The sequence below is a fragment of the Bufo bufo genome, chromosome 3, assembly GCF_905171765.1.
Source record: "Bufo bufo chromosome 3, aBufBuf1.1, whole genome shotgun sequence".
Taxonomy (NCBI): domain Eukaryota; kingdom Metazoa; phylum Chordata; class Amphibia; order Anura; family Bufonidae; genus Bufo; species Bufo bufo.
In genome coordinates, this window is record NC_053391.1 from 590,608,503 (window position 1) to 591,130,927 (window position 522,425).

A 522,425-nucleotide genomic window follows, 5' to 3' on the forward strand; every position below is an offset into this window, starting at 1 on the left:
AGCCTAATATGGAATATAGCAGTGCTAAGTTAAAATCGAAATTCGATTATTATAACTTGAATTAATCGAATTGCGATTTTAACTTGGACCTGGTTTACTATGGTTGGCTTGGTAAAATTAGCGAATATGACGAATGTATTCGTCATATTCCACAAAACGAAGATAACAAAGTATTCTGCATCTTCGTTTTAGCTACCTATTCATCAACTTCGCTAATTCTAGCAATCAAATAGGAAAGTTTACTATAGAGACAGCTAAGTTTAATTTGCTATGAGATTATATTACTTTGCTTTTTTTTTATAAATAGAATAATTATAATAATTATCAGGTATTATAATTATTCTATTTTTTTTTATTTTAAAAACAGTCATATAATCGCATAGCGAATTAAACTTAGCTGTCTCTATAGTAAACTTTCCTATATGATTGCTAGAATTAGCGAAGTTGACAAATAGGTAGCTAAAACGAAGATGCAGAATACTTTGTTATCTTCGTTTTGTGGAATATAACGAATATATTCGTCATATTCGCTAATTCTACCAAGCCAACCATAGTAAACCAGGTCTAAGTTGAAATCGCAATGCGATTAATATAACTCGAAGTAATCGCATGGCGATTTCAACATCCGTCTCCCATTGACTTTCAGTCCCCTATTAATATACCATCAGATCGGAGTTTTCTCCAATCCGATGGTATATTTTAACTTGAAGCGTCCCCATCACCATGGGAACGCCTCTATGTTAGAATGATTCTCGCCCCTGACGAAGCTTTATGTGAAACCCGGGTCGGGCTGTGCGGAATGAATACTATCATATTGATATGCTGAATAACCTTTTTACTTCTGTGAGTATAACAAAACAGAAAGTTTTAACTGTGCCGGAGGTACTCTCACTATTGTGTGATTTATGACATCTTGCAGAAAAGCCTTTACCCTAAGTTCACGCCTGAGCGTTTTACAGCGCGTTCCTACGCGCTGTAAAACGCACAACAAGGAGAAACCAATGCTTCCCTATGGGAATGGTTCTCACCTGGGCGTTTTACAGCGCGTACGATCGCGCTGTAAAACGCCCGACGCTCAAACAAGTACTTGAGCTTCTTTGGGGCGCTTTGTCGCGCGTTCCCGTACATAGACTTTCGGGAACGCGCGACAATGGGCGTTCACTTGTCTCTGTATGCACGCTTGTAAACGCCCGTACAATCGCGCATACAGAGCGCTCCTTTCAGAACGCTCAGGTGTGAACCCAGGGTTAACGATCCAGCATAGATTTGCTGAGCTTCAATCTGGGTTGAAGCACACCACTATCCAACTGAAGGGTGTCTGTCTTGAGCCAGAGAAAGTGATCACCTGCATTCCTGGAAAAACGCCTTGTGTGAACAAGGAGCAGAGCGGTCCCACTATATTAACACTCAGTATGTTCTGCAGCTGTGCACAGAGTTTGCCATTTCTCAACAGTCCTTGTATCCATCTGGGCTCACAATCCCTTATCTAAAAGTACAATAAAAAAAGGAACGGGACTCTAAGTATAAAGGAGAAAAATGCTTGGTGTATGCCTTTGGCCTCATGCACACGACAGTATTTTTTCACGGTCCGCAAAAACGGGTTCCGTAGTTCCGTGATCCGTGTCCGTTTTTTCTTCCGTGGGTCTTCCTTGATTTTTGGAGGATCCACGGACATGAAGGAAAAAGTCGTTTTGGTGTCCGCCTGGCCGTGCGGACCCAAACGGATCTGTCCTGACTTACAATGCAAGTCAATGGGGATGGATCCGTTTGACGTTGACACAATATGGTGCAATTGCAAACGGATCCTCCCCCCATTGACTTTCAATGTAAAGTCAGGAGTCCCTATTATACCATCGGATCAGAGTTTTCTCCAATCCGATGGTATATTTTAACTTGAAGCGTCCCCATCACCATGGGAACGCCTCTATGTTAGAATATACCATCGGATTTGAGTTAGATCGTGAAACTCAGATCCGACAGTATATTCTAACACAGAGGCGTTCCCATAGTGATGGGGACACTTCAAGTTAGAATATACTGAGAACTGTGTAATAACTGCCCCCTGCTGCCTGGCAGCACCCGATCTCTTACAGGGGGCTGTGATCCGCACAATTAACCCCTCTCCCTCCCCTCGCATTGCTTATAGCACAGACCTGTTACTTACCAGTAGGAGGAGCGCCCGGCCGGTCACAGACATCGCAGGTAAGTATAATGCTTCTAAAGTTGCTAAGTAACCATGGCAGCCAGGACTGCAGTAGCGTCTTGGCTGCCATGGTTACCAATCGGAGCCCCAGCGATTAAACTGGGACTCCGATCGGAACTCTCCGCTGCCACCAATGATGGGGGAAGGTGATTTTAATTAGGGGGGGGGAGAGGGGAGGCCGCACTGGCCACCAGTGATGGGGGGGTGATTTTAATTAAGGGGGGGCGAGGGGAGGCCGCACTGACCACCAATTAATGTAATACAGGGGAGGGAGGGGGGTCTGCCCCCTTCTGCCTGGCAGCACATGATCTCTTACAGGCGGCACCTGAGGGGTTAATTGTGCGGATCACAGCCCCCTGTAAGAGATGGGGTGCTGCCAGGCAGCAGGGGGCAGTCATGTACACAGTTCGTAGTATATTCTAACTTGAAGCATCCCCATCACTATGGGAACGCCTCTGTGTTAGAATATACTGTCGGATCTGAGTTTTCACGAAGTGAAAACTCAGCTCTGAAAAAGCTTTTATGCAGACGGATCTGCGGATCCGTCTGTGTGAAAGTAGCCTACGGCCACGGATCACGGACGCGGATGTCAATCTTGTGTGCATCCGTGTTTTTCCACGGACCCATTGACTTGAATGGGTCCGTGAACCGTTGTCCGTGAAAAAAATAGGACAGGTCGCTGAAGAACAACGGTGCATTTTCCGAGTTTTCAACGGACCCATTGAAAGTCAATGGGTTCGCAGAAAATCACGGAAAACGGAACAACGGACACGGATGCACACAACTGTCGTGTGCATGAGGCCTAATAGTGGGTTAAATCCATATGATGTGTACATACAATCCAAAGCAAGAAAAGGGCATGCTTACCCAGAAAAATCAAGTCATGTGTTTTTAAATCAGTTTATGCAACATTTCAGGATGACCATGCAGGAACACAGCCATGTCAATCAAGAAGGAGAGGGAGCGGCTGGCAGAGGAAGCAGGACGAGCAAAGGTGAACTAAGTGGCTTGGTCCACAGTGTCCATCAAAAAATCGTAATTGCGCAAAAAAAGCGTAACTTTATATTACAATTTAAGCAGTTCTCCTATATATCCAGTGAAATATGATAAAGAATGTGACCATGACATTGTCGTGTAGAGATACCAGTCGAGATCACAAATTCTAGAATTCGCGAGTTTATTCCGAATATTATGCGAAAAATTTGCGAAATATCACGAAATCTAATATTGCCTATGCCGCTCATCACTACTGAAGAGCACATAGAATATCAAGAACAGTTCCCTGGATTCTAACCCTGTTTTGAGCATGTAATTATGTTATTTTGTACTTTTAGTAAAATACATTCATTTATGAACAGGAACATGCCAGATGATGATATGATTGCTAGTGAGGCTGTCAATGAGCTGCTAGCTGGCCCCCTGCCCAAGAGCACATGCCATGAATTTCTCTGCAGGAACTGGTCCAGCACGGCGGTGAATGTTAATGAGGGACCTTGTGGGTCAGAGGATTAGTGTTGCCTCACACTGTATTTTCACATCTCTTCCTAGCTCAGACCTAACACAGATGGATACTGGAAGTGATTATCATCTATGGCCCAATTCACAACATTTACAGATAGCCCACAGGCAGAGAGTGCAGCTTTTCTTAGCAGCAACATGAAGTCAGGTAGGGAGTATTAAATAGAGCAAATGATATCAGAAAAACATATAATTAGTGTTACAAGTGTAGGACAGGTAAGGATGACACAATGCCATTAACCACAGGACGCTAAATAACAGTAGACAAGCGTAAGTTCAAGACAGGCAGCAGACGTGTAAATGAAATCAGAACACATACCTGTTTACTATACACGCCTGTACCCAGGCCCGGCTCTATAATAAGGCAGACCAAGCGGCTGCTTGAGGGCGCAGAGAAGGGGGGGGGGGGCAGCGCCAGGGGGGAATTTATATATATATTTTTTTTATTTATTGATTTTTTTTTTAAATACATAACTTGCAGACTTGCCCCGCCAGGCCCGGCTGCCTGCCCCAGCCTGCAGGTGTGCCGTGCGGCGCCTGCCCTCACCTCCTCACAGAGCGGCACGCAGGCTCAGCAGCAGCACGGCATCGGCAACACAGACAGTCAGGGGGGTGTGACTGCCGAGTGGCGCTGCGGCGGCGGGCGGCAGGTAGCAGCAACTGGTGTAGACTGGGGAGCGGAGGTCTGGAGACTGGAGGCGGAGCTGTTGGTGGTGAGTAACTGTGTGTGAGTGAGTCTGTGAGACATCAGACTGTGACAGACTCACACAGCCAGGCCCAGACCAGACCGTCTGGACTGCCGTAGGTGGCACAGACAGGTAGGTAGGTCAAGGTGATCTCATTGAGTGCAGGCTGCGCAGAAACAGAAGAACATTAATGGGGGTGGAGTCAGGGTGAGGCAGGTGACATTACAATGTGACATGAATGGAGGGGGGACAACAAGACATTTGGACAAATGTCTCTGAGTAGTCTGTGCAGCCCGCAGGGAGAAATGTATGTGGCATGGGGGGGGGGGGTGAAATGGACATGATGGAGGGGGGAGAAATGTGACAACATGGATAGAGAGGGAGAAATGTGACAACATGGATGGAGGAGGAGAAATGTGACAATATGGATGGAGGGGGGAGAGAAATGTGACAACATGGATGGAGGGGGAGTAATGTGCAACATGGATGGAGGGGGGAGAGAAATGTGAGGGCTGATGTGACATAGGTGATTTGACATGGAGGGGGTGAAATGTGACATGGGGGGCTGATGGCTGACATGGGGGCATGATGGCTGACATGGGGGCATAATGGCTGACATGGGGGCATAATGGCTGACATGGGGGCATAATGGCTGGCATGGGGGGCTGATGGTTGACCTGGGGGGCTGATGGCTGACATGGGGGTCTGATCTGAGGTCTGATAAACATTGGGGGTCTGATTGCTGGTCTGACCTGAGGTGTAATGGAAAATATTTTTTTCTTATTATCCTCCTCTACAACCTAGGTGCGTCTTATGGGCCGGTGCGTCTTATAGGGCGACAAATATGGTCCTCAAACCAGCGATTGTCTGAAGCAGAGCGAAGATACCAGGACCACACAGAGGAGAAGCCAGCTGATGCAGACGGGACCAGGGCCAGGTGAGCTGCGGGGGTGGGCGTGGGGGGTGCCAAAATGTAGCTTCGCTTGTGTTGGCAAAAATTCTTGCACCAGCCCTGCCTGTATCACACATGGAAAATGATTCTGACCTAATTTACTTTCCTATTCCATAAAATGTTTATGGTTTATTAAATAGGATAATAAAAAAAAATGGGAAGAGAATGTGGCAAAATAACACAAAATCCTTTAGACACCGGTTCAGTCCTCCTCCGTTCCAGTACTCCCCACGAGCTTTCTTTACATGGCAACAGCAGTGAGGTGCCCATATATCCACTGCAGCCAATCACTGGCCTCACTGGTATACAGCACAAGATCACTAGCCATTTAAAAAAAAGCCTGGCAGGGAGGACCGGAGCGGCGGTGCTAGAGAGAAGAGGGATTTTTAAAAAAAATAGACAGTCGGAAAAAAGGTAACTCTTCCCCAGTCTCCGTCTGATGCCTCTGTGATTTTGAAGTTTCAAAGCAAATGTTTCTAATTTGCTAATATTCATATTCTGAACTGCAGTGATTGATTTCTGGAAAAGTAAAAAAAAAAAGGAGGTAGCAACCCTAGGTGATGTTGGTCCAAAGGGCCAAGGGTACCACCTGTCTAGCCATATGGGGGATACAACTGTCCACTGAATTTTGTAGACATTATAATATCTAGGTATTGCCCTGCCAGGACTCTTCACCTCAATGACAGCAGCATAAAAGTACAGCTCCTTGCATTCTTTGGTGTGGGCATATGGTAATTCCTACACAGCATGACACTGTTTGCCGATCTTTCTGTATGTATACAAGTTGTATATATCTAACTGCATCCAGTAGCGAGCAGGATAGCTGTGCCATTGATAAAACACTGACACATGACATGATGGGTGATGAGGGGAGAAGAACCCATGAAACATACTGATGTACCGTAATCAAGCAGACTTATAATTTGAGAAAAGAGACTAGTTCCCCTGGTCAGGGCACAATAGGGACAGATCACAATAAGGACTGTCTGATGGAACCCTGACCTACATGATTATCCAGAATTTGCTGCACTGGGCGTCTACCAGACTCTGAATATGGTGTGGCACCACCCAATGATGACATTTGCTGGTAAGACCACTCCAATTTATATCAGATAGGGCAGTGTTCATGACACAGTAGCAGTTTTGGTATCCTGGTGACTTTTCATATGTTTGTATCATTTAATATATGTCACTGATCAGTGCTGCCTCATTTTTAGTGTGTTCAATTTTTTTGACACTTGGTGTAAGTTTTACCTGCATTACCGTTAAAGCTAAATTTTCATTTTATTATTTTAGCCCCTATATTTTTACTTTTCTGGTAGAGTTCAGGCAGTACAGTAGACAAGCAGAAGTTCAAGACAGGCAGCAGACGTGTAAATGAAGTCAGAAAACTAACCTGCTCAATATGAGGGAATACAGATCAGGGAATATCTTATAGCTAACGTGGCCTTATTGATTAAGTGCAGGAAGGTGGGGGAAGGGCCGTTCGAAGGCATGTGATGAACAGATATTGGCAGGAGAGCAATTACATTGGTGTGCATTAGCAGTTTATAAACTAAAAGGTTAGCACAGGAAAACCATGGCAGTGAACAATCTGGGGAAGGTTTATAAAACTGTGTAAAAGAAAGAGTGTCTATTTTGCCCATAGCAACGAATCACAGCAAAGCTTTAATTTTTCAAGAGTAGAATACAAAATAAAAGTTTTGCCATGATTGGTTCCTTTTTTTTTTTTACCGGAAATCCATCTATGAGCCAGAAGTAACCCAGAATGTTTGTGTATCAGATGGACAGTCTATTAATTTTAATAGAAGCTGTGCAATGTTTAATTTGCCCTGAGGTGGCGTTGCAGGGAAATTGAGCATTTGCTTCCAGATTTCCTTCCAGATTACAGCTGATCATTAGGAGTCCTGGAACTAGGATACTTTGTAACAAAAAAGGAATTGTCAACATTTTTATCTAGGTGATATGTTCGATATGTTTTTATTTGACCCTAATATAGTTTACATTTTTCCTGCAGCAAAGGACTTATTCCATGCAACATTTGTAATATTGAATTGAAAGAAATAAGATTACAGATGCTCCAATATTGCTTAATCCCTTGCTGAGATATACTCTTATCACTCACATTCGGCCAAACAGTTCTGACCTGTGGTTGCATGAATGCCACAAGAGCACTGAAAGTGAGCTGTGGTATCTGCCACCAGCCAATAGCAGCAGATCCTTTAAGTTCTGTAAGTTGTGAGGTGGGACCTCCACGAATCCGACTTCATTTTTCAGCACATCCCACAGACATTTGATTGATCAGTGGTCTGGGGAATTTGGAGGACAGTTAACACCTTGAACTCTTTGTCATGTTCCAGAAATGATTCTTGAGGGCACATCAACCTGCTGAAAAAAGTCACTGTAATTTGGAAGTACCATTGCCATGAAGTGGCGTATACTTGGTCTGTAAAATGTTTAGGTAGGTGGTAAGTGTCAAAGAAACATCCACTTGAATGCTAGGATCAAATGTCTCTCAGCAGAACATTGCACAGACTATCACACTGCCTCTTCCAGCTTGCCTTCTTCCAATAGTGCATCATAGTATCATCTCTTCCACAGGTTAATGACACATATGAACAGGTTGTCCAGATGATGTGAAACAAAATGTGAATCATCAGACCAGGGAACATTCTTCTATTTCTCCATCATGCAGTTCTGATGTTCAATTGCCCATTGCAGGCCCTTCTGGCAGTGGACAGGGGGAAGCATGGGTACCCTGACCAGTCTGTGGCTATGCAACTAAAAGTGGCATTGAAGAAAACAAAAAGTGACCCCATTTTGTAGGCCGGGTCAACAGTGCCATTGTGCAGCACAAAATTCTAGCAGAACCACATACCATACCTCCCAAGTGTCCCTCTTTTGGAGGGACAGTCTCTCTTTTTGACCCAAGTCCCGCTGTCCCTCTTTGCACCATAAATGTCCCTCTTTGTGATCTGAGGTATAGTTTTGCATTATTACATTTACAATATTGATCCAAAATGTGTTTCCCTGGTTCCTTTTTATATATTTAAGCCCACCTTGCATATTATTTTCTTATTTGAGGTAATTTTAATTTTACAAATTTTTATATTCAGATAATTTTAGCACTATTGTGTAAAAAAAATAAAGCTATCGAAGTATATAAATATGCAGGAAAAGTGAGTCTTTGACATATCAAACCATAAGGCTGCGTTCACACGGGCGAGATTTCCGCGTGGGTTCAATGCGGTAGGTGAACGCATTGCACCCGCACTGAATCCGGACCAATTCATTTCAATGGGGCTGTTCAGATGAGCGATGATTTTCACGCATCACTTATGCGTTGCGTGAAAATCGCAGCATGCTCTATATTCTGCGTTTTTCATGCAACGCAGGCCCCATAGAAGTGAATGGGGTTGCGTGAAAATCGCAAGCATCCGCAAGCAAGTGCGGATGCGGTGCGATTTTAACGCATGGTTGCTAGGTGACAGTCTATTCACTGTATTATTTTCCCTTATAACATGGTTATAGTTCCCAGTCTCTTCTGATGAGCTGTCGGCTAAAGGACCTTTGGTGACGTCAGATCACAAGCTCCAATCACATGGTCCATCACCGTGGTGATGTACAATGTGATTGGAGCATGTGATCTGACGTCACCAAAGGTCCTTTAGCCGACAGCTCATCATTAAAGAAGTAAAGAAGAGACCGGGAACTACGCGGAGGAGGTGAGTTAATTTAAAAAAAAATTTTTAACCCTCAATTGATCACCTACTATGCATTCTGTATTCAGAATGCTATTATTTTCCCTTATAACCATGTTATAAGGGAAAATACAATCTACAGAACACCGATCCCAAAGCCCGAACTTCTGTAAAGAAGTTCGGGTCTGGGTACCACAGTCGGTTTTTTATCACGCGCGTGCAAAAAACATTGCACCCGCGCGATAAAAACTGAACATCGGAACTCAATCGCAGTCAAAACTGACTGCAATTGCATTCCTACTCACGCGGGTTTGCCGCAACACACCGGGACGCATCCGGACCTAATCCGGACACACTCGTGTGAACCCAGCCTAAGTGTCCCTCCCTTTGACCATCCAAAAAGTTGGGAGGTATAACATACCACAATGCTGCACCAAATTCTGTCTCAACAGAACCAAATATCATAGAGCAACATAAAATACTGCTCCAGCAGAACTCAATCCCACAATGCAGCACAAAACACACTCCCAGCAGATTGTCCCTCTATGGTGGGCAGAGCCAGATACCAAGTTCTGCTCTCTTCATCCTCCTTCAGTAGTTTCTAATTAATATTTTGGAGGCGGTGAAAGTAGTTTACAGAACTAAGGCTGGTTTCACATGGGCGTTGCGGGAAAAGATGCGGGTGCATTGCTGGAACATGCGCGATTTTTCCGCGTGAGTGCAAAACATTGTAATGTGTTTTGCACGCGCGCGAGAAAAATCTGCATGTTTGGTACCCAAACCCGAACTTCTTCACAGAAGTACAGGTTTGGGTTAGGTGTTGTATAGATTGTATTATTTTCCCTTATAACATGGTTATAAGGGAAAATAGTAGCATTCTTAATACAGAATGCATAGAACAATAGGGCTGGAGGGGTTAAAAAAAATAAAATAATTTAACTCACCTTAATCCACTTGTTCGCGTAGCCGGCATCTCTTCTGCCTTCATCTGTGAGGAAAAGGACCTGTGGTGATGTCACTGCGCTCATCACATGATCCACCACCATGGTAATGGATCATGTGATGGACCATGTGATGAGCGCAGTGACGTCACCACAGGTCCTTTTCCTCACAGATGAAGGCAGAAGAGAAGCCGGGCTGAGCGAACAAGTGGATTTAGGTGAGTTAAATTTTTTTGTATTTTTTTTTAACCCCTCCAGCCCTACTTTATTAAGCATTCTATATTAAGAATGCTATTATTTTCCCTTATAACCATGTAACCAAATATCATCTTCTAGCAACCATGCGTGAAAATCGCACCGCATCCGCACTTGCTTGCAGATGCTTGCGATTTTCACGTAGCCCCATTCACTTCTATAGGGCCTGCGTTGTGTGAAAAACGCACAATATAGAGCACGCTGCGATTTTCACGCAACGCACAAGTGATGCATAAAAATCACTGCTCATGTGCACAGCCCCATAGAAATGAATGGGTCCGGATTCAGTGAGGGTGCTATGCGTTTACCTCACGCATTGCATCCGCGTGGAAATCTCACCCGTGTGAAAGGGGCCTAAGTCATCCCTACCTTTAGTATGCTGTCTGGTCTTTCAAAGCTACCAAAATACAGGAGAATGCAGCACTACATACCTATTACATCCAGTGACGTCTCCTCTTATGTAGACGTTCTTTTCCCTCATCTTTTCCATTAGGCCCAGACCGCCAGGATAACTTCTTTCAGCTACTTCTTTCAGCTATAGGGGAGCATATAGGTGACATCAATAATTGTAGAGACACCTCTGTCTCGCGCCATGTACAGACTGAACATGGTGGGGACTTGAGGTGCCTCAATTTTATGGGCATCGAAAAAGTGAAACCACCACTAAGATGTGGTGACTGGGATAAGAGAATCCTCCAGTTCGAGGCAAGATGGATTTTTTATTTGAAGACTGTATACCCCAATGGCCTCAATGAGCAACAGAGTTTTACTTGCTTTAGGGTACTTGCGGCAGGACGGATCCGACATGCTGTTCACCATGTCGGATCCGTCCTTCCGCCATTTCGCCGTGCCGCCTGACCGCCGCTCCGTCCCCATTGACTATAATGGGGACGGAGCTCCAGCGCAGCATGGCGGTGCACGGCGAAAGCCGCCGGACTAAAAAGTCGGACATGCAGGACTTTTTAGTCCGGCGTCTTTCGCCGTGCTGCGCCGGAGCTCCGCCCCTGTCCCCATTATAGTCAATAGGGACGGAGCGGCGGTCCGGCGGCACGGCGAAAATAGCGGAAGGACGGATCTGACATGGTGAACAGCATGTCGGATCCGTCCTGCCGCAAGTGTGAAAGTACCCTTATTTGAGTAGCCACTGATGATGACGTAATTCTGAACGACTTATTTGATGTAAGACCATAACCATCTGTTTTTCATATTCCTCCCATCTGCATCCCACAATTAACCTTGTATTTAAGAGAAACCTGCCAAACAAAATTCATATTAAATGATCGTACTGAATAAATCTGCCGTCCGGCATTTGAGACGGTACACGAGCGTTCAGTGCCTGGGCGTCATCTGGTTGCTTAGCAACGTGGGACGCACAGACGCACGGAGCTTCCGTTAGCCCCAATGATCACGTGACGCCAGCTTCCGGTGGAAATGGAGCGCACAGTAACAGTGTGCGTTCCATATGCGTTCCACCGTGCGAGCAGGCGGAATAAGGGGGTGGTAACTGCCCGAGGCACCGGATTTAAAAGGCGATATGGCGCAGTATGCTGTATCTCCGCACTCCTGGCATCTTGCGGTGAGGCGAGGGTATTTTTGGGGGACACTTTCACATACCCTGTAGGGACGAGTACCACTGACCGTCCGTACACCCTCCAATCTACAAGGAAAGAAAACTTATCCTGAAGTAGTAAGTAGAGGATACATACTCAATAACTTCTTTCGAATGTCTATATGACTAAGCATATTTAGTGACCGCGGTCTTTTTGCTTGTCTTTTTCTGTTTTTTGTAGAAACCCTTTGACTTCAATAAGCTCCTGATGAGTTGCAATTCTATGGAATGAAACATGGCATGTAGGGCTATACAGTAAGGGCTTTACATGGACTAGGCCCCATTACAGGGACAGGTTCCGTATGGGGTCGCCCCTGTCGGGGCAGGTGCTCTGTGTGGTTGAGGCAGGTCTATGAGGATAGCCCCTAACCATCCATATAGGGAGGGCTCTAGACCAGTGCATTATAGGAGTGTCTAGACTGCCATACCCACAGAAGCATTGGTTACCAGTGTCCAATTATCATACCAGGGCACTGACGCCATCCACTGTCTACTGGTCGTGTGTCTACAGGACGGGGTAAGATCTACCAATAACTATCTTACCGCGGCCCTTAATGGTGGCAATATATGTGTATATACAGTACAGACCAAAAGTTTGGACACACCTTCTCATTCAAAGAGTTTTCTTTATTTTCATGACTATGAAGGCATCAAAACTATGAATTAACACATGTGGAATTATATACATAACAAACAAGTGTGAAACAACTGAAAATATGTCATGTTCTAGGTTCTTCAAAGTAGCCACCTTTTGCTTTGATTACTGCTTTGCACACTCTTGGCATTCTCTTGATGAGCTTCAAGAGGTAGTCCCCTGAAATGGTCTTCCAACAGTCTTGAAGGAGTTCCCAGAGATGCTTAGCACTTGTTGGCCCTTTTGCCTTCACTCTGCGGTCCAGCTCACCCTAAACCATCTCGATTGGGTTCAGGTCCGGTGACTGTGGAGGCCAGGTCATCTGGCGCAGCACCACATCACTCTCCTTCATAGTCAAATAGTCCTTACTTTCAAAGTTTTCCCAATTTTTCGGCTGACTGACTGACCTTCATTTCTTAAAGTAATGATGTCCACTCGTTTTTCTTTACTTAGCTGCTTTTTTCTTGCCATAATACAAATTCTAACAGTCTATTCGGTAGGACTATCAGCTGTGTATACACCTGACTTCTCCTCAACGCAACTGATGGTCCCAACCCCATTTATAAGGCAAGACATCTCACTTATTAAACCTGACAGGGCACACCTGTGAAGTGAAAACCATTTCAGGGGACTACCTCTTGAAGCTCATCAAGAGAATGCCAAGAGTGTGCAAAGCAGTAATCAAAGCAAAAGGTGGCTACTTTGAAGAACCTAGAATATGACATATTTTCAGTTGTTTCACACTTGTTTGTTATGTATATAATTCCACATGTGTTAATTCATAGTTTTGATGCCTTCAGTGTGAATCTTTAATAGTCATGAAAATAAAGAAAACTCTTTGAATGAGAAGGTGTGTCCAAACTTTTGGTCTGTGCTGTATGTATGTATGTTTTTGTTTCGTTCCACTGCAACCACCTATGCTTTTAGCGATTTAATAGTAAAAGTTATTTTTTATATACTCAGTCCACAAGTGGAAATAAGTTAAAATGGCTCGTTTCTGCAGAGCATATCCATTATTCTCCCTACATTCCCAACACAAACTTCCCTGGTGCTCCAACTGTATCATACTGTGCCTGCTGTGTTCCCCAATGCCCCCAAATACTATACTCCCGAAAAGCGTCCCCAGTAATAATAATTCCCCTATAGTGCCTACAATATTAATAATGCCCCTATTAGGCCTCCAGCAAAAATAATAATACTTGTAGTAATAACAATGCCACCTAAAATCCCCCCACTAATAATAATGCCCCTCTATTCTCCCCAGTAATAGTAATGTTCACTATATTTCCGCAAGCAATAAAGCCCTCTATTGTGCAATATTAAAAATTTCCCTCAAAAATGCTGCATGTTGTGCCCCAGTATTAAAAATGCCCTCAGTAATGCCCCTAATGTGCACCAAGTAATAAAATTGTCCCTATTATGCTCCCAGTATTAAAAATGGCCCCAGTTCCATTATTAATAGATCCTGTAGTGCCCACCTGGCAAAATCACCTGATCACCCCAATGGCCACATTTTGAAAGGGATTGTCTCTGATGAGAACTTTATGTGCTAATAACACTCTTTAAGGCCCCATTCACACAACTGTGCGGTTGCCATGTCTGTGTTGCGGACCGCAAACAGCGGGTCCACAAAACACGGGCACCGGCTGTGTGCACTCTACATCACGGTGCAGACCCACTGACTTTAATGGGTCTGCGATTTGCAAGATGCAGTGAAAGATAGGACATGTTCTATCTTTTGCTTCGAATGCATGGGCCCGGAAGCCCTTGGAAGGGCTTTCATGTGTTTATGTAGGCTTTCAGGTCAATGCCTCTTCAATGCAAAATATAGAACATGTCCTATCATTGAAGTCCCATGTTTTGCAGACCCACAGTTTACAGTCTGCAACACATGAACGGCGGCTCCATGGTTTTGTGAATGTGGTCTTAAGTGCACTAAGCAGCACACTGAACCTGCAATCCCATTATATTACTTATAGATTATATTATTAAGAGCAATATCGTAGTATACATGGATTAGCACAGGAGCAGACAAAATGTCGGATTGGGGTTCCTAGGGCCCACCAGTAAAATTTATTTTGGGGGCCCACTGTACGGATACATTCAAATATTACCTGCTCACACAGCAGCAAGATGCTACCAGATGATTGAATATGGGGGTCCCTGCAGCAACTTTGAGGAGGTAGGTCCTGAAGAGAATAGGACACTGGTGGCTTTCCTCTGATTGTGTCTATAATAATAAACTGGGGAGTTTCTTCAATAATCTACCATTTTTTATATGAACATTTGCTGGTTGAGGTGCTGTACGATGCATATATGTATGTAGTGCAGTAAGTCTACTGTGTTATGTGACACTTGTCAGTCCTAACCTCAGTATCTGAGGAAAGGGATTTAGGGGTCATTATTTCAGAAGACTTAAAGGTAGGCAGACAGTGTCATAGAGCAGCAGGAAATGCTAGCAGAATGCTTGGGTGTATAGGGAGAGGCATTACCATTAGAAAGAGGGAGGTGCTCATGCCGCTCTACAGAGCACTTGTGAGACCTCATTTGGAGTATTGTGCGCAGTACTGGAGACCATATCTCCAGAAGGATATTGATACTTTGGAGAGAGTTCAGAGAAGAGCTACTAAACTGGTACATGGATTGCAGGATAAAACTTACCAGGAAAGAATAAAGGACATTAACATGTATAGCTTGGAAGAAAGACGAGACAGAGGGGATATGATAGAAACTTTTAAATACATAAAGGGAATCAACAAGGTAAAAGAGGAGAGAATATTTAAAAGAAGAAAAACTGCTACAAGAGGACATCGTTTTAAATTAGAGGGGCAAAGGTTTAAAAGTAATATCAAGAAGTATTACTTTATTGAGAGAGTAGTGGATGCATGGAATAGCCTTCCTGCAGAAGTGGTAGCTGCAAATACAGTGAAGGAGTTTAAAGGATAACTGTCACACTTAGACCCTAATTGAAATTTTCATATATGTAGTTACTAATACCATGATATTCCAGAATCAGTTACTATTAGACTGATTTACCCCATATTTAATAAGATTCAGCCCTTAGCAACCAGTCTGCATAAAACTGCAATTTCACTATTCAGTTAAGATGGCCGCCACTGCCCTCACCCTGAGGCTAATCCCGCCTGCCCTCACTAGCCAGTAACAATAGCCCCCCAAAAGTGTCAGTAACCAGAGCCCTCCCCGCTAAAGGGTTAATCTCCTGCAGCACAAAGGGGTCCTCTTACCACATGTTGCTTTCATTTATACACTGAGCAGATGGCAGATCTCCCTTCCCTGTTGTGCGCTGCTTCAACTCTGCATTCTCCAGCTCTGCCGAGTGAGGGAGCGTCTGCCAAGCGCAGGGACAGGGAGAAGTGCACACAGCCCAGGCACTGTTATCAGCTGCTGGGGAGGACCTGGCTTTAATCATTTACTTACAGTCCCTGGCTGTCAGTAATGTGACCTTGCACGGTCTGCGTGCTCAGTCCTTCAACAGACGGAACATGCCTAGCAACCCTATTTTAAGCACAGGTAAAAATAGGCAGTACAGGGAACAAAAATGTGGAATTAAGGGGTAATTGAATACACAGTGAAAAGTTGAAATAAGGCCACCAAGGTGATATTAATCACCACAATCAGATACTCAAAAAAAATATATATATACGACAGTTATCCTTTAAGCATGCATGGGATAGGCATAAGGCCATCCTTCATATAAGATAGGGCCAGGGGCTATTCATAGTATTCAGTATATTGGGCAGACTAGATGGGCCAAATGGTTCTTATCTGCCGACACATTCTATGTTTCTATGTTGTGCAGGAGGCGGCAGACTAGGGGCCCAATTTGCTCAGGGGCCCACCGGGGGATTCACCTGTACCCCTGTTCGCCAGTCCTAGCCTGAGCATACGTATTACACTTATTTTGGCTGACTATGCAAAGCCTGTGTTTTTTGAGCTTAAAGACACAGGGGGAATTTATCACGCCCTGCACTACACAATTCTGGCTTCAAAAAGTCACTCACTCTAGTTTTCAAAAATGGGTGGGAACGTGGTCGTGGTTAGCTATGATAATGAGTTTCTCTCCAGATTTTTCCCAGCACCTTTTTAGAAAAAAAGTCAAAAGAAAATCTGTAAACTCACTCCATTAGGGTAGGGGGGTGTAAAAAAAAGTAACTGAAGTAGCATTTCTAGACAAAATGTTAGGTTTTAAGATCAACAAAATTGAATACATTTTGGTGCAAGGTATACCAACATAGACTCCACCAAACAAACTTCTAATTTTACCCCATGATAAACTCTCCCCATAAATTACAGATCAGAACTGATGGCATCACAAGAAACCAGTGTACGATTATCACTGGCCTTAGCTACAGGTTAAAAGAGTGCTTTTCAATTCAGGTTTCCATTTTCAGTGCTGAATCTCTGATCAACAATGGAACCTCCATCAAAGACTTCTTTATAATTACAGAAAGGTAATCCTCCTTTTAAGGTGATCTATACCGTAGCCCTTATTCTTTTACACTGTGTGTGACCTTTAAATAAATGATTTGTAGATTCTCAGACATTTCCTGTTTCAGGGACTAAAGGCTAAGCACACTTTTATAATCATGTTTTTATTCCCCAGTACATCTAAAACAAAGAAAAAACTATGAAATGATTCAAAACACTCTTTTTTGTCCTCAGCTGTTGTGTAGAACTATGTGTCGACATGGTTATGAGCTACAAATAAACCCTTTCTAGCCTCATTCTGAAGCCATTTGTTACTCAACTCCCTCTATCAGTTTTTTTTATACCATACAGACAACAGAAGCAGGGTCAAATAATTCCCCCAGAGTATCAGAGTCGGTAAACTGGCAGAAACTGGGTACATGGCAGACAGACAGGAAAGCACACCTTCACTGAACTAGGAACCTAAGCTCTGGTAAGGAGTGAGAGGACAGAGCACCATTTATAGCAGAAGCTGATAACAATTAGAAGAACTACACACAGCAAAGAGAGGAGGGAAGTGGTGTTAAAAGAAATGGGAGTAGTAACATTTATCTTAGGATATACATGTGTTTATCCTATACATGTTTAAATTCACTTACTATAGATTTCTGCTCCACAAATCATCATTGGTGCCAGACAAGTTAGAGTCTCTCAGTATCTCTGAACTGACCGCACATCAGTCTTGAATTGGATGGGCTACAGGAAAGCATTGAACTGATGCTATGGTAGGTAAGTTCATCAAAACATGACCAGATGAGGGGTAGAAAAACACAACTATAATCTAACGAATCTCTGCTTCACCATAGATATTCTTTTATGTCAGCAGTCTATCTATTTTCTAATGACTACTCCCTGCAGCAAGCATATAATATTTCATGCTGGTTCTACGTAGCTCAGTGGCCTGCAGATATTAGACCTGAACAGAACACCTTTAGGATGTGGTAAAACTCAATGTTTGCATGTATTGCTAACAAACTGTGCCATCACCAGAATCTGTAAGGCTATATTCACAGTAGTGCATATTCTTATAGCAGACCATGATCTTACTGTCCAGGGCTTAACTGTCTATCTAGCAATTCTGGCAAATTCCAGATGGACTGGTGCCAGAGTGGGCTGCCTGCTGGGGCATTGCTAGGCCATTACATCCCAGCCCCAGATGTTTTGTACAGGTTCCCGAATGTAGTACTGTAGCTGCCACACAATTGTATTACCCTTCTCAGAACGGTGATAAAGTTGAATAGTGCCGAGGGGCATGGGAAGCGATGTCTGAGGTGTAGATGTTGAACAGAAACAGTGCCAACACAGTCCCCCGAAGAGCCCCTGCACTGCGCTTGGCACAAACCGGGATGGACCAACCACGTAGACCATTTTCCATGAGATGGTGGTTTCATCTACCCGAAACTTACACAGTTTCTTCCCCAGTAACATAGACTGTAAGGTAATAAATGCACTGGAGAAATCGAAGAACATGCTCCTCACCGTGCTGCCTGTAGTATCCAAGTGGGAGTACACTTTGTCCAATCAATGGATCTTATTACTATTAGGGTCATCTTGGGAAGCTTTATCGCTACTGAGGACACTATGGGGCAGGTTTACTACTGGTGGTACTGTGGGGGCTATCAATATTATTGGGCAAAATATGGAGGCCATTACCACTAAGGGGCGCACTCTAGGGTAGCATTATCACTGATGGAGGCCTGTTAGCAATGAGGACACCCTGGGAAAGAATTTTTATTGGTGGGACTTGTAAGAGCACTATTAGTATGTGAGGGACGGTATTCTTCTGTTATTTCTTCAGCATAGTATTTGGGCACATTGGGGAGCACAGCGGGCACAGTATTTGGGGTTGCAGCACAATATCATTATTGGGGCACCAGGAGAGAGGATGATGGAAAGAAGAGGAATCCAAGATGTCTGTGTGGCAAGCTCTGCAGAGACAAGACGTGCTGAAAGTTGTCATCATGGTGGTCTGCTCCCAATGGAGAAGATGAGGAAAGAGAACTTCTACATTATAGGAGACGTCACTGGATGCAATATGTATTTAGTACTTTATAATCCTGTATATTTGGAAGTACTGAATGTAATCCCTATCCAAATATGGATATGTGGGGAGGGGGGGCACACAGACATATTTCACATTCACCACACAGTAATTAGGCATGTCTGTTTTAAAATACAGGGCTGAATTTCATTCCCAGTCTGGCCCTGTTGCTGTCAGACATAAATATCACCACAAATTCAAGGAGTCTGGTAACATCCATCTCAGACATGATACTATCAAACATCTGGTTCCACTGCCAATATTAATTCACTTTTTTCTATCCTTGTAGTTGAACTACTGCCCCGTACACTGGTCTTACAGAAATTTAATGGAAAGGAATTAAATGGCAGATGGTAGAAAATAAGAGTTTGGCAATCACCTGTCCTTATACTTGTTCAACATTTTCAGCCCCAAGCTCCTGGAAATTAAAGGATTGCTTTTGAAGCTGTCGTGGGGCCCCAGCTACATGAGAGAGAAGGTGGATCACGTTATCATCCCTGCATTCATTTTCTAAATGACACAGCTACTCTATCAACACATTTATTCATTTAGGCATCTCATGGATATTAATGGCATTTCATAATGACTATGGATTAAATGTCCACAAACAGGTGCACAGCAAAATGCAGGATCCTTCATATTGCTTCCTACTGGATACAGACTCATAAATGTGACCAGGGATCATAAATCCATATCATTATCTTTCATGTACACAATATAGGCAACATTACTAATATCACTTCCATCATTGCTATAGAGCTCTGTATTACAGAGAACACATTCAGAAATGCCTATTGATTCAAAATGTTAGGTCTGTAAAATAAAAAAAATCATCATTGAGCACCATGTTACAGTTTATGTATAGATGCAATCTATATAAAAAAAATATAAAAGTCCAACAGATTTGTACCTATGAAATATATAGGCTGGCACTCTCTGTCCGGCTCTGTATGTATTTATTTATATTACGATCACACATGTAAAAGAATTTAGAAAAAAAAATATATAGACACAATACTAATTAAAATGAAAATAAAAATTATATAATCATTAAAATCCCATATAGTTCTACTTATAAATATACTAGCAGAAGGATCCGGCTTTGCACGGGTATATTTAATCTATTTCATTTCATGTTTCCGTGTGTCGTAAAAAGATATCAACAGTATCCCCCATAACAGTGACCTCTACAGTACCCGCCCCTTTAACATTGACCTCCACAGTGCCCGCCCCTTTAACATTGACCTCCACAGTGCCCGCTCCTTTAACAATGATCTTCACAGTGCCCACCCCTTTAACAGTGACCGCATCTTTACCAGTGACCTGCACAATGCCCGCCCATTTAACAGTGACTTCCACAGTGCCGGCCTCTTTAACAGTGACCGCCTCTTTAATAGTGACCTCCACAGTGTCCGCCCTTTCAATAGTGACCTCCACAGTGCCCGTCCTTTTAACAGTGCCCGCCCCTTTAACAGTGACCCCTCACACTACCCGCCCCTGTAACATTGACCACCCCTTTAACCCCTTAAGGACACAGCCCTATTTCACCATAAGGACCAGGCCATTTTTTGGAAATCTGACCAGTGTCACTTTAAGTGCTGATAACTTTTAAAACGCTTTGACTTACCCAGGCCGTTCTGAGATTATTTTTTCATCACATATTGTACTTCATGACACTGCTAAAATTGGGTCAAAAAAGTTAATTTTTTTGCATAAAAAAATACCATATTTACCAAGAATTTGGAAAATTAGCAAATTTCAAAGTTTCAGTTTCTCTACTTCTGTAATACATAGTAATAACCCCAAAAGTTGTGATGACTTTACATTCCCTATATGTCTACTTCATGTTTGTAGAATTTTGGGAATGATATTTTATTTTTTGGGGATGTTACAAGGCTTAGAAGTTTATAAGCAAATTTTGAAATTTTTCAGAAATCTTCAAAATCCCACTTTTTATGGACCAGTTCAGGTTTGAAGTCACTTTGTGAGGCTTACATAATAGAAACCACCCAAAAAACTTTGTTAACCCTTTAGGTCTTCCACAAGACTTCATGGCAAATGGACATAAATTTTAAGAATTTAAATTTTTTGGAAAATTTTCCAATATAATCAATTTTTTCCAGGAAAAAAACAAGTGTTAACTGCCAAACAAAACTCAAAATGGGTTGCCCTGATTCTGTAGTTTGCAGAAACACCCCATATGTGGTCGTAAACTACTGTTTGGCCAAACGGGAGGACATATAAGGAGGGGAACACCATATGGGTTTTGCAAGGCAGATTTTGCAGGTCTGGTTTTGTTTATACCATGTCCCATTTCAAGCCCCCCCTTGCATCCCTAGAATAGAAATTCCAAAAAAGTGACTCCATCTAAGAAAGTACACCCCTCAAGGTATTCAAAACTGGGTTTACAAACTTTGTTAACCCTTTAGGTGTTCCACAAGAGTTAATGGCAGATGGAGAAACAATTTAGAAATTTCTATTTTTTGGAAAATTTTCCATTTTAACCCATTTTTTACAGCAATAAAGTAAGGGTTAACAGCCAAACAAAACTCAATATGGGTTGCCCTGATTCTGTAGTTTTCAAAAACACCCCATATGTGGTCATAAACTACTGTTTGGCCAAACGGGAGGACATAGAAAGAGGGGAACGCCATATGGGTTTTGGAAGGCAGATTTTGCAGGACTGATTTTTTTTATACCATGTCCCATTTGAAGCCCCCTGTTGCACCCCTAGAATAGAAATTTCAAAAAAGTGACTCCATCTAAGAAAGTACACCCCCTAAGGTATTCAAAACTGGGTTTACAAACTTTGTTAACCCTTTAGGTGTTCCACAAGAGTTAATGGCAGATGGAGAAACAATTTAGAAATTTCTATTTTTTGGAAAATTTACAATTTTGACCCATTTTTTCCAGCAATAAAGTAAGGGTTAACAGCCAAACAAAACTCAATATGGGTTGCCCTGATTCTGTAGTTTGCAAAAACACCCCATATGTGGTCGTAAACTACTGTTTGGCCAAACAGGAGCACGTAGAAAGAGGGGAATGCCATATGGGTTTTGGAAGGCAGATTTTGCAGGACTGGTTTTGTTTATACCATGTCCCATTTGAAGCCCCCTGTTGCACCCCTAGAATAGAAATTTAAAAAAAGTGACTCCATCTAAGAAAGTACACCCCTCAAGGTATTCAAAACTGGGTTTACAAACTTTGTTAACCCTTTAGGTGTTCCACAAGAGTTAATGGCAGATGGAGAAACAATTTAGAAATTTCTATTTTTTGGAAAATTTTCCATTTTAACCCTTACTTTATAACAGCCAAACAAAACTCAAAATGGGTTGCCCTGATTCTGTAGTTTGCAGAAACACCCCAAATGTGGTTGTAAACTACTATTTGGCTAAACGGCAGGACATAGAAGAAGGGGAACGCCATATGGTTTTTGCAAGGCAGATTTTGCTGGACTGGTTTATTTCACCATGTACCCTTTCAAGCCACCTGATGCACCCCTAGAGTAGAAACTCCATAAAAGTGACCCCATCTAGGAAACTACGGGATAAGGTGGTTGTTGTTTTGGGACTATTTTAGGGGTAAATATGATTTTTGGTTGCTCTATATTACACTTTTTTGAGGCAAGGTAACAAAAAAATAAAATTCTAAAATTTTTCTACAATCGCTATTTAGTTTTGTGGAACACCTAAAGGGTTAACAAAGTTTGTAAAGTATGTATGATATATCGGAATGGCTCACCCTCCAAGTTGCAATGAAAAAGGGTGCTCCTCCTAAAAAGGTTACCCCAAACCTTGAGAGAGGATAAAATGTGTAATAGAATAAGAGAGGCACACCTACATCTAATTCACATCGACCACTACACAGTAATATGTTAATAAAAGAATTTATTAAATATACATACGGTACCTGATAAATTTATAATACATCTAAAATACATAAAATACATAAATCTATACTGTAAATAAATGAATATATATATTAATGCAGATAAAATGTAATCGTACTAAGGGTTAATGACGTCATGCATTAGATTTTTGGTAGTGAATGTCTCTAGTGGGATTGCTGAAATAATGGATAAGAAAGCAGTCACTATATTGGTCCGCGGTATGCGATTCTTCCAGGAGGGAAAAAGGTATATGGATGCGTTAATCTTTCAATATAGGGAAATGTATTGTCCTTTACGTATGAGTACATACATTCCTTTTTATAATGAAAACTTCGTTTCACAGTTGTAGCTCCGCTAGTGCACTGTGATACAATATAGCAAGTACTCACTGTTTGTAGAAGCGGTAAAGTGTTCGGGTCGTTGCGCTTAACGTGGCATCCCACGTGTTGTCAGCGCAGATGATTATACCTCCAATCTACTTTATCGTGAGTTGTAAACTTGCATTGAATGAACTTGCACAAAAAATAGGAAGAGAAACAGTCCGTTTGGTGAGCTAGGGTCAGTATGAATTCGGCCCTACTTGAAATTCACCATTGCCTTGTATCTTTTTTGCACGGCTGGACTTTTCGTTTCTTTACAGATTGGTTGCAAATTCAATTAAGATGCGCAAATGATGTTGCGGTTTCTTTCCTTCTGTTGAGACTTGTCTACACCATACGCGTTTCGGAGTTAGCACGACTCCTTCCTCAGTGGTCAAGTCTCATCTAATATTTGCCTCTTTATATAGGGCTACATCCATTACCCATTTAGAGCTATTACGTCATTTAGTGCAGCACCTGAAGATTGACGCCCAGCTTGGTTGATCATTTAACCTCTTAGTCACAGTGTTGCAGAAATATATGTATATAGTATAAAACTGGACAATAGTAGTAGTAGTTCCCAAATATACCGTTTTTTCAGAATCTTTGTGAACATAAGATGGAAATAGCCCAATAAAACAACTATAATTTTAAAACATGATATTTTAAACTACTTTAATCATACATTTATATTATAAAATCTTCAATATATATATAGGAATATATCTAAAAACAAAAAGCATATATCTAAATATTCAACTACTGTTTGTTCATTCAATGTGCTTTTCCAATGCGGTTCTTACTGTGATTTTCAAAATGCCATAATTGTTACCAATTATACATTCTTTCAATGCAATAAAATATGCTCCTAAAATATTTATAGATCTTTATCATAGCGTTTTATATATACATGGCAGGGTAATATCGTACATTGTAGACATGTGTATGTATGTGGAAGCTTATAGTTAAAAAGCTAAACTTGTCTAGTTGGAACGTGGGGTTAATAGTATTTCGTTCTCCATAGATGGGTTGTGTGTTGGCTGGTTAATAACGAGTTGTTTCCACAGAATGTGGACTCATGGATCTCTATAATTATGTGTGTGTCTACATCCAGACCATGCGTTTTTAAGACGATCTTGAAGTATATATACCAACCAATCAAACCTGTTTATTTAAATCATGCCTTACTATATACGTTGATGTTTTTAAATTCTAATATCAACAGATATATATATTCTCCTTCAGTTTTTATTTGGTTTTGGTTGGAGGAAATCTTAGTCTATATTATATAAGAAGCTTTTAGATAATACCGGTGTGTAAGTGCATAGTTAGTATATAATCAACAGATGTTTTTTTATAGGTGGTTCTTTATACTTCCATAAATAGTCATTCATAAAAAATATTTGTTTAAAAGTTATTTTAAGTTTTATTAAAAACATATAAATACATAAAAATATACGTGCATGAGTAGTGATAAAAAATGTAATAATAAAAAATAAAAAATAAAAAGTTTATTTCTTTTCTTTCTTTTAGGAGATATTTAGTCTACAACCATTAAAGGTATATTTTTGGTAAGTATTATATGGAGTCCATTTAATCTTTTAAATTATAGCGATGAGGGACACAAGTGGTTTTCAATTGTCCTCTTTTTACAAAAAACCAAATACCTCCATCTCTGCATTTAATCCTTGTGGGAGAAGGGAATTAAACTCAAAAATCTTTCTAGACTCCATCCTAGACATTTTTCCTATATGGTCCCCTCCTCTCCACTGTATGTTTACTTTTTCTAGGGCCACAAAGTTTATGCCTCTTGGGTCCTGATTATGTACTGTTTTAAAGTGGAGTGACAGGGCATGCTTGTCGTATCTTTTTTTAATATTTGTGATATGCTCAGCTATACGTTTTTTTAAAGTTCTTTTGGTTCTGCCCACGTACTGTTTTCTGCATGGGCACTGTATAATATATATTACACTTTCTGTGTTGCATGTCAAGAATTCCCTAATTTTATGTATATAATTAATGCTAGTTGATTTCACTTCACTTGTTTTTTTGGGGAATGTAGTAAATTTGCATCCCATACAGGACCCACATCTATAAAAGCCTGACATACCTATCCATTTTTGGATGGTTGGTGTTTTTAAGGTTTTGTTGTTGATTGTAGGGGCAACTAATAGGCCCAAATTTGGTGCCTTAGTGAAAATAATATGAGGTTTATTAGGCAATACGTGTCCTATTGTTCTATCTTTGATAATGTGGTGCCAATGTTTATTGATTATATATTTAATCTTTTTATATTGTGAGTTGAATGGCAATATTATTCTAACGGTTTCTTGAGTTGTGGACTTTGGAATTTCTGTTTTTTCTGAGAAAAAAGTATTTCGATCCAATTTGCGTATTGTATCTAGCGAGGATTCTAATAGGTCTAAGGGATACTTTTTCTCTAAAAATTGATCCTTTAAGATGGCTGCTTCTTCTTCAAATGTGTCTTGTTTTGAACAATTTCTTTTAATGCGTCTGAATTGTCCTGACGGTATATTTAAGAGCCATTGCGGCAAATGGCAACTATTATATAGTATGTGACTATTCTTTGATGTCGGTTTATGATAAGTGCTGCATACTAATTTTTGATCTTCTATATTGATTTGTAGATCTAGGAATTCGATAGAGGACATGCTTGTGGTCGCTGAGAACCGTAAGTTCAATAAATTATCATTAATATTTTCCAAAAAGGAGTCCAATGATTTTTGGTCTTTATTCCATATAAACAGCACGTCATCTATGTAACGGTCCCAGAGCACCAGGTCCGTCCCCAGCTTTGGGGTGATGACGTCTTGCTCCCACTGGGCCATAAACAAGTTGGCATAGCTGGGGGCAAACCTGGTGCCCATGGCCGTGCCCTGTGTTTGCACATAGAAATCTGTGTCAAACAAAAATGCAAGTTTACAACTCACGATAAAGTAGATTGGAGGTATAATCATCTGCGCTGACAACACGTGGGATGCCACGTTAAGCGCAACGACCCGAACACTTTACCGCTTCTACAAACAGTGAGTACTTGCTATATTGTATCACAGTGCACTAGCGGAGCTACAACTGTGAAACAAAGTTTTCATTATAAAAAGGAATGTATGTACTCATACGTAAAGGACAATACATTTCCCTATATTGAAAGATTAACGCATCCATATGCCTTTTTCCCTCCTGGAAGAATCGCATACCGCGGACCAATATAGTGACTGCTTTCTTATCCATTATTTCGGCAATCCCACTAGAGACATTCACTACCAAAAAACGAATGCATGACGTCATTAACCCTTAGTATGATTACATTTTATCTGCATTAATATATATATTCATTTATTTACAGTATAGATTTATGTATTTTATGTATTTTAGATGTATTATAAATTTATCAGGTACCGTATGTATATTTAATAAATTCTTTTATTAACATATTACTGTGTAGTGGTCGATGTGAATTAGATGTAGGTGTGCCCCTCTTATTCTATTACAAAGTTTGTAAAGTAACTTTTGAATACCTTGAGGGGTGTAGTTTCTTAGATGGGGTCACTTTTTTGGAGTTTCTAGTCTAGGCTACATCGGGGGGGGGGCTTCTAATGGGACATGGCGTCAAAAAAAACTGTCCATCAAAATCTGCCTTCCAGAAACCATATGGAGTTCCCTTTGTTCTACGCCCTGCCGTGTGGCTATATAGCCATTTACGACCACATATGGGGTGTTTCTGCAAACTACAGAATTAGGGCCATAAATATTGAGTTTTGTTTGGCTGTTAACCCTTGCATTATTACCGGAAAAAAAGGATTCAAATGGAAATTTTGCCCAAAAATTGGTGTTTTGGCACCGTTTTTATTTTATATTTTTAACGCTGTTCATCCAAGGGGTTTGGTCAAATGTTATTTTCATAGGGCAGATTCTTACGAACGCGGCGATACCTAATATGTCTACATTTTAGAAGTTATTTAGATTTTACACTATATTATCATTTTAGGAACCCAAAAAAAATTTTTTTTTTTAGTTGGGCGACTATCTAATGTAGGGGCTCATTTTTTGCGGGATGAGATGGCGGTTTTATTGGCACTAATTGGGGGTGCATATGACATTTTGTTCGCTCGCTATTACACTTTTTCTGATGTTAGGTGACAAAAAAATAGATTTTTTTACACGTTTTTTTTTTTTTTTAACGCTCTTCATCTGGGGGGGTTGGGTTAAATGTTTTTTTTATAGAGACGATTTTTACGGACGCGACGATGCCCAATATGTATGGCTCTCAGACTTTGGAGACACTAAGCAGGCATCCTAAAACTGCGGCCCTCCAGATGTTGTAAAACTACAATTCCCACCATGCCCTGCTGATGGCTGTAGGTTGTCTGGGCATGCTGGGAGTTAGTTATAGTTTTACAACATCTGGAGGGCCGCAGTTTGAGGATGCCTAGACTAAAACTAATACTTCTATCCCTGCCTAAAGGTGCCTCTCCCTCACTGACCCTAACCTACCTGGGTGGCGATGGGTGCAGGAGGGTGATGGATGGCGATTAGGGGGGACTCAGGAGCTGGTGCTGGACGATGCTGCCGGGTGCTCGTGCAGAACAGGAAGAGGAGGGGAGAGAGGAGCGCAGGAAGTTTGAATCTCGCGCCTCTCCCCCCTGCACCAATCAGCACCCTGGACAGCAGCGTTCAGCACCAGGGTCAGCACCGCCTCTTCAAATCTTCGGACTGTGATTGGTGGTGTATAATCACCCCACTGATCGCAGTCTTTTTCCGGTTCATCGGGTCAACGGAGACCCGAATGGACCGGAAACGCAGCAAACCGCAGGTCTGAATTGACCTGCGGTTTTCTGCGATCGCCGATACGGGGGGGTCAAATGACCCCCCCTGGCATTGTTACAGGATGCCGGCTGAATGATTTCAGCCGGCATCCCGTTCCGATTAACCCCCGCGGCGCCGGCATCGCGATTTAAAGCCATGACGTACCGGTACGTCATGTGTCCTTAAGGACTCGGGAAACATGCCGTACCGGTACGTCATGTGTCCTTAAGGGGTTAACAGTGACCTTCATAGTGGACGCCCCTTTAACAGTGACCTTCACAGTGCCCATTCCTTTAACAGTGACCTCCACAGTGCCTGCCCCTTTAACAGTGACCTCCACTGTGCCCACCCCTTTAAAATTGACCTCCACAGTACCCACCCCTTTAACAGTGACTTCCACAGTTTTCCCCCCTTTTAACAGTGACCTCCACTGTGCCCACCCCTTTAACATTGAACACCCCTTTAACAGTGACCTTCATAGTGGCTGGCCCTTTAACAGTGACCTCCACCATACTCACCCCTTTAACAGTGACTTCCACAGTGCCTGCCCCTTTAACAGAGACCTCCACAGTGCCCGCCCTTTTAACAGTGACCTCCACAGTGCCATCCCCTTTAACAGTGACCTCCACAGTGCCCGCCCCTTTACCAGTGACCTCCATAGTGTCAGCCCCTTTCACAGCACCCACCCCTTTAATAGTGACCCTCACAGTGCCTGCCCCTCTAACATTGACCACCCCTTTAACAGTGACCTTCATAGTGGCCACACCTTTAACAGTGACCTCCACAGTACCCGCCCATTTAACAGTGACTTCTACAGTACCCGCCCCTTTAACAGTGACTTCCACAGTGCCCGCCCCTTTAACAGAGACCTCCACAGTGCCCACCCCTTTAACAGTGACCTCCACAGTGCCATCCCGTTTAACAGTGACCTCCACAGTGCCCGCCCCTTTAATAGTGACCTCCACAGTGTCCGCCCCTTTAACTGTGACCTCCACAGTGACCTTCACAATGCCCGCCCCTTTAACAGTGACCACCCCTTTAACAGTGACCTTCACAGTGCCTGCCCCTTTAACAGTGACCTCCACATTGCCCATCCCTTTACCAGTGAACTCCAAAGCGGCCGTCCGTTTAATAGTGGCCCCTTCCCCCCATGCATGTAGCAGTGTAGTTGTGCCGTCACTGAATATTTCAGGACCTGCGAACTGCTAAAACCTGTGATCAGTTGTTATGGCAACCTGGAGTAGGACCTGTAAGCTTCTATTGGCTAATAAGGGACATGTGACTGTGTAAATGGCAGTTTGGATTTAAGTGAAAGGCTTGCTGGCTTCTATTGGCTAATGCAATAATGCCAAAACCTTCTCGGACACCTGATGTACCTGTGTGCCAAATTTGGTGAAGATCGGTCCAGTCGTTTGGTCGCGCATAAAGAACAGACAGACAGAAAATAATTTTTATATATATAAGAGATATATCCAAATCTCCACACTTATTATTGTAGGTAAAGAAATAGATACATTAATTGTTTGGTTATTATATCGTGGATGATTTCTCGCTTGGTTATTATACCAGTATAGTTCTCCTACTTTCAATATCAGGAGTCATAATATGGTTGATACTATCCGCTTCAGAAATATACAGTCAAAGCCCTCGTGCACAAGACCGTTTCGTTTTTTGCGGTTCAAAAACCGCGGATCCGCAAAAAAACGGAAGCTGCCCGTGTGCCCTCCGCAATTTGCAGAACGGAACGGACGGCCCATTGTAGAAATGCCTATTCTTTGCGCCGCTACGGAACGGAGCAAAGGATGCGGACAGCACACGGAGTGAATGGGTCCGCATCCGAGCCACAAAAACTGCGGCTCAGATGCGGACCAAAACAACGGTCGTATTTATGAGGCCAAAGGGTTATATGTCCTTTTAATGGCAATGTAGTGTGGATGGTTTACCACCTTACAAATATACATTACATCATTTTCCAAAGGAGCTGTAAGAAATGAAAGGTAGAATCTGATTGGTTGCTAAGGGCAACTAAGCCAGTTCTACTTTACACCAGTTTGCGGAAGTGATGTAGTGCGTTTCACTGTGGAACGCACATTGCGAACATCACATATGTTTGTATGTTTAGGAGAGGTTTATGATTTTTTTTAATCTTTATTTCATTTGTCCTCCTATTGTACAGGGTGGGCCATTTATATGGATACACCTTAATAAAATGGGAATGGTTGGTGATATTAACTTCCTGTTTGTGGCACATTAGTATATGTGAGGGGGGAAACTTTTCAAGATGGGTGGTGACCATGGCGGCCATTTTGAAGTCGGCCATTTTGAATCCAACTTTTGTTTTTTCAATAGGAAGAGGGTCATGTGACACATCAAACTTATTGGGAATTTCACACGGAAAACAATGGTTTTAACGTAACTTTATTCTTTCATGAGTCATTTACAAGTTTCTCTTTGTTTACAGCCATTGACATGTCGCCGAGGTTAACACGTGAGGAGCGGATAGAAATTGTGTTGATGTCTGGTGAACGCAGTAACCGGGTCATTGCAGCAGATTTCAATGCAAGACACCCTACGAGACCACCCATCTCCCATGCTACAGTTAGCAAACTGCTTGCTAAGTTTCGTGAAACTGGTTCAGTGTTGGATTTGCCAAAATGTGGACGCATGAAATCTGTCTCTAATGAAGAAACATCAGTGGCTGTCATAGCTTCATTCAGCAAGAGCCCATAGCGTAGCACTCGCCGCATGTTACTGGAGAGTGGCATTAGTCGAACATCCCTTCGGCGTATATTAGCTACTCACAAATGGCACCCTTACAAACTCCAGCTACTGCATCTCAACGAGGATGACCCAGATCGGCGCACTGAATTTGCAGAATGGGCAAAACAAAAATTGGAACAGGACCCTCAGTTTACGCAGAAGATTTTGTTCAGTAATGAGGCAAACTTTTATGTGAATGGTGAAGTTAACAAACAAAACCACCGCTATTGGTCTGACACTAACCCACATTGGATAGATCCCTCCAAGACTGTTGGAACAAAAAAATTTATGGTATGGTATGGTATATGGGGTACAAAGATAGTGGGGCCATTCTTCATCAATGGAAACCTCAAGGCCACTGGATATGCAAAATTGCTACATGATGATGTGTTTCCCTCTTTATGCACTGAAGCTGGCACGTTCCCTGAGTTTTTCCAGCAAGATGGTGCACCACCACATTATGGGTGTCAGGTCCGAGCATTCCTAGATGAACAGTTTCCTGGAAAGTGGATTGGTCATCGTGGGCCAGTTGAATGGCCCCCAAGGTCTCCCGATCTGACCCCCTTAGACTTTTATCTTTGGGGTCATCTGAAGGCAATTGTCTATGCTGTGAAGATACGAGATGTGCAGCACCTGAAACTATGGATACTGGAAGCCTATGCTAGCATTTCTCCTGTGGTGTTGTTGCTATCAGTGTGTAAAGAGTGGGAGAAGAGGGTTGCATTGACAATCCAACACAATGGGCAGCACATTGAACACATTTTATAAGTGGTCAGAAACTTGTAAATAACTCATGAAAGAATAGTTACGTTAAAACCAAGCACACCATTGTTTTCCGTGTGAAATTCCCAATAAGTTTGATGTGTCACATGACCCTCTTCCTATTGAAAAAACAAAAGTTGGATTCAAAATGTCCGACTTCAAAATGGCCACCATGGTCACCACCCATCTTGAAAAGTTTCCCCCCTCACATATACTAATGTGCCACAAACAGGAAGTTAATATCACCAACCATTCCCATTTTATTAAGGTGTATCCATATAAATGGCTCACCCTGTACTATAATGAATATACAATTTATGAAAGATAAGGAATAAGGATGGAAATTGTGGTAATGAAGGGGATGTGATGTCATGTGTATCAGCGTGGAACGCACGTCGTTGATACACTATGGAGCACATGAGTTTCAGCTGAGTAAGTTTATTCTCTCAAGTGTTTCTATTTTAATGATATTCAGTAGGGTATATAAAGGCAGGGAGCACATTGTCAGCTATCCCCTGAGGAAGCTACACTGGTCGGTATTAGTGTTGGGCGCGAATATTCGAATCGCAAATTTTAATCGAGAATATCGGCACTTCGAGAATTTGCGAATATTTTGAATATACTGCTATATATTCGTATTCACGAATATTCTAGATTTTTTTTCATCTGAACACATGATCCCTCCCTGCTTCTTGTTTGTGGGCCAATGAGAAGGCTGCAATGTATTTGTCTGAGCCAGTGGCATAGCTAGAAATGACTGGGCCCCATAACAAATTTTTGAATGGGGCTCCATCCCACAGTAATTTTTTAGTGACCCCTTCATTCATGCCACCACCATTCCTATGGCTAGTAAAGATCGCTCTCTCAGCTTTTCCATCCGTTTTATACACTTTTTATACTGTCACCATATATAATTTCATTGTGTAATACTGTTGTGGGGGGCCCTGACCAAATCCTTTAGTCCTCCTCGTCCATGATGGGCCCCTTCTGGGTCAGGGCTCCAAAGCTGCAGCTTCCCCTGCTTCCCCTATAGCTACACCCCTGGTCTGAGCTTAGCAACATCCCTAGCAACCAATAGGACAGTTGCCTACCCCTTACTATATAAGAACCTCCCCAGCAGCCATTTTCTGTAGTTTTATGGAGTTCTGAGAGAGAAAGCAGTGTCATTGCTGTGCTCTGTGCTTTGCTGTTTTATTACATTAGATAGTTAGTTAGTTAGTTAGTTAGATAGCTTATATATATAAAATACAGATAGTTAGTGGGAGATGTCAGTGTATGTTATATCCTGATATAGTGTAGCTGATAGGTTCTGCTGTCCATACATACATGCTACAGACATAGTGCTGTCATGTCACAAGTTCACAACAATACTTAGTGCACCAATCAGTAATATGTAGTCAGACCTGCTAAAATGTGAAGTTGCCCGTATTCCGAAAAAAAAATATTCTCATCATTACTTGCTGATTTGCGCAATCGCAAATATATTGGAGCACTCTATCTGCATATAAAGCTATTGTAAAGTTCTGCCGTGCCAACCATTTTCTCCAGTCTCAGGAAACTTCTAGCAGCTTGAAAAATGTAGCAAAAGTGACCCAAGCCTGTATTCCATGCGCGTTACGCAAATATTACATTGCCGATTTTCGCAATCAAGAAAATAATCGCAAATTCTCAAATTCGTGAATATATAACAAATGTTCTCCAAATTATTCGCGAAATATTGCAAATTAAAATATTGCCCCTGCCGCTCATCACTAGTCGGTATTATGTTATTATGTATTCCCTAATGAATTGTGTGTAATATGTTTTGCACTAGGCACTTTCATTAATTATTTATTTAATCTGTTGAGTTCTATCGTATTGGTGGCTCCATTTTTACATTGAAGGGATTTTTCATATTATTACACGCCCTTTGTAGTTCTATTCTTTTGAATATGAATGCCGCTGCTACTGACTTTTTTAATGTTATTTGTGATGATTTAATAAAATTAAATATAATTTTATACTAACTGTGTGCTGTGTATATGAAAGTTTCTATTGTGGTGGGTTTACACCAGCTTGATAAATCTCCCCCATTTACCCTAAGCTAGCAAAGAACGCTGTGAGATTTCAGCTCTGAAGAGATCAGAATGTGAATAATTTCTCTTGCTACTAGCAGAGGGTGAAAAGTTTGGGACCTTCTTCTGTGACCAGGGCTATATTTACCATAATAGATGTCAGGGCAAAAAAGAGCGGATGGTACTTTAGCCAAATAAGTTATTTTCTTCTTATGATCCTGCTGCTGCCCCTGCAGTATGCCTTACACACCGTTAGCGGATGACATATGCTGCGCCTTGCAGCCATCCATCCCACTGTGGGCACCCTTGGGTTTGTAATAAGGAACAAAGTGCAAGAAGAGGGACACTTTGTTCCAAAGCCATGGCTGTATGAAAGACAGGGCACAGTGTGAGGCACATACCGCTAGTTTATTTAGGAGCAGAGTGCGTGACTAGCATTACTTTGAACCATTATTTTCAGGGAACACCGCGTGTGGTACTATGTGCCCCCTGATCTGCTTGTCACCTGCATTGCAGTGCTCCCAGACCTCTACTGTTCAGGGAAATGCGACAGAGCTCCATTCAAGTAATGTACAGCAGGTAGCCAAGAGAAGTGTTGTGTAGCAATGTAAAGACGTACTGTAAGCAATGCTGCTTCTTCATTCTAAAGATCTTGTGGGTTCCAGCAGTCGAACCTCAATCATAGAATATGGTAGTAATTTGTACCAAATACATAAGTGGGAATTTATTAACCAATTAATGACCAGCCTTTTTTAGGCTTTAATGAACAATTGATTTTTTTCATTGTCGCTTTCCAAGAGCTATAACTTTTTTATTTTTCCATCGATGCAGCCATATAAAGGGATTGCTTTTTTCTGGGAGAGCTTGTAGCTTTTAATCGTGTCATTTAGAGGTACACATAACTTACTTATTAAGGCTTATTAACTCTTTTTGGGAGATTAAGGGAAAAAACAGTAATGCTGCCACTGAGTTTTTACATTCATTTTTCAGCATCAATAACACTGTGCGAGGAATGCATTGGAGTACTTTACGCACCATTTATCAAATGTCTCATCTTACTTGATAAATTTGTCTTAGGGCTTGTTCACACGACCGTTGCCCCTCCGTGCCCGTGCTGTGGACCGCAAATTGCAGTCTGCAATGCAGGGGCACTGGACGTGGGGCTGCCGCATGCGGATCACGACCCTATTCACTTAAATGGGGTCCGCGATCCGTCCGTTCCGCAAAAAGATAGAGCAAGTTCTATCTTTTTGCGGTGCGGAGGTACGGAACGGAACCCACGGAAGCACTCTGTAGTGCTTCCGTAGGGTTCCGTTCCGTGCTTCCGTTCCGCACCGCATCTCCGGATTTGTGGACCCATTCAAGTGAATGGGTCCGCATCCGTGATGCGGAAAGCACACAGCCAGTGCCCCGTGTATTGTGGACCCGCCGTATGCGTGCCACAATACAGCAATGGAGGTCCAACGGCCGTGTGAACAAGCCCTTATCCTCAGACCTAACACTATTGTTTAGAGAAGCTCCTCCAGTTTTCCAATTCCAGCCTCCTCCTGGAGTGAGATTGTGACTTTTTTGCAACATTTTTAAAAAAAAGTCTCATTGATAAATATGGAGTGAAACACATTAACATAGTTAACCACCCCCACTTGTCCAGCCACATTACAAAACTGGAGTGAGTGGTGTAAAAATGCAAAAAGTCACAATATTTTGCGCAATTGCTTAAAGAGGACCTTTCACTAGAATAAAACATCTAAACTAACTATACAGACATGGAGAGCGGCGCCCAGGGATCCCCCTGCACTTACTGTTATACCTGGGCGCCGCTCCGTTCTCCCGGTATAGCCTCCGGTAACTTCATAGTTAGGCTACACCCAGGGGAACCTGCCGGCGTCTTATTCTCCCATGCTGTAGCGCTGGCCAATCGCATCGCTCAGCTCATAGCCTGAGAGAAAAAAAAGCATCTCAGGCTATGAGCTGAGCGCTGCGATTGGCCAGCGCTACAGCATGGGAGAATGAGACGCCTGGAGGTTCCCCTGGGTGGAGCCTAACATATGAAGATACCGGAGGCTATACCGGGAGAACGGAGCGGCGCCCAGGGATAATAGTAAGTGCAGGGAGATCCCTGGGCGCCGCTCTCCATGTCTGTATAGTTAGTTTAGATGTTTTATTCTAGTGAAAGGTCCTCTTTAAATTTAGTGCAAGGGAGCAATAGGGCTTTTGCGACTTTTTGCCACCAGAATTCTGGAGTGAAAGTATAATAAATCTGGGCCATAATTTTTTTTTTATGTTTTACTACTTTTGCGGAATAAAAACTCTCTTATTAAAAATAAGAAAATGTTTTTGCATTGCCGTATCCCAAGACCCATACCTTTTTTCTTTTTCTTTCTACAGAGCTGTGTGAGGGCTTGACTTTTGCAGGACGACTTGTAGTTTTCATAGGTATTAGTTTGGGATACATTACACTTTTTGATCGCTTTTTATTCAATTTTTTTTATTGGTAGTGAATAAGCAAAAAGCAGCAATTTTGGATTTTTTTTTTTACAGAATTCAATGTACAGGATAAATTACATGATAATTGTGTAGTGCGGATCATTACGTTTGCTGTGATACCAATCGCAGTGACGTGAATAGTATTTTGAAAACCCCATCCACTTGTATCATATTGTAAACTGCTGTGGATTTGTAGAGCAAAATCTGCATGGCAATTCTGCCAGATCTGAACATAATCATATTGTACGCTTGTCTCAGAATGACAAATAGACATTCAGTCTAGCCCACACTTTTCCACAATGGTTGGACTTTTGGTGGATCCCTCAACTTGAGAGTTGTAGTTATGTATTATGTAAATGTTTACCTATCGGGTTGTACAGGATTTGTGACCAGGGACTCATTAGTCAGTGGACTATAACCCTTACTTATCTATCGGATCAGGAGTGTGGCCATCATACAAATGATTACACATGGACATAAGTCCATGAACTTTAGTGTCAGTGGCCAGTCTAAAATTCCTCTGCACAAGTGTTCAATATAGGGCACAACCAACCAACATTAGGCCTGTACCTGTCTGTGATCCCGGGGACACCTAAGTACCGGCCAGCACTAGCCATGCACCGGTCCATGATTCCAAGGACACCTGAGCTCTTGCCAGCTTTAGCCCTACACTCCTCAGTGATCCTGGGGATACTTCAGGACTAGCTCTGCACCCGAATGGGATCCAAGGGACACCTGAGGACCAGCCACCACTAGCCCTGCACATGTCCATGATCCTGGGGACACCTGAGTGCCAGCCAGCTCTAACCCGGCACCTGCTCTTGATCACAGGGCTGTCACCACTTCATTATGTTCTTTTTGTACAAAGCTGAAGATGGTTTCCTTTTTAACCAGTTTCTTATTCGTGGTTTCTTATTCATCGGTTTCTTCTTCACATAATTAGAAGTTTTGTTAATGAATTATGAAGATAACTTTTTGCCAGTAACAAAAAAAGTGGCACTGAGTTGTCCTGAGGTAAAATCAGTTCAAATCTACACGAAAACAGAAATGACTGGCACAAAGATGGACATCAAAATGGACAGAAAAGAGTTTCATTTAAACAGTTTAAATACATGCCATTAATCTCACACTGCCATCATACAGAGGGTGATAACCTGTATCATATTCAGCTGAGCTCAGCCTGGCCCGAACAGATTGTTGACATAAGAACTAGCATCAAAGTGGGCAGATGGACGCTTTTCACTAATCTGAAAAAGTAACTTGGATTTTTAGAGGGTTAATTGAATTCAGACCGCTAATTTTCCCATTGTCATCATACAAAGGGTGATACCCCACATCACATTCAGTTGAGTTCTCCCTGGCCCGAACATGTGCTTAGCATAAGACCTGGTATCAAAGTGGGCAGATGGACACTTTTCACTAATTTGAATACGTAATAAGACAGGGAGAGGACGGAGTAACCACACGGGGAGAGAGGTCAGAGCTGAGAAGACCTCAGCAGCAGGTGGGACAATCAACTGAACGACAAGACCTGAAACATGATGAGGCACTGGACATCCCTTGGTGCTGGATGGGATCAGTGAAGGCTGTTAGACATGTCTTACTTTTGTTCCTGTGGAACCTCAGGTGATCATTGGGAATGAGAAATCATTCACAAACGATTTGTATTCTATTTATTTATTTTATGCACTTATATAGCTCTACTATATTCTGCAGCACTTTACAGACATTGGCATCGAACTGTCCCCAATGGAGCTCACAATCTAAGTTCCCTATCAGTCTTTGGAGTGTGGGAGGAAACCGGAGTACCCGGAGGAAACCCACACAAACACTGGGAGAACATACAAACTCCATGTAGATGTATTTGATCCATCAGCTGAGCAGGAGGTACTGTATATAACAATGCTGTATCATCTCTTATTCAAGGCCTTCTCAATGGAAGGAGCTTACCTCCATGACCAAGGGAAGGAACCAACTGTGGGGTCATCCCAAGGGTTGTAAAGGCATTGTTTCAGGAAATTGAACAGAGAGCAGACAGGGAATTTATTTTTAAAATTTCTTACTTGGAGATTTATAAAAAAGAGATTTTTGATCTGTTATATTTCCATTGAGAAAAAGCTATTCCAATTAGCATAAATGAAGATACTAAGGAGGGCATTAAGATGTGTGGCTTGACTGAGCGTGAGTTAAGGACTGTGTGGATACCATGACTTGCTTGGAGCAGAACAATACCTCTCGCACTATGGCTTCTTCCGATATGAATTTCCAGTCTTCTGGATCACATGCCATATTCATAATATTAATAGAGCATAAAAAAAAGAGGATAAAAACAGCAGTTTTTTTTTCCAAACTGCACCTTGTCAATCTTGCTAGGTCAGAAAAACAGAAGACCAAAGCTGAACGTGATCTATTGAAGGAAGGTATTAGCATTAACCGTGGTTTATTGTCTCTGGTCAATGTTATCAGTGCTTTGGGAGATGAATAAAAAAAGGTGGTTTTGTGCCATACAGAGATTCCAAGTTAATACGTCTTTTGCAAGATTCGCTCTGTAGTATCAGTCATACTCTCATGGTTGTCAACACTGCTGACTCTAACATGTGGGGACCTTAAAGACTCTTAGATATGAAGACAGAGTCAGGAAAATCTAGAATAAACCAGTATTCATCACGGACTGTAAAGCTTCAAAAACATAAACAGCAGGTGTAATATCTGCAGGCTTTACTGCTACAGACCCATGGAGGTGTAAGCTGTGTACCAGGGTGGGCTCCCCAGGATACAGCGAAGTCACAAACGAGGAAAGCAACTCTGACACCAGCTTTTGCAAAAACTGAATTTTACTAACACGTGATAATAAACACAACCACAAATTCTGAGAACATAAAATAAGTTTACATACACCCAGCCCAAAGGCTGAGACCCCTGTGTTGCACAGCATGGCGGCCACTGATGGATGCCAGCGGAAATTTTGTGGTAATTTACCTACTGGCGGGCAAAACTAAAACTGCCTCGCCGTACCTATTATTACCCTGAAACAAACACGAACAATTGGTTGGGTGCTTAGTACGGGCTGACCTGCAGTACAACACAACAGTGCACAATCTTATCATGCTGTATATTATTCCCCCTCCCATAACTAGTCCGGTAGTGCGTGCCTGATTATTTCTCCTGAGCAAAACGCTGAACTGGATAGAGTTCGTGGGGGTATTTATCAGCTTTCAAATGTGCAATGTCCCTTTTAGTAATGGAGTACTTGTAATAGCAGTAGCAACACTTTAGACCTGACACAAAGCAGAGACCCTAACTAACTAACTACAGGCCTGGTCTAAGTCTCTAGGCGCCAAACTGAAGTGAGATGTGTGCACGATCTTACCGACCTGGGTCTGCTCTTTATCCACTGATGTCTTTGAACCAAACAACCAGTCTCTCCAGCAAACATGAGGTCCCACAGGATAAGCAGCTTGTTCCTTAGCTCTTGTCAGCCTTCCTGGAAACAATTCTCCTTTCCCTAGACAGGATCTGGGTCTTGTACCACAATCAGCTTCACTCAGCTGCAGCTGTGGTCACTGAGGGGGTCCTCTTTCTCCTGGATCCATCAGTTTGTCTGCTCACACGCAGTTCCTCAGCTCTCAGCTCGATTCTAAGATAGCTGCAGATCCTTCTTCAAGCACTCTAGAACCACACCTCTCATGAATATGGAAATATATATGCAGTCAGTCAGCTGTGCCTAAAAAACAGCAGCATCTTGTGGCCAAACAGCAAAACATCAGTCCCGATCATTTAACTTTATTTAAACAAACACAATGTTCAGACAATGAGAGCTGTTTCCCCATCTCACAGAGGGACTATACTTGTCTTGACCAACATGGAAACATCTGAAAACCATATTTGCAAGATAGCGGCCAGATGTCCGCCGGATCCCATTATAGTCAATAGGGTCAGCAGACATTGCGATAACATCCGGCTATGCCAGACTCAAAGAGCTCCTGCAGGGTGTTCTCTGCTGGAGATCTTAACACATACGTGAGAGAGGCCTTATAGTCTCTTATGGTGAAGACTAATACTTTGAAAGATCTCAAGCTGAGTCTTCTTGAATAAAAAGTTAAATGTGTAATCCAAGCTTGTGAAGTTAAGAGAGTCTACTGAAAAAAACTGTCACTAACATTAGTCAAGAGATTCAAGCAATGAAAATGCAGAGAATACAGCTCACAAGGCAGATGAAGGAAGATGATGAAAAGCCCCATTCTTGTAAACAACAGAAAACTAAGGAAGTGATTCAGCTTAAGAAGAAAGACTGTAAGAAACAATATGAAATGCTGAAACTGGAAAGAGATTTCCAAAAGCAGGCCAAAGTACTATGCAAGAAAACAGATGAGGCAGCAACTGCAAACAAGAGACTGAAAGAAGTTGTACAGTGATGGAAGAAAACTATGGATAGGCATAAAGATGCTTAAAGCAAAGGCAAAGGCAAGGAGAGAGTTGGGTGGCTAATGAGGTGGAAGTCCTTGTGAGTATGTCGGAAGTTCAGAGACATCTTAATCTCCTTGAGGATAGAAAAATTCTAGCCCACACGATAGCACAGCTGAAGCAGAAAAGGAAAGCTGCGGCATGTATAACTGCTAAAATCCACAGGCGTACATACACAGTAGCCAAACTTGAGAACATGGAAGAAGACTCAGTCACAAAGCAGATTTAGGCATGAAAATGGAGCTCAGGAATGCACAGAATAGCCAATCTCAAGCACCAAAGCCAGTTAGTTGAACTTGAACAGTAAAACCAGAAGATGCTTCACCTCCTAAGCCAGTTACAGCAGAGGCAGCCAATAGTCCCTGAAGTGGAAGAACCTTCTTAGGACAAAATGACAGACAGGAATAAATAGTTATTGCAGAGGCTGAAGTTCCGAGATGAAGAAATTGAAAATATTATGGAGCTGTGTAAAAAAAACAACTCATTCATAAGAATGATTTGTACAAACAAAAATTGGCTCTATTTGAAGCTGCAATTAGAAAGAAAATGTATAATACATCTGAGATACTTCTCATTGACTCTCCAGATTCTCCTTTTGATTTTGTTCCCCCCAAGCCTAAAAATCTATGTCGAACTGCAGCAAAGTCTGCTACAGTTTTTTTGGAAGACTTAACTCAATCTAAGGAGCCTGGAAATGACTTAAGTGACAAAAAGTGGATTCCTAGCAAAAATTATAAACCATCCAAGAAATGAAGAAAAATAAGCAGAACTACTCATAAAATTGTTACTGTTACCCGACTAAATGCCGTAACAAGGATAACTTCTCTGTTGATACCAAAAGCAAAGATCAATCACAGGAGTCCAAAAACTCAATGAAGACGGACTACCCTGGAGATGTAACAGTTGGAAACTAATTTTTCACACCACCTTGTATTACTCCCACCAAAAAGGTTCTACAGAAAATAGGTGACATAGGCCAGGTGCTTTCCATAAAGCTGCAGCGCAAACCAAACTTTGACCCTGGGGGACTGACTACAGAAGCACAAGAGAATCAAATATCCGTACTGAAGAGAAATAAGAAAGTGCTTTGCAACAGTAATAACTAGTGTTGATCGAGCATGTTCGGCCGAACACCAGTTTGGCTCGAGTACAATGCACGAGTCTCCTCCCTGCACCTTTGTTGGCTGCTACGCAGCCAATAAACTTGCAGGTAAGTACTGCCCTTCACTGTAATGCCGTAGCCATGTTGGTTACTGGCATTACAGTGATTGGCTGGCCGCAACGCGTCATCGGGTGCTATATAGCACCTGATGACACGTGTTCGGCTCAGTGTTAGTCAGGGAGAGCTGTGCTGAAGAAGGGAAAGATAGTGTACGGAGTGAATTAATATTTTTTTAAGTTGAAAAACTTGTCAGAGACCCAAAAGTCCTTTTACGGACTATTGTTGTGTGTGACAGCCACAATATATATTTTTAGCGCAACGTGCGCTAAATTGCTAAAACTTTAAAGACCCAAAAGTGCTTTTAAAGACTCTAGTGTGTGGCAGCAATATATATTTTTAGCGCATCCTGCACTAAATAGCGTGCAATAGTTAGTAACGTGCGCGCATCTCAAAAACATCTGTGACATCCAGTATACTTTTTCTGTAGACGGTGTCCACTGTGGACAGTGACATTACCTGGGGTACATCTCCTGTGTAACGTTTCCACATCCCAAATACCTGTGACATTCCCTGTAGTTTTATATTAGCCGCTGCTGACATCAGCGACATTATCTGCTGTATTTCTCCTGTGTAACGTTTCCACATCCAAAATACCTGTGACATTCCCTGTAATTTTATATTAGCCGCTGCTGACATCAGCGACATTATCTGTTGTATTTCTCCTGTGTAACATTTCCACATCCCAAATACCTGTGACATTCCCTGTAATTTTATGTTAGCCGATGCTGACATCAGCGACATTATCTGTGGTATTTCTCTTGTGTAACGTTTCAACTTCCCAAATACCTGTGACAATCCCTGTAATTTTATAATAGCCGCTGCAGACATCATCGACATTATCTGCAGTATTTCTCCTGTGTAACGTTTCCACATCCAAAATACCTGTGACATTCCCTGTAATTTTATATTAGCTGCTGCTGACATCAGCGACATTATCTGCGGTATTTCTCCTATGTAACGTTTCCACATCCCAAATACCTGTGACATTCCCTGTAATTTTTTATTAGCCGCTGGTGACAGCATTGACATTATCTGCGGTATATCTCCTGTGTGACGTTTCCACATCCCAAATACCTGTGACATTCCCTGTAATTTTTTATTAGTCGCTGGTGACATCAGCGACATTATCTGCAGTATTTCTCCTATCTAACGTTTCCACATCTCAAATACCTGTGACATTCCCTGTAATTTTATATTAGCTGCTGCTGACATCAGCGACATTATCTCCGGTATTTCTCCTGTGTAACATTTCCACGTCCTAAAAACCTGTGACATTCCCTGTAATTTTATATTAATCGCTGCTGACATCAGCAACATTATCTGCAGTATTTCTCCTGTGTAACGTTTCCACATCCAAAATACCTATGACATTCCCTGTAATTTTTTATTAGCCGCTGCTGAAATCAGCGACATTATCTGCAGTATTTCTCCTGTCTAACGTTTCCACATCTCAAATACCTGTGACATTCCCTGTAATTTTATATTAGCTGCTGCTGACATCAGCGACATTATCTCCGGTATTTCTCCTGTGTAACATTTCCACGTCCTAAAAACCTGTGACATTCCCTGTAATTTTATATTAATCGCTGCTGACATCAGCAACATTATCTGCAGTATTTCTCCTGTGTAACGTTTCCACATCCAAAATACCTATGACATTCCCTGTAATTTTTTATTAGCCGCTGCTGAAATCAGCGACATTATCTGCAGTATTTCTCCTGTGTAACGTTTCCACATCCAAAATACCTGTGACATTCCCTGTAATTTTAGATTAGCCGCTGCTGACATCAGAGACATTATCTGCGGTATTTCTCCTGAGTAACATTTCAACATCCCAAATACCTGTGACATTCCCTGTAATTTTATATTAGCCGCTGCTGACATCAGCGACATTATCTGCTGTTTTTCTCCTGTGTAACGTTTCCACATCCAAAATACCTGTGACATTCCCTGTAATTTTATATTAGCCGCTGCTGACATCAGCGACATTATCTGCGGTATTTCTCCTGTGTAACATTTCCACATCCCAAATACCTGTGACATTCCCTGTAATTTTATGTTAGCCGATGCTGACATCAGCGACATTATCTGCGGTATTTCTCTTGTGTAACGTTTCAACTTCCCAAATACCTGTGACAATCAATGTAATTTTATATTAGCCGCTGCTGACATCATCGACATTATCTGCAGTGTTTCTCCTGTGTAACGTTTCCACATCCAAAATACCTGTGACATTCCCTGTAATTTTATATTAGCTGCTGCTGACATCAGCGACATTATCTGCGGTATTTCTCCTATGTAACATTTCCACATCCCAAATACCTGCGACATTCCCTGTAATTTTTTATTAGCCGCTGGTGACAGCATTGACATTATCTGCAGTATATCTCCTGTGTGACGTTTCCACATCCCAAATACCTGTGACATTCCCTGTAATTTTTTATTAGCCGCTGGTGACAGCATTGACATTATCTGCAGTATATCTCCTGTGTGACGTTTCCACATCCCAAATACCTGTGACATTCCCTGTAATTTTTTATTAGTCGCTGGTGACATCAGCGACATTATCTGCGGTATTTCTCCTGTGTAACATTTCCACGTCCTAAAAACCTGTGACATTCCCTGTAATTTTATATTAATCGCTGCTGACATCAGCAACATTATCTGCAGTATTTCTCCTGTGTAACATTTCAACATCCCAAATACATGTGACATTCCCTGTAATTTTATATTAGCCGCTGCTGACATCAGCGACATTATCTGCTGTTTTTCTCCTGTGTAACGTTTCCACATCCAAAATACCTGTGACATTCCCTGTAATTTTATATTAGCCGCTGCTGACATCAGCGACATTATCTGCGGTATTTCTCCTGTGTAACATTTCCACATCCCAAATACCTGTGACATTCCCTGTAATTTTATGTTAGCCGATGCTGACATCAGCGACATTATCTGCGGTATTTCTCTTGTGTAACGTTTCAACTTCCCAAATACCTGTGACAATCAATGTAATTTTATATTAGCCGCTGCTGACATCATCGACATTATCTGCAGTGTTTCTCCTGTGTAACGTTTCCACATCCAAAATACCTGTGACATTCCCTGTAATTTTATATTAGCTGCTGCTGACATCAGCGACATTATCTGCGGTATTTCTCCTATGTAACATTTCCACATCCCAAATACCTGCGACATTCCCTGTAATTTTTTATTAGCCGCTGGTGACAGCATTGACATTATCTGCAGTATATCTCCTGTGTGACGTTTCCACATCCCAAATACCTGTGACATTCCCTGTAATTTTTTATTAGTCGCTGGTGACATCAGCGACATTATCTGCGGTATTTCTCCTGTGTAACATTTCCACGTCCTAAAAACCTGTGACATTCCCTGTAATTTTATATTAATCGCTGCTGACATCAGCAACATTATCTGCAGTATTTCTCCTGTGTAACGTTTCCACATCCAAAATACCCGTGACATTCCCTGTAATTTTTTATTAGCCGCTGCTGAAATCAGCGACATTATCTGCAGTATTTCTCCTGTGTAACGTTTCCACATCCCAAATACCTGCGACATTCCCTGTAATTTTTTATTAGCCGCTGGTGACAGCATTGACATTATCTGCAGTATATCTCCTGTGTGACGTTTCCACATCCCAAATACCTGTGACATTCCCTGTAATTTTTTATTAGCTGCTGGTGACAGCATTGACATTATCTGCGGTATATCTCCTATGTGACGTTTCCACATCCCAAATACCTGTGACATTCCCTGCAATTTTATATTAGCTGCTAGTGATATCAGCGACATTATCTGCGGTATTTCTCCTGTGTAACATTTCAACATCCCAAATACCTGTGACATTATTATTATTATCATTATTATTTATTATTAAAGCGCCATTCATTCCATAGCGCTGTACATATGAGAAGAGGTATACATAATACAGACAATTGCACTAATCATAAACAAGACGAGTTACAAACTGGTACAGAAGGAGAGAGGGCCCTGCCCGTGAGGGCTTACAATCTACATGGTATGGGAGGAGGACACAGTAGGTGCGGGTGAAGTTGGTCATGGCGGTATAGAGGCAGCAGGGTCACTGGTTGTAGGCTTGTCTGAAGAGGTGGGTTTTTAGGTTTCTTTTGAAGGATTCCACTGTAGGTGAGAGTCTGATATGCTGGGGTAGCAAGTTCCAGAGTATGGGGGATGCACGGGAGAAATCTTGGAGTCGATTGTGGGAAGAGGCGATAAGAGGAGAGGATAGAAGGAGGTCTTGTGAGGATCGGAGAGTGCGCGTGGGGATGTATCGGGAAAGTAGCTCAGAGATGTAGGGAGGGGACAGGTTATGGATGGCCCTGTATGTATTTGTTAGTACTTTGAAGTGAATTCACTGGGCAATGGGGAGCCAGTGAAGGGATTGGCAGAGGGGACAGGCAGAGGAGTAATAGGGTGAGAGGTGGATTAGTCGGGCAGCAGAGTTGAGGATAGATTGGAGGAGTGTGAGAGTGCTAGATGGAAGGCCACAGAGGAGAGTGTTGCAGTAGTCTAGGTGGGAGATGATGAGGGCATGTACAAGCATTTTCGCAGATTCAAAGTTAAGGAAAGCACGGATGCGGGAGATGTTTTTGAGTTGGAGGCGGCAGGTGGTGGAAAGGGCTTGGATGTGTGGTCGGAAGGAAAGGGCAAAATCCAAGGTCACTCCAAGGCAGCGGACTTGGTTGACCAGGGAGAGTGTGCCGCCATTGATCGTGATAGATAGGTCTTTTGGGGAGGGTTGAGCAAGATGGGGGAAAGATTATGAATTCTGTTTTATCCATGTTAAGTTTTAGAAAGTGAAAGGCGAAGAAGGATGATATAGAAGATAGACATTGTGTGATTTTTTTTTTTTTTTTTTTTTTTTATAGAATATTTTTATTTTTCCCTTTCATCATATAAAAAATTCAGAAACAAGACATAACAATAAACAATACTACAACAGGACATGCACGAAGATATTTCCTGTATATACACATACAATTGTTACTCGCTTATCCCTGTCCTGTTTCTTTTCTCATGTCATACATATGCAAAAAAGCCAATATAACCCCCCCCCCCTTGGTTGTCTTGATGGTTACCGCAAATAGAAAAAACAAAACCAAAAAAGAAGAGGTTGATTTCATGATCTCATATCAGGGTTTTTTTCCTTTTTCCTCTATTTATTTATGGGTACCGGCATATTCGTATCTACGTACCCTCCCACATAGGCTCTTCCATTCTTCGATATTTGGTGGTGTGTCCGCCCCCCACTCTGTAGCCACTACGACCCGCGCCAGCATTAATCTTTTGGCCCATTTCATTTCTATTTCTCTATCGAGGCCTATTTTCCTGATATATCCAAGCACCGCTATAGAGATCTCCAGTGGAGCGGAACACCCAGTCGATCTGGTCAGCTCCCGAAAAACCTGACTCCAATAATCCTGCATTAGGGGGCAGTACCAGATCAAGTGGGTGAAATCCGCGTTATCCATCCTGCACTTCCAGCATCTAGCGTCCCTTGTTTTATACATCCTACTCAGCACCCGTGGGGTGATGTAGGTACGATGGACAATAAAGAACTGTATCAATCGAAAATTACTCGATACTGTACTTCTTTTTATACTTTTATAGATACATCTCCAATCTAGAGAGTTAGGTTCCACTTCTAGTGCCCATTTTTGTTCACTGTTAAACTTTATCACTCCCCCTAAACCCCTTTTAATTTTTTTATATATCTGTGATATTGATATTTTGGTCCCCTTATTGAGACAACAAAATTCTACAAATTCTGATTGTTTAGTGATTAAATACTCTTTATTCTCAGTGGTGTCGAATGCGTGTTTTAACCGAAAATATCTAAAACGTGTGAGGGTGTCTAGTTTTATGCTAAGCCCTAGTTCTTCTAGTGTCCTGAGCTTCCCTTTTATCTCAATCTGTGAAATAAACTTAATACCATTTTTTTCCCAAAATACATAATCATCTAACTTCTGAAACTCGCCTAAGTTTATATTCCCCCATAGAGGGGTAATCTTTAATGAATAATTTATCCTCAATAATTTTTTGACATTCACCCATATCAAGTGCATCATATTGCTAATAGGGCACTTCTTACCCTTTAATTTCAATATCCCGGCTTCCAAGACACTAAAAATATTGCATTGGAGACCTACAAACTCACCCACTAGATACTGACGTAATCTGTCATCCTCTGTCATTAACCATTGTAGCTGGGATGCGTTATAGTAGCCTCTGAAGCAGGGCACAGACAAACCACCGTCTTCTTCATCGAGCCATAAGTATTTTTGTTTGAGCCTGACCCTTTTTTTCCCCCATATAAGATCATTTATCAATCCTTCCAGTACGTTAAAAAGGTGGTCACCTATCCAGACAGGACATGAGGATATAACATAAAGGATCTGCGGCAGCAAAATCATCTTAATAATAGCGATGCGATCTGCCTGTCTTATCAGTATTTTTTGCCAGATACTTATTTTATTTTTGACCCTTTTAAGCAGAGGGGCAAAATTAAATTCTATATATTCCTGAATCCTCGCACTAATTTTTATTCCAAGATATTCCAGTGCATCTGTGGGTTTCAATATTTTAACATTAATATCCGTTCTCCTGGTTTCATAGCCAATTGGGAGTAGCACTGATTTCATCCAATTCACCCTAAAGCCAGAAATTTGGCCAAATTGGTTTACAGTTCGCATCAAGTATGGAACCGTCGTCGCCCCCCCTTTCAAGAAGAACAAGACATCATCCGCGTATAAACACATTTTATCTGAAGCGCCCCTACTCCCAAACCCCCTGATATTATCATCTGATCGCACCTTACATGCTAACGGTTCGACGAATATGGCAAACAATAATGGGGAAAGGGGGCACCCCTGCCTAGTTCCCCTTTGCAATGTTATCGATTCAGATGTCTCTCCATTGATTTTGATCCTTACTTTCGGATGTTGGTAAAGTAGTTGCACCCAGCTAAAAAAAATTTCCCCCAGGTTTAGCTCACGCATTATATTCCAGAGATATGCCCACTCCACCCTGTCAAACGCTTTTTCTGCGTCCAGTGACAGGATGGAGTGGGCGCCCTCTCCACTCATCTGTATATTAAGAAGGGCCCGGCGGATATTCATTTGAGCCTGACGTTTCGGTATAAACCCCGATTGATCTGGGTGTACTATTCCACCTATCACTTTTTTTAGGCGATTTGCCAACAATTTGGCACATATTTTAAAGTCCGTGTTGAGAAGAGAGATGGGGCGATACGAGTCCACCTTACTCTCGTCCTTCCCCTTTTTCCCTATCAGGGTTATTACAGCCTCTGAGAGGGAGGCCGGGAGTTCACCCCTGTCCATAGATTCATTAAGGACCCGCAGGAACACTGGAAGGATAGCCTCCCCATATCTTTTATATATCTCGAAGGGGAGACCATCCAGCCCGGGGCTAGAGTTACCCTTTATCGATTTCAGAGTGTCACATAATTCCTCCAATTCTATTGGTCCATTCAAGTACTCCCTGTCCTCCTCGGAGAGAGTAGGGAGCGAGACCCCCTCTAAAAAGAGTTTTATGTCTCCACCGTCCCCCACTCCCTCCGAGGAGTAGAGGTCCCTGTAATATTTAACAAATTCCTGCTCAATTTCTCCCGGGCTGGATGTTATCACCCCATCTCTCCTCTCAACACGCTTAATTCTGCCGTCTCCCCTTTGATTCTGTACAATGGTGGAAAGCAGTCTACCTGGTTTCCCAGATTCCCCGAAATATCGGGCCCCCTCGAAAAACACTCTTTGTTGTGCCTTATTCTCCAGATAGTTATTTAAAGAGATTTTAGACTCTTCTAACTGAGCCGTCGTTTCAGGGGAATTGTTAACCAGGAGATCCTCCTCTAGTTTCTTTATTTTATCGCATAGCTCCCTCTCCTTTTTGGCGAATTCAGTTTTTAAGCCCTGAATTCTACCAACGAGGATGCCCCGTAAATATGCTTTAAATGCATCCCATACATACCCTATTTGTGCAGATCCAAGATTAATTTTCCAGTACTCCGCTATATCAGCGCTAATACTTTCATCTTTATTTATCAGATTTAGCCAGTGTGGATTTAGCCGGAACACTCTACATTTTGGTTTAACCGTTGTTTTAAATGTCAGGCAGATTGGGGAGTGGTCTGAGATACTATTGACCTCATACCTCATTTTTGATATCTGCTCTACCAGTTCTGGGCTAGCTAATGCCATATCTATTCTTGACATGATTGTGGGATTCTTGATAGTAAGGTGGTGATGTCTGGACCAGAGAGGTAGATTTGTGTGTCGTCAGCGTAGGAGTGATACTGAAAGCCATGGGACTCTATGAGCTGTCCCAGGCCAAAAGTGTAGATAGAGAAGAGCAGGGGTCCTAGGACAGAGCCTTGTGGGACACCAACAGAGAGGGAATGAGACGAGGAGGTGGTACGGAGTGGGAATTGCTAAACGTCCGATCTGTGAGGTATGATGTGATCCAGGAGAGGGCCAGGTCAGTGATTCCAAGAGATGAAAAAGTTTGCAACAGAAGGGAGTGGTCAACAGTGTCGAAGGCCGAGGACAGGTCAAGGAGAAGGAGGACACAGTATTGTTTCTTGGTTTTGGCTGTTAGTAGGTCATTGGTGACTTTGGTAAGGGCAGTCTCAGTCTAGTGGTGGGGTCGGAAGCCAGATTGTAGGCGGTCAAAGAGGGAGCAGGAGGAGAGGTGAGAGGACAGTTCAGAATGGACATGTTGTTCAAGTAGCTTTGAGGCATACGGAAGAAGTGATATGGGGCGATAACTGGACAAAGAAGATGGGTCAAGTGAAGGCTTTTTGAGGATGGGTGTAATGGTATCATGTTTAAAAGCAGAGGGGAAGACACCAGAGGTTAGTGATAGGTTGAATAGATGAGTTGGGATAAACACTGTGGTGAGGTTAGGGATGAGGTGGGATGGGATTGGGTCAAGTGCACAGGTGGTCAGATGATATTTGGAGAGTAGAGTGGAAAGTTTTTCTTCTGTAATGGTGGAGAAGCGGGTTTTGGGAGAATAGGACCGAGCAGTTGTGTAGAGGGTCTGAGCGGACTGTGTAGTGAAGCTTTCTCTGATGTTGACTATCTTTTGTTTGAAATATTTGGCAAAGTCCTCAGCTGAGAAGAGAGGAGAGGGTGTGGGCGCTGGGGGACGGAGAAGGGAGTTAAAAGTGTTAAAAAGTTGTTTAGTGCTGTGGGACAGGGAAGATATGAGAGATGAGAAGTAGGCCTGTTTTGCATCAGCGAATGAGGATTTGAATATGAGGAGGGATTGCTTGTATGCGGTGAAATGATCTTTAGAATGGGATTTCTTCCATCGCCGCTCAGCAGCCCTGGAAGCTTGTCTGAGTTTTTTGTTCAGGTTGGTGTGCCAGGGTTGTCTGTTAATTTTTCGGGTTTTTTTGTGTGTGAGGGGGGCAACAGTGTCCAGAGCTGTACTTATTGTGGTGTTATATATGGTGGTAGCAGCATCTGGGTCTTGGAGGGAACAGATAGTAGAGAGTGGGAGAAGAGTGTCAGAAAGCAAGCGAAAGTCGAGATGTTTAAGGTTCCTGAGGGGGTGTGCTAGTGTGTGGACCGGGGGAGCAGCAGAAGAGACCAATGAAGAGAAGGTGAGTAGGTTGTGGTTGGATAGGGGGAGAGGTGAATTAGAAAGGTTAGATAGGGAGCAGAGGCGGGTAAAGATAAGATCCAGAGTGTGACCATCTCTGTGGGTGGGAGCTGAAGACCACTGTGATAGGCCGAAGGAGGAAAAGAGTGAAAGGAGTTTAGAAGCGGCCGAGTGGCAGGTGTCAATAGGGATGTTGAAGTCACCCATGATGATAGTGGGGATGTCGACAGAAAAAAAGTGTAGTAGCCAGGTGTTAAAGTTGTCAAGAAAGATGGTGGCTGGGCCTGGGGGGCAGTAAATGACGGCTACTTGAAGGTTGGAGGGAGAGTAGATGCGAACAGAGTGTACTTTAAATGAGGTGAGCGTACATTCCCTGTAATTTTTTATTAGCCGCTGCTGACATCTGTGGTATATCTCCTGTGTGACGTTTCCACATCCCAAATACCTTTTTAATTTTTTTTTGCGTATACAATCCTGCGCTACTGTACGTGTGACATACTTTCAAGCATATACGTCTATAACATTTAATATGAAGAAAGCGAGCAGTAAGGGACAGGGAAGTGTCCGTGATGCTGATGGTGCACGCAGAGGTCGTGGCCCTGGGCACGTTGAAACTGTGCCTGCTGCCAGAGCACAAGAAAAACTATTATCCACGATACCTAGCTTCATGTCCCAGTTTGCAGGGTGGTGAAGGGTGGCGCAGGGCAACACTCTCAAAGTCAGACCAGTGCGACCAGGTGGTCGGTTAGATTGCAGCAGATAATGCTTCCAGTCGGTTAAGCACCACCCTGTCATCCACCATGTCCAGTCTCAGTAGCCAAGAGTCTGGTCAACACAATCCTCACCCTGATCTTCCTTCCTCCCACCATGGAGAGTCTTTCCAAACAAGTGATCCCACACTCAGATATTCCAAGGAGCTCTTTTCAGCGCCATTCCTTCATTTGGGCCTCTCGAAAAGCCTGCTTGAAGAGGGACATGAGATCTTGTGCCCTGATTCCCAAACTCTTGAGCATCCACAGTCACAAGAAGATGACGGTGTGGAACGGCAATTAGTGCTTCACAAGGTGGATGATGATCATGAGACACAGTTGCCAATAAGTCGACGGCAATTAGTGTCTCAAGAGGTTTATGATGAGGGTGAGACACAGTTGTCAATAACTGAGATTGTTGTTAGGTCAACAAGTCAGGAGGATGAACAGAGTTAGGAAGTGGAAGAGGAGTTGGTGGACGATGAAGTCACTGACCCAACCTGGCGAGGACAGCAGTACAGAGGGGGAGGGATCTGCAGCACCGCAACAGGCTGGAAGAGGCAGTGGGGTGGCAAAAGAGAGAAGGCAGGCCACACCAAACAGGCTCACAACTGTTCCCCGGAGCACACCCTTGAGGAAATCTCCCTTGGCAAGGGGTAGGTGTTCCGCAGTCTGGCGGTTTTTTGAGGAAAGTGCGGACGACAAAAGAATTGTAATTTGCAACCTGTGCCATACAAAAATGAGCACGGGCTTGAACACTAGCAACCTCACCACCACCAGCATGATTCGCCACATGGCATCAAAGCACCGTAATAGGTGGCCTGAACGCCTGTGTCCACAATCTGTGTCTGCGGATCACACCACTGCCTCCTCTTCCCCTGGGTTACGTGCTGGCCAATCCTCCCGCCCCGCAACTGGACCTTTGCAAGCACCATCAGCGACCACATCCACTTCCGTGTCCCAGCACAAATGTCCTTACCCCAGGTATTTGAATGCAAGCGCAAATACCAAGCCACCCACCCACAGGCCATAGCACTAAATGCGCACCTTTAAAAATTACTGGCCCTGGAAATGTTGCCATTTAGGCTTGTGGACACTGAGGCCTTCTGCAGCCTGATTTCAGCGGCCGTCCCTCGTTACGCAGTCCCCAGCCGCACCCGAGCATCCCAAGATGTTCGACCCGAACACCCGAGCACTTCGGTGCTCGATCAACACTAGTAATAACATCTTCTTTGGATGTTCACTAAACACAGAGGATGAATGAAGAAAGCAGTCCTCAACCAAATTCATAGCAATTGGGGAAATGGAGGACTGTATTTTAATGTAAGATTCTTTCATGGATTGCAGTTAGTGATTGAACTCGTGAGGAATAAACTTTGTAAAGATCTATCTATCTATCTATCTATCTATCTATCTATCTATATGTAGTATCTCACAAAAGTGAGTACACTGCTCACATTTTTGTAAATATTTTATTATACCTTTTCATGGGACAACACTGAAGATAAGACATTTTGATACAATGTACAATAGTCAGAGTACAGCAAGTATAAAAGGTTAAGTTTAGTGTGCCTTCAAAATAACACACAGCCATTAATATCTAAACCACTGGCAACAAAAGTAAGTACACCCCTAAGTGAAAAGAGCCAAATTGTGCCTAATTAGCCATTTTTCCTCTCCGTAGACATGTGACTCGTTAATGTTACAAGGTCTCAGGTGTGAATGGGGAGCAGGTGTGTTAAATTTGGTGTTATCGCTCTCACACTCTCTCATACTGGTTACTGGAAGTTCAACATGGCAAAGAACTATCTATATATAACTATCATGCCATGACCATATAGCGGTTTAACAAGACAAGTTCCACTCACAACAGGCCTCACCTTGGCAGACCAAAGAAGTTGAGTGCACGTGCTCAGCATCATATCCAAAGGTTGTCTTTTCAAAATAGATGTATGAGTGCTGCCAGCATTTCTGCAGAGGTTAAAGGGGTGGGGGGGGGTCAGCCTGTCAGAGGTCAGACCATATGCCGCACACTACATCAAATTGGTTTGCATGGCTGTCGTCCCAGAAAGAAGCCTCCTCTAAAGATGATTTACAAGAAAGTCGGCAAAGTTTGCAGAAGACAAGCAGATTAAGGACATGGAATACTGGAAACATATCCTGTGGTCTGATGAGACCAAGATAAACTTATTTAGTTCGGATGGTGTCAAGAGTGTATGGTGGCAACCAGGTGAGGAGTACAAATGCAATGACCGGACACCCTAGGGGTGATGTGTGTGAGCATACTAGTGATAAGGTACCGAGGATAGTAGTACTCTTGGTTAAGTTGTCCCTTGGGGCCGGCATGCAGTGGATGGGAAGACAGCACGAATTCCTCTGGGGCACTCTCTGTTGCAGGGAACACCAGTCAGATGTTAGTTGAGGTGCCCTTGATGGTAATTGGTGTTTAAAGGGGTTCTGCACTTTGTTTAAACTGATTATCTATCCTCTGGATAGATCATCAGTATCTGATCGGCGAAGGTCCGACACCTGTTTGAGAAGGCAGCGGCACTCTAGCAGCGCCGCGGCCTTCTCACTGTTTACCGCAGGCCCAGTGACGTCACGACTTGTATCAACTGGCGGGACTAAGCTCCATTCAAGGGAACGGCTGCTGGAGTGCCGCTGCCTTCTCAAACAGCTGATCGGCTGGGGTCCCGGTTGTCGGACCCCCGCCGATCAGAAGCTGATGATCTATCCAGAGGATAGATCATCAGTTTAAACAAAGTGCAGAACCCCTTTAAGGTGCTTTGGTGGCTGGGCCCCTGGTTCGTGATGCCAGCACTGCTAGGCGAAAATGTTGAGAGTAGTAGTAATGATGATATAGAATAAGGAGACTTTTAACGAACTCCCAATACTTTACTGAAGCATATCCACAGGTCATCAATGTATGCAAAAGTCATTGACATCAAGGCAGCTTTTACACATTAGTTCCCAGAAGTTGCATAAGGCATAGTCCTCTATGACAATCAGTCATTCTCTCTCTTATTTCTCCAGGTTGTAGGGATGAACTATCTCTGCTATACTGTATAATCCTATACTTCTGTATCCTCTTCTAGGAATACTATATTCTGACAAATGGCCTTTTGTCCTTAATTATGGTGGGTAGCTTGTAGCTAGGAATCTCTCCACCTGATGCAAAGAAAGCTGGATGCTGATAAACGACAGTTACCTTCCTTTGTCAATATTCTCATTCCCTCTCTGAGTTGCCTGGTTCTTCTGTAATCTTTTCCCTTCTATAGGCTGGTACATGGAACTAAGTCTACTTTCACGCTCGCGTTTTGGCTTTCCGTTTGTGAGATCCGTCTTGGGCTCTCACAAGCGATCCAAAACAGATCAGTTTGCATTCTAATTCATTCTGAATGGAAAAGGATCCGCTCAGAATGCATCAGTTTGCATCAGTTCAGTCTCTGTTCCGCTTTGGAAGCGGACACCAAAAGGCTGCTTGCAGGGTTTTGGTGTCCGTCTGATGAAACTGAGCCAAACGGATCCGTTTTGGCACACAATGTAAGTCAATGGGGACGGATCCGTTTTCACTGACACAATCTGGCACAATAGAAAACGGATCCGTCCTCCATTGACTTTCAATGGTGTTCAAGACGGATCCGTCTTGGCTTTGTTACAGATAATACAAACGGATCCGTTCTGAACGGATGCAGACGGCTGTATTATCTGAACGGATCTGTCCATGACGGATCCGCACCAAACGCGAGTGTGAAAGTAGCCTAAGTATGGAGTTTGGATAACTCTCCAAAATGGCTGCGGAGGTCAGACATTGCACACACTGACCTTCTTGCTCCTTCTGCTCTGTGCTGTGTGTTGGGGAGGCTTGTTAGAACCTCCCCCTCCCTATGCAACTTTATGAGAACACATTTACAAGCAGTTTGCATGAAACACAATCACAACATTAAGCAGTGTGTTTCAGGACACTGCACAAAGACAAATGTGTCTTGCCTACAATTAAGAGTGGTGGTGCCGTCGGCTGTCGGGAGTTACAGTTAATTGAGGAAACCATGAATGCCAACATGTACTGTGTCATAGTGAAGCAAACCATGATCCCCTACCTTCGGAAACTGGGCTGCAGGGCAGTATTGAAACAAGACCACTGCCTTGCTAAAGAAACTGAGGATGAAGGTGCTGGACTGGTCAAGCATGTCTCCAGACCTAATCCCTATTGAGCATTTTTGGGACATCCTCAATCTGGAGAAGTGCAAGGTCTCTAACATCCACCAACTCCATGATGTCGTCATGAGTAGAAGAGGATTCCAGTGGCAACCTATGAAGCTCTAGTGAACTCCATGCCCAAGAGAGTTAAGGCAGTGCTGGAAAATAATGGTGGCCACACAGAATAGTGATACTTTGGGCACAATTTGGCCATTTTCATTTAGGGGTGTACTCACTTTTGTTGCCAGTGGTTTAGACATTAACGGCTGTGTGTTGACTTATTTTGAGGGCACACCAAATGTACACAAAAAAACGTCCACCAAACAAAGCTTTTCAGTTTTGCTTAGAAGGAATCCAGTAAAATGCCATGCAGCACCATTTTAATGCAGGTGCTATTGAGCAAAACAACAAAGGATTTAAAAGAAGGATGCTCACATGACTCTGGGAGAAAGCGAGGAGTGGGGCTTGCCCTGATTGTCTCACAGGCTGACAGACAATCAGTGGTCAGCAAGCAGGGAGATGCCTGTGCAGAACGAGCAGAACGTCATTCTGTGTTGAGATGTTAATGAGGGTGGACGGGTGTATACAGTGTTTGACAGAAAACAGCAGTATGCAGAGTCACAAGCAAACATATATTCTAGTGTAACAGGGACAGTGTAGGGAAAGAATAGAAAGAAATAATTGATGGTCTTTAAACAGAGAAAGCAGTTTGAGGGAGTAAGGGGCTGAGGCACAGTGCTTAATAATACTGCTGCTTCAAGACCTCATTCTTGCTATTCTGCATTACAAGCCACCTACAAGAATAAAATATGAGCAGAAAGTAGTGGCGTGCCTAGGGTGTTTGGCACCTGGGGCAGGTCCTTTGGCAACCACCCACCATCACCACCACCACCAATACTTAAAAAAAAATTGTACCCCATCACAGTAGTATTGCCCTCATTGTACAACCTTCACAGTAGTTTTGTACAGATGCGTGCCCTCTCACAGTAGTTATGCCCACATTGTGGCCTCTCACAGTAGTAATGCCCTATCTGTGCCCCTTTCACAGTTGTAATGCCCTCTTCACAGTAATAATCCCCATTGTGCCCCCTTCACAGTAATTATCCCCATTGTGTCCCCTTCATAGTAATAATCCCCATTGTGCCCACTTTATAGTAATAATGCCCACTGTGCCCCCTTCACAGTAATAATGCTCACTGTGCCCCCTTCACAGTAAATGCCCATTGTACCCCCTTCACAGTAATAATGCCCATTGTGCCCCCTTCACAGTAATAATCCCTATTGTGCCCCTTCACAGTAATTATGCCCACTGTGCTAGTAATGCCCTCTGTGCCCCCTCCATAGTAGAAATCCCCATTGTGCCCCCTTCACAGTAATAATGCTCATTGTGCCCCCTTCCCAGTAATAATGCCCACTGTGCCCCCTTCACAGTAATAATGCCCATTGTGCCCCCTTCACAGTTATAATGCCCATTGTGCCCCTTTACAGTAATTATGCCCACTGTGCTAGTAATACCCTCTATGCCCCCTCCATAGTAGAAATCCCCATTGTGCACCCTTCACAGTAATAATGCCCATTGTGCCCCCTTCACAGTAATAATGCCCATTGTGCCCCCTTCACAGTAATAATCCCTATTGTGCCCCTTCACAGTAATTATGCCCACTGTGCTAGTAATACCCTCTATGCCCCCTCCATAGTAGAAATCCCCATTGTGCACCCTTCACAGTAATAATGCTCATTGTGCCCCCTTCCCAGTAATAATGCCCACTGTGCCCCCTTCACAGTAATAATGCCCATTGTGCCCCCTTCACAGTTATAATGCCCATTGTGCCCCTTTACAGTAATTATGCCCACTGTGCTAGTAATACCCTCTATGCCCCCTCCATAGTAGAAATCCCCATTGTGCACCCTTCACAGTAATAATGCCCATTGTGCCCCCTTCACAGTAATAATGCCCATTGTGCCCCCTTCACAGTAATAATCCCTATTGTGCCCCTTCACAGTAATTATGCCCACTGTGCTAGTAATACCCTCTATGCCCCCTCCATAGTAGAAATCCCCATTGTGCACCCTTCACAGTAATAATGCCCATTGTGCCCCCTTCACAGTAATAATGCCCACTGTGCCCCCTTCATAGTAATAATGCCCACTGTGCCCCCTTAATTGTAGTAATGCCCTCGGGCTCTGTGCCCCCTCCATAGTAGAAATGCCCATTATGCCCCCTTCACATTAGTAATGCCCTCTGTTCCCCCTCCATAGTAGTAATGCCCCCAGCCCCCAGCTGTTTAAAGAGAGGGCAGCACTCATATGAGAGCTTCTTTCTCTGTTCTGTTAACCTGCTCGCTGTAGCATTTGCAGTGATGAGCAGGTAAACAGAGCAGAGAAGACAGCGCTCATACAAAAAAGAAAACAAAAGGATAAACCCTATAAAGACATACCTGGAAAACATTACATACAGCGCTACAGAACATACAGGGTCATACAGAACCACATACCTCTGACATCCAGTGACCTCTTCTCTGATGTAGATATTCTCTTTCCTCTTCTTCTCCTGTTAGACCAGACCGCCATGGTGACTTCTTTCAGCCGCGCCTCGTCTCTGCAGAGTTTGACAAACAGACATCTTACTTTCCTACTTTTCCATCATCCTCCCACCTTCTCAACACCCCATCCTGCCACCCCCAATACTGTGTCCACTGTGCTCCCCAATACTTTCCTAAAGAAGCAGTCCCCCTGAAAATAGTGCGTCAGTATAAAAGCACCCCTTTATATTGTGCGCTAGTAATAAAAAAAAACACCTTCCTTTCAGATCAGACCCCCATATAAAACCCTAAGTGAGATCCCCCAATCTCAGACCAAACTCCCTTTAGACCTCTATGTCAGACCCCATATAAGACCCCTATATAAGACCCCCCATTAGACCTCTAGACCCGCATATCAGACCTCAGATAAGACCCCATATAAGACCCCCCATTAGACTTCCAGACCCACATATCAGACCTCAGACCAGACCCCCATATCAGACCTCCAGACCCCCATTAGACCTCCAGACTCCCACTAGACCTCCAGACTCCCATTAGACCTCCAGACCCCCATATCTGACCCCCATTAGATATCCAGACCACCAGTCAGACCTCTAGACCCTCATTAGACCTCTAGACCCCCAGTCAGACCTCCAGACCCCCAGTAGACCTCCAGCCGCCCATTAGACCTCCAGACCCCCAATCCCACCCCCATTAGACCTCCAGACCCCCACTAAACCTCCAGACCCCCAATCACACCCAGACCCTCATTAGACCTCCAGACCCCCATTAGACCTCCAGACCCCCATCAGATCCCCCAGTCAGACCTCCAGACCCCCCAGTCAGACCTCCAGACCCCTAATCAGACCCCCAGTAGACCTCTAAACCCTCCAGTCAGACCTCCAGCCCCCATTAGACCTATAGACCCCAAAGTCAGATCTCCAGACCCCCAATCAGACCCCCATTAGACCTCCAGACCCCCAATCAGACCCCCATTAGACCTCCAGACCCCCAATCAGACCCTCCAGTCAGACCTCCAGACCCCCAATGAGACCCCCATTAGACCTGCAGACCCCCATTAGACATTCAGACCCCCAATCACACCCCTATTAGATCTCCAGACCCTAATCAGACCCCCATTAGACCTCTAGACCCCCCCATTCAGACCTCCAGACCCCCAATCTGACCCCCATTAGACCTCCAGACCCCCAATCAGATCCCCCAGTCAGACCTCCAGACCCCCAATCAGACCCCTATTAGACCTCCAGATCCCATTAGACCTCCAGACCCCCAATCACAACCCCATTAGACCTCCAGACCCCCATTAGACCTCCAGACCCCTAATCAGACCCCCATTAGACCTCCAGACCCCCAATCAGACCCCCAGTCAGATCTCCAGACCCCAATCAGACCCCCATTTGACCTCTAGACCCCCCAGTCAGATCCCCATTAGACCTCCAGACCCCCCAGTCAGACCTCCAGACCTCCAATCAGACCCCCATTAGACCTCCAGACCCCCAATCAGTTCCCCATTAGACCTCCAGACCCCCAATCAGACCCACATTAGACCTCCAGACCCCCAATCAGACCCCCATTAGACATCCAGACCCCCAATCAGACTCCATTAGACCTCCAGACCCCCAAACCTCCAATCAGGCCCTCGAGTCAGACTTTCAGTCCCCCCAGTCAGACCTCCAGACCCTCAATCAGACCCCTATTAAACCTTCAGACCCCCAAGTCAGACCACCAGACTCCCAATCAGACCTCCAGACCCCCCATTATACCACTCCAGACCCCCAGTCAGACCTCCATACTCCCCCAGACAGACCTCCAGACCCCCCAGTCTGACCTCCTGACCCCCCCAGTCAGACCTCCAGATCCCCCAAGTCAGACCTCCAGACCCCCTGTCAGACCTCCAGACCCCCCATAGACCACTCCAGACCCCCCATTGTATTCCATCTGTATTGATAGAAGCGTTCATTGCTTCTGTTCTGGCACCCCCCTGAGAGTGCTTAGAGCCGACACCCGGGGTGGACTGCCCCCCCCATGGGCACGCCACTGGCAGAGAGACCGTTTTTATTTCCCCAAAACCTCAAGTTTCTACATATTATTGCCAGATAAATCTCAGACTCGATGTTATATTTTTTTTTATGAAAAAACGAATATAGCACTATATTAGCTATATTGCTCTATATATTCATTTTTTAGAATATTCGTCATTTTTTTCCATCTGAAGTAATGATTCCTCCCTGCTTAAGATGGAAAAAAAATGACGAATATTCTAAAAAACAAATATATAGCACTAAATTCCATAGTATTGATCGCTTAATATTCACATATTACGCGATCGTTAGCTTGCCGATTTCATTAGTTAGAAAACTGTAGAATATAACGAATATTCTAATTCGCGAATATTCTATGAATATTCAACAAAATATTTGCGACATATCGCGAATTCGAATATGACCCCTGCCGCTCATCACTATTTATTACCAGGAAACACTGTGTACCCAGCTTGCCACAGCTTTCGGAAAGAAGACACCTGATGCCTGCATGTCTGAAAGGGAGACCCCCCTCCGCTCCCTGGAGAGTCAGCCATCTCCTGCCATCTCTGCTACCACAAGCAGCAACAGCTGAAGCTAGTGATGGAACATTCTTTGAAGTGCGATGCGAGAATGAGGCAATTCGGCAACCAGCTACCAACCTCCTCAATGCCCTCAATGCCCTCAATTTCTTTCCTATAACATCTTATGTGTTTAAATATCATCTGCCCTGATAAGGGACAATTTTTGAAGCTTTGGAATATGAAAAAGCAGAACACATGTGTCGGTGCAGTGTTTTTAAATACGCTGTTGGCTAACGCTGTCAACCAAGCTTTTACCCATAGCTATGTCAGTGTCACTCTGACATTATTTGCTATTGCTCTCATTGTGTTCGAGAGCCTAGGGAGGGGGGACAGAAAAAACAAAAATTCATAAAAAATTAACAAAATTAATAAGAGATTACATCTTTTCCTAAATTCTCAGTCCCCGGAGACTAGGGTGTGTTATTTACCAATTTTAGGGAAATTGGAGCAACTTTGTCCAGGTAGAAAAAATTTGAGTCCAAACCAAACTTTTTAAAAAAATTCTACAAACCTAAAACAAACTGAATCTGAAAAGGTTCGCTCATCCCTGATACATAGGTAATCATATCAGGGCAGACTAGACGGACCATCTGGTCTCTTTCTGCTGTCAATCTTCTATGTTTCTTTTATGTAACTGGGGTTTTTAAACGATTATATGAATTCAGGCCACTGATCTCACATGGCCATCTTGCCTCGTATCATATTCAGTTGAGTTCAGTCTGGCACAAACAGCTTCTGGGCCCAAGAACTGGGATCAAAGTGGGCTAATGTTTGTAAAGGTTTAAATGAATTTGGGCCACTGGGCCACACTGCCCTCATACAGAGGGTGAAGCCTGGCATCCAATTAATTTGAGTTTATCCTGGCCTGAACAGGTTCTGGGAACTGTACTGCAGAAATCACAGGTTAAATAACTTTGGTCCATTGATCTCACAGTGCCATCATACAGAGCGTGGTACCTCATATTCAGTTGGCATCAAAATGGGCAGAAGGACATTTTGCACAGATTTAAATAAGCAATTGGTGATATGAAAGGGTTAAATGTTGTTGGGCCACTGATCTCACATTGCTAACATACAGAGGATGATGCCCCGCACTCACCCTGACTCTCAGCTTTCCACAAGACAGTTTGGAGCCCTCGCCTCCTGACCCTCCATCCTCAGTCACAAGTCTAAAGAAGGGGAGTGGTTGAGGAGCGGAGGCGTGCGGTGTAAGCGAGCAGGGCGGAAGGCGCTCTGTAGAATCACGTTCCTGGCTGGATCAATCCCACCTCCCCACCGCTTTTGTGCTCTGGTGCCTCCCTTCTCCTCAGAGGGTGCGCAACTTGGTTCCCCTAGAATTAGTCACGATTTTAAAGTTTTGGACTGTCCATAAATTTCTAGAGGGCTGGCAACGGTGGACGCGGGGTATCACCTTGTATGATGGCAGTGTTAGATCAGGGGCCGGAATTCATTTGAAGGAAATGTGTCACTAAAAATGTTATCTGCCAGTTAAAAGCAGATAGTAGGACATATCCATATATCTAATTTATTTTTATTTTCTGATTGCAGATTTTTTAAATTCTATTTCCTGAGCATGATTATGGGGGCGGACATCTTTCCTGAGCTGTTCTTAACATAATTTACAAAGCATTAAGAACATTGCTTTACGGCAGCCACATGGGCCATAGACGCAGTGGTCAGGAGAGGACCTCACTGGGAGAGTTTTCTAGGCATGCTCTGTGACCTGTGCAGAGGACATTGTACAAGGAAGGAATAGATAAGCTCTGACTGAATGGTGGATCCTGTCTTATCTATACACAGAGGTGACATCTCCTTATTACAAGCAGGTATAACCAGAGGAGCACCGGCAATGAGGCAAGGTGAGGCGATTGCCTCAGGCAGCGCCAGATTGGGACAAGTGGGGGCAGCGGAAGTGCCATGGGCATTGAATGCTTCATGGTGGAAGCGCTCATCTCTGCATATTCAACTGTATCGCCGTCCTCTGCTTGTAGCCCACCAGAAGCCGGTGTCATCATCACGCTGCCTGAGTCGGGCTGCATACAGCTCAGGACACAGACCGGATGAGGTGTCTCCTGCACTGCATCGCTGACAGTAGAATGGAGGTATGGGTACTTTCACACTAGCGTTATTCTTTTCCGGCATTGAGTTCCGTCCTAGGGACACAATACCGTAAAAAAAACTGATCAGTTTTATCCCCATGCATTCTGAATGGAGAGCAATCCGTTCAGGATGCATCAGGATGTCTTCAGTTCAGTCTTTTTGCCTTTTCAGGACGGAGATAATACCGCAACATGCTGCGGTTTTATCTCTGTCCAGAATTCCGGTACACTTGCCGGAATACCGAATGCGGCATTTTTTCCCATTGAAATGCATTAATGCCGGATCCGGCCACGAGTGTTCCGGCAAAACGGATCCAACATTGCGATCTGCGCATGCTCAGACTGAAAAAAAAAATAAAAAAAATAAATGCCAGATCTGTTTTTTCCGGATGACACCGGAGAGACGGATCCGGCATTACAATGCATTTGTCTGACAAACGCCATCAGTTGGCATACGTCTTGACGGATCCGGCAGGCAGTTCCGGCGACGAACTGCCTGCCGGAATCCTCTGTCGCAAGTGTGAAAGTACCCTTAGCATTTGAGTTTATTATTTTTATTTGGCATCATGATGTTGGCCCCCAATTGGGGGGAAGGTCTTCATTTTATAACTGGGGAAGCCGTATGGAGACATTGAGAGCTGTAAAAGGGAGCATTTTTGTACTAGCACACATTGTAAGGGTCCATTCACACGTCCGCAAAATGGGTCCGCATCCGTTCCGCAATTTTGCGGAACAGGTGTGGACCCATTCATTTTCAATGGGGCACGAATGTGCTGTCCGCATCCGTATTTGCGGATCCGCACTTCCGCATCCGCACTTCCGTTCCGCAAAAAAATAGAACATGTCCTATTCTTGTCTGCAATTGCGTTCAAGAAAAGGCATTTTCTATGAGAGTGCCGGCGATGTGCGGTCCACAAAATGCAGAACGCACATTGCCGGTGTCCGCAAAACACTTACGGACGTGTGAATGGACCCTAATGGGGATTATTTTACTGGCAAACATAAGGGACCATTTGTATGCTCTGGCACACATTATATGGGGTATTTTTTTGTATAGGCACACATTATAGTGGGCTTTATAACTACTGGGGAACTACGTGGAACATGATTACTAGTATGGGCACTAGAGGGTATTATTACTTCTGGGGCAAAATGAGGAACATTGTCACTATTGGGGGCACTGTTACCACATAGTGCACACTGGCAAAGAATTATTTGTGGGATTTTGGGAGGACTGCTACATCGGGAGGCACCCTGGCACAGTATCAGCTTAGCACAATTATTTTTGGAGGACACTATGTTTACAGCACTATTAGTGTCAGGGGCGGTATTTGCTGGGCAAAGTTATTTTGTAGGGTGTCTGTTTCTGCAGTATAGTATTGGGGAGCACTGCGGGCACAGTATTAGGGGTGGCAGGATGGGTGTTCAGATGGTGGGGAGGAGGATGGAAAAGTAGGAAACTAAGGCTACTTTCACACTAGCGTTCGGGGCTCCGCTTGTGAGCTCCGTTTGAAGGCTCTCACAAGCGGCCCCGAACGCATCCGTCCAGCCCTAATGCATTCTGAGTGGATGCGGATCCGCTCAGAATGCATCAGTCTGGCGGCGTTCAGCCTCCGCTCCGCTCAGCAGGCGGACACCTGAACGCTGCTTGCAGCGTTCGGGTGTCCGCCTGGCCGTGCGGAGGCAAACGGATCCGTCCAGACTTACAATGTAAGTCAATGGGGACAGATCCGTTTGAAGATGACACAATATGGCTAAATTTTCGGACGGATCCGTCCCCATTGACTTTCAATGTAAAGTCTGGACGGATCCGCTCAGGCTACTTTCACACTTAGAAATTTTTCTAAGTTATAATGCAGACGGATCCGTTCTGAACGGATGCGAACGTCTGCATTATAGGAGCGGATCTGTCTGTGCAGACACCAGACAGACCCGCTCTGAACGCTAGTGTGAAAGTAGCCTAAGATGTCTGGGAACCAAACTCTGCAGAGACAAGAAACGGCTGAAAGAAATCATCATGGCGGTCTGGTAACATAGTAACATAGTACATAAGGCCGAAAAAAGACATCTATCTATCCAGTTCGGCCTGTTATCCTGCAAGTTGATCCAGAGGAAGGCAAAAAACCCTGTGAGGTAGAAGCCAATTTTCTCCACTTTAGGGGAATAAAAAATTCCTTCCCGACTCCAATCAGGCAATCAGAATAACTCCCTGGATCAACGACCCCTTTCTAGTAGCTATAGCCTGTAATATTATTACACTCCAGAAATACATCCAGGCCCCTCTTGAACTCTTTTAGTGAACTCACCATCACCACCCCCTCAGGCAGAGAGTTCCATAGTCTCACTGCTCTTACCGTAAAGAATCCTTTTCTATGTTTGTGTACAAACCTTCTTTCCTCCAGACGCAGAGGATGTCCCCTCGTCACAGTCACAGTCCTGGGGATAAATAGATGATGGGATAGATCTCTGTACTGACCCCTGATATATTTATACATAGTAATTTGATCTCCCCTCAGTCGTCTTTTTTTCTAAAGTGAATAACCCTAATTTTGATAATCTTTCAGGGTACTGTAGTTGCCCCATTCCAGTTATTCCTTTAGTTGCCCTCCTCTGGACCCACTCCAGCTCTGCTATGTCTGCCTTGTTCACAGGAGCCCAGAACTGTACACAGTACTCCATGTGTGGTCTGACTAATGATTTGTAAAGTGGTAGGACTATGTTCTCATCACGGGCATCTATGCCCCTTCTGATGCAACCCATTATCTTATTGGCCTTGGCAGCAGCTGCCTGACATTGGTTTCTACAGCTTAGTTTGCTGTTTATTAAAATTCCTAGATCCTTTTCCATGGTCTCAATGGAGAAGATAAGGAAAGAAAACATCTACCTTAGAGGTGACCTCACTGGATGTAAGAGGCATGTGGCGGGATTGGAATTCATGGGTTTTGTTTAAATATAGACATGGAAAATTAAAAACATCAATAATTCTTTAAAAATATGTTACACATAAAAATGTGATTCTGAGGACACTTTCCCTTACACATAACCTTTTATTTCTACCCACTCTGATGCCCATCTGTGTGCCAGTCATTAGTTTTCATAATGATTTGAGTTGATTTTACCTCAGGACAGACCACTGCCACTTTTTATTATTATTATTATTCTCCTAAAGTTCTCCTCATAATTCATTTAAAAAACTCCCAAAAAATACAAATGATGTGAACAAGAAACTGATGAGAAGCCAGCGCCAGCTCCTGCTCTCTGCGGTGTCTATCAGCCGCGCTCTTCTCCGCCGCGCCCTCCCCCCGCCGCTCAGTGTCAGCTCTTCCCTCCGCCCCCCTCCGCTCCGCATCTCCAGAGATGTGAATGGTCGCCGCTCTCCTCCTCAGGCACATACACACACTGCGGTCCGGAGGAGCAGCAGCAGCAGCGGGCGCAGGGGGTGACACCGGGCAGCAAGCCGACACCGGGCACTGTGCTGGACTTCGGGGACCAACTGGGACTCCGGGAGCTTCCCCCGGGACTTGCAACAAGTGAGAGCGGAGGCGGAACCCTTGGAGACATGTCCCAATCAGCGACACGGCGGCTACAGCGCGGAGCTGCCCTCCAGCTCCATCCAGGTACCGGACCCCGCACACCGTGTGTACAGCGGCATACCCGATTACCTGCTGCAGGCATGCCACACAGACATGACATACTATATACATACATGCCACATAGACATGACATACTATATACATACATGCCACACAGACATGACATACTATATACATACATGCCACAGACATGACATACTATATACATACATGCCACATACACATAGACATGACATACTATATACATACATGCCACATACACATAGACATGACATACTATATACATACATGCCACACACACACACACATAGACGTGACATACTATATACATACATGCTGCATACAGACACATAGACCTGATATCCTATAGAAGAAGTTCAGTGTACAAACATGCTACATACAGATACATAGACTTAACATACTATAGACGTGCAATGCACATACATGCTGCATACAGACACTAGTTGTAGACATACCTTTACATGCTCTATATTGGTAAGGAACGCACTATGGACCCAATGTACACATTGCGGCAGGCATACTGTACATACTACATACCTGCAGGCTCACCTACCTGCCCCATCCAAATACAGCACATACAAGTGTATCTCTATATACCTACGTTAATACTATACCTACCTGCATATTACATGTATACATGCCCTGCCTGTACTTACCTACCGTGTCCAGGTCCCTATACGTCTACATTTCAGGAATATCTAATATATAGATTTCCTCTACACGCAGCACATAATTACTGTATATATATATATACCGTTACCTTTCCCATCCATATGGATCACCGTAGTCATACATCTGTACGGTTTCTATCACTTGCTGCACAGCTTCCATGCCCACCTATATACGGTACATTGTCCTCCTGCTGCACACAGTCACTTGCTGCTTCCAGGCTTTACGTGGTTTCTCCATGCGTCGTCATGTGGCCGACTCTGTCCCATGTCCTAATCTGGACAATCTAACAATGATGGGGACGGTGACAAAAGCATAGAAATCTGTGTGGGACGTATATCAGACCTGCTTCCAAATCATTCTCATCCCCCGGTCACTGTCATCAGAGTGAGAGCCTCGTCCTGTGGACAATGCAGATGTTGTGTGGTGCAGGTTATTTTATTATAGGTTTCCCAACGGAGGGTCCTGTTCCTGCCAGTACGGATTTGTGGGTATCTGACTTGTCCAGTCTGTGTGTCCGTGGCCACCTTCACCTTTCGGAGGGTCATCTCCTGAGAATATCATACTTACAATTAGCGTCAGCGCCATACATTGAGATGATTGATAAATGTATGGTCCTATACCACTGTCACCTATAGCGTTAGAAACCAGCGCCTTGTTTCCCCGTACATCATTTTGTGCCCATATCTTAGTCTAAAGCAAGAGCCGACAGTGTGGCGTAATGTTAGGCATAATGCAGGCGCCAGCGCGTTTCAGTATAAGATTCCTGGAATCAGGGTCTTGTGTGTGTCTGGTATCAGTAGGAAAGGCTTCTGCCGTCACAATGTATACACAGTCTGATGTAGGGGAGTTGCGTTTTCATTCCTTATTTTACATAGGACTGCAGGTAAACCTACTGCAATCACAGTTCTTAGCAGTTACGGTTTTACCTCTGCTACATGTGTTTGTACAGTGAAGGCGAGCAACATGCCCCTGTGAACGTCCAGGGCAAACTTTAAAATGCCAAGCAATGACAGCGTCGCCGTTTATTAGATGTAGAAGGACAGACTTGGCATCTTTCTAATATTAGAGAAGGGATGGCACTGCGCTCATTAGTAGATGTCCCCAGGTTGGCAGATGCCCATTCCTTTTCTGCATCAGGATTGTTTTCATCTAAAACCCGGTCAAAGAAATTCGCTGATGAGTTTATTTTAATGAAATTGGGCAGCTGAAATCAATGTGAGGGACACACGGTGACAGATTGGACTTGGCACAGAGCTGGCGGTTTGTGTGTTGGTTAGGACCTCTGGCAGTATCTGAGCCCAGTGTGTACAGGCACCAGCAGACTCCTCCGTCCGGGGAGCAGCGTTCATGTCGTGTTGCTTTGGCTGACCCATTGGCATGAGTGACAGAGATGCCTGGCAGCTGCTTAACCCTTTATGGGATATAACAGTCTAGCAACTTTTCAGCATCACTTACGTCAGTGGCTCAGAAATTGTCCTGTATTTACTGGCATCCATATTTTCCTTAGGCTCCTTTCACACTGGCGTTTCTGGGTCCGCCTGTGAGATCCGTTTCAGGGCTCTCACAAGCGGCCCAAGACGGATCAGTTCAGCCCCAATGCATTCTGAATGGATAAGGATCCGTTCCAGAATGCATCAGTTTGGCTGCGTTTGGTCTCCGTTCCGCAGCTTGCAGCGTTTTGGTGTCCGCCTGACGATACGGAGCCAAACGGATCCGTCATGACTTACAATGTAAGTCAATGGGGACGAATCCATTTTCACTGACACAATATGGTGCAATTGAAAACGGATCCGTCCCCCATTGACTTTCAATGTAAGCCAGGACGGATCCGTTTTGAAAGAATAATGCAAACGGATCCGTTCTGAACGGATACAAGCGTTTGCATTATCGGTGTGGATCTGTCTGTGCAGATACAAGACGGATCCGCACCGAACGCAGGTGTGAAAGTAGCCTTATCTGAGCAGAGGACCTTCTTCGATATGTTTGGGGAGTTTGTCACATGATGTTTGGTGAACTGTTTAAGCAAAGTTTTTTCTGGCCACTCTTCCGTACTCTGTGGAGTGTACGTCTTAGGCCGCATGCACACGACCGTATGTATTTTGCGTTCCACAACAAATAGATCCGCAAAAAATATGGATGACGTCCGTGTGCATTCCCTATTTTGCAGAACGGAACAGCTGTTCTGCTGGACCCTAATAGAACAGTCCTATCCTTGTCCGTAATACGGAAACGGAACGCACACGGAGTAACTTCCATTTTTTTTTTGCGGACCCATTGAAATGAATGCTTCCACAAAAACTGAACGGACACTGAAATAAAATACGTTCGTGTGCATGAGCCCTTATAATGATCCTATGGATAGATACTTTCATCTCTGCTCTGGATTTTTGGAGCTCCTTCAGTGTTATCGTTGGTGACTCTCTGATGAATGCCCTCCTTGTCCGATCTGTGAGGTTTGTTGGGTGGCTTTTTCTAGTCAGATTTGCAGTTGTGCCATATTTTTAATTTAATGGTTCTTTGTGGGATAAAACTACAAACGTTCGCCCCAGACGAAGCGTCAAGCGAAACCCGAGTTGGGTATGAACACCAGGCTATGCAGCGTTGTTTAAAGGCATTTTAAGCAACTTGGCTTGTGAGTATAATAAATTGTCCATTTTACCTTTTGTGGCGGTACTTCACTATTGCGTAAGTCCCTTTTGAAGGTATATACAATCTACCAGGAGGGTAAAAGCGAATGTGAAGATCCATATGTCACTGCATTCGGAAAGTGCACTAGAATCCTACTGGGAGAGGCTGTCCCGTGATGAAAAGTTAAGCAGCGCGGTCCTCCATATAAAACGTAAAACTACAAACACATATAATAACTACCATACGATACGTATAAATAAAATATAAATCTTTATTAATACATCAATAATAATAAAATAGTGTCAGAATGGATACATAGAGAATGATAAAAACGTACAAAACCACCTCACTGGTGATGCTAGTAACAAAAGGATATACAAAAGGATTTCAGTAACACAACTGGGGTACAAAAACCTGGTGGACGACCACAGGAAGGTACTGTACCTTAAAGCGGTTCTGCAGTTTGTATAAACTGATGATCTATCCTCTGGATAGATCATCAGCATCTGATCGGCGGGGGTCCGACACCTGGGACCCCCGGCGATCAGCTGTTTGAGAAGGCAGCGGCGCTCCGTGTGAATGAGGCATTAGTAGCATCAACAGGGAGGTGGTTTTGTATGTTTTTATCATACGAAAATTAGCAAAATTTGTCTCATGTTAAAGTTTCACAAAACTTGCAACTTTCCCCCTTTTATACTGTGCTGTCCTTTTTTTTTTAAAAAACCCCAAAAAACTGAACAGGCTGTGAGAGGATGGTCGTGGGGCCTGCTATACAACCAAGCAAGTTTAGCTATGCTTGTGCCAGAAAACCGCCATAAATTACACCAGAACTCTATGCCTGCTTCTCTCTGTTGTAGATTTAATTTCTGGTGCATGGACTTACTTAAAATGAGACAGCATTATTAAAGGAATTTTTGGGGAAGTATGGATGACCTATCCGTATTTGTTATTTTTAGGATAGGTCATCAATATCAGGTCGGCAGTTGTCTGACTCCAGCACTTTGCTGATCAGCATTTTTCAGGGACTCCGATGCCAGAAACAGGTCCCCAAGCTACACAGCTCCGTTCACTATGTAGAGACCAGGCTGGTTACTGCAGTGCTGCTCACTTTAATCTTGGTGCATCTTACGCCCACTTATTTTTGTATTAAGAATGGCATAAGAATTGGCTGTCCTAATAAATTTCCCATAGTGCCCGCGGAACCCAGAACAACCCCAGTAACACCACAACGGTGCCGCTGGAAATGCTGTATTGCCTTATGCCTACAGCCATAGTGTAGATCCATGTTGCATGGATCTGTGTTACGGTCACATAACCTTTCCATAACTTTCCACCATATATCTTACGGTGAGTTTTATTTTTGGACAAAATAATATTTTTTCTCAAGCCCCTTTATCTTGGTATACTTCCACAGAAGCATTGCTTTTTTAAGGAATTACATTTTCTCAAGTAGGCACAATGCACCACCACATGTTGTGCGTAGAGGTAGATACGCTAGACTTGTAAACCCTACATTTATTAGCGTAGCATTTGCACCAGAATACTTTCTATTATTTTGGCAGTATTGTATTTTATTTGGTTTGCAGAGTGCTGTTGCATTGTATATTTTTTTGCCTTTGTGCTTTCAGCCATGGCAACGCGCACCTGTGCACTGGATGTGCTGACTGACCCCCAATTTTCCTTGCAGTTTGTATTGGAGTTGTGGCTGACTCTGTTGGTCGTGCACTCCTGATTAACCTGTCTGCCCTATAGGCTGATTTTAATTAGTATAGCTATAAAGCTGTAGCCCACTCTCCCTGTATGTATTGGAGGCCATTTGGCACCAGGTAAGGTGGAATACAGAGTGGGCTCAGCATGCTAGTGGAACCTGCATTCCTTGAACAAAATGGAGGCCGGCACCAAAGAGGTATTATATAGTGTGGGTTCGGGATGCATGAGGAGCCTGCATCCCCTGAATATAACGGAGGCCATTATGGCACCATAAGAGGCATATTATAACGTGGGCTCGGCATTCATGTGGAACCTGCATTCCCTGAATGTAATGGAGGCCAGTATGGCACCAGTTAATGTGATATTTAGTGTTAGGTTCCCGTCTTACTGAGATCGCCTTGACGTTTGGCAGACGGGCCCAAATAATTTTGTACAAAATGATTTGCCAAGCATCTCAAATTTATTAGCGTAGCATTTGCACCAGAATACTCTGTATTATTTTGGCATTATTGTACTTTATTTGGTTTGCAGAGTGCTGTTGCATTCTACATTTTATTATGCACCTGAAGAGAAATGTGATAAAGAGTTAGAACTTATAGCTTTTCTACCCAAATTCTGGCTTCTAAATTTTCTAAGGAGCGTTTTGCCAGTGATTAAAGAGGTTGTCTAGGCTACAGATTTTGATGACCTATTCTCAGGACGAGTCATCTATATGAGATCGGTAGGGGTCCAACACCTGTTTTGGGCAACCCCTGTGCCGGAAAGTATATACTGCATTGAAAAGTAGAAAAAAGTTTCATACACTGTAGTTTCTGGCACTGGCATACTGCAGCACCTCAACATGGCCATGACCCTGTGTATGGAGCTGTCTGTTTCCAGCTAATTGGACCCCCACTGATCTAATAATGATGACCTATCCTGAGGATAGGTCGTCAATATCTGTAGCCTGGACAACCCTTTTAATGACTTGATGTATTGGTGATCTCATTGACACAGTGGACATATTTACTGTTGGCTTTGTAGGACAAAGTTCTGGTGCTTCTAGGTGGTATAGACTTAGACTTGACAGCCTTGAAGCCATTTATCATTCAGCACTCTTATCAATCTGGCACATCTTTAGACTGGATTGACAAGAGGGAAGGGTTCCTCTCCTGGAGGAGACCACTGCTATTACATGTCATGATCTCCTCCTCAGTATGAGGATGAGCGATCGTTATGTCATCTCTCGTCCCCATACTGAATCATTGTTTGCCGGCAGCAGGTCGTGATTCCACAGCAAGATGAATGAGCGTTTGCTTGTTCATCGGGTAATCGTCGGCAGTATTACACTGGGAGATCATTGCTAACAAGCGCTCGTATGAACGCTTGTTAGAGATGATGTCCCAGTGTAATACTGCCGCCTATTACCCGATGAACAAGCAAACGCTCATTCATCTTGCCGTGCAAGATTATCTGCCCGTGTAAGATAAGCTTAAGTTTACACTGTCTTAAATGTTAGATAGACTTCATTTGCCTTACTTTGACATGGAGGAAGACTGTGGTCACTGGTGATATTCTGCTCTTGACTAATAAGTTCTGTACAGCAAAAAATTATATCTTGCATTATTGACACTTAGGGAACAAACAACACTTGTCACTCCATGTCACAGAGAAGAACCAAAGGCAACGTGTGGACTCCACCAGGCAACTCATATCTCAGCTTCCAGGACTCTTCTGAGTGTGACTATTGGGAGGGGTAATATTAAGGGTAACTACAGTTAACTGAATGACTAGGTCTTCAGTAGTGTTAGATTTAAAAAATAATGGAGCATTGCTCATCTCGTATTCGGAGGCTGAAGGGTGGGAATGAGGAGCAGACGTGCTTCTGTGGGGGAGAAGCGTCATTAGAAAACACCTCAGGCTGCGAGTATGGGATAAGGAAACTCCTTTCTGAAGCACAGGGACACAGCGGAGCAGTTATCTCAGCTGTCATCTGCACATAATATACAGCTTCACAGTGCTGAGACCGGCAGACTTTACATAGGGCTCTGGGCTCTGCTTTCTCACACCGGCCGTCCTGCAGTGTCACGTCCAGAACGGATTTTATGATCATAAGTCTAAGAGCCTAGCTCCTTCACTGATTGTCCCCTAGACTAAACGAGCCATTCTAAATAATTAAAGGCATTTAAGAGTTTTTTTGTAATAACATGTTTTTTCAGTATTTTCATTCTTATCTTTTCCGGAGAACCCCTTTAAGATGGTGTAACTTGTGGAAGCCTGCAACATACGGGGCAAACCTAGAAACCCTATGCTAAATTTTCTTTGGAGTGAATCTTAGCACCCGAGTACAGTGCTAACTACTCAACCACTCTTTCCCCTTAGGGAACAACCTCATGGTCAGCTTTCTGCATGCAGATTTGGAAGCCAAAACCAGGAACGAATTAAAAAAGAGGAGAATTCCTATCTGTCCTGTATATTTTTGTCACGCTTCGGTGTGGGAGGGAAACACCACACCGAGCATAGAAGGGAAGGGGAAAACAGGGAATCAGGCCTGAAAACTAGGGAAGGAATATGGGCACCTCCATAGGTGAGTTCATACGCAGGAATACCTAGAGTCCTATCTAGCCCTATGGGACCCTGGAACTAATGTCAGGGACGAGACTACCTGTTTCTCTAAAAGGAAGGACGAACAGGAGTCTACTACAGGCCTAATACAAACAATAGGGAAATGCAACACACAGAACCCAAACAAAATACAAAAGGGAAAGGAAAGACTTAACTTCAAAGAGGCTATGGAACCACAAACAATCCACAGGCACAAAAGCTATAAACCGCACAGCATAGTGGGAGAAGCAACTATAAATAAGGAAGGTTAAATGACCACATAAGCAACACCTGGAGACAAGGGGTGTGTGCCATTACCAGAAACAACACAGACACCTATTGATCCACAAGGAAAACCTGTGAGATCAAACCACGTGTTGCCAGTCTCACAGATTTACTGCCACTCACTGTCGCCGGGACGTCCATATGTCTTGGTACGTCCGTGACAGTACCCCGCCTTCTACGGGTGACATTCGTGTGAGACCTGTGAAAAGCTTTCACCAAACGACTGGCATTCACGTCAGGTGCCGGTACCCACATCCTCTCCTCTGGTCCATAACCCTTCCAGTGAACAAGATACTGAAGAGATCTACGGAGAACTCGAGAGTCAATTATCTTGGAGATCTGAAATTCCAAACTACCGTCCACCATGACAGGAGCGGGTGTTAAGGAAGACAGCTCCAAAGGTTCAACATATTTCTTCAACAAAGATTTTTGAAACACATTATGAATTTTCAGGGCCTGAGGAAGTTCAAGACGAAAAGCTACAGGATTAATAATGGCAGTGATCTTATATGGACCAATAAACCTTGGACGCAACTTCCAAGATTGTACCTTTAACTTAATGTTTCTTGTGGACAGCCACACAGAATCACCCTTTCTTAGATCTGGACCATTAATACGTGTCCTGTCAGCCACATATTTATACTTGTTGCCCATATTCATCAAGTTATCTTTTATTTTCCGCCATATAGATGACAATGATGATGAAAAACGTTCTTCCTCAGGGATACCAGAAGTATCTGAACCAGAAATTGTATCAAACTGCGGGTGAAACCCATATGCCCCAAAAAACGGCGACCTACCAGTGGACTCCTGTCTACGATTATTTATGGCAAACTCTGCCAAAGACAAAAACAAAGACCACTCCTCCTGGTTCTCAGAGACAAAACATTTCAAGTAAGTCTCCGGACTCTGATTAGTGTGCTCCGTCTGTCCGTTCGACTGAGGATGAAAAGCTGAAGAAAAGGACAGTTGTACCCCCAGTCGAGTACAGAATGCCTTCCAGAATCTGGAAACAAACTGAGTCCCACGATCCGAGACCACGTCAGAAGTAATTCCATGGAGTTTCACAATGTTGTGAACAAACACTTGTGCAAGTGTTTTAGCATTAGGTAGGCAACGCTATAAAGTGCACCATTTTACTAAAGCGATCAACTACCACCAGAATAACAGTCTTTCCTGAAGAATTAGGTAGATCAGTGATAAAATCCATGGATAAGTGAGTCCATGGTCTGGATGGGATGGACAATGGAAGTAGAGATCCGGAAGGCCGAATATGTGTCACCTTAGCACGTGCACAGGTACTACAGGCTGACACATAGTCCTCAACACACTTACGCAAGCCTGGCCACCAGAATCTACGATAGAGGTTGGCAGTGGATCTGCTCCCAGGGTGTCCCGTAAGAACCGTACAGTGATGTTCCTCAAACACCTTGTTACGCAATTCCGGTGGCACAAATAGTTTCCCAGAGGGACAAGAATCCGGTGCGTCTCCCTGGGCCTCTAACACCTTCACCTTTAGGTCAGGGTAAAGAGCGGATATCACCACCCCTTCTGACAGTATAGTACTCGGATTTTCAAAATCACCACCTCAGGGAGAACTACGTGACAAGGCATCTGCCTTGACGTTCTTAACCCCAGGACGATAGGTGACAGTGGAATTGAATCTGGTGAAAAACAAAGATCATCTGGCCTGCCTCGGGTTTAGTCGACTCCAGGTAAGCCAGGTTTTTGTGATCAGTGAACATCGCGATCGGATGAATCACCCCTTCCAACCAATGACGGCATTCCTCAAAAGCCAACTTAATGGCCAGTAACGCTCTGTTACCCACATCATAATTTCTCTCTGCGGAGGAGAGTTTTTTTTAGAGAAAAAGGCACATGGACGCCATTTACCAGGTGACAGGCCCTGCAATAAAACTGCTCCTACCCCCACCTCGGACGTGTCTACTTCCACAATGAAAGGCTCTGATACTTCCAGCTGCACCAATATAGGGGCAGAAGAGAAGCATTCCTTAAATGCAGAAAAGGCTTGCAACGCCGAATCAGACCTGAAACATCTGTCCCTTTCTTAGTCATGTCAGTTAAGGGTTTTACTATTATCGAATAGTTCTGAATAAATTTTCGATAATAGTTGGTGAACCCCAAAAACCGCGTAAGAGCCTTCAGATTTTTGGGTCAATCCCAGTCCAATACAGCATGGACTTTCTCTGGATCCATTCGAAAACCCGAAGATGACAGCAGGTAACCCAAAAACTGCACCTCGTGTACAGCAAAAACACAATTCTCTAATTTTGCGTATAATTTATTATCTCTTAGGATCTGTAACACCTGTCTAACATGATCCTGATGTATCTCCGCGTCTGGATAATAAATTAGAATGTCATCCAAATACACGACTACAAACCTCCCCACAAGGTGATGAAAAATGTCATTCACAAAATGCTGGAAAACCGCAGGAGCATTGGTCAACCCAAAAGGCATGACCAGGTTCTCAAAGTGCCCCTCAGAAGTATTAAAAGCCATCTCCCATTCACCCCCTTCCTTGATCCTAACCAGATTATATGCCCCCCTTCAGTCCAACTTGGGGAACACCTTGGCACCAACTGTGGAATGCACAGCACTATGAAGTGCCTTTTGCGCTGTGGCATTAAAATAATTTTGGTATCTCTGACTTTTAGTCTAACCAGACTGTCTATTACTCTGTAATTCCTCTAGCGCGTTCTATGGAAAAAGTAGGTTTAAAGAGCACACCAAATGCTTGAAAAAACTTCTTTATTAACTTCAACTTTTCTTCATATATAACGCTTCCACCTCCGCAGCAGATAGTCCATGTACATAACACATATTGAAAAGATATCACAAAATGGCAGTATGCATAAGATAGTGGTTCAGCTGTTCAAAATTCAACATAAATTGTGGATATATTTCTCTCTTGAGTATCTGTACTCTCACTTTAAGTTATTTAAGCACTTTATGATCTCTCTGAGAGGTATATCTGAGGTCTAACTAATAGTTCACTTGCTGAATTTGGTCGCAACTTGCAATATGCAGTTAACAGTAACTATTTGCAGATTGGTTGAGTATGATCTGGTATGGTTGTATGCAATTTGGATTCCCATATGGAATTTGACTTTGGATTGTGAACTTTGTAGTTTGCAATTGAATTTGATTGAACTGTAAGTAAACGCACATATAACTGGTTCAGTATACATTTCTAATCACTATATTAACAGTAGGAACATTATATAACTGTTTTAAATACTTATTTTGGCCTCTCTGCTTCCATAAAACACAGCTCTTAGTGGAGTGAATGTCTGTTCAGCTTCTCTCTCTGGTGAATAATAATTTCTAGCAGCTCCTGCTAGGGAATTTCCCACACAGGCTTTCTAACAAATACTCAGTTACTTTTTCTTTATCGATCTCTTTTTGAGCTTTCTTCAATTCATTCTTTGGTCCGACAAAATTAGATCCTTGGTCAGATCTAAGCTCTCTGACAGTGCCTCTAAAGGCTAACAAACATCTCAAGACATTGATGAATACATCAGTTGACATTTCCAGGTGAATTGCTCTGGAGCTCAGACATGTAAATATTAGTCCATATCTCTTGTACTCCTTGCTGTTCTGTTTGGTGATGAATGGGCCAAAACAATCTATTCCGCTATAAAGAAATGGTGGTGATGGGTTTACACGACCTACCGGTAAATCTGCCATTCTTTGTTCTTCGGTAGGTCTACAAGCCTTTCTGCAGACTACACATTTACTTATATACTTTGCTATAACTTTGCTTCCTTTCACTATCTAGTAACCACTTTCTATCAAACAGCTTTGTGTAAAGCTTGTTCCCTGTTGCAAGGTTTTGTTGTGCTAGTGTCACGGATGTTGTAGGGGAGAACACCAAAGGGCAACAAGAAGGAAGGGAAAAGACACTAGGCCTCACCACTAGGGCACCACCACCTATAAAACCCTGCTCCTGGCCCTAACTCCTATCCGTATGGGCACCTCTCGATGGTAGAAATGCCCATACACAGGAACCTAGAAAACCCTGGTGGCCCTCAGTTGCCCTAATAGTAATGACCGGGCAGAGACAACCCGCTCCTTCCCTGGTGAAGGAACCAGCGTCTCGCTGAGGCCTAGTAAAAAACAAAGGTGGGGGGGAATACAAAACACAACAAGCGGAACACTTAAAGGGTTTCTACCACTTTGTTTTCACATAATTAGCTTTCAGACACTAGCGATCCGCTAGTGTTTGCTCTACCAAACAATCCTAATATAATAGCTTATTGTGCAGCCGTTTCGCTAAAAAACGAACTTATATTGATATGCTAATGAGCCTCTAGGTGCTATGGGGGCGTCATTAGCACCTAGAGGCTCGGTCTACCTTCACAAAATGCCGACGCCCAGCGCGTCCCTCCAGCCCGCCCATCTCCTCCGGAATGCGATCCTCCCTGTGAACCAGCGGACAAATTCTCGCGCATGCGCCGTGCGCGTCTGTATTCGGCGCATGCGCAGTGAATGTCTGACCGCTTTCTGCACAGACATCTCCACTGCGCCTGTTCCTCGGAGCACTATGACGTCATCGGCGCAGGCGCAGTGGAGATGTCTGAGCAGGGAGCGGTCAGACATTCACTGCGCATGCGCCGAATACAGACACGCACGGCGCATGCGCGAGAATTCATCCGCTGGCTCACAGGGAGGATCGCATTCCGGAGGAGATGGACGGGCTGGAGGGACTCGCTGGGCGGCGGCATTTTGTGAAGGTAGACCGAGCCTCTAGGTGCTAATGACGCCCCCATAGCACCTAGAGGCTCATTAGCATATCAATATAAGTTCGTTTTTTAGCGAAACGGCTGCACAATAAGCTATTATATTAGGATTGTTTGGTAGAGCAGACACTAGCGGATCGCTAGTGTCTGAAAGCTAATTATGTGAAAACGAAGTGGTAGAAACCCTTTAACTTCTGAGGCTGATGGATGATGGACGAACAGGACTTTACCACGAACCACACTCCAGCTCTTCCAAAAACTAAATGAAGCTATCCAGAGCAAGGAGTGATGGGTAAAGTCAGACTAAATAGGGGGAGGTGAAGGTCACATGATCCACACCTGAACAGGGGGTGTGGACATACCAGCAACACACAGACAAAGTGAAACCAAAAGAGGCTGTCAGATAACTAATGTGCAGATATTCTTTCAGACCTTCTCAAACCTGTCACCGGCGTGACAGTACCCCCCCTTCTACGGGTGACCTCCGGGCACCCAGGACCAACCTTATCAGGATGAGCTCTGTGGAATGCTCTCACCAGACGGCTAGCATTAACATCAGTCGCTGGAACCCACATCCTCTCCTCTGGTCCGCACCCTCTCCAATGAACGAGATACTGGAGGGATCTCCGGAGAACTCGGGAGTCCACAATCCTGCTTATCTGAAATTCTAAATTGCCGTCCACCATGACAGGAGCGGGAGGCAAGGAGGACGGTTCAACAGGTTCAACACATTTCTTTAACAACGATTTATGAAATACGTTATGGATTTTCAATGCCTGAGGAAGTTCAAGACGGAAGGCTACAGGGTTAACAATGGCAGTGATTTTATATGGACCAATAAATCTTGTTCCCAACTTCCAAGAAGGTACCTTAAGTTTAATGTTTCTTGTAGACAGCCACACAGAATCACCCACTCTCAGGTCCGGACCACTCACACGTCTCCTGTCAGCCGCACGCTTATACCTGTTGCCCATCTTTTCCAGGTTATTTTGGATTTTCCGCCAAATAGAAGACAAAGAAGAGGAAAAGCATTCCTCCTCAGGAATGCCGGAATTATGAGCACTAGAAAATGTACCAAACTGTGGATGGAACCCATATGCCCCAAAAAACTGTGACTTATCAGTGGATTCCTGTCTACGGTTGTTTATAGCAAACTCAGCTAACGACAAAAATGAAGACCACTGTTCCTGATTTTTTGAAACAAAACATCTGAAGTAAGTCTCCAGATTCTGATTAGTGCGCTCTGTCTGTCCATTCGACTGAAGATGAAAAGCCGAAGAGAAGGACAATTGTACACCCCAGACGAGTACAGAATGCTCTCCAGAATCTGGAAACAAACTGAGTCCCTCTATCGGACACCACATCAGAGGGAATGCCATGTAGTTTCACAATGTTGTCGACAAACACCTGCGCAAGAGTTTTAGCATTGGGTAGACTAGGTAATGCAATAAAGTGTGCCATTTTACTAAAACGATCGACAACCACAGAATTCGGTAAATCCGTGATAAAATCCATGGACAAATCGGTCCACAGTCTGGACGGGATGGGCAATGGAAGCAGAGATCCGGAAGGCCGAGTGTGTGTCACCTTAGCACGTGCACAGGTACCATAGGCTGACACATAGTCCTCAATACACTTACGCAACCCCGGCCACCAGAATTTGCGAGAGATGAAATCGACAGTCGATCTGCTCCCAGGGTGCCCAGCAAGCACCGTACAGTGATGTTCCTCGAACACCTTGTGACGTAATTCAGGGGGAACAAACAATTTCCCCTGAGGCCTCCAGCACCCTGGCCTCGAGATCAGGATAAATAGCGGATATAACCACCCCTTCAGATAAAATGGGTCTAGGGTCATTAGACTCACCCCCTCCAGGAAAGCTACGTGACAAAGCATCCGCCTTGACGTTCTTAACCCCAGGGCGATAAGTGACGATGAAGTTAAATCTGGTGAAAAACAATGACCATCTGGCCTGCCTTGGGTTCAGTCGCTTAGCCGACTCCAAGTAGGCCAGATTCTTGTGATCCATAATTACTGTAATAGGATGAATTGCTCCTTCCAACCAATGCCGCCACTCCTCGAACGGCAACTTAATGGCCAGCAATTCCCTATTCCCCATATCATAATTCCTTTCAGCAGTCGAGAGTTTTTTTAGAAAAAAATGCACATGGGCGCCATTTACTGGGTGAAGGACCCTGCAACAATATTGCTCCTACCCCAACCTCAGACGCGTCAACCTCAACGTCCGGTTGCACCAGAATAGGGGCCGAAGCAAAACATTCTTTCACAGCAGAAAAGGCCTGTAATGCCGCATCAGACCAGATAGAAATATCAGCACCCTTCCTAGTCATGTCTGTTAAAGGTTTAACCACCGATGAATAGTTCAAGATAAATTTACGGTAGTAGTTGGTAAACTCCAAAAACCGTATAAGCACTTTCAGATTTTCGGGTCGATCCCAGTCCAACACGGCACGGACCTTCTCGGGATCCATACGAAAAACCTGAGGATGAGAGCAGGTAACCCAGAAATTGCACTTCCTGTACAGCAAATACACACTTTTCCATCTTAGCATACAACGTATTCTCTCTTAGGATCTGTAACACCTGTCTCACATGATCCTGATGAGTCTCCATATTAGGTGAATAAATTAGTATGTCATCAAGGTATACAACGACAAACCTCCCCACCAGATGATGAAAGATGTCATTGACGAAGTGTTGAAAAACCGCAGGAGCATTGGTTAACCCAAAGGGCATGACCAGGTTTTCAAAATGACCCTCAGGGGTATTAAATGCGGTCTTCCACTCATCCCCCTCCTTGATCCTTACCAGATTATATGCCCCCCTCAGATCCAATTTAGAGAACACCTTGGCACCGACAATCTGACCAAACAAATCCGGAATCAAAGGAAGGGGGTAAGGATCACGTACGGTAATACGATTGAGCTCACAGAAGTCCAGACATGGTCTCAGGGTACCATCCTTTTTCTTTACAAAGAAAAATCCAGCAGCCACTGGGGACTCGGATGGTCTAATATGTCCCTTTGCCAAACTCTTGGTGATATATTCTCGCATAGCCTTTCTTTCGGGTTCCGAAAGATTATACAACCGAGATTTGGGCAATTTAGGTCCGGGAAAAAGATTGATGGGACAGTCATACTCCCGGTGTGGAGGCAACTCGTGATTACCACTCTCAGAAAAAACATCTGAAAATTCTGAAATGAACGAGGGTACAGTTTTAGTGGTAACCATAGAGAACGATGCATTAAGACAGTTCTCCATGCAAAAATCACTCCAATCGAGAATCTGTCTCGCTTGCCAATCGATGTTAGGGTTATGTTTGTTAAACCATGGTAAGCCCAACACCAACGGAGCAGGCAGACCCTCCAACACATAACAGGAGATAGATTCCTGATGCAAATCACCCACTCTTAAATTAATGTCATTCACTACCTGCTACAGGCATTTTTGTTCGAGAGGTGCTGAGTCAATTGCAAAGACAGAAATACTATTCTCTAATGCATTAGTAGTCAACCCGTGAATGCGTACAAACTGTCCATCAATCAAGTTAACTCCTGCCCCACTGTCGATAAATGCTTCGATTTTCACAGTTTTGGACTCTAGCGCCATCTCGGCAGACAGGAGAAAACAGGTACTACCAGTAAAAGACAAAAGTAGGTTTTCTTGCTCCCCATGAACGTTTAAAAAAAAACAAAAAAAAAAAAAAACCTTTATTTAAATTCTGTTTAAAAATAGGGTAGGAAAAGACCCATATGTCACAGTCTGTGACCATCAGGCAACTAGTCTTCAATTAACATACAGAGGGGGAGACTAAATAACACCTCTCGGCAGACAGGAGAAAACAGGTACTACCAGTAAAAGACAAAAGTAGGTTTTCTTGCTCCCCATGAACGTTTAAAACAAAACAAAAAAAAAAAAAAACCTTTATTTAAATTCTGTTTAAAAATAGGGTAGGAAAAGACCCATATGTCACAGTCTGTGACCATCAGGCAACTAGTCTTCAATTAACATACAGAGGGGGAGACTAAATAACACCTCTGTATATTAAAAAGACCAGGCTAAGACCTGACTTGCTAGCTAGGATTGCTGGAGTATGCAAGTCAGGAAAACGGACACAAATAACAGTGTGAATGGATGCAGAGTGTGTGTATACCAATGAACCTGTGGACTGTATATGAGGACAATTACGGGTGAATACCCACTGGTAAACAAATCTCAGCACACTAAGTCTCACTACCTCTATTAAGTAGAAGTGTCAAAGGATTTGAGACCACTAGATATAACGTTTGGATGTGTATATGGCCTATGGTCAGGACCTAAAGTCGCAACTCTATGCCCGCAGCCAATATTGGCTAGATACAGTCACTCAGAGCTAGTATATTTTAGCTCCAAACACACCAAAAGCCAGTATATTTTGGCTCATCCATTCATCACATGCATACTCTGAGGCTGACTAAAAAGTAATTTGCATCTTGTGCAGTCCTGCCTAGAGAGCTGTGTCCTAGTACATTTACAGCAGCTCTACGCGTTTCCACGTGATCTATACATTATCACGCTTCTTCAGGAGCTTGTTTTCAGTACATATGTCAAAGACAGTTGGAGCCGCACTGTAGTGTGCTATGGCTCATGGCGCTGTAATGGCCGCATGCGGCCGATAGAACGCCAAGTTCATATGGCCGAGGCCCCGCCCATCAAGAGAGGTGTGCAGGTAGCACCTCCAATCAGAAGTATGGGCGGGCTCAATGGCTCCGCCCTCCGACCGGCCGATGCCAAAAATGATACTGACACCTTCTGGCGCATGTAGCGCTTTTACAGTAACAGGGGGAATGAAAATCGCGGCCCGCGCAATGCCATTAGATCCAGAGCAGATTTACTGGACGGGGTACCATAAGGATTCATAAACCGAACCAGCAGGTACCGCTCACCATCCATGTCATGTGACATCCACAGGGAGGAGTTCTATCAATCAATACATTGCCAGACTCCACGGATTGACACATCACAGCACAAATGCAATATGCAGAGTATATCCTCAGCATGCATAGATCTAGATCAACATATATGCTGGATGCAGTAGATAGAGAAATGGAAAAAGAATCAAACCAATTGCATTTACATGTTTGTAATATAAGGCAGCATTAGGAACATAGATATGTGCACCAATATAACACCAGACATACAGTTCTGATATAGGAAAACACATACCATTCCATATGTATAAGAGGCTGTGTTTAGATGAAGCTGGCAAAAGATATGGACTCATTAAGCCCAAATGGTTGAACTGTCTGCAGCTTATATGTCCACATCGCTTCTTTTCGTAGTAGGGGTATATCAATATCCCCTCCACGGATTGACATTTTCACTTGGTCAATCCCCTGCACTTTTAACACATCAGGGTTACCGTCATGCATGTCGCATACATGACGTGCCACTGATGTGTCACGCTTATTGCGGATGTCAGACAAATGTTCCCCAAATCTGCGTCTCAGTTCACGTCTTGTTTTACCGACGTATTGTGACCCACATCGGCAGCTGATTAGATATACAATACCCACAGAGGTGCATCTGATGAATGACCGTATCATATACCTCTTACCTGTTGTTTGGCTAGTAAAACATTCACCTCTCAAGATGTTTCTGCAGATGATGCATGAGCAACAGGGAAAGGTACCTTTAAGGGTATTTCTCAACCAGGTCTCAGATTTAGGTTGTGTATATAAACTATGCACCAGGTGGTCACGCAGGTTCAGGCTGCGACGGTACGTGATTGGGGGGATATCCGGAATAAGCTCCCCAATATCTGGGTTAGATTGCAAGATGGACCAGTGATTTAGTAAAATGTCGCGAACATTTTTATGAGCCTTATCAAAGGTTGCGACAAATCTGGGCGTGGAGTCCGCAGTGCTTCTGGGTTTCGGAATCAAGAGCTGCGTGCGATCTGTACTCATAGAGTGATGGAACGCTTGTTTCAAAGTATATTCTGGGTATCCCCGATTAAGGAATCGGTCTCTAAGGTCAGATGCTGCAGCTCTGAAATCACCTAGGCCTGAGCAATTCCTCCTGGCCCTGAGGTATTGTCCCTTCGGGATACCTCTTTTCAGGGCCAGGGGATGACCACTTTGCCAGTGCAGCAAATTGTTGGTCGAGGTCTTTTTCTTAAACAGGTTAGTGGTGATTTTTCTGTCAGTACCTATGGTGATCATCAGATCCAGGAACGCTATCTGTTGCTCTTGTATTTCAGAAGTAAAAAATAGCCCCATCTGATTTACATTCAATGCCGCCACAAATGACGCAAATTGTTCTTTCGTCCCCTTCCACAATATCAGCACATCGTCGATGTTCCTCATCCATAATTGTACATTCGACGTGTGCTGCTCCATCTCATCACTAAACACAACCTCCTTCTCCCACCAGCCCAGGTACAAGTTGGCAAACGTCGGGGCACAGGGACTGCCCATCGCGACGCCCCTGAGCTGGTGGTAGAAGTGTTGGTCAAAAAGGAAGACGTTGTGGGTGAGGACAAAATCCAGTAACTGTAACAGGAAGATGTTATGCCGGCGACATTGTTCACCTCTCTGTTGGATGAAGGCCTCGACAGCCCTACACCCAGATTGATGGGGTATAGAGCTGTACAAGGCCTCAACATCCAAGCTAGTGAGGAGGACGCCTTCCTCGCATTGGATCCCATCCAGACGTTGTAGCACATCCATCGTGTCTCGGGCATAGGATGGCAAAGATGCCACGAATGGACGTAAAATTATGTCCAAATACGTACTTACATTGGCAGTAAGGCCACCTATGCCCGAGACAATGGGCCTGCCTTTCAGTACTGGTCCTGCTTTGTGCAGTTTGGGCAGACTGTAAAATGTTGCTACAACCGGGGATTTGGGAAGCAGAAAATCCAGTTCATTTTTGCTGAGTGCAAAAAGTTGCAAGTCTTTAACCCAATTAAATAGGTTAAACTTCTGTAGGCGAGCGCTCTACAGAGTTTCTCAAGAGGTGGGAGCAGGAGTCTATTGCGGGCTCCCTTCGCTTGATGAAGCTGTTGGCTGAGGAAGAGCGTAAGCAGTTATCCAATAGTGAGGTTGAATTGAAGGAGGCTGTTGTGCAGGCTCAGAAATTCAAGGATCACACTGACTTCATTAAGAAGGAGTCTCTATTACAACAGAATATTGAATGATTTTCCTGTCAAGTAAAAGAGAAGAAACATAATCTGTTTAATAGAGACATTAGTGACTTTAGGGAGGGCCGTATTTTTGACTTTGGACCTAGACGCCCGGTTGCGGCTGAGGTGGACACAGAAGTGTCGTCCTCGGAATGTGACACGGACGCCGAACAGGGTAGTGGATCTACAAGAGGACGAGGTGGCTACAGACGAGGAAATCGTAGAGCGCGTGGCTCCCAACAGGGAGGTAGATCTGGGAGAGGGTCTCGGGGGGGTTTTTTAGATTTTCCTCCGGTATCCGACTACCTACTGCGCCAAAAGAAGGCACCCTAGGTCCCCAAGTAGATGAACTACAAGTTGTCAACCTGTCTAAACGTGTACTTTCCACAACAGAGATGAGTCTGTTGAAGAAAGGACTCTCTTTTGTACCCCTACAGAAGTTTAACCTATTTAATTGGGTTAAAGACTTGCAACTTTTTGCACGCAGACTCAAATGGAAAAAGTTTTTTAAAATCCACGACAGGAGAAGATGTCAGGAACTTGGTATAGAGGTGGAGGAGCTGCAGGATGTTCTGCTATTAGCAGGCCTATCGGAAGAGGGTGACAGAATGATAGGGGATGGTCCATTTACGGAGTTGAGGAATCCGTCAAAAATATTTCCCCCGGTTAGTGATACCACTCCGATTGATACTTTCCTGTATGTTGTTACACAGGACCTCCAAAAATTAGAGGGCATACCTCTGGGAAGGGACAACCTTACATCGGCCGAAAGACGGTCTCTGGAAGCACTAGAGAAGGATACATCTATTGTTATTAAGCCCTCCGACAAAGGAGGCAACATTGTCGTGATGGAGCAGGAGGATTATCGCTCAATGTGTCTCCGGTTGCTGGAGGATCCTAAAACATACAGACGTCTTTCAACCAATCCCACCTCTGTATTTAGGCAAGAACTCGCGAATTTGCTGAATAATGCTTTTGAAAATAAGCTTATCAGCAAAAATGAACTGGATTTTCTGCTTCCCAAATCCCCGGTTGTAGCAACATTTTACAGTCTGCCCAAACTGCATAAAGCAGGACCAGTACTGAAAGGCAGGCCCATTGTCTCGGGCATAGGTGGCCTTATTACCAATGTAAGTACGTATTTGGACATAATTTTACGTCCATTCGTGGCATCTTTGCCATCCTATGCCCGAGACACGATGGATGTGCTACAACGTCTGGATGGGATCCAATGCGAGGAAGGCGTCCTCCTCACTAGCTTGGATGTTGAGGCCTTGTACAGCTCTATGCCCCATCAATCTGGGTGTAGGGCTGTCGAGGCCTTCATCCAACAGAGAGGTGAACAATGTCGCCGGCATAACATCTTCCTGTTACAGTTACTGGATTTTGTCCTCACCCACAACGTCTTCCTTTTTGACCAAAACTTCTACCACCAGCTCAGGGGCGTCGCGATGGGCAGTCCCTGTGCCCCGACGTTTGCCAACTTGTACCTGGGCTGGTGGGAGAAGGAGGTTGTGTTTAGTGATGAGATGGAGCAGCACACGTCGAATGTACAATTATGGATGAGGAACATCGACGATGTGCTGATATTGTGGAAGGGGACGAAAGAACAATTTGCGTCATTTGTGGCGGCATTGAATGTAAATCAGATGGGGCTATTTTTTACTTCTGAAATACAAGAGCAACAGATAGCGTTCCTGGATCTGATGATCACCATAGGTACTGACAGAAAAATCACCACTAACCTGTTTAGGAAAAAGACCTCGACCAACAATTTGCTGCACTGGCAAAGTGGTCATCCCCTGGCCCTGAAAAGAGGTATCCCGAAGGGACAATACCTCAGGGCCAGGAGGAATTGCTCAGGCCTAGGTGATTTCAGAGCTGCAGCATCTGACCTTAGAGACAGATTCCTTAATCGGGGATACCCAGAATATACTTTGAAACAAGCGTTCCATCACTCTATGAGTACAGATCGCATGCAGCTCTTGATTCCGAAACCCAGAAGCACTGCGGACTCCACGCCCAGAATTGTCGCAACCTTTGATAAGGCTCATAAAAATGTTCGCGACATTTTACTAAATCACTGGTCCATCTTGCAATCTGACCCAGATATTGGGGAGCTTATTCCGGATATCCCCCCAATCACGTACCGTCGCAGCCTGAACCTGCGTGACCACCTGGTGCATAGTTTATATACACAACCTAAATCTGAGACCTGGTTGAGAAATACCCTTAAAGGTACCTTTCCCTGTTGCTCATGCATCATCTGCAGAAACATCTTGAGAGGTGAATGTTTTACTAGCCATACAACAGGTAAGAGGTATATGATACGGTCATTCATCAGATGCACCTCTGTGGGTATTGTATATCTAATCAGCTGCCGATGTGGGTCACAATACGTCGGTAAAACAAGACGTGAACTGAGACGCAGATTTGGGGAACATTTGTCTGACATCCGCAATAAGCGTGACACATCAGTGGCACGTCATGTATGCGACATGCATGACGGTAACCCTGATGTGTTAAAAGTGCAGGGGATTGACCAAGTGAAAATGTCAATCCGTGGAGGGGATATTGATATACCCCTACTACGAAAAGAAGCGATGTAGACATATAAGCTGCAGACAGTTCAACCATTTGGGCTTAATGAGTCCATATCTTTTGCCAGCTTCATCTAAACACAGCCTCTTATACATATGAAATGGTATGTGTTTTCCTATATCAGAACTGTATGTCTGGTGTTATATTGGTGCACATATCTATGTTCCTAATGCTGCCTTATATTACAAACATGTAAATGCAATTGGTTTGATTCTTTTTCCATTTCTCTATCTACTGCATCCAGCATATATGTTGATCTAGATCTATGCATGCTGAGGATATACTCTGCATATTGCATTTGTGCTGTGATGTGTCAATCCGTGGAGTCTGGCAATGTATTGATTGATAGAACTCCTCCCTGTGGATGTCACATGACATGGATGGTGAGCGGTACCTGCTGGTTCGGTTTATGAATCCTTATGGTACCCCGTCCAGTAAATCTGCTCTGGATCTAATGGCATTGCGCGGGCCGCGATTTTCATTCCCCCTGTTACTGTAAAAGCGCTACATGCGCCAGAAGGTGTCAGTATCATTTTTGGCATCGGCCGGTCGGAGGGCGGAGCCATTGAGCCCGCCCATACTTCTGATTGGAGGTGCTACCTGCACACCTCTCTTGATGGGCGGGGCCTCGGCCATATGAACTCGGCGTTCTATCGGCCGCATGCGGCCATTACAGCGCCATGAGCCATAGCACACTACAGTGCGGCTCCAACTGTCTTTGACATATGTACTGAAAACAAGCTCCTGAAGAAGCGTGATAATTTATAGATCACGTGGAAACGCGTAGAGCTGCTGTAAATGTACTAGGACACAGCTCTCTAGGCAGGACTGCACAAGATGCAAATTACTTTTTAGTCAGCCTCAGAGTATGCATGTGATGAATGGATGAGCCAAAATATACTGGCTTTTGCTGTGTGTATGGAGCTAAAATATACTAGCTCTGAGTGACTGTATCTAGCCAATATTGGCTGCGGGCATAGAGTTGCGACTTTAGGTCCTGACCATAGGCCATATACACATCCAAAAGTTATATCTAGTGGTCTCAAATCCTTTGACACTTCTACTTAATAGAGGTAGTGAGACTTGGTGTGCTGAGATTTGCATACCAGTGGGTATTCACCCGTAATTGTCCTCATATACAGTCCACAGGTTCATTGGTATACACACACTCTGCATCCGTTATTTGTGTCCGTTTTCCTGACTTGCATACTCCAGCAATCCTAGCTAGCAAGTCAGGTCTTAGCCTGGTCTTTTTAATATACAGAGGTGTTATTTAGTCTCCCCCTCTGTATGTTAATTGAAGACTAGTTGCCTGATGGTCACAGACTGTGACATATGGGTCTTTTCCTACCCTATTTTTAAACAGAATTTAAATAAAGGTTTTTTTGTTTTTTTTTAAACGTTCATCAGGCTGTTATCTTTCAAATACTATAGGAACGTCTACCGATTTAATTCTCTTAAGTGTGTTTTTCTTGCTCCCCACCCATACTACCAATAGTAATTTGGGGATTAAACGTTTTTTTTCTTTTTGTTTACACCTTGATGCTGCAAGTACGGACAAATATTCACCAAATGTCCCTTCTTGCCACAACAAAAGCAGACCCCTTTCACATGACCCAAGCTTTTGCCAATAGTTCCAGGAGTAGCTCCTCCTAACTGCATAGGCTCATCACAAGGCACAACCACCCGTGTCTCTCCACCATAAGTGTCAAAGGAAGCAGTACCCTTATTGGACAGTACGTCCTAAAGGTGAGGACCCCTAGATCTCTCCCTCAGGCGTCTATCAAGACGTACAGCAAGAGACATAGCTGCTTCCAATGACTCAGGATTTTCATGAAAAGCCAATGCGTCCTGCAGTCTCTCAGAGAGACCCTGGCAGAATTGGCTACGGAGAGCAGAATCGTTCCACTCTGTATCTGTAGCCCATCTCCTAAATTCTGAGCAATAGGTCTCTGCAGAACGTTCTCCCTGCCGCAAACCCCGTAACTTGGTCTCGGCCTGAGAGATCCAATCCGGGTCATCATAGATAAGACCCAAGGCTCTAAAGAATTCATCAACCGACCGGAGGGACGGTGATCCGGTTGGCAGAGAAAAAGTCCAAGATTGGGCGTCCTCTTTTAGCAATGAAATAATCATACCCACCCGTTGACACTCATCCCCAGAAGAGTATAGACGCAGCCTAAAGTATAATTTACATGACTCCCTGAACCGGATGAAATTGTCACTACCCCCGGAAAACCTGTCCGGGAGAGCTACCTTTGGTTCAGGGCAGGCCTGGAACCCAACTGAATTAGGGTCAGACAGGGAATGCAGTGAAGCCCCCCTGAATACTGCTTGAAATTGAAACAAGGAAAACTTAAAGGGGCAGTATACTGAAATAAAACTTTACTTTTAATAATGTATAGGAGATAAAAAGGCCCCTACAGACAAACAAACAAGTAAGACGTGCGTGTCCTCAGCCTAGTGTAGGGAGAGAACACAGACGGCTACAATACCAACAAAGACGTTAGTGGTGGGCTGGACAAATGTAACGTAGAGGGTCAGGGGAGGGTGTATTGGTGTAAAATACCCACTAGCCCTAGTGCCTCCCTACTTGTCCTAGTCCGCCCTAATGAGTGTGTCCAAAGGACGGGGTCCAAAAAGCCCCGCAAGGGGTGGCCCAGACTGGAACTCTGGTCCTGTATTAGAAGCCCTATTGTGGCCCTAACAGGTAGCAAAAAAGGACCTCCCGTATATTGGAACAACACCTAAATGCAAATTATTGGAGATATACCCCACCCAAAAACCAAAAGGATTAGATGAGGAATACTCAAGTGTCCCGACGCGTTTCCTCAGTAAAGGCCCGAAGATTCTTCAGGGGACACGGGGCCTAGATGATGGTTACCTCCGCCGGCCTATAGCCCGATAGCTGGGGAATAACCTGTACCGTCGCTGCAGTCAGTATGTGGCTGAGCCTAAAGGTAACAACAAAAAGCGCAAAGCATAAATATAGTAACCAAATAGATCTCCACCAATCGTCCAAGGGGATAATGGAAGAGAGTAACTCACTTTTTGGTGGCTGCGGTCAGCGTATGGCTGTGGACCCACACACAGGCAAGACCCAGGATGGTGGTGTCTGCAGGAGTAGATTGACCGGCAGCAATTGGGGCAACACTGCCCCATTATGAAGGCTGAGGGGCCAGGTGAGACGCATCATCAATAATCGTCTCCAGCCGACAAAGCGACCGCTAATGACATCATGTGAAGCGCCTCAACATTGCAGTCACGTGATCGGAGAAACCGAAACCACGTGACCGCGCATGCGCTATAGATCCCTGCCCCATGCGTTTCATGAGGCCAAGGGTGGAATGCACGGCTGGGACTGAACTTCCGCATCACGTGAACCCTGGGACGCGTCGACATCAAGCGCGGCCGCGTCATACCAGCAGTCACAGGATCGGAGCCAGAGAACAGCCGCACTTGCGCAAAAGTGCCCTGGAAGGCAGATGGAAAATGACGGTCCAGTCTGGATACTGTCGATTTAACAAACCGTCTGGCTGTGGCACAATCAGTGTCATGCAAAGACCACTCCTCCGGTCTGCATGACATCATACCTGGAGCGCCCCTAAGTGATTAGTCTAATGAAGAAATAGCCACAGGGAGAACTCAGCTCCAGTATGAATTACAATAAATATAGAGAGGGGAGAAACATAAAGGGGGAGCATACTACTCATTGGACCAGCAGGGCCATAACCCCAATTATCCCTCCCACATATCTTAAGCAGGGACATGGCAGTGTGTGCCCACTGTCCCACATGAAGGACCAAATAGAAGGGGTTTATATGTCAGAGAACCAGGCCACGGGGCTGACCGGGAACAGTAATGATAGAGAAAACAGCTGAAATTCAATTGTTCATTGAGACCGTGAGGGGCAACCGTATTCAGGGTGAACGTCCACCAACATTCTCTTTGGAGAATGTGCCTGTCCCAGTCACCACCCCGCACGGGTTTATCCACACGCTCAATGGCCATGAAGCTAATAGACGCAGGGCATCCATTGTGGGATAACTGCACATGGCGCGCTATGGGGGTATCCCTGTTGTTTCGGATATCACTAAAGTGTTCTCCCATACGTTTGCGCAGTTCCCTAAAGGTCTTGCCAATGTAGCGTAACCCACACACACAGGTTTATGAAACCCCGCACATGGTGGACAGTGTTATTGGGTTCTCCAATGAACGTCTTGCCCTGTGACAGGCAGCCACAGAAGCTGCAATGGCCGCACCTATGGCATCCCGTCACGGGCACATCCAGCCATGTCCATGGTCTCGCTGGAGGTGTAAAATGGCTGTGTACCAGCCTGTCCCTTAAATTATTACCTCTCCTAAAGGTAAGGGAAACGGAGGGATTAAGAACCTCCGCCAGGTCTGGGTCCATCAGTATGGTGTCCCAATGGCGTGCCAGGACCCTCCTCACTTGCGAAGCAGCAGCGTCAAAAGTGCCTATTACCCGGAAAATGCCTTGCGATTCACGTGCCCCACTGGTCGTGGGGTGAAGTAATTCTGTTCGTATACGTGTCTTAGTTTTCTCATAAGCCAATCTGAGGGTCCTGTCCTGATACCCTCTCTCCTGAAACCTAGACCTCAGGTCTCTGGCCTGGCGCTTAAAGTCACTTGATTCTGAGCAATTGAGTTTTAGTCTCAGGTACTGTCCGGTGGGGATCCCTCTCTTAAGAGGGACAGGATGGCAGCTGTCCCACCTAAGGAGGGAATTAATGGACGTGGGTTTACGGTAGATGGACGTGCTCAGAACACCTTTATTATCCCTGAAGATAACCACATCCAAGAAGGGGAGGCGATCTTTGACAATAACAGAGGTAAATCTCAGGTTGAAGTTGTTGACATTCAATTCAGAGATAAGTCTATCAAAGTCGCTCTCTGGCCCGCTCCATAACAGAAAGATATCGTCAATGTAGCGTGACCAGAGAGCAATATGATCAACAAACCACATTGATGGTTCCCCAAATACTACAGACTCCTCCCACCAGCCCAGGAGCAAGTTGGCATATGATGGGGCACATGAGCTGCCCATAGCAGTGCCCCTGAGCTGGCTAGTTCTCAGGAAGTGGTTGGTGGCCTCCAGGCCTCAGTCATGTGGGATAGAGGAGTATAAGGCCTCCACGTCAATAGAGGCCAAGAACCAATGTGGCTCGATACAGATATCTTCCAACTTCCCTAACAGGTCACCCGTATCCCTCACATAAGATGGCAATGCCGCTACAAAGGGGCGCAACACCTTATCCACATAAATCCCACAGTTTTGGGACAGGCTACCAACTCCCGAGACGATTGGTCGTCCCTTGGTGGGAGTGGTCCCCTTGTGGAATTTTGGTAGACAGTAAAAGGTGGCTGTTATCGGATGGATTGGGTACAGAAAATCAAATTCCTCACTGCTGATTAGATTGGCACTTTTGGCCCGCTCTAAAATGTGTCTTAATGTCCTTTGTAACCCACTAGTGGGATTAGTGGGAAGTATCTCGTAGCCGGTTTCATCCGTCAGGACAGAAAGACACATTCCTTTGTATGCAGACATATCCATCACGACAACATTACCACCCTTATCCGACTGGTTTTATTATAATGCTTTTATCACTTTCAAGAATCTTAATGGCTAACCTTTCCTCTTTACTGCAGTTGAATCTAGGTGGGGTCGAGTGTAGAGTAGCCAAATCAGCGGTAGTGTGCTGTAAAAACACATCCACACAGGAAACATCGCCCATTGGGGGCATTCTAACACTCTTATTCTTCAGGGACGTAAAGGGACCTAACCCTTCAGCAATGGGTGGTGAGTGGTCAAGGTTAAAAAGTAAGTGGGCGTCCTTCAGAATTTCCACAGGAACGCCCAGTTCACGGCTTTCCCTTTTGTCTCTAAGTTTGTGAAACTTGTGCCACTTAAGTTTGCGAGCAAAGAGATGAAGATCTCTTGTCCACCGGAAAACGTCAAATTTATTTGTTGGAACAAAGGAAAGTCCACGTCCAAGCAACCTAAGTTCAATTGGTGACAGGATGCGGGAGGATAGATTTATAACCCGTTTATCCAAGGAACTGGAACCCACCACCGGAACCAGCAGCCTGTGGACTCTGAATCTGCAAAACCATCGCACGGAGGTCTGCTACCTCCAAAGTCAAATTTTGCAGCTGTTTGACCAGTGCAGTCATATCATCCATAGCTGCACAGATAAGAACAAAAAATGGCGATATTGGCTCTGGATAATGTCACGGATGTTGTAGGGGAGAACACTAAAGGGCAACAAGAAGGAAGGGAAAAGACACTAGGCCTCACCGCTAGGGAAGGAAAAGGGTCACCACCTATAAAACCCTGCTCCTGGCCCTAACTCCTATCCATATGGGCAACTCTCAATGGTAGAAATGCCCATACACAGGAACCTAGAAAACCCTGGTGGCCCTCAGTTGCCCTAATAGTAATGACCGGGCAGAGACAACCCGCTCCTTCCCTGGTGAAGGAACCAGCGTCTCGCTGAGGTCTAGTAAACAACAAAGGTGGGGGGGAATACAAAACACAACAAGCGGAACACTTAATTTCTGAGGCTGATGGATGATGAACGAACAGGACTTCACCACGAATTACACTCCAGCTCTTCCAAAAACCAAATGAAGCTATCTAGAGCAAGGAGTGATGGGTAAAGTCAGACTAAATAGGGGGAGGTGAAGGTCACATGATCCACACCTGAACAGGGGGTGTGGACATACCAGCAACACACAGACAAAGTGAAACCAAAAGAGGCTGTCAGATAACTAATGTGCAGATATTCTTTCAGACCTTCTCAAACCTGTCACCGGCGTGACAGGTAGTGATCAATAATCAATCTTGTGAAGGTAGAATTTTTGGGTAGAATTGCTACCACTCTGCTAGGTAACGATGCATTTTCCAGTCTCCCTCCCACCTTCAGTATACCATCCTGCAGAACAAGATTAAGCTTGTACAATTAGTGGTTGTTTGGAAGCCTTTTAGGTTCTTGACTAAGTCTCTTCAACTCTTCACTGTAGAATATCTGTTAACTGAGTCTTATGACTGTTTCTTCAGATTTCATTCTTTCCTCTACATTCAACAATTTCTTCTTTCTGATTTCCTTTGCCAAACTTTGAATTCGAACTACTACATTTATGACCGTTTTCCATTTTGAACATCTGGCTAGTCTTTCAAGTATGTCATCTTGACACTTGGCAGCAGTGCTCAATGTTTGTACAACTTTTACTTCTGGATCACCCATAGAAAATTCTGTGTAACCTATACTGGGCGTGATTTCCTTTTTCCAAAGTAACTCTTGGCCTGTGAACCAATTTTAATTTTTCAATTCTGTTACATTTAGGCCTCTTGAAGCATGATATGCTGGGTTATGCTTTGTGTCAATGTGATGCCAATGTTCTGGATTTGTTATTTCCCAAATTTTCTCAACTCTGTTGGCGACAAAGATATGGAATCTTCGAGCTTCGTTGTTTATGTATCCTAGGACAACTTGTGAGTCTGTGCAAAAATATTCTTCATCTATTTTCAACTCCAATTCTTCTACGAGAAACTTGCTTACTGGTGCTGAAACAACTGCTGCTGTCAGTTCAAGCCTCTGGTATTGTCTGAATACTGGAAGGTGCAACTCTGGCTTTCCCCATAACCAGGGCACAGTGTATCTTTTCTTCTCCTATCACTCTGATGTAGGAGCACTGACCATAACTACTATAACTACTGGCATCTGAAAAGTGATGAAGTACTATTTTCTTCACTACATGCTGGAGATTCCCGTCCATCCTCCTGGGCGTATGAAGGAAAGTAGGAGTCTGTTTCTTCACTTCGTACAGATTTGAACCTATGACTACTCTGATTCATATCCTCTTTGTATGCTCTGAGTCTGGCTTCTATGATCTTAACTTCTTTCTGCCTTTTCGAGACTTTTCATCTGTTGGTGCTGTGCTTCATTTCAGCTTCTATTTGATAGCGCTGTGCCTCGATGGCAGCTTCCATCTCAATTTCTGCTCTCTTGACAGCAAGTTGTTCAGCTAATTCCTTTCTTTTGGCTGAAGTACTTGAAGACTCTGATATGTGGGTGGCACTTCTGCTAGCGAAGGAAGTCACACTTGAGATTGTGGTTCCCCCTAAGGACCTAGCATAGTTTCTCATAAAAAGCTCATTCATTTTCTTTCTTGCTTTAACTTCATCATAGTTTGCTGCAGATGAAAGTTCTCTCATGAGCTATACTAAATCTTTAGTGACCGCAGTACATGTGTCCATGTTCCTTACAATATCGTGGGAAGGTTTCGTAGACGACCGCAGATTGACATATGCTGCCATAAGCTCTGATTCAGATTCTTCTACCATCTCTACCATGTCACTTAAGTTCCTTTTTATACTTTCTTGCTTTAGCTTTCTACGAATGTCTTTAATGTATGATTTCCACCTGTCATAAATCCGGGCGAACCTTCCAGCATTTTTGGGGTCGGTTTTCTGGCACATGATGAACATCTTTGTTCATTTGTTTGGGCTAGATTTGTTTGAGGAAAGACTAGTGCTGCATTAGATTCTCCTAACTCAGACAGGTTATTTTGCTGTTAACCTTCTACCCTATCTATCTTTGTATCAGCTAACAGTGGCATGGTAATACTAGACTCGGACATTTTACTTTAAATGCTATAACAATCAATACAAATAATAAGATGCCTTTCACTTTAAATGCAATACTGACAAATGCAGAAATAAATGACTTTCACTTTAAATGCAATACTGACAAAATGCAGAAATAAATGACTTTCAATTTAAATGTAACAGAGTCCGTGTATTACAAACTGTCCTTTGTCTTTTATTCCTGAACATGAAAATGTCACTTTATATTAAAACCTATGTGCAATGATAAGTAATAAGGAAAGCTCTGACCTTATTTTGAAGAGCAGGAACAAATGTAGACTTGCGATGCTCTGCGCTGACTTGCGATGCTCTGTGCAGACTTGCTTTGTGCTGATTTGCGATGCGCTGGCTTGGATACGCTGCTGCAGGCTTTGGGCCTAGTGGCGGGAAACTAGCTGGCTGCAGTACATGGCTTCTTTGTGGATAGCTGTGCGGGCACTCTAGCTTTGGGCTTTGGCCTCCCACCATGCGCCTCTTTCTCTCTCTAGGGATCGCAGGAGGGTTGGCACTCTTTCTGTGACTATTTTGCCTTTGCCATTCTGCCACTTCAAGAGTCGGCTGCAGTTTGACTAATGCACACATTCTATGGCCTCTATGGTAGTTCCGCTGAAATGTCTTTGCTTGCTCACTCAGGGAACAGTTGCTGTGCAGCGGTATATGCTAGCGCTCTGCTGCTCTAATGCGCTCTTTACTGTGCAAGTTGAAGAGCACTATCGCTTCGCCCTCTGAGGGCAATAGTTCCACTGTGGCAGGCGCAGCACTATGAAGTGCCTTTTGCGTTGTCGCATTAGAAGAATTTTGGTATTTCAGACTTTTAGTCTAAGCAGACTGTCTATTACTCTGTAATTCCTCTAGCGCCGTTCTATGGAAACAGTAGGTTTAAAGAGCACACCAAATGCTTGAAATAACTTCTTTATTAACTTCAACTTTTCTTCATATACAGTATAACACTGCCGCCTCCACAACAGATTGTCCATGTACATAACATGTGTTGAAAAGACATCACAAAATGACAGTATGCATAAGATGGTGGTTCAACTGTTCAATCTTGTCATTCAACATAAAATGGTGGATATATTTCTCTCGTGAGTATCTGTACTCTCACTTTAAGTTATTTAAGCACTTTATGATCTCTTTGAGAGGTATATCTGAGGTCTAACTAATAGTTCACTTGCTGAATTTGGTCGCAATTTGCAATATGCAGTTAGCAGTAACTATTTGCAGATTGGTTGAGTATAATCTAGTAGGATTGTATGCAATTTGGATTCCCATATGGAATTTGACTTTGGATTGTGAACTTTGTAGTTTGCAATCGAATTTGGTCGAACTGCAAGTAAAACACACATATAACTGATTCAGTATACAGTTCTAAACACTATATTAACAGTAAGAACATTTTATAACTGTTTTAAAGGGTTTCTGTCACCGGAATTTTCACTATTAAACAGGCTGACATTATGCATGTGAAAATGTCACCTAAATATAACTCAGCATTTCTTTTATTTAAGTATGCCCCCGTTTTTGTGTAATTTTAACTATATGCAAATTAGCCTCTAGGAGCAGGGGGGGTGTTGCACCTGCTCCTAGAGGCTCCGTTTGTCCACCTCATTTCCACGCCCTTTTGTCTTGATTGACAGGGCCAGGCCAGCCTTGGTTCTCCTGTTGGCCCTGTCTGCCATGTAAATCTCGTGCCTGCGCCGTCCCGCCGGCAGCCGACAAGCTTACATGCATAATGTCAGCCTGTTTAATAGCGAAAATTGGGGTGACATAAACCCTTTAAATACCTATTTTGGCCTCTGCTTGACTGCTTCCATAAAACACAGCTCTTAGTGGAGTGAATGTCTGTTCAGCTTCTCTCTCTGGTGAATAATAATTTCTAGCAGCTCCTGCTAGGGAATTTCCCACACAGGGTGTGTGTGAGGCTAGCTGTGATTGCTCTAGACTCCTACCCAGCAACAACAGTTTAACTCTATGCTTTCTGTTGTTTCTGCTGTGTCATTGAGCTAACCTCACATCCATATAATGAATCTTCAAGGCATATTATCTTTTCTGCTTCTGTGAACACAATATATATAACAGTTATATGACATCCAAACATGAAGTCATTGTAAATAACTCTGCTTTTGTCTTTAACACACAAACATGGGAACTGTATTAATGTTATTGGCAGGTCTAGCTGTATAAAGATATAAGCTATGTTAGCAACCTAGGACAGGTCTTAGCTGGACAGCTACACCAACAAGCTGGTTAAACAAATCGAGAATCAAAAGAAGAGGGTAAGGATCACAGACAGTAATCCGATTGAGTTCACGGAAATCCAGACATGGCCGAAGACCTCCGTCCTTTTTTTTAACAAAAAAGAACCTTGCTGCCACTGGAGACTTGGAAGGTCTAATGTGTCCATTAGCCAAACTCTCAGCAATATGCTCTCTCATGGTCAGTCTTTCAGGTTCAGAAAGGTTATACAATCTAGATTTTGGCAATTTAGCTCTGGGAATAAGTTTGATAATCATATTCCCGATGCGGAGGTAAATCCTGGCATCCACTCTCAGAAAATACATCAGCAAAATCAGATATAAAAGAGCGTACTGTCTTTGTAGTTAAAACAGAAAAGGATGTATTCAGACAATTGTCAATGTAATAATCTCCCTAATCCAGAATCTGTCTAGCTTGCCAATCGATGGTTGGATTGTGCTTGCTAAACCACTGTAAACCCAGAACCACCGGAGCAGGGAGACCCTCCAACACAAAACACGAGATAAATTCTTGATGAAAGTCACCCACTCTTAATCTGATATCATGCACCACTTGAGATAAACACTTCTGAGTTAGAGGTCCAGAATCAATAGCAAAAATATATATATATTTTTTTCGAATGCATTTGGTGATAACCCGTGCATACAGACGAACTGAGCATCAATCAAGTTCACCCCGGCTCCACTGTCGATAAACACCTTAATCCCCACAGTTTTTGACTCTAACGCCACCTCAGCAGTCAGGAGAAATCGGGTACTACCAGTCAAAGACAAATGCACATTTTCTGACTCTTCCTCTTTTTGCCATTGAATGTATGGACATACTCTGATAAAATGTCCCTTCTGTCCGCAGAAAAAACTCACTCCCTTCCTATTTCCAGTATATTTAAAAGCGGATCCAGGAGTAGCTTCCCCTAATTGCATGGGTTCGTCCCCAGACATAAACCCAGGAGTAACTTGACCCAAAGTGTCAGAGGAGGACGATACATCATGTGATAGTACGTCCTGAGAGTGGGGGCCTCTAGATCTCTCTCTCAGGTGTCTATCAATGCGTATTGCAAGAGACATAGCAGCCTCCAGAGACACCGGGGTTTCATGAAAGGTCAAAGCGTCCTTCAGCCTCTCTGATAACCCTTCACTAAACTGACTATGGAGGGCAGGATCGTTCCACTCCGTATCTGTAGCCCACCTCCTAAACTCAGAACAATAAATCTCAGTGGAACGATCATCCTGACGAAGGCCACGCAGCTTAGTTTTGGCTAGAGAGGTCCGATCCGGATCGTCATAGATAAGACCCAAAGCTTCGAAAAATTAATCTACCGACCGGAGAGACTGCGATCCAGTCGGCAGAGAAAAAGCCCATGACTGCGCATCCCCCTTAAAGGGAACCTGTCATCAACTTTATGCAGCCCATACTAACATAAAGTAGAGACAGGTGAGTCTTTTTCAGCGGCCTGTCGATTAAACGTTAAAAGTAAGTGGTTGCTGAGAACCAACATCACAATCATTGCAGACTGGGCCTGGAAAAGAGTCACGGCAACCTGAGAAGAGTCATGATTATTCATGAATTCCTGCTCTCCCCGCCCACCTGCTGATGACTGACAGTCTTCTACCTAGTTTTCTCCCTTTTTCTCTAGGAGAGAACTGCCAATCATCAGAGATTATGAATAACCATGACTCTTCTCAAGTAGATTTGACTCTTTTCAAGGCCTGTGCTGCAATGATTATGATGCTGGTTCTCAGCAACCACTTACTTTTAGCTCATGAGTGACATACTTCTGAAATCAGCATTTCTGTCACTAATTTATGCTGCCCTCAGTGAGGTCAGCATAAGGGTCCATTCATATGTCCGTAAGTGTTTTGCGGCAATGTGCATTCCGCAATTTGCGGATCGCACATCGCCGGCACTATAATAGAAAATGCCTAATCTTGTCCGCAATTGCGGACAAGAATAGGACATGTTCTATTTTTTGGCGGAAACGGAAGCATGGATGCGGAAGTGCGGATCCTCAAATGCGGATGCGGACAGCACATTCCGGCCCCATTGAAAATTGCGGAACGGATGTGGACCCATTTTGCGGACGTGTGAATGGGGCCTAAAGTGGATGACAGGTTCCCTTTAAGCAAGGAAATATCCACACCGACTCACTGTTTCTCACCCCCAGATGAGTTTGCTTTAGCCTAAAATACAGTTTGCACTCCTTCCTAAACAAAATAAATTATCACGTCCCCCAGAGAATCTGTCTGGGAGGGCAACTTTAGGCTCCAGATAGGCCTGGTCTCCACCACTACAACCATGACCAACAGCCTGTGATCTCTGCATCTGCAGGACGGTCGTGCGGAGGTCAGCTACCTCCAAAGACAGCCCTTGCAGCTGATCTGCCAGTGCAGCAATAGGATCCATGGCTGCATACAAACAAACAAAAAAAAAATGCCGGTTTTGCCGGTTTATAATGTCACACTTCGGGGTGGGAGGGAAACACCACACCGAGCATAGGAGGGAAGGGGGAAACAGGGAATCAGGCCTGAGAACTAGGGAAGGAAGATGGACACCTCCTAGTGAAAACCCTAACCAAAATCCTGACTGACTACCAGTATTAACAGACCCCAAAGGTAGGTGAGTTCATACGCAGGAATACCTAGAGTCCTATTTAGCCCTATGGGACCCTGGAACTAATGTCAGGGACGAGACTACCTGTTCCTCCAAAAGGAAGAACGAACAGGAGTCTACTTCAGGCCTAATACAAACAATAGGGAAATGCAACACACAGAACCCAAACAAAATACAAAAGGGAAAGGAAAGACCTAACTTCAAAGAGGCTATGGAAGCACCAGAAACTCAGCCGAGATCCAACCACAAATAATCCACAGGCACAGAAGCTCTAAACTGCACAGCATAGTGGAAGAAGCAACTATAAATAAGGAAGGTTAAATGACCACATAAGCAACACCTGGAGGCAAGGGGTGTGTGCCATTACCAGAAACAACAGAGACACCTATTGATCCACAAGGAAAATCTGGCAGATCAAACCACGTGTTGCCAGTCTCACAGATCTCCTGCCATTCACTGTCGCCGGGACGTCCGTATGTCTCGGTACGTCCGTGACAACTTTCTTTCCTTTTACAATCCAGTTCTGATTTTGGTCTGATGCTGTCAGGTGCACTTGGTCCTTGTGCGTGCACATATATAGAGACTCATCAGGCTTCACAAAACTGCTGCTGTGCAGGAGGCAAATGTGGTGGCCAAGAGAGGAAGCTGGACACATAGGTTAGTGTACTGACAATCAGTATTAAACTTCACTCCTCCGTTTGCGGCGATTATCAATTTTGGCCTGGCAGAATTTTCAGACCCAGGTCATATAATCACAATGCTGTGCCATACCACAGGTGCTGACTAAGCAGTTTTGGGATGGTTTGGTATGATGGTATGAACCAATACTGGTAAGGGGTTTTGTGGTGCACAGTATAAGATCAATATGAAATTCTGGTGCTTGTTTCCTTGTATAAGGAGCTCTCTGTACACTCTTGTTGTGTGACCCCATTAACTCCTGATATACTTTGTAGGTCACTTTAAAAAGTAACAAAATATATAACAATATATTCCAAATTCATATACTAATCAGCATGATCTTTGAAGGGCTTATTCAGCTTGGAATATCTGTGGTGAAATCAAAACTCACCTGCTTTTCAGCGTTCTGTTCTGACTCCCTAGGTTCCTCCCACTTCCATTATTGTCTATCAGCTTCTGCACAGACAGGGTCACTTGCGCTGCTGCAGCCATTGACTGGCTTCAGCAGTGATGAATCCCCAAGCAGTGACCCTGTCCATGCAAAAGTTGACAGAAGGGGACCATAAGACCAGAGAAAGGAGGCAGCAGCCAGAATGAAGTGGTGGGGAGCAGGTGAGTATGGTTCTCTCCACGAATATTGAATCTGGAAACCCCTTTTAAGAAATTTAGAGGAGGTACTAGAATTATTCTTTGAGAGCATAATGTTTTATGTTGGCTCAGCCAGAGTGGTGCACTTCAGAAAGCCGAAATTATATGCTCGAATTTCCTAGTAACAAATTGATTGGCTAAGAGACAACCGTGACCAAATTCATGAGGTGTCATTGACATAATTCTATTTCTTACAAAGAAATGTCACGTCATGTCATTTGAGGACATTTATGCATTCGCAACACTGTAAGCCAAGCTAATATAATAAAGGTATAAAGGTACAATTTTACCTGTACTGTTTTACATCAATTAGCAATCATTCTTTTCATTACTGTTTTCTGGATAATATCATGTCAAAAGTTGAAGGAAGAATTTGTGACATCATTGAATTTGTGACATCAGCAAAAACACCTAACATTGATGAAGTTGTGGTTTTATTAACAGCTGTGCAAATTATGTTACATTTCCACCTTTTTTAAAACAGTAGTGTGGTAGACCATGCTCTTCTGTCCAGCAAAAAAGTTGGAAACAAACAGCAAGCAGGTGAAAAAGTCTGAAGATTAATCCTTTGGACTCTGTTTTACTAAAGTGAACGTATTCATCGTGGTTTACATTTGAATTACATTTTTGTGTACAGTATTTAAACATATACAGGTACCCACCACAGAAAGACGAGAAGAAGGCTAAAAAACACTAAACCCAGCCTAAAATATCAGGCTATGCTGCTGGTGTTAGATTTCTTTTTTTAAACTGATTGATGCCGTTTAGAAACATTCTGAAATAAAAACATGATAAATTAGCCTTATAGATTCTGGTTTTGCAATTTTCATCATCAATTGACAGGAAATAACAGACTATCACTTACTAATAGCGATTGTTATGTGGAATGCCCCATTTTCCTGCACTCCATTGCCGTCACACGATTTTTATACTGTGTTGGTTCTCTATCCTGATGACATCACTTCTGCATCTAATGCGTGGCAAGGCCTGTAGGGCTCTGCCCTGTGGACACAATGTCATGAATGGTCTTGCCTCTGAGGGCAGTGTTCCTGCTCATTCACCTGAACGCTGCCGTGTAGATGTGGTATCAGCACTGATGCTATGTCTTAGGCCTCATACACACGGCCGTTGTTTTGGTCCGTATCCGAGCTGCAGTTTTTGCAGCTCGGATGTGGACCCATTCACTTCAGTGGGGCCGCAAAAGATGCGGACAGCACTCCGTGTGCTGTCCGCATCCATTGCTCTGTTCCGTGGCCCTGCAAAAAAAAAAATAACCTGTCCTATTCTTGTTCTTTTTGCGGACAAGAATAGGCAGTTATATCAATGGCTGTCCGTGCCGTTCCGCAAATTGCAGAACGCACATGGGCGCCGCAAAACGCACAACGGTTGTGTGCATGTAGCCTTAAGGTAGGTTTTTCAGCAGGACTTCAAGCAGGCCTGGATCTTGGATGTTCGAGCTGGGAGGGGAAGGAGAGGCAGAGACCTGATGCCACTGAAGTCTTTGAGGGTAGTGGTAGTACTCACAGTTGGTGGCAATCTCTATTCTGGTATGCCCTAGGGCTTTGCAGTGACTAGAGTGAACATCCTTTTTTTTCCATCAGGGCACACTCTGGTATTGGGGCTGCTCCTCTCTGGTGGTAATTGGGGGTGCCCTTGATGATGAACAGCTTGGCAGGGGACTGGTAGATGTTTGGTGTAGTCATTGGCCAGAACCACACGTTGAACTAAGCAAAGACTTTACTGAACCAAAGATAGAGTAGTTCATATAGCAATAAAAGGCACAGTTCAAAAGTCAGTTTCACAGTATAATCCTCTCCCATTAGCTGTATATAGGCAGCAACAGTGATGGCACTTGTAGTACTACCTGGCACTCTCTATCTAAAGACACATTGCATCCACACATTGCTACCATAGGCTGCTAAGACTTTACTGCTGTGAGGAACACTGTTCTTCACATTTAGACACAACCTCACCAGTTGTATTACTAAAACTTGTATCCTGCAGTGGACACTACAGACATTATTGCATTAGTATTATTGCCTGCCATAGGTTCTGTTGGAAGTGGCTTTAGCGCCATCCTGGGTAATTCAGCACACGGTCCTGGTTTCAGGTGAGCCATTGCTCTCGCTATCACCTTTACGGCATTTTGACTCTGGTGTCTTACCACACCTGGTCTCTATCTCTTGGTCTGTTGTTTATCTTACCGCATTTGCCAAACATACCTTGTTTACTGCCGTGTGGGTTTGTTTGCTGACCATTGACTCACCTGTGTACTTTAGCTTCTACACTGCTTGTGGTTCAGAGGCTGGCCATTGTGCCTACTATTTTCCTTTGATCCATACATATATGTTACACTACTGACCTGTGTGCTATCCCAGGGTGGCGCTCTTTCTCTGCCTCCATTCACTTTGTAATAGGCATTATATTTATTGGCTTCCTTATTTATGTACTTTTTAATCATGTTCAAATAAAATATATTTAACGGAACGCCTAGCACCCCGACCGGGTACCTCCGTCGATAGGTGCTCCTAGTGCTTCCAGAGGACTCCAAGCACTCCACTTGACACCGTCAGCACTGCAGACCCCACGAACCGCCGAAGCTTGGTGGAGGTCTCGCCGTCTCCTACCCACCCTGGACCTACGACAAGGCTCCAGGCTCCAGTGGGTGAATCTCTCCTAAATGCAGAGAGCAGGAACCAGGAACAAGCTCTTACAAGAGCTTATACTCAGGGGAGTATTGTGATATAGCAATCCCCAAGAGTGTAGTTATCCCATCCCCCAAACATGAGCCAAAACTTCATGAAGGTATAAAAACAGGAACTCTTTATTTTAACACACAAGCATTATATGCACATCTTCCAACAAGGTTACCACCCACAGAGTTTTGTAAAAACAGCCAATAACCACGTACAATACACTCAGACACTCCCACACAAAATCCTCCCCTCTGCCCGTGACAGAATTACCTCACATTGGATTGATACAATAATCACAGGCAGGCGAATACACAATATCCTCTGTCCTGGAGACAACCGAGAAGTAATTCAATTATCTCTCAGGACAAAGGACATCGCCAATACACACATAGAGACAATGGAACAGACCTCCCTACTCAACGTATACAATGTCCCACCCTTTTCAATACACATAGACATTTAACATCCCAAAATGGCACGAATTAGACAAGGGTTCAAGTTAGTCCAAGTCCTTTGTGAACAAAAGAGGCCTGGCTGATGAGAGGGCCCATAATCCTGGGGCAAGAGGCTAGTAGCCAGGCCCCTCCAAAACCCAGTGGCGAGGTTGGTTTCGCCACAATATATTTTTACTTTTTGGTACTATGAGCTCCATTTTCTCTTGTTTTTACTATCAGACAGGAGCCTCAGAGAAAAAAATGGTGCACCCTCTTGTCATTAGCACGGCCCAGCAACAGTATAAGATTAGTCACTGTGATGTTGCAGCCAGAGCCACTACCACCCTCATCCTCCATTCTTGTTCCTTCTGGCCTGCCTCAAAAGCCTGGGGTTAGGTTTATATGCAGAATGCTGATGAAGCTGTATCTAGAAGTATTTAAATGTGGCGTCATGCAAGTGTCTCTTTTTATTCCGCTCACAAGAAACTGGCCTTTATCTTAAAAGATAAATCAGTCACTCTGCAAATGTTTCCTTCATATCCATACCGCCACTTATCACCTGAATAGCAATGGGGATTGTTCAGAATGCCTCGTTACATTTCCATGTCAGTGACATTTCTATAGTTCCGGAGCAGAATACAAAGTATATTAGATGGTCTGCCGCTAAATGGGCGACTGTGTGTTTGCAGGGTGTTGCTTAGCAACCCATTGGAAGGCCCATTGTTATCTGTGATTTAAGGCTCTATCTATATACATACAAATGACACCCAGCTACAGGTCATTTACTGGAATTCTGTTTTATGCAGATTATTTGTACGTGGGCACAACCAGGGACTCTACAGTCCCTCTTTTCTTCCTGCTAGCACTATTTTATAGGATTTTATATATTCAAATTTTTGTTAATACCCACATCTAGTATTGGATTTAATGAGTACAACCTCTTTTATCCAAAGTATTATGCTTTTGGTGCTTTTGGTGCTTTTGCTGCAGTGCAGTTTTACGCTGCCTGCCGTATAATCCGTTCTTTAGGAACTGTCACATTGCCATGGCAGACACATGTGGTACCTCTGGAGAGCAGGACTTTTCTCCCAGGTCATATACAAATCCTGCAGCATCGACGTCTTTGGGGAGGTGGGGATAATGTGTGCAGGCACTGATAACCTGTTAGAGTCACCGAGGGAGGTTCTTCCATGGATTAGAGGTATACCATACTCTATCTCCTTCACTAACACGCGTACAGATCCCTCTGCAGAAGGGGCCGGCGTCTTGCTTCATGCTATAGCTGCTGCTATTAGTCCCCCCCCCCTCTGCTGCCCACATTTATCCATCACAGCGCAAGGAGAATGGACTGATTTCCCTGAAGGACGCAAGGGAGACCACAGAACATGTGAGAGAAAAATCATTTGCATGAACCCGTTCCTTGCTGGCACAGATCTGCCCTGGCAGCTTAAGGTTGATCCTCCTCTTGTCGTTTTTGTATATTTCAGTGTCTGTGTTTAATAAGGCAGCGCTCGAACATCAGTGCTTGTTGTTGGAGCCTTTCTTGATCTGTCCATCGCTGTCCATCAGTTGTGTTGCCCTTCTTGGTCTTCCTCCCATGTTTACTATCAGTTTTACCGGTGAGCAGCCACAAATGTGCAGGTCCTGTATGTAAACCAGGGAAGTCGCCGGTCATGTCATATGTAACTGAACCTTTCACCCGATAGAGAAATTCGATTTGGCATCAGTGACGTACCTACATGATGAAATAAACCTGTATATCATAGGACTGACATGTTTTATTTTTTCTTCTTTTGCACAGGAATGATGGAGTCACCCAGTGTAGAAAAAGATTTGCTAGAGGGATGCACGTCTCCATTCGAGCTGAAATCGAACCCAAGCAAGAAGATGTGGGTCAAACTGAGAGCTCTGTGAGTACCCCGGCATACCAAGGGTTAAGGGACTTCCTTCCCCACATGCGCAGACCACCCATAGGAATCCCATCTTTGCTGATAAACAGTGATTTCCTGCAAAACAAAAGCATTCTGCACAAACCTCCAATCACATGAGAAAAACGATTTCACCCGACGCGTTCGGGGTGCACTCGCTCCTCGTCTTTCTTCGAGGAGTATGCTGCATTTAGCACAATTATTTTTCCATGCATATAAGTGAAGGCGGCCATGGTAGTGCACTAATGCTAACATTACCATGGCAACCTCCAGTGTAAGATTCTGATTAACCCCTTGATCATAACCTGCTCTGTCGCCTCTGCAGATAAAGCTCTAAGTGTCTATTACGTGCCCTGTGTCTTTCATGTGTCAAATGCTATTGCTGATAATTCATGCCGTTACTCAGGATATGCTAATCTGTAGACTGCCGGCGATGTCCCTGCTTCATGCATTGTTATTGGCACATATGAAAAGTACAGTCTTCAGACTGGGAGGACGAGGTGGTTGTGTCTTCAATGTTGGAATTTATCCCGCAATTTTATATATAAGGAACTGGTTTCACACCAGCAGAGCATAAGAGTAATTGGAATTAAATCACAAATTCAGCATTATGACTTGAACTTTCTTATTAATATTACATTCCATTACAATCCTTTATCGTATGTTTGTGCAATCGTCATTTACTGAAAGTGAATCTTTTCCAGACGATCCCTCTTTATCCTACGTTCACTATACAAATAAATGACTGGTTCCTATGGGTTATTTCAGTATTTGGATAATTCAGCCATGGAATTTGTCAAGACAGATGTTGTATAGTCAGAAGCATGGACCACACATGGCCACTTTGGATGGAAACAATTTGTGCTGATGCTCTACTGGCCTTATCTGTTCAGTCAAAGGTGTACAGGGGAGCGCCTATCATTGTCTCTCCCACCTTTCCCCTGAATTTCCATTGCCTTTGTCTTTCCAGTCTTAGGCTTCTTTCACATTTGCCGGGATTTGTCTGGACAAAAAACATTCAGTTTTTTTTCTTGGCCGAAACCTGGCGTATTTGCTGGGTAGCGGCCGGGTCTGTGCCATACCTCATTATAGTCAATGGGGCTGGCGGCCATTGCGGCAACATCTGGCAATGCCGGATCTGGAGAATTCTGGCAGGCTGTTCTGTGCCGAAACAGCCTACTGGAGAGCTGTGCCACAAATGTGAAACTAGCTTGAGAGAGGAAATGGCAGATGCTCCCAGGGACACCATTGATTGTACAGATAGGGTCAGTAGGGTACTAGCAAAAGGTGTTTGCATCTAGGCTGACCAGTTGTATGACCCATGCCGCTGTCTATACTTCATCTTTCATACATATTCCATGGCTGAATTACCCAAATACTGAAATAACCCATAAGGGACCAGTCACTTCTTTTTATAGTGAATGTAGGCTTAAAAGGGATTATCTGGGTGGGTTCACTTGGATAAAAGTCTTGCAGGCTGTTATAGAAATGCTCATATAGAAGGAGATTCTTCACTGTAAGAGCAGTGAGACTCTGGAACTCTCTGCCAGAGATGGTGGTGATGGTCAATTCACTAAAAGAGTTCAAGTGGTTATTGACACTAGATTTCTGGAGAAGGGTCATTGATGCAGGGAGTTGTTCTGTTGTCATATTTAGAGATGAGAAGGAAACGTGTGTCTAAAATGAGAAACATAGGCTCCTACGTACCTCACGGGAATCTTACAAAGCAACATTGTAGGATAATTGGCTGAACTGGATGGATGAAATGTATGTCTTTTCCAGTCTTAACAGATGAGTTAGGCTAGATTTACATATGCAGCCAAATTCTGTTTTTCTGCTCCAGTATAATGGGACCACCAGACCCACCACCAGTGCTGAAGGATCCCATTAACTATAATGGGTTCTGTTGGGTTTCCGTTATGAATTCCGGCATTCTGCCAGTCAAAATAGTGCTGCATGCAGAGGCATATTTTCCTTTTTTTTTGCAAAAATATGTGGCGGAGGTCCTGACAGGATGTGATCCTAGCCTTTACTATGTTGCTATGAGCACGCCACTAAATGTGTCACCTTAAATTATTATGTCCCTTCACTTTGGTGACAGCCTTTAGCATCCACTTTGAGTCACAACTGTAGGTAGTTTTTTTTTATTCACTGTTTTACTGCTTCTTTTGTGTCCCTCCTTGAGAAACTCTCCTTGATCCCTCTTGGTGAGTTTGCTCAGAAGATGAAGCCTGTTACTTCAAGCGTGTTGTACCAAAAGCTCTGCATCCTTCCTGATCAGCGTGAAGACCATAGGCCAACCTGCGGCTCTACAGCTGTTGTAAAACTGCAACTCCCACCATGCCTTGCTGTAGGCTCATAGCCGTAGGCAGTCTGGGCATGCTGGAAGTTGTAGTTTTGCAACAGCTGGAGAGCCGCAGGTTGGCCATCCTTGCTATAGGTTAATTAAATTATAGATATTTTATTGTAAGGTGGACAAGAGGGTTTTAATTACATATGCAATAACTGAGAACATGTCAATTTGATTGCAACAAAATGAATTCTGCTAGACTGAGACAGGATCTGATTGTCATCAGTCTTCAACATTTGAGACCCAGCATCATCTTTGACATAGATGGATCAGGGATTGCCAGACAGATAGCTGGACAGATAAGAGATGCTCCATGCTGTAGCATTTTATTCACATTGAGCTAATAACTAATGTTCAGGTATGTGAACTTAGACTTATGTATGCATACAGTGAGGAACAGAAGTATTTGAACACCCTGCGATTTTGCAAGTTCTCCCACTTAGAAATAATGGAGGGGTCTGAATTCACATTGTAGGTACATTCCCACCCTGAGAGACAGAATAAAAATAAATAAATCTGGAAAACACATTGTATGATTTTTAAAGAATTTATTTGTCTTGCACTGCTGAACATAAGTATTTGAACACCTTAGAAAATCAGTGTTAATATTTGGTACAGAAGCCTTTGTTTGCAATTACAGAGGTCAAATGTTTCCTGTAGTTCTTAACCAGGTTTGCACACAGTGCAACAGGGATTTTGGCCCACTCCTCCACACAGATCTCCTCTAGATCTGTCAGGTTTCGGGGCTGACGCTGAGCAACACAGAGTTTCAGCTCCCTCCAAAGATGTTTTATTGGATTTAGGTCAAGAGACTGGCTAGGCCACTCCAGAACCTTGATATGCTTCTTACGGAGCCACTCCTTGGTTACAATGGCTGTGTGCTTCGAGTCGTTGTCATGTTGGAAGACCCAGCCACTACCCATCTTTAATGCTCTGACTGAGGGAATGAGGTTGTTGGTCAAAATTTCACAATAAATGGCCCCATTCATCCTCTCCTTAATACAGTGCAGTCGTCCTGTCCCCTTCGCAGAAAAGCACCCCCAAAGCATGATGTTACCACCCCCATGCTTTACAGTAGGGATGGTGTTCTTGTAATGCAACTCATCCTTCTTTTTCCTCTAAACACGACGAGTGAAGTTTAGAGCAAAAAGTTCTACTTTGGTCTCATCTGACCACATGACTTTCTCCCATGCCTCCTCTGGATCATCCAGATGGTCATTGGCAAACTTCAGACGGGCCTGGACATGTGATGACTTGAGCAGGGGAACCTTCCTTGCAATGCATGATTTGAAACCATGATGGCGTAGTGTTCTACCGACAGTGGCCTTTGAAACTGTGGTCCCAGCTCTCTTCATGTCATTGACCAGCTCCTCCCTTGTAGTTCTGGGCTGATTCCTGACCTTTCTTATCAGTGATACCCCACGAGGTGAGATCTTGCATAGAGCCCCAGTCCGAGGGAGACTGACAGTCGTCTTTAGCCTCTTCCATTTTCTAACAATTGATCTATTTTTACCAAGCTGCTTCGCAATTGTCCCGTAGCACTTTCCAGCCATGTGGAGGTCCACAATTTTGTCTCTGGTGTCTTTAGACAGCTCTTTGGTCTTGCCATGGTAGTAGTTGGTGTCTGACTGACTGTGGGTGGACAGGGGTCTTTAATGAGCTCAGACAGGTGCTGCTAAGTTAGATTAATGAGTGGAGTAGAGGTGGACTTTTTAAAGGCACAGTAACAGGTCTTTGAGAGCCAGAATTCTTGCTGTTTCTCAGGTGTTCAAATACTTATGTTCAGCAGTGCAAGACAAATAAATTCTTTAAAAATCATACAATGTGATTTCCAGATTTTTTTTTAATTTATTCTGTCTCTTAGAGTGGGAATGCACCTACAATGTGAATTTCAGACCCCTCCATGATTTCTAAGTGGGAGAATATGCAAAATCGCAAGGTGTTTAACCCCTTTAAGAGACATGACGTACCGGTACAGCATGTTTCCCGAGTCCTTAAGGACACATGACGTACCGGTACGTCATGGGTTTAAAACGCGATTGCGGCGGGGGTTAATATCGGAACAGGATGCCCGCTGAAATCATTCAGCGGGCATCCTGTCACAACGCTGGGGGGGGTCATGTGACCCCCCCGTATCGGCGATCGCAGCAAACCACAGGTCAATTCAGACCTGCGGTTTGCAGCGCTTTCTGCAGTTTTTGATCTCAGTGGTCCCTGACCGCAGGGATCAGAAACTTTAAAATGCCCAAAAAAATGTTTTTTTAACCCCCCCTGCACCCCTGAATGATTGCGGGCGGTGCGGGAGGCGGGCGGTGCGGCAGGCGGGATCGCTGTATGGAAAAGGTTAACAGTCAGGGAGCTCCCTCTGTGCCTTTGCAGCCCCCAGACAGGATGGTGTCACAGAGGGAGGGAGCCCCCCTCCCTCCCCTTCCCCGTCTGCTCAGTTGTGGCAGACGGGGAAGGTTCCCATGGCAACAGGACGCCTTCTCAGGCATCCTGCTGTCCATGGTGCTGAACAGATCTGTGCTAAAGGCATAAATCTGTTCAGACAAAGTGTAAATAAAATACAGTACAATACACTATATAGTGTACTGTACTGTATTATACAGACATCAGACCCACTGGATCTTCAAGAACCAAGTGGGTCTGGGTAAAAAAAATGTAAAAAAAAGTGAAAAAAGTAAAGATAAAAAAAAACATTTATCACTGAATAAAAAGTAAAAAAATAAAATACACTACACATATTTGGTATCGCCGCGTCCGTAACGACCTGATCTATAAAACGGTCATGTTACTTTCCCCGCACGGTGAACGCCAAAAAAAAAAAAAACTATGAGGAAATTGAAATTTTGCCAACCTTACTTCCCAAAAAAGGTAATAAAAGTGATCAAAAAAGTCGCATGTACGCCAAAATAGTACCAATCAAACCGTCATCTCATCCCGCAAAAATCATACCCTACCCAAGATAATCACCCAAAAACTGAAAAAACTATGGCTCTCAGACTATGGAGACACTAAAACATGTTTTTTTTTGTTTCAAAAATGAAATCATTGTGTAAAACTTACATAAATAAAAAAAAAGTATACATATTAGGTATCGCCACGTCCGTATAGATCGGCTCTATAAAAATATCACATGACCTAACCCCTCAGGTGAACACCGTAAAAAAATAAAAATAAAAACGGCTTAAAAAAAGCCATTTTTTGTCATCTTACATCAAAAAGGTGTAATAGCAAGCGATCAAAAAGTCATATGCACCCCAAAATAGTGCCAATCAAACTGCCATCTCATCCCACAAAAAATTAGACCCTACCTAAGATAATCGCCCAAAAACTGAAAAAACTATGGCTCTCAGACTAAGGAGACACTAAAACATGATTTTTTTGGTTTCAAAAATGAAATCATTGTGTAAAACTTACATAAATAAAAAAAATTGTATACATATTAGGTATCGCCGCGTCCGTAACAACCTGCTCTATAAAATTACCACATGATCTAACCTGTCAGATAAATGTTGTAAATAACAAAACGTGTAATATAGGGCAACCAAAAATCAGGGTTCTGACGAAAGAGCCCGATAGGCTCTGAAACGCGTAGGTAACAGTCTTTTGTCCTACGGAGGCCCCTGTACTCGTATCGGTGACGTCACCACAAGCGGTTTCCCGGGTAACAGACCAAGCTCCCTCGCGCCGCGCGTGCTTCAGGCCGGGGGCCGCGCTGCTGCTGGCAGGTGAGCAAGAAGGACGCCGCGATTTGAAAGGATAACAGCATCTCCATAGGAACAACAAGAGAAACTCAGAAACAAGAAACGGCATAGTGGAACATTAACCAAGGGAACATTTTGGAGGAAAGACAAGGTACCAACGGTATTAGTAATATCAGTATTAACCTTTCCCTCACCGTTCAACTCCCAGTGCAAATACTTATATATTATAATTTATCTGCTTCTTGTCACCGTCACCAATTGATTATATGTTCCGATCCCCATATTTATTCATATTTATTTATCTTGGCATAACCTATTCTTGCAGCTAACCACTCAGTTATTCAGGCTGGCACTAAGTGATAGTGCCAACTTAAAGGACTAGCTGTTTCTGATTGTGTATACCAGCGCCTATGTCCCATATCCCCCAAGGGATTTTGTATACACTTACCTAAGGAGAACAATAGCTCCTTATTAGACATTAAGCAGCAAGATCTCCCTAAACAGGTAGATTTACACATATCTATACAATAGGAGCGCAGGGGGGGGTCTCTTTCCTATTTATTTTTGTAGGTATTAATATGTATTATAGAAGTAGAGAAATTGAAACTTGGAAATTTGCAAATTTTTCAAAATTTTGGGCAAATTTTGTATTTTTTTATAAATAAAAATGATTTTTTTTTACTCCATTTTACCAGTGTCATGAAATACAATATGTGACGAAAAAACTATTTCAGAATGGCCTGGATAAGTCAAAGCGTTTTAAAGTTATCACCACATAAAGTGACACTGGTCAGATTTGCAAAAAATGGCCTGGTCCTGAAGGTGAAAATGAGCCCGGTCCTTAAGGGGTTAAATACTTCTGTTCTTCACTGTATATGGCTAATAGTGGTAATACATGATATACTTCCATTATAGCATGGTTAGAAGGGTTACATGCCACAGATCCACCAACATTTAGCTGCTACACACTTTTCACTTGAACTCATCGCAAATGTCCGCTGTGGTAATATATAGGCACTGTCCTTTTAGGCACCCTGTAGCACTGCTATGCAGTGTTATGTGCTCATTACAGGTTGCTTTTATTTTGTGCTGGTAATTCTAGAACTGCACGTGACCATTTATTGGGGGCAATCATTTTGGCATTACTTCTGCTTCTTGTGGATGCTGACCTGCCCACACGCAGCGTATGTATAGTACATTACCACCATTTTTACTTCTGTTATAGTGATATGTTCTGTATGTCTTTGCCAATCCCTTGCATACTGCACATGTATATGGTTATCACAATGCAAATTTTTTATATTGCACTGATCCTTTGATAAATCAATATTAACTGGGGAAACGTATTGGGACAATAGGTTAGAGATAGAGGGTGCAATACAGCTAGGTTCCTGCATGGGGGTCACCTTTATCAAAGTAGGGGGCTCTGTATATTGCAATAGGGCCTTCAAGGATAGAGTCAGCTTGGTGTTCCTCCACACTACTTGGTGTGATGTCATATTACCTTACCCAATTCGTGTTTTAAGAATACTACGGTCCAGAGCGGTCTAGCATTATTCTCCTACAGACCGATCAGGTGTTTTGCTGAGGGACATGGCACTTGATTTAACCCTGGCTGCTCTTGATAAGTCAAGATTAATAAGTGAGATGGTATTCATAGGTGTAATGTACATGAGATTTACATGCTCACTGGGCATGAGGAAGAGATGATAGCCTAATTAACTTGTGCTTGTGCTAAGCGATGACTCCTGTGTACAGTAGTTATGTGCATGGACTATTCTTTCAGTAGGTCCACATAAAATGACCTTTGCAAGAGATGCCTACAACTGATGTAAGTATTGATTCCGACAAGTAGCCGTACTGTACACTGAATCCTACAAACCATCCATATACCTTGGTGGCCTACTGTCTCCGAGAGAACTGTAATGAAAGCGTCTATCATAGTTCACTACAAGAAATGTAACTACAGTACCTTCAGCACATATGTAATTAATGTAATTTATATTTTATTGACTGCCATATGCCTTGTTTACAGAAATATGGTAAATTATATTGGGCCCATAATTTAACCTCCACCACAGATACAGATTACATGCGGCTAGCATCTGTCAGCATGATCAACCCTATTAAACCAGGCTGTAACGGACCGTTTCAGCAGACAAGGGGTTAAAATCCGTTTAGGCGATGTGCCCCTTTCTGAGAGACAGGCACAGCTACTGCAGAACACCAAACTCCTGAACTGGATACAAAGTAGCACTCCAAACTGGAATCTCACGAATAGCTGCTAGCAGACGAACAGGAATCAGCTTACACTCCTGGCAATCAGTCTCTAACAGCTTACAGCGGATCCCCCCAATAACGAGACAATGCTCCGTGTTGAGGGTCAAGCAGTGGTCTGAGGTCCTGGCACACCCAGCCTGGTTTTTATTACAGTTGTTTGCAAATACAGGTCCGCCCACAGGGAGGTATAAAACAACCAAGCCCATCTGGTGTACACGCCCCTAGGGGACCAGAATGAAGACTGTGACATAGGACAGATACAACATATCCCCACAATGCATCATGGTTTCCTCCTCTCTGTCCCGGAGACAACCTGAAGAGCAATCCAATTATCTCTCAGGACAAAGGGAGATCGCCAATACACATGTGTATACAACAGGACAGACATCACCATTTAAACACACAATGGGACAATAGCACAATAGAAACACACCCAGCATATTCCTCCCAAGCTGACAAGTTACACTTATTATAAATTGTTACAACTTTGTGAGTTTACATTGGCCATACATATAACTTACATCAATTTAAACAGTATAACTTGGGGACAAACCTATCCAAAATTCACTTGAATAGGTTCAGGGGTTTAAAAGTTAGTATGGGCCATAATCCTGAGGCAAGAGGCTGATAAACAGGCCTCTCCAAAACCCAGTGGCGAGGTTGGTTTCGCCACACAGGCATATTGCCTGGTATGGTTGATCATGCTGATTAATGCCTCATTCACACATCAGTTATTTGGTCAGTCCTTTCCATCAGTGATTTTGAGCCAAAACCAAGTGTGGTTCTAAACACAGAACAGGAGCAGATCTTTCCATTATACCTCATGTGGAGGTATAATCCTGGTTTTGCCTCACAATCAGTGATGGAAATCACTGACCAAAGCACTGACGTGTAAATGAGGCTTAAAATTATATATATTTTTTTTTCTGTAGGTTCCACTGCAGCAGAGATATCTTTGTTTTTATAGTTATGTAAATGAACAATATCTAGCACCAAGGAGCTGGCCTGAGAACTTGGTGCACCACTTACACAACATCCCTGTGCTGTGTGCACGCCCCCTCCCCTTTGATTGACAGGCACATAGAGCAGTAGAACCATTAAACAATGTGGTCCTGTAAAGTCACGTTAGGCATCACATAACCATCTCTGGCCATTATGTGTTCTTGAGCCTGTACACAAAGCGCAAAGGTGACTCAGCGCTTGCGCAGTGGATCTGATAAGTGCCGGTAGCATAGGAACAGTGTGGTCATATCTAACTACAGAGGTCCACATGGCCACATTTTTAAATGGCTTTAATGCTGTACGTGGACTCCTATCAATCAAAGGGGAGTAGGAATGCACAGAGCAGCAGGGCATTGTGTTAGCGGTGCACCATTTTACTCAGTATGATCAACCCTATTAGGCAATATCCCTGGTTTAATAAGGTGGATAATGCTGACAGATGGTCTTTAAGATATAACCTGATCACTGTTGACTGAAAACCATGCTCCTTGGCATGTTTAGCCCTTTTCTGCATAGTAATTAGCCTCTTTATACCTCATTTGCCCATCTAGCCTATGCATTTCATCTGACTTAAGCAAGTTTAGTTCCAGGTTATGTTTCCAGACCATGGAAGAAAAATTGCTCTAATTACCCTGTTTTGGGAAAAAACTGTGGGACAGCCAAAATGGTGGTAGTTACTGCTCCTCCTCAAAGTTGTCACCTACAGTAGCTTTATCACCAAATAGATAGGCAGTTTTTTATTTCAGGGCTGTAAGAAAGCTGAACTGTAGTACGACCGTATTTTCGGTCTGCATCCGATCCGCATTTTTTTGCGGATAGGATGCAGACCCATTCATTTCAATGAGGTGGAAAAGATGTGGACAGCACACCATATGCTGTCCACATCCGTAGGTCCATTCCGCAGCTCTGCGAAAAAGATAGAAAATGTGCTTTTCTTGTCCATTTTGCGGATAGGACATTCCTACAGGAGTTTGAAAAAAATTGGTGGCATGCACACGGCCAGGATCCATGATTTGTGGATACAGTCATTTGCATGAGGCCTTATGGTGATGATCATTCATGATCCAGTCCCCGTCCCTCCGCAAAAAAAAAAAAAATGTCTAAACAGAATTCTTAGTTAATATAACTTCAAATGCCAACGCAGGGACGTTTTCCCACATGATGTTCTATTATATATGGCATTCCTTTTTACCCATAGGCACAGGCGTGTTGTGCCTAATTATACATACAACCTTGGGTGTGGCTTTCGTGTAATGGATAAGAGGAACATGTAGTGTTGACATGTCAAGCATTAATTACCTGACACAAAACAGAAGCAGGTAAGGCCCTGGTCAGTCACACCTTATCATTTTTAAAACTTTACTCTTTCTTTTAAATTCTTTTTGTGAGGCCTCTGTGGCTCTTTGCCAGAATTGTGTTGCGTTCTGTGCTACTCTATCCATTAAAAAAAAAACTGAGACCAGACAGACCCACTATAAGGCCTCCTGCACACGACCGTTTTTTTTTGCGGTCCGCAAAAACGGGTTCTGTTTTTCCGTGATCCGTGACCGTTTTTTCATCCGTGGGTCTTCCTTGATTTTTGGAGGATCCACGGACATGAAAAAAAAAGTCGTTTTGGTGTCCGCCTGGCCGTGCGGAGCCAAACGAATCCGTCCTGACTTACAATGCAAGTCAATGGGGACGGATCCGTTTGACGTTGACACAATATGTTGCAATTGCAAACGGATCTGTCCCCCATTGACTTTCAATGTAAAGTCAGGAGTTAATATACCATAGGATCTGAGTTTTCTCCAATCCGATGGTATATTTTAACTTTAAGCGTCCCCATCACCATGGGAACGCCTCTATGTTAGAATATACCATCGGATTTGAGTTACATCGTGAAACTCATATCCGACAGTATATTCTAACACAGAGGCGTTCCCATGGTGATGGGGACGCTTCAAGTTAGAATATACTACGAACTGTGTACATGACTGCCCCCTGCTGCCTGGCAGCCCCTGATCTCTTACAGGGGGCTGTGATCAGCACAATTAACCCCTCAGGTGCCGCACCTGAAGGGGTTAATTGTGCATATCATAGCCCCCTGTAAGAGATCAGGGGCTGCCAGGCAGCAGGGGGCAGGCCCCCCCCCCTCCCCAGTTTGAATATTATTGGTGGCCAGTGTGCGGCCCCACCCTCGGCCCTCCCCTCCCTCTATTGTATTATCATTGGTGGCCAGTGTGCGGCCTCCCCGGCCCCCCCTCCCTCCCTCCCTCTATTGTATTATCATTGGTGGCCAATGTGCGGCCTCCCCCGGCCCCCCCTCCCTCCCTCTATTGTATTATCATTGGTGACCAGTGTGCGGCCTCCCCCGGCCCCCCCTCCCCCCCTCTATTGTATTATCATTGGTGGCCAGTGTGCGGCCTCCCCTCCCCCCCCCCCATCATTGGTGGCAGCGGAGAGTTCCGATCGGAGTCCCAGTTTAATCGCTGGGGCTCCGATCGGTAACCATGGCAACCAGGATGCTACTCCAGGCCTGGTTGCCATGGTTATTTAGCAATATTACAATATTAGAAACATCATACTTACCTGCTGCGCTGTCTGTGTCCGGCCGGGAGCTCCTCCTACTGGTAATTGACAGGTCTGTGCGGCGCATTGCTTAATGGTCTGTCACTTACCAGTAAGAGGAGCTCCCGGCCGGTCACAGACAGCACAGCAGGTAAGTATGATGCTTCTAATATTGTAATATTGCTAAGTAACCATGGCAACCAGACCTGCAGTAGTGTCATGGTTGCCATGGTTACCGATCAGAGCCCCAGCGATGAAACTGGGACTCCGATCGGAACTCTCCGCTGCCACCAATGATCGGGGAGGGGGGGGGGAGAGGGGAGGCCGCACACTGGCCACCAATGATATTAATACAATAGAGGGGGGGCCGGGGGGGGCGCACACTGGCCACCAATGATAATACAATAGAGGGAGGGAGGGGGGCCGGGGGAGGCCGCACACTGTGCCACCAATGATATTACAATAGAGGGAGGGAAGGGGGGCCGGGGGGCCGCACACTGGCCACCAATGATATTACAATAGAGGGAGGGGGGTCGGGGGGGGGGGGCGCACACTGGCCACCAATGATAATACAATAAAGGGAGGGTGGGGGGGGCCAGGGGAGGCCGCACACTGGCCACCAATGAAAATAATACAATAGAGGGAGGGGGGTCGGGGGGGCCGCACACTGTGCCACCAATGAAAATAATACAATAGAGGGAGGGAGGGGGGGCCGCACTGGCCACCAGTGAAATTAAAACTGGGGAGGGAGGGGGGTCTGCCCCCTCCTGCCTGGCAGCCCCTGATCTCTTATAGGGGGCTATGATATGCACAATTAACCCCTCAGGTGCAGCACCTGAGGGGTTAATTGTGCGGATCACAGCCCCCTGTAAGAGATCGGGTGCTGCCAGGCAGCAGGGGGCAGTCATGTACACAGTTCGTAGTATATTCTAACTAGAAGCGTCCCCATCACTATGGGAACGCCTCTGTGTTAGAATATACTGTCGGTTCTGAGTTTTCACGAAGTGAAAACTCAGCTCTGAAAAAGCTTTTATGCAGACGGATCTTCGGATCCGTCTGTATGAAAGTAACCTACGGCCACGGGACGCGGATGCCAATCTTGTGTGCATCCGTGTTCTTTCACGGACCCATTGACTTGAATGGGTACGTGAACCGTTGTCCGTCAAAAAAATAGGACAGGTCATATTTTTTTGACGGACAGGAAGCACGGATCACGGATGCGGCTGCAAAAAGGTGCATTTTCCGATTTTTCCACAGACCCATTGAAAGTCAATGGGTCCGCGAAAAAAAAACGGAAAACGGCACTACGGCCACGGGTGCACACAACGGTCGTGTGCAGGAGGCCTAAGGTAATGGTTTAAAAAACTGCACAAATAAACTTCTACTAGAAACTGCATAAAAAACTGTATGTTTCCATCTAGCATTTGGAAAAAACGCTATAGTTTTTATGGTTGTTTTTTGAGCCAAAGGCAGAAGTGGATTAAAAAGAAATTGGAAATATAAAAGGAAGGACTTGTACGTCTCCATCCTTCTGCGTCCACTTCTGCTTTTGACTCAAAAAACTACCACAAAAACGTTTTCCCCACCACCCAGGACATATGTTCAAACAGTAATTTTCTGCTCAGGGTTTGGTGTACATTTTGTGCCAAAATAGTTTTCAGTGAGAAATCCAAGGCGTAGTTTTTATGCCTTGTATTTGCTTATACGATGCAGTCTATAAAACTACGTCACGGAACATAAGCAACACGTCTCTTCTTGGTGCAGTTTCCATGTGCACGGGTATTAGCCTCATTGAATCTGCTTTATCTGTAGCAACTACAAATTTGAGGATTTCTGCTTTGGATTCCGCACCAATACGAGTCAGATTTTTCTGACGTGTATTTATCCGTCTTGTTAATCTAGCCCATGGTTGTGCAGGTGTAATCTCTTCTTTGAGTAGAGTATGATATACATTGGTTGTTGATATTTCTGTATTGCAGTGTTAGGGCTCATGCACACAACAGTATGTATTTTGCAGTCTGCAAAAAACGGATCCGCAAAAAATACGGATTGTGCACTCTGTATTTCACGGAACGGAACAGCTGGCCCCTAACAGAACAGCACTATCCTTGTCCGTAATGCGGAAAAATAATAGGACATGTTCTATTTTTTTTGCATACGGAAACGGAATGCACATGGAAATCCTTACGTTTCTTTTGCGGACCCATTGAAATAAATGGTTCCGCATACGGTCCGCAAAACAAAATGAACGGACACGGAAAGAAAATATGTTCGTGTACATGAGGCCTTACAACTGAATGTTTATACTGATTTCTCTCCTAGTGGAACATTCCGGGCCGGTTGGACATGATAGGCTCCGCCCCTCCAGCTAAGGCCCACCCATTTTATCACCACTTTAAAAAAGTGTCGAAAAGCTCAAAAAGTCACAAATAATGCCTCAGGTGTGCTGTGTGTCATAATTTGCGGCTTTTTAAACCCACAGTATTGGTGTCAATAGATTAATAAATGCTCGTGTTTTTCTCCGTGTTTTTTTTTTTTTTTTACCAAATATTACTTAGTCTATAGTGAATTATAAAATTCAGACAATGGATTTTTTCATAGCGTTGTTTGTGTTGCTGTTGTGCATTTTTGAAGAAAGGCAGCATGCTCTGGGTCTGGCATTTTTCATCCATATCGGTGGGAGTTGAGAAAAAGGCCTAAAAACACCTGTTCTAACTATAGAGATAAAATAAAACTAAATGAACAGAGCGAAAAATGTTGCCAAAAAACACCCCAGCGAAAAACACATGGCGTATTTTATCACTGAAAAAAAGCAGACACAAACAGCTGTAGGGTATCTTTACACAATGGAGTTTGAAAATCCGCCTGCAAAATTCAGTGTGGAATTCGTGGGTGTTTTTGATGCGTTTTTAATTAAAAAAAAAATTTTTTTTCAAAAAATGGGCCAAAATCAGCACTGAAAAACTCAGTGTGAACTGGCCATTAGAGGGTTAGATCTGAATTTTGTGAATTACAGCAAAATCGAGCAATAGCGTGTATGTTAATCATCTGTTAAAATGCTATCCATACGATGTAGTCAGCAAAACTGCCTATTGCAATTCTCTCTTAATTCATCCACAAAGCAGACAAAAGGCAAATCTCTTACTGCAGAGAAATGTATTACAGGACTAGCACTGGATGGGTTAGCAATTACATTCACTGCAGTGCCGCCGTTACTGCTCTGACTTCAATATCACAGGCTTGTCCTTAGGAACACAGACACCTGCAGCCCTACATGTGGCTCTGGTTACACTATTTAGGCCCCTTTCACACGGGCGAGTATTCCGCGCGGATGCGATGCGTGAGGTGAACGCATTGCACCCGCACTGAATACTGACCCATTCATTTCTATGGGGCTGTTCACATGAGCGGTGATTTTCACGCATCACTTGTGCGTTGTGTGAAAATCGCAGCATGCTCTATATTCTGCGTTTTTCACGCAACGCAGGCCCCATAGAAGTTAATGGGGTTGCGTGAAAATCGCAAGCATCCGCAAGCAAGTGCAGATGCGGTGCGATTTTCACGCACGGTTGCTAGGAGACGATCGGGATGGAGACCCGATCATTATTATTTTCCCTTATAACATGGTTATAAGGGAAAATAATACAATCTACAGAACATTGATCCCAAGCCCGAACTTCTGTGAAGAAGTTCAGGTTTGGGTACCAAACATGCGCGATTCTTCTCACGCGCGTGCAAAACGCATTACAATGTTTTGCACTCGCGTGGAAAAATCGCGGGTGTTCCCGCAACGCACCCGCACATTTTCCCGCAACGCCCGTGTGAAACCAGCCTTAGGCGTTTCTCCCGGGTAGGGTGACACATTTCTGTAAATATAATATAAGAGCCTCATCTCCCACCTGCTATCATACAGCAGTCTGGTTATCATTATCTGGCTACATTGGCTGAGAGCATAGCAACAGATTGATCTCTTTGTTGTCAGTTTCCCAGTTTTATGCTCATTTAGTTTTATAATAATTATTTCAATGCCTGTTGGATCTTCCAGATTATATTTTGCATTTTTATATTCTGCCTTTCCTTTTTTAATTCTAATTATTCATTCAGCTCAACATCTTCATGTTCTTTTAGGCATGCACACCAAATGTTAGAGGAGTGATAAAGGAACTAATCACTTACACTATAACTAACATGCGGAAGGATGCTGCTATACTGAATATAGACTCCCATGCTATATACTGTACACCCATCAGCCATAGCATTAAAACCAGTGACGTCAATAACCTTGACTATCTCGGGACAATGGCGCCTGTCAAAGGGCTGGATATATTAGGCAGCAAATGAACAGTCAATGCTTGAAGTTGATGTGTTGGAAGCAGGGACAGTGGGCAACTGTAAGGCCTCCTGCACACGACCGTTTTTTTCCAGTTTACAGGCTGTTTTTTGCGTTCCGCATACGGTCCGTATACGGAACCATTAATTTCACTGGTTTCCGCAAAAAAAAACGGAATGTACTCCGTATGCATTCCGTTTCTGTATTTCCATTTTTCTGTTCCGTTGAAAGATAGAACACATTATTGCCGGCAAATCACGTTCCGTGGCTCCATTCAAGTCAACGGGTCTGCAAAAAAAACGGAACACATACGGAATGTACTCCGTATGTCTTCCGTATCTGTTCCGTTTTTGCGGAACCATTTATTGGAAATTTTATGCCCAGCCCAATTTTGCTATGTAATTACTGTATACTGTATATGCCATACAGAAAAACGGAACGGAAACAAAAAACTGAACAACTGATCCATGAAAAAACTGAAAAAGCCATGCAGTCGTGTGCAAGAGGCCTAAGGATCTGAGTGGCTTTCACAAGGGCCAAATTGTGATGGCTAAATAACTTGGTCAGAACATCTATGAGACACCAGGTTTTGTTGGGTGTTCTTGATATGCAGTTTTTAGTACATACAAAAAGTGGTCCATAGAAGGACAACTGATAAACTGGCAGCTTGGTCATTGATAAGTTTCATTGATATGTGTGGGAAGTGTAGGCTAGCCAATCTGGTCTGATGCCACGGAAGAGCTTCTGAAGCACAAATTGCTAAAGAAGGCAATGAGGGCTATGATAGAAAGAAGTCAGAACACACAGCTTACTGTATATAGGGCTGCATGCCCATACTGACCCCCATCCAACCCCCTGAAAATGCCTACAATGACCATGTGAGCTTCAGAACTGGGACCTTGGAGCAGTGGTGGAGTCTATGACCAGGCCTGTTTAGTTATAATAAATAGTCTTTCTTTACTGAGAAGATGGTGGGAGTTGTAGTACATAGACAAGGTAAGGTACAGCATATGAGCAGCAGGTCTTTCCCATAGGTTGTACACCGTGTTTAGGAGATGGCAATGATGGTTTTAGTCCTCTCTGAGTCTCTCTCTAGATACAGTAATAGGAAAATGAGCGAGCACTCATACACTTGGCAACCAAATTGACATGTGCAGAAAATATTTATTAAATCCCCATAGAATACAAGTAATAAAATTTATAAGAACAATGTAGCAATAATATACAACATTACAGTCACATATATTGTGGTAGATATGATCGATACTATATTCGATAAAAATATATTCGATAGAAATATTCGATAAATTGAATGGTAGAAAATTCAATGTTGAAATATTCGTTAGAATATTCGATACCACTCAATAGTGTCGATAAATTCAATAATATATATCACACCAAAAAACTTCAAGTATATGCTGTTATTTGGGAAAGAGGGGGTATTATCTTCTAGCGCTCTATCCCAATTTGGGAAACTGAATGTCACTGAAAATGTTGTAGGTGTATTCGCTGGGAGCGCAATATGTTCATAAAGTGTCCACAGGAATCCTGAGAATGTGAAAAGTCTCTTATAGCATATCCTTTTAAGGTCGATATGAGCTATGAATCGAAGAAAACTTTAAATCGATGTTTGGCTTACCGTCTAGAGTCTGTTGTCTCCCTATTGCTTCAATGGAGCTTTAAATATTTGCCGGCTTATTCAGTCGCTCCATACAGCAAGCTGGTTTAAATTTTGCGGGAGCTGCACCAAAGGAAATTGCGGAACAGAGTGGCAACTCCCGCGATCTTTGGAACTCAAGCAAAATTTAAACCAGCTTGCTGTATGGAGCGACTGAATAAGCCGGCAAATATTTAAAGCTCCATTGAAGCAATAGGGAGACAACAGACGCTAGACGGTAAGCCAAATATCGATTTAAAGTTTTCTTCGATTCAAAGCTCATATCGACCTTAAAAGGATATGCTATAAGAGACTTTTCACATTCTCAGGATTCCTGTGGACACTTTATGAACATATTGCGCTCCCAGCGAATACACCTACAACATTTTCAGTGACATTCAGTTTCCCAATTTGGGATAGAGCTCTAGAAGATAATAACCCCTCTTTCCCAAATAACAGCATATACTTGAAGTTTTTTGGTGTGATATATATTATTAAATTTATCGACACTATTGAGTGGTATCGAATATTCTATCGAATATTTCAACATTGAATTTTCTACCATTCAATTTATCGAATATTTCTATTGAATATATTTTTATCGAATATAGTATCGATCATATCTACCACAATTTATGTGACTGTAATGTTGTATATTATTGCTACATTGTTCTTATAAATTTTATTACTTGTATTTTATGGGCATTTAATAAATATTTTCTGCACATGTCAATTTGGTTGCCAAGTGTATGAGTGCTCGCTCATTTTCCTATTACTACATTTGCCTTTAAGAGAGGGTGGGGTGATTCCCTCTATATGAGCTTGCAGCACCATACCTTAACTACTTGCTAGTGAGCCACCGCAACCTACCACTATTCTCTCTAGATACACTTTGCAATCTTCCCAAATAACCACAGGCTTGCAATTCCATTCTCATTAACACTTTACGTAAAGCCCAGTCTGCCACATGCAATCCTTAGGCCTCTTTCACACGGGCGTTGCGGGAAAATGTGCGGGTGCGTTGCGGGAACACCCGCGATTTTTCCGCGCGTGTGCAAAACATTGTAATGCGTTTTGCAGGCGCGTGAGAAAAATCGCGCATGTTTGGTACCCAAACCCGAACTTCTTCACAGAAGTTCGGGCTTGGGATCAATGTTCTGTAGATTGTATTATTTTCCCTTATAACATGGTTATAAGGGATAATAATAGCATTCTGAATACATGCATAGGTTAAAAAAATAAATAAAAATGTTTGACTCACCTTAGTCCACTTGATAGCGCAGCCGGCATCTGCTTCTGTATTCTTTTCTTTAGGACCTGGGTAAAGGACCTTTGATGACGTCACTCCGGTCATCACATGGTACGTCACATGATCTGTTGCCATGGTGAATCACCATGGTAAAAGATCATGTGACGTACCATGTGATGACCGGAGTGACATCATCAAAGGTCCTGTAACTGTATTTAATGCTCACCATAGGTCCTTCAACAAAGGAGACACAAGGAGATGCCGGGCTCCGCGATCAAGTGGATTAAGGTGAGTTAAATTATTTTTTATTTTTTTTTAACCCCTCCAGCGCTGTTTTACTATGCATTCTGTATTCAGAATGCTATTATTTTCCCTTATAACCATGTTATAAGGGAAAATAATAATGATCGGGTCTCCATCCCGATCGTCTCCTAGCAACCGTGCGTGAAAATCGCACCGCATCCGCACTTGCTTGCGGATGCTTGCGATTTTCATGCAACCCCATTCACTTCTATGGGGCCTGCGTTGCGTGAAAAACGTACAAAGAGGAGCATGCTGCGATTTTCACGCAACGCACAAGTGATGCGTGAAAATCACCGCTCGTGTGCACAGCCCCATAGAAATGAATGGGTCAGTATTCAGTGCGGGTGCAATGCGTTCACCTCCCGCAACTCATCCGCGCGGAATACTCGCTCGTGTGAAAGGGGCCTAAGAGCCGGATGGCCAGTCCATCTTAGAAGTGTGGTAGGTGCTGGTGGCAATTAACCCTTCAGTCTGTTGCCATAGACAAGCATTTACCTTACTGTCTCAGCACGACCTTTAAGTAGTTTTCAACAACCTGCAAATGTCTGTTCTCTTTCTCTCAGGGGTTGGACTCTCAGTTCAGTTGCTTTCTCTGGCAGCATTCAGTCTCAGGGATGAGAGTTCCCCAGACTAGGTCTAGTTGTGAACAGCTCACTCTTGCACGTCCTCTCTGTAGCCCTGCTCAGCAGACTCCCTCTAACAGGGGGCTGGAACCAGCTCATCACCCTGGCAACTAAACGAAGACTGGCAGTTTTAACTGTTTGCTGCTTATACACAACCATGTGTGATTCATAGTGCAAAAGAAAGAGAATACTTTAATCATTTAGGTGCTTTTGCAATAAATCACAACATTAACTCTTTAGCACTGATCCACTACAATATTAACCCTTTAGCAGTGATCCATATATACACTGAATATACAGATACACACAATGGAACATACAGGAAAAAATATATGTCCCTCTGTCAAACTATGGAGCACATTAAGACCGGCATTTTAGACGCCGGTCTTAATAAGCTCTATAGCTAGCGGTGGGTCACCGAAGGTATGAAGAGGCGCCAGCCTCTACATAACTTCAGTGGATCCGCCACTGCCGCTTTTAAATGTAAGACAGCTTCCTTGCTGTCTTACATTTAGACCATTTGCTACTCCTAAACCAGGCGTAGAAAATGATGTTGGCCTGTTCCCTCCCCCACCCACACCATGCCCACTTTTATAGACCTGGCGTGAGTGCGGAAGAAGTCGCAGATTCTTCTGCACCATGGCGTGCGATAGAATCTGCGCCCAATATACGCCCCAAAAGTGGTGTATATCTGGTCATAAATGACCCCCTCAGTCTCTAAAGCTTGATGCATGCAAAGCTAGTATGGACCCCTTATCTGTAATGTAGCAGAGTACATGGGGCCAATTTCTGATAGCTACTAGTCAGACGTTTTCTAATCTATACACAGCATTACAGCAGCCACAGATGGAGTCTGCTCGCTAAGGATAACATCTTTACTTTTCTACTTTCCTATTTTACATTGTTACAAGGAGAAACCATTGTGATTACACAATGTTATATGATTCCGATTTCCAATTCACTCTTCTGTAAGGTATGTGAAGAAAATTGTCAAAATGCATTAATAGGCATGGCTGCTGATTGTGACCTGCTGGTTTTTCTAGATGGCGCATACAGCCATATGGTCAGTTGAACTGGTCACTGCTTTTGTCACTTGTTCTGCATGTTGAGTGATAGGAATGGTCCATTTGTGACCAGTCTTGAGATCCAGATCATTAGAGCATTTTATTTAATGAGCTCAGTCATGAAAAATGTTAGTATTTATGCCACCTAAACATCTACAGTTGACCCGTTTTAGTGGAGTGGAATGCAGTAGAAATGAACTGGAATAGTAAAACCTGCAGCACTAACTAATGAATTACAGAGAGGTTAAATATTTGTTAACCCATTATGAGAATGTTACTGTGATCCATACTGTCGTCAACTATGCCTGAACTAAAATAATGATGAAAAATGAATTGGTTTTCCTTTCCTGATATCTTCCTAGATTGTTCATGGTTAGTTTCTGTTTGAAAGCTCATCTGAATCACAATTGATTATTATTTAAGATTATGCTCAAACAGAGAGGTCATGATAAGAACAAACAGTGGACAGCTACTTTCACATCTGCGGCAGTGATTCCGGCTGCTGGAATTCTCCGGATCCGGCTCTGCTAGATGCATCAGCAATTCCCGCTGGCCCCGTTACGTATAACAGGATCCGGGCGGTGATCCAGCCTCATTCCGGCAAAAATGCTGAGAATTGGCCCGGACACAAACCGTTGCATGCTGCAGTTTGTGTCTGGTCAATTCTAGACATTTTTGAATGTGGAAGTAGCCTTACATAATCTATCACTACAGTAGACTGGAACCAACAAGTACACAAAAATAAACCCATTCACAGACAGTACAAGAGGGATCAAAGAAAATTATAGTTAAAAATATAGGTTTTTCCATTTCATAGAGCAGTGTTGGACGACCAATGACCCAGTTGGACTACTAAGAAGCCAATAACATTTTGTAGTGGCCTAGCATGTATATAAGTAGAAGACAGTATAAAAGCTGCATGACAGTATCAACTTCGTAAGTCCATTGCCTACCACCTGTTAAGAGGTGACTTAAAGGGGCATTCCCATATCAAATATGCCATAAACCTCTATTCTGTTGGTCACTACAGAATTATCAGCTTTGTGCAAATAAATACTGGAGAGGGAACTCTGCTTTCACGCTCACCTAGACACATTAGGCTACCAAGGCTACCATCATCCATTAGTATGGCCAACGGAACGCAACGGTTACAGACGTACAACACGCACTGCATTCTAGCATACAACAGGCACACTGGCCTTCAATGGTAACCCAGCAAAGCAGTACTTAGTGGACATGTTTAGAGCAGCGAGGAATGACTTATTAGAAGATTTTATATACATATTAATATGCATATTAAATAATATACACATATATACTTATTATTAAGATTCAATATACAAAAAAGTACAGTCTTAACTGGTTACAAAAAAAGGACATGCAAACAGTACAGAAATAAAGGGATAAAATGATGAACTGTATACCAATTAGATCCCACGCTGGAAGGACAATGGGAAGTTGGCCAGACCTACAACTAGGTGTATCTCCGGGGATCTTAACCATGTGTGGTTTACAATATACAACTTTTAAAGGGTCTTAACTGACCCCCTTTCACCCTCCTCTTGGCTAATTACATGCTAAAAGTGGCATAATTCTAATTTGAGCCTAAACTTCTTGTAGCTATCTCTGGGAAAGATAATTTTTACTGACCCAGGCATGCCAAACATAAATATGAAATATTAGAGGGAATCTGTCACCTCATTGTCATCAGTATAGCTCACAGCACTGCCCAACAGAAATGTGCAAATACATTCCAAACACACCTGTGTGTACTTTGTACCTTTTATCCATGCCCAGAAAAAGTGCTTTTATTCTGCTGGAAAATGGCTCAAGTGCCCAACTTTGCTGCTCCAAGTGCCCAAAGCAGACCAGACTGAAGAGGGGAGACACAAAGTACACACAGGTGTGTTTGGAAAGAGTTTGAAATCTTCTTTGGGACAATGCTGTTAGTTATATTGGTGAAAATAAGGTAGACTCCCTTTAAGGGCTCTTTCACACGAGCGGATGCCGTGCGTGGAATCCGCTGCGTGAAAGAATGCCAAATCCCGCTCCGGACAGCAAAGACACGGAGCATTAACATGATTGATAATGCTCTTTGACCTTTTTACTACAAAATCACAGTGAGACAAAGCTGTCACCGTGATTTTGTAGTAAAAAGATCCCAGAGCATTATCAATCATGTTGCTGTCCGGAGCGGGGTTTGGCATTCTTTCAAGCAGCGGATTCCACGCTCGTGTGAAAGCGCCCTAATACTTTCAATCAATTCGTAATTGAGGTAGGTTTCCTAAGGCCAAAAATACTTGAGCTTGAGACCAAAAAAGCACCCAAGTTCCTTGATCATAATTAAGACACGGCTGCTCCTCTGGTCTAATGATATATACAGCAGCATATAGGTAACATAATAATAAATATATTTATTTCCATATTAAAGCCTAATTTATTCTTAAAATTACTTTCTTCATGTTTTTTTTACTTGGATTTTTTACACTTAACATTGTTTTCCATTTCTTTTTATTTTTGTATTATATTTATCAGCTCCACAAGGTGAATTGTATATGTGATCCTTGGATTATTATATAATCTTGTGCACCAGTTAGATATTGCGGTGTATTATACTTGCCTTCCATTACTCTACTGACAGTTTGTCAGTCCCTGCCTGTGGCATTGTGTAATAGACTTCATTCAGATTTGGAGGCCATTGTTAACCATAACTGCCGTACCAATCCATCTGCACTCCTTGGAGACTGATGGGGTAGCAAAGGGAGTCCTTTTCCTCTGTCTTTCCACTTAGATTCTGTGATTGCTGTTGACTGTGACTCTGACAGTAAATGTGACTTGTTGTACCTTCTCTTGTACCTTTTCTGTTCTTAGCTGAGGACACAAAGAAAGTGTAATGTTAAGTCCAAAGAAGCAGCTGGTGATAATGATAGCCCAAGCTGCCAAATTATCATTGTTGTCTATGTCTTTTTCCTTTCGCAGTTTCAGCTGTAGCAGCACGGATGCTCAAGGACACAGGGGTTAAGAAGTAACGTGTTTTATTATGCCTGCATTATTCCATTTTTCAAGTACACAGATGTTCTGGTTGTCGGATTTCCGCTAGCTTTAAAAACCTTAGCCCAAATGGACTGTTAAGGATATTGATGATCAAATGAAAGTCTATAGAATCACATTGCTTTTTGAAGAGGGGGATGCTACGGAGCCCACAGGGGTTCTCTTTCATGTTTCTTAAATATTGCACAAAGCAGACAGCTCCAGCCTACCTAGGCACAGTGGTTGCATTTCAATCTATGTGGGAACATTACATGCTTGCGAGAGGCAAGTTAAGCTAGCAAAGACTTAGTGAAAAGGTTCATTTTTAGCAATAATAAATCTCTATATTGTATGTTACTAAAGATGTTAGGAACTGGAAGTGGGAAGGGAAGGATTGGCATGTGGGAAGCTAATGAATTCACAGTAAATGGATTTGCCCTGTGCCCGTGAGAACGTGCCGCAGTAATAAAAGCTTTCTGCATAGACATTAGGACTTTCTTTAGGTTTGTGTGGACTCTTATGTCTGCAGAGCTGAGCTACATTCCTGGATGGATATTTATAATGGTGTTCTTATATCATTTGTCTAGAAAGGGCTAAAAGGAATGCTAAGAATTGAATAGATTTTGGTATACAGGGTGGGCCATTTATATGGATACACCTTAATAAAATGGGAATGGTTGGTGATATTAACTTCCTGTTTGTGGCACATTAGAATATGTGAGGGGGGAAACTTTTCAAGATGGGTGGTGACCATGGCGGCCATTTTGAAGTCAGCCATTTTGAATCCAACTTTTGTTTTTTCAATAGGAAGAGGGTCATGTGACACATCAAACTTATTGGGAATTTCACACGAAAAACAATGGTCTGTTTGGTTTTAACGTAACTTTATTCTTTCATTGTTTGGGGTCCTGTCTCTAGGGGGCATGTCAAGCATGTGCTCTGCCACTCTTTTTGTCTCTCTGAGACCTGCCAGAAATAGCCGAGCATTATGTTTGACCATCTGCAGCAGTTTCATAGAGATAAATGGAGCGGCAGTGCACATACTCAACCTGTCACTCCATACCTGTGGGGTATGGGACTCCTGTTCTCATGATTTTGGGCGGTCCAAGCGATAGGGTCCCCCACAATCTAATAGTTATTTACTATCCTGTTGGTAGGGGATGTATTACCAGAATACCCCTTTAATGATTGTATGAAAGTGTACATTTTTAAAGGGAATCCGGGATTTTGTGTATAGAGCTGAGGACATAGATTCGCAAATCCGCAATACTCAGTCCCCATAGCTCTGTGTGCTTTTATTGTGTAAAAAAAAACAATTTCATAAATATGCAAATTAACCTGAGATGAGTCCTGTATGTGAGATGAGTCAGAACTCATCTCAGGTTAATTTGCATATGCATCAAATCGGTTTTATTACACAATAAAAGCACACAGAGCTATGGGGACTGGGTATTGCGGATGTGCTAGCGGCCATCTAGCAATCTATGTCCTCAGCTCTATACAAAAAATCCCGGTGACAGGTTCCCTTTAAGATGCGTCTCAAGAGTTGGAGATGGATATAACTTATAAAAATTGTCCATTTGGGAAGATGTACATATATATTTAGCCTTAGGACTCATTCACATGACCGTATGGTCGCGGTGCCCGTGCTGCGGACCGCAAATAGCGTCCCATTGTGAGCTCCCATTGACTTGAATGAGTCCATAATCTTCAAAATACTGCAAAAGATAGGACATATCCTAACTTTTGCGGTGCAGAGGTTCGGACCCGAAAGCCCACGGAAGGGCCTCCGAGTGTTTCCGTTTCATCCCTCCGCTCGGCAAAAGGTTGGACATGTACTATCTTTTGCCATATTTTACGGATCGCGGTCCCATCCGCAGCACGTAATTCACACAGCTGGTGCCCGTGTATTGCGGACCTGCTGTTTGCGGTCCGCAACACTGGCACGGTGGCCATACGGTCATGTGAATGAGTCCCCATTGACTTACATTGTCTGTCAGAACGGATCCGTTTGGCTCAGTTTCGTCAGACGGACACCAAAATGCTGCAGGCAGCGTTTTGGTGTCTGCCTCCAAAGTGGAATGGAGACGGAACGGAGGCAAACTGATGCATTCTGAGCGGATCCTTTTCCATTCAGAATGCATTAGGGCAAAACTGATCCATTTTGGACCACTTGTAAGAGCCCTGAACGGATCTCACAAACGGAAAGCCAAAACGCTAGTGCGAAAGTAGCCTAAGGCCTCATGCACACGACCGTTTTTTTTTGCGGTCTGCAAAACGGATTTCCGCTGTTCCGTGATCCGTGACGATTTTTTCTTCCGTGGGTCTTCCTTGATTTTTGGAGCATTCACGGACATGAAAAGTGAAAAAAAAAACTAAGTCAAGTTTGCATTGAAAATTATAGGAAAAACGGATCACGGATCACGGATGTGGATGACTATCTTGTGTGCATCCGTGATTTTTCACGGACCCATTGACTTGAATGGGTCCGTGAACCGTTGTCCGTGAAAAAAATAGGAAAGGTCATATTTTTTTCACGGACGCGGAAGCCAAACGGTGCATTTTCCGATTTTTCCACGGACCCATTGAAAGTAAATGGGTCCGCGAAAAAATAAATACGGAAAACGGAACAACGGCCGCGGATGCACACAATGGTCGTGTGGCCTTAATCTACTTGTCGTTACTGTCGGCATTTTATTAATGAGAGTAACATATTTTAATTAAGGTGATAACGCAGACACCTCTGGGATGAGCTCTGTTGGGAGACTAAAGCTTTTAATTATGGATTTATAACCTGATGTTGGTGTTATTTGATGCCAGGTTTTGATGCAGGGCTTTTATTAAAGGGCTTTTAGAGGACATGCCGACTATATTATTATACTAGTTAATGAATGTATTTGATGTGATTAATTTGGCTATTTGTACTATGTAACTAACATTCTCTTGATAAGAAATTCCCTATTATGGTCTGCTCGGTTAGAGAAAGAGCCTATTATGATGTGGTCAGAAGAATTTCTCGCTAACATCCTTAGGGAGCTTGTTCAATATTGGAATTTGGAAAAGACGACAAGACTGACAGTGGTTGTGGCTATAAAAGATTTCTATCACACTGTATAAAGACTGTGACAATGATTTTTCAGCTTGCTTGCAATATTCTGCAAGATCATATGAAAATGACTCTCAATCATGCAAATACGTAGCTCTTGACTCCTCTCGTTTTCACCTTGTTTTGGAACTTGTCAATGATCTGAACCACTTTACATATCATCTTCATTTTCTTAAAGGCAGACGAAACACACAAGATCAGGTTGTATTTTAGGAAATTACACAGATTTTCTACTGATGTTTTCTGCTTTTCGTGAGTTTTTTTAATCTACTGCCAATGTTATTTAAAGGGAACCGTCATCAGCTTTAACTGCCCAAAGCACCACTGCCTTAGGGCTCGTTCACACGACCGTGTGAAGCCTGTGCTGTGGACCGCAAATTGCTAAGCAAGGGCACCTGCCGTGTGGCAGCCGCATAGGGATCGCGGCCCCATTCACTTGAATGGGTCCGCGATCCCTCCGTTCCGCAAAAAGATAGAGCAAGCTCTATCTTTTTGCGGTGCGGAAGCACGGAACGGAACATCAGAAAGCAGTCCGTAGTGCTTCGTTCCGTGCAGGGCCGGCCTTAGGTGTCCAGGCGCCCTGTGCGAGCTAACCTTGTGGCGCCCCCCCCCCCCCCAAAAAAAAATAAAAAACACTGCTTGTTGCTGACTATCCAACCAAGTAGTTACCAGCCCACACACCCCAAAGGCCGGTGTAATGTCATACTTTTCTACTTCGTGAGATTTCCCTACCCTCGTCACTTCCGGTCGCACCGGACATGACGTGAGGAGGTGTGCAGCGCCGCGCAGGCGCACAACGTCAGGTTAGGGAAGTTTCACAGCAGAGTGCGCATGCGCCAGGAGTCTCGCCGGCGGTTAGGGTAGGGAAAAACTATGGGCCAGTGCGCAGGTGCAGTGATCGGATGGATGTTCTCAGCTGAACACCGGCTGACACTGCGCATGCACCGGGAGCCTCACCAGCGGTTAGGGAAGGGAAAAATTACGTACGGGCCAGTGCTTTTTCCCTACCCTAACCGCTGGTGAGGCTCCCAGCGCATGCGCAGTGTCGGCCGGTGTCCTGCTGAGAACATCCATCCGATCACCGCACCTGTGCACTGGCCCATAATTTTTCCCTACCCTAACCGCCGGCGAGGCTCCCAGCGCATGCGCACTCTGCTGTGAAATTTCCCTAACCCATCGTTGTGCGCAGTGCGCCCCCCCAATATAATAAACATTAGTGGCACAGTGCGCCCCCCCCAACACCCCAGTATAATAAACATTGGTGGCGCAGTGCGCCCCCCCTCAATATAATAAACATTGGTGGCGCAGTGCGCCCCCCCTCAATATAATAAACATTGGTGGCGCAGTGCGCCCCCCCTCAATATAATAAACATTGGTGGCGCAGTGCGCCCCCCCTCAATATAATAAACATTGGTGGCGCAGTGCGCCCCCCCTCAATATAATAAACATTGGTGGCGCAGTGCGCCCCCCCTCAATATAATAAACATTGGTGGCGCAGTGCGCCCCCCCTCAATATAATAAACATTGGTGGCGCAGTGCGCTTCCCCTCAATATAATAAACATTGGTGGCGCAGTGCGCCTCCCCTCAATATAATAAACATTGGTGGCGCAGTGCGCCTCCCCTCAATATAATAAACATTGGTGGCGCAGTGCGCTTCCCCTCAATATAATAAACATTGGTGGCGCAGTGCGCCGCCCCTCAATATAATAAACATTGGTGGCGCAGTGCGCCCCCCCTCAATATAATAAACATTGGTGGCGCAGTGCGCCCCCCCTCAATATAATAAACATTGGTGGCGCAGTGCGCCCCCCCTCAATATAATAAACATTGGTGGCGCAGTGCGCCCCCCCCTCAATATAATAAACATTGGTGGCGCAGTGCGCCCCCCTCAATATAATAAACATTGGTGGCGCAGTGCGCCCCCCCTCAATATAATAAACATTGGTGGCACAGTGGGCAGTGCCAATGAGGGTTAAAAAATAAAAAAATAATTAACTCACCTCCTCCAATTGATCGTCTTCTGTTCTTTCTTCATGACCTGTCAAAGGACCTGTGGTGACATCACTGTGCTCATCACATGATACATCACATGATCCATCACCATGGTAATGGGTCATGTGATGAGCTCAGTGACGTCACCACAGGTCCTGAAGAAAGACCGGCAGCTACGCGATCAACTGGAGGAGGTGAGTTAATTTTTTTAAATAATTTTTTAACCCTCATTGGCACTTCCCACTGAGCCACCAATGTTTCTTATACTGGGGGGGGGGCGCACTGTGCCACCAACGTTTCTTATACTAGGGGGGGGGCGCACTGCGCCACCAATTATGTTTGTTTCTTATACTGGGGTGTTTGGGGGGGGGGGGCGCACTGTGCCACCAACGTTTCTTATACTAGGGGGGGGCGCACTGAGCCACCAATTATGTTTCTTATACTGGGGTGTTGGGGGGGGGGGGTGCGCACTGTGCCACCAACGTTTCTTATACAAATACAGGAGGCGGGTGCCGGAATCAAATAGCCGGCACCCGACCACTGTGACAGGGAGCTGCGATCAGCGGCAGTTAACCCCTCAGGTACCGCACCTGAAGGGTTAACTCAACTGCAGCTGATCGCAGCTCCCTGTCACAGAGGTCGGGTGCCGGCTATTTGATTCCGGCACCCGCCTCCTGTATTTGTATTCAGGTCAGTTTTCTTCATTGGTGGCGCAGTGGCCACAGCCCCTCCCCTCCTCCTCCTGTCTCTCTTCTTATTGGCAGCGGCGGGGGCAGCAGGCAGGTCAGACAGGGGAGGGGGAGATGGAGGGGGCGCCCCGAGGGAGAACACAAGTACAGCCTCGCCTGCCGCAGATTACATTGCGAGCTGTCGGCCGCCCAGCGCCCCTGTTACTATGGCGCCCTGTGCGGCCGCACAGCCCGCTCACCCCAAAGGCCGGCCCTGGTTCCGTGGTTCCGTTCTGCACCGTTCCGCACCGTTCCGCATCTCCAGATTTGCGGACCCATTGAAATAAATGGCCATGGAACGGGACCCGTGTATTGCGGATCCGTGTGATCGTTGTGTGAATGAGCCCTTATAGTTTAGCTGAGTAGCTGCATAAAGATGACCCCATGAACATTAAAGGAGTTGTCCTATTTCACCTTTTCCAGGGAGTTACAGAAGTAGCTTAGCTTTCTCTGATGTGCTATTTGCATAGCGCCCATTCACTACAGCTGATCGGGACAGCAGTCCACTGTTTCTGTAAGCCTGGCCACCTAGGGCTGATGTTTAGTGCCACCTCATCATGGAAACAATGCAATGGAACAACCCCTTTAAGTCTTTCAGCCCTGAGCGATTTTCCATTGTTTTTGTTTTTCACTCCCTGCTTTCCCGGAGCTGTAGCTTTTTTATTTTTCCGTTCACATAGCCATATTGGGGCTTATTTTTTTTGCAGAACAAGTTGTACCTTCTAATGGCACTATTTTATATTGCATGAGTTTTTTTTGTGTTTTAATACTTAAAAAAATAAAACTTCTAACCTCCATAACTTTTATATAGTTGCGTCTACGGATCTGAGTGATGGCTCTTTTTTTTTGCAGGTAGATTTTATTAATACAATTTTTTTTTTATAATAATAATTTTTGAGTGTGTATGACTTTTTCATCACTTTTTATTCAATTTATTTTGGGAGGTGAAGCGCCGAAAAAGCATTTAATCGGCCGTTTGATTCCGTTACAGCGTTTACCGTGGTACTGGATAGATACGTTCATATTTTAATAGTACTGGTGTTTTGGGAATGATCTTTATTTTTCATTGCTTATTTTTACTACGGGGAATGAGGGGGTTGATTGGAATTATCTTTTTTTTTTACATATTTAAAAACAATCTTTAACTTTTTTACACATCCGTGTATTTTAAGTTCCACTAGGGGACTTTAACAAGCAATTGATAGATCGCTTGTCCAATAGACTTCAGTGAATTATCATTGCACCCTATGGGAGTTAATCTACATTCCTAAATAGCCCTGCCACCTGCAGGCCTTTATAGGAGCTAATGCTGTGGTAGCCTTGGCTCCTTCACAGCGACCGAGGCTATCACAAGGAACAAACGGCTCCCCCGATCTAGTGCTCAGTGCAAGACATTTTACAGCTTACATTGATTTCAATAGCAACTATGTAAATTCCTGGAGCTGTATAGAGGAGATTTATCAGCATATGTATGCCAGATGTCTGGGGTAAATACAATGAGAAATATGGACCCAGATTTACTAATCTTGTAGATGGTGTAAGCTTAGACAGGATGTCCAGATCTGTACCAGAATTATCACAGGGAATCAGGCAGGATGATAAATGTAGAGCAAGGATAGACACTTTTCTCTGATTCTTAGCTTCCACCCCTTGTCTAGCATGTCAGAAAAAAATGTAGACCCTAGATAGACCAAATTGTGCTATTTTGTGCCACATTTTTGGTGCAGACACATTAGTAAATCTGGGCCATGGTGTTCAGAATGAGCACCATAGTTATGAAGCACCTGTTTAACTTTTACTGACATAGAATGTGGGGCATAGCACAACTTTTAGTTTTTCATTTTTTTTATCTACACTTACAAAAATTAGTAAATTCATTATAAATCTTACTGCCATGTAAATTTTGCTATGAGGACCAATGAGATCTGTGTCAGACTTTGCATAAAATACATAGCAGGGCAAAACCACAGCGAGCAAAATTCTGTAGAGCCGAATGGCCAAGGCTGCCGAGCTGGATAGGGAAGTTCAGATAAATACAATTGGTGACATACTTTGATCGTCCCACACAGTGTATGCTAATGTGCTACTTCTACTCATGGCGGTGGAGCTGCTTGGCTGATTAATGAGACTGGTTTTGCAGAGCTCCACAGGGGAAGTTCTAGGAGGAGAATGGGAGCGGTAGTAGCGGCACAGATAGGAGTAGTTGTGGTTCATAGTGGTTGTTCTCACTCTGGAGCTCCCTGAGGCTGTGCAGCAGTGAATGGAGGCCATACACTTTCTTCCCTGGGCCTTTTGCCTGGTGATATTTGGGGTTCCTATGATGGTGTATAGTTGGCAGGGTGCATGGCAGGAGGGCAGGTCCGGGGCCATTTTTTTTATGCAGATGATGGAGCTATGGCAGGGATGCACAACCTGTAGCCCTCCAGCTGTTGCAAAACTACAACTCCCAGCATGCCCGGACAGCCTACAGCTAGGCATGATGGGAATTGTAGTTTTACAACAGCTGGAGGGCCACAGGTTGAGCATCCCTGAGCTATGGAGTGCTCGCCAATTCTGTTGCAAATATAATGTCATATCTTTCCACAGTCTGGCATGACTATAGAACTAATATAAAGGCAGAAAGTTGGTGGACTCAGCAGTAACCTTTGGTTTATCAGCTTTGGTTCATTATAGTTCTCCAGCTATGGTGTGATTTCTTGTCCTAGATAAGCCTGACAATCCTACATACTGGTAGTAGCAGAGATGCCAACTTGGAAGAGCCTTTCACAGGGTAATACTCAAGCAGTGGATTGCAGCAAAAATGAGAGTGGCCTGTTTGAGGGGCATGTCTTCTATAAAAGGGTGTAGCTAACCTACACCAGGTGTATTCATTCAGGATATAGTAATGGTATTCAAAACGGTTTCTTTAATGGGGCTGTCTCACTTCAGTAAATGTCATTTATCATGTAGAGAAAGTTAATACAATGCACTTATTAATGTATTGTGATTCTCCATATTAATGCCTTTGCTGGCTTTATTCATTTTTCCATCATATTATACATTGCAATCCATCACCGATGGCCGTGCTTGCAAATTATAGGAAAAATCACTAGCTCCCACAGTCACGGCCACCAGAGAGGCGGACGCTTTTTCCTATAGTGTGCAAGCATGACCATTGCTTCTGGAATCCAGGGTGGTCGTAACAATGGAAACGAGCAGCGTATAATGTGATGGAAAAATGGATAAAGCAACATGGATAATAACAATACATTAGTAAGTGCCTTTTATTAATTTTCTCTACATGATAAATTCCACTTGCTGAAGTGAAAAAAAAACTTTATCCTCTAATCAGGTCATAGTAAAAGCCGTAAACGTTGTAAGCATCTCCTAATTCAGTGAATACAATACAGCTATGTCACGAAATCAACAATATACACAGGAATGTTAACATTCAGCTTGTACTGTACAACATCTAAAAAAAAGTCTACAATTCTATAGCTTATGTTGAGTACTTTTGCAAATACTTTGGTTTAGCTTATCTTATCACTCATATTGCCATTTCAGGCTTAGATACTCCACAACAGAGTCCTCCAGTTCACAGCAGATGTAAAGTTGTCCCTTTAACTGACTGTACCTTAGAAGACATCCCTGCAGTGCTCTCTTCCTCTGGTACAAAGTCACTTATTATCTCTCTGACCTGCCACCAGCTGGCTTCCTAGCTGTCTTACATTTAGACCATTTTCTATACCTAAAACAGTCATAGAAAATGATGAATTTTCGACGATTAACTTTTTTAGACCTGGCGTGAGCAGGGAAAGGTCACAGATTGCGGCCCAACTAACCTTTGCGCCGCAACCTGTGCCAGAAATACGCCTAATATAAGCGTAATTCCGGATAGTAATTGACCCCCTATGTTTGTATATATGATAAGAGACTGGGTAAGGGAGGCTGAAACTAATGTGATTCCTGTTATAATTGGGTGAGTTTTTCATGTCTGTAGTTGTAGTTCTGTAGTTATTAGTGATTGACATTTCGATAAATGTTAATTGATCATACGTTACAGAATGCTGAAGGATGAATCTCACAGATTGCCTCGGGTTTTCTACAGAAATCAAATTTCACTTGACCCTGATGATTGAAGTGATCCAGGGATCCATGTAAGGTCAAGATTATCCACTGCACATACATCATTTTGCTCTTTCGCCCTGATACTTCGAAAGTCTGTAGTAACAGTGTCAACCACCATTATAACCCAAATCACATAAACAGCACTGTAAAGGTTAATGGATATCAAGATTTATTACGTTTCAGCACGATTAAGTAGGATTATTACTGCCTCTACAATTTCTATCACCAGCATTGTCATTAAAAGGCTTCTCCTACTTGAACTGTCCTCCATTAGCATTCTTAATGACATGATTAATTAAGAATAGGATAGCCACTATGAGTGTAAATAATGTGGGTCCAAAATTCATTGAAATCTCTACAGCATATGTCTTCTTTGCATTAAAACATTAAAATGAGTATTAAATGTATTTGGAAATCTAAAAAAATCTGTTTGGATATTCTGTGGATATAAAACGCTCTCCTATAGAGTTATATAAATATCATTCACATGCATTATACTGTACTTTGTACTGTACTTTTGTACAAGATGTGAAGGTGGACTTAGAGATCCTTCTGTTTTAAACAACATTTCCACCAGAAATCAAAATACATGTATCCATAAATTGTCTACTTTTGTGAAGATTCAGCTATTTGCTGTCACAACCAATATGGCTGCCATTTTAGCTGTAAAAAAAAAAAAAATGCCTTGAATGGCAAATCCGCTTACTTTTCATGTTATATGGAGTATATTGTAAGGAGGATGTATTATTGCTTAAAGGCTATGTGCCCCTTCGGGGACAATTTTTTTATTAGTGCATTGTACTCATTTTGAGCTAAAAATAATTTTTTTTTTGGTCTTTATTAAAAAAATTTAGCCCCTTTCTCTGTACAGCTTTGAGATTCTCTAGTAGCAGGATCTATATTTTCAGCTCAGCTGACGGTCTCCTTATCTCTGATATTATAAACACTCATAGCTTAATTGTTATCTTACTAATAAGAATGTGGATTAAATAGGTGTTATAATCTTTTAATAATTTAGAGATAAGGTTTATTAGATGACTGGCAGAAAGTGAAAGCACAAGTCACACAGCTAGACAAACGTTTAACCCTTTGTGACAGAGCAGCTGAATATTTTTAATAAAGGCCAATTGCAAAAATGATTTTTAGCCCAAAATGAGTAAAATACCATCATAAAACAATTGTCAATGTCATAAATGTTTGATAGATGTACGTACTAGAGGTGGGACCCACTTCAGATAGACATTTATGGCCTTTTCTGTGGATATAATCAACAATTTTCTGTGGCCAAATATCATTCATAGGAATACCAACAGAGCTTTTACCGCCCCTCTGGCAAACACGTACTGTATTTTTCTCCCTATAAGATGCACCTGACCAGTTTTAGAGGAGGAAAATAAGAAGAAAAAAAATCACATCAGACCACTAATCAGACCCCAATGTTAATCAGACCTTATCTCAGAGCCCCAGTCAGACCCCCAATGTTAATAAGACCCACAGTCAGACCTCAGCTCAGACTCCCAATGTTAATAAGACCCCAATCACACCTCAGCTCAGATCCCCAATGTTAATAAGACCCCAATTATACATCAGATCAGAGCTCCATTGTGAATAATCCCCCCATTCAGACCTCAGATCAGACGCTCAATGTGATTGACCCGCAAGGAGACCTCAAATTAGAGCCCCAATGTGAATAAGAGCCCCCATTCAGGCGTCAGATCAGACCCTCAATCTGAATTACCCCAAATAGACCTCAGATCAGATCCACAATGTGAGTAAGAGCCCCCATTTAGGCCTCAGATCAGACCATCAATGTGAATTAACCCCAAGTAGACCTCAGATCAGATCCCCAATGTGAATAAGAGCCCCCATTCAGACCTCAGATCAGACCCCCAATGTGAATGACCCCCATGCTCATAGCAGACAAAAAAAAAATTTACTTACCTCTTCTGCTCTGGACACCGCTTCTGTTCCTGTCAGAAAGCGTTCTTCCTGTAATTTATGCAGCACGCTGTGCCGTGACCCGACGTCGCACAGCATGAGGTCACAGAGGGCAGATGTCCTCACGCTGTGCGCAGGTCACAGCACAACATGCGACACTGACAGACAAAGACCAGGAAGCTGTGAGTACCGAGCCCACCCAGGGAGAGCTGTATTCACTTCTAAACAGTCTGCCCGTACAAATGAGCACTTTCATAATGGAAGCGCTCATTAGTATTCACCCCCATAAGACGCACTGACATTTTCTGACCACTTTGGGGGGAAAGTGCGTCTTATAGGGCGAAAAATGTATATGCCATAAATATATAAGATGGGAAAACCCATTTGAGATTTCCTGTTCAGGAGTCTAGGAGACACTGGATATAGAAGTTGGCAACATTGACCATGTTGACTTTCATGTCACAATGTGGCTGCCATATAAGGTTACATTCACACAACATTTTTAACGGCTATTTTCTCACTGCTGCCTTTCCGAGAAATGGTGTTAAAAACAGTAGCCTTCAATTGTATGTGGGCTGTCAGTCCGTGAAAAAGGAGGAAAAAAGAACATGTCCTATTTGTTGACGCCTGTTAATCACCGGCCATAAAAAAAAAGTGGCAATTTGAATAACCCCATAGACTACCATTATTCTTGTCAATAATTGTTTCCATCCTCCTAAATGGCAAAACCCTGATGGTAGCTATAATAACTCAAACTTTAACATTTGTGGGTCAAAAAGAAAAGAATGATCATTTCAGTATTGGTTGCTTCCTTATTTCCCTTTTAGTTAGGGCTGATGGTTCCTAAGCCCTTTGCTGTGCTTCCATATACCTCCAGTTTATTTTACTGAGTCATATAGCACAATTTTTTTCCTGCTGAATTCTGTACATAAAAATTGGGCCAAAATTCATTGGACTTCATATGTACGGATGTATTCTCTACCAGAAACATTTACCAGAAGCATTGTTTTCCTGGTATGAGCATCCGACAGAGTCTGCACTGCTTTGTACTAGGTTGTCATAGTATACAGGCTCCGTGACCCTTACACTTTATGTGGGGGATTGGGTTAACGTCAAGACCAAGTTGGGGCCTACATGTTGAATATCTACTGACATGTTCCACCAGGAGGACAGTATTTGTCACCTACTGGCGGTAACCTTTTCGAAGATAAATTGGTTTTAAAAATGATGGAGTTATGATGTGAATGGGTAAAAGCTAGCCGTGTTGAGGGATTAGACATCCATGTAGATTAGACATTTGGATTAGACATACTTATATTTATATTGGCAGAACTAATTTAATATTTCACCATAACAAGCTCTGACATCCAAATCTGACAATTTATATCTGGGGATTAGTAATACATATTGCTCTTTTTAACTCTAATATTGTTGACATCTTCTTGGCACAGTATTTTTGTCATTTTTTTGCGACAAATCATTTGGGTATGTCAAAAACGTTTATAGAGGACACCACTACACATTTGAAATTCAGTTACAAAGTCAGTCCTTTGCTGTGCACATTACAAACTCTTTAAAACTCTTCAAATTTTTTTTTCCATATTAGCTTTTTTCCCCCAAATATATTTTATACAAGTTTCCAACATGTACATTTCCAAATAGGGTATGAAAAAAAGTGTGTAGATTCAAGATAGTTGACCTATGTCAGCTGGGGACCTAATCCTTTGTATGTTTTTTTTTGCAACCATTTAAAGGTATACAGACTTTCATCCAGTCTATGATTCCTTTATTGCAGGCTAGCCCATTGTGTTATCCTCAGTAGCTCAGGGATCTAGTATATAGATACGAATCTATAGATATCAATTGATACCTTCTGAACATGCCAGCTGAGACTGATGTATGCATTCCAGAAGCGCTGTTCATCTGACACTTATAGTGAAATTATTTTTAGGTTCTATAGTTTTAGGAAGTGGTTCATCATTTTACTTATGTGTGCATTAGTGGTTGGACACTCGTCGGATTTTCACAAGTGTAGGCAGCTAGAAAATGTTGAGGATTCTTTCAATACCCCACCAGAATAAAATGTGTCCTGGAGCAACTCTCACCAAGGACAACATCTGCACGGGGTTTGTGTGTTTGCATGGATTTCCTTCACACTCCTAAACTACAGTACTGATAGTTTTATTGGCTTCCTATGAGATTGGTCCAAGCCTGTGTGTCTAAGGTAGGGAAATTAGATTGTAAAAAACATTGGTGGCAGTAACTAATATAAGTGGCAATTGGTGTTTTCTAAATCTGGTGGAAAGGAAAAATGGCTTAGTTGTCCATCAACCAACCAGATAGATCCTTTCATTTTCCAAGGTCAGTTTTCCTTAGCACGTTAGTGTTGATAAATCTCCCTCAATGTGTTGGTGATATAGAAGCAGCATGAAGAAATAAACATTAACACGGTAAAAGGCAAGGAACATGGACATGCAATGGACACACAAGAATGTAGATGAGAAGGCAATGGATGCGGTGGAAGGAGGGACCTTTGCTATTAAATCTAGGTTTATTGGATCCTTGTAAAGTCATTTTAACATGGAGCTTTTTGGAGGATTAAATGAGTTATTCATCGGTTAGGTCATTGTCCAAGTCTTTAGGATCCCCATGTAATAAATCAGATGTCTACGCACACAGCTCTGTACCAGGTATACATAAACATACCCGTGGCTCACTGTCTATATGATGTGCCATTAGTGTTGAGCATTTTGATGTTTGCTGAAGCAGACATTGATTAATTTTCCTCTGTTTGACTAATGGAAATTACGTTCATATTTGTGCAGGGAGCAGGTTGTCATAGTCCCAGTCCTCTCTGTCAATGGCACATAAAGTACATATTCACTTTTCAACAATTGCTAAATAGGTCTACATGTTTCTATGTCCTTGTTCCGTAGGAATGACTAAGTGTTCTCTTAAAGCATTGCGTATCAAGCCATCCACATTTGTTCTTAATGGCCACATGGTGAATCTGTTAGATCAGAAAAGGGAGAAAAAAAAATGAATTGATTAACATTGTTTCCCCACTCATTGCCCTTGAGGAAAAAACACAGAGGGTGTTAAAAAAGAATTCTAGATAATTGAGTTTTCAGCAGAACCCAAGCGGCTAATTGTCCAAAAAATATCACGCCTGTCGTCTGTGTTCTGGAGACTAGGAAAAAAATGACAACATTTAAGTGGAGATTCTCAGATAAAAGAATTTTACAATTATTGTACTCATTTAAGAAAAAAAAAAGCTAAGATTACTCGCATTTTCCCTGAGAGAATTTTGCTTTATTTTGTCCTTGTCACCATTAAAGCCTTAACATTTACAGTCGGTATGATTGGTAAAACTATATATATTTTTTTTAACATGGGCACTGAACTACAGTACAAGCCCTTTATGAGACCATTTGTATGGGCATAAATAGATTTACAGTATATTCAGCAAGAATATCATAAAAAAATGATGTAGAGTAAATACCATACTTGATGATAGCAGTAATCACACAAGATTAATTGGAAATGTTTATAATTAGTAAAATTAGCTTTATTAGGGTTATGTAATCACCAGTGCTGCTAATTATTTCACACTGACCCAAGTTTCTAGGGTGCTCAGTACGCTATAGGACCATAAGCAATAACACAATAACAACTACTGCTGCATTTTGCTGGTTTGTTCAGCAGAAGTTACCAAAATGACAGCCCCTTGTCTAATATCACACTAAGGGTCCATTCAGACGTCCGTAAGTGTTTTGCGGTCCACACATGACCAGCACTATGATAGAAATGCCTATTCCTGTCCGCGATTGCGGACATGTTCTATATTTTTTACGGGGCAGCGGAACGGAACTACGAATGTGGATAGCACACCGTGTTCTGTCTGCATCTTTTGCGGCCCCATTGAAATGGATGCGTACCCAGGCCTACGGACGTGTGAACGGACCCTTACCCTCACATTATACTTGGCTCATATCCATGTAATCCATGATCGGCGGCCGTTCTTGCACAGTATAGGAAAAAGTGCAGGCCTCGCTGGTGGCCGGGACTGCAGAAGTGCTCATGGTCCAGCACTTTTTCCTATAGTGTGTAAGCACGGCCACTGCTGCTGGATTGCAGGGTGGTCGTAACCATGGAAACGAGAGGTGTATAGTGTGATGGAAAAAAGAATCCAGCCAGCAAAGGAGGCAGTACGGACAATCACTATACATTAGTAAGTGCCTAGTATTAACTTCGTCTACATGTAAGACAACCCCTTTAATAATCCATATTTTAGACATGAAGGCACTTCACATGTGTGCTATGCGTTACCTCCAGGAGGCACAGTATTCTCCTTTAAATATAATGCTTGTAGGGGCGAAGAGCTATGTAAGATGCCAAAGGTGACATACAATGGAACATGCCATAATGGCAGTGTGCATGAAGCTTCATTTATCTATTTAGAAATTTTTCCATTTTTTGTTCCTGTTTTGCTCAGTTTAATACTATGCGATTTGTTGTTTGCGTTTAGTCTTGTTTTTTTTATTAAAGTCGTATTTTATGACTCAGAAATGATTAGAATTTCCTTGTGAGTTTTCAACAGCCCATTCTGTGTCATGTTGTTTGACACTTCTAGCCGATACAATCACCCTGTTAATTCATTTATGTATTTATTTTTTTGTTTATTTTTTTGTGGGGAGGGTCTTCTATTTGCTGCATCTAACTTCCACTTAAACAAACCTTGTCTCAATAAATAAATCATATTTGTTGTAATGCCACGCCATTATGAGGTTTTGCATTGCATTTTGGGTATCTGTAGATGGCTTTGATGTGAGTTTAAAACTTTATAAAGACTTTGTGACCTGTCATAGACTCTCAAAAGTATCTACTACTTGTTAATTCAATCTTCCCTATAATCTATGTTATTTGTGATGTAGGACATAGAAAAATAACAGAAAATAGGCCACAGTGTATTCCTGCTGGAATCACCTGTCAAATGGGAAATGAAAAAGGGAAAGTATTAGAGACTAGTCTTGCTGTTTGAAAGTTACATTGAAGTCTACCAGACAGATTTACTGCAGACAAAGTACTTGACTCTCTCTTCTCTAGTTTAATGTGACATTTTTTTATTTCCTTTTAACTGTAGCTTTGTATAGTAGCTGCATACTGTGTAATGTGCAGTGTGTACACTTACAGAAACCTTGGGTAAACCAGTACATTGTCTCATAATCCAATGTGGATTTTCTTTTTGAATTTTTGGGGATTTTTGTCCTTATTTTCTTTATCAGTACCTTTATTTAAAAACACACCTAAACTCGTGTAGTTTTCACAGTGTTCACTAGGTCTAATAATATGTCTACACTTTCTGTTCTGCATAGGTACATTTTCCGTAGCCATCGCATTATCATCACAGACAGAATTACAATGAGAGTTATCACCTCTGTATAGATAATGCAGGATCCCCCATTCACAATAGGTGATGCCACAGCTTATCTACTCCCACCCGACCTTTGCACAGCTCAGAGAGCATCCCTAGAAAAATCTCCACTAGAAGTTGATGAGGTCCCCTCTAGTTTAGGCTGCATTCACAAAAAGGACAAGAATAGGACGTGTTCTATCTTTTTTTGCGGGACTGCAGAATGGACATACGGAAGCAGACAGCGCATAGAAATAAATGGGTAAATCTTTGATCCGCAAAAAATGCGGATCGGATGTGGATCAAAAATAAGTTCATTTGAATGGGACCTTATGGTGTATTATTCTTGACATATTTTAGGCTTAAAAGCCTATGTGAAAACTGCAAGATTTTAGGCTCTTGCGAAATATAGCAGCATGAAAAATTTTAAAAACATCAAAAATTCAAGCAATAAGGCATTTTCTGATGACACATTCCCTTGAAGCTACACTTGTTCCCCTCCTCAAATGATATATGTCACAGTGCATCACTTAGAGGATAGCTCTACGTATCCTACCACTCATAACCCCATAAAATACTGTTTATTCTTTTTCAGTTTTGCAATATAAACAATTTTCACATACAGTATATTTAATTTCCTTCTCTGGTTTTATAGTAAGCAGTAGGAATATACCTCTGTGGCATAGATATAACATGATCCCATTACCATAGACACCATCGCCACCTCCCATTGACATTAGTGTGTATATTATATAACTATTTATGAATCAAGTGAAGGTCACATAATTACATGTAAATTAAAAGTTTTTCTGGGACTTTGATACTGATGGCCTATTAGATTGGTTGGGGACCAACTCCCAGCTCCCCACTGATTAGCTGACTCAAGGGGGAAAACTTCATTGTTTATAGGGCACAGCTCCATGGAGCATCTGTGCCTAGTAATTCAAGTCACTGAAACTTAGTCCCATGCAAATGAATGTAGTGGAGCTTCAATATCAGGCTTGTTGCTGTAACTTTCTTCCCTTTTGTCCCATTGAAGAAGACTGAGCTGCAATACCAGCCACTGCAAAATGCAAGGAGCTATACCTGTAAATAGTGAAGAGAATGCAGTGCTCGCCAGAGCCCCATGGCAGCTTCAGGAAGCTGATCGGTCAGGTTTCGGGGAGTTGTAATAAAAAAGTTCATAACATTTTTACATGGTGGATAAGTTTAAAAAAATACAAAGGTCGAATAAGTTTGTTTTATATCACTAGTGTGTAGATCCAAAGGAAGACTAAAAATCCCATGCAGCAGATGTTAATTGCCCCATTTTAGTGGAAAAATTCCTTCCTGACTTGAAATATGGCACTCAGAGTAAACCCAAATAGGATCCCGGATCAGTATGACAGAAATCTAGTACTCATAGCTTGTGATGCGTTCAAGAAAGGCATCCAGGACCCACTTGAACTTCAGTGAACATACCATAACCACTTGTGGCAGAGAAATCCATAGATTCACTGTTCGTACATTAAAGAATTTGTGTCCATGATGATGGTGAAACCTTCTTTCCACTAGATGTAGAGGATGTCCTCCTCATAGTTACAGCCCTAATCAGTTATTAGGAGCATTCAGTTTGTTCCCCATTATTTTCTGTGCATCCGCTTGTGTAAAAGATGGCTTAATAAGTAATATTCTTGTAATTTTTATTTAGAAATTTATTTTCAATATTGGAAATAACTTGTTACGATACCATAGATTCTGAGTCTTAATAAGGGATATATTATTTACCCGATTCAGAGCTGTGGGCCAGGGTTTGTTTTTGGTTTAGATGCATGTTGAATGATTGCTAAACATTTCAAATCATTTTGTGAAAAAAAACAAGAACTACAAGTTGAACTCTCAAATTTTGTATGACATTAATAGCTATTTAAAATGTACATTATGTATGAACTGGCACTTCTGTTGGGGTCAATGAAATGTGATGGGTACGCTAGAAAGACAGGTTCTTTCTAGATAGTAAAGCAATTACAAAACCTAAGACAGAAGTTTTTATAGCTGAAGATTTATCATGTAGGTTATTACTGTAATAGCATTTGTCACCTATCCACTGTGTAGGTGACAAAGGTTGGATTGATGCGAGTCTGGCTGCTGGGACCCTCACCAGTTGCCAGAAGGAGGTACATTGATTACACATTTCTACCAAGCAACAAGGTCATGGCTAGGAGAAGTTTGTATGGAACAGCAGTCGAGTTTCCTTCTTCGAGAAGATATAGTATCCGCTTCTCATTGTGGAGTTATTCCAACTAGAATATGCTAGAATATATTTGGCTAATGCAGCAGACCCTGCCATCCAAGGTTGACCAAAATGGAGTTATCCGTTTGGATTTACCATTAAAACTTCTGTACTCCAGTACTCGAATGTGGAATTGAAGGAAATAAGGCTTGTAGATAGCAGTGCCCATAGGAGACTTAAGGGCTATGGGCACTTTTGGGGGCATTTTGTTTATTTTTGCATTTCGCTTGTTTTGGGCTAAAAAATTATTTTTTTCCAAGTAGCCTTTATTGAAACTTTTCAACAATTTTTCTTCTACAGATTTCGTTTTAAGTGCATTTTACAGACTAGAAGGCTTTCTGTTTTAAATCAAATCCGTTCACTGCTTTGATGGCTGGATCTGTAGCCCTTATCTCTGGTCTCCTGACATCTCATAAGCACTTGTTATGCTAAATTCTTATCAAACTGATAAGAGTTTAGCTATAATGAAAGTTTATGAGCTGTCAGGAGTTCAGAGATATGGGCTACACATTGAGCCATCCGAGCAGTTCTCTGACCGATTCAGTGTAATAAAGAAAGCCTACTAGTCTGCAAATGCACTTAAAGAGGACCTTTCACCTGGTTATCCTTAATCTAATTATTATCCTACCTTATAGTGCGGCCCCCACTGATGTCTTCTTCGCGGGAGAAGGAGCTGCGATTCTCGTGAGAACTTGAGCTCCTTCTCCCTGGCTAAGAGCGGGGCGCTCTGATTGGATGCTCTCGCAGCCAGTGAGAAGATAAACACGCCCAGGAGAAATACAAATCCACGCCTAGTATAGCATATGAGGCTCCAAAAGATATGGGGACCACAGCGGACGAACATGGGGTTCTTTAGAAAAAAAAAAAGTGCCAAGCCATCAGTGGGTGCCGCACTATAAGGTAGGATAATAATTAGATTAAGGATATCCAGGTGAAAGGTCCTCTTTAAAGTGAATGCTGTAGAAGAAAAAATGTTGACAATTTTCAATAAAGACCAATTTAAAAAAAAAAAAATTCTATCAAAATAAGTAAAATGCAATGATAAAGAAATTGCCACCAAAGGTGTACATAGCCTCTAAATGGGTTAATCTATGTCTAAAACATGCCCCCCAATGCCCAGACCCCTCATATAGATTATACTTTCCACGGCACTTGCGTTGCTCCTGATCTCTGCACGGCTTTCCCCACTCCCCAGCACTCACGTCGCTCCTGATCCCTGCGCGGCTGGAGCTGCATCTCACCCGTTGCGGTGATCAGCAAGATGGGGAGATGCAGCGGCCATGCGGGGATCAGGAGCGACACGGGTGGAGCAGGGTAAGTATAATCTATATGTGGGGCCCGGGCATTAGGGGGCAAGGTTTAGACATATAATTAGGGATGTCACGCAGCCTAGTATTGGAAAACAACAGATACCGGCATCGTATAGATCCGGGTGCAAAAGTATCAAAGTTAGATACCCGGTGCAACCCTACATTGGATAACCCCTTTAAATCTTACTTTTGGAGTATTTGTCTAATTATTTGCAGTCCATGATGACCGATTTGGTCTTCATTTGTCTCTTTCGTATGATTGCCGCTGTCATGCTGTGTTTTTGGAGCATATGTATGTTTGTCATTTTGAAGTGGAGAATAGGCTGCTGCCATATCCATCTAGCAAAGGCATATCTGCGTTAGAACAAAGAATCATGTTGAAATCCAACATACCCAATCCTTTCTTCTAGAAAATCTGACATAAATAGGATAGTTAAAAGGCCAACGGCCCCCCCATAAACTTTAGATAGCCTGCCCATCCTCACTTAATCACCAAGCTTGGCCGATACATGTCTAATGGGTGTGACGACCTTAAAATGCAGATTTGATTTGGTTTTCTATGATATTTTTCCTTGAGTTTCTAAAATTGTATCGACCCTTGGCTATTGATTCACATTGTGCTCCTGTTATTTCCTTTGTGTATGTCACAATTTATGTAAGAAATATTGGAAAAAAAACACAGAGTTAAAAAATGGAATGTGTGAATAGAGTTTATCGATTTGTGTTCACATATAGTTAACATCTGGACCCTGCTGCAAAATATCACTGCAGCAAAACTACCAAGAAAATGCATCATGTGAACTTGACTTTGGGCTGAGAAAATTAGTTTTATCTCTTTGTAAAGCTGAATAAATGTATAAAATATATTTAAAATCTGTTATCGAGGTTTGTATTATACTGATTTCCACATATGAAAATAGATATTTAACAGATAGTAAAGTTCAATTTAATTTAAAATAATAGAACATAGATTTCAGTGTCACGGCGGCAGCAGTTTAAACATAAGAGCTTGAGAGCTCGGGATAAATAGATTTTTGTCCCAGATGACTCTCACTTTCCAGTACAAAGGACATCATTCCAATTAGCATGACCATAATTAAACCGGTTGGAAAAGGACTTCTATGTGCAGTTCTCTGAAGATGAAAAGATTCCATCTGCAGTCAATGCATCAGTAGAGCGAGGGCACATCGCTAAGAGGTAAAGGCCCGTTTCTGTAATTTATTCCATGCATATGGTTAATGAATCAGTAGGACCTGCCATTATACTAAAGCATGCACTTGAGGTATCTCTGTTCACGCTGATACAATTGTGGCAGTATCCCAAATTTCATGTCAGGATGAGAGTGGTCATTTTTCAGGATTATTGTTAGCAGTGGTGAGAACGTAACTCCAGACAGAAGATCGAGTCTAAGATTTTCCTTCTACTGAGAAATACAACACAAACTGCTTTTGTGGAGCAGAGGTTTCATGAAAAGTGCATGCTGGTCATCACCATTTTCAGATGCAGCAAAATCCAGTACAAACAATGTCATCTCAAGATCTCAATAATGGGGGAATGTATCAAGTCCCGTGCTCCAGAAAAATGGACTCCACTTGCTTTTTTGGCACAAGGACTGCAAGAAAGATGCATCTAATTTAATAAAAGGCCTGTGCCTCTTAATAAATTTGGATACATGTTACTTCAACATATTTTTTTTAATCAAGAGTGGTGCATGAAACGTCAATCTTAATAGATTTCCATCAGTGTATTTTTATTGAATATTTATACACCTTGTGGTGTGAAGCAGTAGGTTTTTAGCAGAAGTTAAACCATCAGTCTTGGATAGAAAAATTATGAAAATTCTCTGGATCTCAATATGCACTGTATCTCCCACCTTTTTATATACTGACAATGCAGTGACCCAGGAGATCACTGCTAAAGAGTTAATTTACTGTCAAAAGAGTTAATTGTTTACCAAGAGCTAAGTGTTGTGATTTGCTGTCAAAGCATTTATTTCCTCATGTACTCTATACACCTCGTGGTTATGTATAGGCAGTAAGTGGTTAGCACTTGCAGTCTTAGTCTAGTTTCCAGGGTGATGGGCTTGTCCCACTTCTCGTTAGAGGGAGTCTTATCTAAGTATAGCTGGAGACAACACGTGCATGTGTCAGCTCCTCAGAAGTAGACCTGAATAGAACCCTGATCCAGGAAAACACCATCCCTGAGATTGAAAGTTGCCAGAAAGCAACTGAACTAAAGAACTACCCCTGAATGAAAGAGAACGGACATTTATAGAGGGTGTGGAACCACTAAGGCCGGGCAGGATTCAGACAGTTAGTCACCGCATGTTAAGACTTTACTGCGTGTGAAGAGGGTATATTGCTTCGGCACCCACCACTCTTTGAGACAGACTGGCCGTCTAAATCTTAAATCTGCACCTGACAGCCTGGAAATTGCAGAAAGAGTTAATGAGAACGAAATGGCATTTCTTTGGTTTTTTGAAAAGATAGTAAAGTGAACTAAAACTCCAACTCCATCATTGCTGCTGCCTGTACACAGCTATTGGTAAAAGACTACGCTATAGTATACTTTGGAGCAGTGCCTATTGCTGCTGTTTTTACTACTACTACTTCCTTCATCAATTCAGTAAAACGAGACATTATTTCTTTTAACCTACGGGCCTCCATCATCCTTCCACCAGCCCTTCCACCTGCCCTCCTGCCTTGCGCTCATCTGTCTAACATCAAGGGCACCGCATTTAACTTCACCAAGCAGGAACCCCAAGCCCAGGGTATGCCCCGAGGGAAGAAAGGGTGGGCCCTTCATTAACTGCAGGACCCCAGCGAGCATTGGAATGAGGACAGCCATTGTGAAACACTACCTCTCCTATTAGGGCCACAGCTGCTACTATCCTCCTCTAGCCTACTACTGTAAAAAATGTGAGATGGACGTTGCATGTTTCTCTCTCTGTCTGTGAGGGTGCATGCTGTACTAGGAGAGGGGGAGCTGAAGTAGAGAGATATCAGTCCAGCTCATTATTATGATCACACTATCCTACAGCATGGTGAGATACTGTATAATATGCATCTTCAAAAGGCAAGCAGAGGGATAGAGAAGGACTAGAAAATACATTAGAATTGTGTCTGACTGCACTATATTTAACATAGATCCCAAGCTACCTAAGGAGCCATTGTGATTTGAAGAGAATGGGTCACCTATATATATATATTTTTTTTCCCACTAAATAGTGAAACATATTATTTTATCTAATCTGTTATCTAAATATTTTTTTTAATTATAATTTCAGGACATAATTATGTGGGCAGCCATCTTGTTTGAGCTGTTGTTAACAGCATTTAGACACATTCTTTACAGCAGCCACAAACACAGTATACTGGAGGGGACTAGTTGACTTTTAAAGAGATTCCAAGATGTGCTCTGTGACCTGTGCAGAAGTTACTGTACAGAAAGAGGAGCAGCAGATCTTGTGACCCTTACTTATTGTGAACGGTGGATCCAGTGTTATCTACAGCAGTGGTGCTCAACCATTTTTCGTCTGAGGGCCGCACTAGACTTGGTATAAATTTTGTGACCGGAACCAGGTAGCTTTGCCAGAAAGAAATGCAAACGCTGTGAGGGGGCACGTGTGAGCATTACTACTGTGAAGAGGGCACATATCTGGCATAACTACTGTGAAGGGGCACATATCTGGGCATAACTACTGTGAGGGGGCACATATCTGGGCATAACTACTGTGAGGGGGCACATATCTGGGCATAACTACTATGAGGAGGGCACATATCAGGGCATAACTACTGTGAGGAGGGCACATATCAGGGCATAACTACTGTGAGGAGGGCACATATCAGGGCATAACTACTGTGAAGACGGCACATATTTGGGCATAACTACTGTGAGGAGGCACATATCTGGGCATAACTACTGTGAGGGGGCATGTGTGAGCATTACATCTGTGAAGAGGGCACATATCTTGGCATTATTACTGTGAGGGGGCACATATCTGGGCATAACTACTGTGAGGGGGCATGTGTGAGCATTAAGTCTGTGAAGAGAGCACATATCTTGGTATTATTACTGTGAGGGGGCATGTGATGTATACATGTATGTAATGTATGTAGTGCAGGATGTGATTATCACACACTGCACTACATACATTACACACATGTATACATCACATACTGCGCTGTCACCTTCTTCTGCAGGTCTACCTTGATGTCTGGTCTTTTGGCTTCAGTCAGATCCTCCACCGCCATGCTTGCGCCGTGTGCCCGACACCACCAGGAGCTGGCCCCTCCTCCTTTCATCTCCCGCCGGCTTCTCCTACAGCAGGGCGCTCTATCGCTCCAGTGCTCGCCCAATCTTAACAATCAGGGGCATAGCTAGAAATAACTGGGCCCCATAGCAAGAAAAATTATGGGCCCCCCCCTCCCGGATCTCCCACCCCCACATACCTATCGGACCTCCCACCCCTTCCAGAGCTCCCAACCAAACACCCCTCCAGAACCTCCCACCCCAACATCCCCCTAAGTGTCGTCCACAGATCCCCCCCTTCAGTGTCCTCCACAGATCCCCCCCTTCAGTGTCCTCCACAGATCCCCCCTTCAGTGTCGTCCACAGATCCCCCCCTTCATTGTCCTCCACAGATCCCCCCCTTCAGTGTCCTCCACACATCCCCCCTTCAGTGTCCTCCACAGATCCCCCCTTCAGTGTCCTCCACAGATCCCCCTTCAGTGTCCTCCACAGATCCCCCCTTCAGTGTCCTCCACAGATCCCCCTTTCAGTGTCCTCCACAGATCCCCCCCTTCAGTGTCCTCCACAGATCCCCCCCTTCAGTGTCCTCCACAGATCCCCCCTTCAGTGTCCTCCTCAGATCCCCCCTTCAGTGTCCTCCGCAGATCCCCCCCTTCAGTGTCCTCCACAGATCCCCCTTCAGTGTCCTCCACAGATCCCCCCTTCAGTGTCCTCCACAGATCCCCCCCTTCAGTGTCCTCCACAGATTCCCCCTTCAGTGTCCTCCACAGATCCCCCCCTTCAGTGTCCTTCACAGATATCCCCCCCACCCAGCGCCGCTTCCTAGCTAATTCATTCACTGCACTTGCCTCTGTAAAATTGAAGAATGCAGTGAATAAATTAGCTAGGAGGCGGTGCTGGGCGGGGAGATTGCAGGCACAGGCAGCATCGCTTTGCTGCCTGTGCCGTTCGCAGCGCGCCCTGCGCTGATAAAGTCTGGTCACTGTGTGGGCCGCATGACACGGCTTCGCGAATTGATTATCAATGAGATTGACAGCTGCTCCACTATCTACAAAAATCTCACAAAAAATGTCTTGCTCTCTAGCGCCACCCTGGCAGGTAGGACAAAACGAGAACTACAAGCAAACGGAAAACCTTCAATTTCCGCATCAACCTTGCCAATAGTAACAGATGGAACGTTAGGGGATTTTTTTCTTTTTGTTTCTTTATTACTCTCAAAAAACTGCCTGAATCTCCTAGAGGGACAAACATTTGCCAAATGATTTATACCTCCACAACAGAAACAAACCCTCCTCTGAGAGCTGAATCTTCTATTGTCAGAGGCAAGCAAACCCAGCTGCATGGGCTCCTGCTCAGAGGGGATTGAGAGAGACTGAGACCCCTGCGCGCTGAAAGAGACCGCCGCACTGTCCTTGGAGTGAGTATGACAGGAAGGAGTGATCTCTCTTCTCTCTCTAAGACGCCTGTCAATACGAAGTCCAAGGAGGTAGGTCTCTCATGAAAGGCAAATGCATCTTTCAATCCCTCTGAAAGACCATGGCAAAATTGACTTCGGAGTGCAGCATCATTCCAACCAGTATCAGCTGCCCATCTCCGAAATTCTGAACAGTATATCTCTGCGGACTGTTTACCCTGGCATAAAAGACGTAGTCTAGACTCAGCCAGAGCAATACGATCCGGATCATCATATATCTGACCCAGGGCTAAAAAAAAATCATCCACTGAACGGAGGGGCCGTGCCCCCACTGACAGCGAAAAGGCCCAAGACTTAGCGTTATCCCTGAGCAGCGAGATGATGATCCCCACCCTCTGCTCCTCATCACCAGAGGAATGGGGAAGTAGGCGAAAATGGAGTTTGCAAGCCTCTCTAAACCGAACAAAATTCTCACTACCCCCGGAGAACGTATCCAGGAGTGAGATCTTAGGCTCAGAACAAACTCCATGAACGCAAGCTGAACCGGTCACCTGAAACTGAGACACAGTTTTACGGAGATCTGCTACCTCCAATGAAAGACCCTGCATGTGTTCAGTCAAAAGTGAAACCGTATCCATGCTTGAGACGGTTTTGGGCGGTTTATAATGTCACGGAAGGTGTTACAGAAAACTAGAAGACACAAATGAAGATCCGACTGACTTGATCCAAAACTAAGGAACCAAAGGGTAAGCCCTGCAACAGCCCTAGCTCTCTCCCTTACTGCTCAGCCTATGCAAAAATATCTATGGTAGATAATTGCATACCCTCATTCCTTGACTGTATGAAACCTGAACACCCTATAATAGTGAGGGGACACGACCACCGGCTCCCTACACTTAATACGGAGGGAGTCAGGGTCACCTAGGATCAAGCAAACAGGAAAACACAGATAAATGAACAGACTTATCTGTAGAAGCATCAGTTGTAGCATCCAGCATGCACACAATCCAGGAAGTTGTATAAACCGCAAAGTGATGCAGTATGGGAGGGGATTTAAAGGGATGCAATCAGTGCAACTAGATGACAGCTGAGAGAGGGAAACGAGATGACAAAACGAAAGCAAAACAAAAGAACCTCAAGCAGGAGGTTCTGAAGAACGTCTGTCAGAGCTTCTCAGATGTCTGGCGGTGACACTATCTGTACTGTCTATATGTATATTTTTTTTATATGTTATTCTATGTATGCTTTTTAAAGTGACAACACTCAACATGGGTGTATTATGTATTAGTGGAGTTGGTTGTCTTGGGTCTTGTATTAGTGATTATTATCTTGACCCGGTTGATGAAAATGAGCAATAAAACTTTTACATGTTTGTGCAGAGCACCTATTTTTGTGGGGTATCTGCTAAACTAGTTAGCTAGCTGACGAACTAATGTCAATCAACCTCAAACTAATTTCTACATAGGAACCAAGCCAATGAGTCCTATTTACTGAGCTCTCATTCCCTCAAAAACCCTTCAATCTATTAAAGCTGGCCATAGTAATAAAGATAACTGTCGGCCAAATCATTGTTGGGTCCGCTGCTGCCAAGGTGGATCCTCAGAGAATGAGATTGTTATTTCAGTACAGCCGAGGGAGAAGAGATGAAGCCCACTAAGTCCACTTTATGCTTCAGGAGACTTGCTGTAAACCCTGAAGACATTAGATACGCTGACAACTTTATGATCTCTATGGGAAGCTTAAGACATAGGGAGACTGTAGGAGACTTATTTACATATATATAGGAGTGCACTCGTATGGAGCAGTAATTTATAGCAAACTATGAGCTGTCATTCTATCAAACTGCAAACTGTCATTCTGTGGAGCGATGTAGGATTTTTTTCTTTTGGGTATTTGCTGTGCCTTATAACTCCTACAGAATATCAGTCAATTATATAAGGCTACTTTCACACTCGCGTTTTGTGCGGATCCGTCACGGACAGATCCGTACAGATGATACAACCATCTGCATCCGTTCAGAATGGATCCGTTTGTATTATCTTTAACATAGCCAAGACGGATCCGTCTTGAACACCATTGAAAGTCAATGGGGGAAGGATCCGTTTTCTATTGTGCCAGATTGTTTCAGTGAAAACGGATCCGATCCCATTGACTTACATTGTGTGCCAGGACGGATCAGTTTGGCTCAGTTTCATCAGACGGACACCAAAGCTGAATGGAGACTGAACGGAGCCAAACTGATGCATTCTGAGTGGATCCTTTTCCATTCAGAATGCATTAGAATGCAAACTGATCTGTTTTGGACAGCTTGTATGAGCCCTGAACGGATCTCACAAACGGAAAGCCAAAACACGAGTGTGAAAGTAGACTAGCTCAAAAGGTCTGAGAAGTAAAGTGAGGAAGTTCATTCCATTGAAGTAATATCATGTTGGGGTCATTTTACACCTGAAGTACAAAGAAACACATTTATTCATTGTACTTTCCTGTCCATGTTTCCATGCTGTGCCTGAAATAACCCCATCCACAAAGGGTAAAAAAGGACAAAAACGGTTTTCTACATGCCAATGTTAGAGATATGAACATGTTGACATATCAGTGAAATCTCACAATACAAAAAGAGATAAAATGAAAAGTTGAGGGATTACCTATAAAGCTTCAGATGACAAATTAAATGTACTAAACTCAAAGTATTTGAATCAAATCTTTATCCATTATGTAGAAAATCTGATCTCATCTCCTTTCATACAGGGTAATAATTGTCTGGAAAAAAAAATGTTGGATTTAAAAGCTATAAATACAGATTCCCAAATCTTTATAGTTCCAGTCATGAGAAAATGAATTGTACTTATTATATTGAAGGGCAATACAAATAGAAAGAAGAAAGGAAAATCCTTGAGATAAAACATTTATTGCTGTGTATTAAAAGCAGCAAAACAAAAAAAGTTTGCCATTCTATTGTCAGCTTTAGATGGGGAGCTAACAATGGATAGTAGCGTCTACGCATGGCGAAAGAAACTCTGCGTTTCACAGCTATGCTTACCTACTGTATGTACTGCCCACTAGCTGTGCAAACACAAACAAGATATACTTAAAGGCTATGAACGCCTTGGTGACAGTTTTTTTTATGATTGCATTTTACTTATTTTCAGCTATAATTTTTTTTTTTAAATGGTCTTTATTAACAAAAAAATGTCAGCAGTTTTTCTCCTACATGGTTGTTTCAGTTTATCTGCAGACTGTAATTTACCATCATATCCCATCATGTTTCTGTTCTGACAGATAAATGTATAGCCCATCCCTTATCTCTGAACTCCTGACAACTCATAAACATTCATTATAAGTAAATTCTTATCAAACCAATAAGAATCTGTATTTAGCTATAAAGTTTCTCAAAAATACACGTGGTAAATGTGTGAAGTCTTTTTTTCGGTTTTTCTATAGCTATACATCACTTTTTTTGTTGGCCCAAAGAGCCACACCCTTATTCTTCCAGCATCCTTCACAGCCTACCACCTTGTTCCCTGGGCCCTAACCATTTATAGAGAGAGCCCATACTGTACAGGAATGGCCACAGTCTCATACCAAGAAGTGCAGAGGAATGCAGTTCTATGGTCATGTCGTTGGGGAAGGTCCAGGCAGGGCAGTACCTCATGGAACACTAAAACTTAAAAATAGTTACTATAATACATGGCCTGTAGTATATGTTCTGTTTTTTCCTTCTGCTTGTTGAGTCTGTATGGATTCTTAGTATATTTTGTGACTGACTTGGTGAATCAACACCTTATAGACCTGTAGCATCTACAGGGACCACTATATTTAGATATGCAGTATACTGTACCTACAAACCGGATTCCAAAAAAGTTGGGACACTAAACAAATTGTGAATAAAAACTGAATGCAATGATGTGGAGATGGCAAATGTCAATATTTTATTTGTAATAGAACGTAGATGAGAGATCAAACGTTTAATCCGAGTAAATGTATCATTTTAAATGAAAAATACGTTGATTCCAATTTTCACGGTGTCAACAAATCCCAAAAAAGTTGGGACAAGTAGCAATAAGAGGCTGGAAAAAGTAAATTTGAGCATAACGAAGAGCTGGAAGACCAATTAACACTAATTAGGTCAATTGGCAACATGATTGGGTATAAAAAGAGCTTCTCAGAGTGGCAGTGTCTCTCAGAAGCCAAGATGGGTAGAGGATCACCAATTCCCACAATGTTGCGCAGAAAGATAGTGGAGCAATATCAGAAAGGTGTTACCCAGCGAAAAATTGCAAAGACTTTGCATCTATCATCATCAACTGTGCATAACATCATCCGAAGATTCAGAGAATCTGGAACAATCTCTGTGCGTAAGGGTCAAGGCCGTAAAACCATACTGGATGCCCGTGATCTCCGGGCCCTTAAACGACACTGCACCACAAACAGGAATGCTACTGTAAAGGAAATCACAGAATGGGCTCAGGAATACTTCCAGAAACCATTGTCAGTGAACACAATCCACCGTGCCATCCGCCGTTGCCAGCTGAAACTCTACAGTGCAAAGAAGAAGCCATTTCTAAGCAAGATCCACAAGCTCAGGCGTTTTCACTGGGCCAGGGATCATTTAAAATGGAGTATGGCAAAATGGAAGACTGTTCTGTGGTCAGACGAGTCACGATTCGAAGTTCTTTTTGGAAATCTGGGATGCCATGTCATCCGGACCAAAGAGGACAAGGACAACCCAAGTTGTTATCAACGCTCAGTTCAGAAGCCTGCATCTTTGATGGTATGGGGTTGCATGAGTGCGTGTGGCATGGGCAGCTTGCATGTCTGGAAAGGCACCATCAATGCAGAAAAATCTATTCAGGTTCTAGAATAACATATGCTCCCATCCAGACGTCATCTCTTTCAGGGAAGACCCTGCATTTTTCAACAAGATAATGCCAGACCACATTCTGCATCAATCACAACATCATGGCTGCGTAAGAGAAGGATCCGGGTACTGAAATGGCCAGTCTGCAGTCCAGATCTTTCACCTATAGAGAACATTTGGCGCATCATAAAGAGGAAGGTGCAACAAAGAAGGCCCAAGACGATTGAACAGTTAGAGGCCTGTATTAGACAAGAATGGGAGAGCATTCCTATTTCTAAACTTGAGAAACTGGTCTCCTCGATCCCCAGACGTCTGTTGAGTGTTGTAAGAAGAAGGGGAGATGCCACACAGTGGTGAAAATGGCCTTGTCCCAACTTTTTGGGGATTTGTTGACACCATGAAATTCTGATTCAACATATTTTTCCCTTAAAATGGTACATTTTCTCAGTTTAAACTTTTGTTCCGTGATTTATGCTTTATTCTGAATAAAATATTAGAAGTTGGCACCTCCACATCATTGCATTCAGTTTTTATTCACGATTTGTATAGTGTCCCAACTTTTTTGGAATCCGGTTTGTACTTAATTACACATAAGTTCTTTTTTCTAACTTTATTTCTGTTTGGAGTGGATCATTCTCTTGTACTTTGAACAACATTTGGATGTGGACATGGCCTGTCAAAATCTTATGTTTTAACTAGTGAACCGATCCAAATAGTTCACTGACTTCTAACTTCCAAAGATAGTGTATTAAGATGAGCAAGGAAGCTTGTCATGTTCTAAATAGGCTTTAAAGTTCATATACACTGGGCAAATGCAGGTATTCTCCGGTAATGTCTGATGTCAAATACGGGACTAAGTTCCTTAAGAAGATAATTAGGCTTGATGCCACCATTTCTATTCCTGTCCTGTTACTGTCATAAAGCCTGGCACCATGGACTAGAATTGTCATTTTCTAAAAATCTATAATATCCTATATGATGGTTGTTCTAACTGATGGGTCAAAAATTGGTGCTTGAAAAATCCCTCAGACAGAGTAACGTAAATCCCATTGGTATTTTTGCCAGCACGAGGTTCTATTATATAGAGAATTAAGAAAATATTTCATTTATTTAGATTTCTGTTTCTGATGATACGGTAACAATGCAACTACAGATGTAGCAGGGTTAGCACTCCAGCTCTTAACTCAAATTTCTTAACTCATCGCGTTATCTTGAGACAAAAGCCATTGAAAAGCAATTGAAGGTGTTTGCTTAGATTAGATAACACAACTCAGAAATCTCAGAAAACAGGAGTGTTAACTCTACTCCATCCGTATCCTTCTTTACTAGATATATTTTCATTTACTTGACTCTACAGGGCACATTTATTAAGGCCAGTGTTTTAGACACCGGTCTTAATAAAGCCCCATCGCTGGCGGTGGATCGTCGAAGTTATAAGGAGGTGTAGAAAATGATGAATGAGACGGGCCTGCTGATGGCGGTGCAACTAACCGCTGCTAATTTAGGTGTATTTCAGCCGGATCAAGGACGCCCTACTTCTCTAAAATTGCCGATAGATCAAGATCACGTATTTTTTTTTTTTTTTTGAAAGACAGTGTTCATTTTGTAATTAATGGGATAGAGCTGGGCTGGGCAGAAAGTATATTTCAAAACTTTCCATAGTATCCCTTTTGACAGGTATTTTTAAAACCCTTTTAATACCTTCGTGTATCGTGTTTTCACATACGCAGAAAAGCTGCAAATTTTCACCACAAGTTTCATCTTTTTAGATCCATGATGGATCCACAGCCTGATACGGAGCAGATTTCACAAGTATCGTGTGCACATTTGCAGTGGAATTGCAGTGGATTTTCCACAGGCTTGAGATCCACGGCTAAAGAATTCCAGCCTGTGTGAACTTACACTTTTTTTAAATTCATTTATTAAAGGGGTTATCCAGTGCTCCCGGCAGCGTTTTAAACACAACGCCGTACATCGTATAGTTCACGGAGCACCCCGCCTCTTCTAATACTGTAGCTGATCAGTGGGGGTCCCAGGAGTCCCGGTCTGATATTGATGACCTATCCAGAGAATAAGGGTACCCCCTTTAAGGGTACATTCACACAGGAGGTGATGTCTGCAGTCGATATTGTTACATGTGCCACAGGTTGAAAAGGCAGGATTCATAGGACTGCAGTTAGATTGGGATTACATTATATCAGTTGATTTAAATCAAGAATATATTTCATATGCAGCAATGAATTTCTTCATCTAAATCTGTAACATGACTAAATTTGAAGGGCTGCCTGAAGGTGGCAGAGTGACATTCAGATTGATTTCTCATGGAGGGAAGATAAGGATAATGAGAAGGAGTTAACCACAGAAGAGCCTCCAAATACTGCAGTCTGCTACGAGCCTGCCCCTAAGGTTACTTTCACACTGGCTTTTCTGGGACCGCTTGTGAGATCCGTTTCAGGGCTCTCACAAGTGGCCCAAAACGGATCAGTTTAGCCCCAATGCATTCTGAATGGATAAGGATCCGTTCAGAATGCATCAGTTTGCCTCCGTTCAGCCTCCATTCTGCTCTGGAGCCTACACCAAAACGCTGCTTGCAGCGTTTTGATGTCTGTCTGACGAAACTGAGCAAAACGGATCCGTCCTGACTTACAATGTAAGTCAATGGGGACGAATCCATTTTCACTGATACAATATGGTGCAATTAAAAAAAGGATCCGCCTCCCATTGACTTTCAGTGTAAGTCAAACGGATCCGTTTGCATTATCATGAACAAAAAAAAAATATATATATATATTTTTTATAAAAAATTTTTGTTCATGGTAATGCAAACGGATCCGTTCTGAACGGATACAAGCGTTTGCATTATAGGTGCGGATCCGTCTGTGCAGATACCAGATGGATCCGCACCTAACACAGGTGTGAAAGTAGCCTAACATGTCTATACTTCACTTAATTATAAGACAAAAACAAAAACAGTCATTGGAGATGAGAATATATAGTATATGCAGAATATTTCCTATTGGTGGGTGCTTATGCACACAAATATTTTTTTTGTCCATGTCTGTTCGTTTTTTTTATTTTTTTTGCGGCCTATATGCGTAACCAAAAAAACGGAATTCACTCTGTGTGCATTCTGCATGTCTGCATGCCCGTTCCACAAAAAAAAGAACATGTCCTATTATAGTCCACATTACGGACAAGTATAGGACTGTTGTATTATGGTCCAGCAGTTCCGTTCCACAAAATTCAGAACACACACGGCACACATGGTATACATGTTTTGCTGGTCTGTAATTTGTGGACCGCAAAACATTGTTTTCTTAGCTGGAGAAGAGGAAGGAGTTGAGCGTTGGGACATGATCTGCCTACATTAAAGGTACATCACTGACTGCAGCCAGCGGAGGATTGGAAACGTAAAGTGGCCTTAGAAAAATACCTAAAAGTGGCCTCATGTTGTAGCTGTGTCTGAATTGACAGAAGCTGAGGCAACACAACTAGGCAGGGCCAACACAAGTAGGCAGGGACAGCCCCAACAGAGCCAATACCATAGTGCAGCACAGAATACCGCCCCAACAGAGCCAATACCACAGTGCAGCACAGAATACCGCCCCAACAGAGCCAATACCAGAGTGCAGCACAGAATACCACCCCAACAGAGCCAATACCACAGTGCAGCACAGAATACCGCCCCAACAGAGCCAATACCACAGTGCAGCACAGAATACCGCCCCAACAGAGCCAATACCACAGTGCAGCACAGAATACCGCCCCAACAGAGCCAATACCACAGTGCAGCACAGAATACCGCCCCAACAGAGCCAATACCACAGTGCAGCACAGAATACCGCCCCAACAGAGCCAATACCACAGTGCAGCACAGAATACCGCCCCAACAGAGCCAATACCACAGTGCAGCACAGAATACCGCCTCAACAGAGCCAATACCACAGTGCAGCACAGAATACCACCCCAACAGAGCCAATACCACAGTGCAGCACAGAATACCACCCCAACAGAGCCAATACCACGTGAAGCACAGAATACCGCCCCAACAGAGCCAATACCACAGTGCAGCACAGAATACCGCCTCAACAGAGCCAATACCACGTGAAGCACAGAATACCACCCCAACAGAGCCAATACCACAGTGCAGCACAGAATACCGCCTCAACAGAGCCAATACCACAGTGCAGCACAGAATACCCTCCCAACAGAGCCAATACCACAGTGCAGCACAGAATACCACCCCAACAGAGCCAATACCACGTGAAGCACAGAATACCACCCCAACAGAGCCAATACCACAGTGCAGCACAGAATACCACCCCAACAGAGCCAATACCACAGTGCAGCACAGAATACTGCCCCAACAGAGCCAATACCACCGTGCAGCACAGAATACCACCCCAACAGAGCCAATACCACAGTGCAGCACAGAATGCCGCCCCAACAGAGCCAATACCACAGTGAAGCACAAAATACCGCACCAACAGAGCCAATACCACAGTGCAGCACAGAATACCTCCCCAACAGAGCCAATACCACAGTGCAGCACAGAATACCGCCCCAACAGAGCCAATACCACAGTGCAGCACAGAATACCCTCCCAACAGAGCCAATACCACAGTGCAGCACAGAATACCGCCCCAACAGAGCCAATACCACAGTGCAGCACAGAATACCACCCCAACAGAGCCAATACCACAGTGCAGCACAGAATACCACCCCAACAGAGCCAATACCACAGTGCAGCACAGAATACCACCCCAACAGAGCCAATACCACGTGAAGCACAGAATACCGCCCCAACAGAGCCAATACCACAGTGCAGCACAGAATACCGCCTCAACAGAGCCAATACCACGTGAAGCACAGAATACCACCCCAACAGAGCCAATACCACAGTGCAGCACAGAATACCGCCTCAACAGAGCCAATACCACAGTGCAGCACAGAATACCCTCCCAACAGAGCCAATACCACAGTGCAGCACAGAATACCACCCCAACAGAGCCAATACCACGTGAAGCACAGAATACCACCCCAACAGAGCCAATACCACAGTGCAGCACAGAATACCACCCCAACAGAGCCAATACCACAGTGCAGCACAGAATACTGCCCCAACAGAGCCAATACCACCGTGCAGCACAGAATACCACCCCAACAGAGCCAATACCACAGTGCAGCACAGAATGCCGCCCCAACAGAGCCAATACCACAGTGAAGCACAGAATACCGCACCAACAGAGCCAATACCACAGTGCAGCACAGAATACCTCCCCAACAGAGCCAATACCACAGTGCAGCACAGAATACCTCCCCAACAGAGCCAATACCACAGTGCAGCACAGAATACCCTCCCAACAGAGCCAATACCACAGTGCAGCACAGAATATCACCCCAACAGAGCCAATACCACAGTGCAGCACAGAATACCACCCCAACAGAGCCAATACCACAGTGCAGCACAGAATACCGCCACCCTCGCTATGTACTGTATATTCAACTAGATCATCACCCTAGGATTAATGCTGAGAGCATCAGACTGTAATGTGAGAGCGCTGGGAAATTTCATTTTAGGGTCTATGGCCAGTCCACCCCTGGCTGCAGCCATTCACTGGCCTCAGTGGTACATCAAAGACAAGCCCTTTAAGTCAGTAGTGGTCTGGTTAATTGCTGCGGGTTAGGGCTCATGCACACAAACGTATTTTTTTTCCGTTTCCGTTCCATTTTTTTTTAGGTCCGTACACGGAACCATTCACTTCAATCTGTCCACAAAAAAAGGAAATGACTCTGTGTGCATTCTGTTTCCGTAATTCCGTATGTCCATTTCGCAATTTAAAAAAGAAAATAGATCCGCAAAAAAAAACGATGCAATATGGATGTCAAACGGAAGCCATCCGTTTTTTTTTTTGCGGATCCGTGTTTTGCAGACAGTCGTGTGCATGAGCCCTTATTCTGAAAGTCACATATTTCTTATGTAAGCAAATTTCTGCCAAATACTCCATTCATGCCACATTGTCTCCGGTGATGTGTTGACTCGTGTCGAGAAAAAAAGGCTGGATTTATTTGGGGACAATTCTGTAATCCACATAACCTTGCACAAGGTCATTTTACCGTCTGATCCTCATGCAGTAAAAAAGATTGAATGCTCTTCGGTGCATGCATTTTTCATGGCCCTTTATTCTGCTAGGCGATGCAATGCGCTTTATATAAATATACATTTGTATCTATAATGCTGTCAGCATTCATAATTGAGTTTTTCTTGAAGACTGAGCAGACGGGGACTGCCGCTCCTCTGGGCCATTCGCAGTCTTCTCACTATTCAAGGCAGGGCCGGAGTTCCATTTCTGGGAATCGTCTCCATTTACAGGGAGAAAAGGAGATTTTTCTTTCTCACCTCCAACAAGCTTCACAAGATCTGTAACTGCTTAAGCTATAGGGGAAGATTTACGTGTGTGTATACGACGCAGACAGAAGGAGAGGGAGGATGGAGAGTGTGATGATTTTGTGGGATATTCCCAAAGCTCAACTCCTTGAGCCTTTGCAGTATTAATTTGGGATCTCATCTCAGTTCTCAATCAGTGTGATACAGACGGATAAGCCCTTCAGTTATGACAGAGCTGTTGCACCAGTGGTTGTATTACATGCTAAGCTTCTGTATAGGAGCATGTAAATACTGAAAAATGACTTTATTCAATCACATTTCCTCGTCCTATATAGTCGATAGGAAGCTGCCAGACTGGCTGATGTGCAGCATTTATAGTTAGATGGTTACATTGCTTTATACATTGCTTGCTGTGGGAAGCATGAGCTCAGGGTAATATAATTAGCTTCATGAAGACCCTCTTATAATGGGATGTGAACTAATTAGTATCGACTCCAGTCGTGTGTGTCACTGGACATGACAGTGCGGCGTGTAATGTTTATTGCACTGTGACAAATGTGTTAATGATGATAATATTAATAATCTCCATAATAATAATTGTTTTCTAGGAGTGATGCAGCAAGGAGAGGTTCACATTTATTGTCATTTATATTCTGGATCCATTTTAAGTTATTAAAGTGCTTTCTTGACTTTTGGGAGTTCTCTGAAAATATTATATGGAGGTTGTTGGTTCTTCTGTAGTATATTGTATACTGGTATATTTCTGCAATATTCTTGGTTGTTAGTTCCAGTTAGGCTACTTTCACACTAGCGTTGTTTAAGTCCGGCGTTCAATTCCGACACCGGAACTGCCCGCCGGATTCGGAAAAACGTGTGAAAACGGACTACATTTGAATCCTGATCAGGATTTTCATCACAATGAAAAAATGCATTGGAAAAAACAGATCTGGCATTTATGGACTTTAACTTTTTTTTCACATTTTTCGGGTTTAACATGCAAAAACCGGATCCGGTTTGACTGAACATACAGCGCCGGATCTGGCGTTAATGCAAGTCAATGGGAAAAAGACCGGATCCGGCGTTCAGTCAAAGTGTTCAGGATTTTTGGCCGGAGGTAAAAATACAACATGCTACGGTTTTCTGAAAAGCCTGATCAGTCAAAAAGACTGAACTGAAGACATCCTGATGCATCCTGATCGGATTGCTCTCCATTCAGAATGCATTAGGATAAAACTGATCAGTTCTTTTCCGGATTTGAGCCCCTAGGACGGAACTTCTCTATGTGGAACGGCCAAGAACTCCAGTAATATATATGTTACCGAAAATCCACAAGTCACTTGTTTCTCCACCAGGCCAGTATCGGGCATTGGTTCACCATTCTCTCAAATTGCCATTTTTCTAGATAAGATTTTATCACCATATGTTTTGAGAGCTAAATCATACATAAGGGATACCACGCATTTCCTAAATGAGATCAATAATGTACAACTTCCGGCACATGTTATTTTAGCATCATTTGATGTGGTTAGCCTGTACACATCCATTTCACATGTCAGGGGGGTGGGTGCAGTCGGAAACCTTACTCTATGAAATGTAGAGAATTCTTGATCACGCTTCTGGATATTGTGCTCACCTGTAATTATTTTTTATTTCAGGATGAGTACTTTATCCAATTACGCGGGACCGCAATGGGCTCAAACGTAGCGCCAAATTACGCTAATATCTTTATGGCACACTTAGAGGAGATGTACGTCTATGTTAGCCACCACTTCAGACAAGTTCTGGGGTGGTGGCGTTACATAGACGACATTTTCCTATTGTGGACGGGCTCCGTTGAGGAGTTGCACCAATTTGGTGATTTTCTCAATGGGATTGATCCAGAGGTCAAATTTACACTGGTTTCCTCTGAAACCAAGATCGAGTTTCTTGATGTGACAGTGAGTAGACGGGGGGACCTTCTACACACTGACCTCTTCACTAAGAAAACAGACAAAAACACACTACTTCAATATGACAGTTGTCATCCTAAGAACATGGTCAGGTCACTACCCTACAGCCAGCTACTTAGGGTTAGGAGAATAGTGCAGGGGGATGAAGAGACTATTGATAGACTCACCAAAATGGGTAAAAAATTTATCAAAAGAGGATACCCAAAGAAATTGGTAGAACAGCACAAAGTGAGGAGGGCCATGCAACAGCCTTGAAAAACCCTCTTGGAAAAGGGGACAAGTGAGAGAAGGGATACAAAGCGTATTCCCTTCATCACACGGTTCTCACCCCTGAGTGACAAAATCTGAAGCATTTTGAAGGGACACTGGCCCATTTTGGGCAGTAACTTCAAGAATATTCCCAAGTTTGCCAATCCCCCAATGATGTCATACAGACGCACACGTAATATTAAAGATCAACTTGTGCGTGCTGATATTGGCACCAGTAAGGTCTCATTTAGCACGTATTTCGGTGCATCCAGGAAAGGCTGTTTCCCCTGCCATGGATGTGTGAATTGCCCACTTATGTTAAGGGGGGGTTCTTTTGTGCACCCAGAGACAGGAGAGGAATATATGATTAAACACCATCTAACTTGTGACTCTTCCTATGTAGTGTACTTGCTTGAATGTCCCTGTCACCTCCTATATATAGGGGAGACTACATGGGACGTTAAAACAAGACAAAATTATCACAGATACTCCATTAGGAAAAAGAGGTTAGATCTGCCAGTGTCTAAACACTTCACAGAAGCACGACACACTGAGAAGGACCTGCGCTTCAGGGTCATTGACCAGGTTGCCATGCCACGACGGGGGGGGGGGGGGGGGGGGGGGGGGGTGACAGGTCGGTGACGCTGAAGCAGCGGGAACTATACTGGATTTTTCAATTACAAACCTTGAAACCCCGTGGACTAAATGTTGACTTTAGGGTGACATAGCTATGCACCAGTGAGATGCCTGATTCTTGTCCGAGAGTATATAGGTTGAGATTGTGTTCTCCATTTATCCCTTTTCTCTTTTGTCTCTTTCAGATTTTCTTGATGGGGATTTTTGTCTCAACTGAGAGGACATCGCCCGACATGAAATCTCTATGCGATCATAATATATGTTTCTTGTATTTATTTTTTATTTTGTAGATCTCTCCTCATGTTTACATCCATGACTGAAGATTCGAGACCAATTGATTGTATGATATTTACTCCAGGAATTTTGCGGTGTTTTATATGGGGCAGAGGGGGGGTTGAGTGTGGTTGATGGGTGTAGGAGTGGGTGACATGTGACACGAGAGTGTCCGGTCCTTCGTTCCGCACAGGTGCATGCATCCAGAGATGGCTGCATGTGCCAGTGTTGAACATCCGCCTCCACACTGCCCCCATTTATGACCGCAGGAAGCGGTGGTGTAGTGACTGGAACCGTGGTTATAAGTAGCCTTAGGTTTCCTGTCACGATGGTGATTGTGCACTGGACTAGCCTCCCGTGTACATATCTCCATAGACATCATCCGTCTCCAGGCGGCCACTGTTCCCCTTTAAACCGCGTATAAGTATGGTTACCATGGTCACGTTGTGACAACAACATTGGTTCCCGATCTTCCGTACATGCGCAGTGGCTTAATGCCGCTGGGATTGTTACATGGAATATGGCCGCGCAGTGCGCATGCGCGGGGGGTGGAGAGTACTCGCGAGTCCTGGGTGCGTCTCGGCATCAGCGTACGAGCGCTAGCCTTGGGCGCTCTGTGCGCATGCGTGGGACGCTGCAGGATCTCGCGGTCTATTGACATACACTGGCGCCTGCGCAGTACCTGCCAGGGGACGCCAACACTGGATCGCAATATGGGATTTCGTGACGTGGGTTTGTCCCTCTTTTAACTTTTATAATTGATATACACTTTAGCACAGCTGCACTTTATATGATGATCAGTACTAATTATGTATGTAATATGGATATGGATACGTGATCTAAAGCTGTTTTCACATTGTTTATACACTATGTTTACACCATGATGGTCTGTGTATATTGATGCACTGTAATGATTTTTGTAATCATGTTTTATACTGATATTTGTAAAATGTCTTTTTAATGAGTAATTATGTTACTCTGATGAGGTTCACCTATTTAAATATGTTGAGAGCACTATGTTCACTAGCTTGACAAAGGCTCCATTGAGAGGGCTGAAATGCTGCATTGCGTTGGGGTGGGAATAAACATCTTTGAATTTTCACAAGACCGGAGTGCTGCCCATTTTTCATCATCTATATATATATATATATAGAAAATTTTGATCTGCATCTTGATAGGGTCATGTAATAAATTACCCGCCTCCTCCGGCTCTACAGCAGCTCGTAGCTGGCGCAGATTTCAGTCATTATGTACAACAGTTGCTGGGGTAAATAGTGATGAATTTGCCCGAGTTTATGGCTCTGTCCTGTCTCACTCCATCCTCGCCACACCCCCTTTCCGTAGATTTGGGGAGGGTGATGTAGAATTGTGACTAGAAAACTCGCAAATGCATTGAATGCACTGGATTTTCCACTTTTGTACGCCAAAAAGAGGCGTCTTCAGTCCTCCCAGTGCAAGAATGAGTTTCTGTCAGTGAAGGGATCCAAGCTGCGTGGAGTCACCTCCATACTCATCATTTTCCTATTGGTGTCATATTGTTAGTGCTTTCCGGTTTTGCCTTATGTTGGTGACAGATGTTGTTATTCTGAGTACATGTGGTTTGATGGATTGAGCTGCTGCTGAATAGAAACTGGTGAATTGATCTAAGTACAGTAACACTGTCCGTGGACCTGAATATTTGATCCATAAGACAAAACTGGATGTCGGGTGGAGGGGTTTCATCTATAACTTCTCCCCTCAGGTGAGCAGTCAGTGTGGCGGTACAAATCTATAGTGAAGAACACTCTCCTGAGGAGAGAAATTCGGTGACTGCCAAATTGTTATTTCTTTGTTTTTCTCTGTTTCCTAATTTTCTTGTATTTGGAGTAAAGGCATTTTGTCTGACACCAGAAGTCATACAGTGCTGACCAATTTTTGGTCTAAAGTAGAGGGAATCAGACCCCACACAGTGATTCCTATAGCTGGCTGCCACCATTGTCAGACTAGGGTGCCTAGGACGCACCAGTAACATTAATTCTGGTGGCCCACGGTTCAGCTACTGGAAATAGACCCTATTCACACAGTGACAGGCATTAGCAACACGCTCAAGCTGATTGCTTATGATGCCCATTTCGAGAAGGCAGGTCATGGAGAAAGAAGATACTGGCTGGCATGCCTCTGTGCCCAGAAACCATCTCAGCTACCTTATGCGTCTATAATGATAAACTGCCTATCTGTATGTAATGCAATCAGTCTACTGTGCCATGCGTGTAGGGGGTGATGGACTAGGGATATAAACTACAAATTGGCGTGGTAATGAAAAGCATGAAGTGCTCAACCCCATATTCCCTCGCAAACAATTTCCAGCACTTGGTAGGGCATGATGTGTAGCTTTGTGGCCGTTCAGAGCATATTCATTGACAAGAAAATGAACTTCAATCATTTATGCAGATTCGGTGGCAAGTGCCAATACGGCAGTCCTAACCTTGGCTAGTTCTCTGAGTCATGCTTTCAAGGCTTGTCCAACAACTCCCCTGGTTGACAACATACATGTCCCTTTTGCTTTCAGCCCAGATCACGCCTGGACATATCAACTTGTCAAAATCTTGTTTGGATCATGCATCTACAAGGTAGACCTAAGGCGGGTTTACACTGCACAATGTTACAGCCGATTGTCAGGAAGGTAGCGTAGCTTCCCGACAGGCAGCTGCTCGTCCAGTGAAGGAGAACGCTACATTTACATGCAGCGATCTCCTTCACTGTATGAGGACAAGGGATTGGCATTGCAATCCCTCATCCCCATACAGAATCATTGTTGCTGGGCAGCAGATCGCTGTTTAGACAGAACGATCTGCTGCCTAGAAACGATTATGGATGTGCCTGCATGAACAACAGGATCACCCAATGAATGAGCGTTTGTAAAAGCGAACATTTCTTTGGTTACTTTCTCAGGAACAGGATATACACAGCAATAAAATGCAGTCGATAAGTATATATCCTGACAGTCCAAAAACACTAAACAGCATTACATCTTGTCAAAAACAGAATCCAAGATGTGCATATTTACTCCTTTAAGCACATAGACCTTTACAAATAATAAAGAAGCGTACATGAGGTGTATCCTATAAGGGTACCCATCGGGGGATATAAGTTGTTTACATTAGAAGGGCTTAGTTCTTGCATTTTGCTGGAATGACCCTGTTAGATATTCACCCCAAGCTAAAATGTCTGAAAACAGCATGGACCGCTTCAAGTCAGCGTGTTCAAATCAAACAGTAAGCTTCATGCCAGAATCTCCCGGCAGGATGCTTAGACAAGCTTCCCATGCACCATGTCATGAGCCTCTGCACAAAGCAAGGCAGACTGAAAGAAAAATGCACAAACCCTTGTCAAAAGTGCCTACAGCGCATCACTTTACAGATGCAGAATCCCACAAGTAGACACAGAGTCACGCAAAAGAAGTTTCTTGATCAATTTATGTTACATGGCGGCATAACATAGCGCTCCTGCTTAGTAAATGGCCAGCAGCATCTTAGCCTACTTCAGCCTTCTTCAGCTACAGTATTTCATATAAGATACAGAAGGGAGCATGCAGGACCAAGTGTAGCGGCAAAAGATCCAGTATCCAAGTTGTCAGCTGAATACCAATTTCAGATGAAATAGAAGCATTACCTTTGGTCAAGAAGGTTGAATATAACAATAGTTTTATATACAGCAGACTATAAAATCATGCTCCTTATTATTGATTTTGGGGTTTGCTGCTGCATCGCAGCACGGTGATATGGCGATATGGAGGTGAGACTCCTCCATATGATGAGGTTCAAAAATCAACCTATTCTGCCACAGATGTAAATTAGAGAAGTCTCTGACTGGTTGTGAGTGGTAATCTCTGTACAAGCAATGGTAGACAGCTGAACTCACTAATATCCCTAGGTCGTGGTACCAGTTGCATGTGAAGCTCCAGTGAGGAGGATACAATGGAAATGCTTTGGTAATTTATTGAGTTTACCTTGAGCAAAGACATATAAAAGATATTAGAGGTCAAAACCAAATGCTCTCACCAGCTCTGAGTCTGCTGCAGAAAAGAAAGACACAGGACCAGAACAAACAGGATATGATGACACCGAAAGGGAGGAGTAGACAGAGAGAAAAGGCAATGGGATTTACATAATACATTCAGGAAACCTATAGCAAGAATGACCACAGGGTGGCAGCATTACTTAACATTGTAATGATATGATAACACAAATACAGCAATTTATCTTAAATGGAAGAAATAAATGCTGGAACAGCACACAACCTGTTTCATTTTTCCCAAAACTAATTTTAATGCTTCTGTTTTACTAAGATCCCCTTTAATATCTTAATATGAATTTATTAAATCATTTTTATTGATATTGTTTAAATTAATCATTAGTAATTTGTGGTGCAGATACATCTTAGGGCTCTTTCACACTTGCGTTGTCCGGATCCGGCGTGTACTCCATTTGCCGGAATTACACGCCGGATCCGGAAAAACGCAAGTGAACTGAAAGCATTTGAAGACGGATCCGTCTTCAAAATGCGTTCAGTGTTACTATGGCACCCAGGACGCTATTAAAGTCCTGGCTGCCATAGTAGTAGTGGGGAGCGGTATACTTACAGTCCGTGCGGCTCCTGGGGCGCTCCAGAATGACATCAGAGCGCCCCATGCGCATGGATCACATGATCCATGCGATCACGTCATCCATGCGTGTGGGGCGCCCTGACGTCACTCTGGAGCGCCCGGGGAGCCGCACGGACGGTAAGTATACTGCTCCCCCGCTCCCCACTACACTTTACCATGGCAAACAGGACTTTAGCGTCCTGGAAGCCATGGTAACCATTCAGAAAAAGCTAAACGTCGGATCCGGTAATGCGCCGAAACGACGTTTAGCTTAAGGCCGGATCCGGATTAATGCCTTTGAATGGGCATTAATTCCGGATCTGACCTTGCGGCAAGTGTTCAGGATTTTTGGCCGGAGCAAAAAGCGCAGCATGCTGCGGTATTTTCTCCGGCCAAAAAACGTTCCGGTCCGGAACTGAAGACATCCTCATGCATCCTGAACGGATTTCTCTCCATTCAGAATGCATTGGGATAATCCTGACGACGGAACTCTATGCCGGAAGAAAAGAACGCAAGTGTGAAAGGGCCCTTATGCTAGCACATGGAAAACTGTTTCTTTCTGGGATAGAATAGGTTTTATTCTTTGACTAACATTTTTAGTTTGCAAAAAGTGTTATAGGAAAAAAAAAATTGCTTGACAAGAGATGATGTCATTATGAGCAGAATTTGAAGTGTCACTGGGCAAAATCCAGATTGGTCAGCATATGCTCCCAACCACGAAGATAATTTACCTTACTGTATATTGCGAATGGTTAAAGGAGCACAAAACATAGAAAATGCACAAAAAAATTATAGCTTCCTTAATCACTATCTCTCCTTTGATCCTATTTTTTCTCATATTGCAATGAAAACTAAAAAATGTACAAATGGGGCGATCAGTCCTGCCCCCTTTTTCTTCTGTCTGCAGTAGGACAAAAAATGGCGTAACCAACTCAACCATTCCCCAGATAAAAATTAAGCTGTGTTCTGTAGAAATTGCGGAAAGTCAGCTGGTTTGTCTTTGACTTAAAATATGCAAATAATATAGAAAAAAAAATACAAATGCCTTGTCTCATTTCCCTTCATTGTTGTGTAGATAAGTGGTGATGTAATGTCCAAGCAAATATCTTTTATTTGCTTAAATAACTGGGTGTACATATTCTCACAGTGGGTGTGGAACCTCTGTATAAACAGATTTGACTACTCATAAGCGCTGTTGCATTTTTTTTTGTAAGTTGCGATTGCGCCACTTCCCATTATTGTACCCCTCAGATGCTGCGTTCATAGCTGATTGTGGCATCTGACATTAATATTTGAATGCAAAGAGTCGGCAGCCGCCATCTTGATTGAAGATCCAGCGTGAAATCTCGCAATGCCCATGATGATGTCATGACGTCGACCGGCGTGGTTACGTCATACGTTACTGCACACCGGATTTCTTGTTGGATCTTCAGTCAAGATTGCAGCGGCCGGCTCTTTGTACTCAAACAGATGAGGTAAGTAAGATTTTTTAAACTTTTTACCCCTATTCAGGGAAAATTGATTCGTTACCACGAAGCACAAGGAAATTTGGCTTTGCCGCGAGTCAATCAATTTGCTCAGAACTATTGTGGAGTATCCTGTATTCTTCAGGATGTAGTATCCTGTAGAAGCAGAATCCATCGGCACTCATGCCATCGTGTTCTTTCTTCCCTGTATGGACTATTTACAGGTTGGTTCTGTAGTTAAAGCAGCAGAAGGCCTTATTTGTTAAATGGAAAGAGGTTATCATAGATTTATGTATAATGTCTGTGTGCTTTCATGAAAAAGGGTGACGACTCAAACATGAGATGCGACTTTAAAATCCTGAGTCGTGGGTTAATATTGATTGTGCGTGTGTGCACTCAGTTTGTCCATGTGTAAATGTGATGTTTATTGCGAATGATGAGACAGCTGAGGTTGGCGTTTACCCTTCAAGCTCAAAGCCTGAAATACAAATCTCAGAAAGCATGTTGACGTTGTCCCCTTGGATAATCGTCTAGGAGTGGTTCTGCCATGCTGTCTTGATGGCAGTGACGGAATATTAAATTCCGAATTTCCCTTCGCTTGGACGCATGGATGAACATCCTCTGTGGTGGTGTGATGACCTCCTTCATTAAGAAAATTAAATATTTAGCATTCTCTTAGATACGGAGGTGGTGCAGTTACCAGGTTAGGCTCTGCACATCTCCTTATGGATGCATTTGGTGTATGTTTGTAAATGCTCCCTGGGTATACGCTCAAATGTATCCTTTGGAGCTGATACATATGTCAAGAGTGTCCTTTTGGTAGATATTGGTTCAGAGTGCAATAACATCCCTTTTATTTTGCTGTAACTGTGTATTTTATATTGTATAAAGTCAGTAAATCTCCCTTTCAGCTATTTTTTATTTGCTCGAACAAATAGGAAGGTAACATAGTTCCATTTTTAAATGCAGCTTTTATCAGCATTAAAGGGGTTTTCTAGGACTTAGATATATCTGATCAGTGGGGTCTGACACCCCACACCCCCATGATCTGCTCCTTCGGTCAACCCCCGGCACCAGAACCTAAACAGTGGATGAAGCCAAAAGAGAATGGGAGCTGAGCTACAGTAGACATGTACCAGAAACTACACAGTGGAAGGAGTCTTCCATTCACTGTATAGTTTCGGGCACTGGTGGCTACCCAAATCATTGATCTGATATCAATGACCTATCTCCATAGGTCTCAATAAGTTCTCAATATCTATATACCAGAAAACCCCTTAAGGACATCATGCATCTTTATAGAGGCCTTCTGGAATAGTTCATCATATTCTCTCTATTGTTTGCTAGTCGCTTTCAGTATGGAGCAAGATAATCGCACTGACAGCACTAGTTCTATGTATCCTGAGATTAGTTGCTGCACCCTAACAGGTTGCTCATCTGTAGCTTTAGGGAACATGTTGAATGTGAGAATATAGGAGAAGTGGTAGGTCCTGCTGTGACTAATAGGAGGGAGTTTGTGTTAGGGGGAAGCGGGCTGCTGTGAGCACTGGAAGAAATTCAGGGGGGCTCTGATGTAACTAGTGTAGTACAAAGGGAAGACACTACTATGGAGGGAAGGGAGCTTCTCCAATGGCAGTAGAGTAGCTCTGTTGGGACTGTTGAGTGTTTTTCCGACATTAGAACAATAGTTGAAAAAGTGCATACCTTAATATTTTTTCTGCCATCTTTGCATTACTTTGTTCTAACAAATGAAGAAATTCCAAGGGAAACAGTGACATTGCAAAAAAGGGTTGTCACCTAGATATCTACAGACCCACGCTGGTATATAAATGGTCTAAATAAGTGTCATATTAGTCCTAGAAGTTCTGCAGCTTTATCTTTATACTCATGAGTCAGGAAGATGAGGATGAATATTGGCATACTCCCCGCTCAAATAGCGCTATGGTGCAAACAATTGTGGCAAAACACACAAAGAAGTTTACGTGGCATGGATAACACATCCGGTGCCTGACGTCTTGTGTTTTTGGCATTTGGTGACAAGGTGCTTTGTACTGTGGCTAAAAACATGGAGATAGCAAGATATTGTCCTGTCCCTGACTGGTAATAGTTTGATCACATGTAGTCTTACGCTCCCTGTACACATGGATTACATGCTGTTTTTCCAATATCAGGAAAGTGAATGATATTTGACAAATCTCATGTACACTTTTTTTCCGTGGTTAAATTGACCTGCTGTGCTGATTTTGAAATCTGCAGCATATCTTCTGTGGATTTTACCGCAGATTTCTCTGTGTCTCTGCATTATATCCACAGCAAAGTACGTAAGTAATACATGCCGATTTTTGTGCGGAGACAGAGAAATTCACACAAAAATATGCATGGAAGTTCTCTTTGCAGACCTGCACCCTTGTGCAGGTAGCCTTGGTCCAGAAATATGAGTATAAGTAAAGTAGGCAGGAATCGGAGGACACCTTGCTGACACCACTGGAGTAGGGGAAGGGCACTGCTTTGACTATTTGTGGAAGAAGGGGGAGCTTTTGTTACTATTCGCAGACTCAGGAGCTCTGCTGGGACAATTGATGGAAGTACCTGCAATAGAGGCAGACCACACAACTGCTATGGGGCCCCGGGGAGGGACGGCTCCATGGAACTTGTTCTTCTCTTCCCTGTGTGAAAACACTGCATTTTCACACAGCTGCCACTATGGGAGCTCAATGCAAAGATATTATTACAGCTTTCATGGTAGGTGTAATAATTCCTATTCCCTGAGTTCTCCCTAGTGGTGGCTGCAGGTAGCTTTGAAGAGAAGATTTACCTATGTATTTTTGCCAGTTTTCTGGTGTAAATACATTGAGGAATATGGTGTTCAGAATCAGCACCATATATTTAAAGTAGGGAGCGACCGATATAGATTTTTTTAGAGCCGATACTAATATCGATAATCTGTGAACTTTCAGCCCGATAGCCGATAATTTATACCGATATTTAATATCTCATAATATATATTATATTAGTTGGTAGTCACAGAGGTGGTGGAAATTTGAATTTGGCACTAGTATATTATAAATGATAAATTAATAAAGCCCTAGTTAGTAGTCAATTAATAATTTACATGTATAATATACTAGTGCCAAATGCCAATTTTCACACCACCACCCCTCCTCACTGACTTTATTAACCCCTATCAGACCTCATATCAGCCCTTTATTAACCCCTATCAGACCTCAGATCAGACCATTATTAACCCCTATCAGACCTCAGATCAGACCATTATTAACCCCTATCAGACCTCAGATGAATAAAATAGAAAACTCCTCACCTCTCCTGCGTCGCGGCTTCTCTTCATCTCTGGGTCCGGCGTCTCGCTCCCCTGTGTTCTCCGGCCCGCGCTGCGCTGTCACCTGACAGCGGGCAGCATCAGGTCATAGTGAGCGCACTACGTCCTGATGCTGTACGGGGTCAGGACAGTGCAGCGTGAGACCCATCAAAGAAGACCAGTGAGGGTGAGTATCGGAAGCGCTTGCTGCGCTTCTTCCCTGCTGCCGGCACCTGATGCATACTAGTGCGCGCTTCCATAATGGAAGCGCTCACTAGTATTCGCCTTATACGCATTATCGGTATATCGGCAAGGTTAGATGCCGATACCGATAATGCACAAAATCCTGAATATCGGCCTATAATATCGGTACTTCCGATATTCGGTCGATCCCTAATTTGAAGCATCTGATCCACTTTTTCCAACATAAAAGTTGAATAAAATGACTAAGGCCAAAGGCAACTTTTTTATGCACAATGTTTATGTAATAATTTTTTTTTTTTACATTTGTCAGAAATCTGGGCAGTTGCGCATGTTCTGCATTGCCTGGGAGTGATTGATGCACATACACGGGGAAACTATGTGCAGGAAGCCCATACTAAGTTTTGCTATGGGGTCCTATGAGATCGGAGTATGCCCCTGGCTGTAACTACTATGGGAAGTAAATGTGGGCTGCTATGTCGTCTGGTGGGGAGTGAAGGGGGCACTGTTGGGACTGCTGTGACTGATTGGTGGGAGGCAGAGTAGGGTCACCGCAATGACTACCTTTAAAAAAAAGCTCAGCTTTTTCCTACTTTGTTATAGCAGAATCAGAATCTTAAGTGATGTGTTAGTTCAGACTCTGTGTCCTGTATTCTGTGTCCTGTATTAGATCCAGCAGGTAAGACAAGTGGAAAGGTTTATTTTATGTCTGTCTTCCCTTTTAAACCTGATCTAAGTTTCTGTGAACTTTTAACCGTATGCGTAGCTCCTAAACCTGGTGAGGTTTGTCCGAGCCCGATGTACTGTATTTTTTTCCATCCTGCAAGTATTTTGCTTTAACATGTGAATGATTTTGAAAAATGATAACACGATGTTACAGGATTCAACACTTCCATTTGGAACAAAACACTATAATTTCATCCGCGCTCCCCAGAGCTTCTTGTGTTCTCTGTGAAGCAGCACCTGGGAGTCTCATAATGGCATTGATTACACGCAAGACTGTGATAACCAGGGTTCCCCTCAATGGTTTTTAGCTAGACCAGAGTGCTATATAAACAAGAAACTTGACAAACAGCAACTTTAGAGACTAATAGCTGTTCAGTTATTTTATCTATAACCATTATGAAAACTAATGGCTGCAGTTTTCAGCATAGAGCTATGTTCACATCTGCTTTTAGAGCTTCTTTTGCAGGTTTCATCTAGGTTTCCATCAGCAATTGTATTATTTATTTTAAGGCACCATTAATTCCATGGTGCTATACATCTAAAAAGGGGATTTATATACATAATATAAAACAAAACAAGCATAATAAGCCTGAACGTATAGAGGGGGTGAGGGCCCTGCTTCCGAGGGCTTGCAATCTACAGGGGAACAGGGAAGGAGACAGTCGGTGAGGGTAGAATCTGGCTGTGTGGTGGCATCAGGGTTATTGCAGAGGTTGGTTTTCAGGTTACTCTTGAAGGTTTGGATGTTGGGGAAGAGTCTGATGTGAAGAGGTTGTTAGTTCCAGAGTATAAGGGGTGCACGTCAAAAATCCTGTAGAGGATTGTGCATTGAATAGGCAAGATAAGAAGTAGGTCATGTGAGAATCGGAGATTACATCTCTGAATGTATTGGGAAAGCAGATGTAAGGAGAGGACAGATTGTGGACAGCCTTATAGTTAGGGCTCTTTCAGACGGCTGTATGTTTTTGTGGAACAGGTATAGACCCATTCATTTCAATGGGACCGCAAAAGATGCGGACAGCACACCGTGGAACCACTGAATCATACATTCCATTTATTTCAGACAGACTGGGTCTGCAAAAAAAAACGGATTTGCATTTTTACGGATCGGAAAAAAAAATACGTCCGTCTGAATGAGCCCTTAGTTAGTATTTTGAACTGAATAGGGAGCCAGTAAAGGTAATGGTTGAGGGGAGAGGCAGAGGAGAAACAAGGGGAGCATGTAGCGTTATTCTTCCAAATTGCTGAAAACCCAGACAGATCTCCACCAGACCCTATTATAAAGATATTCCACAGGCAGTTCTACAGTGCTTAGAGGCTGCCGTTAGTAACATAGAAACATAGATTGTGTCGGCAGATAAGAACCATTTGGCCCATCTAGTCTGCCCAATATACTGAATACTATGAATAGCCCCTGGCCCTATCTTATATGAAGGATGGCCTTATGCCTATCCCATGCATGCTTAAACTCCTTCACTGTATTTGCAGCTACCACTTCTGCAGGAAGGCTATTCCATGCATCCACTACTCTCTCAGTAAAGTAATACTTCCTGATATTACTTTTAAACCTTTGCCCCTCTAATTTAAAACTATGTCCTCTTGTAGCAGTTTTTCTTTTTTTAAATATTCTCTCTTTTACCTTGTTGATTCCCTTTATCTATTTAAAAGTTTCTATCATATCCCCTCTGTCTCGTCTTTCTTCCAAGCTATACATGTTAAGGTCCTTTAATCTTTCCTGGTAAGTTTTATCCTGCAATCCATGTACCAGTTTAGGAGCTCTTCTCTGAACTCTCTCCAAAGTATCAATATCCTTCTGGAGATATGGTCTTCAGTACTGGGCACAATACTCCAAATGAGGTCTCACTAGTGCTCTGTAGAGCGGCATGAGCACCTCCCTCTTTCTACTGGTAATGCCTCTCCCTATACACCCAAGCATTCTGCTAGCATTTCCTGCTGCTCTATGACATTGTCTGCCTACCTTTAAGTCTTCTGAAATAATGACCTCTAAATCTCTTTCCTCAGATACTGAGGTTAGGACTGTATCACTGATTTTATATTCTGCTCTTGGGTTTTTACGCCCCAGGTGCATTATTTTGAACTTATCAACATTAAATTTTAGTTGCCAGATTTTTGACCATTCCTCTAGTTTTCCTAAATCCTTTTCCATTTGGTGTATCCCTCCAGGAACATCAACCCTGTTACAAATCTTTGTGTCATCAGCAAAAAGACACACCTTACCATCGAGGCCTTCTGCAATTTTGCTGATAAAGATATTAAACAATATGGGTCCCAGAACAGATCCCGAGGTACCCCACTGGTAACAAGACCATGGTCTGAATATACTCCATTGACTACAACCCTCTGTTGTCTGTCCCTCAGGCATTGCCTAATCCATTCAACAATATGGGAGTCCAAGCACAAAAACTGCAATTTATTGATAAGCCTTCTATGTGGGACAATATCAAAAGCCTTACTAAAGTCTAGATAAGCGATGTCTGCTGCACCTCTGCCATCTATTATTTTAGTCACCCAATCAAAAAAATCAATAAGATTAGTTTGACATGATCTCCCTGAAGTAAACCCATGCTGTTTTTTATCTTTCAATCCATGGGATTTTAGATGTTCCACAATCCTCTCCTTAAGTATGGTTTCCATTAATTTCCCCACTATTGATGTTAGGCTTACTGGCCTATAATTCCCCTATTCCTCCCTACTACCTTTCTTGTGAATGGGCACAACATTTGCTAATTTCCAATCTTCTGGGACGACTCCTGTTACCAGTGATTGGTTAAATAAATCTGTTAATGGTTTTCCTAGTTCACTGCTAAGCTCATTTAATAGCTTTGGGTGTATCCCATCAGGCCCCTGTGACTTATTTGTATTAATTTCAGACAGCTGACTCAGAACCTCTTCCTCTGTAAAGACACATGCATCAAAAGATTCATTAGTCTTCCTTCCTAACTGAGGTCCTTTAACTTAATTTTCCCTTGTAAAAGCTGAACAGAAGTATTCATTGAGGCAGCCAGCTAGTTCTTTATCTTTTTCCATATACCTTCCTTCATTTGTTTTTAATTTGGTAATTCCTTGTTTTAGTTTCCTTTTTTCATTTATGTATCTGAAGAATGTCTTATCGCCTTTTTTCACTGACTGAACTATTTTCTCTTCTGCCTCTGCTTTAGAAGCTCTTATAACTTGTTTGGCCTCTCTCTGCCTTATATTATAAATTTGGCTGTCATCCTCGTTTTTTTTTTTTTATAATTACTAAATGCTATCTTTTTGTTTTTAATATTTTTGGCCACTTCTGCTGAGTACCACAGTGGTCTCTTCCTTTTTTTTGCTTTTACTGACAAGCCTAATGCAATTATCTGTTGCCTTCAATAGTGCACTTTTAAGTAGTCCCATTTCTCCTGGACTCCATTGATTCCAATCTGATAGGGACTCGTATACCACTAATCTAACTTTAGAAAAGTCTGTTTTTCTAAAATCTAAAACTTTAGTTTTAGTGTGGTCTGACTCAGTCACTGTACTTATAGTAAACCACACTGACTGGTGATCACTAGATCCCAAGCTTTCCCCTACAGTAATATCAGATACCAAATTCCCATTTGTGAATACTAAATCTAAAATGGCCTCCTTCCGGGTTGGCTCCTCAACTACTTGCTGTAGAGATAATCCCAGTAGGGAATTTAGAATATCTGTTCTCCTTGCAGGACTAGCTATTTTGGTTTTCCAGTTTACATCAGGAAGATTAAAGTCTCCCATAATGATAACTTCCCCTTTCAATGTCATTTTAGCTATTTCCTCAACTAGTTGATCATCTAATTCTTTGACTTGGCTAGGTGGTCTATATAGCACACCTACACGAGTTACCATATGATTATCAAGCTGCAAGGTAACCCGAACTGACTCTGAATTGGTCTCGCTAACTTGTATTAAGTTAGATTTTATGCTATCTTTCACATACAGGGCCACCCCTCCTCCTTTCTTGCTTTCCCTGTCTTCCCTATACAGAGAGAACCCTGGTATTGTTATAGCCCAGTCATTACTCCCATTGAACCATGTCTCAGTAACAGCCACTAAATCTATATTCTCAGATAACATTATAGACTCAAGTTCATTGATTTTATTCCCTAAACTGCAAGCATTTGTAGACAAGACTCTGAGCTTGTCATTTCTTAACCTATGTACTACTGGCATCTTCTGGCATTGTTCCGGGGGGCAGTCGGACTGCTGGATTATCACTCTTTTGCCCCCCTTACTAGTTTAAATGCTCCTTAGCAAATACTTTGAACTGTTCACTGAGGACATTCTTTCCCTTGAGAGAAAGATGCAAACCATCTTTCTTGTACAGTTCTTTTCCATTCCAACGAGAGCTAACATGAGACACAAAGCCAAACCCTTGGTTCAGACACCATTCACCATTGAATTCCTTAATGCGCATCTTCCTGTCATGCTGAAGGTTATGCACAGGCAAAACTGCAGAGAATGAAACAGTTGATGCAACCTACCGTATATCATTTCCAAGTGTGTGAAAAGCTTCCTTCACCTTTGAAACCTCATTGCAAGCCAGATGGACAATAACATCCACCTCCCTTTTCTGTTTTGCTTGCCTAACAATATTAAGGCTACGTCGTATATCCCTGCTAGCGGTAGCACGAGGGAGACAACTCACCAAACCATTTTCCTCAAACTTCACACCTCTTATGATAGAATCGCCTACCAACAGCTGCTTACTATCAGTCCTCACCTTATACTTTTTGTCTTTGGCTGCAGTCTTGCATACTTTAGGCATGGGAGAAGATTGTTCCTCACCCACTGTGCCTGAGCCATCCTCCATGTTGCTCTTGCGCTCTGAAAGTGCTGCAAATGAATTATGGAGTGCCACAGACTGTGGGACATGTCTTCTATCAACAACTTTCAGTCTACCAGAACCTGCAGTAACCCATCTTTCATTTCTAGGGGGCCTCTGTGGCAGTGGCATTGCAACATTCCCAGCCTGAGTTTGCTTAACAGTTAATTTACAAATCTCAGATTTCAAAAAAGCTATTTCCTGCTGCATTATGGAGAACTGTCTACAGATCAGACAGCATCCAAACCTCTGAAGAGTGGAACCTGAAATAAAAGCACAATTCCTGCACAGAACCAGATCTGCCATTTTAAAGAGGGGAAAGATTTTAAACAAACAAATCTTACTTTTTTAGATTGTATCCACCTCCAGATTACCTCCAGAGTATCTCCTGAATATCTCAGATGCACTTATAAATGCAGCACTTGAGAATGCAGCAAGCTATATTTAGGCAAGCTAATACTATGTTGCTATATATGCACACACTCCCACAAAAGCTCCTCCCCCAGCAACAAATTTAACACCTTAATCACCTATGCTCATTTGCAATCAGACAATAGCAAGAACCTGTCTAAAAAATTCCTTACCTGTTTTGAAGCACAGTGTCTGAGTATCCACCAAAAACACAGCTGAAGTTCTGCTACAGTGGAAAAGCTCTAAGTTAGTCTAAGTTAGTCTCCTGAATATCTCAGATGCCTTCCTCTGGATCAACTTGCAGGATGACAGGCCGAACTGGATTGACAAATGTATTTTTTCGGCCTTATGTACTATGTTACTTATAAATGCAACACTTGAGAATGCAGCAAGCTATATTTCTGGGGAATTAAGGTCTGGGGTGGCAGAAACGTTGGCATAGACATAGATGTGGAATAAACTAACAACTTTTAAGGAATTTCTATGAATAAGGTGTATGGTATGTTGCAACCATAAAATAATAGAATGTTTGCATGAAATGAAGATTCTTGTTCTTTTTGGATATAATGGAGCCACTCAGTGATTGTTTTTGTTCATCATTTGCATCCTAATGGAATATATCATGCTACTGTGATCATACCCTTAGGCAAATCAAGAGAAAAAGCCAGCCATATTGGTTGTCGCTCTGGAATTAGTAAATAACATTAGTGATGGCCGCACATGTGAAAAGGAAAGGACTAAGCACTCATGTGTTTTTCGTGTAATTGGTAGGGACCAAGAACGGTTGTCATGGGAAAATGTTTTCAAACATTTTCATGCAGGCCATTTCCTATATATATATTCATATGGTCAAAAATGTCAGGTTTGACCCCCTAAAATATGCAGATTTTAATTTTATTTACTAAGTTAAAAATAAGCTAATATTGCAATGAAGAAGCTATAATGTTTACTTGGATGTATTATGACTAGGTGAGCTAAAATACCAGGCACAGCCCATGGGCTGGATAAATAGAGGCTCACTTTTTTTTAAATAATCTTATATAATTCGTAATTGTATTGCAAAAGTACCGTAGTCTATAAAAATAAGAGATTCCATTAGAGACATGGAGTCAAAATATGTCTTGTGAATCACACCAACGAACACATTGCTGACTTATCTCTGTAACGATTATAGAAAAATGCTCTCCCTGGCCTCCATTAGCATCAAAAAGGTAGAACTAGGTATGGACCATTTTTTACTCCATTTGTATTTTTTATTTCTTTCTCAGTTACAGAAAGGTATTCAGTCTTTTCTCTTGGACTCAGGAGATTTATCCCTTATGTGAAAGATGCCTTGAATTATGCACTTTTATCTCTAGCAAAGGCTGTTCACATAAAAGGACAGCTACAGTGCCCAAAGGGGTCATTTTAATTGTCCACATCCCAAAGATGGCACAAAATAGGTATACATTATTAGAAAATTACATGTTCTCTTCAGTTATGGTATCTACACAATAACAAAGTATGCATTTTTCATCTGCTAAGGGACCTCTAATATATACATAAAAAGTGTTGATTTTTTTTTACTTTTCACACATCTATTCATGATTTGCCCATTAGACAAACTGATCTTTTATTTTTTATTAATATTATGCATTTGCTGTGCTAACTTTTCTTTTTATGCATTATCCTTGTGCAAGAGTGTGCCCATGTGGCTGTGGGCTTCATAGAAAGACAAGGCCAGTTATGGTTGCCCAAATGTTTTATTTTAATGGGTGTAAAGACAATCTCCTCTCCACAGACCCCGCAACATTAAGGTGACCAAATACATGAGATTAAAGTTAGCCGAAATGGCTGACCATTGTCTAAAAGTTACAATTATTCACTATGGCTTACGGAAGACCTCTGTCTGTCAGAAATACATCATCAGCTAGTTTGGAGAATCTCAGCTGTTATTGTCTGAAACGACACATTGATGGCACATGTGGCCAAATTTGGGTGATTGTTTGCTGTCGTGCTCAAGGACCATGATGTCAGTTTCTTTAATTTTAGCCTGGCATGTTGCTGGTAGTGTTGCTGATATGAGTGATCTCATGAAGGACAGGTCAGCTGTAATGCAGCTGATCATTGTCACATGCGTTTGTCCAGCTTTAGCAAACAAGGATGTGGGGAATCAACCCATGGATCAATGAAAAAGATAGAGTTCAGGTAAGTATTAGTTTCGCCGTTGCTGGTGGTCAGGTGAGTGGTGGTGTTAATCCTTCCTTCATGTCTACTGATGTAGACTATAGCGCCGGTCATATATAGGTGATTTATAGAGGGCATAGATGGAAAAAATAGAATAGATCAGTAACTGCTTGCATTAACCATGATAGTCATGACGTGTATTGTACAGAAACAACATGATAACCACATAAAAGACACCATTCCCGACGGAGGTGCAGAAAAAAAATTGGCTAAGGGTTTGCAGGAAGAAAAGCGACCTTTGACGAGTCTGTAAAGTCAAGATAAAGTAAAAAAAGATTGCAGTTTGTGACAGATGTTTCATTGCGATGCAATCCACGCTTGTGATGAGGCAAAAGGTTCCACTGATGCCATCACTTCAAGGAAGGAATGAGTCTCCTGGGCTCTCCACTTAAAAAATCAAGTGGAAGATTAGTATGGAAGTGGCTTGAAAAAGGAGTTTAGCTGTGTCTAAATATTAAAATTTTTTGTCTAGCGCTAACAACACTTAAGGGAGTTGTATTAAATTAGGCACGACTGTGAATACTGTGATAATTTAGAACTTCTCCGCACTGGAGAAGACGGAGGTGAATTGCAAGGTGGAGTTAATGGAATTACAAGCTAGAGTTAATGTTATTTTCAAGATGTCCTAGGTCACCTCTGGTATAAGACCACAAGAACATATTATTGAGCAGTTTGGATGGATCTATAATCTAACACTCATGGACTCGGTGTATGCTGCACTTTCATTTGCCTCCAATTTTGAACCAAGGACACTGAGGATACTTCTCTTGGAGTTTGTGACAAAAAGAATCAGTGACAAAAAAAGGAATATCGTGCAGCATTTCTTGCTGTATTAAAGAGGAATTCCTAAGTAGAATTGCTGCAACTAGGGGATAATATGATACCTTATGGTGATACCATATGCCTCCATGCATAGTTTTGGGACTCGGTATTGCTGTATAGAGCCATGCAAATGTGATTACAATGTGCATGACCATTAAGAGTGCTCCCTACTCCCAAATTCTCAATTTTTAACTATAGATTTATCTATATCTTATCTATAGATTTCCATCTATAGCTTTATAAATTATCATGGAATGTCTTTTGATTGCTTGTTGAAGTATCATAGGGGAACGCTTAAAAAGTTTAAAAGAAAGAAAATGCCCGTACCATTAAAATATAAAAATATTTGTCCCATACAGCGAATGGTGTAATGGAAAAAAACCTTAAAAATCGCTGATACACCATTTTGCAAAAAATGAGCCCTCACACAGCTCAATAAACATAAAAATAAAAAAGTTATAAGGGTCTTAATATTAAATTAGTTTGTGTTTTTTTAATCTACCCCATTTGAATTTTTTTTTCCATCCTCCCACTACATTGTATGCAACAGTAAATGGTGTCATTACAAAGTACCACTTGTCCTGCAAAGCTCCCATATGGCCATGTGAATGGAAAAAAATTAAAAGTTATGGCCCTGGGAAGGCAAGGAGTAAAAAATGAAAACAATAAAACAGAAAATGGCCTGGTCCAGAAGGGGTTACAATAGTTCCCACTCAGGAGCTGAGTGGGGGCGTCATAGCCAGCGGTTGCCTGCTGTTTTACACAGCAGATACCCACCTTCAAGGTCCATGATCAGAGACACCAGGTAGACAGCTCTGTCAAACACAAATAAGTGAATGTCATTTAATTTAAGATATGCACTTTTCATTAGACTGGCTTCTGCACCTAATATGTATAAATGCGTAGTTCAAAGAGAAACGCACTCCTACATAGCATGTGCTCCGCATATAGGCAATATACTTGATCTTTCATCAAAATTTCATTAATATCAGGTTTTAAGTGTTCAGCCAAAAGTTTATGTATTATTGCCAGTTGATGCAACATTTTTTGCGGTATTGAAGCAGAAGTAACTGCTCATTTGATTACCTTGCAATTTAGCTTGATGGACAAGATGTTCAGCAGGCTCTGTGATAAAAGCTTTCCTTCATAAACTTGCAAACAGCACATACATTAATAACGCACGAGTGGGTTGTGTCTACAGCAGTATAATTGTGCTTTATATACCGCCAATGCAAGCAAGTGAATTATCTAAACCAGTGATGCTCAAACTACAACTCCTAGAATGCCCTGATAGCTGTAGGCTGTCCAGGAATGATGGAAGTTTTAGTTTTGCAACAGCTGGAGTTGGGCATCCCTGATCTAAATTGTTATTAACTATGAATCTTGTATCTGAACGCCCCCGCTACACGTCAGATATACCTCTATTATAGTAGCCATTCAAATGAATGGGAGAACATGTAAGCCACCAGATTAGAAAACTCTCTTTCTTTGTGTGGTTTCTGCTCAGGATAATAAAAAACAGTCCAGAACAGGGAACCTGCCCCATAAATGATGCCCATATCCTCTAAAAGAGCATATGGACTGGAGTTGTCCTTTTAGGATGTGCATTGTATGAGCTATTTCAGTATCCATACTTTTATGTATGTTGTCTTTCTCATTGGATCTGTTCAGTGAGTAATTACTGTGAACATGTCATCCCAGTAAAGTCCCAGTCTGGTGTTATGAATCAGCCGTAAAGTCCCAGTCTGGTGTTATGAATCAGCCGTAAAGTCCCAGTTTGGTGTTATGAATCAGCAGATTTCTGAGAAGTGTATTGCGGAGAGTGGCAGCTATGTGGCTAGTTTGTATGTGTATAAATGTATGGTATGTCTATGTAATATTGAAAATAATTTAGATCTTTTTCGTTGTCTAATGTGGTTTTCTTGAAATAGAAAACTGATTATATTTTTCTTTTTTTTTTTGTGAATACCTTGTGTGCACCTGTTCAGTACATCAGGACATCAAAGGAATTGTATTATTGTGAGAAGCTACTGTAAGCTATTGGGACTAATCCAATTCTATTGTTGTCTAGTGTTTTCTGATCTGGCTTGAAAATTCATGGGAGTCCTTTTATCTACCGATCTAATACCCTTGCTCCAAAGTCACTATGTGGGCAATGAAAACTAATGAATGCCTTATTAATCAAAAATCATTACCATACTGAGCATTCATGGATATTCCACAGTCACACTGGCAATGTTGACAGAAAAATAGGTAACGCCAAAGAAAGAGGTCAAATTAAATACATTTTCATAGTATAAGGAGGTTAATTTATTGAGTGACTACAGAAAACATTATTAACATGTAATACAATTATGGTTAAATTGTAGTTGACGGATCCCTCAACTTGGAGAACTTCACCACCCTCTACCAGTTGACACACAAAGTCTACAAGTTAAGTGGGAACATGGTAGCTGAGCAGACAACGAGGCACTTACCTGTACAAATACAGTTGGGTTATTTGGAGACTGAAATGCAGCCCTCTATATTTTCACTTTAGTTGTCAAATCCGGGAGTGATGATCTCTGCCAAATCGTTACGTGTTTAAGGAGACTTAGGGTAAAATTTAAATTTCTATCTAGCACTCATAACATGAAATGGTCATCAAGAAATCTTGATGTATTGCCTGCTGCTTAAAAGATTCATAAATGGTCTTCTGGTCCATTATGTCAGTTGCACCTTAAGTTTGGAATTTTGCCATGCACTACTGTCCCTATTTTTGTGCATATTATATATAAAACTCTACTTTTTTTTTATCATTTCTTTGAAAATCCAATGCAATAATAATAAGAAAGCAATGAGCCAGCCATCACCAAGAGCTGCTATATATACATTGTAACGATTCTGGTTGTTCTCAAGACTCCAGAACTGGACTTCACCTGTAGCAGTCTCATTTCCTGAGTACTGTGTCTCTCAATACTGAGAAAAACCAAAGAAAAGAGACCATAACACATGTAAAGGCACTTTAAATTGTAATTTCCATTTAGTCATTAGACTATTAATTTGCCTTGTCTTGACGTGTATAATTCACTCTCATAAAACGTAACTTTTATTAATCTTGACCAATAAACAATACTTTAAAATGATCAGTTGTGTCGCCTATTGTTTAATACCAGATTGTTCTTATTATTAGTGACACAGCTTTACATATAGGGGGCTGGCCGCCATGCGCTGGCTCCAACCTCTCCTCTCCTCTTTTCTTTTAATCCCTTTGTCTTTTGTGCTGCTAAATCTATTATCAATACACATAGGCTTCACTCCTGTTATTAAAAATGCCTCAGGCACTGCCCCCTCACATGTTTCGCCAGTTAGCCTGGCTTCTTCAGGGGATCGGGCAGTGTGCGCATAATGGGTGTGGCAAGGACCTTTTATATTAACTCATGGAGGGTGGGCGTTGTATTGCTTAGCCAATCACTTGGATTGTTACATCTATTCAGGCCGCCCTGCTTTGATATCTTGTCTATTATTGGTGTCCCGTCGCCGGAGCTCCTCCCCCGGTAGGTCATCTGCTTTGTGACGTTGTGTGTTCTAGTTGCGCGTTGTTTAGTGTGCTTCCCACGCATGTTATTTGACTAAGATTATTTTTCATTGCGGCGCTTCTACTGCACATATTCACGGACTTAAAATTCACATTATCGTTTTTATAACGCGCATGCGCTGCATCTTCAGCATCTTCAGTGTGTCATTCTAGGACGCTACATTGACATTTATGCACTTTCACTCAGCAGTGGATTGTCTTTGTTTAATTAGACTTTTTTAATGTGCTCTGTATTTCCATATGGTAAATTGGTGATCAATTGCTCCAGTTATCATATCTAATAGATGTTTAAAATGCCGCTTTTAGAGGAAGGGGCAAAGTTAAAGCCGTCAATAATTCATAGGGGGGCTAGACTCTTTAGTCGATAAATCCATCCTCCTCCTGCTGTAGTCTTTTATCTATGTCTCCCTGTCTTGGGCCAGACATTATTTTGGTAATGCCCCAATATTTGAGGCTACTGATATTGCTCCCATGTATATCTCGCATATGTCTCGATAGTGGGGTATCAGTTCCAATATTGATATTACTCAGGTGTTTTGAAATCCGCCTCCTCAATTCTTGCGTGGTTTTGCCTATGTATAGCTTAGGACTAGGGATGAGCGAACCCGAACTGTATAGTTCGGGTTCGTACCGAATTTTGGGGTGTCCGTGACACGGACCCGAACCCGAACATTTTTGTAAAAGTTCGGGTTCGGTGTTCGGCGCTTTCTTGGCGCTTTTTGAAAGGCTGCAAAGCAGCCAATCAACAAGCGTCATACTACTTGGCCCAAGAGGCCATCACAGCCATGCCTACTATTGGCATGGCTGTGATTGGCCAGTGCACCATGTGACCCAGCCTCTATTTAAGCTGGAGTCACGTAGCGCCGCACGTCACTCTGCTATGATCAGTATAGGGAGAGGTTGCAGCTGCGACGTTAGGGCGAGATTAGGCAGATTAACTCCTCCAAAAGACTTCATTCTGTGATCGATCTGCAGCTGTGGATCATTGAAGTGCTATTATTGACTTGCTCACTTTTTTGAGGCTGCCCAGAGCGTTTTTAGATCACTTTTTTTCTGGGGTGATCGGCGGCCATTTTGTGACTTGTGGTGCGCCAGCACGAGCTATCACCAAGTGTATTTAACCTTCGATAGTGTGGTTATTTTGTGCTATATCCTACATCAGCTGCAGGCTGAGCCTGTGTCACCGAAGTGCATTTAACCATCAACAGTCTGGTTATTTTTTGGCCATATACTACATCAGCTGCAGGCTGAGCCTGTGTCACCCAAGTGCATTTAACCATCAACAGTCTGATTATTTTTTGGCCATATACTACATCAGCTGCAGGCTGAGCCTGTGTCACCCAAGTGCATTTAACCATCAACAGTGTGGTTATTTTTTGGCCATATATTACATCAGGGGCAAGTTGAGCCTGTCACCCAGCGCCTAAAAAATAGACCTGACATTTCTATTCAACCAAATCTGTACTGTTTTAGCTGGTCAAGATATTTGTATTGACCGTAAAAGCAGACTTTTTTTTCTGGGTTAAAAAAGCATTCCCAAATTTGCCATTCTCAAAATAACTAGTTTCTGGTAATTGAGGCCTACTTGAAATCTATCCCAAAAAGAAAATCTTACATTGAAGGTATTGATAGTGTCATTCAGAAAAACCTAAGACACACGCTAGCGTGCTGATAGAAGTGTGATTCTGTGATTAAACCTATACCTGTCACACAGCGCAAAAAAAAACAGGTCTCACATCTCTATTCAACCAAATCTCTCCTCTGTCTGGGTGCCGGGGCCTAAATGTGTGACAGTGGCCTGTTCCAGTGGTGGGTGACGTGAAGCCTGATTCTCTGCTATGACATGAAGACTTATTCTGTGCTGACATGAAGCCAGATTCTCTGTTACGCGACCTCTCTCCTCTGCCTGGGCCTAAATATGTGACAGTGGCCTGTTCCAGTGGTGGGTGACGTGAAGCCTGATTCTCTGCTATGACATGAAGACAGATTCTGCGCTGACATAAGGCCAGATTCTCTGTTACGGGACCTCTCTCCTCTGCCTGGGTGCCTGGGCCTAAATGTGTGACAGTGGCCTGTTCCAGTGGTGGGTGACGTGAAGCCTGATTCTCTGCTATGACATGAAGACAGATTCTGTGCTGACATCAGGCCAGATTCTCTGTTACGGGACCTCTCTCCTCTGCCTGGGTGCCTGGGCCTAAATGTGTGACAGTGGCCTGTTCCAGTGGTGGGTGACGTGAAGCCTGATTCTCTGCTATGACATGAAGACAGATTCTGCGCTGACATCAGGCCAGATTCTCTGTTACGGGACCTCTCTCCTCTGCCTGGGTGCCTGGGCCTAAATGTGTGACAGTGGCCTGTTCCAGTGGTGGGTGACGTGAAGCCTGATTCTCTGCTATGACATGAAGACAGATTCTGTGCTGACATCAGGCCAGATTCTCTGTTACGGGACCTCTCTCCTCTGCCTGGGTGCCTGGGCCTAAATGTGTGACAGTGGCCTGTTCCAGTGGTGGGTGACGTGAAGCCTGATTCTCTGCTATGACATGAAGACAGATTCTGTGCTGACATCAGGCCAGATTCTCTGTTACGGGACCTCTCTCCTCTGCCTGGGTGCCTGGGCCTAAATGTGTGACAGTGGCCTGTTCCAGTGTTGGGTGACGTGAAGCCTGATTCTCTGCTATGACATGAAGACAGATTCTGCGCTAACATCAGGCCAGATTCTCTGTTACAGGACCTCTCTCCTCTGCCTGGGTGCCTGGGCCTAAATGTGTGACAGTGGCCTGTTCCAGTGGTGGGTGACGTGAAGCCTGATTCTCTGCTATGACATGAAGACAGATTCTGCGCTGACATAAGGCCAGATTCTCTGTTACGGGACCTCTCTCCTCAGCCTGGGTGCCTGGGCCTAAATGTGTGACAGTGGCCTGTTCCAGTGGTGGGTGACGTGAAGCCTGATTCTCTGCTATGACATGAAGACAGATTCTGCGCTGACATAAGGCCAGATTCTCTGTTACGGGACCTCTCTCCTCTGTCTGGGTGCCGGGGCCTAAATGTGTGACAGTGGCCTGTTCCAGTGGTGGGTGACGTGAAGCCTGATTCTCTGCTATGACATGAAGACTTATTCTGTGCTGACATGAAGCCAGATTCTCTGTTACGCGACCTCTCTCCTCTGCCTGGGCCTAAATATGTGACAGTGGCCTGTTCCAGTGGTGGGTGACGTGAAGCCTGATTCTCTGCTATGACATGAAGACAGATTCTGCGCTGACATAAGGCCAGATTCTCTGTTACGGGACCTCTCTCCTCTGCCTGGGTGCCTGGGCCTAAATGTGTGACAGTGGCCTGTTCCAGTGGTGGGTGACGTGAAGCCTGATTCTCTGCTATGACATGAAGACAGATTCTGTGCTGACATCAGGCCAGATTCTCTGTTACGGGACCTCTCTCCTCTGCCTGGGTGCCTGGGCCTAAATGTGTGACAGTGGCCTGTTCCAGTGGTGGGTGACGTGAAGCCTGATTCTCTGCTATGACATGAAGACAGATTCTGCGCTGACATCAGGCCAGATTCTCTGTTACGGGACCTCTCTCCTCTGCCTGGGTGCCTGGGCCTAAATGTGTGACAGTGGCCTGTTCCAGTGGTGGGTGACGTGAAGCCTGATTCTCTGCTATGACATGAAGACAGATTCTGTGCTGACATCAGGCCAGATTCTCTGTTACGGGACCTCTCTCCTCTGCCTGGGTGCCTGGGCCTAAATGTGTGACAGTGGCCTGTTCCAGTGGTGGGTGACGTGAAGCCTGATTCTCTGCTATGACATGAAGACAGATTCTGTGCTGACATCAGGCCAGATTCTCTGTTACGGGACCTCTCTCCTCTGCCTGGGTGCCTGGGCCTAAATGTGTGACAGTGGCCTGTTCCAGTGGTGGGTGACGTGAAGCCTGATTCTCTGCTATGACATGAAGACAGATTCTGCGCTAACATCAGGCCAGATTCTCTGTTACAGGACCTCTCTCCTCTGCCTGGGTGCCTGGGCCTAAATGTGTGACAGTGGCCTGTTCCAGTGGTGGGTGACGTGAAGCCTGATTCTCTGCTATGACATGAAGACAGATTCTGCGCTGACATAAGGCCAGATTCTCTGTTACGGGACCTCTCTCCTCAGCCTGGGTGCCTGGGCCTAAATGTGTGACAGTGGCCTGTTCCAGTGGTGGGTGACGTGAACCCTGATTCTCTGCTATGACATGAAGACAGATTCTGCGCTGACATAAGGCCAGATTCTCTGTTACGGGACCTCTCTCCTCTGCCTGGGTGCCTGGGCCTAAATGTGTGACAGTGGCCTGTTCCAGTGGTGGGTGACGTGAAGCCTGATTCTCTGCTATGACATGAAGACAGATTCTGTGCTGACATAAGGCCAGATTCTCTGTTACGGGACCTCTCTCCTCTGCCTGGGTGCCTGGGCCTAAATGTGTAACAGTGGCCTGTTCCAGTGGTGGGTGACGTGAAGCCTGATTCTCTGCTATGACATGAAGACAGATTCTGCGCTGACATAAGGCCAGATTCTCTGTTACGGGACCTCTCCTCTGCCTGGGTGCCTGGGCCTAAATGTGTGACAGTGGCCTGTTCCAGTGGTGGGTGACGTGAAGCCTGATTCTCTGCTATGACATGAAGACTGATTCTGCGCTGACATGAAGCCAGATTCTCTGCTATGGCATGAAGAGACTGATTCTCTGCTGACATGAAGCCAGATTCTTTGCTATGGCATGAAGAGACTGATTCTCTGCTGACGTGAAGCCAGATTCTCTGCTATGGGACCTCTGTCCAATTAATATTGGTTCATTTTTATCTTTTTTATTTTAATTTTAATTCATTTCCCTATCCACATTTGTTTGCAGAGGATTTACCTACATGTTGCTGCCTTTTGCAGCCCTCTAGCTCTTTCCTGGGCTGTTTTACAGCCTTTTTAGTGCCCAAAAGTTCGGGTCCCCATTGACTTCAATGGGGCTCAGGTTCGGGACGAAGTTCGGATCGGGTTCGGATCCCGAACCCGAACATTTCCGGGAAGTTCGGACGAACTTCTCGAACCCGAACATCCAGGTGTTCGCTCAACTCTACTTAGGACATCCACATCTGATAGCATAAACTACTCCATTCATCTGCAGTTAATGTACTGTTTAATTTGGTATTTTTTCCCATCAACTAGATTCACAAACTCTATTCATAGTACTCTATTACAAAATTGACAGTCCCCACATGGATATGAGCCTTTGGGGAGTAGGCATGTTGTCTTCATTTCCTTTTTTTGATTCCATTGAAAATGGCTATGGACAAGGTGTTCTTTTAGATTAGTTCCTCTCCTGTATGTTACAGTTGGATATTGGGGAATGATGTTCTTCAAATCCTCATCCGGTCTTAGGATATGCCAGTGTATTTTTAGTATATGTTTCACTTCTTGATATTGTATATCATATGTGCCAATACATTGCACAATATTTTCTTTAGTAGATTTTTCTTGAGGTTGTAAGAGTTCTCTCCTTTCTGTCATCTTAGCTTTCCTATATGCCTTATGTAGGACTTTTTTAGGGTATCAACGTTCGAGGAACCTATTGTACAATATTTTACTCTAAGATTCAAAAGTTTCTTCGCTTGAACAATTTCTCTTTGCACTTAAGTATTGACCAGTTGGTATTCCCCTCTTGAGGGCCTGTGGGTGGTAACTTTGGCAATATAAAAGGCTATTTGTAGACATTGGTTTCATATATACTTTTGTCAGTACACTTCAGTTGAATTGTAATGTTATTGTTAAATCTAGGAAATTCATTTTCTTTTCATCAATTTTCTCTGTAAATCTCAAGCCAATTGTATTATTGTTCAAAATTTTCACAAATTGCTGAAAATCATATCTTACTACCACAATAAAGAAAAGGAGTGCGTGACACACCGGTATGAGAAAATACAAATCAATTTTATTCAATATCCATAAAAGACATACATGATACATATTATAAGACAATAAATGAGCAGGGACAGCCACAATCCTGCATCACACTGCTACCTGCCCCATCAAATGGATGGACATAATAGAATCTCCATGTGTATGATATATGAATAGTCAATTATCCCCATGGATATAGTGCCAGATGAATGGAGAATCTACAGCAAGGGTTTGCTTGCCTCAATGAACCGGTGTGCATAAATACCAAAGTTGCGGACACAAGGTCCAAAAATACTAGGTAAAGCAAATGTATAGGGCTACATACCAACAGAGCTGGGACAGGTACCAGGGCAATGGCGCTCCTCAACGCGCGCTCCTCAACGCGCGTTGAGGAGCGCCATTGCCCTGGTACCTGTCCCAGCTCTGTTGGTATGTAGCCCTATACATTTGCTTTACCTAGTATTTTTGGACCTTGTGTCCGCAACTTTGGTATTTATGCACACCGGTTCATTGAGGCAAGCAAACCCTTGCTGTAGATTCTCCATTCATCTGGCACTATATCCATGGGGATAATTGACTATTCATATATCATACACATGGAGATTCTATTATGTCCATCCATTTGATGGGGCAGGTAGCAGTGTGATGCAGGATTGTGGCTGTCCCTGCTCATTTATTGTCTTATAATATGTATCATGTATGTCTTTTATGGATATTGAATAAAATTGATTTGTATTTTCTCATACCGGTGTGTCACGCACTCCTTTTCTTTATTGTGGTATTATGTAATTGCGGGAGTGTACCGTTTATAGTTAAGACCGCAGGTGATTTAATGAAAATCATATCTTGTGCCTTCCCAAAATATTAAAATATTGTCTATATAACGACCCCAGTATGTGATGTGCTTTGTGAAATTAGAGTGCTCTTCTGTGAAAACAAATCTTTCTTATCACCACCCTAAAAACAAATTTGTGAAATTCTGTGCGCAAATCGTGCCCATAGCGGTTCCCATGATCTGTAAATATTATTGACTGTGAAATATAAAATAATTGTGAGTGAGTAATAAAGTGAGAACAAATTAATTGTGCTTCTTATATTGTGTGCCCTTCGTGGTCAAATAATAATTTATGGCTTCCAATCCTAATTGATGTTGGATACTTGTATATAGCGCCTAAACGTCTAGGCTCGCTATTAATGTGTTTTTCCTGACATGGAAGTCTTGCAATTTGCACAGAACATATTTTGTATCTTTCAAGTATGATGTCAGACCAGGGACAAATGGGGATATTACTTGATTAACATAGTTACTGATGCCTTTGCAGAGATTCTGATTGCCTGACACAATAGGTCTTCCAGGAATTGGATGGCGTTTTTTATGCACTTTTGGAATTGCATAAAATGTTGCTATCACAGGTTTGGGTTTTAAAGCAGGGCGGCCTGAATAGATGTAACAATCCAAGCGATTGGCTAAACAATACAACACCCCCCCTCCCTATGAGTTAATAAAAGGTCCTTGCCACGCCCATTATGCGGAAACAACTGATAATTTTAAAGTATTGTTTATTGGTCAAGATTAATAGTACAAATTACAATAATAGTTACGTTTTATGGGAGTGAATTATACACATGTCAAGACAAGGCAAATTAGTAGTCTAATGACTAAATGGAAATGACAATCTCCGTACTGAGACACCCCTAGAACCTAAATTTAGGCTGAATCATATAACAATCACACATCACAAAGAAAAATATATGAAGCACATATGAACAGTAGTAGGAAACAGACAAAAATAAACTCACCAGTAGAGGACAGGAACCAAGTCGATCTCAATGGATGGAGAACATGCAGTCCAGCAATTGGAGGTGGTAATGGCTTCAGTTAAAGAGCTGTACATTACAGTGAACAGAACTAAAGACTTATTCTGCTCTGCAATACAACCCAGTCAAGACAAGTGAAAGACTCAACAAACTTTAGTGTTTTTTGCACCAATGACAGTCAGGAGAACCGTAGGTCCCAAAACATATAGACACAACTCAAATAGCCTATAAAATGTAATAACAAAAATCTGGAAACAATGCACAGAGCTTGCGCTATTACTGGCACAGAACAGCTGAAACTCTAAACATTTAAAGGAAGGCTAACTAATCAAAAACTTCTCAATAAATTAACCAGGTTAAGCAAGTTAATAATCTGCCCCAAATGATGTTAGGGGAAGAAGAGGCAACCAGGTAACCCCTATTGCCTGTAACAAACACACAACAAAAACCCAGCTGCAATGCCCATTATAAAGTCAGCTTATTTCTGAGGGCAACAGACATACAGGATCTACCATAGTTTTAAACCACAGCCTCAACCAGCACACAGTTCAAGACACCGTTGGTGGCAATGTTTTTTAATATTGAGTTATACTCATTTTGAGCAAAAAATGTTTTTTTTCAATCGGTCTTTATTAAAAATATGGAGACATTTTCCTGCACAGCTTTATCTAGTATCTGGCTCAGAATTTTCTCTCTGCTCAGTCAGGCAGGAAGCTGATGGCCCTTTATATCTGATCTCTGAACTTATAAACACTCATTAAAGCTCAATTCTTATCTTACTGATAAGAATGTGGCTTGAATAAGTGTTTATGAACTTTTAGTAATTTACAGATAAAGGTAGGAAGTGAAAGTGAAAGTACCATTCACACAGCTAGAAAAACAGTTAACCCTTTGTGACAGTACTGCTAAATAGTTTTAATAAAGACCAATTGAAACAAAGGTTTTTAGTCCAAAATGAGTAAAATGCAATCATAAAACATTACCCCCAAAGGTGAACAGGTAGCCTTTAAAAGGAATCTGTCACCAGTTTTATTACTCCCGTATTATCAACACAATGCCTGAATTTCCTGCAGTTCATCAGAAAATGAGTTAGAATGTCATGTCTCTGGTCCTGATTAACCACGGGAGGTCTGGTTGTTGTATTAATAATACGGGCACAAAAAAAGGTCCCTGTATCACACCCATGTGAAAAGTGGTTGAATACTTTAAAGAAAAAAAAAAAAGGAGAAAAACTACAATACTTGAAAACAATTATTGATGGTTACAGTTTTTTTTCTATCTGTCAGAAATGTATTATATATTCATCTCTAGTGATAATTGCTACTGCTATTACTGCAGCTTGTAGCAGGTATCGTTAGAGAAGCCCTCTGTATGTTTTACTCTAAGATCAGGTATGGATAGAATAGATACAGTGTAAAATTTAAACGTTATTGATGTTTGTGTGGTTGTGATGTGTTTGGTGTATCTTACTGTATTTGGTTCTGTGATTCAGATGGTGGTAAATCACTAAAATAGCGTAAATTGGCACAGAGGGGTGACTGGATGAGCAATCACTCAACTTCTAACTCCTTTTCTGGTGAAAAAAGACCCCATATGTAACAACCAGATAGTACTGAAATTGTGCCCTCTTACTGATGGGGGAAGGGTGGTTTGATAACATGCACAGAAATGCATGTTACCCTCACCTTGGGAAAATGTACAGTTATACAGGAAGAGAGAAGGATCTGTGTCTCTTTTCTCCCTGCAGCATGTCCCTGACTGGCTGAAGAGGGAAGGCTGCTTTATCAAGGCATATTTGTGATGTATACATATATAAATCTGCGCATCTTTTAAGGCTGACAGTCTAAGTTTTAAAATAAGACCAATATCGCCTGACTAGCTGCTCCACATTTGGGGATATAGCCTTTAGAATTCTTGTTGGGAGTCAGAGCTACATGTTTATTCAGCCCTCACGGGGCCTTGTTTCTAAGCATTGAAACTCCAGATGTATCAGACCTATCACTGTGCTTCAATTTTAAGCTTTAAAATAAACTTTGCCTGGTATCTCTAGATGCCACACAGGCAGCGATCTAGCCATCAGTAGCAAGGAAGTAAGTTCTTGGGTTAAGGAAGTGATCAAACACTTGTTTTAGTATAGGATAGGGCAAATTAAATGTTGACTGTTTAAAAATGCCCCCGCACTGCTCAGTTTATATTTCTTAGTGTCATAAAGGTCTGGCACATACTTATGGATAAAGTGTTGAAGATTAAGTTCTCAGCAAAAATAAACAGGCTTGAAGCACCGTAATACTTAAACATTGATTGTGTGGCCTCCTTGAGATGCTTCAAGTTCTTGTACTAGAGCATTGACTATACAGTTGTCAGATAAATGCAGACAGTTTGGTACGTTTTACTCTTCAATGCTACGGATTAAAATCAAAGCACCTGAATAATAGATTTTAGATTTTTTTTAGGTGAAATATGCTGCATTTTGATATTCTGTTTTATGTATGTGAGTGATACGTTTCTATAATTAAATTTTTTCTGAGCCCATGTTTTGTATGTAACTATTGACTCCATTTTGCAAATCTACAGAGCAGAGAGTCGGCAATTTATACATATTCAGAGATTTTCAGGTCAAATACATGTTAGCTGTGTTCGATATCCAGCAGATGCTTCTTTGGTTGTTGGTGCTGGGTATGCATGGCATGAAGAGAGCTAAATGCGTAAATTGATAGTAGATATAACATTTTTTTATTGCTTAGAGCACTGCTTATCAAGAGGTGGGCTTTGGCTTGGAGACATCTCCAATCAGTTTTCACAGTGAATTTCTAGGAGAAAATTGGGTTCCTTTATTAAAATCTTTAATGTGGGCATGGGCTTCGATAATGGGTGGTGAGGCTTGGATATTACAATGTTTTAACTGGAGAGGCCCAGTATAAAAAATTGACATAAAGCATTATGTCCTGTGTACAGAATGAATTAAATAGACTAGAGGGTGTGTTGGCAGGATGTCTTTCTGTCTAAACAGCTGATTCTTCTAGTTCTGGCTGTAGTCTTTTTCAAGTCTGGTCCTGCCTCATTGTCTGGGTTGGGAAGTCTCCCTACTTTCTGTCCCCTGTTGTCCATACAGATTAAATGTTCCAAGGTACATTATAATGGAGATAAATGAAGTAGGGTGGGATGTTTTTGTGCGGAGGTCCTCAATGTTTTGTTGGTCACAAACCATTTTCCAATACGACAGGTGATGTTGAACCGCACTGAAAATTAAAATAGAAAAAATGTATTAGATGCAGTATGGGTGTGGATAGAACTTGTACACAAGGTTTGTTACAGATCTATTATGTACAAAGCCAACAACAAAAAGGTGGCATGCTACACCAGACTCCATTTAGAAGTATCACTTCTAGTGAAGAATATCTAGGTCACACAAATAGACAATAGTGCTTGGAAGCAGTATGACGCTGTATTGAAGAGCCGTAAAGGCTAGTGCACTGCTGTACAAACTGCTGTCCTGTGACCCCCGCATGTCAGCGATCGCAGCAAACCGCAGGTCAATTCAGACCTGCGGTTTGCTGCGTTTTACTCATCCAGGCCTCTGCATTATTGGTTGCTTCAGGGAGTACCACACTTTCATGGAGTACAACATTTTTATCCCAATTTAGCCACTGACAATCGGATAAAAAAAACTATGGTTCTCAGACTTTTAGTAAAATAAATAGAATAAGTAGACATATTAGGTATCGCCGCGTCTGTAAGAATCTGCTCTATAAAAATACTTTACACCATGTCCAATTTGAAGCCTCCCTGATTCACCCCTAGAGTATAAACTCCATAAAAGCGACCCCATCTAAGAAACTACACCCCTCAAGGTATTCAAAAATTATTTTACAAACTTTATTAACCCTTTAGGTGATCCTCAACAGTTTATGGCAAATGGAGATGAAATTTCAGAATTTCTCTTTTTGGTTACCTTGCCTCACGAAAATCATAAGTACCCTAAAAATAGTCCCAACAAAACTGCCACCTTATCCCGTAGTTTCCAAAATGGGGTCACTTTAATGGAGTTTCTACTCTAGGGGTGCATCAGGGGGGCTTCAAATGGGACATGGTGTAAATAAACCAGTCCAGCAAAATCTGCCTTCCAAAAACCACACGGTGCACCTTTCCCTCTACGCTCTACTGTGTGCCCGTACAGTAGTTTACGGCCACATATGGGGTGTTTCTGCAAACTACAGAATCGGGGCAATAAATATAGCATTTTGTTTGGCTGTTAACCCTTGCTTTGTTACTGGAAAAAATTGATTAAAATGAAATTTGAGAATTTAAATTTTTTAGAAAATTTTCCATCTCCATTTGCCAATAACTCTTGTGCAACACCTAAAGGGTTAACAAAGTTTGTAAAATCAGTGTTGAATACCTTGAGGGGTGTAGTTTCTTAGATGTGGTCACTTTTATGGAGTTTCTACTCTAGGGGTGCATCAGGGGGGCTTCAAATGGGACATGGTGTAAATAAACCAGTCAAGCAAAATCTACCTTCCAAAAACCACATGGCACACCTTTCTCTCTACGCCCTACTGTGTGCCCGTACAGTAGTTTACGGCCACATATAGGGTGTTTCTGCAAACTACAGAATCGGGGCAATAAATATAGCACTTTGTTTGGCTGTTAACCCTTGCTTTGTTACTGGAAAAAAATGTATTAAAATGGAAAATTTGCCAAAAAAATTTAATTCTCAAATTTCATCTCCATATGCCAATAACTCTTGTGCAACACCTAAAGGGTTAACAAAGTTTGTAAAATCAGTTTTGAATACCTTGAGGGGTGTAGTTTCTTAGATGGGGTCACTTTTATGGAGTTTATACTCTAGGGGTGCATCAGGGGGGCTTCAAATGGGACATGGTGTAAATAAACCAGTCCAGCAAAATCTGCTTTCCAAAAGCCACATGGCGCACCTTTCCCTCTATGCCCTACCGTGTGCCCGTACAGTAGTTTACGGCCACATATGGGGTGTTTCTGCAAACTAAAGAATCAGGGCAATAAATATAGAATTTTGTTTGGCTTTTAACCCTTGCTTTGTTACTGGAAAAAATGGATTAAAATGGAAAATTTGACATTTTATCTCTATTTGCCATTAACTCTTGTGGAACACCTAAAGGGTAAACGGCATTTGTAAAATCAGTTTTGAATACCTTGAGGGGTGTAGTTTCTAGAATGGGGTCATTTTTGGGTGGTTTCTATTATTTGAGCCTCACAAAGTGACTTCAGACCTGAACTGGTCCCTAAAAATTGGGTTTTTGAAAATCTCTGAAAAAGTTCAAGATTTGCTTCTAAACTTCTAAGCCTTGTAACGTCCCCAAAAATTTAAATGTCATTCCCAAAATGATCCAAACATGAAGTAGACATATGGGGAATGTAAAGTAATAACTATTTTTGGAGGTATTAGTATGTATTATAGAAGTAGAGAAATTGAAACTTGGAAATTTGCTATTTTTTCCCAAATTTTGGTAAATTTGGTATTTTTTATAAATAAAAATGATTTTTTTTAACTTCCTTTTACCAGTGACATGAAGTACAATATGTGATGAAAAAACTCTCAGAATGGCCTGGATAAGTCAAAGCGTTTTAAAGTTATCACCACTTAAATTTACACTGGTCAGATTTTCAAAAAATGGCCTGGTCCTTAAGGTGAAATATGGCTGTGTCCTTAAGGAGTTAATATTGATGACCTATCCTTAAGATAGATCATCAATATCAGATTGGTAGGGGTCTGACTCCCGATACACCTGTTGATCAGCTGTTTGAAGAGACCTCGACGCCCTGTTGAGCACCACGTCTCCCTTGAGGGTTACAAAGCACAGTACTGTCCATTGCATAGTGACTGTACTTGTTGCAGCTCAGGACTGAGCTGCGTCTAGGACATGTGACTGGTTGAAAGTGACGTCACGAGTCTAAGAAGCGGCTCTTCAAACAGCTGATCAGTTGGGGGCCAGATGTAGGATCCCCACAGATTAGATATTGATGACCTATCCTGTGGACAGTTCATCAGTATTAAACATTTGGAAAATCCCTTTAACTCAGGAACTAGAACTAAGATATGGTAATAGTATGACTTCCCTGGTACCACTAGTACACAATGGTATCTGTAGGTGCCAACATCTGGGGAGACACTTCCATGGTGGCCTAAATCTATTGAGTTGACCCTTCTACCCATAATCTTCCTTTTATATCGCAGATTAATTTTTGATATAACGAATTAAATAGGAGTCCACTTGTGATTGTGATCTCTTCTTCTGATTTTCCCCTTCCTAACATGTGTCAGTTTAAATGGTAACTGATTTTATGGGAATATTTCCAGTAATCTTTTGACGCTTAGACCTTGAGCAGACACTTCCCAGGATTGTGCCAGCATCCTGGAATGTGGTAGTGAAAATGTCTTTATGTTAATAAACATTTATATGTATGACCTGAACTGGCAAGTTATATACTGTATATGTCATCAGATTCCATTTGCACGAATGTGTGTGTTTATACCTGCCATAACAAGCCTGTTGGAGATTTGCTGTTCTTAAGCTGTTGAGTCTGTGAACTGTACGTTTTGTAGCAATTATATTCTATTGGCAAGGAAAAAAGTCATGTGTAAAAGTTATTTAATAGGGGTCCTGACTCGAATTCATAATATATTGCTTCTAATTAACTTCTTTATGCATCTTTAATAAGTCTATATATTATTAATGCCCCCTAGTGGTTGGGATCCTGCTTTCTGACAGCAGGGCACTTTTTAAATAGGAACACTTCACAGTAGTTATCAGCAAAATAAGACAGTAATTTCTAGTTCTGAAATATCTAATATTTTTGTAAAATAGCTTGTCTTTTTGATTGTTAACACATTTTGTTACACAGTGGTTGAATTTGGAACCTGTTGCATAGGGCTCATGTAAGCTAAATGATGTAGTACAGTAAAGAATGTAAAGCCAGGAATGGTCAAATGAAGACAGCATTGTCCTGATCTGTTACTCTTATTTATATATGGATGTGGTGCAATGAGTTGACTACAAAATGTTGTGAAATGGCTGTATGGCCATATAGCTTCTCATGTCACTAGGTAAATCTATCCTGGATTAAAATGGCTGTCTGACAGTTAAATGTCTCCCCAAAGTTCCATGGTATGATAAAATACATAATACCGTATTTTTCGCTTTATAAGACGCACTTTTTCCCCCCAATAGTGGGGGGAAAATGGCAGTGCGTCTTATAAAGCGAACACTGCCATGTTTACTTTGCTGACGCTGATACATCGCAAGCCGCAATGTATCAGAGGGGTGGGAGGAGGGGACGGAGGCTGGCAACACTCGCGGCGGGGCCCGATGCAGTCACTGTACTGTAATACATCGGACCCCGCTCACGGTAATTATCACATGTAAAGTCTATAATCTTCAAGCAGTGTCTCTGCTTTAAACTAGGGCAATCCTCTGTAGTGCAACTCACTATGAAAGCGGCAGGCAGAGCGGCAGCGTAACCTCGCGATTCTCACTCATTCATGGGAAGGAAGTGGGAGGAGCATTAATGAGTGAGAATCGCGAGGTTACGCTGCCGCTCTGCCTGCCGCTTTCATAGTGAGTTGCACTACAGAGGATTGCCCTAGTTTAAAGCAGAGACACTGCTTGAAGATTATAGACTTTACATATGAAAATGGCTTCATTACACTCTGCTTTCTTCTATACCAGTACTCACTATGAATGCAGCGGTCCTGCCGGCGCGTGACGTCACTCACTCGGTCATGCTCCTCCCACTTCATTAATGAAGCTGGCAGGAGCGTGACTGACTGAGTGAGTGACGTCACGTGCTGGCCGGACTGCTGCTTTTATAGTGAGTACTGGTATAGAAGAAAGCAGAGCCATTAAAAGATTTTACATATAAAGTCTACTGTGTGCCCTGTGGTGTAATGGGGGTCACTATTCACACAGGGACAATATACTGTGACACATGATACTGTGACCAGCATAAGATCATCTTATGCTGGTCACAGTATCATATGTGTCACAGTATATTGTCCCTGTGTGAATAGTGACCCCCATTACATAAGATGCTATATATGATGCTACATCCCCCGTAGTAGTGCGTCACCCAAAGGTTCCCCATAACAGTGCGTCACCCACAGGTCCCCCGATAACAGTGCGTCACCCACAGGTCCCCCCATAACAGTGCGTCACCCACAGGTCCCCCCATAACAGTGCGTCACCCACAGGTCCCCCCATAACAGTGCGTCACCCACAGGTCCCCCCATAACAGTGCGTCACCCACAGGTCCCCCCATAACAGTGCGTCACCCACAGGTCCCCCCATAACAGTGCGTCATCCACAGACCACCATTAGTTCTTAACCCCTCCAAAAGCACACCATTAGTTCAAAACCCCTCCAAAAGCACACCTTTTGGTTCAAAATTTTTTTTTCTTATTTTCCTCCTCAAAAATCTAGGTGCGTCTTATCATCAGGTGCGTCTTATAAAGCGAAAAATACGGTATATACATAACATAACGTGAGTTTTTATTTTTTAAGGCGTTCCCTGACCTTTTACGTACCATCATTGCCTCCAGTTCATTATGATTACATTAAAACCACATTTGTGTAGTTTTTCTTGAGTTTTAATACTGAAAAAAAACTTTGCTAAAAAGTTAATTTTTACTTTTTATTGCCATATTCTAACTTTTTGGATTTATCTCTATGGAACTGTTTGAGGGCAAATTTTTTTGCAGGACGATCTGTACTTTTGATTGATACTACATATGTGCTGTGCAAGACTTTTTGATCACTTTTTATTCAATTTTTTGGAAGGTGAAGTGACCAAAAAATTGCAAATTGGCTAATTAGATTTTTTTTTCTCAGTTACGTCGTTTGCTGTATCGGATATATATTTTATAGTTTTTGGATGCGCTAATGCCTAGGATTTTTTTATTGTTTATTTTAATTTAAATTTTGGGGAAAGAGGGATGATTTGAATTAATTTATTTTATTTTTTACTTTTTTTAAGTCACCCTGGGGGACTATAGCAATCATTAGTTTGCCAATAGTATTCTGTGATGGATATTTATCCATCACTGAACACAGCCTTCAGTATATTCCAATGCAGTGCTGTCACCTGCAGGCCTGTATTGAAATAATCCAATGATAGGTATTGGAGCCTCAAGCAGGCCCCAGGCTATCACTGGAATATAACAGCTTCCCTGATCTTAGCTGGGGGAGGCTGTTACACATTTGACCACAGAGTAGAGAGGGGTTAAATGGAACCTGTCATGTTGAACATGGTGTCTGAGCTGCAGGCAGAATGTTATAGAGCAGTGGGAGCTGAGTAGATTTACATATAGTTTTATAGGAAAAGATTCAGTAAAACATTGTAATTTTTCCAAGTTTGCAAGTTTTACTGTATCTTTATCCATAAAACTGTAAATCAATCTGCTCAGCTCCTCCTGCTCTATAACATGGAATCAATGTAATAAAGTAGGAGAAACTGATTATGAAATTACATTCTGCAAATATATGAATGGACAGTAATGGTGGTTTTATACCTAGGCCTGTAACCATGACAAGAGGACATCCTCTACAGCTGGAGGAAAGACGGTTCCATCATCAATATAGATGGCAATTTTTTACTTAAGAGAAGTGATACTATGATCTCTGTCACAGGAGGTTGTAAAGGTTTATTCATTGTACAAGTCCAAGACAGACCTGGGTGCTATTCTTGAAAGTACAAATATTGCAGGTTATTCTGCTTTTTGGAGTGGGGAAGGCATTTTAACCCAAATATGCTGCAATTGGTAACCACCTTGTGGGCATTTTTGCATCTTCTGGATCAACACAATAGGAAAATAAGTTGGACTTGCTGGACCTCTGGTTTTCAACTCTTTTAAATATATAATTATGTAAATATTGTTAGATTTTCTTGGGTACTTCAAGCTGAGTATGTTTTTGCAACATGTCAGAAGAACATTTGGTGTTGGTTACAACTCATTTGATAAATTATTTCCATCTTGAATTCAATGGATGACATAATTCTAGATGGCTCTGTTGGCTGAAAACTCTTTCCGACTCCTAATTCACATGCATGCTTGGCTGTCAAAAGGATAATGTTATTTTAGGGATTTAAGTTGCAAGCTCAGGGCAAGGACCTCAAGGGTAGTATTTTCTAAAATACTACCTGTACCTCGAGCCACATCAGAAGGGCAGCAGGAGATAAGGAAGATTAACAAGTGGATCAAGAACTGGTGTAGAAAGGAGAGGTTGGGTTCCTGGAGAACTTGGCCTTCCAGTTGTCATTCAAAAGAGTGTTTCTTCAGGGAGGCACAAAAATACCAAGCTTCAAAAAGCCAAATTTGACCAGCTAAGAAAGGCCATTGGCCTCACTAACTGGGACATGTCCTCAAAAAAAAAAAATGCAGCTGCAAAATTGGATATTTTTGAAACCATCCTAAACTCTTAATTGTGAGAGGTACATACCTTATGGGAATAAAAGGGTAAGGAACAAGAAAAAGCGATGTGAGTAAATAGAAATGTAAAGGAAGCAATAAATGACAAAAAGAAAGCATTTAAATTGCTAAAACAGGAGTCTAGCAAGGAAGCATTGGAAAACTATCAGGATAAAAATGGAATATGTAAAAGACAAATAAAAGCAGCCAAACTGGAGACAGAGAAATTACGAAAGAGAGTAAAACTAACCCTAAAATGTTCTTCAATTATATAAATGGTAAAAAGTGTCAATCTGAACCTTTACAGAGTGATGACTGGGGAGTTGCAAAGAGCGATGATTAGAAAGCAAAGCTCTTAAATATGTTTTTTCTCCACTGTATTCACTGAGGGAAATAAACTGTCAGATGAAATACAGAATGTAAAAGTAAATTCACCATTAAAAGTGGCCTGTCTGTCCCTGGAAGAATTGCAGCGGCGTCTTAAAAAGATTTAAATAGACAAATCGCCTGGACCAGATGGCATACATCCCCGTATCCTGAGAGAATTATGTACAGGGAGTGCAGAATTATTAGGCAAGTTGTATTTTTGAGGATTAATTTTATTATTGAACAACAACCATGTTCTCAATTAACCCAAAAAACTCATTAATATCAAAGCTGAATATTTTTGGAAGTAGTTTTTAGTTTGTTTTTAGTTTTAGCTATTTTAGGGGGATATCTGTGTGTGCAGGTGACTATTACTGTGCATAATTATTAGGCAACTTAACATAAAACAAATATATACCCATTTAAATTATTTATTTTTACCAGTGAAACCAATATAACATCTCAACATTCACAAATATACATTTCTGACATTCAAAAACAAAACAAAAACAAATCAGTGACCAATATAGCCACCTTTCTTTGCAAGGACACTCAAAAGCCTGCCATCCATGGATTCTGTCAGTGTTTTGATCTGTTCACCATCAACATTGCGTGCAGCAGCAACCACAGCCTCCCAGACACTGTTCAGAGAGGTGTACTGTTTTCCCTCCTTGTAAATCTCAAATTTAATGATGGACCACAGGTTCTCAATGGGGTTCAGATCAGGTGAACAAGGAGGCCATGTCATTAGATTTTCTTCTTTTATACCCTTTCTTGCCAGCCACGCTGTGGAGTACTTGGACGCGTGTGATGGAGCATTGTCCTGCATGAAAATAATGTTTTTCTTGAAGGATGCAGACTTCTTCCTGTACCACTGCTTGAAGAAGGTGTCTTCCAGAAACTGGCAGTAGGACTGGGAGTTGAGCTTGACTCCATCCTCAACCCGAAAAGGCCCCACAAGCTCATCTTTGAAGATACCAGCCCAAACCAGTACTCCACCTCCACCTTGCTGGCGTCTGAGTCGGACTGGAGCTCTCTGCCCTTTACCAATCCAGCCACGGGCCCATCCATCTGGCCCATCAAGACTCACTCTCATTTCATCAGTCCATAAAACCTTAGAAAAATCAGTCTTGAGATATTTCTTGGCCCAGTCTTGACGTTTCAGCTTGTGTGTCTTGTTCAGTGGTGGTCGTCTTTCAGCCTTTCTTACCTTGGCCATGTCTCTGAGTATTGCACACCTTGTGCTTTTGGGCACTCCAGTGATGTTGCAGCTCTGAAATATGGCCAAACTGGTGGCAAGTGGCATCTTGGCAGCTGCACGCTTGACTTTTCTCAGTTCATGGGCAGTTATTTTGCGCCTTGGTTTTTCCACACGCTTCTTGCGACCCTGTTGACTATTTTGAATGAAACGCTTGATTGTTCGATGATCACGCTTCAGAAGCTTTGCAATTTTAAGAGTGCTGCATCCCTCTGCAAGATATCTCACTATTTTTGACTTTTCTGAGCCTGTCAAGTCCTTCTTTTGACCCATTTTGCCAAAGGAAAGGAAGTTGCCTAATAATTATGCACACCTAATATAGGGTGTTGATGTCATTAGACCACACCCCTTCTCATTACAGAGATGCACATCACCTAATATGCTTAATTGGTAGTAGGCTTTCGAGCCTCTACAGCTTGGAGTAAGACAACATGCATAAAGAGGATGATGTGGTCAAAATACTCATTTGCCTAATAATTCTGCACTCCCTGTAATGTCATAGCCAGACCATTATTTTTGGTATTTAAGGACTCTACATTGACAGGGAACGTTCCACAGGATTGTCGCTTAGCAAATGTGGTGTCAATATTTAAAAACGTGTCAAAAACAGAGCCTGGAAAGTACATATCGGCCGGTAAGTTTAACATCTGTTGTGGGTCAACTGTTTTCTAAAATATAATATCTTGGAGTATGACAATAAAAAATAAGTGAATATCGCCATATCAGCATAGCTTCATGAGGGATCAGTCAAAGCATTTGATACTGTACCGCATAAAAGGTTAGCATATACAATGAGAATGCTTGGACTGAGAAAAAATTTCTGTATGTGGGTAAATAACTGGCTCAGTGATAGAAAACAGAGGGTGGTTATTGTTAAAGGGGATATTAATTATTGCTATTTATGCAAATCTCAATAATTAATATTCATAAATAGGCGTGAGCCATCTAGTGATGACTCCACCTATTTATGCCTAAATTATAAAAACACTACTGATTACCTTACTCTACACTGAACTACCTGTGACTATTGCTGCGGCGCCATACTACTACAAAATACTACACACTGTGCTTAAATAAAAGGTATTTATTAACACACTATACGTCACAGTCTAATATTTGCTTATAATTATATATATATCTACTGTATATTAATGGAATAGATATATATATATATTTATAGCAGCACACAGCAATATAAGTAAACAAACACACTAATACGGTCCTAACTATGCTAACACAGTCCCAAGTCCTCCCCAGGATCTAACTACAATTACAATAATACATTTACATACACACAAATATCGGTAACCCACCCACCTGGCTACTCACTGTCCCTACGGGGTACAAGGGGTAAAACACACAATTGTGGCACTGCAGGGGTTAATACATGCAGGCCAAGGAACACAGGGTTCTGGGAAAGGCAGGGCAAGGGGTAACCCAGGAAAGGGTTAACACCTGGAATGGCAGGGGTTATCAGGGCAGCAGACTGCAGCAGGGATCAGGCAGTGAAGGGGTTAACACAGGGACTGCTGCAGAGGTTTGCCAGGGTACAGGAGCTCAGCAGGGGTTAATGCTGAGGCAGGGCAGCATTCAGTGAAGGGGTTAATGGTCAGGGCACTGAAAGAGTTAATGCTCTACAGGGACTTGCAGAGCAGGGGAACAGCACAGATGGGGTTAATGCCCTGCAGGGACTTGCAGGGCAGAGACTGCAGGGTTGATGCAGGAGTGTCAGGGCAGAGCACTGAGGGGGTTAATGCTCTGCAGGGACTTGCAGGGCAGAGCAGGGGAACAGAGCACTGAAGGCGTTAATGCTCTGCATGGACTTGCAGGGCAGAATGCAGGGTTGATGCAGGGGTGTCAGGGCAGAGCAGGGGAAGGAGACATGGATACTTAGCCAATCCATGACTCGGTCAGCGATGAACACTGTCTGCTCCCTCTCTTCTCTGTGGCTGCCTTCCAGGTGGGTGAGGGTTGGGGCAGGTCGGGGGTCACTCCTGGGAGCTCGCTCTTCCTTTCCAGCGCAGCCTGCGTTCTCCTCCTCTGGGGGATGTTCTATAGCGCAGCCTGCACTTCTGAGCGCCGCTCGCGCTCTCCTGGCATCTGGGGGGTGCGGGGATCGTGAGTCTGAGCGCCGGATGCTCTCTCCTTCAGAGGGGGGTCCCAATCTGCCGAGCGCAGTGCCACTGGGGTATTTAAACAGGGGTCACTATTGGTCCCTATTTTCTTCAATATATTTATTAATGACCTTGTAGAAGGCTTGCACAGTAAAATAACCGTGACACTAAACTGTGTAAAGTAATTAACACTGAAGAGGACAGTATACTGCTACAGAGGGATCTGGATAGATTGGAGGCTTGGGCAGATAAGTGGCAGATGAGGTTTAACACTGACAAATGTAAGGTTATGCACATGGGAAGGAATAATACAAGTCACCCGTACATACTAAATGGTAAAACACTCGGTAACACTGACATGGAAAAGGACCTAGGAATTTTAGTGAACAGTAAACTAAGCTGTAGAAACCAATGTCAGGCAGCTGCTGCCAAGGCCAATAAGATAATGGGTTGCATCAAAAGGGGCATAGATGCCCATGATGAGAACATAGTCCTACCACTTTACAAATCACTGGTCAGACCACACATGGAGTACTGTGTACAGTTCTGGTCTCCTGTGAACAAGGCAGACAGTAAAGAAATAACTGGAATGGGTGGACTACAGTACAAAATTAGGGTTATTCACTTTTAAAAAAAAGACAACTGAGGGGAGATCTAATAACTATGTATAAATATATCAGGGGTCAGTACAGAGTCTCTCCCATCTATTTATTCTCGTGACTGTGACGAGGGGACATCCTCTGCGTCTGGAGGAAGGAAGGTCTGTACACAAACATAGAAGAGGATTCTTTACGGTAAGAGCAGTGAGACTGTGGAACTCTCTGCCTGAGGAGGTGGTGATGGGGAGTTCACTAAAAGGGTTCAAGAGGGGCCTGGATGTATTTCTGGATAATATTACAGGTTATAGTTACTAGAGATGGGTCGTTGATCCTGGGAGTTATTCTGATTACCTGAATGGAGTCTGGAAGGATTTTTTTTCCCCTAAAATGAGGAAAATTGGTTTCTACCTCACATTGGTTTATTTGCCTTCCTCTGGATGAGCTTGCAGGATAACAGGCTGAACTGGATGGATGTCTTTTTTCAGCCTTACAAACTATGTTACCATATTTTATTATATTTCATTTTAATTCCCCGCTATTATTTGACATTTGATCCAATCTGCAGCCCAGAACCTACAAACTACAAATGATTAATATCAGGTATGACGATGACATATGGGCTCAATGGCTATAGCAGATACGTTACTATGAATCACCATTTACTACTCTAGAATGGTAGCAACAGAATTGTAACACTCTTTTTTGTTTCCAGCTCCTCCCTGGCTGTTTTACCACTGCCTAGACCTGACAATCAAAGCAGCCAGGGAGGGGCTGGCCACAATAAGGAGTGGAGCTTGGGTGCATCAAGAGCAGCTGTGACACCCTCATTGCACCAGTAACTTAATTTGCATATTAAGAAAAAGTATCATAACTTGGGAACGAAACCTCAGATCAACAAAACAGTGTTTTAATCAGGTGGACCACATCTATGTGTCTATGTAAACAGTTGGATAGGGGGGTCGCCGGTGACAGATTCCCTTACAGTGCATTTAGATGCAGGGACGTCTCTCATCCACATACAAAGTAATTGCTTCTGGGTAGCCGATCGCTGTTCACCAAGGACAATCTGCTACCAGGAAAGGGTTGAGGTATCCACACCAAAGATCATCATTTCACCTTGATACGGGTAGATTATTGATAGAGATGAGCGAAGTTTTAGAAAATTCGATTTGGCTGCTACGCAGAATTTTACTAAGAAATTTTCTCCATGACAAATGACTTTGTCACGAAACGCATTTTTTTGTAAGTAGCTGGTGCAATGACAGGGAGCTGGGATAGCGCCGCTCCCCATCATTGTACCCCTCAGATGCCACGTTCATACGTGATCGCGGCAACTGAGAGTAATAATACAGTGTAAAAATAACATTAAAAATTCATTAAAAAATTTATACTTACCGCCTCCATTTGCTCGCGACAGCCCGAGATGATGTCACCACAACGACGGCTGGCCCGTCATTTTCAAATGGAGGAGGAAAGTATGATTTTTTCATTTTTTACACTATTTCAGGTTAAATCGATTCGCTACCACAAGGAAATTCGGCTTTGCGTTCGAATCGAATTTATCCTGAAATTCGGTTCGAATTACACTTTTTTGGATTCGATTTGCTCATCTCAAATTATCGAGTTCATCAGAATCTTGGGCAGTCTGCGCCTTTAACCTATTATCTGCATTGTACTGTTTCACTTGTTACCTCCCAATTGGCTGATCTGCAGAGTTGATTCTGAATTAAGAGCTTACAGTACATCTAGGTGCACGGCTGGAGAGTATGTTCCGTACAGATACATGATGAGGATAGATGGGGGTAAAGGGAGGTTATCACGAACCGTATTATATTACTTGTTCTGTTTATTCATTCTTGTGGCACAGTTTGTACATGTCTGATCCATCTCCTGTGGAAATGTAGATTGCCGACTGTTAGAATATATTTCTCTGAGACAAGCTATTCATTTAATGGTTTTATAGCCGTCTGTTGTAGAACAGAACTTCCCTAATTACCAAGGAATAAACCTTCTGCAAAGATTTTAAGTGCTGCATCAAAAAATGCCGGATCTCAAGGAGAGAGCGCAGTGGTTTTGTTTTGTATTATACCACGGCGATTGAAGTCGCATCAATCACTGAAGACATTTCAGACGTAAGGAAAGCACAACACAATCATTCATTTCAGTTGTCAGTTTATGCCTGCAGTTCAGCTATAGGCATTTATAAGAAAGAATCATACCTGACCCCCGGGGTGAAGAAAGATGATGGAAGAACAGGCAGTGACATTACATATTGCTTCTTGCAGGGGAATTTGCCGGCCCATGGATAAGTTAGTTTTTATTGTTGTGCTTTACATAGGCATAAAAATAAATTGCAATTGGACTGCATCAAGTAAAGTAGGAAATGCTGCAATTAAAATATTTAACAATAATGCAATAGTAAATATGATCATTAGTGTCGAGCATAAGTAGCCATTTGTTTCCCTACATGTAACTTATTATCACAATCACTTTTGTTTTGTGTTTTTTTCCATAAATGAATAGTACAAGCAAATATAAGAAACTTTATAATGTATCTTATCAGAGAAAGATTCTTTCTTGTCCTCTTACTAGACTCATCTTCTGCCTCCCCTTCTTCACGGGCTGCCTGAGGATCAGATTACATATAAGGGCTCATGCACACGACCGTTGTTGTTTTGCGGTCCGTTTTTCACTGATCCGTTGTTCCGTATCAGAGTTTTTTTTTTCTCTGATTTAAGTCCTCTTCCGTTCCATTATTGCACAAAACATATCCGTATAGTTTCCATATTTGATCCGCTTTTTTGCGGATCATATACAGAAACAGTAACTTATTAATCACCAAACACTTGAGCAATATGGGCTGGGCATAGCATTTCTACAGTATGGATCCGCAAAATACGGATACGGATGACATACGGATGTGTTCTGTGTGCGTTCCGTATTTTTTGCGGACCCATTGACTTGAATGGGGCCTCGGACCGTGATTTGTGGACAATAATAGGACATGCACAACTTTTTTACTGAACGGCCATGCGGACAAACGGAAACTAAATGCACACGGAGTAACTTCTGAATTTTCTACAGTCCCATTGAAGTGAATGGTTCTGCATACGGTTTGCAAAAAAAACGGAACGGGAGCGGAAAGAAAATACTTTCGTGTGCATGAGCCCTAAGTCTGAGGAGTAGGGAGGAGGAGGAGAAGTAAGGAGCTGCTGGAGACAGAGGCAGACAGACTGACACAGAGACTGCTGCTGGTTTGTAGGCAATTTACTTTTTTCATTAACTGCTGGATTCACTGCTTACGCTGCTTCTGAGGTTGTGCAGCAGGAAGTTAGGAAGTACAGTAGATTCTGCTGTTTAGGGTGCATGCACACAACTGTATTTTCGGTCTGCGCTCACATTTTTTGTGCATGGGAGGACACATTGGAGGCACTTAAGGACTGCAGTAGAGATACATTGATCTAGTGCATATAGGCATTTGAATTATATATTTGAACTTTTTACTCCACCTGGATTATTTTTTATCTACTTTATTTTGCATTTTATAAGACACACTTGATAATAAGATGCACATTTTTTAGGAGGGGTTTTAGAAGAGGAAAATAGGAAAACATATTTTTTTTATCAGACCCCCATATCAGACCTCAGAACAGATCCTCAGATTAGATCCCCATATCAGACCTCAGATCAGGCCCTCATATCCGACCTCAAATGAGACCCCCATATCAGACCTGAAATGAGACCCCCATATCAGACCTCAGATCAGACACCCATATCAGATCCTCAGATCAGATCCCCTTATCAGACCTCAGATCAGACCCGCATATCAAACCTCAAATCAGACCCCCATCACACCACCATATTAAACATCATATGAGACCCCCATCCAACCTAAATCAGAACCCCATATCAGACCTCAGATAAAACCCCTAATTCAAATTTTAGATCAGAACCTTTAGACCTCCATATCAGACCCTCATATTAGATTTCAGATCAGACCCCCATCACCTCACTGATCCCCCACCACTGCCTGCTTCAATCCCCACTGCTCTCCAATCCTGTTTGACACACAAGAAATGGCTTGGAATGTCCTCTCAGTTAGTTTTTGTTTCTAAGAAGAAAATGGGTGGTTGAACCTTGATAAATGAACCACTAGTACTGTGGCAGGATATTTCATTACCAAACATGTTTGTACTTCCTGGGAGCCCCTTGTAATGAACTTGCTTAGGAAGGAAGGAAAACATCCTACAGTGCACCTCAGCTGTGAAATTAGCATGCACATAGGGTTATACATTGGAAAACATGAAATAATAAGCACCAAAGGTAGTACTCTGTGACAAGACGAGTACTTGCTATTCACAGTATGTAGCACTAGCAGGACTTTTTGAATGTTGCTTTACATTTTCAGCCATTTATAATAGCAAGTCCTCGATCTCCCTGCCATCTGCTGCCTGATGCCCTGGAGGTGTTGGTATGGAAAAAACTGTAGTTCTCCAGTTATTGCTTACAACCTTCCTTTCTGGCATTAATATTCTGTCTTTTCAATTAACAGTTACAGCTCCCTGTATGTAGGATGCACAACAAAATAATAAAGCATTTATGCTATACCCTTTTTATTATAGTGAAACGTGTGTCATATAAAATCTAATCTACCTCCGTTATATCATTGACTTAAACAACACCTTGGTGTTCCATGTTTTCCTACAAATATCATTATACCTTAAAGTAGAAATAATTGGTAGAATTGATGTAAGCACAGAACTCACAATAAGAGATGAGCAAATCAAGTCTAAAAAAAATCATAATCTAACCAAATTTTGTAAAATTCTGAGGTGAATCCAAATTTTTGGTGATTCAATCCAAGCTAATTTTGGAAAGAGAGAAAATTATTAGTTTGGATCAAGCACCAAAGTGCTTGTGTGCTCGGGTGCTCTGGCCGAACACATCGGTATGCTCGTGTGCTCTACCGAGCACAATGGAAGTCAATGGGAGATCCCCAGGCACCCCTTACTCGGAAGAGAAGAGGGTGTCTGGTTAACAAAAAAAGGTTAGAATATGATGGAAACCCCATCAAAATGGTTTGGAAACAGCATTAGGAGGATAGCTGGATGCGTTTTGGACTCCTATTATCTATGAATTTTCCATGCAAAAGGCTACACTAATAATCTTGTCATAAGACTATGAAAAAAATAGATGGCGCTGTTCATAAGTCATGAACAGCGCCATCTGTTGGTTTCATAGACTTATGACAAGAGTAATAATCTTAAACACATAGTGCAAAAACACTCTACAAACCAAATAAAGTACAAAGGTATATTATATTGCCAATGCTATGCTAATAACTTAGAGATGCTTTGCAAATACTTTTTGTACAAAATTATTTGAGCCCGTCTGCTGCACGTCAAGGTGATCTCTAATCAGATGGGTCCTAACACTAAAGCTCACCTGTTGGGTGTCATAACAGCGACCTTGAAATTCAGGAAGTGTAGGTCCCACATGCATGCTGGACCCCTTTTGGTTCATTATAGTGCCAAAATGGCCTCCATTAAATCCAGGGACTATAAATACCAGCATGCATGCTGAGCAAACTAAGTACTCATGCTAATTAAAATCAGCCCATGACGCAACACAGGCTACAGGAGTGCACGACCAAATAGGAGTCAGCCACAACTCCCATACAAACTACAAAACAAAAAAGGGGGGGAGGTCAGCACATCCCAATGTGCAGGTGCACATTGCTATGGCTGAAAATACATATCAAACACATAGTGCAACAGCACTCTACAAACCAAATAAAGTACAAAGGTATATTATATTGCCAATGTGATGCTAATAACTTAGAGATGCTTTGCAAATACTTTTTGTACAAAATTATTTGAGCCCGTCTGCCGCACGCCAAGGCGTTTTCTAATCAGACGGGTCCTAACACTAAAGCTCACCTGTTGGGTGTCATAACAGCGACCTTGAAATTCAGGAAGTGTAGGTCCCACATGCATGCTGGACCCCTTTTGGTTCATTATGGTGCCAAAATGGCCTCCATTAAATCCAGGGACTATAAATACCAGCATGCATGCTGAGCAAACTAAGTACTCATGCTAATTAAAATCAGCCCATGACGCAACACAGGCTACAGGAGTGCACGACCAAATAGGAGTCCGCCACAACTCCCATACAAACTACAAAACAAAAAAGGAGGGGAGGTCAGCACATCCCAATGTGCAGGTGCACGTTGCTATGGCTGAAAATACATATCAAACACATAGTGCAACAGCACTCTACAAACCAAATAAAGTACAAAGGTATATTATATTGCCATTGCTATGCTAATAACTTAGAGATGCTTTGCAAATACTTTTTGTACAAAATTATTTGAGCCCGTCTGCCGCACGCCAAGGCGTTCTCTAATCAGACGGGTCCTAACACTAGAGTAATAATCTTGTCATAAGACTATGAAACCAATAGTGGTGTTGTTCATGACTCATAAACAGCGCCATCTATTGGTTTCATAGTCTTATGACAAGACACCCTCTCTTCTTCAGAGCAGGGGGTGCCTGGTTTGATGCTCGGGTCTCCCATTGACTTTCATTGTATTAAATTGTACTCGAGCACCCGAAGTATTCGGCCGAGCACTCGGATGTGCCGAGCATAGCGATGCTCGAGCCGAACAGCAGTTCGGCCGAGCATGCTCACTCAACACTAAAAATTATTTTTTTTAAAAGTGAAAGGAAAGTGAGAAACAAGAAAGAAAAAATATGACTGTGACTACACTGCGTGCAGAATTATTAGGCAAATGAGTATTTTGACCACATCATCCTCTTTATGCATGTTGTCTTACTCCAAGCTGTATAGGCTCGAAAGCCTACTACCAATTAAGCATATTAGGTGATGTGCATCTCTGTAATGAGAAGGGGTGTGGTCTAATGACATCAACACCCTATATTAGGTGTGCATAATTATTAGGCAACTTCCTTTCCTTTGGCAAAATGGGTCAAAAGAAGGACTTGACAGGCTCATAAAAGTCAAAAATAGTGAGATATCTTGCAGAGGCATGCAGCACTCTTAAAATTGCAAAGCTTCTGAAGCGTGATCATCGAACAATCAAGCGTTTCATTCAAAATAGTCAACAGGGTCGCAAGAAGCGTGTGGAAAAACCAAGGCGCAAAATAACTGCCCATGAACTGAGAAAAGTCAAGCGTGCAGCTGCCAAGATGCCACTTGCCACCAGTTTGGCCATATTTTAGAGCTGCAACATCACTGGAGTGCCCAAAAGCACAAGGTGTGCAATACTCAGAGACATGGCCAAGGTAAGAAAGGCTGAAAGACGACCACCACTGAACAAGACACACAAGCTGAAACGTCAAGACTGGGCCAAGAAATATCTCAAGACTGATTTTTCTAAGGTTTTATGGACTGATGAAATGAGAGTGAGTCTTGATGGGCCAGATGGATGGACCCGTGGCTGGATTGGTAAAGGGCAGAGAGCTCCAGTCCGACTCAGACGCCAGCAAGGTGGAGGTGGAGTACTGGTTTGGGCTGGTATCATCAAAGATGAGCTTGTGGGGCATTTTCGGGTTGAGGATGGAGTCAAGCTCAACTCCCAGTCCTACTGCCAGTTTCTGGAAGACACCTTTTTCAAGCAGTGGTACAGGAAGAAGTCTGCATCCTTCAAGAAAAACATGATTTTCATGCAGGACAATGCTCCATCACACGCGTCCAAGTACTCCACAGCGTGGCTGGCAAGAAAGGGTATAAAAGAAGAAAATCTAATGACATGGCCTCCTTGTTCACCTGATCTGAACCCCATTGAGAACCTGTGGTCCATCATCAAATGTGAGATTTACAAGGAGGGAAAACAGTACACCTCTCTGAACAGTGTCTGGGAGGCTGTGGTTGCTGCTGCACGCAATGTTGATGGTGAACAGATCAAAACACTAACAGAATCCATGGATGGCAGGCTTTTGAGTGTCCTTGCAAAGAAAGGTGGCTATGTTGGTCACTGATTTGTTTTGTTTTTGAATGTCAGAAATGTATATTTGTGAATGTTGAGATGTTATATTGGTTTCACTGGTAAAAATAAATAATTGAAATGGGTATATATTTGTTTTTTGTTAAGTTGCCTAATAATTATGCACAGTAATAGTCACCTGCACACACAGATATCCCCCTAAAATAGCTAAAACTAAAAACAAACTAAAAACTACTTCCAAAAATATTCAGCTTTGATATTAATGAGTTTTTTGGGTTCATTGAGAACATGGTTGTTGTTCAATAATAAAATGAATCCTCAAAAATACAACTTGCCTAATAATTCTGCACTCCCTGTATGTCCTATGACTCTTTTGATTTTGGTAGAATAGATTCAGACCAGAATCGAATCGGGCGACTAATTAGACCAAATTTAACCTGAATTTTAAATGATTAGTTTATCTCTGCTCACATTTAGGTGATGAGAAAGCCCTTCCCTGAATGCCCTGACAATACCTCCAAAATGATGTCATAGCCTCAAGAGAATATGAGCTGCCAATACCTAATGATACCAAAAATTGTGCCACAAATCAGATGTTCCCAAAGTCGCAGAGTTCTACAAAGAAGTGACAGCAGTCTTACTGAAGCAGCAAGGAGCATAAACGTTTCCAGGATTTGGTGCACCCAACCAAGTATGGTTGCCCAGTAAATAACAATAAAATAAAATGATGTCCCATGCTTTAAAACATATCAGTTACAGCTTTAACTTTAACTAGCCTTCACATAGTGACTAGTATTCTATCAGTACCTACATGCTCTGATGACCATTTAGCATTAGACACGTTTGCCATGTGACATGGCTGTTACTCCATGTACATTTGGACGCATCCATATATGCCAAAACATGAAGTCTTGCTCTGGCACCGCCTCCATTGTACTGCAAGTCTTGACGGGGGTATTGGTTATGTATCGTTCGCCCATTCTTACCTAATTGCCCTTTCTTGTATTCCCCACCACCCCCATTACATTCTTCCGTCACCACCCACCGAACCCACATAAGACTCGGACAACTGACTGGAATGTAATGGCCACAGCAGCCGTTTATTAAATAACAAATACATAAATAACCACAACCATAACAATAGTAATAACCTAACCCAGTGGGGGGAGGTCCTTGAAGCCCCAAAACTTCAAGCTGCCGAACCCGGGTGAGCCATTCTTGCCTCCAGCCGTTACCCCCAGCTCAGACGCACCACCGAATGACCCCCCTCAATTCACCACAACAGCTCACTCCACATGGGAGTACAGCCCCGTGGGGCCCCCCCAATGTCCTCAAGTTCCACAGTGACCAACTCCAAGGACCTCCCCCCCCCGCCACCAACGCATGGATTTGACCCCTCAACTCCGGGCGTTCCTCCACAACCTCAGGGCAACCTCAATGCCTTCCTGCAAAGCCAAATTCCACATATCCAGCCCAACGGCGTTCAAGTGCACCCCGTCCGACCTCCAAAAGGCCCCCACTCCACTCTCCAACTCCCTGTGTCCTACCACCACCGCCCCATTCCGAGCCATGAAGCGCCCTATTGCCCTATTCACCTTCACGCGAGCCACATTAACTGCCTCCACTGATCGTGCGTCCCTCCAAACCCGCCTCGGGACTATGTTCGACCACACGGTCACCAGACCAGGGAACAACGACCACAGCCGTAGCAAGTCCCACTTAATATCCTTCACCAACTCACGAATAGGCCTTGCCGCCAAATCATTGCCTCCCGCGTGGACCACTAAAACATCAGGCGCCCTGTCCATCCGCACAAACTGATGCATCTCCAGCAACACCCCTTTCCAGATCATGCCCCTGCGCCCTAACCATCTTACCACCACGGACCCTCTGTCAAAACCCAACAGCTGACCGTCCGGCCGAACTGCTGCCCGGACGGCCCCCCAGAAGACATATGAATGCCCCAGGATCCACACCAGAGCGGGTGCTGCATCTGTAACGAGAAAAATTGCAAGAACAATACCACAACTTCTTATATTACCAAAAGCACCCCATCACCCACCATCCAATCGGAAAGCCTACAAGTCGGTTCCCAACGCCCAATCTGCTTGATAACCTCTTCTCCCAAGCCCAACCTTGCCACTTCCGTCGCCGCTCCAATCCTAAAGGAGTGACTGGAGTACCCCTCCCTTTCCAACCCCAACCGGTTCAAACACTTATAAAATACCGCCGAAAACTGAAAACGAGATAAAAAAGACCCATCGGCGTGCAACAAAAAAAGGAGAAGACGTCCCAATAGCCCCTGCCCCATAGTCTTGCAGACATTGAACCAGACACATATCACAGCCCATAATGCTGAACAACACGACCGCCGGATCACAAACTCCACCCTGTCCGCAAACAAATCCACATCGTCCCTTAATAGCCCCCCCCTGCTCACCGATGGACAAACCAGTTCACACAAACGCATTGCTCCAAAAAACGCTAAAGAGAATGCCAAACGAAACAACCGGACCTCCCAAGCTGAACTACAAACCCCCCGCAATTGACTCCCCAACTGCAGTAATAACGCGAACGACACTGGCCTCCTACCATCCTCTCCCGTCCGCATCCTCCGCCACCCCTTCAATGCCTGAACCACCAAAAACGACTTTGTAATATCAGCCATCCGCCGTAACTTAAAACCAAACGCCAGCCCTGCCATATATAACCATTAACCTTACTAACCGACCAACCCTCCTCTTTACAGTGGCCCAAAAACATTAGCAACGCAAATTCTAATTCCTCATTCCCCCCTCCCAAGCTGGAACACCAGTTCTCCCAAGCACGCCAAGCCCTCAAATACATAGCCCACGTACCCGGCGCCAATGAAGCTTGAATGAGCCCTGCTACGGCTCCTCCAACAGGTCCCACAGGCAAGCCGGACAGTCCAGTCCAAGCGCGTCTGCCTCCGGAGCCAACCGCCGGAAACGATCCCACTGCGAACGAGAAAGGGCGTCAGCAATACAATTGTCCACCCCCGGCACATGCACAGCTACAGCCCAAGCATTGAGCGACAAGCACTCCAACACCAAGCGCTGCAGCAGCCGCACCACTAATGGCGACGAGGCCAACAAGCCATTGATTGCCTGAACCACCCCCATATTATCACAGTGAAAACGTATCTTCCTATCCCGAAAACGATTTCCCCATAACAAAACTGCCAACACTAAGGGAAATAACTCCAATAAAGCTATGTTCCTCACCCAGCCCCGCTCCACCCACACACCCGGCCAGCCCCCCGCACAGAACGCCCCAAAACCTGAACCCCCTGCCGCGTCAGTAAACAGTTCAAAATCAAACAAATCAACAACCTCTCCCATGAATAGCGAGCAACTGTTATACTGATCTAAAAAGGAACTCCACACCTGCAAGTCCGCTCGCAACTCCTTTCCCAACCGAATGTAATGATGCGGGGCAACCACCCCTGCGGTCGCCTGTGCCAACCGTCTGCAAAAAACCCGGCCCATGGGCATAATCTGGCAAGCAAAATTGAGCTTCCCCAGCAGAGTCTGAAGTTCCCTTAACTGTAACTTCTTAACCCGTCTAGCCTTTGCCACCATCCCCCTCAAATCCTCCAACTTATCCAACGGCAATCTACACTCCATTTTCACAGACTCAATAACTATCCCGAGGAAGCTCAACTCCGTTACCGGACCCACCGTCTTTTCCTTGGCCAATGGAACGCCAAACAAATTAAAAAGCGAGCTTAACATTTCCAACAACAATGCACAAACGCGCGAACCCGGAGGACCGATACACAAAAAATCGGCCAGATAATGAATCAGTGATTCACAACCTGACAAGTCCACAACTGCCCATTCCAAAAACGAGCTGAACGCTTTTAAATAGGCACACGACAGAGAACAACCCATGGGTAAGCAACGATCCACAAAAAAAAAAAAACATCCCAAAAGCACCCCAACAAATGTTGACACTCCGGATGCACCGGCAGCAACCTAAACGCCGCCTCAATGTCATTTTTTGCCATCAGAGCACCGATTCCGAAACGCTTTACCCAACCTACGGCTGCGTCAAACGACGTATAAACCACTGAACAAACAACAGGGTCAATACCGTCGTTGACTGAAGAGCCCTTCGGAAACGACAAGTTATGGATAAGGCAAAACTTATTCGCCTCTTTTTTGGGTACAACTCCCAACGGTGACACCCGCAAATTAGAAATAGACGGCTCCAGAAACGGGCCCGCCATCCGCCCCAGCAACACCTCCTTACCTAGCTTCTCAACCACCACCTCTGAATGCTCCCTAGCCGACCGCAAATTCCTCTTTAACAACACAGCCCCCTTCGGCACAAACGGAATCCTAAAGCCCTCCGAAAACCCTAACCCCAACAACCCTGCATCCTCCGAAAACCCTAACCCCAAGGCTGCATCCTTACCAGCCGCACCGGCGTCACCCCCTTTTCCATTAACATCCCCCCCTCTTTGCTTCCCGCTTCTAAAACATCTCGCCGCCCCATGGTTTCCCCCACAACCTCAACATTGGTGTTTAAATTTACATTTAACCCGAACCGACAATTTCCCTCATTAAAGGCGAAACACAAGCCCTTAGCTGATGCTGCTGCTGTGTTGAGCGCCCCCCCACTACTCCCCTTCCCCCGAAAGGGCTGTCCAGATTGAACCGGAGACGTAACTTTCAACCACAAGGCAATATCCTTGTGGTCCCACCGTATTTCCGGACGCACCGCTTTCCGCTGACGGAACTGCTCATCATATCTTAACCAAGTCACTCCCCCGTATACCCGATAAGCCTCCCCTATCGCGTCCAAATAACAAAACAGACCCGAATAAGCCTCCGGCGCCTTCTTCCCAATAACGCTAGCCAATATTGTGAACGCCTGCAACCAATTCGTAAACGTCCGCGGTATCAATCTAAAACAGCGTTTTTCCTCCTCCTCTTTTTTACCCTCGTCCCTGCGTACTCTGTCCAAATTAAAACGTTCCAAGGGAAGCAGAGAAAATATCTCCACATACTCTCCTTTCCAAATCCGGTCCCTCACCTCGGGCTTCAGGTGAGCCCCCAACGGACCCTCAAAACAGACGTAAACTTCCCCTTTTGCCTTATCATCCACACGCACATTATCCTCCTCCACCTCAGCCCCCCGCCTGCGTCTGCACCGACACCCCTATGCCTGGTAACCCCCGCCCGCCAGGCCCTGCACGCCCCATGCCTGCAAAGGTGCCCCTCCGCTCATCCCCCAACTAGCCACCAACCCTGCCAATCCCCCCAAAAGCTGCCCCAAGCCCTTGCTTAAATCCAACTGAGGTCCCCCGCCCCCCCCCAGCCCCCATACTCTGCACTACCTGCGCAAGTGCTCCCCAAGCAATCTCACCTGGCTGCCTGGATGCTGTGTGCCTATCAGCCGCGAATCCTGAATCCGGATGCCTTCTCCTCTGCGCCGCTCTGTCCGGTCCCGTGACACCGCCATCTTCATGCTGTCCCCTGGACACGCTGGGACCAGGGATGTCGTCGTCTGGCTGCTCGAGGGAGATGGGATTCCTGTCTTCACCCTGCCTCCTGGCAAGGCAGGAACCGTATCCACAGCATGTCCCCACTGCTGGCACTGCATCCGGACAGTTGCTGCTTCTTTCTGCCTCCTGTCCCCTGGCCCCGATCAGACCAGAGACGCATGCGGTCCAGGAGGCGGAGCTTGCTTCTCTCCTCAGATCCTGTGGCCTGCTGTCACCGACCGCCTCACTAGCAGCAGCTCTGCGCTGTTGGCGATTCCTCCCACGCTGAGGGGCCGCCTCCATGCCAGGAGTTACGGAGGCGCCCGCTGCACCTGGTCCCGCTCCCCCGACGTCTCCGGTCACTAAAGCCGGTGGGACCGTTTCTAAATAGATATCCTGATCAGGAGGCCATGTTGCAGGAGAGTTTTCAGTTTGGTTTTCGCATCCCGTTTGTTCCGTCGGGTGCAGTTTTGGGCGTCAGGAATTTGCAGTCAGCGAGGTTATATCCTGGGGTGGTTACTGATAAGTTAAAAAAGGAGGTGCAGTTGGGTAGGATGGCAGGTCCGTTTGCAGTGCCCCCTTTATCAGATTTAGGGTATCACCACTCAGTGCAGTGCCTAAAAAAAGCTGAATAAATTTCGGCTCATTCACCATTTATCATTCCTGCGTGGCATGTTGTCAATGACGGTATCGACCCAGAGCTTTGTTCTGTGGTCTATACTTCATTTGATGCGGCAGTGGAATGGGTTTAGCGACTGGGGGCATTGCTGGCGAAAGTGGATGCGGAAGCAGCGTTTCGCTTGCTTCCAGTGCATCCAGAGAGTATGCATTTGTTGGGTTGTTACTGGGATGGGAGTTATTTTGTCGACCGGTGTCTTCCTATAGGGTGTTCGCTGTCGTGTGCATACTTTGAAACTTTTAGTATGTTTCTGGAGTGGGTGGTGATTGATGTTTCAGGTGCCCTGTCCATCATTCATTTTTTGGATGATTTTTTGTGTTTGGGCCCTCCTGGTTCGGGGGTCTGTTTGTTATTGTTGCACACTTGAATGTTTGGGACTTGAATGTTTGGGCTTCATTTTTGGATTCTTTTAACGGCCGCTCGATGGTTATGGCAGGAGTAGTGTATTCTTTTAACTTCAAGCTACATTCTGATGCGTTAATACAAAAAGGTTATGCCTAAAATGTGAACAAAAGGTTCAAACAAAACCCCTCTTACAAGCCAACTCTACACCAATATAAATACCTACAAGACACTAGAGTCTAAATGGCTTAAATATAAAAACATCTTTATTACATGATTAAATATAATATAACTTGATTATCAGAGATAAAAACTACAGTAGAAAAAGTATAAGTGCCCTGAGGGGTGGTATGGCACGACAATAATATTCTATAAATATTGATTGTGCCATCCCACCCGGATAGCACAATACAACTAATAAGCCAAAAATAGCATAGGGGGTGTGCGGTTCTCCTGAGGGTCTTCATAACATGATGGGCATGTAGCCTATGTTATTTGTGGTTTATTAGTTGTATTGTGCTATCTGGGTGGGAGCCCCTCTCCTTTTGAATTAGATACCTGTTTGACTGTCTTGTCCCGGCACTTGCACTTTACTAATAGGTAGTGAGTATCTATTTATGATATACGGGATTTTTTTTATCGTTGACTTTATATTATAGACTCCCCTTGTTACAATATTTATAGAATACTATTGTGTTGCCATACTGTCCCTCAGGGGAACCGTACTTTTTCTACTGTAGTTTTTATCTCTGATAATCAAGTTATGTTATATTTAATCATGTAATAAAGAGATGTTTTTATATTTAAGCCATTTAGACTTTTGTGTCTTTTTATAGGTATTTATATTCTGATGCGGATGGGGGAGTGGGGTTTGGGGTGTATTATCAGGGTCAGTGGTGTGCAGAACGCTGGCCTGAGCAATGAGTTTCCAGGGGTTGGGTGAGGAATTTGGAATTATTGGAATTCCCAATTGTGGTGGCGGTGGCTCTTTGGGTGATCTTTTCCAGGAAAGAAAAATGTGTTTTCACTGTGACAATTTGGGTGTGGTGCAAGCGATTAATAGTTTGTCCGCTTCGTCCCCACCGGTTGTTCAATTGTTACAGCATTTAGTGTTGGCTTGTTTGTCATTGAATGCTTGGGTGCTGGCAGTGCATGTACTGGGTGTTCAAAATCGCATTGCTGATGCCCTTTCTCATTTGCAGTGGGAGCGGTTCAGGCAACTGGCGCCGGAGGCAGACTACAAGGGTTTGGCGTGCCCAAGTTTTCTTTGGGACCTTCTGGAGGAACGGTAGCTAATTTGATTAGGTCATTTTTGGGACTGGGTACGTGGGCAGCGTATGCCTCAACTTGGCATCGCTTGGAGGTTTGATGTGATAAGTTTGGGGTGTCAGGGGAAGATTTAGAAGTTCCATTGCTGCAGTTTTTGGGAAATTGTAAGGATGAGGGGTGGTCTGTGGCAAAGCTGAATAGGTGTGTGGCGGACCTGGCATTCGGTTTTAAGTTGCGTGGGTTGCCTGATGCCACAAAATCGTTTTTAGTGTCATAGGCATTAAAAGGATGGAGGCATATATGTTCGGGTGAGGACCGCCATAGACAGGTTTAATTTCAGCTGTTGCTGGAGTTGGTGGCTCGTTTGGGGGAAGTGTGTCATTCAGTTTTCGAGGTCAAGCTATTTTGCTTAGCATTTGCGTTGGCTTTTTTCGGAGCTCTTCGGCTTGAAGAATTAGTTAGTGGGAGTATTAATCGTCCAGGTGGGTTGTTTGGGGAAGATGCCAACTTTTTTTTGGGAGCGGGTGTAATTTCTTATTAGAAGGTCAAAAACTGATGTGGAAGGTAGAGGTTGTCGTATGGTTCTTTTTTTATTTTTCAGGTTGTGATATGTGTCCAGTGAAGTGTTTAGCGGACTATGGGGCTGTTGGTCGTCGGGTGAGTTCACTGTTATTGGTTCACGCAGACGGGTAGTGTTTGTCTTGTTTTCAGATTGTGGTGGTTTTCCGTCGAATGTTGTCATTGTTGGGGGAGGGATTATACGGGCCATTCTTTCCGAATAGGGGCAGCTATGGAAGCAACTCGTCAGTGTTTGGGAGAGGAGGTCATTCGTAAGATTGGCTGTTGGGAATCGAGGAGATTCTGCTCTTACATCCGGCTGGGCGGGGCGTGGGTTGGGGGCTCTATTTAGGATATTTTATGGTGGTTTCTGCTGTTGGTGGCGCTAGTGTGTTCTTTTTATTGCTTCTTTTCAGGTTCCTCATCGGCTCTAATATGGATCTTAGGCCATTCGTATGTGTTTTGGGGAGCCTTAAGGGCAGCAGTTCACCCAGAGGGACGCCAATAGGGTTTTCCGAGGGTGGTGGCTGTGATGGCTTGGTCGGAGCGAGGTATGCTGTGGAGTGGGGTTTTGCCAGAAGTCCATCGCTTTCTGCGGCTTGATCACCCCGGATATATTAGTTTTGCATGTTGGGGGAAGAGATCTGGGTTCGCGACCATGCTGCGAGTTAATAAGGGATGTAGACGGTTTGGTCAGACATAGTTCCTTGGAAGGTGTGGAGAGAGGCTCGGTCTGTGGACCGAATTAACAAGGCCAGAATCAAGGTGAATCGTGCAGTGGGTAGGTTTTGGGCTCGGAGTGGTTCTGTGGCAGTGCGGCATCGGGAATTGGAACAAGGTGTGGGTGAGTTTTGGAGGGACGATGGGGTGTATTTAAATGCTGTGGGTATCGACCTATGTTGTTTGGATGTTAGAAGGGGGGCATTGAGACGGCCCTATCTATGTAGAGGGACACACAGGCTTAAGGTTTCAAGGCTGCATGTTGGTGGCGGTGGGAGGTCCTCGAAGTTGCCAGGTTGCTGAGGAGGGGAGGTCCCTACGGTTAGAGCTGGACTCCCTTGGTTGGTGGTGGATTTAAGGGGTCCATCGGCTGGTGCCTCCGAGTTGGTGTTTAACGGCTGGAGGCATGGTGGAGTTCCCCATATTTAATTATTTTAGGCTTCGAGGACCTTCCTTCATCGGTAATGTTTATAATTTGAATGGATGTAAATAATAAAATGGCTGCTGTGGCCAATTAAAATCCACTGCTGTGTCAGAATGGTTATTGGGGAAAGGAAAAAATGATCCTGAGACATAGGTTGGAGAGTTAGCGATCCAGTAACGAGTACCAACGTCATGTTGAGCAGCCAGAATCCTACATCTGACAAGAATGGGAGAAAAAGTCCTCTACCAAAACTCCATCAATTGGTCTCCTTACTTCCCAGACAATTACAGACTGTTGTTAAAAGAAGGAATGCTACAAAATGGTAGACATGACCTTGCCCCAACTTTTATGAGATATTTTGCTGCCATCAATTCTAAATGATTTTTTTTTAAATCATATGGTATGCAAATTACCTTTGCTTTATGAAAAAGCACTGATTAAAGAGTTTCAAGGCTACAACTAGATCTATCTCCCTCTCTCTTTCACCAGAAATGAATCACAAGAAATTTGAGTTCTTGAGAATGTGAATTTTTGGGAAATTTGGGACAAATTCAGAATCTTTAGAATTGATTCTTTCATCTCATCAGCAAATATTCACAAGTTTAGACAGAATCAAAGGTCATGAGAACTTTGCATGTTGGCAGTAAAGGGATTGAAGAGTACGGTTGGGCAGAGAACTGTGCAACTCTGGTCCTAATCCAGCTCCATTTGGTGACAGTCTTCATATTTCCAAAAGGCAACAGACGTTTTCATTCTTCCGCTTTCTTATTCCAAGTGGCAGCTTTCCAAATGATAACAAGCAGTGTGAGGAGTTTCTGACTGGTTTGGCAGTTAAAGGGCTTCGTTTAAGTATCTGTATCTTTGCTGTAACATGTTATTGCTCGTCAGTTTAGACAGAATCATGTTTGTGGTGTTATCAATGATCAGCCTTTTATTTTCACTTATTATTGTGCTCCACGTCTATCATTTTTAATTACTGTTACTAAACGCCCCGCAGATTTCATAGTACAGTTACAGTATATTTGAGATTTGGCAGTAGTATCCTTACCAACATTTGAATGTCGTAGTGTAGGTTATTTTAGGATTCATTCTTTTTCCACTGCAAACACCCCAAGAACAGCTGATTTTGTAGTCCTTTATTGTGGTACAGTACCTGAAAACTCTGGGCTGTGGGCAAGTGCTGTATGTAGTAGCAGTATATTTTTTGTCTTAATTAAAGAGGTTTTTCAAGAGCATACACCCTAAAGGCAAGTTTGTGCAACAGTGTTATTGAAGTTTTGCTTTGACCCTTGTAAGGGATCACTCTATCACAGGGCGTCGCAATCACAGACCTCTCCTCTGACAACATGGGTTCAAGTCCAAATGGCGCTTTATTGTGGCACTTCAGCACCAGCACAAACTTAAACATAAAAATAAACTCCTGCCTGTCTGGGCACTAGCTAATACAGAGGTCTTCTCCCTGACTCACCTCTGAAGCACAGTTTACACACAGGGTCTCAGGCTCCAACCCTTAGCCGGTCAGCTCACCAAACATAAGTCCAGGGGAGAGATCCGGCTTCACTAAGTCATACGGTCTAGCCCACCTGGCTGTGACCAAACAAGCCTCTCAGGCTTCCCTCCCTGTAGGGTCACTTCCTCTCCCCCCAGACTCATACACAGAGGGTTGATTTATCCTAGCTTGATTAAACCAGTTCTATGTAAACTGAGTGTGCCTTATCAAAAGAAAAAATATAACTTTTATTTGGATACATTTAAAAATAATTAAGAAAGGTAATAACTAAAAGAAGGCAAAATAGGGTTAAATAGCCAGGTCTCCTTTTTCTCTGTGTCAGGCGGTGGTCAGTATAACTGGCGGTTCTCATAAATCACTCCAGCCTATAGCTGTTTTCCCTGTCAATCCCTAGTCTCAGGTTAGGGAAGGATAGCATGGCTATATGTCGGAGCACCCGTCCTGAAAAGAGCAACCCCCAGCCTCAGGATACCTCAGGCCTGGTCTACAACGTAACCCTCACGTTTTCTTGTTCAAGTGTTTCTTGCTGGATTGCTTCTGCTAGATTGCTTCTACGCGTTTCTACTTCTTAGATGCTGCATTCATCACTGATTGCGGCATCTGAGATTAACTTTGAGGGTTTTCAGAGTTTAATCCAGTTAAAAGTACTCACGTTCTCCATTTGATCGACCTCCAGGGCCATCTTGATTTAAAACACTGCGCAAAATCTCATGCAGTGACGTGATAACATCATCACGCCAGCCGGTGTGGTGATGTTGTACGTCACTTTGCACAAGATTTCACGTAGTGTCTTCAATCAAGATGGCCGTGGCGGCCTCTACGCGATCAAATGCACAAGGTAAGTATTTTTTACCGGATTAATCTCTGAAGATGTGGTTCAGTGATGGGGGGAGCGGTCGCCATGGCGGCCTCTTTACACGCAAATGGATGAGGTGAGTATGTTTTTTTTTGTTTTATTTTTACTGCCTTTCAGGGAAAATTGTTTCATTACCACCAAATGGGAGGAAATTCGGCTTTGCAGAAAATCTAATTTTCCCTGAAATTCGGATCAAAGTCCACTTCGGATACTTCGATTCACTCAGCACTAATCATTAGCATATGAAGTTAACATTATAATCCACCAGTCGATGCTATGTTGTCTAATTATCAGTATTGCAGATGACAGAGTTATTTACATGCTGTAACCTATACATCAACAGGTTGGCCCTACTAATGCAGTACCCCAGCACAGGGGGTATCTGTAAAAATATTTAAAGGGGGGTACACAGTGAGAAGGCCGCGGTGCTGCTGGAGCACTGCTGCCTTCTCAAACAGCTGATCGGCGGGGGCCGATCAGATGCTGATGATCTATCCGGAGGATAGATCATCAGTTTAAACAAAGTGCAGAACCCCTTTAATGTAAGGTAATTTTATACTGTGCTATTTAATGTGTACTCAAAATGTCTGAACATGGAATAGACATCGCCAGGGGTAGTTATCTTAGCACAACCCTCTTAGTGAGCTTAGGGTGTGGGCTGGCCCCGCCCTTAGCTCTAAAGAGTTCTAGGCAGTCTAAGGGACAGCTTGAAGGGAGTAGGGAGCAGACACAGTGTGCTGCTTTCCTCAGGCCTCCAGACTTCAAGAATCAGGAGACTAGCAGATCTCTGTGGGATCCTCTGCTACAGCAAAAGTGGAAGAAACACAAGATAGAGAATCTGCATGCCCAAGCAAGGAGGCAGTCAGCAATGTAACCCAGCTTAAAGCATTCCAGACCCTGCTGCTGTGAAGGGGTAACAAGATAAGACACCCTGCACAGCTCAGTATCAACTTGGCCAGTTGTATCTATTGACTTAGGGACACCAAGGGCTAGCTAATAGGGCCACAAAAGTACTTTTAAGGACTGGTAACGTTGTGCTATCGATAGGTGTGATACACAGAGGGGTGTGATATACTTATAATATACTTTCTAACATAGAAAGTATATTATAGTGCATTTGTATGCTTCCAGAAAATACTGATTGAGGGCTGCGATCTATCAGCTTCCACAAAATAGTGATAGAGGTTTTCCATATACCTGCATCCACTAAATTACTGCTTGAGGGTGATATACCAGCTTCAACTAACAACTGATTGAGGCCTTCCATATATCAGCTTCCACAAAATAGTGATAGAGGTTTTCCATGTACCTGCATCTGCAAAATTACTGCTTGAGGGTGATATACCAGCTTCAACTAACAACTAATTGAGGCCTGCCATATATCAGCTTCCACAAAATAGTGATAGAGGTTTTCCATATACCTGTGTCCACAAAATGTATGCTTGAGGGTGATATACCAGCCTCAACTAACAACTGATTGAGGCCTTCCATATATCAGCTTCCACAAAATAGTGATAGAGGTTTTCTATATACCTGCGTCTACAAAATTGCTGCTTGAGGGTGATATACCTGCTTTAACTAACAACTGATTGAGGTCTTCCATATATCAGCTTCCACAAAATAGTGATAGAGGTTTTCCATATACCTGCGTCAACAAAATACAGATTGCGGGTTTTGATATACCTGCTTTAACTAACAACTGATTAAGGCCTTCCATATATCAGCTTCCACAAAATAGTGATAGAGGTTTTCCATATACCTGCGTCCACTAAATTACTGCTTGAGGGTGATATACCAGCTTCAACTAACAACTGATTGAGGCCTGCCCTATATCAGCTTCCACAAATACTGCTCTTCTCTAGGGACTTTGGCACATGGTCATTTTGAAAATGACAGGCAGAGGAAGAGGCAGGCCGTTCCGCAGGGGTGTTAGGGGTTGGGCAGGTTCACCGGGCCGGAGCCTAAGTTGGAAGTTGGAGAAGGTGTGTGTGATTATGTCAAAGGATGCACCAGAGTTGGTTGAGTGCCTCACTCAGCCTTCCGCTTCTGCACCCTCCTTATCCTCTGTATCTGCACCCTCCTCACTCTCTGCAGTGTGCACCTCCAAAGACACCACCACCATAGCCCCTCCACTCGAGTCAGAGGAATTATTTTCCCATCCATTCCCAGACCTTACTAATGCGCAGCCATTCTTGGCATCAGATGAGGAAGAGGATGTAGCAATGGACTACTGGGTGTGCAGGCTTGACTTGTGGCCAGAGCTGGCACAATTTGCCAAGGAACTCTTAGCCTGCCCCTCGTCGAGTGTCCTGTCCGAAAGGACGTTCAGCGAGGCAGTGGGGATCGTGACCGATAAGTGCCACATATCCTCCACCACCCAGAACAAAGAATGGTCCTTGCCTTATGTATATACAGCGGCATAAAAGGCCTTTTATGTCAGGTGAATGCCTAATTTTTGGGGCCTGTACTGGCCGACAGTTACATTTTTTATCTCTAGCCACATAATCACACCCCTGTCTCACTCCTCTGCCTCTCATTATGGTGGCGTATGAACCGCATTCACCATAAGGACCTTTTAATGTCACAGGGTCATGTGACTATGCCCCCCACCCCGTACTGTGCCCCTTTATACCCTGCATTGTGCCCTCTTACCACACCCTGTGCAGTGCCCCTAGTCATTCCCTGTACTGTGCCCTCCTAAACCCTTTTATCCGGTCACGGTATTGCAGTGTTATCCTGTCACTGTACAGAGGTGTTATCCGGTCAATGTATGGCGGTGGCATCCAATAACTGGATGGCCTTTCCCTGCCCACGCCATCCTTTTTTAGACCCGGCTTGAGCGGGAAAAATATGCAGATTGCGGTGCTAAGGACCTTTGCTCCACAATCTGTGTCAGAAATACGCCTAACATAGATGTAACAAGATGTATGACCACCTAATTGTATTATTATTTGGGGGTAGGGCTAATATCGTTATATTATATAGATTCTAGTGTATTATACTGTGCCCTGCATTTCCCAGTAGAAAATGATCTTTGGAAAACACAGTCCTCATCCCTTACCACCAGGACCAGGTAGGCTCCATCCGTACATGACGGCCTCCCTTCTCCGCCACGTTGCTCGACTGTGTACTGGTGCTTATTCTGACACTAGGGCTGGGTTCACATCCTATTTTTGCCATCCATTTAATGCATACTAAAAATTTATGCGCTAACAGATGCCTCAGACTGATGCGGTACAGTGGCGTCTGTTCACCATACAGTTCCAAAAATTTACGTTAACATATGTATTTTTTTAACGGACTCTGCAGGATACAAAAACGTGGAGTGCTGCACATTTGTATACATCAAACCGATAGGAAATAAAAAATTTCTAGGCTCCAGCAGGGCATATTTTTGAGTTTCCCTTTAAGACGCATAAAAATGGCCCCTGATTAAAATACATATTTTTTGTGAGAATTTTGCCAATCTTCCCCCTCTGGTATATCACTGTCCATGTTGTGGGGCTATTTGTGTACTTCTAGTAAGTGTTTGCTGGCTGCAAATATGACTTGAAGGTTCATTAAAGTGAATGGAGCCTGCTGCGAATGTGCGGTTCTCGACCGATGTTTGTCTATCACTAGTGGCAGCTACAGGGTGCATTGTTATGCTCCTGCAATCTGAATCACAAAATTACCTTCTCCACAAATTCTAATAATGAGAGAGAATGTTTTCAAAATATTTGTATAGATTTTTCCCTCCTGCTAATGACATGACAGCTATTAATGCACCTGCTGTGCCTGCGCCGAACAAGTACCCATGTGTCTCTGTGTATCACGGAGGAACACTCTGGGTCATGTACAAAACATGTACAAATAAGATTTGTGATATGACTCATGGCAACAAATCTCATCCTATTATTTTACTTGCAAGGTTCTAAAACAAGCAAGAATATTGTCTGTTCTTGGTAGTTTTATACATTGCTCCCATTCATTTACAGAGAAGAATAATGGGTGACTCAGATTTGGATTGTGAAAATAATGAACAATGATATTTTATACCAAATATTGGAAAAAATTGTAATGTAGAGCAGAATATCCATGGGGAATGTCTGGATGCTTCCCTGCTGCCTGGCGGATGGTTGTCTTCAGCTGTAGTCAGGTAGACTATAGACTACACTAAATGTATTATCTATTTATAGTGTATCATTTAATATTTTGTCCAAAGTACCCTCAGACCCACTGTTTTACATCATTGTCCTATTTTTCTTGTTGCATATTGTCCTTTTGTTCTTAAATGGGTTATCCAAATGGGTTATCCAAATGGGTTATCCAATGAAACGTATCACTCTGCTGTGAATACAGCATTGCAAATTAAGTATTATTGCAATACACGTGCAATAAAAATATTGTTCTTTTTTATGTACAATACATTTTCCTCTCTGGTAGTGCCCCCTGCTGTTTATCCTTCTGGACTACCTTCTGTTGCATTCAGAGGTGGACTAACACGCTCAATAGCTTCCCTGCTCCCTCGCCCCTCCTCTCAGTGCTGGCATAGTGATCTCATAGTCAAACAGGTGAAACAACCCAGGCACCTTTCATTCATTAATTCATTTATTCATTCGCTCGTTTAAATTCAAGTAAAGTAGATAGCTATATCTCTCTCTGGACAGTGGAAAAGGGAATTGTGGGGGCATTACATATCATACGTATCTCTGAGGCTGTATGTGAAGGACTATGTTCTATGGAGGGGGAAAGCAGTTAACAAGAGCCATTAGGAGTGCATCTTGGGAGATGCAGGTGCTTGATGAGCTGCTACCCACCCACAGAAAGGGAAGAAAGTTCTCCAGATGCTTGAGTAAAAAAAATAGAAATTTGTGGGATAACCCCTTTAAACGAACTGTTCACCTGTTAGAACTTGCACATGAACATTATTAGCAGTTCAAGATAACCAAAATACCCTTTTAAAGTTGATAAGGCAGAGCTCCCTTATCTTTTCCCTTTAGTCAACATATCTTGTGGCACGATTTGAAAATTATTTTTTTTTTACTTAAAAATGTATGTGTTTAACCTATACACTATTTTACTTTGTGGCTAAAACAAAGTCTCAGACTTCATATTGCTATAAAAGTCTTTTAAAGGGATTTTTACGAGATTTTAAAATTGATATCCTAGATTATCAGTATCTGATCTTAGGGGGACGACATCCTGGACCCCCAGCAATCAGCTGCCTGAGCTCGCAATAGTGCCATGGCCTTCTTCAACCCCTTCAGGACCCTGACATTTTTCACCTTAAGGGCCAGGCCATTTTTTTCAAATCTGACGTGTCACTTTATGTGGTGATAAGTTTAAAACACTTTTACTTATCCAAGCCATTCTGAGACTGTTTTCTCGTCAAATTACTTTATATTCCCCATATGTCTACTTCATGTTTGTATAATTTTGTGAATGCCATTTTATTTTTTGCAGGTTTAGAAATTTAGAAGCAAATCTTGAAATTTTTCAGCAAATTTCCAAAACCCACTTTTTAAGGATCAGTTCAGGTCTGAAGTCACTTTGTGAGGCCTACATAATAGAAACCACCCAAAAATGACCCCATTTTAGAAACTACACCCCTCCAGGTATTCAAAACTGATTTTACAAACTTTGTTAACCCTTTAGGTGTTCCACAAGAATTAATGGAAAATAGAGATAACATTTCAAATTTTACATTTTTGGCAGATTTTCCATTTTAATTAATTTTTTCCCACTAACAAAGCAAGGATTAACAGCCAAACAAAACTCAATATTTATGGCCCTGATTCAGTAGTTTACAGAAACGCCCCCTATGTGGTCGTAAACTGCTGTACGGGCACACGGCATTGCGCAGAAGGAAAGGAATGCCGTATGGTTTTTGAAAAGCAGATTTCACTGGGATAATTTTAAGCTGCCATGTCACATTTGAAGACCCCCTGATGCCCCCCTAGAGTGGAAACTACAAAAAGTGAACCCATTTTAGAAACTACACCCTTCAAGGTATACAAAACTGATTTTACAGACTTTGTTAACCCTTTAGGTTTTCCACAAGAATTAATGGAATATAGAGATGAAATTTCAGAATTTCACTTTTTTGGCAGATTTTTTATTTTAATCCATTTTTTCCAGTTACAAGACAAGGATTAACTGCCAAACAAAACTCAATATTTATGGCCCTGATTCTGTAGTTTACAGAAACACCCCATATGTGGTCGTAAATTGCTGTACGGGTACACGGCATTGCGCAGAAGGAAAGGAACGCCATACAGTTTTTGGAAGACAGATTTTGCTGGACTGCTTTTTTGACACCATGTCCCATTTGAAGCCCCCCTGATGCACCCCTAGAGTAGAAACTCCAAAAAAGTGACCCCATTTTGGAATCTATGGGATAAGGTGGCAGTTTTGTTGCTATTATAATAGGGTACATATGATTTTTGGTTGCTCTATATTACACTTTTTGTGAGGCAAGGTAAAAAGAAATAGCTGTTTTGGCACCATTTTTATTTTTTGTTATTTACAACATTCATCTAACAGGTTAGATCATGTGGTATTTTTATAGACCAGGTTGTTACGGACGCGACAATACCAAAAATTGTTTTTTAGTGTCTCCACATTCTTAAAGCCATACACTGCGTGCAGAATTATTAGGCAAATGAGTATTTTGACCACATCATCCTCTTTATGCATGTTGTCTTACTCCAAGCTGTATAGGCTCAAAAGCCTACTACCAATTAAGCATATTAGGTGATGTGCATCTCTGTAATGAGAAGGGGTGTGGTCTAATGACATCAACACCCTATATTAGGTGTGCATAATTATTAGGCAACTTCCTTTCCTTTGGCAAAATGGGTCAAAAGAAGGACTTGACAGGCTCAGAAAAGTCAAAAATAGTGAGATATCTTGCAGAGGGATGCAGCACTCTTAAAATTGCAAAGCTTCTGAAGCGTGATCATCGAACAATCAAGCGTTTCATTCAAAATAGTCAACAGGGTCGCAAGAAGCGTGTGGAAAAACCAAGGCGCAAAATAACTGCCCATGAACTGAGAAAAGTCAAGCGTGCAGCTGCCAAGATGCCACTTGCCACCAGTTTGGCCATATTTCAGAGCTGCAACATCACTGGAGTGCCCAAAAGCACAAGGTGTGCAATACTCAGAGACATGGCCAAGGTAAGAAAGGCTGAAAGATGACCACCACTGAACAAGACACACAAGCTGAAACGTCAAGACTGGGCCAAGAAATATCTCAAGACTGATTTTTCTAAGGTTTTATGGACTGATGAAATGAGAGTGAGTCTTGATGGGCCAGATGGATGGGCCCGTGGCTGGATTGGTAAAGGGCAGAGAGCTCCAGTCCGACTCAGACGCCAGCAAGGTGGAGGTGGAGTACTGGTTTGGGCTGGTATCATCAAAGATGAGCTTGTGGGGCCTTTTCGGGTTGAGGATGGAGTCAAGCTCAACTCCCAGTCCTACTGCCAGTTTCTGGAAGACACCTTCTTCAAGCAGTGGAACAGGAAGAAGTCTGCATCCTTCAAGAAAAACATAATTTTCATGCAGGACAATGCTCCATCACACGCGTCCAAGTACTCCCCAGCGTGGCTGGCAAGAAAGGGTATAAAAGAAGAAAATCTAATGACATGGCCTCCTTGTTCACCTGATCTGAACCCCATTGAGAACCTGTGGTCCATCATCAAATGTGAGATTTACAAGGAGGGAAAACAGTACACCTCTCTGAACAGTGTCTGGGAGGCTGTGGTTGCTGCTGCACGCAATGTTGATGGTGAACAGATCAAAACACTGACAGAATCCATGGATGGCAGGCTTTTGAGTGTCCTTGCAAAGAAAGGTGGCTATATTGGTCACTGATTTGTTTTTGTTTTGTTTTTGAATGTCAGAAATGTATATTTGTGAATGTTGATATGTTATATTGGTTTCACTGGTAAAAATAAATAATTGAAATGGGTATATATTTGTTTTTTGTTAAGTTGCCTAATAATTATGCACAGTAATAGTCACCTGCACACACAGATATCCCCCTAAAATAGCTAAAACTAAAAACAAACTAAAAACTACTTCCAAAAATATTCAGCTTTAATATTAATGAGTTTTTTGGGTTCATTGAGAACATGGTTGTTGTTCAATAATAAAATTAATCCTCAAAAATAATCCTCAAAAATACTAATAATTCTGCACTCCCTGTAGTTTTATTTATTTTTTGGGTGAATGTCTTGTGTAGGGGCTCATTTTTTTCGGAATAAGATGACGGTTTGATTGGTACTATTATAGGGTGCATATGACTTTTTGATTGCTTGCTATTACACTTTTTGTGATGTAAGGTGACAAAAAATGGCTTTTTTGACACCGTTTTTATTTTTTACAGTATTCACCTGAGGGGTGAGTTTGTGTGATATTTTTATAGAGCAGGTTATTACGGACGTGGCAATATCTAATATGTCTACTTTTTTTATTTATGTAAGTTTTACACAATGATTTATTTTTTGAAACAAAAAAAATCATGTTTTAGTGTCTCCATAGTCTGAGAGCCATAGTTTTTTCAATTTTTGGGCAATTGTCTTAGGTAGGGTATGATTCTTGCGGGATGAGATGACGGTTTGATTGGCACAATTTTGGGGTGCGTATGACTTTTTGATCGCTTGCCATTACACTTTTTGTGATGTAAGGTGACAAAAAATGGCTTTTTTTAAACCGTTTTTATTTAAGTTTTTCTACGGTATTCACCTGAGGGGTTAAGTCATGTGATATTTCTATAAAGCAGGTTATTACGGATGCGGCGATACCTAATATGTCAACTTTTTTTATTTATGTAAGTTTTACACAATAATATCATTTTTGAAACCAAAAATTAATTTTCACGGGGCGCCAAAGGCGCACTCGGTCTACCATCAGCCGCAGACCTGCTGCTTAGCTTCGGGAGCGAGGATCTGTGTTTGGCCTCGTTCCCAGGGCAGCTTTGCTAGCTGGGAGGATCCCTGCTCCTAGGTCTGCCTTGAGCGCCGAGTTCATCACTCGGTGCTCGACTTGTCTGTCTGTCGGTCATGTGACGCTTAGACCCCACTATAAATACAGGCAGCCTGCTGGCCACAGGTTGCCTGTTAATTCTAGGTTCCTGGCTATTTGTTGGACTACTGAATACTACCTGATCCTGTTCCCTGACGATCCTTTGCCTGCTCCTCCTGTACTGCACATCTCTCCTGGTATCCTGACCCCGGCTTCCACCTGACGATTCTTTGCGGACTCCTGTTGTACTTCGTTTCTCTCCTGGTATTTGACCTCGGCTTTTCCTGACTATTCTCTGCTCATTCCTTAGTACTGCGTAGCTCTCTAGGTATTGACCCTGTCCGTTCACATTCCGTTATTTGTCTTGTCTGTCTTCCCAGCACGTATCCTAAGTTAGGGACTGCCGTCTAGTTGTCTCCTGTCATTAGGACTTGCGAGGCAAGTAGGCAGGGCCAGGGGTGAGGGTGGAGCGCAGTGGTCACTATCCTCCCCCCTGTGTGTAGTGTACGTGACCGTCACATAAATCATGTTTTATTGTCTCCATATTCTGAGAGCCATAATTTTTTCAGTTTTTGGGCGATTGTTTTAGGTAGGGTATGATTTTTGCGGGATGAGATGACGGTTTGATTGGCACTAGTTTGGGGTGCATATGATTTTTTGATCGCTTGCTATTACACTTTTTGTGATGTAAGGTGACAAATTTTATTTTTAATATTTTTTTTTTTTTTACGGTGGTCACCTGAGGGGTTAGGTCATGTGGTATTTTTATAGAGCAGGTTGTTACGAACGCTGCAATACCTAATACGTGTACTTTTTTTATTTACTTAAGTTTTACACAATAACAACATTTTTTAAACCAAAAAAACTATGTTTTAGTGTCTCCATATTCTGAGCCATATTTTTTTATTTTTTGGGCGGGGGGGGTATACGCCTTTTTGATCGCTTGGTGTTGCACTTTTAGTGATGTAAGTTGACCAAATTTTTTTTTATTTAGCATAGTTTTTATTATTTTTTTATTATTTTTTTGACGTTGTTCACCTGAGGGGTTAGGTCATGTTTTAGTTTTATATAGCCAGTCGATACAGACGCGGCGATACCTAATATTTGTACTTTTCTTTTTTCCCCTATTTTTTACAATTTTTTTTCCCTTTATTTTGGCAATAGGATATTTATTTATTTATTTTAACTTGAAACTTAAAAATTTTTGGGGGGGAAACTTTTTTTTTTTTACTTTTTTTTAACTTTTTTTTAGTCCTACTCTGGGACTTCAACTTTTGGGGGTCTGATCCCCTTAACAATGCATTCCAATACTTCTGTATTGGAATGCATTGGCTGTAAGTGTAATACAGTGTGTATTACATATTCAGCTTCCTGCCTGTGAGATCCAGGGGGCTGGATCTCACAGGCTCTCCCCCGGAAGGCAGCCCCGATGCTTAAGGAAGGCATTGCGCTGCCTTTCATGACATCGGGTCCCCGTCACAGCAGCACGGGGACCCAATGGCAGCTCCGATACCCGAGGACATAGCATGTGCCGCGGTCAGCGCTGACCACGACGCATCAAAGGTTAATGCGCCAGCATCTGTAATTTCACCGATGCCGGTGCATGCAGCAGTGGTCCGGCTATCAATGACTGCCGGACCCTTGCCGCCCGATGACAGCGTTGTACATGTACGACGCTGGTCCTTAATTCACTGACATCTGTGCCGTACATGTATGGTGCGGGTCCTCTACGGGTTAAGCTTTCCCCAGGCCAATGATTCATTGGTCACATCGTCTAGGCACAGCTCAGCCGCATAGAAGTGAATGGGGCTGAGTGAGATACCAAGCACAGCCACTATACAATGCTTGGTAAGCATGGAGAAGTCAGTGGCGCTCACAGAAGCGCCGGTACCTTCTCAAACAGCTGATTAGCAGGGGTCCCGGGTGTCAGACTCCCACTGATCAGAAATTGAGAACCCTTTTAATAGATGGTGCAAGGTTGAATTGATTTTTAGGGTGGACACATCTTTTTGAATGCTCTAACACCCAAGAATTCCCAAAGGAGTTCAGTTGCTTCTGTACCCTTATGCCACCTTTCCCTTCCCTGGTTGCACTTTTACTAACAAATGTCGTGTTTTCAGACATCCTTATGTGTAACTATGAACGGAAACTTAGTAAACTATTAAACAACATCATTTGCGAGACATTCTGCATATATAAGGTTAAATCCAGCTTGATGTGCGACATTGAATCTGCTTAACAGAGGGAATAGTTCAGTTATAAATTCCTATATTCTTTTTTTTTTTTTCAAACAAGTCCTTCTGGTTATACTTGGTGACTATATAATACAAACACCTGGATCCTCGGGGAAAGAACGCAAGTACCGGCGTTCTCCATGAGACTGTGCACTTACTAGAATGATGTCAGGCTTACTGATGAGCACAAGGGATAAACACACTGCAGATGAACAGACGGAAGATAAGAGGAGATGAATGCGCCCCCCTGGCTTATTGCTTTACCCTCTTTATTTTTGCTCTCGTGTTTGTTCTTGTGTCGTTATATGTCACATCTGTTTTTTATGACTTAATTACATAACTTCTCCAGCATAACCTGTTGCTGGTGGAGACAGAGGACATGTTATTCACTTTCCTGACCATCAATGTCCAATGTTCTGCACAAGTTAGTTTCAGGTTATGACTGTATTCAGGTGATCAAAACTTTGGGACTGAGCAGATGCTGAGAGCTGCATGAAAGTGACTGTATAAAAGGTAAAGTAGTCAACTTTAAATGCACTCTTACCATTGTTATAAATTTTATACAATTTTCTTTCTGGAGATTTAGTAGACGCTTCCATTTTACATTTTTTTCACTTATTAAAGAGGACCTGTCACCACTCCTGACATGCCTATTTTAATAGCTCCATGCATTCCCCGTGTAATAACAATTCTGGAACATCTATTCTTATGTCTGTATGTTGTGCCATTCCTTTATTATTTGCACTAGAAGTTATGAATGAATTGCTACTGTAAGGGTACAGAGGGGAGGTAACTAGTTGGGGGTGTACCTGCACAGTCTGAAAATGGCAGCACTGATTGGATAGAGTGAGTCTGTGCAGGTACACCCCCCCAACTTGTTACCTCCCCTCTGTACCCTTACTGCAGACTGCTAGCAATTCATTCATAACTTCTAGTAGAAATAATATCCCATAGACAGAGACTTTGGAACACTAGAGGGAAGGAGTATTACAACCCCATATCAGTGAAGATTTACACTGTAAATTGTTTGGAAATATCTGTGTTATGTTACTGTTGGATGTATTACAACTCCCATTCTGCACTTTAGTAAAAAGAGACTTGTCTGTTTCCTACAACTGACCTGGTTACTGACTCCAGCACCATTCACTGGCCACAGCACCTGCAACTTCTGCTTTGCACCCACATAACACTCATAACACCAAGGGCACCCCAACTACCATCAGGCAAGAGCTCCATCATTAGAGCATGATCTAAGGCAGTGTTTCCCAACCAGCGTGCCTCCAGCTGTTGCAAAACTACAACTCCCAGCATGCCCGGACAGCCTTTGGCACACTGGTTGGGAATCACTGCTCTAAGGGAAGAAAAAGTGCACCCTCCTGTCACTCCCCTGACCCTGACTGTGATTTATGTGAATAATTGTTGCAGCAAGGGCCACTACCACTCTCATCCTCCTCTCCATTCCTCCCGGTCGGGTCATCAGCACAACACTTACCCACCTTTACCCTCTTACCTTCTCACTTCTTTTGAAGTGCAACTTGCAACTTCCTTTATCTGTCTCATGCAGTAGGTCCTGGACTGCAGGGACAGAAGAGTTATATCCCAATGATTCCAGGACATTTAAGATGCATGCTGCATGTCATCAAAGTGAGTCCCACCGTATAGTTTGAGAAGCGCTGATCTATAGCAAACAACCACCATGAGGACCGATAGAAGGCATGTGTCTTATGCTACATTTTAACTGTTCTTTAATTATAATAACTGGAACTTTTAAATGTAAATTAAACTAGAACACAGCCAGGGAGCCCACAGAGTTTTAACATACCAGTAATGGAAATCTTTCCTGTTATTTAACATAACCATGTGTTATCGGTGTATTATTTTGTCACACATCCATTTAAATTGTATAGTCGTACATTTGTTCAATTATGCCCCTTCAATAGGTCACTTCCATGAGATATGTTACTATTCACTGTGAGTGAATTGCTATTATGTTTGGTCCTGAATGGGTTAAAGTAAAGTAAAAGGCCTAGAACAACTGCAATTACACTTGATAAGACATTGAATCAGAAATCCTTTCATTTGATGTGAACACAATGGATTCAATTTGGCATGTCTTCACGCTGCCTCTGCGGTCTGTAATTATAATAATTTGGATTCATATCGAGCCTTTCATCCAATCATGATTACCAAGTACTTTATAATTATTAGCCCCTTCTAGAAAGTGATTGTGCTGCTTGGTAGAACTGTATATTTCCAGTCTTATGCAGTAACACAACATTACCCCAGCTAGGAGACTATGCATCATCTATCTGCGGTTTTACCATGTATAGGGCTTGTCACAATAAGATCATAGACCATGCATAGTCCCCATGATATTCATCCAGAGTTCTGATTAGGAGATCATCTGCTAGAAATATAAGATTTTGATAAACATATAAGTATAATTGCATTGAGGAGCTGCCTTAAGAAATAGGACACGATGGGCTTGAAAGTCAACTCCAAATAGGGTTGACTGACAAATAATACATCACAACAGATTATATGTCCTGCATGTGCAATGATAAGAACAAAGATTGAAGTAAAATGAAATGATGGGTCCTCAGAATAATTTCCAGTGGATGGCCAAGTCAGACTGTTGTAGATTAACCAACACTGTTAAAATATAAAGTCAAAATTGTATCTATATAAGTAATCCATATTTTTTGCCTTCCATGTAATGCCAGCTCTGGCACAAAGACTGATCCATGTAATACTTGTGCAAAGCAGAAAATGCCTAAAGGATAATGTATAATAATTTGCCATGTATTTGTTTAATCAGATCTGACAGAAAGGTCAGGAAAACATTGCCCAGTGGAGCAAAATTGGAAAGGGTATTGACTGCTGGTCATTATATAAACCTGTTGCCATTCAGTGTCTGTTCTTTGGCTTGATCAGTAGAGGATGATCCTAGCGTGGTGCCTAGGAGGACTGCACTTAAGAAAAGACTGTTAATGCATCTCCTCTTTAACCATAAGCATATGTCCAGTGTCAAGCAAAGCTATTCAAATAGTTTCCATTAATAAGTATTCTAACAGGGAAGGAGTGCCCACCTGACAATTCTGGCAAATACCAGATGGGCTGGTGTCCACAGTAGGCTGTCCACTGTCCTCATTTAGTCTTACCTCCTGACACCTCGATAGCTTTGCCTCCTTCCTTGGCTGAAGATTCCATTGGCATTGGTGCACAGAGCAGTGGCGTGCTGGCGGCAGGAGCGATATCAGTGACAGTCAGCCAGTGTCATCCTTTACTGCTCATGAGTCACAGACACAGAGAGCAGTGCACAGAGCAGTCTGGCTACTGGCTGTGGCACAGGGGCAGGGTCACTATGCTGCACTGCTGCCAATGACGGTCATAGTATGTAAGGCTGAGTTCATATCACCATTGTTTATTTCCATTGTTCTGCTCCATTGGACAAATATAAGTGCCGGATAGGGCACATAACTGGCCAAAACTAACATGAACAGATTCCAGTGGAGTCTGTTCAGTTTCCTTTCAGAATCCTGTTTTTTTACCAGACAAAAAAGTCCTGCATGCAGGAGAAGGTTTTCACTTAAGGGTCTGAAGAAACATACATTCACATGCTTAAGACAGAGCTTCAGTATTAAGAACATTCACTTCTGCTGTAAATACACAACATGCAGGTGTATAGAGCAGTGTAAGGAATAAAGAGGACCAAGCGCTTGAACGAGCGCCTCAACCCTGTCATACCGCTGTTTGATAGGGGTTCTGAGAGTCGAACTTCAGCCTCCATCATCAAAAAGTTTTCCGATACCTCTTGGCAAAGCAATACGCAAAACGTGCATTGAGGTGGCCATGGCTTCTTAAGCTTAGGTAAGCTATAACTTTTTTACATCTGAATGCACTTGTATGCACTTTAGAGTTTGAGCTCTTGCACACGACTGCAGTTTTGGTCCGCATCCGATCCCCAACTTTGCAGATCAGATGCAGACCCATTCATCTCAATGGGGCCGCGAAAGGTGTACAAAAAAATAGAATATGTCCTATTCTTGTCCATTTTGCGGACAAGGATGGGCCATTTCTGCAGGAGAAAAATAAATTGCGGCAGTCTCTCATCCACAATCCATGATTTGCAAACTGCAAAAATGCTTGTGTGCAGGAGCTCTTAGTAGGATAGGGCTACAAACACTTTTAGGACTTGTAAACAATATGGACATGTAATAGTGTTAATTGTGGTCATGACATCCAGCGTGGTAAGAGGTGGGAATTGACTCTACTGGTTTGTTAGATTGCAGGGATCTGCACCAATACCCACCGCCTGTTGTGCCTTCAGTGTTATCTATAGGTATAGAGACAGGATGGATTGTTATTGTAGTTTGTTGCTATAATGTCAGAATGGCCTTTATGATATCTTGTATCCTTGTTGCCTATATATATTGTAGGGACTCGCTCTGGTAGACAGGATTAGCGGACGCAGTGTAGAGGCAACAACAAGTTCTTTGGATCAAACAGTTCAGTGTTTTATTCACACTTTATGCAAGTGACAAAACAAGCAGTCATATTCAAACAAAAAGTCACCTTGCGGTGTTGGTGGTAATTCACACCATGTGGCAATTCTGCCTCAAAGAGTCCTTGCTGATAGCAGCACCAACCTATTTTCACGCCAAACAGGTAGCAAGCCTTCATCCAGACATGGCATCTGAGCCCAGCTGCCTATTTAAGGACAGCCAGGTGCTGCCAAAACCCGGACCGGCACTAAAAATCCGGTCCGGTATTTTACCTCACCTGGATGTAAGTCAGCCCAGCAGCACATGCTGGGAGGAAAATACCTGTTTTCCCAGACCAAACCTCTCACTGTGTCACAATATATACATATTTAAATGAAAGCATGAAATAAATAATAGTTTTAATGGGAATGTTAAAGGCTCTATTTGATTTGGAATATTGAGAATATCATAAGAAAGTATCCTCGAAGGCATGTTTCCTCTTTGTTAAATAAATGGGAGCTGAGTCAGAGCAATCTGACTTTAGTGACATGTTTTATTAACATGTCATAAAAGTCTTTCGATGGAAACTAAATTTTATAGATATGCCTGATTTAGCCACTTTCATCATTAATATGCTGCCATCTACTTGATACAAACTGTAGCAGTGTCCTTCCCCGCACAAGATAACACATAACTCTAGGTAGAGTTTCAGCTCTAGAAATCGCACATCCTGAAATGATGAATGTATTTTCGCCCTCCATCCTCACTTCTTGGACCCCTTCTTCCTGATGTGTGCTCAGTACCATACCATTTATTCTGCATTTTTCCCCTGTGTCCCTGAATCAAGCGATTAAACATTATTTCAGATCTGTCGCTTATCTCTGAACTCTCAAATTGTTATTTGATTTATCTTTATGATATGTCATCTCTCACAGAGACATAGGCTCTCTTCAAGCATATTTCTATATCCGGTTATTTATGTGGAAATACTGTTTTCTGAGGCCAATTTTACTCCAAATAAACCATCTATAACATTACAGTGAATGTGACTCTATGGGCTTAGAGGGACATTATTGAACAGTGTATAATAAACCTGGGCACTTTATAAAATATAATTCTGATGGCTAATTGCTACAACATATACAAAAAGACGGAGAAAATAACTAGTAGTTTGCAGCAGCTTCATAATTTAAATCAAAGATACTTTTATTAACAGCATGCCACATGCCAGCACATTATTATTTATGGTATCTAATGCTTGCAAGCAAACATTATAATTCTCTTCTGTTTTTTTAAGTGAGTCCATCTAAGATTTGTCACTAAAATTCCATTTTACAATTGAGGGAACCATCCAGGAACAACCTTAAGGGGGTCAGATCAACCTTGCACTCTGCCCATATTGCAAACAAACCTAAATTGAATTCTTCTCTTTTCACCTAAAAAAGAATTCATCAATTTCAATTGTGCTAATCCCCTTCAAAATTGATTATCCAATGTAAGCTCCTGCTGACCCCATCTCTTATAATTTTATTCGTTTAATGAAGCCCTGGCTTAGTTTTTTTTCTCCCTTGGACAGAGCTGTATACATTCACTTACGTATAATACCACCAATTAATACGTTCACATATGATGCAGAGAAGCCAGCAGACCTTCAAACCCACTGTCCTTCTTTATCCTACTGATCAGGTCATCGACTTTATCACTATCATTTCAGTCAATTGTCCTTCAGGTTCCAGGAATCTGTATAGTATTTAATTCTTACTTTTTCTAGTTGAAACTGAAGTTTAAGAAACAGAGATGAAAAAAAAAAAACTGCTTCAATACCAGAGGGTGCAGTCACTACAAAATATATGTGGAATGAAATAATTAGATCAATATGGTAATGAAGCCGCAATTTTGTTGCAGAGATGAAATACAAATATTAATATAATGAAATGAATAGATTTTCTTCTGAAATAGTTTGGCTTCCTGTTTCAGTATCTGGACATGAATATTCATTTCATTTATTTTTTTTCTCATGCTTTCAACACATGCCATGAGCATCCTTTCCTATGATGGTGCATTTGTATTAGATGGGCCTTTATATAAATTTTGTATTCGGGTGGTTGTGCCAAGTTTCATATTTTGCCCTGAGAGAGGGATAAGACATGGGAAGATTCTGAGCCCTGACATATACAGCTTTCTAGAATATGATTTGGCATTTTCATGTATAAAACAATTGAAATGCTTCCAAGACTCCTAGAAAAAAGCCTAAGTGTCACGGTTCAGTGTGGGTAGTAAACTCCACACCAAACACAACAGGGAAGGGAAAAGGTACTAGGCCTGGAAACTAGGGAAAGGTCACCACCTAGTGAATCCCTAAACCGAGCCCTGACTACTATCAGTATGAACAGACCCCGATGGTAGGAATGTTCATACACAGGAACCTAGAGCCCTATCTGACTCTAAAGTGCCCTGTAAATAGTGTCAGGACAAAAGATGACCTGTTCCTTCTCAGCTGAAGGAACAGGAGACTCCTTCAGGCCTAATACCAAAAGATAGGGAAATACAACAAACAAGAAATAGGGAAAAGACACTTAACCCTCAAGTATGCGGACGAGCAGGAACTCAGAGGAGAACCAAACACCAGCACTTCCACAACCAGAAAGGACCTATAAACCACATAGCATGATGGGTGAGACCAGACTAAATAGAGGAGTTGGAATGACCACTTAAGCTACACCTGAGACAAGAGGTGTGGTCATAAACAGCAACACCCAAGGTGTCAGAGGAAGCCGCCACGTTATATGACAGTTCGTCATGAGAGTGAGGGACCTTAGATCTCTCTCTCAGGCATCTGTCCATACATACAGCAATGGACATAGCTACTTCCAATGATTTTTGTGAAAGGCCTATGCGTCCTTTAGCCTCTCGGATAATCCCTGACAGAATTGGCTATGGAGAGCTGGATCATTCCACTCTGTATCCGTAGCCCATCTCCTAAATTCAGAGCAATAGATCTCCACAGAACGCTCTCCCTGCCGTAAGCCTAATAACTTGGTCTCGGCCAGGAAGATCCAATCCAGGTCATCGTAGATAAGACCTAGCACTCTGAAAAATTCATCTACAGACCGGAGGGACTGTGATCCGGTCGGTAGAGAGAAAGCCCAAGACTGAGCATCCCCTTTAACCCCTTAAGGACCTATTTCACCTTAAAGACCCGGCCATTTTTTGCAAATCTGACCAGTGTCACTTTAAGTGGTGATAACTTTAAAACGCTTTGACTTATCCAGGCCATTTTGAGATAGTTTTTTCGTCACATATTGTTCTTCATGACACTGGTAAAATGAAATCCAAAAAATAAATTCTTATTTATAAAAAAATACAAAATCTACCCCAAAAATTTTTTACATTGCAAATTTCCAAGTTTCAATTTCTCTACTTCTATAATACAAGGTAATACCTCCAAAAATAGTTATTACTTTACATTCCCCATATGTCTACTTCATGTTTGGATCATTTTGGGAATGATATTTTATTATTTGGGGATGTTACAAGGCTTAGAAGCAAATCTTGAAATTTTTCTGAAATTTTAAAATACCCAATTTTTAGGGACCAGTTCAGGTCTGAAGTCACTTTGCGAGGCTTACATAATAGAAACCACCCAAAAATGACCCCATTCTATAAACTACACCCCTCAAGGTATTCAAAACTGATTTTACAAACTTTGTTAACCCTTTAGGTGTTCCACAAGAATTAATGGAAAATAGAGATAAAATTTAAAGATTTCACTTTTTTGGCAGATTTTTCATTTTAATAATTTTTTCCAGTTACAAAGCAAGGGTTAACAGCCAAACCAAACTCAATATTTATGGCCCAGATTCTGTAGTTTACGGAAACACCCCATATGTGGTCGTAAACCGCTGTACGGGCACACGGCAGGGCGCAGAAGGAAAGGAATGCCATACGGTTTTTGGAAGGCAGGTTTTGCTGGACTGTTTTTTTTTACACCATGTCCCATTTGAAGCCCCCCTGATGCACCCCTAGAGTAGAAACTCCATAAAAGTGTCCCCATCGAAGAAACTACACCCCTCAAGGTATTCAAAACTGATTTTTACAAACGTTGTTAACCCTTTAGGTGTTCCACAAGAATTAATGTAAAATAGAGATACAATTTTGAAATTTAACTTTTGGGCAGATTTTACATTTTAATAATTATTTTCCAGTTACAAAGCAAGGGTTAACAGCCAAACCAAACTCAATATTTATGGCCCAGATTCTGTAGTTTACGGAAACACCCCATATGTGGTCGTAAACCGCTGTACGGGCACACGGCAGGGCGCAGAAGGAAAGGAATGCCATACGGTTTTTGGAAGGCAGGTTTTGCTGGACTGTTTTTTTTGACACCATGTCCCATTTGAAGCCCCCCTGATGCAATCCTAGAGTAGAAACTCCAAAAAAGTGGCCCCATTTTAGAAACTACGTGATAGGGTTGCAGTATTGTTGGTACTAGTTTAGGGTACATATGATTTTTGGTTGCTCTATATTACACTTTTTGTGAGGCAAGATAACAAGAAATAGCTGTTTTGGCAGCGTTTTTATTTTTTGTTATTTACAGCATTCATCTGACAGGTTAGATCTGTTATATTTTCATAGACCAGGTTGTCACGGATGCGGCGATACCTAATATGTATACTTTTTATTTTATTTATGGCACTATTTTGGGGTGCGTGTGACTTTTTCTTTTGCTTGCTATTACACTTTTTGTGATGTAAGGTGACAAAAAATTGTTTATTTAGCACAGTTTTTATTTTAAATTTTTTACGGTGTTCATCTGAGGGGTTAGGTCATGTGATATTTTTATAGAGCCGGTCGATACGGACGCGGCAATATTAAATATGTATACTTTTTTATTTATGTAAGTTTTACACAATAACAGCTTTTTTAAAACAAAAAAAATGATGTTTTAGTGTCTCCATATTCTGAGCCATAGTTTTTTTTTTTTGGGGGGGCGATTGTCTCAGATAGGGGCTCATTTTTTGCGGGATGAGGTGACGGTTAGATTGGTACTATTTTGGTGGGCAAACGCCTTTTTGATCGCTTTCTGTTGTACTTTTTGTGATGTAAGGTGACAAAAAAATGGTTTAGTTAGCACAGTTTTTATTTTTTACGGTGTTCATCTGAGAGGTTAGGTCATGTGATATGTTTACAAAGCAGGTCGATACGGACGCGGCAATACCTAATATGTATTTTGAATTTTTGGGGGTCTAATCCTTTACAATGCATTCCAATACTTCTGTATTGGAATGCATTGGCTGTATGAGTAATACTGTGTGTATTACTCATACAGCTTCCTGCCTGTGAGATCCAGGGGGCTGGATCTCACAGGCTCATAGGGACAGCCGCATGGGGACCCGATGGCACGCCCAATCACCGCCGCAAGCACAGGTAAAAGCCGCAAACCGCGGTGATCACGGGACCCCCCCACGCATTTAGCCAAGGTGCCTGCTCAATGATTTGAGCAGGCACCGCCCGCCGGGCGGCGGTGATCGGAACAACACATGATGAACCGGTACGTCATGGGTCCTTAAGGACTCGGGAAACAGGACATACCGGTACGTTCTAAGTCCTTAAGGGGTTAAGCAACGACATGATAATACCCATTCTTTGACTCTTATCCCCAGATGAGAGTTGACGTAACTTAAAGTACAATTTACACGACTCTCTGAACCGAATGAAATTATCGCTTCCCCCTAAAATCTGTCTGGAAGTGCAACCTTAGGTTCAGGACAGGCCTGGTAACTACTATTGGCACCAGCAGCCTGTGATCCCTGGATCTGCGTGCGGTTGTCAGCTACCTCTTTAGACAGACCCTGCAATTGTCTAACCAGTGCAGCAATTGGATCAATAGCCTGACCGACACAAACAAAAAATGACGGTTTGTGGCAGTTGATAATGTCATGGCGCGGTGTGGGTAGTAAGCTCTGCATCGAACACAAGATGGAAGGGAAAAGGTCTTGGGCCTGGAAACTAGGGAAAGGTCACCACCTAGTGAATCCCTAAACCGAGCCCTGACTACTATCAGTATAAACAGACCCCGATGGTAGGAATGTTCATACGCAGGAACCTAGAGCCCTATCTGACCCTAAAGTGCCCTGGAAATAGAGGTGACTCCTTCAGGCCTAATACCAAAAGATAGGGGAATACAACAAACAAGAAATAGGGAAAAGACACTTAACTCCGAAGAATGTGGATGAGCAGGAACTCAGAGGAGAACCAAACACCAGCACTACCACAACTAGAAAGGACCTATCAACCACATAGCATGATGGGTGAGACCAGACTAAATAGAGGAGTTGGAATGACCACTTAAGCTACACCTGAGACAAGAGGTGTGGTCATAACCAGCAATAACACAGAAACAAGTGAAACCAAAGAGGCTGTCAGATCACATCACGTGCAGCCAGTCTCTTACATCTTATGACCGTGACACTAAGAGTCCTGCTTCCCCAAGCTATTAATCACTGTATGTGGACGAGAGAAGCAGGACTCACAAACTTTCTCTAGGAGTCCTGGCAGCATTTGAACTGCTTTTATTAATGATTCATAGATATCTATATTTTCCCAGAGGTCTGTTCCTCAACCCAGTGGCATAGCGAGGGGGGCTGTTGCCCCGGGTGCTAAATTGCAGGGGGCGCCAGGCAGCAGGCAATAAAATGAGGGCGATGGAAGCCTATGGCTCCCGTCCCCTCTGTTATGCCTCATAGGTTTCACGCCACTAGGCCTGAAACGAGGCAGTTGAACGATGCAGGAGATCACGATTACCTTACTGTGACCTCCTGCATTGGGTCTCGCGAGATGATGTGATGACGCGGTGCAGGAGGGCACAGTAATGTATTTGTGACCACCTGCGCTGGGACGCTCGAACACAGGTCACAAGCGGTGATGGAGTGAAGAAGAGAGGTGAGTATTTTTCTTTTTTTTTTATGTATGCATCCTAAGGCAAGCAGCACTGGGGGCACTATGGAGGTGGGGAGAATGGAGAAGGATAACTGTATTGAGAGAGAGTGGGCCATAATGATAAAGAGGGGGCCAATACTTCTAATACCGAGGGGGCCAATACTTCTAATACAGAGGGTGCCAATACTTCTAATACAGAGGGGGCCAATACTTCTAATAAAGAGTGAGTCATTATACTATTAATACAGAGAAGGCCAAAACTGTTAATACAGAGGCGTCATTATATTATTAATACAGAGGGGGCCAAAACTTCTAATACAGAGGGGGCCAATATACTACTAATACAGAGAGGGCCAATACTTCTAATACAGAGGGGGCCAATATACTACTAATACAGAGAGGGGTCATTATACTATAAATACAGAGGGGTTCATTATACCAATAATACAGAGGGGGCAATTATATATAATAATACAGAGGGGACACTGTGACAGTTACTTGGACCACTATAGGCGGCAAAATAACTACTGCAGACACTATAGGGGACTTTATTACTATTGCGGGCTCTTATAGGGGTACCTTATAGAGGGGCCTTGTTACTGCTGGGGGAAGCACTAGGAGCCCTATGGGGGCATTATTAATACTGTGGTGCTGAGTGGGTTTTATAATTGAGTGCAACATGGAGGACATTACTACTAATGGGGTTGCTATTGAGGGTGATGCAGGGAACACTGTTACCATTGAGGACAGTTTGGGAGTGTATTATTATGTGGGACTATCTGTATAGCACTAGCACAGTATTGGGGGTAGCAGCAGGATGACAGTGTTGAGGATCCAGGAGGGAGAGGATGATAGTAAAGTAAGGAATCTAAAAAAAATATTTTGTGATAAACTCTGCAGAGACGAGACACTGCTGAAAGAAGGTATCATGGCGGTCTTATCTCTGAATGAAGACGTTGAGGAAAGAGTGTACCTCAGAGGAGACGTGACTGGATGTAAGAGGTATGTGCTGCTATATTCTACTGTATTTTTTGTACCAATATATGTAATGTCCATCCACATATTTCTTTCATGGTAGGGTTGAGGGGGGACTTAAGCCACACTGTGCGTGTTCTGAATTCTAGGGCCTCCCATCCATCTACTACATAATCTGTACTCAGAGAGTTATCACTCTGTTATGTTTGGTGTTACATAGGACTGCCAATTAACATCTACTACATTGTCTCTAAATAGGGGGCATGTCGACAGGTTGGGTGGCGCAATAATTGTCTTGCCCTGGGTGCTGGCGGCCCACGCTACGCCACTGCCTCAACCATATACAGCACCCAGATAGGGTAGCATGAATACTTGATGGAGGGATAGACCATTGAAGTTTACCAAACAAGTTTTAGTTAGTGCTACATTAAAGCAGGGGTGGACTGAGAACTTAAAGCTGCCCTGGAAAAAAAATGGCCCTATGTTGTAGGCAGGTCCAAATTGACAGAAGGCAGTGCAACACAAGTGGGCATGGTTAGCAATACCATAGCCCAACCAGAACCATATACTGTACCACAGTGCAGCACAATATATTGCCCCAAAAGCTGTCTTTCTGTGGTGGTCAAGAAATGCCATTTTCTGTCCTTCTCTAGTTCTCTCTGATTAAGATATGGAGCAGGGGCTCAGGAAGTGAGATGCGCATCCTACCAGTTAAATTCAGGAGGACATGTGCAGTCGCTGGCCAGGTACATGAGTACCTGATTCTCACAGCGTTAATTTCTGTTGAGAGCTGGTTATGTACCCGGCTTATGGCATGGAGGAGGACTTGGGTGGCCCCCTGGGCATCAGCCCACCAGGAAATTTCCCTGTAGGCTGTAGCCAATCCGTCCCTGCATTAAAGTATTTATAAAGGACTGGTCATATACTAAGGTGCCTGTGGAAAGTTTTTGTTAAATAGGGTTTTTTCACATACTCTTTAGACCTTATGGATGTCATAGAGAAAAGTCCCCTGCACAAATGTAATAGATTCTACAGGGAATAGGATTGTAAATTAAGGAGTTCTACTTCTTTTAATTTTGGCTCCAACCGTGTTCTTGACTTTAAAAAAAAAAACGACTCTTAACAAAAGCACGATGGCTCCACTGTGTGAAGAAGACCGAAGGGAAAATTTCACAGTATTTTGAATGACAGGACTGGATCCAGCATGTGGTGTTTTCTCGTAGCCCGTGTTATCACAGGCTGTGATTGCTATCTCTGTGGCTTCTCATAGTGATTTTTCAAATACATTAAAAGTGAAAGGAAATCAATTGGAATTGAATAAACTACAGAGGTTCTTAAAAGAGCTGCATGGATCCGAGCATAGCCTAAGGAAATTAATGTGCACAGCTTATCCTGAGAGCAACACTTATAATCACCACAGAGGATATCTTACCGCTTTGTGTATACAGTTCCTATGCATACAGTCAGATCCATAAATATTGGGACATCGACACAATTCTAACATTTTTGGCTCTATACACCACCACAATGGATTTGAAATGAATGCTTTAGGGTACTTTCACACTAGCGTTTTTCTTTTCCGGCATAGAGTTACGTCACAGGGGCTCTATACCGGAATAAAATAATAAAAGATCAGTTTTATCTCCATGCATTCTGAACGGAGAGTAATCCGTTCAGTTTGCATCAGGATGTCTTCAGTTTAGTCGTTTTGACTGATCAGGCAAAAGATAAAAACGTGACCGCTGATAGTGACAGCTCTTTGGATCTCATCTTGAGAGTTGACAGCAACAGATTCCAAATGTAAATAGCACACTTGAAATGAACTCTGGACCTTTTATCTGCTCATTGTAATTGGGATAATGAGGGAATAACACACACCTGGCCATGGAACAGCCGAAAAGCCAATTGTCCCATTACTTTTGGCCCCTTAACAAGTGGGAGGCACATATGCAAACTGTTGTAATTCCTACACCGTTCACCTGATTTGGATGTAAATACCCTCAAATTAAAGCTGACAGTCTGCAGGTAAAGCACATCTTGTTTGTTTCATTTCAAATCTATTGTGGTGGTGTATAGAGCCAAAAATGTTAGAATTGTGTTGATGTCCCAATATTTAAGGACCTGGCTGTACATAATGGGGGTCATTTATGAACATATATATGCCACTTTTTGTGACTTTTTCCCCTTTTTCACCGCTCACGCCAGATCTAAAAAAGGAGGCCGCGAAAAGAGTGGCCCGGCAGGATTGTCTCATTTATCATTTTCTATGCCTGTTTTAGGCATAGAAAATGGTTTAAATCTATACCAGCAAGGGAACCGGCGTAGATTTAGACAAGTATAAAGTTGGCCCAAGTTATGTAGAGGCCGGCGCCACTACTTAACTTAGGCGGATGAACCGCCAACGCAGGAGGGACAAAGGCCGGCGTCTAAATCGCCAATCTTGATAAAGGAGTAAAGTTTGTGTCTCACACAGCATTTTGGTGAAAAAACACCACATTTTATGTTACATTTTTCATTATGTCGTTTTCACTGTTTTATCTGGCATTTTTCCAATAGACTACTTTATCTGACTTAATTTGTAGGAAAACACTTTTAAAGGAAAAGTGCCAGGAAAAATGCATGTTCAAAAGGACACTAAATAAAAATGCCACTAAAACCCACTTATTTTTATTTTTTATTTTTTTTTATTGGTCTTTTAAAATGCATTTTTTTATTCTTTTGAAAATGTCAGAAAATAAGACTGAAAAAGCACTAAAAGGCCTCATGCACACGACTGTTGTGTGCATCCGTGTCCGTTGTTCCATTTTCCGTGATTTTCTGCGGACCCATTGACTTTCAATGGGTCCGTTGAAAACTCGGAAAATGCACCGTTTGTCATCCGCGTCCGTGATCCGTGTTTTCAGTCCGTCAAAAAAATATGACCTGTCCTATTTTTTTGACGGACAACGGTTCGCGGACCCATTCAAGTCAATGGGTCCGTGAAAAAACACGGAGGCACACAAGATTGTCATCCGCGTCCATGATCCGTGTCCATTTTTTTCCTATCATTTTCAAGGCAAACTTGACTTAGATTTTTTTTTCACTTTTCATGTCTGGTGATCCTCCAAAAATCAAGGAAGACAAAGGGAAAAAAAAAACGGACACGGATCACGGAACAACGGAACCCCGTTTTGCGGACCGTGAAAAAATACTGTTGTGTGCATGAGGCCAAAGGATGAGACTACACACATGATTGTTTGTAGTCTGTGACCATGGAGGCACATAACCTTTAAAAACCCACACCAAGTAATTGTTGCATAATAAATGTGCTAATACATCTAAGCTAAGGAACCTCTTATGTTCATAATGATGAAATATATGATATAGCAGAAAGAGCCAAGCAGATTAATATAAACCAATATAACTTGTCAACTATTCATTTAACCACCTAACAGTTTTGCCCCAGCTCTGCTCTGGTTTTGAAAAAAAACACTTAACAGTTCAGCCCGAGCAGAGCAGCAGGGTTATGAAGAAGGGGGGGGGGGGGCTGCTCAAATCTCAGGATTGGTAGCAGCTAGAGATATGGGCCTGGTCTTGTGTGAAAGTAGGCATTCCAGTCACAGCATTATCACCACTACATCTGGAGATATAGCTGTTAGAAATTGAGAAAAGAGCAGTGAAACCTACTTTCAGCTGTATTCACTGCCATTCCGATTTCTAACAGCTATATCTTTTGATGTAGAGGAGATAATGCTGAGCGTTATAGGCTGGAACACCACTTTAACCTCAGTCACATTAAAATTCTAAAAACCCTCCTGAAACCCTCTTTTAATGTGCCTGAAGTAAATTTTGTTGTCAGACAAGCCAGGGGACATAATTAAATGTTTAACCCCTTAGTGGCATAACTTTTAGCCTAAATGACCATTAACAATTTCCCCCTCTGTGTACCAGCAGTTTTTTCTTTATTCTGGGGATACATTGTAGTTTGTTTTAGGAACCATTTGGTGATACATATAGTGTATGAACTTACTTTTAATGTTTTATTTTTAGGGCGAAAGAATTTTAACATTTTGTGGAATTTATTCATAAGACTCAGAGCAATGTAAATTAATAAAATGTGTCATACCAAACTGACCACTTGCCACTCCCGTTCTGATGCTTCATGGTTAAATCTCTGCTCTTTCTGGACTTAGCAGTCAAGTAGGCAGTCCTACTTAATGATTGACAGCTACACACACACACACGCAGTATGGACTGCATTTTCAATCTGACTGATTTGCTTTAAGTTATTTGTTTCCTATGGTACAGATGTAGCAGAGCTAAAATTGAAATCCAGTTAGTTAACATTTTCTTGCCATTCTTTACTTAACGTGTTAACCATCAAGTTTTGTTCGGCTGCATCTGTAGTTTATTTTTTTGCAATATGTTGTCTTGAGAATACAAATAACTATACCAAATGTGGCTACTGTTGAGAAAATTGTCCCCCAAGGTGTCAAGGAAATATTTTTTTATTTTAGTGATATTTAAAAAAAAACATTGAGCATTTGAAAAGAAAAACAATGGCACAAACATCTAGAAAAAATGAAGCAGCGAAACGCTTACCCCAAGGCTCAAAGAAATGGAAAAAGAATAAAGAGATGTTTTTTACTTAAGCCTAGCAGCTGGCCAAGGGCAGTTTAAAAGTAGCAAATCCTTCTCAGTGGCAGACAATCATTCTACCCAACCTCTAAATTACCGGTTAATCCCTTCTCTCGAGGCCATAATTGGTGCAGAGTTGAAAGTTAAATAGATTTAACATCTTGGGTTCTGGAAGAAGTTGCAGTGTAAAAACAGTATGCAGCACATCCTGGAAGGAATAGTTTATGTAAGAACAATTGATGTCTTCATTGGTATTATTTTACTATTATGTCTGGTTTAAAATGGTTTATATTCTGATTCCCTTGTACTATCAAAGGGACTTGGTTTAGAGTTTTTGAATTTTTCAGGTAAATCTCAGTCCAGCTATTAACTTGATTTTTAGGCCGCCTTTACGCACACTGCATTTTAAACCACTTGCAAAACAGCATGCATTTCAAGTTTTTTTTCCTTACAAGCAGTTTTAATGGCTCTTTGGTCACATTTTGCACATGCATTTTATATGGCGTTTTTTAAGTCCTATAGAGAAACCTTTGGGGGAAAAAGTCAGAAAAAAGTCATGCCTAGAGCATGCTGCATTGCTTCAAAAGCAAAATGCCGTATATATGTAGACTTTGTAATATTTTGCTCTAGACTTTAAAGTAACATCTGACTGCAGTGTTATTTTTTTAACTAAAAAAGCAGTATGAAAAATGACAGTTTAAAAGCCACATGTTAATCCAACTTTAAAGGGGTTGTTAACTCCTTGTATATTGATTGCCTATGCTCAGGATGAACTGCTGATCGGTAGGGGTCCAACACCCCACACCCCTGCTGATCAGCTGTTCAGGAGAAGCTCTGGCAGTTGAAATAGGCGCAGGAACTTCACAGCTCCATCCATTGTGTAGTGGATGAAGCTGGTTACTGCAGGGCTCCTCCAGTTTACTTTAATGGGAGCAGTGCTGCAGTAACTAGCAGCTACCCTGGTGACTCCTGATAGATAATTTGCATGCTTCACAAGGTCTTTTTGAAAGTTAATTTAATAGGTTGTGTTGCAATAGATATGTGAAGTAATGGGTATTCATAGCTTCAACCTCTAGTCTTATTTGTGAGTTCAATGTCCTGAGTTCATCTGCAGTGATTGCTAGTGATGTAGTAGAGCTGAATTAGTAACTTAGCTGTTCTTTTGTGTGCTCCCTGAGCTACAATTAATTGGTTTACTTGTAGTCATATGGAAACTACAGAGAACACTTGTTATGTCATGTTTTGCCAAATGTAATTTTTGTGGCAGCTATCTATATAAAAATTTAGCATCTTACACTCTTTAGTACAGTAAAATTTGGAAGATGGGTTACTGTAGGTTCTGGTAGACTGAGAGTTGTGGATAGAAGACATGTCCCACAGTCTGTGGCTCAAGCACAGTGGGTGAGAAACAATCATCTCCCATGCCTAAAGTATGTAAGACTGCAGCCAAAGACAAAAAGGAGAAGGTAAGGATTGATAGTAAGCAGCTGTTGGTGGGCGATTCCATCATAAGAGGTGTGAAGTTTGAGGAGAATGGTGTTGTGAGATGTCTCCCTGGTGCTACCGCTAGCAGGGATAGACGACGGATCCTTAATATTGTTAGGCAAGCAAAGCAGGAAAGGGAAGTGGATGTTATTCTCCATCTTGGGACAAACGATCTGGCTTGCAATGAGGTTTCAAAGGTGAAAGAAGCTTTTCACACACTTGGAAAGGATATACGGGAGGTTGCATCAACTGTTTCATTCTCTGCAGTTTTGCCTGTGCATAACCTTCAGCATGACAGGAAGATGCGCATTAAGGAATTCAATATATGGCTTGGTGAATGGTGTCTGAACCAAGGGTTTGGCTTTGTGTCTCATGTTAGCTCTTGTTGGAATGGAAAAGAACTGTACAAGAAAGATGGTTTGCATCTTTCTCTCAAAGGAACGAATGTCCTCGGTGAACAGTTCCGGGTATTTGCTAAGAAGCATTTAAACTAGGAAAGGGGGGCAAAAGAGTGATAATCCAGCAGTCCAACTGCCCCCCGGAACAATGCCAGAAGAGGCCAGTAGTACAAAGGTTAAGAAATGACAAGCTCAGAGTCTTGTCTACAAATGCTCGCAGTCTAGGGAATAAGATCAATGAACTTGAGGCTATAATGGCATCTGAGAATATAGATGTAGTGGCTGTTACTGAGACGTGGTTCAAGGGGAGTAATGACTGGGATATATCAATACCAGGGTTCTCTCTATACAGGAAAGACAGAGAAGGCAAGAAGGGGGGAGGGGTGGCCCTGTATGTGAAAGATAACATAAAATCTAATTTGATACAAGTTAGCGAGAACAATTTAGAGTCAGTTTGGGTTACCGTGCAGCTTGATAATCATAAGGTAACTCGTGTAGGTGTGATATATAGACCACCTAGCCAAGTCAAAGAATTAGATGATCTACTAGTTGAGGAAATAGCTAAAATGACATTGAAGGGGGAAGTTATCATTATGGGAGACTTCAATCTTCCAGATGTAAACTGGAAAACCAAAATAGCTAGTTCTGCCAGGAGTACAGATATTCTAAATTCCCTACTGGGATTATCTCTACAGCATGTAGTTGAGGAGCCAACCCGGAAGGAGGCCATTTTAGATTTAGTATTCACAAATGGGAATTTGGTATCTGATATTACTGTAGGGGAAAGCTTGGGATCTAGTGATCACCAGTCAGTGTGGTTTACTATAAGAACAGTGACTGAGTCACACCACACAAAAACAAAAGTTTTAGATTTTAGAAAAACTGACTTTTCTAAAATTAGATTAGTGGTATACGAGTCCCTATCAGACTGGAACAGTTTCATTGGAGTCCAGGAGAAATGGGACTACTTAAAAGTGACACTATTGAAGGCAACAGAAAATTGCATTAGGCTTGTCAGTAAAAGCAAAAAAAGGAAGAGACCACTGTGGTACTCAGCAGAAGTGGCCAAAATAATTAAAAACAAAAAGATAGCATTTAGGAATTATAAAAAAAAAACAAAATGAGGATGACAGACAAATTTATAAGATTAGGCAGAGACAGGCCAAACAAGTTATAAGAGCTTCCAAAGCACAGGCAGAAGAGAAATTAGCTCAGTCAGGGAAAAAAGGCGAGAAGGCATTCTTCAGATACATAAATGAAAAAAGGAAACTAAAACAAGGAATTACCAAATTAAAAACAAAAGAAGGAAGGTATATGGAAGAAGATAAAGAACTAGCTGACTGCCTCAATTAATATTTCTGTTCAGTTTTTACAAAGGAAAATGAAGGAGAAGGACCTCAGTTAGGAAAGAAGACTAATGAATCTTTTGATGCATGTGTCTTTACAGAGGAAGAGGTTCTAAGTCAGCTGTCTAAAATTAATACAAATAAGTCACAGGGGCCTGATGGGATACACCCAAAGCTATTAAAAGAGCTCAGTGGTGAACTAGCAAAACCATTAACAGATTTATTTAACCAATCACTGGCAACAGGAGTCGTCCCAGAAGATTGGAAATTAGCAAATGTTGTGCCCATTCACAAGAAAGGTAGTAGGGAGGAATCGGGCAACTATAGGCCAGTAAGCCTGACATCAATAGTGGGGAAATAATGGAAACCATACTTAAGGAGAGGATTGTGGAACATCTAAAATCCCATGGATTGAAAGATGAAAAACAGCATGGGTTTACTTCAGGGAGATCATGTCAAACTAATCTTATTGATTTTTTTGATTGGGTGACTAAAATAATAGATGGAGGAGGTGCAGTAGACATCGCTTATCTAGACTTTAGTAAGGCTTTTGATACTGTCCCACATATAAGGCTTATCAATAAAGTGCAGTCTTTGGGCTTGGACTCCCATATTGTTGAATGGATTAGGCAGTGGCTGAGGGACAGGCAACAGAGGGTTGTAGTCAATGGGGTATATTCAGACCAAGGTCTTGTTACCAGTGGGGTACCTCAGGGATCTGTTCTGGGACCCATATTGTTTAATATCTTTATCAGCGAAATTGCAGAAGGCCTCGATGGTAAGGTGTGTCTTTTTGCTGATGACACAAAGATTTGTAACAGGGTTGATGTTCCTGGAGGGATACACCAAATGGAAAAGGACTTAGGAAAACTAGAGGAATGGTCAAAAATCTGGCAACTAAAATTTAATGTTGATAAGTGCAAGATAATGCACCTGGGACGTAAAAACCCAAGAGCAGAATATAAAATCAGTGATACAGTCCTAACCTCAGTATCTGAGGAAAGGGATTTAGGGATCATTATTTCAGAAGACTTAAAGGTAGGCAGACAATGTCATAGAGCAGCAGGAAATGCTAGCAGAATGCTTGGGTGTATAGGGAGAGGCCTTACTAGTAGAAAGAGGGAGGTGCTCATGCCGCTCTACAGAGAACTAGTGAGACCTAATTTGGAGTATTGTGCTCAGTACTGGAGACCATATCTCCAGAAGGATATTGATACTTTGGAGAGAGTTCAGAGAAGAGCTACTAAACTGGTACATGGATTGCAGGATAAAACTTACCAGGAAAGGTTAAAGGACCTTAATATGTATAGCTTGGAAGAAAGACGAGACAGAGGGGATATGATAGAAACTTTTAAATACATAAAGGCAATCAACAAGGTAAAAGAGGAGAGAATATTTAAAAGAAGAAAAACTGCAACAAGAGGACATAGTTTTAAATTAGAGGGGCAAAGGTTTAAAAGTAATATCAGGAAGTATTACTTTACTGAGAGAGTAGTGGATGCATGGAATAGCCTTCCTGCAGAAGTGGTAGCTGCAAATACAGTGGAGGAGTTTAAGCATGCATGGGATAGGCATAAGGCCATCCTTCATATAAGATAGGGCCAGGGGCTATCCATAGTATTTAGTATATTGGGCAGACTAGATGGGCCATATGGTTCTTATCTGCCGACACATTCTATGTTTCTATGTAAAAGGAGGTTTACTGTATAATACCAACAGTACACATATTTGGCATTCAGTGGGCCCATTTTATACACTGAGACACATACATTGGGAGCATTTTTTGATATACTGTGTACACCAAACATAGGGAAAGAATGAGATGTTAAATGTACAGCAGTATGCATAGCAGTGACATTTGCAAGATACCTTATGTTATATACTAATTCAATGGTTCATTTTGTGTAATTCCAGGGCTGCTTATACTGGGCAAACACAATTACTATATAGCATAGCAAGTGCACTTGCTGATGGTAGCTTCAACCTACTATCTTTCCATATGTTCACTTCAGCTGCCAAAATATATTATTTCCACAGGAAAAGGAAGGCATTGCCAAGTTAGATCACGAGGAAGCCATGTAACAAATAGGACAGTATGGGTCAAGTGGAAATGTGCAGGATAAAATGTGAAGATGAGTTTTTGTAAAGCTCTTCAGTTGGCAGATATTTCTTGCCAGCCCCCAGCTTATTCCTTTGCTGATAAGTAAACTTCATTAACAGTCATCTTGTGAATTCTACATTAAGTGACTTCAGATTGTCTCCCACTCCCTAGCTGGATAATCTCTGCTTGCCTCTCTGAAGAGAGAAGTTGCTTGCTGCAGGCACAAGGAAACAATTTTCTGAGTCATTTGATGCTTTTCCTCCATAGCACTTAAGGACACAGACATCATCATCATCCTGTTATGTTATAGGTACTTTAAAGAATAAAAAATAATTTCGTGACTCACTTTGGCTTTCTTTCTTAAGCTTCCCTGGGTCCAGTACGTGCAGCATGGCAGAGGTAATCATCTAGATGGGGTTGGGTTTTACTAGTGTCAGAATGGTGTACCTTGATTCAGAGGGCCCGCCTTCCATCTATAGAGAACACAGGCTTATCAACTGTAAATAGTTATTTGTGACTCATAAACAGATCCTAGAGGTAGGTGTTCAGCTCCAAATGAGGTTGTCTACTGCTGGACCTTTGGCAATCATTATGGTTTTGAATGTGGTACCCTGGTGGAGTCCGTCACAGAGTTTCAACCCAAAATACATATAGCATTTACTGATATAACCTTTTTATGTCCTGATAAATCTGTAAGATACTTCCGGATCCCTTAGTTGGTTCACATTCATCTCAGAGTTCTAAAATATCATCTGAAGTAATGATTTTCATGCTTAGAGATTTACTTTACTAAGAATCTGACACAACATTTTTAGCATAGGGTCATTCATGCCAATGACAGTGTGATCTTCTCACACGTATCTACCACACAAAAGGAGAACATTTTAACTGGACTTCACAAGTGGATATAGGTTAGTCTTCATGTGTGCTGCCAGTCTCCTTTGTATAAGTCTCCTTTACTTAAATCTAAGCCAATGTTTCTACAATTTTTTAATAATTCCCTTCTTCTTGTCTCTAAAACAATATTAAACTTTCTCTGAAGTTATTTCCAGAGTGTATATTTCCCCCCGCCTATTCTCCTCCCACCCCAGCCACACAACTGTCTAAGTTCTGTAGCCTCTTATACCCCTTATATCAGTGATGTGCATCATGGCTAGCTAGCACCATCCCTTGAGAAATGTTGCCCAGTAGTTTTTTACAGTCGGAAGACTATAAGTTATCTACTCAGCTAGGGTCTTGTCTGCAAGAAAAGGAGAACATCAGAGGCGCCGAAAACAAGTTTATCCAAGTCCAACGAACGCATCTGCAGATCCCTGTCATCAGGTAGGAAGAACATCAGCCAGAAAGTTTGGTAGATGTTCATCTCCTCATTGTTAGTGAGAAAATCCTCGCTTAGTTTATATTTCTTGTCACTCTCTATTATATTGTTTTAACATTCTGCCTCTCACTGCTTTACTCTAGACTAGGAAGCAAGTACATACAAAGCAGACCACTTTAAATGATTCCCCATGTTCCGTCAAGGGACTTAGAAGTAATGAACGAGTTACTAAGTCTTGGGTTTTTCCACCGATTAACATTATCTGCTCTATTTTTAGTTTGTTTTCCTTAGTGTATTCTTTATAAAACATTCAGCCTGAAGGAGAGTGTACATTCTTTACTAGTCCTGTTTCCTTCTTTGGCTGGTGTATAAATGTGAACATTTTGTGTATAAGTGCTGTCCTCCCCCGAATGCAGCATGTATTAAGTCATGCCACAGGAAGTGTTAGGAGCCATTGCTTGCCTAGTAAATACACTCAGCATGTTTGGCAATGACACTTGTTTATCTCTCTCGATGCTGCTTGCACATGGAATGTACATAATAGCTCCCAGTGCTCCAGTTTTTTTTTTTTTGGCGGAAAATGATCGTCATCACAGGGTTTTACATGCAGACATGTGTAATAAATAGTGTGCAGCTGTATATTATTTATATAAAGTACCATGTAAAGTTTTAGGTACAGTAGGTGCGGGAAAAAATGCTTCAAAGTAAGAATGCTTTAAAAAATTAAAATGTTAATAGTTTATTTTTAATCAATTAACAAATGCGAAAAATGAAATGAAAAAAAGATAAGTCAATGTTTGGTGTGACCACCCTTTGCCTTCAAAACAGCATCAGGTCTTCTACGTACATTTGCACACAGTTTTTGAAGGAACCCAGCAGGGAGGTTGTTCCAAACATCTTGGATGGAGGCTTGCTCAAATACTTCTGTCTCTTCATGTAATGCCAGACAGACTTGATGATGCTGAGATCAGGACACTGTGGGGTCCATATCATCACTTCCAGGACCCTTGTTCTGTACACTGAACATAGTTCTTAATATTATTGGCTGTATGTTTGCGGTCATTGCCCTGCTGCAGAATAAAAGTGGTCAACCAATATTAACCGGACAGAATGATATTAAAAAAACGGACCCCCAAGGAGTCATAATAATCAACAAAAGTCAGCTTCATACACGAAAGTCAGCTTCATTTTTTGGTGATTAGAATAAAAGTGGAGCCAATCAGATGCCTCCCTTTTGGTATTGTGTGATGATAAGTGTCTACCTATATTTCTAGTATTGAGGACACCATTAATCCTGACTAAATCCCATTTGCTGAAATGCACCGCCAAACTTGTAAGGACCCTCTACCATGCTTCACTGCCTGCAGAAACTCTCTATTGTACTGCTCTCCAGTCCTTTAGTGAAGACACTGCCTTCTGTTACAGCCAGATATTGAAATTTTTGACTCATCGGTCCAGAGCCCCTGCTTCCATTTCTCTGCACCACATTTCCTATGTTTTCGCTTGCCCATTTTCCATGTCAAGGGTATGGATTTTTGGCTGCATCTCTTCCATAAAGAGCACTTATGGCCAGACTTCTCGGAACAGCAGATAAGTGTACCTGCTGCACTAAGTTTTCAGCAAATGGAGTTGGGGATTTGGTCAGGATTAATGGTAATTGTTGACTACAGACCGAGGGATGGTCACAGTAGAAGATAGGCTTGAAGAGATTGAATTACCCTAAAATCTCTTTATGCAAGGAAAGAGAACCATTTTGTTAGCACCACCTTGTGGAAGTGGCTCCCCATGAGTCAAAATCTGACCTTTTAACTAAGGCTACATTCACAATAGCGTTAATATTTTACAGTATTGAGATCCGTCATAGCGTCTCAATACCACAATCGTTTTGTCCCCATTCATTGTCATGGAGGACAAATCGTAACTGAACAGAACGGAATGCTCCAAAAAGCATTCCGTTCCGTTCTCATACCGGAGAGCGAACTGCAGCATGCTGCGGATCCGTCCCCCATGACTTTCAATGGAGTTCATGACGGATCCGTCTTGGCTATGTTAAAGATAATACAACCGTATCCGTTCATAACGGATGCAGACGGTTGTATTATCAGTAACGGAAGCGTTTTTGCTGGATCCAGCAAAAACACTAGTGTGAAAGTAGCCTAAGCTTTGGGATATGACAAGGGAATATTGCCAAGCCAAATATCATAAAATCTCTTATTATTTTCAGTATATCTGCAAATTCAATAAAAAAAAAACGATTTCAGTAGCAGGGTGGCTCAGTTGTTAGCACTGGTGCTTTGCAGCGCTCGGGTCCTAGGTTTGAATCCCACCAAGGTCAACATCATGGAGTTTGTATGTTTCTCCCTGTGCTTGCATGGGTTTCCTCTGGGTTCTCCGGTTACCCCCACACTCCAAAGACATACTGATAGGGAACTTAGATTGTGAACCCCATTGTGGACAGCACATGACTACCGTATATGCCGGCGTATAAGACGACTGGGCGTATAAGACGACCCCCAACTTTTACACTGAAAATATAGAGTTTGGGATATACTCGCCGTATAAGACTACACACCAAAGAAAAATTTAAAAAGCATTAGATCTGATTTCAATATGGTAATTTTAATTCAAATAAGTATGACATGCTGTTTGCATGCCATCCCTGCATCCCACCGCCATCCCTAGGTACCACCGCCATCCCATGGTATCACCACCATCCCTGCATCCCACCACCTTCCTTGTCCTCCCTCCCTGCCTCCCAGACCCTAAACATGTGCCACCTATACCCTGAACATGTTTTTGTTATGTTATTCTTCATATTCACATTCACATATGCACATCTGCGCCGCATTTAGATACGCTGCACGGAGATCTCGCACATGCGCAGGAGCGAGATGCGAGCGGCCGTGAGGATCCCGTGTATCCACGCTCGCCGCATGAAATCTCGCACATGCGTAGGAGCGAGATGCAAGCGGCCGGGAGGATGGCGGTACAAGGAGCATACAAGGTACAGAGCAGGGGGGAGGCATACAAGGTACAGAGCAGGGGGCGGTATACAAGGTACAGCGCAGGGGGGGGCATATGCCGTGGGTTACATCGCAGCTCTCAGCTGCTGGGGATACAAGGCAATAGCCCGGGCTCTCTCTGTTGATAATTTGGGCGTCCCGGCACTGCAGCGCCTGCCATACCCGGTGTATAAGACGACCCCCTACTCTAGAAAATATTTTCTAGGGCTCAAAAGTCGTCTTATACGCCGGTATATACGGTATATTGTCTGTAAAGTGCTGTGGAATATGTCAGCGCTATATTAGTGAGTAAAATAGTAATACAATTTGGGTATTCACATGTTTTCAGATCAAAAACACATAAGACTTTAAAATAAAACATAACCAATGCATGAAACTTATCTGCCAGTACCCGCCTGGTAATTATCATTGGTGGCGCAGTGCGCCCTCCCACCCTTAACCCTCTACCCCCCATTAAAATCATTGATGACACAGTGCGCCGGCCCCTCTCAACCCCCCCAGTATTAAAATCATTGGTGGCAGTGGCCACAGGGTCCACTCCCCTCCCCCTCATTGGTGGCAGTGGCAGCTTCTGATCGGAGCCCCAGCAGTGTAATCCTGGGGCTCTGATTGGTTACCATGGCAGCCAGGACGCTACTGAAGCCCTGGCTGCCATGGTAACATCCCTGATGCTGAGTGCACAGAGCACAGAGCAGCAGGGACAGTGTGAAGTCCTATTCACCCTGATAGAGCTCTATCAGGGTGAATAGGACAAGGGATGAAAAAAATCACAGGTTCTAGTCCCTAAGGGGGAAATAGTTATTAAATAAAAAGTGTAAAAAAAATGTAAAAAAAACCACCAAAATATTGATGAATCCCCTTCCCCAATTTCACATATAAAATGTATAAATAATAAATGAACATATTACATATCGCCCCATCAGAAAAGTCGAAACTATTAAAATATTTTTAAAAAATCTATGCGGTGAACACCGGAACAGAAAAAATAAAAAACTGCGCGATTCGCCATTTTTTAAAATGCGGAATGCACGTGGCTTTTTTGGTTTCTTTTTTTCGCGTGGTATCGAATGGTAACGAGTATCGCAATACTTTTTCATGGTATCGAAACTGAATCAAAAATTTGGTATCGCAACAACTCTAGTACTGATTAGACATTATTAGACACTCCCAACTGGTAACACCATGGATGCCCTCCAGTTGGTTAAACCCAGAAGGACATTTATTCATAAACGTCTAGCAGGAATAATAGGAGGATGGCACAACACAAGTCATAAGAATAAATACTCTAGAATGGTCATTTCATGTAGAATACAATTATTTACCAAAGCAGACATGTCAGGAGTGGTGGCAGGTCCCCTTTAAGATGTTATATATGCTAAATTCCTAATAAACTAAAGGTTACAGTTGCTCTCCATCACCCTGCATACATGGTACCATGAAGCCCTGTACTGTGATTTGACTCTTTAATGTATTTATTGAGATCAGTGACAAAATTAATAATAAATAAAGAAAATAATATTATGCATGACGTGTCTTAAGTCCGAGTATAGTAAAACCATATGCTGGAATGACAATGTGTGATCTAGATTATTATATTTTGCTGAATGCATGCTGCTCTTTTCATTGATGGAGGTGATTGTTTTGTTTAGCTGTGAAGGAAGAGTTGCCAACCACTGACTTTATATGGGTGCAATCATGCTTGTAAACCTAGTTAGCAACCCTTGGCAGTTAGAACTAATGCAAAGGCCCTTATCTTGTGCCCTCAACCTGCCGTCCATTGTCTCAGTCTGTTCTGTACTTTGCATTTGTGAGAGGCGCACACTACCTTTTAGGCATCTATTACTGTATTTCCCTCTGCTCTGTTGTGATAGAATATAGAATTTTAGTAGTGGGCAGCTGTCAAGTTAGTAATGCCACTAAATCTGGCACCTTTCCAGTGTTCGCTTATTTAGGGTAAATGCCAGGAAAAATTCATTAAACAGGGTCAGGAGAGGTGAGTTTGTCAGTTGTCACAAACCATTGGTATATGATGCTGTTTTATTGGTAGCATTCTGTAGGACTGCAAGTACAGTATATCCTAATAAATGGGGAAAGGCAAACATTGTAGAGACAAGGAAAGCACACAAGGAATGGGGATAGAACTAGGGCTGAGCGAATCAAAGTATTTAAAGTGGACTTCGATCAGAATTTCAGGGAAAATTCGATTTGCTGCGAAGCTCAATTTCCTCATGCTTCGTGGTAATGAATCAATTTTCCCTGAAATGGCATAAAAATAAAAATAAAACATACCCACCTCATGCGTTTGAGAGCGAAGAGGCCGCCGCAGCCATCTTGATTGAAGATCCCTTGTGTAATCTCGTGCGCGGTGACGTATGCTGTCACCACGCCGGCCAGTGTAATGATGTCATCACACACAGCATGGCATCTGAGAGGTTCAATGAGGGGGCTGCGCAATCACCGTGTCATTGTGCCCGCTACTTTCAAAGAAATGGGCTTTGTGACTGTTGCAAAGGCGTCTATGAAAGGCACCTGTGCTAGCCACCGAACCACCATGCTGCACACATATTTAAATGTATCAGAAAATATCTCCACAGCATTATTTTAGTAATAACTAAGCCCCACCTAATGTGGAAAGAAGATTCAAAACAGGTTTAAAATGATACATAATGGGACTTAATAAATACATTTGTTCGGCGGAAAATCGCCATTTATGTTTTTGAGCGGCTGGATCTTTGCCAGCTCCCATCATAGTCAATTTGGTCCAGCGGGCATGAGGCACTATGCAGCAATGCCGTAACCAGAGAACTCTGGGAAGCTGCTCTCTGCCGAACAGCTTGCTGGATTGCTGTGCCGCATGTGTGAAAGTAGCCAGGTGACAAATGTAATATCTTGTGATGCCTGGAAGTTTTCTTTACATTACACCTATAAACATAGGGCTATAGAAGGGTACGTGGAACATGTGCCACACTTCTCCAATGTAAACACGCACCACTAAATAATAGAAAATGTAATAGTCTTTATTTATGCCATAAATAACAAATCATAACATCAATGCGGTTAAAAAAGGGATCCAACGCAGCAGCAACTACTGAGTCAAGCATCCAAAAAGCAGTACATACATATAAAATATGCCAAAGATATGTCATTAGGGCTAAGGTCCAGTTAAACAATGTCAAAACAGTACAATGACTGCATAACAGAGATAATAGGTCAAAGCAATATAAAGTACAGACCGCAAGATGGTGCAGAGTCCAGTGACTCCCTGACATGCGTTTCACCCGGCGGCATCTTCCAGGGGGCGTATTGACATAGTCCTGGGAGCACTTGATATACGCTGAATACATGTGTGGCCATTCAACAATCACCCAATCAACGTGAACCTCATACTAGCGAAACCAAATTCCCTCTCACCGCGTCTGCGTCATGACGCGATCACTGCATGATGAATATCGCGAGATCGCGGCAATGCACGCATGTGCTGATGAAACGGAAGAAGGAAAGGCGCCATCTTAGAAAAGGTCAGAATGTCTCCCAATGGAAATAGCAACCCTCGCTCGCACATACCACCGACGATCCCCCTAGCAAAAAATGTGAATTTTTTTTAATGCCGGGTCCGTTTTTCCGGATGACACCGGAGAGACAGATTCAGCATTTCAATGCATTTGTCAGGCGGATGACAAATGCCATCGGTTTGTATACGTTTTGAAGGATCTGGCAGTCAGTTCCGGCGACAGAATTCCCTTGCCACAAGTGTGAAAGTACCCTCAATCACTGGGAATTAGAACCTGATTTACAACTGATATTGTTTAATAACTATGCAGTAAATAATTTAGCTGAATGTTCGGGATGTTAGCGACTAATAGATTTAAAGGGAGTCTTCCATATTTTAAAATGTTTAGCTAAGGGGCTGCTCATTTTTGTTGTATGTCAAGCGTATACGTTAGTAAACAGAAAAAAACGTATATAGAAACGCATCGATTGATGTACCCATAGTTCAAAAGTGCATACTTTTGACTCAGTTTGTCATTGTTTATGTTTCTGTACTTTTTTTGAAAGACTGAATAACATAGCATGCCACACTATTTAGACTTGTAAGAAAATTACATTGGAGTCCATATTACAGTGGGGGTTCATGGCTTTTGTGCGATTGGGTGCCTGCTTCCTGTGTGTGAATTAGGGCCATTATTTGTTGTATCTCCTCTCAGTTGCAGTACTGCAAGGGTTAACCTCCTATTGCTCTGTAAGCTGCAGCATGGCTCTGCTGTTTCCTCACTTGCTGGCCTGAGCAAATTGGTCTCTACTGATCTTTCTAAGGTCTCTCTAGCTCACTAGAGCTTGTAAAGAGCTATAATCTGTTTGTCTGCCAGTGAACTGACTTCTGCCTGTTTCCTGGATCTTGATCCTCTACTTGTGTACCTGACGTGTGCCTGTTGATCACTGTAATGATCCTGTGCCGTAAGCCCTAACCTTTGAATTCTTTCATGGATTTGCATGAACTCTGCCAGTCCTGTCCTCTGCGTGTCTCCTGACTATGTGTGTCTCTGATCCCCATGGGTCAGCAGCCAACCACACCCACCAGGACTATTCCAAGAGGTATCAGCCTGGTGGCTCCCCTGCCAGATCTGTATATAGGGGTTAAAGGGTAAAAACCATAGGATCGCCAGGATAACATCTTCAGGACTAACCCAAAGTCAAACAGGTTGGTTGGCACAGTGGATCCATACCCACCATCAAAAACAGACCAAAACTCTTCCACTCTGATCATTTATGCATTTCATAAGCTTAGGAAATGATATGGATGTGGAACCTTCACGCCAATAAAACCAGGAGAGCAATATATTTATTTAGTGGTAGAGGACTTTTCAGGACCCATGAGGAAGTCCTTGGGAAAGGCATTGTTTGGAATGCCCAAATGAAACCACAGTGCAGTTTATGGAATAATACCACCAAAATAGCCAAACAATAGTACCATATAGTGCCTATATAATACAGTAATACAGTGCCCTATAATACTGCTTATATAACAGTGCTTATCTTGTTTGATGGTGTGACATTATGTAGCGGGTGTTGGACACAGTGATGGAATGACGTCTCTGAGAAAAAATATTAGGAAAGTATGGTAGGAATCCTTGTAACAATTTAATAGACAATAATTATTTTTATGAAGAGTGATTGTTACATTAGAACAAGGAGCAAAGTCTCTAAAAAGGAACAAGAGCAAATGTCAACGCTTTATAAGAGAATAAATTTATGATGTTAATAGTCAAGTGCTTTTGTGGGAAAACTTGGAACATTATTTGGATAAAGAAAATTCCACAACTGTGTAGACTATATTAATAATGGTGGGAAGTAATGCTAGTTTTTGATGCAGCTGAAATCAGCCATTTCATTCTATTTTCCTATGGTATGGTACCTATGTGTTATAGTATCTAACCAGCATGTATGTGTGATAGGCTCCATAAAATAGCATGTATAGACAGCTTTTTAAAGGAGTTGTCCCATGAAAACATTCTTTGGTTATGTTTGTCAAACCGGCACATAGATCTGAATACTTTTGTAATTGCTTATACTTTAGTGTAGGCAGTGAGTTATCTATCTGTATAAATAAATTATATATATATATATATACTTAGCAAATAACGAGGCAGCACTTCCAGCTTTTGGTGACAGGGTGACGACGGCTGGAAGTGCTGCCTTGTTATTTGCTAAGTACGTATCATAGAGGAGAAGCCGACCTCTGTGAGGAATTGCACCCAGTGCACGCTGTCTGACTGTGCTGCTGCTGTATTTGTGATTTTATATATATATATATATATATATATATATATATATATACACTGCTCAAAAAATAAAGGGAACACAAAAATAACACATCCTAGATCTGAGTCAATTAAATATTCTTCTGAAATACTTTGTTCTTTACATAGTTGAATGTGCTGACAACAAAATCACACAAAAATAAAATAATGGAAATCAAATTTTTCAACCCATGGAGGTCTGGATTTGGAGTCACACTCAAAATTAAAGTGGAAAAACACACTACAGGCGGATCCAACTTTGATGTAATGTCCTTAAAACAAGTCAAAATGAGGCTCAGTAGTGTATGACCTCCCTACAACGCCTGTGCATGCTCCTGATGAGGTGGCAGACGGTCTCCTGAGGAATCTCCTCCCAGACCTGGACTAAAGCATCTGCCAACTCCTGGACAGTCTGTGGTGCAACGTGACGTTGGTGGATAGAGCGAGACATGATGTCCCAGATGTGCTCAATTGGATTCAGGTCTGGAGAACGGGCGGGCCAGTCCATAGCATCAATGCCTTCGTCTTGCAGGAACTGCTGACACACTCCAGCCACATAAGGTCTAGCATTGTCTTGCATTAGGAGGAACCCAGGGCCAACCGCATCAGCATATGGTCTCACAAGGGGTCTGAGGATCTCATCTCGGTACCTAATGGCAGTCAGGCTACCTCTGGCGAGCACATGGAGGGCTGTGCGGCCCTCCAAAGAAATGCCACCCCATACCATTACTGACTTAATGCCAAACCGGTCATGCTGGAGGATGTTGCAGGCAGCAGAACGTTCTCCACGGCGTCTCCAGACTCTGTCACGTCTGTCACATGTGCTCAGTGTGAACCTACTTTCATCTGTGAAGAGCACAGGGTGCCAGTGGCGAATTTTCCAATCTTGGTGTTCTCTGGCAAATGCCAAACGTCCTGCATGGTGTCGGGCTGTAAGCACAACCCCCACCTGTGGACGTCGGGCCCTCATATCACCCTCATGGAGTCTGTTTCTGACCGTTTGAGCAGACACATGCACATTTGTGGCCTGCTGGAGGTCATTTTGCAGGGCTCTGGCAGCGCTCCTCCTGTTCCTCCTTGCACAAAGGCGGAGGTAGCGGTCCTGCTGTTGGGTTGTTGCCCTCCTACGGCCTCCTCCACGTCTCCTGATGTACTGGCCTGTCTCCTGGTAGCGCCTCCATGCTCTGGATACTACGCTGAAAGACACAGCAAACCTTCTTGCCACAGCTCGCATTGATGTGCCATCCTGGATAAGCTGCGCTACCTGAGCCACTTGTGTGGGTTGTAGACTCCGTCTCATGCTACCACTTGAGTGAAAGCACCGCCAGCATTCAAAAGTGACCAAAACATCAGCCAGGAAGCATAGGAACTGAGAAGTGGTCTGTAGTCATCACCTGCAGAACCACTTCTTTATTGGGGGTGTCTTGCTAATTGCCTATAATTTCCACCTGTTGTCTATCCCATTTGCACAACAGCATGTGAAATTGATTGTCACTCAGTGTTGCTTCCTCAGTGGACAGTTTGATTTCATAGAAGTGTGATTGACTTGGAGTTACATTGTGTTGTTTAAGTGTTTCCTTTATTCTTTTGAGCAGTGTATATATATATATATATATATATATAGTAACATAGTTCATAAGGCTGAAAAAAGGCATCTGTCCATCCAGTTCATATATATATATATATATATATATATATATATGAGTACACCCCTCACATTTTTGTAAATATTTTATTATTTCTTTTCATGGGACAACACTGAAGATCTGCCACTTTGATACAATGTAAAGTAGTCAGTGTACAGCTTGTATAACAGTGTAAATTTGGTGAAATAATAACGTATTTACATAAATGTGAGGGATGTAGAGTGAGGGATGTAGAGATGTGTGTATATATATATATACACACACACACATAAAGGAAATCTGTAAGGATAACACTGCCTCCTGTTTGATCTTTTCTTTATTTCTCTGTCCACCTCAGTAATATGGACACACATGCTCACTTTAAATCTTCAACTGTTAAGTGCTGTATCTACTGCTAGAAGCTGTGACAGTTACAGGGAGAGATATGCAGGGAGTAAATGCCCCCTGAGCTGCTATAAGGAGAGAGTTGCACCAGAATGGACACATGGCCCCTGAGCTGGCAGCCTAAAATAAATCTATCAGAGCAATTGGAGCAATGGTCTGATTTTCATTTTTTTACATTAATCATGGGATAATACCTTTAATGTTATTTTTTGTTTTAATTAAGTTTTCATGGTTGTGTATTTTTTTTATTTTGATTTTCATGAAAAAAGGAATCCTGAAATATTCCGGTTTTCACATTAACCATTGACTGTCCACAATAAGTGGACACTTCCTGTTTTTTATACAGATCACTTTTCAGCTTGTACTGCGTATACAGTCAGGTCGATAAATATTGGGACATTGACACAATTCTAATTTTTTTGGCTCTATACACCATCACAATGGATTTGAAATGAAACGAACAAGATGTTCTTTAACTGCAGACTGTTAGCTTTAATTTGAGGGTATTTACATCCAAATCAGGTGAACGGTGAAGGAATTACAACAGTTTGCATATGTGCCTCCCACTTGTTAAGGGACCAAAAGTAATGGGACAGAATAATAATCATATATCAAACTTACACTTTTTAATACTTTTTTGCAAATCCTTTGCAGTCAATTACAGCCTGAAGTCTGGAACGCAAAGACATCACCAGACGCTGGGTTTCATCCCTGGTGATGCTCTGCCAGGCCTCTACTGCAACTGTCTTCAGTTCCTGCTTGTTCTTGGGGCATTTTCCCTTAAGTTTTGTCTTCAGCAAGTGAAATGCATGCTCAGTCAGATTCAGGTCAGGTGATTGACTTGGCATTGCATAACATTCCACTTCTTTCTCTTAAAAAACTCTTTAGTTGTTTTTGCAGTATGCTTTGGGTCATTGTTCATCTGCACTGTGAAGCGCTGTCCAATGAGTCCTGAAGCATTCGGCTGAATATGAGCAGATAAGATTGCTCGATACACTTCAGAATTAATCCTGCTGCTTTTGTCAGCAGTCACATCATCAATAAATACAAGAGAACCACTTCCATTGGCAGCCATACATGCCCACGCCATAACACTACCACCACCATGCTTCACTGATGAGGTGGTATGCTTAGAATCATGAGCAGTTCCTTTTCTTATCCATAGTCTTCTCTTCCCATCACTCTGGTACAAGTTGATCTTGGTCTCATCTGTCCATAGGTAGTTGTTCCAGAACTGTAAAGGCTTTTTTAGATGTCGTTTGGCAAACTTTAATCTGGCCTTCCTGTTTTTGAGGCTCACCAATGGTTTACATCTTGTGGTGAACCCTCTGTATTCACTCTGGTGAAGTCTTCTCTTGATTGTTGACTTTAACACACATACACCTACCTCCTGAGAGTGTTCTTGATCTGGCCAACTGTTGTGAAGGGTGTTTTCTTCACCAGGGAAATAATTTTTCGGTCATCCACCAAAGTTGTTTTCCGTGGTCTTCCGGGTCTTTTGGTGTTGCTGAGCTCACCGGTGCGTTCCTTCTTTTTAAGAATGTTCCAAACAGTTTGTTTTGGCCATGCCTAATGTTTGTGCTATTTCTCTGATGGGTTTGTTTTGTTTTTTCAGCCTAATGATGGCTTGCTTCACTGATAGTGACAGCTCTTTGGATCTCATCTTGAGAGTTGACAGCAACAGATTCCAAATGCAAATAGCACACTTGAAATGAACTCTGGACCTTTTATCTGCTCTGTCACGGTCTGGAGTCAGGCTCGGAGGTCAGTAGCTATAGCAGCGGAGCAGATATTCACACTGGTGACCCTGGCTGATGACATGGGTTCACCTGAGGTGCGGGGTCTAAGTACTAACCGGTATTCACCAGAGCTCCTGATGGTGGAGATGGACTTTGCTGCGTGTTAGTACCAGGTCGCAGTCCTCAGGATAGCCCAAGCAGGAGGTGAGCAAGCCAAGGTCCAGTAGCAGATATAGCAGGCAGGGATCAAGCAGAAGCGTGGTTGAGAAACTAGCCAAAGTCGGTAACGAATAGTGCAGGTTGGGATTAAGCAGGAGCGTAGTCGAGGAACAAGCCAAATGTCAGTAACGGATGATAGCAGAGATACAGTCGGCAGCAGGATAGACAGGAGCAAGATATTGGCTGGTAAAGGCACAATATTCTGGCAACCAGGAAGTGCAGAGACATGGCTTAAATCAGGAAGTTCAGGGAGGAGCAAAGAGTTCAAGGTTCAAGGCAAACAAGATTCAAGACAAGATCATTCAAGGAATTGTCTAAGGAACTGTCCAGCATTTCAGGTGGCTCAGCAAGTAGAGGCACCGCCAGACGCAGCAGAGGTCCCGGGTTCAAGTCCAGATCCTAACATGCTCATTGTAATTGGGAAAATTAGGGAATAACACACACCTGGCCATGGAACAGCTGAGAAGCCGATTGTCCCATAACTTTTGGTCCCTTAACAAGTGGGAGGCACATATGCAAACTGTTGTAATTCCTACACCGTTCACCTGATTTGAATGTAAATACCCTCAAGTTAAAGCTGACAGTCTGCTGTTAAAGCACATCTTGTTCGTTTCATTTCAAATCCATTGTGGTGGTGTATAGAGCCAAAAATGTTAGAATTGTGTCAATTTCTCAATATTTATGGACCTGAGCATCACAAGGTCTCCAAAAGGAAGGATCACAATTTAAGACAACATTGGCATTAGGTGATGGAGCTCAATCAGCTCCTCTTCTCTCCCACAAAGCCCCTTGAAACTGGCTGCACATTGGATTTTTGGAAAGCAATAAAGTTCAATTTATACTATTTTCTGCCAACCATTTCTGACAAGAAGAAGAGTGACAGATGAAAAGTTGGATATTTCAGTCATTGTCAGGTGCTGTAGTTGAAAAATTGTTCAACTTGCAGACTGACTGACCTGCATTCTATCAACAGAAGCCCAGATTAGGCCACAGTTCATGGCACAGATCGATTGGTCCTTTTTGTCCGAATTGTCATTTTTATTTATAGCATTTTTGTCCAAAATGACAAACTTTACACACTAATTGTGAACAAGACAAGAAAAAAAGCCATCCCAAATGTGTAGCCAGCTTCTCAACAGAGACCGTTAATTGTGCTTTACATAGATTCTGCTATCAGAATATATTAAGCTAAGGTCCGAGTTTCTCTTCATCAGCATCAGCATAGTAAAGTAAAATCTCATCTGCCAATACATTTCTAGCTCAAGATGGGCCAGCATAATAAATGATGCATAGTACAGGGAGTGCAGAATTATTAGGCAAATGAGTATTTTGACCACATCATCCTCTTTATGCATGTTGTCTTACTCCAAGCTGTATAGGCTCGAAAGCCTACTACCAATTAAGCATATTAGGTGATGTGCATCTCTGTAATGAGAAGGGGTGTGGTCTAATGACATCAACACCCTATATTAGGTGTGCATAATTATTAGGCAACTTCCTTTCCTTTGGCAAAATGGGTCAAAAGAAGGACTTGACAGGCTCAGAAAAGTCAAAAATAGTGAGATATCTTGCAGAGGGATGCAGCACTCTTAAAATTGCAAAGCTTCTGAAGCATGATCATCGAACAATCAAGCGTTTCATTCAAAATAGTCAACAGGGTCGCAAGAAGCGTGTGGAAAAACCAAGGCGCAAAATAACTGCCCATGAACTGAGAAAAGTCAAGCGTGCAGCTGCCAAGATGCCACTTGCCACCAGTTTGGCCATATTTCAGAGCTGCAACATCACTGGAGTGCCCAAAAGCACAAGGTGTGCAATACTCAGAGACATGGCCAAGGTAAGAAAGGCTGAAAGACGACCACCACTGAACAAGACACACAAGCTGAAACGTCAAGACTGGGCCAAGAAATATCTCACGACTGATTTTTCTAAGGTTTTATGGACTGATGAAATGAGAGTGAGTCTTGATGGGCCCGTGGCTGGATTGGTAAAGGGCAGAGAGCTCCAGTCCGACTCAGACACCAGCAAGGTGGAGGTGGAGTACTGGTTTGGGCTGGTATCATCAAAGATGAGCTTGTGGGGCCTTTTCGGGTTGAGGATGGAGTCAAGCTGAACTCCCAGTCCTACTGCCAGTTTCTGGAAGACACCTTCTTCAAGCAGTGGTACAGGAAGAAGTCTGCATCCTTCAAGAAAAACATGATTTTCATGCAGGACAATGCTCCATCACACGCGTCCAAGTACTCCACAGCGTGGCTGGCAAGAAAGGGTATAAAAGAAGAAAATCTAATGACATGGCCTCCTTGTTCACCTGATCTGAACCCTATTGAGAACCTGTGGTCCATCATCAAATGTGAGATTTACAAGGAGGGAAAACAGTACACCTCTCTGAACAGTGTCTGGGAGGCTGTGGTTGCTGCTGCACGCAATGTTGATGGTGAACAGATCAAAACACTGACAGAATCCATGGATGGCAGGCTTTTGAGTGTCCTTGCAAAGAAAGGTGGCTATATTGGTCACTGATTTGTTTTTGTTTTGTTTTTGAATGTCATAAATGTATATTTGTGAATGTTGAGATGTTATATTGGTTTCACCGGTAAAAATAAATAATTGAAATGGGTATATATTTGTTTTTTGTTAAGTTGCCTAATAATTATGCACAGTAATAGTCACCTGCGCACACAGATATCCCCCTAAAATAGCTAAAAGTAAAAACAAACTAAAAACTACTTCCAAAAATATTCAGCTTTGATATTAATGAGTTTTTTGGGTTCATTGAGAACATGGTTGTTGTTCAATAATAAAATTAATCCTCAAAAATACAACTTGCCTAATAATTCTGCACTCCCTGTATACTTAGTCACATACATACCTTCAAAAGTCATAGCCAACAACATTTTCCAAAAGACTTTGTCGAAAGAAGATCTTTATGGTTTACTTTAATAAACCTTATCAGTGGAAGGGCAATACGGCTTGCAGAGGAGTTAGTATATTTGCTACTGGGTCCCTGTGCCTTAATGTGAAAGGGCCACTGTGCTTAGGACTGTCCAGCACCCATATACAAACAGTGCATGTCAGCTGAGTAGACCCCATGTGTTGTGCACTTGTCCTGTTGTCACATCAGTAAGGCTAACTAGGCACTTATGATTGTCTCAAGTGAGGTTTCTCCAACTTCCTGAAAAGGGAGTATGGCGAGGTAGCGGCCTTGGCTTATCCGTCTTCTTTTACAACAGTTTTCTGGTGTAAAAGAAGACTGAAATCTTTGCCAGCTATGGGTGGGCGTAGATTTCATTTTAGGCGCATGGACTGCTGGAAGATGCGCCTAATTGATGATGAGGCATGCTCATCATAGATAAGGCACAGCCTCTGGTAGTGCACAGGGATATCATAGACTGGTGTAAAATGTTGGTCTATTATAAATTCCCCTGTGTCTTTAGGTGCTAATGTTATGTTTGCACTGTATAGTGGATACCATGGTCTCTGTTCATGCAGAAGTTTGGAGCCACACAAGCTCTCTGAGACTGAATAAAGCCAGAGTTTATTAAGAGGTGTTTGGTGAACTTGTGAGGTGGTCTTTAGTAGTGTGTATTGAGAGTACAGAGAAGTCAGGTGTAAAAGTATTATGCATAGGACTCACACAGTAGCAGAGAACCCGAGTTCATCTGTTAAAGTGTTCACTGCCAGCATATTTCAAAGAAAGAATAAACTAAGTGGCACTCACCAGTGTCAAATTCAAACTTGATGTTTTATTCAGAAAAGACACAATCCAAGTGTATGCGGAATGGGGCAGACGAACGACCTACACAAACCAAACAGCGACAGCCGTTTCGTACTAGTTGCGCTTCGTCGGGCTGTACATCAATGCCAGCATATGTTGTTGGAAAGGTTGAGAACCAGAGAATCCCATAGAGGGCCTGTGGACAGCTATTAGAACCTTGATCCTGAGCTGAGAGCTATCTGTAACCGGAAGAGAAGGTCCAGTGTATGCTGTAGTGACTGCGAGCCACTTCCAGCATGTTTCTGTACTGGATCGGGTGGTAATCATGCCAAGTGACTAGACACAGAGGCAGTATGAGGCTGCGATGGACCTGCAGGGGCTTGTACCATGAGTTGCTCTGTGAGCGTAACAGAGACTGTACTCCCAAGTACTGCCCATTAGAGAATGTGAATGCTAAGCTGTGTGACATTATCTGTCACTACAACTCATTGCCCATTACAGACAGTAACCATTGTATTCCCATCAGAGACTGCAACTCCCAAGCTGTGTGCCTAATAAAACTGTAATCACCAAGTTGTGTTCCAAACTATGTAATAACCACTGAGCTCTGTGCGAATTGTTGTAACCACCAACTATGTGCCTAATAGAGACTGTAACCGCCAAGCTACAGGATGTGCTATTCCTTGTAATTTAACCAACGAGCTCTGTGCTAGTCATTGTAACCACCAAGCTCTGTGCATAATAGAAACTGTAACTACAAATCTGTGTGCCAATCCTTGTAAACCACAAAGCTGTGTGCCAGTCCTCATAACCACCAAGCTGTGTGCCAGTCCTCATAACCACCAAGATGTGTGCTAATCCTTGTAACCACCAAGCTGTGTGCCAGTCCTCGTAACCACCAAGCTGTGTGCTAATCCTTGTAACCACCAAGCTGTGTGTCCTTTTGTGATAGTAACTATTAAAGGGGTATTCTGGTAGGTACAAGTTATCCCCTATGCAAAAGATAACATTGGGGGTCCTACCGTTGGGATCCCACATCAATCACGAGTAATGATGAGAGCGGCCGGTCGCACATGTGCTCGGCCGCTACATTGATTTCTATGGGAGTTCTGGAGATTGGGGTGCACTGTACTCGGCTATCTCCAGAACTTAAATAGAAATTAATAGAGCGGCCATGCACATGTGCTACCGGCCACTCCGGTCATTTTAGGGGAGTAGGAAGGGGCCTGCAGGAGATACGGGGCCCCCATTTTCGTGATTCGTGAGGGTCCCAGTGGTAGGACCTCCATCGATCTGATAGTTATTCCCTATCCTGTGCATAGGGGATAACTTGTACCTACCTGAATACCCCTTTGAGATCAATAGCACTGTTTGTAACCATTATGCTTGTTACTCCAACTCATGTAAAGTTCTGTTACTTTGAACAGTATGTGCCTCAATGACAGTGCCATACTCAGTCAAGGGCCACACATCAAAACCTGACCATCTTACATGGAGGATGCAGAAGTCTGTGATCACATACTGTAGGAGAATAGCAGCGTTATTAATGTGCAGAGGTGCAGTGTAGTTTTGGGTTGATGCATGGTTACAGCTGAATATGTACTGTACAATATAATTGTCTGGATTTTTTGCTACAAGCTGTTATCTCTGAGTTGCGAAGATATTTAAATATTCGTTTGCACCTCTGTAAAGTGGCCGAATCTCAGGAGCATATAAATATTAATACGTCTGTTAAAACATTGTAATAGGCTAGCACTTATATCCAATTAACAGTATGAAATGAAGGCTCTATAATTATCCAGTCCTATTAGTCGATAGCATTAGTACCTGCCGCAGCTACCAGTGGAATGATATTACCGATGAATGGGATAGGAAATAGGAAGACAGGAGGTGCTGCGGGTCAGAATTAAAGAGCAGAACCTGTCTTATTGTTTCTAATCTGCACTGACACCAGCCTTTTAACAGCGCCGAGCATACCGCATAATTGAATTAAATAGTGAAGAGCGACCATACTGCAGCAGGTTACCTTGTTCCTTCAAAGTATTGTGCAAAGTCAGAGAAGGCTGAGGTGACGAATGGGAATCGTTTCCTGCACTGGCGGAGAATAGATAGGACCCATCAAGCTCAGCTGCAGACTGCTTTTCGAGGTGGGCGTTGACTGGACTATTACTATGGCTAGCTGGAAATATGTGTCTCAATTTTGACTTACGGATAGCCTGTGGATGAAAATGTTACGTTTTGGAAGATTTTATCACTACAGCAAATCAATACAATGGTGTATGGAATACCTCCCAACTTGTTGAACATTCAAAGAGGGACACTTATGGTTTATTGCGTGAAAGATCAATTTTTTCTGCATATATATACACTTCAATAGTTTTATCTTACTAAATAGTGCAAATATAATCTGAATCTAGAAATTTCTAAAATTAAAATTGCATCAAATAATGAAATAATATACCAAACGGTGCTCAAATATGCATGGAGGAACCAAACACCTTCTGGATCAATATAGTAAATGCAGTAATGAAAGTTTATACCTCAGTTGAAAAAGAGGGACATTTATGGAGTAAAGAGGGACAGAGGGACTTGGGTCAAAAAGAGGGACTGTCCCTTCAAAAGAGGGACACTTGGGAGGTCTGGTATGGCCTTTTGACAGATACGTTGATGTAAGGCAGGAATGCTCAACCTGCGACCCTCCAGCTGTTGTAAAACTACAATTCCCATCATGCCCTCCTGTTGGCTGATAGCTGCAGGCTGTGGGGGCATGCTAGGAGTTGTAGTTTTGCAACAGCTGGAGGGCCACTGGATGTGTGAGTCTAACCTAGAATCTAAGAACAATTATATAGTGGCCGCAATTTCAAAAGTAGGCGTTGACTGTATTGGGATAGATGCATGAACCATTAAACCCAATGTGGTTTGGGCCTTAAAGAGGACTTGTAACCTCTCCTGACATTTCTCTTTTAGCAAGTACCTGCATTCCCCATGTAATAATTCCAGAGCAGCCCTTCTTATGATGGTATTATTTGTCATTCCTTTATTATTCCTTCTAGATGTTATGAATGAATTAGTAGCAGTTTGCAATGAAAATCCATCTGGGTGTTACCATGGGGGAAGGGGGGGGGGATGTCTCTGCGCAGTCTCACACTAATCAGTGCTGCAAGTGTCAGACAGTGCAGGAACACCCCTCCGGTCAGTAACACCATCTGGACCTTCACCGGAAACTACTAGTAATTAATAAAGGAAGGGCATAACATGGTATCATAACAATAGATGCTCTAGAGTTTTTAATACATGGGGATGCAAGTAGTTATTGAAACAGAGATGTCAAGAGAGGTCCTCTTTAAAGGGCATCTGTCAGCAGATTTTTGCCTATGAAATTGACTGACCTGTTACAGCTGAAGGCATCTGTGTTGGTTCCATGTTCATATGTGCCCACATTGCTGAAAAAAATGATGTTTTGGGGCGTTGTCATTACACCTAGAGGCTCAGCTCTCTCTACAACTGCCGCGCCCTCTGCACTCTGATTGACAGGACCAGGCGTGCTCACGTTTACAGAGGGTTCGGCAGTTGCAGAGAGAGCAGAGCCTCCAGATGTAAGGGCAACGCCCCTGTTGCTCCTAGAGGCTCATTTGCATATATTAAAACATCATTAAGTGGACACATATGAACATGGGACCAACACAGATGCCTTCAGCTGCCAAGTGTACATGTAACAGATCAGGCAGTTTCATAGGTACAAAACTGCTGACAGATGCCCTTTAAGGTCACTTTACACAAACTGATTATAGGAAACAAATGTTAATGTATGCATGCTCATTCCCAATAATTGCCCTATGAAAAGGTGCCACCAATCGTGAGAGAGAGAGACTAGTGTGCCACTCTGGATTTCTCAGCAATATATATGCATTGTCAAGGGGTACTCTCTCATTATGGAGAGCGCCTAGTATGCATTGTAGATGTGCAGAGTATTGTACGCCAACCAATGTCCCTCTGGGTTTAGGGAAATATATTTAAATTAGCTCTCCTAAGCTTATCTAATGCCAGCAGATGTAAAATGCACTTATTTTCATTTATATAATACCCCAACCAAGGCCTCTCAGACAGCCAACTAATATTTCTTTGATTAGCTCTGAAGTTACCGAGAAAGAGCAGGATTCCTGGTATGAGACAATTTTATTTTCCTTTTGAAAAGCATAAGCATGCAGTTGTTTTATTACTTCAATATTACCCTGGAATCCACATTGCAAATGTTTGCCTTTACCCTTAAGGCTACATTACACCACCCAATGTACTGGCAGTGCCGATGGATGACAACACATCCATCGGAGCTCGTTTGCATCGGCCTGATTATACAGGTCAGTACAATCTAAATGTGGGAGGAACGGTTCTGTTGTATTCCTTATTGGCGGCACATCCCTGATTACACAGGAAGATGTGTGGTCGGCAATCGGGCTTATTTCATCCTGAAGAACCAGTGTTTGCTTGTTCATCGGGTGATTGGCTGCTTGATTATATGAGCCAATAATTGGGAACAAGCATTTGTGTGAACACCTGTCCCCGATAATTGTGACAAAAATTGGGCCGACTAATAGAGCCTTCATATCTTACATCTGGCATTGCCTATTAGGCCCTGTTCATAGCAGATGTCGGGGCTTTTGTGAGGTCTCTGGCTGCCATGGCAAAACATTGGCACCACAGTCATTTTATAGTGACAGAGATGGGCTTACATGTCTCCCTCTGTACCACCTTTTAGGTTCCGTGGTCAGTATAATTTGTGGCATCTGAAGGGTTAAACTGCCGTTGCCAGAGTTAATTGTTTAGTAGCTATACGATACAGCTGACACCCAATATGGATGGTGCAAGCACAGCTGCAGAGCCTGTGCCATGCCTGTGCTATACATTTATGCCAGTATACGGGAACTGCATTGAGCTAGTGCTATAAGTATAAAGTGTGGGTTAAGGGAGTATATGGTATATTTTAAAGGTGTCTTCCAGGCTATTGATATTATTGACTTATCCATCATTAATATCGGGGTCCGACACTCCTTAACCCTGCTGATCAGCTGTTCCCTGCAGCCTCTGGTACCGGAATTATCACTCTGAATGGAGCTGGATCATAGTGGCTGTGTGGTGCCACTGCAGCTCAGCTCCAGTTTACTGGACCATTGCCCGTGAAGCTTTAATTATCTACGAATGGTATTCATTGGAATAATTACTTTCCGTATAGATCAGTAACACGCCTGTTACCAAATATCTTTTTTAATTTGAGATTGCCATCAATTCTTTCATCTCGCTGAGCCCCGTTGACACCAATGCACTGATGAATAGAGTGAGGTGTAACAGGAGAAGAAAGGGTTTCTGTCTAACCCGAGCAGCTGTACATTTTGTACAATTGATCTTGCCCTATACTTGGAATAGCAAAATAACCTTTAAGTGGCTGTTGGAGAAATACAAGTGAGAAAGAATTGAAACATTTTCTTATGTGAATTTCCATCTCTCTGTAGATTTGGCAGACTGCCGGGATCAGCAGGGGTGTCCAATTCTGAAAACCTCTACTGTTCCCAGTATCCTTAACGAATAGCGAATACCTCTGTTAACTATTTGTGTAATGCATTGCTGGACGTCTAGTGGTTTGGAACCTTTCAAGTCTATCATCGTGTTCAGTCAAAATATTATGGACCTTTTATGATTTGATATTTGCTAGGTCCTTAGGAGAACTTATAGTTCTTTGGAATTACCTGGATTACTGCATCGATTACTAATAAAATGTAATCAGGTTGTTATCTAAGTCACAATTACAGACAAATACAATGTAACAACTGATAACACACAAAGGGCTGTACAGTTCATATCGAGCACATTGAGTAAGTATCAACAGTGCAGGGAGAAGAAAGTAAGCGAACACTAATAAAAAGTACATTCTCTTTAGAAGCAATCACCTCCACCTTCCCATTACCGCAGATAAGATTTGCAAAATGTTGCGGTTGAATTTGGACCATTACTCCCCACACGTGTGTTTCAGTTTATTAGTATTTCTGGGATGCCTTGCATGCACAACCCTCTTCAGGTCATGCCGTCTTGATATGGTGAGGATCATGACTCTGCTCCTTTCACCATGCTTCAAAGTTGGGCTGAGGGTGTGGTGTTGGTGTGCAGTTCTGTTTGTCTTCCAAATCTTCCAAATGCAGTTCCCTCTTTCTTCCCGTGTAGAACATCCGCTGGAGGCACACCAACACCAAAAAGTCATCCCAACTGTGAAATAAGGTGGTGCTGCCTCCGGGCCTGGACAACTTGTGATCACTGAAGGAACAATGAATTCTAAGGTGTATTCAAGAAAAAATTAAAATAAAAATTGAGATTCCTTAGTGGTTGATACCTTTTAATGGCTAACTGACAAGATGATGACAGAACTGCAAACTTTTAAAACTACTTAGGTCTCCCACTATCACGCCACTACTCCGAATTTCATCAGGGAAAATTCCTAGGATCTAGTTTTGGGGGCATAGAAAAAGTCAAGCAGGATAGGAGGGGAGGCGACTATATTAAAGCCATGTCCAGAGCTGAAAGCAAATGGATTTTCAGATGCAACAGTTTAGCCCCAAATGGACTAAACCAGGAGATAGAACTGTTTGCGTTCCAGTAACAAACAATCACCAACTAACACAGCAATTATAATTACCAACAGATTTGTGGTACCTTACAAATGACTGTATAAACAAATTGTAGTTGCTGCTCTTTATAACAATCCAAACAAAAATATTGGATCAATAAACACATGAAATAAATAATGAATACCAGACAGAATCCATGGGAAAATAATCACACTTAACATGTCCACTAAAGACTGACATATTGGCACCGTCTTCTCCTCAAGAACAAGTGTTTATCCGTTGCCATAGGAAACCTGACGAGCTATTTAAACCTCCAATGAACAATGTGTAGACTAACCCTGACGAAGGAGCCCGCTTTGGCTCTGAAACGCGTAGGTTACAGTCTTTTGTCCTACGGAGGTTACCATACTCGTACCAGGTGACGTCACCGCAAACAGGTTTCCCGGGTAACAGACCAAGCTCCCTCGCGCCGCGCGTGCTTCCGGCCGGGGCCGCGCTGCTGCTGGCAGGTGAGCTAGAAGAGCAAGAAGAACGCCGCGATCAGAAAGGACATCAATATCTTCACCAAAAGAACCCAGAAGAAACCAGCATAGTGGAACATCGACAGAAGGAATACTTTGGTGAAAAGAACAAACAAGGTACTGAGGGTGGTGGTTACATTAACATTAACCACTCCCCTATTACCCTATTCCTAGTGCCAACATTCATATATCTAACCATGTACTCTTCCCCAATAATCCATTATATGGTCTGATTCAGATACTTATTAGCATCCTGACACTATTTCCTGATGCCAATAGCTGTACATATTTAACCATGTGTCTTTCTTTGACAACTGATTACATGATCTGATTCCGATACTGACTTGCATTCCGATACCATTTATTCTGGCAGCACATTACCTGGTCATCCAGACTAGCTACAGGTAGAGTGCAAACCTTAAGGACTAGCCGATTGCTACTGTGTACCAGCGCTTGTGTCTCCTATCGCCTGCGGGTGATATATTTACTCTCTGTACTTAGGTCTCTTCGTCAAGCATTTTTCAAGACAGTATCTGAAGGTTCACATATTTATACACTGAAGTACATAGGAATAATGAGGTTGATGAAACAAGATGTAAAGCAGATTAATATTTGTGGAAGAGGATGCAAAAAGTTGTAGCAGTAAATTGTTGAAGCAATTATAGATAAGGGGTGTGAAAGTTTTATAGTCCTCTAAAAGATATCCAGTCTATGAATGCAGTGAACCCAAGAGATCTGAGGGGCACGTTCCTTGAGAGATATAGAAGGACATAAATCCATGAGGCACATTCATTCCTGATTCAGTGTGAAAGGTCATCATGAGCTTGTATTCCCAGATTCTCCTGTCCCCCTAAGATTTGAAATTCTCTTTCAATATCAAGACTTATATGTCTGTGATGTGGTCATGGCTGCAAAAGTGCTTCGGTACAGGGAGAGCATTCCTTTCTTCTTTTATTGTGCGGTGATGAGAGTTCATTCTTGTTCTAAGCTTTTGACCAGTTTCACCAACATAGAGAGGCCAAGTAGGACATTTGGTACATACAATAAAATGGAACACATTTGGCGTGGTGCAGGTGAAGGTACCTGGGATCTTGTAGTTCTAATGCGATATTGATGAACTGAAATACATTTATACGAGAAATGGTCTGAAATCCTTCCTCCATATTGTGTAAATTCTATTTACAGCTAGCTACAGGAAACGTTTGGTGCTGAAGGAGGATGGATCTACAGGACATTAAATTCCCCCTGCACTGTGAATGTTTACTCAATGTACTCAATAAAAGTCATGAACTGTACAGCTGCCTCTGTGTTATTAGTTATTGTACTTGTCTTTGTGGCTTAGATACCAATCAGACAACATTGTATTAGTAATCAATGCAAAAATTCGGCCAAATACAAGGAGTTATCTCACTTTTTCTTATAAAGTGAAGTGAATTTTTGACAAATACCTTGGAATGTTCATTTTTAAATCTATAATACAGTTGACATCCATGAAGAAACAAAGTTAGACCAGCACCTCCAAACAATGTGAAAAGCGGGGCTCAGGTGCGCGCTACCAAGGCTGCAATGTAAAGACATGGAAACATGAATAAATGTAAACTCCATTACTGCTCTACTTACTGTGTGAGAGTTAGACCTCTTTCACACGACCGTTTTTTTTTCCGTTTTGCGGGCCGTTTTTTGCGTTCCGTATACGGTCCGCCCATTCATTTCAATGGTTCCGCAAAAAAAACTGAATGTACTCCGTATCCATTCCGTTTCCGTATTTCCATTTTTCCGTTCCGTTGAAAGATAGAACATGTCCTATATTTGGCCGCAAATCACGTTCCGTGGCTCCATTAAAGTCAATGGGTCCGCAAAAAAACGGAATGCATACGGAAATGCATCCGTATGTCTTCCGTATCTGTTCCGTTTTTTGCGGAACCATCTATTGAAAATGTTATGCCCAGCCCAATTTTTTCTAATGAAATTACTGTATACTGTATATGCCATACGGAAAAACGGAACGGAAAAACGGAACGGAAACACAACGGAAACAAAAAATGGAACAACGGATCCGTTTAAAACGGACCGCAAAACACTGAAAAAGCCATATGGTCGTGTGAAAGAGGCCTTAGAAGCTCTTAGCACACATTTTTGATCAAAATTGTGTTGGTCCCATCTACCAGCAGTAAGGTGGCTTCCACCGATGGCACCTACACTAACAGACTTTGCCTCTCCTTGGCTTTTGGCAATGTAGAATCCAGCTATATATAAAAAAGGGGGACAGACACTCCCCCAAATGATCAACAATGTGCATGAAGAGCTTCTAATAGTCATATAGCAAGTATTGCAGTTTACATTTATTCATGTTTCCAGTTTTTGCGTGTCTTTGCACATGGAGCAGTGTGCTACTACTTGTAGTCCTTGTTTGCTTTTACATTGCAGTTATGCTAGCATGCTCCTGAGCCGCTTTTTCACATTATTTGGAGGTTTTAGTCTAACTTTGTGTTTTGCATTGTACATTTAACATGCCCTGTGAGCTGTGATAGGGAAGCAGATAGCTTTAGCAGAAAGGACATGCCCCCTGAGTTGTGAGAAGGTTAGAGCTGCAGAAGGAAGGACACACACCCCTGAGCTTTGATAGGGTTAGAGCTGCAGCAGAAAGGATGTGCCAACTGAGCTGTGATAGGGAAATAGCTGCATCGGAAAGGACACACACCCCTGAGCTTTGATAGGGTTAGAGCTGTAGCAGAAAGGATGTGCCCACTGAGCTGTGATAAGGAAAGAGCTGCAGAAGGAAGGACACACACCCCTGAGCTTTGATAGGGTTAGAGCTGTAGCAGAAAGGATGTGCCCACTGAGCTGTGATAAGGAAAGAGCTGCATCAGAAAGGACACACACCCCTGAGCTTTGATAGGGTTAGAGCTGTAGCAGAAAGGATGTGCCCACTGAGCTGTGATAAGGAAAGAGCTGCATCAGAAAGGACACACACCCCTGAGCTTTGATAGGGTTAGAGCTGTAGCAGAAAGGATGTGCCCACTGAGCTGTGATAAGGAAAGAGCTGCAGAAGGAAGGACACACACCCCTGAGCTTTGATAGGGTTAGAGCTGTAGCAGAAAGGATGTGCCCACTGAGCTGTGATAGGGAAATAGCTGCATCAGAAAGGACACACACCCCTGAGCTTTGATAGGGTTAGAGCTGTAGCAGAAAGGATGTGCCCACTGAGCTGTGATAAGGAAATAGCTGCATCAGAAAGGACACACCTCATGAGCTGCCAGCTTGAAATAAACATAGCAGGGCAATTGAAGCAATGAATGGGGAGATCTCTGGATCCATGTGAGGTGCAGGGCTGGTTCTAGCTTTGTTAGAGGTTGTCATGTCCTATATGATGTCTGATTTTTATTATTTACATCAATCATTGCATAACCAACTATCTTCAAAGCTGTCATTTATTTTTGATCTGACTGGAAGATATAGTATTACTTTCTTTAGAAGTTTTCAAGCATTTCTGCTAATGCCTGGTGAATTTTACTGTTCTAGCGCTATCTGGCTGTTCAGATTGATTTGTTCCTAACTAAACTGTAGAGGCATGGCTTTTTCTTTTCATACAGCTCAAGGTATGTCTCAAAGAGAACAAGTCACCTCTCCTCACTTGTCTGTTTTACTAATGCATTTTATTTCATATAATTCTATGTTGTGCCGTTCCTCAGTTATTGCTAATAGAAGTTTATTTATGAATCTGCAACTGGGTGTTACCAGTTGAAAGTGTGTCCCCGCACAGTCTGACACTGTCTAATCAGTGCTGCCAGAGTCCGATTGGGCAGGGACGCACCCCACTGGGTACATCAAGTTGTAAATTCATTAACAAACTTTTAATAGCAATAATTTATGAACAGGACAACATAAGAGTGATATGAATAGATGTGCCGAGTAGTTATTACATGGGGATTACAAGTAGTTAACAAAAGAACTTGTCAAGAGAGCTAGTGGGTCCTCTTTAAGCAGCTAAGATATGCTTTTAGAGATGAGCGTTTCAATTCTACTGATTTAAATATCTTTCCCAGAAACTCAAAGGTTTGCCAATTAGTTTTCCTTCCAAAAAGAAATGGATACTAAGCCTGATGCCAACAGATATAAGAAATGCTAATTTGCATATATGTTAGTACAATACTAATGCATCCTAGGTGGTCTCCCTAATGAGAAAGAGCACTCCTAAGAGCCCCCCAAGGCCTCTACATTTCTCAGTATTCTTGTCCTTTTGAAAGACATTTAGAAGGAAAAAATAAATCATTTCTACATGCCTTCATTTTCACTGTAGTGTTATTCAGAAAAACAGCATCTTAAAAGTATGCAAGCCATAAGAAGAAAATGTGAATTTGCACCCAGAAGAGAGCTTTGCACCAGGCCAAAGAGTGGGAGACATCTTTTGTGCTTTCCCTACCTGTCCATCACATAATGGAAAATGCTCTTCATTACAATAGACTTGCTTCTTCGCCAGTGGCCTTACTTTTTTCATACATTCATTCATTCATGATTTCATTCCTGTCATCCGTGTGCTGTCCTCATGTGTGCAACCATTCTGCAAATGATAGAACCTGTTCTTTTCTTGTCCGTTTTGGTGATAAGAATAGACATTTGTAACATGATGGGGGATCTGCAGAAGGGGAAAATGCGGGATGCACACGGCCAGTATCCGTATTTTACAGATCTGTTGTTCTGTGCACAAGGCCTTACAGAAATCAACCAGTGTCTTATGCTTTGTAGATTCAAATGAAAGTTGCTTTCTAGTTGTATTAATATAGCGGGGTGTCCCATTCAGGACTCTGCCTGTTTGAGTGGAGAGCGTCTATAAAGAACATATTCCAATGGAGGACTAGACATGTGCATTACATGGACAATCCCTTGATTTAAATGGCCACTAGCTGCATTTATCCTGTGCTGCTGCAGGGAAACAGAACACTTATTATTTTTGGCAGGTCCGGCACTCTTCTAACAAGTTAACAACCCTTTCAAGGCTTAGTAAATGCCATTTTTTAGGCTTGTTAGACAATTATTTTGCCACATTCTAAACATGTTGGAACTTTTTTCGAACTCATTCTTTGTAAGAATATCATATCACTTTCCTTCTTTACAATTGATAATATCAGTCCTGTATTAACAAACATCGGATGAGACATCAAACATCAGGATAATAGTGCAGTTGGCAGTGAAAGTCTTGCACTCTCAACACTCTGGTGAACGTGGTTGCTTTCATTGTATGCTTTTAGATCTCAAAGAGGTTGTCACATAAAAATGGTCTACATTTTTCAAACTTGGATCTGAATATTTTTGTAGTTTCATGTAATCAAACATGTAGTATAGCCACTAAGTTATTCAATGAAATGTGTCAGCATTGTGCCACCTGCTGTTTGTTCTTTTCCTTCTTTCTCCGTCCACTTCAGTAACATTGCTGATGTCGCACATGCTCATTTCCATCCTTCAACTTCCACCAGCCATATCTTCTTTTAGAAGCTGTGACAGTTACAGTAAATGAGATGCAGCAGAAGGGAAACACCCCCTGAGCTGGGACAGGGAGAGAGCTACAGGAGAAAGGACACACCACCTGAGCTGTGATAGGAAGAGAGCTGCACCAGAAAGGACATACCCCCTGAGCTGTGATAGGAAGAGAGCTGCACCAGAAAGGACATACCCCCTGAGCTGTGATAGGGAAAGAGCTGTAACAGAAAGCACCCCCCCCCCTTCCCCCTGAGATGCCAGCTTGAAATAAATCTAGCAGAGCAATTGGAACAATTGGGAAGCTCTCTGGATCCAGGGAGGTACAGGGCTGGTTCTGAATTTGCTAGAGAGTCATGTACTATATGATTTCAGAGTTTTATTTTTACATTAGTCATTGGATAACTCCTTTAATAATTGCTTCATGTGTCTATTTATCTATCTATCTATCTATCTCATACCTATATCTATATCTATATATATATATATATACAGTGGGGGAAATAATTATTTGACCCCTCACTGATTTTGTAAGTTTGTCCAATGACAAAGAAATGAAAAGTCTCAGAACAGTATCATTTCAATGGTAGGTTTATTGTAACAGTGGCAGATAGCACATCAAAAGGAAAATCGAAAAAATAACTTTAAATAAAAGATAGCAACTGATTTGCATTTCATTGAGTGAAATAAGTATTTGAACCCTCTAACAAAAAAAGACTTAATACTTGGTGGAAAAACCCTTGTTTGCAAGCACAGAGGTCAAACGTTTCTTGTAATTGATGACCAAGTTTGCGCACATTTTAGGAGGAATGTTGGTCCACTCCTCTTTGCAGATCATCTCTAAATCCCTAAGGTTTCGAGGCTGTCTCTGTGCAACTCTGAGCTTGAGCTCCCTCCATAGGTTTTCGATTGGATTAAGGTCCGGAGACTGACTAGGCCACTCCATGACCTTAATGTGCTTCTTCTTGAGCCACTCCTTTGTTGCCTTTGCTGTATGTTTTGGGTCATTGTCGTGCTGGAACACCCATCCACGACCCATTTTCAGTTTCCTGGCAGAGGGAAGGAGGTTGTCGCTCAGGATTTCACGATACATGGCTCCGTCCATTTTCCCGTTTATGCGAATAAGTTGTCCTGTGCCCTTAGCAGAAAAACACCCCCAAAGCAAAATGTTTCCACCCCCATGCTTGACGGTGGGGACGGTGTTTTGGGGGTCATAGGCAGCATTTTTCTTCCTCCAAACACAGCGAGTTGAGTTAATGCCAAAGAGCTCTATTTTGGTCTCATCAGACCACAGCACCTTCTCCCAGTCACTCTCTGAATCATTCAGGTGTTCATTGGCAAACTTCAGACGGGCCTGCACATGTGCCTTCCTGAGCAGGGGGACCTTGCGAGCCCTGCAGGATTTTAATCCATTGCGGTGTAATGTGTTTCCAATGGTTTTCTTGGTGACTGTGGTCCCTGCTAATTTGAGGTCATTAACTAACTCCTCCCGTGTAGTTCTAGGATGCTTTTTCACCTTTCTCAGAACCATTGACACCCCACGAGGTGAGATCTTGCGTGGAGCCCCAGAGCGAGGTCGATTGATGGTCATTTTGTGCTCCTTCCATTTTCGAACAATCGCACCAACAGTTGTCACCTTCTCTCCCAGCTTCTTGCTAATGGTTTTGTAGCCCATTCCAGCCTTGTGCAGGTCTACAATTTTGTCTCTGACATCCTTGGACAGCTCTTTGGTCTTTCCCATGTTGGAGAGTTTGGAGTCTGCTTGATTGATTGATTCTGTGGACAGGTGTCTTTTATACAGGTGACTAGTTAAGACAGGTGTCCTTAATGAGGGTGACTAATTGAGTAGAAGTGTCTAACCACTCTGTGGGAGCCAGAACTCTTAATGGTTGGTAGGGGTTCAAATACTTATTTCACTCAATGAAATGCAAATCAGTTGCTATCTTTTATTTAAAGTTATTTTTTCGATTTTCCTTTTGATGTGCTATCTGCCACTGTTACAATAAACCTACCATTGAAATGATACTGTTCTGAGACTTTTCATTTCTTTGTCATTGGACAAACTTACAAAATCAGTGAGGGGTCAAATAATTATTTCCCCCACTGTATATATATATATATATATATATATATATATATATATCTCTGTCTAATTCAGATGCAAATTCAAATCAGCTTTATTGGCAGGACTTAACAAATTTTAGCTTTGCCAAAGCAAGTGGGAAATAATTAGGTAGGATTGGGGGATGGTGTCACATCCAGGGTGGAGATATAGGGTAGGTTTGGGGGCACTGCAGCAGAAAGTGAGCCTCATCCTCCACAGCCTCCTGATCGCACTACTGGCACAGTCCTCTCTCTCTGGGCATGTACCTCTGTCGGTGCCGCCCGAATACGATAGCAGGCTTTGGGTGCTCAGTCTGTATCGGCTCAGGATCTGTTGGTCTCTGGGGTTGGGGAGTTTCCCCACATATGGGGCCAGTTTGTACTCCCACTCCAGGCTCTGGTATGCTGTCACCATTTGTGATTTTCGTAGGCTACTTTCACATTTTCATTTTTGCTGGATCCGTCATGGATCAGCAAAAACGCTTCTGCCATGATAATGCATCTGTTATGAATGGATCTGGTTGTATTATCTTTAAAATGGCCATGATGGATCCGGCACTAAAACCATTGTAAGTCAATGGGCGACATTTTCTTTTGTGTCCGAGAAAACTAATCCAGCACCTTTGATTTACATTGTGTTTCATGCGGACACATCTTGCTCCGCATCCCATGACGCACTTGCAGCATTATTCTGTCCAGTATGGGGACGCAACCAAACAGAACAGAATACATTCTGGAGCACTCTGTTCTGTTCAGTTCAATTTTGTCCTTATTAACAATGAATGGGGACAAAACTGAAGCGTTTTCATCCGGTATTGAGATCCTCTACCGGATCTCAATACCTGAAAGGAAAAATGCTGATGTGAAAGTAGATCTATCTATCTATCCAAGTAAATCCAAGCAGCACAAAACCCAAATAAGAAATAAATGAAAGGCGGGTGCCAATGTTATCAGACCTCGATGTGAGATCCGTTGCTTATATAAAATGAAGATATTTGCAGCTCCTGGATGATGAAAAATTATAAACACTTTATTCACCCACCTGTTCATAGGGGGGAAAACGGGGGTCATTTATCAAACTGGTGTAAAGTAGAACTGGCTTAGTTGCCCATAGCAACCAATCAGATTACTCCTTTCATCTATCTATCTAGCAGTCTATCTTTCTGTCTGTCGATTCTGTGTCTATTATATTATTATTATTAAAGCGCCATTCATTCCATAGCGCTGTACATATGAAAAGAGGTACACATACATAATACAGACAATTGCACTAATCATAAACAAGACGAGTTACAAACTGGTGCAGAAGGAGAGCGGGCCCTGCCCGTGAGGGCTTACAATCTACCTGGTATGGGAGAAGGACACAGTAGGTGCGGGTGAAGTTGTGTCATGGCGGTATAGAGGCAGCAGGGTCACTGGTTGTAGGCTTGTCTGAAGAGGTGGGTTTCCAGGTTTCTTTTGAAGGATTTCACTGTAGGTGAGAGTCTGATATGTTGGGGTAGCGAGTTCCAGAGTGTGGGGGATGCACGGGAGAAATCTTGGAGGCGATTGTGGGAAGAGGTTATAAGAGGAGAGGAGAGAAGGAGGTCTTGTGAGGATCGAAGAGTGCGTGTGGGGATGTATCGGGAAAGTAGCTCAGAGATGTAGGGAGGGGACAGGTTATGGACGGCCTTGTATGTATTTGTTAGTATTTTGAACTGCATTTGCTGGGCAATGGGGAGCCAGTGAAGGGATTGGCAGAGGGGGGAGGCAGAGGAGTAACAGGGTGAGAGGTGGATTAGTCGGGCAGCGGAGTTGAGGATAGATTGGAGGGGTGCGAGAGTGCTAGATGGAAGGCCACAGAGGAGAATGTTGCAGTAGTCTAGGCGGGAGATGATGAGGGCATGTACAAGCATTTTCGCAGATTCAAAGTTAAGGAAAGCACGGATGCGGGAGATGTTTTTGAATATGTATTATATGTAGTTATTATTAAAAGTGACGGGTAGTTATCACTTAGGCTGGGTTCACACTTGAGCGTTTTACAGCGCGTTCAAACGCGCTGTAAAACGCTCAACACATGAAAACCAATGCTTCCCTATGGCCCTGGTTCTCACTTGAGCGTTTTACAGCGCTGAAAAACGCGCTGTAAAACGCCCTACGCTCAAACAAGTACTTGAGCTTCTTTGGGGCGTTTTGACGCGCGTTTGTGGCCATAGGACATTGCAGTCAATCACACAAACGCGCGTCAAACGCGCGTTTACTATTGCAAAAAACGCTCGTCAAAAACGCGCATCAAAAACGCGCGTTAAACGCGCATATCAAAGACGCTCAGGTCTGAACCCAGCCTTACAGTATATAAGGATAAGAGAAAATTATGCCTTGTATCCTCATTAGGGGACATAATATGAGGCATATGTAAGCATTACCATTGCAGAGTGCACAGACAGCAGTATCAACAGCATAATATAGTAATAAACCTCCATCTCCTGGAACCGCTGTGGGGACATTTCCTCTCCTCTCTGATTCGTCAGTACAATCATGTTACTACCCTTCTAGACTAGTACTGTAAATGGCGATTTCTGGTAACATATCTTCTGTAGCTGTTGAGCCCGTATGTCATTGCCGTACCTGATATTAATCATTTGTGGTTTGTAGTTTGGCGCAAAAATCTGATAATTTCTGGGAAGACAAATGAAGTATGAGTCTATATTGCACATTTATCCTTTTGACAGCATCAGATGAGGCTATCAGAAGTGAGAAACACTATAATTGTCTTTGCGATTACAATTTTCGAAGTGACTCGTGAGTAGTTCCACTTCTCATGTGTGTCAATACGGCTGCCGGATCTGTCTGTTGGAGATGTTTGTTTTCTTATTTGCTGAGTAAGAAGAAATAAAATTGTATAGACGAGTGCTTTAATGGCACAAAGATAAAGAGCAGTACCAAATCAAGGACTCGTGAATATAAGCGAAAAGTTCACTGAAGTATATAGCAGTTATAAATCCATGCAGTGCCGGGAGCATACTGTTCTGTGGCTATGAGATGAGCGTTTCTCGCTGGTTGAGTTATTCCCTGTTTGTGTCCCTTCTGGTGCCTAGTGTTAAATTAAACTGCATTTTACAATGTCTGGGATTCTCTGATAAGAAGAAATATTAAGTAGAAAAGTAATAAGAAAAGTTATCAACAGCTGTGCGATTCATTAAGTTGGAGTAAAATGCATCAAATGTATTAAGAGGCTCATTCCTTTTAATAGATTTGGTGCATTTTCGTGTGTAAATTATAGTCATTACGGAAGGACACGCAAAAAGGTACAATTTTGTGTTCAGCTATAGCTTGCAGCAAAATGTCAACCTTTTATACTTCAGTTAAATTAGTAAATCCCCCCTCAAAGGGTAATAAACCTGGGATGTTTTTTTATGTAAATCTGAGTTTTTACATGTTTTGTTTTAGGTTACCGTATATCCTAACAAGTTTTGTGTAAATTGTATGAAAGTATATCCAGTAAAGCCCTGCAAGGACCCTCCTCCTAAATGATATCAGTATAGTCAGGGCTGTGGAGTCGATGAGCCAACGTTCTGACTCCTGTATTTTATATCACACTCTGACTCCTTCATAAATATCCAATTTAGTGTTGTACAATGGTAAAATTAGGGGTGATTTATTATACTGAAATACTCCTATATTAGGTGTATTTCAGGCACAGATGGCGGCACAGTGGTTAGGGCACCAGTCACGCCAGGTCTAAAATTGTGGGCATGGCGTGGCCGGCAGGCCCATCTCATTTAGCATTTTTTACACCTGTTTTAGCCGTAGAAAAGGTCTAAATGTAAGACAGTAAGGAAGCTGGCTTACATTTAAAACTGGCGCTGGATGCGCCGAAGATGTGAAGAGGCCTGCGCCACCGCTGGGAAACAGGTAAGTATACATCCCTTTGCAGGTCTGCCCACCCTTTGCAGGTCTGCCCAGGTTGGGCGGGGGGGGAGTTGCCAAACTCTCCCCCTCTGCCAGAAGTGCACAAGCCTTTTATTGTGTCATTATTAGCAGCAGAGATGAACAAATTTATCCCGATTAGTTTGGGGTCTGATTAATGTCAGACTGGGATTTCTTGGGCTCAACAGAGGATGGTTTGCCAGACCGACCCTCCCCCCCCCCCCAATCTGATATTCCTTTTAAGTCAGGGGTCAGGGGTTAGTGTGTAGTCACTAATTCTTCTTTTTAAGCTGAAGGTAGAAAACCCTTCTTATTTCCCTGGCATTGAACGGAATTGTGTTCCCATTCTGAGAGCTGTACTCTTGTAGCAGAGAGAGATAACTGTAGCAGAAAGATGTCTACTCAACATATTCTTTTGTCTAAATAGTCCTGTCATAGTAAACCTTTAATTATTGCTCACTTATCTCACTGCAATAAAATTAGCTGCTTTCACATTACATTTTACTTACTTTGTATTCTACTAAAGTATTATTTTGTTTCAAATTACTTTTAGGTAATTGTTGAGCAGAGGACAACGACACCCTCATTTTTCCATATTTTTCCAGTTATCAGAATACTCATACTTTCTTTTGTGAGGGTAAATTCAACACTTTTGGGTGATCCTACGTATATATGTATGACTAAGGCCTCATGCACATGACCGTTGTTGTGTTCCGTGTCCGTTGTTCCGTTTTCCGTGATTTTCTGCGGACCCATTGACTTTCAATGGGTCCGTTGAAAACTCGGATAATGCACCGTTTGTCATCCGCGTCCGTGATCCGTGTTTCCAGTCCGTCAAAAAAATATGACCTGTCCTATTTTTTTCACGGACAACGGTTCGGGGACCCATTCAAGTCAATGGGTCCGTGAAAAAACACGGAGCCACACAAGATAGTCATCTGCGTCCGCGCCCGTTTTTTTCCTATCATTTGCAGGGCAAGCTTGACTTAGATATTTTTTTCACTTTTCATGTCTGGTGATCCTCCAAAAATCAAGGAAGACACACGGAAACAAAAACGGAAACTGATCACGGAACAACAGAACAGCTTTTTGCGGACCGCAAAAAAATACTGTCGTGTGCATGAGGCCTAAAAGTGAGATAATAAACATGAAACCCTCTCAGGAGCGTAGCCGGATGGTGACTGCTATGTTATACAGCAGGCACCTGCTGGCAGTGTCCGTGATCGGAGATAACGTCAATCACAGGCATTCTACACCTCAGAAGCCATGGTCAATTGTGACCATGGCAGCTGGGGGATTATTTACCTGGAGAGGGCTGCTGTCACTGACTGAAGAGCTCCCCAGTGATGAAATTGCGGAGCTATATGGTTGCTGTGGCAGGACTCAGTAGAAACATCTGCCAAACTGCCAAAAGAATTAAAAATTCAAATCACCCCCATTCTGCATATCGCTCCCCCAAAAAAGAATTTTTTTTATAAAAAGTTATCAAAAAGTTATACACATCCCAATCATGTATTTGGAATTTCATTTGTAGAATCCACTTAAATCCCACAACAGAGTAGCTCATTTAACTCATAACATTAAAGGGGTTATCCGACAAATGCTTCCTCATATGCCGCGCCCCTCTAACTGATTCTACTTACCTGGCTCCCACTCCCTGTGCTGCTTCTGGTCCCTGCACCGCCGCAGCTGCTTCTCCCAGTGCGCGGATGAAAACATCCGGTGTTGGGGGGACGGGCCTCCCTAGTGTCACCCGCGATACTAGGGAGCTCGTCCCCATCACATTCTGCCATTGGCTGCTCCCCCCAACAACGGATGTTTCCGTGCCTGGGAAAAAGCAGCAGCAGCGGTGCAGGGACCAGGAGCAGCGCAGGGAGGGGGGAGCCAGGTATGAAGAATCAGTGTCAGGGGCCCGGCATATGAGGGAGCATTTGTTAGTGTCGTATAACCCCTTTAAAGAGGCGCTGCAGACTTTTGGCATGCGGCAGAGTTTTAAAAAGTTACAGCATGCCCTACCTGTTGTGGAGATTCTGTAGAGTTTCACTTAGGATTTCATTCATTGCCTGCAATGGAATGTATGCAAATGGTTGGCCAGACCTAGCGATGATACAAGGGAATATGAGGGCGGGCAAAGGAAGAGGCTGGGGGAGGAGTAACGGTTAAAAAGGCAGGGCAGCCTGGGCACCTACACACGGAACACCGCCCCTGGGCAATTGCGAGTGCTCATTTGCATATGAAATAAACGTCGTTTTTCCTGCTTCTGGATGTCTAAAGAAAATAACAAAGGTACCGTTAGAATCATGTATAGGTGTGCTACAGAGCCATGTAAGTGCTGGTTATGGTCATATAGTGGTGACAGACTCCCTTTAAACAAATTTAAGGCTACCATAGTTCTTGGCTACTTTGACTTTTCCACGGCCTCATCTACATAAGTGTGCTTAGTATTCTGCAAGCCTTTTTTACATAAAGCAACAAAATGGAAAATGTCATTTTTATAGCATTGCTGGCAATGCTGACAGTTCATGGCCAGCAATCTATTTAATTGCTATAAGTGATTTTCCTAAGCACGACTCCTAATTTAGATAATCTGATGCCTTGATTCTATCGTCTTTTTCCATTGCAGCACTGGGACTGTTCATTATGAAGAGCTTGGGAAATAATCTTCATTATTTGTCTCTCCTAAATATCATGTTGTTAAAGGAATATTAGGAGTAATCCATCTCCCAACTGGCAGCTCTTAATGGCATGATCATGTACTGGAGTAGTTGTATCATTTATAACCTCAGCCACATATTTTAGTTGTTATCTTGTAGCTGTTAAAATGGCTGGTACATCACACATTATATATGGTCAATTTTATGGGCTGTGAGTGTGAACACACTGTGCCAACCAACTGTTTTGACTTTGGGCTAGCCCAGAGGATGTCATCCTGGTGGTCTCCTGGTTTTCATCCTTTAACCCCTATACAGGGATGTGGCCCTCATTGCAATGGAAAATAAAAAAGGTGTAGCAGCACAACGACAAACAAGATACCGTTCCTTTATGTGGTGGTGCCAGCCGTGTTGGGAGCCAGCCCGAAGCTCCCCCAGACATAGATAAAACTTGTAAAGAAACCGCAGCGCTCCCTTGTCTTCAGTATCCAAAGGTTTATTCACCAATACAGTGTATTGGTGCATAAACCTTTGGATCTTGAAGACAAGGGAGTGCTGCAGTTTCTTTACAAGTTTTATCTTCATTGCAAGGGAGCCACCAGGCCACAACCACTTGAAATTGACCCACTCCAGCCAGGGGCACCAGTGCAAATCAGGGGAATCAGGCAATACATATAGTCAGGAAACAGGCAGAGGTCATGGAAAGCAGAGTACATGTGAATCCGTGAAACAGTCCAGAGTCAGAACAGGCTCAGGGTCAGAACGATGAACAGGCATTGGTTAGGTTAGGAGGCAGAGAGTAAGTATCTAGGAAACAGGAAGAAGTTGATACATAGACAGATACATAGACAGAAAAACACATTATATCTCTTACAGTGTCTAGCCAGAAAGTTCAAATTAAAATTAATCTAAAGAATTGCCCAGGCAAGGAGTGGAACAAACAGCCCAGCTGAACACGGAGCTAAAAGGGAATTAAAGGGGCTGTGCAGTCATATAAAACGACATAGACATAATTATGTTTTCATAAAATAATTCACTTACTAATATTAAAGTATTTCCACTTTGGGCTCCAACATCCCCTTCTGACCCCCAGTCATGTGACCACAATGATCTTTGACTTCTTCTACCATCCACTAGATGGAGCGTGCCTATCCTTTGAGGTCAGCTAAGCACCTGCTAGTGTGAGCTGCACTACTGCGCTCAGTGAACTGCTAAAACTAGTAGGCACTTGCTCTGTGTGGCAAATATCACACTTTGCACAAGGGAACTAGCAGCAGAGTAAACCATCTGATCAGCAGGCAGACTGTCACATGAAGCGCTGCAATGATCCAGTCACGTGACGAAGAGAGAAAGAGGACAAAAATGTTATTTTAAAAAAATCTGTACATCAATAACATTTAGTCATTTATAAGGACAGTGGCATGAATCATTCCATTTGCACCAGAAAAGTGGTGTCAAAAAGTTGCAATGCCATGTTTCCATGATGGCTTGTGTTTTTACGTCACTCTTGCCACTTTTGAAAAGCACTGTAGACGGGAAACGGACATGGTAGCTATGCTAATTACGCGCACAGCAAATGTTTCAACTTCGAAAGCTGCAAAAAGGCACAATCTTACTCCAGTAGAAGTGGTGTAACATCTCCAGACCAAGTGTTACGTTGAGAGATGCGCCAAATTTATCAAACACCATGCAACATTTAATACATTTGTGCAAATCACATCAATGCAAAACTGACTTTCGAAATTTCCCTTCTGATAAATTCCCCCAATATCTTTAGTTCATGAAATCAGTAACAATACGTGAGCAGCGATGTTGATCTCCGTCCACCACTTAGCCAAATATTTGCTCATTTCAAGACAGCCGTACAATTGCTCGCGAGACGATGCTGAGTTATTTCCGTCCCCTCCGTTTTTTGCAGTCTATCAGATATCATTCTACCTTATCATTGAGCCATGTAATACTAACATTAGGAGAAAAGCAATCTGTTGTGTAAGCAAGGAGGAGTGCAGGCAGTAAAATGCTTCCTCCTATGCCATTCTTAACCATACCAGTGCCTGAAGACATAATCCCAGGTTGATCCTGCATGGGATGCCAAAGAAAGTGATGTATTAAAGGCTTTTGACAAGAATACCCCCATTAGTAGGGGATGTTTATGTAATCTTCCTATTCATTTCTCTGGAGCAATGAGGTGTGAGAGATACCGTGGAGTGCTGATCCTTCATGCAAACCACAAGTCTATTACTCTGTCAGATGTATTGATGGAACTGTAAAACTTAATCTCCCTAATAAATGACAACAGCTTTCTCTCTGGAACCACCTACCACTGTTAGCGGCTGTATTTAATACCCCATCAGGCGGCAGTATGCCTGTACACACACTGACAGTACCTAACACTGGGAATTGATGTTTGCGTTTTAGTATTGATTTTTAGTGTAAATGCATTTCAAATATATAACCTTGATGAGGTTCTCCTGTCCACAGGTTAGGTGAAAATGTATGATCACTGGGGTCCGACCACTTGGATCCCACCAATCACAAGATCAGAGGTCCCTGAGTACCTTATGTGAATGGAGCGGCAATCCACATGCACGAACACTGCTCCATTCACTGTCTATGGGACTGATGAGGAGAGCCTAGTACTGCACTCAGCGATTTCTGTCAGTTCCTTAGTTAATAAGACAGTGGTCCCCCGTGTGCATTATTACTCTATTTGCACAGAAGACTTCATGAGAAAACCCCCATTTAAGACTATAGCCCTTAATACTGCAGCAGATTTTTTGGGGATATAAATGAACATTGTAATTTTGTATTGATTGTATTTTTTAAAGGGGTTGTCTTACTTCAGCATTTATCATGTAGATAAAGTTAATATGAAGCACTTACTAATGTAAAGTTATTGTACATATTGCCTCCTTGGTTGGCTTGATACATTTTTTTATCACATTATACACTGCGCGTATCCAGAGGTTATGACCACCCTGCAATCCATCAGCGGTGGTCATGCTTCCACACTATAGGAAAAAACCCCAGCCTATGCACTCTCCCGCCGTCCCGGTCACCACAGAGTCTGTGGGTTTTTCCTATAGTGTACAAGCACGACCATCACTGCTGGATTGCAGGGTGGTCGTAACCCCTGGATACAAGCAGTGTATAATATGATGGAAAAAGTTACTTAAGCCAGCAAAGGAGGCAATATGGACAATCACAATACATTAGTAAATGCCTTGTATTAACTTTGTAAACATGATAAATTCCATTTGCTGAAGTGAGACCATCCCTTTAAATCATTTATAGTTAACGTGGACAGTTATATATATCATGGGGGCCATTTATTAAGAGTAGCGTTATGTACTCCAGTCTTAATCTCTGCCCCCCACAATTATTGAGAGGTGCAGGACCAATACTGTGTGGTGCATTTGTGCAGGGCTGTGTCCCAGAACTGAAATGTACCTCAGTAAGGTTGCTGGCATGGATTCCAGGTATAGTTTACACTGGTTTCCTGGTGTAAACTATAGTTAATGTGGCAGAAAGGCTAGTTGTGCACCAAAATTTACAACTTTTTGACGCCACTTTTGTGCCATAGAATTTTGATAAATGTGGGCCGATGTCTATGTAAATTGTGCAGATGCAGGGATTTCAGGGGCTTTTTAAGAAACTACATCACTGTCTTCCATGGTCTTGCAGCTTAACCCTATTCAAATGAGTGGACATCTTCTAAACTCATACAACCCCTTTAACGTATTAGGCTACTAACTTAGTGCGTTTTTATCAGTGTGTCTGTACTGGCAATATTCATAGACAGTTCATCCAGAGTATTAGCATCTCTTCTATGTACATGAATCTAGGTCTGGATTTATACCTGAAGTTTTTGATGCAGGTTTTTGAGTCATAGCCGTAAGTGGATCAAAATGGAAGAAAAGGGGAAAGATATAGGGCGAGATTTATCAAACTGGTGTAAAGTAGAACTGGCCTAGTTGCCCACAGCAACCAATCAGATTTTACCTTTCATTTTCCAAAGGACCTGTAAGAAATGAAAGGTGAAATCTGATTAGTTGTTATGGGCAACTAGGCCAGTTCTACTTTACACCATTTTGATAAATCTCCCCCATTATGTATATTCCTCCTCTCTGTTGTAAAATTGCAGTAAAAAAACAAGAACTTCTGTAGACTCCTGAAACAAGAATTCTTTTAGAAACCTGGGAGAAAACAGGAGCTGGAACTCAAACGAGGCAGGAATTTGTTCTGCTCATTCTCTTTTGAAAACAAATTTGTGAAGGTTGAAGGTTTCTCCTGAAGCAAGCTGTCTCCCTGCTGGAGAAAAGTTCCTGAAATATGGTGGCAGGCTTGGACTGGCCCACAGGGGAACAGGTGAATCCCCGGGTGGGCCCCTAGTCCCCCACCTCATGCACAAGCAGCATGTGACACATTAGACTAACTGTGCTACATACAGATAGGAGACATACAGCATCTGAGCCAGCCCATGTCCATATAAAAAACTGAGCAGATTATTTTATATATATATATATATATATATATATATATAAAAATCCAAAATAATATAAATAGCACTGCGATCAAATGGTTGTGGTGTGCCAGCGGCTGTAGAAGTGATCCACCATCCATCAAATAAAGTAAAGAATTCCACGGCACTCCCAAGGAAAGTAAATTAAAAGTAGTGTTCTTTAATCACCAAAAAGCAATGTTTCAGTCCTCTTACTGGGACTTTTCTCAAGCAGTGACAAAAAAAAAAGTCGCAGTAAGAGGACTGAAATGTTGCTTTTTGGTAATTAAAGAACACTACTTTTTATTTACTTTTCTTGGGAGTGCCGTGGAATTCTTTAATATATATATATATATATATATATATATATATACGCACACTGAGCAAAAATATAAACGCATCACTTTTGGTTTTGCTGAACTCCAAGATCTGAAACATTTTCTACACACACAAAAGACCCATTACTCTCAAATATTGTTCACTAATCTGTCTAAATCTGTGTTAGTGAGCACTTCTCCTTTGCTGAGATAATCCATCCCACCTCACAGGTGTGGCATATCAAGGTGCTGATTAGACAGCATGAATATTGCACGGTGTGCCTTAGACTGCCCACAATAAAAGACCACTCTGAAATGTGCAGTTTGATCACACAGCACAATGCCACAGATGTCGCAACATTTGAGGGAGCGTGCTATTGGCATGCTGACTGCAGGAATGTCTACCAGAGCTGTTGCCCGTGCAATGAATGTTAATTTCTCTACCATAAGCCGTCTCCAAAGGCGTTTCAGAGAATTTGGCAGTACATCCAACTGGCCTCACAACCGCAGACCATGTGTAACCACACCAGCCCAGGACCTCCACATCCAGCATGTTCACCTCCTTGATTGTCTGAGACCAGCCACCCAGACAGCTGCAGCAACAATCGGTTTGCATAACCAAAGAATTTCTGCACAAACTGTCAGAAACCGTCTTAGGGAAGCTCATCTGTATGCTCGTCGTCCTCACCGGGGTCTGGACCTAACTGCAGTTCGTCGTCGTAACCGTCTTGAGTGGGCAAATGCTCACATTTGATGGGGCCTGGCACGTTGGAGAGGCGTTCTGTTCACGGATGAGTCCCGGTTTTCACTGTTCAGGGCAGATTACAGACAGCATGTGTGGCGTCGTGTGGGTGAGCGGTTTGCTGGTGTCAACATTGTGGATCGAGTGGCCCATGGTGGCGGTGGGGTTATGGTATGGGCAGGCGTCTGTTATGGACAACGAACACAGATGCATATTATTGATGGCATTTTGAATGCACAGAGATACCATGACGAGATCCTGAGGCCCATTGTTGTGCCATTCATCCACGACCATCACCTCATGTTGCAGCATGATAATGCACGGCCCCATATTGCAAGGATCTGTACACAATTCCTGGAAGCTAAAAACATTCCAGTTCTTGCATGGCCAGCATACTCACCGGACATGTCACCCATTGAGCATGTTTGGGATGCTCTGGATCGGTGTATACGACAGCGTGTTCCAGTTCCTGCCAATATTCTGCAACTTTGCACAGCTATTGAAGAGGAGTGGACCAACATTCCACAGGCCGCAATCAACAACCTGATCAACTCTATGCGATGGAGATGTGTTGCACTGACTGGTTTCTGACACCCCCCCCCAGTAAGACAAAACTGTGCACATTTCAGAGTGGACTTTTATTGTGGGCAGTCCAAGGCACACCTGTGTAATATTCATGCTGTCTAATCAGCACCTTGATATGCCAAACCTGTGAGGTGGGATGGATTATCTCGACAAAGGAGAAGTGCTCACTAACACAGATTTAGACAGATTTGTGAACAATATTTGAGAGCAATGGGTCTTGTGTATGTAGAAAATGTTTCAGATCTTTGAGTTCAGCTCATGCAAAATAGGAGCAAAACCGAAAGTGTTGCGTTTATATTTTTGCTCAGTGTATATGGTAGCAAAAAGGCAGCACTCCAAAATCAGTAAAAAATGAAGAATATGCATTTATTCACCCATGTGTATATGCAATGTTTCGGCTCAACACTAGAGCCTTTCTCAAGAAGTTATACATGTGAACAGATCATACATATATATATATATATATATATATATATATATATATACACACTGCTCAAAAAAATAAAGGAAACACAAAAATAACACATCCTAAATCTGAGTTAATTAAATATTCTTCTGAAATACTTTGTTGTTTACATAGTTGAATGTGCTGACAACATAATCACACAAAATTTAAAAAATGGAAATCTAATTTTTCAACCCATGGAGGTCTGGATTTGGAGTCACACAAAATTAAAGTGGAAAAACACACTACAGGCCGATCCAACTTTGATGTAATGTCCTTAAAACAAGTCAAAATGAGGCTCAGTAGTGTGTGTGGCCTCCACGTGCCTGTATGACCTCCCTACAACGCCTGTGCATGCTCCTGATGAGGTGGCGGACGGTCTCCTGAGGGATCTCCTCCCAGACCTGGACTAAAACATCTGCCAACTCCTGGACAGTCTGTGGTGCAACGTGACGTTGGTGGATAGAGCGAGACATGATGTCCCAGATGTGCTCAATTGGAGTCAGGTCTGGGGAACGGGCGGGCCAGTCCATAGCATCAATGCCTTCGTCTTGCAGGAACTGCTGACACACTCCAGCCACATGAGGTCTAGCATTGTCTTGCATTAGGAGGAACCCAGGGCCAACCGCATCAGCATATGGTCTCACAAGGGGTCTGAGGATCTCATCTCGGTACCTAATGGCAGTCAGGCTACCTCTGGCGAGCACATGGAGGGCTGTGCGGCCCTCCAAAGAAATGCCACCCCACACCATTACTGACCCAATGCCAAACCAGTCATGCTGGAGGATGTTGCAGGCAGCAGAACGTTCTCCACGGCGTCTCCAGACTCTGTCACGTCTGTCACATGTGCTCAGTGTGAACCTGCTTTCATCTGTGAAGAGCACAGGGCACCAGTGGCGAATTTGCCAATCTTAGTGTTCTCTGGCAAATGCCAAACGTCCTGCACGGTGTTGGGCTGTAAGCACAACCCCCACCTGTGGACGTCGGGCCCTCATATCACCCTTATGGAGTCTGTTTCTGACCGTTTGAGCAGACACATGCACATTTGTGGCCTGCTGGAGGTCATTTTGCAGGGCTCTGGCAGTGCTCCTCCTGTTCCTCCTTGCACAAAGGCGGAGGTAGCGGTCCTGCTGCTGGGTTGTTGCCCTCCTACGGCCTCCTCCACGTCTCCTGATGTACTGGCCTGTCTCCTGGTAGCACCTCCATGCTCTGGACACTACGCTGACAGACACAGCAAACCTTCTTGCCACAGCTCGCATTGATGTGCCATCCTGGATAAGCTGCACTACCTGAGCCACTTGTGTGGGTTCTAGACTCCGTCTCATGCTACCACTAGAGTCAAAGCACCGCCAGCATTCAAAAGTGACCAAAACATCAGCCAGAAAGCATAGGAACTGAGAAGTGGTCTGTGGTCACCACCTGCAGAACCACTCCTTTATTGGGGGTGTCTTGCTAATTGCCTATAATTTCCACCTGTTGTCTATCCCATTTGCACAACAGCATGTGAAATTCATTGTCACTCAGTGTTGCTTCCTAAGTGGACAGTTTGATTTCACAGAAGTGTGATTGACTTGGAGTTACATTGTGTTGTTTAAGTGTTCCCTTTATTTTTTTGAGCAGTGTATATACACACACACAAAGTGCATGTGCAATGAATCATGAATAAATATATGTAATTAAACATAAAAAACTAAAAGTGCCATAAAAAGTGCATGGTGCCATAGTACATCATAATGTATTCATACAATTGTGCACATAATTATCATATCCCTATACATAATGCAGTAAGTGCACCAAATCACATAATACCATGATTAATATGCATTAATATTACAAAACATGATTACACCTGTATACTTCATATGCAAATGATTTTTAAATGAATAAATCAAAAGATAACGCTCACCAGGGGACAAACAACATGTGTGCACGCCGATAACGACATTCACCTGGCGCCAATGCGCATGTCAGGGAAAAATAGAAGAAGCAAAGGAAAGCCAAAAGTGTTTTGAGCATGTCTGATATGCACTATGCCACTCTGGACTGTGCGGCAGCCATCTTGGAAAACGGAAAACAGGAGGGCAAAATGCTCTATAGTATTGAGCATGTCTGACATGCACACTGCCACTCTGGAATGGGCGGCAGCCATCTTGGAAAAGGGAGAACAAAAGGGCAAAATGTTCTATAGTCAGTAATCACTGACAAGCGCCCTAGCTATTACTATGATGCTAACACCCTATTGAAAAAGGGCAAACATGCTTGTAGAGCAATTACAGAGGGCTGGCATATATTAAATTAAACTAAATATAGGAAAGAGACAAGTATATAGAAAATAATACTGGATCCTTAGGTTCTTAATTCAACCAGAGACAGAGGGGTCTCCTCATTAAAATGGTAATGGTGTGTAAATAATATGGCATTACTAGAGAAGTGAAGAAAGAGGTCATCACTCCAAAACTGGAGAGACCGCCCCTAACTGTCAGGAAACCAAATGGTTGGACAACCCCACAAGTGTGGAGCCCCCCCAGTAGACACTCATACCTAACTCGCACCACAGTGTCACACCACCCATAGAACAAATACGTAAAGATATGCCACCTCATGCATTACAGACAAGTAATGGACATTTCCTCTGTCACCTCAAAAGAGATATAAAAGAACCATTAAATACCAAAATTATGCCCGTCCCCCGGCGAGTCAAATGTTGTCAAGGCGCATCTAAAAAAGATGGAAAATAAAAAATTATTATTAATCATGAATATATGTTCACATGTATAACTGCTTGAGAAAGGCTCTAGTGTTGAGCTTAAACGTTGCATGTCCACATGGGGGAATAAAAGCATTTTCTACATTTTTTACTGATTTTGGAGTGTTGCCTTTTTGCTACTTTGTGTATTGGGCAATAATCTAGTCCCTTTGGGCGTGCACCCTTTTTTGTTCAAGTTGGACGTAGTGCTGTCAGATTTTTGCTATATATATATATATATACATCTGGTAGAGCTATAGTGGCAGGCCAGCCAGGACCTGCCCCCTCTAAGTCCCTGGAAGGACCCCAATAATCAATCATCTTGTAGCTTCTTGCTGCTGCTGCTGCTGCCGCTGTCTGGGCAGGTGATATTTGCGTGTAGCTGTACTTGGGTCCCCAGAATATATTTTGCTGGTGGACCCTAGGCACTCCAGTCCAACACTGTATGGCGGTAATAGAAATACCTCATACAGAGGTCCTTTTCTCAGAGGCAATAGATTCTTTATTGCAAAGGGAAGAATAGAGCAACTCTCAGAATCAACGTATGGCAGTACACAGAGTACCTACTGACTTGTAGTGCGGACTTATTTGCAGTCTTATGCCATGCAGCCCCAAGAGTAGTCCTAGCCTTCTAGGATATTTACACATTCACAGCAAAGCTAATCCAGCAGAAAACAGCCTGCCGGATCTGTCATATCTGGATAGTGGCACATGCCTGCCCGAACACAAGGACTGTAATGGGATCCAGGGGGATTCTGCTGCTCCCCAGCATAAATGCCAGGATTCGTCCAAAGAAGAATCTCCGCATGCAACTGTTTTTGTCCAGCTGAATGCCGGCATTTATCCCACGGAACGGCCTTATCCCCACCAGATTCGATCATAGTCAATGTGTTGCAGTGGTGCATGGCACTATCGGTCTGTGCTGGATCCAGAGAACTCTGGCAGGCTGTTCTCTGCCGGAACAACCTGCTGGATTAGCTTGGCTGTGTGTGTGAAACTAGCCTTAAGCTGAGTCCACACAGACAATGGGGCAGATTTGCAATTGCAAATGGGAAATTTTGGTGCACGTGCCTTACACCACCTTTATTAACAATTTTGAACACTTTCTCTGACGCTCTTGACAAGGGACAGGGCTTATTGGGAAGTAAATGTGGCATAGCTCGAAAGGCAGCTCAAGTCTGGTGCAAAGAAAGCCATCTAATAAGTGGTATAAAGTTAGGCTAGGCAGTCAAAAGGTGCGCCAGACTTATCACCCAGTGATTATCAGCCTCTGTGATAAATATTTACTGTCTAAGGTAAAGTGGAGTGGTGTTGCCTGTTTTCTCTGTGAAGTAGGCTATTGCACCAAATTTATGACATATTTGTGCCATTTTTAGTCTGGTTTGCATCTACTAAGGGGCAGCCAGATGTTCTGTTAGCCAGATTTATCTTTTGACTTTTTGAGAGAAGTCACAGGTGCACTCCAGTCCCCTGGTGGAGCCTTTGTAATAAATATGGTTAGACTTTAGACTGAAAAATTCCTAGGTATTTTGTGTGAAAAATGAAACAAAGAGTGTGTGACATTTTGTAAATTTGTAGCAAAAAAAAACATGGGCACCCATAACAGACATTTCAAAAAAGTAGAGGAAAAAGTCACATGTTAAAGGGGTTCTGCACTTTGTTTAAACTGAAGATCTATCCTCTGGATAGATCATCAGCATCTGATCGGCTGGGGTCCGACACCCGGGACCCCTGCCGATCAGCTGTTTGAGAAGGTAGCGGCGCTCCAGGAGCGCCACGGCCTTCTCACTGTTTACCGCAGGCCCAGTGCCGTGACGACTTGTATCAACTGGCCCGGGCGCGGCTAAGCTCCATTCAAGTGAAAAGAGCTTAGCCGCGCCCAGGCCAGTTGATACTAGCCGTGACGTCACTGGGCCTGAGGTAAACAGTGAGAAGACCGTGGCGCTACTGGAGCGCCGCTACCTTTTCAAACAGTTGATCGGCGGGGGTCCCGGGTGTCGACCCCCGCCGATCAGATGCTGGTGATCTATCCAGAGGATAGATCATCAGTTTAAACAAACTGCAGAACCCCTTCAATACATCACCCCATGTGGTTACACAATCTTAGACAATATTAGTAAATCTTCCACAATAGATCCTTTTAAATGACTGTTTCCCTTTTCTTTTTCTTGGGCTATTTAGCACAATCAGAGCGGAATCATATTTCTTTATTTCATGTATTTCTGTAGAAGGAGACCATAGCCTAGAAAAATCAGATTCAATTAATAAAGGAACATACTTTCTATATACAATTGGTTTTCAGGGCCGCAGGCTCAGTGATACATAAAAGTAAGATCATAGCAGTAAGCATGTTATTATTATTATTATTATTATTTATTATTATTAAAGCGCCATTCATTCCATAGCGCTGTACATATGAAAAGGGGTATACATACATAATACAGACAATTGCATTAATCAGAAACAAGACGAGTTACAAACTGGTGCAGAAGGAGAGAGGGCCCTGCCCGTGAGGGCTTACAATCTACCTGGTATGGGAGAAGGACACAGTAGGTGTGGGTGAAGTTGGTCATGGTGGTATAGAGGCAGTAGGGTCACTGGTTGTAGGCTTGTCTGAAGAGGTGGGTTTTCAGGTTTCTTTTGAAGGATTCCACTGTAGGTGAGAGTATGATATGTTGGGGTAGCGAGTTCCAGAGTGTAGGGGATGTACGGGAGAAATCTTGGAGGCGATTGTGGGAAGAGGTGATAAGAAGAGAGAAGAGAAGGAGGTCTTGTGAGGATCGGAGAGTGCGTGTGGGGATGTATCGGGAAAGTAGCTCAGAGATGTAGGGAGGGGACAGGTTGTGGACGGCCTTGTATGTATTTGTTATTACTTTAAAGTGAATTCGCTGGGCAATGGGGAGCCAGTGAAGGTATTGGCAGAGGAGTAACAGGGTGAGAGGTGGATTAGTCGGGCCGCAGAGTTGAGGATAGATTGGAGGGGTGCGAGAGTGCTAGATGGAAGGCCACAGAGGAGAATGTTGAGAAAACACAGTAACGCCGGATCACGGTGTAGTGGTAGCAGCAGGGTAGTTGTCACATTGGCGATTCATAAAAGAAAACATGAGGATGTTGAGCTATGTTACCAACACTTGAGAGAAGGTAGGTTGTGTGTTCACTTATTGGCAATAATTGTGCAACTTATCACTGGATTTCACTGCACATTGGCAGTAGACTATGTGTGACAGCACTCTTAAAAGGTTTGTTCACTCCTTTTTTATTGATACCCAATTCTCATTCCCCATGCAATATCAATTATGCAGCATCATTTGTTATGACTCTATGTTGTGACATTCCTCTATTATTCCTACTAGAACTCTATGAATTAATAGCCAACTGGGTGTTTCCATTTGGCGGTGTGTCCCTTCACAGTTTGACAATGTTGATCTTTTGATAAATCTCCCCTTGTAAAGTTTGATAAAAAAAAGCCACAAAATAAAAAAAAAAGGCCACTAAAGACAGCAAAGAAAAAAAACTCAGCAAAAAATGTAGTGTGGCAGCAGCCTTTTAACCTGGAAATATGCCGTCTTCACTCGACTCAAATGATGTCATTCGTCAGTATGAACAAACAGTTAAAGACTATGTACACCTTTGGGGGCAATTTTTTTTTTATTATGGCATTGTACTTGCATTGTACTAAAGCCCACTTTTTCAATTGGTCTTCATTAAAAATATGGAGTCCTTTTCTCTGTACAAAGCTGAGATGCTCTACTAGCAGGATCTGAATTTTCTCTCTGCTCCATCAGGCAGGGGGCTGACGGGTTCCTTATCTCTGCTCTCAGGCCTTATAAACTCTCATCAAATCTCAATCATTATCTTACTGATAAGAATGTGGATAAAGGAGTAACTAAACATTTGTGTAAAATTTTAATAAGGTGTCCCTAATGCCCTAATAAAAGTTTTTCTAATATATTTTATTAATTAATTTTGTATTTTTATTATACCTTTACCTCCCTAAAGTGCACAATTCCCTGTGCACTTAAAATTCAGTTCTCTGTACACCGCTGACTGGTCAGTGGTGTAAAGTACGTAGTACGGACTGTAAAGTTTATGAATGGGGCCACAGCAGCGCAGGAGTACGGTCAGGAGCGCACATTGCTGCTCCTGCCCATACCGCTCGGAGGATAACTAACTCCTGGCATAGCACATGGGTACCCTGTACCCATGTACTATGCCAGGATTAGCTGAACGGAGCGGGAACCTGCTTCTGCCTGCTTCGCTTAGCTAAGAGCTGACATACAAGACTCTTAGCTTACCGAAGCAGGCACTGGCAGGAGCCCGCTCAGCCAATCCTGGCATAACACATGAGTACGGGGTACCCATGTGCTATGCCAGGAGTTAGTAAACCTCTAAGGGGCACGGGCAGGAGAAGCATTATGCGCTTCTGCCCGTACTCTCAGCGCTGCTGCGGCCCCATTCATAATTTTCACGGTCCGTACACCATTGAGCTGTCAGCGGTATACAGAGAACTGAATTTTAAGCGCACAGGGAATGGTGCACTTTAGGGAAGTAAAAGTATAAGGAAAATGCAAAATTTATTAATAAAGTATATTACAAAAACTTTTATTAGGGCATTAGGGACATCTTATTTTTTTACACAAATCGTTACTCTTTATTACTCACAAAGTGAAAGTTGGATGCACACAGCTAGAAAAACAGTTAACCCTTTGTGACAGAACGGCTCAATAATTTTAATAAAGACCGATTGAAACAATGCTTTTTAGCCCCAAATGAGTAAAATACAATCATGATTTTAAAAAAATTGTCTCCGAAGGTGTACATAGCCTTTAAGTGTTATTAGTGGAAAAACCCCTTGAGGATGGGTTCACACATAGGTTTTTGCTGTAATTTTCTTCACTTTTATGTTTTTAGTGACATTTTAATGCCTGCATTTTTGGGGGGAAAAACCCAAGCTCCAGATGTTAGCTGAAGGTCTCTGGGAAATATGAAATGCAGGACACCCAAGCTCTCTCGTTTTCACTTGGACCCCCAAGTTATTATTGTTCCATAATCCTGTAGATGTCCAGCAGCATGACTCACTGCATATGGATATAAATCTGGCACCAGCAACTGTTAGAAGCCCCAAATTGCTTATTCATATTCTTATTTTCGTGTTTAACATGGCAGATTTTACCCTTTTGTTTTTCTCTCAGGCATTGCTGCTAAATATTTCTGCCCTATTTAAGTGCATTATTTCTCAGATTCTGCTTCCACAGGCCACTGGTCTGCCTTTATTGCAAAAAAAAAAAAAACATATTTGCTTGGAAAGAAAAGATTTATTAAATGCTTTCCACAGACCGCAGAAGTAAAATTTACTGTTAATCTTTTGTGCGGATTCATATTGTTTACGCTCCACTGTGTGAAATGGCCGATTGTTGTAATACATGTAATGGAGTGTAGCGGCCTTGCTTTGACTGGTTGACATCAGTTTCCCAATCTAATTCTCTTTATATTTAACAAGGCGAAATCAGTTTAAATGCAAACATTACAGCCACTGGGTAACGGTTTAGTGATTCTGGAAAATAGTATGGAGAAAATTCAGAAAAATTCAGTTCTGTATGTATATGACATAATATCATGTTTGGACTGGAGCATGTAGTTCAGCCCTGAGCTTTTTCTATTGATTGTCAACAAGCCTTTCTTACATGGAGACTAGAGATGAATAAATCGCTCAAAATTGGATTTGGGTTCAATTCGGCCAAATCGATCAACCGATTCCATTCAGGTCTAAATCAATTCTAACCAAATTGAAAGTGCTCCAGTTGGCCTGAAAATGAGTGCATGAGGTCTCCTATGACTGATATATTTTCTATCTAGTCTTTCCAATTTTTTCTTTCATTTTTATTAATTTCTTCTGTTCTCCTTCTCCCCAAAATTCATCTGAATCAAATGACCCAAAAAACTGAAGTCATATTTTTTTTTACAAAATTTGGTTTGAATCCAATTTGTTTAGAATCAATTCTCCCATCTCTAATTGAGATATTAAATGGGGTTTTCCAAGATTTCTGAACTTATGACCTATCCTCTGGATAGGTCATCAGTATCTGATCGGTGGTGGTCTAAAATCCATTAACCCCAGCTGTTTGAGAAGGCACATGTGCTCGAATTAGTACCGCAGCCTTCTCTCAGCTCACCAAGCACAGTGCCGCCCATTGTATAGCGGCTGTGCTTAATATTGAAGCTCAGCCCCATTATCTTCAGTGGGGCTGAGCTGCACCTAGGCCATGTGACCGATGGACATGATTCCTACGTAAAGCTGCGACAAAGACACGGCACAATTGCAAGCACTGATGCCTTCTTAAACAGCTGATCAGGTCTCAGACCCCCACCAATCAGATACTGATGACCTAGGTCATCAGTTAAAAAAATCTTGGAAAACCCTTTTAAATTAAAAACAATTTTGTGATATGTCTGTAGATGTGAAGTCTGATCGCTGGTGTCTGCTAGGACCTCCACTGATCTTCACAGGGTCTTCACATCAGCCATCAATCACACTGTAGACAAGTGTCTGTAGTAGGGAAAAACTGTAATGGGATTGTCTTAGTTCATTAAAAATTTCCCGTAACCCAGTAAATGCTAATTGCATAATAATCCTGTACTCACCTGTTTCTTCTCTGCTCTTCTCAGCATCAAAGCTCATTCATCCTCCCAGTGTTTTGTACAAGGCTGCAGCGGTGATGTAGAGCCATATGGCACATGACCACTGCAGCCAATCACTGTCCTCAGAGGTATACAGCACAAGATTGCTGAGGACAGTGATTGGCTGCAGTGGTCATGTGCCATATACCTCTGTGTCACTGCTGCAGCCTTTTATACAAACAGTAGGAGGAGGAGGAGAAGAAGAAGAGCTGCAGCGCAGAACAGCAGGGCAAAAACAGGTAAGTATAGGATGAAAATGTATTTATTTTAGCATTTACTGGTGAGTGGAAACTTTTTCATGAACTTAGACAACCCCTTTAAATTATGCTGATGATAAATATGGAGGATGACAAATGTTTGATTTTTTTTGGTGTGTTTTATTGCCCAGTAATTAGCTTATTATATTATTCTATATTATATATTAGCTTGTATTGGCCTATTAGATCATAGTATTATAATATTGAATAAAACAAACAGTATAAAATGTGTTACTGATCTTTTTTATCTCATGGATACAAATATAACGAAATCTTTAATAAAATGTAGAAAAGAAGGAGAAACCTGCAGACGGTAAGAAATCAGTGCCTGTCAGTGACCGCAGACAGTATGTAAATCCTCACATCTACGAGGATCAAAACATCAGCTTCTTTATATAGCGGATTCGGTTTTGTCTTGGCGGATAAGTTGACATGTACCGGTGATGAATGAAGATAAACATTAGGTGTTTATAAACCTTTCTTGCCCTCTTCGAGGAGAAGCTTCTGCAAGGAATGTCAGATAGTCACCAATTCCTTTCAATGACACGTGCCACTGCGGGGAGAACTGTCCCTGTATCCAAGCAACATGAAGTCTTCTGCCCGTGACTGCGCAGCGCATTCCTAAGGCGACTTTTCCTTTGTGATGATACATTTGCCCGTGTTGATTGCCCTGTCTGTCCTGCGAGAACTTAAATGACTTCTCACATTGCTATCTATAGGGAAACTGATAGTGATGACTTATCCTGAGGATAGGTCATCAAAATTGTACTCCCAGAAAACCCCTTTATACAGAGGAGTTTGGTATCTGATGGGATGTTTCATATCAGACTTAGTGTAGTTAGATCATTGTTGCTTTGTCTGCACTGGTTTCTTAGTGTTTATAGAAAGCACTTGCCTTCATGTTTAGGCTGATGTCACATCTTGTCTCACTGTCTGCATATTCAACTGGAAGATCTCCCAGTATATACACCTGTAAGCACATAGACTTTACTGGCCAAACCTGTATTCTGTGTATATGTGATGGCATTTGTTTAGACAGGACACTTTAGATCAGGATCTTGCAGCCCCAACTGTACTGGAATGGGCACAACTGGCAAACGCTGAAAAAATATCCAGCACAGCATCGTTTTTTTTTTCTAACGGGAGTCAATGGCTGCCGTCTGATTGCATGCATCTGGATGTACATTCAGCTAACTATGTATTGTAGAATTATTTGAGGAAAGCATCTCTAAGAACAGGTCAGATGTTCTGTTGGGGGCATAGTGATATGTCTGCTAGTACTGTTCAATGATGATAGTCACTGGGTTCTGATAACTTTACTGTTCATGAGGTTGTCACTCAAGAATCTAAAATGGCTTCTAAGTTGGGAGAATACACCATACCATGGCTACAAGAAGGCTGGTTATGTGCAGGGCCAGATGTAGCTGTAGACACAGGATGGGGTACTTATCATACACCCGCACCAGTTTTCTGTGTTTGTGACTTTTTAAACGCCATTACACCTAAATCACAAGTGGCTTTTCTGTGCTGCCCTCAAAACTTTCCAAAAAGGGGCTTTGGAGAGGGAGGGGGCGAGGCCAGCGGCCCAGCACATTTATCTTCTATTACGTCTGATTGAAAGTCTATGCAGCTCCGAGCTTCCGTAAATTTCAGTCTAGTTGCACGGACTACCAGAATATGCGCCTAATTTATGATGAGGCCTGCTCCTCTGTTAGCGCAAGGGATATCATAGATTGGCCAGTATGTGATACATTTCCGCGCAGTAGGTCTGTACCTATAGGCAACCTTGGTAGCAAAGTCACTTATTGAAGGGCGAACTTACATATAATTACCCTGAGCTTTGTCTGTCAACCTATAAATTATGAGGAATTATATAAATTAGCCTTTCATAGTGCTATGGAACAAAAGGAGACACAGGGAAGCAAAAGGGGAAGTCTGCAGAGGGCACTATATGTTGTGAAAAGTGCACTGCAATACACTGCCTTCATTGTGCAAAGAAACATTTTACATGACTTTAGATGTGGTCTATTTAATGCGCAAGAGTCTAAGGCACCAGACAACATGTGCCTACAGACTGTCTACAGGCTCTTGCATCAAACGCTTGGTTTGGAGCCCCCAACGCAGATTCGGTAGTTTTTCACATGAAAAAATTACATTTCAAAGCAATGGACACCTTGGTGGAATCTGACAGATCTCCTTGTAAGTCATTTGGGACTGTAGGGAACCCCTGGTGTCCACCATGTTATGGATTCAGCACAGTCTTATGGCTTTCTTTATAAACTGAAGCCACAAGACGTACATCCAGTGCTAGCAGCATGCCTAGAAATTTGCTACTAAAGTTGTCTTGTAAAGTCAACAGTAATAAGCCCAAGCCTATAATAAGAAATGGGATCCATGGCTGGAGAACTTTCCCCAGCTTGATGCTTTCCATGATCTTGCTCTTTGCAAGCAGACTTCATCCAACACTGTACCCAGCGCTTGCTCCCATTTACAGAATCTGAAATCTTAAGATTCTCCTGAACTCACCTTTGGTTTAAGCACTAGGACATCAATAGTTCTTGTCTCCAGTCCGGCATTAAATCAGATAAAGGCAATGCAGGCGGACTTCAGCTAATAAAACAGATACGCTCTGCTCACTTAATAGATGTTCACTTCACTATGGAAAGGTTCAGAGGAGGATTAACTTGTCTATATGATAAATTCCAAATATGAAATAAGGAATACATTTACGTCTGGAGTCTTGAGTGTCCTACAATTCATTAACATCAAAATACTACTTAAGATGAAAATAAGCATTACTGTACAGTCTACTGAGCTCTTCATACCACATTTATAATATTGTGCCCTGTAGATGGTGGAATGCGTACAAATCGCTATTCCAGGACTATTTCAGAAATCCTTATTACACAGTCCACTGTAAGAAAGAGCATCTATTAGATGACTTTTGTAAGGTCTTGTGCACACAACAGAACCATACAAAGAACCTGTACAAGGCACGCAGAGTCCCTGTGGGTTCATACTATGGTGCCCCAGAAACACGTGTATGGTTGTGGGCTGCATACCCTGAAAGCAGTGCTAATAGGGCATGCCAGGATTTTTTTTATTATTTTTCGTAGTCATACAAAACATGTTAGAAAAAAAATCTCCATATTGAATCTGAGGTATACAGAAGTAAAGTAGGCCCATTGACTTTATGGGTACTGTATACCTCAACTTGGCCTTACCATGGTCCATATGGAGCCCGTCCTCTGCCTAGCACAGGGGTGAGATCAGACTTGCATCCTGTAGCCATTGAGACACCTAGGTCTGCAATGGAGCTGTGAACACTTTTATTCAATACTAACGATAAATAGGTACATTTTTTTAATTTTTTTAATGAATTGGTTCAATAAAAATTGGTTGCAAAAGTGATCATATCCTCTGACGTAAATACATAATTTTTTACAGCGAGCAATTATTTTCCTCTCTCAATGCCTTCAGTTTGCTTTTCATTTCTTAAGGAAAGTGACTTATTGATAAGCTGCACTTGGCGCTGTCTACAGGGTAAGTGGAGGTCAGTGGGGTTTTATTATTTTTACAAATTAAAATGGCTCATTCCTAGTGCTGGAAGCCCGGGAAGAACCTCTTCAGAAAAGAAAAATCTCTTTTAAGATAGAATACCATTATGCGTGAACATTTTAAAGCAGTTTGTATCCACATAATGCGATTTGCTGGTTTCGCATTGACAAGTAATTGAAGCTAAATGGTAGACGCTTTTCTTCTGAATGAAGCTGCTATCCTGAAGAGAGGAAAACGTAAAGATCAGCTTTCTGTCATCTACGTGCGGCAAAGAGATAGCGACGCTATGTAATATCATGGTATGCTCTCCAGACAGTGGCCCCGGGGCTATGTGTGTGTGGCCCTAGGATCTCCTGCTTGTGTACTAATGATATCATACCATTACTGAAGCATGGCACAAGGGTGAGAAGTTTATCACTGGCACTTGGCTCCTGCTCCAGGATCGTATAACAGGCATTTGACACCACCGTCAGCACTGTGCTACTAGGGCCGCACATTATAATGGAATTTATTACTGCAATGTTCTCTTTGAATTCTTGATGTCTTACATAAGGTCAGCTACGTGTCTGCGCCAAAATATGTGGTTGTTTTATCTTTTCATTTTCAAACTATAAGCAGATTGATCTTCTCTATAGGATGTTTGATGTCCCAGGAAACAGGCCCATAGAATACGTTATGAAGTAAATTTCTATGGTGCATTTCTGGTTTTTTTTGCTATACTTAAAAAGAGTCTGTCACCTACTTGACACGTTTTAAACTCATTATAAAGCTGTGTGGGACACAAGTACAGATGTAGCACTCATGCTTCATGAGACATGTTATCTAAACTAAATGCATTAAGCAATTGCTTTTCAATGGCTTTTGTTTCAAGATAATGCGATGAGTTAAGAAATTTGAGTTAAGAGTGCGCGTGTTACCCCTGCTACATCTGTACATGGCGCTGATGATACCTTTGTTTCTTTGTGAGAGTCTCCAAAGTGCCAAAAATGAAGTTTTAAGCATACGCAAATGAGCCATCGCAAGTGCCCAGGGGCGGCGCTTTTGCTGCAAGTGCCCAGGGTCGTGCCCGAATCCTCCCCTGTGTATCCTCCGTCCAGACCTGTATCTTTGTGACATCATTCTTTCCTTCAGCCAAAATCCAGCGCCTGGGCAGTACCCTGCTCATTGTGGGCAGAGGCATAGTGATATGCAGTGCGCCGGTTAAGTAACCTCCAGGTCCGGAGGTGATGTGCGCAGGCGCCGGATTTCAGCTGCAGAAAAAGAATGATGTCACAAGCATACAGGGCTGGCCGGAGGATACACGGGGGAGGAGTTAGGTGCGAGTAAGTCCGGGGGTCGGGGCACTTTCAGCAAACACGCCGCCCCTGGGCACTTGCGATGGTTCATTTGCATATCTTTATTTTTGATGCTTTGGAAACTCTCACAAACTAAACAAAGGTAACATCAGCGTCATGTACTTGTGTCCCACACAGCTTTATAATCAGTTTAATTGTGTCAAGTAGGTGACAGACTCCCTTTAAAGAGGACCTTTCACCGATCCTGACATTGTGAACTAAGTATCATGACATATACAGCGGCGCCCAGGGATCTCACTGCACTTACTATTATCCCTGGGCGCGGCTCCGTTCTCCCGTTATGTCCTCTGGTATGTTCGGGGACTTGGTTATAGTAGGCGGAGTCTGCCCTTGTTCTGCTGGGCGTCTCCTTCTCCTAGGCTGTAGCGCTGGCCAATCGCAGCGCAGAGCTCACAGCCTGGTAGAAAAAAACCTCCCAGGCTGTGAGCTCTGTGCTGCGATTGGCCAGCGCTACAGCCTAGGAGAAGGAGACACCCAGCAGAACAAGGGCTGACTCCGCCTACTATAACCAAGTCCCCGAACATACCAGAGGAAATAACGGGAGAACGGAGCGGCGCCCAGGGATAATAGTAAGTACAGTGAGATCCCTGGGCGCCGCTGTATATGTCATGATACTTAGTTCACAATGTCAGGATCGGTGAAAGGTCCTCTTTAAATCGATAATAAATAAATAAAAGAAAAATGGTTTCTTACCCATTTATAATAGAATAAGATCAAAATTTAATTATTTAACGGTTTGGGTCATAATGAGCACTTCACAGCAAGCTTCACATTCACATTTTTTTTTGTCTTCTTGTAACAAGATGTTTTGCAGAACGCTTTGCTTTTATTAGCCGAGGGTTTCAGCTGCCGGTTATTTGTGTGTATTTTCTTGCATTGCAAATTTAAGTTTATGCACTCATTCCAAACAACTAATGACATTGTAATGCTCAGTTAGTTTCATTTGATAAGTCAGAAAATCGAGACAGTCAGAATTTTAATGGTTGGTTGACCTCTATGAATTACTGCTTGAATTCCATATCAGTTAGGAGTATGATTGGGCTTTCCTGCCCCCTGTCTGTGACTCTGCAGTATTACATCACTGATACAGGATACGTATCTGGCATCCCCATACTATTATACAAAATACTGAGGTTGATGAATTTATAGCTGCACTGCGTTATATTAATGGCAAGTGTGTGACAAGTCTTATATACATGTCCTTTAAACTCTATTTTATTTACTTTTTTTCTGAAGATATTTACAATAGTATCCCTTTAATCTTGCAACCAATTATGGAAATGATTCCTGTGACTGGGCCATAACAGCAAGGCAGTTCATGGGAATGGCCCATGATTTTGAGCTGTGGGACGAGAATAAGGTCAAAAATAATACAAGATAACATTAAAGTAGTACAAGATAAGTAAAACAAAGTGTTTTAAACAACTATGGTAACACGTAGAAAGTGTCTATACTATGGACCTCTGGTAACACGTAGAAAGTGTCTATACTATGGACCTCTGGTAACACGTAGAAAGTGTCTATACTATGGACCTCTGGTAACACGTAGATAGTGTCTACACTGTGGACCTCTGGTAACACGTAGAAAGTGTCTATACTATGGACCTCTGGTAACACATAGAAAGTGTCTATACTGTGGACCTCTGGTAACACATAGAAAGTGTCTATACTGTGGACCTCTGGTAACACATAGAAAGTGTCTACACTGTGGTCCTTTGGTAACACGTAGAAAGTGTCTATACTGTGGACCTCTGGTAACACGTAGAAAGTGTCTATACTGTGGACCTCTGGGAACACGTAGAAAGTGTCTATACTGTGGACCTCTGGTAACACGTAGAAAGTGTCTATACTATGGACCTTTGGTAACACGTAGAAAGTGTCTATACTGTGGACCTCTGGTAACACATAGATAGTGTCTGTACTGTGTACCTCTTTTAACATGTAGAAAGTGTCTATACTGTGGACTTCTGGTAACACGTAGAAAGTGTCTATACTGTGGACCTCTGGTAACACGTAGAAAGTGTCTATACTGTGGACCTCTGGTAACACGTAGAAAGTGTCTATACTGTGGACCTCTGGTAACACATAGAAAGTGTCTAAACTGTGGACTTCTGGTCAGTGGGGAAATTATAGATCTGTGCACTGTTTCTTCTAAACTGGGCGATCCAAACTACTGGAAAAAAATATTGCTGTATAGCATAAAATATTTTGCCATGATTAGTTAGGGTAGTTAATGGGTCTATGATAACACTTCTGAGGCCTAGGGCTGTCAAGGAATTATTATCTGCAACCCTTTTCATCTAGGGTTGAGAAAGGATTAATGTCTGCATCCCTGGTGGTCTAGGTCAGTGAAGGGGTTATTGTCACTATCCTTAGTGGCCTACGGTAGAGAAAGGATTAAAAGGTTTGTCAGGGATTAGAATAACATGTCTGTTTTATTTTAGAAATAGCACTACACCTGTCCATAGGGTGTGTGTGGTATTGTGGCACATCTGTAGTGCCCTCTGTCACAGACTTTTCCCTTGCCCACACTATCTTACAGACCCCGTCTCACAGATTGCTCCTCATGCTCATTTCAGTTACATAGTCTGTTCTTTGTGGTCCTCTCTCGCAGACTCCTTTAAATGATCATTCCCTTATCACAGATTGCTATCCCCGCTACACAGACTGCTCTGTGTGCCACCCTCTCTCATACAACTTTCCAGTCCATTGATTCCATGAGACTGAACACTGTTTCCTTATGAGTGCAGAGAGAAAGATAGAGAGGACTGTGAGGCTTGAACTATAAGGCTGCACAGTTCTCTCTTTTTTTGGGGTAGAGCAATGCAGGAGCACTGTGCTAGATCATGAAGGGTAGAGCTTAGGGAGTCTGCATATAAGCAGATTTTCTCTTATCGGTGGAAATTTTAAAAGGAGCCGTGGCTGTAGTAGAGTCCATGAATCACCTTGCATATCATGAATGTGTTACATATTATGTTCAAGAGAGAAACGCTGTGTGCGTCAAACTGAGAGCCATGCTGAGGACCCTTATGGGTGCTGAGAATCTTCTCCATGAAGTCTAAGCTGTTTGCGTGTGTATGGTATATGTGAACGTGCTTGTGTGCATATGTATATTTTGTGAAGCATTTTTTTTAAAGAAACTCTGATCTTTTTTAAAGGGAAGTACAGAACTTTCACATCTGCGCTTTTCCTTTCCGCTATTGAGATCCGTCATAGGATCTCAATAATGGGGGAAAATGCTTCCGTGTCCCCATTCATTGTCAATGGAGACAAAACTGAAGTGAACGTAACGCACCAGAATGCATTCTGTTGCGTTTGGTTGCATCCCCTGTCTGCGATGGGGTGCGGAGCAAGACAGATCCGTCACGACACACAATGTAAGTCAATGATGCTGGATTCATTTTCTCAGACACAAAAAAAAAGGGATCCATTTTCTATTGACTTACAATGGTTTTAGAGACGGATCCGTCTTGGCTATTTTAGAGATAATACAACTGGATCCGATCATAACGGATGCAGACGGATGTATTATCATGATGGAAGCGTTTTTGCTGATCCATGACGTAGACTAACTTACTTAGCTCCAGTAAAAGGGTTGATTTACTGAAAATGTTGCACAGAAGCAATTGTTATAATGAATGGTCAAATCTCTCATGTGACTTGGGGCAGGTCAGAGACTGTTTTGCGTCTTGCTGTCAGTCCTCCAGTTCCATGTTTTGGCTGCCATGTATTCTGAAAGCCATAATCCATGAATTAAATAGAAACTTGCATAGCTGAAATAGAGAAGAAAGGAGATTATTAGTTCAAAAGGCGCCATTGATATTTATATGCTTCAAGCTGTCTCCTCTCCCTTAGTAATCCCATTACATGATAGACCCACTTTAACTTGAAACACAAGCAGGTTCCCACATCAGTTAGTTTGTTCATTTTTTAGAAAATATTAAACATGTCCACCGCTGCATATATTTCAGGTAAGGATGGTTTAGTTTTTTATTAATAATATTATTTTACCATGTAGGCTAAAGGCTTTTTCTGGCGAGCAGTCTCAAATTCGGCCGTGCATGGCTGCAAAAGAACAGATGATCTTTTAAAATGGACCACACATGGATGGCGTCCCTATGCTGATAGCTGTTAGTTTTTATTGTGCACCTGTTCACTTGAATGGGTGCATCTTGTGTAAACATTGGAGCTTTTGGTAATTTTTTCTGCACAAACTGATGAGCCACTTGGAAAGTCATACATGTGAATTGGCCCTTTGACTATAATGGGTCAGTGCTCAGTAGATATGCTGACAGTGTACGGATGAGAACTGCGCTTGTCTGAATGAGCCTTTATAATCATCACTCATCTTTTAAATGAAAGCTGAAAGAGCTGCAAATTACAAATGCTTCTAGTATTTTATCCCTATAGAACTGGTATGATGGCTTTATCTGCATGCAGTTGTCTTCTCTTGGTTGCACATCCAGGAATATTTCTATTACTTGTGGCTATAGTATTTGCCTTAAAGTGCTGTCTAGTAACAAATATTTTTATTTGACTCAGGCTCAGTTCTCATCTGCATCATGGCTTCCCTCTATGACAAAAGCCATGAATCTGTCATATGCGAAAAACCAATACTGCCTGATGGACCCTACCCTAGTGACACAAACCGGTCTGTCAGGGTTGAGTTGTGATGTCCATGGGCTTGACAGCAAGAACAGCTCCATATATTTCTCCCACCAAATCTGTTGCATGTGTGAACCTAGACTTAGAGAATATTTTTTACTCACTGTATTTTACTAAAGAGCAATAAGGGTATGTTCATCCACGGCAGAAATCCAAGGCTGATAAATGGACAGCTTTTCCATGTCTGTGGACAAAAATCCACACAGATCAAATACCATATTTTCCCCTGGAAGTGATGCTTTTATGGAAGAATGTTATGCTATCACCATGGTATGGGTGACAAATGTTATGTATCTGAATACAAAACACAAAGGTAGAGTATGGGCCTGTAGCAGACTATTAAAGGGGTTCTCCAGCAATGACTGCTGTGGCCAGTTACTGGCGTCAGCAGTCAAATTAGCTTGAACGTTATATCACAGCTGTGGGGTACCATTCAAGCTGTTGTGATCAGACTGCAACCAGTGATGAGACTGCTTGTTTATTTATTCATTGTTTGATTATTTTTGTAACATACTTTATTTGTTGATTTCACACTTTTTCATGATAAAACTGCCCCTGAAGTTGTTTTTCGGCAGTGATTTGCAATGATAAACCTGTCTTCACTGTTCAGCACAGCGCGGTACTGAACCATGAGGATGCTCTCTGCTCACTGCTGTTGCCCCCACTGCCTATAAATACTATGTATATATATATATATATATATATATACTGCCCTGTCTGGCTGCCATTGATACACTGTCAGCAGTGAGCACCAACAGTGTATATGTGAACTGTACGCCCAGGGGGTGCTGACTGACTAACTAGACGCTGGGAGATGCAGAAGATCACTGCCCACTCTCTGACATCTGCTGGCGGCTTGGTACTTATTCAGTGTGCCAGGATTACAAATCGCACATACACTATCAGTGATCACAACTGACAGTGTACCGATGTCAGCCAGACAGGGCAGTGCATATATATATATATATATATATTGTGGTGATGTGAACAGTGAAATGTGTGGTAAAGTCCCGGAAGAGGGGTATATCTCACCCAGATTCCCCAACTGGGTGAGGTAAGATCTAGAATGGCGCTGGCTTCAGCATGCATAGTTGCTGGAGCTATTTTCTTTATTTGTTGTATGGGCTGGATTTTATTTGGATTGGAAAGGTAGGTTTGGTAGTGAGACCTTTCCAATTCACCCCATTCGAGGAAAGGTTTTCCCCTAGCATGAGGGATCCCCAGGTGTAATCCACCTGGGATTATTAGTGGGAAGTAAAAGCCCATCCCAGAATGTCAGTCTGGGAAGAAAAGACTTGGAAACAGAGGCCTAGTGAGGCTCTGGGTGGTCTCAGCCAGGAGGGCTGAGGGGCCACGAGGCTATGTATAGCCAAATCTCTTCCGTATGGACTTGTGTTTGATGTCCGGAACTGCTAAGGCTTGGAGCCTGAGATACTGTGCATAACCTGTACTTAGAGGTGAGTCAGGGAACATTACTGTGTAATAGTTAGAGCCCAGATGGGCAGGTGTTTATTTGATGCTGTTTTTGTGTGTACTGGTGCCAAAATAAATGACCATTTTGGACTTTAAATCCGCTGTCTATGAAGAAGTCTGTGACTGCGACCCCCTGAGAGAGAGCGATCCCTTACATATATATATATATATATATATATATATATATATATACTGTATATAAGGGTGGCAGTGTGGACAACAGCAGTGATCGAGGATCATCTTCACTGTGCTGTGAAAATGGATTAGGGAAAACTTCAGAGACAGTTTTGTCTCGAAAACAGTGCAAAATCAACAAATATGTATTGCACAACAAAGTGTATTGCACAAATCGGAATCACTTGTCCTACACATCAACAAAATAAATAAATAAATTAAACAACAGTTGCACTCTTTTACATGGGCCTGTCATGTAAAACAAGAATTTACACGATAGGAACATTCAATCCCAATAATTGCTTTGAACCTAACCTCATATAAAAGGGTCTTTAAAGGGATTCTGTCACCAGGTTTGGGGCTATAGAGATACGGACATGCACGGCTAGATTGGCGCTAGCATGTCCGCAATATATGTGTCCTATAGGGCTGTGTGGTTTTAATTTTCTTTAAAAAAGGATTTTATAGATATGCAAATGAGTGTTGAATGTGTCCAAGGGGCTGCACTAACCTTCCTTGTGCCCAGCCGTGCCCAGCCACGCCCGCCTGTGAAGGAGCCCAGCACCGCCTATGTCTCCTCCTTTCATCAACGATAGATTGCCGTAATCTCGCGATGCGCGAGCTCGCGCATGCGCAGTTCTTTCCCTGAGGCTGATGCCAGCACAGAGAAGGAACACTATACCGGCACTGCGCGAGCTCGCGCATCGCGAGATTACGGCAATCTATCGTTGATGAAAGGAGGATACATAGGCGGTGCTGGGCTCCTTCACAGGTGGGCGTGGCTGGGCACGGCTGGGCACAAGGAAGGTTAGTGCAGCCCCTTGGACACATTCAACACTCATTTGCATATCTATAAAATCCTTTTTTAAAGAAATTAAAACCACACAGCCCTATAGGACACATATATCTAGCCGTGCATGTCCGTATCTCTATAGCCCCAAACCTGATGACAGAATCCCTTTAAGATATTTCTTTCCTGATGTTTCCACTTCTTTCTTGACTGATTAGAATATATCTTTATATGACACGCGTTGTAGTAATTTAGATGAGAAAGGACTTCTTCTGCCCAGTATATTTAGTACACACACTCTTATCTACTTAACGTGTTTTCATCCTTAGTGACCGATACTGGTGATGTGCTGCTATTACAATACATTTCTTTGTAAGTGGGAGTGATGTGGTAATACACCAGGGAGGCTGAGGCAAAATGAAGTTCACAGTGAATTCCTTGACAGGCCGTCGGCTGATACTGTACAAGCTGTGGTCAACAGCCTGTGCTCGCTGTGCCATGGGCAGAAAACAAGCCTAACGTTACTTTTGGTTGGTTTGGTTCCTCTTGGCTTCACGTCAGCTCCTTTTCTTCTATCTATTTTAAGTCACTTGTTAAGTCATTTGATTTTGTCTGTTGCCGTTAATTCCCGCATTTAGGTTTTGTCTTCACATATGGTGCTTCAGTGTGATCTGTTTTATACATATTACCCACTCTTTTCTGTTTAAAGGAATGTGCACACACTGCATGCCATAGACCATTGAAGGACTGCTTGGGGGCCAAGTTGTATGTAAAGTGCATGTTTTTCAATACAAGAGGATCCCACAAAAAATGTATACCATACTGTATGATTTAGATTTTTTTTTTTTTTTTACAGTGGAAATCAACAATTGATGTTTAGGAGCACATAGCTGGCCATACGTTTGGGATTTCAGACAAATGACGTACCGTTCATGGTCTGTAAAAGTGGTCATCCTGGTCTCCATTGCCATACATTAAAGCAACAATTCAGATAAAAACGTTTGATATCTGCTGTGATTTCTGGCCTTATCTTGGCTTCCATTGATAGGATGGAGATCTTTTCAATGACAGCAACCAACAACGAGCAAAAAATACAACATGGCAGACCGACTTTTCCACAGAGACCTGCCGTCAGCCGGCATCTGACCTAAATCAGACTTTTCTACCATCCAAAATTTCTAGTGTAAGGTTGACATTGTGATATGATCAGAGACATAAGTTGTCCTCTCTGGCGTTGGCTTATTTCTCTTGAGAACAAACGATCTGGTATTTTGAACCTCAATATATCCAATCCTTTTTTTCTCTAACGTACAGAAGCATGGTATAATAGACATAGGTAGACTATGTCATACACATTAGATGGTGGGCCAGTCCTGCCAGATTGGTGGGGTCTGACTCTTGGCACACCCGTCGATCAGCTGCATACCAAGCACAGTGCCTTACATAAGTGTGTAAGGCACTGTGCTTGGCATGCAGATGATCGTCGGGTGTGCCAAGAGTCAGCTGCATTGTGCTTGGCAAGCAGCCAGATGTGCTTTCTCTTGCAGTTCAGGCCCATTCATTTCAATAGGACTGACCTGCACATAGACCACGTGATTAATGAACGTGATGCGGCCAAGGAGGAGGCTGCAGCTCTCAACAGAGTGCTGCAGCCTCTTCAAACAGCGGATCAGCAGGCGTGCCGGGAGTTGGACCCCCACTGATCTGATATTGATGACCTGTCCTGAGGATACCATAGGTCAGCAATATTTTACCCTTTAATGGGAATCTGTCAGCTCTAAAACACTCCCCAAACTAAAGCAAGCAGTGTATAGTGTAAGTGGCGCTGATTCCGGTTATCTTCATACTGACTTGCATTTCGACACACCAGCAGTAAAATGCAATGAGAGGAATCCCATGCTCAGTGCATTTTACTGCAGGTATGTGGGAGCACAGTATGGAGTATGAAGATAAAAATGACGTAATCTGGCTCCACACGACTTACTCTAGACACTGCTTACTCTAGTTTGGGGTGTGATTTAGAGTTGAAAGATTCCCTTTAAAAAAAACTGTGAAAATGTATACAGTAGCAGTGTATAGGTTATGGCTGGAAAGATGAATACATAGTTTTTTTTTTAAAGGCCCTTTGCGCCCCAATCTGCAACTTTTCCAGCGCCTCTACATAACTGCGGAGGGTCCACCGCCAGTGCAGGACTTTAAGACCGGCGTCTAAAATGCCGGTCTTAAAAATGTGCCCCATAATGTTCATGTATATTCAACCCAAAGCCGATGAGTACTGGAATGCTGGCACATTGCGATACGGACTAATAAGTAACAAGATCCCGGCTGAATGGCGCCTGCAATTCACTGAATGGAAACACTTCTCTTTGTGGCTGTCTTTTGTTATTTCCTCTTTATTAAGGATAATTGTTTGTTTTAAGATTTGCTTTGTGCCTATACGCTCAACAGCAACAACACTTGCAGACAGTCCATTAAATTAATCCTCACTGAGATCACATTTCTTTTATTTGCGCAGCGTGGTGAAAACATGCTCATCAACTGAACAAAAGACTATGAAGAGGAAAGAGACCAAATTCCGTTATACTGACCAAATTATTCCGTTAGTTGGAAATATTATCCCCCCTTTTGTCTTACTGCACAATCATCCTGATACAGTTCTCTACTGATACCATACTGGTGAGCAAGGTCATTCCCTGACCAATATTTTCCATAGTCCTCTTCTGAGATATAGCAGGTCTGAATTTGCAATTTAATGTATCATGAAGACAGCCTCTGTCCATGTATGCAATTAGGCCATATGTCCAGCATAGAGGGTCCTCCACTTGGGACCATCCTATATGAGAGTAAAGAGATTCCCTGGAGAAGTTGAACTATCCATAAATTGCTTAGAAAGTCAATAATTTGAATGGCTGCTGTTTGGTTGTTTGCTGGGAATACTGGGGGCAGACCTTGCTCCACTCTGAAAGAAGTTGTCCCTGATAAAGACAACTGGCTTAAAGCTAGGTTCTCGTCACTTTCATGTCATAACATGTGGTAGCCTCCATATTTTATTCAGTATGAATTTCTGTAGACATAGACATCTGTGTAGGCATACCATTGCATTTGTCTGAAGCATACATTTGATGGATTGTTTGAAGTAGACCCCTGAACACAGGACCTCAATGCAGTGCAGAGTAGAATTATCTACAGAACTATGTAGAATTAGAGATAGCGTAACTTATATCATATCTCGGGGTCACGGTGCATTATCTGAAATGACAAACTAAGCTCTACTAATCTCAGTTTATAACATTTAAAGGGGTTTCCGGTACTTAGTTATTGATGACTTATGCTTGGAATAGGTCATCAATATCAGATCAATAGGGGTCGGACACCGGCACCTCCGGCGGTCAACTGCTTTCGTCTGTGTCTTCTATGCAGTGGGCAGGACCAAAATTAAAAGGCTTCATCTACTGTGTAGTGGCCATGCTAGGGTACTGCAGCTCAGCTCCCATTCCTAAACAGGAGTTGAGATGCAGTACATTGACACAGGGGACTACTCAGCAGACTGTCCACTGTATGGTTTCCAGCAACAGTGGCTGTCCAAAACATCTCCTCAGTGGGGCTTCCAGGTCAGACCAATGCCGATTTGATATTGATTAAATTATCATGAGGATAAGTCATCAGCCTCTGAGTCCAGGAAACCTCTTTAAGTTTTGTTCACACTACGTTTGGGAACTGTTCTTTCTATATGGACCAGCAATGCTCCGAAATTCATACGTTGAATGTATACATAGGCATCTTTTACATGGTGCTGTTTTAACGTAAATTCAAATCACATACAGAGTAGTAAAGGTAAATAACAGTCAATCAACTGGCCGGCGACACAATGGGGGAGCTCCCGTCGCCATGCTACCCACGTAGCACATGGCCAATGCCCCATGGTGATACAAGAGAGAGAAAGTGACCTACAATATCTTACCTGGATGATGTTCTCATTGGAGCTGGGTTCTTTGTGACTAAGGTTTATATCTTTCAGCCCTCCTCCTAAGGATGTCCAGTGTGCACTATGCATGTCCTGTGAGTTAACCACTGGAAGGTAACCTTTACAGTTCATTGGGGGTGGGGAATTTGTATATATTATCTAACGATCCTTAACTCACTACAAGGAATATAGAAGGAAATATAATAATTTAAAGTGGAAAGAACCAATCAGTGTGTTATTTACAAAAAAAACTCTCTACACAGTGTGTTATGGCAACGCATAACACATAGTAGTTTGCCTCTATACAGAGGAATGCAGTAAAAATTGTATACTGCGCGGTATACATTTTCTTGAATGGGACCCTATGGGTGACGTAATTTTACAACCTTCCATCAGAGCTATACAATCCTAGCACTGTATACCTCCGACAGACGGCTCAGTTGTATCATGCACAGCGTCTTACTTGGTTCCAACGAAGCCTGATTATTAATGATATTTTTCTTGTTTAGGAATAAGTGAACGTTTTAGACCTGATAACTAAATCCCAGCACGGTCACAAAGTGTTGTATTTCCCAATTGCTTAGAAGGTATCAGACTTGTGAAGTTCCTCTCAGCATGTGAAGAGGAAGATTCGCTCGGCGTGCTGGGTATTACAGCATGAGTTAAGGTTCTAAAGTGGAGTCAGCGAGATAAACTTAGACCTGTTTTCGTCGCTGTTTGTTACGGCTGCCACCTAAACTAATTAAAAACGCAATTATCATGTGCTGCAGTGAGATAATTAGGCTGTTTGTTTTTCGGGATCTAGGACATTTCTACTAAAATAGCTCCTGTAATGTGGATTTTATGTAAAGTGTGTATGCGCCCCATCTAATAGACATAGTCTGCAGTGATAAGGAAAATAAATAAATGAACATTATGCGTCAGGGGTCAGATCAAAACAAGATGTCGGGCCCCCGATAAGTCCTCATCAGCTTGAATTGTCTAAAGGGTTTGCTGGGCTACAGATATTTATGACATATCCTCAGGATATCATCATTGTCAGATTGGTGGGAGTTCGACACCCAGCACCCCCGCCGATCAGCTGTTTTGGGATGACAGATAGTATACAGTGTACAGAGCTAGAGGCAATTAGCTCACTGTGCTGTGTACTGCAGCTCAGCTCCCGATCAAGCTTCAGTACTCCAGAGCAGGAAACTACACAATGTACAGAGCATTAGTCCCTGACACCGCGGCAGCCCTAAACAGCTGCTTGTGGGGGTGTCGGACACCCACCAATCTAATGTTTATGACCTATCCTGAGGACAGGTCATTAATATCTGTAGCCGCAAGTTATAGAAAGATAGCTTATGTCATCCTGAACCATTTAATTCAGTGCCTTGGCAGACGAAACGGACCTACGACAAGACTTTTATGGATAATAATGCATTTTAGACTGTATTCTCTGCATATGAAACACGAAAGGGGGAATTTATTATGAGAGGACTTTTCGAAGTGAGTTTTGATTGTAGTTTGCATTGGCAAAAGTTATACAATTGTATTCTTGTCTTTCTAATAATCCATTCCTACACTACAGTAGGAGCACATCCATAACAGCTTCCATGCACTGTGGATACATTCAATGGAAATGAGCTTTCTTTTGTAAAAAACAAATAAATAAAAAGGAAAGAAAGCTGTGCCTTTGGTGCCAACGGTTGGATGGTAGCTATCCTATAAGTCAATGTTTGACCTTTTTAACAGGCCGTGAGCCATAAGTTATTACCGTATATTATATTGACTATAGCCAGTATCTCATCTACAGACAGCTGTTTTAATTTGGCTTTATGATTACTTTTCTATTCATTCACCTTACAGGATAAATAATTCTATATTTTAATATTGCATACTTTTTTAAATGCAACAATATTAATTATGTTTATTTATAACTTTTTTTTATATGTAAATTTAGGAAAGAATGGTTTGAATTTCACATAAAAAAAAAATGTACAGTACAGACCAAAAGTTTGGACACACCTTCTCATTCAAAGAGTTTTCTTTATTTTCATGACTATGAAGGCATCAAAACTATGAATTAACACATGTGGAATTATATACATAACAAACAAGTGTGAAACAACTGAAAATATGTCATATTCTAGGTTCTTCAAAGTAGCCACCTTTTGCTTTGATTACTGCTTTGCACACTCTTGGCATTCTCTTGATGAGCTTCAAGAGGTAGTCCCCTGAAATGGTCTTCCAACAGTCTTGAAGGAGTTCCCAGAGATGCTTAGCACTTGTTGGCCCTTTTGCCTTCACTCTGCAGTCCAGCTCACCCCAAACCATCTCGATTGGGTTCAGGTCCGGTGACTGTGGAGGCCAGGTCATCTGGCGCAGCACCCCATCACTCTCCTTCATGGTCAAATAGCCCTTACTTTCAACGTTTCCCCAATTTTTCGGCTGACTGACTGACCTTCATTTCTTAAAGTAATGATGGCCACTCGTTTTTCTTTACTTAGCTGCTTTTTTCTTGCCATAATACCAATTCTAACAGTCTATTCAGTAGGACTATCAGCTGTGTATCCACCTGACTTCTCCTCAAAGCAACTGATGGTCCCAACCCCATTTATAAGGCAAGAAATACCACTTATTATACCTGACAGGGCACACCTGTGAAGTGAAAACCATTTCAGGGGTCTACCTCTTGAAGCTCAACAAGAGAATGCCAAGAGTGTGCAAAGCAGTAATCAAAGCAAAAGGTGGCTACTTTGAAGAACCTAGAATAGGACATATTTTCTGTTTCACACTTGTTTGTTATGTATATAATTCCACATGTGTTAATTCATAGTTTTGATGCCTTCAGTGTGAATCTACAATTTTCATAGTCATGAAAATAAAGAAAACTCTTTGAATGAGAAGGTGTGTCCAAACTTTTGGTCTGTACTGTATATATATTTTTGTCGCTTTAGGGGACTTGAACCTGCGATCATTCACTTATACCATACACTTCAATAGTACACTAGTGCAGTCTATAGATTTCTATTGGCTTCCTATTATTGTTTAGCAATTAGTTTACTATGGCAGACCTGTGGAGAGTCACAAGGTCGCAGGCTGTTGCAGCAACCAATTGGAATCATGTAATTTCATCATGGGGGTGTGAGTTTGAATTATCAAGAACAGAGTCATTGCTGGCAGGTATCGGCTCTATTACATAGCTGACACCTGCCGCATATGAAGCTGGCTCAGCTCGTGTGTCCACTCCATACATCCCACCTGCACCACTGAGATATATTTACGTGGTTGGGAAGGGCTTCATAGACTTTCTGTTGAGCTTGTCTTCAGCAGAAACCTAAGCTCAGTTCTTCTGGCTCCTTGTTTTCGCAATCAACGGGTGTTTCAGCACTTGGACCCCAACTGAGCAAAACGTTTCATTAGTCACTGTGACATATCAAAAGTTTCTTGAAAGTACAATTATCCCAGAAAACTCTTTGGAAAGCTGTTGTCCTCTTCCACCATTCTTTTTTCCTATATATCTTTTAAAGACAACAGTGACAAACATAGAGTGAGACATATTTTTATTCTCCTCAATGTAAGATTTCTTGGTTATCTTTTTACGAAGGTATTGGAGGTCATACACACTCAATGCTGCCAAAACCAATTATTATAACAGGCTCTCTAAACCTTATATTTTGAGTATTACAGGAATCAGATAATTCATTTCAACATGTGAACTGCAGTTTAGCATTAAGTAAATGGACATCTTGTACACCTCTCACTAGAAATATATTTCACTGTCATCAATTAGAAGAGTCCAAAAAATAGTTTGATAGTAACATTTTTATATACGTGTGTTTACAAGCGATTTTACCTACTGACCTGGTAGAGCTCAATTTCTCGTTTACGATCTGTCAAAAAGTTCACGGTTCGCTAGGGGTAAAGACCAAGTCAACCAAATCTACATGGTATGCACTTGGGAACCATTCATATCAAGCTTTTCTAAAAACATAGATAACCTGAGTGTCAACCGTGCAAAATTGATGCATAAATTAAGTTGGCCCTCTTTTATATGTGCACTCCTAATTGATTGACAACCATGTTCTCAAATCTAATAAATGTATAATAAAAAGCCTTCTCTTTCACTACTATTGAAAACCACCCTGGTTTATCTAATATAAAGAGTTACGGTAATGTTCTAGCCAGCCATTCTGAGCTATGTTGGGCTAATACATGATGGATGAATGACAGCAAAAACAGCTTTCAACATAGCCTGGAGGCATCTGGATATATCTGTGACTGTAAATGTAGCTGTTCATACGGATGCAGTCCAGATATATGTGGCATCTCAGGTCTGAGGAAAGCAGGGAGAAAACAAGTGATGGTTGCTACAAGGCCAGTTTCTGCATTTGAACTAAAGGGGTTATCCCACAAGGCAAAAATAAAATACAAAATATCTGGAGTAATACACATCTTTATTTTAGCTATACCAGTGCCAAACACTGCTCACCAGTGTCATTTTCCCCCTTTTTAGCTTCTATACTGACCCTTCCTCAGCTCTGGTCTCTTCACTTTCTGTGGATGGGCAACAGCTTGTCCCATGTGACCATCAAGAACCTGCATCTCATTTTTCTGGCCCAATATATTGTGTAGGCCCATGTTTCTTTTAATGTAGTTGAATTAGAAATTCTGTATCCTTATAGCACCATTGTTGCGCAAATTCACTTGGAGTTTTTGCTTTGTAAAAGAATAACTACATCTCTCATCAGCCATGTTAACTGGAGTTTAGTGAGTTCTTGCAAAAATCTTGTATTCTTCATATTTCTTATTTTGTATCTAACAGACTAATGTCCATGCTGATCGTTCTCAGAAATGTTGGAAATAGGAATAATTAGAATATTTATGACAAGGGATTTTACCCTAGGAAACGCAAAGTTAAATGAATTCATTTATTGTTACGGAAATGTGCGATTCATCTTTAAATGGAGATGAATTACTTGTTTTTCGTATCATACGTTAACCTTTACATTACAGTTTAGGGACGGGGTCATTTGGGGAATTATTGGAATAATGAAAGGGAAAGGAATATAACACATGTATAGTGTTTAAGTACATGGTATGACGATACATGTATATGGTCACATTGGTGCAGTGGTAAGAGTGGTATATTAAACTTTTTATAAATGGTGACATTACAGTAAAACTAGGTAAGGGTTACATGATTGGAGGTTGTGTGAAATCAAAACGGAAAAAAAACGGATCCGTCACTAGATACATTGAAAGTCAATGAGTGACGGATCCGTTTTTTTAGGCTCCTAAAAATGGATCGTCACAATTGACTTACATTGTTTTCAGTGCCAGATCCATTTTTTTTTTTCTGTTTTTATGACTGAACACAAAACCGCAGCTTGCCAGAACGGAAGACATCCTGATGCATCTTGAACGGATCTCTTTCCATTCAGAATGCATGGGGACCAAACGGAACGTTTTTTTTTTCCGGTATTGAGGTCCTCTGCTGGATCTCAATACCATAAAATAACAATGCAAGTAGACTATGTCGGCCAAGCTCAAGAATTCAGATGACCTCATATCTAATGTGCATGGCCAGCGTTAGATCGTCATGAAACACAGCCCTAAATAGTAGCGGAAATAAAGGGAATGTAGTGGAGCAGGAAAACAACTGGCTTTAAATGGGTATTTCAGCCATATCTATTTGCTGCAAACAGTATAAAAAGATCAAATTGCTAATACTCACCTGACCTGTCAGCCTCTGCTGCTGTCCCAATGGTGCCCGATTCCCCGCTGCAGTCCACTTCCTGCCGACATCCTGACACAAGAGGAAATGACTGTGAATGCTACACTGGCTGCAGTGATGACCTACTTCAGCCATGGCTGAGCGGCATTTCATGTTGTGTAGGGACATCAGCAGGAAGTGGATCACAACAGGGACCAGAAGCCATTGCAGATGAGGTGAGTATATGTTCTTTCATTTGTTTATACCATTTGCAGTCCATGGAAGCATTTTTGGGACAACTCTTTAACTCCTTAAGCACACAGCCTTATTTCACCTTAAGGACCATGCCATTTTTTTAAAATCTGACCAGTGTCACTTTAAGTGGTGATAACTTTAAAACGCTTTGACTTATCCAGGCCATTTTGAAATTGTTTTTTCATCACATATTGTACTTCATGACACTGGTAAAATGGAGTAAAAAAATAATAATGTTTATTTATAAAAAAAATACCAAATTTGCTAAACATTTAAAAAAAATTAGCAAATTAGCAAATTTCCAAGTTTCAATTTCTCTACTTCTATAATACATAGTAATACCTACAAAAATAGTTATTACTTTACATTCCCCATATGTCTACTTCATGTTAGGATCATTTTGGAAATTACATTTTATTTTTGGGGGACGTTACAAGGCTTAGAAGTTTAGAAGTGAAACTTTTTAAGGACCAGTTCAGGTCTGAAGTTACTTTGTGAGACTTACATGATAGAAACCACCCAAAAATGACCCCATTCTAGAAACTACACCCCTCAAGATATTTAAAAATGATTTTACAAACGTCGTTAACCCTTTAGGTGTTCCACAAGAATTAATGGAAAATAGAGATACAATTTCAAAATTTCACTTTTTTGGCAGATTTTTCATTTTAATATTTTTTTCCAGTAACAAAGCAAGGGTTAACAGCCAAACAAAACTCAATATTTATGGCCCTGTTTCTGTAGTTTACAGAAACACCCCATATGTGGTTGTAAACCGCTGTACGGGCACACGGCAGGGCGCAGAAGGAAAGGAATGCCATACGGTTTTCGGAAGGCAGATTTTGCTGGACTGTTTTTTTTTACACCATGTCCCATTTGAAGCCCCCTTGATGCACCCCTAGAGTAGAAACTCCATAAAAGTGACCCCATCTAAGAAACTACACCCCTCAAGGTATTTAAAAACTGATTTTACAAACGTTGTTAACCCTTTAGGTGTTCCACAAGAATGAATGGAAAATAGAGATACAATTTCAAAATTTCACTTTTTTGGCAGATTTTTAATTTTAATATTTTTTCCCCAGTTACAAAGCAAGGGTTAACACAGCCAAACAAAACTAAATATTTATGGCCCTGATTCTGTAGTTTACAGAAACACCCCATATGTGGTTGTAAACTGCTGTATGGACACACGGCAGGGAACAGAAGGAATGGAATGCCACACGGTTTTTGAAAGCCAGATTTTGCTGGACTAGTTTTTTGACACCATGTTCCATTTGAAGCCCCCCTGATGCACCCCTAGAGTAGAAACTCCAAAAAAGTGACCCCATTTTAGAAACTACGGGATAGGGTGGAAGTTTTATTGGTACTAGTTTAGGGTACATATGATTTTTGGTTGCTCTATATTACACTTTTTGTGAGGCAAGGTAACAAGAAATAGCTGTTTTGGAAGCGTTTTTTTTTGTTATTTACAACATTCATCTGACAGGTTAGATCATGTGGTATTTTTATAGGGCAGGTTGTTACGGACGCGGCGATACCTAATATGTATACAATTCTTTTACTTATGTAAGTTTTACACAATGATTTCATTTTTTAAACCCAAAAAATCATGTTTTTGTGTCTCCATAATCTGAGAGCCATAGTTTTTTCAGTTTTTGGGCGATTATCTTAGGTAGGGTCTCATTTTTTGCGGGATGAGATGACGGTTTGATTGGCACTATTTTGGGGTGCATATAACTTTTTGATCGCTTGCTATTACACTTTTTGTGATGTAAGATGACCAAAAAATTGCTTTTTTTTTTACAGCGTTTTTTTTTTTTTTTTTTTTTTTTACGGTGTTCACCTGAGGGGTTAGGTCATGTGAAATTTTTATGGAGTAACTTATTACGGACGCGGAAATACCTAATATGTATACTTTTTTTTATTTATGTAAGTTTTACACGATGATTTCATTTTTGAAACAAAAAAAATCATGTTTTAGTGTTTCCATAGTCTGAGATCCAGTTTTTTCAGTTTTTGGGCGATTATTTGGGTAGGGAATGATTTTTGCGGGATGAGATGATGGTTTGATTGGCACTATTTCGTGGTGCATATGACTTTTTGATCGCTTTCTATTACACCTTAAGTACCAGGACATCAGGGCATACCTGTACGCCCTGTGTCCTGCAGAGGTTAAAATTACCTTTAAGTAGAATTATTGTCATTTTGAAGCGATGGTTAGAAACCCCTTTTTCCAAATACCCTATTAGAAGATTTTGGAATTAGTAGAAGGAGGGGAGAAGAGCGTGACTACAAGCAGCCTCTGTCTTGCTGGAGGACCCAGCCGTCCGTGCATTGCTCTGATAGCCTTACTGAGTTCAGTGGACCCTAAGTAATGCTGCATCTCACCTGAGGTGGTGCTGCAGAGGAATTGAACACTTGCTGCTGGGTTCCTCTACAGATTGAAGCTGGTCACTTTCATCCTAGCGGTAGCACAGCATGTGGTCAGTGTATTATTAGTCGACCCTTCTAAATGAAATGTCTATTAAAACCTTTGGAATGCCCTGACAAGCCATGGGTCTGTCCAATCCTTATCCGTGAAAGACCAGTTCAGACCAGCTCACACTTATGCTTATTGATCTTGGGGTGCAGTCAGGGGTGTAACTATTGAGGGTGCAGAGGTAGCAGTCGCTACTGGTCCCAGGAGCCTGAGGGGGCCCAAAGACCCTTGTGCCACATAAGAAGACACTGGTATTATAGAGAGTGCATGCTGGTCACGTTACACCTCTGGCTGGAGGGAAGGGGTTAGGTCAAGAATTTGGCATGGGGGTTGGGTGCCTTTTCAGTTTTTGCCTCAGGCAGCATGAAGGCTACGTGCTTCCCTTCCCCTGGCCACAAAGCACAGAGTGAAGGGGACCCCAAGCTGAACTTTTATACCAGGGCCCATGAGCCTTTAGCTACACCACTGGGTGCAGTCATTTGGCCGCAACATTTAGCCCACAAAGCTTGGAGACAGCAGCTTCATTTTTAGCTATTTTTCTGAACAATCTTAAAGCCGCGCGGAAGCGAGCCGCGCTGCTTTTTTATTTAATAAACTTCACTGTTATTTTCGGAGACAGTTTCAGCCCTGTCCTCATAGAGGAGACTGATTGTTCTGTATCTCCCTATTTAACAAGATTATGTTCCTCCACACAACTACCGCTGTTCAGCAGAAGGCTGCTGTTTTCCGGACTGCTGCTAGACTGCAGATGTAAGCAAGCCTGCTGCTCTCCAGCCTTGGGGACTGAGCTGTGTGTTCAGATCATCTCATAATTGTTTGCAGTAAGAAGGGAACAGTACGGCACATCCATGTGAAAATGGGTTGGGATACTTGGTTTTATTTTCTGGCAACATTTCTTCCCAGCATGAATGTTCTTGAATCGTCTGGTGACTTGCAGTAGAAGTGACATTGCAGAGATTTATATGCTTTTATCCCTAACCGTGAAATCTCATGCAATTAAGGCATGGGTGACAATGCAAGAGGTCTGGAACGCTGTGGATGAGATACCACTGATTAATGCTTTATAATCAGATGCTATGATGTCTTCATTCTTACAATTATATAGAATGCAAAGGTGTATAATTACCTATGGCAAAGCAATAATAGATAATAGCAATTCCCTAAAGCTAGGTTCACGTGTGGGGTGGAGGTTCTGGCCGGGCGCCTCTAGCGCAGATTCTGGCAAAAACACAGGACGAAATACCTCTACATGCAGTGGTTCTTTGTCTAGCAAAATGCCAGTATTCATGCCAGAAGCCCGACAGCCTTCATTATAGGCAGTAGGATCTGTACCACTCCACCGGTGGTGTCCTGCTTATGCCGATCCAGGCATCCTAAAAAAAAAACAAGGGGAAGATGTGCATGAGGTAAGCCACTACATAAGCATATCAAGTAATCCCCAAAAAATCCCTTTAAGTCTTTCTTGAGAAGTTTTATGCTAAAGATCCCACCACCACCTATTTTATCAATGTGGTTTTGAGGTCTCCAAAACTGAACACAGTGTTCCAGATTTCTACTGATCATATCTCTAGCTATGAAGCCAAGCATCCTGCTTGGTTTCCTTACTGCATGTCCACACTGGTGATTCATTTTTTTAAGCAATCAGAAATCCCTCCTCCCCTCCCCCTATTGGGTCACTCAACATAAGGAGAAGATCCCTGGTCGCCCCAAAGAGACTGTAGGCTGGAAGGGTCCCTCAGAAGACTCACAGGGGTTGTGCCAGGAAGAATGACTACTTACATGGTGCAGCTTATCAGCCACAGCTGGATGTGCGGCTCCCATGTACCTCCCATGTCAAGAAACCGTCAGCTGGTTAGCACAATGCACAGCACCCCTCAGGCTCCCCAAAAATTTGCTTTGTGACGAATAACTTCGGCACGAAGCGCATTTTAAAAAAAGTAACAGGTGCAATGACAGGGAGCATCGATAGCGTCGCCCCCCGTCATTGTACCCCTCAGATGCTACGTTCATACATAATCGCGGCATCTGAGTGTAAAAACTGTGTGAAATTAACATTAAAAAAAAAAGTTCATCAAACTTACCGCCTCCATTTGCTTGCGACGGGCCGACCGCCGCCATCCTGCTGGAGCGAAATCTTGCGCGGCGGCTACCCTCCCTAGGCCACCTCCCTTCCTCACAAGCCATATCCTTTATGCTCCCCCCTGCCCCAATATAGTGGATACCAAGTGGGATTTTGCATGTAGACCAACTTGTCCTCCTTCTTGTCTTACCAGCTCCACTGCATTAAGAATGTTCACGTTGATGCTAGTAAGACAGGAAGAGGGGAAGCTGCCTAGCTTGTCCACAGTGCTCATCTGCAAGCGGTGTTTTTAACCATGGAACCGGGCCCCCATGCATACACCCCTGCTTAGAAAATGCACGCAAAACAATAGGTTGTATAATGTAAACTTACTTTATGCACTTAGGTGCACTTCTGCAGCCAATATTTTATTAATCCACTGTTTTTCAAATAGCATGGATCGACTTATCTTGCTGTTTGGGTATACAGCTCCTATGAAGTATTATATCATTTTTATATTAACATACCTCATACATACAAGTACTCTGCGTGCACTCCCTGTGCCCCCCTTTCTTGCAAACCAAAATTTACCTACAGCAAAAATCCAGTTGCTGTGGTGTCCATATTGCCCTAGGTGACCTCAGCCCTCGTAATCATCCAGGAGCATTAGTTTCTTGTAGTTCTATTAAAAAATCTGATAAGATTGGGTCAGAACATTGGATCAAATGTTATCTGCATGGCTGATCAGTTGCGTGTAATCCTAGCTATTCGCTATGCGTACGGTAAGAGATATTAGATTCATCAGCACAATTCTGGATGGAGAATGTTAGTGAATGATGTTCATTTGCCGCTATCGTCGTTTCCCATCATTACTCTCCCTCACTGGTGATGATCCATTGAGCAGTGGTCCTGCTGTTAATAATCACAGGGCTTTGCTTCTGGCAGCGCATCAGAGACGGAGACAGGTAGAGGCGAACGGCGCTAATTCTTCTTACACACGCTGCTTATATTACCATATCTGAAATGCAGATTTGACTTAAATCTTCCAGATATAACCCAGAATGTAAAGTATCAGTCATGGTGGAAGATAATGTGCTCAGGTTTTTACTAAGGATTGAAAACCCTTTGTGTGATGCACTTAGGGCTCATTCAGACGACCGCGCCGTGTTTTGTGGTTCGCAAATTGCAGATCCACAAAGCATGGATGCCGCCCGTGTGCATTCCGCAATTTGAGGAACGGGCGGAACATTATAGAAATGCCTATTCTTGTTCACAAAACTGACAAGAATAGGACATGTTCTATCTTTTTTGCGGAGCCATGGAACGGAACTACTTTTGCAGCCCCATTGAAATGAATGGGTCCGCACGAACGTGTGAATGAGCCCTTACTTGGAGGTTAGCTCGATGTCTGAGGCTACTCTCTACTTTCCTAATGCATCCATACTCCTCAATTCAAGTGTTTTGGCCCAGGCTTGCATACCTTATTTTACCTTTATGCCTTATGCCATCCAGTAAAAAAAGTGTATCATGGGGTACACGCTTTTTTTCTCAATGGAAGTCAACACATGATGGATGCCACTATATGCCATCTTTGGAATCCTTTGTTAGATACTACACAATGCAGTGTTAAAGTAGCATTTAATGTTATTTTAATAAACTAAGCGATGCGTTCTCTTTATACAGCTGATCATACACCCGGTACCCCCCACCGAACAGCTGTATGAGCGATGCGTTCTCTTTATACAGCTGATCATACACCCGGTACCCCCCACCAAACAGCTGTACGAGCGGTGCGTTCTCTTTATACAGCTGATCATACACCCGGCACCCCCCACCGAACAGCTGTACGAGCGGTGCGTTCTCTTTATACAGGTGATCATACACCCAGCACCCCCCACCGAACAGCTGTACGAGCGGTGCGTTCTCTTTATACAGCTGATCATACATCCGGCACCCCCCACCGAACAGCTGTACTAGCGGTGCGTTCTCTTTATACAGCTGATCATACACCCGGTACCCCCCACCGAACAGCTGTACGAGCGGTGCGTTCTCTTTATACAGCTGATCATACACGCGGCACCCCCCACCGAACAGCTGTACAAGCGATGCGTTCTCTTTATACAGCTGATCATACACCCGGCACCCCCCACCGAACATCTGTACGAGCGATGCATTCTCTTTATACAGCTGATCATACACCCGGCACCCCCCACCGAACAGCTGTACGAGCGATGCGTTCTCTTTATACAGCTGATCATACACCCGGCGCCCCCCACCGAACAGCTGTACGAGCGATGCGTTCTCTTTATACAGCTGATCATACACCCGGCGCCCCCCACCGAACAGCTGTACGAGCGATGCGTTCTCTTTATACAGCTGATCATACACCCGGTACCCCAGCCGAACTGATATTGATGACCTATCCTGAGGATAGGTCATCAATATAGGAAAGGCGGAGAACCCCTTCAATAAAGTCTGTGGTTTATTCCTTGGGACAAAAGGATGGCGCATTCCATGTAACTCTTATGAAGATGATAGGAAGAACATATCTAGTAGAGGATAGGTCAGGCATTCCTATGTCAGACGTTGCTTGCACCTCTCGTACTATAGGCCCCAGAGCCGTCACGTGTATAGCCTTCATGTTGCGGTTTGATACACTTACTGCCGCCGTCCGACTTTGAACTCACATGCCCTTGTGTCACTTTTTCATTTGCATTACAAGGGGTGTCAGAGGTATTGAAATAATATTCCCCAGTGTTTTTGGCCATTACCCTCTGGGCAGTGCCACCTTTGTAGATAAAATGCACGTGTAAGGGTAAAACCTTCTAACTTTATTTATTGTGATGGGATATTTCTCTAGCTCAGTGCGGCAATCCTGTCTGCCGGCTGTTATAGCAGCCATGTCATAATCACAGGTACCATCTATTCAATTAGTTGCAAGCTGAAAGCGTAAAAGGGAAAATCAATTTCTGAACGGCTGGTGGCTCAGGGCAAGGACACACTGAAGGAGACAACGTGCGAGGAAAACATATGAAGCAGCGCAGCATGTGCCTGAACACGGCTCCAGTTCTGAGGGGCCGGACCCAAACCTCTGTGTTTTCAAGCAACAACTCGGAGACTATTTGTTCTCAATGATGAGTATTTATTAGCTGTCATCTCTGCTTTATGTCACACATAAAATATCTTTTCCCTGCAAAACGGTGTCATACAGAAAAGAAAGACAGCATCTCCTAAAATTATTGTCAAGACCGTGCAGCCTGACAATTGCCTTGTCCTGCGTCATTGCAAACGATGGTTTTCCATGGGTAGCACGTGACCAGATTTACTAAGGAGGACACTGAGTATATGAATGGATTATAAGAATTACAGGTCCTTACTAATCTTTACCACTGCAGGGGAAGTAAAATTAAAGGGGCTGCCTGGCAAGGATATATATATATATATATATATATATATATATATATATATATATAAAATTTAAAATGGGCACAAAAAAAGTAATAAAAAAAAAGTAAAACCTTAAAGGGAACCTGTTACCAGTTTTATGGTGTCCTAACTGCAGGCATCCCCTTAGTACAATGAGGGGTCACTTACTTTAATTGACCCAACCCTTTTGCCAAACTCTTTCATTGAACAGCTCCAGTGCATAATGATGAGTCCTGAATATTCATAAGCTCCTGGTATTCTCCGCCCACCTGCTGCTAATTCAGTTGGACCAAGAACTGGCAATCAGTGCCAGGGGGCGGAGAAAGCCGTGAGCTCATGAATATAAGAACTCCTTGGCATGCGCCAGAGCTGTTAGAACCTGTTAGAAACTGCTGACAGATTCCCTTTAACGGTCACCCTGTTCCAGCGCCTTCCTGGGTCCCATGAAAGTCTCTACTTCTTGGCCCATCTTGACACAGGATACATGTAGTGATGGACGAACATCTGCCAGGACGGTTCGCGATCGCGCGAAGGCGATCAAATGTTCGCGAACTGCAAGTTTGCGGCGGGTCCCATTCATTTTAATGGCAGGCGAACCTGAAAAACCTTCAGCTCATATCTGCAGCCAAGAAATAATTACTAGAAGTGCACAAATAGTCCCACAACATGGTCAGTGACATACCAGATGTATTATTCGAATTTGCGATCTCCATAATTTATTTTTTTCAATGCAGAATATCGGCAATATAATTTTCGCGTACGCGCATGCGCAAATGCACTATACAGTACCCAAATGCACTATAAAGAAAGTATATTGGTATATAACACCCCGCTTCAATCAGTTTTTTGGGGGGCGACTGGTATATCACACCAGTAGAAATGATTTGTTCCAATAACGCTTGTCCCTCTATATACCTGCAGTATCGCAGCAGAACCGCACACAACTGCCGCACAATACAAATGCACTATAATATACTTTCTAACATAGAAAGTATATTATAACATTGTACAAGGAAGGCAATCCTTTAGAATATACATAAAGATAAAACGTAGCCTTTAATAATGTTACTATGAGGGTCCATTCACACGTCCGTAAGTGTTTTGCGGATCCGCAAAACACGGACGCCGGCAATGTGCATTCCGCAATTTGTGGACCGCACATCGCCGGCACTATAATAGAAAATGCCTATTCTTGTCTGCAATTGCGGACAAGAATAGGACATGTTCTATTATTTTGCGGAAACGGAACCACAGATGCAGAAATGTGGATCCGCAAATGCGGATGCGGACAGCACATTCCGGCCCCATTGAAAATGAATGGGTCGGCACCCGTTCCGCAAAATTGCAGACCAATTTTGCGGACATGTGAATGGAAAAGATATCCCTCAAAATGAAAATAAATTAAATTATTAAAGTTAAGCAAAAAGCATAGATGTGGTAGGCAATAACAAGTGCTCGGCGGCACTAAATCAGGTGCTCGGTGGCACCAAATCAGAAGCCATATGTCCTACCACAATCCGGGGGGTTCCGGTGCACATCGATGAATCCCGGAGGGAAAGCAAAAAACATCTATCCCTGGGCTAGATGATGATGTGGTATTGAAGGACAGGGTGGGCAAAGAACTGTCCCTGATATTGCCCTACAGGGGGGTGCTATTCTGGCCCTGATAGCCTAACCACAGACCACCCGCCCTGATAAGAGCGACCCCGTCCGGAACCTTACCCTATATAAAAATGGGCCTAGTAAGCCCCTAGCCCCCTGACTTCCAGGTGATCACTATATAGATCTATGTGTTTTTGACTCATTATAAAAGTATATTATAAGTATATCGCACCCCTCTGTGTATCACACCTATCAATAGCACACCTATACCAGTCCTTAAAAGGACTTTTGTGGCCCTATTAGCTAACGTTTGGTGTCCCTAACAGCCTGTCCCTGCTCCACACAGCAACCTCTCCCTACACTGGCAAAACACTGAATGTAAAATGGCGGCCAGATCAGGTTTATTTATAAGGTAGGGGGTATGTCCATGTGCTGAAACGTCTCAATTGGCTGTCCTGTACCACCTGATGGATGTGTCATAGGTCAAAGTTCTTCACAATGTAAAAGAATATGGCGGGCGTGAATTTCTCTATATGTTCGCATGTTCGGCGAATCGCTAACACGCAAAGTTTTCTGCGAAACGACTGTCGGGCAAACTGCAAGGCCATCTCTAGATACATGAATGCTCAGCCGATCACTGGCTGCCTTGGTGACTGAGCTGTCATATTTCAGTCTTAAGAGAGACCAGGAAGTAGAGGGACTAGGAGCATCCAAAGTAGACAACCTGTTTCAGTGAAATGTTTATGCTTTGTTGCACTTAAAGGGGTTGTGTTACAAAGTATATTCTATATTTTTCGAACCAGCACCTGGATCTGAATACTTTTGTAATTGCATGTAACTAAAAATTTTGTTTAGCCACTTAACTATTCAATAAAATGTATCTGTATGGCGCCACCTGGTGCTTGTTCTTTTCCTTATTTTTTTGTCAGTCTCACTCAGCTGGTCAAATGTGCTCAGTTTAAATTTTCAACTGCCACCAGTTATATATTGTTAGAAGCTGTGGCAGTTACAGGGAGAGAGCTCAAGCAGAAAGGACACACCCCAGAGCTGCCAGATTGAAGATATTCTAGCAGAGCAATGGAGAGATCTCTGGATCCATGTGAGGTACAGGGCTGGTTCTAGCTGTGTTAGAAAGGTGCTATAAGATGTCTCATTTTCATATTTGACATTAGTCATGACATAACCCCTTTAAATCAACATGTATTCTAGGTAAAATAGTTCTTAAATGAGCAGTTATAGTTCTGTTAGGGTACGGTCACAAGTAGCGCTTGAGTTGCAGTTAAAACTATGATGCAGTTCTGATGCAGTTTTTACAGGTAAGGCTACTTTCACACTAGTGTTTTTACTGGATCCGGCAGGGATCAGCAAAAACGCTTCCGTTACTGATAATACAACCGTCTGCATCCATTATGAACGGATCCGGTTGTATTATCTTTAACATAGCCAAGACGGATCCTTCATGAAGCCCTTTGAAAGTTAATGGAGGACGGATCCATTTTATTTTGTGGCAGATTGTGTCAGAGAAAACGGATCCGTCCCCATTGACTTGCATTGGGGGTCATGCTGGATCCGTCTTGCTCCACATCCCAGGACAGAAAGCAAACTACAACATGTTGCGGTTTTCTCTCCGGTATGGGAAAGCAACTAAACGGAACAGAATGCATTTTGGAGCACTCCGTTCTGTTCAGTTCAGTTCTGTCCCCATTGACAATGAATGGAGACTAAACTGAAGCGTTTTTTCCGTTGTCAAGCCCCTGTGACGGATCTCAATACCGGAAAACTAAAACGCTAGTGTGAAAGTAGCCTAAAACTTGCTAAACAAATGTATTTCACCTCAACCGTGTTAAGAACTGTATCAAAACTTTCATTTCCGATACAATTTTAACCTCACCTCTACTGCTATGTGTGAGCCCATCCTTATACTCTTTGTTATGAAACACCTGGCCTTTGTGAACTCTTGTAACCATTTTTGTTAATTTTTTCAATGCATTTTGAAAAAATGAATCATCTTAATAAAAATATCCTAACTTTTGGTGCCTACAGCTTCTTAATAGACCTATGTGTCTCCATGGCTACAGACTACAAACAGACCCACTGTGCAGTCTGATCCTGTAATTGCACGTTTTGACCTTTCATCTGTGTCCTCTTTTACTGCCAGAGGGGAAAATGACAGTAATAACAATAATAACACACAGCTGCAGAAGTGGGCTACACACAGGATATGTCTAGAGCAGGTAACCATGGAGACACATAAATCTTCGTTAGAGCTATGTACAAAAATGGTTGGATATTTTTAATCCAGACAGTGCCCCTTTGCGACTTTTTTGTAGTCATATACAACTCAAAGTTAATGTTGTAAATTAGGATTAGAACAATGCAAACATTTGGGGATACAGTGTTTTAATGGAACTCTTTATACCCTGTTTTCTAGTAGAATAAAACATCTTTCCCTAATAAAGTACATTCCAAAAATTTACAAAAATGACATCTCTTTCCCTAAACTAAACCACCACGACAGTTACTCTTTAAGAACCAAAGGGTCATGCATGTTGAAATCCAACTGTCCAATCCTTTTTTCCCCAACACCTGACATTGGGAGAAAAGTTGAGACTCCATCATACCCCAGATGGTCGGCCGGTCATGCACAAAATAGGTTAAGCCAACTATTATCTAATATGTGTGGACAGCTTTACAAAACAGCTTACTCTGTTCTGGCTCATAGAGTGGGGCCCCATTCGGAGGACCTCCCTTTGTGATATCATATGTCCTAAGAGGACCGGGATGTCTTCATTGGACAACTTTTTTAAAGGAATATGATAGAGTGTATGATTTTGGGACTCTCTGGATACGGAAGTAATATGTCAGCCAAAATAAGACATTCTCTTGAACAGCTCGGTATAAACCTACAAATAAAAAAATATATATATATAAAGTCTCTATGTGGCTCAATATTTTGCATAACCGATTGTCTTTCTCTTAGCAGTTCTTTCTATGTGACAGAATTATTGTGGGGGTTTTTTTTATTCGCCTCCTATTTTCACAATATGACTGAGATAAATAGAGTTTTTTCATCTTATTTTTTTTCCAATGATGTCATCCCAACTCCTTTCACAGCAAAATGAATTAAATTTCAGGCCTCTTCCCCTCTGGAGAGTTTATTTTCGCATTTCATTTTCTCCTTCACTGGTCTTTTTTATGCCCCAGGCTGCCTGAGGTTGGAAAATAAACTCAGGTAAAGTAGAATTTTTTTTTTTTTTTCTAATGGTAAAATGCTTAAAGGGACATAAGGGAGATTAAGTATTTGAATCCAGAGAATCGCCGTACAGTAAGTTGCAGAATCTGTAATTAATTTTAATGACGAAGAACTGGTAGATTCCCATCTCAATAACTAGCCGTCTACGGAGGATATAGGAAGGATGGAACATTATTACTCTTTCGTGCACAACGCCAAGGAAATAATTAGCCCTTACCCAGTTGTGCTTATTTTTGGAGATTCATCCTTACTATAGCTAAAGGCAAATTTAGTGGTTTTTAAATAACTCTCCCTAAAGGGATTATGCCTTGATTGACGTAAAAAGATTTTTTTTAATCAGATGACAATCCCTTTCTAACAAAGCTAAAACCAGCCATGGAACCTGAGATCTCCCCATTCATTTCTTCAATTGCTCTGCTAGATTCTTTTCAGGCTGGCAGCTCAGGGGATTTATCAGGCGGTGTGTCCTTTCTGCTGTAGCTCTTTCCCTGTAACTGACACAGCTTTTAATGGAACATGTGACTGGTGGCTGTTGAGGATTTAAACTGAGCGCGTGCGACCACCTCAGTGAGGTGGACAAGCAATAAGGAAAAGAACAGCAGGTGGTGCTATACAGATATATTTTATTGAATAGCTCTCTAATTACATCCAATTACAAAAGTGTTTAGACCGAAGTGCTGTTTTGAAAAATGTAGGATATGTTTTATAGCACAGGTCTATAGTGGTTTATAAAAATCCCTGTCTAATTTTAATTGTAAAGATCTGTAGTAGGCGGTTCTGTACTATAGAAAGCCTCATGTAAACCAAAGAGCCGTGTGTGGGAGGCGAATAGTGACACAAGGAGTCTTTTTGGCTTTGTACTACAACCTTATGGTGCTTCTGTGCTGCACCAAGAAGCAATGCTTCAACGTCATATTCAGACAATGACTGTAGGAATTTTCAACTTCTGGAGAACAACAACTGGAGAACTGGTGGTTTCACAGAGTTTCTGTCGTAACCCAAGTTGTGAGAGTAGAAGTATTTTACCCATTACAGCCCCCATCCTGATGTAGTAGCCTTGTTCTGTTGACTTCCCATTTTATTGTCTTCCGAGCAATTCTTCTTTCTCGGTTTCTTGCTGACAGAATATCATTAAATTCAAAGTGTTGGTTTTCTCTAAAGGAAGGATGAGCTCTAAATGCTCAAAACAGCGGCGAGGTCAAGAGATCAGCAGAAAGGGTTTAGTTCATCATGTCCTAAATCCCCATTAGATTGATCCCAAAATAAATAAATAAATCTCTAAAATGCGCCTTGGAAGCGTTAAATGTGCAGTAAAGGTGATTGACACTGAGAGCAGAATCCTGGATTTTCCTGACATCGAGCGGGTGATAAAACCTTTAGCAAAATGTTGGAATAAAAGTATGCTTCTTACAAGTTGGGTTTTTGAAAATCTCCTAATTGGACCTGTCAGCTCTTCCAACATGCCTATTTTTAGTAAATATGTACTTGCATTTCCCATAAAATAACAATTCTAGATGATCTTTCCTTTGAACTATCCTTTGTGCTGTTACTGTTATTTCTCCTGTATATGGCTAGGATAAGCCATCAGTGTCAGACAGGTGCAGATCCCACCTCTGGACCCCATTCCTATCTCCAGAACAGAACTCCTGAAGTGAAGGTAAGCACTGGCTCGGCTATTCCCAGCAAGTCCACAGCAGTGAATGGAGTGGTGGCCATGCATGCATGGTGTGCTCTCCATTTACTGCTATGGGAGTTCAGAAAATAGCTTGATTTTTTTAGGAGGTCGCGTAGCAGTGGATGGAGTGCGCACTGCACATGCACGGCCACATCTCCTTTGACCACTATGGGACTGCTGGAAATAGTCGGGCTGGTGCTCACCTTCACTTCGAGAGCTCCGTTCTGGAGATAGGAATGGGTTCCAGAGGTACGGTAGGACCGGCACCTATCTGAGCCAGTGCTCAGCTATTTTTGGAATTCCCTTAGCAGTGAATGGAGGGTGGCCATGCATGTGTGGTGTGCTTTCCTTCACTTCGGGGGGCCTTGTTCTGGAGATAGTAGGGGTCTCAGAGGTGGAACTCACACCTATCTGACATTCATGACATATCCTAGCAATATGCCAATCATTGCTTGAAATGGAAATACCCCTTTACACAGTATGTGTCCCTACACACTCTGACACTGTCCAATCAGTGCTGTTAGTATCAAAGTGTGTACAACATACCTTTTGACAAGGGCAATGATAACACCCAGTTGTCTATTTATACATTTCCAGGTACTAGAGTAATGGCACAGTTGTAAGAAAAGATGCTCTTAGTAGACAGTCTTTGTCTGTGTCTTCTTTTGTGGTGATCCAACTAAGAACACTGTGGAGTAAATTGATCTCAGTACAAGCAGTAGATTTCATGTGATGAGTGCATACACAGATTTGTACAAGGTGAACATTGTCTTGTATTTGTCCTCTATGGACAAATGATTTGCAAGTCAAATGCATATTACGAAAACTGCCTGCGCTCATATATACCAATTAGGCTTTCAGTCATTGTAATTACCTTCTGTGTCTCTTCTTTATCTACAGCCTGAAGTACATGGTGAAGCAACTTGAGAATGGAGAGGTCAACATTGTGGAACTGAAGAAGAATTTGGAGTACACAGCTTCATTGCTGGAAGCAGTATATATTGACGAGACAAGGTGAGACTTTCCCATTAATCACTTGCATACTTCACTGCTTAATGAGTAGGCTACACGGTGTCTCCGATAAAGAATGGTAGGTCAGTTTGCTTCCAACGTCAGTCACTAGCAGTAAAGGGGAAGACAGCCATCAATAAATGTTTTCCAGTGTTTCTACATTTAGCTTAGAGGGAATGCAAATGAGCTCTGCCTCTAATGCCACCAGATGTAAGGCAGCTATCCTATAAGTCAGAGTTTGACTTTTTGAACAGGCCTTAAGACATGACTTGGATAATAATTAAGCCAGAATCTCATCTGCAGACAGCTGTTATCAGTGTGATTGCCCCTCTTAAGAGCAGAGCACTTGCATAACTGGGTGAGAGGCCTAGGTTAGGATTTGGGAATACTATATCTCCTTATAGGGAGCACCAGAATTCCAATGGATTGTTGCCTGGAATACCTCCTCATGCCATCTCCGTAAGGAGATATAGTATTCCCCAAATCATTACATTTAGCTTGTGAGGATAGTTTTACAATAGAAATTCTAATGAATCCAAGATTATTAGATCAACAGATCATTGAACTGGCCTTCATGTTTTATCCTAATTTATATTACCAGGGCATAGACCATTAATAGTAATTGTGCAACAATAAAAATTTGAATTTCGTTGGTGGAGAAAAATATAACATATCTCATAATGAGTGGAAAAATTCTAGATTGTAAAAAATATTCATTCCTTAAGACGGAGCAAAGTATCGATTTGGCAACTTCTGCTTTTTTTGGAACTTGGTAGGAGCTGTCACAATGGTCAGGTTTTATAAAAATACATTGAGCTACACAATTTGGGAAATGTAATGCATCTCTGACACCTTAGCTGCCAGCTTTGTGTAATGCCATGCTGTTAAATGACATCACAAGTCAAGCAAAATTGACATTTTTTATAGACAAAAAAAATAGATTTGCAGAAAAGTTGCACAACTCTTAAATTTCAGCCTTAGACTTTCCTCAGAGAAGCTGATACTGTTGAACGAAAGTAGGACAATATCAGAGTCACAGTTTCTTTTAATTCTGCTAGTTATTTTAACAAATTGCTATCACAAAAATACATTAAAAATTCTTTGAATTTGATTTGTTGTTGCCTTTGTGATATTAAGTGTTATATTCTTCATTTACAGGCAAATTCTAGATACAGAAGATGAGCTCAAGGAAATCCGTTCAGATTGTGTTCCCTCTGAGGTCAGAGACTGGTTGGCATCTACATTCACACAGCAGACACGGGCAACTGGTCGACGGTCTGAGGAAAAGCCCAGATTCCGTAGCATTGTACATGCTGTACAAGCTGGGATTTTCGTAGAACGGTATTATACCTTTGCAACTTTAATAAAACTTTGTTGTTTGGCAAAATAAAATACATACAGTGGCCCCTCAAGTTACAAATTAATTGGTTCAGGGACAACCGTTGTTTGTTGAAGCCACTGTAACCTGAGTCCATAACTCTATGGAAAAACAGTAATTGGTTCTAAAGCCCCAAATGTCATACCGAGATAAAAGAAAATGAATATCTAAGAAAAATAAGCAGATAACTAAGACAGATAAAAGTCTGTCCTCAGCTGTCCTCAGATGACATCCACATTAGGAGCTCATCCTGGCTCTGTACAGGGGACAGTACATGTAGTACCTCACTTAACTGAAAAGAGGTTCTACTACATAGCCAAGGTGTTTACCAGACAAATTACCACGTTGCTTGGTTAGATCTGAGCAGGGACGTGCAGACATTTTGAAGGGCAGGGGCTTAAGTAAAAATAAAAGGGCACTTGTCATAATTTGAAAAAATTGTTTGTACCACGAAGCTTACTTTTCTAGAAGTCCACATACATGATACAACACTGTCTGCTCCATACATGATGCCACATGGGGGGAAACTTCCATATTGTTTTGTGGTGGCGGACAGAAAATAATGTGGTGCTTATAGAACAGGCTACACAGTGTAGAGGTATACTGTATATTGTGTGGCACAGTGTATGCTGTGTATAACAAACATATTTCACATGAAACTTACAATTATTTGGTTGGGCCCTTGGGGATCTCGGACACCACTTTGGCTGGGGGACTCGGTGGAGCTGATGTGTTTTATCCTAATGAGAAAGATTTCATAATAAGGATTTGGGGAAGGGGCAGAGGGATAGCAGAGCAGGGAGAGGCTGGTGCTGCTACTAGGGGGTCATACTATGTGGGAGTAATAAAGCCCACCATAATGCCCCCCCCCCCAGAAGTAATAATTCTTCTTATAATAGACAGTGCAATAAATACCCCCTTGTAATGCCCCCAGTTGAGCTAATGTTTCCATAGTGCCCCCATAATGTGCCAGTATTAAATAACCCTGTATAGTGCCTCTAGTAAATGCCCCATAGTGCTCCTCTTCCCCCTTCCTCCTAGTGCCCCCATAATGTACCAGTATAAAATGCCCCTATATAGTGCCCCAGTGGATGCCCTCAGTGTCCCCTATAATTTGCAAGCATAAAATACCCCTTCTTAGTGCCCCCCGGAGATGACCCCATAGTACTACTCTCCCCCCTTCCCCATAGTACCCACCATAATGTGTCCCAGTATGAAATGCCACTGTACAAAACCCTCCATATAACATGCCCCTTTTTTGTGGCCTCAGTAGATGCCCCTATAGTGCCCACCAATAATGTGCCGGCAAGAAGTGCCCCCATAGTGCCACCTAATAATGTGCCAGTAAAAATTGCCCCCAATGATGCCCCCCGGCCTTAATGTCACATTACTCCCCCTCCATCCATGTCACATTTCTCCCCCTCCATGTTACATTAATCCCTCTTTTTTACATCACCCCCTTCGTGTCACATTTCTTCCCCCCCCCTCCATGGCAGCACTCCCCCCCCCAATAGCACATTTCTCCCCCTCCATGGGCCTGGCAGCAGCACATCTTACCCCCCTTCCCCTCAATGGCACATTTCTCCCCCTCCATGGGCCTGGCAGCGCAGTAGCACATCTTACCCCCCCCTCCATGGCACATTTCTCCCCCTCCATGGGCCTGGCAGCAGCACATCTTCCCAACCCCCCACGGTACATTTCTCCCCCGACCCCCTCCATGATGGAACAGTGGTAGTGGCACTCACAGACGAGCACGACACAAGCTCACTCACAGACCAGTGAGCAGTCACAGTCAACTCAGCTCCAGACTCCCTGCGCGCCGCCCCACGTGACTACTACTGACTGAGTGACCCTCACTGCAGCGCTGAACACTGCTGCCCGGCACACGCAGGCGCCCGGCAATTGCGCAAGTGAAAAAAAAAAGGGCATTAAAAGGGCAGAAGGGGGCAGGGGCTCAAGCCCCCTTTGAGCCCTATGTGTGCACGTCCCTGGATCTGAGTCTTAGGTGTTGTATGTTGAGTCTGGTTTCAACTTATGAACAACCAGGAAAAAAATTTGTATGCTGAAAATATTGTATCTTGAGGGACTACCTTACAGTCATACATCTCTAAAAGATCACCTAATTTTAAAGACCAGATTTCAGTTCCAGCTAAATTATCGGAATGTTCCTTGAGAAAACAACCCCATAGAATACTACTTTTTAGCACAATATTGGGTGGTTGCATCAAAGAGGTTTTTCAGTATATATAAAGAGAGAGAGAGAGAACTCTTCGCATCACAATTAACAATGCTGTGATCCCAATTCTATATATTTTCTTATATTATAGTTAATTTGGTCAAGAGTTACATTAAATCAGCCTGGCATATAATAATGAATATATAAGTGTATGGTGTTGTGACAAAAAGTGAGTTATCCTTTAAAAGGGTTTTGCCATGTGTTAAAGGGAATGTATCACCAGAAAATGATCTGTTGTTTAAATCAAGTTTTCATGTAAAGATTTTCTGGTTATGTTATTTTTCATTTAAATATCACAAATATTTTAAGAAATTCTAGAATCCTGCAGTTTTCGGACTGGCAACTAAGCCTAACAGTAGGTACCACTTCCTGGTCTGTACTGATATAGATTACACAGGATCCACCATTCACAATAGGTGATATAACAGCTTATCTACTCCCTCCTGACCTCTGCACAGGTCACAGAGCATGGCTAGAGAGTCCCCTCCAGTCTATTGTGTCTATGGTCCGTGGTGACTGCTGTAAAGCATAACTCTAAATGTTGTTAACAACAGCTCAGGCATATTTATTTTCCGGAAATAGAATAAAAAAATCAGAAAATAAAAACACATCTGGATTTAACGTGCAGAAAAAACTATCCGTGACATGTTCACTTTAAAGCTATCCACTGTCCACAGGATAGGGGATAACTAACTAATCAATTGAAGGAACCCCCACTGATCAGATGAACAGGGGTCCCATTTCCCTGTCTGGATGTCGAGCATGCTCCCTCTCAGTTACTATAAATTAAAAATATTCTACATTTCAGAAGGTTTAGGCTCTGTTCACATCTGCAGCTTGGCGTCAGCTCACTGCACTGCGCTGGATCCGGTGCATGGCGGATGCCAGTGGCGCCCCACAGACTTGGTCCATCAGGGTTCCATCAAGGTGTATGTTATTTTGAGGGAAGTGTTGAAACTAACAGAAGCTAAGAATGGGACCCTTGATCCAGATGTGAACATAGCCTTAGTTGTGTAGTATTCTGTTGTACATAGTGTGCTCACATGCATTTAACATCCATATACGTATATCTTTTCAATAAATGTGTTTTTGCTTTGTTCAGAATGTTTCGGAGAACATACACAGCCGTCGGACCAAACTACTCGGCAGCTATTGTTAACAGCTTAAAGGTAAAGTACACCTCATCCAGTATAAAAGTACACAGAAGAACGCGACTAACGAGATACCCAACCAAAGGGGAACCCCTGAATCTTTTCTACTTTTGGTCAACCCCAACTGCCATTTCTGTCTTAGGCTACTTTCACACTAGCATTCGGGGCTCCGCTTGTGAGCTCCGTTTGAAGGGTCACACAAGCGGCCCCGAACGCATCCGTACTGCCCCAATGCATTCTGAGTGGATCCGCTCAGAATGCATCAGTCTGGCAGCGTTCAGCCTCCGCTCCGCTCAGCAAGCGGACAGCGTTCGGGTGTCCGCCTGGCCGTGCGGAGCCAAACGGATCCGTCCAGACTTACAATGTAAGTCAATGGGGACGGATCCGTTTGAAGTTGACACAATATGGCTCAATTTTCAAACTAATCCGTCCCCTATTGACTTTCAATGTAAAGTCTGGACGGATCCGTCTGAACTACTTTCACACTTAGAATTTTTTTTAAACTATAATGCAGACGGATCCGTACTGAACGGATCCAAACGTCTGCATTATAGGAGCGGATCCGTCTGTGCAGACACCAGACAGACCCGCTCTGAACGCAAGTGTGAAAGTAGCCTTACAGAAGGGCAGATATTTCTATATTTTGGCCAAGCATCTATGAAGTGGCTGAAATCAGTATGCTGTCCCTACAGTAAGGGTACCAGCAGATTATATGTGTTTTTTTCTGCGTGGATTTTCATGCGGAAAAACTGCAGCGTAATACAGTACTAACACAGTGAATATGATTTGACAAATCTCATGTACACTTAGATTTTTTACTTCCGTGCGGAAATTTACCTGCTGTACAGATTTTAAGATCTGCAGCATGTCAATTGTTTGTGCGATTCTGCACCTTCTGTAGAGCGGTTTTCCCCATAGATTTCAATGTTTTTTTTGTTTTTATTTTACATAGACTGCAAATCCTCAACTAAAAATGCATAAAAACTGCACCAAAACAACAATAAATTATGCTGATTAATGTGCGGTTTTGGTGCAGATTTCATGTGGATTTTCTGTATACAAATCTGCACAGTCTGCAGGTAGCCTAAGGACACCTGCACACATTGCGGAATATGTGCAGTTTTTCCACGTGCGGTGCATTGCTTATAGCACAGACCTGTCACTTACTAGTAGGAGGAACGCCCGGCCGGTCACAGACATCGCAGGTAAGTATAATGCTTCTAAAATTGCTAAGTAACCATGGCAGCCAGGACTGCAGTAGCGTCCTGGCTGCCATGGTAACCGATCGGAGCCCCAGCGATTAAACTGGGACTCCGATCGGAACTCTCTGCTGCCACCAATAATGGGGGGGGGGGTGTTTTTAATTAGGGGGGGAGAGGGGAGGCCGCACTGGCCACCAATGAATATAATACTGGGGAGGGAGGGAGGGGAGGCCGCACTGGCCACCAATGAATATAATATTGGGGAGGGAGGGAGGGGAGGCCGCACTGGCCACCAATGAATATAATATTGGGGAGGGAGGGGGGCCGCACTGGCCACCAATGAATATAATACTGGGGAGGGAGGGAGGGGGGCCGCACTGGCCACCAATGAATATAATACTGGGGAGGGGGGCCGCACTGGCCAACAATGAATATAATACTGGGGAGAGAGGGGGGCACCTGAGGGGTTAATTGTGCGGATCACAGCCCCCTGTAAGAGATCGGGTGCTGCCAGGCAGCAGGGGGAAGTTATGTCCACAGTTCTTATTATATTCTAACTTTAAGCGTCCCCATCACTATGGGAACGCCTCTGTGTTAGAATATACTGTCGGATCTGAGTTTTCAGATGGATCTGCGGATCCGTCTGTGCGAAAGTAGCCTACGGACACGGATAACGCGGATGACAATCTTGTGCGCCTCCGTGTTTTTTCACGGACCCATTGAGTTGAATGGGTCCGCGAACCGTTGTCCGTCAAAAAAATAGGACAGGTCCTATTTTTTTGACGGACAGCAAACACGGATCACGGACGCGGATGATAAACGGTGCATTTTCCGAGTTTTCAACGGACCCATTGAGAGTCAATGGGTCCGCAGAAAATCACGGAAAACGGAACAACGGACGTTTGCGTTTTTTTGCTGCGGATTTCACTCTTTTCAATCGAAGGGTGAAATGTACAGCAAAACTGCATCAAATACTGCACCATAAACCGCTGTTAGACTTTGCAGATTTTGGTTTGGATATGGCGCAGAAATGCACATAAATCCGCACAGAAATCCACACCAAAACCACACATAAATCTGTACTATCTTTCGTGCTTTGGGTGCGTTTTTGCACAACGGTCGTGTGCATGAGGCCTAATTGTGAGAGTTCTGGCTGTTTTCTGGGGAAGTCTTAAACATGAATCTCCAGGGGTGCAGCGAACCCTAGGTGAAAAATTCTTATTTTATAACATATATTAGGGATTTACATACAAAACTCCTGATATAACGTCATTCTTGTAATCCTAATGTACGCAATTCCACATGTCAGCAGCATTGTAAACCTTTCAGCAGACCATAGGAACTGCATTCAGAAAATACTGTGGCATGGAGAATATATAATTGTCTGCCGGGCAATATCAGATTGCTCCTTTTTAAAAGTAAAAGTTCCAGTAATAACATTATATTAGTGGATTGCTATTTTTACAGTGTTCCCATGAATATATGCCAAGTGTGCTCCCAGATTACATCTGAATGAGAGGCTGAATATTTTTGTACTCGACTTGGTTATGTGGGAAATACAGAAAGAGACAAGTTTTGCAATTGGCAGCTTTATATACCATACACTATACTAATGTGCACGATGGAGTCCCAGCGCCCATACCCCCCCTTATTAGACATATATAGCATGTGACATCCTTTAAAGAGGATCAGTCAGCAATCCTGATTTCTATTCTCCATATAATAACAATTCTGTACCATCTTTTCTTAGAACTCTGTGTTCCACTTTTCCTCTGCTATTCCTCCCGAAAATGTATGAAGAAATTGACAATTGGATGTTAATATTCCCTCTGAAAGGGGTGTATCAGTTTGAACAGACAGTGTCAGAGTTTGGACATTCACATCCTTTTGACAACAGGAAGATACGTAACACCCGGTTGTCACTTTACTTTTCCAGGAGAAATAATAAGGAAAGGCATAATGCAGTGCTCTAAATAAAATAAAAAAATATTTTATAGGAAATGCAGGTATTTACTAAAATAGAAATGTCGAGACAGCTGAGCATTCCCCTTTAAAAAAAAACTGTGGGGGACATTTAACAAGACTGGCGTATTGTACACCCGTCTCGTTTCCCCCTGTGCTGCTGGTGGATGGGCCAGATTTATGCAGAGGCGCACACATATGTTTGCCGCATCTTCCGGCCGTGCGACAAAGTTAAATCTATGGTAGCCTCCTAGCTGTTGTAGATTTAGAAAAACTGGCGTAAAGAAAGATAAATGTGGCGGGCCTGCGGTGCCCCCTGCTCCCTGCCCATGGCACCCCCCCTTTTCTGGCCACTTCTGAAAAGTGGTGTGAAGGGGGAAATGTCGCACATTCTGCCGCACAAATGTTGTGGGACAAAATCTGAGACCTATTCAGGCCACTTTTGTGGTGTAAATAGATTAGATGTCCCCCAATGTGTTATATTAATTGCCATTCATATCCAAGGGGAAAATTAAATCTGTGTTGATTCCTTTTTCAAATCTGTTTGTGGTGTATCTCTACTTCACTGACATTCATGTGACCTTACAGCTTAGCCCCAACTATGTAGCTTTAATCCAAGCTCCCCCAATTCACTTCTCTCCAGGAACAACAGAATTTGTAGAAGCACTGGGGTCATTTATTGAAACTGGTGTAGAGTAGAACTGGCTTAGTCGCCCACAGCAACCAATCACATTCCAGCTTTCATTTTCCAAAGGAGCTCTGAAAAATGAAAGGTGGAATCTGATTGGTTGCTATGGGTAGCTAAACCAGTTTTCCTTTACACCAGTATTGATAAATCTCCTCCTAATTGTCTGGGCATGAAACATAAACTACATAAAGATTAGCCCCATATTTTATTTTATTTTAAAAACAGCTTATAATCATATAAAAATGCAAAAGGAGTAATACTCACTTTTCTAATGCTCTGTAGCTCCCATGTAGATGCTTCCCTGGTCCACCCCGCCCGTGTCTGATCTTATTGCATACCTCCCAAGTGTCCCTCTTTTGGAGGGACAGTCCCTCTTTTGACTCAAGTCCCTCTGTCCCTCTTTGCTCCTTAAATGTCCTTCTTTTAGGTCTGATGTACAGATTTGCATTATTACATTTACAATATTGATCCAGAATGTGTTTCCCTGGTCCCTATCTATATATTAAAGCCCACCTTGCATATTATTTCCTTATTTGATGTAATTTTGATTTTAGAAATCTTTATATTCAGATAATTTTTGCGCTATTGTGAAAAAAAAAAAAAACACTATTACAGTATATAAATATGCAGGAAAAGTGGACCTTTCACACAATAAACCATAAGTGTCCCTCTTTGACCGTCCAAAAAGTTGGGAGGTATGCTATGGTTATAGCACGACATGTGACTACTGAAGCTCCGATCACTGGTCGCAGTGGTAACCTCATCACCACTACAGCTGGTGATTGGCTGCAGCGTTCACGCATCAACACTCCACGTTATCAGTTGAGCCAGAAGAATAGAGACTGGCTGGGAACCAGGGTAGTGGTGGTGACGTGGTAAGGGGAGTATTAATCCCATTCAATTTTTATACAATTTTTATCTATTATTACTATTTTATTATGACTGTATACAATGTTTGTAAAACATTTTATTGGTATGGATGACCTCTTTAAATTTTGAAATGTCAATATGTAAAAATTGAGACTTAGGCTAGTTTCAGACAAGCGGTAAAGCTATCCGGCAGCCTGCCAGAGTACTTTGGATCTGATATAGCCGGATAGTGCCACATCCCACCGGTTCCCATTGACTGGGATCCAGCAGGAATACGACTGCTCCCTGGGATAAATGCCGGGATTTGGCTGGACAAAAACTGTTGCATGCTTGGGGTCCAGCAGGCATGCAGCGCTTTCCAGTATGCCGCATCTGGAGAATCCTGGTAGGCTGTTCTCTACCAGATTAGCTTTGCTGCCAGTGTTTTAAAGTACCCTCAGAGAAAACCTGTCACCTTGTGTCTCAATCATTAGGCCTCACGAACACAACCGTAGCTTCAGTCCGAATCCAATCCGCATTTTTTGCGGATCAGATGCAGAGCCATTCATTTCAATGGGGCCGCAAAAGATGCGGAAAGCACACCATGTGCTGTTCACATCCATATGTCCGTTCCGCGGCTCCGCAAAAAAGTAGAACATGCCCTATTCTTGTCCGTTTTGCGGACAAGAATAGGCATTTCTAACAAAGGGGAGGACATGTGGACAAGTGCAGAATGCTAATGGTTGGTATCCCTGTTTTGCGGATCTGTAATTTGCGTACCGCAAAAACTGATACGGTTGTGTGCATGAGGCCTATGTACATTTTTCCTTCAATTAATAGATAAAAGTGGGTGCCACCATTTTGGATATATTATTAACACAGAAGACGCTCTGTTCGCAATGCAATTGGCCTACCAAGCTTCTGCTCAGACATGATCCCAGTCAGTGTAGGCAATTGAATAATTGCACAGCCTTGTGGGATGTTTAAAGGGGTTGTCCCACTTAAACAAAAGGCATTTATCATGTAGAGAAAGTTAATACAAGGCACTTACTAATGTATTGTGATTGTCCATATTGCTTCCATTGCTGGCTAGATTCATTTTTCCATCACAATATACACTGCTCAATTCCATGGTTATGACCGACCTGAAATCCAGCAGCAGTGGTCGTGCTTGCACACTATAGAAAAAAGTGCTGGACTATGCGCACTCCCACGGTACATGCATTTTCCTATAGTGTGCAAATACGGCCACCGATGCTGGATTGCAGGGTGTTCAAAACCCCTGAAAATAAGCACTGTGTAATGTGATGGAAAAATGAATCCAGCCAGCAAAGGAAACAATATGGACAATCACAATACATTAGTAAGTGCCTTGTATTAACTTTCTCTACATTATAAATGCCATTTGCTGAAGTGAGACAACCCCTTTAATGATGGGGGAAGGGCTGGCAGCCATGCTTGTTGAGTCTGAGAGACCTACTTATCATTGTGAAATTAGTTCAATATTTACATCACTCATTTAATTGAAATTTCTAATAATTTAAATTACAATGAAAATATCGCAGTATGCAAATTAAAACCCAAAGTTAACAAATCTTAATCTGAACAGAAGGATTCATGCACAAGGGTGTTTCCAGGAAATACACTATATGGATAAAATTACTGGGACACATGTCTTAATCATTGAAATCAGGGGTTTCATCCAGTCCCACAGGTGTATAAAGTCCAGCCTCTAGCCATGCAGTCGGAGCATGGTACTGTATTTGTAACTAGCCTTGTCATGACATTTCTTCCATCACAGATATTCCTCCATCAACTATGAGTGGAATTATTTCAAAGTAGAAGCGTTTAGGAACCACGGCAACTCGGCCACGAAGTGGAAACCACATAAGGTTACAGAGCAGGCTCATCGAGTGCAGAGGCTTATAGTGCAAAAGTCATCAATGTTCTGCTGACTCAATAACTGACTTCTGCTGACTCCAAACGTCCTCTGGCATCAACATGAAAATTGTGTTCCGGGAGCTTCATGGCATGGGTATCCATGACCAAACAGCTGCATTCAAGCCTTACATCACCAAGCACAATGCTAGGGATCAAGTGTAATCGTGTAAAGTACACAGCTATGGACTATGGAGCAGTGGACATGTGTTCTGTGGAGTGATAAATTACACTGCTCTAACTGGCCTTCTGATGGATGAGTCTGGGTTTGGCGAATACCAGGAGAACATTACCTGCCCTACTGCATTGTGCCAACTGTAAAGTTTGATGGAGGAGGGATAATGATATGAGGTTGTTTTTCAGGGGTTGGGCCTGGTCCCTTAGTTCCAGTTAAGGGAAATCTTGGTGCTTCAGCAAGCCAAGACATTTTGGACAATTGCATGCTTCCAACTTTATTGGAACAGTTTAGGGAAGGCCCTTTTTGCCCCAATGCCCAAAGAAAGGTCCATAAAGACATAGTTGGGTGAGTTTGCTGTGGAAGAACCTGACTGGCCTGCACCGAGCCCTGTCTGGAACCCCATCAAACACCTTTGGGTTGAACTAATATGGAGATTGCAAGACAGGCCCTCCTGTCCAACATCAGTGTCTGACTCCACAAAGGTTTTTCTGGATGAATGGGCAAATATTCCACAGACACACTCCAAAATCTTATAGAAAGTCTTTCCAGAAGAGTTGAAACTGTTTTAGCTGCAAAGGGGACTAACTCCATATTAATGCTTTTGTATTTAGAATGTGATTTTATAAAAGCTCCTTTAGATGTCCCAACACTTTTGTTCATATAGTGTATCCTATGTTGAAGCATCTTTTCAACCCCTTTTTGGTAAATCTGTTGGACCTGATCTGGTCTATGGTCATCATTACACCCTGTATTATGGTCCAGAGCTACATTCACCATGTTTCTGATGCAGTCAAGACCCCTATCAGCTTTGGCTGAGCTTCTGTATGTAATTTGTTGTACCGTATTGCATTCTGGGAGAGTTCATTTTCCCTACATCCAATTACTGCACATTGCACACTGTAATGGTTATGCTACTAAGAATGCAAATCACCAGGAGAAAGCTCTGTGCAGTCACTGATCCAGCAAGGAAAATGTATTATACCTCTTAAATTGTGAGCCGCCTAAATCCTGTTTTATTCCATTTTTATAGCATTTGGATCTCTGGGACTTTGATGTTTTTGTGTTGAACAGAGTAAGTGAAGATCATGCTTTGAAGACAATTGTGTTTGAACTTCTGACCAGACACAACCTGAACAGTCGCTTTAAGGTAAAATAATTTGCATTTCTAATTATTATTATTGATAAGTGGCATCACATTAGTTGTGACTTCCAATGACCCTATGAAATAATGCTTGTTGCAGTGGACGGTCAGACTTGTCCAAGGCAGGTTCATGTTTTTTTTTTTTCAACCATAATTGTCTTTCTCAGTGAGCTCAGTTTTTTCAAGCGTCAGCTTTTCATCAGAGAACTTTGACCTCAAAGAGATTACTCGGGAGTCAGTTGTTTTTAAGATGTACAGTGCATGTTGTAAACTCAACCACTCACCAATACCTGTATTAAAATTCTGTGCCATGGCCCAACTCCATTAACACCACTGAATGACATCCCATCCAGCAGTCAGATGAAAAGGTTGGGGACTAATGGCTCCAGCACCATATGTGTACATCGCAAGGACAACACAGTAACAGTGAATGCTCTTTTACAAATGTATTATGGAGCGGAGCAGCATTTATAATACATTTTTAATCCATTTGCTCCAAAATGTTTCAAATCCAGTAGTGTGTTATGTATAGCAGCACTTTTTCTAAATGTCCATATTTTAGTTGAATCATTTTCAAACTCCTATTTCTTTGTATACTGATTTGGCGGTATTTGAAACTATAGGAGTAGAGATGAAATGGTACATCTATGTATAAGGATCTGCGTGAAGCCCCATGTATGGGTTTCATGCAAGTAGTACTACTGGTTTTTAAGAAGGAAATATTTTTTATGGCTCATTTCACACAAGCATGTTTTCTGTCCAGAGGCATTTCAAGGAGTATGTCCCCATGAGCATTGTTTTTCACTGACCAACTGTCTGTTCGGGAAAAATCACAGCATGTTTTATCTTCATCCATTTTTCATGCAGGACTGGTCCATTCAAGTCAAAGGGTCAGTGAAAAAAAACTGACACACTGACGGCTGCCGGATGCAGTCTGTTTTCCACTGATGGTTGCTAGGAGATGTTGTATGTTACTCTTTAGTTTGTCTTCAGAAACGTGAAAAACGGATGTAAAACAGACACAATCCTGACTGAAAAAACTGAAACACTAAATGCATTCACAGACAAAGATGATTTATTTATTATACTCACTTATATAGCGAGTCCCAATGGGACTCACAATCTGAAGTTCAACTTGCAGGCAAAACCAGACCCTGACATATTTTATTTCGCTAATGTAAAAGAAGTCTAACAGCTACAGATTCAGTTGATATCCATACTGAACATGATTAGGTTATATTGGTTATTTCCTCAGGGCCTCTATAATCCCCTTAACTTCCCCATGTTCACACCTCACCCGAAAGAAACACACAGAGCCACCAGTCGGATTAAATTTGCCACAGCAGCCGTTTTAGTAATAATAATAATAAATACAAAACATAAATAACAATAAATTAACCCTGACGAGGGAGGTCTTAGAAGCCCCAAAATTAGCATCCATGAAAACCAACATGGCAATTCTATCTTGCCTCCAGCCGTAGAACACCAGCTCGGAGACACCAACTGATGGACGCCTCTACGAAGCAACCAAGTGCCCAACTATGAGAGTCCAGCCCCACCTTTGAGGCCCTCCCATTCTCCAGTACCATCCCAAACCACCAGCTTCCAGGACCTCCCACTGCCAACAACACGCAGCTTAAACCCTACTACCCTCAAGCTTGCGCGTTCCTCCACAACCTTAAAGCCCTTTCAATACCTGCCTGCAAACTCAGGGACCACAGGTAGATACCTACTGCGTTGAGGTGCACTCCATTAGCTGTCCAAAATCCACCACTACCTGACTCCAACTCGGAATGCCTGACCGCCACAGCCCCTTTCCTGGCCATGAACCTCCCAATTGCCCTGTTTACCTTTATCCTCGCTTTATTAATACGCTCCACCGATCGCGCCTCCCTCCAATTCTTACAAGGCACTATATCCATCCACACTGTTACCAGAGCCGAGAAAAGGGACCACAAACGCAATAAATCAAACTTTTTGTCCCTGATCAGCTCCCTACACGGCCTCACTCCCAAATCATTCCCCCCGACATGTAACACTAAGATGTCGGGGGGCCGATCCAAACTTGCAAAACACTACCCCACAAAACATACCTCTGGATCCGAGCCACCTTACTACCGCCACGTCCCTCTCAAAGCCCAGTTGGCGCCCGTTCGGCCGCACATTCGCCCTCAGAGCCCCCCAAAAAACAAACGAGTGCCCTAGAATCCAAACTAGGACCACAGGACCCCCTGAAAACACAAAAGCAAAAGTAGAACCAGATTAAACAACAACACCACTTTACGATTACCATTCCCCTAACCTAACATATGACTTGAAACGGGCAGATTCCCACCTCCTTTTAATCACTTTGTCGCTCATACCTAGCCTAGCTGCTTCCATTGCTGCACCGATCCTGAAGGAATGAACCGTGAAATCACTTGAATCCATTCCCAAAGCTCGTAAGCACTTCTTAAAAACTGCCATGAACTGGAAGTGCAACAAGAACGACCCATTTTCGTGCCTAAGCAGGGGGCCACCCACAAAACTTGTGCCCCTCCTGTATTCCTGCAAACACCTAACCGGACATTACAAGCACCCAGGAACCGCAAATAATTTAACACCGCAACCTCTATCCTCCATATCTGTTTTAAAATACCAAACGCCGCCTCAATGTCCATTTTTGCCAATAAGGTCCCCGGACCCAATTTTCACACCCAAGCCACAGCCGCGTCAAAGGAAGTATAGACCACCAAACAAAGCTCAGGATCTATACCCTCATTGACCGACGCCCCTTTTGGAAACAATAAATGGTGAATGAGCCGAAATTTATTTGGTTCCTTCTTGTGAACTACCCCCAACGGGGAAGCCTGTAAATTACCCAACGGTGGATCCGAAAAAGGCCCATCCATCCACCCCAATGAAGCTTCCTTAGCCAATTTATCGGATGCCACCTCCGGGTGCTCTAATGCCGAGCGCAGATTTTTTTTAACAGCAACTACCGGCAATGGGGTAGACGGGAAACTAAGCCCTCACATAAAACCTCTCTTTAAAAATTCAGCCGCTTGATGATCAGGGTATCTACATAGATACCACTCCATCCTTTCCACCTGGAGTCAGTCCCTTTTGCAGCGGACTCACCCCCTTTTTGTCTGCCACCCTTGAAGCATCGGCTGGCCCCATAACACTCATGCTTGAATTTGCATTAGAACTTGCATCTCCCTTCGTTAAACAGGAAGCACAAGCCCTTGGCAGATGCCGCTGCAAAACTGGACAGACCCTCCCCTCCCAATTCCCCCTTAAAGGACTGCCCAAGCCTCACTGGCGCCGTTACCCTCATCCACAACCCAATGTCCTTGGGGTCCCACCGAATGCTAGGTCGTACCGCCTTCCTCTGTCTAAATTGCTTGTCATATCTGAGCCAACCAGAACCCCCATAGACCCTATAAGCCTCCCCTATCACATCCAAATAGCATAAAAGCGCCGAACAACATTCTGGCGACTTTTCCCTAATCACGCTTGCCTAAATGGCGAATGCCTGCAGCCAATTCATGAAAGTGTGCGTGATCAAACGATACCGACGCTTTTCCTCATCCTCTTTTTTACCCTCATTCTTTTACTCCTATCTAAATTAAAACGCTCTAAGGGGAGAAGAGAAAAAATATCCACATACTCCCCTTTGCAAATCCACTCCCGTACCTCCTGCTTCAAATGCATACATAATGGGCCTTCAAAGCAAACGTACACTTCCCCTCTCGCCGCATCGTCCACCCTAGGCCTGTCATCCTCCCTGCCTGCGTGAGTCTGTACTGATACCGAAACCCCAGCCCTAGGTGCCGAACACCCTGCCGCCCCACTGACCCCCGTTCAAACACTCCATGCCTGTAACGGAGCTGCACCTGACACCCCTAACCCAGAACCCCAACCCGCCAAGCCACACAATAATTGCCCCAAACCCCCAATTAATTCCTTTTGCTGCCCCCCAAACCCGCCCACCCCTGGGCAGTTAACTAGCGAAAAGAGTGACCCCAATGCTGTCTCACCTGGCTGCCCAGGCGACACAGATGCATTTCTTCTGGACGTCGTCACACTGCTGGCTAACAGCATCCCAGCCTCCGCCATGCTGGATGCGCTCCTCGCCAACCCAGATCCTTCTTCTTCCCCAACGTGGGCGGGACCAACACCATCTGTCCGTCAAACTGGAGAGGCCTGTGCATGCTCCTGGCCTCACTGTGCACAGCCACGTCTCCCCTGCTGCTGCTGCCTCTCCCACGCCAAGCAGGCCTTCCAACCACCCTGGAGGGGGGTAGGGAGCCAGCAGTTCCTGCTCCTGCACCCATGCTGCTCGCCGCTGGGTAAGGGGTACCCCCACCCTGAACTGGGTCCCGCTGAATAGTTGGATTCCTCCCACGCCGAGAGGACCTTGAAGATGCATGCCTGCTGTCCCCCCGTTGTGGAGTGTCCCCGGTGGGGCTCCTGACCTGGTGCCGAACACTGGGGGTCTCTTCTATGCTAAGGCACGCCGGTGGGCGTACCCGCCGCGGCCGTCTTCCGCATGGCTGTGGGCTCGCAATACACGCTGCCTCCCCCTGCAACAGGCCTGCTACCTGCTCCTGTAGCCACCCGAGGCCGCCCGCAGTTGTCGCAAAACCTCCTCCACTGCCTGGGACATCCTCAAGAGACGGTAAGGCTGCAGTTCCTGCTCCTGGTCAAATTAAAATGGCACCAACCCCTTACACTCGCCCCCTTATAAAATCTAAATCCCACCTCCTGCAGACCCACCCCCTCTAACTGCTCCTTGAACCCTTTGCTGGCCGGCCCTTCGCCCCAAAACCCATCATGTCGGCCTCTCCTTACTAAAGTCATAGTCTGGCCTCACTCCGTATCGAACTCATGTGGAACTTGCATAGTGCTTGTATGTAATATATCACTGAGGAAAGCCCATACTAACTGATGCAAAGTTGACACACCAGTTCCAGGTACCACACAGTCAGGCCCCAACGATACAACCCTAATTCCCCAAAATTTGGAGTGCTGTGCAAAATATAAAGAAAAATAGAATTCATAAAATAATAATTTCATGAAGAAACTTAATGGAAGCTGGCAATGGTATATAAAAAAAATGTAGGGATCATTCATATGTAACGCTCAGTGATATATAGAAAATGTAGGGATCATTTGTATGTAACGTTCAGTGATATATGGAAAAGTAGGGTTCATATGTAATGCTCAGTGATATATTGAAAATGTAGGGATCATTCATATTTAACACTCAGGGATCTATAGATAATGTAGGGGTCATTCATATGTAACTCTTAGTGATATATGGAAAATGCAGGGATCATTCATATGTAATGCTCAGTTATATATCAAAATTGTAGGGTTCGTATGTAATGCCCAGTGATGTATAAAAAATGTCGGTCTGTGTGGTTTATGGATAAGGGGATCAGGTTTTCTTGACCAATATACAAAAAATATGAATATTTGTGCTCAGGGGAAGCCACTTATACGTGTTTTGTGTTTGTCCTCTGTTCACACAGATTCCTGTTGCATTTCTAATGAGTTTTCTGGATTCGTTGGAAAGTGGCTATGGGAAGTATAAGAATCCTTATCATAACCAGATCCATGCAGCAGACGTGACACAAACCGTCCACTGTTTTCTCTTGCGAACAGGCATGGTGGTAAGTGCTCATCCTGTGCAAAATATCACTTCTTATTTCTGTTGCTTGTATGGCGCCAACTCTTCCGCAGCGCTGTACGGATATTGTCATTACCCACATCTGTTAGGCCTCTTTCAGACGGGCGTTGCGGGAAAATGTGCGGGTGCGTTACGGGAACACCCGCGATTTTTCCGCGCGAGTGCAAAACATTGTAATGTGTTTTGCACTCGCATGAGAAAAATCACGCATGTTTGGTACCCAAACCCGAATTTCTTTACAGAAGTTCGGGCTTGGGATCGGTGTTCTGTAGATTGTATTATTTTCCCTTATGACATGGTTATAAGGGAAAATAATAGCATTCTGAATACAGAATGCATAATAAAATGGTGCTGGAGGGGTTAAAAAAAATGTATAATAATTTAACTCACCTTGATCGCGCAGCCTGGCATCTCCTTCTGTCTCCTTTGCTGAATAGGACCTGTGGTGACGTCACTCCGGTCATCACATGATCCATCACATAATCCATCACCATGGTAAAAGATCATGTGATGACCGGAGTGACGTCACCACAGGTCCTGTTCAGCAAAGGAGACAGAAGGAGATGCCGGGCTGCGCGAGCAAGTGGATTAAGGTGAGTTAAATTATTATTATTTTTTTAACCCCTCCAGCACCATTTTACTATGCATTCTCTATTCAGAATTCTATTATTTTCCCTTATAACCATGTTATAAGGGAAAATAATAATGATCGGGTCTCCATCCCGATCGTCTCCTAGCAACCGTGCGTGAAAATCGCACCGCATCCGCACTTGCTTGTGGATGCTTGCGATTTTCATGCAACCCCATTCACTTCTATGGGGCCTGCGTTGCGTGAAAAACGCAGAATATAGAGCATGCTGCGATTTTCACGCAACGCACAAGTGATGCGTGAAAAATCACCGCTCATGTGAACAGCCCCATAGAAATGAATGGGTCGGTATTCAGTGCGGGTGCAATGCGTTCAACTCACGCATCGCATCCGTGCGGAATACTCGCCCGTGTGAAAGGGTCCTTAAGGGAAATAGAAAAGGTCATTGGTGTATGTCTACCAACGGGTAAGTAACAGCGCATGTTCCCCACATCTGCAGGAGGATTGTATGACCAGCAACAGGTGGGATAGCTTCAACTTAAAGAGGGGTTTTCTGACCAGGAGACAATGCCCCCACCCCACCTTCATTAACTTCCCCTACAGTACATTGTACGGTATGTTGATGTACTGGTACATTCTGATCATAAATGCCACTGCAGTCAGCAGATGACCATACACACAAGCAGCCATGTGAAGGGATTGTCCGTCATGGATCTGCAAAAACGGATCTGTTACAATAATACAACCGCGTTCCACCGTCATGAACGGATCCGTTTGTATTATCTGTAAGCTAGCTACAGTGAGACCAGTGATGGCCAGTTCGCAGTGTTCTCCAACAAACACATGCGGGCTGCCATCTTAACTCACAAGTCCGGCGATGCACAGGTAAGCCCTTACCTGTGCCTGCGCCGCGAGCCGGTCTGAAACAAATGTGGTCACCGGGAGCAGGCAGTTCCCGAGAACATCCGCCGGGGGCCTTCATCGGGCTGTTCTCGGAACTGCCTGCTCCCAGTGACCGCATTTGTTTCAGACCGGCTCACGGCGAACACTGCAAACTGGCCATCACTGACTCAGACGGACCCGTCAAACTCCATTGAAAGTCAGTGGAGGACGGATCCGTTTTCTATTGTGCCAGATTGTGTCAGAGAAAACGGATCCGTCCCCATTGACTTACATTGTGTGTCAGGACGGATCCGTTTGGCTCAATTTCGTCAAGCGGACACCAAAACGCTGCAGGCAGCGTTTTAGTGTCCGCCTCCAGAGCGGAATGGTGACGTAACGGAGGCAAACTGATGCATTCTGAGCGGATCCTTTTCCATTCAGAATGCATTAGGGCAAAACTGATCCGTTTTGGACCGCTTGTGAGTGCCAATGACGGATCTCAGAAACGGAAATCCAAAACGCTAGTGTGAAAGTAGCCTTAGTAAATCTGCCCCACTGTCTTTGTTTGCTGTCTAGGGTGGAATCTCATAGACTTCTGTTCCTAATTGCCATTATCAAGGTCACATCTATGACGGCAGATAACAAATGGAGCAAATAATCACCAGTGAATACCAATTTTCTGGAGCAGATTTAAGAGTCTTTAACTTTCTTTAAGTGATCATGAAATTACATCAGTTGGAAAATGCAACTTCTGTTTTATTACTTAATTAGTGGCAGAATAAAAAATAGTTTAATTTGTGCTGTGCCAGCAGCTGTGTACCCTCATTTACTGTAATAAATGGAGCCTGGTGTAATGAAGGAGGTAGCCATACATTATTAAAGCTGCGACAAATGTGTCTTGTAAAACGTGTTTCCTTCAGTTTATTTATGGCACGTGCTTTGTTTGAAATTATATAACCCTACATATTTCCATTTCTGTAGATATCCAAAAATAACAACCACAAAATTAACAAAAATATAGAAGCCCTGATTTATCAAGACCAACGTGTGGTGCACCGATCTTGATAGGGCGTCTACCACTGGAGCAGGCATTTAATTTATGATAAACCTGAGGCCTCTTCTTAAATGAAATGCCTCCTCTGGCAGCCCGAGCGCCAGAATGAAATCTACTCCAGCTGATAGAAGGCGTAGATTTCAGTCAGTATTTAATGCCAGTTTCTTACATAAATGATGATAAATGTGCCAAGGCCTATGGCCCTGCACATACACCACCCTCACCATGCCCCCCAGTAAGGGCAGCATAAAAATATTTAGCGGCAATGGTCTTTAACCACTTAACAACCACCCATTGACTATAAACGTCCTATGGGCGGTCGTTTATCTCTGAATGGACGTTCTGGAACGTCCATTCAGAGATGGCAGCTTCACGCTAATTCTGCAGCTGCTGAGCGGGGGGCCCGCTGTCAGTGACAGCAGGGCAACCCTTAGAGAAGGCAGGGACAGTTCCCAGGTGTCCCTGCCTTCTAGATCGCTGTATACACAGCACTCAATGAGCACTATGTATACAGATCAGGAAGCGATATGTGCTTCCTGTCCCGCCCCGGTGGTCATGTGACCTCGATCAGCCCTGCACTGAGGCTATACAGCACTGTATACTGCTGTACAGCCTCTCTGGGGGTGTATTTCCCCTGTACCCGGGGCCACTATGTCAGCCCCAGTAACAGGAGAAAACAGTGGTGAAAAAGTGAAGTTAAATGTCCCCCAGAGGTCTTGTATGACCTTATTGGGGACGCAAAGTGTAAAATAAAAAAATAAAGTGTTTTATAAAAATAAAAATAAAAGTTTCACATGTAAAAAAAAATAAAAATGTAAGCAATTAAAATAAAATAAAATTTTAAAAATTGAAAAAATAAAATAGACATACGGATAAATGCAACTAAATGCGTTAAGTAATTGCTTTTCAATGACTTTTGTTTCACGATAATGCGATGAGTTAAGAAATTTGAGTTAAGAGTGTGTGTGTTACCCCTGCTGCATCTGTATTTGGTATTGCCGCGTCCATAACGGCCGGATCTATAAATATATCACATGATCCACCCTCTCCTAACACAAATAAAAACTGTGTCCAAAAAAGCCATTTTTGTCACCTTACATCACAAAAAGTGCAACAACAAGTGATCAAAAAGGTGTATGTCCCACAAAATGGTACCAATAAAACCATCACCTCATTTCGCAAAAAATGAGCCCCTACATAAGAAAATCGCTCAAAAAATATAAAAACTATAGCTCTCAGAACATGGAGACATTAAAACATCATTTTTTATTAAAAAAATGCTATTATTGTGTTAAAGTGAAATAAATAAAAAAATATATACATATTAGGTATTGCCGCATCCGAAACAACCTGCTCTATAAAAATATCACATTCCCTAACCCCTCAGGTGAACACAGAAATTTTTTAAAAATAAAAACAGTGCCAAAAAAGCAATTTTTTTGTCACCTAACATCACATAAAGTGCAACACCAAGTGATTAAAATATTACCAATCAAACCGTCACCTCATCCTGCAAAAAATGAGACCCTAACTAAGGCAATCGGTCAAAAAATACAAAATCTATGGCTCTCAGACTATGGAGACACTAAAACATCTTTTTTTTCTTTCAAAAATGCTATTATTATGTAAAACTTAAATAAATAAGAAGAAGTATACATATTAGGTATTGCCAAGTACCTAACGATCTGCTCTATAGAAATGTTACGTGACTTAACTCCTCAGGTGAATGCTGTAAAAATAAATAAATAAAAACTGTGCTAAAACAACCAAATTTTTTGTCACCTTGCCCCATAAAAAAATATGGCGTTCAGAAAATGGAGACACAAAAACATAATTTTTTTTTCAAAAATGCTTTATTATGTAAAAGTGAAACAAACAAACAAAGAAAGTAGACATATTTGATATCATTGCATCCGTAACAACCAGCTCTATAAAAATAGCACATGATCTACCCTGTCAATGTTGTAAAAAAAAAAAAAAAGTGCCAAAACAGCCATTTTTTGGTTACCTTGCCTCACAACAAACTTAATATAGAGCAATTAAAAATCATATGTACCCCAAAATAGTCCCAATAAAACTGGCACCTTATCCCCTAGTTTCCAAAATGGGGTCACTTTTGGGGAGATTGTAAAGGTGCATCAGGGGGCCTTCAAATGGGACATGACACCAAAAAACCAGTTCAGCAAAATCTGCCTTCCAAAGACCATGTGGCGCTCCTTTTGTTCTGCTCCCTGCCGTCTGCCCTTACATCAGTTTATGACCACATGTGGGATGTTTATGTAAACCGCAGAATCAGGGTAATAAATATTAAGTTTTGTTTGGCTGTTAACCCTCTATGTGTTAAAGAAAAAAATGGATTAAAATGGAAAATCTGCCAAAAAAGTGAAATTTTGAAATTTCATCTCCATTTTCCTTTAACTCTTGTGGAACACCTAAAGGGTTAACAAAGTTTGTAAAATCAGTTTAGAGTAACTTGAGTGGTGTAGTTTCTACAATGGGGTAATTTATGAGGAGTTTCCACTATGTAAGCCCCACAAAGTGACTTCAGAACTGAACTGGTCCTTAAAAAAGTTGACTTTGGAAATTTTCTTAAAAATTTAAAAAATTGCTTCAAAAATGCTAAACCTTCTAACGTCCTAATAAAAATAAAATTACATTACCAAAATGATGCCCACATAAAGTAGATATATGGGGAATGTTAATTAATAAATATTTTATGAGGCATCATTATCTGTCTTAAAATCAGAGAGATTCAAATTTATAAAACAGTGAATTTTTTAAAATTTTCGCAAACTTTTGGATTGACTCAATATATTGACTCAAATTTACCATTAACATGAAGTACAATATGTCATGAGAAAACAATCTCTAAATGGCTTGGATAAGAATAAAAGTGTTCCAAAGGGGGTAAATGGCCCGGTCTGGAAGTGGTTAAAAAGTCGCAAATCTGGGTTTTGTTACTTTTAAATTCCAAGCACACAGCATAGGGGAATGATAAACCTTCCCTACAGTATTCTTGTATCTTTCTAAAATTGTGATGTTTTATGGGAAATATGTAGATTTTTACATTGGTCATTGTGTTTTTTTTTATTTGAAGGTACAAATATTCCACTTGTTGTTCTCAATTGGTAAAGGGCTTCTGTCAGCAGATTTGTACATTTGTTAGCAGGAGCTGTGTTGGTCCCATGTTCATAGATGCTCACGTTTCAGAGAAAAATTGCAATGAGAGAGTTGCCGTTACACCTAAAGCCTCAGCTCTCTCTGCACTTTAATTGACAGTGCAGGCAGTAAAAACGTCTTCACCCCTGCTCCTGTCAATGAGAGTGCAGAGAGAGCAGGGCTCATTTGCATATATTTGCATATATTTTTCTCCGAAATGCGGGCACAGATGACGTTGGGACCAGCTGCCAAGCGCACATGTATCAGCCTGTTTTACTGCTACAAATTTGGCGACAGAAGTCCTTTAACATTTTATTTATCTATTTTTTAAATTAGCCTATGACAAACCTGAAATTGCATGACAGCTGCCATTGCACAAAGCGTTAATTATGCAGCCAAAACATTAATTATAATACAGAAGAAAGAATTTTAGAAGCTGCTTTACGTTATCTTCAAAATGGGATATATTTAATGAGCAAAATATGCCATCATTCTGGCTCAATTTGCAGCAAAAATCTGGCGTACATGTCTTGCTCTAAAATTGTATTTTAGACACTTTTTGTTCCTCACTAAACAGTTTTAAGAAACGTCTAAAACGAAGAGAAGAAGTTCTAACATGTCTAGAAAAATGCACCAAAATCTATCTGTGATACAGTTGGTACATTTTCTGCCTGCCTGGTCTAAATTTAAGCTGTTGAAATTCATAGGGAGTCTGAGCAGTTTTGGGCCTGCAAATAAAGGTAATCATACCTTTTATGGCAGCATTTATGACCAGGATAAAAAAAAGTTTTATTTTACCTGAAAATGCTCTTGCAAGTGCCTTGAAGACAGTCCTTCACTCTGTTAGTGATAGGCCCCCTTTAAATATAATTAAAGATTATTAATACATGCCCCCCCCCCCCCCCCATTGAGTTCGCAGTACACATTATGGCAGTTGTATATTATTAGTTTTATGCCACTTTTTGGCGTATTTAGGTTGCAACAAAATCTATGATTTTACCCCACTCACAGTGGTGGAAAAAGGGTGTGCGGCATGGGTAGGTAAGAGGGCTGGCTGACTCGGCTCATTCATCATTTTCCACACCAGTTTATGGCATGGAAAATGGCCTTAAACAACGCCAGAAAGGGAGCTGGTGTAGTTCAAAGCATGACACGGCAGCAAGAGCCAAAGTTATGTAAAGGCCTGCACCTCTGCATAACTTTGGCGCATCCACCAGCATCACAGAGGGATTAAGACCAGCAGTATAAATCGCTGGCCTGATAAAATGTCCCCCTATATGTATATGCCAGGAAATGCTTCTGATGTATACAAAGCAGACATCTATGGATATGCCCTGTTGATATACACCTGGATGGTATGTGTCAGCATTGATTATGAAGACATCACATTCTAAATCTATAGGCATTAACATAGGAGTTGATCCCCCCCCCCCCACACCTCCTTTGAAGCTAAAACAGCTTCCACTCTTCTTCTGGGAAGGCTCTCTACAAGATATTGGAGTGTCTGTGGGCATTTTTCCCATTCATTGAGAAGAAAAGGCATTTTTCCCATTCATCGAGAAGAAAATTAGTGATGTCAGATGTAGATGTTTCCTTTCAATGAAACTAAGGGGCCTAGGCCAAACCCTGAAAAACACCTCCATGGCATGACGGGGGTACTGGTTATTTTCACTCGACCCTTCTCCCCCATTAACACTAACTCGCCCACCCCCATTCATTCTTAAGTTCCCAACTTAATTCAATAATGAAACAAATACCACATTTTTGGATTAATTTGGCCACAGCTGCCTTTTTATTAACAAACATACAAAAATAACCTTTTTAAATACCAACATTATTAACCTGTACCAAATGTTCAGTCACCGAGGGGGAGTTCCTTGAAGCCCCAAAACCACTGAATAACCATATCGGGGTGAGCCAACTTACCTCCAGCCGTTGACCGCTGGCTCAGAGGCACCCCTGCCGGCTCACCCCAACAATTCAGCCACAGCCGCCCACCAACCAATGGGAGTCCAGCCCCCACCGTGGGGCCCTCCCATCCTCATCACCTGATAAACTCACCAACTCCAAGGACCTGCCACCACCTATGCCGCCGTGACAATTACCCTCAGCATGCCCCCAATGCAACCCTCAAAGTTGCACGTCCCCAACTGTAACCAGCAAACCCTACGCACCCTTTTTTTATTTTTATTTTTTTATTTAGACCACTGTAGCCACCTGCCGCAAAAAAAGAGGAGGGTGGGCGGGAGATGTTCTTCTTTAACAAAATGGCCCCTCTTACCGGCCGCACTCTTCTTATAAACCAAATACTCCTCCCCTTTCTCCTACAAATTCACCAACCCCTAACCCTGGGTCTCCTTAAACCACCCCCCCCCCATCATGGTCGCCTCCCCCTAAGGCTATAGCCCTCAGTCCGGCTTTACTTGACGGGGGTACTGGTTATTTTAACTCGACACTTCTCCCCCATTAACACTAACTTACCCACTCCCATTCATTCCTAAGTTCCCACCTTAATTCAATAATGACACAAACACCACATTTTTGGATTAATTTGGCCACAGCAGCCTTTTTATTAACAAACATACAAAAATAACCTTTATTAATACCAACATTATTAACCTGTACCAAATGTTCAGTCACCTAGGCGGAGGTCCTTGAAGCCCCAAAACCACTGAATAACCATATCGGGGTGAGCCAACTTACCTCCAGCCGTTGACCACTGGCTCGGAGGCACCCCTGCCGGCTCACTCCAACAATTCAGCCACAGCCGCCCACCAACCAATGGGAGTCCAGCCCCCACCATGGGGCCCTCCCATCCTCATCACCTGATAAACTCACCGACTCCAAGGACCGCCCACCGCCACAGACGCATCAGCTTGACCACTTAAGCCTGTGCGTCCCTCCACACACGCACAGCAATCTCCATTCCCTCCTGCAACGCTAAGCACCACATGTCCAAACCCAGAGCATTGAGATGTACCGCGTCACTACGCCAAAACCCCCCAACCCCTTTCTCAAGCTCCACGTGTTTGCCCCATTCTTAGACATAAACCTACTAATAGCCCTATTAACTTTCACTCTGGCCTTGTTGATACCGTTAACTGAACGCGCCCCTCGCCACACCGTTCTCGGAACGATGTCTGACCAGACCGTTACCATTTTTGGAAACATTGCCCATAAATGCAGCAAGTCAAATTTCATGTCCCGTACTAGCTCCCTAAACAGCTGGGCAGCCAAGTCATTACCTTCCACATGCAGGACTAATACATCCGGGGCCCTATCTTGCTTGACATACCTATGAAATTCCGGTAAAACCCCGCTCCATATCATGCCCCGTCGACCTATCCATCTCACCACCGCCACCTCCCGAGCGAAACCAAGCTGCTGACCATCCAGCCTGACCGCTGCTCTGAGAGCACCCCAAAAAACATATGAGTGCCCAAGAAACCAAATCAGCAACGGCTTCGAACCTGAAACAAGAAAACACAGAAAAAAACCAGGAGTAATCCCGCATGCCACCACCATATATAAATAAACATATATAATCAACCGTAAAATCACTTCCCGACCTCACAACCTCTCTGGCCGGACGTACGAACGGAACCGTACAGATTCCCACCTCCCTATCCTCCTGATAACGTTGTCCCCCAAACCCCTCGGTTGCCGCTCCTAATCTAAAGGAATGACCCGAGTACCCCTTCCACCCCATTCCTATTTGACCTAAGCACCGTCTAAACACCGCTGTAAACTGATAACGCGAAAGAAACGACCCATCCTGATGAACCAACAACGGAGACAACACCGTTCCCACGTCCGGACAATATGCCCGCATGCAACACACTGGACACATTAAACAGCCCGGGATCTCAAACAACACTACTCTGCGACCTCTCCCTTCCACATCCGTTTTAGATTGTCTAATAACGAATTCTACCCTGTCCGAAAAAACATCAACATCATCTCTCAATAAACCTCCCACTCTATGAACAGAAGGACAAACTAGTTCCCCCAACCGCAACGCCCCAAAAAACGCCAACGAGAAAGCCAAGCGAAATAACCGCGCCTCCCTCAGTGAACTACAGACCCCGTCCAACTGCTCACCTAAATGCAACAGCAATGCGAAAGATACAGGCTGCCGATCATCACCTCCCCCCTTTTCCCGGCGCCAACCCTTCAAAGCCCTCGCTACCAAGAGCGACTTAGTTAAATCCATCATCCCCCAGGTTATCGCAGTGGAACCGGATTTTCTTATTCTTAAAAACCTGCCCCCACAACATCACTGCCACCACGATAAATTTTTAACCCAACCCCTCAGAAACCAACTGTCCGGCCACTACCCAGCACAACATTCCTCCGCACAATAAACCCCATAACCACAACCCCCCGCCGCATCTGAAAACAGGTCAAAATCGAACAAATCCACCATCTCGTCCATGAACAAGGAACGACCATTATATTTGTCCAGAAATGCGCCCCAAACCAAGAAGTCCCCCTTCAGCTCCTGCCCCAGCCTAATGAAATGATGAGGCGCCTGAACCCCTGCTGTCGCCCCTGCCAACCGTCTGCTGAACCCCAAACAACCCGAACAACCCCTCTAACGTATGCAACAAAACCTAACAAACCCTCGACTCCGGAGGGCCGACGCAAAGAAAATCGTCCAGATAGTGGATAACAGAATCACACCCAGACAAATCTTTAACCGCCCATTCCAAAAAAGAACTAAACATCTCAAAATATGCGCAGGACAATGAACAGCCCATCGGTAAACACCGATCCACAAAAAAACCGCCATTCCAAAAACAGCCCAATAGATGCAGACTATCAGGATGTACCGGCAAAAGCCTAAACGCCACCTCAATATCGGTCTTTGCCATTAGCGCTCCCCGACCGAACCGCCTCACCCATGCCACTGCCACGTCAAACGACATATAGACCACTGAGCATAAGGCCGGGTCAATGCCGTCGTTAACCAACGTTCCCTTAGGGAAGGACAGCTGGTGAATCAACCGGAATTTATTGACCTCCTTTTTTGGGACCACCCCCAACGGGGACACACGCAAATCCAACAAGGGTGGCCTCGCAAAAGGGCCAGCCATCCTACCTAGTCTAACCTCCTTCTCCAATTTTTCTGTAACCACCTCCGGGTGCTGAATTGGCGAATGCAAATTTTTTGTAACTAACCTAGCGCCAGACGGAACAAACGGGATCCGAAAACCCAACGCAAATCCCTCCCCTAACATCCCCGCGACCTTCCTGTCAGGATACCTATTGGGATACGGCTCCATCTTTTCCAGACGAACCGGCGTCTCCCCCTTTTCCAGATCCCTCCCCGCCTTTTTGCCTGCCGCTCCTAAAACACTGTGTCTCCCCGTGTAAGCCCCCGCAGTTGGAGCACTCATGCTTAAACTTGCACTTGGCCCCAAACTTACATCCACCCTCATTGAACAGGAAGCACAGTCCTTTTGCGGAAGCTGCCGCAAAACCCGACTGCCCTCCGCCGCCGGCCTCCCCCCAGAAAGGACTGCCCTGATCTAACCGGGGCCGTCACTTTTAACCACAAGGCAATATCCTTGTGATCCCATCTGATACCCGGACGCACTGCCTTCTGCTGCCTGAATTGTTCATCATATCGCAGCCACGCTAAACCCCCATATACCCTATACGCTTCCCCAATGGCATCCAGGTAGCAAAAAAGAGCGGAGCAACATTCCGGCTCTTTCTCCCCTATTACACTCGCCAGTATCGTAAACGCCTGTAACCAGTTTGCAAACGACCTCGGTATAAGCCCGTGCCTGCGCTTTTCTTCGTCCTCCTTCTTGCTCCGTCCTTCTGAACTTTATCTAAGTTAAATTTCTCCAAAGGGAGCAAGGAAAAAATATCTACGTACTCCCCTTTCTATATTTTATCCCTCACCTCCTGCTTAAGATGCGCCCCCAGGGGACCCTCAAAACATACGTATACCTCCCCTTTTGCCCTGTCATCCAACCGCGTCGCATCTTCCTGCCCTGAGCACCCCGCCTGCGTCTGAACCGACACCGTGCTGGCCCGCACACCCGACACCGCCTCCCCAACGCCCCCAATGCCACCAGAGCCCCCCCCCAACACCCCACGCCGGTAACATACACAGATTGTCATACATGCAGGCACTCTTACATACACACACTGTCATACATGCATGCACTCTTACATACACACACTGTCATACTTGCAGCCACTTTTACATACATATACATTCATACATGAAGCACTTTTACATACACACACTTTCATACATGCATGTACTCTTACATACACACACTGTCATACTTGCAGGCACTTTTACATACATATACATTCATACATGCAGCACTCTTACATACACACACTTTCATACATGCATGTACTCTTACATACACACACTGTCATACGTGCAGGCACTTTTACATTCATATACATTCATACATGCAGCACTCTTACATACACACACTTTCATACATGCAGGCACTCTTACATACACACACTGTAATACATGCATGCACTCTTACATACACACACTGTCATACTTGCAGGCACTTTTACATACATATACATTCATACATGCAGCACTCTTACATACACACACTTTCATACATGCATGTACTCTTACATACACACACTGTCATACATGCAGGCACTCTTTTAAACCAATTACAATACAAGTAGATTCCTTCCTCACCTCATGGCCCTCTGTGTTGCTAGTTGTGTCCCCAGGCCCTCTGTGTTGCTAGTTGTGTGCCCAGGTCCTGAGCCAGGCTCCTCCTTCAGGGCTGGGCTCCAGACTGATCACACAGGCAGCAGTCCCTCTAGCAGAGCTGCTTCATTGGAGGGGAGGCTGTCAGTGCTATTGACTGACAGGTTTTAGACAATCAGCACTGCTGGTCAGAGTAAGGGCCCGTGTGCTGGCCGTTCCATGCAAACTGCGGTCCCCAATGCACAGCAACATCCGTGCTTGAATGGGTCCGTGATCTGTCCGCACTGCAAAAAAGTAGTGCATGCATAACTTTTTTGCTGTGCTGAGGCACGGACAGAAAACCCACGGAAGCACTCCGTAGTGTTTCCGTGGGCTTTCGTTCCGTATCTCCGGATTGCGGACCCATTGAAGTGAATGCGTCCGTGATGCGGGATGCACACGGCCGATGCCCGTATATTGCGGAGCCCTCCTTCTCATTTAGGATTAATCGAAGGCAGCATGCATTCTACTGTGTACAGGGGGTGGGGCTTATCTCAGACATGTTCTAAGCAAGGAAGCTCACTTGCTGGTTCGGGGACCCACCGAGGATTTCCCCGGCTCCCTGGAGGGCCAGTCCGAGCCTAGTCCTATTACAGGACCACGTAAGCTTTTCAGAACAACCTATTTTTTTCATAAATGTTTACAATGGCTAGGGGCTGGATTTTATACACCTGCGGCACTGGGACTGAATTCAATGATTAAGACGTGTGCCCCAATATTCTTCTCCATATAATGTACATATATGCAACTGCACAGCATTTATTTTATGCACTTATATATTCCACAGCACTTTACAGACATTAGCAACCAACTGTCCCCAATGGGGCTCACAATCTAAGTTCCCTATCAGTAGGTCTTTAGAGAGCAGGAGGAAACCAATGCAAACACAGGGAGAATATACAAACTCCATGCAGATGTTGTCCTTGGTCAGATTCGAAACTAGGACCCCAGTGCTGCAAGGAACCAGTGCTAACCACTGAGCCACCGTGCTGCATTTGTCTGTGCCACTGAATATATAAACATATACATCAGGGCATTTATTCAGTGCACACAGTTTTCCAAAAGTACACAACGAACACAGTGTGAACAGAATTTTAAAGATATTTAACATAAATTATGGTTGAAAATCCCTGCAGCCATAGGCCCCATATTCCAAAACCAAACCCAACAGCATCATGGGGATATAGGTACATAGTATACTCACTTATTAAACGCCTTCTCACTCCCCGTTACCTCTTACCACAAAGTGACCCTATATCACTAATACATGAAGAGCTGACAGGGGAACAGGAACACTTTAAAAAGTATATGGCTCTGTATGTATATTCCAAGCTATTTACAGCCTTCTGTAACCCCTTTATAGAACATTTCTAATCTTTCCCAACAAAAGACAAAAAAAAAACAGTAATACAGTATTCGGACATTTCGAGGAAAGTTGGGTGGCAGCCAGTATGGCCTCTATCTTTCCCAGATTAGTTTTCAGTCATCTGCTCCACATCACTAGAGATCCCAGCAGATCTGATTTTTGGGATTTTAGAAAAGCTAAATAATAGCAGCTGTTGGCACTGTATTGGCAACCATATTGGCAACCATCTTTCTAAGGGCTCATGCACGCAAATGTTGCCCGGCCGTTCCGTGCATTGGAGACCGCAATTTGTAGTCCCCAGTGCACGGGCACCATCTGTGCGGCTGCCAAAGTCGAACCCAGACCCATTCAACTTGAATGGGTTTGTGATCCATCCGCACCGCGCAACAAAAGAACATGTGGAGGCACGGAGAGAAACCCCATGAAAAGCGCTCCGTAGTGCTTCCCTGGGGTTTTGTGTCTCTGTTCCACACAGCACCTTCCAGATTGCGGAACTATTCAAGTGAAAGGGTCCGCATCTGTAATGCGGTGCACAAATGGCCGGGGCCCATATATTGCGGACCCATTTTTTGCGGGCCACAATACAGGCACTTCCAGGCAAGGGCCTTGTGCATGAGCCCTAAAGAACAGAGATAACGAAAAAAGAATATAGATTGCTGCCACACTAGATCGATTTCTAGATCTTTTTTTTTGGGCTCTGGCATTATTTTCCAAGTGTTTTTTGGCGTCCGTCGCACAATGGGCAGATTTATTAAGACTGGTGTTCCCGTACACAAGTGTTGATCAGCCTGTGTTGGAGTAAGATGCCTCATAATAAATCAGTCGCATCTCTGACCTTCCATGCTGGTGTAGACTTGAGCTATAACCTACACCAGGTTCTGATAAAAGTTACAGTGAATCCGGCCGTCCATTTAAAGCCCTGCCCCTCCCGCTAAGCCCTGTTTTTTTTTGACACGTTGGAAAAGTGTTGAGAAGCTCAAACAAATGATAGCACAAATCTGATGTGCACCATAATTTGTGACTTTCTTACGCCATTATAGTGGTATAAATAGCTTTCTATAGGGTTCTTACACTCAAATTTTGTCTGTTTTTTATCATAAAAAAATGCCAGAATAACCACATGTGGGTTTTTTGCAGCCTGCATATTTTGCCACATTATTTGTGGCATTTTCTGCAAACAGCCCAGATTAACTAATCGTAAAAATGGCGTAAGCTTAGATAGACTGTCTAGACCTACAGCAGATTTACCGCAGGGGCTCAGGCTGGTTGAGAAATGTGGTGCAGGGATAGACGCACTATTGGTTGGCTTAATTTGATACAGGTTTTTATACCAGAATTTGGTGCAAAATGTCGAATCTTAGCCCTGCCCCCTTTCAGTGATGCCCCACCCCTTTCTGCAAAGTCCCACCTCCTTCTCGAGCATGTCAGCAAAACATGTAGAAACCGTAGATGCACCAAATTGCACCAAAAATCTGCCTAAAAAGTGTAGCAAATTGCCGTAGATACATTAGTAAATCTTGACCAGTGTGTCTTACCACTAGTGTTTTCTTTATGGATTTTTTTCCCCTATAGTGAAGGTACTGTTAAAACATGTGGAGAAACACCAATAGCTCCAGCATGCTGTATTTTTAAAAAGTGCCAGAAAGACAAAAAACACCACCTAAAAAAAAGCACCAGTAAGAAAAAAACACTTGTGTGAGCCATGTTTCATATTTCCCATAGACTTGCCAGATCAGGCAATCTGTATGCAACTGGACAGCATTTGTAGATGGATCTGGATGCGGATCCGTCTCACAAATGCATTGCAAGAACGGATCCGTCTGTCCGTTTGTCATACAGACAAACGGATCCATTTCTATTTTTTTCACATTGTTACCGGTCTGCGCATGACGGATCCGGCATTGCGCTATTTTGAATGTCGGATCCGGCACTAATACATTCCTATGGAAAAAAATGCCGGATCCGGCATTCAGGCAAGTGTTCAGTTTTTTTGGCCGGAGATAAAACAGTAGCATGCTACGGTATTATCTCCGTCCTGAACAGTCAAAAAGACTGAACTGAAGACATCCTGATGCATCCTGAACGGATTGCTCTCCATTCAGAATGCATTGGGATAAAACAATCAGTTCTTTTCCGGTATAGAGCCCCTAGGATGGAACTCTATGCCGGAAAAGGAAAGCGCAAGTGTGAAAGTACCCTAAGTTGCAAGAAAACAGGCGCCATGCCTTCAAGTGGCAGCTGTCTGCACACCGTGCCAAGATGGGGCATGTTCCTTCTTGGCACAGCCAAAGCTTTAATCTGCAGCTCTTCGATTTTCAGTGTTGCCTCCCATTGAAAGAAATGGGAGGCAGATCACGCGGCAAAATTCCACGGGAGAACAACACCGTGTGAACGGGCCCTAACCTAGGTTTCTGCTCCCCAAAAAATCTGCTAAAAAATTCATAACAGAGATAGTTTGAAACCACCCATAAGGTGACAAGTGAAGGGACAATAAGAACTTGTGCCTTTTCATTTATAGGGGATAATAATGTGCTGCTGTGGTATTTCTGCTGCAGTCCCGATGCCCTTTTCCTAATTCTTTAGGATTAAAGCGCTTAAAGAGGTTATATTTAACTGGCCGCGCAGCTCCCAAGTGACTCCAGGTCTGTGGTTTGTGTAAACTGCAGTAGTTAAAGGCATACACACCATTTCTATCACTATTATCAGGAATATTGCTAGTAGGACATGAAGCCAGCGCTGTCAATCACTGGTACAATCTCCTCGTTGAGCAGGGGATGACACCTGTCTAGAGCACGCAGGATCCAAGATGAGATATCCTCTAAGTCAGCATCAGCGGAGTCTGCAGGCAATAACCTGACAAATCCTCCCTTTGTGGGGCAGAATCTGGTAACACTGATAATCGTTTTGGAATAGGGCGTTAATGAAAAACCTGGTGGTTTTTATAATCGTGACTCAGGATGTAATATTGAGTATGTAAATATTTAAACTCCACATAAAGACTCCACAGCTGCGGCGCTTGAAGGATACACTGAAGTGTGCAGAAGAAAACCGTCTTTGAAGAAAAGTTTTGTTCTTATTTTTAAGCTCGTTATATTTCAATATTTTAACAATATTGGCTGTGGGGGAAAAAGGGAAAACCTCTCAAGTTATTTTCAGTTGTTTCCATTTTTCTATGATTTCAAGTGCAGTGCAACTGTCCTCTTCCTCCCTCTAGTGGCCAACTACTAAACTACAGTTTTTCTTATTTATATCTTTCACAGCATTGCTTAAATGAGATTGAGATCCTGGCTATCATTTTTGCTGCTGCTATACATGATTTTGAACATACAGGAACAACGAACAGCTTCCACATCCAGACAAAGTAAGGATGCTTTTATGTATGGTTAAATAGTCCAGACATACGTACTGGTTATGTACTAATAATGTAAAAATAGGCCCCTTTCACACGTCAGTGGATCACAGACGTGTGCAGTCCATGGTCTCCATAGACCGCTCTATTATCCATTGACTTTAATGCGTGTATTCCCACATCCACAACTCACACACATTGTAGTCTATGGATCAGTAAAAACCATGGACACAAGGCAGATGGCATCTGTGGTTTTCAGGGATCATTGGTAGGAGACCCTCTGGAAATTAATTTTCAGCCTAGCAGTGTCTATACGGATGACACACGGAGAGCAAAAAGCGGACACACGGACCAAACATGGATTCTTCATGAACATCTTTACAGATGATCATCTTGTCATTGATGCCACAGACATGTGAATGAGACCTAAAGTGTAGAAGTGAATACAGTGTTGGTGTGATTATGCTGGTGCAAGTTACTCATCGAAACACAACAATTCTGTTATAAATTAGGTGTATTATCCTTAGTATTCTTCATTGTAACATAATTGGCTAAAACATACATATGGCTTCCATATGCTATGAACTGTAAGAAATGAAGCACACTCCAGTATACTACAGATGATATTTTAAACATATTGTGCTGCAGTTGAAAATCAATCTGTTTAAAAAGCATTGCCTTATTGGATTTGGTTAAAGAGTATCTGTCTGCAGGATCAACCCTATTGCACCAGACCAAAAGTTTGGACACACCTTCTCATTCAAAGAGTTTTCTTTATTTTCATGACTATGAAAATTGTAGATTCACACTGAAGGCATCAAAACTATGAATTAACACATGTGGAATTATATACATAACAAACAAGTGTGAAACAACTGAAAATATGTCATATTCTAGGTTCTTCAAAGTAGCCACCTTTTGCTTTGATTACTGCTTTGCACACTCTTGGCATTTTCTTGATGAGCTTCAAGAGGTAGTCCCCTGAAATGGTTTTCACTTCACAGGTGTGCCCTGTCAGGTTTAATAAGTGGGATTTCTTGCCTTATAAATGGGGTTGGGACCATCAGTTGCGTTGAGGAGAAGTCAGGTGGATACACAGCTGATAGTCCTACTGAATAGACTGTTAGAATTTGTATTATGGCAAGAAAAAAGCAGCTAAGTAAAGAAAAACGAGTGGCCATCATTACTTTAAGAAATGAAGGTCTGTCAGTCAGCCGAAAAATTGGGAAAACTTTGTAAGTAAGGGCTATTTGACCATGAAGGAGAGTGATGGGGTGCTGCGCCAGATGACCTGGCCTCCACAGTCACCGGACCTGAACCCAATCGAGATGGTTTGGGGGGAGCTGGACCGCAGAGTGAGGACCGTAAAGAATCCTCTTCTAGGTTTGTGTACAAACCTTCTTTCCTCCAGACTCAGAGGATGTCCTCTCGTCACAGTCCTGGGGATAAGTAGATGATGGGATAGATCTCTGTACTGACCCCCTGACATATTTATACATAGTTATTAGATCTCTCCTCAGTCATCTTTTTTCTAAAGTGAATAACCCTAATTTTGATAATCTTTCAGGGTACTGTAGTTGCCCTCCTCTGAACCCTCTCCAGCTCTGCTATGTCTGCCTTGTTCACAGGAGCCCAGAACTGTACACAGTACTCTTGTCACTCAAGGGGAGGGTGTAGTGGCTAAGGGTGGAAAGCTGAGGAGCTAAGCTGCTTTAGGGTGCTAGGGCCCATCCCTCAGTCCACTGATGCATAACTAAAACATGGCTGCTTTCTCATGAACAGAGCCATGGATTTTATCAAGAGAGAAATCATCTCAATCGGCAGGATCAACCCTACCAAGTAGTATGCCTCAATAATATGGTTGATCCTGCTGACAGATTATTTTTAAATACTGTACCTTGTTTTATTGGATGAAAGCACATTGACATATGGCATTGTGATGGTTTCTATTGTTACTTCATTGCAATGTCTCATCTACATATAAACTTTGCAAGTGCATTGCATTACTTCAGAGCTGCACTCACAATTTTGCTGATTGTTATTAGAAATAGTCAATAAGATTGTCCAGAGACACTCCTCTGACTTTTTTTGCTCCTAGTATGCATTTGGAAAGTGTGTTTTGCCCTGTTTCTTTTGATATCTCCATAAAGAGGCACACAAGGTCAAAGGCCTATAGAAATGTGAATACAGAGTTCTGCTGTAATGCAGCCTGTAACACACAATCAATTGAATTCATGTAAGGCAAGAAAAAACTAAATGTAAAATAGTACATGGGCAGGTTGCTAACCAGAATTTTTCTTTTTTATGGACAACTTATCTCAAAATCACGGCCATACAAATGTTTTTTCACGGACACAGAAAAAAAGTTGCCTATTTTTATGGACTGTCCAGAAATTTATGGATGGTCGACACCGTAACCACCATAGGAACAAGGAACAGGAACAGCTCTTACAAGAGCTAGGGGTTTTAGCCAGGGGAATATAAAGCATATAGCAATCCCCACACACATGAGACGAGGCTCAATGTTGAAGGCCAAAACAGGGACTCCCTTTATTGAAGATCAACTCAGTATATATACAGTTCAAGAAGTCTAGCAACATAAATCAATCAACCATGAACAACATGCAAACAGAAATCTTCCCCCCGCCCTCCATAATGAATGAATAGGGAGAGAGGAGACACATGTGATGGGATTATCTCCTGAGTGTATCATAGGGTGATCTACTCATCTAGGAGTCGGCTGCTCCTAGAGTCAGCTATCTTAATCCCATCACTAACACAATCAGTGGGAGTCTCAGTGCAGAGTTAACCCCAAAAGGTCTGAGGGGGTCTCCATAGTTCCGGGTCCATAGTCCGTAGGGAGGAGGCTGGCCCTCAGGCTTCTCCAGCAGCCCCAGTCACGGTTCAGTCCGTCACAGTACTCAACCACAAAATTGTGTCGTGTATGCAATTTAAAGGGGTTTACTGAGAAGTATATACTGATGAGCTATCCTCTGGACCCCCATTGATCAGCTGTTTTAGAAGGCAGCAGTGCTCACAGTAGCGCCACGGCCTTCTATCAGCTTTTCATAGGCCAAGTGACGTAACGTTCATCAGTCATATGGCCTGGGCACAGCTCAGCCCCATTGAAGTGAATGGGACTGTGCTGCAATACCAAGCACAGCTGCTATACAATGTAGGGCACAGGAGCGCCAGTGCCGTCTCAAACAACTGATTGGCGGGGTTCCTGGGTGTTGAACTGCCACCAATCAGATACTGATGACCTATCCAGAGGATAGGTCATCAGTATATAAGTCTCAGAAAACCCTTTTAGTCTTAAAGGGGTGTTACCATCTTAGATATTGGGGGCATATTAGTAGGATATGCCCCCAATGTCTGATAGAACGGACCCCGCAAAGTGCCAGAGGACACATGCACAGTCCCCCTCCTTTTATTTCTATGGGACTGCCAAAAATAGCCAAGCATTGGTTTAGCTATTTCCGTAAGCCCCTTAGAAGTGAATATAGCGGTGGCTGCACTTGCTCGGTGCGCCCTCTGACACTTTGCAGGCTCCATTCTAAGTATAAGTGCGGGTCCCACTAATATGCTTCCAATGTCCAAATGGGAAAACCCCTTTAACTAAAAACAATTAGCCTAATAAATAACCGCACAGCACTCATATGGTAAACTAACGCCTGCAGTCCTTTATTAAGAGTTAATTAAATAACATTATACTTTACTAAATGAAACTCTTGTGAATAAATGACCAGTCCAATAATAATAAGTTAACCTCCAGTCAAAATCCCCCCCCCACCTTCCCCCGAGAGAAGCTGGGTGCGTAACCTCTTCCCCACTAATAGTGGACCACGACTATAATAAATTACCGGAGGGTGGACGGGTTGAGCTCACCTTCTCTTAAGGTCTTCAGCGGTGGATCAAATCCTGATCTAAGTGCCACTCTCTTATAAGCAAACTTCCCACCACAGCTGCCTTTCTGACCAATAGGGCAGAAAATAAGGTGCCTCAGCGACAAGTAGCCAATCTGCATGCTCCAGTCATGGCTGCTGACCTTCACATAGGGCTGACTAATGGAGAAAAACAAGAAAATGGAGGGGGGGGGGGGTCGAAACAGACCAAACCAAATGCTGCATGACACCATGGTGGTACTTCGATATTCAGATCTGTACCCACTGTCATTATTACCATCACTTGGAACAGCCAGCACTGGGAGCGGCTTGTGGCTGTCACTTCTAAGGCTTCGTTCACATCACCATTCAGCCTTTCCATTCTCCTGTTCCGTTTAGGAGCAGGAGAACGGAAAGGACGGATTCGGCACATAACTGAGCCGAACGGAAACTAAGAACCCCATAGACTATAATCGGGTCTGCTAGCTTTCCGCTCAGAGGAAGATTTTTGAAGCGGAGACAAAAGTCCTGCGTGCTTGACTTTTGTCTGCGCTCCAAAATCTTTTTCTGAGTGGAAACCTATATTTTGTGTGCCCTCCAACACTACATTATACTTTTTATCCTTTATAGTGACATTGGGTGTGTCGCGGAGTGAGCACCTTTCCACATTTACCCAGTGGGTAACCATAAATCTACTATCTGCTTATTTAAGTAGAACCAAGATAACCACCAGTCTTTGCACAGGGTCTTACAAAAAAGGAATACAACCATGCCATTTCAGCCATGCATGTTGATCCTTTTCCATAGTCCTTCAGGACAAGTCACAGAGGCCCAAATGCTGTATTGGAGAGCAGACTGATTGTAGCCGCCTATTGCGCCAAGGCTAAGCGGATGCGGTGCGATTTTTCCCCGCGAGTGCAAAGCGTTTTAATGCGTTTTGCACGCGCGTGAGAAAAATCGTCATGTTTGGTACCCAGACCCGAACCCGGACTTCTTCACAGAAGTTCGGGTTTGGGTTAGGTGTTGTGTAGATTTTATTATTTTCCCTTATAACATGGTTATAAGGGAAAATAATAGCATTCCTAATACAGAATGCTTAGTAAAATAGGGATGGCGGGGTTAAAAAAAATAAAAAATAATTAAATTCACCTCATCCACCTGTTTGCGCAGCCTGGCTTCTCTTCTGTCTTCTTCTTTGATGATCTGTGAGGAAAAGGACCTGTGGTGATGTCACTGCGCTCATCACATGGTCCATCACATGATCCATCACCATGGTGATGGATCATGTGATGGACCATGTGATGAGCGCAGTGATGTCATCCCCATTATTCAACCAGCACTAGAAAAAACATCTGAAAACATGGATAACACCTAGTAGCTAATTTTTCCATTTTTGCCTCTCCATGTTTAATCAGCCATAACTTTTTTATTTTTCTCATTGACATGCCTGTATAATGCCTAGTTTTTTTGTGAGAAAATATAATTTTTTGGTGCTGTTTAAGGGTACTTATAATTTTTTTTTTTGCATTGCAAGTATAGAAAAGAAATATGTTTTACAATGTTTTTCTTTAATTTTATTGTTTACATTGTACATAGTTCACACTGAACAACCAGTTAAATGAGTTGTTCAGGTTATTTCAGTCATGTGGATACCTAATAATTGTTTCTTTGTTTTTTTATTTTACATAAAGCATGCACAATAAAATGTATTTTATTATTATTATTATTATTATTATTATTATTTGCAACCTTTAAAATATTTCAGTTACATTTTTATTACATTTTATATAATCGCATTACAGAATTACTGTCTTAAAAAAATATTTTATGCTTATAATGTATTAGCATACTCCTGTATACTAATACATTATCCTGTGTGTCTTTGGCACAGGCTGTAGTTAGGAAAACATTAGCCTTAACAGTAGGACTACTGAACAGACAGCCCTGGAGTCCTTTTTAGGTCCCCAGGGATGACTGCAGATGGCTTACCCAGTCTCTGATCAGATCACTAGGACCCAGTCAGAGAGGGAAAAACCCATTTGATCATACTGTGGTCACATATTGTGGCAATCAAAGGGTTAACAATTGGAAATGGAGCTACATCCAATCTTGGCCATAGAGCAAAAGAAGGATCAAAGACTTGAGCTGTAAGTTACAGTTCATTCACAGAGGAGGAATGCTCACAGAAGTGCCCTCTTCCTTCTAAACTAGCGACGACAAATGACAGTGGATTAGTCATTACGGGGTTAATGTTAGTGCATCCAGGCCCATACTGTAAATCAGTACCTATGTGAAGAGCAGCTCCGTTTTAACTGCCTCCCTCTGGAATAATAATTGAAAGAATTCATTTTTGTTGAACAAATGTGTTACATGCACTTGTGTTTTAGAAGAGAAAATCTACTACAAAAATGTATCTTGAGTGCCTCTAAAAAATAGTAATTGTACTTAAATTCTACAGAAAAAAAATTGCAAGTAACAAAATCTCGTGGGATTTAACTGTTACAGTGCTATGAAACATTAAGTCGGCAAGATTTCCATAGAAACAATCTGGGTGTCACATGTCTCGAGTGACACAATGATGTTCAGACTGAGTTATTTTAATGTCTCACATATCAGCAATGTATCAGCTTGTGGAGAATCCAGCATTTCTATATACTGGTCCACCAGATATAGTAATATACATCTTTTTATTGTATATAACTATACACCGGTCCACCAGATATAGTAATATACATCTTTTTATTGTACATTACTATATATTGGTCCACCATAAATATTAGTATACATCTTCTTAATGTACATTTCTATATTGGGTGACTGATTATTGACCTCCAAAAACATGGGCTGTGTTGGGTATTACAGTTCAGCAATATTCGAGTAGGTAAAGTACTGCAGTAACGCAGCATATGTGCAGTACCAGTGTAATGGAGCAGGTGTGCAGTACAAGTGTAACGCAGCAGGTGTGCAGTACCAGTGTAATGAAGCAGGTGTGCAGTACCAGTGTAATGAAGCAGGTGTGCAGTACCAGTGTAAGGCCCACTGCACACGAACATGTGCTTCCCGTTGCCGTATTGCGGACCGCATTTGCAGATCCGCAATACATGGGTGCCGTCCGTGGGCATTCTGCATCACGGATGCGGACCTATTCACTTGAATGGGTCCGCAAATCCGGAGATGCGGAATGGAAGCACGGAACGGAACCCTACGGAAGCACTACGGAGTGCTTCCGTGGGGTTTCGTCCCATACTTCCGTTCCGCAAAATAATAGAACATGTCCTATCTTTTTGCGGAACGGCCGGATCGCGGCCCCATTCAATTGAATGGGTCCACGATCCGCTGCCCCATGGACTGTGTTGGTGCATTGCGGCACACATTTTGCGGGCCGCAGCACGACCACGGGGTGCACACGTTCGTGTGCAGGGGGCCTAATGCAGCAGGTGTGCAGTACCAGTGTAACGCAGCAGATGTGCAGTACCAGTGTAATGTAGCAGGTGTACAGTACAAGTGTAACGCAGCAGGTGTGCAGTACAAGTGTAACGCAGCAGGTGTGCAGTACCAGTGTAATTTAGCAAGTGTACAGTACAAGTGTAACGCAGCAGGTGTGCAGTACCAGTGTAATGTTGCAGGTGTACAGTATAAGTGTAACGCAGCAGGTGTGCAGTACAAGTGTAATGCAGCAGGTGTGCAGTACCAGTGTAATGTAGCAGGTGTACAGTACAAGTGTAACGCAGCAGGTGTGCAGTACCAGTGTAATGCAGCAGGTGTGCAGTACCAGTGTAACGCAGCAGGTGTACAGTACAAGTGTATCACAGCAGGTGTGTAGTACCAGTGTAATGTAGCAGGTGTACAGTACAAGTGTAACGCAGCAGATGTGCAGTACCAGTGTAATGCAGCAGGTGTGCAGTACCAGTGTAATGTAGCAGGTGTACAGTACCAAGGTAACGCAGCAGGTTTTATATGAACATTCTATTTCATATAGAAGATATATGACAGTACAGTACAAGTGTAACACAGCAGGTGTACAGTACCAGGGTAATGCAGCAGGTGCCCAAAATAAAACAAGAAAATCATGAGTAAGGATTAAATATTTGTTTGATATCCGAAACTTGTAGACTTCAGTGCATTTTTTCTGCATTGTGTCGCTTTTGGATTTTATCTATTTGAAGAATAAAGGTTAACTACGCTTTTATGGGAAGCTGGATTTTCTTGTTTTATTTTGGACACTGTTGAGACGCCAGATCCAGGCATATCCTTGCCTCCCAAGCGTATACACAGGTGAGCGCAGCAATCTTCTCTCCTGTTAATGTTTAATGCAGCAGGTGTGGAGCCACTGTGACACTGTTCAGTATAGACTTGGAGCTACCCCGGAGGGCATTGTCGAGGTGGTCCACTGGTATGCACTCTTTCATTCCTTATGGGGATCTGGACTTTACAGCAGGGGCCACCAGGCTGCAACCTGTAGAAGCATTCTTCATTCAGAGGCTGCTGACCCAGGCGGATTAAGAGACACCTGTGCATGACACCTAGGGGACAGAGTTTGTGCATTATGCTAAGTAGGCAGTAGGTAAGGGCAAGTGACACGGGGTCAGTATCGTTACAAGCTAAGGTCAGAATACACAATAAGCACACCCTTGCAGGAATAGGCTAGAAAACTTTTGCTCAGGTAATTTTCCGTAGGGGAAGGTCCGATATATTTTCCAAGGGATGCTGTCATAGGCTGAGGACAGATTAGCGTGTGAATGCACTGGTCCTTTTACAAGAATGTGCTTGCCCTATGGGAGCGTGCCCCAGCCAGAGCAGGAGGAAGGAGGCGGAGACAGCCGCAAGTGGCATGGAGCATGATGCCGCCCATGTCTGCTGGGAGAAGGGAGATGAAGCTGGACACAGACTGCCGGCATTACAATCAGACACAACCCACATTCAAGTGTGGTGCTGAGAGCAAAAGACCTTTTTATAATATAATATTCTCATATAATCCTTTAACTGGAAATCTAAAGGATAATCTTTATTTCAACCTTATTTTTAATAATAATAATAATAATAATTATTATTATTATTATTTTATTTGTATTTATTTATTTATTTTAAATTTAAAATAAAATTTATTTTATTTAATTTATGTTAGGTGAGGTTAACAGAAGATACATTTTGTGTTTGTTTATTTTTACGTTATAGCTATTTATTTTTCATTTTTAATATATTCCTTGGGGGTGTCATTATTGGAGACACATACATATATTTCCTGTACAGTCCAGCAGCGTATGACAGCCCTTTCTCCTTTAAAGATGATTCCATGCTGCACTGATAGTTCATCCCTTATGTGGAAGAAAGAAGAAGCTTCCACTGGAGCATGTTGCTTGTATTTTGGCCAGCCTTTCAAGATGACAGTCTTTGGCCTCTTGCACACGACCGTATGGCTTTTTCAGTATTTTGCGGTCTGTAAAAAACAGATCCGCAAAAATACAGAGGACGTCTGTATGCATTGCGTTTTTTGCGGAACGGAACAGCTGGCCCCTGATAGAACAGTACTATCCTTGTCCATTATGCGCGCAATAATAGGACATGTTCTATCTTTGAACGGAAATGGAAGGCATACAGAGTACCTTCCATTTTTTTTGCAGATCTATTGAAATGAATGGTTCCGTATACAGTCCGTATACGCAACGCAAAAAAACAGAACGTAAACGGAAAAAAGAAAAACGTTTGTGTGCAGGAGGCTTTTAGAATCTGGAGTTTTATCCTCCTCTGTAAGGTCTGTATATGTTTCAGCTTGTCCTTTGAGCCTGCCAGGTATTCACACATATTGACAGTGTATTTTTTGTCCTCATTTGTGATGGGCAGGTAAGCTGTGCTCAGAGTATCTGCAATCTATAAGTCTTTCCCTGGACAGTGGCAAATGTCAAAATCATACAAACCGGATTCCAAAAAAGTTGGGACACTATACAAATCGTGAATAAAAACTGAATGCAATGATGTGGAGGTGCCAACTTCTAATATTTTATTCAGAATAGAACATAAATCACGGAACAAAAGTTTAAACTGAGAAAATGTACCATTTTAAGGGAAAAATATGTTGAATCAGAATCTCATGGTGTCAACAAATCCCCAAAAAGTTGGGACAAGGCCATTTTCACCACTGTGTGGCATCTCCCCTTCTTCTTACAACACTCAACAGACGTCTGGGGACCGAGGAGACCAGTTTCTCAAGTTTAGAAATAGGAATGCTCTCCCATTCTTGTCTAATACAGGCCTCTAACTGTTCAATCGTCTTGGGCCTTCTTTGTTGCACCTTCCTCTTTATGATGCGCCAAATGTTCTCTATAGGTGAAAGATCTGGACTGCAGACTGGCCATTTCAGTACCCGGATCCTTCTCCTACGCAGCCATGATGTTGTGATTGATGCAGAATGTGGTCTGGCATTATCTTGTTGAAAAATGCAGGGTCTTCCCTGAAAGAGATGACGTCTGGATGGGACCATATGTTGTTCTAGAACCTGAATATATTTTTCTGCCTTTCCAGACATGCAAGCTGCCCATGCCACACGCACTCATGCAACCCCATACCATCAGAGATGCAGGCTTCTGAACTGAGCGTTGATAACAACTTGGGTTGTCCTTGTCCTCTTTGGTCCGGATGACATGGCGTCCCAGATTTCCAAAAAGAACTTTGAATCGTGACTCGTCTGACCACAGAACAGTCTTCCATTTTGCCACACTCCATTTTAAATGATCCCTGGCCCAGTGAAAACGCCTGAGCTTGTGGATCTTGCTTAGAAATGGCTTCTTCTTTGCACTGTAGAGTTTCAGCTGGCAACGGTGGATGGCACGGTGGATTGTGTTCACTGACAATGGTTTCTGGAAGTATTCCTGAGCCCATTCTGTGATTTCCTTTACAGTAGCATTCCTGTTTGTGGTGCAGTGTCGTTTAAGGGCCCGGAGATCACGGGCATCCAGTATGGTTTTACGGCCTTGACCCTTACGCACAGAGATTGTTCCAGATTCTCTGAATCTTCGGATGATGTTATGCACAGTTGATGATGATAGATGCAAAGTCTTTGCAATTTTTCACTGGGTAACACCTTTCTGATATTGCTCCACTATCTTTCTGCGCAACATTGTGGGAATTGGTGATCCTCTACCCATCTTGGCTTCTGAGAGACACTGCCACTCTGAGAAGCTCTTTTTATACCCAATCATGTTGCCAATTGACCTAATTAGTGTTAATTGGTCTTCCAGCTCTTCGTTATGCTCAAATTTACTTTTTCCAGCCTCTTATTGCTACTTGTCCCAACTTTTTGGGGATTTGTTGACACCGTGAAAATTGGAATCAACGTATTTTTCCTTTAAAATTATACATTTACTCGGATTAAATGTTTGATCTGTCATCTATGTTCTATTACAAATATATTGACATTTGCCATCTTCACATCATTGCATTCAGTTTTTATTCACAATTTGTTTAGTGTCCCAACTTTTTTGGAATCCGGTTTGTATTTCTGAAGTCATAAAAGCATGTGCTGCAGTCTCTTTGGGGCATTTAGTAGTGGTTTCTTTGTAATACTCTACAGAGGCTTGTAATTGGAGTGCAACATTACTTGTTGGCCATAAGTGTACTGGTGGAACTTCTCCATCCCAAATGGATGGTTAGAAGATGTCCAATATAAAGAACCTCTGTCATTTTCAGTTAGAAGTTGAGCTTTATATGTTTCACTTGACATCTATCCAAAAATTTTATCATCTTCTGGTCATGGTCCTTTATTGCAGATTCCAGATCTTTACCTTCTCCCACAATTAGTAAATCATCTCCAATAGTTTTTACTCCAGAATGTCCTTCTAGGGCTTGCATGAATTTCTGCTGGAACACTTCTTATGGGCATTCTCAGCCATACAGTATATAAAGTCCAAGTGGAGAAGAAAATGCTGTCAATAAACTCGATTCTTTATCCAGCTCCACATGCCAGAATCCATTTTTCACATCACATACAGAGAATATTTTCACCAGTGATAGATCTGTAGAATTTCTTCTATTGTAGGCATTGGATGGTAATTTCTTTTCAGGGCTTTGTTCAATAGCTTTGGGTCAATGCAGATTCTTTACTTGCCTGATGATTTCTTTTCTATAACCAAACTGCTTAGCCAGTCTGTGCTCTCATGCACTGGTGCTATCATGCCTCTGCTGTGCAAATGTCCTGGAGTTCCTCTTTAATTGGTTGCATTAAAGCTACAGGCACTCTTCTTGTCGGCAACCTAGTAGGCTGTACTGCATCAATTTCTAGTTTGTATTTGCCTTCCAGGCACCCATCGCCTTCAAATAAATCGGCATACTCTGTTTTTATAGTCTGCAAATCCAGCTTGCACTCTGCCTTCCCTTTAGAATTGTGTGTGCTCTGGGAAACTTCAAGAGCCATAATGTTATGAGACTGTACCTCTATTAAAGGGAACCTGTCACCGGGATTTTGTGTATAGAGCTGAGGACATGGGTTTGTAGATGGCCGCTAGCACATCCGCAATATCCAGTCCCCATAGCTCTGTGTGCCTTTATTGTGTAAATAAAACGATTTGATACATATGCAAATTAACCTGAGATGAGTCCTGTCCCTGACTCATCTCACGTACAGGACTCATCTCAGGTTAATTTGCATATGTATCAAATCGTTGGTTTTTTTTTTACACAATAAAAGCACACAGAGCTATGGGGACTGGGTATTGCGGATGTGCTAGCGGCCATCTAGCAATCTATGTCCTCAGCTCTATACACAAAATCCCAGTGACAGGTTCCCTTTAAGTCCATAGCCTGAACAGCTTTTACCCCCAGTAAAGGTATATGATCACCCTCCTGTAGTACAGTAAATTCCACTCTGTAACCCTTCTTGTTACATGGGCTAATTTAAGTTTGCAAGTCCCCATAGGCTTTAGAACACTTTTCTTGTACATTACCAGTATCTTGTCAGTGGGCTCAATTGATAAGCAGAGTAACTGGAACTACATTGCAGCTCGCTCCACAATCTAGCTGAAATTTGATTGGCTGCTCATCCAACAAAAAGGTTGCAAAAAGCTGCTTTACCTCATTAGCTACTGGCTGTTTGACTGCATTGACAGTCTCAGTTGCCGGTTGTAGCTGCAGCCATGTGGTGTCCTCTGCATTGTCACTGTCTGTATCCTGTGTCGTAGTGTGGACTTGTCTGTCCTGTTTGCCTGGTCCCTGTCTGCATAAATCCTGCTGGACATTTCTTTATGTCTCTCTCATATCTTTTCCCACACCATGTGCAGTGCAGGGAGCATTGGTCTTGCTTACTCTTGAGCAGATACTGCATTTACTGTGACATCACTGGTGCCCCCCATCATCTTCACGCTGTCTTTTTTCAACACCACGCATTTCTCTAAGGCCAGCTCTTCCTCTCTCAGTAATCTCTCTCTGCGATGGGAGTCTCTGATGCCTCACACTATTCTGTCTCTGTTAAGGGAGTCTCTGATGTCTCCAAATCCACGTTGCAGCCAGTCTCCTCAGTTCTGTCACATATCTGTCCACATTCTCCCCAACCTCCTGATTTCTTGAGAAGAACCTGTGTCTCTCCACAATCTCATTCTTTTTGGGTCACACTGTCTCTGCTGAGTGTGATTAAGGTCTGGGCTATTTCTCTGCTTTTTTCCCCAATTAAGTAATAACACAGCTTTACTTTTCTCATCTCATCACTGGGGGCCACTGTGAGATCCACATATGGGGTAAACTCTTCTTCCTTCCAGTGTCTCCAAGTCTGGGACAGATTGGAAGAGGTGACATCCAGTCTATGAGGGGGCTGCTGTGCACTCTTCATAGTGTAGTTCTGACAGTAACTCTGTACTTCCAGTTGCCTTAAGTCTCAGTATATGCTCAGAGGTTCTGTGTCCAGCTGCCACCATGTTCTGTTAGTTGGTTCTTCCATACTCAGTCTTTGGTACCAGACACCTTTATTACAATGAGATATCTACCACCATTGCACATGTGTCTGCCCTACCAACCAACAAGTCTGAGAACCACAGGTAGAGTGCACCAACATGTAGTGATACGGCAGCGCAGTGGCCTTCTTTGTTTTCCCTTGGCCATGTGTTCTCCTGTTCATCGGTCATATGGCCTAGACGCAGCTCAGCTCCATAGAAGTGAATGATACTGAGCTGTGATACCAAGAAAAGCCGCTATCAAATGGACGGCACTGTGCTTGGTAAGCTGAGAGAAGGCCACGGCTCCACTTCTCAAACAGCTGATTGTCGGGGGCAGTAATTACAGTATAAAACTCCTGGAAAACCCCTTTAACTAAAGCCATCGTACCCCACATACAGTGTTTAACAGTCCATCTGACTCATTGCAACCTGGTGTCATCTCGACTGTTGTCTCCCACACCATGATTCCACAGCATCCTCAGGAGCATCTCGGAGTGGCTAGAATTACGCCCACTGCAATCACTTCACCAGCTTCACGTCTTTCTGCGCCTGCTTTGCTCACACCAGTCTCCCTGAGAAATCTCTCTTTGTCAGGTCCTTTCTTTAGGAACCTATCCATGCCATCTAATTCCTCTCTCTCCTGAGCACAAGGGATGACGGCTCGCTGTGTGACTTCAGCCACCACACTCACTTCCTAATTACTGCCTCTGCTTACATTCTGTGGTACTACAGCTCCATCTAGTGGCCGTCATGTACATACTTATTTCATGCAGGATTACTTAAAAACTGCAGCAATAGACAACACATTTACATTGGCGCACCCTTACATGCAAAGTGCAACAACCAGACAATACCACGAGTTTTTTATGTAAGGGGAGAAAGGTACATTTAAGGTTCATTCCCTCTTACACATGAGCTAATTCAGATTTTAATATGGACAGTCACATAAAAAATAAAGAACACTAACATCTTTTAATCTGATTAGAATGAATACCTTATTTAATTAGTCTGTCATTTTCAGATGATACATTGCCTTTAAAGGGAGTCTGTCACCAGATTTTGACCCTATAGACCGCTTACATAGCGCTCTAGCATAGCAGTCTATGATTCTAATGGTACCTTTGATGTTTGCTTGTGAAGTTCCCCCAAGGGAAAAACGGACTTTTATTCATATGTAAATTAGGGCTCGCAAGTGCCCAGGGCGGCGCTCACCTCGTTGGAGCCCAGGCTGTTCTGCCTCTTTTCGTCATATCCCCGCCCCAGCCTCTTCCTCTGCCCGCCCCGCTCTTCCTTTGCGTCCTCCTTCTCTGCAGCGAGATCCCGCGCCTGCACTATCCATTGCTTGGCCGGGACATGCGCACTGCGATCCCCATTGTGGGCACGGCATCGCAGTAGCTACTACGCATGCGCCGGCCAACGGCGAGAAACAGCGGCGAGGAGGTGGACCAGAGACACCCACAATGGGCATCGCAGTGCGCATGCCCCGGCCAAGCAATGGATAGCGCAGGCGCGGTATCTCGCTGCAGAGAAGGAGGACGCAAAGGAAGAGCGGGGCAGGCAGAGGAAGAGGCTGGGGCGGGGATATGACGAAAAGAGGCAGAACAGCCTGGGCTCCAACGAGGTGAGCGCCGCCCTGGGCACTTGCGAGCCCTAATTTACATATGAATAAAAGTCCGTTTTTGCCTTGGGGGAACTTCACAAGCAAACATCAAAGGTACCATTAGAATCATAGACTGCTATGCTAGAGCGCTATGTAAGCGGTCTATTAGGTCAAAATCTGGTGACAGACTCCGTTTAAGTGTGGCTTTTAAGAAGCATATGACTATACAAATAAGTAAGCTCCAATTGAATGCATTTGCCAAGTTAGTTGATAAAGTCCCATATGTACTTATGAGATATACCCTTGAACAGTCAGTAGTTTTCAGCACAAATTCATAAAATTCCAAAAGTGAGAATGCTGCAAAGAAAGGCAATGCAATTTAACACTGCAGAGGACATTGAAAGGGCAGATGTAATTACTGTATGTATATCAGTCAGTAAGGTCCCATTCCAGCTGTACTTCTACTGCCCCACACACAAGGTCATCCTCTGCAGCTGGACATGAAGAACATTTGATTCCCAGTTACAAAATGATTACTTACATTTTAAACCATAAAACTAGGTAATGAGCTGGAACTGACAAGCCGTATAGATAACAGATGATAGGATGATATTTATATATACAGGCAGGGGCGTACACAGATCTCACAGGGCCCCATGGCATAATTTAGTATGAGCCCCCTGCTCCACCCAGTTTTCCAGTACGTGTGTATCTGCCATATGTATATTTTCTTTTATTAATGAAAATACATTTTAATGAAATTTTTTTAATAAAATCACCCTTCACCTCATCCAATTTATCCGATTTCTGTGTCAGTAAAGTGGAATAGGTGCTTCATGAATATGGCACTCATTCTGACCACCATATTTTTCACTGTATTTACATTAGATGACAAATACATTGATAAATCTGCTTCCATCCTGTAACAAAGCTTGCTGCCTGCAGCCACCACTAGGGGGAGCTCAATGCAGGTACCATTCCTGGAATGGAAGCTGAAATTATCGCTTTCCATTGAACTCCCCCTAGTGGCGGCTGCATGAAAATGCAGTGTTTGCTTGTCAGAGGAAAAGAAGTAGTAGGTCAACATTGTAGTTCCACCCTTGCAAAAACTAACCTCCGGTATCCTAAGGGTTAAAGGTGACAGCAGCACTGTTTTACCTGTCAAAATGATTGACATCACGATGGAATACTATTTTAAGTTTGTGGAGACCAACACAGGCTGGTTGTATTATGAACAAAGGATTTGGCGAAGCAACTTGGTTTTGTTTATAAACATAGTGTAAAAAGGGCTTGAATGGGTTTCCAGGATTAGGAAAAAATGTATACTTTAGGGCCCATTCAAACGTCCGTATGAACGGGTCCGCAGTACGGGTGCAGACCCATTAATTTCAATGGGACAGCAAAAGATGGTTGCAGCCATGTGTGGTCCGCAATTTGCCGGTATCCGTCTGAATGAGGCCAAGTATTTTTGGTCTGCATCCGATTCACATTTTTTTCGGGTTGGATGTGGACCCATTCACTTCAATGGGGCCGCAAAAGATGCGGACAGTACATCGTGTGCTGTCCACATACGTATCTCTGTTCCGTGGCATCTGCAAAAATATAGAGCATTTCCTATTCTTGTCCTCATGATGCACTGTTTCTGGTAGAAAGCAACCATGTTTTCCAATCCTAGTCAGAAAGTGTGTAACTCTATATGCAATGGACATTGAATTTCATATGTATTCAGAATTTTCTATATTTCTGCATAAAGGTGACCTAAAATACATCAGCTTTTCACACAAGTACTAAAAGTAGATAAAGATATTAAAATCAAGCAAAAAGGTAAAAAATCTGACTTTATCATTTATTTATTTATTTAGAAAAATTATCCAATATCACATGTCTGTGAGTGGCAAAAGTATGTGAACCTTTAAGATTAGCAGATAATTTGAAGGTGAAATTAGAGTCAGGTGTTTTCAATCAATGGGATGACAATCAGGTGTGAGAGGGTGACCTGTTTTATTTAAAAAACAGGGATCTATCAAACTCTGCTCTTCACAGCATGTGTTTGTGGAAGGTTATCATGGCACGAACAAAGGTGATTTCTGAGGACCTCAGAAGAAGAGTTGTTGATGCTCATAAGGCTGGAAAAAGTTACAAAACTATTTCTAAAGAGTTTGCACTCCACCAATCAACAGTCAGTCTGACTGTGTACAAATGGAGGAAATTTAGGACAATTATTAAACTCACCAGGAGCGGGTGACCCACAAAGATCACGCCAAGAGCAAGATGTGTAATAGTCTTCGAAGTCACAATGTAACCCAAGATAAACTCTAAGCAACTAAAGGCCTTTCTAATGTTAATGTTCATGTGTCCACCATCAGGCGAACGCTGAACAATGGTGTGCATGGCAGGGTTGCAAGGAGAAAGACCCTGCTCTCCTATAAGAGCCAGACTACTGGAGCAATGCTTTGTAGAAGGGCTCATGCACACGACCGTATGTATTTTGCGGTCCGCAAAAAACGGATCCGCAAAAAATACAGATGACATCCGTGTGCATACGGTATTTTGCAGAACGGAACAGCCTAATAGAACAGTACTATCCCTGTCCGTAATCCGGACAATAATAGGACATGTTCTATTTTTTTGCGGAACGGAAATACGGACATATGGAAACGGAATGCACACGGAGTAACTTCAATTTTTTTTGCAGACCCATTGAAAAGAATGGGTCGCATACGGTTCGCAATAAAAACGGAACGGACACGAAAAGAAAATACGTTCGTGTGCATGAGCCCGAAGGATGAGACAAAAATTTAACTTTGAGTTGAAGCTGATTTGTGCAGAGGAATGGTCCAACAATCAACAATTATGGCAAAATGTTTAGTTGCAGTTATTGCTGCAAAAGGGGATCACACCAGATACTGAAAGCAAGGGTTCACATACTTTTGCCACTCACAAACATGTGGTATTGGATCATTTTGTTCATGACCAAGTCTAATATTTGTGACTCATTTGTTTGTTGTGGCTATCTTTATTTACTTTTAAGACTTGTGTGAAAATCTGATGCAGTTTTGGGAGAAATGTATCCAAAAATATAGAAAATACTAAAGGGTTCACAAACTTTCAAGTACCACTAAATGCTTTGTACATCTTTCTACATCTTGGTTCACAGACTTTGAAGTACCATATAAATTCCTCGTACATCTGGGTTTATTATCCATTTTTCTGTGCAGATCTGACTGTGCTATCCTGTACAACGACCGGTCAGTCCTGGAGAATCACCATGTCAGTGCAGTCTATCGGATCATGCAAGACGATGAAATGAACATATTTGTGAATCTCACCAAAGATGAGTTCACGTAAGTTTGTTGGGCTTTTTTTTCTCTCCTGTGACAGATCAATAGCTGTTCCCGGTCAGTGGTCAGAGAATCGACTAAATCATTAAAGCTTGGTTGCAAACCATAAGTAATATAATTTGCTGCCTACAGATATGGAAGGCTTTTTATTAACGTGTACCTCTGGTATTAATGAATTGGTCTGAGCTCGTTGTAGAGGAGACAGAGCAGATGGCTGGTTTCTTTCTCTGTAATATTTAATTATTAGCAGATCATAAGATGCAAATAAATCCATGAACTCTGTTTATCGGCAGAGCATTTACTGAGATAAAACGCAGCTTATATAGGCTTCGGCAGCTCTCCTGAGTCCGTGTCTGTCTTGGTAGATACATAAACTTCCTCATTAAAAAATAAAACATTTGGAGCATCTGTTTTTGAAACTCTACATTGTGCTGTTCCTCTGTTATTATTCCTGAAAGTATATGAATACATTTACAAATGGGAATTACAGTTTGCGTTGTCAAAATGGTATGTCCCTATACCCTCAGTACTGACAGTATCAGTATGGCAACATCCATCTCATTCATACATATCCAGGAGGAATAAGGCAGGGTTCTAGGAAAGGATGATCCAACACAGTCATTTCAAGGGGAATTCACCTATTTACTATAACAGATTGTGTCAGGTTAGGTTCACATCTGTGGTGAAGGTTCTGTTAGGAGCCTCCTCTGTAAATTCTGACAACAAAATTGTATAAGTCCTCTTTAAAGGCTATGTACACCTTTGCTGGCATTAGTTATGATTTAATTTTACTCATTTTGGGCTAAAAATCTTTTTATTTTTTCAATTTATCTTTAGTAAAAATGTTCAGCACTTTCAGAGATATAAGAGTTAAAAATCAGTCTGTTTGCAGGCTGTCACAGTCTGTTTTCTTTGAATCCCATCATCTAATGGCTCATGTGTAGCTCTTATCTCTGATCTCCTGACCTTATAAAACACTTATTATAGCTGAATTCTTATCAAACTGAAAAGAATATGGTTTAAAGGGGTTATCCAAGACCTATAATGCCCTCCCATATGCCCGGGCCCCTCACACAGATTGTACTTAACTCACGCCTCAGCACCCACATCGCTTCTGATGCCAGCACGGCCGCCACTGCATCTCCCTGTCACGCGGATGAAAAAACCCGGCGACTGTGGGAGGTGGCCGCCAATAGCAGGGCACGGCGGGAACGAGCCTCCCTAGCATCGCAGGTGACGCTATCCCCGTCGCAGCCTGCTAATGGATACCCGCCGACGCCGGATGTTTTCATCTGCACGACGGGGAGATGAAAACTATGTTTTAACTTCTTTTAAACATTTTTTAAGTATTAAAACACAAAAAAACTACATAAATGTAGTATTGTTGTAATTTTACTGACCTAGAGAATGAAGGCAACAGGTGAGTTTTACCACATAGAGAACACCGTGAAAACAAAACCTTTGGAGGAATTGCATTTTTTTTTTCCACTTCCACCCCATTTGGCATTTTCTACAGCTTCCCACTACATTGTATGCAACAATAAATGGTGCCATTAAAAAGTACAATTTGTCCCATAAAAAAACAAGCCCTCATACGTGTATGTGAATGGAAAAATAAAAAGTTATTTCTCCAAGAAAGCAGAGAGTGAAAAACAAAAACCCAAAAATGAAAATCCTCCGGGGCTCTAATTAAGCTAGGTAAACTAGTTCCCAACCATATTAAGTTTTTCAGTTTGTTTTTGCAGAGAACTAAGGTCTCTTGTCATCGAGATGGTCCTGGCCACAGACATGTCTTGTCACTTCCAGCAAGTAAAAACCGTGAAGTCTGCCCTGCAGTCAATGGAACAGTGAGTAAACAATTAAAGCCTCTGCCTATAAAACCACAAGATGTCACGTATGATGTGAGGCAGATATCAGACACGCATGAGGAATGAAGCTTGTGGATGAGCCAAGTGTCATTGAGAATATTTCTTTTCTGGACTACAACCATGTCTTCTGTGGGTAAAGCTCCAGGGGGACATTTATCAAAACTGGTGTAAAGGAAAACTGGCTTAGTTGCCCATAGCAACCAATTAGATTTCACCTTTCATTTTCCAGAGTTCCTGTGGTAAATGAAAGGTGGAATCTGATTGGTTGCTGTGGGCAACTAAGCCAGTTTTCCTTTACACCAGTTTTGATAAATCTCCCCTCATAGTCTTTAGAATAGATGCTGATTGGATTGGGTATTATGCTTTTATCAAATAAAGGTTAAGATAGATGATAAATAACAGAATAAAGGGGGTCCCCTACCACTGAGCCTCCCATGATCCCAAGAACAAGGGGTCCCTGATCCCGCTCTGTATGTTACTGATGGAGCGCTGTCTACATCATCCCCATAGAAGTGAATATAGAGGTGGACCACATGATTGGTGATAAACAACGGCTCGGACCCCTGTGAATCAGCCAAGCACACCTTCATATTTTTGGTATTGGCTGTGCCTGCTTTTGCAGTACCTTGCAGCCCCCTTCAAGTATATAAGGCTGAGCTGCAGTACCAAACTCAGCCACTTGGAGCTGTGAGAAGTAAAGTTACACCTGAGGCAGCAGGAAGCAGTAATCTGGTGCACGGGTGGGCCTCCAGCAACATAGTGAGGGACATTTATTAAGCTAATTATGCCACCATTGTGGCGTGAAAAAGTTGTACATTATGGAACACGCCATATGTGCACCATAATTTGAGACTTTTCTGAAGTGGCGAGAAAAGGGATGGGGCTTAGAAGAACGGACGGGGTTTCACGCCACCCACTCCATTTACTATAACTTTCGCCAGAAAGTGGCAAAAGTTATAGCTGAAGTCTACACCAGCCTGTAGCTGGAATAGACTTCAGTTTCTGGCGCACGGAAGGGCAGAAATGCGCCTCTTAACAAATTAGGTGCATCTCACGCCAGCGCACGGAGATCAGAACTGGTGGATAGATACGCCAGTCTTCATATATCTCCCCCATTGAGTCAGCAAAAAGTTGTCCATCACTATTGGAGCTGTGCCTGGGAAACAATGAAGGGGAGCTGATCGATGGGGGGCCTGGAACTAGACCTGATATTCATGGTCTATCCTAAGAATAGGCCACCAATTTTGCAGACCCAGATTACCCATTTATTGCCTAGTTTATGTAGATTTTTACTGTAATATTGAGTCATTTTATAGCCACAGTGGTGCTCTGTAAAATGTTTGTTCGGAATCTCGTCTCCAAAGCCATAAAGTGTTAATATACATTTTCAACTTTATAGTGAAAAATCTATATTTCATGACTCCTCCAGGTTTGATATAAAAATAAAATGTTTAATAATGTAAAAACCTGAATAGCCCCAGACAAGGAAGGAAACCGCTGAAGGTTTCCTCAGTAGAGGTGACAGATGTGCAGCCAGTCTTCAGACTGCTCAGCTGTGACTAAAGGGCAGCCATCGGATGCGTAGCTAATAATTGAGGCTCAAATTCAGTTGTCCTGTTGTCTGTAATACCTTGATATGATATACATACAGCTCTTCTTGGCGTGTATTCGCAGCATTGACAAAGCAAAGGCACTCTCCCTACTACTTCATGCAGCGGATATCAGCCACCCCACCAAGCAGTGGAAAGTGCATGCAAGGTGGACCAAAGCCCTGATGGAGGAGTTCTTCAGACAGGTAACTGCAGAAGTGTATTCAGTTATTTCACTTGTAAGCATTGCTCACTGATGGACAATTTGTAATGAAAACAAGATAGTCCTGAGGATAAGCCATCAGTAATAAAGTACCAGAAAATCCCTTTAATGTCTTACATCCCCTTTAAACAATAAAGCGTTTTTGAAACCAAAAAAAATATCACAGCAGTAAGAACAATTAAAATACAAAAGATACAAAAAATAAAAATAATAGATAAAATATTGCAATAATTACACTCAATGGTATATATTGAGATGGAATTCAATACAATTGTACAGGTAGTCCATAAAATAGTTATTGAGTACAAACACTCTGATTGGAGGTATCTTAATCCATTATTGCACTTTGATCCACTGGATGTTCAATATAATGGAGTGAAGCAAACAGTTCATATGGCACTTTAGTCCACTAAGTATTCCATAAACTATCGGGATTAATAATTCATATGAACAATTCTCCAATCGATAAAACACTAGCTTTCTTTCTCGAATTTTCAATATGTAGACTTTAGATAATCGAGTCAGTGTAGCAGTATGCGTAAATTCGTTTTGTGTATATTCATTATCACACTATGTAATTTCAGAGGTACTCACTGTTCAGTTGGTTCTCTACGAGGTATTTATGTATAAAGCGTACCCACACTAAACATCAGTGTGGGTCTTTTCGCTTGTCCCCATTTCCAGCCTTTCTTATTGAGTATCACCTCTAGTTCAGTGTGAACAATTTTTCGATCAACATTCGGCGTCCCTCGTGTTGTCGACTCCTCCTTCGATTAGTCACGTGATGAGAGTCGACCAACTGAGAGTCATTTTTTCCCTGCTTGCCGGCTAAGCGGGGATTTCAAATTGTGGATGTTGAATCAGCTGATTAAATGTTGTTTTCGTATCTTTTTCTCCAGCGCATACTAAGTATTGATATCCGGAAGCCAAAGTTCCTCCCAGATGCGTTTCGAAGTCTTGTGAATTATCTGACTTCTTCCTCAGTGGTAACTTGGCTTCTAAATGAGACGTCCTTTTATACCTCACTTCCTATATTCCATTAGTAATCGCAAAACAAGGCATTGGAATTTTTTAGGATTTTCCCCCATAAATGTGTTTGTTCCACCTCTCACCCTATTATTTCGCATTGCATTATTCTTCACATTAAAACAAATAACACCCATCACAAATGAATATTATAAGAACATAATACAGTCAAGCTAAAAATGATAAAATAAACAGAAAAAATCGCATGCGTTTTATATGCGTTTTCTGTGCAATTTTTCCGCATCCATTGGGTTTTTTATATAAAATCTGCTAGATTCCCCCATTGTATAACTTGGATAAAGGAATATTCACTAGCTCGTTTAGTATAATTGAGGTTGAAGTTCTATTATCCATTATATCTTCCTCTCATTATCAGATCCAGGTGCATAATGTAATTTATATGGTTCCTAAACTATTATATTGCAATATTCATATCAATAGGTCCCAAAGTTAAAAAATGCAGATAAAATAAAATAGATAAAAGACCCACTATTGGGATGTGACTATAAATGGGATCCAAAAATTCTCTAAAATACCCAGAACATTTAGAATCTTCAAAATCTTTTAGGTAGTGGATTAGTAGATAGTCACATAGGTAATCTAGACGATGTAACCCTTATGCTGTTTCTTTGGATTTATTTCATTCATCCATATTTGTAGAGAGAGGGGTGAGTGCTGACCGCTAAGGCGATTTCAGACGTACGTAAACTATACCATCCTACCCCGCGTCAGCGGAAAGCACTCATCCCAATTACCTCTAAAGGAACCTGAATAATTCTATTTCGGCATTTAAACCCTGCGGGATAAGGGTATTCATTTCAAAGATTCGTCTAGATTCTATACGGGACATCTTTTCAATATGGTCACCGGCGCTCACCGCCTCTCCAGTCCATCTTTACCTTTTCTATGGCTGCAAAGCTTAACCCCTTTGTTTGTTGGTTATGATGTTTCTTGAAGTGTCTCGATAATGGGTGGTTGATATAGCCCTTTTTGATCTTATTTAAATGCTCTGCAATTCTTTTCTTAAACATTCTCTTGGTCCTTCCTACATACAATTTCCCGCATGGACATTTTATAACGTATATCACACTCACAGTATTGCAAGTGAGATAGTCCCTAATTTTTAATTTGTGGGAACTTGCAGGTAACGTTACTTCAGTGTTTTTTTTCTCAAAAGTGGTCAATCTACAACCCATACAGGCTCCACATCTATAAAATCCACTTATACCCAACATTTTGTGTACCGAGATTTTAGTTGATTGTTTCTTTTTAATTGAGGGAGCTATCTTCAATCCCAAATTCACTGCTTTTTTGTAACTAATTTGTGGAGTTGCTGGGATCATAGGTCCTATTTGTTTATCTTTTTGTAAGTAGTGCCAGTGTCTTTTTATTATTTGCTGTACTTTACGATGTTGGACACTATAGGGTAAAATTATTCTAAGTACTTCTTCTTCCATAGTTTGTCCACTGATAGGTTTCTCAAAAAAGGATTGTCTTTCTAATTTACATACTTTATCAAGTGCTGCATTTACCAAACTAGGTGGGTACTTTTTTTCTAAAAATTGTTCTTGCATTTTTAATGCCTCCTCCTCAAATTTCTCATTTGTCGTACAATTACGTTTAATTCGTCTAAATTGGCCGTATGGAATGTTCAATAACCATCTTGGCAAATGATAGCTGTTATAGAATATGAATCCATTTTTTGCTACTTCTTTATGGAAAGTATTACATATTAAGCTTTCTCCCTCTATAATTACATTCAAGTCCAAAAACTCAATGCCTCCATTATATAAGTTTGAGGAGAATCGTATATTCCTATAATTTCTATTTAAATCTTCTAAAAAATGGTTAAGCGACTCAGCATCTTTCTTCCAAATAAAAGTAACATCGTCTATGTACCTGTACCACAGCAGCAGGTCCGTCCCTAGCTTGGGATTGATGTAATTAGATTCCCATTGGGCCATAAATAAATTGGCATAACTGGGGGCGAACCTGGTGCCCATGGCGGTACCGCGATGCTGCACATAGTAATTTGATTCGAAATAAAAAATTTGTGCGACAATATGAACCTCACTCCATCTTCCAAAAAATTAAATTGTTCCATTTTTAATCGTCTTTCTTTTGTCAGCTGGTCCCTCATAGCTTCAATACCCTGTCCGTGATCAATTATAGTATATAGAGATTGGATGTCCAGAGTCCCTATTGTCCACCCCGAATCAAATTTTAGTTCCTCCAGAATTTTAATAATTTGAGTTGTGTCTCTAATGTACGTAGTCATATTTTCTACCGTTGGTTGCAGTAGTCTATCAATATATTGGAATAGGTTGGACGTAATCAAACCTATCCCCGATACTATTGGTCATCCAGGCGGACATATTGGGTTTTTGTGCAACTTCGGCAAACAATAGAAAACTGGTAGTCGCTGTTGGCTATCACAAATAAAATCATGTTCCTGTTTCGATAAAATCTTTTGAGCTAAACCTTTTTCACATAAATTTTGCAATTCCTTATAGTATCTTGCAGTTGGATCACTTTCTAGTCTAGCATACGTAGTACTGTCTTCTAATTGATTAAAGCATTCCTTATTGTATTCTTCTACATCCCAGATCACAATAGCCCCGCCTTTATCGGCTGGCCTTATTACTATATTTGCTTCTGTCTGTAATTCTTTCATTGCTTTTATTTCTTATTTATTGAGATTATTTCTTATCCTATTCATTTTCAATGATCTCAGATCATGTTATACGTATTTGCGAAATGTAATGATTTCCTGACTTAATTCCTGTGTTGGATATTTTTTGGATTTCTTTTTCAAATCTGTGTGTTCATACATCTGTGCATCAACTATTGGAAATTCGGTTATTATCGGATTTTTCAAAAAATACTTTTTTAGACAGAGTTTCCTCACAAACCTTTCTATACCTATATGTGTCAAAGTGGTTTAATTTCGTGGTTGGGGCAAATTTCAAGCCCTTATTCAACAATTTTGTCTGACTAACCGTTAGTGTAATCTTACTTAAATTTACTACCATATTTGGAACCATATCATCATAAATTTTTATCTTATTCTACTCCCCCCTCCCCATCGTATCTTCTTCCTCTTTCTTCCTGATGGGTTACCCTGTAGTGTGGTCTCTGTGTTTTGTACTGTGTCTTGTTGTGTGGATATAGTGATTCTTGGTGATCCATTCTGTGATTATGTGAGTGTTCTGTCTGTCTGTTCCAAATATGGATGAATGAAATAAATCCAAAGAAACAGCATAAGGGTTACATCGTCTAGATTACCTACGTGACTATCTACTAATCCTCTACCTAAAAGATTTAGAAGATTCTAAATGTTCTGGGTATTTTAGAGAATTTTTGGATCCTATTTATAGTCACATCCCAATAGTGGGTCTTTTATCAATTTTATTTTATCTGCATTTTTTAACTTTGGGACCTATTGATATGAATATTGCAATATAATAGTTTAGGAACCATATAAATTACATTATGCACCTAGATCTGATAATGAGAGGAAGATATAATGGATAATAGAACTTCAACCTCAATTATACTAGCTCATAAACGAGCTAGCGAATATTCCTTTATCCAAGTTATACAATGGGGGAATCTAGCAGCTTTTATATAAAAAACGCAATGGATGCGGAAATATCGCACAGAAAACGCATATAAAGCGCATGCGATTTTTTCTGTTTATTTTATCATTTTTAGCTTGACTGTATTATGTTCTTATAATATTCATTTGTGATGGGTGTTATTTGTTTTAATGTGAAGAATAATGCAATGCGAAATAATAGGGTGAGAGATGGAACAAATACATTTATGGGGGAAAATCCTAAAAAATTTCAATGCCTTGTTTTGCAATTACTAATGGAATATAGGAAGTGAGGTATAAAAGGACGTGTCATTTAGAAGCCAAGTTATCACTGAGGAAGAAGTCAGATAATTCACAAGACTTCGAAGCGCATCTGGGAGGAACTTTGGCTTCCGGATATCTATACTTAGTATGCGCTGGAGAAAAAGATACGAAAACAACATTTAATCAGCTGATTCAACATCCACAATTTGAAATCCCTGCTTAGCCGGCAAGCAGGGAAAAAATGACTCTCAGTTGGTCGACTCTCACCACGTGACTAATCGAAGGAGGAGTCGACAACACGAGGTACGCCGAATGTTGATCGAAAAATTGTTCACACTGAACTAGAGGTGATACTCAATAAGAAAGGCTGGAAATGGGGACAAGCGAAAAGACCCACACTGATGTTTAGTGTGGTTACGCTTTATACACAAATACCCCGTAGAGAACCAACTGAACAGTGAGTACCTCTGAAATTAAATCGTGTGATTACAAATATACACAAATCGAATATACGCATACTGCTACACTGACTCGATTATCTAAAGTCTACATATTCGAGAAAGAAAGCTAGTGTTTTATCGATTGGAGAATTGTTCATATGAATTATTAATCCCGATAGTTTATGGAATACTTAGTGGACTAAAGTGCCATATGAACTGTTTGCTTCACTCCATTATATTGAACATCCAGTGGATCAAAGTGCAATAATGGATTAAGATACCTCCAATCAGAGTGTTTGTACTCAATAACTATTTTATGGACTACCTGTACCATTGTATTGAATTCCATCTCAATATATACCATTGAGTGTAATTATTGCAATATTTTATCTATTATTTTTATTTTTTGTATCTTTTGTATTTTAATTGTTCTTACTGCTGTGATTTATTTTTATTATTCTTGTGAATAAAACCCTATCTTTTTCTGCATTACTCCAGATGTCCGAGTGCCTATCCAATCATAATTTTCTGCTATTTAATTTTTGGTGACTGTGAGGGCAGTAAGTCACGATACGAGCACCGGTACCATCCACTTGGAGGTAGAGCCACCTTAAGACTCATCGATACACTATTTTTTAAATATATTTTGGTTTTAAACAATAAAAGCATTTTTGAAAAAAAATAAGTTTTATGTCTCCATTTTCTGAAAGCCATATATTTTTTATTTTTGGCCGATTGTCTTATGTAAGGACTTTTTGCAGTATGAGATGACGGTTTTATTGGTATTGTATTTGGGTACATATGACTTTTTGATCGCTTGGTATTACACTTTTTTGTGATTAAAGGTGACAAAAAATAGCTTCTTTTAGCACAGTTTTTTTTACGGTGTTGACCGGATGGGGTGGATCATGGGATAGTTTTACAGAGCAGGTTGTTATAGACGCGGTGATACCTAATATGTGTGTTTTTTTTTCTATTTTTTACAATTTTATATGTCTCTTTTTATGGGAAAGGGACTTTTTTTTCATTGAAACTTAAAAAAATTTTATTGTTAAAAACAAATTTATTTCACTTTTATTATTTTTCATTTTTTCCCCACTAATATTTCAGGGTCTGATCCATGTGTCAATACAGCACAATACGCAGTTTGCCCATCCCTGGCCTAGGAGACCTAGCCCTGGGGCTGGATCTCTTGCGCTTCCGTAGCTGGCAATCCCGATACCTGTGCCAGGCATCGGGGCTGCCGTAGCAACCATCGGGTCCCTGTCACCACAGCACGGGGACCCGATGGGGATGTGCAAGCTGTCGCTAACCCACTGTATACCATGGTCAGGGTGACCGCGGCATACAAGAGGTTAATCCACCGGCATCAGTGTTTTCACTGAACCTGGTGGATACAGCAGGGGCCTGGCTGTCAGTATCAAAGTAGCAAAGTTTTCAAAAATTCGATTCGGCTGCTCTGCCGAACTTCAACAAGAAATTTTATTAGTTACAAATTACTTCATAACAAATCACATTCCATTGTAAGGAGCGGGTGCAATGATGCGATTGCGCCCCCCGTTATTTAACCCCTCAGATGTTGTGTGTCACCACATCATCACGCTGGGCAGTCGCAGTGACGTCATCATTTTTTTAACCGCCATTTCAGGAAAAATTGATTTGTTACCACAAAGTGCCAAGAAATTCAGATTTGTGGCAAATTAAATTTTTCCTGAAATTCGGATAGAATTCCACTTTGTTAACTTTCATTCCTTCAAAACTAGTCATAAGTACCAGATCTGCGGGGGTGTAACACCTTCGACCCACACCGATCACCTATTAGGAGCTTTGCAACCTCTTCCTAGGCCAGTGACATGACTGTACATCGGTCACATGGCCTAGCTGCAGCTCAGCTCCATTCAAGTCAATGGGGCTGAACTGTAATACCAAGCACTGCCACTATGAGATCTACCGCACTTTCCTTGGAACGCTGCCGGGAGCTTGCATTGCTCACCAGACCTCCGGTGAGTGCAGTGGCTCCTTGAAACAGCTGATCATCTGGGGTGCTGGGACTCGGACTCCTGCAAATGTTATAATGATTACAAGGGTTGAGCAAGTCGAAGCATCAGAAGTCGACTTCAATCAAAATTTCTGGGAAAATTCGATTTGCTGCAAAGCTTGAGTTTTCTCTTGCTTTGTGGTTAACTAATTAATTTTCCCGGAAAATCCCATTTGAGCGCGAAGAGGCCACCGTGGCCATCTTGATTGAAGATTCTGTGCAAAATCTTGTGCGCTGTGATGTATGACGTTACCATACCGGACAGCATGATGATGTCATTAGGCACTGCACAAGATTTCACGTGGGATCTTCAATCAAGATAGCCATGGCGGCCTCTTTGCGCCTAAAGAGATAAGGTGAGTATTATTATTATTATTTTTTAACCCCATGGCAATCGCCATTCCCCGTCAGTGCACTCACTATTTATAAATAAATGTGCTTCATAATGTAGTAATTCGTCACAAAGTGAATTTCTTGGCAAAGCAGCCAAATCAAAGTTTTCATAACTTCGCTCACCACTAATGATCATTATCATTTCTCGGATAACCCCATTAAAGGGGTTTTGTCACTTCAGCAAATAGCATTTATTATGTACAGAAGGTTAATACAACACATTATACACTGGCTCGTTTCCATGGTTATGACCACTGTGCAATCCAGCAGTGATGGCTGTGCTTGCATACTATATAAAAGTATCAGCCTATGTGAGCTACCACAGTCCCGTCCACCACAGAGGCAAGCATGGCTACCACTGATGGATTACAGGGTGGTCGTAACCATGGAAATGAACAGTGTATAATGTGATGGAAAAATGAGTCTATCCAGCAAAGGAAGCAATATGGATAATACATTAGTAGGTGCCTTGTATTAACATTGCCTATATGATAAATGCCACTTGCTGAAGGGACACAACCCCTACTGGAATTTAGTCTGCAAAATGGCACAAATTAAACCAAATTTGACATACCTTGGTAAGCATTTTAGATACCCTTCTCATTCTTATACCAACTTATTAGAGTCTGTACCTTTTTTCTAACTTTTTCCAATTTTTGATCAGCTCATCTTATTGAGTTGTACTGTCTAAACCCAACCATATAATGGACTGATTGTGTCCAACAAATGTTGTGCTGGTGCACCTTGAAAATGGCACTGGGGACATATCATATGGTGTGACGAGACCAATCTCGCCACATTGCATTGGAGAAGCCTGGTTGCCCGCCTGCTCCCTTTAGACTATGGCCCCATGTTGAAACACTTGATTTTCCCCTGCAAAGACATGAAAGCCGGGTCATTTGGTACTTGCCGTATTTGCACAGTAATACCTCAGATAGCTATGCCATGGAGCCCATTCGGATAATGAAAGACTATGTGAAAGACTCTACTGTATTCATTTAGTCTGAGTGCCATTCACCTAATAATATGCGCTCAGACCTGAGCTATCTGGGGATATGTTAAATGTCTATGTTTTATGCAATAGCTACACAGTTAAATATTTTTATGTCTCTTATTGTCTTTTGCTACCATGTGGCTAATGGAGTTTTGCCTCTGCCCTTGGAGATAAATTGGATTACTTCCCAATTGTCTCCAGGACAGAAGACTTTGTGTAAAACTGTGCATTCTCCTGCCTGTGATAATTACATTAACCCATTGTGTAAGGTAATTGTATCACAGGCAGAAGGGAGGATTTTGTGTGGGAATGTCTGAGTGTATTGTACGGGGTTACTGGTTGTTTTACAAAACCCTGTGGGTGGTACTAATGTGTAAGAATGTGTATATAAGAACAATAAACACACAGCTCTGGCTGACCACTGCTTGACACTCAACACGACGCCTTGTCTCGTTCTTGGGGGGGATTTATTGTATGCTGTTCCAGTTCGACTGCTAGGAGTGTAAACCTTTCATATGGTTTTTCTTATTCGGCTGTATGCAGCATTCATGTGGTTTCCAGTTCGGGAGATTGGTGTCTTTAGTAGCTGCCTTTGCATCTGGAAAGGGAATATCTCTTAAACGGCTTTTACCCCCTTTTATGCCCGGGGTGCCGTTACACATGGGTTCCAGGAAGTCTTCAGCAGTTTATATATAGTAGGAATATGAAGTTTTATTAACTACAGTTTCAATGCTACAGGTTTTAGCCCAGTATCGGGGTCTTCTTATGGCTGTTATGCCTGAAGAAGACCCTAGTTCAGTGAGGAAAAGTTTACATTGAAAAACTTATAGCAGTTCCCAGTATTCACAATTTTGATTAAGTTGTGACTCCCATAACAGATTGGCCTTGTTTATAGGTGTATTACCGATTCTAGGAACCAATATTGCTCTGGTATTGACATTCAGGTGCACCAGCTATTACTGTACATTTATTCGACTCAGGCCTCTTGCACACAAACGTTTTTTTTGTGTTCCGTTTTTTGTGTTTCGTATACGGACCGTATACAGAACCATTCATTTCAATGGATCCGCAAAAAAAATAGAAGGTACTCCGTTTGCCTTTCGTTTCCGTATTTCCGTTTTTCCGTTCCATTCAAAGATAGAACATGTCCTATTATTGTCCGCATAATGGACAAGGGTAGTACTGTTCTATCAGGGACCAGGTGTTCCGTTCCGCAAAAAACGGAATGCACACGGACATCATCCGTATTTTTTGTGTATCCGTTTTTTGCGGACCGCAAAATACTGAAAAAGCCATACGGCCGTGTGAAAGAGGCCTTATGTAGTGTGACTCTCTAAGGTGAGCATATCACATATGGGTGTTGCAGATTCTTGCATGTGTCCAAACAATATTACCCATCAAGGCGCCATTCATGTAATCAAAGAAACAAAGGCAAGTCCAAGATCATAGACTCCAGGCGCGGTCGTCAGTCCATGCACGGACAAAGCTCTGCTTCAATGCACCTGTATATCCAATGAATGATTTGTTCGGCATGAATAAAAACTTCTCCTTTATCAGTTCATATTAAAACTCCAACATTGGATTCACCACCACTATTTCCAATGTTTCCTGTTTAAGTGGAAACTGTGTTGATGAGTCAAATGTTGGAATTTTAATATGATCTACTGAAGGTTTTTATTCATGCCGGTACAAATCATTCATTAGCAATTCATGTACGTTTCCTGTGTCATCTCACTTCATGGTTGCTGTACATTTACAGCAATAATTTGTGGTTACATCTTTAATGAACGGGGGTATTTCTTTGGCTTCTCATAGCCACATCTCTTTTTCTACGTATACATACTTTTCAATTTGCAACAGAACGTTGTCACATTTTGCTTGGTGCTTTTGCTTGCCATCTGTGTTCTGTGCAGATGAAAGTTTTCCTATCTTTTTGTATTGTAGGTGAATCTGTCTTCAAATAACAATTCATTTGTAAATTGCTTTCGAACAGCAGTTGGATTTAAAATGTAGACCTGGTTTTGTGTTATTCTAATTGGTTTCTTTCAACAAATTGTGTAACCTTAGAAATAATTACAATACATCAATTTACTTTATGAGCCTAATAACATACACATTGAGAACCTTGCTATCATTATTACCACATATTAAACTTCTGTTCAGGGATTTTAATTTTAAATTAAAAATATAAATCTGAAACAGTAGCAATTGCAGAGAACAAAATGTGTCAGTGTCATTTCACAGCTAATGCTTAATAAGTCATAAACACACAAACTGTTCTCTTCAAGCTGCCAAATGAAGCCTTCATTACTCCTTTGTAAATTCTAAAAAATAAAACAATTAACCACATTTGATTAATAAGAATAAGCTTTCGTTCTAAAAATCCATTCCTGGTTGTCTGAGATGTATTCAGCATGCCAGCAATGTAGTATTTATTTCTGGCAAAAAAAAAAGTAGCAGCTATTACTCACATTGAAACCGCCACTTTAAAGTCAAAGTCTGATTTCTAGACATTGATGAGCTATTTTTTTGGCTCACAATGAGTTTTTAAAAAGTAATAGTATTAGTCACCTCTCTGAACCCTAGTCACTCCTGTTTTAATTTATAAAAATAAATAAATAAGCCTCAAAAATACGTTGCTGTTTTAATGCTGACCAGGTCCCTGTTGGTCTCTGCTTCCTGGTCCATCTTGACAAACAGGAAATGCAAGCTCAGTCAATTGCTGGCTAGATGGGTCACCAGTGCAGCTTGTGATTGGCTGAGCAAGCATTTCCTGTGCATCCACATAGGACTAGAAATGATATATTTGTAGTGTTACTGCTGTAGGCCAACAAGGAACAACATTTCCAACAATGATGTGGCACCATCAGCTTTCTTAGCTTTTTAAGGAGAACTCATGGTTGATAATCAACTATATTCGACCAACAATACAACTTCCCAAAATCGTCAAGCAGAACCAATTGGAGACAAAATAGCCCAAAGCTTTACTAGCATCACTACTCCTTTGTTTTAGAGATTGGCTACATTCTCAATGGCTACTCCCCCAAGGAGGCATATTCTTGTAACACGCTACAATGTTTTTACAGAGACAACCTCTTCCTTCTGGGATTCGCGTTCCCACCTATCCCTTGGTTGAACTTGATAGACTTATGTCTTTTTTCAACCGTATTACCTATGTAACTATGTAACAGTTTAAAGCGGTTTTCTTTCAGATAGTTTTATTCTGATGATTTATCCTTAGGATAGGTTATCAGAATATGATCTGTGGGGTCAGATTCCCAGCACCCTCACCGATCAACAGTTTGAAGAGTATGCAGCGCTTCAGTGAGTGCCTCTTCCTCGGCCACCAATGTCATGTTCACTGGTCATATAGCCTAGACACAGCTAAGTCCCTTTTAGGTGAATGTCTGAGCTGATCTGTGATGTCAAGCACATCTGCTATCCAATGGACAGCACTGTGCTTGGTATGCTGTGAGGAGGCCGTGGCACTCACCAGAGATGCTGGGAGTAGCACCCCACCAATCACATGCTGATAACCTATCCTGAGGATAGGTCATTAGTGTAAAACCCCAGAAAACACCTATAAATTATTCAGTGTACATGAGCCACCGTAAAGATTTCCTATACAGTAGACAAACATCTGACTGTCAAGAAAACTATCTCTTCTTCATATATTGCAGTCCAGATCTGGGAATATACTGTAGTGTTGGAACTGTTGTCCCCCATAGGCATACAGCAGTAACACTACACACATATCATTTGTGGTCCTATGTTAACACACAGGAAATACCTGCCTAGCCAGTCACTGGCCGTAGTAGTGACCCATCCCACCCAGTGATTTCCTGTGTCTCGAGACCAGGGAGGAATGACCAACTGACACTTGGTAAGCACTGGAATATGAGTGGTGGGGGATCAGTGAGGTAACGCCTCTGTAATTCATTTTTATATCCCACTGTAATAAAAAAAATGCTTCCCCACTGGACCACCCGATTAACATTTACCATGTGTTCCTGATGAAGTCTATACAGTGTTGAGTGCATTTACTAATAATATACTTTATATATTGCTAAAGGAAATATCTGTAGTTAGATGATAGCACATAGTATGTGTTATGTTTAGTGATGAGCGGCAGGGGCAATATTCGATTTCACGAATATTTGTGGCGAATATTCATCATAAATTTGAGAATTCGCCATTATTTTCTTGATTGCAAAAATCGGCAATGTAATATGCGCGTATGGCGTGCACAACGGAGGCGTGGGTCACTTTTGCTACATTTTTCAAGCTGCTAGAAGTTTCCTGAGACTGGAGAAAATGGTTGGCACCGCAGAACATTACAATAGCTTTATATGCAGATAGAGTGCTCAAATATATTCGCGATTGCGCAAATTGGCAATTAATGATGCGCATATTTTGTCGCAATACGTGCAACTTCACATTTTAGCAGGTCTGACTTCATATTACTGATTGGTGCACTAAGTATTGTTGTGAACTTGTGACATGACAGCACTACGTCTGTAGCATGTATGTATGGACAGCAGAACCTATCACACTACCTAACACCCTGCATTAGCTACACTATATCACGATCTAACCTACACTGATCTCCCACTATCTGTAGTATATACAGTACAGACCAAAAGTTTGGACACACCTTCTCATTCAAAGAGCTTTCTTTATTTTCATGACTATGAAGGCATCAAAACTATGAATTAACACATGTGGAATTATATACATAACAAACAAGTGTGAAACAACTGAAAATATGTCATATTCTAGGTTCTTCAAAGTAGCCACCTTTTTCTTTGATTACTGCTTTGCACACTCTTGGCATTCTCTTGATGAGCTTCAAGAGGTAGTCCCCTGAAATGGTCTTCCAACAGTCTTGAAGGAGTTCCCAGAGATGCTTAGCACTTGTTGGCCCTTTTGCCTTCACTCTGCGGTCCAGCTCACCCCAAACCATCTCGATTGGGTTCAGGTCCGGTGACTGTGGAGGCCAGATCATCTGGCGCAGCACCCCATCACTCTCCTTCATGGTCAAATAGCCCTTACTTTCAAAGTTTTCCCAATTTTTCGGCTGACTGACTGGCCTTCATTTCCTAAAGTAATGATGGCCACTCGTTTTTCTTTACTTAGCTGCTTTTTTCTTGCCATAATACAAATTCTAACAGTCTATTCACTAGGACTATCAGCTGTGTATCCACCTGACTTCTCCTCAACGCCACTGATGGTCCCAACCCCATTTATAATGCAAGAAATACCACTTATTAAACCTGACAGGGCACACCTGTGAAGTGAAAACCATTTCAGGGGACTACCTCTTGAAGCTCATCAAGAGAATGCCAAGAGTGTGCAAAGCAGTAATCAAAGCAAAAGGTGGCTACTTTGAAGAACCTAGAATATGACATATTTTCAGTTGTTTCACACTTGTTTGTTATGTATATAATTCCACATGTGTTAATTCGTAATTTTGATGCCTTCAGTGTGAATCTACAATTTTCATAGTCATGAAAATAAAGAAAACTCTTTGAATGAGAAGGTGTGTCCAAACTTTTGGTCTGTACTGTATATAAGCTAACTATCTAATGTAATGTGACACAGCAACGTACAGATCACAGCAATGACCCTGCTGTCTCTACTGTGTACAACTGATCTCACTATAATATCCTGGGTTACATATGACCTTTCTACAACTGGATTTACAGAAATACCTATACATGGGACTTTTGTGAAAACACGGAACATATGTGTAGTGACTTTGTGGTTCACATACCTTTCTATATTTGGGTACATCCATGCGTGTTTGTATGGTTCTATCTTTTTGTTTTTAATATTATAGTTATATTTTAGCTGCACAATCCTGCTGTTTTATACATAGTTTTTAATACCATAATAAATCTACGTGTATCCATGTGAGTCACCTATGTTTGAGTGCCAGTCCATCCATTATTTAGTTATGTTGGGAGTTTGTGCAGACAGCCGCGCTGCTCGTGGGCACAGATGCCGTTCTGTTCACCCTGTGTATGTTGCAGTTCCAGGGCTCTGGCAGCAGCCTCTGGTGCTGGTGTCCTGTGTGTCTATTCGGAGAATTCTTCATTGAACCTCATCTCAATATGCAGTACTGCTAGGGTTAACCCTCCTCTGTGTGCAGCTGCTAGGCTGTTTACAATTGCTAATCAGTTTCTGCTGTAAATGATGTGCTGTTATTGTTACGGCCTTTGATGTGCGCCGTGACACGGTTGCCGCGCATGCTGTTGCCAGCGGCAACGTTTTGTGGTTGCAGCATGTAGGTGCCTCCTCTTTTTTCCTGGGGCCCTCCCTGTCTGGTGCCGGGGGGGTTAATTATCTAGCTTGTGGGGATTTAGGCGTGTCCTGGGTGTGGCCACTAGGTTTATATTGCCTGTGGCCTGTTGGCTAGGGTCAGTTTTCTTCCAGCCTTGCTTTGTGCTGGAGCTGTGCTCCTGCCCGGCCTCTGCCATCTGCCCAGTGTTTGAGGGCCACCTTGTGGAACATCATTTTCCCGGTGTCACCCACCCTTCACTACCCTTGCATATGTTTGGTGTTGTTTATGTATGGTTAAAAAAAAAAAGAACTGAAGATCGGTGTCAGCATGTCTCTAAAAATTGCCGCCAGCACGCCAGGACCACCAACTAGGCCCCTGGCAGCCAGCCAACAAACAGTCAGGAGAAACCATACCGAACACAGCGTCCATCTCAGACACGGTTCCCACTCCAGACCGATGCCAGCAAAAATTCCCCAACCAGCACACATCCAGTACACAAAAGGAATGCTGCCAGAAACATGACCAGAGATAGGAACCACTGAAAACTGGACGAGGAGACACACCAACACAAGCAGCGGTTCATAACCATGGCAATAATCAGTTACCAAGAACCACACCGTTAACTCACTGACTGCCTGAGCAATTAGGTTCCTATGTTGCTAGTTCCATAGTAATATGTTTGTTGCTGTTGTCTGTCCGTGTACCGACCTCTGCACTTTGACCCTCCACTGCCTGACCTGACTTGTGCCTGTTTACTGTAATGATCCTATGTTGCCAACCCTGACCTCGCACCTGTATCACATACACACATGAACTCTGCCTGCCCTGACATCGGCCTGTTTTTGACCTCGCACTTTGATCCCTTCATGCTTTGCTCCAGTGTCTCTGACTCCGGTGGATCAACTGTCAACCACACCAGGACTACTCCAACAGGTAGCAGTCTGGTGGCTTCCCTACAGTGGAGTCCAGATCACTGTGCAGGGGTTAAAAGGCGAATATCAGGGGGCTGTCAGAATAATGCCCTTAGGTTTAGCCCAAAGTCAAACTGTTTGGTTGACACAGGGGTTCCTCACTCACTGCTGTAAAAGAATGATGTTGCAATCCTTAGTGTGAAAGAACCCTTAGCAAAATCCTTCTAATATACTGTACTTGAACAGAACAAATGCTGTGTCACATGCTTCTTTTCATGAGGGCACATGGGTAGCCAGGGCTAGTATTAGCACCAGGAAAACCCAAGCAGATGCCAGATTGTATTGAACCTATAGGGATAGAAGGGTAGTACCATGGTGGTCTATATATGCTCTATGCTTGTGAAGAGTGAGGAAGACATGGGCCCCACTGTTATGTTGTGGGTCACGGAACTACCTTAAAAGTGTTTTCCGAGATTTTTATAGTAATCACCTATCTTATCGATGGGGGCCCAACACCCAGGACCTCCACAGATCAGCTGTTTGAGAAGGCACCAGTGCTCCTGTGGGCAGATTGTATAGCGTACAATCTATAGCAACTGTGCTTGGAATCGTACTCAGCCCCATTCACTTCAGTTGGGCTGAGCTGCACCTAGGCCGCGTGACCGATGAATCTGACGTCACTGGCCTGGGGAAAGCTGAGAGAAGGCCACGGCGCTACTGCAAGTGCTCCTTCCCATCTTATATACTTATGTCTTTCTGCCAACTGTATTCTATATATATTATCTGGTTCCTGTTACATGTTCTGCATGTATGTTTTTCACATAAGATGGTCTTATTTTCTACCTTGTACGGCATTGTCCCAAGGAGTGTGCTGTATCCTAAGACTATTTGTTAGAACACCCTCACCAATACTGTCCATTGCCTACTATATAGTCATGATTTGTATTTGTTTTCTTGTAGGGTGACAAAGAAGCGGAAATGGGGCTGCCATTCTCCCCACTTTGTGACCGCAAGGCCACATTGGTAGCTCAGTCCCAGATAGGTAATTCAGCTCTCGTTATGTCTACACAGAAAAGTCTCTGGTTCTTGAGATCACCATCCTGTGAACACTGACATGGTCTTATGACTTCTTTTACTGTATTGTTGCAATAACTGATCTCTTCTCTTACAGGATTCATTGAATTTATTGTTGACCCAACATTTTCAGTGCTGACTGATGTGGCTGAGAAGATTGTTCTTCCATTAGTAGAAGAAGGAAGCAAAACCAAGCCAGCAGCTCCAGTCAATCAGTCCAGGTGTGTGAAGTTCCAATCACTTAAGAAATGCAAAATTAACTTGAATTACTAATGGGAATTTCACTTTTTAAATAGCAGAGTAACCTCTTTGTCATCGATGGGAGGAGCCAGGACAGAAGAACTATACAACCAGAACTAGTGCAGGGAAATATGAGTTTTTATTAAAGAATATGTGTGTAGTAGTGTTGTACCGTATGTGTGTATATGTGTGTAGCAGAGCTGTATGGGTGTAGCAAAACTGTATGGGTGTAACAGAACTGTATGTGTGTAGCAGAGCTGTATGTGTGTACAGAGCTGTATGTGTGTAGTAGACCTGTATGGGTGTAACAGAACTGTATGGGTGTAGCAGAGTTGTTTGGGTGTAGCAGAGCTGTTTGAGGTCAGCAGAGGACACAGTAAGGGTAACAAGAGCTGACCAAAACTATCCCCCTCCCCATGTTACCCTCTAAAGTTACTTACCTTAACCCCTCCACTTAAGTAAACCACATTCCCTTCAAAAAGGACCTAGAAAATATTTTTTCTAATTTTCTGTTGTCTGAACCTGGGCTGCGTCTTATAGTCTGGTGCGTTTTATAAATGTCAGGAGAGGTTAAAGATCCTCTTTAAATGCAGTAGATATTGATATGGATATAGTTGTTTAGAAATTGTTCCCATTATCATTTAATTATTATAATCATAGCTCTCAATGGAGGCAGCTGTCCCTGGATGAACAATCTGAGCTAGGAGACATTAATGCAGATCTGAACAGCTTCCGGTCAACCTGGGCCAAGTACATTCAGGAGAACAAGCAGAAGTGGAAAGAAAGAGCAGCCAGTGGTGAGACACCTATTACTTTATGCAGGGAACACGGCATTATACTAGAAGGACCCGGTGTTCTGATTACATATATGTAGTATGCTGTGGACATCATTTGTTTGAGCTGAGGCATGAATTTAAGTTTAAAGGATAAAGGGCAATGGTTTACCTTTATCACATATTCAGGTAAGAGATGCTACCTGTCACACCCAGGTGACGTCTCCTCCGATGTAGATCTTCTCTGTCATCAACTTCTCCATTTGGTCCGTACAACTTCTTTCAGCTGCGCCTCGTCTCTGCAGAGTGTAACACACAGACATCTTAGCTTCCTCACATTTCTATCATCATCCCCCAACCTGGAGTCCCCACAGTGTTAATCTGCTGCTCGCTGTACCCCCCAATAACCCCAAATACTATCCTGAAGAAATAATAGTGCCCCCATAGTAAGAGTGCTCCTCATAGTCCCACCAATAGTAATTCCCTTCTAAAATGCCCTCATTAGTAATATGGCCCCCACAGTGCCCCCAACAGTGATAATGCTCCCCAAGAATGGCCCCATTAGTAATACTGTCCCCAACAGTGATAATGCTCCCCATGAGTTGCCCAATTAGTATAAGAGCTCTCCAGTATTAATAATAACCTCACAGAGCCCCCAGCAGAAATAAGGCCCCCTATTGTTCCCCCAGTGGTAATAAAGCTCTGTACAGACCCCTCAGTAGTAATAAGGCCCCCAGAGTGCTCTTAGTAGAAATAAGGCAGATCTATAAGTCCCTCCTATAGAGCCCCCAGTAGTAATAAGAATGCCTATAATGTCCTCTGGATTTGCAGTGCCCCCTGTAGTTATATTCCTCCCTCCCCCATACAGTCCCATGTAAATAACATCACACCATCTCTCCTGCCCCCTCCAAAATACAGTCCTATGTAAATAACATCACTCCCCTCCCTTCAGCCCCTCCAACATACAGTTCCATGTAAATAACACTATTTTCCTCCCTCCGCCATAGAGTCCCATGTACTGTAAATAACATCACACCATCTCTTCAGCCCCCTTCAATATACAGTCCCATGTAAATAACTTCCCTCTCTATCTACAGCCTCTTCCAAAATACAGTCCTATGTAAATAATATCACCTCCTCCCCAGCCGCCTTCAACATACAGTCCCAAGAAAATAATATCACCCCATCCCCAGCCGCCTCCAACATGCAATCCCATGTAAACATCACCCCCTCAACATTCAGTCCCATGTAAATAACATATTCCCCTCCCACAGCTGCCTTCTACATTTCGTCCCATGTAAGTAAAATCCCTCCCTCCCACAGCCACCTCCAACATACACTCCCTTCAGCCCTATCATACAGTTGCAGTTAAATAACCACAACTACCAGCATTACTCTGCCTCTCCCTTCACTTACCTCTCCTCATGTAGCAGACATCACCACAGCTTCTTCCCCCAGGACTTGTCCTCTTCACTGCCGTCCTCTCCTGCACTGATCACATGATGGTGACATCACCACAGGTCCTTCAGCTCTTCCAGTGCATTAGATTCAATTGTATTGCTGTCCTGAGGACGGCAATACAGTTGTATCTAGCTGGCAGGCAGGACATTCAGGGCCTCGGACAAAACATCAGGGGCCCAGGCCCCGAATGTTTTAACCTAGCAGTGCCCCTGAGATGCGGCATCAAATTTATCAAACAGTCTGTGACATTTAATATATTTGACGTACATTACACTAAAGCAGACTCAAAAACAGACTCAGAAATATTTGTTCAAACTTCATTAGAAATATACTGAATATATTAGATTCATTTATGTGCAGATAACTTGATTAACCCATAGAGTCCTATTGCTGTACATGTACAGCGCTGAGGACAGTGATTTAAGTCCCAACACCGTACATGTGCGGCACGCTGATCAGGCTGGTGCAGGAGCTGCGCTAGCACGTTCAGCACTAGGGGCACACAAAATAAAAAAATAAGTTTCAAGTAAAAAAAAAAGTGCCCCTTTCCCATAATCAAGTCATTTCAAACTGTGAAAAATAGAAATATAGAGTATTCCTGTGTCCGTAACAGCCAGCTCTATAAAAATTTTATAGACTCTACCCCCACAGGTGAGCACCGTAAAAAAAAGAAAAAGAAAACAAAACTGTGCCAAAACAACACATTTTTTGGTCATCTTTCCTCACATCTTGGGTCAATTTATTATTTCATCTGAGAGTCTCTACAGTTGTCAGCACAACATGCATAAATCAAGACATTGGGCCTAAAATGTACATGGTGCTCATTTATTACTGAGCCTTGGTGTATGTCCAGGTAAAAGATTATAAAATCAGGAAGCACAGCATAAAAATACTGTAATAAGTTACTTATTTTTTCTGTTTTTACATTGCACCATCTGCTGTGATTTTTTGCTAAACACCTGTGGGGTCAAAATGCTCAGTACATCCCTTGGAAATTCTGTGAGGGATGTGGTTTCTAAAATGGGATCACTTCTTGGGGTGTCTTTTTTATATTTCAACTCAGAGCTTCTGCAGTTGTTGGTCAGTGCTATATAAATCACCAAACTTGGCCTAAAATGCACATGGTGCTCTTTCTCTTCTGAGCCTTGCAGTTTGCCCATACAGCACTTATTTAGAGAAAATGGGTAACCAATTATGGGGTGCATTTTCTCCTGCTACCCCTTGTGAAAATGAAAAATGTGGACCTAAAGCGACGTTTTCATGTAAAATATGTAAACTTTAATTTTCACAGCCAAGTGTTTCTAAATTCTATGAATCACCTGTTGGGCCAAAGTGCTCACTGAACCGTTTGAACAATTTCTTGAGGGGTGTAGTTTCCAAAATTGGGTCACTTTTTGGGGGCTCCAATATAAGGGTACATCAGGGTGTCTTCAAATGCAACATAGTTCTCAAAAACTATTCCAGCAAAATCTTCCTTCCCAAAACCATATGGTGCTCCTTCCCTTCTGAGCCCTGTAGTGTGCCCATACAGCAGTTTACAACCACATATGGGGTGTTTCTGTAAACGTCAGAATCAGGGTAATAAATATTGAGGTTTATTTTGTTGAAACGCCTTGCTATGTTACAGGAAAAATTGATTGAAATGGAAAATCAGCCAAAAAAAGGGAATTTTTTTAATTTCACCCCCATTTTCCTTTAATTCTTGTGGAACACCATAAACTTTGAATTGGTTCTTTAAAAAATTGCTTCTAAACTTCTAAGCCTTCTAATGTCCTAAAATTTGCATTTTTGTTTAATAAAGGTAAAACATTTTGACTCAAATTTACCACTAACATGAAGTACAATATATCACAAGAAAATAGTCTCAGAATGGCTTGGATATGTAAAAGCATTCCAAAGTTATTACTACATAAAGTGACAAATGTCAGATTTACAAAAATCGTCTGGGTCTTAAGGTGAAAAGTGGCTTGGTACAAAAGGGGTTAAAGTTGTACATTACACTGCTTGTTTTTTTTTATATATAAAGGAGGAACATACTATAAGGTATGTCTAATAATTCCATTTCCAGGAATCACAAACCAGGCGTCTGTGGATGAACTTTCACCTTGTGAGGAAGAGAATAGCACAGAGGAAAATGGTAACCTGGACTAGTGCACAGTTTCCATGGACATCAGGTAGGGACGCAGAGAGAGGGATTTAGGACAGGAAGAACCATTAGGGCTTGTACAGCCTTGGATTGAGCTCACCTTGTGCATGGCTGTTCACGGTATGAACCTTATAGAGCTGGGACCTGGAGATTATAATCTGAGCACATCAGCATATGGCTAAGTACTCACCACCGTTTTGCTACAACCAGTTATTAGACTGGACTATAACAGGAACCACCATGTCACCAGTTCCTACATAAGTGCCTTAAGCAGAATAGTAAGTATGCCAGGCACAACACCCTTGAAATTTGGTATGAAAAACAAAGAAAACATGTCATCCAAGGAACACTTTGCAAAAATGGGTGCAGCAGATGATAGTCCAAGCAACCTTTTTACATTCTACATCTGCAGCAGCCTGAAGGATGCACCCTGTGTAGTAAAGATGCTCCTCTCCATGCAGTACCTCTATTATAACTTGTGGTTAATTGAACTAGCTTGAACCAGTTTGACCATTCGTCTTTTAAAACACATAGTCATTAAAAGGATTTGTTTTCAACACTATTCTCTATAAATGAGTTTTAGAGAAAATCTAACCACCCTGCCCACAGTCATTCCACAGTCTATAGCAGTCAGGTCACAAGAAAAACTGGACCTCCTAATCTTCTCTACTATTATTCATTAAAGGGTGCGATCTTTGGATGATCAGCAGTTGTATCCAATGTGTTATAAATATCTATATTGTAGCTTATCTAGCCTAGATATTTTCAAATGGATTAATTGTTCTATACACTTGTTAAAGGGCATCTGTCAGCAGATTTGTACCTATGAAACTGGCTGACCTGTTCCATGTGCGGTTGGCAGCTGAAGACATCTGTTTTGGTCCCATGTTCATATGTGCTCACATTGCTGAGAAACATTAAGTTTTAATATATACAAATGAGCTTCTAGGAGCAACAGGGGCGTTACCATTACTTCTAGAGGCTCTGTTGAGCCCTCTGCACTTTGATTGACAGTACCAGGCATGTCTGCCTGGCTCCAGGGGCGTAGCTATAGGGGGTGCAGTGGTATCAATCGCTACCGGGCCCAGGAGCCTGAGGGGGCCCAAAGTCCCTTGTGGTATATAAGAGGACACTGGTATTATAGAAAGTACATGCTGGTCAAGTTACACCTCTGGCTGAAGGGATGGGGTTAGGTCAAGAATTTGGATTGAGGGGGATGCTGTTTAAATTTTTGCCTCAGGTGGCACGAAGGCTATGTGTTTCCCTGTCCTTTGCCACAAAGTAGGGGGCCCAAACTGAACTCTTGCACCAGGTCCCATGAGCCTTTAGCTACGCCCCTGCCTGGCTCTATCACTCAAAGTGCAGAGGGCACATCAGTTGCGGGCACATATGTACATGGGGCCAACGCAGATGCCTTCAGCTGCCAAGTGCACATGTAACAGGTCAGTCAGTTTCATAGGTACAAATCTGCTGACAGATGCCCTTTAAGTGTTTGATTTTATGTTTCTGACAACTCTTCCTCTCTTATTGGCTTAGGTACTACTCCATCCACATAGAGGTCCAGATCCCCTCCCTGCAGTACAGAAGGACTAGGACACAGCAAATACAGAGATTGGATCTGAAGTCGCAGGTCCCTTGGCACGCACAGAACATCTGGCATTCAGGGAACTAGACAACCCTTAGAATCCCACCGTCTGTGACAGTGTGTGGGTGACCCACAGATCATTGCACAGCTCTTTCTCTCTGTCTCTGCTATGTGGGTCTGTCTCTCTCGTTGTGGATCATTTAGGTACTACCATATGGAACTGCCTTTGCTTTGTAAAACAGAGCAGACTTTTACTTTTCTGTTTCTCTTAGATAAAAGCACTCTTTTTATTTTGCTGTCAGCAATGTACATCTACATTTTATATATATATATATTGCCTCCCACAAACCTTTCAAGGCTCTGCATGACTTAGTTCTCATTTTCCAGAGTTATGCAAAAAAGGGGGAAATAAAACAGTTCATATATGCACAGCGACATAAAGAAAGAATGGAATTACCATCCTTCATCTCATCTGAAGACAGTACAAAGAAGATGGCGTTGGACTATCTGATGTATAGTAACTTAAGAAAATGCAATATTAAAAACTTCTTGTATGAACAGTGGCCACCAAAAAAAGAGTTCCAGATATCCAGAACTCTGCCAGAACAGTGCTCCTCAAATCAGTCCTCAGGGATTGCCACCACACCATCATGCATGTGTAATCATCAGTTGTTAGGCATGGAAATCTGTCGATCAGATCATGTTAACCTGTCTGCGAATGGTTTGAGAGTTACTGATTCTGAGCAATAAGCACCTGCTACAAGGGAAAGAGTATAAGAGTGAATATAAGGCGGAGGTTGATACAGTCAGATGATGGACTCACCCCTTTCACGTCATCGTAATCTCGTAAAACAAAAGGGACCAAAGCATGTTAGTAATTACCATAGTTTTATTAGAAGAATGCTTATCTAATTGCTGCTTTACACATAGAAGAGTGTGTATACATTATTCCTTGGTAGGAAGACACCAGAGCTCATATTCTTTCCAGTTATGACCCATAATCCCGACTCTTCCTCTAAGTCCCACCAAGCAAGAGGACACCACAAGTCTTATGTGAAGACCAGGAGTTCTCTGACAACTCTTTTCTGAGAGCCTACATAGCACTGCTGAATGATATCCTGAAATGAATTTTCCTTGCCAAGCACCTCTACATCATTGTGTGATCATTCCCTGTGGCAGATTATCGAGAGTTTCTTGTTTGTCCTGTCCTATATGTGTCATAGATTTAGATGTTGTGTTTTGTGCCTTGCTTTGAAGTGTCTTGTACCAAATCTCAAAGGACTCATCCATTCATCAGCGTTTCTGAAACCCGAATACGGACATAGCAATTTCTCCATTAATTACTGAATCTTCTATGAATTCAGACCCCCGACCCCAAACTTTCGCTCCTCTTTTTCTACAATAGGTCTTAGTTCATGGTTTGAGTTTTTGTTTAACATCTCAGGTTAAAGATTTTCAGACGGTTTGTCACAATCATACAGCAAACTGAATCTACTGTAGGTCCAGGTGTAATGAAGGGTATAGAATTGAGCCACAGTCATATTTGATGATTTGTCGATCGTATAAACATTCCTACTAGCTTCATTATATGTATTCATTAATCAGTTAAAACAGAGTATTCCTAATTTATATCCTAGAGATATAAGACCAGGTTGACACCATAAGAGCTTTAGAGAGTTGATGATGATGTGTGTATCACCGAGACAGTTTCCTAAATAGGACGACAGTGAAGGAAGGATGAAAAAACTAACAGGTGCATCTGGATAGAGGCCTGTTTAGTGTAGACTGGTACCACTGAGATCCCCATAGATACCATTTAGCAGCAATATATATGAAATGGAAGCATTAGCTATGTACTAGATGAGTGTTTGCATCATCTGAAGACAGATGAAAAGATTTGTCTCGTGTTCTCTACTGAAGTGTCAGTTATCCGTCACTTGTATTTAATGTAATGTAACTTCATACTCGTTGAAATCCCCATATTACAAAGTGTCAGCGCCCCCTTCTTCTGTAGTCATTATCATTCCTTTGAACTACCATTCTACTTTTGCTTCCATATTCTATTTTGGTCAACAGCAATGATTTGTTATGCAATTTCTTGTGACTCTTATGTCTTTCATTTTTCTTTTTGTCATCTTTTTATTCTCGATTTTCCTGTGTTTACGTAACTCCCTATGTGATTGCTTTCATGGCAGGAATATGGATCTAGGAGATAGTCTTAAAGGGGTTATGCCATGATTGATGTAAATAATGAAAATTAGACATCATATAGAACATGACAATCTCATTCTAACAAAGCTAGAAACCATTCCAGTACCTCATATGGATCCAGAGATCTTCCCATTCGTTGCTCTAATTGTTCCGCTTGATTTATTTCCGGCTGGCAACTCAGGGTGGGGTGGTGTGTCCTTTCTGCTGTAGCTCTTTCTCTCTAACTGCCACAACTTCTAACAGAAGATATGGCTGGTGACAGTTGAAAATATATACTGAGCGCGTGCGACCACCTCAGTGAGATGGATAATAAATGAGGAAAAGAAAAAACAACAGGTGGCGCTATACAGATACATTTTACTGAATAGCTTAATGGCTCAGATCCAGGTGCTGGTTTGAAAAATGTAGAACATTTTTCATGGCACAACCCCTTTAAATATGCACACATGTAAGACATTTTCATATGCTGACATGTTTTCGAGAGGTAATTTGTCAAAGTCTTCCTTAACTATAGGTCGGGATACCTTGTCTTAGGATATCTGATGGTGAGCTTTGGTTAAAGGGAAAATGTAGTTTAGAATTGAAATGCAGAATCGGGAGGTGACTTTACCAGTTCAGAGTGTGAATGTGGATTAGTTTAGGATATATAGATCAAAATTTATATTTATTTGCTAAGAATCCAACAGGTTTTTCTTTTATTTAATATATAGTTTCTTAGGAATTCTTTTAAGAAAAGCGATTAAATGAATATAATTTGCACCTATAGATTTCCACTATAAATAAAGAGAAGTTTAGTTTTTTTAATATACCACATTGAATCCCAACCTTAAATCCTGATACATCATATATGACGTTTGTAACCAGATGAGATCATGAACCCTGACCACTTCTGGATAGCGACCTTTAGAATTGTATCTTATATTTTAAACACTGTATATCTGAAATATACAATCTATGACACAGATGTAACATTATTTGTCTATGGTCATACATCCATGGGGATAGATGTTTTTTTCCTCTTTTTTTTTTAACCATTCATTAGGTTGCAGAACATGGTCTTCTTCATAAGAGTATTTGATTCAGATGACTGGGCTGCAACCCAAGCAAGAAAAGGGTTAAATTATATGGAGAGATTTGTAAATATCTTGCTTCCAATGTGCCCATGAGAGGTACATCTTAATTTTCAATCTTATTTTGTAATGCTCCATATGCTATGCTTATCGGCAGTGCAAAGATTTTCATCAAGGAAGAGTTATTGATAATGGTGCAAAGCAGCTCATGTTGAATGCTCGGCTCACCAAACAGAACGCACAGTGTTTGTATATTTGATCTCGGCTCTTGACTTCTGAACAGGAAAAAGAATAATAGTGCACACTAGTTCACCACCATTACAGTATCATAACTTTAGTCCAAGCATCATCAGCACAGTCCAATCAACCTACTACTGTTGCTCAAAAAATTTGTATTGCCAGGTGAGAGACCTAAGGTACATGTGATGGGCGTATATTCGTCTTTAGTAAATGCAGAAATTGACTATGCTAAGCTGCTGACAGAACTTCATAGATGCTGGAGAGAGCATTACAATCTTGTGGAGTTTTTATTTTATTTTCAGGAGTAGTGTGAATATGAAGTTTTATTCTGTCAGATTATGCTCCTGCAAGTGCACTGGAGGTTGAGCTTTGCTGTGAGCTGATTCACAGTCCCTCCTCTCTGAGTGACAACCATAGAGGTCTCCTGGTTAGATGCTACAGCAGTCAGAGCAGAGGTGGGCTGTGAAGCAGTTCAGTGCAGAGAACACTTCACAGTGAAGCTCCATCTCCTGTGCACTTGCAGGAGCAGAACCTGACAGAATTGAAGTTCAGTCACATTTCACAATGAAAGTTCCACAAATGGTATGTGTGTAATGCTCTCTCCCCTACCTAGTTCTGACACTAGTTTACCATGGTCAAAACTGCTGACAGACTCCCTTTAAATCACCTGAACTACATTTGAAGCATTTACAGAATATACGGTCTATAGTAAATGGGATTGGTGTCTTACTTCAAGAGTGAGAACAGCACTGGGAAATGACAAACCTTGAATGCTATGGTGGTGCACATAATTTCCTCTTAAAAAGGCCCCATGCACATGACCATATCCGTTTTGCAGTCCGCATTTTTCTGTTTAGCACTTCCCGCCTTATGTTATAAATGCCTATTATTATCCTGAATACAAGAATAGGACTTTTTTTGTGGGGGAAGTAGGGGGTGCGAATGGCGGAATGGACATACAGATGCGGACACCACACAGTGTGCTTCCGCATTTTTGAGGACCCTTTGGAATGATTGATCCTGCATCCAATCCTTTGCGGATCAGATGCCGACCAAAAATAGGGTCGTGTGCATGGGACCTTAATTTCTCTTTTCACTAATTTTTGTTTAAATAGTACTTAGTGAGTTGCACAATGGAAAAGTCATACATGTCCTTGTAACTAAGGCTATGTTCACATCAGCATTCAGCCTTTCCGTTCTCCTGCTCCGTTATAGGAGCAGGAGAACGGAAAGGACGGATTCGGCACATAACTGAGCCGAGCGGAGCCTACGGACCTCATAGACCCCCATAGACTATAATGGGGTCCGTTAGGTTTCCGCTCAGAAGATGATTTTGGAGCGGAGACAAAAGTACTCATCTTCTGAGCGGAAACCTAACGGACCCCATTATAGTCTATGGGGTCTGTAGGCTCCGTTCGGCTCAGTTATGAGCCGAATCCGTCCTTTCCGTTCTCCTGCTCCTATAACGGAGCAGGAGAACGGAAAGGCTGAACGCCTTAATGGGATATTACTGAGTTTTGTTGCAGATTCAGCAATAATTGTTGTGATCAGAAGCTGCGGAAACATGAAGCTCCTTCAGTTGCTCTACTCGATGCTCTTTTTTGGGAGCTGGACAAATTATGATCAAGAAATGGCAAAAACGAATGTATACTGGCTTCATTCACAAACAGAGGTCTCCTACTACAGAACATGATACCCTGAATGCTGAGTATGAAAGATTCCCTAAGTTCAGTTTCTTATCTTGCTGAAAACCTTTGCACTGCTGTAACTGATGCAAAAAAAAAACACCCCACAGATACACATTGTCAGATTTAAACTATGCGCATGTAAAATAAAAGAAGGGGAATATTACTCCTTAGAATGTACATCTGTCTTTAATTCCTAATTATGATAATATTAATAAAGCATCTCTGAAATTCAGTCTGTTGTCTCGTCTTCAGATTGCAATGTACACAATGGGGGTCATTTATTAAACTGGTGTAAAGTAGAACTGGCTGAGTTGCCCATAGCGACCAATCAGATTCCACCTTTCACTGTTCACAGTTCCTTTGGGAAATCTGGAATCTGATCGGTTGCTATGGGCAACTAAGCCAGTTGTACTTTACACTAGTTTGATAAATGACCTCCAGTATGTTTTACAGTTACATATTAATATTAATGACTTTATAATCGCTTTATGTATGAGGGAATTTTCATGCAGGTTCTGTAAGTAATTTGCCTCAGATATTACTCCATTCATTTTGTAATGACTGTCACCCCGGATTGCATTATTAATAGAGCTATGACAGGTCTGACACATCCATTTTAAAATGGTCCGAACAAATCCTTGCACAAAAAGAAAAAAAAAACACATGGGGTAATTTATCAAACTGGTGTAAAGTAGAACTGGCTTAGTTGCCCATAGCAACCAATCAGATTCCTCCTTTCATTTTCCAAAGGAGCTGTCTCAAATGAAAGGTGGAATCTGATTGGTTGCTATGGGCAACTAAGCCAGATCTACTTTACACCAGTTTGATAAATGAGCCCAACAGTGCCTCATGTAGATATCCCAATGAAGACAGACGGTAATGTGGTAACCTTCTAAGGTTTAGCAGACACAACCCTGGTGTTGCAATGTAGATAGCTGCAGCTCCTTCCTCTGATTGGCGACGAACCGTGCACCACCAATTGAACCGACATCAAACAAAAAATGATGAAATAAGCACCACTGATGATAGACTTTCAAGCAGAAATCATGCTTAATAAAGCTTTTTATTGAATAATCCATCTACAGTATGTGTTTTGAACAAGTGCCTTCATCAGGGGATAATAACTAATTGTACACTCAAAAGAAAACAAAGATTGAAGGGGTTGTCTGACATTTTAATATTGATGACCTCAGTGTAGTTCATTAAAGGGCTTCTGTCACCCCACTAAAGTCATTTTTTTTTTTGGGCTAGTTAAATTACTTATCCTGCGATATATGAAAATATAATGGTGTTACTTTGATTCAGCAGTTTCTTCTAAAAACAAACTTTTATAATATGTAAATTAGGTCTCTACCAGCAAGTAGGGCGGCTACTTGCTGGTAGCAGCTGCAGAAAACCGTCCCCTCGTCGTGTTGATTGACAGGGCCAGCCGGGATCTCCTCCTCCGGCTGGCCCTGTCGGCATTTCAAAAATCGCGCGCCTGTGTTCATTCTGCGCAGGCGCTCTGAGATGAGGAGGCTTCTATTTCGGTGATGTCATCGGCGCAGGCGACCTGAGGGAGTTCTGCGGAGGCGAGCCTCCTCATCTCAGAGCGCCTGCGCAGAATGAACACAGGCGCGCGATTTTTGAAATGCCGACAGGGCCAGCCGGAGGAGGAGATCCCGGCTGGCCCTGTCAATCAACACGACGAGGGGGCGGTTTTCTGCAGCTGCTACCAGCAAGTAGCCGCCCTACTTGCTGGTAGAGACCTAATTTACATATTATAAAAGTTTGTTTTTAGAAGAAACTGCTGAATCCAAGTAAGTAACACCATTATATTTTCATATATCGCAGGATAAGTAATTTAACTAGCCCAAAAAAAAAAAATTTACTTTAGTGGGGTGACAGAAGCCCTTTAATATCTAATCAGTAGTGGTTCTACCCCTCGGACATCCGCCAATCAGCTGTTTGAAGAGGCGTAGCGCTCCTTTGAGTGCTGCAGCCTCTCCATGGCATACCAAACACAGCACAGTATAGAGGCTGTGCTTGGTATTGCAGCTCAGCCCCATTCACTTGAATAGGACTGTGTGTTAGAAGGGTATTTTTTAGTTATAATTCTTATTGGTTCTTTCACTTTAATTATTACTTGTTAGTATACCAGTAATTATTATTGAGTTAGAGACATCCCTTTTTAAAGGGAATGTTGTCATCAGAAAATTACCTATAATTTTAATCATGTTTTTATGTTTAACATATTTTTAAAGAATTTTTGATGACATTATTTTAAATTATTCATGTCAATAACTATATTTAAACAAAAACCATAAAATCCTGCTGTTTTCGCACTGGCCACTAAGCCTATTAATAGGCACCACTTCTGGTCTGTGCAGATCTATTTACTGCAGTTACCTGCTTATCTGTCTTTCTAATCCTGCCTGTAATGATATCACCTTTGTTTATAGATAAGATATCATAATAGGTGATTGTCAAAGATTATCTATTCCTTCCTTGTACAATGACCTCTGCACAGGTCACAGAGCATGCCTTGAAAACTCTCCCATAGAAGTCAATGAGGTCCCCTCCTGACCATTGTGTCTATGATCCATGGGGCTGCCATAAAGCATTTTTCGTAATGCTTTCTAAATGCTGTTAAGAATAACTCAGGCAATCAGTAATAAAAAAATAAATACAGATTTAAAAAAAGGAGATGTGTTAACTATTTTTGGTGACATATACAGGACCTCTATTTTTCTGTAAAGGCTGCATTCCTGAGTGGTAAGATAGCTCAGGACATGCGTACTACACACTGGACATACTTAGTAGGAGGGACCTTTAAGATCTATGCATGCAACAAAGGACTCAGCTTCATTGATGGTATTGATCGAGTAAGATGGTGTCGTCCGACTTTCTTTCTTTTTGTATTACCGTGGGGTCGGGCCTGTAACATGTTGGTAGCGTGGTGATGGGAGCTCATCCAGTTGTTGTTACAGGCCACGTACTGATTTTTATGTACTATCACACTAGTTTTATTCTCGAATTTTTAAATTCATGGTAAAACATTTAGTGTCAGAATTTGGATTTGAGTAATAAATACGCTTATTGTTGATAAGGTAATATCAAGAAAGGATAGTAGGATCCTGTCCAGATACGACCCAGGTCATTCGTAAGGACACTCAGGAAGACAATGTTCTGCGGGAAGATTATTGCATCAATTAATCTGGACTTAAAGCTGTGAGTGACTGTAGACACTTGGTTTGATTTAAAGTCTGCAGAACCAAGCAGTGTTCTGTGAGCTAAAAGAAACTGCAAGTAACATTCTGTAGAACTGGTTGGTTCTGCTGAGACAAATTAACGCCTAGGTGTCCAGAGAGATTATATAGCACGTGTGTAAATGTTCAGAAATGAACTGGTTAAAATTGTAACCTAATGTGTACCAGTAGATGTATGGTTAGCACTAAGAACATGAAGATGTTGGAAATAGTAAGGTAGAAATATATTTGTTGAAACCGTTCTTGTTTCAGAATTATCAGGTACTGTTGGTTAATCCTAATGTCAAGCTATATGACACATCACAAATAGAAGTCTGTGAGAAGACAGATTAGTGAGAAACATCAGTGTAAGATCAATGTCATGTATGGATGAAGTTAAAGGGTAAAAGAGAAATGTGTATAGAATGGTTCCCTTTAAGAATGGCCTGTCCCTTGATGTGTCTGGAAGGGTAAATTTGACTGTGCTTTGTTCAAGAGGCATAGATAAGCTCCCAGCCCCTCCTGTCTCAAGTTCTGGTAAGGAATGGTAATAGAAAAAATACTCCATAGGGATAAGTGGAAAGTTAAGTATTGGTTTTGATTGTTACTAAGGAAAAAATGTATGTAAATATGGAGGCAGAATATGCACAGCTATTAATAAAAGGAGTTGGCTACTTTTTGGTTACTGTTGGCCAATGTGTTTGGGAGATGATTATATGGCACTTACGAATATAGCCTTTGTTGAAATTCTGCACCATTTTCTATATACATAGGGCCAGATTTATCATTACTCTGACAGCTCACTCCACTTTAACATATGGCTAAAGTCAGTTTTAGCCAAGTCAGATTTATGATCGGCCCTTTAAGACTGTAATAAATGTGGTTTGACGGTAGCAGTTTATCCGTCAGTAAGCAGCTTTACAAAAGTCGCACATCTTTACGAAAAAGTCGCACGTTTTTATGAAAAAGTCGCATGTTCTATTAAAAAGTCTCATTAGATAAGCATGGTCCTCACTGGAGTGAAATTGCGACTTTTTTGCGACTTTTTAAATAGTCCCAATAGTAAATCTGTCTGGAGATTCATTTACATAAGAAAACACGCCCACTTTCAGAAAACTGGCGAGCATAGTGCAGAGCAGAAAAAAGTCGCAAATTTGTGCGCAGTTTTAGCGTTTGGGACTTTTTTTGGGACTTTTTCACTCCATTATTCTGACCTGAGCTAATGATAAATCTGGCCCAAAGTCTTTTGTGCTGTCCACACAGAGGTCTTGTCCATAAAATGGCTGCTGGTGGAGGGCAAATCACTATCTTTATTGCTGATCATTGATAAATTCAAACAGAACAGAGAGATAGTAAACATTTATATACACTTAAAAGGATTGTTAACAAAACAGTGATAGGTTATTCCTCCACTTCTCCAGTGCTGCCACACCAAATCAACCCAATGCTGCAGCCAAGACGTCATCATCAGCCTGGCCAGTACAGTTGAATTGGAGCAGCGACTGGGGAAGATATTTTTATTTTAAGACCTTCACTGCCTTTCACCATCTTTTTATGTTTAACTCAGACAATGCCTTTAAATGTTTAAATATTTTCCTTATTTAAACAGATTGGACAAGTGATAACAAAATGACATAAGCTGTCTAGTTCCTCAACTAATGACCTTAAAGGGAGTCTGTCATCAAAGTTTCACCTTTTTAACCCTTCCCATAGCTTTCTAGCAGCCTTACAGTTAATAAAAACGTTACCTTTATGAGCAATCCTGGACTTATAAAACCGGCAAAAAACAACTTAGTAGCATATGCAAATGAGGGCTCGCAAGTGCCCAGGGGCGGCGTTACCCTCGTAGGTGCCCAGCTAGCTCAGCCTTATTGTCTCTTCCCCCCGCCCATCCTTTCCCTCTGACCGCCCATCTACTTACTTCTTGTTTTGCCGAGATCCTGCACCTCCACACTCAATCCGTCGGCCAGCGCATGCGCACTGCGATGCCCATTCCTTGTACAGCATCACAGTAATCAATGCGCATGCGCCGGCCGACGGACTGAGTGCGCAGGCGCGGGATCTCGGCGAAACAAGAAGTAAGTAGATGGGCGGTCAGATGGAAAGAATGGGCGGGGGGAAGCGACAATAAGGCTGAACTAGCTGGGCACCTACGAGGGTAACGCCGCCCCTGGGCACTTGCGAGCCCTCATTTGCATATGCTACTAAGTCGTTTTTTGCCGGTTTTATAAGTCCAGGATTGCTCATAAAGGTAACGTTTTTATTACTGTAAGGCTGCTAGAAAGCTATGGGAAGGGTTAAAAAGGTGAAACTTTGATGACAGACTCCCTTTAAAGGCTATGGATTCCTTTGGGGGCAAGCTAAAATCATTTTTTAATTGGTCTTTATTAAAACATTTTTAATTGGTTTCTGTGTATTTGGAAACTGACGGGCTCTCCCTTCACAGTGATCCCCATCATTGTACTGCTTTTAATGGTTGGGTCTCTAATCTTTATCTCTGAACTCCTCACAGCTCGTAAACAGTCACTATAACTGAATTCTTATCGGTTTTGAGCTATAATGAGTACTTATGAGCTGTCAGGAAGTCACAGATAAAGGCTACAGTTTTCACTATTTACTTATGACCCTGATGTGCATGACCTAATGAAAGACTGCTACTTTTCTGCTGTCCATTTTTTGGTGATTTTGACCGTCCAAAAATTGAATAGAAGGTGATCAAAAAGTCAAGTGTACCCCAAAACCAATAATCTCTACAGCACAACCCACAGTCAAGCAATCTCTGACACTGTTTTGTAGGCAAAAACATCAAAAAGTTATGGGTGTCAGTATATGGTGATGCAAAGCATTATTATTTTTTTTCTAAAGTAGTGAAGCAAAATAAAAACTATATGAATTTGGTATCGCCATAATCATGTTTACCTGCAGAATAAAGGATTGCAGTTTTTTTTATTTCATCCCACAACTACATTTTTCTTTCATTTTCAATACAAGATATGGTAAATTAAATGGTGCAATTAAAAAATATAACTTGTCCCTCAAAAAAATATGCTCTTATAGGACTTGAACGGAAAAGTAAAAAAAAAAAAAAAGTTATGGGTCTTCAATAGTAGTGAAGAAAAAAATGAAAATGCAAATACAAAAATTTGGTTATAATACTAATTATATATATATATATATATATATATATATATATATATATATATATATCCAGAAAATAGCAGGGCAGCACTCCTAGCTTCAAGTAGTTCAGGTGCCAGTGTTTTAACCTTGGTCCTGGGGTCCAAACACAATCCAAATAAATGTAACGCAGCACTCCTTGGATAAAAAGTGAGCTCACTTGGCTTGATAATGGCTATGTGAGAGAGCTGAAATATTGCCTGTATCAACATGTTGAATAAATATCGCATTTTTTTCACTTTTTATCCAAGGCGTTACATTTATTTGGATTATATATATATATATACACTGCTCAAAAAAATAAAGGGAACACTTAAACAACACAATGTAACTCCAAGTCAATCACACTTCTGTGAAATCAAACTGTCCACTTAGGAAGCAACACTGAGTGACAATCAATTTCACATGCTGTTGTGCAAATGAGATAGACAACAGGTGGAAATTATAGGCAATTAGCAAGACACCCCCAATAAAGGAATGGTTTTGCAGGTGGTGACCACAGACCACTTCTCAGTTCCTATGCTTCCTGGCTGATGTTTTGGTCACTTTTGAATGCTGGCGGTGCTTTCACTCTAGTGGTAGCATGAGACGGAGTCTACAACCCACACAAGTGGCTCAGGTAGTGCAGCTTATCCAGGATGGCACATCAATGCGAGCTGTGGCAAGAAGGTTTGCTGTTTCTGTCAGCGTAGTGTCCAGAGCATGGAGGCGCTACCAGGAGACAGGCCAGTACATCAGGAGACGTGGAGGAGGCCGTAGGAGGGCAACAACCCAGCAGCAGGACCACTACCTCCGCCTTTGTGCAAGGAGGAACAGGAGGAGCACTGCCAGAGCCCTGCAAAATGACCTCCAGCAGGCCACAAATGTGCATGTGTCTGCTCAAATGGTCAGAAACAGACTCCATGAGGGTGATATGAGGGCCCGACGTCCACAGGAGGGGGTTGTGCTTACAGCCCAACACCGTGCAGGACGTTTGGCATTTGCCAGAGAACACCAAGATTTGCAAATTCGCCACTGGCGCCCTGTGCTCGTCACAGATGAAAGCAGGTTCACACTGAGCACATGTGACAGACGTGACAGAGTCTGGAGACGCCGTGGAGAACGTTCTGCTGCATGCAACATCCTCCAGCATGACCGGTTTGGCATTGGGTCAGTAATGGTGTGGGGTGGCATTTCTTTGGAGGGCTGCACAGCCCTCCATGTGCTCGCCAGAGGTAGCCTGACTGCCATTAGGTACCGAAATGAGATCCTCAGACCCCTTGTGAGACCATATGCTGGTGCGGTTGGCCCTGGGTTCCTCCTAATGCAAGACAATGCTAGACCTCATGTGGCTGGAGTGTGTCAGCAGTTCCTGCAAGACGAAAGCATTGATGCTATGGACTGGCCCGCCCGTTCCCCAGACCTGAATCCAATTGAGCACATCTGGGACATCATGTCTCGCTCTATCCACCAACGTCACGTTGCACCACAGACTGTCCAGGAGTTGGCAGATGCTTTAGTCCAGGTCTGGGAGGAGATCCCTCAGGAGACCGTCCGCCACCTCATCAGGAGCATGCACAGGCGTTGTAGGGAGGTCATACAGGCACGTGGAGGCCACACACACTACTGAGCCTCATTTTGACTAGTTTTAAGGACATTACATTAAAGTTGGATCAGCCTGTAGTGTGTTTTTCCACTTTAATTTTGAGTGTGACTCCAAATCCAGACCTCCATGGGTTGAAAAATTTGATTTCCATTTTTTTATTTTTGTGTGATTTTGTTGTCAGCACATTCAACTATGTAAAGAGCAAAGTATTTCAGAAGAATATTTAATTAACTCAGATCTAGGATGTGTTATTTTTGTGTTCCCTTTATTTTTTTGAGCAGTGTATATATATATATATATATATATATATATAGTGAGAGATAACAATTGACAAAACTTTTGTGACTGAATCCAAGGACATCAGCATGTAGCACAATCCAAGAACATTTTTTTTTTTTTTTTAAATGAAATCTTAATATGTGTATTCAGTTGTAAAATCAGAACATTATTTTAGCAATAGACTATGCATATCAAATGCAAAACCTTCCCATCAGGGAACTTAGCAATTATAGAGAGACACTCTTAGAATAAAATAACTATGGCATACGTGCAGCAGTGATCCAAACAACAGGACTGGATGCACTAGTAATATCATATACAGGTGAAACTCGAAAAATTTAAATATCGTGCAAAAGTCCATTTATTTCAGCAATGCAAATTGAAGATTATGCTGGCTTTAGTGTACTAATAATCTTAATTTTAATAAGGACAGGAGGCGAGTATTTTGCATTAACTCTCTTTACTAAACTCCACAGCAGTAAAGACAAACGTAAAGAGTAACAAGTAAATCACTGCGCAGCATAGCATATAAGGGTCATGCTGCCTGTACACTTCCGCTTTCTAAAAGCGACATCAAAGTCCAGATTGAGCTCGAACATCCAGAAATTCAACGAAAAACTGTAACAGCGGTTTCTGGCGAGCGGAACTTGAGGAGACTCCTGGTAAACGAGGTTGGAGGTAAGACCGAACGAAGCCCTCATCCCATTCTATGGAGTCGTGAGATTAACAAACCAGCGACCAGTGGAGGTCCTGAAGAGGGTTACACTGAAAGGAGAGTATAAAAATAGGTTAGGTAAAGAATCGTAACTACTCACGCCTGTGGGCCTTAACGGAATGGTGTAAAGTTAAATCATTACAAACAGAGTGCAAATTATCTAGTGGCTAAATGTATGGTAGGTGTAAGCATGTAGTACAACTAAAAACTGTCCGTCTGGAAGGCAATATTAGGGTGAGAAATTCCGAATATGTCCCAAAATAGAGAGATTACTAAAATCAAACCCCATATCTGACACCTTGAGATCCACTCCCCCGACGAGTCAGGGTAGGGAACAGAAGGGAGGGAAAATACTCGCCTCCTGTCCTTATTAAAATTAAGATTATTAGTACACTAAAGCTAGCATAATATTCAATTTTAAAACATGACAGGAGGCTTCCTATTTTGCAATTTTAACGCTGAAGAAGAGACGTCCCCGCAGAAAATAAAAAAGGTACGGAAAGTAGATTCCCTAGACCAGTCCGCCGTTCGGAGAATATCCGAAAGGGATGCCCCTGCCAGTAAGGCTGATGAAGCCGCCGCTCTGCGAACGGAGTGGGCCCCGAAAGCGGGGTCTATACCTGCGAGGGAAAGGATCCAGCGGATCCAACGGGCCAGCGTGGTGACCGAGACTGGGGCGTAAGGGCGCACATAGGAAACTAGGAGTTGACCCGACGTAGAGGAACGGAGCAAGGAGGTAACCGAAACATAACTGCGGAGGGTGGACACGACACAGAGCTGCGGGTCGTCTGGAAAAAAGGGATAAAAGACCGATGTCGAACCCGACTTAGTGCGACGAGAGATATGGAATGTGACTCCTTCAGGGGCTACCTCAAAGGCATCGACATCGAAGGCCCGAACATCCGACACCCGTCGGAAAGACACAAGACAAAGGAGAAAAGCGCACTTAGCGGATAGGTGGCGAAGGGAGAGGCGGTCATTCGGAGGCCAATCCCTGAAAAAACGGAGAACCAGTCCCACGTCCCATAGGTGATGGTATTTGGGGGCCGGGGGGGGCGGCGGAGCCGCATGCCGCGGAATAGGCGACAGACCAGAGTGTCTTTGCCGACCGGGAGATCCCCGACGGGGGTATGGGCTGCCGAAATCGCGGAGCGAACGACGTTGATAGAACGATAAGAGCGGCCAGAAAAAAAAAAAAGGAGGAAAGAAAATTAAGAATCATGGGAACAGGTGCCGTAAATGGATCGGAGTCCCGTTCCATGCACCAAGTAGACCAGGAGGCCCAAGCTGAAAGGTAGCAGCATCTAGTTCCCGGGGCCCATGAGTCCCATAAGAGGTCCCTAGCAGTCTGCGATAGTCCGCTGACTCGCCAGGAACCCCGGAAAGAGACCAAGCCACCAGGGGTAGTCGGTCTTCCAGGATGAGCGGGTGGAGACATCCTTTGGTATCCGTGAGCAGGTCCTGGAAGGATGGAAGGAGGAGAGGATCCATGCAGGAGGAGGCCAGGAGGTCCGGGAACCACGGTTGACTCTGCCACAAGGGCGTTATGAGAACCAGTTTGATTTGTTGCGTCCGCATCTGGTGTAGTGTTCTCGCAATCATGGAGAATGGGGGAAAGGCGTAGGCTCCTGTCGCCGGCCATTGTTGGAGAAATGCGTCTGTCGCCTTGCTCTCCGGGTCCGGGAACCAGCTGAAGAACTCCGGGGTCTGGTGATTGTTGCGAGAGGCGAACAGATCCAGGTGAAAGGGACCTTTCCGGGCTGCCAGGGCCCTGAAGATTCTCGTGTTTAGCTTCCAGTCGCTGACGTCTCTCCAGTGACGAGAGAACCAGTCGGCTGTGAGGTTGATTTCTCCCGGCAAGTATTCCGCTTGTAACGTGATGTTGCGAGGGAGGCAGTAGTCGAAGATGTCCCTCGTGATATCTGACAGCAGGCGTGAGCGAGCGCCTCCTAGGCGGTTGATGTACTGGACTGCGGAGACGTTGTCCATGCGAAGGAGGATGCAACAATTAGAGCTCTCCCGGGCCAGGCTGCGGATCGCGAAGGATCCCGCTAGGAGTTCGAGGCAATTGATGTGCATGGAGATCTCCTGCGTCGTCCATGTTCCTCCCGTGGAGATGGTTCTGTTGGTGGCACCCCATCCCCACAAGCTGGCGTCTGATTCCAAAACGAAATCTGGAGTGTCTCCGAATATGGCCTTGCCGTTCCAGGCTTGCATGCTGTCCAGCCACCATGACAGCTCTTCGCGAACCTCCGTCGTCACCGGGACGGGTTGATCGTAAGTAAGTCTGCGGCGTAGGTATTTCGCCTTGAGACGTTGCATTGCCCTGTAGTGGAGAGGACCCGGAAATATGGCTTGAATGGAAGCTGAGAGGAGTCCCACAATCCTGGCCAGGTTGCGTAGAGGGATGGAATCGAGCCGGAGAACTCTGCGAATCTCCTTGCGAATGGTTGCGATCTTTGAGGTTGGTAGCCTCAGAGTGCACGTCGTCGAGTCGATCTCGAAGCCGAGGAATTGTATCGTCTGGGTAGGGGTCAGCTCCGATTTCTGTTGGTTCACCACGAAGCCCAGAGATTCCAGTAGGGATACTGCCAGGTGAGTGTGTTGGCGTAGTCTGTGTTCGTCGGAGCAGTACAGGAGGAGGTCGTCTAAGTAGATGATACATCGAATGCCCCTGGACCTCAGCTGGGCCACCACCGGTTTTTAGGAGTTTGGTGAAACACCATGGGGCTGAGCTGAGCCCGAAAGGGAGGCAAGTGAATTGCCAAGGGCGTCCATGCCAGAGGAAACGTAGGAGTGCTCGACAGTCCGGGTGCACCGGGACTGACAGGTATGCATCTTTTAGATCGAGCCTGGCGAACCAGTCGTTGATCCGAAGAAGGTCCCGCAGGAGGTGGATGCCCTCCATCTTGAAGTGGCGGTAGACCACGTACGCGTTGAGGGCGCGTAGATTGATAACTGGGCGGTATTCTCCCGACTTCTTCCGAACCAGGAAGATGTTGCTGACGTAACCTCCCTGTTCGTAGACCTGTTGAATAGCCCCTTTGTCTCGAAGCTCGCGGTTGTGGTCGAAAGACGACATGTGGATGGGGCGAGGGGGCTGAACCTGAAAGGGGGTCCCCACTAGGTCTATGATATATCCCTGCACTGTTTGTAGAATCCATGCGTCTGAGCTAAGGGCGGCCCAATTGTAGAAAGAAAGGGAAATACGGCCCGCAGTGCGGGTACATGGTAACAACGGAGGAATATGGGTCCTTACCTGCAGTAAAGTGGGAACGTCCGCGGATTCCACGGCCTCTATCCGAGCCTCTGGAAAAGGGTCGTTGCTGATAGTCTCTTGTCGGATAAAATGGTGTTGGTTGAGTACGGGGGCCTGAAGGCCAAAAACGGCTGGCGGCACGGCCCCGTTGCCGGCCAGCCCTTCCAAAAACTCCTCTGGTAGGGTTGCTCCTGAAGACACTGCGCATTGAGGATTGCGCCTTATTAAGGGAGGTGAACACGTTGACATGTTTGTTTAGTTCCTTGAGGAATGGTTCACCGAAAAGTTTCCCTTGTGCCTGGGGCCCAATCTACTTTGTGCCAAGGTCTGCAAATTTACCGTTAATACGGAATAACGCTGCTTTTCGTCTCTCCGAAGAGAGCGTAACATTGGCGTTTCCGATGAAACAAAAACAACGTTGTGCCCACTCACGAATGTCATGTGCCCATTCCCTGAAGTCCTCAGTGGAGAAGGAATCGGCTTTGGCGTAGGCATCATCCGCCAGATACATAATGCGAGCCAGGGGGCCTACGGAATCCAGCAGGTTATCTTGGGCGCCCCATAGGCCTTTCTCTACCCTCCGTCGAGGGTCTCTGCCACTGCGCATCATAAAGGTCATCATAACCTTGTCAAATTCTGGGGTCTGAGCGACCTTATCCGGCAGGGAAGGGCGTGGGCATTCAGACCTGAGTCGGTTGCGGACCTCTTTCTCCAGAGGTTTGCGGAGCCACAGGTGCATGAACCTGGAAAGGTGTTCTGGAGGCGACCAGTCACCCGATCTGGGGTGCCGTATGTTGCGGGGGTCGAACATCGCCTGACCTGAGGGGTCCATAATGGTGTCTGAGTCAAGAGGAGGTTCTGCGTCAGCAGTGTCTTCGATACCTCTTGCCTGGGCCGCACCCAGGAGGGTCTCCTGCATGGAAGCGGAGACAGACTTCTCGTCCGAGCCCCATGCGTCGTAATCCGACTCTGAAGCGTCAGCTTGCCACTCATCTAGCACTGACATGGAGTGGGTAGGGCCCTGCTCTTCTTCTGAAGAGTACTCCTGACGCAGGGCCGGGGTGTGTAGTTTGGCAGGTTTACGCTTGGCAGGTGCCTTACCCTTGGGTGGTTTGGGTGTATAGTCCTCGCCTTTGTCATGGCGTTTTGTAGGGCGGGATTCATCCCCTGTCTGATAGTCGGACCGGTCGGAGTCCGACTCGTGACGTGGACGTCTGCGGGTTTTAGGTACGTCAGGAGCCGAAGCTCGGGCCTTGGAGAGTGCCTTCTCCACAGAGGCAGCGACAGCTGCGTTAATCATGGCCTGGAAGTCTACAGGGACATTCTGGGAATCCTCCATGATAAGGGTAGGCTGGTATGTCACTGAAAGGCACAGTAATAAACGGGCACCCAGGTCTTGAGAACAGGCGTAGGATCAGTTTTAATAGTATGGGAACAAAGCCCAGTATAAACCCCAGCAGGGTAAAGTAGTGACCTTATAAACTGGGGCTCACCCAGTTAGAGAGAACTGCAACAGCTAGTCTCCCAATAAGCAGCGTATTAATAGTGGGGGCTCACCCCGGTTGCACAGGGTTGGAACCCTTAAGTGCAGGTCACAATAATAAACAGGCAGCAGCACTGACCTGACAGACCCAGCCACATGAGGCACAGAGAAAACTGAATAGTAGTCTGAGATAGGCACAGGGTTGCCAGACACAAAGGGGGTGAAAACCAGCAATGTGGGGGTAACAGCAAATTAGTACAGCCACACTGAGTCCCCAATGAGATGTATGAGGTAAAATTAAGATGGCCGCGAAATCTCGCGATGTCCGCAATCCAAAATGGCGGCCGAGAGTGTAGGCCGCAAGCCGGGGACTAAATTTTGAGGCCGGCCGCGATTTGGAAGCGGGCCGGCGCGAAAACGGCCGTGAACGGATTCGGCCGCAAGGAGGAAGCCAGGAGGCACTCCAGGCTAGGGGGGCGGTGGGGGGACCTGAGGAATCCGAGGTGAATGATAATAATAAGATATAATCAATGATAAATGTACAATAAGTAAATAAAGCTCAAGGGGAGCAAAAAGTCTGACCTGTCTGCGATGGAGCAGTAAAGAAAGAGGAAGTGTACAGGCAGCATGACCCTTATATACTATGCTGCGCAGTGATTTACGTTTTTCTTTACTGCTGTGGAGTTTAGTAAAGAGAGTTAATGCAAAATAGGAAGCCTCCTGTCATGTTTTAAAATTAAAAGGAATTGCATTAATGCAGCTTAAAATTAGAATTTTGTGAAAAGGTTCAATATTCTAATAGGCTCAATGTGTCACACTCTGGTCAGCTAATTAATCCATATCTCCTGAGCAAAGGGTTCCTCAAAATTGTGACTTTGGGGTTTCATAAGCTGTAAGCCATAATCATCCAAATTATAACAAATAAAGGCTTGAAATATCTCGCTTTGCATGTAATGAGTCTCTCTCATATGTTAGTTTCACCTTTTAAGTTGCATTACTGAACTAAATGAACTTTGCAGTATATAAAAAAAATTGGAGTTTCACCTGTATGTCACCATGGAACAACTTAGAACAGTTCTTCTCAAACCTGGGAAATCACCCAAAACTGGGTATACAAGTGTTTTTCTTTTAGTGACAACATATGAACCCATTATTAGTAATTACCCAAACACAACATGGGAATGAACCACAAATTGATATTAATATTTTCACTAGTGATGGACGAACATCTGCCGGGACGGTTCGCGATCGCGCGAGCGCGATCAAATGTTCGCGAACCGAAATAATTACTAGAAGTGCACAAATGTTCCCACAACATGGACAGTGACATACCAGATGTATTATTCGAATTTGCGATCTCCATTCATTATTTTTTTCAATGCAAAATATCGACAATATAAATTTTCGCGTACGCGCATGCGCAAATTCGCGGCGGGTCCCATTCATTTTATTGGCAGGCGAACCTGAAAAACCTTCAGCTCATATATGCAGCCAAGAAATAATTACTAGAAGTGCACAAATAGTCCCACAACATGGTCAGTGACATACCAGATGTATTATTCGAATTTGCGATCTCCATTCATTATTTTTTTCAATGCGAAATATCGACTATAAATTTCGCGTACGCGCATGCGCAAATGCACTATACAGTACCCAAATGCACTATAAAGAAAGCATATTGGTATCTAACGCTTTTTTGGGGGGCGACTGGTATATCACACCAGTAGAAATTATTTGTTCCAGTAACGCTTGTCCCTCTATATACCTGCAGTATCGCAGCAGAACCACACACAACTGCCGCACAATACAAATGCACTATAATATACTTTCTAACATAGAAAGTATAACATTGTACAAGGAAGGCAATCCATTAGAATATACATAAAGATAAAACGTAACCTTTAATAATTTTACTATGAGGGTCCATTCACATGTTCGTAAGTGTCTTGCGGATCCGACATCGGCAATGTGCATTCCGCAATTTGTGGACCGCACATCGCCGGCACTATAATAGAAAATGCCTAATCTTGTCTGCAATTGCCGACAAGACTAGAACATGTTCTATTTTTTGGGCGGAAACGGAAGCACAGATGCGGAAGTGCGGATCTGCAAATGTGGATGTGGACAGCACATTCCGGCCCCTTTGAAAATGAATGGGTCTGCACCCGTTCCGCAAAATTGCAGAACGCATGCGGATCCATTTTGCGGACGTGTGAATGGAAAAGATATCTCTCAAAATGAAAATAAATAAAATTATTAAAGTTAAGCAAAAAGCATAGATGTGGTAGGCAATAACAAATGCTCGGCGGCACTAAATCAGGTGCTCGGCGGCACCAAATCAGAAACCATATGTCCTACTACAATCCGGGGGGTTCCAGTGCACATCGATGAATCCAGGAGGGAAAGCAAAAAACATCTATCCCTGGGCTAGATGATGATGTGGTATTGAAGGAGAGGGTGGGCAAATAACTGTCCCTGATATTGCCCTACAGGGGGGTGCTATTCTGGCCCTGATAGCCTAACCACAGACCACCCGTCCTGATAAGAGCGACCCCGTCCGGAACCTTACCCTATATAAAAATGGCCCTAGTAAGCCCCTAGGCCCCTGACTTCCAGGTGATCACTATATAGATCTATGTGTTTTTGACTCATTATAAAAGTATATTATAAGTATATCGCACCCCTCTGTGTATCACACCTATCGATAGCACACCTATACTAGTCCTTAAAATGACTTTTGTGGCCCTATTAGCTAGCTTTTGGTGTCCCTAACAGCCTGTCCCTGCTCCACACAGCAACCTCTCCCTACACTGGCAAAACACTGAATGTAAAATGGCGGCCAGATCAGGTTTATTTATAAGGTAGGGGGTATGTCCATGTGCTGAAATGTCTCAATTGGCTGTCCTGTGCCACCTGATGGATGTGCCATGGGTCAAAGTTCTTCATAATGTTATGTCATATTACAGTTAAAACTGAGAAATTGTTTTTTAGCTTTGCTCGACCCGGAAAGGAAGAGTGGAGCGGCTCGACTTGCTGGGCGGGCGGAGGACGGAGGAGCAGGAGCGGCAAAGCCAGGACACCGCACGGGCACTGACATGTGTATCCAGGGAGCATGCGCGGGATTACGGGCGCTGCACAAACATTACGTCGGCAAAGAGGAGTGATAAATTAGCAGTGGGGCGGTGCTGGGCTCCGATGTAATGGGTGCGGCTGGGCTCCAACTGCCGGAGGGACGTCCCCTTGGGCTCCTTATTGAGGTACTTTGCATATTAATAAAACCTATTTTATAGACAAAATAAAAGACACAGGGAAGTAATACTAGAGACTGATGTGGTGATGTTATTATCTCAGTAAGTAAAATCCCAGGTGACAGCGTCCCTTTAAAGGAAAGCTGCCGGCAGTTTTGACAACTCACAACTTTTCACAACACCCTTCTACTTTTGATTGATGGGTCTAGTCTTCGTTAAAAAGCAGATGGCAGGAGTTGGGGAGCATTCAATGCAGAAGACAATGTTAGGGAATGCTCAATTGAAATTTAGCATAAGCTTGTTCCCTTTTTTTCTTTATTGCTTTCATTAAGAGAGACAAAATAAGGGTCTTGCAGGCATGATGCCATTTTAATTGCTAACACAAATAGAAGCAATGATGTTATATAGCAATCTTTGGAGACAACTCAGGTCCCTTCATCAGGCATAATACCTCATTTCATTTTGCTTATGTAACTATTACAACCTTCCACCTAGGTCATCTGTCTTGCTCTGTCAACAAATTTACAAGCTCAAAATTTCTGACAGATTACCTTTAATGAGGGCTTCAATGTTTCCAAAGTAACCCACAGGCTTGCAGACTATCTATTGACAAGGATTGTAGACAACCCATGAAGTTGCATTAGGCTTGTTCATAGGAATAGTCTGTGATTACGTTATGCTTTAAAACACCACAGCAATGAGCTTCTCATCCCCATCCTCATCTGAGCACCACATTGTTGGCAATCAGAAGGACATTGGAAAATTGGGTATGCTGCTCTTCTACAACAAGTGCTGCGCCATGTGTGCATGGATGCAGTTTTGGTTAGTAGCATGAAACATTCCCTCTTTCTGTTTGTTTTGTCACTAGAGGATACTGTCTCCTCTATATAGACCTCTAGCTGTGCACCATTGCTCACTGTGCATCAAGCTAAATGCTGATATGGAAGGCATTGGCCCAAATTTACTGAATTCATGGTCACCAAAGAGGTCAATTTCAATGAAATTATACCATTCCAAATATATTCTGTAATTTCAACAGATGGAAAAGAAAGTGACAAGCAGTGTGATAAGTCAACAGGCCAACAGGAGAGATCCAGGTGTGAAGGTCCACAGGGAATTTATAAAATAACTGCTATAAAATAAGTAAATGCATGGCGTATAAACCGCTTTGACAGATGCTATGAAGCAGAACAGTAATCTGTGTCGTCGTGTACATTTCCAAGAGAGTATAACTATACAGGCTGAGGAGGAGACTAGCCCTGTCATGCTAGCTTAGTACATGTGTTTATTTGTGGTGTATAAGGATGGTACTCACCCCACGGGAAAAATATTAGAAGTAGAGATGAGCACATTTCTTGACATGTATTTTTAGTTCAATTCTAAGGAATTGGTTCTATCCAACAAGTGCTCCAAAGTGACGACCTTAAAATTGGTGTGTGTGATGCTATGAGGTCTCCTAGGCAGGGCCGGCGTTGGGGGGGGGGGGACAAACTGGGTAATTGCACAGGGCCCCCGTCATTTAAGGGGCCCCCTGCTTCAGTGCTGCTGTTCAGTTGAACGTCCGGGGAAGCCAGTGGATAGGCCAACTGATTAAACATGAGGAAGCCGGGACTCGGGCAGTGTTCCCTCTAAGCTATGCAGGTTAGAAGGCCTGGCTGGTATTGTGCTGAGATTGCAGGTACCTGTATTTTTTTTCTATGGCAATTTTTTTCTATGGCAATTGTTATTGCTGGTAATTTCATCAGCTTCAATTGAGGAAGTGGAAGGAACAGAGGGAAGAGGGTGCTGGCATCCCAGCTGCTTAGGAGTCCCTGCTCTGACTCTATATATGGCTTGGGAGTCCCAGCTTTATGTCCATCTATGGCTGTGTCCATTTATGGAGTCAGGGTTATGAAGATGAAGTACTGTATGTCAGTATGCATGAGGATACCCAGTGTATTTAAGTTTTATTTATCCTCTATTTTTGACCGCTGCAGATATGTTGAGGCTAAAAACCTCAGTAGTAGTTTCCCATGTATTATGTATTCATATACAGTAGAAGTATCATTTAATATTTTTTAGGAATAAAATAAATTTGGAGTTACTAAAACAAAATAAAATTATACTTCTGATATATAGGAATACTTAATACATGGGAAACTACAAGTGAGGTTTTATAGCCATAATATATCTGCAGCAGTTTAACATTGAGCTCTATACATCAGTGGTTAAGGCTCTTGACTTTAAGGTAGATGGTTGTAAATATGAATCCCAATTGAAAAACTTCAATAACAGAGGCTAAATAAAAGTTAAATGCACAAGGTGTTCCCAACAATGTAAAGCTTGATTTTATTGGAAAAAAGGAGCAAAATTTAAAATATGATCAAGTATCACCCGTTTTAAGCCACGCCCCAAACCACACCAACCTTTTTAACCTGTGTAAACTTGGCCGGTATTTTTTGTTAGGAAAGGTGGCAACCCTAACAGCATCCCCACTCAGGACCTCTATAGGCCCGCTCACTGTAGCAAGTCCAGCCTCAGTCAGTGCTCAAAACATCGGGATGCTAGCATCAGATCCTTCTGTGAAGAGCACGAACCTTGGTGCCACCTGCTTCTTCTTCTTCTTACCACACTGCTGCGCAAGGGTAGAAGTTAGAATGAATTTGTTAGAAGTAGGTTTGTGACATTGCTGGTCACATGATCCTTAATGGTCACATGACTAAATTTGTATAGGAGAGAGCTTTCTGCATGGACTGCTTGAGCTTGTGGAGGTACTTTCTAAGAGAGGGTTGTGTATGCCTCCAAACGACCTTGTCAGGGAGGGTCTAGTGGTGTGCAGTGCAGTCCTGGGTACATGCTGTATGATGACCCGCTCCATTGAGGTAGCGTTTTGTGAGGGAGGAAAACTCATTCCTGTGAGGGGAGGGGGCATGTGACATATTCTGGGGGCTCATGAGGGTGAAGATCTGTGTGGGGGAGTTTATAGGGTATAAATCTGTGAGGTTGGTGCATTTGGCATATTCTGGGGGCCATGAGAGTGCAGATCTGTGTTTGTGGGGCTTTATGGGGTGTAAATTTGTAAGGGAGGGGGGGAAATTGGTGTATTCTAGGGCCATGAGGGTGCAGATCTGTGTGGAGAGCTTTATGGGGTATAAATCTGTGAGGGAGGGCCAGAATTGATGGAATATGACTGCATTGTTATTACATTATTACAAGATTTGGGGCCCCACTTTAGATTTTTCCCAGGGCCACATTTTGTCTAAAACCGGTCCTGCTCTTAGGACTAATATATTTTCTCTCCTGTCTTTCTTTTAATTCCCCCCTCCCTTTTAAGATGTTTACACAAAGACAGCAATAGTAAATAATGTCAGAGTGACGCTGACATATATAGCTATATGTTAACACATGGTTGATGGTGTTAAGAAACAACCTGTTTAAAAACACACCATGCCATTGGTTTTATGCTTTTTAAAATTTAAAAGTTAAGAGGAGCAAAGGATACTAGTGCTGCTGTTACAGAAGGAGCCACACTCTATTACAATGTGTGGATCCCGTCGCTGCTGAGTTCGGAAAGGGTTAATTGCCGGCACCCTTAAAGTGGCCTTAAGACTATAATGTAAATGGATGAACACGTACTGACTGAAAGGTGATACAAATAATGGGCAAATAGAACGTGGTGGATCGTGATTTGGGAGCCTTAGCTATTTGGGAGCCTTAGCTATTTACGTTCTATTTACCCATTATTTGTCTCACCTTTCAGTCAGCGCAGGTTCATCCATTTACATTATAAAATTAAAAAGTGTTTCAAAAGTTGTCCTTATTGGGGCAATATTTCTGCCAGTGTTTAAACACATATGGTGTTATAGGAAAAAAAACCTGGCTTGTTCTGAACAAGCCTGAAAATGATGCCTTAACAGGGCCAGATGTTTGTGTTTATACATACAAATGGTAGTATCGAAAGTAATAGTGGCTTGTTCTAAACTTCTATTGACAAATTAAAATAAGATTATATGTGCATTTATTGTCAGGGTGGTACTCTATGCCCACCAATGCCTCGCTATTCAGAGCAGGCACTGCATTACTCACCTAGCCTGGTAGCCAATCCCTACTAGCTCTTCTTGCCTTCTTGTAACATGGAAGGCCACCGTACTCCTGGGTCCCACATTTTGACCATCCTAAGGTGTGTGCAAGCACGTCTCCCAGCCCTTAATGGTGCCAGTGTCGAATTGTTTCAAATCTCTGCCAACAAACGGCTGGAAAACTGTGGGTATTTAAGGCACCTTTCCCTGGAGGAAGGCGTCTGATGTTTAGGTTCTTACTTGTATAGTTAACCAGTGAAGGTGTGCTATTTTGATTGCCCATTTACCGAACTTCTGCCTGTTGACCAACTTTGTTACTCCACCATTTACCCTGTGCTTTGCTGTCTATTGTACTGACCCTTTGCTGCCTGCCCGGATCTTGGACTTGTTTCTTGGAATTGCATGAACTCTGTCTGCCCTGACCTCTGCCAGACAAGTTTTACAAGAACCTTATTGCCAACAAATAGATTCTTGAGAGAGAGAGAGAGAAGGATAGAGGGAAGAACTACTAAAACCACTATCATTGCCCATATCCATACATCCACAGCACCTAAATCTCTTGCCTTGTACCAATTCTGCATTATTAACATCAAGAGCACCCCAACTACCCCAAAAACAAAAATAAAAACAGAAAATCGCCGGGTCCTGAAGGGGTTAATTCCAAATGAAAACTTGTGTACTGCATCATCTAACAGAAGAATTAATATTAAATTGTGGGACAATTTACGGTTGCCGCACGAGTATGAAAATATATTCAAGTTATAATATAGGGGGTGATAAGTGGACTAAAACATCTGATGACAATATGCCCACACCAATTATTTACTCCCATTTTTAATCCCCTGCCCAGATGCACCAAGAACCACTTGAGTCCAGATACCTCTTAACAGCACCCAGGGATCTCTTCCTGTAGAGTTCTAAATTAAGCTGTACCCTGAAACTTGACCTAATATCATCTGAAGGATCTGTACCCAGTAGGTATGCGCAAACCCGTGGAAGTTCGGGTTCGCCGGGTTTGGCCGAACTTCAAGTTAAAGTTTGGGTTCAGGACCCGAACTTGACCTAAACTTGATCCCGAACTCCATGGAAGTCAATGGGACCTGAATCTCACTTTATTATTTTCTGTTATAACATGGCTATATCGGAAAATAATTCTTAAGACAGAATGCAAAATAATATGGCCATTTAGGGGTTAAAAAAAACCTCATCCACTTGATCACGCTGCAGTTGTTTTTTCTATCTTCATTTAGCAGGACCTGCCAAAGGACCTATGATGTGTGCGGTGACGTCACCGCCCTCTCCCACATGGTGAGCGCGGTGATGTCATTGTACACATCGCAGGTCCTTTGGCAGGTCCTGCTGAATAAAGATAGAAGAGACTGCTGCAGCGTAATCAAGTGGATGAAGTGAGTTATTATTATTTGTTTTAACCCGTAAATGGCCATATAGTTTTGCATTCTGTCTTAAGAATGCTATTATTTTCTGATATAACCATGTTATAATGGAAAATAATAAAATCAGCCGAACACCGAACCTGGACTTCAGTGGAAAAAGTCCGGTTTTGGGTCCAGGTACCCGAACTTTCAAAGTTCGGTACGAACCTGAATTTTGCAGTTTGGGTTCACTCATCCCTGGTACCCAGGTTAAATCCCCCAATCAACTTTAGGCCTCTTGCACACAAACGTATTTTCATTCTGTGTCCGTTCAGTTTTTTTTGTGGACCGTATACGGAACCATTCATTTCAATGGGTCCTCATAAAAAACGGAAGGTACTCCGTATGCATTCCGTTTCCGTATTTTTGTATTTCCGTTCCGCGAAAATATAGAACATGTCCTAATAATGTCCGCTTTACGGACAAATATAGTACTGTTCTATTAGGGGCCAGCTGTTTTGTTCCGCTCCTCAAAATACGGAATGCACACGGATGTCATCCGTATTTTTTGCCGATCCGTTTTTTGGGGATCGCAAAATACATACGGTCGTGTGCAAGAGGCTTTAAGGACACCCACTGCTAAAGCTGCCGAGCCGAAAAACCGTACAACAGCAAGTCCATCACAATGCTATAAACAAAGACAGGAGCATGCAGGGATGGATACTGCTCTTTTGTGGTCTAATACTTTACTGATAATATTATTCAATTTCCTGACCTCCTATATCTTATTCTTATTAAGGCATAGTTCAAACTTCAGTGATTTCCATCAGTGATTTTTAAACCAAAACCTGGAATGGGGTCCATAGATAAGGTAGAATGGAAAGATCTGCACTTACTCTGATGGAAATCACACTGGCCAAACACTGAAGTGTGAACTAGGCCTAAAACTTGCCTAAAGACCTTTCACCCCAGACCATTAAAGTGACCTTCCCATTCAAGAAAAAAAATAACATTAACTGGAGAATGAACAGAACACTGACATGGTGACCTCTTTTTCACCTTTTTAGTGGCAGATCTACTGATTCTCGGGCTCCTCTTGTGCCAACCAAGATGGCTGCCCTTCGTCTATATCTTGTCCAGTCCTGCTCTTGAATTAGCCAGCACTGTTCACATGAGCAGTGCTAGCCAATTAAAAAGCTGCAGGAAGTGTCTTGGGCTACCAAATTAACAGAATGAATCAGATAGTCTGAGAGGCGGTGGGGCCATCTTGGATGACAGAGGTAAGTGCTCTGTTCATTCCCCAGTTAATGTAAATTTTTATTCTTGAAATGGAGGGTCGCTTTAAGTGCCCCTAAGTCCTTATTAAAGGGTACCTGATCAGTAGGGGTCTGACACCATGGACCACCGCCGATCAGCTGTTTGAGAAGGCACTGGCACTAGAGCTGCAGCCTTCTCTAAGCTCACCAAGGACAGAGCAGTACATTGTATAGCGGCTGTGCTTGGTATTGCAGCTCAGCCCTATTCACTTCAAAGGGGCTGCGCTGTGCCTACGCTATGAGACCAATGAACATGACGTCATATAGCCTAGACAAATCTGGAGATGGCTGCGGCGTTACTACAAACGCTCTGGTGCCTTCTCAAACTGCTGATCAGCAGGCCAGGTCCCGGGAGGATAGGTCATCAGTAAAAAAAACCTCGCAGAAAACCCCTTTAATCCACCTGCAGTGAAATATCAGTTCAGACTTTACTTCAGTGAGTATTAACTTCAGTAATTCAATAGAAATCCAAGTAAAACTCATATATTATATAAATTCACTACACACAGAGTGATCGATTTCAAGAATGTATTTCTTTTAATGTTAAAAGCCTAACAGCTAATGATAACCCAAAAGTCAGTATCTTAGAAACTTAGAATATTGTGGAAAAGTTAAATATTGTAGACTCATGGTGTCTCTCTTGGTGACTCCTATCGGCAAATCAATCATTTGGAAGACTGTGGACCTGACAGTTGTCCAGAAGAGAGTAATTGACACTCTTTACAAGGATGGTAAATCACAAAAGGTCATTGCGAAAGAAGCTGGCCGTTAGAGTGCTGCATCCAAGCATATTAATGGAAAATTGAGCGAAAGGTGCATAAGCAACAGGGTAAAACGCTGCATTGAAAGGATTGTCAAGAAAAGGCCATTCAAGAATATTGGGGAGATTCACAAGGTGTGTACTGCAGCTGGTGCCCCCACAGACAGACATATCCAGGACATGGGCTACAACTGTCACATTCCTTGTGTCAAGCCACTCATGACCCAGAGATGTCAGAAGTGTCCAGGGCTGGTGCAAGGATTTTTGCCAACACAAGGGAAGCTACATTTTGGCACCCCCCACGCCCACTCCCGCAGCTCACCTGACCCTGGTCCCGTCTGCATCAGCTGGCTTCTCCTCTGTGTGGTCCTGGTATCTTCGCTCTGCTTCAGACAATCGCTGGTTTGAGGACCATATTTTTCGCCCTATAAGACGCACCGGCCCATAAGACGCACCTAGGTTGTAGAGGAGGATAATAAGAAAAAAATATTTTCCATTACACCTCAGGTCAGACCAGCAATCAGACCCCCAATGTTAATCAGACCTCAGATCAGACCCCCAATGCCTCAGATCAGACCCCCATATCAGCCCCCAGGTCAACCATCAGCCCCCCATGTCACCCATCAGCCCCCCATGTCAGCCATAAGCCCCCCATGTCAGCCATAAGCCCCCCATGTCAGTCATCATGCCCCCATGTCAGCCATAAGCCCCCCCATGTCACATTTCTCCCCCTTCATGTCACATTTCACCCCCTCCATGTCAAATCACCTATGTCACATCAGCCCTCACATTTCTCCCCCCTCCATCCATGTTGCCACATTACTCCCCCTCCATCCATGTTGTCACATTTCTCTCCCCCCTCCATCCATCCATATTGTCACATTTCTCCCCCTCCATTCATATTGTCACATTTCTCTCCCCCCTCCATCCATGTTGCCACATTACTCCCCCCTCCATCCATGTTGCCACATTTCTCTCCCCCCTCCATCCATGTTGCCACATTACTCCCCCCTCCATCCATATTGTCACATTTCTCCCCCTCCATCCATATTGTCACATTTCTCCCCCTCCATCCATATTGTCACATTTCTCTCCCCCCTCCATCCATGTTGTCACATTTCTCTCCCCCCTCCATCCATGTTGTCACATTTCTCCCCCCTCCCCATGCCACATACATTTCTCCCTGCGGGCCGCACAGACTACTCAGAGACATTTGTCCAAATGTCTTGTTGTCCCCCCTCCATTCATGTCACATTGTAATGTCTTACCTAGACTAAGGGTCCATTCACACATCCGTGAATGTGTCCACACCCGTTCCGCAATTCTGCTGTACGGGTGTGGAGCCATTAATTCTTTATGGGGCAGGAATGGATGCGGACAGCACACAGTGTGCTGTCCACATCCGCATTTCCAGAGTGCGCCCCCGATCTTCCGGTCCGCGGCTCCGAAAAAAATTAGAACATGTCCTATTTTTGTCCGCAATTCCCGACAAGAATAGGCAGTTCTATGGGGGTGCCGGCCGGGTGTATTGCGGATCCGCAATTTGAGGATCTGCAATACACTAAGGATGTGTAAATGGACCCTAAGTCCTGTTTTCAGATGAAAGTCAATTTTGCATTTCATTTAGAAATCAAGGTCCCAGAGTCTGGAGGAAGAGTGGAGGGATGCACAATCCAAGTCATTTGAGGTCCAATATGAAGTTCCCACAGTCAGTGATGGTTTGATGTCATCTGCTGGTGTTGCTCCACTGTGTTATATCAAACCAAAGCCAGCGCAGCTGTCTAGCAGGAAATTTTAGAGCACTTAAAGAGGATCTTTCACCACTCCTGAGTAGTGTTGAGCGAACTTCTGTTTTAAGTTTGGCGTCTAAAGTTCGGCTTCCGGTTAGCGGAGAATCCCGATATGGATTCCGAATTCTGTTGTGGAATTCGGCCATTATTGATTCCGCTACCACGGACCACAACAGAATTCTGAATCCATATCGGGATTCTCCGCTAACCGGAAGCCGAACTTTAGACGCCGAACTTAAAACAGACATAATAGCTTCATGCATTCCCCATGTAATAACAATTCTGGAGCATCTATTCTTATGGCTCTATGTTCTGCCATTCCTTTATCATTTCTACTAGAAGTTATGAATTGCTATTAGTCATCAGTAAGAGTACAGAGGGGAGGTAACAAGTTGGGGGGGGGGGGGGTGTACCTGCACAGTCTGACAATGTCAGCACTGACTGGATATAGTGAGTCTGTGCAGGTACACCCCCAACTGGTTACCTCCCCTCTGTACCCTTACTGCAGACTGCTAGCAATTCATTTATACCTTCTAGTAGAAATAATAAAGGAATGGCACAACATAGAGCCATAAGAATAGATGCTCCAGAATTGTTATTACATTGGAAATGCATGAAGCTATTAAAACAGGCATGTCCGGAGTGGTAACAGGTAAACAGTGGGTGGTGATGACTCAAAAAGTCTAGAAGGGTTCACTGAGAACCAGTGGACTGAAAAAGACTGGTCAATAGGTAACCCTCATTAGAAGCGCCAAATCCCAAATGGTTAAAGGGAACCTGTCACCGGGATTTTGTGTATAGAGCTGAGGACATGGGTTGCTAGATGGCCGCTAGCCCATCCCCATAGCTCTGTGTGCTTTTATTGTGTAAAAAAAAACTATTTGATACATATGCAAATTAAACTGAGATGAGTCCTGTCTGTAAGATCAGTCAGGGACAGATCTCAGGTTAATTTGCATATGGATCAAACCTTTTTTTTACACAATAAAAGCACACAGAGCTATGGGGAGGGGTATTGCGGATGTGCTAGTGGCCATCTAGCAACCCATGTCCATAGCTCTATACACAAAATCCCGGTGACAGGTTCCCTTTAAGGAGAGAAAAAATTGGCCAGCAGGGTGATATAAAGAGTGTGGTCATAAATCTACTGGCAGTTTGGTGCTGTGAGATACAAAATGAAGAAGATAACCAAAGGGTAATATAGGTAATGTAAACCAGATGATTGGCACCATTAGATACGCAACTAAGGAATTCACTGGTATAAAACAGTCACAAGGAAATAATGTATATATATAAGGATGCTAATATTGCTCAGCATGAATAAAATTGCTCAGCGTGAAAGAAATAGAATTAAACTTAATTACTCACTTCACAGGGGGTTGGCCTGCTGGATAAACTCAAGACACCAGCAGGGTCCAATACCCCCTAGCCAGAGTTGCCTTTAGGATCTCAAATGTTGATGGTTGCCCAGTATGGAAGGATAGGCTTCACTTCAGTATTATTAATGAAGATTTGGGCTTCTTTATTGTGGACAATGAACTCAACGCGTTTCGGGGTGTGCAAACCCCTTCATCAGGAGCAGGTACATAAAATCAGTGAACATATATCTCACTGTATCACTGTGCTTGATTGGCTAGTGAACTCGCCTCACCTAAACCCCATAGAAAATCCATGGGGTATTGTCAAGCGGAAGACGGGAGACACCAGAACCTATAATGCTGATGAGCTTAAGGCCTCTATCAAAGAAATCTGGGCTTCCATAACACCTCAGCAGTGACACAGGCTGATCGCCTCCATGCATTGCCGCATTGATAGAGTAATTCATGCAAAAGGAGCCCCAACCAAATATTGATTGCATATACCGTACCTACTTTTTAGCAGGCCAACATTTCAGTATCATTTCTTTAATTGTTGTTATATAGTGATGAGCGAGCATGCTCGGCCGAATACCTGTTCGGCTCGAGCATCGCTATGCTCGGCAGACCCGAATGTTCGGCTGAATAATTCAGGTGCTCGAATACTATTTAATATAATCAAAGTCAATGGGAGAACCCTAGGCACCCCTGCTCGGAAGAGAAGAGGGTGTCTGGTTCATAAAAAAAAAGATTAGAAATTGATGGAAACCCAATCAAAATGGTTTGGAAACAGCATTAAGAGGATAGCTGGATGCATCTTAGACTCCTGAGTCATGATTACAGCACCCTCTATTAGTTGTTTAGTGTTATGACAAGACTATTCGCTGAGATCATATTCGCTATATTGCTCTATATTCGTTTTTTAGAATATGCGTAATATTCTAAAAAACAAATATATAGCAATATAGCGAATATTATGTAATAATTATGTAATAATAAGTCAGTGATAATATCTGACACTGGAAAAGCTGGGTAATAACTCAGTGTAGATCGCGAGTTATTGCCCAGCTTTCCCAGTGTCAGATTTTCTGACTGAGCTATTACCCAGTTTTCCCAGTGTCAGATATCATCCTAGTGTAGATCGCGAATATTCTAATCAATGTTTATTGCAAATTTTCCATGCAAAAAGGCTACACTAATAGGCTTGTCAGAAGACTATGAAACCAATAGAGGGTGCTATTGAATTATGAACAGTGCCCTCTATTGGTTTCATAGTCTTCTGGCAAGAATATTAGACTTGTCATAAGACTGTAAAACCAATAGAGAGTGCTGTTCATAACTCCATAGAGGCAGATTCTGCTCATTTGCATGTCTTTCCCATAAGCCCATGTTTATGCAAATTAGTTTTTACATGACAAAACTGTATAGAAAGGTTATTGCATATTATGTTAGGACAATCGGAAAACTTTGTCGCCCTAATGATATTGATCTAGGTGTGCAGGTCCACCCAAGCCATCCAACAGATGCAAAATAATGTTGAGGTTTACTGGTTGTCAGTCAGATGAGAGCTTGTTTGGAATATCTCATAGTGCACAAGGCTACCATTGTAAGGTATGGTGGCTGTTATCGGTTTCACGGATAGATTGGGCACACACCTGGCTTTTGGCATATAGCCTTTGTGTGGTTGTCTATTGTATGTTGTATGTAATAGGAGTCTAAGATGCATCCAGCTATTCTCGTAATGCTGTTTCCAAACCATTCTGATGAGGTTTCCATCAATTTCTAACCTTTTTTTTATGAACCAGACACCCTCTTTTCTTCAGAGCAGTGGGTGCCTGGTTGTCTCCCATTAACTTCCATTATACCCGGGTGTACTTGTCTGAGCACGCAAATATTGCAATGTGTTCGGGCTGAACACCCGAATACTTTGTTGCTCTCTCTTCACTAGTGTTATATCATCTAATTTTCAGAGATAATGACTTGAGTTTTCATTAGCTAAAAGCCATAATCATCAACATTATAAGAAAATAACGCTTGAAATAGATCCCTCTGTGTGCAATGAACCTATGAAAATATGAGTTTCACTATTTGAATTGAGATCCGTCACAAGGTCTCAATCCTGGAAAAAACGCTTCCGTTTTGTCCCCATTCATTGTCAATGGGAACAAAACGTAACTGAACAGAACGGAGTGCTCCAAAATGCATTCTGTTCCATTTGATTGCGTTCTCATACCGGTGAGCAGCATGGAGATGAAGAAACAAGGGAAAAGGATAACTGAATGAGAAATTGAAGGAACTGTCAAGTTTGGTGGAGGAAGCCTGATGATATGGGATTGTTTTACAGCCAAAGGTGTTGGATTATTGACCAGGATTGATGGTCTCAATGCTGAGCTACATGTGAGTATCCTACAAAACCAGTTACTTTGTACACTCAAGTACTATGAGTATGGACAATGACCCGAAGCATACGTCGAGATTGGCAATGAAATGGTTCAATGACAATGAAGTAGAGGCAGTGGCGTTGCTAGGGCTGGTGTCACCCGGTGCGGTAGAAAATGGTGTCACCCCCCCCCCCTCCCCGAAGCAATAATTTTTTTGCCATATATGGGGGCTATGGCAGTGCTACTGCCATAGGGGGCATCCGTTAGCTCAGCAGACCCCCCCACTAACAGTCAGAGCCTGGTCTCGGGAGGGGCACTTCCAGATTATTTTCTGTCCGCCACCACAAAACAATGGTGCTTATAGAAAAGACTACACAGTGTAGCGGTATACTGTATATTGTGTGGCACAGTGTATGCTATATGTGTATAACAAACATATTTCACATGAAAACTTACAATTACTTGGCTTGGCCCTTGGGGATCTCGGACACCACTTCAACACTTAGGCTGGGGGGCTCGGTGGAGCTGATGTGCTTTATCCTAATGAGAAAGATTTCATAATAAGGATTTGGAGAAAGGGCAGAGGAATAGCAGAGCAGGGAGAGGCTGGTGCTGCTACTAGGGGGCTCATACCATAGGGGAGTAATAAAGCCCACCATAATGCCCACCCCCAGTAGAAATATTTCTCCTTTTAATGTGACAGTGCAAAAAAAAAAACCCCTTGTAATGCCCCCAGTTGAGCTAATGTCCCCATAGTGCCCCCATAATGTCCCAGTATAAAATACCCCTATATAGTGCCCCTAGTAAATTCCTCCATAGTGCTCCTCTCCCCCCTTCCTGCTAGTGCCCCCATAATGTACCAGTATAAAATGCCCCACATATAGTGCCCCAGTAGATGCCCTCAGTGTCCGGCCTCTGATAGGCTGCCGGCCTAGTGTCCCCCATAATGCCCCCCAATAATGTGCCAGTAAGTGTCCCCATAGATGCCCCCCCATCATGTGCCAGTATCAAGTGCCTCTCTCCTCCCCCCCACATGTCCCAGTATCATAGTGCCATCTACCCCCCAATATGCCAGTATCAAGTGCCTTTCTCCTTTCCACCAGTATCAAGTGCCTCTCTCTTCCCCCCCCCATGTCCAAGTATCATAGTGCCATCTCCCCCCCCCAAAAAAAAAGTGCCAGTATCAAGTGCCTCTCTCCCCCCCATGTGCCAGTATCATAGTGCCAAACCCACCCATGTGCCAGTATTAAGTGCTAACCCCCCCCCACGTGCCAGTATCAAGTGCCTCTCTCCCCCCCATGTCCCAGTATCATAGTGCCATGCCATCTCCCCCCCCCAAAAGTGCCAGTATCAAGTGCCTCTCTCCTCCCCCCATGTCCCAGTATCATAGTGCCATGCCATCTCCCCCCCCCAAAAGTGCCAGTATCAAGTACCTCTCTCCCCCCCATGTCCCAGTATCATAGTGCCATGCCATCTTCCCCCCAAAGTTCCAAAAGTTCCAGTATCAAGTGCCTCTCTCCCTCCCATGTCCCAGTATCATAGTGCCATGCAATCTCCCCCCCCCCCCCCCCCCCCCCAAAAGTGCCAGTATCAAGTGCCTCTCTGTCACGGCTGAGGATGGTGGAAATCCTCAGCCGTGTGGAGCCCGGTGATGTTATGGCTGCTTGGCCATGAAGACAGGATTAGGGAGCAGGTCACCTCCTAAAGGCATCCCTAACCTGACCCTGACTCCTAGCTACATGAGCCAACCTTGATGGTAGGAGGGCTCATGCTCCGGAACCTAGAAGTCCCTGCTAGCCCTCAAGATGGCCCTAAACTAGGAGCTGAGTAAGACAACCCACTCCTCCTAGACACGGAGGAGCAGGAGTCTCAACGGCCAAGCTGCTGCAAAAGGGGAGACATAAACAGCTCTATGGATATGGCAGGTGAACAAAGAGTTCCACCTACCTGCCACAGCCTTGCTGACTGGATCCCTGTGTAAGCAGGGTGCAGATCACAAACGCATCCCCACACAGGGACCCAGATCCATAGCTGCACAAAATCACATGTAAAACATCAAACGGACATCACACATAACTAGAAATAAACTTAATGAGACATTATGGTTGTGACCACAGGGGTGGCTCTTACTGGCAGGTAGTAAAGACAGGAGGCTGCTTTCAGCTAAGCATGGCTGAAGCAACCTGCAGACCTGCAAAAGCAGTGAGGCTTTATATGCCAAGAGGCCACACCCACAGTCAGACACACCCAGTGAGACACACACACACACACACACACACACACACTGGGAAGGGAGTTAACCCTTCCAGCACCAAAGAAGGGAAACACACATAAAAAGGAAAAGTGTCCAAACAACACATACACTGTGGCTGTTGCCGCAGGCAACGACATGGGTGGCACTCATGTCCAGGGAGTCAGCCCGAAGGCTGGGACACTGCCACATGTACAACAACGACCAAACGTTGCCACGGGCAACCACAGTGAGGGGAAGATGTACGTGCACACCAGACATAACACAGAGTGTACACAGACCAGGGCCGGTACAAGGCAGGGGCCGAAGGAGCGGGTGCCCTGGGCGCTACCATTTGCGGACAGGAGGGGGGCGCAGGTGAAGTGCCAGCCACGGCCCCCCCTACATCATGCTGTGCCCCCCCATGTGCCCCCCCAACTAAAATGACCCCCCCCCCAAGTGAGCAGCCGCCGCCGGGCACAGGGAGATGAGCGCTTCCATTGCGCTCATCTCCATTGTAAACTGTCTGTGCCAGCGGAGGTGCAGGGGAGGGAGAGGCGTGTCCCTTCCCTTTCCTCTGATAGGCTGCAGGCAGGCACCGAAGTGGAGGAGAGGCCCCGCCCCCTAATTACTCCTGTTTACCTTTCTAAAGCTAAAGGACCTTTGATGATGTCATCACAGGTCCTGTAAGGGAACTGCACAGTGTAAAGTGTAGTTCCCAGGTTAGAACAGTGCATCTGCCAGGACCTGTGATGACATCATCACAGGTCCTTCAACCCCTAACAGCAAGTATTAAAAGTTCACAAGCAGCTCTGTATTGATCCATACAGACTGGAATGGAGAGGTAAGAGGAGGTCCTCCACTTTTCATCATTTACCCCCCCCATCTTCGCCATCTTCGCCCTGGGCACCAAATGGCCTTGTCCCAGCCCTGCCACAGACATACCAAAGTGCATTCATACTCGCACACAACTCCTAGGAAACCGCACACATAGCTGTTGTCCGCGGCAACCGCACCTGAGGCCAACTACATTATGCCTCAAGCTGCGGTTGACACTACAACCCAAAACCGCGGGCAACAGTATGCGGCTCCCAAGGAGTCACGGCCAAAACCGTGGCCGTGACACTCTCTCCTCCCCCCCACAAAAGTGCCAGTATCAAGTGCCTCTCTCCCCCCCATGTCCCAGTATCATAGTGTCATGCCATCTCCCCCCCATGTGCCAGTATCAAGTGCCAACCCCCCCATGTGCCAGTATCAGGTGCCAACCCCCCTCCCCCCAGGTGCCAGTATCAAGTGCCAACCCCCCTCCCCCCATGTTCCAGTATCAAGTGTCTCCCGCTCCCCCATGGCAGTAACAGTCGGGTATTAAAAAAATAAATAAACACTTATACTTACCTCCATGTCAGCGATGCGATGCAGCCTCTTCCTGTGTCCCGCCCTGTATGTCCATATATGGAGTCAGTGCTTGTGTATTCTAATTTAGCCTGTATTTCAGAAAAGTTGCTGCTGGGATTCGAACCCACGCCCTTCTGTATCAGAGGCAAAGCTCTTAACCACACAGCCATAAAAGTTGCATTGCTACTGACTAAAAAAATATGAGACTTCTACTGTTATAGCTGGCTAAGTGTACATCTATACACATGACAGCTGCCCTAACACACCCAGCTCTGCTACATCTATACACATGACAGCTGTCCCAGCACACTCAGCTCTGCTATATCTCTATATATGATAGCTTCCCCAGCACACCCAGCTCTGCTACATCTAATACACATGACAGCTGCACCAGCACACTCAGCCTACTATATCTCTATTTATGACAGCTGCCCCAGCAAACCCAGCTCTGCTACATCTATACACATGACAGCTGCCCCTGCACACTCAGCTCTACTACATCTATACACATGACAGCTGCCCAAACACACCAAGCTCTGCTACATCTATACACATGACAGCTGCCCCAGCACACCCAGCTCTGCTACATCTATATATCTCTAAGTATTGCAATACAGTAGATAGATATATAGAGATATAGCAGAGCTGAGTGTGCTGGGGCAGCTGTCATGTGTATAGATGTAGCAGAGCTGGGTGTGTTTGGGCAGCTGTCATGTGTATAGATGTAGCAGAGCTGGGTTTGCTGGGGCACCTGTCATATATAGAGATATAGTAGAGCTGAGTGTGCTGGTGCAGCTGTCATGTGTATTAGATGTAGCAGAGCTGGGTGTGCTAGGGCAGCTATCATATATAGAGATATAGCAGAGCTGAGTGTGCTGAGACAGCTGTCATATAGAGATATAGCAGTGCTGGGTGTGTTGGGGCAGCTGTCATGTGTATAGATGTACACTTAGCCAGATATAACAGTAGAAGTCTCATATTTTTTCAGTCAGTAGCAATGCTCCTCTTATGGCTGTGTGGTTAAGTGCTTTGCTTCTGATACAGAAGGGCGTGGGTTCGAATCTCAGCAGAAACTTTTCTGAAATACAGGCAAAATTAGAATACACAAGCACTGACTCCATATATGGACATACAGGGCGGGACACAGGAAGAGGCTGCATCGCAGTGCTTTGCCTCTGATACAGAAGGTCGTGGGTTCAAATCCCAGACACATTTTTCCCTCTCCTGAGGACGGCAATACAAATGACTCGTAAATGCCGTCCCTGCTGGTGTCACCCCATCAATCGTGTCACCCGATGCGGTCCGCACCCCCCTTGCAACGCCACTGAGTAGAGGTGCTGGATTTGCCCCCACCAGACCTCGAACACTTGTGGGTAGAGTTGAAGAAAAATCTGTATTCTCACCCAAGTGAGTTGACCAGTGTGCACCAACATTGAGAAGGTGTAGAAGAGACCTGGAAACAGATTTCAGTCGAGACATGCCCAGATGTGAAAGCCAAAGGTGGATTTACAAAATAAAAAAAAATTAAAATTGAGGAGCAAAACAGTAACAATGCAGTTACATGACAAGAATCTGCTTAACTAATCATATGCTAAATAGTTGCAAGTCTAAGTTATGTATGAGATAGCCAAGATGAATGTCTATAAAATGATGGGAGTCTCAAATTCGAACCTGTAGTGGATGGTGAGATATGGAGCCTGAAATTCAAAAGTTTAAAACATTGTTACCCTTTTGCTTGTCAGTGTAAATTAAAAGCTGAAGCTTTATTGAGATTATGCCGCAGTATTGTGTGTGTCAATAGAAGCTGCTATAAATAGTAGCTGTATAAATACATATGTATTCAGCTCCCTCTAGTGACAGCTGGTGGAAAAAACACCATGAGGGTGCCTTCACAGCAGAAATTTCTCCAGCTGAAAAATCGGCTGAATGTGAAGACACCTTAAAAGTATACTGCAAAGACTGAGGACTAAGGAGCTAGGACTAACCCGCACCCCCACTTTTTCCCCACTAATTATGGCAACAACTTGGACATCTAGGTTATAAGTCAATTTTGTAGCATTCTCTGTAACTCTTGGGAAAGAACAGTTCAGTATATCAGGCGCCCTTGTTAATTTACAGTATATATGGAAATCCCCAACCCTCCCAGTAAACTATTTTCCATCAAGTGTACTAAGTAAAAAAAAATAAAATAAAAAATATATATATATACACTGCTCAAAAAAATAAAGGGAACACAAAAATAACACATCCTAGATCTGAATTAATTAAATATTCTTCTGAAATACTTGTTCTTTACATAGTTGAATGTGCTGACAACAAAATCACACAAAAAAAAAATATGGAAATCAAATTTTTTAACCCATGGAGGTCTGGATTTGGAGTCACCCTCAAAATTAAAGTGGAAAAACACACTACAGGCTGATCCAACTTTGATGTAATGTCCTTAAAACAAGTCAAAATGAGGCTCAGTAGTGTGTGTGGCCTCCACGTGCCTGTATGACCTCCCTACAACGCCTGTGCATGCTCCTGATGAGGTGGCAGACGGTCTCCTGAGGGATCTCCTCCCAGACCTGGACTAAAGCATCTGCCAACTCCTGGACAGTCTGTGGTGCAACGTGATGTTGGTGGATAGAGCGAGACATGATGTCCCAGATGTGCTCAATTGGATTCAGGTCTGAGGAACGGGCGGGCCAGTGGATAGCATCAATGCCTTCGTCTTGCAGGAACTGCTGACACACTCCAGCCACATGAGGTCTAGCATTGTCTTGCATTAGGAGGAACCCAGGGCCAACCGCACCAGCATATGGTCTCACAAGCGGTCTGAGGTTCTCATCTCGGTACCTAATGGCAGTCAGGCTACCTCTGGCGAGCACATGGAGGGCTGTGCGGCCGTCCAAAGAAATGCCACCCCACACCATTACTGACCCAATGCCAAACCAGTCATGCTGGAGGATGTTGCAGGCAGCAGAACGTTCTCCACGGCGTCTCCAGACTCTGTCACGTCTGTCACATGTGCTCAGTGTGAACCTGCTTTCATCTGTGAAGAACACAGGGCGCCAGTGGCGAATTTGCCAATCTTGGTGTTTTCTGGCAAATGCCAAACGTCCTGCACGGTGTTGGGCTGTAAGCACAACCCCCACCTGTGGATGTCGGGCCCTCATATCACCCTCATGGAGTCTGTTTTTGACCGTTTGAGCAGACAGATGCACATTTGTGGCCTGCTGGAGGTCATTTTGCAGGGTTCTGGCTGTGCTCCTCCTGTTCCTCCTTGCACAAAGGCGGAGGTAGCGGTCCTGCTGCTGGGTTGTTGCCCTCCTACGGCCTCCTCCACGTCTCCTGATGTACTGGCCTGTCTCCTGGTAGTGCCTCCATGCTCTGGACACTACACTGACAGACACAGCAAACCTTCTTGCCACAGCTCGCATTGATGTGCCATCCTGGATAAGCTGCACTACCTGAGCCACTTGTGTGTGTTGTAGACTCCGTCTCATGCTACCACTAGAGTGAAAGCACCGGCAGCATTCAAAAGTGACCAAAACATCAGCCAGGAAGCATAGGAAGTGAGAAGTGGTCTGTAGTCACCACCTGCAGAACCACTCCTTTATTGGGGGTGTCTTGCTAATTGCCTATAATTTCCACCTGTTGTCTATCCCATTTGTACAACAGCATGTGAAATTGATTGTCACTCAGTGTTGCTTCCTAAGTGGACAGTTTGATTTCACAGAAGTGTGATTGACTTGGAGTTACATTGTGTTGTTTAAGTGTTCCCTTTATTTTTTGGAGCAGTGTATATATATTTTGTCTTCATCTACCTTCAATTCTGATTTGGGCCAGTCAATTATTGCCCAAGATATCTTATCTAGAGATGAGCGAATCGAAGCTGATGAAGTGGAATTCGTTCCGAATTTCAGGAAAAATTTGATTCGCAACTAATCGTGGTAACAAATCAATTTTTTTCTAAAATGGCGGCTACACGTGTGAGGACATGGTGCAAGGAACTCTGGGAAGGCGAGATCACCCAGATTGACATGCATGCATGCAGCCAATCAGCAGTCACCCAGAATTGTGATGTCACAGCCCTATAAATACGGCAGCCATTTTAGATTCTGCCATTTCCCAGTGTTCTGAGTGCAGGGACAGACGTGAGAAGGCGCTAGGGACAGCAAGTAGAAAAACCTTATTGTGGAAAAAAAGACAGGCAAAACGATTTATAAGTGCAGGGAAAGGATAGGGAAGAATCATTTCACAACATCTTAGTGCAGGGAGAGACATCAGAAGGCGCTAGGGACATTGATAGGAAAGCGATTTACAAGTGCAAGGAAAGATTATTTGGGGATCCAAATAGTCATTAGACAGCTCTGTCATTCAAGCTATTTGTTTTTGGGCTGCAAGTGCTATGTTGAAAAGCCTTTAGTGGCTTATATCTGTGGAAAGAGAAAAATATATACGCACTTCACTGCTGCAGGTTTTTCTTGTGAAAGCTTATAGGGTCATATTTCATAAAAAAAGAAAAATATATATGCACTGCACTGTTGCAGTAATTTCTGGTGAAAGGGCATAGGGGCGTATTTCAGTCCTACAAGAAAAATATATACGCGCTTCACTGTTTAAGTTTTTTCCAGTTAAAGCATATAGGGGCGTATTTAATAAAAAAAGGAAAAATATATACGCACTACACTGTTGTAGTGATTTCTGTTGAAAGCGTATAGGGGCGTATTTCAGTCCTACAAAAAAATTAGATACGCACTTTACTGTTTATGTTTTTTTAAGGGAAAGCGTATAGGGGCGTATTTTATTTAAAAAAGAATATTATATATGCACTGCACTGTTGCAGTGATTTCTGGTGAAATCGTATGTGTCGGTGTGTATTTCATTAACAACAAGAAAAATCTATACGCACTTCACTGCTTAATTTTTACCTGTTGAAAGCATTTGCTGGCCTATTTCAGTAACAGGAAGAAAAATCTATACACATTTCACTGCTTTATTTTTTCTGGTGAAATCATATAGGGGCAGTTTTCTTTAACCAAAAGAAAAATATATACGCACTTCACTGCTTAATTTTTTCCCGGTGAACGCTTATAGGGGCGTATTTCAGTAACAACAAGAAAAATATATTATCTATTCTCTTCTACAATTATTTGTGGGTGAAATTGTATAGTGCCCTGTTTCAGTACAACAAGAAAAATATATACGTTGCTTTTAGGGTTGTTTTAATTTGCTTTTCATTTATTTAGTTCAGCCAAAAGTATGTCAGGCAGAGAAGTGCCAGGCCATGCACAGAGGAGTGGCAGAGGCCTAAATGTTTCTGGCACAGGCAGAGGTCGCAGCAGAGTAAGGGGTCGTGGCAGCGGAAGTCGCAGCGAGCGGCCTGAGCTCCCGGTGTCATCTAGCAGGCGTGTCTTGACCAGCAACCCAGCGGTTCATGATTGGTTAACTCTATCATCCACAAGTGACCTCAGACACCCCCAGCCAACAGTCGGTGGGTTCGTCAGACACAACCCTTAGTTGGCATGGCCCTGGAGCAGGCCCTGTGCCCTCCCCTGTCCTCAACCTGCCTCTGTCCTTTGCTGTTTCATCCCCCACAGAACTATTGCATGCTGTGGGCTCAGCTCCACTATACAGTGAGGACGAGCTAATAGAGGGCGGTCAGCAGCTACTGCTCAGCCAAGATCTGGAGGAGACATCCACCACTTCCTCCTCTAGGCGGGCAAGTAGTGATTAGGAGAGTGGCGTGGGAGGTGGTGTTTCGAGCGGTCATGCTCCTGACCCAGAGAGCGGTGAGGAGGACGTCAGTGACATCTAGACACTACTCGATGATGATGAAGCCGATCGCACTTGGGAGCCGGGTGCAGAAGGGGCTTCATCATCATCAGGAGAAGAGGGTGGCAGCTTGCCTGTGAGCCAGTGGCAGAGCCAGCAAGTTGATAGGGTGGCCGGGAGTCAGCAGGGTGGCAGCACTGTGAGGTTGGGAGCCAAACAGGCACGGGGTAGACCACCTGCTTCGCAGCAGCCTACCTGCCCGGGAAGTAGTGGTGCAGGGGTTCACGGAGGCAGTGGTGGTAGAAGTCAGTCAGTGCGGACTGTTGGGGGGAAATCACCTACTCTGCGGTGTGGCAGTTTTTTGTGAAGCCGCCGGAGGAGGTGAACATGGCCATATGTAGAATCTGTGGGCAGAAAGTGAAGCGTGGCCAGGGGGCCAATGTTGGCACTACGGCCCTGCGTCAACATATGCATCGTCGCCATCCATTGGCCTGGGAGAACCGTGGCTCTGATGTGGTGGTCCAGCTGCTGCATCACCCACTGGCACGCACCCGGTTTCAGTCAGTCAAGGCTCCACCACCTCAGCCGAAGGGAGCTGTCTGTCATTCCGATCTTCTGCTGGTCCAGATGCTCCTGCTCCTCCTACTCCTCGTCACGCATTCTGTCAGCAATCGATCAATGAAGTGATTGCCAAGAGACAGCAGTATGCGTGCACTCATCTAACGGCGCAGAAGCTGAACGTGCTTCTGTCCAAGTTGCTGGTGCTGCAGTCCCTCACTTTCCAAGTGATGGACTCTGCACCTTTCAGAGAACTGATGGCTTGTGCAGAGCCGAGGTGGAGAGTCCCAAGCCATCATTTCTTTGCCAAAAAGGAGGTGCCAGCCCTGCACAAACATGTAGAACAGAAGGTGGGCCAGTCCTTGACCCTGTCGGTGTCTGCCAAAGTGCATGGCAGCACTGACGTGTGGAGCTGTAACTACGGTCAGGGACAGTACATGTCCTTTATGGCCCACTGGGTGAATGTGGTTCCTGCACAGCCACACCAGCAATTTTGACAGGTCACGCCACTTCCGCCTCCACGTTCTCACGCCGTTGGTCCTGCGACAATGTCCGCCTCTGCCTCCTCATCCTCCACCGTGTCCTCAGCCTCCACTCCTGGGACAAGTCATAGTGCCCGACCAGCATACCACATGTGCAGCGCACGGCGGTGTCACGCTGTTCTGCACCTGGTTTGCCTTGGCGAACGGAGTCACACAGGGGAGGAACTGCTCCATGTGATTCAAGATATCGAATCCTGGCTTTCTCCACGACAACTGAAAATCGGAACCATGTTGACCAACAACGGGAATAACATGGTGTCGTCGCTGCGTCAAGGAAGGCTGAGCCATGCCCCCTGCGGATAGGAGTACTCCCCTGTGTAACTTCGATGTCAGCCAGTGGCAGCTCATGCGTGACACCTGCCGTTTGCTCAGGCCCTTTGAGGATGACACGTTATTTGTCAGTCGCCAGGACTACGGGATGAACGACGTCATTCCACTGCTTCAGATCCTGGAACAGATGCTGGTAACAATGGCTGGTCAGGGGGACTGGAGACGTGGCGCTTAGATCTCACGGCCACATGAGCACTGTGGGGGCTGAACTGAAAGAGGAGGAGGAGAAGGAGGACATTGGAGCACAGGCAATGTTTCGCTAAATGGGTGGTTTTTCTACTCAGGCGACAAGAGATGAGGAGCATGAGCAGCCAGAGAAGCTATAGGGCGATGAGGAAGACGAGACAGAGGACCCAGACACAGTATGCAGTGGAGATGGAGGCAGGGAGTTTCTCAGAGTCACTAGCACAAATGGCCCAATGCATGCTCACTTGCTTGCGTAGTGACAGCCGAATTCTCACCATTCAGCAGAGGGATGACTTCTGGCTCTCCACCTTGTTGGACCCTCGCTACCGGTCCAGAATGGGTGCTTTTTTTTACACCCACTGAGAGTGAGGACAGACTAAACTACTACAGAGACATCCTATGTAGTCATTTGGCCGCTGCCTATCTGCGCCATCATCCATCCTCTCAGAGGTCTGACCGGGGGGCCCTCTGTGCTCACGTTCCACTGCCATGGCTGCTGGGGAGGGGTGGGGTGGCAGGAGCAGTACCAGCTCCATCAGCAGCAGCCTGAGTCTACAGTCGCTGATGAGTGGCTTTCTTCACCCACATAGTGAAGAAACTACTCACCAGCAGCAGCAGGTAGACCTGGAGCAGGACCTAAATCAGCATGTGGTGGCATACTTGGTGCACATTGAAGATCCGCTGGACTACTGGGCAGCCAAGCTGGATTTGTGGCTGCAACTAGCAGAGTTTGCCCTTGAAAAGCTGTCCTGCCCGGCCAGTAGTGGGGCATCAGAGCTGCTGTTTAGTGCGGCGGGGGCCATAGTTACCCCAAGGAGAACTCACTTTTCCACCCAAAATGTGGAGAGACTGACCTTTGTCAAGATGAATCAGGCATGGATCAGCCAGGATTTCCACCCACCAATTCCAGATGCATCAGACTAGATCATCCATGGTGCCACACCAACACTTTGACAAAAGATACTGGTTTCTTCTTTCTACCTGACTCAGCTATTACTCTAATGCCACCCGCCTGATGCCACACATATGATGCCAAGTGCTCCCACACTTTCACCCACCTTCATCAGCGGGTACTGGTAATGTCACCCACCGCCCCCACTCTGTCACCGGGTCTCTCCTGATGCAGCTGCTGCTGCCATATCCACACTATGTCACCTTGCCACTCTGTGGTATCCTGATGCTGCTGCTACTGCCATCTCCACACTATGTCACCTTTCCACTCTGTGGTATCTTGATGATGATGCTGCTGTATCTACACTATGTCACCATGCCACTCTGTGGTATCCTGATGCTGCTGCTTCCGTATCCACATTATGACACCTTGCCACTGTTTGGTATCCTGATGCTGCTGCCTTATCCACACTATGTCACCTTGCCACTCTGTGGCCTCCTCCCGCTGCCGCCACCTCCACACTCATTGGAGTGTGTCATTGTCATTGTGCCACTCGTAGGCCTCCTCATACTGCTGCAAACTCCATACTCTGCCGTTGTGCCACTCTGTGGCCTCCTACTGATGCTGCTGCTGCCACCACACTCTGTCATTGTGCCACTCGTAGGCCTCCTCATACTGCTGCCAAGTCAAGACTCTGTCGTTGTGCCACTCTGTGGCCTCCTACTGATGCTGCTGCCGCCACCTCCACACTCTGTTATTGTGCCACTCGTAGGCCTCCTCATACTGCTGCCAAGGCAAGACTCTGTCGTTGTGCCACTCTGTGTTCTTCTCATGCTACTGCCAACTACATACTCTGTCTTTGTGCCACTCTGTGGCCTCCTCCTCATGCTGCTGCTGCTGTCTCCACCTCAAGAATCAGTCATTGTGCCACTCGTAGGCCTCCTACTGCTGCCAAGTCAAGACTCTGTCGTTGTGCCACTCTGTGGCCTCCTACTGATGCTGCTGCCGCTACCATCTCCACACTCTGTCATTGTGCCACTCGTTGGCCTCCTCATACTGCTGCCAACTCCATACTCTGTCGTTGTGCCACTCGTAGGCCTCCTCATACTTCTGCCAACTCCATACTCTGTCGTTGTGCCACTCTGTGGCCTCCTCCTGATGCTGCTGCTGCCGCCACCTCCATACTCTGTCATTGTGCCACTCGTAGGCCTCCTCATACTGCTGCCAAGTCAAGACTCTGTTGTTGTGCCACTCTGTGGCCTCCTACTGATGCTGCTGCTGCCGCCACCTCCAGAATCGGTCATTGTGTCACTCTGTGTTCTCCTCATGCTGCTGTCAACTCCATATTCTGTCATTGTGCCACGCTGTGGCCTCCTCCTGATGCTGCTGCCGCTGCCGCCACCTCCAGACTCGGTCATTGTGCAACTCTGTGGCCTCCACATACTGCTGCCAACTCCATACTGTGTCATTGAGCCACTCTGTGGCCTCCTCCTGATGCTTCCACCTCACCACTATTTCATAGGTCCTCTCTGTGGACTTCTCTTGCTGTTCCCACCCTTCCCACTTCATGACTCGGCCACTATTCGAACTGGCTGACATCATCATTTATTTAACCCTTCTTGTGATTTGTCAGAAGGAAGGAAAAATGAGACGCACAACGGATCCTGTCTGTGTAGCAGCTGTAAGGCCTGTATGGTCCCATCAGAATTGGCTTGTGATTTGGTAGCCAAAAGCAGGAGTGGGTATAAAACACAGAAGGCATGCAAATATCCCATTCATGTGTCATCTCTGTTTTAGATCCACTACAGTTTTTATTGGCACTAGCAATACCGATGGATTATTAACCAAATGCTGACCGAGTAAAGGCGTATGCTCCACAGACAGGATCCATTTTTTGTGGGTTATTGTTCTGACGGATCAGAGGAAGGGCAAATGAATCCGTCACATCAACACAAACTTACTCCTGACACCCTCTCCACTCTGTCAGGGGGGCTCTACTTTTTAAGCGTTTAATAGAAGAGATTCTGTAGACATCGATGTGGAATCAGCTGACAAGGGTTTAAAAGGAGTGCTCTTCTTCTTGACGATACAGCTACCTGTAAGGTTGAGTTGATACTTCATTTTTTTGGTCAGTTTTGGCCCTATGACTGCCCAAATAAGTGAAGTGTGCAGTGATTCTAAGAGCAACCCCTGTCATCTGCATGTCATACTGACTCACAATATTATTTCACTGCCACAGCATACTACCTATGCGTGTTACTGCAAGGCACAGTGTTCTACACCCCTATAAAGGCTCTCTGCAGCCCGGAAATAGCAGTTTTTTTAACAAAATTTGCCGCAAATAAATTTGGATCAAAGCTAATTTTTCCGAACAATTCGGCGATCCGGCGGAATCGAATTTTTAAAAAATTCGCTCATCTCTAATCCTATCCATGAGGTCCACATTATGTCAAAATATTGGGATTTGGCCCTAGATCTAAATATAGATTCTTCCAATTGAATATGACTTAATAATCTTATTTTCCATTGACTATATGAGGTTGTCTACTCAGAGAGCCAGTACTCAACTATTAAAATCCTGGATATAAACTAAAGAACATCGAATATCAGGGTTACATCTGTCCATAAAAAAGTGAAGAGTATCTCCTCATAGGCATAATTTAGGGTCAAAGTCCACTAGTGATTCACATTGTAAAATGTATTTTAAGGATTTTAAAACTGTGGCCCCAATTTCTACAATCTAACCTGGGGCCACGTCAGTTTAGAGAGAGCCAGTCTGCATTTGGACCCAAATATTTAGGAAAGTTCTCAGAGAGTCTCCAACCTATTTTGTGTGATAAGGCAGCTATATAATGGAGGCTGAGGATAAATAAATTGGGATATTCTATGGTTTTGGTTCGATCAATTGACTCTCTGTGATAGACCCACAGTCCTGAACCTATGTCTTTTGGGTTTTATAGTTACTTGATCCCAGCTTTTGCTATTGCTGTTGATCCCAGCAAGATGGATTTCTTACAAATTTCAAAGAGAAAGTTCATTGAGAAAAAGAGGAAGAATGAAAATAAGCATTAACTCTAGAACAAGGTTATTGTCTCTGATATATTACAAAGTTTCTTATATTCACCTGTACTACTGATTTACTCAAAAGTTGGTACTATTAAATGTACGTTTTAGTTGAATTCATAATTAAATCTGAAAAATGGTTTCAAATCATATTCCAAGAGTACTGGGATGGTGTCCTTTTTCTTGATTGTTTCTTGAACACTCTCAGCTGTCCTTCTGTTCCGATTTTTGACTAATGGGATGTTTTTTTTGTTTTGTTTTTTTCACTGCTGAGGCTTCCAGTACAAGGTTGGCATTCCTTCTGGAGTTTTGCTCAGAATCGTGGCTGGTTCCACCTCTCTAATAATGTGAGCATTTCCCTTATTGAGACAATACTGTGGCGCCGCTTCCAGAATACTGCCGGGATAGTCGGTGTGCTGTCCTGCTCCACCACATGCATCCGAATGTAGCTTTGTGGCCAGCACTCCTTTCAAGTGCTTACACCACCCTGCTCCCTTCACAGGAGGGTCATGTGACCAAAGGTCTTCTTGCATGAACACACAATGCCATAACATGAGTTTAGAGACAAGGTGGCAGCATAACAATGGACATAAAATACATACTGTATCTCAGGTTGTATAAAATGGGCACACACTATGGTAAAGACTCACTTATTAAAGAGCATTACAGCAGATAGTGGATGCCAGTTCAAAGACACAGTGTCAAACACAACCACTACACGTAACCTTTATCAATAGTCACATACAGTACAGACCAAAAGTTTGGACACACCTTCTCATTCAAAGAGTTTTCTTTATTTTCATGACTATGAAAATTGTAGATTCACACTGAAGGCATCAAAACTATGAATTAACACATGTGGAATTATATAGATAACAAACAAGTGTGAAACAACTGAAAATATGTCATATTCTAGGTTCTTCAAAGTAGCCATCTTTTGCTTTGATTACTGCTTTGCACACTCTTGGCATTCTCTTGATGAGCTTCAAGAGGTGGTCCCCTGAAATGGTTTTCACTTCACAGGTGTGCCCTGTCAGGTTTAATAAGTGGGATTTCTTGCCTTATAAATGGGGTTGGGACCATCAGTTGCGTTGAGGAGAAGTCAGGTGGATACACAGCTGATAGTCCTACTGAATAGACTGTTAGAATTTGTATTATGGCAAGAAAAAAGCAGCCAAGTAAAGAAAAACAAGTGGCCATCATTACTTTAAGAAATGAAGGTCAGTCAGTCAGCCAAAAAATTGGGAAAACTTTGAAAGTAAGGGCTATTTGACCATGAAGGAGAGTGATGGGGTGCTGCGCCAGATGACCTGGCCTCCACAGTCACCGGACCTGAACCCAATCGAGCTGGTTTGGGGTGAGCTGGACCGCAGAGTGAAGGCAAAAGGGCCAACAAGTGCTAAGCATCTCTGGGAACTCCTTCAAGACTGTTAGAAGACCATTTCGGGGGACTACCTCTTGAAGCTCATCAAGAGAATGCCAAGAGTGTGCAAAGCAGTAATCAAAGCAAAAGGTGGCTACTTTGAAGAACCTAGAATTTGACATATTTTTAGTTGTTTCACACTTGTTTGTTATGTATATAATTCCACATGTGTTAATTCATAGTTTTGATGCCTTCATAGTCATGAAAATAAAGAAAACTCTTTGAATGAGAAGGTGTGTCCAAACTTTTGGTCTGTACTGTATATTTTTAGGAGGTCTCCACATTTTGCATAGCAATGTGTATAGTGTATATGTATTAACCTGCTTTAGACTGTATTAGCTTTTAATACTACAAATACAATGCATGAGAGCACTTTGGTGAAATTATGTTAGTGTAAGTGTGTCAAAAACATAAGTTTCCTGTTCTGGGCAACATTAAATTCTGACAACAGTGTATTGACAACATTTACCCAACCTTATACTGGTCCACTACCTACTAGACAAACACAGATAACGTCCCCCACAGTGCCGTCAGTGATTGGTTTGCTGCATGCACTATTGACCACCTTCTGAGATATTATGATTTTTACACTGAACACAAAGAAGTTGGTTACTAGTTGTATTACTGGTCATCTGCCATCAATCCATGAGAGGCTGTCCATAGGGTGTCAAATACAGAGAGTACAACTGAAGGGTCAGATGTTGGTTGTACCACTGCCCACTAGAAATTAGACTGGTACCGTTCGCCACCAGGGACTGAACATCCACATAATGTAATTAAAAAATTAAAAAATGAATTGAACATTGACCATACCTCTGAGATTTTGCACTTACACCCAGAAACCTCTAGAAATCACCATCTGGCTAAAATGTAACTGAGCTTCAATAAGAAGGACAATATGGACTATATTCATTGGACATTAGAGAAACAAAGAAGACCAAGGGCGTCCCTAGGGGGGGTGGAAAACAGTGCCCACCCAGTGTGACCACAGAGGATACCCGTAGTTTATAACTCGGTACAAGCTCCCGAGTGAAATAGCGAAAAAACAAGAGAACGGAGCTCATAGTACCAGAAGTAAAAATATGCTTTATTGTAACATATTAAAAAATGTATATATAGATAAAGAAACAAGTAAATAATATGCCATTAAAAAGTGAATGGGAGCAGAAACAAGAGCACCACCCTGGGATAGCAAAAGACAGTGTAGTAACCTTAGTGCACAGGTGAGTCAACAGTCGGAACTAAACCTGCACGGCAAGAACACAGGGTTTATATTGCAAGTGCAATGTGGAGAGTGAAAAACCACAATGAGACCAGGTAAGGTATGTCACCTGGGTAAGATGCCGTGTAGGAAAAAGAAGAGACTCACCTGAAGAGAAGAGACCGTGTGCTATGTCACTCAGGATGGCTCTACCCCAACGCGCGTTTCGGCGTGCCTTCGTCTGGGGGTAATGCCATCACTGTGAATCATGTATTTACGGACTCTCTCAACCAATGGGAAGTTGATTATACTTACTCGTCTTCAGCTGTGGGTGTACGGTGGCGCGCGAGGCTCCAGTCAAGCCGCGTTCAGCTACCTCGCGGCCGGCGGCCCGCCGACACGCCCACATCACGTGACAGGGTCACATGATTGGACGGTGACAGCGTGAGGACGCACAGGTGCGAGGCGCCAGAGGCGGTACTAGGCAACGCGCGCACACACCACAGAAGGGGAGGAGAAACAGGACACCACCATGACAACATGTAACCTATCATATAACCTGGTTCTCACCCTGAAAGTGCATAATTCATAAAATAGAGCATAAGACGCATCTCCATAGAATCCATAATAGGACTGAACAAATCAGTTTTTGCATAATACATATATATGAAGCAGAAATACATATGCCAAAACAAATACAAAGACAGAGTTGATACAAGTTTCACAATATATAATAATAATACGAGGAATAGCAGTGACCGTGATGTGTGTGTAATCGTACATATATAATCACGGTAGTATCTAAACAGTAAATATATATATAAACATAGCGTACACATACTTGGGAAGCTATGTAATGGGGGCAATGATGGGTAAAGTGCTGATGTGCATTAAAATAGTGCAGAAATATACCAATAGTATGAAGCACAACAAAATTCCAGCACTCACGATTTTGGTAGCTAAAATCTTCGTCTTTTATTCAGGCAGTAGACAGTTTAGACAGGACATCCACCCACAAGTGTAGCAACTTTGACGCGTTTCGAACAATAGTTCTTAGTCGTAACAATGAGCTGTGTTATCTCTGGTGGTTTTATGTTGGTTTGTAGAGTAATTACTCACTGCCCCCCACCTGCAGGGCGGGGGAGCAGAGGAGGCAAAGCACACTTTAACCTCTTATTTTCCAGATGTAGCAGTGCTCATGTGTTTTACAATATGCATTGATAATTTATGCATCCACATATAGTCATCAGTTTGTCAATTAAATCAAACGTGAAATATAACATCAATAAAAACAGTATACATAATAAAATTAAGGTAGAGTATCAAATGTCATGATAGCAGTAGAACACCACACCAGCTATATACAAACGCATCCATGCATGGATCCATATGTGACAGTGTTCCCCTGCTGTATCTGACATAGGCTCTTTCCCTCTCCCCGCTCCCGCTAGTACTCTCAATTGCAGTGTAAAAGGTAATATGATGCAGAAAGAAACCATTGGTCAATAGAAATACAAGAGCTCTTTTTTCATATTCAGGCCATTAGGATGCCTGGTATTCAATTTGAAAATCCAGAAGGCTTCTCTCAATCTCACTAGACGTTTAAAATCTCCTCCTCTGCTGGGTAGTCTCACTTGTTCTATTGCAAAAGCTTTGAAATTGCGCACTTGGCTTTCATGTTTGCAAATAAAGTGTCTGGCCGCATTGGATATGTTCACACTGTGCGGATTTTTTATGTAGTTAAGGTGCTCCAAAGTTCGAATTTTGAGCTTTCTAGTGGTGCAGCCCACATACATCATGTCACAGGCTACACATTTTATAATGTATATCACCCCTATTGAATTACAATTAATATATGATTTGATTGGGTAGGTATGGGAATTATTGGCATCATGGAAGGTTTTTGTATTCACTGCATATGTGCAGGTGCGGCAGCGTAAGCTTCCGCATTTAGTAAAGCCCTTATAAATTAGCCATGGATCCCGTTTATGTTTAACCCTTTGTGTATACATAGATGGAGACAAATCGTTTCCTATAGTTCTTGGCCGTCTTGACACAATTCTGCAACCTTGTTTTAGCATACAGTGCAATACTTCGTCATCATAGAGGATTGGTAAATATCTCTTAATAATTTGTTGTATTTTTTCGAATTGTTTGCTGTATGTCAAAACAAGTGTAGGCAAATTTTCATTGTCATTTTTATCTGATCCTACAACTCCAGGTTTCTGTTTAAAATTATTTTTCTCACGAATTGGGAAGAGTAATTCTTTCCTATTTTTACTTTTTGTTATAGCTAGGCCTCTGGATATCATCCATTTGGGGTATGCTCTCTGTTTTAATCTATCTGCAATAATTTGGGCTTCTATTTCAAAAGCCGCTGCAGTACTGCAGTTTCTGTAGGCACGTGTGACCTCTCCCACAGGGATTGATTTTATTGTGTGAGTAGGGTGGTGGCTGTTTGCCCGTAACAGAGTATTCCCTGTTATTTCCTTGCGATAGGTTTTAGTTTGAATGATCTGGCCAGGTTTTCCCAGAAGTGTGAGGTCAAGGAAATTGATACTTTGTGGATGCTCCATATGTGTGAATTTTAAATTATATGCATTATTTGCAAGGTATCGCATGAAGTGCTGTATGGCAGGCACATCGCCACTCCATATGAGGAGCATATCATCTATGTACCTGCCATACCACACCACATGTTCCCTGAAGGGATTTTTCACATTATAAACATATGCTTCCTCCCAATAAGACATTGTCAAATTAGCCAGGGAGGGTGAGTACTTCGCACCCATTGATACGCCAGAGGTCTGTACATAGTATATAGAGTTAAACGAGAAGTAATTGTGAGACATGAGGAATTGGGTGACAGATAGGATGTAATCTATAAGATCCTCAGAAAAATTACTATGTTTGTGCAGGTGAAATTCCAGTGCTAGCATTGCCACATGATGTGGTATCGATGGGTAAAGCGACACCACATCAATAGACAGCCATCTATAATTTTCGTCCCAGGTCATATCATAAAAAGATTGTAGAATTGAAGTAGTGTCTTTAATGTACCCTGGAATTCTTTTAACCAAGGGCTGCAAATTGCAGTCTAGCCACCCCCCTAGCCTTTCTGTTAGGGATCCAATTCCACTGACTATGGGACGTAGAGGAGGGGGGAATTGGCCCTTGTGGATTTTCGGAAGAGCATGCATTATGGGTGTAACTGTAAATTCGACATTTAAATAGCTGAATTGCTTTTGACTGATATGATTACACTCCAAGCCCCTTCTTAGGATATCTAGAAATTCTACCCTGTATTTAAGCTGGGGATCTGTATCCAACCTTTGATATACTGCAGAGTCTGAGAGCAATTTATTCATTTGCTCACAGTACATGTCACAATCCAGGACGACGACAGAGCCCCCTTTGTCAGCCATTTTTATGACTATGCGTTCGTTATCAGATAATTCCTTGATGGCTTTTTTATGTTTCATAGACAGGTTGGCGTGTCCCCCCTCGTCCTGGATGTGATTGTGCATCTGTTTCAACTCCTTTTCTATAATATCCTGAAAAGTGTCCATGTTTGTAGTTCTGGACATAGTAGGATAGAAACCTGGATTGGTAGTTCTGAATTTTTGGGCACTAACATGTTCATCATATTCAAATGATTCCCCACGGAGATCGGTGAGACATGTTAAAGCTAGTTGTTCTTGGAAAGACAAATGAAGGTATTCATTTTCAATCCTGTTTTCAGAACATGTCTGATCGATATTCCGCAGGGGCTCATCCACATTGATATCACTGAAATGTCTAGTGACTGTCAATTGTCTTACAAATTTATTTATATCTAATATAGTAGAAAACAAATCAAAATTGACAGAGGGTACAAAATTTAAGCCCAGTTGCAAAACTTAAATTTGTTCAGTGGAGAGAATTACAGCAGATAAATTTATGACATCTAATTGTGCACAGTCAGTTATCTCTGTTGATGACGTGCTGACCTGGTTTGGGGCGTTTTTATGTTTGCGTCCCGCCCGGCGCATTCGTTTTTTGAAGATGAAGTTGTTGCGGAGTCTTCCTTTTTGTTATTCTCCGAAGTAATAATTTTGGATTTTTTATAATATGATAATTTGGGCTTTGCCCCAAAGTCCATGCCATAGTGAACACTCTGTGATAAATCCTGTGAGCCATCTGAGGTATCAGCGGTATCTAATTCAGAGGAGAAGCTCACCAGAGGAGAAGCCACCACCCGACTCACACAATAAAATCAATCCCTGTGGGAGTGTTCACACGCGCCTACAGAAACTGCAGTACTGCAGCGGCTTTTGAAATAGAAGCCCAAATTATTGCAGATAGATTAAAACAGAGAGCATACCCCAAATGGATGATATCCAGAGGCCTAGCTATAACAAAAAGTAAAAATAGGAAAGCATTACTCTTCCCAATTCGTGAGAAAAATAATTTTAAACAGAAATCTGGAGTTGTAGGATCAGATAAAAATGACAATGAAAATTTACCTACACTTGTTTTGACATACAGTAAACAATTCGAAAAAATACAACAAATTATTAAGAGATATTTACCAATCCTCTATGATGACGAAGTATTGCACTGTATGCTAAAACAAGGTTGCAGAATTGTGTCAAGACGGCCAAGAACTATAGGAAACGATTTGTCTCCATCTATATATACACAAAGGGTTAAACATAAACGGGATCCATGGCTAATTTATAAGGGCTTTACTAAATGCGGAAGCTTACGCTGCCGCACCTGCACATATGCAGTGAATACAAAAACCTTCCATGATGCCAATAATTCCCATACCTACCCAATCAAATCATATATTAATTGTAATTCAATAGGGGTGATATACATTATAAAATGTGTAGCCTGTGACATGATGTATGTGGGCTGCACCACTAGAAAGCTCAAAATTCGAATTTTGGAGCACCTTAACTACATAAAAAATCCGCACAGTGTGAACATATCCAATGCGGCCAGACACTTTATTTGCAAACATGAAAGCCAAGTGCGCAATTTCAAAGCTTTTGCAATAGAACAAGTGAGACTACCCAGCAGAGGAGGAGATTTTAAACGTCTAGTGAGATTGAGAGAAGCCTTCTGGATTTTCAAATTGAATACCAGGCATCCTAATGGCCTGAATATGAAAAAAGAGCTCTTGTATTTCTATTGACCAATGGTTTCTTTCTGCATCATATTACCTTTTACACTGCAATTGAGAGTACTAGCGGGAGCGGGGAGAGGGAAAGAGCCTATGTCAGATACAGCAGGGGAACACTGTCACATATGGATCCATGCATGGATGCTTTTGTATATAGCTGGTATGGTGTTCTACTGCTACCATGACATTTGATACTCTACCTTAATTTTATTATGTATACTGTTTTTATTGATGTTATATTTCACGTTTGATTTAATTGACAAACTGATGACTATATGTGGATGCATAAATTATCAATGCATATTGTAAAACACATGAGCACTGCTACATCTGGAAAATAAGAGGTTAAAGTGTGCTTTGCCTCCTCTGCTCCCCCGCCCTGCAGGTGGGGGGCAGTGAGTAATTACTCTACAAACCAACATAAAACCACCAGAGATAACACAGCTCATTGTTACGACTAAGAACTATTGTTCGAAACGCGTCAAAGTTGCTACACTTGTGGGTGGATGTCCTGTCTAAACTGTCTACTGCCTGAATAAAAGACGAAGATTTTAGCTACCAAAATCGTGAGTGCTGGAATTTTGTTGTGCTTCATACTAAAGATATACAGGCTCACCAGCCTTTTCCGTGCACGCAGGTGTTTGGATAATTGGGTTGAGCTGGACTTTTCTTTGTGCATATTCACAGAAATATACCAAATCTGCAGAGATTTGTAAAGTGCAAATATGCAATAGGAGGGTATAAAAAGAATATACCCTGAAGCAATAAATGTCTGCGTGGTGAGGTTGTTTCTGCTCCCATTCACTTTTTAATGGCATATTATTTACTTGTTTCTTTATCTATATATAAATTTTTAAATATGTTACAATAAAGCATATTTTTACTTCTGGTACTATGAGCTCCGTTCTCTTGTTTTTTCGCTATATTCATTGGACATGTCTAGATGTTCTCAGAATTACACTAATAAAAGAACTTGCAGTCTTGGGGATTTACTAACCACAAGTTTAAAACTGGTCAAACCCACTGATTTCGGTAGGAATGGATGACCATCTAATGTGTATGGAGGCTTCTAACACTGGATTTGAAAGGCCCAATCATTTTGTTGACACGGACAAAGTCCACTGCCAGATGAGTTTGTCTGCAACTACCCATTTAAACTGGACAACTAGAAGGTTATCAGCACCACAGCACAGTAATGTAGATCTGTAATGATTTCTGGTATCATTAGGTATTAATATCATTATTACAGTTTATGTTGTTTATGCTGTAATTATAAAAAAAAATTGTCCCTCAGTCAAAATTACTTCTTGATTTTTAGCTGCCTGGATCTTTTGTAATTGGACAGTGTGAATAACGATATTAGAAGTTTACACCACACCGGCAATTTTATTATTTTCTGCAGGACCATTATGACATTATCACAATGCCCAGCTGGTTTTGTTAAGTGGAAAGCAGAATATTGCCAGCATGTCATTACCTCAATCCTGCACCAAAGCCTTCATTAGACCGTAAGTGGTAGGATGCACTGTGTAAACTTCCAGAGAGAATTTCCCAGCTACTAAATGTCATGTTTTGCCTTCATACAAAGTCCTATAACACAGTGTTCCCTTACGTCCTACCAGCAGCACAGATGGGGTTAACTGCCCCTGTGGACTGGTAGGACCGGCGGAATTTTTAATGAGCCCAAGAACCAATAAACGATCTTCAGCTCCCTGAAAGGGAGGAGATCACCCCCCAGCCCACCGTGTTTTTTTCTGTCCTTTGGACAGGTGGACTGGCGTATCGCTCCCCTTCAGGGAGCTGAAGAGTGCTGAGGGGCTCTTTTTTTCCAACTAAATCTAGGAAATTGCCCCTTTGTTGCCTTTATTTTTGGCATTATCGCGGCTATATTTGAATACAGGGTACCGTCGGGGGAGGGGTGGTTTCCCCCCTCTCTTCTTCCGCCTTGATTTCGGCGTCTCTGCGGTGTCCCGTCCTCTCCTTGCCGCAGGTGTGCGGCGCCGTGGGCGCCGCCATCTTCCGGAAATGATGCGCACCAGGTGCGCTACGTCACTTCCGGTTTTTTCGTTCCGATGCGGTGGGGTTTTAAAATAAATCTCACCACTCGATTCTGCACTCCTAACATCCTGAACGTTCAGGATAGCCTGGGGAGACATATAGGGTCAATCTGAGCCTGGTATAGGCTCTATTACTTCTCTGGGCTGGTTCCGATTGAGGCCCCGCCCAAAGGCCAGTCATTCAGTGCTCTGGTTGCATCGCTTTCACAAGCTAGCTCCAGAGTTCCCTGTGCTTTGATATATATTCTAGTAATATATTGCTTGGCCTGGGTTTTTTTCTTCACAGCTCTATTTTCTTCAGTGCTGGTGGGCGCCCATATGGTCTCATTTTCACCTCCACTTGGTGTTTGTAGGTGTTATGACCTGTTTGTTCTTTTCTTACAGTTATGGCTTCCCCTAAGGATTCTGATCAGCGGAAGTCCGGGGCCAAAAGGAAGCATTTGGCCTGTTACGATTGTAACACACCTTTGGACGACAACTGCCCTTACTCAAGGTGTGAGAGTTGCCGCACACAGGCATCCACGGAACCCACGATGCAAGAGATGTTTCAGTGGACAAAGACCTACGTGGATGATTCCATTAAGGGAGTGGTGCGCCTGCTTAATGAGAGGCTACCAGGATCCTCTCAGACTCCCATGGAAGTGGCTGCACCGGTCGAGAGACCTACTCCCTAGAATAAACCTCTTGCTTTTTTCCCCCAGAGAAAACGCAGAAGTTGCTGAAGTCCATCAGGTCGGGGGACCAAGATGTTGACATGGGGGAATCCTCCGATCCCGCCGGACGGACACAGCGTGTCTTTAGAGCGGATGAGACCCTCCTCTCTGTGATGCGTACAGAGTGGAGAAAGCCTGAGAAAGGCCCAGTCCTTACCAGGAAGTTTAAGCTCATGTATCCGATGGCTAAACCCTTGGTGGAATCGTGGGGTTCCGTTCCCAAGGTGGACATGGCAATAGCCAAGTTGTCCAGGCGCACTCTGGTCCCTGCAGACGATGGGTCTAGTCTGCAGGACCCTCTAGACCGGAGGGCAGAGTGCACCCTCAGAAGGGGTTACGCGGCGGCTGCTGCGTCCGCATCAACATCAATTGCGGCCACTGAAGTAGCCTCCTTTCTACGCTCCAAACTCAACCAGATCCAGACGGACGTGGACCAGAGCGTTTCCAGAGACGACATCTTGGCAGCTTTTAAATCAGCCAATCTGGCTATGGATTTCTTGGTCGATTCCACCCAGATGCAGCTGAAACTGGCCGCCAAAACAATGGCTCTAGTTTCAGCTGCCCGCAGACCACTTTGGCTGAAGCCGTGGATCGCGGACAACGCGTCCAAATTCAATCTTTGTGGGCTCCCCTTCGAGCCGGATAGGCTGTTCGGGTCCGAATTGGACAGAATCATGGAGGGACTCTCCGACAAGAAAGGGAAGAGTCTCCCTCAGCAGCCCTTTCAGGGTCGCCCCAGGCAGGATAAAAAAGACGGAGGCCGTTCAAGGCAGCAGGCTAGGCGCAGAGATTGGGGGGGGGGCCGTCTCGTAGATTTTCGAGACGCCCCCGCAAACCCACAAGGGAGGCGAAACCCTCCTGACTATGGGCCTCCCCAAGGCTCTTGGATAAGCGCTGCTGCCCCTGCAGTATCTCCTCTAGATTTTCCCGTACCCCTCCCCCAAATTCCCGTGGGGGGCCGTCTCTCCCACTTCAAAGACTTGGGCCCAGCAGATTGCAGACCCCTGGGTTCAGGATATAATTTCTGCCGGTTACCGGGTAGATCTCATCTCCCCCCCCCCCCCCGGAGAGATTCATCGCCACGCGAAACTTCGGGCCTGCCAAACAAAAGATCCTAGAATCTTATATTCAGGACTATATCTCCAAGGGAGCCCTGGAGGAGGTGCCGGCAGGGGAGAGAGGCCTAGGGATTTATTCTCCAGTGTTCCTGGTTCCCAAGAAGACGGGAGATCTCCGGATGATCATCGACTTGAGATTCCTCAATCGATTTATAAGGAAAACCAGGTTTCGGATGGAAACCATAAGGTCAGTCAGCCATATCCTCAACAATGGAGACGTCATGGCTACTCTGGACCTCAAGGATGCGTACCTTCACATCCCGATCCATTCCGCTTCCCGGAAGTTCCTCAGGATCGCGGTCCAGATTTTAGGGGTTCGCAGGCACTTTCAGTTCGCCGCGCTTCCCTTCGGAATCTCTTCTGCCCCTCTTATCTTCACCAAGGTGGTGGTGTCGGTGGTGGCAGCTTTGAGACTTCAAGGACTGACTATTATTCCTTATCTGGACAATTGGCTTTTTATAGCCTCTTCAGTTCCGATCCTTACCCACCATCTTCAGATCGCAATCTCCTTTCTCCTCCGCTTGGGCTGGATTATCAACTGGCAGAAGTCGAACGTGAGCCCATCGACTTCAATCCATTATTTAGGATTCGTGGTCGACTCTGTGGAGATGTCCCTCCGGTTGACTCTAGAAAGGAGAGCTCGGATACAGGACCTCGCAAGAGTCCTTTTTGTCCCTCGTCGAGTCTCTATCCGGACTCTCATGAAGATGCTGGGGCTCATGTCAGCAGCTGCGGACGCAGTCCCTTGGGCGTTATGGCACCTCCGTCCTCTTCAGTCGGAGGTCTTACACTTATGGAACGGCAGCCCTGCGGGGCTAGATTCCTTGTGCTCCCTGTCCGGTCAAACCCGGAATTCCCTCAGATGGTGGTTTCGGCTACCACCAGGGAAGTCTATGACCCAACCAGCTTGGCTCATATTGACTACAGACGCATCCCTTGTAGGCTGGGGCGCTCACCTGGACGGATCCCCAGTACAGGGATCTTGGTCTCCTCTGGAGCGGCGTCTCTCTTCCAATCTTCGCGAGATGCGAGCTATCCGGCTAGCCCTCCTTCACTTCGCCCCTCAGATCCGGGGCAAAGCAGTGAAAGTCCAGTCAGACAATATGACTGCGGTTCTCTACATAAACAAGCAGGGAGGCACAAGATCATTGCCCCTTCTGTCAGAGATTGGGGTAATTCTTCGGTGGGCAGAGACGAACCTTTCCCATCTATCTGCCACTCATATTCGAGGCTCCCTCAATATGATAGCGGACCGCTTAAGTCGAGGATTACCGACCATGGAGTGGTCTCTGCATCCGGAGATCTTCAGGCAGTTAGTTCACAGATGGGGTATGCCAGAGGTGGATCTCATGGCAACCAGGTTCAACGCCAAGGTGCTGAGGTTCTGTTCCCTGTATAGGGAAGACAACCCCCTGGCGATAGATGCTCTGTCGATACCGTGGAGGTTCAGGCTGGCGTACATCTTCCCTCCGTTTTCCATGATACCGAGGGTATTGATGAAAATCCGTCAGGATCAGGCCATCGGTAATAGCTATCATACCGTTCTGGCCCAGGAGATCCTGGTTTACCCAACTCATTCAGATGAGTCGGGGACAATACTGGAGACTCCCTCCGGAGCAGACCCTGGTGTCGTGGGACACTCACCTCTGCCTAGATCTGCACAGGTTCATCCTGACAGCCTGGAGGTTGATCAGTCCCTTCCCAATATAGAAGGGCTTTCCGAGTCGGTCCTGAGAACTTTGTCGCATTCCAGAGCAGAGTCTACAAAGAAGGCCTACTCCAGGATCATGAGAATCTTTGTGTCATAGTGTGATTCCAAACAGGTGGCGTCTGCAGATCCGCCCCTTCCTGCGATACTACAATTCCTTCAAGATGGATTAGATAGAGGTCTTTCTCCAGCTACCTTGAAGGTACAGATTTGTGCCATCTCGGCCTGTCTCAACAGGCCACATTCTCGGGACCCACTCATCAAACGCTTCCTGAAGGGAGCTGAAAGACTAAAGCCTACTATACTGAAACCTATTCCCCAGTGGGATCTTTCAGTAGTGCTCAGGGGGCTAGCATCTCCCCCCTTCGAGCCATTGGAGGAGGTGGAATTCAGATTTTTTACTTTAACCACCTCCGGACCGCTGTACGCAGATTCGCGTTCCGGAGGTGGCAGCGCTGCGCACAATCACGCATATACGCGTCATCTCGCGAGATTTAGCTCCAAGCCGGCCCGCGCATGCGCATCGCGGGCCGGCAAAATTCAAAGAAGAAGTTCGTCACCAGCCTGCCAGCAACGATCATTGGCTGGCAGGCTGGCGATTTTTAAAAAATCCAATCCAAAGTCATATAACAGATCATATTAGTAAATATGATCTGTTTTATGGCTTCTCTGCTCCTCTGCTGGTCCTTTTCGTCGGTTGGATCCAGCAGAGAAGCAGACTGAACTGTAAGTACACCAAACACTTCACTGTAGCCCCTGATCACCCCCCTGCACCCCAATTAACCCTTTGATCACCCCTTTGATCGCTCCTGTCAATCACCAGTGAAAGGAAAAAAAGTGATCAGTGTAAACTGTCACTTTTTTTTTTTCACTAGTATTGGCTGTTAGGTTTTAGGGATAGTTTAGGCCCCTTGGTTAGGTAGTTAGCGTGAGTTAGCGCCCAGCCCACCGCACCGCAGTCACTTTTATTCGCTGAATAGCGTATCGCTAATCAGCATTTGTACTTTTATAGTATCTGTAAGTGATCAAAACTGATCACGGTCAGATCTATAATAGTATTAGTGTCACTTTAGTTCGCCCTCCACCCAAAACGCAGTGTTTGCCCGATCAGGCCTGATCGGTCGCCCACACGTGCGTTCACCCACGCCCGCCCCACCGCAGTGACAAAAAATATATATTTTTTGATCACTGCACATTCATTTTACACGCACTGCGGCGATAAAAAAATCAGTTTTGATATTTTTTATCAACCGCAGCGGCCTCCGGTACTTCGCTAGCCTCCCCTTTGTAAGACAGGCTTGCTTTTTTTCTTGGGTAGTCTCAGGGAATACCCCTAAATTTAGTAGTCCAAATGTCAAACAGGGGGTATTCTACTGAAGAGGCCTACAGGATTCTGACCCAGTCGGATGAGGAGTGGGAACCCTCATCTGATGAATCTAGCGGGTCAGAATATGAACCTGTGGAAAGCAGTGGCTCTCTGACCCAAAGTTCGGACGAGGAGGTGGAGGTCCCTGGCAGCACCAGGCGTACCCGGCCCCGTGTCGCTAGACCACAGGTTATGCAGGATCCGCTTCAAGAGCAGCAGAGTGGGGCTGTCGCTGCCGGATCACGTGGTGAGGCATACACCAGCAGCGCAGCCCTCCCTGGACCTAGTACCAGCACTGCCGTACAACATGGTGACGTGGCGAGCACCAGAAGGGCAGTTGAAGCTGGTACGGTGGCACGTGCACTAGTTACCCCGTCGCAGCCACCGCACAGACAGGCCCGTAGAGCCTCTAGAATCCCTGAGGTGCTGGCAAACCCTGATTGGCAGTCACCAACTTCAGCCGCACCTGTAGTTCCCCCTTTCACCGCCCAGTCTGGAGTTCGGGTTGAGACGGCTCAAATCGGTTCGGCCCTGGGATTTTTTGAGCTGTTCTTGACTGCGAAGCTCTTGGACTTAGTCGTGGCAGAGACCAACCAGTATGCCACACAATTTATATCCGCCAACCCGGGAAGCTTTTATGCCCAGCCTTTCCGGTGGAAACCAGTCCAAGTTTCCGAACTTAAAATTTTTTTGGGCCTTCTCCTCAACATGGGCCTGACAAAAAAGCATGAATTGCGGTCATATTGGTCAACGCACCCGATTCATCACATGCCCATGTTCTCTGCTGCTATGTCCAGGGCACGATTTGAGGCCATCCTCCGTTTCCTGCATTTTAGCGACAACACCACCTCCCGTCCCAGAGGCCACCCAGCTTTTGACCAGCTCCACAAAATTCGGCCCCTCATAGACCATTTCAACCAGAAATTTGCAGATTTGTATACCCCCGAGCAAAACATCTGCGTAGACGAGTCCCTAATACATTTTACCGGGCGCCTTGGCTTCAAATAGTACATCCCAAGCAAGCGTGCCCGGTATGGGGTCAAATTGTATAAGCTCTGTGAAAGGGCCACAGGCTATACCCACAAATTTCGGATCTATGAGGGAAAAGATCAGACCCTGGAGCCGGTCGGTTGCCCTGACTACCTGGGGAGCAGTGGGAAGACAGTCTGGGACTTGGTGTCACCCTTATTCGGCAAGGGGTACCATCTTTATGTGGACAATTTTTACACAAGTGTGGCCCTCTTTAGGCATTTGTTTCTAGAACGGATTTGCGCCTGTGGCACCGCGCGAACTAGTCGCGTGGGCTTCCCCCAACGGCTTGTAACCACCCGTCTTGCAAGGGGGGAGAGGGCTGCCTTGTGTAACGAAGAACTGCTCGCGGTGAAATGGAGAGACAAGCGTGACGTTTACATGCTCTCCTCCATTCACGCAGACACGACAATCCAAATTGAGCGAGCAACCCGTGTCATTGAAAAGCCCCTCTGTGTCCACGACTATAATGCGCTCATGGGAGGGGTGGACTTCAATGACCAGATGTTGTCTCCGTATTTAGTTTCCCGCAGAACCAGACACTGGTATAAGAAGGTGTCTGTATATTTAATTCAATTGGCGCTGTACAATAGTTTTGTTCTCTACAGTAAGGCTGGGAGAACACGATCTTTCCTCAAATTCCAGGAAGAGATCATCGAGAACCTCCTTTACCCAGGAGGTTCCGTGGCCCCATCCACCAGTGTAGTTAGCCGTCTACACGAGCGACATTTCCCCAGTGTCGTTCCTGGTACCTCAACCCAACCGTCACCCCGAAAAAGATGTCGTGTCTGTAGCAGGAGTGGAATAAGGCGTGACACCCGCTATTTCTGTCCTGACTGTCCTGACCACCCTGCCCTATGCTTTGGTGAGTGTTTCCGGAAGTACCACACACAGGTACACCTAGCATAGGGATTGCATCTCACAGGACAGGCACACAGGGCTATTAGGGCCCTTTTACTCTCAGCTGCTGCAAACCTCTCCTTTCACCTGGGATAAAGTGCATAACGTACTTCGCCACATCTTTGGGCGATTTGCGCTTTGCACATTGTCCCATGGGGAAGGAGAGGTTTGTTCTATAAAGGTAAAAAAAACTAAACAAAAAAAAAATTACCGGTAAGTAAAAAAGTTAAAAAAAGTTAATATGTTCTGTTCTAAAGTTAATAAAGTTATTGCTTTGCGGCCTGGTTTTTTCTTTTTTGTTTTGTTTTTTTTACCTTTCAGGTGGACCAACCGATCGACTAGCTGCAGCACTGATGTGCATTCGGACAGAAGCATTGCGCTGCTGTCAGATTACACGCAAGTCGGTGTATGCGGCGCTGCAAGACGAGATTTCTCCTCTGCAGTAAAAGATATGTTTGCCGAGGCATATGAGCTGAGGAGGTGGCGGTGTTCATATACTTTGGCAAACACTTTGTATATATAAAAAAAAAAATCCCGGCAATGATTTATTCATCCACATCGATTGATGTGAATGGAGAAATCTGGTTTGCCAGGGCATACGAGCTGAAGTGGGTATGGATGTTGGGCGGAGCTCCTATGTCCTGGCAGACGCCTTTCCCCTCCTTTGCCTTTTTTTGGCAGAGATTTTTTCATCCACATTGATCGATGCGAATGAAGAAATCTGTGCCGTTCATTTTTTTCTTTCAGCCCAGAGGCTGAACGGAAAAAAAAAATCTCATTACCCGTATGCTCAATATAAGGAGAATAGCAGAAACTCCTAATGCTGGGCATACATGTAATGATTGCGGAGACCCTCAAATGCCAGGGCAGTACAAACACCCCACAAATAACACCATTTTGGAAAGAAGACACCCCAAGGTATTCGCTGAGGGGCATATTGAGTCCATGAAAGATTGAAATTTTTGTCCCAAGTTAGCGGAAAGGGAGACTTTGTGAGAACAAAATCAAAAAAATCAATTTCCGCTAACTTGTGCCAAAATTTTTTTTTTTCAATGAACTCGCCATGCCCCTCATTGAATACCTTGGGGTGTCTTCTTTCCAAAATGGGGTCACATGTGGGGTATTTATACTGCCCTGGCATTTTAGGGGCCCCAAAGCGTGAGAAGAAGTCTGGTATCCAAATGTCTAAAAATGCCCTCCTAAAAGGAATTTGGGCCCCTTTGCCCACCTAGGCTGCAAAAAAGTGTCACACATCTGGTATCTCTGTATTCAGGAGAAGTTGAGGAATGTGTTTTGGGGTGTCTTTTTACATATACCCATGCTGGGTGAGATAAATATCTTGGTCAAATGCCAACTTTGTATAAAAAAATGGGAAAAGTTGTCTTTTGCCAAGATATTTCTCTCACCCAGCATGGGTATATGTAAAATGACACCACAAAACACATTCCCCACCTTCTCCTGAGTACGGAGATACCAGATGTGTGACACTTTTTTGCAGCCTAGGTGGGCAAAGGGGCCCACATTCCAAAGAGCACCTTTCGGATTTCACAGGTCATTTACCTACTTACCACACATTAGGGCCCCTGGAAAATGCCAGGGCAGTATAACTACCCCACAAGTGACCCCATTTTGGAAAGAAGACACCCCAAGGTATTCCGTGAGGGGCATGGCAAGTTCCTGGAATTTTTTATTTTTTGTCACAAGTTAGTGGAAAATGATGATTTTTTTTTATTTATTTTTTCCATACAAAGTCTCATATTCCACTAACTTGTGACAAAAAATAAAAACTTCCATGAACTCACTATGCCCATCAGCGAATACCTTGGGGTCTCTTCTTTCCAAAATGGGGTCACTTGTGGGGTAGTTATACTGCCCTGGCATTCTAGGGGCCCAAATGTGTGGTAAGGAGTTTGAAATCAAATTCTGTAAAAAATGACCTGTGAAATCCGAAAGGTGCTCTTTGGAATATGGGCCCCTTTGCCCACCTAGGCTGCAAAAAAGTGTCACACATCTGGTATCTCCGTACTCAGGAGAAGGTGGGGAATGTGTTTTGGGGTGTCATTTTACATATACCCATGCTGGGTGAGAGAAATATCTTGGCAAAAGACAACTTTTCCCATTTTTTTATACAAAGTTGGCATTTGACCATGATATTTATCTCACCCAGCATTGGTATATGTAAAAAGACACCCCAAAACACATTCCTCAACTTCTCCTGAGTACAGAGATACCAGTTGTGTGACACTTTTTTGCAGCTTAGGTGGGCAAAGGGGCCCACATTCCAAAGAGCACCTTTCGGATTTCACAGGTCATTTTTTACTGAATTTGATTTCAAACTCCTTACCACACATTTGGGCCCCTAGAATGCCAGGGCAGTATAACTACCCCACAAGTGACCCCATTTTGGAAAGAAGAGACCCCAAGGTATTCGCTGATGGGCATAGTGAGTTCATGGAAGTTTTTATTTTTTGTCACAAGTTAGTGGAATATGAGACTTTGTATGAAAAAAAAAAAAAATAAATCAGCATTTTCCACTAACTTGTGACAAAAAATAAAAAATTCTAGGAACTCGCCATGCCCCTCACGGAATACCTTGGGGTGTCTTCTTTCCAAAATGGGGTCACTTGTGGGGTAGTTATACTGCCCTGGCATTCTAGGGGCCCAAATGTGTGGTAAGGAGTTTGAAATCAAATTCTGTAAAAAATGACCTGTGAAATCCGAAAGGTGCTCTTTGGAATATGGGCCTCTTTGCTTACCTAGGCTGCAAAAAAGTGTCACACATCTGGTATCTCCGTACTCAGGAGAAGGTGGGGAATGTGTTTTGGGGTGTCATTTTACATATACCCATGCTGGGTGAGAGAAATATCTTGGCAAAAGACAACTTTTCCCATTTTTTTATACAAAGTTGGCATTTGACCAAGATATTTATCTCACCCAGCATGGGTATATGTAAAAAGACACCCCAAAACACATTCCTCAACTTCTCCTGAGTACGGAGATACCAGATGTGTGACACTTTTTTGCAGCCTAGGTGGGCAAAGGGGCCCACATTCCAAAGAGCACCTTTCGGATTTCACAGGTCATTTTTTACTGAATTTGATTTCAAACTCCTTACCACACATTTGGGCCCCTAGAATGCCAGGGCAGTATAACTACCCCACAAGTGACCCCATTTTGGAAAGAAGAGACCCCAAGGTATTCGCTGATGGGCATAGTGAGTTCATGGAAGTTTTTATTTTTTGTCACAAGTTAGTTGAATATGAGACTTTGTATGAAAAAAAAAAAAAAAAATCATCATTTTCCACTAACTTGTGACAAAAAATAAAAAATTCTAGGAACTCGCCATGCCCCTCACGGAATACCTTGGGGTGTCTTCTTTCCAAAATGGGGTCACTTGTGGGGTAGTTAAACTGCCCTGGCATTCTAGGGGCCCAAATGTGTGGTAAGGAGTTTGAAATCAAATTCTGTAAAAAATGACCTGTGAAATTCGAAAGGTGCTCTTTGGAATATGGGCCCCTTTGCCCACCTAGGCTGCAAAAAGTGTCACACATCTGGTATCTCTGTATTCAGGAGAAGTTGAGGAATGTGTTTTGGGGTGTCTTTTTACATATACCCATGCTGGGTGAGATAAATATCTTGGTCAAATGCCAACTTTGTATAAAAAAATGGGAAAAGTTGTCTTTTGCCAAGATATTTCTCTCACCCAGCATGGGTATATATAAAATGACACCCCAAAACACATTCCCCACCTTCTCCTGAGTACGGAGATACCAGATGTGTGACACTTTTTTGCAGCCTAGGTGGGCAAAGGGGCCCATATTCCAAAGAGCACCTTTCGGATTTCACAGGTCATTTTTTACAGAATTTGATTTCAAACTCCTTACCACACATTTGGGCCCCTAGAATGCCAGGGCAGTATAACTACCCCACAAGTGACCCCATTTTGGAAAGAAGAGACCCCAAGGTATTCGCTGATGGGCATAGTGAGTTCATAGAACTTTTTATTTTTTGTCACAAGTTAGTGGAATATGAGACTTTGTAAGAAAAAAAAAAAAATAATCATCATTTTCCGCTAACTTGTGACAAAAAATAAAAAGTTCTATGAACTCACTATGCCCATCAGCGAATACCTTAGGGTGTGTACTTTCCGAAATGGGGTCATTTGTGGGGTGTTTGTACTGTCTGGGCATTGTAGAACCTCAGGAAACATGACAGGTGCTCAGAAAGTCAGAGCTGCTTCAAAAAGCGGAAATTCACATTTTTGTACCATAGTTTGTAAACGCTATAACTTTTACCCAAACCATTTTTTTTTTTACCCAAACATTTTTTTTTTATCAAAGACATGTAGAACAATAAATTTAGAGCAAAATTTATATATGGATCTCGTTTTTTTTGCAAAATTTTACAACTGAAAGTGAAAAATGTCATTTTTTTGCAAAAAAATCGTTAAATTTCAATTAATAACAAAAAAAGTAAAAATGTCAGCAGCAAAGAAATACCACCAAATGAAAGCTCTATTAGTGAGAAGAAAAGGAGGTAAAATTCATTTGGGTGGTAAGTTGCATGACCGAGCAATAAACGCTGAAAGTAGTGTAGGTCAGAAGTGTAAAAAGTGGCCTGGTCTTTCAGGGTGTTTAAGCACTGGGGGCTGAGGTGGTTAAAGATGGTTTTTCTTCTGGCTGTAGCTTCAGCCAAAAGGATCTCTGAATTGCAGGCTTTCTCTGCAATTCACCCTTACATTATCTTCCTACAGGACTCCTGAAGTTTTTACCCTACTTCAGGCCTAAGGTGCCTACCTTCCAAAATATCAACCAGGTAATCTCTTTACCAGTTTTGTTTTCAGCCTCCTCCTCTGATACTCCAGCAAGAGACCCGCTGGATATTTCAAGGTGCCTCCAGGTCTATGTGGATAGATCCAGAGAATTCAGGATAGATGAAAATCTCCTTATCCTGTTTGCCGGTAAGTCTAAAGGCCGTAAAGCGTCTAAAGCTACCATTAGTCGCTGGATCAAGGAGGCCATTAGGGAGGCTTTCGTCTCCCAATCCCTAGATCCTCCGGAGTTTGTGAGAGCCCATTCTACTAGGGCTGTCTCCACCTCTGTTGCGGAGAGAAGACTTCTTCCCTTAGAGTTGATCTGTAAGGCGGCCTCCTGGAGCTCTGAGTCAACCTTCATCTCCCATTATAGGATAGATGCTAGGATGGCAGAGTTTTCGGCTTTTGGGCAGACAGTTCTTAGTTCTGCCAGGCATGAGTACCCTCCCTAGGGGATTCTTCTTGCTATCTCCCCATCTGTGCTGCTGGTAGGACGTAAGGGAATCGTTAATTTCTAACGATAATTTGTTTTCCCTTAGTCCTAACAGCAGCACACAAATATCCCACCCTAAATACATTATGCTTCAGGGAGCTGAAGATCGTTTATTGGTTCTTGGGCTCATTAAAAATTCCGCCGGTCCTACCAGTCCACAGGGGCAGTTAACCCCATCTGTGCTGCTGTTAGGACTAAGGGAAAACAAATTATCGTTAGAAATTAACGATTCCTCAACTCCAGTCCTCAGGGCTCACCTACCAGTCATGATTTGAGAATTTCCCACAGAATGAATACCTGTGGTAAGTCCTGATGCACTGACATTAATTATTTTACCTGCTCTATTTTAAGGAAATCCTGAAAACATGACCGGCAGGTGGGCCCTGAGGACTGGAGTTGAGGAACCCTGCTATAACAGACAGAATGTGGTAGAAAAAGTCCCTACATTTCCTAAACCGTGTGCAATGAAGGGCAATGAAGATGGATTTGCCATGATCGTGTGTACCTACAGAGAAAATGTATCTATATAGCATTTATAGCACCTCAATAAAATGCAATATTCAATAAACTTCACAGTACAAGATGGCATATAATTCCTGCTAATCTAGCAAAGATAGTCCTAATGTCAAACTAGCAGGGACCAATGAGGAAACCTAAAAAAGCCTGGGGGTATGGCAACTTTCCTGAGTTACTCACCCTAAGGACTAGTTCCCAGCTGAACATCTTGAGTTATCATCATATTGGAGCGATTTATGAAGACTGCTGATTCATATGGTAGAACTGATTTTAATTGGATTAAAATAACCCAAATTTATAAAAAAATATGTAAGCTTCTTAAAAATATACATTTTCAAACCAGCACCTGGATCTGAATACTTTTGTAATTGCATGTAATTAAAAATTTAGAATAGGCACAGAGTTATTCACTGAAATCTATCTGTATAGCGCCACCTGCTGTTTGCTCTTTTTTTAATTTCTATGTCCTGTCCACTGAGATGGAAGCACATGCTTGGGTCCATCCTTCAACTGCCACCAGCTGCAGTGGAAAGGACACACCCCTAAAATGCCAGCTAGAAATAAATCTAGAAGAACAATTGGAGCAATGAATGTGGAGATCTCTGGATCCATGTGAGGTACAGGTCTGGTTCTAGCTTTGTTAGAAAGAGATTGTCATGTACTATATGATATCTGATTTTCATTTTTTACATCAATCATGGGATAACACCTTTAATAAATTTTATGCATTTGGTCTGCTTTAAAGTCAGAAGCCATTGATAATTTTGCTGAAGCTTTGCAGAATTCCAGCCCATCTGTCCTGCACCTGTAGACTCCTCAATGTTGAATTACTGATGCACCACAACCACTTGACTCTTCACCCTGCAGCAGTGCTTTCACCAGTGGCCCAGAACTGTGACAATCTAGTGTCCTTTCGTTTCAAGTCAGTGTAAATATCAGAATGTTTCAGTTAAAATGTATTTATAGAGCAATAAAAAATACAATAAATTTAGGATTTTCCAAAACTCCCAAGTCTTTGACCTGCTGCAACTGATAGGAATTTAAGAGCTATCAGACTGATAGACTAGAAAGGAGGAAAGCTTTGACTAGGACTCAAGCCAAAGATTGGCATGGTCAAAGATTGCAGTGTAGTTGCAACCCACAAATTCCTGACACCCAACCATACCTGCTGGATTTCTTACAATTTGTCAGGGCATGGAAACTTATTGACCCGATTCACTCCTATTAGTTGTGATGCAGGCAGGACTACACTGCGTTGGCCAGTCCCTATATGTAACCCAAGCCTTGAATGCGTTTTCCAATGCGGACAATAATAGGATATGTTCTATTTTTTTGTGTAACAGAAATATGGAAACGGAATGCACACGGACTAACTTCCGTTTTTTTTGCAGACCCAAAGAAATGAATGGTTCCGTATAGGGTCCGCAAAAAAAAAAACGGAACAGACAAGGAAAGAAAATACGTTCGTGTGCATGAGGCCTAAAGCTAAATGAGTACCTTAGAAGGCATGTTTTAATTCTCATTTCTCCCATGCAGCCCAGCAAGGAGGAGGAGGAAGCTGCTGTGCCCCACGTGACTGGGAAGAACATCGCTGGCCCGGTAAGACATTTTTTATGAATTGCAATTAGAAAGTTGTTGCACACAGCAATGGGGTAATAATGGAAAATAAATGTTAATTCTTGTAACACCTCTTTAAGGATTGTCCAGGATTAGAAAAAAAAAATACTTTTTTATTTCTCCAGAAACAGTGACACTCTTGACCATGAGCTGTGTCTAATAGTGTGAATAGTACGTGGGTTCTCCGGTTTCCTCCAACACTCCAAAGACATACTGATAGGGACTAGAGATGAGCGAAGTTTTGGAAAATTCGATTCGGCTGCTTCGCCAAAATTTACATTTGCTTTGTGATGAATGACTTCGCCACGAAGTGCATTTTTTTTGTAAGTAGCGGGTGCAATGACAGGGAGCTGTGATAGCGCCGCTACCCATCATTGTACCCTTTTGATGCCGCTTTCATACTGAGAGTAAAAATAGTGTAAAATTAACACTTAACGTTTCCTTTTTCTCGTGACGGGCCGGCCGTCGCCATCTTGCTTGAAGATCTTGCGCGGCCCAAGATGACATTGTCACGTGGGCTGGCGTGGTGACATCATACGTCACCACGCACGGGATTTCGGCTGAGATCTTCAATCAAGATGGCGGTGCCCGGCCCGTCGCGAGCAAATGGAGGAGGTAAATTTGATTTTCAGGTTAAATCGATTCGCTACCAGGAAGCACAAGGAAATTCGGCTTTGCGGCGAATCAAATGTATCCTGGAATTTGGATCGAATTCCACTTTGTTGGATTCAATTCTCTTATCTCTAATAGGGACTTTAGATTGTGAGCCCCATTGGGGACAGTGTGATGCTAATGTCTGTAAAGCGCTGCAGAATATAATACCACTATATAAGCGAGTATAATAAATAAATAATAATACTGAGCTGAGATACCAGGATTTTTCTAATGACAACAAGTTTATTGGTTGAGAGGACTAAGAGGATTCTGAAAGGCAGCATGCCTTAGAGTAGAGTCACATCACTGTTTCTTTATCCGTTCTGATCCATCAGAAGAACAGAAAATAAAAAACATCCTGTATTTTAGGCATCCATTATGCTCATTTTGCATCCCTTTTAGCCATTTCCATCTGAACCATAATTTTAGATGGAAGAAAAAGTCCTTCATGAAGGGCGTTTTCTTCTATCTAATATGAGAGATCTCAGATGGAAATGGTGAAAATGAATGCCAAATAAGCATAATGGATGCTCAAAATAAAGGATGTTTTTTTTCCCCTGTTCTTCTGACGGATGAGAAGAACACAAAATGAAATGGTG

The 522,425-nt window shown here is 42.9% G+C and overlaps 1 protein-coding gene and 1 pseudogene across 4 annotated transcripts; both read left to right on the forward strand.

Moving 5' to 3' along the window:
- The first annotated feature begins 11,790 nt into the window (after window positions 1–11,790).
- LOC120993930 lies at window positions 11,791–40,859 on the forward strand (annotated as a pseudogene).
- Window positions 40,860–67,139: 26,280 nt separating this feature from the next.
- PDE1B (phosphodiesterase 1B) lies at window positions 67,140–449,395 on the forward strand. 4 transcript variants are annotated; one of them, XM_040425861.1, is made up of 16 exons: window positions 67,140–67,331; window positions 109,551–109,659; window positions 365,569–365,682; window positions 366,838–367,020; window positions 370,396–370,462; window positions 378,292–378,408; window positions 383,922–384,062; window positions 401,138–401,238; window positions 419,846–419,971; window positions 421,714–421,815; window positions 423,511–423,631; window positions 440,556–440,637; window positions 440,767–440,890; window positions 441,570–441,706; window positions 445,212–445,317; window positions 446,826–449,395. In XM_040425861.1, the coding sequence occupies exons 1-15, from the start codon at window positions 67,274–67,276 to the stop codon at window positions 445,292–445,294; spliced, it is 1,665 nt and encodes a 554-aa protein (XP_040281795.1). In that variant the 5' UTR covers window positions 67,140–67,273; the 3' UTR covers window positions 445,295–445,317; window positions 446,826–449,395. The 4 variants fall into 4 exon arrangements, with proteins under 4 accessions (XP_040281795.1, XP_040281794.1, XP_040281797.1 ...); XM_040425860.1 differs by having other exon boundaries at window positions 445,212–445,280; XM_040425863.1 differs by lacking the exon at window positions 445,212–445,317.
- Window positions 449,396–522,425: the final 73,030 nt, after the last annotated feature.

What these genes read in the sequence shown, in the direction of transcription:
- PDE1B (XM_040425860.1), top strand. Translation starts at nt 67,274, where the DNA reads ATGTCCCAATCAGCGACACGGCGGCTACAGCGCGGAGCTGCCCTCCAG. An exon ending in TGCCCTCCAGCTCCATCCAG is followed by an intron (nt 67,332 to 109,550) that starts GTACCGGACCCC and finishes TCTTTTGCACAG; the next exon opens with GAATGATGGAGTCACCCAGT. An exon ending in TGGAGGAGTTCTTCAGACAG is followed by an intron (nt 423,632 to 440,555) that starts GTAACTGCAGAA and finishes GTTTTCTTGTAG; the next exon opens with GGTGACAAAGAAGCGGAAAT.